This window comes from Equus caballus, chromosome 9 (genome assembly GCF_041296265.1).
Source record: "Equus caballus isolate H_3958 breed thoroughbred chromosome 9, TB-T2T, whole genome shotgun sequence".
In the NCBI taxonomy this organism is placed as follows: Eukaryota; Metazoa; Chordata; class Mammalia; order Perissodactyla; family Equidae; genus Equus; species Equus caballus.
The window spans coordinates 915879-1479164 of NC_091692.1; the positions used below are offsets into that span (position 1 = coordinate 915879).

Here is a 563286-nt window from a genome sequence, read left to right on the forward strand (position 1 = left end):
TTTTTCAGTGGGCAAATGCCTAAAATACCAATCTCAATCTAAATTATATTCACATGTGCCATATCCTTATTTATTATTTATGGTTATACGTTTCCAAGAATGAAAATTTTTACAGATCAGCGATGAGGTCTTCCACTAGGTCAAATAAAGGCAATGCCAGAAAACGTGAACATAACCGAGGGTTTTGGATACGTTCATGAATAAAAATCATGCTGGCTGCATAGGAAACCTGAATCATCTCCATTATTTGATTTAAAGGGCACCAAAACAGGAATGTAAGCTCCCTTTTAAGATTACGTGGGAAGACTTAATCAGTGCGCTGTTACTGAGGCTAGCAGTCAATTTCTGAGGTTGTGTGGTTCATAAGACTTTATTGTAATTGTTTAAAAAGGAAGTATGTGATTTTTATGAGAAAAGTAATGTTCTTGAAGGATTGATTGTAATGTTCCTGCTATAGTACATATAATATTTGGGGATTTCATATGTAATATGAGGATATTTGAGAGAATGCTTGATAGATTTTTGAATTTATAAAAATGACTTTATGTCAGAATATTCCACTCTTTCAAATTAATTATTTCCTATTTAGTGAGTATTATTAAATGCCTACAATATATCTAAGTCCATGAGATAGTGTAAGTTATTACACTGTTATTACAAAAGAGTGGTCCTCTTGCCTCCTGTAGTGGGATCACCGTAAAGTTGTCCAACGTACAGATTCATGGACCTCACCCGAGAATTTCTGAATGGAATATCTGAGCTGAGCAATGAGAATTTGCTTTTATAAGAAGTAATCCAGGTAATCCTTTTGTACCCTGAAATTTGAGAATTATTGTGTTAGTGATTAAAAGCATGAGTCATTGGAATCACACAAACTCGATTGGAGTCCCAACCGTTTTATTTATAAGCATGTCATTTTTGTTGAGAAAATTAACTTCTTTATGCTTCTGTTTCCTTGGCATACTTAACCTCAGTAAAAGAAAAAACAATAGAAGCTAAAGGTACATTGTTTGTATGAGGTTTAGGACGCAGCACAACGAAGTGCCGGACAGGGTCCCTGGAGTATTTTGAGATGTATTAGGTCCTAAGATCTGGGTTAATTAGCAAGCACATAATGGTAAACTAAATATACTAATGTCTTTTTATCTGGATTTTAAATCTGGTGGAATTTTAAAATTTAGTAAGAATTCGACAAATATTATCTCTTCTGTGGATGATGATGATGATGACAATAACTGAGACCTAAAAGCTAAAGAAAAAAAATAACTAAAGTAGGATCAAATGATGTCAGAAGACTATTTTCTAAAAGAGAAAGACAGAGGCAAAGAGAAGAATATTTCTAGGCTCCATCTATCTCGTCTATGCTTTATACTTTGTGTGCTTCTGGCAATCTCTTTTTCCCATTAACTTGGTTTTTTTTTGTATTTAAAGCTCCTGGATCTCATCACAGTGACCCAGCATTGATAGATTTGGATCATGCATTCATCCGTTTGCAAAAAAAAAAATGTGCACACATCCTGAGAGTTTTCAGTTTAACATAATTACGTGGCTATTATTTTCCTCAGTAGAAATGATGGTCTATCTTTATTTTACTCTTCATAATTTCCCCTTTATTATCTTTCTACCCCAAAGTTTGCAAAGAATCAAGAGTTGTCCACTGAATACAGTGATGAATAAATGAAACAAGATCTTCACTATCATAAGTCTCGTATTCCAGTGGCTGGGGATCAGGATGATACAGATGATAGGTAAAGACACACATAAATACATGGATGAGCAACCAAAGAGACAAATTTCAGACAGTGATAAATGCTCAGAACAAAATGAGACGAGGTGATACCATTGAAAGTGACAGGGTGAGCTTAGAACAGAGCATCAGGAAGAGGTTCTGCTCAGAAGAATGCTCAGAAGAATGACCTACTTGAAGAAGTTAGTCATTTAAAGGAATGGAAAAGGGAATTTCAGGCATAAAATAAATGCTAAAGTGGAAACAAGCTTGTATTTGAGAAGAAAGGCAGAGTGAGCAAATGGTCCCAAGACTGGTTAGGAGGGACCCAGGCACCTGGCCATGTGTGGCCTTGAAGGTCACACAGTAAAGGACACACAATAAAGAGCTTTCCACTTTTCTCCAAGGATAAGGCAGAGCCATCGGAGAGTTGGAGCAGTAGAATAATATCATCTGACTTGTGCTTTTGGAAGAAGAGTCTGACTGCTGTGTGGTTGGTGAAATATAACGAGGCAAGAATGGAGGTGAAGAGACTGCTAGGATACTATTGCAATAGTCTAGATGAAGGACGATGCTGTTGTGGGTTTGGGTTTAACGGAGAAGTGGTTGGATTGCAGAAACATTTTGGAGGTAGAGCCAAGGAGATTTACTGATGGATTGAGCGTGTCATGCGAGGGGAGGTAAGGAATCAACAATGACGTAGATTTTAGGAATAAACAAATGGTTCAATAGAATGATGCATTTATTAATATGAAGAAGACTTGGAAAAGTAGTTTATACCATTTTAAATGTGAAAATTTTGGAACTCGGCAGTGAGTTCCAGGAAAAAAGTCAATTTGAGTGTCATCTATGCATAGGTTGTAAATAAAGCCATGAGACTTGATGAGATAGTCTCATTAGAGAGAGCACGTAGGAGAGGAGAATGTATGGTGCACCATGATGTTTACATGTCTAGTAGAAGATGAGCCCCAAAAGGAGACTTTGAGAAAAGATTAAGGAAGTAGGAAGGAAATCAGGCATCTCAGGGATCCTTGAAGGCAGGGAAAGTGTGTGTTTCAAGAAAGAACACTTATGTCAAATGCTGCTAAAAGTCAAGTAAAATAGAGCTATGAATTCACCGCCAGATGTGATCATTCGTAACCTTGAAAAGAGCTTTTTCATCAGACTTGCAAAGAGAAAAGGCTCACTGGAGTGGCTTGAGGAGAGAATGGGAAGTTAGGAAAGGGAAAGAATAATGAAAATAGACAACTCTTTTATGAGAGTTCTGCATGAAAGAGGAATAGCAACATGGGGCAATGACCAGAAGGAATGTGAGGCTATCTGAGGAATTTTTTTAAAGAAGGATCATATTAAGTTATGCTGCCTGCCAATTGAAATGATCCAGCAGAGAAAGAAAAAGAACTTGCTGATGCAGGAGAGAAAAAGCATAATTGCGGAAGCAATTTCCTTGAGAAGAATTGATGGGAATGGAATTCAGGACACAGATGGAGGGACTGACCTTAAATGGGACCGGGAACTGGTCTTCTGTTGTAACAGGAATTACGCAGGCTAGAAGCAGTAGGTTGATGGAACTGTCCAGAGGTGCAGTGCAAGGGCACGTCAGTGAGGTAGTGTTGAGGAGAATGGACCAGAAAAAATCCCTGCCCTTAAGGAGCTCACAGTCAAATAAGTACCTATAATCATGTTTTTATTTTTTTATTGCACACTATCCTTGTCAATGATATTTTACGTACAAATTTTGGCAATTATTCTTGCTTTTATTATCCGGCAAGCCGTTATTTTTGGTCCCTGCCCTTTGATGGTGCAGAGGTGTAGATATGGGTATGCTCACCTCATGGCACTTCCTCATCCTTGTAGTCAGATGTTCGCAAGACAGATATGGGATAGACAGATACTGCCTGTCATTCTTTCTGACACCACTTAAATCATAGCAATAGTTTAATAGTTTCCTAAAAATGATACTGTCATTAATTCACTTCCTCAATGAGCAAGTTCTATTTTAAGGAATATATTATCTTCAGAGGATGTAGAACATGCATGTGTGAATAAATGAGTCGTGTCTCCTGATATGAGACTCAGTGGTCTTTTCTAGCTCACATAGGATCACATCAAAGAAAACACTCTGGATTAGCGGTGAACATTCTAGTCTTAACACTAGGCAGATCCGAATTTGGATCCCAGAATTCCCAGACTACCTGAACTTGAGAACATTTTCTTAATCACTGTTTCTTAACCTTTTAGTCTGAAAATGAAGATAATACCTTTCATTAAAGTGATATTTGGTGATTAAACAATATGTAAAACACCAAATGCATTCAGTGCCTGGCATACTATATTGAAACAAATTCATTTTTATTCCTGTGGTTAATAATGTCACTACTACTGCCAGAAAATATTTGAGTGCTTGTTACCTACCATGCCATAGTTTAAACTTCTTAATATATAAATTCCTTCCAATCAAACAAGAGTATATAGTTAATATTTTGTAAAACCAAAATGATACACAAAGAAATACAGTGATTTTACGAAGATTACCCAGCTATTAAGAGGCAGAGTAGAATTTAAACCCTGACAGTCTGGCCCCAAGGCTCAAGGTCCCAGCCTCTACACTCAGCTGGATCCCACCACTTCCACTCACAAGTCAGAGATACTCCTCGACCTTTGTCCAGTGAAAGTGAAATATTTTCGGTAGATTTGTTCCTTACACATTCTCACTAAAGATGATTGTAGCAATGAGGATCTTGGTTATTGCTTTGTACTGACTGGGTTTTTCCCATTTCACGGGGGAAGGAAGAATGTTTCTATCTCCTGGGAACACTCAATCTTCCACAGACGTCACCATCCCAATTCCAACAGAAATTATTCCAAACGTTATTTAATCAGGGGCCGGCCCGGTGGCGCAGCGGTTAAGTTCGCACGTTCCGCTTCTTGGCGGCCCGGAGTTCGCTGGTTCGGATCCCGGGTGCGGACATGGCACTGCTTGGCAGCCATGCTGTGGTAGGCGTCCCACATATAAAGTAGAGGAAGATGGGCACGGATGTTAGCTCAGAGCCAGGCTTCCTCAGCAAAAAGAGGAGGACTGGCAGTAGTTAGCTCAGGGCTAATCTTCCTCAAAAAAAAAAGAAAGAAAAAGAAAAACCTTATTTAATCATATGAAGGATAAAATATAAAGGATAGATTTTATCTTCCAGAGAAAATTCCTTAATCTTCCTCTGTGAAACAGTGACTTCAACGACCTACAAGGGTCTCATTTCCATGGTACCTCATTCATTCTTGTGGACAGCTCATGCTTTTTATATGACATTTTTATTAGATTATGTGTTTCTCTCTATTCTCTTCTCATCATAGCAATTGCAAGAGTCCAGATTTTTCAACAAGAGAGCAATCTCGATTCTCTTCTGAGCATTTTTCCTGTGCCTAAGGCACTCCAACTGTGTCGGTAATATGGCTTACATAAGTACTTTAGCTTGAAGCACTCCAAATAGATGTGGCCCCTTGGCATCATGTGATAGAAAGTGTTGTGTGGTGCTGAGACACAGAATTGCATTTCAATATCAAGCAGAATTAGTAAAATGCTCTTTTATCTTCCAGGCAGAAATGATTGAGGTCCTCCTGAAATTATCCTTTATACTTTCCACAATCAAAAAATATTCACATAAACTCTTCTTCTGAATTTCCTCCAAAGGTGCTAATACACTGATAATTGAATAGTGTTGAGACAAAATAACTTTGCAGACTTTTGGGTCAAACAGATTTTGTTTCAGGTCCTGACTCAAGTATAATAAGAAGATACTGGCTAATTCTTTTCATACAAGTTATGAATTAGCACATAACTTCATACTGTAAAAAAAAACAAAAAACGAACTTGACAGCAGTATCTGAAAATTCTACAAAAGATGCATTTGTCAGTGGCATCTGAAATACTCTAAAATTAGAATTAATAAGTACAGAGCAATACAAATTATATATCATATGTATAATCATATATATACTATACATGAATTATATAATCAGCATAATTTTATATTGTTTTTTAGTTATTTGAATGATTTTTCCTTTATTTCTCAACAGGGATATTGATACATTTATTAATTAGTTAATATCAAATATAATCCAGCTTTCTGCATAAATCTAGCTACAACACATAATCGTTCAATTGATTGACCATTGGTGTTAATATGACTGGAGCGTGTCGAGGGATTTTTATTGTACTTTTGGACACATGGTGAAGCTATAACCGCCTATGAGGCTGTAAAGTATAGTCCCTGATGGGAGCAAAGATACTTTCATCTGTTGAGATTTTGACCCAACTTTCAGTATATTCTCTTAATGTTAGATGGTATCTGAAGGCCCACATGAAGGAAATCTTGTGTTTGTTAAGTTGTTTGGATTTTTTCATACATTATTTTGATTCCATCGATTGGCAAAAGTCATAAAAAATAGTAAAAGTTGTGAAATTAAATTAGAATGAAGAATAAATTGAGGCAACATTTGGGAATTGCTGAGTCTATTTCTGGAAATTTTATAATACAAACTGTTTTTTGTTTTGTTTTGTTTTTGCTGAGAAAGATTTGCCCTCAGCTAACATCCGTTGCCAATCTTCCTCTATTTTGTATGTGACCCACCACCAGAGCATGGCTGCCAACGAGTAGTGCAGGTCCACACCGGAAACCACCAGGGCTGGCCCATGAACAGATTTCTGATGAGCAGGAAGAATCTCTTATAGGTAATTTTGTCAGTTAATGTAATATTTGAAGGTCATATTTCAGAATATTTTTATTAATTTGACAGAAGAGAAGAATGTGTACACTTGTTACGTTTGTATAAGAGCAGATCTAATTTTCCATATTTGCAAAAAGGGTTCATACAGTTCATTGTTTTAGAGTTGGGCAACAATGCAAGGCCGCTTTTCACCCTGCCTCTATGATCTATCAAGATACAGAGGCGGATCTGACCTGATCAGATGGCTCCTTTGCCATGTGTTACAGTGTATTTTCTCTCCTCCTTCCCTGACGTTCTCCCCAAGGCCCCAAGACCAGCTGGACATGCTGCCTTTACCCCGCAGCTTGCAGAGGATGCAGTCTCTCCCCAGACTGTAGTTCTGTTTCACAAACAGGTGTTAGATTGTGGAGATAAAAGGCAGCGCTCTGCGTTAAAACCTGAACCGGGTGATGGGACAGCACTTTCCATATGAGACTGGAAAACAAACCCTCTGTCGGTTCCCCAGGAGCGAATGAGGATGATATGCATTTGGTTAGGATAACAAGCCCTGCTCCTTTTCTGTTAGTCTAAGAAAGCAGACGACTGTGCGAAATGACTCGATAGTCACTTGGGGAAGATCAAAGCATTTCACATCATCTGCCTCCTTGTTTTAAACAGAAAGTTCCCATACAGTGAAATCCCTTAGCTCAGGCGGCACAGTCATCCTTGAAACAGCTGGAGAGCAGTGCGAGACAAATATTTACTCTCTTAAAAACTGCAAGATGAAGATGCTCCATTATTCTCTGTTAAAATTAAATCGATGAGTGCCCTGTAGCACCAGCGTGAGCCGGCTGGGCACTGATGACCAGCCCTGAAGCAGGGCTGCCGGTGGCAGTTCCAGGAACACAGCAAGAGATTGATTGAAGCGAGCTTTCTACCATCTGTGGTCACGTTATGCTTGGGACAGTTCATATATCTGCAAGGGCAGCAGTAAATATGCCAACAGGCACAACAGGTTTCCTTGAAGCAGAAAAGAAAGTGGAGTCAATCAAGCAAAAGCCCTAGCTTACCTCTGATAGTAGAGGATTCATGGAAAAGAGCTGACTTTGGCATTCTGCGTGAAACGACCATCCGGGATTGAAGTATTATGCTAGGAAGATAATTCCTACTTGGACGATTTATGATTAAAATTTTAATTCATTCTAATATTTGTCCAATTAAATCAGTTATAGGCATTCTGGCTGAAAGTCAACCTTTACATTAGGGAGCAATATTTTTTAAAAGGGTTTGGCTGGAAATGATGGCTCCAGGGTTTTATTTTATTTAGATGAGAGTAAAAAAATAGAGACAGAAAAGATGGAGGAGATGATAAGTAATCGGACAAAGGATTACTTTTCCTTCTGAAGCAAGGTTGCAGTTCATTGAACAATCTCCTGGTCCCCTGAAATCCTTTGGTAGGAGTCAGATTGTTGTTCATTCATTTATTCAGGAAATACGTGTTGTGTGCTTGCTTTGCACATAGTATCAGTGATGAAGCCCTAAGGGAGACAAGCAGTGCTGGGCTCCAGGAGTTTATATTCCAGGTTTAAGCAATATATACAAATAGCTATATAACTATATGTAAGGATAGTGCCTCTTCTTTGATCAGAATAGTTCAGCAAAAAGTATCATCACAAATAGGCATACACCTGTCTTACCGAGTAATGTGGTTCTTTCTCTTCGCAGCAGCTGTCCCACATCTCTTCCTTGCCTTTCCAATGCCCTATATTTTTCTTCCCCACTGTTATATTATAATCTTGCCTTAGATTTTACATAGACAATGGAAATCATTCCAAAAGATGCCCATCATCTTCTTATGATCAAATCTACAAACCTACCTGCATTTGCCAGGAACTCATTTCCTTTTTTACTGAAAAAATGGCGAAATTTTCTTTCTCTTGGCAACAATGAATCATTCTATCTATAATGCCTTCTAAATGACTTTGCCTCTTTGGTTATTTTCTCTCTTGCTGCATCATTAAGCTTTCTCTCTCTTTCTCTCTCTCTCTCCCTCCATCTCCATCTCTCTCTCTCTCTACTGGATGATTTCCGTATGCCAAAAGTCGCTACTTAACAATGTTTCATGTCGTGTCACACATATAAATTTATGATAATTTTAAGTCACACTGGATAAAACTGGTGAGACTGTTCATGTACTGAGGCAATGACTCCCCCTCTCTCAGGCCATCTGGAACATTATGGTGCAACCGTAGGCCTGAGCACTTAGATGGGAAGCTTTGCATAATAAGATGTAACGTCTTTCATCTTATCATCAAACAAATAACCAAATAAATAAAACCCTCCTTTACCTCATATGTCCATTCAGTTGCTTTCTGGTCTCCTTTTTATCTAAAATTCTTACAATAATTTTCTATATATGCTTTTTTCCAACCACGTTCTTGTCTCTCATTTACTCTTCAAAATACTCCAATTAACTTGGCTTTTCTGAAATTGCCATTGTCAAAATCAACATATCTAATGCATGCTGCTCTGCCTTTCATTGAAAGCTTCCTTCTTTAAACACTATTTTTTCTTCACTTTCATGATTGATTTCAGAATTTCCTGGCTTTTTTTCTGTGCCTTCTTGATTATATTATTTCTCAGTCTTCCTTGCTGCCTCCTCTGCCTCTAGCCGACCTGAGAACCAGGTTCTGTTTCTTCTTCTCGCCCCTTTCTTCTTTGTCCTCATCCAGTCACATGGTTTTCATCCTCACATATGTACTAATAGAACAAAATGTAAATTCTCAGTCTCACATTCCTGTCTTAGCATTTGCATTTGAATGTTTTACTGGTGTCTTAAACGTAATGAGTCCAAAATTAAATTCTTCATTCTTTTCTTCCCCAGTCACCCCCATCTCAATAAAAATTACACAAGACAATCAGTTTTGTAGTAAATAATTCAAGAGTCGTCTGGATTCTTCTCTTTTCTTACCCTTACAACCAAATCTTTGTTAAGTCTCAGTGATTAAATCTCTTTCTTTTCTCTTCTGCCATCATCTTAGCTCAGGTCACCAACATCTCCTGTCTGAACTCCTGAGATGAGCTCCTGACATTTATCCTTATGTCCCACCTTTTCTTTCCAAACTATTCTCAGAAAAACAAAATGATCTTCTTAAAACATAAATTGTTTCATATACTTGAATAAAATATGTCAAAGAATATAAATTCTACAGTCTTCCAGGTCTACAATGCCCTAAATAATTTGGCCTCTGCTTTTGTCTCTAAACTCTTCTTGGTTTGCTACCTGCTCATTCACAGGCTCTTTGGCTTTCTTTCAGTCACTCACTTCTACTATACAAAGGCCTTTTCAAATAGAGATCTTTTTGCCTGTAATATTCTACCCTCTTTCTCCACACACAACTACTTCTTATCTTTTAAGGCTGGGATTAATTGCTTTCTACTCAGTGGGGTTCTTTTTCCTGACCATCAAATCTCAAATAGAGTTGATCAGGATACTGTGCTTTCTCTTCATGTTACTCATCATAATTTTTAATTATATTGTAACTATTTATTGATTGTCATTGCCACTAGAAGGTAAAACTTTTATGTTTAAAGACCATTTTTGTTCTATACATAAAAATATGGCAAAGTGCTGTCACGCAATAGGTGCTCAATAAATGTTTGCTGAATGTGTTTCCATTTCAAAATGGCAGACTGAGACACAAGTCTCATTTTCTTTCTTCATTCTCAATACTCCATTAAAAATATGTAGAAGGAATTAAAACAAAGAGAACATGTGGATATGCCACCACTGAACACATTTTTTGACAAGTGTCTGAGAAACCAAAAGGAAATCGCCGTTGTGGATTGATTAGAAAGAACAGAGGAAGTCACAGTCTAGAATATACACCAACGTGGCTGCGTTCAGAGAGAGAGCTATGCCAAGCAGGAGTTCAGCAAAGGGAGAGTCAGACATACGCAGCTGAAAGCAAAGGTGTTAATTGAAGGTGTATATATGGAACAGTTAATTCACTCATTCCTCTCCTCTATATCGTATGTAGATACAGAAAGGGTTTCAGCCAGCCACTCAAGCCTAGGCAAAGATATCAGAGCTTTATTGTCTATGGAAATTATACAAATTATCTGTAAAGTTAAAGCTGACACTGTGAGTTTTATCATACCGGAATAAAATTTCATTCTTTTTTGGCATTTAAGAGTTTTCCAGGGTAATGGGTGGGACCTCATCCTAATACCTTAAAACAAAAGCCAGTTGGATGTGTTTACCTTAGTACATAGAGGTCTTCTTTACTGCCTTAGTTTAGGATATGAATAGAAAATCCAACGCTCAACAATTGGGTCCAACAATTGGATTCAACAATTGTTGAGTCCAACACTCAACAATTAACATAAAGAAGAAAAGCCATGGCAAATATAAAAGAACGTCCCAGAGAAATCCAAAAATATTAACAATTAAGCATCACTTGCAGTTGTATTCTTAGAGAGATTTGATTGGAGTTATTAGAGACAAGAAAAAGTTCTAAGAAAGTAAACATATAATTGCAAATTTAAAAATAAAGCTACAACAAAAGGAAGATAATTTTGAAGGACTCTCCAAAATCATGGAACAAAAATACAAATAGCTGGTAAATATAATTATTAAAAAAGAAAAAAAGATATAAAGTATCAACATATTTGACTATTTAAGAGAAGGGAAATTAGTGGAGACAAGGAAGCCAGAATTTCATCACTGAAAGGATCTAGAGGGTCCTAAATAGAATGAAAGAAGAGACTCATACCTAGATCTATGGCTATAAAATATCAGCATTCGAAGAATTTAAAAGTTGTGAAAAATTCTAGATTGAAAAATAAATCATTTCCCTAATGATGAGTGATGTTGAACATCTTTTTGTGTGGTTGTTGGCCATTTGTATGTGTTCTTTGGAAAAATGTTTGTTTAGATTCTTTGCCCACTTTTTAATTCAGTTGTTTGTTTTTATGTTGTTAGGTTGTATGTGTTCTCTATACATTTTGCATATTATCCCCTTATCAGAGCTATGATTTGCAAACATCTTCTCCCAATTGTTAGGTTGTCTTTTCATTTTGTTGATGGCTTCCTTTCCTGTGCAGAAGCTTTCTAGTTTGATGTAGTCCCCTTTGTTTATTTTTTCTTTTGTTTCCCTTGCCTGGTCAGACATGGCATTCAAAAAGATACCACTAAGATCGATGTAAAAGAGTGTACTGCTTATGTTTTCTTCTAGATGTTTTGTGTTTTCAGGTCTTACATTCAAGTCGTTAATCCATTTTGAGTTAATTTTTGTGTATGGCGTATACAACAATATGAATGGACTTGAGGGTATTATGCTAAGCAAAATAAGTCAGAGAAAGTCGAATAGTATATGATTTCACTCGTAATATGTTGATAAAAACAACAACAACAAAAAAAAACATGTAGAAAGAGGGATTGGATTGGTGGTTACGAGGGGAAGAGGAGAAAGACGAAAGGATTAAAAGGGCACATGTGTATAGTGACAGATGGTAACTAGTCTTTGAGTGGTGAACATGATGGAGTCTGCACAGAGATTGAAATATAATAATGTACACCTGAAATTTATATAATGTTATAAACCAATCTTACCTCAATAAAAATAAATAAATAAATAATTCTTGGGCCAAAGAGAACAGCACTAAAAAAAAAAAAGAAAAGAAATTATACAAGATATCCATTGGTAAATGAGGATTTGAATGATAACAGACTTGTTAAACTAAAAGTTAAAAGATTGTGGAGAAAAACCATCAGAGTAATGAAAAGAAACTTTTCAGTTTGTATTTCTATACCAAGCCAAAAGTGTCACCAAGTGTGAAGACAAAACAGATCTTTTCAGACCCATAAGTGTTATCTGCCATGAACCCTGTCTTAGGAATACACTGAGTGAATAGTCCAGAAAAACAAGGTTTGTGGATGTAGAGCATGGGGTGGGGAAAAGGCTGAGAGACCCGACTTCTCTTGGAGTCAGTCCTCTACAGCAGGGCTGCAAGACTAGGGGCAAAAACTCCAGCTGGATAAAGAGGAGAAAATGGTTGGCAGCCATGGGAGAAGACTTTAGGAAAAATTAGGAGTTATGACAGAACTGATGTCAAAACAGAAACTTGGAAAACCCAAAGAAAAGGATAAAGGTGCAGAATTCAAAAGGAGAGACAACAATCAGAAAATCCATGAAAAAGTTGAAATCACAGTCCGAATGAGAAATAAACTTTGATCTCACCACTTTTTCTGGATAACAGTTTGCTGAACGGAGGTCGGAATTTAGTGTTTAGTGCTACTATGTAATAAGATTCTACATATTTCATCTTAGAAAATCTCTTTCCACACAAATAAGTACTGTTAAATATTGAATCAATCCACAAGCTTATAATTTTAATTGAATGTATTCATCATGGAAGGTCATTTATAGAATTCTATTAGATTCTCCTCTTGATATCCACCTTTTTATGTGTTATACTGCAGATTAATCCCTTCAACTTGAAGATTACATGGAAGCTCCTCAATTATACAGTAAAAATGGATTTTGATAACTGAAAATTTCCTTTACACTTGCATTAAGACCCAAAAAACAGTCAGACCTGTAGTTTGAGCCCAGGAAATATATTCACTACAAATTTGTATGGGAATGAAGATCTCACTTCTTATTCTAACTTTTGACGTCTTGGAAAGTGAAGCAGCTTGACACAACTGACAATAGTTAAGTCAATAAGAGGAAATGAAGGTCATATTCACAACCGTTACAAGCAATAGAGATCAACGTTTTCCAGGAAGTACCTGCGTGAATATCACAATGAATATCCATAGTCCTTAGTCACATTACATTCCCACAAGTTTTGTAACTTTACCCAACTTTTCCTTTTTCTACTACACATACATTTTTATCAGCATTCATTGTAATATATCTAAACAAATTCCACTTCGGGGTGTGCTGAATTCATGTTTTCTTAACTTCTTTGAAAGTCTTCTTGCCTATCCACAGAGAATATTCATATGGGTTGATTCTTTAATCACTGCAAGCTTGGCATATATTCAGATGTAGGATCTGAGCAGTATCGATATCATCTGTTGACTCATCAAGAGCTACAGTAAATCACTTGAAATCAATCACTATGTTTTCTTAATTGACTACTGCTGTGTTACCCAAGGTCTCAAATCTTTGAAGAATTGTTCTCACCAAAAATCTAGTCGTCTTAAACAAGTTTATTTTTTCTGGATACTTTTGTCCATTGCAATCAAACATAATTTAATTAATTCACCACCAGTAAATGGTTTTCCTTGCTTGATTTACAAATAAGCCACTCAGAAACTTAATTTGGTTCCAGCTTCATTTTCAGTTTTTGTTTTTATGAAGAAATTTTGCCATTATTAAATATCCCATCTAAGTTTTTCTAATTTTGCTGTCTCTTTCTTGTGAGTTGGGAATTTTGTCATGAATGCTTACGTTGACATCAATGGATATTGTCTCCTTTAGCTCAGTTATAACATCAATGAATAATAAACACAATCTTTGTCATCTGATTCTCTAGCAAGATAACTTACTCCTCGCTCTGCCTAAAAACATGACATTTAAGGGCCAGCCCCGTGGCCAAGTGGTTAACTTTGTGTGCTCCACTTTGGCGGCCTGGGGTTTGCAGGTTCATATCCCAGGCACAGACCTACACATGGCTCATCAAGCCACGCTGTGGTGGCATCCCACATAAAGTAGGGGAAATGGGCATGGATGTTAGCTCAGGGCCAATCTTCTTCAGCAAAAGGAGGAGGATTGGCAACAGATGTTAGCTCAGGGCCAATCTTCCTCACCAAAAAAATAAATGAATAAAAAGCATGGCATTTAAAGTCCACTTTCCTCTTTTTTTCTTGTTTGGCATGAGTATGCACAGATAGTAAATAAATAATAAAATAGCACAGTACAATATACATGTGGCGTTCACATTCCTGTCGAGTTTGACTGTGTCCTGTGACAGCGATGCTCTGAGCAGCCATGAAAAGTTACAAGAGCATCACATATGGCCTCAGCTGCGATGATTCAATGCTGTCCTTTTAGCACAGATGCAGTCACACACAGTATGTGAACAAATGAGCATGGCTGCGTTCTAATAAAACTCTACCTGTGGACACTGAAATTTGAAGATCATATGATTTTTATGTCACCAAATATTTTTCTTTTGACTTTTCTTCAACTCTTGAAAAATGTGAAACTCATTCTTAGCTTGCAGGCCAGACAAAAACAGGTAGCAAGCTGGCTTTGTCCCATAGGCCATTGTCTGCCGATCCCTTGATCAATTCGGACTACAACAACGGGCTCCCTGCCCACTATTCTGTGTGGGGTGTCAGTGGGGAACGTCGGCAGAGGACTGGTGGAACAGAGAAGAGTGAGTCTGGGGTATTTATTCCCTTTTGCTGAACCCTCTCTGTGGGGCTGTTGCAGGCTCGTTGTGTGCCTCAGCTGGAGGTTTTAACACTACATTCCTCTACCGACGTTTTTAATTCCTGTCAGGTAACCTTCTATACACGGCTCTCTGTTTCTGGGTTCCGGTAACTGCTCCTTTCGTTTCTTCCTTCATGCCTAGGCGTATTCGGGGACTCCAGCATTACTAGCCCTGCATGAGGCACTGCCCTTATGGCTTTCTACGCTGTGACCTTATAAATGGTTGACCCAATTACCCTAATTTGTGCAATATGTTTTCTGCTGGGACCCTCACTGGTCCAGATACTAGTACTGATTTCTCGGAGTTGGTATATGATAACATAGCCTGACATCATTTCACTCGCATTAGGCCCTTGCCAGGTGCAACTGGGCTCCCATCTCCCCCCTTTCCTGGTAAACCTCCTTATTAGAACTATTTGTGATGAGGATAGAGGAGGCTGGCAAGGGAATCAAAGCAGAGTGGAGAGAGGGAGGAAAAGAACCCTTACTCCGAGAACTAACCTCCAAGTCTTGCAAGTAAGTCGTCTCTCAATTTCCTCTAATTAGGTTCGTGGTTTAAAGTATCCTCCAGCCAGTGGTGTCTATACAACCTCTGCTAACTTTCTGCTGAAATATGCATAGAAAGCACAGAATAATGATGGAAATTCTCAACAACACCAACAATTCAGGGATGATTTGCACACTATCACCAGTCGGAGAAGTTTTCACCACTAGGAAGGCAGATGGAATGGAATTGAAAAATTAATTTGAGTCTCCCATGAGTATTAGGTGCCCAGAAAAAAGCAAAACCACCAGCCCAACGGAAGATGGGGGGCCCTTAGTTTCTCCCCGTCTGCCTCTTGGGGCAGGAAGGCATTTTCTTAACCAATCAGGACACACCCTGGGAAGTATCAATGCCGTTTTTAGACTACTCCTCATTTTGTAAAATTATTAGGGTGTAAAGAAAGGATAGCCATGGCAAATTTCCTTCTGATTTTGTAAAAATTATTAATTCAACAAACATCTATTGAACATCTACTACATGTTTCTCCCTATATTAGGTGTTGGGAGAAGAAGTCATCTGTTCCTCAAAGAACCTATAGTTTGGTGTGAAAGTACAGCAGTTGAACAGAATTTTGAACACGGTGGTCATGGGAGCACAGGGCTGAAGAGGTCAGGGACGTGTTCCTGGAGGAAGTGACTTCTAAAAGGATGTGTGAAGGATCATTAATGCTAGACGGAGTGAGGGGACTCCATCACCTTAGAAAGAAGAGCATATGTGCAGTTTTGAAACATGACAGGCCCCCAAAGAAAATTCCAGGGACACACATGAATGGAGTTTAGGAGGATCCTTTGTCAAATATACAACAAACCCAGACTTTACTTTTATGTGTTTATTTATTTTTCTTTATAGGAGAGACTTTGAAGGGTTTATTCCAACAGGACAAGAATGGGACTATGGCAAAAGGGAGAAGATAACTGTTGAAATAGAGAGAACATTGCTACTGGGAGCTCTTCAGGGTCCTCCAGGGAGAGGCAAAGGGCTTCTCTTTCATAGGGAGGAGTGAACAAGGCTGGAAGGAGCCAGGTGTGGGGAGTGGGATGAAAGGGTGGCATGACTGGATGTAGCTCAGACAATGTTTTACCCCGATGCCCGCCTCTCCTCGGCTCTCAAGGAGAGGCTGCAACATGAGCTCAGGCTGAGGGTGAGTCAGAGCTCAGGGTCTTCAGAGAAAGGAAGAAGTTTAACCAAAGTCTGGTTAACAAGCATTTTGTTCCCACTGATCATGTGGCAAGCAGTTCAGAAAATCGTTTGTGAGCAAAGAAGGGAATTTAGAGTCTGTGTCTGGCCTTGTCGCGGGTGAAGAAGGGGGCATCTTTGAGTCCCGGCTAAGCCACATGGGGAGGAGCTTCCTCGCCATGAGATGTTTCTGAAACACAAAAAAAGAGGGGTGAGGGCGGACTTCTTTGACCACCTCTGTTTTCCGGGATCACAGCATCCACTGAGGTGAAGTTCCACATTGTCACCCTAATGTTCTGTGTCTTCGCAGGAGGTGTAGATTTATCATTAACTTCATCTGTACAACATGTCAGAGACCCATCATTGTGGGTAAGGGATGGTTCTGCTTGAGCTCAGCAGAACCGAACTTAAATACATGCCAGATGCTGGGAAATGAATGGCTTGCTAAAAGCTTCCTCATGCGCGACTTCCATCCCAAGTTGCATTGTTGTTGTCTGATTGATTTAGGTGCTTACCCACTACTACTGAATTCCCGCCCCTCTGTGGGGCTTCCATAGTCCTTCACTTGTGGGCCACACGCTCTGGAAGGCAAAGTGCTGCCAGCCATGACCCTTATCTCCTTCTCAGGGACTTTCTGAGCAGACTGTGTGAGCCAATGAAGTAGAGAAAGGACACGATGTTCCTGCTATCTCAGAAAGCAGCCCTTCCCCAGGAGGGAAGCCTACCAAATCTTTCTTTACAAACTGGGTTTTGGGGCCAGGGGACAGTTAGTGGGGGCAGGGTCAAGTGACTTTTGTGTGTGTGTGTGTGTGTGAGGGAGATTGTCACTGACCTAACATTCATGCCCATCTCCCTCTTTTTCGTGTGGGACGCCACCTCAGCATGGCTTGGTGGGTGGTGCTAGGTCCGCGCTGGGGATCCGAAACTGTGAACCCCAGGCCACCGAAGTGAAACATGTGTACTTAACCGCTCTGCCACAGGGCCAGCCCTGGTCAAGGGTCAAGTGACTTTTAATATTCTCTCAGCTGTTGTGTTTCACCAAAAGGACACACAGTAAGAACACTTTTTCTCCAATTCCTACCAGATTCTGTCAGTGGATAGATTCTCTTTCCCCTTCCTCAGCTGGATGTGTGAGATTTTATGGGTCTTTTGCAGTGTCTTCCTGGGAATTTTCATGAGAAATCAGGAGAGGCTGTATTAGGGGGGCTGCTTGCCAAATGTTATTTTTAACCAAAAATTATAAACTAAAATCTTCTTTAAAGAGACAATTTCTGCTTAAATCAACAAACAAAAAGGCAATTTAGATACTCAACAGAACTTTGACATAGCTCGAAACAATCTATAATTAAATACGACAGTTAGATCAGCCTTAGAATTAAGCAATTAGCCTATGCCCATAAGATTTAGATGAAATAGTTTGAGTTAATGTAAGTCAACATCTAATAAAGAACCACAGCACATGAATTAATGTATATGATGACTCTTTGTCATCTGAAAGCTTAAAGAAAGGGACTTGACCAAGAAGGCCTTTTGAGATTAAAGCAATGAAATTTGGTGAAAGGAAGGTCCGTGTAATATAAGGAAAAACTAATGAGATAACATCTGAAAAAAAGATGTTTTGCTTCATGAAGATGAAGTTTTCCCATTTCCTTTTCTCTTCTCTTCCTTCCTTCTTTTCTATCTTCCTCCTCTGTTGCCTTCTTCCCTTTCTATAGGTCTCTCCTCTCAGGTAGTTACTGTAACTCAAAGGGCACGAACTGCTTTCCAATCTGTTCCAATTATCATTTATAAAAGCAAAAAAAATTCAGTGAACTTTGGGAAATTTCACACAATTCGTAGCATTTATACTAAACACAATTTCTGTTAAATTTATAAAATGTCTTGATCACGTTTAAGAAAAAAAGTGTGTCTTCACCTGTTTTTCTTGCTTCATCCTTTATTCAGAGTCAAAGAAGACGAGGGGCGATCTTTAACATTTGGGAACCCAGGGGTCTCCCAGGCTGTCTCGATCCTGCCAGACTCTACAGTCGTTCACTTTGAGCTGAGTCCAACTCATACTCTTTCTATTTTGGCCTCCTTTCTTGTTATTGTGGCTTATTCTCAGGTCAATGCTAACTCACAAAGTGGAGGGCATTGCCATCCGTGCTAATGGCCCTGCCGCCTCATCCAAAGACGAGTAGCAGTGACTCTAAAACTCAGATTTACATAAGCATCACAGCAGGTGCTTGTTAGAAGTGCCAATATCTGGACCACCCCCAGCAATCTGATGTGGGTGCTCTCTGGTGGGGAGTTGAGTTTGCATTTTGATTTAAGTAGGAGGATCAAGTTTTGAGAAACGTTAAGATGGAGTAAAACCTATGAGAAAATTAGAAGAGTGAAAACTTTAATTGTGGGAGACTATAAGAATTGGATGGAGGATCTGTGTATGTTTATTAAACAAGGAGAATATATAGAAAGAGGCACATAACCAGCCCTGTAGGCCTCCCATATCACTGCATTTTCAAACTCTGCTGACTGTGTCTATCTTGCACCAAAGCGGAGCTGTGCCTCAACCATTCTGTTCTTCTAAAATAAAATCTATTAAAGTCAAGGTAATTTAATAAGTTAATTACCTATAAATGAAATGATCCCCCTTTGCTTCTTCACCAGACATAATTTACACTTTCATCTGGTCATATGTTGCTGATATTCCAGGATTTTCATTCTGTTTAATCTTAAGAAAACTGTTAAACATCCTTTCACCAAATTCTTCCTCAATTTCCTGTTTAGAATGTAGGTAGTTTTTCTATAATGCTTCAAATAAAGTAACATATGCAATATATTTCTTTTATTTCTCTTAGGTGAGGCAGAGTCAATTGGAAGAGCTAACTGATAAATGAGTTGATAATGTGGTGTCAGGTAATATGTGCTATTGACTGACTGGTCCCTCTTCACAAGAATAAAAGAAAATAATCATGAGTAGAAATAGGAAAGTTTTTCTAAACAGCTCTTTATGGCAAGGCCATTCCAACATCTAACATTCTTATGGAGAGTGCTCATGACCTCTGCTTTAAGAGGCCAGGTCTACACTGCTCCCTCCTGCATGAACATGAAACGCATTTGAAATAGCGTTCTCCAAGACGCTGTAACGATCAAAGGCAAGTCGTGAGTTATTTTCCAAAAACAATTGTATGATAAGTAATTACGTCACCTTAAATCATATGTAAAGGTCTAGGACAGGTTACTGTGTCATCCTCAGGAACCACTCGGTGCTGTGATGCTCATGTCTTTGTAACTGCTGTTGGCATCATACCCAGTGTAACTCTTAAAGCTGCCTTCTGAGGCTTGGGTTAAAGGATAGAATGCTCATATTTTAAAATGATATTAATAATGATTAATGCTATGTGTCAGAAATTATTTATTTTCTCCTAAGATTTACGCATTTCTTTGCTATTATGAAAAGTAAATGTAAGTATATACCTATTTTTGTGAACACAGTTTCCATCAAAAGCAAGCTAAAAGGAAGTGCTTAGAAGAGGCAAACCAAGTTTTTAGGACTGTACTCAAACTTTTGCTGGTTGCGTTTGCTCTTGTAGGTCCCATGGGCAAGGTCAGCCCACCTGGACCTTGGATGAGGTCCCTCACTGTGGTCTCCTCCTGCACCTGGCACAATGCCCTCTCCTGCCCCCAGTCCCTCCAGCTCCCACTCACAACCACTTCCTGTCTACCTTCTGTTGGGAGTTTGAGTAGCATCTATTGACCCACATGAGAACAATTTCTGCATAGCTGCATACCAGAGACAGCAACACAATATAGTGTCATAAAATATGTATACTTCTCAGTGATTCTCCATCCCAACACAACTAGAGAGACACATACTTCTGATTAGCACACTTTGGCATTGAATGAGTGAGGTGGGGCGGGACCATATGGATGAAGAATCAGACTTCGAAAGATTTGTGGGTGGGGATAATTTGCCAATGCATATCCATCCTGATTATCTTGCAATTACAGCTTTCCAACACAGCTTTCTAGCTTTGCTACCTTAAATTCTTAATGCAGATGATCTTCAAACATTTCTTCTTTATTATGTGTTGTATGATGTGTTTACTGGTAAGAGTTTACTGTTCTCAGATCTAATGCTGTGTGCTTTGAATACCTTTTAGCTACCAAAATTGCTGTGTCCAGGAAAGGACAATTTTATACATGCTCAATCTCATCCAATTTATTTTACAAAGCTTACCTACTGCCCCACAATTCTCACTGTGCAGAGTAATTATCATAAAGTAATTCAATTAACTTTTATTTTTTAGACTTCTCAGCAAGGTTCTACTTAATTTCCATCCTAAGAGCAGTATTTAAACACCAAATTATTAATACATGCATATCCCCATCTAAGATCCCTTTTTTTCCCCTAATTAACTAGATAAATGCATCTTGTTCACGATATTTTTGGGAGGCTGCATTAACTATTTAGTTAGTCGTCCCTAGTTTTCCTTATGCTTGCATACATTAACACAAATAATTAAACAGTATTGCGTTCAAGAAACATTCATCAAGTGCCTACTGAGGACCTGAAACTGCGCTATGCGCCTCATAAAGCTGGTGGGGTGCAGCTCTCCACATGTGTCTGTGTCATTGGCATTTTGAACATGGCTGGGGTGGGAGTATTTACAACACCGTAGCGGGCAAATGTTATATGGCTGGGATTTTTTTTTTTTCCAGGAGTGCTGATTTACCAGCACACAAGTTACTAAATGCCAGATATTATTTTTGCCCTCAAAGAGCTTGTTGACAAGTAGGTGGAAAAGACAAGTAAACCATGGGATTTTCATCCTGAAAAGATAATTCTGTTGTCTGTGTGGGAATGATTAATACAAGGATGAGGCTGGCAGGGCTATCAGAAGAGTCTGCTAGAAGAGCCTGTGGAATTTAAGGGGATAGTACTGAAGGCCTAAATCAGGAAAATGACAGTGGGGGTGTAGAGGTGGACACGGGGTGTGGAAGAGACGGGCTTAGAACTATTCTGTTGGTCTTCCACAGCCATCCGCGCACCGAACTGCCACAGGAACTAGTCTGCTATGCCAATAAACTGAAAAAAGTATGTGAGAAAACAGCTTCCCCATGTCGGGCAGCAGGTAGCACCCGGCTTACTGTTATGCTCCTACTGACATTTATACTTTCAGCGTTTCCTCATTTTTTATTTGGATTCTATGTTGTTGGAGCAATTTTTGTGAGAGGTAGTTCTCACCATGCCATTCTCTTGATCAGAAGTAGTGTCATTTACAAAATGGATATTGTAATACTAATCAAATTACAGAGTACTTGATTTTGGAGCATAAGCGTTCTATAAATCTTGGCTCTTCTCCTCCGCTTCCTCCTTCTTTATTTTGTTCTTCTTCTATTATGCTAATTCTTATCATTATTATTATATTTTCATTTTAATTTGGATAATTCTTTTAGCTCTTTTATTTTCTTACCCAAATCCTTATAGTCCATTTTGCATTTTTTGTGACATGTCCTATGTTCTCCTTTGTTTTGTTTGTACATTTTTTGGAATTAACCTTTACATGTTTTATATTAACTCATGATTCTTTACAAAAAAGCACTTTGCCTTGCGTTGTAGCACAATGATATTCACTGAAAAGATTTATATTGTGTCTACTGGGAAATGGGTGGCATTTTAACTTATGGATTTTGAGGATGAATTGGAATTTTAAAGGTTAGACATTTTAAATCAAAGTCCAGGGTTATTATTTTTTAAGTTCATTGATTAAAGTTGAAAATATAAACAATAGAAGCTCAAATATGATTTCCTAAATAAGTTGGCATAAAGTTTATAAAATCAAGATGAAATTCCGTAAAGATAAATAGAAGGTAATCAGGTTAAGAAGATAGAACATTTTGCATAAATATAAATAAGCTGCACCTAGGTTTGTGCAAAGACCTAAGAAAAAGTTGAAGGCACTGCGAATTACAAGTTAAATATGTCATTGCTGTGGTTTCAAAAGAAAGAGAGATGCCAGGCTAAGTAAACTGCAATGAAATATGCAGATACTTCTCACCTGGTCTTCCCAGTGCGGAACCTGGGTGAATGTTACTAACCTCTGTTACACTGAAAAAGTTCAGGTTATTTTCTTAAACAATATTTAAAGGATTCTTTTGATATAGCAGTATATTTGATGATTAGTTGAAGTGTTTGGATCCATATTATTTGATAAACAGTATATACTTTATTAAATGTTAAGAGCTAGTATAAAAATAAATAACCCAAACTACAAATACTGTAATGTATAGTTAGCTATTGTGTAGTCTTGGTGTAACGTGCAATTCTTTGTCCTGGTTTCCATTCTCTTCTTCTTGAATCTTCCTTCCTTCCAGGCTGTTGTGTACTCCACCCAAGTTCCCATCTCCTGCTCAGCCCAAGTGCATTGGGTATTGTATTACAGCTAATGTGACAAATGCTTTAAAATCACAGTCTGTTTTCTGTAATTTTTGTTTCTCTTTAATGTATAGACAGTGAGCTGTATTTATGTTGCTTGGTCTCTATTCCTACAGCATAAAAGTACAGAAATATTAGAAAAATAACTAATATTTGTAGAGTGCTTTGCAGTTAGAAAGCACTTTCACAGGTGGTGTTTCTTTGATATTCAAAACTACCCCATTTCCTCCCTTTTTAAAAAGAACACTGACTCTCTAGGAGCTTATTATTTGCTTAAGGGACTATAGCCCATAAATGGCAGAGCAAGGAGTCTAGCTGCATCTTCCAAACTCTGCAAATCTCTGCAAAATGAGTCTCACAGGTGCAAGACCAGGAGCTTATGGACTTCCGTGCGTTGGGCAGGAAAAACATTTTTCTCTCTAAATTTTAAATAGAAATTCTTCCCTATTGCTCAGAATGCATGATGGTGGTCTCTTTCATTCATTGACATAAGTGCCCAACTTTAGAGACACAAAGTCCTCCAAGTTGTACCCACTCTATGATGGAGGACACATTGCTGTGTCCAGCAGAATGATGGATCTAGGCAGCGAGGTTGGCGATCTGCGCAACGAAGTCTCACGCAACTGCCGGAGTTTAGTTGGACTCATCGTGGTCCTCACCTTCCTCACCTGTGAGTGTGATCCAGGCAATTTGATCAGCAGCTGCGATTTATGTAGCAGACTGAACCTCTAGGCCATTGACAAAAGCCCAAGAGGCAGTAAAATGGTGACAGGACTCATCAAGCAGAGTACTGGCCCGAGCGATGGAAACATCCCTGAGTTTTGCCCGTTGAGAGAAGACCATTGGTCTATTTCCACTTCCGCACAGCTGCTGCTGAATGTCAGTGGACACCATCAGTTTTACCTAATAGTTCAGTCCAGAACACCATCGAATTATAGCTCAGTCAAAACATCAGTGACCCAGGCTCAGGAATTGAGGGGAATCTCTGTGAATCAAGGACTCTATCAAGCCACTTTTGCTTTCAGAGATAGATGTGGGATAATGTTTCCCCCCAAATTATACCTGCCATTTTTTCCTATAAGGCTGCAATGCTGCTGGGGCCCTGCCTGTCACGTTATTGGATACACAGTTTCCGCCTAACAAGGGAGGCTTGGTGGCCCTCCCCACCTGGTTTGTTGAGTTTGAGCTGACCCACCTCAAAACGGTAATGTCAGCGTGGAGAGTCACACATCTCCATGGTTCAGGGATTTGGTTTCAATAAGAGCTCCAGTGGCAAGCCCGTAGCAGCTTTACAAAAGGGGTTTACCTGGTCACCACCTCAGAGACGACATGACTGCAAAACCCCAAGAGATGCCGTGCTGTGGAGGCTGCTTTTCATGGTCAGAGGCTCCAATGGCAAAATCAACAGCACTGGCACTTACAGCTCACATGGGGTATTAGGGCAGTGTGGCTCGAAAGTATTAGCATTGCTTATTGGTATAAGAGGCTTTTCTTAATTAGGGGAATTTGGTACCTATGAGCATTCACACTGCCAGCATGTAAAACATTAATACAATTGATTGTACAGTCAGCAATAGAAGCCACAACAACAGTACTTTGAGTTCGCTCAATGGATCCCACCCACATGATGAGTTAGTTTTCCTTCTCCGCTATGAACGCTGCCTAAAACTTACAGGCGGAACTTGGGTACCCTCTCCTCTTATGGGACCTGATATGATGGTGACTAGGGTCAGTCTATCCAGGAGAGCCATAAATTATGTGATTCTCCCCTCCCCAAAGTTGCCCAACATCCTTGGATGCGTGGCTTTTGGTTCTTCTTGGAGACAAGAAGGACTACATGCCATCCTTCGTAAGCTTTCTCTTTAAAGCAGCTGAGGTTGGCACGGAGGGAGGCCAGCAATCTGTGGGGACAGAGGGAGAGAGGGGCTGCACACCAACAAGAAGGTGCATTTTCTTCTGGCTTCAGGAGATGCTGCACTTGATCACAAGAATTCATCTAAATTGTGGGGGTCAGTTTCTCCCTCTCCAGTGGATCACCTTGGTCAGCATTGTAAATGATCTGGAGCAGCAAGAGACTCAATTCTAGTCAGAGCCTAATCTATGGTTTCCCATAAGAGTATTTCTCTCAGGGAATTCTCCCCAGATGATCAAAGCTGCCTTATAGCATCCAGGACCCATTAACAAAAAAACCCTCAGATCTTTTATTGTCATCTTCGAACGGATCTAAAATTTGCATAACAGACTCCAAGAGGAGCTGAGCTGGAAGAAAGCTCAGTTATTTCCACTCTTCCTTAAAGAGCATGGCATGCCCTTCTCGTCTTCTCTGAAATGAAGTAGCCAAATTTGTAAAGATTCATCTGGTTTCTGCCCCTATCTCTTGTGAATTCTCCTCTTTCCATGTTAGTGTAGGTGCTCATCTCTGTGACTGTTGTGTGAAGGAAAGTAGAACTCCTTTTGCCCTTCCAGGACTCATCTCAGCACTCGTTGTTACAGTGGGTGGACAAATTGTGAGAAACTGCCCCCTTCATTCTCCCTCCTCCCGACCCATTCCCAGCTAGAGGAGAATCAGCAACTACAGCACACTGTTCAGACAGCTGTCTCTGAACCTACTTCTAGTGGTCATCAAGCAACCACTCCCCAATCTCTTCTCATTAACAGGCGATAAAGTCGAGAACCACTTATTTCCTGGTTGACCGTACAATTTGATCAGTGTGTTCATTACCAATTCCCATGGCTTTCTCTTAAATTCCATCAGCCTGCATGGCTCTCATTCTCCTTCCAAACTCCTCGTCTCTGTCGGCATCTCATCTTCATTGCCAAAACATCTTTCAAGAATGGGGAAGGGTCTGAGATTTTTACCTAGCTTGCAAGGTGATAAGTTAGCCCACCATGAAACACAGACAAAGTTTTGTGCATGCATGAAGGTGACTTAAGTCTTCTGAATCAGAGACAAAGGACTTTACCTCTCACGACAGTAACAGTAGCCAGAATATCCAAATTTTTGCCTACATTACGTGAATCCCACTTCTCCCAGGGAGACATGAAGAGGGCCAGATGACCCCTGCAAACGTAGTGGGCTTCAGGAGAAGAACCCTTAGCTTAGGGAACTTGAATCTTCTACAACAGGGAGCAAGCATGTCTGCCCTTTGCTCCTGTAGGAATCACTGTCTTACCCTGAGCAGCAAGCAAGCCCACTCTGCTTCAGAAGGAGACACCATGCCTTCCAAGTCTGATTGCTATGCAAACCCCTGTGAAAAGAGAGCCGAGAACAAAGGGCGGCCAGTGCCTCATCATGAGACGTATGGGAGACCCACCAAAATCGTCTCCTAACGGCAAGAGTAACATGACATCATCACTAAACATAACTCATAATTTCCATAAAAATTGTCACAGACTCTTTTCGGAGTTGAAATTAAGAATATCTTTCCCAGGACCAGCCTGGTAGCATAGTGGTTAAGTTCTCATGCTCCACTTCAGTGGCCCAGGATTCATGGGTTCAGATCCCCGGTGTGGACTTACTCCACTCATCAAGCTATGCTGTGGCAGCATCCCACATACGAAAAAGAGAAAGATTGGCCAGATGTTAGTTCAGTGACAATCTTCCTCAGCAAAAAGAGGAAGATTGGCAAAAGATGTTAGCTCAGGGCCAATCTTCCTCACACAGGAAAAAAGAATATATTTCCTGATGAACAAATGCTTCCCATATCAGTTTGGTGTGATTATCTACAGAATTTAAGTGAATGGGTGACTGTCTCTTGTAATTTATGTATTAATATCACACAATCAACCCTCAATGTGTGTATATTTTATTGAAGTTCAAATACTTGTTTTCATTCCCCAGGTTAGCTAGTAATATCACGGTTGCACAGCCATTGTCTGTTCTCAGAAGCAGTGCTAAAATGCTGGTTGAACAACAAAGGACAGAAACAAATCATGGAGGATTATATGTGAGCTGGACATCGCCAAGAGAAGCTGGCAAGCTCCTGCTTGATATATCCTGGTGACATTGAAAGAAGGAGGCAGTTACTGATACTCAGAGGGCCTTAAATCCTAGTCTGAAATAGATTAATGCCTGTTTACCATGTAATAGCATGCTTTAGAGAAGAGAGCTAACAAGGACTGTATTTGGTAACATCTGCTTATATTTAATTGTAGTGTGGATTTAATAGAGTCCATATGGAGTGAGGAGAGTTGCTTCATAAAAACGACACATCGAAACACTATTTTGGATGGACAGAGCAGTGCTTTTGCCCCTCAAAGGTGGCACTTTATAATAATTTACTTCTTGTTACAAGATTTTGCACAATTTGGAGAGCAAATTCTGATTTATTGTAGTGATTTAATTAGCAACACAAACATTTTATAAATTTCTAATTATTTTTACAGTTGTGCTCAGCATATAAGCACATAATCAAGAAAGTATTTTAAAAATATAACACGAAAAGAAATAATGGTGTCTGGATAACAAAGCTCACGATATGGTTATGTTTACTAAATACTCTAAAACAGTAGTGAAAAAAGATTTGGGATTTTTAAAGCTATGTTCAGAGAAAGAGAAATACAAGGATGGGTAGAAATAGTCATACTGTTCAGGGGGAATATTCATTTATATCAGCTATCAACAGAGACAATGTTTGTTACTCAAATTTCATTTTGCTTCTGTCTTCTCGAACTTGAAGAACTATTTCAATCTAGAAAAAGCAAGAGAGAAAAGAAATCCATGATGGTTGAAGAATTGGCAAGAATAATCTCTCTACATATGTTCATGTATTTTTCCCAAATCTTTGGATCTAGTTTCTAAATGTGACATAGAAATGATTTAATGGAAAAAGTAATCAAGGAAGAGTCAAGACAGTGGCTGGTCTAACCTGGAGCAACTCACTTAAACTATCTGGAATTAATTGTCTCGGCTATAAAAGGAGATGATTAGAAATATAGTTCTCTTCCTAAGATTTGTTTGGGATTAAGAAATGTGTGGGAAAGTTAGATTGACAGATATATCTACCTTCTTACCAACCAACTGTGCTTCTTGTCTATAAATAATATTGCAATTATTAGGGGGTATGATAATAATGAGGCCAGAGTCAAGACCAAAGATATTACTCAAGACATCTTCTGCATCACCCAAGACATCTTGGGTTTTGACTTGAGAGATATTGGAAAAGAGCATGTCACCTCCTAATGTGAATGCTCTTGAGACATGGGCCACAGGGCATGGCGACAATTAATGATCCAATTGGCCAACTGGATCTCACAACTTCCCATGTAAGGAAAGAAGTGACAGACATTAATCAACTGTCTAGTTCTTACCAGGACTATACCAGTACAAATACTCTGAGCTAGCTCTTATTGGATCAGTACCACAGATAGAGATCCTGACATACATCAGCAAGTGAATGCAGGAGGAGACAGGTGCCTTTGCCATTTATCTGATATAAGATCTTATTTTCTATGCACTAAGTCACACTACTACTAAATAAACAGTTAAATGAAATCTCATTGCTCTCCTTGGATGTCTCTTCTCTCTTTAAATGGGCTTCATGCTCCTTGAAGATAAAGATCAAGTCTTATTCATGATACCCTGAGCCAAGCACAAAATCTGCACACGCTAAGTTCTTTTTAAATAACTGTTGCATGGAACTAAGATACTATATGGAAAGTTTATGGAACATAATAGTATTTTTCTCTTCAATGTAAAAAATTTTCATTTAGATGAAAATTTGTACCGCTCATCAGTATTCTACTTGATGTTACAATCCAGGACATTGAGACATTTTAACTTGTAATAGTGTGAAAAATAGTTTTAAAAGATAGAAAACTTGGATGAAATTCTAAGGACCAGCATCAATATGTTTCATAGATTTTTTAGGAATTAATAGTTTAAATTATTCGCACTTATCTGTTTAAAATTAAAAATGACTCAATAAATGTTGTATGAAGAATATTTAAAGAAGAGAAAGGATATCATAATGGTATGAATGACAGAATTGAAAAATTGAAAAAAAAGCACGGAAAATAAAATGGAAAGCAACAAATGGTTTAGAATGATTAAAGGAAAAGTATTATAGATGGAAGATAAAGGAGATCCATTATGCACATATTTCTGAATAGAGAAGAAAACAAATGAAACAAAAATAAGATATGACAGAACAAAATTTACTGAAAAGTGCCGCCCTTGAAATTTACCAGATTAAGCAGGTACAACACATTCTAGGGAAATGGACAAAACATAATCACCAGGCTTCCAAAATCAAAAGCAAATAAAATAAAATACATAAGCACATGACCAGCCCCAGAAACGTCCAATGAGTTTCATTACTTGATAGAAAGAGTGATCTACTAATTTTATACTAACTCAACTTGCTATTCAAGTTCAAAAGCAGGAGGTAGATTTTTTTAACAAAAAGAAATCAGGGAATAGAGAACCCATGAGTCCATCTTGAAACAACAACTCCATGGTAAAATTCAGAGCATAAAACAAAAATTGTATTTCTTACAAGAGTTGGATAGGTATATATAAATATCATTAATTTATTCCTTCATCAAACATTTAGCATTCTTCTTTGCTGAAGCAGCCATTATGCCAGGTGCTGGTGATGCAGCAGCAAATAATTTAGAGGACGTCCCTGCTCCCATAGAATTTAGATCTCTTTTTTTGGCTGGAAATTGGGGGTAGGTATGGAGATAAAACAATTATTTACGATAGTGACTGGCAAGGAGAATGGGGTTGAGAGGTCTTTCAGACAAATGCTTAGAAAAGGATCCTCTAAGTAGGTGACCGTACGCTGGTACATATTAATTGCAGCATTAGTACATGTGCAAATGGTCAATAATTCATCGACATTTTGTACATTCTACATTCAATTCCTCCCAAACTCTTCTGGGGATAAACTGCCCATAATTCTACAATTTCATGGGTTGGTGGTTGTTTTTCACCACTTAAAGCTCATTTTCCTTTTTCTTTTTTGGTTAAAAATTGATGGGGCTGGCCCGGTGGTGTAGTGGTTAAGTTCACACACTATGCTCCTGTGGCCTGGGGTTTGCGGGTTCAGATTCTGGGCACAGACCTATACATTGCTCATCAGGTCATGCTGTGGCAGCATCCCATATACAAAATAGAGGAAGATTGGCACAGATGTTAGCTCAGTGATAATCTTCCTCAGCAAAAAAAAAAAAAAAGAAAAGAAAAGAAGAAGAAAAGAAAGAAAAAGAAAAATTGGTAACTAATTTTGTTGTACTTCTTTAAATGGAAACATTTCAAATGTGCATTCATTTTTTAACAGATTTATTGAGGTATAATTGATACACAAAGAAGTGCACATATTTAATATGCACAATTTGGTGAGTTTGGATATATGCAGACACCATGTACCATCACCACTATCAAGGTAACAGACACACCCAATACCTCCCAGAGCTTCCTTGTATCTCCTTGTACATGACTCACTCCTAAGTATTTTCACTAAAACATTTCTTTTTTTGCCATTAGAAAGAGATCACAATAAGGATATCCCCTAACCTTTTCACCAGTTGGATTCTAAAGCATTGTTAACTCGGGCTTGTTCTCCATAAACAAACTAACATGCAAGTCACATGTCCACCGAGTTTGTTTTAACTCATCTCTACCAGAGTGACTCTCCCTCCTCACCAAATAAATTTGTTGGTTGGTATGACAATTTTGCTAAGTGAAATAAATGTAGCTCTTTTGTTGTAAAACATAGGGTTGAACCCTGACTCTACTCCGCTACTTGCTGTGTGACTTTAGGCAAATTACATTGTCTTCTGTCATACCCTGGAAATTCGCACATTTGCGGCAAGACAGATTTGTATTCTTGGTGATTACCTGAACTAAAAATGGTTTTGCCATCACTTTCCTAATTTGTACTCTACAGAGTCGGCCAGATGATCACACGGCTTCAGTGGGGCACACAGATGCTGGTGACAGTTCCTGAGGGTGAGCCTGAGCTGCCCCATTCCACCTTCACAGAGACCACAGCGGAATCAAGTCACTGGACCTCCATTTTGGTGTAGACACCCACTCCCGTTGTCCTTACCTAGCCTCTTCATAACTTCCTTTTATCCTCTCCATCACTTCTCTTTTTCTCTTTTTGCTCTCCCAGTCTTTCCCATGTAATTCTCAGTTTTGTGCAATTGTTTGCTAACATGAGTGTTGCTTTTCACGTGGTAGGAAGTACATCCATTTCTGAGCATTAAAGCGAGAGACACTTGTCGTTTCTTCTTCCTTCCTTGTTACTTTCTCTCCCTTCCTCTCTCCCTCCCTTCCTTCGCCAGTCTTCCTTCCCCCCCGCCTGTTCTCCTGCAATTCTGACTGCACTTCTTTCTTAGCCCTCAGGAAGTCTGAAGTTTGACTTACAGATAACTGAGCTGAAACTCTATCTCATATATATCATATATACACACACATATATGTTTATCTGTAAATATAGTTCAGAAATAGCTTTAACTGATTATACCTACTCATACTCTAAGAAGAGCTGCCATATAAAATACAAGATACTCAAATTTGAGTTTCAGATAAGCAACAGATAATTCTTTAGTTTATTTCCAAAATATTGCACAAGATATAGTAAAAATTATTTGTTGTTTATCTGAAATTCAAATTTAACTCTGAGTCCTGTATTTTTATTTGCTGAATTTGGCAAACTCAACCTAAGTATTTTTTACAGGTCTGATAAACGTGTTTTTCAATGAAGCAGTGTTAAAAATCATTTGATAATTTTGAATGTTAAAACTATGTCAGTCTTCCATCAAGGAGGTGTAAGCAACACTTATATCAAGAAAATTGGAAATTGCCAAATTCAACTTGAGAAAATTCTTTATTTACATATATTATACTTGTCATCATAAAACTACCCATTTTCACTTTTGTAATAATTGAATATTAGATACTACTACTTATTACAATGTATATCTACCTTCTTACCAACCAACTTGGTATTAAATGGTATTATTGGAATTAAAAATGGATATATATTTACAAATAGGTAAACAGCCACTTATACTCAATCACTATACTGATTTATTCTAAAACACTTGGAAATTTTATTGATTTCCTTGAGCAACTGATAATACAGAAGGAAAACTAAATATGAGAAGTTTGCAATGAGAAGCAGATGCTGAACCCAAAGCAACTAAATGGGAGATGGGAAACAAAACATTTTTTTCTCTTTCCATAAAAGTAGTTCTTATGGTAGAACAATTTCACATATATATGAACACAAAAAGCTATTTTTTCATAGAAATTCTTTTATTATATAATTTGTAAAGAAAAGTGATTATTGTACGTTGCTGCATCTACTCAAAAAAAAACCATTGTTAGACTTAAAAGCTTTCCTGCTTGCAGACGCACACGTTGTGATGACCCCTAGTGGTAGAGACAGCAAACGTGCCACGCGGACACAGGCACAGCCAGACACCCCAGACACATGCACAGAGTAGCTTTAATCAAGAAGCCTCACGTGGGCATAAAACCTCACCTCACTCTTACATCAATCCATGTGTCCTCTGAATTCAATTCAGGGTGATCTAAAAAATACTTTCATTTACTCAGTACAGTCAGCACATGAAACTTACTAAACCATCAGAGAAAATTTTAGGTTAAATTATATTCATATCCAGTCCAATATTTTAAAATCTGACTTCTAGCAAGACAGGTACAGATTCTAACTTTTGAGTTAACATCAATTGATTCATTCACAGAGTTTGAGAAATTTAAGATACTTCAGAAATTATCCGATTCAAATTCTTCATTTCACAAACAGAATATATAGAGCAAAGAATGGTGACAGGCTTCTTAAATTTAATCAGCTATGCACTGACAGTGCTAGAACTGAGAAACGGTCTCTAGACGCTCACCTCAGTGCAGTTTCCAATATCCGCTAGTGCCTGCTTACTAAAAGGTCACAGTGTTTACCATAAGAGGAAAAAAGAGAAAAAATTTGTCGTTCTATATAGGGACCAAATACTCATTAAGGAAAGTCTATAATATATTTCCTAAAGAAAAGTATTAATATTATTCTCTACAGAACATACTCATATCCTAAGAGGGAAGAAAGGTCCTACATTTTGATTAATGCTAAGGTACATCTAAGTACATATATCAGTGACAAATAAAACTAAGAAAAGTTTAAATATTGAATTTAATAACCTTAAGCCATTACATTATAATAACAGAGGATCAAGAAATACGACTATATAATACTCTGAAAATATAGATTTCCTTTGCATAGAGAACATTTTACATTCAATTTTAGTAGGGAAGTTTAGTAAGAGTTCATAAATAATTAAATAATTATGACATGATGACAGAATGTTTTTTTTTTTTGAGGAAGATTAGCCCTGAGCTAACATCTGCTGCCAATCCTCCTCTTTTTGCTGAGGAAGACTGGCCCTGGGCTAACATCCTTGCTCATCTTCCCCTACTTTATATGTGGGACACCTACCACAGCATGGCTTGACAAGTGGTACCATGTCCGCACCCGGGATCCGAACCGGGGAACTCCGGGCCGCCAAAGCGGAACGTGTGCACTTAACTGCTGCGCGACTGGGCCGGCCCCAATAACAGAATTTTTTAGATTAAAAAAAACTTCGGGACATTGTTGAGAGGATTCAAATCCTGGAGAGGAAAATGAACAGCGAATCTCTACGAAGTCCCCAGAAATCTTGAGATTTAACATTTTACGGGAACTCTATTGATGGATTATTTTGTTTAAACCAACTGTAGGTTCATAAGCAGATTTCAAATATATCTTGCTGCCCCTGGTCAGTACCCCAGATCATGAGTGTTCTTGTTTTAAATTTCAGATTTAAAGGGAGATACTTGAATGGCTCTGCTGATAGCACGTTATACACATTTAAAAGTAATTCAAAAAACGATTTTAGCCATGAAAAACTATAATTTTGGTATGGACAAATTATGGACAAGTGGATCAAAATTCCAAAGGCCTTATGCACTTGGACTTTCCACTGGATGTTTTGCTTTGTAAAGTAGTCAAACGCCCCCCTGGATGTCCTCAAGATGACGCTGAATGTCTACCTATTAGGAATAGCTGGAATGAATTTTTTTCATTGGGTGAGAGCACAGAGCAGGCATGCCCCTCCTTCCCACTCAGTGAAGTGTTTCTGTGATTTTTTAATTAACATTTGAGCCTCACAGTCGATGAAGTTTGATCTCAATCTAATTTAAATGAAAATTTAAAATTAAGCAAAATTTTATGCAAACAATGTCCAGCTAACTTCATCATCTTATTTTCCGAGGGAAAACAAACGTCTGAGTGAGATTCTTCAAAGGTAGAAAATAAAAGTTATCTTTAAAATGACTGCACTGAGAATTTTTAGAAACTAAACGTAATTAAAAATGAATAAATGCAGATGCACCTTTGATGTGGGTAAATTAAAATTCCAAAAGCATCATCACATGCATATTCCTGTTCCTGAATTATTTTATGTAAGACAAATTGCATCTGTAGATAGCATATTTGGTTGTCCTATGGAAAATATCTATAAGAGTAGATGTCAAAGCATAAAATATTTTTCTGACTCCTTGAGCTAATATGGTAATGATTTTACTTAGAAATATATGATGATACCTGATGCTGAAGAAAATCTTTGGTGTAAAAAAATTTAGATAATTTTTTCTAATTCATTTTTGAGACTTTGGATGAGTAACTTCTAATCTTAGAGAGAATAGTCATGTATTTTACGAAAAAATTAACTAAGTGCTAACTGTAGTGTCAAGTTAGAGTTTACTGACGCTGATTTATGCTCTTATATTAAACTCACACACTTACGTCTTGATTTCATAAACAGACATTCTGTACGTGTTAGCTCCTTTGAAAAGACTATAGCCACGTTTTCAAAGAAGAAATAGGAGTTCCCCCGCCCTCCAAAAGTGCCTTCCATCACCTGGCTTTTATGAAAGAAATACATTAGTACATACCTATTTTTGCTAACCGAAAGAAATTCAAAGAGGATTTTTCACTTTTACGAAAAGAAGGCAAAAAGCTACAAGAGTGTTCAGTGTGTGCTTGGCAGTCAGCTGTCAGGCATCGGGCACCTGATCCGAGGAAGTGGCCCCCACGGTCCTCCCCTGGGAACCAGCCTCAGCATCTCAGCATCAGGCTGCCCTCGCTGTGGACCGCGTCTGCGAGCCTCTGTGCTTCACCTTGATCTGTTTTGATAGGTTATATTTTGGGTCTGAGAATGCTCAAAAAGTTTCCCCATATAAATTAGTGGTAGTTCCTTCTTCGCTTTATGCCATTTCAGCTCAGGAAAGGTTTCACAGGAATGCTCCACTTTCGGATAGCGGAGGAAACCTGTAAATTCTTATGTCTCCAGATTTCCAGACATTGATTACTTACTAATCTACAACAAATGAGTCATTTACTTTTGGCCTTGTGAATGACAAGGAACACAACTATCCCAATGTAAACAGAATCAGATATCCCCAAGATATTAATAAAACAATGACAACCTCTAACATATATAATATGGAAAGTGGATTTTTGAGGGGATTTTATAAACGTGTGACTATCAGACCATCAGAATGCCCTACTCTTCAACAAAGGGGGAAAAAGTGAGTCAGATAGTGAAAGATGTAGTAGACAGTCAAGTTCATTATCATATTAAGTTTCTTAAAAATTAAAAAAAAGCAACATATGAATGATTCTGACTATTCCAGCGCTTAGAGAATTAAAGACGAGTGAGGTTAAATCATTTCAAAATTATGAAGAATGTAATGGAACCACTAGATGTACTAGGACTAAGAGTATCCAACATCTTTTTCTCATCTTTCTATTAGTCTTTTCTCGAATTATAATTATGTTGATGCAGGTTAATTCACTTGTAGTTTTGTTCTCATACGTACAAAAAGGATATTTCAACTTAGATGTTTAGTTTCTCATTACTGTTGGAAATCAGCTCATAATAGGTTCTCTGAAATGCATACGTTTAGATTCCAATTTGACACTTCTAATTTAATATAAAATATTCACTTTCACATCATACATTTTTATTGTGATCTTACGGCTTTTATGAATGCCAATCTAATTTCCATTCTGTTTTCCATTTCCTTTTCTTTGCCATGAACTAATAAAAAGTGCATTTAATACACTATATAATAGTTCAAAAGGGACTAATTATATTTTGATAACAATGTTAAAGACTGCCATTCTGTAGCTCCTTTTTCTTTTGCTAAGAAATGAAAAGCTTTATCATTTCTATTAATGCCAGTTAAACACACAGTGCTTGTTATTCTCCAATAAAATCTATTAGGAATGTTCTCATAGTATCTTCACTCTGAAAATTTCTACTTCTGTTTTCTTTTAATTTTTTTTAAATTCTTGTTAACCAGAGTCCCAATAAGTCTTTGTTGCTCGTTTGCTGTATGTATAGGTGCAAGAGTCAAATGCTATAATAATCCACTAAGTTGTTTAGTATTTAAAAATCTACAGAAAGCTTCCACACATAATATCACATTTAATCTTCACAACTACCCAGAGAGTATGAAATCTCATTTTATAGATGAAGAAAATTAAATTCAGAAGTATAATGATTTTCTTAAAGCTATGCGGTGTCTGAAAGACTTCTCAATTCCTCTTCTCCATTTTACCAGCCACCTACAGAATAATGTGTCCTTTCTCATGACATCTGTCACCACATATTAAACCATGATGTCTGAATCCACAGAGTACTATCCAATTTGAGCCTATCATAATTATTTATATGGTATGGGTGAAACAGCAATGATACTCTTTCTTAAACTGGATTGTTTATTCACTGTGTTTTCTTTCATGTCTAAAGTAGTTTATAATTAATCTTTTTCTTTAAAAAAAGCAATCAACTGTAAATTGGAACATACGTATTTTTTACCTTGGTCGACTAGTCACATGACTTATTTAACCTCATTCATTGAGCCTCAGGCTCCTCTTCTGAATAGTGAGGAATTTGAAGACGAGAACTTTAAAAACTTCCTTCCAACTTAGAAATGTTCGTATGTTGAAAGTGACATGTAAGAATAGTAAGGGAGAAGGTTTCAATGGACCAGCATGAGGAATAACTGGCCACAAAAACAACATACTCATGCACCGCCTGTTAGAGGCTACCACCCGGTTAGTCATGAAACGACAAGAGAATGAATTTATAAGGGACAGGGGTAAACTGCAAGTTCAGGTGAAGGCATGAATCAGAGTGGTATTGGGCAGACAGACGTGACAGCTACTGGTGATGGATTCAACAAAGAACATAAACTAGTGTTAGAGTCAAAGGTGTGTCCAAGGTTTAATGGAAAAGTGGTCCAGATTGAAAGGTGGGAACTAAGGGATACACCACCTAAGGAAAAGGTGATGAAATGGTTGGAGACATGCCGAGTTTTAGGTGAAAGTGATGACATGAATTCTAGACCATGGGACTGAGCTTAAGACTGGAGATCTGAAGATCACCAGGGGAAAAGTCATAGAGAAAACTTAGAAGTGAAGAATCTCTCTGAGGGTGATGGCAGAGTGAGAGAAGAGCAGACTCAGACTCTGAGCTCCTGCACATCCTGGTGTGTGACACAGCACCCTGAGGTCCCTGGGAAGAACATAATCACAGTGTTGGGGAATGGCCTCTTAGGGTGATGGGCACAGACAAGGCTCCTCCCTAGGTAAACAGTATGAAGGGCTGTACACCCACTGTTCCTTTTCTTCTCTCATCTGGTGGGTTCCTCAGACTTCCCAGCCATCTTGGACCTCCAAACTTCAGGTACTCCATGATGAAGAAACCAAGAGTCACTGGAGGCCATTTCCACTCACCCGCCACAATCTTGTCTCTAAGTTTTGCAGTGCTAGTTTTTTGTTTATGTTGATAGTAAACCCAAGTGAAAACAATCTTAAAGTCCAAGACTTCATTGTTATCTGTCCTAAGGCAGATGGTCTAACCAAACTGATGTGGTCTTTCTTAACTCACTTCATGTTTATCTTTTTATGTCCTCAATGGCTTGGCATCTTACATGGTTAATGAATGTTCAGCGGAAGAGTGAATGAACAAGTAAATGAGCAGAAAACTAAATACCTGAGAAAGACTCCTAGTGAAGGAAGTGAAAAGAGCATACGTCAATGAAGGAAGCCAAAAAATCATACTCTCTTCCTGGGCAGTGATAACAGCTAGCAACTTCTCAGTTTTACCCTGTGTGTGAATCACTGAGGGATCGTGGTGCAGCCAGCGTCAGCCTTTCTGATATGCTCTCAGAGCTTAAGGTTCCACCTGGGAGCACCCCTGAAATAACAGGGCTTCAGACCACTGTTCTACCTATGCATGCCCCTGCTACTAGCAGATGCCCAGAGCCATCCCTCAGCACTAATTCAAACTCTCAGAACTTAGAAGAACACTGCACGTTCAACTGATGCAAGTAGGAAGGAGAGCAGTGAAATTGACCTGATACAGGGATGAACAGGTTTATGTAACTTTCCAAACTGTAGAAATCACTTCTAAGGCTCTAGTTTATTAAGAAATCTGGCTCAATGACAGCTGTAATATATTATTTACCTTTAATGCTAGTTCAAGCAATTATAATCATTCACACATCCCAGCATGCCACTCAACTGCTCACTTTTATGTATCTGCCATTTGCCTTTTGAGAGTTACACATATCATGTACTTCCTCAGATCTCTCCTCTTACATCTTTTACTGAATTGCTATTAACCTCTACCAAGGGCAACTATTCCTTTCGCTTTGCTTTGTTACTCATTCTCTCATTCTCTTTTAATCTCTTTCAGATTCTCCACTCTCCATTCATATGTAATTCTGAGATTGCTCATGAGTTTTGTGAAATTGTGAGAAGAAAGTAAGTATCTGAAAGCACAGGCAGAGCAAGAGACAAGAGTTGTGAGGAAAGATTCCATCAACACTCTAAAGGGAAGGATGATATTCTCTATTTTAACTTACTGTGGATAGGAAAACAAGTCTTTCTCTATGAAGACCACCAACTTAGAAGCTAACATTTCTAAGATATGAGAATAAGAACTTCTTCATAATCCTGCCCCTTAAAAGATAAGCCTGTGCGACAGATGAGAGATGCAAAAACAAACACACCTGACAAAGAAAATGATTACATTTCTGCAGGTGCCCAGCTGAGTCCATATGGGGAACTGTTGCATCAGGATTATTGGATTAGCACAGACATTAGGTCTACAGAGATAGATATTAAATGCTTAAAAGGACATATGAAATAAAAAATATGAGAACTTCTAGAAGGTGGTTATTTCCACAGAGTTAGCAAACATACAACAAAGATAGGGAAAATTCAATTATCTCCTCCTAAGAATTCCTTTAGGATAGAGTCTAAAGTCTGAAATGGCACATAAGACTCCTCCTGACCTGACCTCTGCACTCCCACGCAACCTCTGACCTTGACCTCCAGCCCTGATGGACCATTTGCAGTTCTCCAGGCAAATCTCGTGTGCTTGTTCCTCCATGCACACAGGTCTGCAATATCCTTCCTTTTCTTATCTGCCTCAAAAATGTCTCCTCTTTCTTCAAGATACCCCATGAGAACCACTACTTCTGTGCTGACTTTTCCAAGGACCTCAGGGAAAATCAACTACTTCTTCCACCCTGCTCTATAGTGCCTTGGATGTGTAATCACCTGAGTCCTTACAGCATTGCTGTGATTGTTCTGTGTCTCAGTATTTTATTTCTGTCAGCATCTCTAGAACCGTGAACACTCATTCATTGCTCATTGAACGCTCCCTAAGGAGTTTAATAAATGTTTGTAAAAAATTATCATTATTACTAATCACTAATTTGAGACTATCTTTTGAATTTAGGATTTCCTACTTTTCTTTCCCTTAGAATGGCTCCTTGAAAACATAGGTCTCCAAGTACAGTTCACTAGAACAGGCCCTTGAAGTCTCACAGCTGCACGTCAACCTTGTTTTAACTATCTTTTTGCACCCAGTCTCTCCCCACGGACAATCCTACGCATAATTCTGAAGATCATCTTCCCTAGATACCTATTCCTATCTAAAATGGGTTAGCAATCTTTGTTTTCCTACTTGATCAAAAGTTAGCTCCATGTTTCATTGTAAGCCCCTCCCCATCTCATATCCTTCACAAACACTCCTTTAATGCAACTCTTTCTGGAGCCCAGGTGTGTTTTCTTTGACAAAGGCGTTGTTGGCAGTGAGAGACCCCTCCTTGATGACAGCCCAGCCACACCTAACTTGCATTCTACTTCCCTGGAGCGGCTCATTTAGCAAGGACTTCACCATTTAGAACTGTTTTCTCACGTACATCTTGTGTAAAATTGTTTACCTCCCTGCCTTCAACACCTATCAAGGATCAGGAAATGCAACGACGCTGTTTTCTCTTGTATCTCTTCCATCTGTAATTTTGCACTTTGCTAGATACAATGTACGGTGGTCCCCCCTTATCCACGGTTTTGCTTTCCATGGTTTCAGTTACTCTTGGCTAACTGTGGTCTGAAAACATTAAATTAAAAATTCCAGAAATAGACATCCATAAATTTTAAATTGCACGCCCTTCCGAGTAGCAGGATGAGGCCTTGCACCGTCTGGTTCCTTCTGGTCCAGGACACGAGTCATCCCTCTGCTGGATCCCGAAGAATGACATCTAACCATTGACACTGACATGGCCCCATCATGATCCTCCTTCTGACACATGATTAGAAGGTCAACAGTAGCCTAGGGCCACCTCACCGTGCCTACCTCACTCACCTCACTGCATCTCCTCACGCAGGCATTGCGTCGTCCCCTGCCATCACTAGAAGGGTGAGCAGAGCACAATAAGGCATTTTGAGAGAAACACATGGACCACGTTCACGTAACTTTTATTACGGTATATTGTTATAATCGTTCTTTTTTATTAGTTATTGTAGTCAATCTCTTACTGTGCCTAATTTATAAATTAAACTTTATCATACGTATGTATGTATAGAAAAAAACCATAGTATATACAGGGTTCAGTATGATCCTGGGTTCCAGGCATCCTGGGGGGTCGGGTGGTCTTAGAATGTATTCCATGTGGATAAGGAGGGATTACTCTATACATAAAAACGATTCTTGATTTATTGACAATTACTCCCCACCACATTTTGTTACTTTATATGGCCACACAGCACCATATCAGTTCTACATAATGACCCTGCTTTCACATTGCCTTCTAATTGTGTCTTTGATGTAAGTCATCTCCAACTTCGGGTTATGAAACTGTTACAAGCAGAAATGGATTTCTATATGGAAAGTCACTGGAGGGTGGCAGGAAATGCACTGAACCGGGAGTCAGAAAATCCACGTCTGAATTCTCCCTCTCGAATAACCATTCACTGGAAAGTTATCTTTTGTCACCATCATTTTCTCCATCTATGAAATGAAAACAAAACCCTCAGGGATGTTGTGCGAATTAAATGAGATACTATGCGTGGAAACATTCTGCAGATTTTAATATGTCATACAATAAAAGGCATTTCTTCTTATGTCATCAAAATTCTCTTGTGGATAGGACATGCGGTGCACAGGACATGCTCCCCGGAGAGTCCTGGATCAGACTTGCGGGCGCGGGGGGGGGGGGGGGGGGGCGGTTCCTATTTCCTACAGTTTTTAAAGCATTAGCTGTAAAGTCCCATTCCTCAGCTTTTTTGTGTTTCTCTTTAGGATACAAATTATTACAGTCCAACGCAATTTTGGGCAAAGTGTCTTTCAACATTTTCCGTGTGCTTACCATCACGACGTCTTGCAGGCCTACTTTTGCTCGACCAGCTGACCTGCGCATCTCCCTGGTGAGTCCCTCTAAGCCTCGCCGAGGCGGCTGTCACACCCTGAATGGCCCTCATTCTCCGTCTCGCCTGCGGTTCTTCCCGCGGGCTCCTCTTCCCCTCTGCTGGCTGCCAAGGAGAAGCACATTGTTGGCCAGGCCCCCAGCACAAGCCTGTCTGCCTCCCTTCCCCCTTTCTCTTTCAGCCAAACCGTCACCTGCCAAGGCCCGGTGGCTGCCGCCCCCTCGTCCGCGGCCTCACGCGCTGACTCGAGTCCTCCCGAGGCCCCCCGCCCGCGCCCCGGTGCTCCAGGCGGCGGCCCCCGCGCCCGCCCTCGCAGCTGCTCCCCCGCCCTCCTCAGGCTGCTCCCCTGCCTTTCTCCCCAGCCCTCCCCCCTCCCGCAGCGGGTTCCTTCCAGCGCCCCGACCCACTCTGGCCTGATGTTTTGTTCACACCAGGACCACGTCTCCTGGGTCCCAATAGGTACGTGCGTCCCCGGGACAGAGCATCTTCCTTATTGGACTAGAACCGACCCCGCCAAACCCTGTGCCTACTGCCGGAGCCCGGAAGGCGGAGGCGGGGTTCAGGGAGACAGGAGGCCGCGGGCTCGGCTGGTGGACCCCAACAAAGTTTCGGACGCTTGGGACTTGCCATCTCAGGCTTCCCAAACTTGGCCAGCCGGCCGACCGACCGGAGTCCCCAAGCAGAGCACAATGACCCCGGCGCTCCCCCCGATTCCCAGAGCCCCCTGGCCTTGCAGGGCGGCTCGACTGAGGACGCCGGTCGGTCTCCAGGACCAGGCCCGGCCCACACGGGGGTCCGCAGCCTGCGCCCCACCCAGTGCCGGGCAGGGGAGGGGCGCACTTGTTTCTAGGTACACGGCGCGGGGAGGGCGAGACGAAAGGATGGAGCCGCCCAGGTTCCCGGGTGCCCGCCTCGGGGATGAGGGTGGGCGGTGTGTCACAGACGCGGTCCTCATCCAGGGCCCCTCGCGCGCGCTGGCTGCTTCCAGAGCGCGATTCCCCTTTACGAGCCGTCTCCTTTAAGAAGCGCGCGCAGGTCGGGTTGTGTGTGTGCTCGTTTGCAGACGTGTGTGTGTGTGTGTGTGTGTGTGCATATGTGTGTGCGCGTGCATATGTGTGTGCGCGTGTCCGCGCGCGCGCCGAGCACCCGGGAGTCGGGCAGACCCCGGGAAGGAGGAGTTATGTAGATTACGGATGAACATTCTGGAGGGGAGCGCGGAGAGGAGGGAAGGAGAAGCAGAGGCGAGAGGCGCGCCGCGGCGGAGGCCCTTCCCGCAGGAGCAGGCGGCGGAGGAGGCGCAGGAGGCGGCGGCGGCGGAGGCGGCGCGGGAGGCGCAGGAGGCGGAGGCGGAGGCGGGCGCGCGGGCTGGCGGCGGCCGCGGTGGGCGCTCCGAGCCGGAACCGCCGGGGCACTTGGGCGCCACGTTCGCGGGCACCGGCCCCGAGGATGCTGGCCGCGGGCTGCTGCTGAGCCTGCCCCCGCCGCTGCTTCCCGCGGGCCTGCCGCCCCCTCGCCAGCTGTGGGTGAACCTGCAGGCTGCTCGCCCACCCGGAGGACTTTTTTGGAAAGGCAACCAGGGAGGGAGGGAGAGGGAGAGCGCGCAGGGGAGCCCGTCCGTCCACTGAAGCGCAGTTCACTATGATCTTACTCACATTCAGCACTGGAAGACGGTTGGATCTCGTGCATCATTCGGGGATATTTTTCTTGCAAACCTTGCTTTGGATTTTATGTGCTACCGTCTGCGGAACGGAGCAGTATTTCAATGTGGAGGTAAGAGGACGAGGGCTTTCTTCCTTCCCCCCTTGCCTGGGCTGCTCCCTGAGACGTTTCCTTCACTCCTCGCGTCCTGGTGGCTCGGAGCAGCCGGCTCTCAGCACATTGTTTCCTTCCAGCCGCCGAGACGAGACCCATGTTGAGTTTCCCTGTGGCTTAGGTGATGGATGCGCGTGAGCCCGAGAATCCGTTATCCCGGCAGCACAAAGCACGATGCTGCGCGCTCAAAGGCGCAATCGTAGCCGGTCCGTGCCTTTCCCCCGGGGGAGAGACGAGGCTTTCATATAGCAGACGTGCGGCTTCATAAATCAGCTTGAGTTTATGATGAATAAACTGCTCAGGAAATACGGAATTCATTGCTTGGCATCGTGTGCCGCCTTGGTATTGTTTCTGAAATCTTTCTCTCCGTGTTTTGTGCCTAACAAAGGAGGTTAAAATCAGAAGAATCTAGAGGCGAGCGTGGGAATACATGATATGTTTAGTAACATTACTTTGTGATAAAACACTTGACTGCACAGTCTTTTTCTCATTTAGACATAACTTAATACACTGTAGCTAGATCTGGCTACACCGGGGACATGAAATCCATCTCTTTTCAAGTGTCTTCTCCCTCCTGCCCCCGAGCCAGTTGAAAATAAACGCGGCCCAATGTGATGGTTCTGAGGTGTGTTTTTAATTTGATTTCACACTCTCATGGCAAAAGTGAGAGGTTTTAGACTGTCATTTGCTTTACTTTGATAGCTTTGGGAACAGACAGACACACAGCAAGAGGGAACTTAAGGATAAGGACTTGTCAGACCTCTGCCAAAGTTCTTTTCCTGTCATCACCTCAGCACTAAAGCCAGCAGTGAGCAATAAATCAGTGCAGGCGTAGAAGCACCCGGGCTCCAACACAGTTTACCATGTACACGGTGGAATACAAAGAGAGTTGGAGGGTTTTAGTAAAATACTCTTACTTTCGATTAGATGTTATGTTTTCTGACATCTTAATAGGATTATGATTAAGTCTCTGAAGAATAATGTGATTTTTGTCTTATATTGTTGATCCTTCAAAGCTTACTGTCATTTTGTTGGCAGTGTGTGTTTACACAATAGCACGACCTGTTGCAGTGTTTGAACATGTTTCATGTAACAGATTTATATGCAAAGTGTGCATAATAAATGCCATGTGTGAGGGCATATTCTGAATGTAACTGTGTTTATATAAACTGTTCAGGACTCCATGTGATAAGTGATGGTTGGTAGAGAAACAAAGTATTTGAAAAAGTAAAACCATTATCAAAAGAGTTAAGGAAGTTTACAGATGTTGAGTATGATTACGTTACACACCCGAAAAACCCAATTTGAAAACCAGAACTGTTTAACCCTTTGAAAAATACAGCTTTGTTTTTCTGAATAAAAAGAGAGACGGGAAGGGGCTGAAAGTCCAGATTTCTCTTGATCACAGATTTGGACTTTTAGAATTACATCCCACAGATGGATTTTGTATCTAACATTTAAGTCAAGAGATAATTTACTGCTGAAATGAAGTAACTGGCTGATAGACTGAAGGCATGAAAGTGGCAGGCTGTTGTCTTTGATGCTATAAACAGAAGGGCCCATGGCTTCAGATGGCGGTGGTGGTGATGGTGATGAGGTGGGGTGCGGGGAGGTGGTTAAAAGTCAGTGCTAGGTTTCATCTTGCTCACTCTAAAGAGAAAGAGAGAGACTTGGTTGATGGCTGCCTGCCTGGGAAGGTCTTAGATTTGCTTTCCAAGATTATTGGGTTACCACCAGTATTTTGATGATTACCAGGTTTCCTTTTTGAGGCTAAATATGAATTTGATTGTATTTCTTCATAGTCTGAATCCTTCAGTCAGTTCAATCAGATATTATTATGCAATAAAAAGTTAGGATTTTACTAAAAAAGAGATTTCATTTTGAATTTCCCTTATCTCTTCTTCAAGATATATGTGAAAAAATGGTTCATGGAAAAAAGAGTTATTTTCTCATTTTTAGAGTATTTAAGTTATTCCATCCCTATTTATTACACAGTGCAAATATTTGATTATGAAAGATAAGAGGCATGTGCCATCTGAGACCTTATTTGATACAAAGGAGATTTTCTAATGATGTAGAGTAGATTATGTTTCATGGTTTGTATTATTCCCTAATAGTATTATTTAAGCAATTGAGCATATCCTTAGTTGGGTTTATATACTTCTTTATGTGTAATTGTGTAATGATAACATCTTTTTTTTTTTAATCATAAGAGTGGCTGCTAGTTAATTCAATATATTGTAAAGATCATGGGATGACAGGATATTTTCTGACATGAATTTCTTCCTGATTCACTTTTATTGGATGTTTCTTTTTGGTAGCAAACACTAAGGGGAAGAAAAGTCCATCATATCTTTTCCAGAAAAGGCACTTATATTGTGTTCCCCTTCTTGCTTACAAAACATACACTGGGAATGCTTTATTTGATTGATTCTCAAGGACAGTCTTAAACTGTAATGGTATCAATCATGCATGAAGCTCATATGATCATAAATTTTTTCCTAGCAAGCACACCAAGTTATTATAGTTGGGACGAAGCTTCTGAGAGATGCTTTTTATGCTGACAACTGAGATTGCAATGCTTTATTCTTCACCAAACGTCACAATTGGTGGAACCCTCATACTTTTGATCCTTCAAATTTACTGCTTAAAAGCCTATATCTTTTTCCCTGGAAGTAGGGGGTGGGTAGAAATATTCATGTTAACTCTTTCCTGTCTGAGTTTTAAGAGTATCAACATCTGGAATTTTCAGTTATCAGAACTGGAGATATTTTTTAATATGCTGATGGAAGCCTGTTACAGAAAAGGAGTGCGTTTTGGTTGTTTTTGTTTTTAAGAAGCAAAAAGGATCATCTCAGAGCTGAGAAAGGATCAGACACTGCCAGGAGTAGTGCTATGGAAGAGATTCAGTACATTCCTCTCCTTAAATAGTTCAGGTAGAACACTTTTTAATGCCAGATTTTCAGTATACATTCGTTTAAAGATTTTTGGACATTGCTGGATTCATTTTGGGGGAGTGGGCCTTTCAGTATTTAACCAGCATGGTGCAAAGGAGGCACATTGCTGGTATTAACTGCAAGTCAGAGACGGCTGCCATTGGACAGCAGTGTGAGTCAGAGGTGCTCATTGGTCAAAAGAAGTCAAATTGTTGACAAAGAGTCATGATTTAATCTCTCCAAACTAGAAAATCATTTTGTCTCTAAGATAATTTTATTGTTGTAGTAGGGATTTTCATAATCCTGGGTGTCTTTTTTTTTGGCACAGTGCAAGCATTTTTGTCATGAAATCTGAGAATAGTTCACGATAGTAAAAACTTTCATCATCAACGTTGATAGTTTGTCAAGTGTTAAATATATAAACAATATATTCTTTACTGTTTTTTAAACAATAGCACACATTTCTAATGAGGAAAATTATTTTAAGCCAATTTAATGGTAAAATAAAAATATGTAATACTCTGAGTAATGCACATATCAGAGCATAAGAAGAGGATTACTTTTTGTGACAAAAAAAATCTAGATAAAGCCAAAGTTGATTTTGTTGTTCCTGGTTAAAGAAAGAAGAGAGATTCTGGATTTCAAAAGGCCATTTTTTGACAAATACTGTGAATCGTGAGTGTAACCATTTCCTACATTTTTCTTGCAATATGTTTCTTTAACTGGTTTAGTGTTTATTCACATTTGTCAGGTTTATCTGAATCTACCTAAAAGGTCAGAGTTTGCTTGGAGTAACTCTGTACTGCACATAAACTTGGCAGTAATTGGTGGTGACACATTTCAGAGATAAACAATCACATTTTACAGATTGTGAGATGTCATTGGTAAGGGCCACTTTTCTCATATCTCTTGTGTTGTACTTACTTAAATAATCAACATGCATTATTTGTTTGCTCATGGAAGGATGGTGACACCACAATCTGGTTAGCCTCCTTGAGTAGGGGACTCTTCTGAACACGTCCCATAATTCTCCATTCTGGCAATTTATACTAGTCAATGACAGGGCCAGTGTGACTCATTCATAAAGGTTTTTATCTGCTGTAAGATTCCAGGCTTTACGAAACATCCCAAGTATGTTGGCCATTCAGAATGCTCATCAGGGCCAAAAACTATGACCAGGAGATCAGAAGACTCATTAGTCCTCAGGTTCTCCAGCTTCTCCTGTGTGTTTCATCTTCACTGCCTCTCTCTGTTCAGAGTTGCCTAGTCAGGCTGCCCAGATCCAGGGTTACTCATGAAACCTTTACAGGTGCACACACACCAGCCAGGTGGGCTGTCTCCTACTGCCCCCACGAGAAATCCACAGAGAACACCATCCAGGTCCACCCCTCTCTAGACACCTGGGTTTTCTCTTTCAGTCTCTTCTTCCCTAACAAGTAGAGATGCAGTTGGGTTCAGTAACAGCTTTTTAATCTCTGGAGTCAGGTTAAAAATGACAGATCTAAAGTTTCTTCTTTTTATTATTTATGCTATTTCAGGTTATTAACATAAGAAAATTTTAATGCACTTCAGCAGTATAATTCTTTTCTCTGAGGTTGGATTAATCAATTATTTTATGTAAATTTATTTCATTGCCTGACCTACCCCAGCTATTCAAAATGTACCTGTTCAGGATATTTGGTAAATGAGCAATTATAATTATTTTGGGACCAAAAAAAAAAATCTATTGAGGATTTGAATCAATTAGTTGAATTTATGCAGTGTCAAAAGAGAAAGATTTATTTCTTAATGCTCCTTCAGGAACTTTCTGACCCTTCAGCATGTATATTTCAGATTGAGAAAGTCATTTTTCATGTTAGTTTCCATCACAATTTAAATATCTGTGAATGTAATTGTATCCATCAAATTGTTTTATCTTGTGCGGTAGTGTAGTGATTAAGAGCATGTATTCTGGTGCCAGATTGCTGGTTCTGGTCCCAGGCCTTTTACTTGTAAGTTAATTATTGTTAATGATGGACGAGTTAATTAATCTCTGTGGGCCTCTGTACGTATCTGTACAAAAGGGAGGCTAATAGCACGTGCCTCATAGGTTTGTTTTGGGGATTAAATGAATATACTTACATCATATTAGAAAAATAGACAGATAGATGATAGGAACATGCCTTCACATGGTTAAACATTGAATACTGTTTAGATGTCATTGTTATTAGTAAAAAATAAATGCTTATTCAAAGGTAGTTGGCTTGATAGCATCTAATTACGTAAAAGTCTATCAGGTTAGGGCATACCAGCTGGTCTAAAAAGATTTTATTTTAATACCTTTTCCATTTTTGAAAAGTGTAATGTACTGAAAATCAGCCCAGCTAACATCAGTACATTTTCTTCCCGTGGGTTTTTCTTAGACAGTTTAGTTCAAAATGTGGTTTTCACATTTTGTCTTGTCATCTGTTACTATCATGGAATGTCAAGTGCAGCTCACACCTTCTTTTCCGAGGCGGAGTTTGCTGAAATCTGTTCATCTTCTCTAATACCGTGGAAGATAAACAGGCCCGTGTGATTCAGTGAGCCTGTTCATTTTAATTGGCACAAGGCCCAAGCGCTTCCTAGCCACAGGAGGAGTGTGGTTGGATATATGACTTAGGCCAGCCGGCTCTTGGTTGTACCCCAAATCCAGAACATATCTATATCTATATCTTTATCTATATAGATATTTAATTAAGAAGAGATGGAAGAGGATGGGCCAAAAAAGATATTAAAGTGTTTTCTACAATGAGAAATAGTTGTTTTGAAAAATAGCAATCTTGTCCCTGTAACACTGGGAATAGAAGATGGTGAGCAGACAGCGCGATGGAGCCCAGGACGGAGGTCAGGGTGTGCGAGCTTTCCTTTGGTTCTTGAGCTGACGCGGCTTTGCTCTTGGACGAGTGGCTTCTTCTGTAAAGATGAGGATTGAACTAACCTGTCACTAAGGTCATTTCCAAATTTGAAATTCTATTGTATTTAGCCTCCAAGCTTTAATTCATAGAGCCAAAGAGGGGAAAAACGCACATATTTACCCTGTAAATTTTGGGGCAACTAGATCACAAAGGTAGAGTGTTTGGATTTTTTTTTTTTTCTGAAATGCATATCATGAAGAAATGCAGAATGTGCAACTTAAATCTAACATTTGGTATCATCTGTGGTGACACAGGTTGTTCCAGTCTGGAAATAATCCTAGCCTTCTGCTGACTAGTGAAAACACTGGCAGCAAATTATATGTAATTTTATAATCAATTTTTGGCCAAGGTAGCAAACTAAAAATTCAATGTTAAAAACATGGCTTCATGTTATTTTGAAAAATATATATCATCTACAAGTGGTACTTCAATCATAAAAAGGCAAGTTGGAATAGGATCAAAACATGACTTTTTTGAGGAAGGGTCTCAAAATTCAAATCTATCTATAAAAAAATCCACATATTTTACAGTGACATGAAGTGCTTATACTATATGTCCCTTTTGTCCATTGTGGGAGTAATTTTGGCACATGGTTCTTTGAGGGTTATTTTTGTCCTTCATAACACATTTGATTTTGAATGTGAAAAATCCGATTGCATTTCTTTTATAACATATGCAGCTTATGTGAACAGCAAAAATAATCCATGCTAAAGGATAAAATACTAAGTAATAATATGTGTGACGCTCCGCTTTTCTTTTGCCCTCTTTTTCTTTTTCTTGGGAGGATTATTTATAGATTTTGAGGTTATTCGTGAAACCGTATTTGACTGTTGCTTCCTGTCCTTTAGCACTCTGAATGGACACTCTTGTCTTGGGGCTACACCGCAGACACTTGGCGTCGTGTATCCTTGGGGTGGGTGGGTGGATTGCTCGATGAGCCACGTGCAGAAGCTTAGCCAACAGAGTGAAGGACCCACTGCAGCCCCTAACCTTCCACCATGTGGCCTGCGGGTGTAGCATAGGAAAGGAGGCTAGAGGGAGCCATTGAGCTATTTAAGGACTCCAATGGAGAAGAAGAACTTGATCTGAGAGCCAGGACGCCCGGTGCAATCAGATGTCTTAAAATGAATCATGGCCAATGAGAGAGAGAGTAAAGAAATCAGTGAAGACACAGTTCATGATTTAAGATGTGAGCTGGGTTTCCTGAGAGCCACTTGGTACCATATTTGATGAACCAAGGAGGAAATTAGCACTTTTTGGGGAGAGAGGAATTTTGGGGGTGTTGTTAGGACAAAGAATGTTATAGTACAAGACTGCTTTATATGTCCCTGGCTTTTAGGTGTGGAATAAGTCAGGAATTATACATCGCAGTTTCTGAGGAGCTTTTGGTACTCTCATTTTAACTGAAGTAACTAATGAAATAATTGTAGCTTTACAGATTACAGGTGGGATAAATTTAATGTGATCATCCCTTTAGATTATGCATAGCAAAAAATCCAATTTTTAAAGCTTTTGAGACTAAAGTGATTTTATTTTTTACTGTTTGTTATATGACCTTGTTGAGTAAATATTTTTCAGTGAAAGACGACTTTAACAGGCTTCACCTGTTCCTCTTTTTAAAAACATATAAGAGATGAGCCACAAAAGTGTGAAACAGTGTTTTTTCTTTAAATAGGAACCTCGGATGTGTTTTCCATTGAGCAGGTTATGATATGACCTCTCGTGGAGAGAGGCCACTAAAGCGTGGGGTGGGCCCACATTTAGTTCAGATATTATAAGGCACTCACAAACATCGCTCCGATGTTTTCAAAGTTTTTTAATCTAATCAGTTAAGTGAAATATGGATAAATGAAGGAAGCCATGGCCCCACAGATAGCTGGTCCCAGGAGAGAGTCCTTCGAGTGAGGTGTTCAAACGACCAGAGAAACTGCTCACTGCAATGGAATGTTACAGTATTTGTTTCATTCATTCATTCATGCTTAAGTTAAGGGGGAATAAACTGCCCCTTTTTAAGGGAAGTGGACACTTGTATGAACTTTATTTCGTGTCCCCAGATTGTGTACACCTGAGGTGATGCCCGTGGCACGTGGCTGTGCCTCTGCTTGCAGCTGGTGCAGACCGGGCTGAGGTCCGTGGAGGAGTTCTTTCACAGAGCAACTCACGCCCTGTGTTAGTAGTGCTCACTGTGCACAGAGATCAGATTCTTGAACTTGTTTTCGGTTCCTGATGTCTCTGCATTGTTCCCTCTTTGTACAGTTGGTGGGCGGCTCCTTCTCATGATCGTCTTTGCTTCTTTCGGTTGGGGTCTTAAGGGACTTCGTATTTGAGTTATATCGCAGGACCCCAGGCTTGGAAATTGGGTAAACTTTTATGAGAATCCACCTGTCCACTCCTTAGCCTCTTTCATTTCAAGGTAGAATAGATTGAAATAACTCCCAGAAGCAAATGTCTGCTGGATGGTATGTATGAAATTGAGAACACGCTTACAAAAACTGACTCCCTGTTACAGATAAGACTTCTTTGGAGGTCTGAATGTTTTAGTATGCTGCAGCTCTCTTTGTATAACTTGCTGATTTATTCTCTAGTTACTTTCTATTCGTGTAACATGCTCCTGCGTGTGGATCGAGCTAAACTGTTTGTCCCATGAGTGACTCGAACAAGTTACTTAAGCAGTCATTGCCCTATTTTGACCATTCATAAAGTGGATTTGTGATCTTTATCGTTTGTCTGTGGCACAGATTTTGTAATGACAGCATTGCAACAATGCCACGCAATCTCCTTCTTAAGAAAGAAGAGGGTCTGTCTTTCTCGCCAATGGCCTGGAGTGTAGACACAATTCTCTGCTGGTGTTATATTCTAATGACACAAGGTCCAAATAACCAGTAAAATGGAAATGCCTGGAATGGATTTTATTGAACGCTATATTTGATGATAGTAAAACCGGTGTTAATTGACACTGGTTGAGCATTTGCTGTGTGCCCGATGGTGTTCTGTGTCTTCATATATACAAACTCATGTGTGTTGCATCATATCCTTGTGAGTTAGACCTTGTCTTTCTCTCTTACAAACGAGGAAGCTGAGGAACTTGCCAAAGCCACATAGCCCTGATTCTCCTGAAGCGATTGGCCCCAAATCAAAGCAGGCAGGCTGACCGTGGAGCCCAGGCTCCGGACCAAGTAAATACAAGCAAGAATTAACTTCCAGGCCCCCAGTAAGGACGGTGTGATCCACTGCGCACATTTTTTGTATTCCAAACTGAAAAGGGAGAATTAATATGCCTAATGAAAATGCTGGGTCTGTCCTGGTTTTGTGTCTCACCTGGAGCGAAAACTGAACAGGCGTCTGTCGATTTGATTTGTTGACTTGAGTTTGGTGAAGTGGTACTCAAGGTAGTTTTCCTGTGGAACACCCTTTATAATAATTTTTTACTCATTAGGAAATCGGCAACTTATGTTAAATTACATATACTATTAAATTAATCGTAGTATCTCATTCCTCAACTATTTGTCATGTTGCGGTTTACCATTAATTGTGATTTTTGAAGGTTTTAGGAAGATCTGATTACATTCCAAGATGAAAAGAGCAGAACATTGTAGAAAATATAAAGGAAAACCCGTGTCAGATCCGTGTTCCAGGGCCCCACTGGGGAAGCGTGTCTGTACATGGCTGCTGACCGGCATGTTCCGTGACTTCTGGAGTTGGTTATTTTTATATATTGCATTGGTGGGGTAGAAGCTACAAGGAAACATATTTTGTTATTTAGCATATATTTCTTTAATTATAATATAAAGGAGACTTTCTCTGAGATAGATCCATCTGAGATGGGTCAGGGGCCGCAGAAGTTAGTGTCTTCTCACTGTGAGAATAAGTCTCGTGCCTGGGTGTTGTCTTTGTTGGGCGGGAATGGAAGCTTCAACTTGGTGGTTGACCAAAGGATGTACAAAACGTCTTCCATCCTTAAGATCCTTGCTGAGTACAGATTTCAGGGCTCCGTTCGTTCAGTAGCCTTTCGAGGGAGCACTGTTTTTAAACCAGTTTACAAAGGTGAGAGTCTAGTTGATTTTATAAGATTTCTCAGGGTTAAATACCCATTCAGCTATCTCTTGCTCCCTCCAGAAGCAATATACCGTGATGGCTGCGTGCAGGAACTTTGGAAGAAATGCTTAGGACTCTTCGCTGTATCACCACAAGCTCAGCGAGCTGAGTTAGTGACATATGCCCCAGTCTCCTCAGGTGTAAGACAGAGATACTAATGCCCAACTCGGGTTGTTGTAAGATTAAAGAACTGAAGGATAGTGTGTCAAAATGAGTAACAGGCCCGTGATTTACCCTCCCCCCTGGAATAACCAAAAAAATGGACAACGTGTGAAACAGTGGTTTTCAAGTCACTGAACATCAGGTGATGAAGGGCAGCCCTTCCTGAGGAGAGATGGGAAACGAATGAGGCGAGCCCTCCCGTTGTCTCAATTTACCACCTTGAGCGAGTGTCCAGGAAATAGTAGAGGAAAAGCAAAACCTGAGCTGAGCCGGGCAGACTCCTTGAGTTAGGGAGATGGAGCTGGGAATATGGGAAGACCAGGGTGGCTGGAATTCACAGGTCAGGATACCAGGGAGGAGAGAGCAGCACCGAGCAAAGACGCCTGGAATCTTCAGAGAGCTCCCCTTGGGTGTTCAGCTGAGAGCCTTGGGACCCGCCTTGGTGCTCACACAGGGCTGGGAATAGTGCCTGTCCGCATCCGCCAGCCTGGACGCCTCGTCATTTACAGGCTCTGTGGACAGTGCTCAAGCATCTTCTCCAGTAGTGGGAAGGAAGCCCGGGACTGAAAGCTGCTCCACTTCTGCCTAAAAAGTCCCAAAGGCAAGACCTGGAAAGGTCACACTTTCTGAGTGACTTAATTGCTTCACACGACAAAGCTCAATCAGATACATAGGAATAGAAAAATATCTAGCATCCAACAAGTTAAAATTCACACTGTCTGGCATCTAGTGAGAAAGTTACCCTGGACTCGAAGAAGCAGGAAAACACATCACACACCGTGCAATGAGGAGAAACCTCAGTCCATCTAAACTGATCCAGAAGTGACGTGGATGTTAGAATTAGCAGACAAGAATACTAAAACGGTTATTATGACTGTGTTCTTTGTCCAAAAAATTGAAACGTGGAGGATATTGACAAAAGACTCAAATTGAACTTCTGGAGATCACAACTACAATATGTGAGATTAAAGATACAGTTGAAATTTATAGCAGATTTAACAGTACTGAAGAAAAAGAATAAATTGAAGTCAGCAACAGAAGTTATCCAGAGTTAAACACAGAGAAAAGAATATTTAAAAATGCACAGAACATCGGTGATATATGGGACAACGTCAGGTGGCCTAAGGGATGTGTAATTTGAGTCCCTGAAGGGGGAGGGGGCAGAAAGAGTGTTTGAAGATGTCACAATTAAAGCTTTTCCTAATTTAGTGGAAAATTTGTAAACTCATAGATGTAAGAAGCTCAGTGAATCCCAAGCCCAAGAAGCATGGGGAAAAACTACACCAAGGCATGCCATAATCAAATTGCTCAAATGAGTGATAAAGAGAAAATCTTAAAAGCAGACAGAGAAGAAAAAACACCTTATATATAAAGGAACAAAGAAAGGATGACAGATTTCTTGTCAGAAATATTGCAAACAAGAAGACATTGGAGAAAGATCTTGAAAATGCCAAGAGAAAAAGAATAAGACCGTCAACTTGGAATTTTATACACAGTAAAAATATCTTTCAAAAATGAAGGCGAAAGTAAAGATTTTTTTCAGGCATATAGAAGCTGAAAGATTTCCTCCCCAGTACACCAGCCCTGCATGAAATGTTAAAGGAGGTCCAAAAACAGGAGGCGGCCCAAATGTCTGTCCACATCTACGTGAACAGATGCCCACGCAATGGAAGGCTGCTTACTAATAAAAAGGGATGAACGACTGATGCATGTTACAACATGAATGAGTCTTAAAAGAATTATGAGTGAATGAAGCCAGACAAAAAACAACACATACTGCGATGTTCCGTTTACATAAAGTTATAGAAAACGGGACCTAATCTATAGCAAGAGAAGACAGATCAGTGTTTGCCTAGGGAGGAGGGTAGGAGAATTGGGACGGAGGGATTGTGAAGAGGTCAGGGGAGACTTTTGATGTCCACTGGGTATGTTGATTACCCTGGTTGTGGTGATGGTTTCATGGTATATGTCAAAACTTATCAAATTGTACGTTAAATATGTACAATTTATTGTACAGTGATGTGTCGCTTAGCAATGGGGATATGTTCTAAGACATGTGTCCTTAAGTGATTTCGTCCTTGTGTGAACGTCATAGAGTGACTTACACAGACCTAGATGGTACAGCCCACCACACACCTAGGCTCTATGGTGCTAATCTTATGGGACCACGGTTGTATATGGGGGATCCGTCATTGACTGAAATGTCCTTATGCAGCGTATGACTGTTCATCAGTCATATCAGCTGTTAAAAAATAGTATATTGAGTATATAATCCAATTTTTAGGCCATAGTAACCACCCTAATAAGTAAAAACAGCTAATAATTACATGCATGTGGTAGCCTAATTGAGATGGAAAGGAAGTTGCAATCCTCTTTATAATGCCATCCTGTGGGATTAAAATTCCTGACTATTAAATATTAGGTACATCTGGGCTTGGCGCTGGGTCATGTCTTACTCTATAATGTTAATTTGGGCCCTGCTATCAATTCCTATGACTTACAATACCAATATGAAGGCAGCTGCCAGTTTTCATCTCTAGTTTACATCCCTTTTCTCAGCTCCAGCCTGTATTCTCATCTGTCTGTTTGCCCTCACTGGCACGTCAGTCTTCGTGTGTCCAACGTCAGACGTTTCCTCTGTCCTCCCCCGTGTTTTCCATGAGTGTGCTGGCCCCATCTCCCATGTGGTATTCATGTCACAAGAGTGCACACCAGTCCCCCAACATCCCCCCTCCCTCACCGCTTCTAATCAGTTGCCTCTTCTCCTGTAACGTATATCTTGAAACCTTACTCATGTCTGCTTGGGTACAGTGCTGATGTGGGCCTCTGTGCCTCTGGTCTGGACATACTGTGGTATCCTGTGGCTGCAAGGCCCCGGTATGAGACCCCGCCCCTCTCCCTAGCCTCATAGCTAAAGTTTATCTCCTGTTCCCTAGGTTATGATATGGCAGTCCTCAAACTAAACATCACTGTACTGGTCTAAAAACTATTGAAAATCTCAAAGAGTTTTTATTATGTAGTTTATACCCATCTATATTTACAGTTCTAGATAATTAAACCTGAGAAAGTTTTATTTAGAAATTTATTTAAAAATAACAATAATAAAGTTATTTTAGCATAGATAACATATTTTTATGACAAATAAATTTTACAAAAAAATAATAAAAAATAAAGGACATTGTTTTACATTTTCCCAAATACCTTTAATATCTGGCTTAACAAAGCATAGCTGGATTCTCATATTTGTTTCTGCATTCCCACTTGCAATGTTATACATCATACGGCCTCTGGTAAATGCCACTGTCACTTGCGAGCAAATGCAAGTGAGAGGCAACTAGCATCATTTAAAAATGGTTTTGACCTCGCTCACTCCTATAAGAGTTTTAGGACCCCTGCAGGTTCCTGGACCAAACTTTGAGATCTCCTGTCCTAGCAGCTGTACCATTTTCTCTTTTCTTCCTGGATCTACGGGGATCTACGTACTGTAGGGTCTTTGTCACAATGCTTGGCCCCTTCCTTCCTCCCATCCTTCTGCACATGCCTTAGGGCCCAGCAAACATCATCTGGCCTTTTCTAATTCTCCTCTTCTCCCCACCAGAAAATGAGTCCATTATGCATTTATAATAACCTTCTCTGCTCATTCTTAAGTATCTTTTATAATTATAATCACAGAGTGTCTTATCTCTCCTCAAAGTTAGGTACTGACGTGTATCTGTAAGACAAAAAGCTAACTCAAAATTACTGCTGAAAATCCGTTAAATGGCTTATTAATTGCTGAGGCTTGGCCCATGGACCCTCAGAAGCCAAGTATCAACTTCTTTTGTGTCTCTGTGCCTTTGAGTTTCGGTCTTCCTGTGTCAGGAACCATGCAGGCCAAACTCATATGTGCTGGGGGAGAAAATTAAAAGGATGTGAATTAAATCATTTTCCTCTCTTTTTGCCTGGAGCATATGATTAAATTGGGTATATTAGAGTAAATTAAATGCATGTGCAAATAATCACTTGTACAAGGTTTATGTGTAGATTCATGTGTGTCTCTCAGGGTAAATTATTATTTTATGAGGCGACAGAGTCTGTTTGCCGTGGTCACCACCTTATTCCATGAGCCTAACACTGTCGCGCAAAAAGCAGAGAGCTCCGTACATACACACTGAGCGTGAGCGGATTACATCGTCCCTATCCATGGGTGTTAGTTTCTACTTCAACTGATGTTTTCTGATTTATTTCAAGAGTCGTCTTCTCACTTAACTCATGTAGCCCATACTGGGTGAAAATATGGTGTCTATACCTTACATCTATTTAGTTACTTTATTAAAAATATGTAATTTCTGGCCCCGGCCCCATGGCCGAGTAGTTAAAGTTCTACACGCTCCACTTTGGCAGCCCATGTTCATGGGTTTGGATCCCGGGTGCAGACCTACTCCACTCACCAGCCAGGAAAAAAAAAATTCTAATAACCAAAGGTCACATTTATCTTAGTGGTTAATGGTTACATAGGGAGCAGCTTGGACTTCTGGATTTTTTTCTAGTTATCTTCATCATGTTACATCAGTATTTCTGGTATAAATAAGTGTTTTCTATCTTATTTCACGGATAAAATGTTTGAATACCCATTGGCTTGGCATTAAAAAATTGTAAAATTGGTCACTTCTTTCAGAGGTGTGTGTCAGAATACCTAGGGAAAATATAAAAGGGAAATAACCTCGTTCTAGTTCAGTGACTTCAGTTGTAGTCATTACTATTAATAAATGGCAACTTCCCCAAGACAGTTTTCAGGAAAGAGCAAAAACAGTTTTACTTGTATTTCACTGGACGTCATAAATTATTACAATTCGTCTTTAGCTACATGGATGAGAAGAAAGTTGATATGCTGTCAACTTTTGCATCCATTATCATGTCAAACCCTAGGAGTGAATAATCACATAATAATTTGAGTTTCTTTTAAGTAACTTACATTGAAATTAGATCATGTCTAGTGTTCTAACAAGCACAATATTGAAGACACATGAAGAATTGACTCGAGATGTTAAGGTTTGGTGGATTTTCTCTTGCTGAACACCTGCATATTGGTGATTGGCAGGATGAGAGCAGGGAAAACACAAGACTTTCTTCAGTCTTTCATTGATACGTGTGCTGTCTATCTGGAGTATATCTTCCTTAAAGGGGAGTGTAGCCCTCTGCATATTAAACAGTCCGTTAATTCACTTTTGCATTTCTCAGGAACATGAGCATTCTGTTGCAGTATCATATGAGGAACACAGAACTTCCTGAGTCCGTTAGTTGAGGACAGCCATCTACCCAAAGGTTGCAGGTGCTGTTCATTTTTTTTTTAAACCTGGTTTTCTTTTCTTCTTGTTACCTGAGTAACTTCCAAAAATTATCTAGACACACACACACAACACACTTCCTTCCTTCTTTCTTATGGAAATATATTATTTAAGATGTTCTATACATTTTTTAACATAACAATACAGTTTGGAAAATTTTTCTTATCAGTACATTTAGAACAACCTCCTACTTGTATGGTAACTTAGAATTTATATGGTAATTTATTTAACTATAGCCTTATTGCTGGACGAATGGTTATTTTCAAGGTTGTTTCTGTTATAAACAATAATGCAGTATCTTAAGTATGTGTGAATTTATCTAACAAATACAATTTTTGGAAATTGAATTGCTGCATTAATGGCTGTATTTATTTACAATTTTGGTGGATTCTGCCAAATTGCTACCCCCAAAATACATCAATTTAATATTTATCAACAATGCTTTGGCATGGTTGAGTCCACACGTACCTGCCAGTATTTTTAATTTTTTCCTTATCCGATGGATGAAAATTTAAATTAATAGCAGTATTTGGCATTTTGAAAATATTTTAATGCATTTATACTTTTTTATTCCAAGGATTTCCTTTTCCAGCCATTTTTCATTTTATCCTTGTTACTGATTTATAATAGCTCTCTAGATATTAGGAAAATTAACCTATTCTCTGTCATGCATGATAAAATGAATTTGTTGATATATTTTGGTTTTGCTAGTTTATTTTTTCTGATCCGTCATTTACATTATGGCTTTTAGTTTTGTATCACGCTTCAAAAAGTCTCTAGCATTTCAAAACTTTTTAAAAATGCTTGTTTCTTTCTTCCTTTTTCTTTCTACTTAAATCTTTGATTTATGTAAAATATCTGGTGCAGGCACTGATATTGGAATCTCACTCATTTTCCCTAAAATTGGTTAACAGGGGCTTCAGCACCACACCCTGAGTAATACTTACCTCTTTTCCTCTGTGGAGAAGTAATTGCTATAGAATGGGATGGCTTCAGACAAGTCCTGCTGGGTCTGGTGGGTCTGCGGGTGGTCCCGGCGCCTCTGCTCACGCGGCCTGGTAAGGGTGGCTCTGCTGTGCGTATCTCACGTGCTCTTGGAACCAGAGGATACTAGAGCCTGTTCCCTTGTGATGGCAAAAGCCTGAGAGAACGAGAAGCCACCTGTGATGCCTCTGAAGTCGTCACCTCATCAAAGGCACGTTGCTGACTGTTCTGACCACATTCTTTTGTCTCAGGCGAGTTGGTTCCATGGAAAGGCCCAAGGTTAGGGAGCTCAGATGCACAGGTTGTCTCTGATGAGGCCAGGGCAGGCGTGGATGTAGGAGCTAAGAATCGGAACCATAATTCAATCTGTGACGTCTTTGTTGTATACTAATTTTCACGTACATTTCAGCCTGTTTCTGAATACAGTTTTGTCCACTGATTTATGTAAATCTTCCTGGGAGAATACCAAGCTATCTTGCTCGTTCCCTTTAGTCCTGTTTTGCAGCTTTCTGTAGATATGGAGTCAGTGTCTTCCTTTTTTGTTACAATTTAGCATGGGAACTTTCACTATATTTACCAAGCAATTTTTATTTAAAGAAAAGAGCTATTGATTTTTATACATTAATTTTCAAATGACCACCTTATTAAATCATCCTATTGTATCATATAAGCCTTCTGTAGATTCTGTGAATAGTCTAGGTACATGATCATATCATTTATAAGTAATGATAATTTTATGTCTATTTTTTTCTCTAATTCATTGTTTTGGATATTGCACAGACTGGTTCTTCCAGAGCAATGTTAAGTAATTATTGTAATACTAGGCACATTGTTTTTATTCTGACTGTAGGGGAAGTAAAGACCCATTTGTTTTCCATTATCAATCATTAACCTTAAGAATATTTAAAATCCTAGTCACTCTACCCAGGATAATTAATTCTAGAATTTTGTGTATTACCGTTAAGTTAAGATTGATGGTGAGGACACAACATGACCAGAAATTAAAACTTGGTGTTATCAACATTCTCTATTTTTTCCTTGATTTTAATGTTTTTTCTTTTAATATTTCCTTGGCGTTTCCTTAAAGTTTGGATCTCTGACTTATTTGTCACTGTATTTCCATGAGTATCATGTGGGCAAAAATTGTTTCCTGAATAAAATGAAAAACCCGTTGGTTAATAGACTTTGTGATGGAATTTGGGCGTTTTACTTAAGACTTGGTTTAGCAGCAGAAGCCAGCTTGAGCTACGCTGAGCGACTCGGGTGGCTAACTGGGGAATGCTGGAGCAGCTCGCAGGCTGTGGGGAGGGCTGGCCAGTCTGGCCTGCGTGGTGCCGAGCCCTAAAGCTGAGGGCTTCGCAGCTGCTCTCTTCCCCCATCTCTCCTTCTCTTGGCTGGTTGGTTTTGTTCTCTCTTGCTGCAGGCTGTCTTTCTCCATGTGGTGTGGGTTTCCTATCTGCTGGCAATCGTTTTTCTTTATCTCCTTTCTTGGAGAAAAGAAGTATGCGTATCCTTCCAGTTCTTCTGTGAAAAACCCTAAAGAAAGTTTGATTAGCCCCATGTGGGTCACTTGCATATTCCTGTGGCTGGACGTGGTTTGTGGGAACCATGATTGGCAGCTCCAAGTCCGATTGGACGGTTGGAGTGGGGGAGAAGCAGTTTCCTCAGAAAACTGAGAAGACGTGTGGGAGAGAACTTCAACAACAGAGGTCTACAACAGGTGAACTGAATTCTTCTTTTTGTTTTTTGGTGAGGAAGATTGTCCCTGAGGTAGCATCTGTGCCCATCTTCCTCTGTTTTGTGTGTGGGATGCCACCACAGCATGGCTTGATGAGCAGTGTGTAGGTCTGTGCCTGGGATCTGAACCCACGAACCTCAGGCCACCAAAGTAGAGTGCGCAAACTTAACCACTGTGCCACAGGGCTGGCCCCAGAAGTGACTTATTCTTTTTTTCCTTTCTGCTCTTCTGTTTACCCTCCCCTTCTATTTTATCTCTTTTCTCCATTTTCCCCTCCCCTTCTGCATTTCTGACTGCGCCCCACACATGTGTGCTCAATTACCTTCCTGACTCTTTCTCCTCCCCTTTCTCTTCTCTGTCGTTTTCCCTCCATTCCTCTGGACACGTTAGGATTAAGATGTGTTTTCCACTGTGGAGTTGTACCCTATTTGGGGTCAATTGTCATGAGTGAAGTTTTGGTGGAGGAGGAGTGAGAATGGCCATCAGGCACAGATTACTCTGTATAACAAAGGACAGAAACTAGGAAAAATGAGGCAGAGTTTGGAGCCAGTGTGACTGAGAAAAACAGAAAGCCAAGAGGCTTGAGGTTGGGTTTAAGCAGTCATTTTTGGACTTTACTCAATATTTGTATTCAAGAGGTCAGAAAGAAATAACTTGTTTTCCAGAAACGTCTTCAACTGGTTTTATTTGAGATGTGACAGCGAAGTGCTGAGACTGTTGCTGTTTGCCCCCTACCCCCAATTCCTCTTTTTCCGTGTGAGGACCTTAACCACAATCTAGAAACTAGAGTCAAAAAGAAGGCTTCAGACTCCAGTGTGTCGATAAACAGTCACAGGCCTTCTGCCATGTTGTCCGTGGTCAAATTAGAGAAATTACCATTGTGGTATGTCATTGATAAATGTTGTTTTATTATCATTTGGATTCTTACCCACTGTTGACAAAAATACCTTGTGTGACAATAAAAAGTTTTAGCCATTTGAATATTGATGTATGAATTTATTATTTATGTATTTCCTAAAAAACATGTTTAATAGGACAAAAGATTAGAGAGAAAATGTTAGGACATCACCAAATGCCTTCTACATTCAGACTTTGGCAAATTCATTTTGTCTCAAATAATTGTATTGGAGATATGCTTTCTTCCTCGTTAGCGAAGATGTTTATGTTGTAGCTATGACTCTGTCACACTTTTCTAGGCACTTATACTAAATAAGGGCATCATTGTTTCATCCTTGTTTGTTTATTTGTAGCATGACAATTAAACACATTTCTAACTGTATACACGTATTGTCATATCCACGCATATATATGTGTGTTTGTAGAGGAAAGATATAGAAGACAGCATGTGTATGCTTGCATATATTGAAGGAGCTTTCTGAGTGATTTGGGAAATAAATTAGCTTTTTATATGCATCTTGGATTTTTGTCTTATTTTTAAACTTTGCTGCAAATAAGTCAGAGTGATATTCAAAGGAGATCACTGTTTTCCTGCTTCCAGGAAAATGTAAAGAAGAGGATCAGACACAAGCTGTAGGAGTTCTCCTTTTTTAGGTCTTAGGTGTGAGACTTATTGCATTTATAAATTGGAGTGAGGCCGCAAAGGAGATGAGAAGGAGGGATATTGAGGGGCAGGAGTGGGCTGAGAAAGGGCTTTTCCCGCACTGCACATTATCCCTGGAAGAATTAGATGCTGGAAAGAATATATGTCCTTTGTTCTAGAATTATTGGATAGAGACCTATGAGGTTGCCTAGTCTTTTGTTGGACTAGGTTTAAAATAAAGGGTGCTATTGGTTTCACGGCAAGGTAGAGTAAATGATTTATTAAATTTTAACGCATTCATATGAGAAAATAGAGATTTAAGTGATACGCCCTCTTACGTTAAGCTTTCAACTTCCTCCACCTTAAAACACAAGCGTAGAAAATAGTGAGCATTGTGATTCTTCTTGTTCTTTCATCTACCGTTGTTTGGAGGTGATTTTGGTGCTCATGTCTGATGGCATTTCACCAGCTGGTAAATTTACTCCAGTGTCAGGCTCTTGAAAGGACAAGCCCTTCATGGCCTTTCCTCAGTCTCAGAGGATCCTAAGGCTCCTCTATTCCGCCCCCCTCCAACCCCTTTTCTCTTTCTCTCTCTCAAGTGGGAGCTTGAGGGAGTGAATTTACATTTAAGTCTAATAATTGGATGATATTTCAATATAGAAAGTTTGAATTTTATGATTAAGAGAGAGAAGAGTAGTGTACAATAGAATTCTATCACAGTTTTCCCCAATAGGACGTAATTTTTTTTCTGTATAAAAGTGTGGTGGTTGATACTGTGAGGCTATTGGCCACTATTTTCCAGAGACACCACTTGCATGTGGTGTGCATTGCTTTCATGTTTTTAATGTGTGTGTTTTTGGCATCTCCCTACGTGGCAGACATTTATATTCACTTTAATAGGAAAGAAATATAAGCCTAGGTCTATAAGTATGCCTTCTGGTTTGTGCCTAGGATCTGGGACACACAAAAGGGATGTTAGGGCCTTTGCTGTGTGTATAGTCTGGAGAGACGACGGACGCAGCCATGAAACTAGGATAGAAAATCAGGCAGTGCACTTCCAAGTTCTGATGTTTGTGAGATAAGCTGTCATTCATAGACTCCTTCATGGACTCATTTATAGGAAGTTAGAGAGGAATGACTGTGTCTCAGAAGGGTTCTTACCTGTTTTCTGAGATACAGTTGACTAAATGTGTTTTTGTCCCCCAAGTTATCATGTCAGGATACATTACAAACAGTCTAATAATATCGTTATAAATCATCTCAAACTGACTCATTTGATGAAATAATGACAATTCGGTTCTTAGGTGGCAAGAGGTTTTGGTAAATATCTGGAAAGCTTCAAAATTGGGCGGCAAAATGTCTCACTTTATGTTGTGTTATAGGAATGAATGTCTATGGTGGGGCTTTTGATAGATTTTTCTTTGAGGGTGAGGAGGAAGTGGGTGATGGAAAATGGGACGTCGACTACAGGACCCTTCCCTTGTCGGCTTCCTGCATCCAGGTAGGATCCAGAGATAGGACCAAGAGGCGTGGTGTTAGCATTAAGTGAAGAATTTGAGTTTGAAGGACGTTTGTTGTTTTCCTTTTTCTTTAAACTCCTATTGATACAAATGGGTAAACAAAAGCGTGAAGCAGGAGTTTATCCATCCACTTTCTGAACAGAAGAGGTCAGCCCTGAAAACAATGAACTAATCTGTTTGCAGTATACTCCCTTCAAATTGGGAACAGATGTGTGTGTGTGCTGTGGCGTTCAGAAAGACAGGACTGAGCTTTTCACCAAAGACGCTCAACTTTATTCCTCTGTCCATTGTACCTTTTCTCCCACGGAAGGTTGTCTCCACCCCACTTCCCCCATAGTGTGTGATTTTAAAAGGTTAAGCTTAAAAAGAAAAATTTTGGATTTGTCCTAAGCAAGTTACAACCTATAAATAGAGTGTTAGAAATGAGCTAAGACAATTTTACCTATAGGTTGTCCGTGTTTCCAAAAGCCAGCAGATCCATGTACAGTTAATTCTAATCATGCGTTGAAATTCAAGTCGATTTTTCAAACTGTGTGCTCATGTAATATGTGTATTCGAAGTAAGATGTCACTTACAAAGCTGTATAGATAACGCTCGTTATGGAGGTGGTCGTAGACTGAGCGGTGCTGGATTCGAAAGTCTTCGTCAGTGTTTGTTCTCTTGTTGGCCACCTCTTGCTGCCCCTTCTCTGTGGGCTGTGGAGCCGTGGGTCTCAGACTTCAGTGTGCAGAGTCGTCTGGAGATGCCTCCTTGGCTCCTTCTGCAGAAGGTGTGTTTCTGGAGGTCTGAGGTAGAACTTCAGAGTCTACGTTTTGGAAAGTGTCTCCCCTCTCCCCAGCTCATGTTGATGCTGCCGAACCATTGAGCTGGCTTTGGGAAGCGCGGTTGTAGAGTTTCCTCAAGGGTTGTTATCTGAGCGATTCCACATGTTTTCCATTTCTTCCTCTAAATTGAATTCAGGTTTATTGGCCTGTAATTCTCTGGTTCATCTCTTGTTCCACACGTAAATTTGGCAATTACAAGCAGAACATTTTCTACCCCCCAGTCTGAGCTTAGATGGATCCGCTTTCTTACGCTCTTGCTAACGTGGCGTGTTCGGGGAAGAGGAGGGAGAGATGTTTTAAGGCTGTTACGAGTTTTAACTGAATATTTTCGAAATGTTCCTGCCATATTTTTTCCTCTGTTTTCCCAATGGTGACCTTTTGTCGGCTTCCTCTCCTCCCCTCTTCATCTTCTAATCGTTTTGAAGGGGCATGGGTATAATTTAGCTATGATTTTTACTTTATTTACTCGTCTTTTTCTTTTTTCTCTACCCTTTAGGACAGGCTTAGATCTTTGCTTTGTGTCTAGCTGAACTTACTGAATTCGCTTGCCTATGGTAGGATTTCAATTTTGGTTGCATTGGGTATCTTTTCTCCAATTGTCATCTTCGTAGATTTGGCTTCATTGCCTTGAAAAGTAGCCAGTATTTATTGAGCACTTTGCGTATATGCCAGACACTGTGCTGAGTGTGTATTGTGTTATGTATATCACCTTATCCATTTCAAACCCTCTGAGGTGTGTAAAATATTATTACCATGCTCATTTTACAGATAAGATAACTGAGGTTGCAGAGAAGTTGAGAAACTTTCATGACTAAAGTCTTGCAGCTAAGAAATGTGAACGCTGGGAACCAGTTTCAGACAGTCTGACACCAGAGCGCACTCGGGCAACCGCTGCCCAGCACTTAGAATATCCACGCTGGGGTGGGCTCGCTGTCCTGACCACACCAAGGCCCTTGCCTTGCTGGCAGAGCACCACTGAGTCTTTAAGGAAGATGACCCATCATTTCTTTTCTCTAACAGGCAAGTCCTCAAACCTTTGGTGACACATTGTAGCTCTGGAGTGGGCTGTGCTCAGAGAGGTCGTCTCCACGCTTAGTCAGAATGACTCATGCAGCTTTCTTCTCTCTGGTGCCCCCAGGAGCTGTTCTCAGGTCCCAGAGACCTTCTTGGTTCTTCCAGAGAAGCTGTCTGAGTTTGGGAGAAGCACTTCTACAGGGCTTCTTGTCCAGATATTCACACTTCTTCCTTCGAGTGCTCTACAATCTTTCTTCTATTAATAGCAGCCACTGGTGATGAGGGTATTCCTGCCCGCTCTACTGCCGTTAGCAGACCTCCCTGCCTGGTTACCCTTGGGGGTCACTTTTGAGCCCTGAGTGTGCTTGTAGAGTGTCACGACATCTGTCTAGCTCTGTGGGAGCCAGTCCTATGGACAAAGTCCTATCTTAGCCAATCTGGTAAAAATATAACTACGAAACATTAAAACTATTGAAATTCCAAGTCTGATGAACATGATATACTATTTCTTCACAGTAAGCATACTGGAAATTTATTTTTAATTTTAAAATAATTTTACTGTTCCTAGTCACAGACAGTAACTTATTTTGAACTTACTCCATTTTTAAAGAAAAATGATACCACCCGTATTGTTAGGAGTAAATGTGGTTGAAGCCACTACTTTAAATCATTATTCGCTTCATTTCAGAAACCTTTTAGAATTCTTGAAGGTACGGTCATTTTCTTATTCACCTACCTGAGATCGTAGTGCCTGTCAATTAGCAGAAGCTAAATAAATGATTGTGGAATTATGGAGACTGCAGAATTTTGAGGTGGGAAAGATATTAGATTATAAACATCTTCTCAGTATTTTATCCAGACTAATGTCAAAGCGTAAGCAGTAATTAGGAATAATGTAAAATATGTGTGTGTGTATATATATATATATATAATACATATTTCCATTATGAAACTTTTTAATGCAGTCAAGCAAAATATTATGCCTAAAGTTTTATTTGATTTTTCTGGGTTTTTTCCTCTCATGCACCTATCATGGTGCTGTTTCATGTCTTGTTAGAGAAAAGTGGTATGGTGCAGGGTTCACAATACTATCATCTGCATATAAAAATATAGCCTGTAAAAGCAATGTCTTACCATCTGTGCTTCACTCATAATTTCCAAAGAAATTACTATACAATTTCCAGAATTACCTTCTTTAACCAACATGTGTTTCATGAAAACAGATTAAGGGTTGGAGAACACTTCTGAATTCTTTCCAGAAACCACCATGTTTATTAGATTTGAAGATTTGAGTGGCAATAAAAAAAAGCATTTGAAAATATCTTTCTTTGATAGACTCAGCCCCTTTGGAAAATTGAGATCATCACTCAAAAAATACTTAGTTCCGATTGATCTTTGAAGCTGTATGTTCTCTATAGTATAAAGTTTTCTCTGAAAGAGCGTATGAAAACAGAGTGTATTGGTCTCTGTTCAAATATAGGTATCTATCTCCTTTCCCTTTCATTCCATTTTAACTTATTGAGCTTCTTAGTTTGTGGGTTACTCCTACCTGGAAATTTCCAGTAGAAAGTGTTGGGTTTTCTCAGCTGCTATTTTCCTTCCTGAGTCTTTGGAGAATCTACATTCTGGATTCCAGGAATAGGAAATCAAGTATCTGGTTATTGAAGGAAAATTGGAAGTCCATGTGGAGCGTGGCTTCCAAATAAGAGGAGATGAATTTTAAATCCAGGAGGAAATATGGAAGCAGTGTGTGCCCTTGTTACTTACCAATCTCATCTGTGGGTTAGGAGGAGGTTTGATTCCTGCATCCTTCATGTCACATCTCAAATTTTGTAAAATTTCCCATGTTGTGAAATTTTGTAAGATGAAGGGGGTACTTGCACACTAATCCCTTGAAAATAGGAATTAAGACCCAAGTGTCTGCTTCCCTCCTGGATTTCATTGCTGACAGTGAAACTGGTAGGTCCAACAAAAAGAAGCACAAACCAAAACACACCCACATGCATAGCTTGCTCATCAATTCATCCAGCCTCATGGTTGGGATGGATTTTGATTCCAGATGTTGACATAGGGACCTGTAACTGGAGCCCAGATGAATTGTCAAGAAAGCTTATTGTGTGTGCACACACATGTGCACATATAGATGTGGCTATAAGGTTTCCTTAGTCAATGGAATGTTGGGATTTATAAAACGTCTTTACATAAAATCAATTAAAAGCACACAAGTATCTGCATATCTCCAGTTTCAGTAACTTTCCATTTATGCTGCCTTGAATGACTATAAATAGCAATTGGACTGATGTTTGGTCTCGTTTTGAAGTGTTTTAGCATGGTCTTCAGACTGCTCTTTATTTTTCCCTTCCTTTCTTTGTTATCAAATTATAAAGTGCCTAGAAGAGTCTCTGACACATAGTAGTTGCTCATCAAACATTGGCTAATAGGATTTGGAACGACGAGGAATGCTTTGTGTAAGACAGTAGGTGGAGAGGGTCATTCACTGCCCGGAAGTTGAACCCCAGCTTCACTCACACTGTGTGGTCATAGACAAATAGCTTAAACACTCCGAAGTTTATTTTGCTTTTATTTAAAAAAGGTACCTGTTTTATAGATAATAGGATAATTGTGCCTATCTCATAAAGTTTTGAGGATTAAATGAGAGTGAAAAAAAAAAAAAGACAGAGTATACTCTTAAAAATATTTCCAGCGTATCTTTGTTATATGTTCTTCAAATTCAAAGAAAGTGGCTGATGCTTGCTTTTCAAAGCAATGGATTAAAATTTTTAAAAAGTATTTATTCTCATCATTTAGATTATAATGTGATTTGAAAAAGGAGCAATAGCTGACTGAACTGGGTTTTGTTACTTGAACATAGTTCTAACTGATGATGGGTTTGATCAGATAGGGGCTCGCTTCCAGTTTAAAGCTGCTGTAAACGTTCACCAATCGGCGGCTTTTAGAACTGGCTTTTAAAACAAGCGGGTAGTTTTGGGAGGGGAATAGCGTAGATCACTATCAGCTCGATAGGTAGTGAGGGAAATGTGAAGAGAGAGAAGGTAGTGGGACTTGAAGGGGAATTCTCAGAACCTGGAAAGCTATTTAGTGCTGGTCGTTTTAACTAATTCTCTTTTTATCTACTTAAATCATCTATCGTGTGCTCAGTGTTGATAATGATATAACCAAAACTACAACTGTGGTATTTCATTTACTTTTAAAGTCTGTTATTTGTAGTTTTCAGAGCTGGGTGTCTGTGGAGCTCCAGAGTCAGTAGATGGACATCAGGGCATGGTGAGCTCCCTGAGGTCGTATGTAGCAGTTACATACATGTATTTTCCAGAAGGTGTTTCTTCACATTCCCAACGAAGTTCAAAACCTGCCATCAACTAGGAGTTAAAACTGCTGTCACTATGTGTTGATTAAAAAAGAAAATAGAGTAATATTTGAATTAAACTAAAAGGGGTTTATAGGTTTTTGTTAATTTTAATGTGCAAATATAATTTCTTATTAAATGTTAATCTTTGCAACAAAGTGTTTCTATAGATATTTGATGGTGATTAAATTAAATAATGTTTATGGATTTCCATATTTAGGCTTTATGAATACCAGTGAAGGGAAAACTGTTTAGTTATCCAAGTGATAAATACAACCTATTTCGTTAAGACCTCAGACAATGATCTTTTATGATTTATGGATTTACTTTTTCCAGTCATCTGATTACTGTTACATATTTAACTTTCTAACATATATTAATTTTTTTAAAACCTTTTTCCTAACTGGGATTTTGGGTACATAACCACCCATATTATTTCCGGACTGCTTGAGATAGGAGAGTACTTGCCCCCGAGGCTGAGGGTTCCTCCCCTGGTGTTCACAGAACCCTGGGGAGTTAGGTGTATGGACATCAGGGTGCTGTGAACGCTCTGAAGTCAAATGCAGTAGTCATATGTGGATATTTTCTCAGGGTCTTTTCTTCATCTTCTCAAGGGGCTCCATGATCCCGCCATTAACTAAGAGTTAAAACTACTGACGCTGTAAACTAATATTGAAAAAAAAAAAGAGTAACAATTAAACTAAAAGAGGGTCAAAGGATTTGCTAACTTCTAGTTTACAGATCTAATTTACAGATCTATCTATCTAGTTTACAGATATAATTTCTTATTAAATGTTAATCTTTTCAACAAGGCACATAATTCTTTTAGAAAAATTCTTACTTAATAACTATTGATTTTGACCTTCAAGATACTGTTTTCAGGAGGCAGCGTCCATTGCACAACTGACTTTGTATGGAGGCAGATCTAAGTTAAAAATAACAGCTCCTCAGAATACTGGCTGTGTGTAACTTTAGGGAAGTTATTTAGCATTTCTGAGCCTCACTGTCTTCATGCATGCAAGACAGTGATGCTTACCCCTACTGCTAGTATGGGGATTAAAGATTATCCAGTAAACACCAAGTTCTCAAGAAATGTTAACTGTTATTCACATTAAAAAATACTGTCTATTGAAAATAGATTTGGGTGTGTTGTTAATTTTCCCTCATATTTCCATTTTTAATCAATTTACTCTAAATATTAATTTGAAATAAAAAATGTTACTAATGACTATTCTGGGAGCATCTAGCCCTTTCCTTCCCTTGGACTTTGGATTCTCGCCTTCAGCTTTTGTTGGTTTGTTCACTCCAGGTGTATTTTTCTGCTTACTTAGAGAGAGAGCTTTAGTCAGGCTCCACCCCATCCTGGAAACTGTTGGTGCCTCTCCGCCTTCTCCCTCTGACAGGCTGAGTTCACTTTGACGCCTAGTGAGAGCAGGAGTGGACAGAGGCGCTCAGACCACAGCCCTGAGGGCCGTGTCCAGGGCGTAAAGTCTTCCACTGGAGGAAGGACCTTTCTCGTTGACCTATGGCTCCTTGTAGCTTCTAGTAGACGCTACTGGTTTTGGCATACAGCAATACCTCTGGGTGAAGGAGGGCTTTAAAAGGTCTTAGCCACATCCGTAGTAGAACGTATTCATAAGTCCCTATTTCCCTTAAAAATTGACCTTACTTATAAGTGTCGGATTAAACAAGTTTTTACTCATTGGAAGTGGGTAATCTCTTCAGTTTTCCCTCTTGTGCGTTCGCAAAGAAAACATGAGTAAAAAGTGTATCCGGCTTAGGTTGTGGTTACTTGTGTGCCTGCTTTTGTGTTCCAGAAGGTTGTGCGCAAGTCAGGTGTCGTGATTTGGTCAACACCGTTCTTGATGGGTTTGGGATTGGTGTTTAGATTCCGTGTGAAATGAGTCAGGAATCCTGAGCCCGCCCTGTCTGCCTTCTGTCTTGGAGAGCTGTGGGTTCCAATGCCTGTTGAGAAAATTGTCCCTCGCAAGTGAGGTAGAGCTTACTGAACTGTCGTTGGATGACTAAATTCAATACACGTCTGTAAGGTGATAAAACCCTTGACATAGAAAATATTTAAGATGGGAAAACTTTGGAGATCCATAGACTTGAGGTAGAAGAAAATTCTGAGATTATATAATCCTTTTCTTCTTTTCATTATACAGAGGAGGAAGTTTCAGTTCAAAAAGGTTATAGATTTTCTCGATAGCGTGGCTGTTAAATGGAGATCCCCAGGCTGACAGGGCTCTTTCCGCCGTACCACACTCACCACAGCTCTTTTCTCTCTAATATATATCGTAGGATGACATGAACTGATCCATAATGTGGGTCTTTCCACTGTAGAGTCGATTTTCATTATTCGTGGACTCCGTATTTGTGAATTTACCTCCTTGCTATAATTTATGTGTAACCTCAAAATCAATCAATGGCATTTTCCCGACCATTCACAGACATGTGGAAGGCATGTGTCGCCGACACGCACACTCCCACCCGAGGCTGAGCAAGGCAGTGCTCTGACTCTGTGTTTCACTCCCCTGCAGAGCAGACCAGAGGGTGGAGGTGGTGGGGGCTGCGCAGCACAGTGTGGGAGCCTCAGCTCGGGTGGGCAGGGTTTGCCTCCCAGCTCGGGCGCCTGTGAGTGGGGTGGTCTCAGGCAAGTCACTTATTCTGAACCTTGTTTTCTCTTTTGTAAATAAAGAAAGTAGAATTTACCAATCTGAGTTGTTTTTAGGATTTAAGCTTATAATCTACATGAGGGGAGTGTGTGTGTGTGTGTGTCTGTTTCCTCTTGGAGCCATGATTCAGTATTTGCTAATTAGTGTTTGTGGCGACTTTACAGAATGCAAACTATTGCAAATGATGAAAAATGACTGTTTTTAAGACCTAAAAAAACCCTGTTTAGTATGAAATGACTAGCACTATTACAAAAATACTTCCTGTGTGAGTCTGTGTGTGTGTGTGATGTACATGTATTTTGTTCAAGCTTTTGAAATCTATTGCCGTTATTTTCTTCCTGAAAACAGTCCTCTGATACGGGAATTGTTTGATGATGTGCTTTATGGGTCAACTACACATGCTATTACAACTATTGTCTATTCTGCTAGCTTTTATAATAGCTTTGAAAATGTTTTTTTTTTTCCTCCTGATGAACAACCTAGAAATTTTAGAACTATGCAACAGATAAAGAAGAAAACAAAAGTAACTGATGTTCCCATGACCCATGATATTCTCCTTTTGGTCTTTTCTCTGTGGTTCCTTCCCATTCTGATCCAGCCCCAGGGTGCTTCTCTCTCTCCCCGAGCTGTGCGTCTGACCAGAGTTTCTCCGTGTGCCTGTCTCCCAGTTGTCTGACTAGCCCGTGCTTGTTGTCAGGCATCAGCTTGAACCTCTCTGTCCCAGCCCCACACTGTCTTCCAGAAGGACCCTGTCTCTTCTTTACCTACCAGTAGAAATTGTCTGGTTTCTTATGTAATCCTCCTAACTCTGAGGGCAGGACTTTTTGGCCTTCGTTTTTTTTCCAGAAGGTGTCCAATAACTATTTGTCGAATGAAAGGATAAATGAGTATGACTCAATCCATTAGAGAATAATGAATCAATACATGCGTCTTCGTCCACATCTCTGATTATTTCCTTGAGCTAAAGACCTAGAATATGGAACTATTACATCGCAATCTATAGGCGTTTTAAAGTTCTTGGTAAATGAACATTGCTTTCCTGAAAGGTTGTACCAAGTTATACTCCCAACAGGAGTAGATGAGAATTTCCGTCTTACTGCATCCTCATCAACATCAATTTCTATATTAAAAAAAAATTTGCCTTTTTTTGGGTAGGAACAAAACGGACTGTTTGCCATTTTAAGTTGCAACACCATTGCCCTCTAAAGATGCAGAGGGCTGGTCAGTGGATGTCCATCAATTATGGAATGATGGACTGTACACGTCAGTGGTATCTTAACCTTCTGTGTGAGGTTTAGTAGGTCTCAGGATGCCCAGAATTGTTTCAAATACTTGATGCCAGCAACCTGCTGTCATCTGATAGAGCACCTGGTACTATTGCCTTTCAACAGAAAATGTGTTGTCCTGCAAGGTGTCTCTTAATTTCTGCTATTATCTAATTGCACTTGGAAGAATGGTGATTCGTGGAATTTCAGAGATTTGTTCACGGTGCAATTGCTCAAACTTAAAGGGAATCATCGATACTATTGGAATGGTTACATTAGTTGTTTTAACCACTGAAATATATCGTGTTTTATAGATAATAGGTACGTTATCACCCTGTTTTATACTCAACAGATTTGTGACTCAAATCCAAATGAGGCTTTAGGTTTGTGTTGACAAAGTGGTGTGCCTAACATTCTCTTTTAGGCAGCTCAGGACTGTGATTCATTCATGAAATAGACAGCTGCATTTGTTTAAATTGTTATGTTTGAAGTGTATGCATACCATCACTCATTTAAGGGCCTCAGTCAGACTCTGGAATCTGACCATCCTGGGTATTATTCTGACTCTTTCACTTGTTGTTTAAATGACCTTAAGGAAATCATGGAACTTCTTTGAACCACGGTTTCTCTATCTGTAAGATAAGACTAATACTGGTACCTGTCTCTCAGTCTTTTTGTGATGATAACACGGAAAAATGCCCGATCAATCAAAGCTTTGGGGACCTTATCTGACACATAGGAAGTGATCAATAGATGTTAGCTATTGCCTAATGCCTTGGACAGTGCCTAGCATGTAATAGGCACTCAGTAAATTATTTGTTGAAAGAATGTGCTTTTTCAACAAATATTTTAGGACCCCACAATTTATTTATCCATTCATGTATCCATTATCCATTATTTATTTATTGAGTACCTATTATATTCCAGGTACTCATTTAGGTCAAGGGGCTATAATGGTGAGCAAAAGGAGGCATGGTCTCTGTATCAAGTCTAGGGCTTGAAGCAGGGGATACATATAAATTAAGTGAAAAGAAACATAATAATATGGTGGCAGCTATGAAGAAGAGGTACTTGATGGTATGAAAACTAATAGTGGGCTTTGATCTAACTGTGACGGGCTTCTCCTAACAAGTTACATTTGATCTGTTTTCTAAAGAACGGGCAGGCATTATCTAAAATATGAGAAGGGTAGGGGAGCTTCCCAGGCATGTAGAATGGCATACACAAGGAAAGGATAGTGCTGAAAGCAAAGGGTTGGAAGGCAAAGGGTTGGAAAGCAGAGACTGATAACTGGAGTCAGTTAGGGCTGAAATGTAGGTGGGGGATCAGACCACACTGAGCTTGTTAGGTGGCTTTCTCTTTGTTCTGGGACCAAGAAAAGCCCTCGCATGGTCTTCAGTGGGCAGGGAATTTGGAGTTTACATTACAGTGTGGAGAGGATATTGAAATCGGAGCCAGAGTAGATGTAGATAAACCGGTTAGGTGGCTGTTGCAGGATTCTAAGTGGGGAGATGATGCTGGATCTAAGGTGATGGCAGTGAAGCTGGAAAGAAGACGATGACTCAAAAGGTAAATTTAGGAAATAAAATCAGTAACTATTTATTAAAGAATATGCTTTTTCGACAAATATCTTAGAGTCATACAATTCATTCATGCATTCATGTATCCATTTTTTTGCTTAATAAATAGCGCTGGTGATCAAAAGCATGGAGACTGGAGGAGTATGATATATCAACGTTGAGTTCCAGGTGTCTGCTTCATGTGACAGATTGAACGAGAGTGACATTCACCGAGGTGGAGAGCAGTGGAAGGGAGCAAGCTCAGAGAGGAGAATTAGGAGTTTCATTGGGAACATGCAGTTTGAGACACTTGTGGGCAATGATAAGAAAGCAATTTTTAGTACTTATTTAAGCTCAAGAAAAAGTTATGCCTTGACGGTCACGTATAAATATGGGTCTGAAATGCGTAGGTAGTGACCAAAGTCACCAGAAGGGGAAATTATGTTATGAAGACAGGAAAGGACCTCTCAGGGGCTCTTATGTTGAATGGCTTTGTGTAGGCAAAAGAATATACAAAAGATGGAGAAAAGCAGCAGCTGGAGGGACAAGAGGAAAACCAGGAGTCTGCTGGGCTGGGGAAGTGAGAGGAGGAATGTGTTGAGGAGGAAGAATGGGTTACACTTGGGCGTGCTTTTGAGAAGTGAGAAGAGCTCCTGGAGTTCATCGGTGTGGACCACTGTTGCTCACTGATGGAGACCTTCTTGGAAGATTGGTGGCACTCTCATCCTGATTGGAGCGAGTCAGGAGTAAGCACTTGGTGAGAAAATAGATGCCATGGGAAGAGAAAGTTGGCTTTGCAGAGAAGGAGAAAGGGTGTCACTGGAGGAGGACGAGACGCCAGATGGTACTACATTTTGTTTTTAAGTGGCAGATGCTTGAGTATGTTTAAAAGTCACTGGAAAAAGTTCTGGAGATGGATAGTGGTGACGATTGGTGACAATGTAAATGCCACTGAAATGTGCACTTAAAAATGGTTAAAATGGTAAATTGCATGTTATGTATGTTTTACCACAAAAAGGAAATTTTTAAAAATCCACCGGAAGGAACTAATTGAGAGGGAGGAGATGACATATACAATAAAGAGAAGAGATAATGAAATTTTTTATCTCCCAGTAAGGCAAGAGAGGGGTGGGAGCTGACGTGGTTAGAGGGATTTGTTTTGGGAAGAAGAAATAGCTCATCTTTCATACGTGAGAAAATGGAGGACTTTTCAAGGGGTAACTTCTTTGGATTTTATTGTCTAAAAGGCTTTGAAGATAAAGTAAAATGGTGAGAAAGATAAAAAATCAGTCCTCATGCTTCTGGGAACCTTAGTCTATCAGGAAGACAGACAAATAAGAAACAACAATAACCTGTGCTAAATCCTGTTGCTGGGAAAATAAAGCCCTTATGGGAGCCTGTTAACAGGGCCACGTAGTAGATACTGGCAAGAATCGGTGAAGTTTGCCTTGAGGAAATAGCATGTCAGTTGTAGCCTCACGGCTGCGTAGGAATTAGTTAGGGGGAAACAAGGAGGAGGAAGAGTGTTTCTGGCAGAGAAAAAAAAGCATAGAAGAAAAGGAAGTAGTCTTAGGAAGAGGGAGGTTGAAGCATTTGAGGAAGGCGTTACAGCAGTTTGTAGTTGGCTGGAGTGAAATTATTTTAGGAAGCGTTGGTGCAAACGCTTGAGCCATAGAGAGAGGCTGGATGTGCACACGGTGAGTACTGGCCCTCAGAGCCGTCCCTGGCCCTCTCCGTGTCTGTCACCTCCTTCTCAGAAGCACTTCCCACAGTGCTGGTGTTCACGTTGCCTCTAAGGAGACAGCAGGTTGAGTCGAAGCGAGCCCTGAGTTAGGAAGTCAGCAGACCTACGTATAGCACTGACTCCACCGCTCAGGGCTTACAAGGCATTGGGTAATTTGTTTAACTCCTCTCTTAAAGTCCGTCTCATCGCTGGAAATGGAAAGGATTAAGTTGCGTGATCTTTCAGATCCTTCCATCTAAACAGGTCTTTGCTATAACTATTGCTCCCATAGGCTAGATATGCACATAGTCAACGTGCAGCATGTGGATAGGGAAAGCCCAGTGCTGACAGAAGCTATCAGGAGCTGCCTCCCCATGACTGTGTGTCTGTGGTCCATAGGCAGCATCGTTTGTAAACCTGTTAGATTGGTGTGATAATATGTTGCGTGGTGTATTTTGAGGGTTAACAGTACTGGGCTGCCCTGGATAACACAGCGCCAGTGCCTGTTGCCGTTTCAAGTTATTTTCACTAAAACAGTTGAAGAAAGTATTATTTTAATGATGTCATCAAGTAGGTTTTCTGAAAAAATACTGTTTGTGGGGAACAGGGGTGATGCTTTGGGACATGATTTATGAAAATCTGTGCGTTCACTGTTGACAGTTATCACTGATTGTTTCAACATTTATTCAAGGATCAAATACAGAATCATTAGTACCATTTCATGCTTTGAAAAATATTGTAACACTCTGCTTTAGTAATTTTTTAGAAGGAAAGAAAATAAGCAAAGGAGCAAGATGACTACAGTGGTTTTTTGTACAATAATTTGGTCGCAATTTTAATCAAATTCCATCTCATCTTGACCCCTGCTATCTTTCAAGTCCCACAGTTAAGTGGAACCAGTGGAACCCTGTTGAAGAGGAGGATTTATAGTGTCTCATAAATGATCTACATCAGCTCACCCACAATCTATTGCTAGCTGAGCCAGGGCCAGAGTACTATGCATAAGAGATGCTTAGTAATTAAAGGTGATCAATAAATGCTTTTATAACCGAATTCCATATAGATACCACTTAACTTAAAACGTTTCATGTAGGAAAAAAAGAAAGCCATAGAATATTACCAACACAAATTTCAGTGTAAGGATCTTGAATAATCTTGAATTAAACAATATATTAAAAGAATGATAGGGGCCGGCCCAGTGGCATGGCGGTTAAGTTCATGTGCTCCGCTTGGGCGGCCTGGGGTTCACCAGTTTGGATCCCAGACAGTGGCCTACGCACCACTTATGAAGCCATGCTGTGGCAGGTGTGCCACATATAAAGTGGAGGAAGGTGGGCTCAGATGTGAGCTCAGGGCTAATCTTTCTCAGCAAAAAGAGGAGGATTAGCGGCAGATATTAGCTCAGGGCGAATCTTCCTCAAAAAAGAAAAATGATATATGGAACCAAGTGAAAGTCAACCCAGGCATGTAAAGGTTGTTTTAAAATAAGGAGTTTATTAATATCATTCACTGCATTAATAGATTACGGAGAAACATCATATGGACCTTTCAAAGAATGCCAAAAAGCTTTGACAAACTAACTTCCACAGCTATTTATTTTTAAAAAACAATCAAAACAAAGCGCCTTAGTAGAATTCAATTACCTGGCTCCCTCTTTAATAACCTATTTGTCTACCAGCATCAAGAATCGTAATGATTCAATAGAAGCATTTTTTAGTTAATTCAGGGGAAAATAACCTAAAAGAGATCATGCTCACTATTGTTAATATTGTTCTGGAAGCTCCAGTCTGTGTAATTAGAAAGAGGAAGAAAAAGGCATATATATATATATATATATATATATATATATATACACACATAGGAAAAAAGATGGCATATGCAATATTAATTGTCTGTAGTATGACTGTTTCTCTGAGAAACCCAATAGAGTCCATTGAAGAAATATTTGTAGTTTTCTATTGATTATATTTTTTAACTCATTGTGTACATGTAGAAAGACTCTGGAAGTTTTCATATTAATTTTAATTCCTTACGAAAGTCTGTTAATATTTCTTTAAAACAAAATGTATAGAATTTTAGTTACCGAAAAACAGGCAGGAGCGATTTGTGCAAAACTTAAAAACACTGCTGTGGGATATAAACCAGTTTGTGGATGTGGGGTGATCAGGACAGTGGAATGATCAGGAGATGCTTTCAGAAAAATGAGTAAGACATTTTGAGGCCAGGAGGGTTTCCTAGGCTGATGGTGTAGCATAGAAAGACTTGAGAAAACATGGTGGGTCTGGGAGAGCGCTAGCTTCCACTCTGTGACTGGGGCATCCTTGTGGAATGCTTCCAACAAGGTGCGGGTCAGGCTCCCTGTGGTTGTATAGAATCAGATCTCTGGGCTCTGGCGCCTGGAAAGTGCCCCAGTTGAAGGCCCATAGGTGACTGCCATGGGCTGCCTGGTTAGGACTATTGACTAGAAGGTTCACCAGCCTGGGTCTTAGGCTGGAATTCTAATTGGCTTCCAGTATTAGCAGCCTCAACAGCCTCAGTACCCTTCTCAAGGCGGTCAAAGCCATTGTTATTCCTTTATTACATCAAGTTTGCATTAGAATCATTTTGAAAATGATTTTCACCTTCCTCTGACCCTTCCATTGATGTCTGGACCAGGAAGCAGATGGGGATGCTCTCTTACCCTTGGGAGCTCTCTCTTAAATCTTGTGCTGATCATCTACTCTTTCCTATGAGCCAATAAAGTATTTTTATATTCCCTTTTGACTCTTTAAATGAATTTAAGATGGATCCTAACATAGCATCAATGAATTCTTAGTGAAAACAGCCTCATCTGTATAATTTGTTTTTCTTTTCCTTTCTAATGTTCTTAAAGGAAATTGAAAGGAGAATGGTTCATAATTCTATATGAATGGATAAGCAGAGGAAGTAAGTTAAATTCTGGAATTCCAAACACTTGTCTTTTGATTAAGGGCTTGAATTCTTTCGGCTTTTCTGTGTTTATGACTTTCAACTCCTGCTTTGGAGTGAAATTTCATCTTTATTGCTTTGTCATCTTCTGATTTTGTATGTACTACGTGAAGGTATTTAAAGACAACAGTGACGTGCTATGTTAAAATATCGGGTAAGATATCTAGGACTACAGAGAGTTAGAAACGCAGAAAGTGAATTTTAATAAAATATAAAGATCTTTGTAATTTAAAATGCCAATTTTTGTTAATGTACATATTTCAATAAATTAAACACATTGGTTTACTGCAGTTTGAAATTAGTCTGTTTATTATTAAATCGTGTATTTTTTTTAAAGATTGGCACCTGAGCTGACACCTGTTGCCAATCTTCTTCTTTTGTTTTTCCCCTTCTTTTTCTCCCCAAAGCCCCCAGTACTTAGTTGTATATTTTAGTTGTGGGTCCTTCTGGTTCTGCTATGTGGGATGCCACCTCAGCATGGCTTGATGAGCAGTGCCATGTCCGTGCCCAGGATCCAAACTGGTGAAACCCTGGCCCACCGAAGCGGAGCGTGCGCACTTAACCACTTGGCCATGGGGCCAGCCCCTAAATCATGTATTTATGTTAATCGTCCAGTTAATTATTATAGTGACTTCCAAAATTTTTGACTATGTACTTCAAAGATTAAAACTTTTGAGCACACCTCAATATATTTTACTTGGTGATTAATAAATTATATACGTGGACTAACGCGTACCCAAAATAGAAGTAAAAAAGAATGACATAGGAAAATGTCAATATAGAAAGAAGTTCTAATATTTTATTCCATCTCCCCAGTAGAGATTATCTTCCACATTTCCTTAGAAGAATAAAGTTTTATTATAGAGCAATATTCTATTACATCAAATCCCCAAATTTCATTTTAAGTCTGAATTTCAGTAGATTTTTTTCTCAAAAGTATTTTATATTAATCTGTCTGTCGTCTTTCTATATATGTAACTAAATGAAATATTCCAATGTCTACTGAACTCACATTTTAAGAGATAGACCTGAATCCTTCCTTTTAAAAACATATAGAGATGGTATCTTGGTGTTTTTAATCTTCTGCCATTTTATTTTACTTGATTGATACAGCATGGGTAGAGTTCTCTTTATTCTACAGAGGTGTACTGTTCCTTTTTTTCATGTAAATACACAAAAAAATTAATTTTCCTGATGTAGTTGCAGTTTTAGGATGCTTCTCAGAAACCGTCTATTCCCTATATGGACAAAAAAAAGTGCGTGAAGTAAGCGAACACAACCATATTGTAGTACTAACTTCGGGATGTCTTTGTTAAATTACGTGACAAGTACAAAGAAAAAGCAGAGCAAACCATATGTGTACGGATTATGCCACTTAAAACAGATGCAGCCTGGCTTTTTGTTGGCTCCCACGGTTCTGCGAAGCTGCGGGCAGGTTGTTGAAGGTGATCCATGGAAGTGAGAGGTGCTGGTGAGGAGTGGGGAATTCTGGGGAGACCTCTGGGTTCTGAGCTGCTGAGGTTCATCTGGCCCTTGGGGACCTTCTGTTAACGCTGCTGCCACTGACATCCTGGCCACAGGGCATTCTCTTTTTTAACCCTTCAGTCCTGGCTTGGCTTTATGATTCTTACTGCAGGTTCCATGGCTCCTTGAGTCCTCCTTGTGTCTCACTGAGGACTCTGTTGCGTGTTAGAGTCCCTTTCTGATGGTACCCTGGGAAGAAATATGGAGAAGCATCTTGTCCTCTAATAGTAAGTGTGTGTGGCCACCACTCCTCTGTATTTTGTTTTTCCCTCCTGATTACCAAATGCAGTGGTCCCTTTTATGGAGAAAAAGGGGTGGCCTCTCCTGGGGCAGAAATTAGTGAAGTTCTGGAAAAGTCCTGCTTGCAACTGTGTGAGGTGGTTTTTACAAACCTTGTGGTCCTTCCTCGCTCCTGCATGACAACAGTGCAGGGGGCAGTTCATCCTCTCAGAACTCCCATAACGTGTCCTTTGCTGTTGTTCTAAAAGCCTCTTAAATACTGCCTTGGCCATGCCGCGTACTGGATCAGCTCTGCCCTGTAGAAATACAACGTGAGCCATGCAGGTGATTTTAATCATTCTCGTAGCCAGGTTAAACAGTGTAAAAATAAACAGATTATATGGATTTCAATGTATCTTCTTTAATGCAATTATATCCAAAATATTATTTCAACATATAATCAATAAAATTAGTAATGAGATAGTTTACATTTTTTGTCCATTGCTTCAGTTCTTAAATTTTAAAACGTGGCACTAGACGCACTTCAAATGTTCAATAGCCACGTGTGTCTTGTGGTGGCTGTAAGGGACAGTGTGGCAATGGACCACTAATTCACCCTGTATGGATTTCCCTTCATGGCTACGTTATCCATGCAAATGCACCAGTTAGGATTATATGATATTCTCCAGAGAGTAAAGTCATCATGTTCCAAGCAGAACATGGTAAAATCTTCTTATATTGCCTTCTACAGTGTGAAAACCTCCCCATTCCAAGACAATCCTTTGTTTCCACTGAATAGCAAAAATGGTTCTCCCACTAAGTTCCCATTTTAGGTCAGAACAGTGGAATTTCAAAATTCCGTGCTCACGTCTCTTCATGCTCCCTTCTTTTTTTATTCTGAGCCATCTAGAAGAGTTTCACTGAGGCACCTTTTGGAGCCTGAGTCATGTCTTCAGGTGGAAGCTTGGCATATGTTCCACAGTAGTAGTGTCCCTTCCTTCAGGCTTCTAAGTTGGACTCCCCCAGTCTTATGTCTCTTAGGCTTCCCATCCTGTCTGAGTCCTAGGGAATTAGCAACCTACATGGAGATGTTGCAGCACCAAATACCCGTATCTCAGGACCCAATGTGGCCACTGCACGGCTTATGACCCAACCACTGTACAGTGGCGGTTCCCACGTGGTGGATCTGTTCTCGTGATCCATTACAAATCTCATATTTTAGACCCACGTTGTGCGACTGTGTTACCTGGGGGATCAGAGTAAATGAGGATATCAGAACAGCCAAAATTATAGGCTTCAGCGTTGTGTTGGAGTGGTGATGGTTTAAAAAATATGAGACCAGGAGGAGGAACAGATTTAAGGGATCACTCATGATAATTTGTGTTTTCCCTTTCTGGTCTTTCTTTCTTTCTCTTTTTTTTTGGAAGTATTTTTAGTCGTTTTGCCTGCCATATGTAGAATTTCAGGCACGTGTAACCAGCACTAGCAACTTGCTCATTGAAGTTGCTCAATCCATTTTTGGGAGTTCAGTGCAATCAATAGTGCTGGAGAAGATCTTATAAATACCCTTCAGAGACCACCGCATTGAATACACTGCACGAGTGACTGCCTACCGGTGAGGAGGACAGACCTGTCTTGTTTAGTTTTTCGAAACAAAAATGAAAGCATCATTCTGAGAATGCTTCAGACCTGATGGTGATGATATCAATATGTTCTTACGGTTGAAGATTGTTCTATGCCTCACTGGTCTCACACACGGTGCAGGCTGGGTAGCCGACCATAAATTCATTCCATGTCAAATCTGTTCTCTGAAGAGCAGCCTACTTTATAACATATTCCTTAGTGATAGTTAAGTAAACGTCACTACCCCATGGTTCGCAAAGGTGCTGATGTGTTATATTTCAAGTCTGGATGAGCATTAATTTTCACAATAGCCAGGGCATCTGCTTGGAGCACAATTTCAGCTCTGGTAGATCAGGGGCGAGAGGAGGGCACCTGTTTGTTTCCAGTCTGCTGTGGCTGGAAGGCATCCCTGAATCTCTTGATTAGAATCTTCCTAAAGCTTAGATGTATTTCATCCTAACAGCACACGTGGGTGGGTGTAGACGTAAATCTGGAGGCTTTGGGACTTCATCTGAATAGCCCAAATAGAATATTCATAATTAAAGGGATTTAAGGAAATTACCCCTAATCATAGTGACAAATTAAATGTATAGGAGAGATACATCCAAAGTAGTTAGTATTGAGCTGCTGAGCTTTTCACTGCTTTTGCTAATAGTCAAGATGCCAAATGTTTTGAAATGGGAATAAAAACTTAAAATGTAAAAGTTGAACATCTTTAGTTTTACTTTGGTGGCTGAAGACTAGTTAGTTAATATGTGTTACATATGTTCTTTTGCCTAAAGCATATTTATTTCACTCCTCTTTTAAATTGTGTAGTGTAATTAAGATGTTCCAACTTTACTAATATTCAATACACAGAACAAGAAAATCTTTTATGGTGAAAATCTTGTAAAGTGAAAAAATGTTTGGCCAACAATAAAGATATTTGTTTTAGTTTAGTGTATCACTGTTGAATATCTGTGATTTGTACCTTTAACTGAATCATTATTTAATATTCTTCTTTTTAAACGTGGAAGCAGAAAGAATGAAAGTTGACCTAATTAACATTTAATTATCTTAACCAATGTAGAGTGATTAATGAATCTTACAGGGGTTGTCGTATTTATAATGTAGAGATGGGGAAGGTTAACGTCTTTTCAGTGACAGGTAATTACCAACCCTTAAGTAGTATTGGGTAAAAACATATGAATCAGAATGACTATTTTATACACTTCCTTTCATGATATAAGACATGGCTGATGAAGCAAGAGATTTTAGCATTGTAATCCCTACATATTTAAAGGAAATTTAAAGAATATATATTTTTTTAAATCAAAGGTAACTAATTTTTGTCTTCACAGCTATTTAGTAGTTCTTCTCTGGAATTTTCCAAGAGATTGAGCTGAATATTTGCATAAATACAAAGCAATGCATTTGAAGACAGGAAACAGAGAATTACGTTCATATCTTATTTAAGCTTCTGTAGAGACAGCAGAATTATCCCCAAGGGAAATGAGTAACACTCGAGACCAAAGATGCAGCAGACCACAGAATATTGGCAGAATATTAAAACACATCCATGCCCATGCGCGCACACACACCTTTAAGCACACATATGCACGCACGTACACAATTATACACATACGGACACACACATTTACACTTTTAGGAATATTAGAAGCTACATAACCTCCTGCACTGTAGGCTATACTTCTGTAGTGTGTGTCAAGTGTCGGTACCACACTCCTGTCATTGTTTCTTAAAATCATCTTGATGGTTTAATTCTCTATCCATTTCTGCAAATTTTAAAATTTATTTGCTTGTAATTTTAATTTTATGAACTGCTTAATTTGAAATGTTAAAAGACCTGAGTTATACTAGCCTTAAAAAAAATTGTGTGCACTGGATCTTAAAAATACGATTTGACAGTGACAACTAGAAAATGGGAATATCTGTGACACCTTTACAATGCTATTATTTGCAAAAAGACTAATACTGCTACTGGTTGACCCTGTGAAGGTCGGGCATGAGGACATCAGATCATAGCTCACAGGACTGTGAGGGTAGATTCTGATCTTGCCTGAGAAGAACATAAACACTGCTGTGTAGTTTTTAGATGTTCACAGGGGCATTATTTATGAGGTTGCAGAGCAGCATTCTCTGAGATTGTTACTGTAAAGATGAGTATTAATAACAGGCCCTCATGATGCAGTTTATTAGACCCAATCCTGATATTTTGATGTTAAGTAATATATGGCAAGCACTGAAGAGGATGAAAGGGAATCTGAAAAACATGGCTAATCTATATTGGAACTAAAATAATTATTCAAAACCGTTTCCAATAACCAGGGGTAATCTATCTTTATCTTAAAAGATATTAAGGAAGAACATTCCATAACTACTTAGCCTTATTCTATAATTCTTGATCAATTAATAAATAATATTTTTATTCTAAATAATATCTATTTATTTTGTATATCTATCATACCTATTTACTTACTATCTTTAATTATTAGCTATTGTTCCTTTTGACCCTTATCTAGGCTCACACAAAAAAATTGGAAGATTAGCCTACAATTTTGATTCTCATAGTTCCTTTACAGAAATAGTACCAAAGGGCTAAATTTTCCATATTCCTGTCAATTTTTGATGTTTGAATTCCCCTCCAGTATCTTGTCTGGCTACTTGTTGCTTTAACTGTAGTGATGTTTGTTGTCATTTACTCCTTTTTGTGACTCTGTCTAGAAGGCAATAGTCTTTGTAAGGGTAGATCAGACAATTGGGAAATGATGAGTAAGTATGCCTTTGTGTGCCTGTTCAGGATGCTTGTTAGTGACACGATGTTTCAATCTGCCTTTTCAGCTTTGTTTGGGAATGTCCTTGGTAGAGATGCTGGTGGCTCTGCTGTGTACTTTCAGTCCAGGCTAGCCTGAAGTATCTCTTGTTTGGTGTGATTCTTCTGTCACATGGCACGTGGAGATACAGCAGATGTGAACTTCTTTCTGTTCTTGAAGACCGCAGATGGGGGAGTTGGTCCTCTCGCAGAGTTGAGTTGAATGCTCACAGGTTCTCTCTTCTGTCTGGGCAGAGTGTCTGCTGGAGCCTATGAGCTCACACGTGGTCCATGGTTTCGCTCAAGCGGTTGTTTTTCATACATTTATTCAACACGTTTCTTTCCAGCATCTCCTTTCTGCTGAGAACAGCACTGGGTACTGGAGATGTAAATCTAAATGAGGCAGAGCCTCTGTCCTCGAGGAGTGACGCCTTCTGTGGTAAAGCAGGTGGAGGTCACACTCAGTTTGGTGATGGGCACAGAGACCGGCCCTTGGCTGGAGGAGCTATGAGGGAGCTCCGTGCAGAACTGAGGGCTGAAAGACCAAGTACGTGTCCACCAAATGAAGAGAGGAAGGAGGATGGAGGCAGGCAAGAAAGGGGGCAGTATTGCAGAGGCCTAAGGATGACAGGACAGCTGACTTCTTTAGGGGCAGAGGAGGAGCTGGTCGTGTCTTAGACTTAAGGATTGGAGGGGGCTGAGAAATAAAACATAGGATTGGAAAAGTCATCAGAAACCAACCATGAAGAGTGTTAGAACATACTCCTACAGGTTTGGATAACAATCAAGACTATAATCCCGCCCTAACAAATACTTAAGTTCCTCCTCTGTTTCTTCATTCCTTGTGCTCGTCAGACACTGAGTGAACTCAGCTATCCATAGACTCCTTGTTGCACGGAAGCCCTCCAACGCTGCTGAAGAAAAACACTGATTCAGTGATTGGTGTCACTTTAGATTTATGGTCACGAATCTCAACAGACACTTAACCCTGCTGAATATTCTACTGCCCTTCCGTGCTATGCTTGCTTTCCCACTATCCAAAGTGATTATTTTACACCTTATTCTTTTTCCATAAAGCTACTTCTCTCACAGATCAGTTCATCCACGGTTTTTACATGTAATGCCTTCGAACAGTATCTAGCACACAGAAAGGGGTTAATCAAGGTTAGTGATGTTGATGATGATGATGACGATGAAGGTAAGGGTGATGACACGAGGATTTTGATGACGGTGATGCTTTGTGTCCCGTCCTGTCACATTATGAAGGGCTTTTGTCTGCTGTTATTCCCTCTGCTCTTGTAGCATCAGTGTCTCCTTTCTGTCTGTACAGTCTCTATGGGTTCTCACCTCTCCCTCAACCCACGTTCTCCAGCACTCTGACAGCCAGTCATGTGTCTCCTCCTACCATTTCACAGAAGCGCATTTTTGTGAAGAATTCCAATAATCTCCATGTTGCCAAATCCAACTGGCCACCTCTTTGCTGTTTTTTTTTCTTGCTCAACTTCTCCGTTTCTTTGGAAGTACTTTCTTCTGCTTTCTGTGGCCCAACGCTCTTCTAGCTTTCCTCCTACTCTTGAATGCACCTTCCTCTCTTTCCTGGTCTTTTTTGATGACTTCTCCTCTTTACACTTTGAGTTCTTTCCAGGAATAAGATAACAATGTTTGTTATAGAGTTTTTTCTTGCTGTTAAATTATTAAGGGGAAGAATTGAAGATGCCTGTTAAAAGTTTCTAGTATTTGTAAGCACTCAGCAACAATTTTATATGGAATTTTAAATGTTATTGGAATATTTAAATATTATATAGAATAAGAAAGAGTATTTCACAGGGAAAACCTCTGCAAATCTGTAAAATGTTGAAAAAACTTACAATTGATTTCAACCATTATAATTAGGAAACTAACATGTTGGTATACGAGTACTTGTCTTATTTAATTTCTTCAATTTGTTAGTAGCTAGAGTGTAGATTAGTGCCATTCTGTGTCACAATTTATGGATTACATATCACTCTGTGCAAGACTAGCCCAGAGCAAAACAGCATGTTCCTCAGATGGGTCAGCTCAGAGCATTCAGGACCAATCTCTCTCCAAGCCCAGGTTCTTTACTGTTTAGCTGTTCAAAGCAAGAGAGACACCTTTTTTTCTGGAATGATTTATTGACGCCAGTCTGGTAGCAGAGAATGAGCTCTGAGTTCCACTGGAGTTCTGTTTGATTTGATTTGTCAGAAATTATGGAATCTTAGGATTTTGATTCTTGTAGTCTCTGGGGAAGAAATCTGGAGATCAGATAACCTACGCTCCCATTCACTATCCCTGATGTGTTCCCTTGTGCTGACCTCTGCTCCCTTCACTGCGTGCTTCCAAAACATCTCTGCTAGAATTTCACTCGTGATCAGTGCTCACGGTCTGCAGTTTTGAAAGTTCATCTCCTGCCAACCTTTTCTACGCAGGTTTCACAATTGCACGCCTCTAGGTTTCAGCTGCTTTCCTGTTCCTTGTATATGTGTGTACATGTATACATACGGAACAATTTATTATATATAGTTACATTATTATGTTATACATATAGGTATGTAATATATGACATAGATTATAATTATATTTCCCAGAGTATAACGTGTCTGGGTTTGAAGATAGCTGTGGTGGGTTCTAGGCTCAGCTTTTGTGTCTCAGCACTTTAGTGCACCCTGAGTTAGGTCTGTTGATAGAGAAGTAGAAACAAAGTAGAATTCAGGTCATTCTGCTCTTGGCATGTAGATTTCAAGCACTGAGCTTTGTGTCTTCTTTGTTGTTTTTCTTGCTCTGGCGTGACTTAAAAGCACATTCTCCTTGTCGAAGGTTCAGAAGGTTGTTCAGGATAGTGGTGATGATCTCGGTGATGTGATGTGATGTGATGCTAATAATAGTGATGATGCTACTCCTGATCTGACGGCCCTGATGAAGATAACAATGATAACACTGCCGCTAATCTGAGGCCAGCCGCCACACTTGTACGCACACGTGCACATGCGTATGTGCAAGCGCACACACAGTTAACTGAGTGCTTAATACGCACCATGAACTGCGCTCAGTGCTTTTTCTGTGCGCTCTCGTTTGGTCTCCATAAAAGCTTTATGAGGTGGGTGTTGTCTCCATTTTATACATGAACAAAATGAGAACTTAAGTACCTCTTAGGTTGCTGAGCTGGTCCAGATGCAGCATTCTCTAGACCCAACGCCCATTTATATAATCATAATGCAGTACGCAGGTACAAATTCTGTGTATTTAAATGAACTTTTCTATTATTTAGCAAGGTCCCTTGTATTTGTTTTGTGGCTACCACTCTTACCACTCACTTTAGGCCAACATTTTTTTTCTGGGACTCTCAATTTTGAGGTCTTTTCCGTTTTGGTTTTTATGTCTATGGGGTCTTACTAAAATTTTTATCTGAAACTTTGAGAATCGACTTTCTTTTTTTTTCTTCTTCTTCTCTCCAAAGCCCTGCAGTACATAGTTGTGTATTTTAGTTGTAGGTCCTTCTGGCTGTGCTTTGCGGGATGCCACCTCAACATGGCATGACAGGCAGTGCTGTGCCTGTGACCAGGATCTGAACCAGCAAAACCCTGGGCTGCCGAAGCAGAGTGCGTGAACTTAACCACTTGGCCATGAGGCTGGCCCTGAGAATTGACTTTCTAAAATCTGAATTGATGGCTGACAACATCTGATGTGCCACTCATTAGCTCATGTATTCGTAACTTTCTATCAAGATTCCTCTTGTATGTACTTCACCAAGGCATTTTTTATTTTACTTAGAGTCAGATGGAGAGAAGCTCCTACATTTGCTCCCATAATCCGAGTTATGGAAGAATGGCGCAAAGGAGTCGAGTCCATCAGTTTCTTCCATAGTAAATTGGAATCCTAGTGGGTCACGAGCAGTTGAAGTTTCCCATAAGCACTGTTTCTTTTCTGTCAGTTTTGTGATATATAAATGTTCACGTCTTTCCTCCATTTGGTTTGATAGTCTTGGTATACTCTCCCATAGAGTATGGTGTTTTTCCTCATTCTTTTTATATTCAGCTCTCTTTGTATTTGAACTATAGCCTAAGTCCAAATCAAGTGTGCCTCCTTTGCTTTCTTCTCATTCATTTTGTATTCATACATCTAGCAAACGCCAGGTTCTGTCCCAGGTCCTGGGTGTGTATAGAGGGAAAACGGGAGATGCACTTACTCGTTTGTCTTTCAGATGGTCACTAAAATGGCTGGAAGTTGTTTGGTTTCTAATTCAAGCAAGCCAACTCTTTCTAGGAGCTCTGGTGGGAAGACAATTAATTATGTAAATATAATCAAGTTCGATGAATGTTAAAGGAGATACTAGCTGACTGTGCAGGCACAGAATGAAGAGCTTTAGCTTCTCTAGAGTCTTAAGGAAACATCTCGAAGGAAATGACAGTTGGTCTGACACCCAGTGAAATGAATGGGAGTTCACTTTGGATGTTTATTTTGTGCCAAAGACTTTTTATAGGCTTTCGCCAGGCATTTATTAACTTAATAACCACGTAATCCCTATCTCTTTTTCTTTCTGCAAGGAGCTTCTCTGATCCTCAGTGTCTTTATCTACAAAATGTGCAGAAGAGGTTGTTGCAAATATTCAGTGTGATATCTATAAATGTTTTTGTAAACTATACATTGACTTTCAAATCATTTCTCTTATTATGCTTCTAACTGTATGTAAGATATTGTATGGGATGCAGTGGGAATACACTAATTGCAGACCCTGTTCTCTGGTTCCTGCACAGCTTATTCATTCATCCTTCTTTTTCTTCCTGGTATTTACAGAAGTGATCTGATAAATTTTGGAGAAAATTTAGAAGTGGGATTGTAACATTAGATGTCCTAAATTTGTTGAAAGTGTCTTATTGACTGCGTGGGTCTGGTCTTCAGTTTCCCCCTTGAGTTATGACATTTTAATCGTACTGTAATGCATTTGTTCGACAATGGCTTATTGAGGTCCTCTGTGAGTCACCATGCTGGATACTGGTGATAAGATACTGCCCTTCGTCTTAAGAAACTGGGGAAGAACGTAGGCCATTCCAGAAGGTTGGAATACTCTAATGTGAACATGAGCCCATCAGTTTAATCGCGTAACGACAGTGTTAAGAGGTGCTATGTGCTTGATTCTAACTAGATAAAGGAAACAGGAGGTAAAGACTTTTTATGCCTGAGTCTAATGTGAGGTACTCTAGAATCAGTGAACGTGTGAAACAGATGTGCATTTTAGAAGAATGGCTTGTGAAATGAACTCTTCATATTGTGTCAAATTTTTCTTTGAATTTAACCTAAAAACTGTTCTGCTTCCAATGGATCTGCAGCGGGAGTAATACTAAGATATTTTAACAGATCTTAGAGCACAGCAGTGACCAGTGGTGTGGATGCCATTCCCAGAGCTGGGTCAGGATCCAGGACTCCATGTAGTTAACACTTGAGTTGCCAGAGCATTGATTATTTGAAGGCGTTGATTGGGACAGTGGCTGTAAATGAAGCTGGATGGAAGATGTTTTGTGTTGTATCAGTCAGTCAGGCTCACTGGAGCGTTCTAGCTGACCAGCAGCCTGAGCTCAGTGTCAGACTGTTTTTCTTGATCATATTTTTGTGTTTCTGAGTAAATGTGTAGTTCCTTATCTCTGTGTCTCCCTAGTTCATTCCTGAGACGGGTTCGAGGTGCTTGTCCACTTTTGCCGCGGCTCGCCCTGGTTGCTCTGTGATAGTGTTTCCCTACAGGAAGAGCACTTGCTGTTTTACTGTTTGATACTTAGGGCATTTTGTGACAGGACCACTGTGGTGTCTGTGACTGGGCTGCTGCCGCTTGGGCTTAGCTGCTGTAGGTCAAGCCCAGTGACCACTCTGTCAGTGAGTTGCCATCACATCAAATATTGGTCACATCTTCTCAGTGCCCCAACAGAAACACCTGAGTAATTGTAAATTTTATCACAGTGCACTGGTAACTGATAAGTACTATTTTCCATGAAAAAGAAGTTTAAAAATTATGAAGGCACTGACATGCTAATGTGAAAATGCCTTGGCTCACACCAGCGAGCCTGCTCCTCTTTGGTCTGCTCTGCCGACTCTGTAAGGAGCCCTTCCTTGTCTACAGGTGGTTGCTGGTTGCCTGTTACATACAACCAAGTGCTTTACGTCTTTACCCTTGGGAACTCTGCATAGATTCTCCACCCCAGAGTCCCGTGAGGAACAGCCTGCCTTTGTGCAGGGCGTGCAGCTGAGACCCGTGGCAGATGCTCAGTGTTTTCTGTGTTGGAGTGTCACACTGGGAACAGAGAAGATGAAAGAGTAGTAAGTGGGACTGTTAAGAAACATTGAGCAATGAAGGAGTGGGGACTTTGGGAAGACATGAGAATGAACACAATGCATTTATGTCGATGTCCATCATGTGGACAGGAAGGAAAAGCAAAACATTTGCTTAAAATCCAGATGCTTGAAAGACTAGACCATGATTTTCTGACTTCTGAGGAGAAGCTGGCTTCCAATGAAGAAAGGAAGCTGAGCTGTTGTGGTTCTGGCTCCCACCTCAGCCCCTTTAAACCAGAGCAGTCTCTGTTTTCTCTCTTTTATGCGCTAGAGTTCCTACTGAGGTTTGTTTGAGGGGAAGGAAAGAATCATATGGAAACAAAGGTACACAACTTACAGAACTAGACTACACTCTCTTTAAAGTTCTTCCTTGTGTTCATGGGCATCTTTGTTGAATAGATGAATTAATTAATTTTTGGTGGAAAACCTGTTATTTGTTGGAGATCATAGTATATTTGCAGGATCTTTCTGTTTCATAAGAGGAAGCCTCGTTTATTGATTTTTTTTTTGAGGAAGATTAGCCCTGAGCTAACATCTGCTGCCAATCCTCCTCTTTTTTTTTTTTGCTAAGGAAGACTGGCCCTGAGCTAACGTCCATGCCCATCTTCCTCTACTTTATATGTGGGACGCCTACCACAGCATGACTTGATAAGCAGTGCGTAGGTCCACACCAGGGATCCAAACTGGCGAACCCCGGGCTGCTGAAGCAGAGCGTGCAAACGTAACTACTGTGCCACTGGGCCGGTCCCCAGGCAGCCTTCTTTAAATCTATCTTTTTTCTATATGCACTATATTAAAAGCTGCAGTTTTTTTACTTTGGCTTCTTCATTCACACTAGTATATGATGATAATGCAGTTATGTCATTGAATAGGAAAGTGGCATGAATTTTAGAACCAGTTATGGAATTTTCCCAAATATTTTCCCCTTAATTTCTATATTTTCAGCGTTTTATTTATTTGTTAATAAACTGTGATGAGCTTTGACACAAATTTGACTATACCGAATATGATATAACATGAACTTTCTCATGAATTTTCCTTTCAGTGTTAAGGAATAGCATCATTTCACCTTGTGCTGTATCTGATGATTCAACAAACCCTTAATTTTTAACACAGAGAGGAAAATTCGCAGCTAACTCTAAGGTGACATTCGCTTTGTGCGTTTGGTGGGTATTTATCAAGTGCACGTTGTGTGCCAGGCATTGTGTTGGCTGTGTAAAGGTAAGGCAGGTGTGGTTCTTAGCCTGCAGAAGCTCACGGTCTGGCGTGAGGAGGCAGGCGCGTCAATGAGTGCAAGGGTGTTCTGTCATCCGGTCTTCTGGGTATTGTCAGGGCACAGAGAAAGCTCAGTATATGGGAGAGAGTCTTGGTTAAAGGAAAGTGCTTGAAATCTGAAGTGAAAAGATTTAGATCTAAGACATGGCCACTACTCACAGTAGTGTCTTGGGCAAGTGACTTAACCTTTTGGACTCCTCTCAGTTTTCTCAGCTGTAAAACGGCGATGGATTGCCCCAAATCTTAGAAGAATCAAATGGTCATGCTTTCTAAAGTGTGTTCTGGTACATTCAGTTCTATATACATATTGGCTGTTCCTCTCTGGGTCCTCCAATGTAAAAGCAAATGGAAGTTCTTAATATTTATAGGCAGATATCAGGTGGCAAAATGTGGAATGAATAAGAATGAAGTCTTGGTTTCCCACAGGTGCCATATAAATTGGCACTCATCACGCATCTTCCTTTTGTGTGCATATTCGTTTCCTGTATTCTTCCCACTTTGGGGACTATTTTAGAATGGTTATTAGATTCTCAACTAACGTGACTAGTTTATATGAGGAATTGTATAAAGCAAAGGTTTTTAGGAGTCATGAAATGGCTGTTTGAAAGTAACTGCCACTGATTCAACATTATTGAAATCCTAATGATAAAATTGGTTAGAAAAAGTTTGCAAAATGCTCCCTTTTTCATGCTCCACGGCCTCCCACTGAAAAGCGAACAGTTGCTCACCTTAGGTAGGCACATTTTTTTCTTTTTATGTTTCTAAAAGCCTCTTAGTAGGTGATCTCTTAGAGAGCATTTAGTTGGAACTGTACTGCTATGAGAAAATGTCCTCAAAGTTGTGAAATGCTGATTTTACCATCGTAGGAGGGAACTTGGGAAAATGGAGTGTCCGATGGGTGGAAAAAAGAGCCCCGGATAAGGCAGCAGGAGACCCATTTCTCATGTAGCTGTGTGACGGCTTCACCGTGTCATCTGCTGTATACACTGGTAAATTTATACGAGGTCATCTCCGAAACTGTGACAACTTTGTGATTTCATAAAGTTATTGAATCCCAGTTTGATGGTCATCTTTTCTTCAACTGAAGAAAGTAACTCAAAGAATAGTATATTCACTGATAACTGGGCGCTATTAGTCTGGTGGATGTCAACACAGTGATCGATGACAGAATCAGAGACATGGAGGGAAATTAAGAATTTAGGAGTCTACTGGTTCCCAAACTGAGGGCTGGGGAGGGAATTTGGAAGTGGGTAGGAGTGTTTTTGCTTGTCACGGTAATGGGGACCCCTCTAGAATTTGGGGGGACAGGGATGCTGAAGGCCTTATGATATTTGGAATTGTCCTACATGATGAAGAATTGTCCTTTACAGAAATACCAATGGAACAAGCTCTCATTTTACAGATAACAAGGCAATTCTACAAAGTAAAGGACGGTGGTCCTGAATGCTGAGCAAGTTTGTGACAGACCCAGGATTTCTCTGACTCCTCTGACTCCCTCTGACTCTGATTCATCCAACCCCATCTCTTTGTCTTCCTAAAACCCCAGTTGTCAGTGTGGATTTGCTTTTACCTGCTTTGGAAAACTCCACCACCAAACTCTTTTGGATTATGCAAAAATTGTCTAAAATGTCACATCATTTGTCAGCTTTTTGTTCTGATTATATTACTTGCTTCCAAAGTATAAATCTTCCTACAGTCATGAATTAGCCAAATATTCTCTTCTCAAAGAAGAAAGATGAGATGATTCTGCCTTATTCACCATTAAATTGAATTCTTAGTCTCTTGTGCAGTTTCTGGCTTTGATAATATCTTCGATGCTTGAAATCTTATACGGAAAATCCAGAATGGATTTGGAGACAAAAGACCTTAATGGAGACCATGTTCCAGGTCACTTAATGATCTTGTGAACTTGTATAGCCATTTCACCCCTCCTTGACTCAGTCTCTTTATCTGAAAAATGGAAATGATAATTTCTACCTTGACTTTGTCCACCTGGGGACTGAGTTTGAGGACTGGTAAGAATGAATGCTCAGGTACATTGCTTATATTCAAATTAAACTTTTCTGTAGTAAACTTAAAAGGTACTGCTTATGGCAAGTGACTTCGGTAGAAGCAAATGGGAATATAGGATCAGCTCAGTTTGGCAGCTCCTGGATTCCATCATGGTAGACACACTTGGGGAGGAGGAATGGTAAGCCACTACAGGATCATGTCCTTCCAAGTCACTGAAAGCCCTCAGGACTTTCTTGCCCTAGTATCTGAAACTGTAGCATGATTTTCTTTATATGTTTGTATAAACTATCTAAGATCTGCGTTTGTGGCACCAGTTTTGCAACATACCCTATCATATCAGCTCATGTTATATAATAATGCTGAGCCATCACACAGAGCAGTACACCATGGTGACTAGTCAGCGGTCTGGCAGTTATGTATGTGCTGTGTCCACGGCCCAGGATGGTCTGAGCACAGCAGGCCTGGCCATGGCCTGAATCCCATCCCACAGGGTTGTTCTGAGAATTGAGATAAGTACCTCCATGTGCCTGACACCGAGGTGCTCAGTTCACAGTGATCCTTCCTAGTGTGTACTCATCTATATTTCTAATATCTAAAGCATGCAAAATGTTTGTAAATAACCAAAAATATGAACTATCATTTCTGCTAAATAGTTATTGCCTGCCTTCCCTCTGTCTGCCCTAAAGTGATATATCCATATATGTACAAACACATATATGACAAAGATATTTAATTACATAAATATATATATAATTTTGGTCAGGAGGGTGTGGCAGAAAGGTATTTCAGTCATGCACATTACACATTCTGTAGAGGATCTGTAAGCACCAGCTCCTGATTGGGGAGTGTTACGGGTTGAACAAAATTTCCATGGTGACATCCTAACCCCAGGTACCTCAGAATGAGACCTACGTGGAGATAAAATCTTTACAGAGGTGATCAAGTTAAAGTGAAATCATGAGTGTGGGCCCTAATCCAAGACGACGGGTGTCCTTATAAAAATGGGAAATGTGGACCCGGAGATGTGCGTAGAGGGAAAATGATAGGGAGAGGCACTGGGAGAAGCCAGCCATGTGCAGGCTGAGGAGCAGGCCTGGAACAGGCTGGCCCTGCCGGTGCCTTGATTTTGGACTTCCAGCTTCCAGAACTATGCGACACCCACTTCTGTTGTTTCGACTGCCCTGTTTGTGGTGCTCTTTCCTGCAGCCCTGGCGCACTGGTACGCGGGTGGGTGGGAAATTTGTCCTCACAGAGCCCTCTGTGCCCTGGGTCTCTTGTAATTTAACTCCTGCTTTAAGTAATAAGCCAGAACAGTTTATATATGCGGTGATACGTTTGAGAGGATAAATATCTGTGGAAAATTGAAGTCAGTTTAGCTAGATGTCTAAAATGAAAAGAACAATGGAATTGCCTTTTTGTTTTTTTTTTTTGGAAATTGCCTCTTTCCTTGTGTTATATTTGTTTTTGAACTTATTTGTTGGGACAATGGAAAATGACATTATTATAATGCGTGGGGCAGAGAGTCCTGATTCTCAGAATTGATTTTCTATATTTGTAATTTATCTAGAAGTGTGGTGGCAAAGATAGTGATGTAGAAGCCCTCCTCTTGAATTCAAAAACTTTTAACTTGCTCCGAAATTGCCAATTACCTGATAAGAAGGTTTTGGAAACAAAGAGTTTAAAATACTTGCAAAGCCCAAAGAAACTCAGAAATCTGAAAGGGAGAGAGCCAACAGCCTGTTTAACTGGCGCTGTATTGACGGACGTCCACAAACCTGAGATGCAGATTCTGCTGCGGGGGGGAGCAGTCCTTCCAGAAGGAGCCTCAAGGTGTGTAGTGTTGCCTAATCGAGGCAGAAGCAGCGAAACAGAAGTGGGTGGTTTAGCCTGTCTCTGCTGCAGTTGTAGAAAAATGCTTTAGAGTTTGATGAAGCGGAACATTGGTCGACGGTGTCTGTGACTTGCCCAGCTCGTGGAAAGCCTTGAGCCTCAAAGAATGTCCAGACATGATCTGCAAAACGGAAGTATTTGAAAAAGTTCTTATTTTTTCTTATTTTAATAAATGTGAACATGGTTTTGTTTCTTCAGTTAAGCCTGTCGTGTGGCTCCATCCTGAGGAACACACAGCAGTCTTCTGTAGAGCTAAATTCAAGTAAATGTTGTTATTTATTAAGAAATTTACAGCTTTATGTTTGTTGTGCTCGCCTTGTTTCTGTCACTGCCGCTAATAGTCCTGAGTGCGTGTTTTGTCATTTCATTGGTTTGTCGTTGGTTTTGGTGAGGGTGGAGCTTTGTCTTGGGCTGGCCAGAGTTCAGTGTCACTTGTTTCCAGGTGTGGAACACTGTTGCTTCGGCTCTGTGCTGGGCTCGAATGCACCAACAGGGAGACGTGGTCTTTGTCTTAGGAGCTCATGGCCTTCAGAGCTCACTGCGTACTGCCTAGGTAATCTTGACAGGGGTTTCTTTCTGAATATTAAGTTATTTATAACCTCACAGATTTGCTTTGAGGATGAAATAATATAATGTGTGTGTTGTGCTAGGTGTAGGGCTCAGAGTGTAGGATACACTCAGTCAATATTCACTATCTTGTTCTTCCATCTGTGGACGGTTCGATGACATATGGGGTATAGATGGGATGTAAATGGAATATATGAAACATAGCTAACGGGGAGAGCTTTGAGGTGCTTCTCTGGTGTTAGTTATGGATGATGATTCATGGTCTCCGTTGCCTGATATCTTTTGCCTGGTGGTTTGTAGAGTCTGAGTTGGAGAGGGAATTTTAACTGAGTGGCTGAGGGGAGAACACATCCTCAGTAGTGAGGGAGAGAGAGAAGTATTGATTATATTATCAAGTATGGTCGTAAAAAATGAGCAACAGGGCAGGAGTTCAGGGGAATGTCGTTAGAGGTAGAATGCTGTTATAAATTGTTGAGGTGTTTTTCCTCATAAATCTGGCGTGCTGATTGTACAGTAATGTGTTTTTCTGGGATGGATAATATGACTGTGAAGATTGTATGAAATAATATTTTAATTAAAGATGGCATATTTGTCTCCTAAATGTTTTCTAAGTTTAATAAACTAAATAACCAAAGTCAGCACAGATCCAACCCATTGTGTGTAAGGACTTCACTAGATCATGGTAAAATGATTGTTTATAGTGATGCCCTTGAGGTCTAGGGAAATGATGAAATCAGAATCACTGTGTTGTCCTTAAAAAAGCACAGAGATTTATACTATTTTTGAGGCATATTTCAACAAAAAGTGTTAAATACTTTCAACATTTGAAAATGCAGTGTATTCCCTTGCCTGGGACAGGCTGGACTGAAATGAGCCGTTATGGTGCTTGAGTGGATTAGTTATCTGAGATCGCTGACATAAAAATTACTGTACTGGAAGCTGTATATGACTTAAAACAGTAGGGCTGTTCAAGTGGGAATAATTTAGGGCACTTATGTATTGCAGTCTGATAGCCAATTGTTAAAGTGTCTGTTAGCTGAGGAGCATCACAGAATTCATCAGTGAAACGTGAGGATATTTCAATCCTGTAGCTATATTTATATTTCATTTACATACTCTTTTTCCTAATTTTTAATCTATACTATATTCCCTAAATCTCATATGATTGTCATTGGTTGAAATATTGATTTTTTTGCCCCCCCTAATAGTTTTGGTCTTGACTAATTGGCTTTCTTTCTTGGCAGAAGTAGAAATCTGTCTTTTGGATTTATTTGTAAACTGAGGAAGTCATTTAAGATGTTAGACTATGGAGAGGTGATATCCTGTTTTTATTGGTAACATGAATGTTCGGTTAGTTAGGGCTGTACAAAATAGAAAAAATATCAGTATGTACTTATCTTAGCAACCTAGTCAGAGACTTTCAATAATCGACTCTAGAAATCAGAAAAAAATTTAAACTTTTGTTGAAAAAGTAAGATGAATTGATGATGTCTTAAGTGGCAAGGAAAATACATCTTTTACCTTCATTATGTTTTAACTTCTTACTTTGATTTTGGAAAAACAAACATGCAGTCATTAAGTATGAGTGTTTTGTGAGAGAAATATTTCATATGAATGACCATACAGATAAGAAATGATACTCTTTGATTTTTCTTTGCAAAGTAATATAACAGTATTATAGAAATATAGAAAAGTAGAGCAAAGGTGAAAAAAATGAAACATAATTTTGATCACTTCCAGCATTCATAGTGGTCTGTTCTTTTCAGTGATATCATGTGGGCCTGCTTTTTCTGCTCCCTTGTGGTACATTTTTTTGGTACATAACTTTTCACTTCACTTGGTCAACTAAGTTAAACCAACAATTTATGCCTTTAGGAGTCACAGTAAGTAAATTTTTTGGACACAGAACAAGGAACCAACAATTTAGCTACTGACTAGATTAAGACTTGTTACATCAGTTTCCCAGAATGACCGGACTCTGAAGGACTCCAGCTTCGAGTCCGACTGTTTCTGTTCTCACTGACAGACATCGATGGGTGAGGTGGGGCTCTGGGTGGTGGCTGGAGCTGAGGGCGGGAACCAACATGTAATGAGTACTTCTGTCTCCCCCTAAAATAAACCTTATAATAATCAGTATTTTTCATGTCTGCATAGTACTTAATGAATCAACATTCCGTTGTTAACATAGCTATAATCCTAATTGTTGGAATTTCTTTTTTTTTCTATTATAAATAATGATAAGGTGGATCTCTCTGTACATTGCATTTTTTTCTGCAATTTTTAATTATTTGTTTAGGGTTTGGAGGAGTCATTCTCCAAAGTACTATTATTATTTTGGATTGTGATAGATGTTACCCTCAGTAGGGGTGGCCAATATAGGGAGGGGGGCAGCGATATAAAAGGCCTTCAGTTGTATACAAATTGCATCCTTACCAGTTTATGAACATTATCATTTTCATTTTTGTTTTTCTTGTTTAATACTCTCATGAGCTTTCGGTCTAATCGTTATGCTGTATTCTCTTTGAGACATTTCCGTTGAGAACTCATCCAGTTTCTCAGCTTGACCTATTTCTTCCTAAAGCGGTAACGTTGGCTTGGTAGAAAGTGTCCAGTTAGTTAGATAGACACCATGTGTAGAGAGCATCCGTCTGTGATTCCCTAAAGATTCTGGCTCTGGACTTAGACACGGGCGATGGCAACATAGCTGCCAGACAAGGCACTTACCCTCTTTGTGCTCAGAGTCTTCATTTTCTTCGTCTGCAACACAGAGATGATGGATGGTGAAAGGAGGAGAGGAAGAAAGGAAGGTGGGAGGTGCGTGTTCTCACGCAGCCACGGCATGAAATTCTTTGGACTTTTATGATGGTTCCAAAAGTATCCTGTTGTTCTAAGTGAGAGATGAGATGCCCACCCACGTTATGGCAATGGGAATTAAATATTGATTTAATCAAATCAATCAAGATTTTGATTTTAAATTACTTTCTATCGGTGATACTTCTCCATTTTTTTCTTTTCTCTGCAGTATCCCAACTTTTATACTATGCCCCCTCTCTATAAAAAGATATGCCAAACTTTCTAAGTTGTTGAGGTAGGAGAAGAATGGTAACATGACTCGCTTTGCCCAGGTCAGAAATGAAAATATTTTGGGGGTTTAAGCCTTTTCTTTTCTGTCTTATTGTAAACAGCTATTGAACACTGTGCACCAAGTGGTGTAGAAATCACAGGATAAAGTTTTGCTCAGAAGGCATAGTTTTTACATCTAAGGTTTTATTTAGTCTTGCTTTTTTCAGTGATCGCCTTTGTTTTAGAACAAGGGTCTACTGAGGGAACCCTTAAGGGGCGATTTAGAAAAGGAGAATGAGGGCTTCTGCAGCGTGATTTTTCAAGTCGGGGAGAGACCTGGTGTGTGTTAGACAGGAGCTGTTAGGCTTCATGGCCGACTCACTGGAAACTCACTTCGGAAGCTAGTCAGAGTTCTTGAAATTGAAAACCTGTCTTAGCTACTGGTCTTAAGAATAGGCTTCTGACCGCAGAACTTGGTGCATTTTAATCATCTTTCCTCTTGAAGGGAGGCAAGAAAGGAAGTGATGTGAACCCAGCAGAGGTGTTAACACAGGCAGCCTGGACAAAGTGATGGGGAAGCAGGAGCTGGGGACCAGGTCGGGCGAGAGACACGTCACTGAACTGCCACCGTCTGGCCCCAGGCAGCTGGGGGAGGTGCCCGTCCTCACTGCCAGCCGGTCCTGCTAGTCCTGGAAAACATGTTTCTTTTGGAAAGTTGAGAACTACCTTCACTGACCCTGATATTGTCTTCTGCTTCGTTGTAAACTTGTTAAACAAGGTTCAGGTGATATTTCTCTTTGTCTCACCTCCAGCAGGAGAGCAAGACCCAGTGTCCCATAGGGAGTGCGCTCACTGATGTTTCTGAAAAGGAAATGCCAGAGTGTCCGTTCACTGAGTCAGTTAGCGAATATTTGTTCAGTGCATATGATGAGCCATGCGTGGGTCTCGATGCTTCCCGTGTGTTGGGGAACAGAAACAGCAAACAGCCCCTGTCCTCATGGAGCTTATGTTCCAGGGGAAATCATGGTGATGAATTATGAACAAAATTGGAGCAAGCTCTGCTGTTGGAGATATTAAGCCCCGTAAATGGTAGATCTCTTAGAAGCATTCGTCTATCTAGAAAGATTCAGTATTTCCTAGGGGTATGAAATATGCCAATGGCAGTCAACAGGAATTATAAACTATATTTAACTTTTCCTTTGATTGTATTTTTGTTTCCCTATTAGCTACACTTTTTGCACATACTTCAAAATTCGGCATAGATGTGACCTCTAGTAAATCTGGACTGTTGGGAGTGACTCCTTTCCTGGTTCTTTTCCTCATATAGGTTTCTAGAGAGCATTGTCCACAGGTATTTATTATTATGTGTACATGTCGGTCTTCCTAAGACATTCTGGGCCCTTTAAGAGCAGGCACTATCTTATGTGTTTGTTGAGTGAATGTAGGTCCTTAAATTTAAACGTAACCAACTTTTCTATAAGTAGATTAACTGGATCAAGTGAAATAAAATCGAATTCAGCCTTATTAAGTGTTTGAAGAAGAGCTATTAAAAGGATGCAAAGTGACAACTTGTTATAAAATTTAAGAACATTAAATTATTGGATTGGAAATAAAAGTAGGTGAGAAAAGATGGTGTACAGAAAGCAGTGGTCCTTCTTGTTGAGGGTAGAACAACAGAAATTCAGCAGAATTGTAATGAATCTATTGTTCTTATTTTGAAACCTTTCATATTATTATGTTCAGAATAGTTTGAATAGAAAGAAAGGAAGAAAAAGGCAACATATGGCTATGATGACCTAACAGAAGCTTCCAGCAAGAAAAGCAAGTTGTGAAGAGTGGACATTTGTGTTTGTGATGGGGAAGTTGTGTACCAGTGACCCTGAGTTGGGAGTGTGTGTTGCTGCTCTTCTGAGGGTGAAGAGATGGTGTGTGTGTGTGTTACGGGGTGATTATGGGAGAACAGAGTGGCAAGGGAGAAGGGAAGAAAGCAAGATGTTGAGAAAGTGAGATACACGTGCTTACTTTAGTGGTTTGCCTTTCTTCTCAGAAAAAGCCATAAGAACTGGCTGTAAAAGAAATTGCCTGCTCATTCTCTGAGTGTAAGTTGGTGCTTAGTTCCAGACAGGAAACCAGGAACTCAGATGTGCAGAGAGGGCAGAGGAGAAGGGGGGCCAAGGCGAGCGTGTGGCATGACCTTGTGCAGGCTGACCCCTGGCTCTGGTCTCAGTGGCTCTAATTTCTCGGATGATATGGGAGAAGCCGAGAAAAGGTGAAGCTCTAGAATGCTAGTGATTTCCAAGAAGAGAAAAGAAGCAGAAGCTCAGAGCAGTTTTTGATGGTAGTGGATGTTCAAACTATTTGTATTTATCTAAATCTTATCTCATATGTTTATTTTTCTAAAGTTAAAAAGTAATGATTTTCTTTAATTGGCCATATGTAGTTGTTTTCATGTGTATGCTAGAAAGTGCATGTTCAAAATGTAATTTCTTCCAAAGTCTATCATGTTACAGTTGGCATCTAGGACATTTTCCTGCGAAGGGAAGGCATTCACGATGGGTTGATTAAACATGTTTCCACAGAAAGGAATTCACGTGCTAGGAGGGAAGTTTTCCATGGATCAATCACTGTTAATTTTGGAAAACACTCGCCAAGTTCTTTGGAAGTATTTTATTTTATTTTATTTTGAGGAAGATTAGCCCTGAGCTAACTGCCGCCAATCCTCCTCTTTTTGCTGAGGAAGACTGGCCCTGAGCTAACATCCATGCCCATCTTCTTTTACTTTATACACGGGACGCCTACCACAGCATGGCTTTTTGTCAAGCGGTGCCATGTCCACACCCGGGATCTGAACCTGCGAACCCCGAGCCACCAAATTGGAAGGTGAGCACTTAACCGCTACACCACCGGGCCGGCCCCCTGGATCTATTTTAAAAGTAAGGTTGATCCTCGTTAATCATAAATACTTTAAGACCCCTTCAGTTAGGGAGGAAAACAAATTGTATTTCAAGTCCTTTCCTTCTTTTAATTTTTTTTTTTTTTTATTATTCTGCACAGAAATGTTTACTGGACAAAAGAAGAACGTGGTAAAAACAGCACTTGTCTCACCATCGGGATGCCTGGCTCCTGTCTTAGGTGCTTTAGCTGTGCAACCTTGGCCAGGTCGTCTAAATCTGTACAACTCAGTTTCCTCATCTCTGAAATGAGATTTTTTTAAGTCAGAATAGTTGACACCTAGGTCTTTTCAGCTCCAAAATACCAGTTCTGTTAGAGTAACCATAAACGAGTCCTTTGAGAATATTCAATGAATATTAAATATCCTTGGCAGAAATTTTTGCAAGGGATTTCTCTGAAAATAAAACTTAAGATTGAGGCCAAATAGAAGCAACTGCCCCAATTTCTGCCCCTGGAACTCCCGAGCTGGTTCACGAGAGAGTGGAGTTTTCCAGGTTCTTTGTGCCGGGTCAGAATTGCTGGGAATCACTGAATGATGGATTGGACTCTGGCAGCTCCTGGCCGACCTTCAAGGACCCAGCGTGAGCTGAGCTGCTGCTCAGCCACAGTCAACCTTTGAGCTGCCGTGTCGTTAGAGGGGCCTCAGGGAAGCAGCACTGTGGGGGCAGAGGACAGCCTGAATCCAGTCAGAAAACGTGAAGAGGCCATTCCACTAGACAGGTTGTTCCCATCTCGCCTCTTGCCTTCATTCATGAAAACGGCCTTCTTTGAAGGGAAACGAGCGTCTCTGTCACTTAGAGACAGGCTTGATGTCAGGAAGGATGCTGTTGGAGATTTGTCAACAACATAAATAAAGGCTCTGTTTTTGTGTCTGATTTAAACAATACTCTAACAGTGAACCAAAATGATGATGGTTAAATACAGCTGTCCCCAAGGATTGTCGGCTTCCTCTCAAAGGCCCTTTTTATGGTCGAATTGAATGTTCTTTAATTTTTAACTTTAGACGTAGCTATTTTCAATAACTCCAGTCTTTCGTGATCTTTTAACAGCCTAATGTTATTCAAGGAAAAAACAAAAGCATCTTTAGAAATCTGCCAGGTTCATATCACTATCTTCTGTAAGTTTTACTCTGTTCTTGAGTCCCACAGGTCATTTTCAAGTTGTTAGCAGCAATCAAACAAATTGAAACTGAACCAAAATGTAATTCTTCTATAGACTCACCTTCTGGGGTGGTCTTCACGTTTCCGTTTTCGTTCCTATCGTGAAAGAGTTCAACAATTCGACCAACATTTATGAAAGTTCTACCACTGGCCCAAGCTTTATTATGCCCTGGGGATTAAAAGGTGCTTAATCCACACACCAACCCTGGGGGACTATCTGAGTGCCTAGGGAGTTTTTCACAAAAAAAGATTATTTAAAAATGATGCGGTAGGAGCTGGCCCTGTGGCCGAGTGGTTAAGTTCGCACACTCCACTGCAGGCGGCCCAGTGTTTCGTTGGTTCGAATCCTGGGCGCGGACATGGCACTGCTCATCAAACCACGCTGAGGCAGCGTCCCACATGCCACAACTAGAAGGACCCACAACCAAGAATATACAGCTATGTACTGGGGGGCTTTGGGGAGAAAAAGGAAAAAAATAAAATCTTAAAAGAAAAAAATGTGGAAAAAAAAAATGATGGGGTAAGTGACAAGGATTCTTTGCTTGACCAAACTTTAGTCAGACTCCTGAACCTTCTCCTAGGCCTGTGACTTCCTTGTAAATTAAGGGTTTAGCAAGAATGTTGCTAAGTCAGTTTACCCAGAACCACCCACCTTCATATCTGATTGGGTCCCTCGTCCTTCAGTATCTTTCAAGTGACTTCTGATCACTCTGGCTTGTCCTTGGTAAGAATCCTGTTAGATTAGTTTAGGCAGAACCCCCCCAACCCTTGATGGTTTCTGTTAGTAATTTTCCATCCGCTCACCCCTACCCCGCTTCTTGGCCATAAATTCCCACTTGCCGTGCTGTATTCATCATCAAGCCGGGTTCTTTCCTGAGATCTCCTTTCCCCTATTCCAATAGTCCTGAATAAATCTGTTTTATTGCTTTAACTACTCTCCAGCTCTGGTTTTTCTTTGACAGTTATGGTGCGGTGACTCAGATAGGATCAGATTCATCATTGGACCCCCGGACCACTCACCTGGGGCCCTAAAGGCACCCCTTTCAAGTCTTAATTTTCGCTGCTGACTGGTTGATTGGGGATCCACTGGTGAGTCTGACCCCTACACCATTGTTCTGGACAAACGTTCCTTGAAGCTGGTCAGGACGGATTTTGATTCTTAAGATTCCAAGTGTGTTCTAAAAGCTGGGTTAGCATCCCAGACCAACAGAGCCTGGGATAGCGTCTTAGGCGTCGCTGTTTGTGAGAGGCTAGCGTCTGTAAGGAACAGAAGCTGTGTCAGAGTTGTTCTTTTACTCTGAAGCTTCGGCAAAAGTGCTCCATCTATGAAGAAATTCATGCAGAGGACTCCGACAAGTACAGGTTTCTAATAACCTTAAAATCATATGACTGAACTGAGTAAGAATTTCCAGAACTCTAATGGAAAAGCTGGATTCATAAAACTGCTATCCCAACATCAAGCAAACCAAGAATTAATTACATGGAACTAAATAAACCGATGAGGATGATTATAATTTTTATGGCTTTTTGTTTAAAACCTCCTTGCTGGTTCTTTAATGTTTTCTTTTCCAGATTTAAGGAAACTTTTTTTTCCCCCTCTTCTCTTAAGCTATCTATAATTTATAGCAATTTGGTAAATTATACCTTTGTTAACAGACATAGTTTATAGTTTTCTCCTTTTCTGATCCCTCCAGAATTTGGAAAATTTGAGTGTCCTTATTTTCATGGCAATATAGTTATTTGCATACATTCCATAAGAGTCTGTTCTCCTTGTAACAGGACATAATTGGAAACGTTGGTTATATCATCAAGACTTTAGCTGGAATGACCCATTTGAGAAAGATGTGTGTAATCAAATACAACCTGACAGCTTTAAGGAGCTTCAGTTGACTTTATTTAGTCAAGGAAGCCCCCCTTTGAAAAACCACCCCATATCTTGCTCGTAGGGTCCCTGGCTTTATAGGTTAATAAGGAAGGTCACTTCTGGGCAGGCTCAGGAACCTCAGGATGTTTTGGGGACCTCAAGAGGAGAGGACTTCACTCAAACGTATAGATATTGCAGATGAAGTCTGAGAGTCTATCGCTGGCTTGGCTTCCTAATCTCGAGAGGCTTTTAAAAGTCTACTCTGACATTGCTTATCAAAAGTTCCAGCCGAGCAAATTCAAAAGACCGATGTGGTCAGTCACTATTCCTGCTGCTCTTATGTGCTTAATCAGGCCAACTTCAGTGAGAGTAGACGTGTTTTGGAAGCAAATTGATCTTCTTTGATTCTCTTTGATAGAAATGGGAGTGATTGTAAAGAGAAAAGTTATGTTTCAATGGAAAAGTATAGCATACCCTTGTGGGTATTAAACTCTAGTCCTGTTCATTGTCTTAAGGTTTTGTTATCTACCTATAAGCTGGACTGGATCCTGAATTCTTCTAATTTCCTCTAATGTCTGGCCTACAACTTTCTAAATAAATGAATGTTTCCAGTATTTCTCCCTTCTGACTTGGAGTTATTGAGAACTAAAACTGTCTTTCCCAAAATCTCTGCCAGCTGAAGCTTGATGAGTTGATATAAACTTCAAGGAGATCACCAGAACAGATCATGTATGGGCCAACTTCATGCGTGCTGTTGTGTGGGCCACTCAGAAAATTCATTGGAACGCCCCGTGCCATCACCAGAGACATTCAAACTGCCAACTGGAAAGCCAGTGGATTGCCAGTGCTGTCCTCACTCCACCATCTGATAATACTTCAAGCCCAATATCTAGAAATCATCTCGACTGGCTGCCTGCTGGATTCAGAAACTGGATTTTTAACTATTAATCATTGTTTTTCTTTTATTTTCATAGAAACTGCCCTCAGTAAATGCCTGACTGCTACCTAGCACCATCCAGCAAAGACAGTCAGCCCTCTGTATCCATGATTCACATCCGCAGAGTCAACCAACTACGAGTGAATTTGTTGAATCTACAGAGGCGGTGGCTGTGGATTTGGAGGGCCAACTGTATTCTTTGTACTGTGCCAGTTTGTACAAGGCACTTGAGCATCCCCAGATTTTGGTATCCATGGGGGGTTCCTGGAACAAATCCCTCGTGGTTACCGAGGGACGACTGTACCCTCTGCTACCAAGTCCCAAGGATGATTTGATTGGTCCTTCAGGAACAAAAGACAGCCACGTGAGATATGGACTTATATTGTTCAAAGGAAAGAACAAAGTCTCTTCTTACCGTGAATTAAGAGGGACACTGACAAAGATGCTTTTCTTGACCAAATTTTAGGCAGGCTCTTGACCCTTATTCTCATAGGTCCATCTGCATTTCTTTGTAAGAAACTAGCTTTAGCAAGAACCCTTCTAGGTCAGTTTAACCAGAATCCCCCCACCCTGGGTTTATGATCACTCTCAGTATCTGATCAGATTCTTCACCCTCTGCCATCCGCCAGGTAATATCTGATCACCCTGGCCTGTCTTCAGCAAGAATCCTATTAGGTCCATTTATCCAGAACTCCCTTTGCCCCTGACCTTTCCTCTTAGTAATTTTCCATCCACTGACCCCCACCCTCGTCCTTGGCTGCAAATTCCCACTTGTGCAGGCCGCATTCGGAATTGAGCCATGTTCTGTGCTGAGGTTTCCTTTTTGCTGTTGCAATAGTCCTGAAGAAAATCTGCTTTTACTCCTTTAAATACTGTCCAGCTCTGTTTTTTCTTTGATATAAGTGTGAGCATAAAGGCGGAGCTGGGAATACAAAACTCAGAAACCAAGGAAATAGATTCTTTTGGGTCACTGTCTGGCTTGATGTACCTGCAAGTGTCCCCTGACTTCCCACCTCACCAGGAGGCACTGGCCGTCCCCACAGGAGCTTTTCCTTTCCATCAAGATGTTGGCACACTGATGCCCAGGGCCCTGCTGCTGTGCTCTGCTCCCATATCACCACCCTGGGGCTCCTGAAACTGCTTCTCCAGATGTTCTTCTCTGGTCTGTGGAGTGGTTGCTATTGGAAGGACATGGGCAGCAGGGTCAGTGATGTGGGTCGCTGGGCTGTGCGAGAAGACTCAAGAGGGTACAGATTGCTGCTGGCCCCTGAGGATCTACAGTAGTAACCACCCCAGTGACTCATGGCTGCTCCTGTTGTGTGTGGCTGTCCTGGTTTAGTGGCCAATGTTTAGGTTTGTGAGTGCGGCTATGTGAAAGTTGGGAGTAGATTCAGTAACAAGTTGATTATATGCTAAACGTCTTGGGACGTCCCTTCCTAGGTTGGGAAAGAGGTCAGAATCCTGCCCCAGACAAGGCTTTGTTTAAGAGAGAAAAGAAAACATTAGTCCACATGACCCCATATTGAGATCATTCAGAAGTGAGTGGAGGCTGTTATGGAAAATCCATTTGACCCTTCAACTTTTGATTTTGGAAAGAAAGACTGTTAGCTCATTTGTCTATTTTACTGAAAAGATCGATCCTTCTTAGACATAGGCTAATTGTAAATTAATAAGGTTGTTTTTACAAATATAAATTTAGTAACTTTGTTAGGGCCTGTCTTTGAGGAATAAAATGATAGAAGCGTTTTTTACCTTATTTTTTAAGTATTTAGAACATTACTGATTATAAGCTTGGCTTAGAAAATATTCGGCTATACAAGATGGAATTGGTGAAGAGAGAATAAATGGGTTAAAAATACTGCCTAGAAAAGTCACAAGCTGAAAACAGGAGATGAGTTGTTTTAATAAGACCGGGGACAGCAGGTGCAGAGACATTAGGAAGATAAGCTGGGACGACCTTGAGGTTCAACCAAGAGGAGAGATAAGAATGACCTCTGGATAAATGAAAAGATGAAGGAGGAGGAAATGAAAGCAGCATCTGCAGAAAGTTTCCCTAAGGCCGTGACTGCAGAAATTGGAATCTAAATGATTGCTTTCCACCATTTTCAAAAGAGGACTGCGCTTTACTATTGGAAAAGTTAGACTCTTGCCCAACTATCCGTCGGTGTTTATGTGTGTGGGAGCCTTCTGTGTTTTATGCATGTGTATAAAATTTCTAAACTTTAACCATTCTCTTCTTGCCCTTCTTTTGGCAAATAAGGGTCTATTATTTGTAACTCAAATGGATGTGTCAAGTCTTTATTTACAAGGAATGCTGTTCAAGAGGCAACTCTGTTATGTTGGAGGAAAGCTTTGCTTTTAGGTTTAAAAATCCTTTCTTGGTTAAAATTCAGCTTCTATCAGTGATCTAGATAGATCCCTGGGTCTCAAAGAAGCTCTGTTTTATCACTATAACTTGGGCTATGTGTGTATATGTGTGTGTGAATTCTTTCCCTTTTAAATTTTTTATTTTAGAATAGATTTAGATTTATAGAAAAGTTGTGATGAAAATACAGACAGTTCTCATATTCCCCAGAACAAGCTTCCCCTAGTATTAACGTCTTACATTGGGATGGTACATTTGTCACAGTTAATGACCCAACATCAATACACCGTTATTAACTGAAGTCCACACTTTATTCAGATTTATTTTGGTTTTATTGAGTCCTTTTTCCGTTCCAAGTTCCCGTCTAGGATACCACATTACGCTTGGTTGTCAGATTTCTTAGATTCCTCTTTGCTGTGATGACAGTTTCTCATATTTTTCTTGTTTTTGATGATCTTGACAGTTTTGAGGAGTACTGGTCAGATGTTTTCGTAGACTGTCCTTCAACTGGTATTTGTGTGTTTTGCTCGCGATTAGATTGGGGTTATGGGTTTTGAGAGGAAGACCACAGAGGAAAAGTCCCGTTTTCATCACATTACGTGAAGAGTATATTCTGTCAACAAGACTTAGCACAGTGGACGTCCGTCTTGCTCATCTGGCTGAGGTCGTGCTTTTAGGGTTCTGCACTGTGAGGTTACTCTTTTTTCTCCCCTCCCCGTATTTGTGGTCTTTGGAAAGTCGATATGCACGACCAACACTTAAGGAGTCGGGAGTTACATTCTGTCTCTTGGGCCATATACGTTTTATGAAGGATGTTGTGAGAACTCAATAAGATAATGTATATAAAAGGCTTGGAAAAATACTTAGTATTATTTAAATAAATGTTATTAATGATGATCATAATAATGAGTGTCAGATGCATGCTGGGGATGCTGTTTAACCAGCCTCTCTGCAAATAACTGACGTCTATCTATATTTTAAAATTGAGGGAGTAGATGGAGAGAAAGAAAGTAGAGTTTTAATCAAGAAGCAACAGTATTCCTAAAGAACTGTGCTATTTTCATTTCTGCTGTTTACCAAGTGTTCTGAGCTAGTTCACAGAGATGTGCTCATTTATTTTTCAAACCGACTACTCAGTTAGCAAATGCCTTTTTCCAATCTATTTGGCTTGAACCAGATAAATCAAGTTATCTAATTTGCATTTTCCTTTTATGTACCAAATTTTAACAGACTCGCCCTTTGCCGTTAGTCAGTTTTTCATTGTGAACTGGAGTGATACAGAAATGGAGAGATTGCCCCCTGATTATGGCGTATTTTTTAGATGTGCCCATTCGGTCTGAAAAAAGAACAGGAATTAAAAACCACCCTTATATGGCAAGAACAAGTGACTGTAGGCATCTGCAAGATCTTATACATATGTATCCTGAAACACCACTCTTAGGTATATATCTGTAGAAAATTGCTTTTTGGTGTATAAGCATATTCAATATTCATTCAAAAAAACACAAAAAGTATTATAAGAAAACAATCGTGTGTGCGATTCATTATTAATTTAAGATGACAGGAGAGATAAAGTTGCCAGAAAAGAATCTGTAGTATCCTTTAGGGAAAAAAAAAATGTGGTGAATGGAAAACACAGTAAAAGTCAAAACTCTAAGTTGTCAATACCTGGAAATAGAAGCTAGCTGAACCAGCTACTAAGTTTATAGATATTAGCTTGAGATGTTGAAAACAAAGCCTGCATTTTTAGTCATGTATTATTTTCATGGAAATAGATGTGTTACATCACCAGTAAAAATCAACGGTGCGTATCATTTTCAACTACTTTTATTCAGAGAGTTTCAGTAACTGACTTAGCGCCTGGGAATTAGAAGTTTGCAATAGAGCCATGATTGGTTTTGAAATTCAAGTCTAGTTGTATTGAGAGTAGTGGAGAATTCCTTCACGTCCAGAATCAAGGTATTAGTTAATCTCTGTGCAGTCATTCCCAAGGAGAGGAAGCAAGAGGTGGTGTGAAGACAGATTTGGGTTTGAATCCCAGCTCGTTAATTCATTAGCTGTGTGACACTCAGTGCGTCACTTAGCTGCTCTGTGCCTGTTTTGGATGTTTAGAGGCCTAAAGATGATGTTCATGACCTGACCAGTACCGTAGTGCTCCCTTATCCATGGGGGTTGCACTCAGAGACCCCTAGTGAATGCCTGAAACCACAAACAGTACCAATCCCTATATGGACTGTGTTTTTCCTGTACATACATACCTATGATAAAGTTTGATTTACAAATTAGGCACGTAAGAGATTAGCAACAATAGTTAATAATAGAACAGAACAGTTATAACAATATAGTGTAATAAAAGTTATGGCAATGTGGTCTCTCTCTCTCCAAATACCTTGCTGAACTATATTCACTCTTCTCCTTGTGATGATGTGAGGAGATGCCGTGCCTGCGAGACAAGATGAAATGAGGGCAATGACGTAGGCATTGTTAGGTGGCCTTTGGCTGCTGTTGACCTTCTGACAGTGGGTCCAAAGGAGGATCCTCGAGCCAGGACGGTGTCAGTGGTTGGACGTCAGGAGCTGACGACGTGATGGTTGGGGAGCCAACAGAAGGATGAGTCACATCCAGGCAGGACGGAGCAGGACGGTGCGAGATTTCATCACGCTACTGGGAACGGCACGCAATTTAAAGCTTATGCATTGTTTATTTCTGGAAACTTCCCTTTAATGTTTTCAGACCTGGGTTGACTGAGGGTCACTGAAACCTCGGAAAGTGAAACCGTGGATAAGGGGGGACAACTGTTCGTGGTAGATTCTCGATGAAGAGAAGCTCTTCTTGCAAGTTATGTCTGATACTGACCTCTGAGGGGTGATTCCTACTTCATATATCTTCTTTTGAAAAAAATTTAATGCTTGGTTCCTATTTTTAGAAAATAAGTATTGAAAATCTTTAAATTTCTCAAGCTAGGAGTACATACCGCTCATGGAAATTAATGTTACAACTGAGCAATCGGTTATATTGCTTTGTCTGGGTATGCTGAGGAGAGTTTTAAGTGCGTTTAATTTTTGTTATACACTTAAAAATGTTTTCAGAGTGTAATGAAAAATTCTGGAAAACGATATCAAATATAATTTAAATTCCTGCAATTCTGTTAAATTTTGTTATGTGTCATCCTTTTCTATGTTGGGAAGCAGAAAAACACTGGTTTCTGAAGTTTTCTTATTAAAAATGCTATTCAACATAATTTTTACTCAGATCTTGCTATTACATTTTGGAGCTTTATTTATTTCTTTTTAGTGTTTGACAGATAGAGTCTTGGTTTGTTTTTATAAAGCTGGGAACATAGTTCAAAGGGGAAATAAGTAAAATGCGTTTGCTATTCAAAAGCTGAAAGTGTAGGCAATAATGAAAATCTTTCTATTAACTGTAGTGATTGAGAAATCAGCTGGAGAGCTGTAATTGTCCATTAAGATAATAAGCATGGTGAGCCAGAAACAGCCTGTGTGGGAGAGGGGCTGTTCCAATGCACGAGAGGAAAAGCCAGAAACTCGCAGAGGGTCGTAAAAGCTGGAGGAGTATAAAACTGCACCAGAGAATTGCAGACACTGGGGCTGCTTCAGTAAGTTTCAGGGGCCTCTTCATGACAATCTTATATGTTCAATGTGAATTTTAAGAGGTGAAATATTTTTATTATTTACCAACTGACCTTTTGCATATTTTATATTAAGTTGGTTATTGTTGATCATCTGCTCATTACTCTACAAAACAATCTGATTTAATAGTTGAACTTCCTTTAGGCTTTCCCAAGGAAAAATAAGTTGATGCCAAAGAAAAATAAAATTGCTCACAATTGATTAAGCAGTTTCAAAATGAAATCAATGGTAGTATCACATTTAAGCTTTTATCATTTTTTATTTAAGCTCATGAAATGTTTGGAAATTTTTATTTTCTTAATGTTAGCACTTCAGTAGAAGAGTTCCTTGGTGTCCTGTATATACTGGCATTGTATCAGGGGCTTGGAATTGAAAACTAAGAAAGACATGATAGCTATGCCCAGTCCTAAATAAAAAAAAAAAAAAAGATTATAATCTTGTGCAATATGTTCTCTATAGTAGAACTTTATACAGAGCTTTGCAAATTTTCTGGTTTGGGAGCTATTCAGTTTTGAAGACTTCTGAAGTTGTCATGAAAATGCAAGAGAAATTTGGGAGGCAGAAATGGAGCATTTGGGGGCAAGATATTAAGACATGGAATAACTTAGGAGTGGGATAGGTGTTGTCGAAGCTAGAGCATCTTCTGGATGGTGCAACAATAGTGGAAGCAGCCGATAGAAAGGAGGGTACTATGGTTACAAAGATGGATGTTTACTAGACTGTCAATGTGTACAAATAGTGCCAAGATAAAAGAAGTAAAATACTTGAGGAACGTTATATTTAATTTATTTAAGCACTTGAGTGCATGTTGAAAAGCAGACAAAATCTTAATATCTACTCCCTCATGAGCTTTGTTGCTTTGGAATGTTAGAAACACACCTTGGTGGACAGAGACACAGTTCCATGTTTATGTCGACCCTCTCTCTCCCTTTTCTCATAGATACTTCTTTTCTCTACCCTCGCAGCCCTGACTCAGAGGTGTCGGGTTGTACAACTGCAAGCAAGCCTTGTTGCTTCTCCTTAAAGCCACTGTGTGGAAGAGGTGTTGGCTGAAGAAGGGAGAATGACACTCCGGAGAAGTATTGGTCTGGCCAGGGGGAAAGTTGTTCTCAGGTGTCAGTCAATAGAGTGTGGCTTCTGTTCCTAAATCAGTCCAAGTCAAGGTCCCTCTTGACATAAGGATGTTGAAGTGGGGAGGATACCCCAGGATTCAGAAAGGGTAGGTGTTCTCGTTCAAGATTGGGAGATGTGTCTCTTCTTTAGGCTGGGGATGTGATGTGAGTGTCCCTGAGATATCCGAGTGGTCTTCGCTGCCTTTTTCTCGCGTCTCTACCCTGCTAATGTTCACCCATTCATCAGCCCTCTGCTGGCCCCACAGGCAAGTTGGGAACAGTTCACGTCCAAGGCAGTTACTCAGCACTCGGCTGGAATGCCTCCTTCTGAGCAGGATTGATGGTGCTCATCCTTGCCTCTCTGGCTTCCAAAGTTGCCTTTTTCCTTAAATCAACCTCTGTCCCCATCAGATATGACTCTTTTCTGTCTACTGTCTCCCTCCACCCCACACATTTCAAAAGACCTTTTGAACCTAGACTCTTCTGTGTATCTTGTGATTCTATCTGCTTTTACAGTTTGGTGTCCACTATTGTCTCTAGGAGGAGGGTTGCTGGCTCTGGGGATTGCTGAGGAGATCTGAACTCTGATCCACCCCAGATAATTTAACGAGTTGTGTTGGTGTTAGGCAATTTTTTTTTTTAAACAGGCAATCAAATACTAGATTTTCCCCAAAATCATGATAAGTAGGATTTCAAATTAAATTTGATGAAGATACTCTTTTAAGTCCTGGATATTGGCCATAGTAATGTTAACTATACTGAGATTGGGAAACACACTAAACGTTTATTTTTAACTACATGCAGCACACCTCCAGCAATGAGACTCTTTTACCTACTTCTGCCTAGAGGAGAGCTCCTTTTTCCTGTCCCCACGCTAGTCAAGTCCTTCTGTGTATGTTGTGATGAGCGGATGTGTGAGAGGTTGCTGTCCCCAGAAACCCAGAGTGGAAATGCTGGGAGCACTGGACACCGTGGCGCTCAAACCTGGAGGCTGGGGGATGGAGGTTCTCCCGTAAGGAGGGAGAAGGGGCATCTGTGGGAGTCGGTGCCATTGATGGAGACCTTAGCTTTTTTCACTTCTGCCCATCTTCTACATCTCTGAAACTTTCCTTTACATTTTCTATCCGTTTATTCCTTCCTGATGCTTTCTGGGAACACTCCTTAATCTATATTCCCCGCTCACTAATTCCTTCTTCACCCTGAAACATTCCACTCTTCAACCAATATGTTGAGTTTATGTCCACAGATACATTTTGCACACCCAACATCTCCAGTTGTTTTTTTGTTACATTTTCTTATGCTTGCTCAAATATTCAAAATTCTGTCTTGTCTCTTTGATATTTAACGTACTTCTTTTAAATATTTGTCCTGCCTGGGTGCATTAATTCTGCATCGTGTGGTGTAGATGGTTTGTACATTGTCTCTCCTTTACAAAGGCTGTGCTACAAGTGGGTGGCATCTCCAGAGGATGTCAGAGGACCCAGCCTCGGCGCGTGTCTCCCAGCCTCAGGGAGTTGTGTGTGCATGTTTGTGTAGGAGGGGGGTGGGGAGATGTTAATAATGTCCATGCCTTGGTGCCTCTCTCCCCTCCCTCTCCAGTTCTAATTCAGTAGGTCTGGCATGGGGCCCAAACTTCGGTTTTTTCAAAGCTCCCTTGGTGAAGTCAATGTGCTGCCATGTTTGAGAACCCAGAGGCCTGGCCCTGGTGGTGGGAGAGGGCAGTGGGAGCAGCCTGGGGACAGCTGGGTCCTCCTGCTCTGTGCTGTGCTCCCGTGACTTTATTACTGCGGCTGGGATTGACCATGAATTGACTAGTGACCTCCCCAGGGCAGTGTGGGGAGAAGGAGCAACCAGTCTCCTGGAGCCCATCCCACAGCCCTGACCCAGCACTGGCCCCCTCTTTGGACTGCTCTCCTCAAGTCGCCCCAGGGATTCCCACCTCTTCTCATGAACCTCCCTCTTCTTTGTGCACCCTCTCCTGGGTTGGCAGGAAGATCTTCTCGTTCAGAAGCACAGTGGCGAGTTCTCCAACCTGTCAGCCTTTCCCCATGAACGATGGGAGGACGCACAGGCATGACCAGTGCTACCAAGGGCAGACTTAAGGGTCATGTGCTTCCCTGATGCTGTCACCCTTTGTACCCCCTGGGCACCTTGTCGTCTGTTTCTGAAAACTAATATAATGATAGCAATTTACAGTAATTAAAGACTTATAAAATTCTCCAAATGATGAGATTAAAAGTGCTTTATAGAGTCAGTGCTGATCGCCCAGCGGTTAAAGTTTGGTGCGCTCTGCCTTGGTGGCCAGAGTTTGGTTCCCGGGTGTGAAACCACGCTGCCCATCTGTCAGTAGCCGTGCTGTGGCAGCACCTCATGTGGAAGAACCAGAAGAACTTACAACTATACACAACTGTGTCCTGGGGTTTTGAGGGGGCACAAATGAAGAAAATAAAGGAAGGAAGATTGGCAACAGATGTTAGCTTAGGGTGAATCTTCCCCTGCAAAAAAAAAAAAAAAAGTGCTTTGTAGTAGGAAATATTCTTGTGGAATATTTATACTTGAAATGTTCCAATATAATTTTGTTGAAAGTCTTCTAAAAATTGTGTAAAAAAATTTTCCTACTGCATCAAACAGTGTCTCCTGGGTGAATTTTAAACATTTTGTGAGGACTTTAAATAACCATAGTGAATATTATTGGCCGTGCCCCATTATGCCTTTGCAATTCTTGGAACTGTTTAATAGTTTTATTATTCATTAGCTGGTTATTATTATTATTATTTCCTGTAGCCATCAGAAGAACTGCTGTCTCTGATTCTCCATTTTACCCTGTAATAGTTTAAATAAAGGGATTTCATTCTATTTAGAGTCATGCAAAAAGAGTAATACACTTAGAGCGAGGCTTAATTTGATGAACGAAATTCAATGCAAAAATTTTTGAAATTTGGTTTTGACTTCTGGGAAACAATGTTTGACATATCTCTCATTTGGGAATTATCCTCAGATAGTTGAATTTGCTGGATTTAAATAACCACTGGATGAGATAGAGGATTACTCTAATTAAATAGAATCATGTGTTTCCTGATATATTTTCCTTAAACAATAATAGGCTTAAATGCTTCCCCTTAAACACTAGCATGGAAGCATACTTTTTGTTGTCGTTGTTTAAATCTGGAGCCCGTTACCAATTCCTTAACAAATACTATTCTGGTTGTGTCAGACATTCCCATAAGCATCTGTTCTCTTTAGAGGTGGAAGCTGGGCTGTGTGGTGTTTATCAATCGGGAGATTTTTATAGGAATTGACTTTATACACAGAGGATATGCCGCTAAGCTGAAAATTTCTTTTCCACCATCTTAATAGTTGACATGCGATTGCTGCCCAATTGGTCTTAGAAGTGACGACATTGGCCCCTCTGCTCCTCATTTTGCCTGTTGCACAGAGGCATTCCTACACTCTTTTCCTTAGTTTTGCTACAGAAGATGTATATAGGCGCACGTTACTGAAGTGCAAATGACCCAGTTACGTGATGGATTTCATCTTTTAGACTGCAACAATTATAAAATTATAAAAACATTTGATGTACAACTTGATGAGTCTACTGAACAAAAAATATTACATTAGAATATCAAAATATATTCTTATAAATATGATCTGCAATTTAAAATCTAGATCTCTTTATAATTTCCTCACTTTTTTTCCTCACCAATGCACTGACACAGTGAGATAAAGCAAGAAGACTTCACCTAGGTCCTGGAGTAAAATAGGTCATGCAACGCTGTGATGTTTTCTGAAGTGCGTGGCTTGCACTGGAAAATGTATTCATGTTATAGCACATGATGCTTTGCAATCATGCCTTCCAAGAGGATAATGCCCATGAGGAAAATGAGACATACCATTACACATAAAATATATTCTCACTGAAAATAGCCAGCTTACCCTCTGATTTTGGCAAAGCAAATAAAAGCACTATTTTAGTCAGAATGAGAATAGATTGCTTTTTACATGTGCTTTCAAAAAGATCCCTAAAAATGTAGTCTGACTCTGAAGTCGTTTACTTACTGTGTATCATTCGAGGCAGAAATCTGGTAGAACAGAGAGACTGAGGGCAGCGGCATGAGGTAATTCATGCCACAGGATCTTTGCATCTTTTTTTCCTAGACTGTGCAGACATTGGTTATCATACTGACTTGAAAATTTTGGCTTCATTATTGTCTAGGAGGTTTAAATACTCAAGAGAGGCCATCTTTTAAATAAGGTTTAACTGGTATTATTTTATCAAATTGCTGGATGCTCTTATGTTGGCTAATTAACTGCCTACAAAATATGTAATTTTAGGTGACGGTATTGTCACTGTGGACTTTTTCTGCTTAGAAAAGGTGGATTGAATTTTGTCTCTCCTGTTAGATCTAGAATGTTTCATTAAAACCTGAATGTAATCAGTCTATTTTTGACCAAAATTGATTGAGTTTCTCCCACCTAAAGAGGGGCCCCCCACTAAATAAATAAAAGCCGTAAGTGATGCCCTCTTATGAGAGTTTCAAATCAGAACTCTCCAGTTGCTTATCTGATAAAAGCGTGCTTCCCCGGCTTGTTGGGGCCGTGCCCTCATTGTTTTGGTGGACTCTGCTGAGTGTCTTGCAGCTCTTTCTCTGTCTCATGCCGCCGTGTCTCCTGTGGTCTGTCCAGGAAGTCTCATCGTGTTCCCGCTGTCCTTCCTTTGAGGCGGTTCCTGTGGGGACGCGTTTCTCCTGCCCTTCCCTGGGGTCTGCCTGAGAGAGACTGACTCCCCTGTCTCGGTCCTGGGCCTGTTGATGTCTCTGCCTCCAGAGGGCGCATCCCTGCGGCTGCCACATCCGGCCTGTCTGAAGGTTCAGAACCTCGAAGGCCATCTTAATAGTGACTCCTAATAGATTCTTGATAGTGGGGAGGAGGAGCTTGTGTGGTTGTTGGCTCCCGTGTGCGGACGGAAGGGCTTTGCGTGATAAAAACTGGGCCATGGGAACATGTGTATATATGTGTATACATATATTTAACCAGGAGAATTTTAATACTCTCCTAACAGTTGTGTATTGAGACTCACGTCTGTTCGGCATAATTGCCAAAAGAGGAAACTGCAGGGTTGAAGGGAGAAAGGTCACATAAAACATATGGCAAACAAAGAATAAAGAGTTTGCATTAAGAACTCAGGGAAGAAAAACAAAGTGAAATCACATGCGTCTGGGCCTTACACTCCGTATTCCTGTGTGTTGGGGCGGAGGGAGGGGAGCGAGGACGTCGGTCACTGGAGCTGAGGACGCGTGTGTGGCCTGAGGTTATTGACAGCCCTTGGAGCATAAATCTCTGGGTCCCGAGGAGACTCTGAGTAATATCTACTGAGACGTAGAGGGATAATAATTGACTAATAGCACAAATATTTTCAAAATCTTCCAAAATAATTTTGTGCATGTCTAGGAAAGTTATGAAATGAAAAGAGATGTTGTAACACAGCAGCCGAGAGCCAAGACTCTGAGTCCCACTACTTGTGTTCAGACTCTGGGTCTGCCTTTTACCAGCTGTGTGACATTTGGCACGTTATTTAACCTCTCTGTGTTTTGGTTTTTTCTTATTGGAATGTATAGCCTAGGGCTGTGGTTAGGATCAGTTAAATTAATGAACATAAACTACTTACAGCTATGTCTGGTACATCAAAAATGCTCAATATATGTTACTAAAAAAATCATTATTGGGGCCGGCCTGGTGGCATAGCATTTAAATTCGAACATTCTGCTTTGGTGGCCCAGGTTCACTGGTTCAGATCCCAAGTGCAGATATGGCACTGCTTGGCAAGCCATGCTGTGGCAGGCGTCCCACATACAAAATAGAGGGAGCTGAGCTCAGATGTTAGCTCAGGGCCAGTCTTCCTCAGCAAAAAAAAAAAAAAAAAAAAAAGAAAGTCATTGTTAGAGTAACTATGATATAATGTTCTGATAGTCTAAAGGAAAAGAAGAGAATGATAGAGGGGGAATTGGACCTGTTTTTACCCTTTGGCCTTACTCATCCCCAAGTACATTGAGAACCTCACCCCTTGAGCTTGATGAGGTTTTATATTCAGGTCTGTAAATGCTTTTCAGTCACATTTAAGATCTGTAAATAATACAATACATTTTTGTAAATTCACGAAACGGTGGCAATATCTTACACTTTCACGTTTCCCAGTTTATGACAGTTTTTGACGTAGACGAGGCAGGTATACTGTGCCGACGAGAAACGAGAGTCTGCTCAGAGGTTCGCTTTTGAGAAGCTGGCATGATAGAATGCGGTGCCGGCTTCAGGCATCTGCGATGGGGGTGGTAGCCGACTGCTGCCTTGAGCAAAGGAAATCTCATCAACTTAACTGTAAAGGTTCTTTATTAGGCTTTTTCGCTGGGGAAACTAAAAAAAGAACTTTCATTACTTTTACTTTGTATAAAAAGCAATTCTGGCAACGAGTTTACTTTTGTAAGATACTAGATTGCAGCCGTCTCTTGCTCTCGTTCTCCCTTCTTGGTTAACACTTTGGCTCAGAGGCATGGCTTTCGCTGTAAATTCCAGCAACCTGAGCTTTACATTATCTTCAACAGGCAACCCCGGGGCTGTTACCCAGAGAGCAGTTCCTTACCCATCTCTTTGAGCAGCTGCCCAGATGCAGCAATGGTGCCGTATGTTATAGGAACGTGTAGCTCAGATCCTGCTTACTGGACAGCTCTGAGCTCGGGAAAGGCTTGGGCCGTCTTCCAACTGTTAACAACAAAACTTACCTGCCTCAGCAGAAAGGAAGTATTTAATGCAACTCTATAATAAATTTGAAGACTCTCGCCCTAAATACAGCTTTTGAAGCTTTTACTCTCTTATTCTATCTTCCTCCAAATTCTGCTGCCGCATTTCCCCAGTGAAGTCATGCTGGCTAGAAATAAAATTAGGAAGACATATGTGACAGGAATTAAATGTCTTGAGTCTCAGGAGTGGCCAGGGCTGCTGTCACCTGTACTTACAGATGGATCCTTGGACGCTGTGATGGGAGAACGAGGTGTGGACTCTGCCTGGCGCGTCAAGGCTCCGATGACTCTCTCCATCCAGGTTTCCTGGGGCGCATGTGGGTGGAAGTATGAGCAGAGTACATCTGCTGCCTTCCTAAATCTTGCCGAACAGAATGATTCCTAATGGCACTGAATCCAAAAACCAACCCTCAACAAACGTGTGTGACCTTGGGAATATTTTTTCTCTTTCTGTTCAAACGTGAGAACTGTAACTTTCCTTTTGGGGCACCGTTCTTTAAGCCTGAAGTTGAGGCTGGGAGGAGGATGAGGGCTGATTGCAAGGACCGAGAACTCACATTCTTGAGACGGCAGGATCCAGGAAAACAAGCTTGCGAGTGTATTTACCTTTGGATTCTGAGGCTATAGGCCATTCAGACATGAAGGTTTGCCATCACTGTCCAACCAAATGACTATCTAGTCAATATAAGCCCATTTTAAAAAAAAGAATAGTTAGGTAATAAGTGTCAACAGATAATATTCTTCTCCAACTCATTTTTTTCACTGATGTAGAGATGTGAGGAGTAACTGCCGTCTACCAGCTACCCTGGAGAAGGCGAAAGGTCAAAAACTTATGGTCCCAGTATTTAAACCGTGACTATCCAAAGCCTGTGTTATTGTGACTTGTGTTGCTCATGAGAAAGCTCTGTATTGAAATTTCAGAGTACTGTTTTTGCTTTAGAATGGACTCAAACCCTCGGTTGTGTCAGTGCCTGTGGCGTTCAGACTGGGCGTTCCCCCAGCCTGAGTGGAAGTTACGTGGACAGCTCAACGGCAGTGCATTTTTGTGGTCCCGTGCCCTCTGCAATTTATGAGAGCTTGGTTTCGAGTCTTCTTTTGGGGCATAATTCTTTTTGTTGCTGTGTCCACATGAGGAAAATATACTTAACTTTATTGCAAAGTATTATTTAGCTTAAAATATCTCCTCTTCCACTCTAATCTTTGTCTGGAAGTATCCAGAAAGGGTATTGTTGATAAGGCAGGATGAATGTCTGACCGTTTGACAGCTCAGCAAGGAATTCTGCGTAGAGTTTTTCCTACCAAATTTAAGACACACATGTTAGGAAACAAGAATGAGAAGGAACAAAACGATAAATCTAGTTTTTTCATGTTTAAATACTACTACCTATGACTGTGTGTTCTAGTCCTGTCACAATTAGGGGGAGTATATATCTGTTTTATTATCTCATTTGAAGGTCTTAACATGAGGTGGTTCTCTATCTTTCTTTTGTATTTCTATCCAAATCTAAAATATTATATATAGTACACTGTGGCTTAAATAAATATTGTGTATTTCCTAATACCTCATTTATTTTTTTCAGCTTCATGGAGGTATGATTGACAAACAAAATTATAATGTATTTAAAATGTACAATGTGATGATTTGATATACATATATCATATATACATATATTTAGTATGAAAATATTCCCACAATTGAAGTAATTAACACATCCATCAAGTGACATATTTACCTTTTTCTTTTTTTTGTGAGAACACTTCAGTTCTACTCTCTTAGCAAATTTCACTTAAACAATACAGTATTATCACCATAGTCACCGTGTTATATGTTGGGATCAAAGATCTTATTCATCTTATAACTGAAAGTTTGTCCTCTTTTTCCCCCACCTCCCACACCTGGCAACTGCTTTTCTACTCTCTGTTTCTATGAGTTTGACTCTTTTTTATGGTTCTGCATAGTAGTGGTATCACACAGTATTTGTCTTTCTCTCTACAGTTTATTTCACTTAGCATAACACCCTCCAGTTCTGTTCATGTTGTCACAAGTGGCAGAATTCCCTTCTTTTTTAAGGCTGAATAATATTCCATTGTGTATATACACACCACACTTTATCTGTTCATCTATCAGACACTTCGGGTGCTTCTATACCTTGGCTATTGTGAATAATGCTGCAGTGAACATGGGAGTACAGACGTCTTTTCAAGATAATGATTTCATTTCTTTTGGATAAAATCCCGCAAGTGGGATTGCTGGATCATCTGGTAGTTCTATTTTTAATTTCATGAGGAACCTCCATACTGTTTGTCAGAGTGGCAGCACATTCCCCCCAGTGGTGCCCAAGGGCTTCCTTCTCTCCACAACCTCGCTGGCATTGTTGTATCTAGTCTTTTTGATAGTAGAGATCTGAAAGTGTGCGATGATATCTCATTGTGGTTTTGATTTGCATTTCCCTAATGACTATCGATGCTAAGCACCTTTTTATGTACCTGTTGCCCATTTGTATGGCTTCCTTGGGGAAAAAAGTCTATTTAGGTCCTTTACCCATTTTTAATTGGATTATTTGGGGTGTTTTTGCTATTGAGTTGTGTGAGTTCTTTGTATATTTTGGGTATTAAACTCATCGGATGTATGTTTCATAAATATTTTCTCCCATTCCATAGGTTGCCCTTTCGTTTTGCTGATGATTTCCTTTGCTGTGCGAAAGATTTTTAGTTTGATGTAGTGGCCATTGTTTTTGCTTTTGTTGCCTTTGCTTTGGTGTCACATCCACAAAATCATGAACAAGAGCAATGTCAAGGAACTTACCACGTATGCTTTCGTCTACGAGTTTATGATTTCAAGTCTTATGTTTAAGTCTTTAATCCATTTTGAGTTTATTTTTTGTATATGGTGTAAGATAGGCATCCAGTCTCATTCTTTTGCATGTGGATATCTAGTTTTCCCAGCACCACTTCTTGAAGAGACTGCACTTTCCCCATTTATTGGCACCTTTGTATATTCTTATTTCCTTTGTAGAAGAGTAATTGACCCTATATACGTGGGTTTATTTCTGGGCTTTCTATTCTATTCCCTTGGTTTATGCATCTGTTTTTATGCCAATACTATACTGATTTGATTACTATAGTTTTGTAATATCATTTGAAATTAGGAAGCATGGTTCCTCCAGTTTTGTTCTTTTTCAACATTGCTTTGACTATTTGGGGTCTTTGTGGTTCTATATGAGTTTTAGGATTTTTATTTTTAATTTCTGTGGAAAATGCTGTTTGAATTTCAATAGGCATTGCATTGAATCTGCAAATGGCTTTGAGTAGTATGGACATTTTGACAATATTAATGCTTCTGATCCATGAACACAGGTGATCTTTCTATTCAGTTGTGTCTACTTCAATTTCCTTCATCACTGTTTCATAGTTTTCGGTGTACAGGTCCTCCACCTCCTTGGTTCAATTTATTGCTAAGTACTTTAATCTTTTTGATGCTATTGTAAATGGGATTTGTCTCTTACTATAGTTTTTGTCTTAAATTCTATTTTATCTGATATAAATATAGCTATCCCTGCCTTGTTTGGTTTCCCTTTGCATGGACTGTCTTTTTCCCTCCCTTCACTTGGGTCTGTGTGTCCTTAAAGCTGAAGTGAGTCTTTTGTTATGTAGCCTGTAGTTGGGTGTTGTTTTTTAATCCATTCAACTCCTCCATGTCTTTTTATTGGAGAATTTAGTCCATTTACATTTAAAGTAGTTCTGGCCTTCCTGTTGTCATCTTGTTAATTTTTGGGGGGCTGTGTTCCAGTTCATTTGTTTATTTTCTTCTTCTCTTTCTCTCTTCCTTTGCGATTTGATGATTTTTTTTGGTAGTGATATGCTTTGTTTTCCTTGTATTTTCTGTGTATCTAGTGTAGGCTTTTTCTCTGTGGTTTCCATGAAGCTTCCATAAAAACGTCTTGGAATTATAACAGTCTACTTCTAGTTGATAACAGCTTAACTTGAAATGCGTTAAAAAGCTTTACATTTTTATACTCTCCTCCCAAATTTTGTTTTTGATGTCACAATTTATGTTTATTGTGTATATCATTAACAAGTTATTTTTATTATAGTTATTTTGAATACTTTTGTCTTTTAACCTTTACAACATTATTCAGTTATTTACCCACCACCATTACAATATTAGAGTATTCTGAATTAAACTGTATATTTACCTTTACTTGTGAGTTTTATACTTTCGTATGTTTTCATGTTACTAATTAGCCTTCTTACGTTTCGGCTTGAAGAACTGCCTTTAACGTTTTCTGTAAGGTCAGTTTAGTGGTGATAATCTTCTTCAGCTTTTGTTTGTCTGGGAAATTCTTTCTTTTTCCTTCAATTCTGAAGGACAGTGTTCCCAGAAAGAGTATTCTTGGTTGACAGGTCCTTTTTTTCTTTTTCCAGCACTTTGAATATATCATCCCACTGCCTTCTGGCCTGCAAGGTTTCTGCTGAAAAATCCCCTCATAGTCTCAAGGGTGTTTCTGCGTATATAACAAGTTTTTTTTCTCTTGCTGCTTTTAAAATTCTCTCTTTGACTTTAACTTTTGACAATTTAATTATGATGGTGTGAGTCTCTTTAGATTCATCTTATTTGCCGTTATTTAGGCTTTCTGAAACTAGATGTCTGTTTCTCTCCCCAGGTTAGGGAATTTATTAGCCATTATTTCTTTAGATAAGCTTTCTGCCCTTTTCTGTCTCTCTTTTCCTTATGAGACCCCTGTAATGCATATATGTTTGGCTTGGTGGTGTCCCATAAGTCGCTTAAGTTATGTTTATTCTTTTTATTCTTTTCTCTTTTTTATCCTCTGATTGGAGGAATTCCACTGCCCTGTCGTGGAGTTTGTTAATCTTTTCTTCCGCTTGATGTAGTCTGTTGTTGAACCCCTCTGTTGAACATTTGAGTCCAGTTATTGTATTCTTTAGCTCTATGATTTGTTTATACCCTTTTATGCTTTATATCTCTTTATTGAAATTCTCTCTTGTTCATGTATTGCATTCTTCCCCTTGGTGAGCATCTTTATTGCTGTTATTTTGAACTTTCTATTCAGTAAATCACTTATCTCCATTTTATTAAGATCAGTTTCTGGAGATTTATCTTGTCCTTTTGTTTTAAACATAGTCCCTTGTTTCTTGATTTTCCTTGACTCTCTGTGTTAGTTTCTGCGTGTTGGCTATAAAAACCACTTCTTCCAGTCTTTACAGACTGGTCTCATATAGGGGATGAACCTTCTCAAAAAACCCAGCCTGGGCTCCTAGTTGCTTCTCAAATCTTTCTAAGTATCCTAGCCAGTATCTTTATTCTCAGTGGCTGCCAAGAGTTGAGGGTCTGCTAAGACCCATGTGTCCTAAAGGGGAGGGTTGCAGTCAGCACCTAAATGCAGGCTGAGTAGAAGCCAGACCCTCAGGCAGCAGCTGGTCACATATGCAGTTGACTTCATGCCCCTTCCAGGAAGCAAATGGGAGATGGGCATTTTTGCCTGCTCCCTCTACACTGAGTCCTGGTGGTATAGCTGTGACGAGAGCTCGTGAGCCCATTAACAGCTGCTTCTTCATTTGTTATAGTTCTGTGTGACTCATGACTGCAAGCATCACTCGCTATCATGGCTCAATGGTCTGGGGACCCATCCCTCGAATGGCAGCTGTAAAAGTTGGGGTACTAGATGCAGTTTCCTTCCAGGGAGATACTGGCAACTTGGTTTATTGTTGGAACAAGCCTGAGGGAGAAGACAGTGAAGCGCCCACCAGCTCCTGTGGACTCTGAGGAGGATGATGCCAGCACGAGATAGATGTGGATGCATGCTCGTTAAAAGCCGGACCCGTAGGCAGTAGGTTGTAAAGTTACAGTCAAAGCTCTTCCAGGGAAAGACTTGGTGATGGTACTACTTTTTGCGTGCTCCCTGTGTGCTGAGCCTCGAGGCAAGCTGCCAATGCTTGTGCTCCTGGTGGGAACTGCCTCTGTTTGCTGTAATACCGTGGGACTCGGGAAGGCAAGCCCTGTGGACTTTCAGAGCTGCGTGTTTTGGGGGCCCATCCCTCAGGTAAGAGCTTTCAAAGTTGGGGCACTTATGAGTGGTCCAAACCCTTCCCTCCTCAGAAAGACGCTGGGAGTTGGGGGTTCCCTCCTGATGTAGGGCACTGTGCCCAGGGTGGGGTTTAGGCAGGAGTGTGTCTCAGTCTTTCCTTCCCGTTTTGGTGTGTGTATTTTCTCGCTTGCCCGATGTATAGGAGTCATTCCGCTGGTTTCTGGACTTCTCTCCGAGGCTGTTACTCCCTGTGTAACTGTGTGTGTTCAGTGAAAATGTGGAAGGAGGGAAATTTAGGAGGCTCCAATGTCGCTCTCTTGGTCCTGCCCTTTAATACTTCATTTAAACTGAAAAGTGTATATACTTCTAGTTGTTCAGGTAAAATTTGGATTAATGCTTCAATTTTTATGTTTAAGGCCACAGCAAAAACAGGGATTCCAATGTATCTTTTTGAGAGTCTTATCTGTAATATGTAAATTATATTGCCCTTGGTGTCTTTGCATATCCATCTTGCCAAAAAAGAGGACTTAGTAATGAAATTTTTTCTGTGCATTTAAAATTATCTCGAGTTACAATATAACTTAAAAGTAAGGATAATCATGCCTGTTCTTAATTTATGGTAAGAATTTTTTTTCTGAAAATGAGTTGACTGTTGTACATCTAGGGTGATATTATGCACCACATTTTGCTTATGGTTTATAATTTTTCTGACATTATATATTTATGAAATGCAAAGCATTTTCCCCAAGTTTTATGTTTTAATTGAGGTTGATGTTTTGAAGGAAATGTCAGTGCCTTGCAATGTCATTGAAAAAGGGTGTTTTCTGTGTGCCACACAGAAGTCTTACTTCGCCCCGCAGTTGGTCATCAGCCTGGCAGAGAGTCTGTGATTCTCTGTGCTTTCAGTGGTGAGCTTTGATTGTATTTCCACTTTCTGAAGGGCCATAGAATTTTTAATGTATTTCCTTAAAATCAGTCCTTTCAACAAAAAACTCAATCCCTGCTGGGAAATTGGGAAGCAAAACTAGTTCTCGTAGGCTGTGTCCTGAGTATAGAGATGTCGCAAAGAACGTAGTTTTCCCTCTGGTGTGTTTCTTCTGGGTCAGAATGACTCCTTCCCACATAGGAAGGTCCACCTCTCTCATGATGAGACTGCGTCCCCACAGTCTTGCAGCTTCTCCTCTGGCGAGTGTTGTTCGGATGTATGAACAATTTCATTCCCAGGCGAATCCTATTGTTAATAAATGTTTACTTCAGATTTGTTAATATATTAGGAATTAAATAAAACCTCCGTACAATCAGGCATTTTTGTGTGGGAATCAGAACAGTGCCTGGCGAATAGTGGTTGGTACATCATAGTAGATGCTGAATAAACAAGCATGAATGGATGACCGACTGACTGACTGACAGATGAATGAAGGAGTGTAACTCATCCATGCTAAACACTGGCTCTCCCCACTGCCATGTGGTTGATGTTTCCATGCTGAAGGCAGTCATGTTTTTCCTTATTTCAGGTTAAGGGGTACCTCACGGTTCCCACCTACAATGGAGAACACAGAAAAGTTCATAAACCACCCCTCTATTTTGTTGTTGAGCACCTACAATATCTGAGTCGTTATACCAAGGCCAAGAAACGCGGTGTCTCCGATGTCCCTGTCCTCGGGTGTTCGCAGTCCAGTGGGGGAGAAAATAACTGCAGAAGTGAGCCCGGTGCTTGAAGGGCACGGTGGGAGCTCGCAAGAGAGACGCTACAGCCCAACCAGGGCCAGCCCAGAGCCTTTCTGCAGGAGTGGATGGGTTAGCTGACTGTTTATGAGACTGCTCCACACTAGCTAGACGAGAAAAGTGTTTGTTGTGGAGCAGTGGTGGCAGGTGTTCAAGAAGAGCAAAGGGAATCTGTGAAAGTATGAAGGAGTAAAAAGGACGCAGTAAATAATTCTGTGTGGCCGACGGCAGTACATGTGTGTCAGGAATCTCAGATAAACAGCAAGCATTTCCATGGTAGAAAGGGTAGAGTGGCTTTTCTTCCTGTTTTTACCACATTAAACTCTCTACTTACATAATTTCATTTGCTTTCAAGGGAAATGCACATATTTATCAAGAATATATGGGAAATTATTTTAACACAACCGTTGGTGAACTATAAAGTTAGCTTCAACATATTAAAAATGTTTCAGGCAGAACCCATTTTCTGGCAATGTGGTAAGTTGGAACTAAGAAATAAAAATAGTAAGAAAAACCACATTTGAAAACTTAAAAGTGTACCTCTAAACAACTCAGAGATTAAAGAAGAAATAATCATGGAAACGGTAAAATATAAAGTGAATGAAAACACAATCACTATATGTCAATCCATTTGGAATGCAGCTGAAATGATGCTAGAAAAAGCAAATTTATAGCACAAATGGTACATTAGAAAGAATCAAGTTCAAAATTCATTTGCTAAGCATCCAATTTAGAAATTAGAAAGAAACAGCTGAATATACCCAAAGAATGTAGGAAGAAGGAAATAGTGAGGATAAGATCATAAATTAATGAAGTCGAAAAATAAGCATACAGTAATAAACATAATACAGTGAATTCAGAAAGACACACTGGCTTTTTGAAAGGCTAATAAAAACAGACAAACTTCTGGTAGGATTAATCATTAAAAAGGAGAAGGTACAAATACACTGGAAATGGAGATGTGACTATTGATGTTACAGGAATTGAACCACTAATAAGGGAAGATTGTGAACAGCTTTGTGTCAGTGAGTTCGGAAGATCCCGAAGACTGGAGCAATTCCTGGTTCTCTATGGGGGCCTCATACTCAGTCCTCTAGACTTGGTTCTTACCTCCTCCCTGTTCTTTGTCCACACCACAAATGGATCGGTTTACACAGGAGATTTAATCATGCTACCCTCTGCTTAAATATAAGACACCTTTGGCTTCCTGCTGTCTGAGGGGAAAGCGTAAAATCCTCCACGTTTCCTGCATGAGGCATCATCTTGCTCCTGCCTCTTTATTTTCACCTGTCTCGACTGTCCTTGCTTTCTGCTCTCCCACCACGCCGTCCTCCTTTCCCTCTGTTCCTAAAATGTGCTAGCTTCTTGTCTGCCTGGGGCCCTCCACCCACGCTGTTCTCCCCATGACGGCACAGTCTCTCGCCACGTTCTCGGGGATACATTGTCAATGAGCAGTAATATTTTGAAAGGAATCTTTTTTTTCTGAGCAGTAGGTCTCAACAATGGGCTTAAAATATCCAGTAAACCATGTTGTAAACAGATGTGCTGTCATCCAGGCTTTGCTGTTCCATTTATAGAGCACAGGCAGAGTAGATTTGGCATAGTTCTTACGGGTCTTAGGATTTTCAGGATGGTAAATGAGCCTTGGCTTCAATAGAAAGTCAGTGGTTGCATTAACCTCCAACGAGAGAGTCAGCCTGTCCTTTGAAGCTTTGAAGCCAGGCATTGACTTCTCCTCTCTAGCTATGAAAGTCCTAGAGGCATCGTCTTCCACTATAAGGCTGACTTGTCAACACTGAAGGTATGCTGTTTAGTGCAGCCAACTTCATTAATGATCTTAGCTGAATCTTCTGGATAACTCGCTGCAGCTTCTACATAGGCACTTGCTGCTTCCCCTTGCACTTTTATGTTATGCAGATGGTTTCTTCCTTAGATCTCATGAACCAACCACTGCCAGCTTCAGACTTTTCTTCCGCAGCTTCCTTGCATCTCTCAGCCTTCACAGAATTGAAGAGAGTTGGGGCCTTGCTCTGGATTAGGTTTTGGCTTAAGGGAATGTTATGCTGGTTTGATCTTATATTCGGACCCTAAAATCTTCTCCGTATCAGCAATAAGGCTGCTTTGCTTTCTTATCATCTGTGTGTTCACTGGAGTAGCTCTTTTAATTTCCTTCAAGAACTTTTCCTTTGCATTCACAATTTGCCTATCTTTTTGGTACAATAGGCCAAGCTTGTAGTCTATCTCAGCTTTCAACATGCCTTCTTCGCTGAGCTTAATCGTTTCTAGCTTTTGATTTAAAGTGAGAATCATGCGACTCTTCTTTTCACTTGAACACTTAGAGGCCACTGTAGGGTTATTAATTGGCCCAATTTCAATACTGTTGTGTCTCAGGGAATAGGGAGGCCCCAGGAGAGGGAGAGAGAGACAGGGGAACATCCAGTTGGTAGAGCAGTCAGAACACATAGCAAATTTGTCGATTAAGTTTGCCATCTTATATGGGCACAGTTCATCAAGCCCCAAAACGATCACAGTAGCAACATCAAAGATCACTGTTCTCAGATCACCGAACAAATCTAATAATAATGAAAAAGTTGGAATATCGTGAGAATCACCAAAATGTGACCCAGAGACACGAAGTGAGCAAATACTGTTGGAAAAAATGGCACCAATAGATTTGCAGGACATAGGGTCACCACAAAATTTAATTTGTGGAAAATGCGTATCTACAAAGCCCAGTAAAGCACAGCACAATAAAATGAGGTATGCCTGTGTGTATCGTTACTCCATTATGCAGAGCAGCAAACTGAACACTCACAGAGATGGGGAGTGAGCGAGAGAGAAGGATCCTGAGAAATTGCTTCAAGTGGCTGTGGAGGCGGGCAACTCCACAATCTGCAGGGTAGGCAGGACCCCTGGGGAGGAGTCCATGTTGCAGCTGGGGTCAGAAGGCAGTCCAGAAGCCGACTGCTCTCTTTCACAAGAGAGAACTGTCTGTTTTCTCTTACGGCCTTCAGCTGATTGGATGAGATTTGCCTGTGTTATGAGGGTGATCTTCTTTATTTAAAGTCTGCTGATCTAAATGTTTAGCTTGTCTAAAAAATACCTTCTCAGCAACATCCAGGCTAGTGTTTGACCAAATAACTGAGTACTGTGGCCTAGCCAGGTTGACACACGATATTAACCATCACAGCTGGCTAGTGATAAGTTGACCTGTAGGTCCCCAGGATACAGGTTGGGGGTCACTTCTATTTCCTGTGCTCCTCATTCAATGGTGCATAACGGACACCTGTCAACAGGTGAGGGAGACCCTGAGCTCCCGGCATGATGGGCCTGATGCAGCCTTGTGCACACAGAGTCTCTAGGCAGGCAGTTCTGAAAGTGGGGATTTTGATGCAGACCACCTATCGTAACTCTGCAAAAGAAGGAATTTCTTAATAAATCCCCCCACATTTTTTTTTTACTCATACTTTAAAAAAATGCATGAAAGTAGAGCAGACTAGGTTTTTTTATATATTATTCAGTGTATAATTTCCATATTTGATTTTTGGGGAAAAAATTAGAATCTCTCCTGCCCAGTGTTAATTTTTTACTTTGCTCCGGCTGAATGAAAAAACGTGCAGACAAAAGGGTATGCAACGGTGGTGGAAGTTTTTACCGTTAAAATAATTTCTATTAGGGATTCATGCTAGATCATCATCTGATTTGTCCTCTTCATCAAAAGGACGATGTTTGAAAAATGGTAGACGCTTTGGAGGAAATTCTTCGTGTTTAGTCATCCTGTAAAGGTTTTGTTTATATCTGTGGAAGCCATGGGATTTTTGTCTTTAGTGCTCTATGTACTTTTTCTTTCTCTTTCTTTCTTTTTTCCTCTTAAAGTTCCACTGTTTTCAGAGAACATGTGCTAAATGCTGAGGCGATAGTTTGCCTTTTTGGCAGTGTACCTCAAATAGTTAAAGGAGGTGAGGTAATCATAAATACTGTTCATTTTACTAGAAAAATAACAATGATCTAAATTAAAACCTGAAGCTGTTTTATGCCGACTGTATTAAAAAATTAAATAAAGCCAACAAAGAGAAAAAGAAGCATGTTAATCTTTTTTGACATTTTCATTTCTTCTATCACGGTATTTTCTCACTGACTAAAGAAATGTCATAAACTTTTAAACATGCCTCAGAATTATTACAGAAGTAATACATGCATGTGGTATGAGAAATGATGGAGGGAAGACAAAAAAATAAAGTGTCCCACATGATCTCCTTTGACATGTGGTTTCCCTCTGTGGGTGACACTGATGGTCTAGATTGTTGTCCCATCCGGGATCCAGGGACACAGGCGGGATGGCCGTCCTGCGATGGGTCCAGCATGTTCCATCTCTGAAACAATTCGTTGCACTGGGATTAATTTCTGTCTCTGAGGCTGGAGGTAGTACATGTTGCTCTGATGTTCTTTCTGCCAACTTACCTTGACTTTTCCTCGGTTTTCTTTGAGAGAGTGAGTCGCATCCTCTTTCGTGTCCTATGTTACTTATAGTTACGAATATGTACAGTAGGTATACGAATCGTTTCTAAGACATGAAATGGTCATAATAATAGAATGATATGCCTACGGTACCAGTGCATCTATTTTCAGTCTTTCAGAGCAAACAGATGCACACAGAGGTCATCAATAATAACTTCAGCCTCTTCACCAAACACTTTGTCCTGTGTACATGCAGCAGCCCAGATACGATTAAGCAAAGCTGAACCCAGGAGTGTAAATGTGAGTCTGCCCTGTTACTGGCTGGATGTATGCCTTTGAGTGACACACATGATGTCCATGCTTTGTTTCTTGGTCTAGACGATAAGATTGTTGGGCTAAAAGAGTTTAAGGTCCCTCCACCTATTGTCAGAATTATTGTGAAAAATTGTTATGGAAGGTGGACTTGTCAGTAAAATGGAGACACCGAAATTTAGGAAGATTATTACTTACCAAGTAGTCTGATGCTTATAAGCCCATTTAAAATTAATTTTTATAAGACTTTGAGCAGTCCTTGAGATAAATTTTTCATCTGTAAAAATGGGGATATTTATAACCTGGCCTGACTTGCCTATATCACAGGAGCTGTGAACTATAATATCAGTGTTTGATTTTATTTTTATTACTACTGATACTAATTCTGCCTTAAGTATTATATCGTGTGAGAGATCTTGAGAGGGATAGCTGGAGAGTGAGTGTTAGAGCAGGTGAGAACCGTGGTGGCCAGATCTGAAGAGTGTATTAGAGCAAGGATGGAGCAAGTGAACAGCCTCAGTCCTGGGTGGGTTTTAACTATTTGTGGGACCTTTTAGGTGGGACCTTCTTCCGTCATGATTGTTGCCACCACAGCTAGTGTGGCCAGCAGTTAACAATTAAGGAGTAGTTATTGTGTTCTGGGCACCATTCTAAGCACGTTGCATTTAATCCTCATAAAAACTCAAAGGGGTGCATACTTCGAGGCCACACCACCAACTAGAAAATGGAAGATTTAGGTTCCATTTTAGATTGTCAGGCTCCAGAATGTGTGGTCTCCACCATTCCACTGTCCCTGATTGACCTGTTCTGTTTCCTCTGCTTTCCATGCTCTTTGCATGCCTTCCACCTCCAGTTTCCATCTCCATGCACAGATTTTCCACTTCATGAAACTCCTATGTTTCCAATAAATCATGTTTCAAGGTAAAAGTTGGTGGTTTAGGTTACAGCTTTGCCCTCCTGCTCAGAAATCTAGTTATTGGAAGACACCTCTGCCCATCTGCTGGCAGTTGTATTCTGGGTGCCTGACTTGGATGTTATGTGTTTTGAAAATAGCATATATAAAACTTTTTTAAAAAGTCATTTGGACATCATTTAATCTGTATTTTAACACATAACTTATTTTTCTGTGTCAGTCATTCTTGACATTTTGGTGATACAGAATCCTTCGAGAAGTTGATGAGGCTGTGAAATCTCTGTGCCCAAAGAAAGGCAGAAATGTACATAAAGACACGAATTTCATACCCTTCAAGGAAGCCGGACTGCCTGAAGGCTCTCCCGAGGCCACAGGTTAAGAACACCTGATCCATGGTTCCAGCTTTGTTTATGCACACACGGTAACCTGAGTAGTGCTGTAAACTTAGGATATTACTTTCTGAAAGGCATTTAGACAATGCGTAAGTAAATGGAATAAAGAGCAGTATATACTTTGGGGTTTTCAAAGGCCACCTGACACCTCTCCGCCATTAGTCACTGACCTTTCTCTGCTGCCCTCATGTACAGCAGGTCTGCCTCAGCGAGTCATCGGAGTTGAAAGGGCTCTGCTCTAATCGTGTCTGCAAGGAAAGGTCGGGACCTAACCCTGAGTTTGCTGTATTTGTCCTCACGTCTCTTGAAGGAGACAAAGGACCTGCTGCAGTTAAAACAAGGGTCAAGGAAGAAAAGTTCATTAAATGAGTAAACCGGAAAGCAGTCATTAATTTTAAAATAATTGCTGGAGAGACCCTGGGAACCCTGAGCCATTAAAGCGAGAAGAGCTTAGATAAGTCCATCCTGAGGCCAAATCAGCTCCTGGGATGGATGGGTAAGGAAGGTAATTGTGTTCACTCGATTCGGAGTATATGACACTTTTGCCAAAATACTTTAACTTTTATTAAACTCGCAGGAAAACGTGAATATCACACTTTAGGTCTGTGGCATCCTCCAGATTCTAGTTTATATTTTAGATGAAGTTAGGGCTGCAAGATGACAGACTCATATGAATAAACATATTTGGTTAATTAAATGAGTTTCTAGGTTATCTATCTGCTGTTTGGTAATAAAAGCGCAACTCCACTTTATGTTGTTCTATTAAGGATAAGTGAGTTAAGATTTTTTTCCAGCTTTAAAAAATGAGCATAAATCTGTGTTTCTGAAAGATTTATTATAGCATGCACTCAATGAAACACTGATTTCATCATTTGTTGTTGGGTATCTTTAACTGAATAATATTATTCTCAAGAGGCTAGACTTAGTTCCTTGAAGTTGAACATAATATATGTCAGTTTGCACATTTGGCCATAAAATAGAGTCATCGCTATGAAATAACTAGATTTGAGACTCGCTTTGGGGACTTTTCAAGTAAAGTGATTGAATAGTATTGGAAAGCCCAGTGCTTTTGTATGCTGTGCATTAACTGTTGAAATGTGAATAAGCTTTGCTAGATGAGAAGTTCCCATGTTAGGGAGAAGTCGTGTCCTGACAGTTCTTTTGTCGAGTCTGTTTGTCATTCATTCAGCGTTTATGTCCATCTTGCTGTGTGCGGACAATATGCTGTAGCTTTGGTCATTGAAAGGAGGGAACAGTCCAGCCCCTGGCACTGAATGAGCCTCGGTGGTTTAAGGTGCTCATCTGTCCAGACAGAAGGTGCTGTTGGAATTAAAGGAAGGGGCCTCCGTGTCTGGCCGGGGGATCAGAGTCACAACCTACAAGAGGCCGCTCTTGGATTTGACCGTCAGGGAACTGAACTCCTTAAGGGGATTGTGGGATGAGAAGGGCGTTTGAGGCTGATCAAAGGAACTACCCAAAGGCAGAGGGATGGGACATCATGGAGAAGGTACAGAAGGGCCCACCATCTGATTTGGCTGCAACGTGGATCGCCAACTGGGGAATGTTATGGGGATCTGGAAGCGGGCTGCGCCGTAAAGTGAAGGGGCTTGAATTTCTGGCTTAGGAGCTCGTAATGTATCTGATAAGCAACTTTCAAGGCCTTTACTTGTGGAGGACGGGGTATAATTAAAACAGTATCTCACATTCATTGAACATTTACTATGTGCTGAGCATTCTAAGAATTTTCATATTTTATTTAATCCTCATGGAAAATGTAAAAGTGGGCACATTATTCTCTCTGTTTAACAGATGACTAATCTGTGTCTTAGAGATGTTAGGTAAATTGCTGCAAGGCACTACAGTCATGTAATAAATGGCAGAACAAGCATTCAGACCTCCATCCCCTGGACTCTGGATCTCTCTTATTCGTTATACCATGATCTGACTTAGGCCTTAGGAAGGGGCGGGCAGAGAAACTGTATAGTTTAGGTCATTGCGAGAAGAAACTAGGGATTTTAAAAAGGCAATGAAACCTGAAAATAAGGTACTGTTATCAGGAATGCGTAGAATGCGTGTTGGCACATATGCAGAGATTGAAGCAGGGAATTTGACCCAGGCATCATTGCTTCCCGAAGGAGGACCTTCTCAAATGCCTCTAATCCAGATGATCTAGAGGATGGACATGTGTTGTATATCGTGGGCTTGTACTCATCACTGCCTTTTCTCAAGCTGTTTTGTGTATGTGAATGCTTCGTTTTTCTGGCTAGATTCTAAATTCACCGAAAGCAAGAATTGCCTCTCTTATGATCAAGCCTGTTCCACCCTGCCTTTACTGGATGCTAAAAATAGTTCTTGCTCAGAAAGAAACTGTCAGCCTATATTGAACATGCATTTGCTATTTCCATTAACAGTATTTGATTCATTTCACTGAGCGCGATAGGTTTTGCTGCCCTGCGTTGGCTCTGTTGCCAGGGAAAGTAATCATATATTCAAGATTCGATGTGTAGGGGACTTGGGTGCTTTCTCTTAAGACTAGAAATATTTAGAGCACTTCAAAATATCCTGTGACTGTGCATGTCTGACACAAGTCTCGGAATACAGAACCACGTGTGGATCACTCAATCTGTGGTCCTGTTCTTCAAGTGGCCCTGTGGCATTTCTGTAGAGAAAGATCCCGAGAAATGACCTGACATGTAATAAAGAGAACTCAAAAATGCGTAGTCTGTTTAATATGCAGTAAATGTGGTTCTGTGAACTTGGGAACTGTTTGGCTAGTTTCTGGGTCCCTGATTAACTGGAAGTTTCTTCAGTTTTCCCATCTGTGGAATGGTTTTCTTTGCAGTATATGGTTACTCAACGCAATTAGAGAAGTAGAACGTAGTCCCTTACAAAATCACTTTGAAATCTGAGATGAAAGCTATTTCAGAAGTTCAAATTGCCATTAAATATCCATCAAGGTTTAAATTGACTGTGGGGACCACTTCTTCACTCACCCATATATGAACTTTGATCCTCATAGAGAAGGGCTCAAGAAGTAAATGAATGATAACCTAGAGGATTCCACCCCACCCCATTCCTTCTTTTTATGGTTTGATGTCTGTGCAGCAAAATAAATGCAAGATTTTAAAATATCTTAACTCAGGAGGTATCATTAGCACTATTTCATGTTAGAATCTTGAATGCTTTAATATATTTTAGATAAGATGATGAATCAGAATATGACACTTTCAAGGTTATAATCTAAAACTACGTATGTATGTTAATCATCTTAAAAATATGTTGGAGAAAAAAGTTTTTTAAATGGCCACATCCTAACACAGAACATGTTTCAACTTTAACATGTTTTTAAATGAAGTGAGGATAATTTTGGTGAAGTTGATATTTTTAGTTATGGAAGAAAGGGCACCAGCCAGCTATTTTCACAGGTGTTATTTAAGCTGTATAAGACCTTGGAACCTTCAGTATTTTCAAGCTGGTCACTTGGGTGGCCTCCCAGTGACCTTCTATGGCTCTCATGAGAAAAGAGCTGCTTGGTTTAGATGTGACATACGTAATAACTGTTTTCTTTCTGCTGCCACTGGACTTTCACGTCTGGACTGGGCGGAAAGCGTGCTCTTTACAACTTTCCTGTGCTGACGCTGAGCTTCTACCTAAGAGTCTTAGGTAAAGGAAAGCTGGACAAATTTAGATTCTACTTTTGGTTGATTCCGGGGAAGATATATGTAAAGCTAATCAAAAAAACTGTAGCACACTCTCGAAATCTCATGTTGATGAGAGAATTAATAATTTTATACCTAGTTGGGTTAAGTAATGGCTCAGTTCTGAGTTGGATGAACCCCTGTTCTTTCAGTGAATCATTACAGAATCTACTCAGTCTTTCTGGTCTGATTCCACTTTGTTTCCTCAAACCCATCATGGGTACAAAGAAGGAACAAAAAGGGAATTTTATAACTGGTTTTGAGATGGCATTATAGATATTTCAGGCAAAATAGGTCAATAATGTTTATTGAAGTCCTTCTTTATGTTGGGCACCGACAAACAGATTGCCTAATTCAATTGAGCAATATTTTGAATATGGAAGTTTTTATTCCCAATTTACCAATAAGAGTACTGAGACCTGGCAATGTTATGTGACTTCCTACATCTGCCAGGTAGTGAACGCTTGAGTTCTTTGACTAGATGTCTTGGAGTGACTTGATTTCTAAGTTGTAGGGTTTTGTAATATATGCAACTTCACGTGACTCCCAGAGTCATCATGAATAGTAGGTAGGCAGGTGGCAAATTTGTGACTGAGAAAAACTGTGCAGTTTATTTATCCAGCATTTATAAAACTGAGTAGTAATTTTATAAAACATGATCACAGTTTTTTAGAAAATATTAATGTTTTTTTATTATTGATAATATTATTAAAAAACACAAACTTTAGGTAGCTGATATATAGTCTGACTTTCTACTTTTCACCCCATAAATTGACTTATTATGTACTGGGAATCAATATAGTAAAGGGAAAGTTTAGTTTTAACTATTTTTCTATTGCTTTCATTTCTATCCCTCACTAAAGTGATTTGTTCCAGTAGCTGTCTGGTGGCATTAGGTTCACTTTAGCCCGGGAGTCTTGGTTCTCTGCCCCTCAGTGTCTGACAGCTAAACAATGAAATGTCGCATGTTCAAATTGCCGTTTTTCCTTCTCATTGAAAGTCTCATGTGTAGCCTGATCCAGAGTTGGCTTTTGAGATGTTAGCCCTTGACTGTAATTCATTTACTCTCAATTTCTTAAATAGTTTGTCTTCACTGTTCCTAGGGTAACGTGGTTCTGGGGCAGTGTCTCTCCAAGGCTCGTCCCCAGACCAGCAGCATCAGCACCACCTGGGACCTTGTTAGAGAGCACATTCCTGGCCCCACCCCAACCTCCTGATCAGAAGCAGGGGTGGGGCTCAGCAGTCTGTGCTTAGGAAGCCCTCTGGGAGATTCTAAGGCACTCTGGAGTTTGCGAACCCTTGTCCTATGGATCCGCCAAAACGGTGACAAAGATTGCCAATTGGCATACCTGTGACATGTGACACTTAGCTTCCACGTAATGTTAGCTTGTTGATTACATTTGTTTGTAAATATGTATTTACTTCTGTTGAGACAAGGGTATGTATTTTGCCAGGATACTTTCATACAAGGATAAAAAGACACAACTACTGTCTCAAAGCAGGAGAAATAAGACAAAGAAACAATTGAAATATGGTGGCTATCCTAACTACTCTCTAAATTTACCATTTGCTCCACTTCATTTCCCTACGTTCTTTAAATACAGCATTATTTATTCTCCAAATCATTCCGACTTGGACAGATACATCCATAAGACTTACTTTCATCTCCCTTGTTACCTACATCAGCTGGTCTTTAAATTTAGCAGTCCGGTCTCTACAGCTTACTCAAGCCCACTCTTCTATTTTTTTCCCACAATGGCCAGGTCATTAGGTCATTGCTCTGGCCCCTTAACTGACCAACTGCCTTCAAGATTCTTTAGTCTAATGTGTTTGGTACAGATAAAAGTCACTAAAATATTGCTATGACCCTGTCATTCTTCTGCAAATAAAACCAAACTAAACAAAATGAACAGTTGCTTACCTAAGAGAAGCCAAATGTCTTATCCTGGCTAAGACTTCTCTGTAATCTAGTTATGACTTGTCTTTTCTGCCCTACCACCGTCCTTTTCTTTTATGTTTTCTGGCCCGATTGAGACTTGAGAGCATGCTCTATTTTGCTTTGCTGTGTTTTGTTTTTTTCCGTTTCAATGTTGTTTGCTCGTGCTTTAGTTTACTCTAGAATATGTGTTCTCACAGAATGTGGCCATCTAAAGAGCTGTTAAACTAAATTCACGTTTTTCAGGTTTATTGAGATATAATTGACAAATAAAAATTGTAGATAGTTAAGATGTGGAACATGATGATTTGATACATGTATATACTGTGAAAACATTGCCATAATCAAGCTTATTAACACATCCGTCACCTCACATAGTTACCATATTTTGTGTGTGTGTGAGAACACTTGAGATCTTCTCTTTGAGCAAATTTCAAGTATACAATGAATATTATTAACTATGGTCATCATGCTGTATATTAGATTTTCAGAACTTTCTTATAACTGAAAGTTTATACCTTTTAACCATCTCTCTTTTTTTAAATATGAAAAGTTATACATATATACTCTGGAAAACTCACAATATATACAAAATAGAAGAAAGTAGCAATAGAATCTTGACATCACTTTGAACTTATTGTTTCTATATTAATGATTTTATTATTTATCTTCTTCCTTTGGGTTTTCCCATAGTTGTAACCATATTGTATATTCAGTTTTTCTTTAAGACAATGTTTTTAGAGCAATTTTAGGTTCACAGCAAAACTGAGGGGAAGATAACAGAGATTTCCCATATAGCATCTGCTCCCTCACATGCATAGCTTCCTCATGTTAACATCCCCCACCAGAGTGGCAGATTCATTGCAATTGATAAACCTACATTGACACATCATTGTCACCCAATGTCCATAGCTTCCATTAGGTTTGCTCTTCTTGTTGTACCACCTGTGCGTTTGGACAAAGGTTTGATACGCTATCTATCCATCACTATAGGCTCACACAGAGTATTTTCACTGCCCTAAAAACCTTCTGTTTTCTGCCTCTTCATCCCTTCCTCTCCCAACCTCTGGCAACCACTGACCTTTCTACTGTCTCCTTAGATTTGTTCTTTCCAGAATGTCATAGAGTTGGAATCATACAGTATGTAGCCTTTTCAAATTGCTTCTTTCACTTAGCAATATGTGTTTAAGATTCTTCCATGTGTTTTCATGACTTGATAGCTCATTTCTTTTTAGTGCTGAATAATATCCCATTGTCTGAATATACCAGTTTATTTGTGTATTCACTTACTGAAGGGCGCGTTGGTGGCTTCCAAGTTTTGGCAAATGGGAATGAAGTTTTTGTCAACATCTATATGCAGGTTTTTGTGTGGACGTAGTTTTCAACTCCTTTGGGTAAATGCCAAAGAACGTGATTGCTGGATCATGTGGTAAGAGTACGTCGAGTGTATAAGAAATCGCCAAACTTTCTTCCAAAGCAGCTGTACCATTTTGCATTCCCATCTTCACTGAATAAGAATTCCTCTTGTACCACATCCTCACCTACATTTGTTGGTGTCTGTGTTCTGGATTTTGACCGTTCTAATAGATGTGTCGTGGTATCTTGTTTTAATTTGCATTTCTCTGATGACTTATGGTGCTGAGCGTCTTTTCGTATGCTCATTTGCCATCTGTATATCTTCTTTGGTAAGATATCTGTTAAGGTCTTTGGCCCACATCTTCATCTGGATTTATTATTTTTGTTTGTTTGCTTTAAGAGTTCTTTATATATTTTGGATAACAGTCCTTTATCAGATGTTCTCCCAGTCTGTGGCTTGTCTTCGTATTCTCTTGAAGTGTTCAATTTTACATAGTGTTTTCCATAAAAAAATTCTATGCTATAAAATTTTGCTTTTCAATATAATTTCATTTATTCCACAGTAGCCTAGTAGGAATGTTCCATAGTCTAATAGTTGCCTCCTGATTGGACATGCAGGCTGTTTCAGGCCATTCTCATGGGGGAAGGATGGATATTATAAATATGGGCCTAAGGAACATCTTTGTATATCTACAAGGTACCCATAGTTTTGGTGTTAAGATAGATTCTCCAAAGTGAAGTTATTCCATTTAATGTTATAAATATGTAAGTAAATATCACCTATAAAGTCACTGAAAAGGAACTACGCATAATATTTTATTAAATGTACTTCTAGTCCTTTCTTTGGCAATCATTTTTTTTGTATGTATTTGGTACCATGCATATTTTTCTTTACATTTTTTCTATTAACATTTAACATAAGCGCTTTGCTTTGTCATTAGAGTTTATAAAAATCATTTCAATGGCTGTGTAATATCTCATTTAAAAGGTAGCAGTATTTAATCATTTTAAGTGCTTATCTTTAGTTATTTTGATATATCTATTAAAATAATTCTTCAGGAAAATTTTTATGTAAACATATCTTTCTGGTTCTAAGTGCATCAAAGAGTATGATCATAAATTAAAGCTCTTGAAACATCTTGCCAAAATTGTTTCCAGAATGGTCTGCCAATTTATACCATTATTAGGGTATGGGGTTGCTTGATTCCGTGCTCCCTTTTTAGCATTGATGATTATAATGTTTTAATCATTGCTAAGTTTGTAGGGGAAAACAGTACTTTGTTTTAATTTGCATTTCTTTGATTAGTCATGTTTGAATATTTTCATGTTCATTATTCATTTGTATTTCTTCTAGGAATTCTGTGTGCGAAGTCATTGCCAATTTCTAAATTGTGGTTGTATGCTTTTCTGTTTACTGTTAAACATATTAACCCTTTGTCTATTAAAGTTAATTTTAAAAGTAATATAGACAATTATTTTTAAGTTTCTACATATTTTAGAGAGTCTCCTCTTCAAAGTTCAGTTAAGCAGAGTGATGGTTGTACTTCAGATATGAAGGGTCCACTTATGAAGCTATGGTAGGCCATGGAGCAGAAATTAAATTTTATTCCATAGAGACTGCAGAGTCTTTTAATTTCTTTGAGCAGGAGTAGAAAAGACAGCCAGCTTTAGATGTTAGAAAGAACAAACGCAGAGTCTGGGGAAGTCTCCTCAGGTCGGGGCAAGACTGATGCAGGAGCTGGCAGCTCGGAAGTGGACCTGCTCCGTGGGTGGGGTACCCTCACAAACCAAGGTAGGGAGAGTGCAGAGAATCAGGTTTTGATATTTATAATTTTCTATACCTCTTCGTGGGAGTTTTAAATTTGATGTTGTAAATATCTCTCTTTCTGTGATAATGTTCCATCCCTTTTAAGCATACAGATTCCCTCCCTGGTGAGATATTAGTAAGAATTCACCATGACTTTACAAAACATAGCCTGATGTTTTATATGTGAGCCTTTTAATCTCTTGGAGTTGATTATGCTGTGTGTGTATTGTACCAATTTAAATTGTTTTCCTTTTCTCTCAAGAGTTAATCAATTGTCTGAAGCGAGGCATTTAACTGCCTCTGACAGGCAAACTGTGATGTGACAGGCTCCACCTGATCATCATTCATTTTAATTTCCCTGTCCGTCTACTTTCCTTATGAAATGTAGTTGAGTGATTTGTTTATTCTCTCTAGATGACTCTTATGTGTTTGCTGGTAGAAGCAAGAGGGAAAAGAGCAAATTGGATATTGAGTTTCTAATTATCATTTTACTGTTCTTAAATATTTTCATCTTACCTGTTTATTTCTAAGAAGATAAGAAAAAAGTAATAGTAGGCCCTTGGAGTGCCTCCTGCTTTTCTGTGTTTCAGGAAACGCATTTCTCCCGAATGTTTTGTACAGGTGCGGGGTGGAGGTAGAGCTCCGCAGAACTGAAGCCCTCCACGACGGAAATCAGTAGGGGAGACCCTGGCCGAAGCGCCCAGAGGTGCCTCCCCAAGAGAGGGAGGCACAGAGCTGGCCTCTGGGCAGAGAGAGGAGCCCGAGGAGCCTGTGATCTGTGAGAGCAGGACACTCCGTGTAGAAAGAGTTAGGAGTGAGAAACTCGACCTATGGGAGAACAACTGGACTTGACACATGCTATTAATACAGAAAAACAAAGCATGCTTTCTGATGGAGCAACATATTAAATACCATAGAACTTGAGAATGATCCCTCTACAATTAGAAGGTTTGGATTGAAATCAAATAGGAGCTTTAAATATATATATGTTATTATATATATTTGCCATGAACACAATTGAAAGACAGATATCTAATGAGGAAAATATATTTAACTTACATGAAAAAGTTTTCAAAACTTTAATGTAAAAAATTTGCATAAGAAAAATGTGGGACACACCAATAGAAAAATGGACAAAGGCTATGAATCTGCAATTCCTGCATTCATACACACACACACAGAGTCCAATCTTCCTAGTAATCTAATAAATATAAATGGAAAGAATAGGATGCCATTTTCCCTATGAAATTGATGGAAACCATTGTAATCCAGAGTGGACAGGAGGATCTCAAACATGGGTTATGAGAGAAGTGAAAAAGAGCACAGCTTTTCTGGGAGGCAATATGGCAAATTACTTAAAATACTTACACGCACTGATACTGCCTTAGAATTTCTAGGAATTTTCACATGAGAAAAATCAGAACTACACATAAAGCTTCTTTTAAAGTTTTGTTTATGATAATGACCAATTTGAAACAGCCTAAATTGTCAGCTATTGGGGTAGTTCAATTGATGGTAAACTTATACATACTAGTCTTGTGAAACCACTACACTTCATGTTTTAAAGGATTAATGGTATAGAAAAATATTTATGATGTAACATTAAATCAGAAAGATGAATACAACTCTATATGCAGCATGAGCCCAAATCATAATTTTGTGTGCATGTTTGTGTGTGTGTGTTTGGAGTGTGGCTGTGTATGGTGGAGAGCATGAGGGTTAGTATGTATGTTGTGGGGAGGGTATGTTTATGGGTTTGGATGATTGTGGAAATGTGGAGATTTGTGTGTATTTTGGGAGGTGCGTGTATGGGTTTCTGGATATGTTTCTGTGTTCATGGGTGTATGCGTGTGTCAACAAATATTCAAAGATGGAAAAATTCAAAGCCAATACATTGAAATGATCATCATAGCTATAGTTTAATAGGTAGGATTAATTTTTTTAATTATATTTTCTCTCCAATTAACATATTTTTATATATTTTTGTGTATTCATGTATTTCATTATACTTGCAGAAAGATCATTACAATTAAACCAAAAATATTTTCAGTAATTGTAAAGGTGTATCTCTAAGGATTATACATAACCCCCAAATTCCAATAAATATGATAATAAATTCTACTTAACTTGGATAAAATGATAAACTGGGTGAATTTTAAGAACGGTTGATGGACAAGCAACCATTTATATATGTTTTTACTGTTCTGTGGAAACATTTCATGTGGGATGTGGAGTTCTGATTTGAACTAAATAATGTTAGTGTGAGTATTCTGTTTTCTCTCTCAGTACATTTTTATCCATTTTAAATACATAAAATATCTTATGGATGTTTTAGTTAAATTGCAAATTACGTGGTTCCAGAATGTATTTTTTTATTTGAAAGAGATCCTTTATACCTCAGTGTAAAATGAAAGTTAGTGTTTCAAATATTTGAACAGGTGGTGCTTGCTCATGAATGATTTGAAGTGTTAGTCAGGATTTATTTAACTCCTCACTCAGGAAGCATCACAGAAAAGATCAGAGGTTAATCTAATCCTTGAGGCCGGAGACTCTCTCACGTTGTGTTCAGAGATGTTAATGGGTATTCGGGAAAAAAATACATAAATTAAAGGCAGTGTGGTCCAAAAAGGTTGGAAATGCTGTCTAGTCTAATCCTCTTGTTGATTTTCTGTTCCTCTTAGCTATCTGAGGTCCCTCAAAAAGAAACCTATTTAGCTTTGTTTAATTCAGCATTTACCACGTAGGTTTGACTTTGGAATTCATTTTTGTTGTTGTCTTTTCACGAATTGCCTAACGTCAGAAAGTAGAGTTCTAGAATTTGAGAAATTATGTGCTAAATTCTTCAGTTCAAGCCTAGTAAGAGATTTATTTTCAGGTCAAAATAGTTGTTTCCAGCAGTCTTGCATGGCCCATTCATTTAGATCATCCTAAAAAGAAGAACAAAATAAGATAGTAAATGGTAGTTTGGGATGAAATCATCAAAATTTATTTCTAAGAACTTGATGTAGAAATGGCGTAATTGATCATTTATATAAACTGCCTAAATAAAAACCTTTTTGCCAGCAATAAACATATGCCTATTAGGAAAAGGTAACTATTGATGGAGAAAAATTAACCAAAAAAAAAAATCCATTTGTAGTATATGTGGCTATTTTTATTGCCATATTTTGAGTCTGTCCTAGATGATTATGTAATCCTAGTGAGACGTAGGATTCATACGAGATGATGTCCAGAACCCCATGTTAAAGTCTTGAAGAGCAACTAAAGATAAAAGCAGACCTCAGTTTGTTTATAGCCTGATGTTGATGCGCAGAATGAGAACAGACCGATTTCCTTATGAGTAAAAACCACCATTAGAAACGCAGGGCGAATACTGGTCTTTTAAAGTTTTGAAGCCGTTTTAACATTCGGATCATAATAGTACCTTCTTCACCATCCTCCCGAGGCCCCACAGCGTGGGCTCATTCACCCTGATCCTTCTGCTCCACAGCCACTTGGATGAATTTCTTTCCCGACATTTCCTTCCAAAACCTGTGCAACCCTGGACCTTGGTCCTTTGTCGTGTTCCCAGGGCTCATCTCCACTTTCTCTGACTTTCAAAATCTCTCATGTTTCAAGACCGTACCAAATGTTTTCTGTTCAGTAAGACACTTTCTGATTGTCTCAGAATTAAACAATCTCTTTCTTATGCAGATTATTAATAATAATAATAAAAGTCTTTGAACTCTGCTTGATTGTAAACTGTGTGAAAGGAAGTTCTTTGTCATTTACACGTGTGTTTACCCTACAATGCCTGGTGTTGCCTGGAACAGGCACATCTGGAAAGATCGGTTGAGGCAGGAAGAAGACACCTGTGTGCATTTTGTAATTGCTCCATCCTAGTAATAAAATGGTATTTTGACATGAGTAGATTTATCAACTATTTCATCAAGTTAACATACTAAAAAAACCATGAAGCACGAGCATGATTTTCTTCTAAAGAAAAATGAGCAAGTATGTAAAAAGATGGACGTTTTATAAGACAACAAGAGAAAAGCTTCCTAAAGCCTTGATGGAAGAGAATCCATAATCTGATTTGTGTCTGTTTAAAGTCATTGTTTGTTCATAGTCCTTTAACTTCCTGTGAGTCTCAGAGACACATTGGATGGGAGTGTGGAAAATAAGTAAAACTACTGTTTTATTCACTTCTTTCTGGGTTTTATTAATCAGTGTTAGCAGTTTTTAATTTATCCTCCAACGTTTAATATTGTCCATTATTTTGCACTCAATTGCACTCTTCTTTTTTGGGGGAGATTATTTCAGTTCATCCTGTCTACTGATTATATTTTATTGTAGTTTGGCCATGATATTTTATTTCCAAGGGATTTTATTTTTCTCTTACTGTTTATTTTTCAGCTTCTGTCTGAGGATATCAATTATAAGGATTTTGTTTCATTTTGGTTTTGCTTCATTTTATTTTCTTTGTGTCTGGTTTCTCTGTGCTGTTTTTTTTAACGTTATGTTTTTTGGTTGTTTTCAATGCTCAGTTCGGAGGTTTTCTTCAAGTATCTGGCGACCCTTGGCTGTCTGTGCCTGTGTGGGACTGAGGCACTAAAAGCTTGTGGAACCTCAAGGTCGGGCTTGCCAGCTAGAGGGCTTCACGGCCCACAGTCACGTAGCAATCTGGCCTCAGCCTTCACCGTTTGTAGAGAGCTTTCCTTAGGCACTTGATTTCTCTTGCGAGGTCTTCTAGCCTGAGGAAAATACTCTTGGCTTCCCACCTGGGCCGAGGTCGGGAAGGGCACAGGCATCTCTGCCTTTGGTGCGCAGACTGTCACTCAACTAACCCCACCAATAGTCAGTCCTGGGCCGGGTCTCTGTGCTTCAGCCCCAATCTCTCCCATACCTCCTGTCCCTCAGTGCTGAGGCTGTTTGCTTAAATTTCCCCAGACGCTAATCCTCACCTGGTCCCAGGACAGGCATCTGGGTGCCGCTGACCCAGACTGGAGTCCTGAGAACCTGACTGATTCTCATCCAACTTTTAGACAATCTGCTATGGGGTTATTTATTTTCTAATTTAGTCGCGTTTCATAAGGGTGCAACATAATATACATGTAACTCAGTCTGCCAAGTTGATCTAGAAATCTTAAGTATCTCTTTTGTACTTATGCCAAAAGATAGTATCGTAAGTTATTGGACATCATTTTGATATGACAAAGCACTGAAAGCAGATTTGTCCATAGCATCCTCCTCACATTGACCTCACCACAGTGACTCTTCTTCCTTCTGCTGGTATCACGTTTCCTTGATCCTCACAGTGTGGGGATAATTATGCCTCTAAGAAGTAATGGTCCTGTGACTCCTAATGAATAAATGTACCTGGGCAATAGTTATTAACGGCTGGTTAGATACATACGGGTGGTACACAACAACCTGTGACGTATTCTGGCTGAAAAATACACACCCACGTGATCTGAATGTGAACAGTTCTCTGGATCCAACTGCCAACTCACAGGATACACAGGGACTAGGAGTAAACGACACCGTGAACATGAAATCAGCGGAATCAAGACAAATAGATTGAGAGCGTCTCTGTAGAACAACCTGGTTCCTTCAATGGAAGATTAGAAAAGAATAAAAAGAAAGATAAACTTGGAGAATTTACGAACTAAAAGACATATGATGTATTAATCACGATGCACAGAGCTTATTTGGATTCTAGTGAAAGCAAACTATAAAAATAAATTACAAAATAACTGGGGAAACATGGAAACTGACTGGATATTTGAAGATATTAAGAAATTATGGTGCATGTTTGAGGTGTGATAAGGGTATTGTAATTTTTAGGAATTCATATATGTTAAAAGTTGGTGCTGAAGTAAATTATCAGTGAAGTGGTGTCTTGTGACGTCTTGGATGTGCTTGATAATGATCTGGGTGGAGGAGTGGGTGGGAGCACAGATGATCCAAGATTGGGAATGTGTTGATAATTGTTGAAGGTGATGTGGCTACATTAGGTTCATTTCCCATTCTCTCTACTTTTGTGTCTGCTTGAGAATTTGCATAATAAGTAAAAAAAAAAAATGGGGGTCTGGCTCCGTGGCATAGTGGTTAAGTTCACACGTTCCACTTCGGAGGCCCAGGTTCGTGGGTTTGGATCCCAGGCGTGGACCTACACCACTCGTCAGCCGTGCTGTGGTGGCATCCCACGGACAAAGTGGAGAAGGACTGGCACACGTGTTAGCTCAGGGACAATCTTCCTCAGAAATAATCAATCAATCAATCAATCAATCAATTTTGAAAGACTGTTTTGACTCCTTTCAAAAATGAGTGTATCTGCTTCTGAAAAATTCAACTCAGAATTCAGAGCTCTTCTAATTCAAACAGGAAAATGGCACTAAGGATGCTAGCCTACGATTTGTAGTGCAGAGCTCTGCGTTTGAAGTGACACTGTCTGCTGATCAGAGCCAGACACTGAGATATTCAGAAATCACCCTAGAACGTTTGGAAGTTCGGTTTTAGTTTAATTCAGAAAACGTTGTCACTGTATAAAATATTCCACTAAGTGGCTATTTGTCCCATAGCCCAGTGTCTCTAACTATGTTTTTCTGTGTACCAGAGGGCTCTACAAATCCATAAAATAAATAAGATTCCATCTCAAAAGACTACTTTAAAAAAATTGTTATGGATGAATAAAGCATAGACTTTCCTTTTGTTTTTTAAATTAATTATTTTTTTTGAGGAAGATTAACCCTGAGCTAACATCTGCTGCCAATCCTCCTCTTTTTGCTGAGGAAGACTGGTCCTGAGCTAACATCCGTGCCCATCTTCCTCTACTTTATATGTGGGACGCCTACCACAGCATGGCTTGCCAAGCGGTGCCATGTCCACACCCGGGATCCGAACTCCCGAACCCCTGGCCACCGAAGCAGAATGTGTACACTTAACCGCTATGCCACTAGGCCAGCCCCACATACGCTTTGCTTTTTATGTGTTTTCTCACTTCTGTGCTCATCACTCTCTAGTGGTCCATGATCTCATGCCGAGGAAAAGCCACAGTCCTTAAAACAGCCGGCATGGTCTGATGTCTCTTGGTTCTCTGGAACGTTTCTGACTTCGTCTTCTATTGCTATCCCTTCTTTACTCATCCTCTCACCTGTGTCCTTGACAGTTGCTGTTGCCCCTGCCTGGATCTGCCCCCCTCCTTCTCTCGCCTTCCTCCAGTCTACTCAAAATGCCGTCTTCTCAGCGAGGCTGTGCTTGCCTATCCTGTCACTAACTCCCCTTTCCCAATCCTCCTTTCTTGCTTTGTACTTTTTCCTGTGGTTCTTATCTCTGTATGATATGCTATATATTTACCTTTTTACCATCATATTTATTTATTATTACCTTTCTCACCTCGCCAAAATGAGAGCTGCCTGAGGGCCGTGATTTTCGTCTCTTTTATGATCTGCTCTAATGCCAGAGTGCTTTGCACATAGGCTTGGTGCTCCCTGAATACTTAGGGTTTGATTTAATGCATGATTTGGCAACTGAAGGCTCCATACTAGAATGTAACTTTGATAATTTTTAAGACTTCCTACAATGTAGCGACCATGAACTCATTGTTCCTTCTCTGCAGTTTACTCAGGATGTCAGTTCAGTATCACGTTATGCAGTCTGACTGATGTTCAGTGCCCCTCCTGGGCGTCTGTGCAGGCACGAGGACATTCTTTCCAGTTTCTGGGAGAACGTCTGACGTCAGGGCACCATCAGTGTTTTCTAGATTTGGTGAACATTTTCAATTGATGGTGTTCTTGCTTTAGATTTAAATTGTCCTAATTTAGATTGTTGGGATTCCCATGGCTTCCTGTACGTCATAGACTGATGCCTATTTGTATCAACAGCGTTTTTGGTCCATATTTACCCAATATTAAACTAATGGATAAGAATGTACTGTGTCTTAAATATTAATATTTCATGCCACTACTCCTAAAGGAGATATATACATAATACCCCAATCAGTTTTTTCCTTAGAGGTTGTTTTGTTACTAAAAATAGGCAGTTAATAAGAGTAGAAGATCATAAGATCTTTTGTTTGATAGTGTGGGCCATAGAAAATGTGAATAAAACAAAACAGTAAAAATAAATGGTATAGCCCGTCTCCTAACTTCTCTCAGTGCTTTGTCATATGTATTCAAGAACCAGGGTCAGGGTCGGGGTGTGGGGTGGAAGGTGGAGATGCAGAGACCAGTTCATACAGATGTGTACATTTCCTGTGATGTGAAAGATGTCTCTCGAAGCATCTAACTGGCTCAGCCAGACGATTTCTTTGAATTTTCCCATAAACAATTAAGTTATCTGTAAAATATGTTACTTTTTTCTTACTCATACTTTCATATCTATTATTTTTTGCTTTATGTGAATTAAATGAAACATGATAGTAAGGATCCATATTTTTTTCTGATTTTAAAGTGAATGCTTCTAGATTAGAACTTGTCAAACCATCTGAGGCATGGAGGTGGGGAGCCAGCTTGGTGCTAGTGTAGACAGGAGATTGGTTACCGAGAGATTGGTCATGTAACTGAATATGTCAAGGATAATGGAATCTAGTTTTCATATTGGCAAAGAAGGGTGTTACAAATGCAGAAAGAGAAAAAATTGTTTGAACTCTGTGGTGGATTAATATCAGTGATAATTGTGTTAAAGCATGGTTTAAGTATGTATATAGACAGATATAGAAAGAAATTTAAATAGACTTAAATATACGTGAGAGAGCAATGTAGCAATAAATAGGAATGTAAATATATGTGTGTATGCACACAAACCTATGTGAATATACATACGTGTGTTCCCTGGCTTTATACACTGAGACAGCCAGATCAGTGCCAATCCAATAACAGTCTTTGCCCCAGATGTTACCTTCCAAATACCATCCTCTACTAGAAGAAACTGCCACTTCTTAGAGAAATGACTGATTCCAGGGCTGAGGCTGGGAAAGTGTAAGATGATCCTAGAACATCTTATTTTGCTGGAATACAAAAAAACACTTAAAGAATTATGGGAACACTTCACAAGGACATAGATGATAGCTAGAAGGCCCTCCTACTATTCGAACATCAAATTAATTAGTGATAGTAACAGATTATAATCCACTGAATAAAATAGCCAGACAAGAGTCTATTCAGACATAAATTCATAAGTAAATAACTGAAATTTTATGAGGAACTGGATAGTTATATAGTTCTAGAATTTCCCATAACTTTATGCTGGAGAATCCTGACAGACACCGGTTAATCAAGTGATCAAAGCAAACATAATTTTCCTGGACAGACTGAAATAATGCCGCACCTGATGGATGCACTCAGTGTCACTTAGAGATATTCCTGACGAAGACACAGAGCCACATCTATGTTTGAGACAGTAATAGGGAATCCAAAGTTAATGGACATTCTCCAAAATGTCTGGCTGGTAATCTCCCACAGCGTCAAGACCAAAAGAGTGAAAAAAGAGCGAGGAGATATTCCAGCCTGGAAACTACGGGGACAGCAGCAGGTGACTTGTGCCTTAGAACTGGGTCCTTTTCTATTAGAAATCTTATTGAAGCAACTGGATAACTTTGAATGGGGTCCGATAATTAAATGATAATAACATATCAATGTTGATTTCCTGATATTGGTGGTTATATTTAGCTATGTAGGAAAATGTTCGTATTTACAAGACATACAGTATTCAGGGTAATGGGAACAGTAACTTATTCTCAGTGGTTTAGAAACATTAAAATTTCTGTATTGTCTCTCCCTTTTTTTTACAAGTTTGTGATTATTTCAGAATTTTAAAAACTACTATCTGTGGTGATGAACCAGGTTTTTGATTTTTAATCCATAGAGTATCGAAGGTTTGTTAAAATGCAGAAGTATTACATAATGTAACAGTGCTCGAATAGTTTTTAAAAGCTGGCTCTTATTTTCTGTACTTTATCTTGTCTCAGATCAGTCAGCAACAGTCGTGGCTTCGGCTTTGCACCCATCTGTGCACCACGCTTGGAAGAGCATCTCTCTAGGTTACATGTTATCTTTTGTGATAAAGTGTGTACTCATTATTCTGTGGGAATGGTTTTCAGGTAGCACAAATGCGTGCAAGATCATAACAAATACTTGTGAACATGTGTGGGATTATAGAATGGTTTTCTTAGAGGCAATCAAGATGGAGGATATAGATGATTTTATATCGCTGCTTTTTTCTATTCGTGGAATAAGCCCGACTCGGTATATGTGTTAGTCGCATGTGTTAGTTGGGATCCTGGCAGGAAAACGGCGACACACTCTAAAGTGTTTAGCCAAAAGGAATTTTGTTAGGGGACTGTTTCCTGAGTCTTACGGAGAGTGAGGGGAACCCACAGCCAGCCCTGCTGGTCTAGTGGTTAAGATTTGGCGCTCTCACCACCGCGGCTGGGTTCATTTCCCAGTCAGGGAACCACTCCACCCAAGTGTTGGTTGTCATACTGTGGTGGCTGCTGTGGCTGTGATGCTGACAGCTCTGCCACGGGTATTTCAGATACCAGCAGGGTCACCCCTGGTGGATGGGTTTCAGCAGAGCTTCCAGGTGAGACAGACTAGAAAGAAAACATTGGCCATGAAAACCCTGTGAATAGCAGTGGAACATCATGTGATACAGGAAGGTGAGAGGATGGCACAGAAAGACAGCATGGTCTGCTGTGCTGCACACGGGGTGGCTGGGAGTCAGAATTTCCTCGATAGCTCTAACAACAAATAAGCAAACCAACAGGAGATGGCGACGTGCCCTGAGATTAGCATCAGCAGGAATAGTTACTATCCCTAGGACTTGGACAGCGAAGTGGGGAGATTCAGTTTTCAGAGTCTGACAAGATCTGGAGTCGTGGAAAAATAACTGCCCAACAGATGTGCAGCTGTAGAGGAATGCAGTGAGGGTGGTGGTGCAAGGGGCGTGCCTGTCTCAACCTCTCCTTCCTCCTCTCCTCTGTTCCCTGCTGTTAGAGTTCCCCGTTTGCTCAACACAACTGGGAAGTCCAATGGCCAGGGGGCCTCAGTGATGTAGTCGGTAGAGGCCAGCCTCCCAGGGTACGAAGCAGAGGGGGATAGAAAACCCATTGTAGAAAGGCAAAATGGAACTAAACCACCTAGCCTTTCTCAGAAATATTCTTAGATTCAGTTTCTGTTGCTTACTTTAAAGTTTCCCACCTGTTCGGTCGTGGAACTCGTCTCTAATATGTTATCTGTGTGTTTCTTTCCAGATTTAAGGATTAGAATGGTAGGTCCTTCGTTGAATGAGTGCAAATGAATCTGCCCACTTAATCTACCCTCCCTTCTTCAAGTGTTCGAAAGATTCCGGCTAAAGACGATCACATTAGATAGGGGGGTGAATCAAGAGTAGAGGGAAGGAGATATGTTAGAAGGTCGTTACCATTTTTCAGTTTTACAGCTTTGAAGTCCTAATCTAAGACTAAGGATGGAGAGATGAAGACGGGTCTGAGATGTATTTATTAGGCACCATCCATCAGAGCTGTGGACTGGTTGATTGGTTGAGAGAGACAAGAAAAAAATAATATATGGAAGATAACTTCCAGATTTGGAATTTGGTTGACCAGGTTTATTTACCTATATAAATAATATAAGGCAGGGCTACGTTTTGCCTGCACTGGGAGCCAGATGAGCAGCAATGAAAGTTGGGTTTTAAACATGGTGACCGTGAGGTGCCATGGAGTCATCTAGATGTAGATGTTTGGTAGGAAATGTGATCTGCACTTCTGGAGTTCTGGAAAGAGGGCTCATCTGGAGTTACAGATAGAGGAGTCATCCTCTCTAAGGTGCTGGTTGAAGACATTATTATTACTGTTGTTGTTGTTGTTGTTAGCCTTCATATATTGAAAAACCTCAATATGCCAGGCACTTCTTAGAATCCGAGAGGTTCAGTAGCTTCTTTCCTCGTGAGAAGATGAATTCTCTAAGTGTAGGGAGATTGAAACTGGCAGGTTATTTTCAAACTTTAGGAATATCATTTTGGAGGGGGTCAAGGACTGGGAAGGAAGAAGCCCATTGGATGTACATTGTTGATGTTGATTATTCTAAGTGATTACTTCTTTTTCTAGACTGCTTTTCTTTGCTCTGTAATTACAAGGCTGGTACATAGCCTCAGGGACATAGGGTCACAAAGCTCGTGAGAAAAATAGCATTTAGGATTAGGACTAGAAAAAAAATGTGCTCCTTCTAAAGCAATCCTGTGACTGCTATAACTGTTCTTATAATTGATCATATTTCTGCCTTTGCTCTGAATTTTATGAAATTCAGATGAGTCAGGTGTACAGCATCTATACAGGATATTAAGTGTATGTAATCTATATCCACTTTGACACTGGCATTGTGTTATCGTCTACTCTTTTCCCCCTAAATGTTGATGTTTTCTATTTTATTCCTGTTGAATAAATTTCTATGAGCAACCTTAAATATGGAATGAGGTGGAATATTTTTAAATGAATACAAATGTAATCATGTCATTCTGTTTCACAGAGCAGTTTTCCTCATTCTCAAACAGCTAGGATTTGCAAGGTTGACCCATTTCAAGTTTTAATTTGCGGTATTTATCAAGTCAAAATAACACGTTAAATTAAACACAAACGAGTAATATAAAAGTCTGTGGAAGATCATAACATAATGTTTACTGGATTAGAAGTCTGATGAAATTGCTGCAGAAACACAGAACTCATTATGTTTAATCAATGCAAACACGGTCCCTGAAATCCACTTAAAGAGCATTGTTTTAAGCAATCTTTGAAAATTATATGGGATATCATATGCTATACACAAAAAGAATTGCTTTTCACCAGATTTTGCCTCTGAATTTTCCTATATTTTCTAAGATTATGATCTAAAAAGGCTTAGCAAAGTTAAATAGTACAGAGATGGAGTCTTCTGATCAACCCTTTGCCCACAAATTCCGCTCATAAGAGTTAAACATTTTTCATGGTTTCTTGTGTAGACGTCGTCTCTTTGCACATGTAAGCACAGCACATAAGTGTGGGCCTGCATGTGTTTGCACTTACTGATCGTTTAGTTTTACCCCTTCCCATTTGTTCACACCCAGCTCTTCCTTATGAGTATGTAATACTCTGTTGTAATCATGTGTTCATTCATTATTTATTGAGTGCCGACCCCAGGCCAGGAATGGCTCTCCATGTGGCCTACATGGTCCCTGCCCTCATGGAGCTAGAGTCCAGAAGGTGACAAGTTAAGGAAAAGAAATATCTGTTTTGGAAATTCTTTAGAGAAATCAAATAGGCTATGCAAATATCAAGTAATGGGACAGACCTATTTATTTTAGGATGATTTGGATAAGGCTTCTTTCTGAGGAGGTACCGTTTGAGCTGAGACCTAGAATATTGGAAGGAAGCAACCAGACATCAAGAAAAGCCAGACTCTTCTCTCCATCGTTATATGGTGTCCCGCCGAAGTATTATGCCACTGTTAATTTATCCATTCTGCTCTCTAGTTAGAAGGTTTCCTTTTAGTTTTTATATTTTTTGTTTTTTGCTGTTAGAAAAATACATGTCCCTAGAACATGTCCCTAAGGCATGTATTTTATTTATGTAAATTGACACCTTTCCTTCATTCTACAAATCCATGGATTAGTTCTCCTAATGGATTAAGTGCTACTTACACACATCAACTGAGTCTGCATGCCCTCACCCTTAATTGCCTTCTGTATGGTTACAGGGCAGGTAACCTACATCTTTGTCAGAGTACACTTCCTGGCAATACGAACATCGATAAACATTTGTACGGATGTCTCCTGTGCATGTGTGCAGAATTTCTCTGAGGAATAGACCCACAAATAGATTTTCAGGGTTGAAGGATGTTTACGTCGACTTTATGTATTCCAAATTGTTTCCCAACATATTGTGTAAATTTACATTCCCATCAGCCTGTTGCTCTCCAGCTCGCCCAGTACTTTGTAATCCCGGTTTTTGGTTTCTCTTCTAAGTTCTATAAGCCTTGTTGGGTGTGACCTAGAATGACCCCCTCTCTGCCTCCATGGCACCTCTGACTGCCCGCTGCCTCTTTGGGGTCTCCGTTGCCTCTTTCATTGGCTTCTTTCCTTCCGTGTCCCTTCAGCATTGCTGTTTCATTCTTCTCTTTTGTGTTCTCTCTCTTGCTCTCTCTGTCTTATTCCTAATCTCCCTCTCTCTGTCCCACTATTGCCCTCAAATAACACAGCTCTTATAATTTTGTTAATCTTGATATATCGATGTTCGTATTGCCAGGAAGTGTACTCTGACAAAGATGTAGGTTACCTGCCCTGTAACCATACAGAAGGCAATTAAGGGTGAGGGCATGCAGACTCAGTTGATGTGTGTAAGTAGCACTTAATCCATTAGGAGAACTAATCCATGGATTTGTAGAATGAAGGAAAGGTGTCAATTTACATAAATAAAATAAATGCCTTAGGGACATGTTCTCAGAAGGAAAGATGAAAAACTGACGTTGATGCCTGTGCCGGACTTTGAGCTAGTCTCCTAAAAGTATTATCTTGTTGACATAAATTACAAGACCTGAGACAGGAGGCTGAGAGGAATCCAGCAAGTCAGAACCAGAGTTTATAGGAGGGAGTGGATGCAGCTCGAAGGACGTGGACCTATGAGGATGAGCTCCCAGAGAGGCTTGTGAGCTGCTCCTCACTATGGCATGTGTAATGGAGAAACAGCTTTTGTTTGTTTTGTGGTTTCTTCTTGGTGAGTGTACAAATCATAGCTATTTTTGTCAAGAAATGTAACCAATCTATTACCTGAAATTGTCGGTCTTCTTCAGATATATTGGAAATATAATTATGTTATATAAGTAATTGTAACATGTACGTCTGTTTTTTCTCTGTTGTTGAACTGTTTTGTGCTGTGCTCTGTGCTAAGCAATCTCATAGGGATGGTTTTTTATTGAATCCTTACCACAATCCTGTGAGGTAGTGATGGTGTTACCTCCATTTCACAGATGTACAAACTGAGACTTCCAAAGGCCGTGCACCTTGCTCAAGATGGTAACTCGTAGGTGTCTGATGCAGCCTTGAACCTGAGTCCTCCAGAATCAAAGGCTGTCCCCACACCCACCACGTATCGTGACCTCACGTGATGACTTGTGAAGTGCCCAGTGAGCTGCCTGCACGCTGAATGTAATGGGAGGCTGGAGGAGGAGATAAGGAAATAGAAAGTCTTCAAGGAAGATGGGGACTTGATCAGACAGGGCACCTTGGTATATGCAGGACAATAGTGCTTATGGGGCTAGTGTGAACAGGGGTGAAGCCTGGGAAACATTCTGTGGCCCATATATAGACCAGTTTGGATAATGTCCAGGGAGTATATAGACTTTTAGACAGAGTTGAGTTTGCAGAAGTAGATATGTATGGACTTTTGGAGTTGATTAAATGCGAGGATAAAGAATTTCAAACCAGTGCAGGAAGTAAATGATAGCAATCATAGTGTCTTGAGCAGGAAAGTTTAAAAAAGGAAGTGATATTTTGGGATAATTAATGTTTCAGTACTAAGTAGGGTAGATCAAAATGGAAAGAATATGGATCTGGGAAATGACTTAGGCAATCAGGAAAGCATTGCAATGTTCAAGTACAAATAAAGGAGCACCTGGTCTAGGGAGGTGACCTTGAAGATGGAAAGGGGACAGAGGACCCTTTGTATAAACTCGGGATTTAACTGTCTTGAAATACGTTTGGGGTTCTGTTGAAGTTCTCCTCCCGTCACCCCGAAGCTCTGTCTCATGAGGTTTGGTGCCTCGTCCGGGTGCACCTGCAGTGCCCGTTCAAGTTTCCATCAGAATAGCTGCCTTTTTCTCTGATAGCTTGACTATGAACTCCTGATGGCAAACGCTTCGGTGTTGCCTCGTGTCCTAGTGCCTAGCACTCTGCCCACAAAACAGTATGCACGAAGCTTAAATAGTCTAGCAATAGTAATAATAATAATAATAACAACTTAGCGTACTTTATAATTTACAGAGTTGTGTCGACCTCTCAAATGTACTATGAATTCGTGTGCTTATCCGTCTCCCCAGCTACCGCGGGAACTGCACCCAGTTCCTAACTGTGCCATTTGTGTTCACGTTCCCCCGATTCGTTAGCCAAAGAGCTCCCAGAATGATATTTTTCTAACAAAGATCTGATCATACCGCTTAAAGGCATAAAACCCTTCTCTACTTTCCATATTACACTCACACATATAAAATCCTACAAGTTGTTGCATGATCTGATGATATAACTCTTTCCTAGACTCACTCCCTCTTAACCAGAGTGGCTTTCTTTCAGTTCCTTGAAAACTCAGAGCTCTTTCATGCTGTTCCAGCTATCGCTATGAAATAATCTGTCCCAAGGCTTCGTGGGTTTACAACAACAGTATTTACTTTGTTCACAAATCTGTAATTTGGGCAAGGCTCAGCAAGGGCAGGTTGTCTCTGTGAGTATTCACAGAGTACTGAAAGCGTGTAACTCGCTTGTCCGGCAGCTGATGCTGGCTAATTGGCTGGGACTACAGATTTCGGATGAGACCGTCAGTGGGAACACCTACGGGTGGTCTCTGTGTGTGGCCTGGGCTTCCTTACCTTGGAGGCTGTGTTCTCAGGAAGAGTCTCCCAGAAGAGAGAGAGCCAGGCTGAAGCTGTATGCCCTTGTCCAACAGCGTTCAAAGTTGGGTAACGGCACTTCCATCATACTCTGTTAAGCAAAAGCAAGTACTGAGACCAGCTCATAACCAAGGGGAGGAGAAATTAGTCTCCTCCTTTCAATGGGACAAGTGTCAAGGAATTTGTACACATGTTTTCAAACCACCACCTATGCCACTGGGCATTTGTGCCTGTCCATCTCCTGAGCGTGAGCTTCTCTCTTTCCTTTTCTAACTTTTCCCTATATTTCAAGTTTCAGTTTAACCATCAGTTCGTGTGTCTGCATATCCTCTAAATCCACATTAGGCCCTTTCGTTAGACTTTCTCAACACTCTATGCTCTCTGTAAAGCACTGGTTATAATCTGAAATGACATAGTTATTTGGAGATGGATTATTTAATGTTTGTCTTCCCAGCCATCAGTCTGTAAACTCCATGAGACCAAAGACGACCTCTGTATCCTCCACTGTTGGGACCCCAAAGTCTAGCCAACAGCCTGTACTTAATAGGTGGTCAGTAAATATTTGTTGAGTTAGTGCATCACGAGAGAGGTTTTCTGGTTTGTTTTTTGTCTCTTCTTTAGACGAATCTGGAATATTTCTTCTTACTTTTGAGAAATTTTAATTAATTTTTACTCATTAACCCTAAAGCATATATATTTTTAAAACACAGGTAGTCTTATTTTGAAAAAAATTCTTATTGTCGCAAAGCACTTGATCTTTTAATTACCATAATTATAATGTTAAACTCTTTCAACCTTCATACTGTGCTGTTTCCTCCAAAAAAAACACATTTCACATTTCCAAGAAATATACACTCTCTGGGGCAAAGGATGCTTTCAAGATCTTGAAGCACAAGATTGTCCCTGGAGAGAAAGAGCGGATTTCTGAGTGCACCAGCGCTGAAAGTTGAGTCCGTGTGTTTTGTTGTTGTTTTTAAGTATCCTTCCACTATTCACCCCATCTTCCAGAGTCACGGCAGGAGAGTCCACCCCCATTAGCTCTCCTCCCCACTTCAAAACTAACCTTAAAGTTTAGTGCTTCAAAGATCTCAGTAACTAATGGATTGGGAAAATCAAACCTCTTTTCTTAGCATTTGGTGGAAATCAGAAACGGTGGGAGATCAGCTCTCCTCCAACTTCAGAGGACTATGCTGTTTTGAAGGAAATAGAAGTTTTACTTTTAGAGAATTATAATGATTTTCACCCTTTTGAGAGCTGCTCGCTCCTCTCTTTTCTTTGATAATTGATAGCAATGGGTTCCATTGGGCAAACAGGTAATGCTTATCATGTGCTTATCTTGTGTTTTTTTGTTTGTGTTTTATTTTTTTTTTCTGCAAAATGGCCCATCTGCTCCCGGATGAGATTCAGCCGTGTGAAACAAGACAGCTGATTTCTGACCTAGAATGGCCTGTGTAGATCATCCTTAATCTTATATAATGGACGCTGGGTTTGTCAGGGACTCGCTCTTCTTGACTGCCTGGCAGTTGTTTAGAGCAAGACCCCCTTCTGATTCACGCCGAGACGTGCATCCCTGGGTGTCACCGGCTGGCTCTGTGGCCCTGAGCCAGTTGGTTAACCCTTCTCAACCTGTTTCCTCATCTGTAAATGAGGATAATAATACCAACCTTACAGGCTTGTTGGGATAATTATATGAGCTAATGTATTAAGAAGATTGACACAGTGCTTGGCTGAATAAATATTAGCTCTTGGTGTGTTGTTTATACTGAATATCAGTAGTTTCCTGAAAGCAATTTTCAAGCAGTAAAAACAATTCCACATTGATTTTTATCTCCAGGTGTGTGGGTGGAAGGCAGAATCTGAAAAGACAAAAATAAAAACCACTGTTTCCCAACAGTGACCCAAATTGTCACTCGTATCTTACTTTATTCCGCATTTCCTAGAGCTTATCCAGAGGGGCCTGGAAGATGCTAACCTTTGCTATGTACGTGATAAATTGAGATTTGTTATTCACATTTGGGGTACTGGACTCCTTGTTTGGGGCCTACTTGTCTGTGTGGGGTGAATAACAGGGTGGTGAACCCAGTGTGCAGAAAACAGTGAAGTATCGTTGGTATGGTTTCAATTGTGATATCAATTAGGCGTTAATACATGGGTTCCCCACTCAGCTAGTCTTCATATTTCTATTACTCAAGCTCAGAAAATGGACCAGGAACTGTTCGAGGTGTTATGCCTTCATGCAGAATGAGATATATCAAGATAAAGAACAAATACCTAAATAGGCAAAGCTCCCGTGTCGTGATCATGGTTAACACTGCGAAGGACTCAAGCCGGGCGCTCCCTGGTGTTAGTGGTGGTGGCAAAGTGGAGTCAGGGAAGCCTTCTTTGAAGAAGTCTCATTTAAACTAAGTTTTAAAGGATGAGGAGAAATGTATTTTTGTGTTTCATACATAGGAAAAGTAAATGCAGAGCTTCTAGGCAGGAAAGAATTTAGCTTGTTCCAGGAACAGAGGAAAAGACCGTCATGTGCCTGGACTATCAAGAGAGAAGAGAGGTTAAAAATTCAACAGTGACTACACACAGACTCCAAGGTCACAGTGAGAAATTTGAATTTTACATTAAGTCACTAGGAGACTGCTGAAGGGCTACAAACAAATGAATGATGTTCCTTGATCTACAATTAAAAAGACAACTCATACAATGGCTTTACACCCATTAGGATCATTATTATAAAAAACAAATAGAAAATAACAAGTGTTGGTGAGGATGTGGAGGAGTCGGACCCCTTGTTCCTTCCTGGAGGGAATGTAAAATGGTGAAGCCTCTGGCAAACAGTAAGACAGTTCCTCAAAGAACTATACATAGAATTACCATAAAATCCAGCATTTCCACTTCCAGATATATACCCCAAAGAATTGAAAGCAGGAGTTTGAACAGACATTTGTAGACCAATGTTTGTAACAGCATTATTCACAATATCAAAAGGTGGAAACAACCCAAATGTTCATTGATGAATCAGTGGATAAACAAAACGTGGTATTACATACAATGGAATATTATTCAGCTTTAAAAATGTTACATGCTCCGTGGTGTAACGATGAACATTGAAAACATCCTAAATGACATAAACCAGATGCAAAAGGACAAATGCTGTATGATTCCATCGTACGAGGTCATAGAGTAGTGCAATTCATAGACAGAAAGTAGAAGGGTGGTTACCGACGGCTGAGAGAGAAAGGTAATGGGGAGGTAGTGTTTAATGGGTGTACAATTTCCACTCGGAATGATGAAAAAGTTCTAGAGATGGGTGGTGGTGATGGATGCAAAACAATGTGAATGAACTTAATGCTACTGAATTGTACACTTGAAAATGGTTAAAATATTAACTTTTAGGTTATGTATTTTTATCAAAAAAATTATATATATACAACTCACACTAGCTTTGGGGAGGGAGAGTGGTAGCAATATGAGAATCCAGAGGCCAGTTGGCGAATCTTGTAATTTCTAGTGGGAAATGATGGTGCCCTAGACAAAGGGGTGGAAGCAGAAATAAGAGTTTCCATTCAAGGTAAAATTGGAGCTAAGGCATGAGGAGGAGTTGGATATCAATGATGAAGAAAAAGAAGAATTAAGGATGTCTCCTATATTTTTGGTTTAAACAGCAATGTGGTAGCAGAGTCTGGGCATTAGGGCAAGGTCAGGGTCAGGGTTAAATTGGTGTCTTACCAGCACAAAGATGGTATTTGAGGGATTAATTTTAGAAGAGATAACCACAGAAAGTCTAGATGTGGTGACCTACAACATCAAGGCTATGGTAAGAAAGTGCTGTGAAAGAATTAATGAAGTGGGGAGAAAGGGTAAGAAGTCTCTGGCAAAGAGGGTTTCAGTGTTTTTTTTTTTTAATTGTAAAACTGAAATGGCCATAAATGAAACATTCTGACGTGACTATAAGACTACTAATTGGGCTGGGCAAATCGGAGTATGCAAGGCTGTTTTGCGTCGGCACTTAGAGAAGCCACTGGAAGTAATAACAGTGTTACACCCAGAACACAGGCACCCACAGCTCTGTGTCCTTTCATGACGTCATAAAATGGGATGTTTTGTTTGCATAAAAACTGAGCACTCTTGGTTCTGGTAGATGTGTTTTCAGATGGTCTGCCTTCTCATTTTGGAATGTGAATGGGTCTCCAGGATTTCCCAGGGTGCAGACAGGCAGCTGGGTCTCTTCTGTGTCTAAGAGGCCGCCCAGAATAACAGACAGAGTCAAGCCTGGGGGTCAGTCAGATCTCTGAATTCTGATTTCTCCTCTGACACTGGTGTCTCCTTGGGCAAAGTATCTAATCATTCTGGGTTTTATTCTGTCATTTATAAACAGAGATAATAGTGCTTAACTCATGGACTTGTTATAAGGATTAGAAATAGTGCATATAAGTTGCCTACTACTTAGAGGGGATTGAAGGAATGGTAGCAGTTGCTATTCTTATCAAGGTCTGTTGGGGTGGGACTGTTTCAGTGTGATCAAAGGATAGATTCCATGCAGCAAAGTAACAAGGGCATACTTTGAGACCAAATCCTGAATGGCTTGGAAGTCTTCCTGAGGAATTCATTCTACAGGACTTGAGTAGCTTCAATAATGCGTGACAGAAAGAAAGAGCTTGGGAACTGTCACAGCCAGAATACAATCCATAGATATTGATAAACTGTCTTCTCATCCCTTAGGGACAGCAAGTCTCTCACATCGGGGAGAATTTCAGGAAGTAGCCTCACCCTTAAAAATAGAGTAGTTTGTATTGGATCAGTGATGTCCCCACTTTTGATAGCATATCTTCATCAATCAATGTTTTAACAGGAACCCTCTCTTCTTGATAGTTATATTCATGAACAGATGCACTAAACATTATTTAGGTTATAAAACGTAACTCAAAATGGGATATTAACATGAGTTTAGGGTGACATTAAATTTAAAAATATTTTTTGTGTTTTATGTATTAATTGTATTTGTATTGTTTTGCTTTTATTAGAACTGTCACTAATCATTATCCTTTCTTGGAGAGTTCTGTGACTGACTATGCTTCATTATTTTGAAAATCTTGATTTAACCCTATGAAATGCAGCACATCGAGACCCATTTATTTCTAATCTTCTTAAATATTACCATAGCCAAAAAAGACACCTCACAGGATACATAAATGCAGCTGAAAGAGTTACATCATTACCTGATTACAAGTCGTGAGCCTCGTTTTCTAATTCTGTCCATCAGTTATGCAAAGGTTTTTGGTAAAATTCAGACAGTAAATTTCCATCTCCCTGATGTCTGTCAGTTGTTCCTGAAAACTAATCAGAAGATGTTGCATCTTCAGATTTTTAACAAATGGACTTAAAACCCACTGAAATTATTCATTTACAGGTGGAAAATTCTGTTGCTGGAATTTTAAAGTAGGAAATTATGAGAGAGCTTTAGCAGGTGACGTATTTGTATCTGCTTGAGGACAAACCTGTGTGACAATGGAAACGTTTCCAAAGACGCATCTTTAAATTGCTCTCAACATGGCGCTCCTTTCTTTCAAAAGCAGTTTCTTTCTCTGGCGTTGCTACAACATCACTTTTGCCCTGATGGGACAAATTAAATGTTCTTTTTTTCATTCTCTCAAAATAGCTATTGAGTAGCCTGCTCTTTGCAGCTACTTGTCTTTTCAGGAAAGGACAGGGCTTGTGTCTTTTTGTAAAAGAAATGCGTAACTTACTTAAGTTTGGCAAATCTTTTAAAGACTTTGTCGCGAGGTAATCAGGCAACATCTATATGGTACAGAATATTTTCGTGGTCGCGCCCCATCATATCACAAAGTATTATAAAATATCTACTTTTAAGAAGATATAATCCATAAATCCATTTAATCCCTGAGGGAAAAGTAGTAGCATGTGGTCAAGTGCTAGAATCCAGCTAATGGTTGAAGGTGACTCTGTCAACCCTCCATACCCTGGAAGTCCACCTCCCCCCTGGGGACTCCCGGAGGAACATGGTGACGGATGTGTGAGGTCTGTCAGGTGAGGGCCCCAGTATCAATCTGCACATTAAATAAGGATGGAGTCTGTTTCTTCTCATTTTGTAGATGGGAGTGTCGGAGCAAGAATCTGTGGATGTGCACATTATCTAAAACGCTCTGGTGCCTGTGCCTACGCCTCAGTGGGACATTTACATTCCTACTCTGAAGACCCTAATTGAGATTACCCTCCTCATCCTTTTTTGGTGTTGGTGAGACTGAGTCTGCCCCCAGAAAGTAAAGGCAAGTTGCGTCAATCATCCTCATGACTCAGGCTCAAGTACAAGCATTTTAGAAAGTTCACAGGCCTTCACTCGACGAGTGTAAATGGGCTCAGACTTGAGGAGGATTTTACTCCATTTAGGTTTGCGAGGGGATTGCGATGTAAAGTGGATCATGTTAATGATTAATGTAAGTTTACTTTTTTGTAATTATTTCTGTCCACCTAAGGAACATGGGGATTGTGGAATCATATATATGTCCTGCTGTTGTTTATTGTTCATTGAGTTTTGTCTTTTGGGTTTTTTTGGTCTTGTTTTGTCAGTGTGTATGTGTGTGCATGCACACTATATATCCATCTTGAAAGATCTAAAGTATACTTCGCAAAAACCAATAAAAACAGATAAGGAGATGGTGTATGATAGTACTCTGTAACTTTCCAACACGGTTGACTGACGAGCGTCTGATGGAATCCTGATTAAGGGCTACCGGTTTTTGTTTTGTTTTTTTGATCAGTGGGGCTCAGCCGTTACTGTTTGAGGGGTTTTGCTCTTATAGCTGATGCGGACAAAGTGGAATTTGCCCTAATGCAGGTTGGAAAACCCCTCCCCAGCTCTTATACCTAAGTTCTGTTTCTATCGTGAATTAGAGGATTTCGTGTTAAGGTGAATACGTGGTCATCATGATTGTTACAGCTTTCACGAACGGCCCGGCTGTTTTCCTGCTCCTCATCCAAATGGCAGTTTGTCTCCTGACCACTGAGATGCTCAGTGGAGTAGCTTTCGGTCTTCCCACTGTTTCAGGGCCCTTTAAGAAGCCATGTAAATATGGCTTCTTAAAATTCTAAAGGGATTTTATGGGACTGGCCAGTGGCGCAGCGGTTAAGTGCACATGTTCCGCTTCTCAGTGGCCTGGGGTTCGCTGGTTCGGATCCCGGGTGCGAACATGGCACTGCTTGGCACACCATGCTGTGGTAGGCGTCCCACATATAAAGTAGAGGCACATGGGCACGGATGTTAGCTCAGGGCCAGGCTTCCTCAGCAAAAAAAAGAGGAGGACTGGCAATAGTTAGCTCAGGGATAATCTTCCTCCAAAAAAAAAAAAAATTCTAAAGGAGCTGAATTCTATACGTGCCATTTCATACACTGATTCATTCATGGTGGAGATGGCATGGTGATTTAGAGCCCACTTAGATCTTTGAATGACCTGAAAGGCTAATTTCTGCCTCATTAACTTATCCTGTGAATTTTCAGTTTGACCAATTCTGAATGACTACTCCCGCATCAGTTTAACTTTTTTGGTTAATAGGTACTTATAATTCATGTTTATAGCCACTTTTCAGACTAGAAAATTTAGGCCCTAAATTCTGCCATTCTTTATAACCAGTGAATATACGGTATTTCAGGGAAGAATGTCCTTACACTTTTGCTAACTCTGCTGATAATACCACAAAATAGGGGGTGAACACATTTTAGTTGTTAATTTTAGTTGATAAACAGAATTTAACAAATATATTTAGAACTCTCATATTGAAAAATGGAAAATAACTTTATGACATGGAGAACTTAACTATTAAAAATGCCTTCTTTCAGTTACATTTTATCACGTCAGTTAATTATATCAAAATGTGTATTAACTAGTATAGATTTAAATATTTTTGTTAGTAAATAGGTTAAAATTTAACAAGAAGTCAACAATCTTTAAAAATCATGTCCCAAAATAATAAAAAATTATATAATTATGTAAATGGAGTTACTGAGTAAATGCTATTATAGTTACTAAACAATGCTATAAAAATATATTTATCACCCTTGCCGTTTTCCTTCCATATTCAGTACCACAGTTTGGATCATGTGATCTTGGGTTATATGGACCTTGAATGTGGCCATACCATACATGGGCTGGAAATGAACCATATGTGAAATAATTGGCTCGGTCACAAATAGGGGAAGTCGTCTGACAAAGTGATTTTTTTCAGGTTAAGTAAAATTCCAAACCCTCCCTCCCTTTTCTGCCCTTCCAATAATTTATATAATTTCTAAAGTACATTCCTTCCCACCTTAATACATTTATTAGTCACTTCTTTATTTGTTTGTTGGGAAGGATGTCTGAGCCTCACTTCACGGTGCTCTCTCCCTCTGGGGTCCTGGCAGTGAGGGAGTTTTAATGTAGTTCTTGCGTTTGTGATCCACCTGAGTCAATGAGTAGTGTTTCATTTACTATCAATGCATCGCTAAACTTTAGCTTCAACAACTTGAGAAAAATTTACTTCTCTGGGTTTTGGTGCTGGCCTGAGAGACTCAATAAAAATATATATTCTGAAAGTCCTCTGCTTACCTTTGCGATTAGTCATGAGAACTACTGATGTCTCCTTTTTGTTGTCCTTGTTGTTGATAACCGTCTTTCAGGATGCCACCCTGATGGATGGGTGTGGTTAGATGAGTCAATTAATATGGGTTTTCACAATATGGTTACGTGAAACATTAGTGGCAAAGACATTCTTTCTTCCTGGATTTACTGTAACTGTATGTGGTGCTGCTCCCTATTTGTACTACAGTCTAGGAAAGGCCGTATCTATTGGCCCAGGGTTTATTAGTATTTAAGTGTCTGCCTTTTATTGCTTTTGCATCTTCTTGCTCTGCAGAGAACAGGACTCTTCGCGTTGTTCCTCCATCTGAATCATCACTAAATGCAGGAAGTCGGTTTTGCCTACAAGGTATCTGAAAGTGTTAGCGATGCAGGGGGTGTGCCTCAAGGTTAGATTTCATTGCTCCATTTGCGGTTCTGTGGTTGGTTGTTCTAGTGATAATGGGATGGGCTAAGTCCCAGACAATAAAAGGAGCCAAGTTGTGCCTCAAAGAAACTTACTTGTTTCTTAATATTTTTTTCAGTGCTCTCAAATGCATATGTCAATCTAGTGAGCAAAATAAAGCAAAGCTAAGAAGACAAACAAAAGCCAATTTGCCAAGTTTTTCATACTTACCCTTTTTGTTTTGAGATTTGAGGAATTTTCAGGCACTATATGATTCTTTACCCTGTGTATTTTGTCTTTTCCTCACAACTCTGACTGCTTAGATTTCACCTGCATTTTCAGTCTTTCCTCATTCCAAGGACAGATCTTAGCTGGGACAGGACCAATTTCAAAAACTCAAAGCAATTAGTAAACATAAAGTAATAATATGACTTACTGAGCAAGAATTATGTTGGCAGCTTTATATATTCTCAATCCTTAAGTCAACCCTACAGATTCGATGTCATTTCCCCCAAATCCACACATGAGGAAGTTACTCCTTAACTGCCTATTATATGCATTTGAGAACAATGAAAAAACATCAAGGGAGAAACAGTCTCAGGAGGCACATTTATTTCCAATCAGCCAGGAGAAGCAATATTTTAAAACAATGTTGAAATCAGGGACGTATTTCAAATAACAATATATGATCATGGATGTCTATGGTGTAGTCATTGAGGGATAAGGTGTACCTTCAAATATTACTTTGTAGATTTAATTTAATTTTTTATCAAATGAGATATTATGTTTGTAATTTAGTAGGAATAAAAGAGAGAGAGAAAGAAAAGTTTTCCTCTGTGTCACTTCCGTCATATCCCAATTTCCCAAATGTCCTCTTGGTCACTACTGTAGAATGATAAAGTGCTAAGGGACCTGCCTTGCTCTATTTGTACAATGAAATCAACATAAATCAAATACATCAACATAAATCAAATCGTTCTATAGAAATAGGATGAGGCCACTTGTACCAGTGTCTCCTATACTCCTGTGATGGTTGTGGACCAGCCTTTGTGTCTGACCTTTGCTGTTTGTGGCTGACCTTCATTCACTGGTGACTTGAGTCGGTGTCTAGGAAGCACTACAGGTCTTGGCCATGGTGGTTTTCTACCATTGACGCTGAGCGTACAGTCCAGCCTGTGTTTGGCTGGTTTCACTTCACCACATTGACCAACTTAGTCTCCCCCAAGAAGCAGCGGCATCTCATTATTTAGGGCTATTTGGTACCAATTTTGTTCTCTGTCATACCAAAAATGATCACTCTCAGAATTCTGTGGTCTCAACAGCTTAAAGGAAGTACCATAAAACAGAAACAAAAAAGTCAAGAGGAAACCCCCTTGGTGACTAACAGATTAAAGCAAGTATTTGTTTACATCTGCAGTGTCTGTTTAGAGTATTATGAATGTAAAGAAGCATGGTGGATCAAATTAATACTTTACATCATTGTACGTGTAAATACTTGCTTTTTATGTTGACCTGGAGGAAGATTGTCTGCAGCAGTTTTTCTTCAATGGGAAATGTTATTGAGGGCTTGCTGGTTTTAGACTCTAACATGACACCCATACAGTCAGGCTTCATTTTCCACTATTCTGTGGAAAGATACATTAAAATTTCAGTTGAGAATTATTCTTGGTCAATTCTTGATGATGCTAGAGAACATTTATTGATTAATAAATAACAATGACATTAAGAAGGGTCAACTCAAGGTGAACCAGAATCTTAATAACATTGATTTATCAGGAAAAAAAAAGAAACTTTGACCATAAAATGGTAGATCTCATAGCTTTCTTGATATTTTACAATTAAAAAGACTCACTCACTTTTCAATCATCTGGAAAAACAGGCCTCCATGACAAATGACATAATATAAAAGAGAACTTGAAGAAAAATAACAATTCATTTTTTTATTATTCTAACTCATTTATTTGAAAGACTGACATAAATCAAATGCGTATTTTTTAGAACATGCTATTTTTTTCATTATGCACTTAAAATTTATATATTTTATAGTCTTTCTATTTGTATATAAATCATGGAGTTTATTAACATTTTTCTCTTTGCTGTCCTCATAAATGTGATTGCCAGTAGCTTAGCACCCATGAGTAACCTAGCAACAAGTCAGCTCTTGAGCAAGTAAGAAATGAATGCAAACAAAATGTTATGGAAAAAGAGAGTTCAGTTTCAGAATATTCGTGCATGTATATTGTTAAAAATAAAGATGAAATCTTCTAATTTGGGGGAAATTGCATGACAACAGGTGTTGAATTTCCTAGTAAATAATATATTGCCAGTGAAATCTTGTCTCCCTCATTCAGAAAAAAATGGGATCTATTTCAGACAGCAGCACTGTTGACTAGGTAACTGAATATCTGTGCGTTCCCTGGCAGCCTGCTCATTGCAGGTTAGATGAGAGGCGTGTCTTGGCGTGCTTCCACCGTGTGGTGGATGAGTTTACTAGATGGAGTCTCAGCAATAAACCTTCCTGACAGTGATGCATTGCTAATCTCTTGAATAGTTTTAGAATAAATGTTTTATTTTATGTTCAAGGGGTTGTGCTTATAGCGCTGCACTTTTGTGGGAAGCGATTCCTTAGAAATACCACAAAAGATTCCACTCTGGGTTTCACTTGTTAAGACTTTGATATATTTAATATTGGTTTCTTTTGGTGAAATCTAACTTCTGTATTTGCTGTTTATTTTCACTGAGAGGATAACTCTCTGATGTAGTAGTTGTAAGGTCATGATGGAAGTGTATCAGGTATTGGGGAAAAAGGACGACTTCATAGGATCATCTTTTATATGATGAATAGGCCCAAGTATGGAGGGGAATACGTATTGGTTAATACTTTCCATTAAATCGCACAGCTTCTGTTCTGTGCCAGAGGCAGGATTGCTTGGCCTTTCTCAGTTCGACAGGTCGTGCACCACACTTCAAGAAATCTCAGAGCCCTAAGGAAGATTGAGGTAAGGGACAGCAGGAAGGGATATGAGCTGAACATACGATTGTGCATTTAAAATGAATGCATAGAATTATAAAAGTAGAAAGCGTCTGCTTCCTGGTGAAGATTTTTTTCCTTGAAATACCCTGAGTTTGGGGTCACTTTTAAAATCTAACCGTTATTGACTCTGGATTGTTGCTGTAATCACGATTGGGATGTGAGCTCTACTTCAGCATCGTTCTCTCACTATCCTCCCAGATTAAGAGGAGCATCAAAATCATGATATTTTTATTATTATTAAAGACAGGGTGAAATATAGTAAAGATAGCCCCATTTCATCTCTACGTGAAAAGTTGGGTTACTTAATTATTTAGATTGAAGTGAATCACCTTAAATAAAACAAAGAGTATTCTTTACATGAGACCAGTCCTGTGCCCTTGAAGATGTCTAGCTACAATTGGATGGACCTTGTACCCAGAATGTCATGACAGAATAACCTGATGTACATGTGATGGTGCCTCTCCTCACAGCTGTGGTCGCTGGTCAGTTGTTAGCAGAGTGACTTTCAGACGTGGCGTGTGCAACTTAATTTTCCTTCCAGCATAGGTGTCTCAGTGGGGTCAGATTGTTGACAAAGTCCCATCCTTTATTTTGGGAAGTTGAGTTTCTAGAGGACAGGGGTGATCTTATTTGTGATTTTATCCAGTATTTACTGTAGTGCCTCACAAGCTGTAAGCTTGCAACAAATGATTCCTCTTTTTCTTTTCAATTAGCTTTTGTAGGTATATTAGATGGATCCAGAACCACCACTGAAATTGCATCGCCATAACCTAAATGGCAGAATATGTGTCGAAAAGAGATCAAACACTTAAATAACGTATGCCCTTGTAGAGGAAATAAAGTTTAAAGACCTAATACAGGCATAAATCAGTTGCCGTAAAATTATTGTTAAAGCGTGAAGTCGATCTGAAAGCAACTGTGCTTGTTGTTGCAGGTTTGGTTACAAAAGTACGGCTACCTCCCGCCGACTGACCCCAGGATGTCGGTGCTGCGCTCTGCTGAGACCATGCAGTCCGCCCTGGCCGCCATGCAGCAGTTCTATGGCATCAACATGACAGGCAAAGTGGACAGAAACACCATCGAGTAAGTAACGGCGCCACGCCTTTCTTTCCTGGTCCTTGAGCCAAGCTACATAGTCTGGAAAATCTTTCAATGAACTCCAGCAGCCGCAAAGGGACTTATTTGTCTCATGAACTTGTCTTTGGAATTTGACCTATTTTAACTCCACTCCTCTGAGATATCAAATTTGTCAAAGTCAGTCAGCAAGTTTACGGGAAAAGGAGAAGGAAATGGGACTGGATTGGGGGACAAAGACTGCAATTTATCGTTAAGGTTTTAGTCACTATATTATAAAAAGATAAAGCAAATAGGACCCCCCAGAATTGTCAAAGTCAAGTTTACTCACCTGACTTTAGCAACACATTCTCTAAATAGGAACAAAAATACAAACAACGAGAATCAAAGTAAATGTACAGGTGAAGCCACTAGGATAGGGGTCACAGTTGGTGACGTGTCAGAGCTGGCATGTACGGCTGGGGAGAGGATATTGAGCACATCTCCTCCCTATTCAGTGACATCAGATCAGTTGCTTGAAATTGGCCAAAGTAGAAATATTGACACCAAGGAAAATGGGAACCAACACAAATCAGGGCTCTTTTTTGGAGGGAAAGTGTATCAGAGAGTCAGGTAATAGTTTACCGATCTCCCACTAGTGACAGCTCTCTAAATGCGTTAAGTCAGAGAGCAGTTTTCACTGAAAAGTCTCTGCTTTTGATTTTTTATTAACAAAGGGCTTATTTGTACTCTTTAGTAATATTTATCTTATTGATTGATTCATCAATCATTCGTTCATTTATTTATTCAACCAGTATCTCTTTATTGGGCATTTTATCTGTCAAAGAGGCACATACAGACTCAGAAGACAGTCTCTTCTTCACAGAATCTTCAAGTTAACTGTGCAGCTAAATAAGTTACAAATCGCTTTACCACAGGCACCCCGTAAGTTTCATGACATTAATAAAAAGCGTTATTATTTCTGGGCAACAAATGAAGAAGTGATTAATTTCTTCAGTGCAAAGGAGAATCATTTGTATTTGAGTCCTTGATACTCAACAAAATAAATCTGCTTCAATATCTCTTATGATCATCACACGTCAAACCCCCATGGTAGGAAGACAAGGATACGTTTCTCTCTCTACTTTTTCAAGTAAAGAAGCTGAAAGTCAAAGGCTGAGTGAAGTGCAGAGTAGTTGCGGAATCCAGGTCTTTTGATGTTTAGTCGGGGAACTTTCTACTAGACAAGAGTCCCCGCCTTTTCCGCGGGAGATGTGTTCCAAGCCCCCAGCGAAGCCTGAATCCATGGATAGCACCCAACCCTATACATAGTGTTTTTTCCTATACATCTATACCTATGATAAAGTCTAATTTACAAATTGGACACAGTAAGAGATTAACTACAATAACTCATAATAAAGTTGGCTTTGGGGCCATTATTAAGTAAAATAAGCGTTACTTGAACATAGGCACTGCGATACCCTGACAGTCGACCTCATAACAGAGTTGGCTACTAAGCGACTAACGGTGGGTAGGGGAGCATATCAGTGTGGATACACTGGACAAAGGGTGACTCACAGCCCTGGCAGGACAGAGCAGGATGGGGCAGGACGGCTGAAGATTTCTTCACGCTACTCTGAATGGCCTGCATTTTTCAACTTATGAATTGTTTCTTTCTGGAATTTTCCACTTAATATTTTTGAACTGTGTTGACCTCCAGTAGCTGAAACTCTGGAAAGCAAAACCATGGATAAAGGCAGACTACATGGCTTGCTGTGTACCTCGAGAAATGACATGTTTATTTTTCTTTTTAAACCTTAAATATCTGAGATATCTGGGCTCAGACATATATAATTAATTCTTACATTTTAAATGAATGTATAATTTTAAAATTATATTTTATCTTCTAATACAGCATATTAGTCATACTGTTTCTATTTCATCAAGACAGGAAAGCATATAATAAAGGCTTGAAGATGTCAAAGCAGTTTGAGAAAATAAATACATTACCTCTTCTAGCATTTTCGAGAGACGTATAAATATTAATTTTGGTCAACATCTGGGAAAACAGAGTCAAGAATAATGCATTCTGCAGGAGTGAGAAACTTGTTATCAATATTGGGAAGAGAATTTGAATATTTTGGACTTGCTGCCCTCTAGTCATTGCAGTTCTCTCTGAATAGTCGACTATCAAATGTTCATTTTAAGTCATAATAAACTTCTTGTCCTAAATAAAAATAGTTTTAAATTAGTAAGCGAAACCTCCAGCAAGTCCTGTATTTTATCACTGTGTATAGTACAGAATTCCATTTAAATTGTGCTGTTCGTCCCAACGTTTTTACAAAGTATTCTGGACAGCTTTCTTGTTCCCTAATGCGGAGCTGTTATCTTCTGGACCACTTTCTTGGAAAATATGACACAGTTTTACAAAATACAATAAATTGAGAGCTTGAGAAACAAATTACTTTAAATCTGCTTGCTACCAGATATTAAATTAATAAAGTAGAGCTCTATCGAAGGTGGCAGCTGTGTGTCCCTCCAGTTTTGAGGGCTCCTGCTGGTTTTTGGAAGGATTCAAGGTGAATAGCTCTGATTTCCTAAAATAGGTGGGAAAAAGTCTCTGTCAGGAGCTGATGGAAGAGGAATGTATGCAGGATTGTTTGAGCCCATCCTGTGGAAAGGGGTCTGCAGAGTTTGTGGTGGTTGTCTGGCAGAACGACATAAAGATGCAGGGTGTAGAAGACGACTCGGTCTTTTTTTGGCCTGCAGTGGCTCAGATTCAGACCAGGAGAAATGATTGTGTCCATGTGTCGGAGCTGAAGTAGGATTTCCGTGAATTATAGCGACAGAGAGAAAGAAAAAAAAAAAAAAACATATAGGCAGTCTTTAATATAAGCCAACCTGTTTTTTGTTTTGCTGTAACAAAAGCTTGCTCTAATTCAGTTTTTTGGAATTGGATCTTTCCCTTTAAAGGGAGTGTTATACCTGGTAGTTATTTCTAGGTGAACCCACCAAAGCTTTGCTAACCCTTCGTCATTTTCTCCTCCTGGACTGCCACGCTCCCTCTGTCCCCTGTGTCACTTTCTTTGTCACTCATGCTGGAAACTCTGTGGCTTCATTTGCATCCCAGCTGTTTTCATCCACTGCTTCATCCCCAGTCTCGAGGTATCGTTGCGCAGGGTGCGCAGCTCAAATACTGTAGTGTTCTTGTGAGTGGAATCCTATAATCATGCTACTCAAGCAACTGTCTGTGCTTCCACAATCTCAAATGCATGTGTGGTGACAATCCAGGCTGAAATCGCACTCTGTTATTTTGCTTAGTCAAATTATAAGGTATGAATTTTTCTCTAAGCCTTATTACATAAAATATGGATGGCAATCACAGACCTAAAATTATTCCTCAGTATTAAAATAATAGCTTGGGATTCATTTGCTGCGAATGCTATAAACTTTTATGCAATTTTAGACTCTTATCCAAATCAGTTGTTTTTAAATTAAATAATTGTATCCTCCTTTGGCAGAGAGATATTTGGTGGGTTCAATCTATAATTCTTGGGTAATTACAAGTAATGATGCCAATTGTGGTAATCCCTATATTATGTTGAAGAAACTACTCATTTTCAAGCAACAATTTTAGGTATTAAGTTAAATGGCGTATTGTATTGCTTTTGTATTAATTAGCATTGGTATTGGAGAGATAGTAATAAATACTTACCCCCCCATCTAAAATGAGCTTGTTATCCTGTGTTGCAGTGGTTATTTTAAATTATGGTTTGCTTAGGTAATTTTTGCAAGCAAGCTCACTTAAATTCCTTAATAAGTGGAGGAATCTACGTTATGCATAAAAAAGACATATTTAGCAAGGACAGAAAGGATAACAAGGTGATAATGAAAATGAGTCTGATATGATTTTATAATGTTAATAATTATTTTTTAGTTTATCTTTTATGTGTGCTGAATATACCAGTGATACTCAAGCCCTATAACCTTACAGGGCGGGTCAGTCCTCGTTCTAGGAGCTGCATTAGGATGGTCCATAGTACAAGAGCGGAACCTCAGATTCCCACTCTGAAAGCTTGAACACGAGCTGACACTAACCGAGCTTTTGTTCACCTTGCAGATCATGGAAGCTTAATACATTTATTCTCTGTGCTTGGGTTTTTAAGTACTTTCACTTTGCAATTTCAGCCTTGTGAATAACATGTGTGTCCATGTTGGCAGCTGATGAATTGATAAAAAATGAATCTCTGGACCAGAGCGAGCTGCCAGCCTGTCTACATTTTGAGCCCTAAGTTAATTTACATTTAAAAGATCTTCTTCACAACTGTTGGTTGGCTTTATAAATACAAACAAAATGTAAGGATTTTTAAAGTAATACAAAATATATATATGTTTAGGGGCTGGTCCCATGGCTGAGTGGTTAAAGTTCACGGGTTTGGATCCCAGGCCTGGACCTAGACCGCTCATCAGCCATGCTGTGGTGGTGACCCACATAGAAAATAGAGGAAGCTGGGCACCAATGTTAGCTCAGGGCTAATCTTCCTCAGCAAAAAAAGGAGGAAGATTGGCAATAGATATTAGCTCAAAGCAAATCTTCCTCAACAACAACAACAAAAAAAGCATATTTAAAATTTTTTGGAAAGAACTCTTGGAACAAATAAATATAAATATAATAAATATAAATATAAAGTATATTTATATGTTCATAAATATAAATATAAAAATAAATATAAATAGTAGGTATTATTCTTATCTTTCATTAGAACTTGGAAAAGTCTTTAGGGTAGAAACCTAATATATTACGCTGATGAACATTTTTCTAAGATTTCTAGTTCATAAGGCATAAGATATATTTGTGTGAGTCATTTTTATTCTCTTGGTAAAGTAGGTATATGTACACAGGGTCACTGTGTGGCACAGCTCCGACCCAAAGGGCAGCATTTCCATTGTACTACAGCTTGAAGGCACCCCTTGGAGTCATGCAGTGGGGAGCCCTATATGTTTGACATGAATGCCCAACTCATTAAAAAATTTTTTTTTTTACTGAAGCGAATGGATACTGTTTCCTTAGTGGCTCTTAGCATTACAGTAAACTCATTTAGAAGCTTGTGGCTACTTTATTTACATAAAACAGACAATAGTGTATCTGTGGGTATCTTTATTAATCAAAATACCGGGAACATCCTGTTTTGAATAACAAAGTGCTTCATGTTAACATATGGGTCAAGGTGAACCGAAACCCCTTGATACGCTGGTGTCTGCTGCCACTGCTGCTGCCACTGCTGCTGCCACTGACACTGATACAAGCACTTTATGATATCTGTGAAATAACAGTAATTGTTATCATTATAAGTTAATAACAGTAGCAGTTACTCTCTGCCAGGCACTGTTCTGTTTCATGTGATTAATTTAATCCTCACAATAACTCCGTAATATTATCGCTTCATTTTATAGATGGGGAAACTGAGGAATGGAAAGAAACAGTAGCCTGACAGGTGTCACAAGGCTAGTGAGCCGGTGGAGCGAGGCTGGGAACCCCGGCAATCTGGCTCTAGACCCCTCTCCCAATTTTTACAATATAGCTCCTCCCAAGAGTACTGAGTTTAGATATTTTTCCTTTTTAAGTTAAGTTAATTTAAATGAAGACGTTAATGATCTGCCCGACTAATTTAAAAACGCTCTGGGTTCTAAACAGCTAAATCAATGCTGTGTATCAGTATTTATGACAATTGAGGCGGTGCCATCATTTACACCTTGAAATTACAAAATGCCTTTCTTGTAGCTCACCCCTCCCCCAGTGCCCATTCCCCATGTTTGCTTTCAAATGTCAACTTAAAATGCTTAGCAAATGAAGAGAAGCATATGTATGTGAGCTGCGTGTTGACACACTGAAAAATAAATATAGTTTACCCAAAAATTGTAAGAGAAAGAACCTGTTTAGGAAATGGAATAATTTAAATGTTTGGAGTCACATAGTTTAGCTCAGAGACTACATGTCATATTCAGTCTCGTGGTGTGCTTTGATCATATTTTGGGATTTTCCATATTTTGATAAATATGACCTGCTAATACCTCTGAGCCAGAATATCTGGATGCAGACATTGGTGAAGTTAACCTAGAGTGCTCTCAATCTGACCAACCCTCATTATGGGTTCTTTGCCTTAAATTATTAGTTGATAATAGATTATGCCTGTTTATTTGTTTATTTCTTACGCTTAAGGCATCTACTTTATGATTTAGTTCTTTATAAAAGTTTCTGCACAACCTCCATGCAGTGAGCTTTTGTTCAAGGCACAAGCTGTAGGTTACCAAGTCTCTGGAATCATGTAGGATAGTGGGGTAGATTGGTGTGCAAAGACAGACGTGCAGACTTCCCTCATTTCTTCCTCATTGGCGACTTCCCCGGGCTCTGACCCCCGCAGTGGGCTCTCTGGCCTGACTTGCAGGCCGGTGGAAGATAGAGACAGACATAGATGGACGGGAGCGCGCAGTGTAATGCCCGCTGTCTTGGGGTGGTAGACTCACCTATGTGAGTTGAATGAGGATGGTGACCAGGATTCTCGGTGTGAACAAGGAGGAAAAGGTATCCAGACGGAGGTCACTGTCTGCAAAGGCAGAAGGAGCTTTGATTCTGTAGGAACCTGCTTGGATTTTGGGAAGCAGGTGGACCGGGGACATCTCACCAAGCAGGCCTGAATCTGATTCTTTCCTTAAAAGCATTTCGTGCTCAGAACATGCAAAGAAAACGTCTGTGCTTTGGGAAGATTTACCTTGAGGAGTGAGAAGGAGGCCCTGGTGAGAGTGAGAGACACAGGAGGAACTTGGAGCAGGAGAAACTGCATCGTGGTTGACTGGACGCGGGGAGAGAGGCGCGGTGGCTACCTGGGGGCCTGGCTTGGGCTTAGACAGCTGTTCAGATTTCCAGCTAAGTTAAGGCATTAGAGGAACTGGTGCAAGTTTGGGGAAGGAAAATCACAATTTTGTTTTTATTATGTGTAAAATTAGAGATGATGACAGAATATCTAGATGGACATGTGAGGGCACTTAACCCAGTATGTCGTGATTTTTGTTCATCATGCCTGTCTCACCTGCAGACTGTGAGCTCAAGAAGGATCCCTTGCCTTGTTCATCTGTTTATCCACACTCTTTTTTACATCTCTCAGCATGTTCTAAAAGCTCAAAAAGTTTGTAGGATGAATGGATCAGGATAGAGTAAGTAAATAAATGAACATATAGTTGGAACATAAGGAAAAAATTATATAAAGTGGCAAAAGCCCATGAAATACGTGAGGAATTCAGCAGATAGTTTTCAGCACAGGAATCTAATATTTATTTCTAAAAACCCCATCCTTTGGAAGATGCAATGCTTCACTGAGAAAACTTTTACTAGATCCAACATATGCATGACTTAAAATGGAAATTTGTATTAATGAATTTAAACTTTTTTCAATTGCATCCTTCATCTTTTAATTTTATGGATTATTAAAGTAATTTTAGAGAATATAGCCTGATTGAAAATGCATTTCATCCCAATAATAGTTAATTCTGTTTTGTCAAATTTTATCCCACTATCCATTTCAAAATTATTTCTCCTCCCAGAGTGCTTACTTAAATATTTTTCTTAGCTAAATGTAAGTGTAACCACATCCCCCAGTAAGTAAATTTATTCATAATTTAATAATTATGTATTGTTTATTCTCTCAGTAATTTCAGGGAGGTGAGGGTAAGTACCTGCCTTAGGAATATCGTAATTTTTGTTGAGAATATAATTAATGAAATACTCATATGTAAAAGCCACTTAAATCCTAATAAGTCCTCCATTAATGCTTAATATTTGCTAGCTAAATATATCTAGATCCAATAATATACAATAAAAAGTAATGACTTTTCATTAAAACATTTCATTAAAAATTCATATTCAATGAATATCTTTTGTATGCCAGGGGTTGTCCAACGTAGTAGGAGTGTGTGGATAGGTCCTCTGCCCTTGACTGTTTTACGGTCCAGTGAAATATCTCTCAAATTTGCTTGCTTAGGAATGCCATGGGAGTCTTACTTAGAAATAAGAGGGCTCCAGTCTCAACTCCAGAGATTTTAATTCCATAGGTCTCAATAGCTCCTAGGAGTAAGCATTTCAAGACATCTCATTTGGTTTGGAGATTTTAATAAGGGAAAGAGTGATTTTCTGAAGTAACTCTACAATGCACTATAAACCAGGATGGACTATGTTAAGTCTGATAGCTACAAGGTCTACCTCATTACTAGGGGCAGAATAAAAAAGGAGAAATTTATAAGATGCACTGGAAAAGCGTCATCTCTCCTAAAAAGCAAAAGTCATGATTTCATTGTTGCATGAAGTTATTCTTGTGTTTGTAAAAGCTGATTAACTCATTTATCCATGTAACGTGTAAACTATTTTATTCGTTTTCACAAAATGGACATCTTTAGATAGTCATATATACAGTCAATTATTTTCCATTTAAAAAGTATAGAAATTGTCACGTATCTGTTAAAATACAGCAAAAATTGTTTCATTTCTCATTTCCTCTTTCTGAAGCATGCAGGACCATGAAAATTCTGCATTAGCTTTGTAATTGTTCAAGTAAATGGGCCAATGAACGGTAAAGCTATCTTATGAGTCTCTAAAGAAAAACTACTCAAGGGGCTGGCCCCGTGGCCGAGTGGTTAAGTTCGCGTGCTCCGCTGCAGGCGGCCCAGTGTTTCGTCGGTTCGAATCCTGGGTGCGGACATGGCACTGCTCGTCAGACCACGCTGAGGCAGCGTCCCACATGCCACAACTAGAGGAACCCACAACGAAGAATACACAACTATGTACCGGGGGGCTTTGGGGAGAAAAAGGAAAAAATAAAATCTTAAAAAAAAAAAGAAAAACTACTCAAAATCATGAAAGTCTTTGTTCTTCGACAAGAAGCAGAACTGCACAGAAAACATGACAACAGACAAATGAGACCCTCCCGAACAGGAGTTTGACTGTGGCTATATGAGTGTTAACAGTTAATAAGTCAAAAGCAGCGTTTCATTTTCTCAATAGATATGTTAAACCTCACATCCAGAAAAGAAATAGATTTCTTAAGCATTGAATTTGGTTATTATTAAAGATTCAAAGCAAATGGTCTTGACTTGGAAATTGGGGTAATGATCTAAGTGAAAAGTAGAAAAAAGTGGAGTAAGGCAAATGGCGTTTAAACAAACACTGTATGTCTGTGTCAGCCGGAAGAGTCGCGTGTACCCTTGTGACTCCCGGAATTGACGGTCACTTCATAGATTTCAGGAATTGTTGGATGCTAAAGCTGGAAGAGACCTTAGTCAACGTTTATTCTAAAAAGTCTCATTTTATGAATTAGACTAGAGATTAATGACTTGTCCAAGGTCATGTTAAGGTCTTGGTAACAGCAGATTCTAGTTAGACGCTTAAGAATACCTCAGTCTCCAGTTAGCTCAAAAAGAAATAGAGAGAGAAAAATTATTTAAAGGATCTGAGTTGTAAACTATTGGTTCTTGATCATTCAGGGAAATAATATGCTTTCTACTTAGATTCAAATTGCAAGAAAATCGACAGTTTTCTCCTTTATGTTTTCTCATTTGTATTATCACTGTCATAGATTAACTTCTTACTTGATTTCCTTTTGAAATTAATGATTAGGGTTGTTGGTAAATAACTGGAAAATACTGCTTTTTGCAGCTGGATGAAGAAACCTCGATGTGGTGTACCTGACCAGACAAGAGGTAGCTCGAAATTTAATATTCGTCGAAAGCGATATGCATTAACAGGACAGAAGTGGCAGCACAAACACATCACTTACAGGTATAAGAACTAATAACGCATTACCGTTTCTTCCATTTTTTCACAACTGTTTATTTTGACATTTTGTTTTGATATCTTTTGCACGTTGACTAGGTGGTGACCTATAGTGATAAAATGTTAACATAAGGAACCAAAAACTGCAATTGAGGAGAGAATAAGTTGTCCGTTTGAGGACCTTGTAGACATTCCTTGAAACACCGGTCTCTTTTGTTGACTAATTCTTCCAGCTTCTTGAAGGAATGCCAGTATTCTGAGCGACTGTCAGATGAGTGTTCTAACACATTGCATTCTTTAACAAGTGTTCATAATCTAAAAAGTAATCAAATAATAAAGTCTACAAATAATTGTCATTTAGACAAAATGTCTTCAAACCTACTAATTAAATTTTAGTATCAGTCCAACCATTTTACTTTCTATCTTTTTGGCAACAATGCATATGAATCATCCTTTCTTCTTTTGTCTTCGATGAAGGATGCCCAAGAGATGCAAGTGTCTTCCAACTTGGAGAGACAATTGCTGCTAATGGAGGTGTTCATATTTATTCATTAATTCATTGAACAACTGTTTATGGAGTCCCATTTTGAACAAAAAACAGTGCTAGGCACTGGGGATATAGCAATAAATAAAACATAGGGCGTCATTTATCCTCATGGAATTTACAGTCATTCGGAGACGTTGAACAATCATATAAATGTGATGCCTGTTACGAAAGGGAAGGAACAAGATGTGAGAGAAATATACACTGGGATCATCCAACCCACTCTAGAAAAGCTGGGAAGGTCTCCCCAAAGAAATGACCTTTCAGCTAAGACCCACAGGAAGACAAAGAACTTGTTAGACCAAAGGCCAGGGAGAGGATGGGTGCTCTCAGGGAGAGGGCAGGTTGTAAAGAACCATCACTGTCGAAATACATGAATAGAGGAAAGAAATTTATTATTCTTATTCTTTGTATGAATAACCTTTCATATATGCTCAAAGATAAAATTAAGAACTCAGTGTATTGACCTTTTATTTCTATATCTGGAATGTGCCACATGAACTTGGTTGTTTGGGGAATACTTTTCACTGTTTTTTTTGTCTTCTGTTACTAATCCTCCCAGATAGCATGTTCCTAGATTATTGATTTATGAAACATATTTCAACTGTTTCTGTAAATAAGAGAAATCTAAGAGGAAGCAGTTTTAGGCCAAGCCTATGGAGTTGGTATTGACGGTCATTTAAATTTGTTCACAAGTTTTTTTACTTCACAAGCTTGTTTTGCCGTCCCTGCAATCCACACTTCCAAAATACAGCTAAGCAAGCATGACGTCAATAAATTAATAAGGAAGACAGTTTGTATTTTCCCAATAACTGGGAATACCCATGTTTCGTATTCAGGAAGCCCTCTTTTTATAAGTGAATTAGTTAGCAAATAGTGCTTATTGAGCAGAAAAATTGGATAGACCTTGAAAAGTATTCATAGACTTTGGTGAAGAACGACGGAAAGAAATTCCTTTTCTGGCCAGGTGGCAATGTAAATGCTGTAAACCACTCTCCTGATTGAAGAAAAATCTGGATAAGAGACATTAATAAATTAAAGTAAAGAAATTAAAATATATCTAGAGGTGAAACAAAAGGAAAGAATCTATAAAACCCAAGACTTAAGGGAAGGCAGAAAGCTTAGGAAGTATGTGAGCTTGCAGGTCAAGTGTAGACACACTGAACTTCTGTCTTGAAAGTAGTCTGGAGTGTTAAAGAGAAACTCTGTATGAGCACCTTGATACATACAAGGACCTTTGACATCGTTTTATGATAACTAGGAATGAAAGCAAAGGAGGACACTTCCTTATCCAGAAAAATGGCGTTTATTAAAATGAAAACCACAGCTTTATTTTATATTTCACATATAATAAATGTGAAGTATTGAAAAAAATCCTTGAGCAACAGCGACAACAAAAAATATCTGCTGCCTCTCCTTCTATTCGACAACATTGCATAACTGCTTATAGTCGCAAGGAAGTAAAAGATATAAAGGTATGTAAAGAAAGAAAACTTTCCTTAGTCACAGTTTATATTACTTTCTATATAGAAAACCCAGAATAAACTATAAATAATCTTTTAGAATAATTTGTAGAAATAATAAAAGAATGTAGCCAGCTTTTTAAAAAGATTGGTAGATTTTAGTTTTTTTAGAGAAATTTTAGGTTTACAGAAAAGTTGAGCAGATAATACAGGTAATCCCAGTATACTGCCCCCTACATATGTACACACGCACATAATTTCTCATATTATTAAGATCTTGCATTAGTGTGACATATTTGTTACAATTGCTGAGCCAGTAATTGACATGTTATTACTGACTAAAGTCCAGGTTACACTAGGACTTTACACTGTAAAACACACACTGTATCTTTGTGTTACAGTTTTACGGGTTTTGATGAACGCGTAATGTTATGTAGCATTACAGCCTCATACAGAATAGTTTCACTGCCCTAAATATCTTGTGTTACAACTATTCATCCTCCTTCTCCTCCCACAAAACCCCTGGAAACTACTGATTGTTTTAGTGCTTCTATAGTTTTCCTTTTCTGGAACGTCGTATAGTTGGAATTGTACACTATGCAGCCATTTCAGACTTCCTGCTTTCACTTGGCAATATGCATTTAAGGTTCCTCCATGTCTTTGTGACTTGATAGGTCATCTCTTTTTATTATTAAATACTATTCCATTGTATAGATGTGCCACAGTTTTTTTACCCATTTACTTGAAGACTTCTTGGTTGCTTCCAGTTTCTGGCAATTGCAAATAAGGCTGGTATAAACATTCATGGGCAGGTTTTGTGTGGACATAAATTTTCAACTCATTTGGATAAATACCTGGGAGTATAATTGCTAAGCATATGGTAAGACTGTGGTTAGCTTTTAAGAAACTGCCAAACTATCTTCAAAGTGGCTATACCATTTTGTGTGACCACCAGCAATGAGTGAAAGTTCCTATTACGCTACAGTCTCCCCAGCATTTGGTGTTGTCAGTTGTAACCGTTCTAATAGACGTGCAGTGGTGTCTTATTCTTGTTTTAATTTGAAATTCCCTAATGACATATGATGCCAATCAAGTTTTTGTATGTTTATTTGCCATCTGTATATCTTCTTTAGTGGGTTGTCTGTTTAGATCTTTTGACCAACTTTTAATTGAGTAGCTATTTTCAGAATTCTTTGTATATTTTGGATACAAGTCTTTTATCAGATATGTTCTCAGATATATCCTTCCAGTCTGTGGCTTGTCTTTTCATTCTCTTTACAGTGTCTTTTGCAAAGCAGAAGTCTTAATTTTAATAAAGTCCAACTTATCAATTATTTTCTTTATTATGCTTTTGGCGTTGTATAAAAAAAATCATTGACAAACCTAAGGTCACTTAGATTTTCTCCTATATTATAGTCTAAAAGTATAATAGTTTTTACACTTAGGTCTTTGATCCATTTCGAGTTGGTTTTTGTGAAAGGTGTAAAATCAGAGTCTAGATTCATTTTTGTGCGTGTGGATGTCCAGCTATTCCAGCACCACTTGTTGAAAAGATCATCCTTTATCCATTGCTTTTACTCTTTTGTCAAAGGTCAGTCGATTATATGTGTGGGTCAATTTCTGGGCTCTTTATTCTGTTTCATTGATCTATGTGTCTGACTTTTTTTCTACATAGAGAATCATGTCACCTGAAAACAAAGACGGTTGTATTTTTCCCTTCCCAATCTGTATATATTTTATTTCCTTTTCTTGTCTTATTACATTAGCTCAGCTTTCAGTACAATATTGAAAAGGAGTGCTGAGAGCAGACATCATTGCCTTTTCCCAGTCTTTGGGGGAAAAACATCTAGTTCCTCACCATTAAGTATGGTGTTAAGCTATAGGCTTTTTTCTAGATGTTTGTCAAGTCGAGGAAGTTCCCTCTATTTCCTGTTTGCTGAAAGTTTTTATTATGAATGTGTGTTGGATTTTTTAAATGCTTTTTCTGCATATATCTATATGAATATATGATTTTTCTTCTTTAACCTTTTAATGTGATGGATTACATTAATTGATTTGCAAATGTTGAACCAGACTTTCATGAGTGGAATAAATCCCACTTTGGCATGGTGAATAATTCTTTTTATACATTGTTGAGTTTGATTTGCTAATTTTTGGTTGAGGATTTTTGTATCTCTGTTTATGAGTGATGTTGACATGTAGTTTCCCATTCTTGTAATATCTTTATCTGGTTTTCATAGTAGGGTAATGCTTGTCTCATAGAACGGGTTAGGAAGTGTTCCTCCTGTTTGTGTTTTCTGGAAGAGATTGTAGAGAATTGATAGAATTTCTTTCTGAAATGTTTAGTAGACTTCACCAGTGCCACTGTCTGGTCCTGGTCCATTTTTTGTGTAAGTTTTTATAGGTCATGTCATTCAAAGGAGTTTGTCCGTTAAATCTGTATTGGACTGCCTAGGCTGCCATAACAAAATACCACAGCCTGGCTGGCTTACACAACAGAAATTTAGTTTCTCACGGACTGGAGGCCAGAAGTCTGACATCGTGGTGCTGTCAGGGTTGGTTTCTGGTGAGGCCTCTGTTCCTGGCTTGTAGACGGCCAGCTTCTCACTGTGTCCTCATCTGTCCTTTCCTCTGAGCACGCGTGGAGAGAAAGAGAGATTTTTAGTATCTCTTTCTCTTCTTATAAGGACATCAGTCCTACTAAATTTAGAGCCCCATCCTTATGACTTTATTTAACCTTAGTCATCTTCTTAAAAGCTCTGTCTGCAAATACAGTCACACTGGGCATTAGGGCTTCAGTGTATGAACTGGGGGTGGGGGCACAATTCCGTCCATGGCATCATCTAAGTCATCGCATTTACAGCCATAGACTTGTTCATAGTATTCTTTATTGACCTTTAATATCCATGGGGTCAATAGTGATGTGCCCTCCTTCGTAACTGATATTATTAATTTGTGTCTTCTCTTCTTCTTTCTTGGTTACTCTGGCCAGAGGTTTATCAAGTATATTGCTCTTTTTGGAAAAGTTGCTTTTAATTTTTTAATTTTCTGTATTGTTTTCCTGTTTGCAATTTCATTGATTTCTGCTCCAATATTTTTCTTCCATTTGCTATTCTTTTTCTAATTTCCTATATTGGAAGCCTAGATTAATTTTCACCTTTCTTTTTCCCCTATTACGCAATTAATACTATAAATTATACTTTAAGTACTGCTTTTATTGCATCCCACAAATTTTGTTAACTTGTATTTGCATTTTGATTTAGTTCAAAAATATTAAATTTTCCTTGAGATTTTTTTTCTTTGACGTGTGTTATTATAAGTATATTGTTGTATCTCCAAGTACTTTGAGATTTTCCCAGCTGTCCTTGGTGCATATTCCATGTGAGCTTGAGAATAATGAGTATTCTGCGTTTTTGACTGAAGGAGCCTATGTTAAATAGATCGAGTTGATTAATAGTGCTGTTCAGTTCAAATATATCCTTGCCTATTTTCTGTCCACAGGATCTGTTAATTGCTGATAGAGGGGTGTTGAAGTCTCCAACTATACAACAGTGTCTTTGTCTAGTTCTTGCAGTTCTGTCACTTTTTGCTTCATGTATTTTATTGCTCTGTTCTTAGGCACATCCATATCAAGGTTTCTTGTGTCTTCTTGGAAAAGTGACACCTTTATCGTTAGGTAATGCTTTTCTTTATCCCTGAAAGTCTCCCTTGCTCTGAAGAAGGCTTTGTCTGAAATGATTCCAGTTATTACAGTTTTCTTTTGATTAATGTAGCATAGTATATCTTTGTTTATCCCTTTACTTTTACTCTATCAGTGTCTTTATATTTAAGGTGGATTTCTTATAGACAGCTTATAATCAGGTCTTATTTTGTTTTGCTTTGTTTTAATCCACTCTAATGGTCCCTGTCTTTTCCTTGGTGTATTTAAACTATTCATATCGAAAGTCATTATTGATGTAGTTGAATTGATATCTGCCGTATTTGTAACTCTTTGCTGCTCGTTGCTGTTGTTGTTTGTTGTTTGTTGTTTTGTTTTGTCTTCTTTCTTTTTCTGCCTTCTCTGGTTTTAATTGAGCATTGTATGTATTTCCATTTTCTATTAGCATATCAATTATACTTTATTTAAAATTATATCAGTGGTGCCCCAGAGTTTGCAATATACATTTGCAAATAACGCAAGTCTGCTTTCAAATAACACTACACGACTTCACAGGTATTGCAGGTACCTTGTAAGACAATGTCCCTAATTTCTCCCTATCGTCCCTTATAACATTGCTGTCATTTTTTCACTTATCCATGTTATAATCACCCAATAAATTATTGCTATTATTATTTTAAACAAACTTTCTCTGTGAGATCAATTAAAATAATAAACAATTTTATTTTACTATTCTTTCTTTCTTCCCTAATGCTCTTCCTTTCTTTAAATAGATCTGAATGTCTGACTTATAGCAATCTCCTTCTCTCTAAAGAACTTCTTTTAAAATTTCACGTAAGGCAGTTCTACTGGGAACAAATTCCCTGTTTTTCTTTGTCTAAGAAAGTCTTTTTTCTCCTTCACCTATGAATGATATTTTCACTGGATACAGAATTCTAGATTGGTGGTTTTATTCTTTGGGCACTTTAACTATTTCACTCCATTCTCTTCTCCTCACCCCCACCATTTTATTGAGACACAATTGACATATAAACTGTATTAGTTGAAGGTGCGTGACTTAATGATTTGATATGTGTGTATATGATGAAACGATTACCATAGTAAGTTTAGTTAACCTTAAGCACCTCACAAAGTTACAGTTTTTTTCTTCTTGCTTGCATTATGTTTGAGAAGTCCTATGGAATCAGTATCTTTGTTTCACTGTAGATAGGTATTTTTTCGTCTGTTTTCTTTCAAGGTTTTCTCTTTGTCTTTGGTTTTCTGATGTTTGAATATACTATGCCTGGATGTAGCTTTTTTGATATTTATCCTGTTTTGTGTTCTCTGAAATTCCTGGATTTGTGGTTTGGTGTCTGTCATCAATTTTGGAATATTCTCAGCCATTAATATTTTAAATGTTTCTTCTGTTCCTATCTCTCTTCTCCTTCTGGTATTTGCATTATGTTATGTTACATCTTTGTAAATGTCCCATAGTTCTTGGATCCTCTGTTCTGTTTTTCATCCTTTCCTCTGTTTGCTTTTCAATTTGGGAAGTTTTTACTGGCCTAGCTTGAGGCTCACTGATTCTTCCCTTGGCCATGTTCAGTGTGTTGATGTGCCCATCAGAGACATTCTTCATTTCTGTTACAGTATTTTTGATTTCTAGCATTTCCTTTTGATCCCTTATTGGAGTTTTCATCTCTCTGCTTGTATTACCCATGTATTCTCTTCTTCTTGTCCACTTCTTCCATTAGAACCCTTAGGATATTGATCATAGTTAATTTAAATTCCTGGTCTGGGTCAAAAATCTCTGCCGTATCTGAGTCTGGTTCTTCTGTTTCCTTTGTCTCTTCAGACTGTGTTTTCTTCTGCCTTTTAGCATGTTTTTAGTTTTTGGTTGAAAGCCAGACATGATATATTGGGTAATAGTTACTGAGGTAATGCCTTTAGCATAAGCTTCTATGTTTATCTGGTTGGAAGTTTGGCTGTTTAATGTTTCCTGTGCTGAAGGCGTGAGAGGCTTCAGTTTCCTCCAGTGTCCTAGTTTTTGTCTTCCCTGTTGTCTTGGAGTCTCCCTAGAAACTCCTTCTTAAATAGACTTTGTGTCTTGCAGCTCTCTCGTTTGTAGCTGACCGTTACTGTGCTGTGTCCTATTGGTGTGGTATGAGGTGTTATAGAGAGGAAGCAGTCTGTAATCGTATGATTAATTCGCAGTGTTTTAAGTGAGCTTGACTTCCTGGGCTGTTACCCTCAGAACAGTGTCTTAGCCCTTATTTTTTCTTCCATTATATAAGACAGGAAGGCTAGAGGGCTGAATTTTGTAACTGCCTTTCACCTAGATCAGATGAGGTTCTGATAAAATAGTTATCTTGGAAGGCAAGTCTGCATTATCGAGAGCAGAATGCTCTGGGCATATTTCTAAATTGTTGCTTTTCCCATCCCTGTACTGGAAGCAGGAGGGGTTTGTCTCCTGTCTTTACCGTGAGAAGCTGGTGGGGCACCTGGAGGTAAAACTCATGAGTGCGTGGCGGTCCTCCCCTTAGGCTGGGCCTCCAAGAGTTTTCCATTCTTACAGTGGTCCGCACCCCTGTTAAATTGTCGCTGCCAGCCTCCTGGGATCAGGGCTCTTGCTCCTGATAAGCTGTGATTCTCTGTTCATCTTTCTCTCCACTTTGGGGGTTGAAGTTTGCCTGTGACTGCAGTTCTCAGAGGGAGCTAAGAAGAGTTGTTCCTTTCTGCTTTCTCAGCATTTTTCTTGTTATGAAGTTGGGAGCGAGGACTTCCAGGCTCTTTACAAATCAGAGCAGAAACGGGAAGTCTGTAGTCAGCTTTTCAATACAAAATCAACATACAAAGTATACAGCCACACACACACAAAGAGTGTAATCTTTACAAAAGTGCCGTTAAAATAGACACAAAAATATAAGAGAGAAGAAAATCCATCTGCCTATGTGTGTAAGCCCTTTATGAAGAAAATTAGGAAGCTTTATTGAAAGACATAAAGGAACACCAAAAATAAATGCAGAGATATATTTTGCTCTTACTAGAAATACTCAGTGTAATGAAGATTCAACTTTTCCCCAAATTCAATGCAATTCTAACAAAACTCCCAATAGGGATTTTGTATAATTTGACAACTGACTTGAAAATCTCTGGGGAATAGTGAAAGGCCCAAGATTAATCAAAATGTTCCCACCTGCTAGATACAAAGACTTACTTTAAATCAATACTAATTAAGGCAATATGTGGTATTAGCACAGAGACAATCAGTCCAGCGGTGCAGACAGGAGAGCACAGAAGTAGACTCATGCATAGGATAAGGTGATTTATGCCAGAGTGGACCTTAAAGATCAGTGGAGAAAGCATGGGCTATTTTACTCATTAGGTCACTCTGTGATCATTGGTTATCCATATGAAAACAATGAAATTAGATTCTTACTACATACCGTATAAAAAATTAATAAACTCTAATTGAATTAAGTGTATAATTGACTTTAGAACTATAGAATTTACTCAGCTCTGTACACCGATATTTATTGTTTTCATTTCCAATGCTATCCTTTTTCTGACCTGATTTGCAAACTCTTGGCAGGGTACCCTGTTGAGTGCCTCTGCAGCCTTAGGCGCTGACCATGCCATTAGTTTCAAAAAGAATGAAAGACGCTGTGAAGAGCTGATATGTTCAGAACCAATCGCCATTCCACTTGTGCTGTGTCCCTCTACTGACACTTGTCTCAGCCAGTTTTGAATATTCAGATAATTAGTGTCTGTCCCTTTAAACTTCCAGGTTATTGATAAGCACGTCACATGGTTAAGAGTCTTATTTTGGAAAAAGAAAGATGTGGGTTTGAATCCTGGTTCTGATCCTTGCTACCTGTAAAACCAGGAAAAGTTACTTAATCTTCTAAATCTCATTTTCTGTGTGTGCAAAGCAAATATTGTAATAATACCAATCTCATAAAGCTTGGGAGAAAACTAAGTTAGATAATGGGGGAAAAATACATTTGGCTTAGTGCCTGAAACATGGTTAGTGCTTATTAAATAGCAACTATTGTATTAACTCCTTTTAATTTGCCAGACAAATCACAGAAATTGTTAAGAGTATTCTAACGAGATTTACAAAGTTGAGAATGAAAGCTATGGATATTAAATTTTAGAATGAATATATGTAAGGCGTTAAGTTGCCTTGTGTATAGTAAGTACTATATAAGTATCTGCTACTACTTTTCTTACTGTATCTAGAGAAATAAACATAAAATGTGACATTTAAACTCAAAAAATAATTATTCCTGAAAAGGATAGCTGAAATGTGACATCACAGACTGCAGGCAGGAGCTGGAGTGCGGTGGTCGACTCTCGGTTTTACTTGATCACAAACTCATTATGAGCCAATGGTATAATGTGGCTCAAAAGAAGCTAAAATGACCAAATTAGACCGAGAGAAAGCAAAGTGTCAAAGGAGTGGTGATGATGATTCTTTTCTTTGCTTTGTTGGCCAAACCTTATCTGATATGTACTTTTCTCTTCAGGCCACACATTTTTAGCTGTTTCTTGGCATATTAAGTACACTCCTAAAAAAGAAGTCAGAATGCTAAGAGATCTTGAAAGCAGTCTGCGTGAGGAAGAGCTCAAGAGTAGAGCCAAGGGTTCTCAACATAATGGAAAGGATATTTACAGAAGTTTCCAGTTTTCTCAAATACTTAAAGGCTTTCAGAAAAATCTAATGTTTTGACCTGTTGGAAAATTAAGTCATCTGTCCTATGAGTCGTCTTCATCATTGGAGGCATAAAAGCCAAGAAATTTATTTACTTACCAGTGAGATTAGAGACCGCTCATGAAATAATTGGAAAGTTAGGTCATGTGACTTTAAGATGTCTTCCTATCTTTAAGATGTGGTGTGGGAAGGAACCTTCTGTAATCAGTCTGTGTAAAGGGAATGTCGAGGCTCCTGGGCCTTCCACTTTAACGACCTCAGTGTTTGATTCCTAGAAATGGGGACTTCTGAGGTTGTCCCAGAAGATTCATTCAAGTATCCTCAGGGATATGTATAACTCCAGCTGATGTATAATTTACATGCTGGTGATAATTTTAATACAAGGACTGGTGGCTATTCATCTCGTACTTGAATCTTTACCATCAAGTGTCTTTTGGCAAATTTTGCTTCTTGGGTAATTAGGTGGTATTTGTTGCATAAATGATTATTGAACAGCATTGTATGGCAGCGCTGACAATCGAGAGATGTGTTGGGCAAGACCCCGTTCGCATGGAGAAGGTCGTCTAGTGTGGGGGACGGGCATGTAGGTTAATAATTGCCGAATAGTAAATTATGTGTTATTTCCAGACCATACAGGAACTTCTTTATGTCAGAGATGAGACCCATTTTGTGTGCCCCAGAACCTAGTAGACTGCCTGTTGTGTATTAGGGTCTCAATAAATAGTTGTTGAATAAATTAACGAATTCTTAGTAGGCTTTGGTTAAACTTTATTCAAACCAATAATAGCAACTTAATGAAGAACAACGTTTTTAATAGATCTTTCTTCCCCAAGTTTACTGAATATTTTATAAAATAGACTTAGCCTAATTCCTTTTCTCTATAAAATCTAAACTCCGAAATAATACGTTATGTAATAAGTGGCCAATGGGATAGGTACTTAAACTGCCAGATGCATCTGTTTTTTAAGTTGTATTATATTAATAAGTATCCATAATATATTAAATAATATGATCATACTGTGTTATATTAATTAGTATAAGTTTTCCCAGTAAATTCATCCTCCAGCTAGCCCTGATTTTAAATGAATGCTTCTGTGACTACTGAGGACACACACTAGTGGTTATTATTTTACTTTCATAATATATGCAAAGAAAAGCAACCTAGAAGTTGCTAAGGAATAATCAGTTTCTCCTCAGAACCATTTCTCACTATCCTTTCTAAGCCCAGGGAGCTCACGGAACTTGATGATCCCATTGACTTGAAAGATACTTCAACTAGTGTGTCCAGAGGATACACAACAGGCTGAGAAACAGACACTTTTTAAATAAGACCCAAAGTAACATGTACCAAAGTCTGCCTTACCTGAAAAGCTGGCCTCCTGGGAAATAGCCAGATATTTAACGTAAGCTTTCCTAGGGGGGCTCCATATTCCATCTCTATTCTATGACCATTTCTTGTACTTAAAAAAACAATGAAGCCACATCAACTAAACGAACATAATATGAATAAAAATAAATTAGTCTATTTAGTTCTCTCCTGATAGAATAATACATTTTAGATATGGATCTGCTAATAATTTACCTATGCAATTTATTCTTTTTACTTTATTATATTCTTAGCAATTGTCTACTTTCCCAATTACAATAAATTCCATTTAGTTGCTAATCATGTTTCATAATGGGTTAATATGCTTTGCTGAACAACTAATTTTTGTCTCTTGAATTGACTAAAGGGTATTTAACCTTGTCCCATACCAAACTAATTTTGACATCAGTATATTATACGACTTTGGTATCTTAACTAGATGCCGAAGTATTCAGTTTCTCTTACTTTCAAAATTAGAGATAAACCTTTGAAAAAGATTTATCACTCTATCAAAATTTTAAGGGGAAATAATCATTATTAATATGTAGAATTTTTGTTAAATAAATTGGTCTGGATCCAATGATGTTAATCCTGGAGATTTCTGACTTTACACAGTAGTATTAGCTGTTGGGTAATACTTACTTTGTCTCTGGAGTAACTAAATAGAATTTTCTTGATTTGAAGGGGATAAAACCTATTGCAATGACCTTGTTTCTCATTTCCCTTAACTTCTATTCAGAACAAATGTTTAATATTTTTACATTTATGGAACTAATGAAGCAAAATAATTCTTACAGTGCTATCAATTAAGAAAGCACGCATGCTTCCGTAGAGTTTCATTAGTAAAGGTCTCTTCCCCTTAAAATTTAGTTTCTCTAAACGTCAAATTCTCATTTTTTTAAAATTACCCTAGAAACGTATGTTTCTATTGAGAATTATAAAGCAGAATACAAGCTTCTTTTAACTTTTAGTACATGATACCAGATAATAAAATATTCAGTTTTTTCTTACATTCATATTGCAGATAAAATAATACTTTGAAGAAGGTTTATCACTCTATGAAAAAGTTGAAGGGGAAATGCTCCACTGTTAGTGTGTGGAATTGTTACTAAATGAGTTGGTATGGGTTCAACAAAGTTAAAACTAGACAGCCCTGACTGAGATGCTCGCCTCATGTGTCGATTGGCATATCTTTCCTGCAGTACCAGTTGTTCTGACGAGTAAAAAGAGGTCTAAAAGTTGCCACTTCATCAATTTTTTTATGTAGGATTGCGTAAGGCATGTCATTAAAGATAACACATTAATTTGTTTAGGTAAATTTCCAAAATTTATCAAAATGGAAGTTTAAAAGAATCCGTGCAATGGCATAAAGAAAAAACTCAAAATGACAGAGACTTCAAAACATGAAATCAATTATCTTATTGAAATGAAAAGTATGTTCACTATTACTACTCTGTTTAGAAAAAGAAAAGGGAAAGTAAAAGCATTTTAAAATTAGCTCTGTTAGGTTTTTCAAACATGACCTTCATTTTATTCATTTTATGGTATTGTCTTTGCTTTGCAAGTGTACATATTAATTTTGTGCACCTTGCATTAGAATATGAAGGATAACAGTCTTAATTTACTCTTAAGATCACATGATCTGTCTGTACCCTTTATTATTTCAGTTGTTAGTAAATGGAAAATACATCTCTCAATGGCATAAAAGTTTCTAAGTTGGTTTTTGTTTGCACCTAGTTCAGAATCCAGTGCTGACCTAGAGGCATACGCCTGTGTCTTGTATTCGTTGATGAATCACGAATATCATGGTTAAGCATACTTTGGAAGCTAGTTAGTGCATAACTTTGAGAAACACAGTGATGTGTTTCACATCCAAATGGTACTGCCCATTTGTTATTCTTTATTATATTCTATTGCTTCATTTTTGTCAGAACCATTATGTATTTATACACATATCATACTAATATGATTTCACCTATTTTCTCTGTTGTAAGATTATCTTTTATTTGAAAATAATTTCTCCGGCACACCCTGAATCCGACACCAATTCCCATTAACCATATACTGAAACAAATTCTTCATATCTTCATGATTACCGCTCTAGTACCTATCTCTATCTTCTCTGGCTTAAACCCCTGAAATGTTTTACTGCTTTCATTCTTGTCCCTTTATTCATTTTTCATCAGAAACAGTGACCTTTGGGATAATACCAGGATACTTCTCTACTTAAAACTCTCCCATGGTTTCCTTTCATAGAATATAGGCCTCCCCCTGCCGGTTCTCTTTCATCTCATACCACTGTCCTCAGTGTTCATTTTGCACCAATTCACAGGCAATCCCATTCTTTGAACCAGCCACGTTTGTTTGGGCTTCTCACTGTTCCCTCTGGTTGGAAACTCAGTGCTAGGCTGTATGGCCCTTTGTCATTGAAATCCCATTTATCACCTACTCACCTCAGTCCCCCACCCCTCACTTATCGCCATCTCTGTCTTTTTTTGTTCTTTTTTGTTGTTTATCTTTTATGACTAAAATGTCTAAGTTCTACAGGAGCAGAGCCTTATGTACAGCTATGTCTCTAGTACCTGGAAGAGTACACTTTATGTAGTACATTTTTTCAAATAGTGTGTCATAGAAATACTTGCCCTTTCCTGAGAGGCTTCTGAGATCCCATACAGGGGGAAGAAAATAAAAGTCAACTAGGAAAGTTAATTTAGACAAAATTCAAAGTTACAACTGGAATGGAACTTTAAATTTCCCTCAAGAACTTTTCCTTTACATTCACGACTTGGCTAACTGACACAAGAGGCCCAGCTTTTGACCTGTCTCAGCTTTGACATGCCTTCCTCACTAACCTTAATCATTTATGGCTTTTGATTTAAAGTGAGAGATGCGCGACTCTTCCTTTCACTTCAACACTTAGAGGCCATTGTAGGGTTATTAATTGGCCCAATTTCAGTATTGCTGTGTCTCAGAGATAGGGAGGCCCAAGGAGAGGAAGAGAGAGGGGGGGAACGGCTGGTCGGCGGAGCAGTCAGTCAGAATACACACAGCATCTATCAATTAAGTTCACCATCTCATATGGGCGCACTTCGTGGCACCTCAGAACAATTGCAGTAGTAACATCAAACATCACTGATCACAGATCACCATAACAAATATAATAATAATAGTAATGAAAAAGTTAGACATATTGTGAGAATTATCAAAATGTGACACAGAGACATGAACTGAGCAAATGCTGTTGGAAAAAATGGCCCCAATAGACTTGGTCTACAGCAGGGTTGTCACAAAACTTCAATTTAAAAAATACATCTTAACTGTGGAGTGCAATAAAGCGAAGCACAATGAAGTGAGGTGTGCCTGTGTCTCCATGGGTGCTCCCCTGGGCCACAGCGTTGTCATCTGTCACCTGAATTTCTGCAAGAGTTCCCATGGGTCTCCCTGGGTCACCTCTTGCTCCACTATGATATATCTTCCACATAACGGCTCAATCGTTTATTTAAAGAATAAGTCAGATGTCACTTCTCTGCTCATGAGCTTCCAATTCTTCCTCTCTCACTTGGAGCAAAAAGCAAACTCCTCACAGCAGCCAACAGGGCCCGACCTTGTTTGATTTTCTGCTGTCTTTCTGACCTCATACCCTGACGCCCGCCTGCTCTCTCTGCTCAGACCACCCGGCAACTTTGCCATTCTCTGAACTTGCCAACGTCTCCACCTCAGGGCCTCTTGCTTGCCCTTTCTTCTTCCTGAAACACTCCTGCCCCACTCCCTTTCCACTTGGTTTCAATCCTTATTTTCTTTGTATGTAATAAATGATATTTACCATCAAATAGTCAATGTAAATATGGTCCAGAATATTCATTAGAAAATGGTGAAAACCGTGTTTTAGATGTGTAGTCTAGCTTAGAATTTAAGACAATAGATTATTCAGTCAGAATGTTTGGGTTGAAAAACCAACTCTGCCACTCTAACTTTTCTCTAAATTCCTCTAAAATAGGTATAATACCCATCTTATTGGGTTACTCAAGGGGTTAAATAAAATATTGTGAAATGCTTGCCTGGCTCATAGTAAATACTCAGTTAACACCATAATTATCAATTCAGCATGATTCCTGCCTAATATTTATAATTATGTTGATGTATAATTGTGTTAAATATAATCCGCATATTGTTTTTTCACTGGGAAATATATCTTAAATATTTTTCCATGCTGCTAAATAATCTTAAAATGGTGAAAATAGTTGAGTCCTATTTATATTATGACATGCAGTAGAAACACTGTAATTTAACTATTACTCCATTATTGTAAGTTGCTCAGCTTCTAATTGTTTTTTATTATTGCATTGCAATAAATATTCACCCACATATTATAATCTCTTTTATGTATTAAGACATTTCCTGAGTGTATATTCATGGATTCGTAGATATATATTATTGTTTGAAGGGATCTGGAACTTATTTATGACACCTATGAAATTTACTCATTGCCTTCACAAAGATGTTATGAACTTACACTACTACAATATAAAATACACATATATGTTTCATTTTTGTTCTATTTAGAAAAAGTAGAAAAAGAACTGAGAAAAGAGAAGTATCTGATTAGTGCTAAATAGAGAAAAATATTTATAATTTTTATCCATTTATTATTAGCCTCAAGACAAATAAACTAATTAAATGAATAATGTCCAAGTTACTTCTTTAAATTTATATAATTGTGAAATCCTTGTAGTAAAAAGGTATTTACTCACATTGCTTATTTTAACTACAAAGAACTAAGTATATAATAAGAAAACAATAGAACATGAAAAACTGTAATTAGTTGACCTTTTTAAAAACTAAGAGATAACTTTGTGTCTACTGAAGTGGTCTTCCTAGATAAAGAACAGCATGACGACATCATCTGGACATAACATGTGTGCACACAATGCTGTGCCCCTAAAAGTAATTGTAACCAGGAAGAAATTGAATGTTTTATTTCAGCTCAAACCCGCTACACCTGTTTGATCATTTGGCAAAGCTGCCTTTCTGTTGTTGCTCAGGAGGCGAAGTGACTGATTGATCTAATTACCCCACTGTTGACTGTTCTGCAGAGAAGGTATAGCTTTGGTAAACGAATACTACACTGCTGAGAATTAAATAACCCCAGCGTAGCAAAATCTAGCTATAGAGACAGAAGGAATTAATTTCTTTCCTATTTAGTATGACTGTTTTTCGAATATTTTACTCAACTGAATAGATCAAAATCTGTAATGTCAATCTGTAATAAGTAGGATCATGTATAACAAAGCCATACTGATTATTCTTTATTCTGAATTTCAGTATAAAGAACGTAACACCAAAAGTGGGAGACCCTGAGACCCGGAAAGCTATTCGCCGTGCCTTTGACGTGTGGCAGAATGTAACTCCCCTGACGTTCGAAGAAGTTCCCTATAGTGACTTAGAAAATGGCAAACGTGATGTGGACATCACCATCATTTTTGCATCTGGTTTTCATGGAGACAGTTCTCCCTTTGATGGAGAGGGAGGGTTTTTGGCACATGCCTATTTCCCTGGACCGGGAATTGGGGGAGATACTCATTTTGACTCAGATGAGCCGTGGACGCTAGGAAATCCTAATCATGACGGTAAGTGCATAGTTTTTTCCATTGTAAATGGTTCTCTTTTTCTTTTTGGAATGCCCAAGAGATTTACTGATTTACAGAATTTTAAACCTGTTTTTAAAATTATAAAACAATATGTGAGTCTTTTTATAACATTTAGAACAAGAATTTGTGTGGGTCATTAGATAATAATAGTTTTTCATGTGGTCTTCTGATTAAAGATTACAACTTTATGCTGTATTCTACAAATAGGCTAAAGTGAATTTTGTTTTCTATAATATGTTGCTTAAAAGATTCCATAGTATTTAAGTCATGGGACATGCATTAAGCAAATTCTGCTGTTTTTATTACACTTTATTCCAGTGTTTCCACTTGAAACTTAACCCTGATTTGTGGGATGGCTTCTACTGTATCTTTTCTTTGTTCTTTTCTTTTCTATTATTACTTTTCTAGTCTGCAAAATTTTGTCCCTTCTCTTTCATCTCTTAACCATTTCTTTGGTCTCCCAATCTGACACAACTACGTAATTTATTATTTTTGTACTATACTTTCTTTTTATCAAAAACCACTTTCTTGAAAATATGTTCAAACACATCTATCAGTTGTCTAATCCTTATAATTATTCTGATATGCAAAAATAATGTAAAAACAAAAAATTCCATAACTAAAGGAATAGTTACTTGATGTAAAAAGCATGCATGTCTTCCTGGACAATAATCCACACTTCAGTTTTATGGTTAAAAATATTCACAGTGTTGTAGGATCCTAGAGCTATAGGATTCCTGAGCCATCTCCCCAGTTCTTGTAATCCAGACTTACTTTTCTTTCTCACCATAGTAGAATGTTGTCCAAAATACAAACGTGCATCGTTTTAATGACAACTAATTAGCTAATAAAACTCTTAATTCCTCCTGATGAGTTAAGCCCAGCCATCAAATTAAGTTTTGTTAGTTCATTAGAAGGTTTAGTTAGCTGGATTAGTCTAACAGCCGCTCATTTTCAGAACACGAGGGGTTTGGCCGGCCCAGTGGTGCAGCGGTTAAGTACGCACGTTCTGCTTTGGTGGCCTGGGGTTCGGCATTTAGGATCCTGGGTGCACACATGGCACCGCTTGGCAAGCCATGCTGTGGTAAGTGTCCCACATATAAAGTAGAGGAAGATGGGCACAGATGTTAGCTCAGGGCCAGTCTTCCTCAGCAAAAAGAGGAGGATTGGCAGTAGTTAGCTCAGGACTCATCTTCCTCAAAAAAAAAAAAAAAATCCAGAACACGCAGTGTTCAAACACACTATGGATAGAATGAATTAGACGCAGTTAAACTTAAAATAACATCAATTTTCAAAGAAAGAAAATATAATAAATAACTGTCGGTGTTTTCCAAAAGAAAATAAAATATCTAATATTGAACAAAATGATCTTTTGAGTTGTTATTAATGGGTATGTTGGCTATAATACTATTATTTAATTATAAAGACCTGATGTGGAGACGAAAGGCAAATATGTTGGGAGATTTTACTGTAGTGGGGTGAAAAGCCAAAAACCGTGGAGTTCAATTCACTTCCTGGCTGGCTGACTGACAGTAGCTCAGAAGGCTGTGACAGCCCATGTGCTCCTTGTCACTCTGCATCTCCCATCGCAGGGCTGGGAGCATCGTGAGTGGAAGTGCCTCCTGTTCACGCACGATTAGCCTACTGTATACCTGACCATCTAATAATAAGACATGGAGAATGTCATAGCTGCCCCTTGCTGGTTTGATACATAAATAAAATGTGTTTATTTTATTTTTGTCAAAATCACAGAGACATTCTGATGAAGTAGTTCATACTCTTCAAGGCAATTGTTAGAATTATTTTAAGTAATGAAAGAACTGTTTGCATTCTCAATGACTGAGAAGACGAGCACGTATAATGGCATAATTTTGCCGACACAGGCAAAGCTGCGTTTGCTTCCGGGGGAAAGACTTTCTTCTGAAATTCTGAATTTATTCAATAATGGATCTGATGTTAAGGCTACTTTAAATCTGTAGCTTTGAAGTTCTGTTAATCTTGCTTTCTGGCCTCATAAATTTAAAATTGTTTTAAAATCCTATATGAAGGAAGTGCCTATCAAATGGCCTATATTTTCTCTTAAAATATTGAAATACTCAGGAAAGCTGCACAAAGATTCTCTATTAGCTGGTTTTTTAGGTGCCAACTAATAGTTTTTGAAAATATATAAAAAGTTTTAAGAACAAATCTGTGGGGGCATTTGATGACATAGGAAATGAGAATGTTTATGCTGATTTGAGTGTGATTGGTGTTATGGATGCTTAGGTGTTTTGTATGACTTAAGAAGTTTTCCAAGGAATGTGTATGTGGAAAAGAATTCTGAAATGGAACATATGAGCTAAAGGTGTACTATCAAGTCAGTGGACTTTTGACTCAGTTATATATTAATATAGTGATTATCTCAATTTATGCTGTGGAAAGACAGTATCTTTTGCACATAGGCATATTATTAAAAACCTAGACAAAGCAATTATTTAATATTTAGTGTTTCATTTGGAGGAAAATTTGTCTTTACCAGTCAACTAAGAATATTTTTCCTTTTGAGTTATCTTAAAGGAAATGACTCGGCAAAATAATAGTGTTTCAGAATTTCAGGGGATTAGGGAGACATTAACTGACTGTTCAAGATGTAACACCGTAAAGATTTACTGCTTAATTGAAATTCAGACTTTTAACCAGCAGCAGCAGGGCTGCTAGGGAAGTGTCAGCTGAAGTATTGATCGTTTATCAAAAGAACAGCCGCTGGCTTTGCTTGGGGTACTGGTGGATGTGGGGAGAATGAATGCATTTGTACATCCTGGGTCCTAACTGTCTGTGAGACTGTCTTTTTGTATCACAAATGCACAAGGCGCAATTCTGACGTCGTCATTGATAAACTTTGTCTTTTCTTTAATTCTGGTCCTTGAATACCCTCTGGCTTACCTACCTGAAAAATTTTCTTTCTCTCCTGTTCACAGCTCTGAAGCACCAAGAAAACAGAGCAGCTTGATAATTTAGCAAAAATGCAAATGAAAGAGCCTCTTGATAAGTATCTAGCTCATTCTCCACAGCATATTGCTCAGCTAATGAAGGCAATTTGAATTCTGTCTACCTCAAAAGAGATAAACAGTGTCTTAGGCTGCCTTAATTCATTGTTATCCACTTTCCTGTCATTTTCCTGATAGTCATGATACTTTTCGAAAACTTAGCCTAAAGCCCAATAAGTAAATTGCACAATAGTTATATTAAAATAAATAAATGCACACCACCACGTGTGGACACACACATACACACACATTCACACGTACCCCTAATAAAAATAATGCCTTTTTTTAGAGGGTTTTTTTTTTCATGGAATGGATATGTAAAACATGTGCATAGTAATTCTAAATAGAAAATGTTGCAGTCGTAGGGTGTTTGAAAGCTGCACATTGCCTGAATGTGAGTTGGAAAATTTAGCAAATGTTGAGATTCCTTTTGAGCGTCATCGTCATCTTGTTTCCTTGGCTACAGTAAAAATGGCACCGTCAATGTAAACACAGACTTATCACAAAGGTTCTTTCCAATTAGACATGTATCTAGCACAGTAATAGGATTCCAAATTGATAATTTCTCAGCAAAAGGGTTACCTTTGTAAACCTATGACAGAAAATTTCTGAAGACATATTTTACCATGTAGCTGCGGTTCTGTTAACAAAAGTACTGCGTTGCGTTGGCTCTACTTATTGTCAGAAAGGCCACGGCCTGAAGAAGGTGATGAGGAGGTGGTCAGGGCTGGCATGGGACTCTGTCTAAAGGCCAGGGAGACAGAAATGATGATAAAAATTTCATCTGAGACGTCAAATCCTTACTTCCATTACATCGTTGTGATGGTTCATCTTGTGGGTCAACTTGACTGAGCTAAGGGATGCCCAGATAGATGGTAAATATTATTTTTGGATGAGTCTGTGAGGGTGCTTCTAGAAGAGATGACCATTGGATTGAGGAGACAGAGTAAAGAGATCTGCCCTCACCAATGTGGGTGGGCGTCATCCAATCTGTTGAGGGCCGGGCCAGAATAAAAGACGAAGGCAGCAAGTTCTCTCTCTCTTCTTGAGCTGGGACATCCCTCTTTTCCTGACCTCGGATGTCAGAACTCCTGGTTCTTTGGACTCCAGGACTAACACCGTGTGCCCCTGGTTCTCAGGCCGCGGGGCTTGCGCTGAGTTATGCCAAGGGTTTTCCTAGGTCTCGAGCTTGCAAATGACAGATTGTAGGACCTCCATGACCTCATGAGCCAATTCCTATAATAAATATATTCTTATTCATAAATCTATATTTATTTTATTGGTTCTGTTTCTCTGAAGAATCCTGACTAATACAGTCATTAAATGTGAAGTGGTTGAATTCCACCTCCAAGCCCACTCATTCTTTGAACAGAACTAGTTTAAGTTAAATGTCTTCAGGATGCGATGCTTGAGTCAGTGGGTGTGATTTAGGCAGACCAGGGCGAGGGCACCTTCTGGAAGAGAGATTCTTGTCATTGGTGCACTAGTGAGAAAACACCTGTCCCGAGGAACCCCAGACCTGAGCCAGCTGTCTGCCACCTCCCACCCTTTCTGCTCATTTTGCAGCTGTAACTGCTGTATGATATTTCTCAGAGGCCCACAAGATTTGGCCTCTGATCTTTGAGGACAGGAAGACTTAGATGCTGAATGGATATTTATCACGAGGCCTACAGGTGCTACAGTCTTTGGGAATATTGTCCAGATCAACCTGTTCTGTGCTTTTTGAAGATAAGGGAAGGACGTGATCTGATGGGGCAGCCAAGGACCTTAACCCATCCTAAAACCCTGAGGACTTCCTGAGATTTTAGCTTCTAAATATTTTAGCTTTCTACCACTGAGTTCTTACCCGATCATGTTTTACCAAAACTGGGGAGCTTTCTCTCTCAAAGTTATTTGGCTTTCAAAACTGTCATGCCCGTTTTTTGTTTGTGTTTAAAAATGTGACTTTTTTCCTTCCTTCCTGGAATAAACTTCTTTTCACTGAGTTTATTTCATTTCACTAGACTGGTGACCTAAAGTTGCTAGTCTTGACTTTTTCAAAGCCTCTCGGTTCTGTCTCTTCATATGATTACCATGCAGTCTCTACTTGGTTGTTCATTTTTAGATCCTTGTGTGCAAGCGGAGAATAGCAGATGAATTTGTGTCATCACACTCAAAATATTATTTCATTATGTAGGTTTTAATGAAGTATGTAGATGGATCATGAACATTAAAATACACGTAATATAGAGCTCTCAATAAGTGAGACAGATAAAACCAGAAATCTCAATGGCTTAACACAGTAGAATTTTATTTCCTGCTCATGTGACAGAGTAGAGGGACTTCCACTCACTCAGTCAGAGACCCAGGATAATGGAGGCTCAGCCATCGTCAAAATGTGATTTCCAGAGTTGCTTCGGGCATCAACATCCAGACAGCAGCTGGGGGAACTGGGATAGATTTGCTCATAGAAGGGTGTGATGTACCAGACCTGCACGTGGTAAATAACGTTCCTGTTCAAGCTCCACTAACTAGGATTCTATCCCGTGGCCACACTTAACCACAGGGAAGGCTGGAGAAAGGGGATGGGTTTCATGAGCAACTCGTGAGTGTGTGCCACGCCAATATGTTGGGAGGTAAAAATAATATTAGTTTAATATTAGATACGCTCTGCATCTGTGGGTAAGTTGCTTAACCATAATTTACCTTAGTGCAGATTTTGACCTATTGACCATTATTTAGCTTCTGTTGCTCCTCTCCTTGTGTAGTATGTGTAGGAAGTTTTTTCTATTTGTCTTCGTATAGGTTATTTATCCTTAACTCTGGATGGTCGTCAACAAGGCAAAATGAAGTGGGAGTTTCATATTTAGCCATTTATCAATATAGAAAATTAGCTTCTTTAATTTTCTGAAAAAATCTAATTGGTTGAAATTAATAATTGGATAGGGGTTTTTTTTGCCCAAATTAGGAAGACTAAAAATGTATTTCTACCTTAGTTTTGTGCAATCATTTTTTGCAGAGTTACAAATATGCCATTACAAAACCTACCATACTGTCATTTTAGTAATTTCTTTATGGTTTAAACACAACAAAACTATCCACTAATTGTTCTCATGTTAACTTATAACTCACTTCTTCATTTGAAATCAAATGTTGCCACAACTCACCTCCTCCCACCCCTGTTGATTACATAGCAGGGAAACAGCAGAAACAGCCTCCGTTGCAATCCACAGTGGAATTTGCAGTAAATTTAATGCATCCAAGAACAAGACCAGGGGCTTAGAGGAAGGTCGTACCCCTGTTAGGCAATGCTGTACCAGATGTATTGACCTAACCCTGGAATATCAGCCTGCTTTCCAAGTTTCAATTGCAATGGTTATTTGACCAGGAAGCAAAAGAAAAGTAGGGAGATCAAAACATAACTAAAAACCCTCTCTGGTCATCATCAGGGTCGTGCAAAGTTGCATAAAGAAGAAAACAGTAAAAAAAAAAAAGTAATATCAGTAAGCAAATTTAATTGAGCATTTAGTATATCCCAGATGCTACTTTAAATTCATTTTATGCATTTAACTCATTTATTCCTCACAACAAACTTATAAAGTAGAAGTGTAACTACTTCTGTTTTGCAAGGAAATTGAGGCAGAGAAGTTTGGTAACTTGCCCAAGGTTTTATCTGGTTAGTAACAAGAAAACAATGCCATCAAAAAGATACCAAAGAATCAGGGAGAGGAATATTTACTTGAAGACTCAGGAGAAAAGTCTATTGAAAACATTTTACCAAGTGAACCAGAAAAACAATTTTGGAAACAACTCAGAACACCCATAAAGCCTCTCTATGGAACAGGAAAAGAAAACCTATTATTACTATAAAAACTGAATCTGTCATGTGGAAGAAAACCTGGGTAAGCATTTCTAGAAAAGCATAAAAAGATAAAATGATGTGAAACTCACGGATAGATATGGAAGACCTGGCAAATAGCTCCAGCTTAAGAACTATAGATTCTCCCAATGGAGAGAATTAGGGGAAAAATTAAAGCAAAAGAAATAAACACTTAATAGCAAAAACGTCTTGTTCTAAAACAAGACAGTAGTCTGCAGTTCAAAAGAAGCCACTGCATTCATTGCAAAATTAACAAAATCAGACCCATGAATATATATATCCCACAAGTAATGAAAAAGATCCTGTTAACCAGTAAGCTGGAAAAAATAATACAAGTTCTTCTCAGAGGACTGAAAAATAAGCCTAATCATTGATTTATTTTTACCTCTGCTATGCAAATTCCTGAAAGACAATGGAATAATATACACATAGACTTCTTTTATATCCTAATGGCCTGTTTGTTCTTTTTAGTATTAAATTATATCTTTGGTTTTAAAGTATTCCTATCTTAATGATACTTGTTTTAGAAATGATGTGCATCTGAGGGATTCTGCCTAGTGGTTTGGTAATAACATAGTATAGAGATAGAAGCAAAACTGGGGATGAACATTTAACATTTACATAACATTTGACATTAGCATAGAGGTCTGATATTACTGTATTTTCGTACACTCTCCTTTCAACAAATGTTTCATTGATCATGCTGAAGTCAGTAACATGACAGAAACCTATACTTCATATCGTAGGGACCCAAGGAATGACTGAGCATTATATAAAATTACATAAATATAAAAAATGATCCATAATATTTTAAAATAAGAGATTTTTTTTTTACCATCTAGGATAGAGATATAATACAAGCATTTGTAGTGTTGACTGTGAGAAGTGCCATAAGAGAAATTGTAAAAGAACACTCTTGATATTCCTACTTCTGGAGAACTAACTGTTCCAAAGATCCTTCCTACTACTAAATAACTAGATAATCAGTAAAGCATAATTTTTATTGAATACTTTGGCATCACATTTACCAAGGATATCTCCAAAAGATCAGGAGAACCATGAACTGAAACTAGAATTCTGAGTGATCAGAACATGTGAAAAGCAGAGACCAAGCCTTAGTTCAGGGCGGAAGTGAGGAGGTAGAATCTGAAGACCGTGGATTAAAATACTAGCACTTGAATATGGACAAAGTGATCCCAGATTCCTAATGCCCTGACCCCTGCCATACGCACACAGCTCCCAGTGTGAGCAGATACACATCCTCTCTAGAGGGAAGCATGCTGGATTTAGGCTCTCAGACTTTTTTCATGGATGAGTATCATGTAAGTATCATGTAAGTTTACAATCAAAAATCACTAAACGTAAAAGAAAACCAAGCATAATGAATGTGAGTCAGCTATAAACAAAAGATTAGATTATCATCCAGGAATTTAAGATATTACACTTATTAATTTAAAGTATATGTAATTTCAAGGTATGATATCTATAAAGAGGAAAGACGGAATCAGGGAGATGAACAAGCAACAAGATACAATGAAAAAAGACTAAGAAGAGCTGAAAGTAAAACCTAAAAATGTAATAGCAAGAGTAAAACATAAGAATAATGGGTGAACTAAAGAGCAGACTAAGATTAGCTGAAAGAAATAGCAAAAGAGATAGATCTAAATAAATCCACAAATTTCAGTATGGAGAGTAAAAATGGTGGGACATATGAAAAAAAGATTAAAAGATAAAAATAGAAAAAAGATCTGATATATATTCAATTGGAGTCACAGAAGTAGAGAATTGAGAAAATGGAAAAGAATCAGTATCCAAAGGTATCCTAGTTGATAATTACCTAGAAATGAAAGTATAAATTCACAGATAGAAGAAGCCCAGTGTGTTCTAAGCAGCATAAATTACACCACACTCACTTACTTTAGAGTAACTGCAGGGTACCAAAGACAAAGAAGATTTCAGAAGCGACAGGTGGACAAGACGTGTCACCTGCAGCTAGACGGGACACTCCCCAAAGTACAAGGAGATCCAGAAGACAATGTAGTGCTTTGAAATGCTAGGAGAAAATAACTGTGAAGCTACAATTATCCAACAAAACTGTCTTTCAAGAGTTAGAATGAGTAGAAAATTTAAAAAGGGTAAAAAACGAGAAAAATGACCATTCACTTAATAACTCTGAAAGAATTCATAAGACATGTAGTACAAGATGAAAGAAAAGAATCCTAGAAGAAGAATCTTAGAGGAAAGAAAGAGTTTTGATCCAAGAAAATAATAAATGTTCCATGTATAAAATAATAATAATGTATAATCTGTGCAATTAAAAAAAGATAGAAGCTTATTGAACAATAATAACCTGAAAGCAAAGGAAGGAGATATCAAAATTAAAATACTCTAAGATTCTTAGGTTGTTGGAGAGTGAGGTTAAGGCATTGATCTTATATTCTGGTTAAGTGGGCACAGTAAATGTTCAAGGGTAACCAATCAAAAAAAAAAAAAAACCTAAGTAGAATATAATATAAGTGGTAGAGGGGAAACAGTAGAAAAAAACAAAAATTAAAAAATTGCAACAGAAAAACCTACAATGTTTAGAAAGCAAGAAAAGAAAAGTAATGGTATAAAAATCATAATATAATATAATAATTTAAAAATTCTAAACATATCAGTAACCACAATGAATATAAATAGACTAAACTTTCCACTTAAAAAGCAAAGTTCCTAAAATAAATAAAAACAAAATCCCACTACCTATAATTTATAATATATACCCAAAATGTAGCAAATATCAGTGAGGCTATAAATCAGACAGAAAACTTAGACATGGTAGATTCAAGTGTAAATTATTCAAACCATTGGAAAAGAGTTTGGCAAAACCCTAGTAAAATTGAATGTATGCTATAATTCAACAATTTCATATCTAGATTTATTGATAGCCGAAACAAAGTCTTGCTCCTGCGTACCAGTAGATGTGGACAAGCATGTTTTCATACCAGCATCATTTATAACAGAAAACCATGTAAGTCTCTGTTTGTTAGGAGAATGAATATATAATTATTTATTTGTTTAGAAAAATGGCATATGAAGGGACAGGGAGATAGTTACTACTGCTACAAGCAACAATATGGATGTTTTTTAGAAACAGGAATGCATGAATAGGGCAAATTGCAGAAGACTGAATACAATGTGAAACAATTTGTTTTAAGTTCAAAAACAAGCCACAATAAAAGATACAGGCATATAAATGTGCTTTTCAAAGCAAGGGAAAGATGTCACAATTTTATGGACAGTGATTAGCTCTGAAGGAGGTAGAGGAATGGAACATGGACAAAAGATGTAAGTAGATGTGAAGGCGTTGGCAGCATTTCATTTTCAAGTTGAGATGGTGGCTTTTCAGATTCATGTCATTATTGTGCTTCATGATTCACATATATGCTGGGTATATTGTTTTGCATATATTGAAGGAAAAGTATAATTTTAACAGAGGTGGGAAGAAGGGAATATTAAGGCAGAAAAAATACATGAAAAAATCATAAATTGTGACGTTATTAGGACATGTTTGTCTAGAAGAGGATTTCTCAACCTCAAGACTATTGACATTGGGGTAGATAATTCTCTTTTGGGCAGGGAGAGCCTCCCCGTGCATTGTACCATCAACCCTGCTTCTGTCCACAGATGCCAGTAGCAACCTCAAATTGTGAACAATCAAAAATGTTTCCCAACCAAAAATGTCTCCAGCCTTTGCAAACTATCCACTGGGGGGAAAAATCGCCCTCCGTTGAGAACGACTAGTCTAGAAGATGGGACAATTAAGAGTGAATAGTGGTAATAGGCAAGACTAGAAAGGTTGGTTTTATCCAATTTGTTAAAATTATTTAGTGGCATGCTAATGAGGTCGATTTTGCTCATGGCCCATTGGAATCCACTAAACTCCTTTGAACAAGAGAATAATGAACACAGCTATGATTTAGGACATTTTATTCAGGTTGCAGGATATAAGCTATCTCAGAAAGGAAAACATGAAGCATTGAATACAGATCTGTTCAGTGCTAATTTCTCTACTGAAACAGTTATATGGCCTCTCTTCAATATTATTTCCTATACCATCATTTAACTCAAAATATATATTAGAAAATTACAAAGTACTAGAAATGGAAAAATTTTTGAATACACTCTATAGGCAATTGTGGATTTTATAAAAATAAGATTATTGTACAAAATAAAACATATTAGCGTATGTAAGAAACAATTTATTTTTTTACCTGCAAGATTTGACTTTTATGAAAATTCTGGTGATTACACCCTACCCCAGAGTAAGAACCTTTGATTACTCCTCTGTGGCAATTCTAGTTCAAATTTGTTAAACTCACCATTTACAGTTTTTAAAAAATTCTTATCAGAGTCTCTAATTGTGTCTTGGATATATTTAATTTTAAATTTTCTCATGCAGAAAAGTAAATACTTGTTTCTAATTAAACACTGAGGTATTCAATTTCGGAGTTGGAAAAGTTGTCTCCAGTAGTATATTATCATTTAAGAATTCTCAGGAAATCACTTATTTCCTGTTTACTTCAGTTTATTTTTACATATATGAAAAGGAACTTTAAGATTATTCCACATTATATTCATCTGTAGTATATACAAATTATCCAACCTAAATTCTCTTTTCTCTGATGTTTTCATCTTAACTTTTTAAACCAATTTTATCATTTTTTTTCTATTTCATAGTATAAGTTTTCATAATGTGTGTGTGTGTAGAATACATTCAGTCTATTTTCTCAGAAAAATTGGTTCTTTGTTAGAATTTTCCTTTCACTTGCCAAGATTTACTCTTTTTTACAGCCACCTGATCCTTTTAATTTTATTATTAAATGATGCCTCTTGGATAGAATTTGGCATCAAGAAAACTGATACTCACTTAGTTCTAGCCAATTTATTCATCTAGAACAGTGCCAAAGAAGGAAATGCTGACAAGAAAGTACATTTTTATGATATATTAAACATATTTTTATGATTACATATTAAACCACTGGCAAATAACCCCTGTTTAAAATAAAAGTTTTTTCCCTAATGAAGCTTTTCACTTAGAGCTCTTTTTGAAGAAGTGATTTTATCCACAACAATTTTAGCTGGATGAGTGTTATTAATTCCTAATAGAAACATCCTGGGGCATGTACGTTCCTGTTTTGCATGTACCTTGCTGTTTCTCAGCAAAGTGACCCTGAAAAATTGTTCTACTTTTAACCTTTAAACTTTCTTATACTTCCAACCTAATTCCCTAGCTTTAACAGATAACCGTGCATCTTAATTTACTAATATTGAAATCAGTTTATGTAATTATATTCACAGCTCTCCTTTCTACCTCTTCTTTGACTTTCATTGTTTCTTTGTGAATTCCTGCCTCTGGGAAGAAATGGCTGCCTTTCATGCCCTCCGTCATGACTCAGCCCTCAGGACCCTGCCCTCATTTCAGCATCCTAATAAACCTTGGCCCTCTTTTATCGGTAACTTTGTGGTCCACACAATATGTAACATATTTCCTTTACTATCTGAAGAACATAATGACTTTTTATGGAATAAATGAAATCAAACTAGAGATGACGTATCTTACAAAATAAATTCCTAGACCAAATAGATCATAAATTTTTCATTTGCTCAATATATTCAAAATAATCATTGTAGTCAAGTATAGAAGGACTTCAAGGTGACTCCTCACACTTCAGCCTGAGGTCAGCTGGCCCAAGGCACCTGGAGAAATGAGGGAATCTTTGAGGAAGATTGGGAAAAAGTTCCCTTTACCTGTGTTTATTGTCAACTCATGTGATTTAAGTCAAGCTAACCTACCTCACCTGATTTATTTTCAACCCTGGCACATTCTTTCCTAAACATTTTCTCTTCAGTTCAAGGCAGAGGGGTTGGGGCGACAAGAGGAAGTTCAGTGTCGTGACACCTCTCCCTCCAGTCGAATGTTCTGTCCATGTCTAGTCAGGACCCCAAGAGTCTATCCTCAGAAAATGTGCATGCACTTAGACCTCAGTAAATCCTAAATGATAAGGTGCAAAAAAAGTGTATCTAAGATTAAGGGAACTTTCCTTCATTTTCCTAAAGCGGCTTCAGCCTCTTTATTTCCATGGCACCAATCGGGGAGTTGCCGCACTTCATGCTCAGATTCTTCTAGAAACTTGACACTGAATTACCTGGATGTGCTCCCTTCAGGATGATGCAGTTGGCTTCCTGCTCTGGTCTTCTTAGATTTGACCTAACAGATCCCATTAAATCCTTTTTTCTTCAAAAGTACTAATATAGGCGTGTACTCACACTGACAAATCTGTGTGTCTACATATCTTACAGATGAAGAAGTAAATGATTATTTGCCTTCAGATAAAGAGGAGCTGGTTTTGCAATGCCTGTATCAAGTCTGTTAACAATAGACCAATTGAGACATCGATTCTGCCATATTGAGCAGTCTCTAAAACTGACTAAGCCTTTTTCTCTATTTTTAATCTCGGGGGAGGTTGGTGGTTAAAGAGGGTGCAGCCACCATTTGAACATATTAGCCAGGTCAGTGCAGCCTCTTCCATGTCTGGCACATAGTAAGGATCAAAATAAATATCAAAACAACAGTTTTCTTCCTGATAGCTACGATGTTGTTAGCAAATTTTGATTTAATGTTGAACCGTTCATTTCTAGTAACTGCAATATAGTTTGTAATATGTTTAATCATGTAAGCTATATAAATCCTCTGAGCAAAATTTAATACAAGTAGAAGTTAGAAAGAAAATCATTAAAATCATCTTTGGTACTTCTAAAGATAACCACTGCAAGGTCTGATGGATTTACTGTTCTAATACATTAGTTGCTAGATAAAATAGAGATATTTATCTGGACAGATAGAAATATAATTGTTGTTATATTGTATATCATTTAGAATATTTACATTTTTCACTACATATTATTTGACCCTCATTTCCCTAACTCACCAAAGTGGTCTAATGTTTCATAATATTCTGCCATAGGATTGAATATAATTTATTGAGATTGTACTAGTGGTCAAAATTTAGGTTATTTCCAATTTTCGTTATTCATTACACTGTAATGAACATATTTGTATATAAATTTTTGTTGACTAATTATTTCCTAAGAATAGACTCACGTAATTATTTGGCCAAGGAAGGTAAACTTTTTAAAAAAAGAGTTTGATATGTTATTAGGTTATTTTTCAAAAATTCAGAACCGGTTTACATTCTTACCAGGAGTGTATTAAGAATGTACAATCCATTGACCACGAAAATACAAATAACTATGATAGTAATGGTAAAAATAATAATTAAAAAAAATAATTATAGTATGTACTGGACATTAAACACTGTTAGGTGCCACAGATGAAATTTCATTTAATCCTCAGTGCAATTTTACTATGTAGATTCTGTTATTATCCCAAGATTACAGAGGAGGAAGGTGAAATACGCAGGGTTGAGCAGGGTGTCCAGGGTAACAGTTGGTGGGGGGACCCAGGTCCTTTACCAAGTGGGATAGCTGCCCAGTGTGCAGGTGCCAACACCCAAAGCTGCCCACCTGAGTTTAACTGTAGTAACACCTAATTTTTCACCTTGACCAATTTGAATAGATAAAAGTTTGATTTCATGCATTTACATATTTTTTAATACTGAATGACAGGTTTTCATATATATTATTCATTTCTGTGTGTTTTATGAATGTTCATGAGCTATTTCTAACCTTTGTTTCTATTGGACCATTCTACTCAATTATTTTCATTAATTTGTAAGGGGCCTTTAAATAGAAAGGATGTTGATTGTGTATCTCACTTTCTCCCACTTGGTCATTTTCAGGAAGTGGGAGAGAGCAAAGCTGCCTTCTTTCAGGAGGAAGAATGAGGAGGCTGCCCCCATTTGAGGGTCCATGGGCAGTATCCTTCCTTTACTCAGGTACCAGGTTGACGAGCACAGGTTATTTCCCCAAGGTTGTATTACATTTTTTCTGTTCCATCACAAATATGTTATTGATAAGTTGAGAGACTAGTGTTAATATTTGATCCCAATATTTGGTGTTTTAACTTTGACTCTTTTCAATGGTAGATCCTTTTTTCTTTTCAAAGTTTAAAAATTTCCACTATTGCAATATGCAGAATATGTTTCTTAATTTCTTCCAGCATAGAGTATGGTTTAGCAGACAGTATTTTATCCATTTTCTTTTTTAAAATTTTTTGATGTGAAATAATGGTTTTCTGAGTTCTTATAGGCAGCAGTGCTTTCTAATCAAAATGTTATGAAATACGCTCAGTAAGGTTATTAAGACTCTTGAAAATGGTACAAAAATATTGTGAAGAACTTAGTGATATATTCAACATCTTACAAAAAATTAATTCAGTAGAATTGTATTTATAGCAACAGTGGAAACCAGATTAATTTTATCTTCCTGGTTTCCATAATTGAATAAATTACAGTTTGAGTTTAACTAAATTAGCTGTTGTGGTGCTTTTAAGGCATGTCCACAAATTCTTTGACACATGTCCCTTTGAAACATGGGATCCCATTCTTCTCCCGGTGAATATGGGCCATTTAGTGAATCATTTCCAGTGAACAGAATGTGGTGGAATTGATGCTATGTGACTTCTGAGACCAGGTCATAAAAAAGATATAGTTTCTTTGGAGGGAGCGATCTCTTCCTCTCTTTCCTTCTTTCTTCTCTCGTTCTCTCTCAAGATATTTGCCTTTAGAGCCTGACCACCACATTTCAGAGAGACCCAGGCCATGTGGAGAGACCCAGGTGGAGATGGGCCTCCACAGTAACCAGCACCAATTTGCAAGTTATGCGAGGGAGCCACTTTGAAAGTGGACCCTCCAGACCCGTTTGTGTCTTCAGGAGAACACAGATCCAGCCTTCGTGTAACTGCAGCCTCACGGGAGACCCCAGGGCACAGCTCCCCAGCAAAGCTTCTTGCAAATTTGTGGCCCACGAAATCCATGAGTGACAATAAATGATTATTGTTGTTTAAATACGCTGCATTTTGGGGAGATCAGTGATGCAGCATAAAATAACTAACACAACTGTGTACAAAGAAGGATACTTAGGAAATTACCTGGAAAATTCAAGACAGAAATATAGAAATATTTTATATGTAATAAATACCGGAAAAGTGGGGAAAATGTACACGAATTACTAATGGAAATAAAGCCAGTTTTTCTAGTAGTCTTAACTTTACTTTCACTCATTAATTGAGGAGCATGTACAGCAACAGAATGCTATTAACTTTGATCCCTCTGCTTACATCAAAAATATTGAGGAGGGTATGGGGCCAGCCTGGTGGCGTAATGGTTAAGTTTGTGTGCTCCACTTCAGTGGCCTGGGATTGCTGCTTTCAGATCCCAGGCACAGACCTAGCGCCGCTCATCCAGCCATGCTGTAGCGGCATCCCACATACAAAATAGAGGAAGATTGACACACATGTTAGCTCAGCGACAATCTTCTTCAAGCAACAAGAGAAGGTTGGCAACAGATGGTAGCTCAGAGTGAATCTTTCTCAACCACAACAATAAAAAAAAAGATATGAGGAGGGTATTCTCTGCTTTTCTCATGTTTTCCAAAAAGAAAGTCCATAAGTATGTGGACAAAGAATAGAATAGATGCTGAAAGAAACAAAGATGCATCTTTTTTTGAAAAGGTTTTTACTAGAGTCTTAAACCCATGTTTACGTGATACACATATCTGAACTGCTGAGAATTTAAATAGAATACCCTAGAGTAAAGTACGTTACATAGAAATAGCCACACGTCTGACAAGAGCGTTTAATAACTGTTACTCTGAGAAGAAGTCCTGTGACCTGTGATTTCATAAATTACTGGAAGAACAGAATGCATTGAGGAGCACCTGACTTTTTAAGGGCCCTAAAGCCAGTCAAGGAATGAAATGCTGAGATAAATCTGAAAAGCTACAAGGGAACACACAGAGATGTGATTGAGCATAAAATTGGAAGATGTGCTTATTATGAGAATGTGTAGGAATTTATCTACAGAAAAATAATTCAAATGAGACGTACAAAATGTCAGAATCTGAGCAATCAGCTATAACTGAAGAACTTATTATTTGGTGCCAAAATAGCCTAGAGATAATTTAGGGGAAAAAAATTACATCCCAAAAAGTATGCTTAGAATTTAAATTATCAGAAGCATTTAAAAATGTCTTTATTCCTCACTAGCAAAGTCAAAAGAGTGGTTGAATACCTTACAAACTTAAATTCCTTGGCTATGATGGCAGAGGTTTTAGCAGACCAGTTCCCACTGAGAATTAAAAAAAAGAAAGATAAAATAACGTGTGTGTTTGTGTGTGTGTGTGTTTGTGTTTAAAGATATCAGAGAGCTGCCAGGAGATCCAAGACTTGAAATGTGAAGATCTTGGTAAAAAAAAAGAACCCAAGAAAGAAAGGTGAGCCTACATCTAGGGAATCCTGAGGCATTTTGCGAATTCTGGTTGAGACTTTAGATAGAGAGTCACTGTTGTGATTCGGAGAAACCACAGGAACTTTTAGAAATTTTATGGAGATAGACAAAAAAATTGGACTTTGTGGCCATAAAGGAAGTCAGAATTGAGGGGCCAGGATTCCTGAGAGTATGGAAACACCAAGAAGTAAGGCCCAAGTGTGTGTTGTACCCTCAGGCTTTTGCCAAATTTCTATACTGCACCGGACAAAAGACTAAGAGACAAGCAAAAGGCCACTGAAGCACAGAGCAGAGTTTTTAGTTGGCTCATGAAGATGAGGATACAAAACTTAGAGAATAAGACCTGTCAAGGATGAGGGACTCTGGTCAACACCAAATGTCCAGAGGGGCATCTAAGGAGTTACACCTGAGGAGTAGGGTCTTAAAGGGAGTGTGAATCAGACCACTCAGGCGCTGACTAGATTCAGGTGATGGCCCCCATTTTCGGTACCTACCAGCTAGAATCTCCTGACTTTTCATATACAGTGGCATTCATTAAAATATTATTAGGCAACCCAAAGAATTGGAGCTAGAGAAAAACGTGAACATGTGCCTGCACACAAACAGACACACACACACACATACATGATCCAGATATTGGAATTATCGTTCGTAGACTTTAAAATAACTGTGGTTTATATTTCCGAGAAGTAGATTAGAAGATGGGGGAATTTCAACAGTTAAATGGAATCTGTTACAAAGGATCAAATGGAAACACTTGAACTAAAAAAACACATTAACTGAAATTAATTCCTCAATAGATGTATTTCATAGAAGAGTGGGCACAGGGAAGAGATGACGTGTGAATGGGAAGACAGATCAATAGAATATCCTGGCTGAAGCACAGAGAAATCAAGAATCAAAATAAATAAATAAATAGAGAAAAGAACAGAGCTATGCAAATAGGACACAATGAAAAAGATCTGACATAAAAATTCAGATACTGGAAAGGGTGAAAATAGAGAAAAAGAATAAAATCAAATAATTTAAAGAGAAAATGACAGGAAAGCTTCCAAAACAAATAAAAAATATCATACCTCAGGTTAAAGAAATGTTAGAAACCCAATAAGATTAAACACAAAGAAAATTACTCAAAGACGCATTATATTAAAACTGCTGAAATGTAAAGAGAAAATCTTAAAAGCAGTTAGAAGGGGTGAAAAAGGTCAGGAGCAAATTTCCTTAAGAGAAAAACAATAGTACTGACATCTGACTTCTCAATATTCACGCGTTTAAAGGAATTAATAGCCAACCTAAAACTCCACCCAGCAAAAATATCTTTCAAAAATGAATGCAAAATAAATTTCCAGACAGAGAAAATTCAAGATACTTTGTTGATAACAGGCCCACACTAGAATAAATCTTCAATTATTTCGGGCAGATGGATATGCAAAGATCCAAGAAGAGCTTCGAAGAAGGAAAAGCCCCAGAGAAGGACTTATACTACCAGATTTCAAGCCCTTTAGTAAAGCTGTCATAAACACCAGAGGGATGTATTGGCATAAGGATAGGCAAGAGGACTTTATTAATGAAACAGGATAGAATCCAGAAATAATCCACTCAAAAATAGTCCTTTGTTTAACAACAATCATTATACAACAATATAGTAGAGAAAATACCACTTTTTGATGCACAGTGCTAGTTCGACTGGGTATCCATATGGATAGAAAAGATAAATGACAATACCTAACCTCACACTGTACATTTTAATGTGAGAGGTAAATCTATTAATTTTTCTGAAATGTAACAGGAAAATATTTTGTAACTATGTATAAAAAATATTTTTTAAACAAGAAACACTAAAAAAGCATGGACTATAAACTGGACTGCATGATAATTAAGAATATTTGTTCATTAAGTGCCATTGAGAAAAATGCCGTTAGAATGTGCCATTCTCTAATGTGCCATTAAGAGTATGAAAGCAACATTAAGAGTATGAAAAGATAAATTATTTATTTGAGGTAGACATTTGTAATACCTGTATGTAAAGGAACCATGTGCAGAATACGTTGTTGGAATACATATTCTTCTTCACAGATTTCTTGCATTCCTGTACATCTTGAAATCCAACAAGTCAAAAAGAAATAGATAACCCAGCATAAAAATGGGCAAAACACTTGAAGAAGCATTTCACAAAAAGGGATATGCAAATACACATATGTAAATTGCTCAACATCATTAGTCATCTTGGAAATATAAATTAAAACCACAATGAGATACCACTCATCCTACAGAATAGCTAATAAAAAGATTGACTTGGGAGCCGGCCCTGTGGCCCAGTGGTTAAAGTTCTGCACACTCCACCTTGGCTGCCCAGGTTTGCAGGTTCAGATCCCTGGTGCAGACTTGTTCTACTCATCAGCCACACTGTGGCAGTGTCCCACATACAAAATAGAGGAAGATTGGCACAGATGTTAGCACAGGGCTAATCTTCCTCAAGAAAAAAAAAAAAAAGATTGGCATTGGATGTTAGCTGAGGGTAAATCTTCCTCACCAAAGAAAAAGATTGACTGTAATAATTATTCATGAGAATGTGAAACAATTGGAGCCTCCTCCAGTGCTGGAAGAGGTGAAAAATTGATACATACCTTTTTGGAAAAGTATTTATTATTTAAGCTGAATATATGCATGCCCGATGAACATGCATTTCATTGTGATTTTGTGGTGTGGTATGATGTGTAGAAAAAGACATGTAGTAGAATGTTCATAAAAGCACTTTTTTTTAATATCCCCAAACTAGAACAACTCCAATGTATATCAACAACATAAAAGATGAGTAGTCTAGGTATTATTTATTCAATGGAATACTATACAGTAATGAAAATGAGCAATATGCAAAGCAATGGATGAATCACACAATATGCTTGCTTTTAAAAAGCTATTCACAGGATAGAAGATGCAGTTTGATTTCTTTAATGTAAAGTTCAAAAACAGGTAAATTAATCTTTGGTGATAGAAATCTGATAACAATTCCTTTGGGGATATAGTGACCAGGGAGGGGCCACAAGGAGATGGATTGCTAGTGACCTTCTACTTCTTAATCTGAGGATTAATTGCATGGGTTCTTCGATTTGTGATCCATTGAGCTGTACATTTCAGACTTGTGCAATTTTGTAATATGTTTATTTTACGTTAATGAAAAAGTTTATTTTAAAATTTTCTTGTGACCAAACTGAGGAAGACATGGGGACCCACAAAATATGGCAGTGCTCTCCTCTTACAGCCAAGCTCCCGCTGTGGCCAGTGTCTCCACTACTTAACTTCTCCCTCCTCCTCTTTCAACTTAATCTCCCTTCCATCTCTCAGAATCCTCATCTCCTCTGAGTTGCCAAATCCCTGAACCTTTTTTAGATCATTTGTTTCTTGACATCTACTTTTATTTAACCTCCGCTCTTTTAAAACTTCCAGCTCTTTTTAGCTTCCTAGTAGCCTACTTGCTCTGTGTTCTGTTTGAACTACTCCAGGTTCCTCTTGTTCGTAATTCCTTCTCTTCCACCCTCGAAATAGGAACCATGGATTTTATTTTGGTGTCTTTTGGATTCTTGCTACCTGCCTGCTTACTCACCTGACTCAAACTACTTATGTAAGAAAGCCTTGTCAAAGTGATAATACTAAGCCACTTTTTCTTCTGCGCTCCAAACCCAGATTTCACTGCCCCATAGGAATCTCAAATGATATGTTCAAAAGTTGCCTTATTGGGTTCCCAAGCCTGCTGCAGTGTGTGTATTCTCTGCATTTGTTAATGCATCAACATCCATCTAATCATCTAGACCAGAAACCCGGTGCCATCCTGGATCCCTGTGTTTGTGTTTGTTTGTCTGCTTTTTGTCTCAGCTACTCTGCAGATGAACTTGGTCACATCCGTTGTACTGTTTAAACTCTGTTAGACTATGCCACTGTTGCCATCCATGCCACTTCTGCCTTGGTTCATATTCTCATTGTTTCTCATATATTCATTTTTATTAGAATGTAACTGGTCGCCCTACCTCCAGTTTCAAACCCCAAGACTCAGTCCCACAACAAAATCATAATAGAATATTCATTTTCCTATTGAGTCTTCACTAGTCTATACATGTTTCTATCTTAGCACCTGCTGCACTCATTGGACTTCCTTTTACTTGTGTATACATCTATTTGGTGATCTTAGACTGTGAGTGGATCCCTATCTTTTTGGTCTCTGAAGCCACTCTGCTGGCAACGGTTTGGATGCTAAGCATATGGTTATTGAGTGAATTGATATCTCCGTGATTTAGCTGTTTGTGTTTTTCTGTTCATTTATCAGTCTCCCCATCAGACTGAGCTAATTGAGAGTCAGGTCTATGTGCCTAATCTGATACTCAATAAGTGTTTGCTTAATGAATAAATGCATGTAGTGGAATTAGGTTTGGCTGAAATAAACTTTGGGGACTTGTAAGGGACTAAAAGATCAATATCACAGCTTTAAAATAGTTGAAAGGAAGAGAATGCATAAAGAATCAGTGGAATGATTGTGAGATAAATAGCAAATTTGTGATGGAAAAAGGAAAGAATTATTCTCATCTTTTTTTATGATGGAAAAGGTTATCAGGGAAAATTCTATTTATATGGTTTTCCAGAAATGAACAGATTGGAAAATAACAAATCACATAGCTATCAATCTTATGATATTTTAGGACAAGTCATCAAAATAAGCCTACGTATATCAGTGACGTCAGATCCAGGTGTTTTATGGGGTGGGACAGAAAAATAGATTAGCAGGTGACATACATAGCCAGACAATTTGGTGGAAAATAATAAAGGTTAAAATAATAAAGGGTGGATGCAAAGAACATTTCTATTCAATACGCTACTAGGGGAACAGCAATTGTCTCTAGAAAGTGTAATGTCCCCTAATTATTTGGGTTGTGTTGAGAAGGTACTTAAGAAAGTAGATAGAAGACACGTGGATAAAAATTATTTATATTTTCAAAAATCTGTGCCAATAGTCAATACCAAAGGCCATGAAACAGAAGACTGCTATCAAATTAAGGTAGTAGGTGAATCCACTTTATCATGAGAAGGAAATTGATTAGAAACAGAAAATGAGATGTGTAGAAAACAGGCACTTCTCTGGGTAAAAAATAGTGTTTCTTGGGAAGATCTAGTTGAGACATTCGATTACCCTTAAGTTTGAAGATGAATTCAACTTCCCTGGATATTGAATATTCAAATATAAAGGAATAAAAAACAAATCTCTTTACTCATGTAAGTGTGAAGAAAGACACTTTTAGGAATCTGAGAGCTGAGTGTCTGTAATAGTTTAGTGGCCCAGAGGGGACCCTGGGGTTTTGAAATCCATTGCATATGGTTGGTATTTTAGAATTGGTAACGTGTTGCTGCAGTTTTCTAGTTAGCAGAGTAAGAAGCATATGTTATAAAATAATTTTAAGTTATATATTTATATCTACATTTTTCCACCAGTGTTTTACATTTCTACTCAGTAGTGTCTTGCTTTTTTAAGCTTTTGATCCTCAAAAGAGGCTCTGACTTTTCTCTGCTTTTGCACTTCATTTTCTGTACAACAGACAGCTGTGCTTAATGGTCCGCATACTGATGGCGAATCACAATCCACTCTCTTTCCTTTTACTTTTTACATAGTTGACTTAAAGATGATATCACAAAATGAAGGTCAGCAGGATACAAAATGACAAAAAAGGAATATAATTAACATGTGAGATGATGATATGATAGTTATCTTAATAGGAACTGTGATAATTAGAGAAAAACATAGTGAAATTTCTATAGTAACTTTTGTACCGATATTTCTCACATTGTCAATTCAAATTCCAAGTGTTGCATTTAATTCTGCATCATTACTTCCAGCTCTAATTTTGTGTGTCCAAAGATTTGGCTACTGAACGTTAAGACTCACTAATCTGAAAATAAATCTGCATAATATTTTTGCCAAAGATACAGTGGAAAGCCTCTAAATTATTCATTGTTATAACATGTGGAGGATGGGATCACCCTGTCAGAATTAAATGGATAGTATATTCTTCATAAATCTACAAATATCATAATTCATTTAGTAAAGTTCTATTTAACCACCGGTAGCTCTTTTTTATCACATACTCCCTGGTTCTCCAGCCTGTGAGGAAGAATGGTGACCGAGCAGAGCTCATGCGAACTCCCGATGTACAGATCAAGATGAAGAAGCCCCTGTATTTCTGCAGGATTCTTGGGAGAACAATTCTGAGCACAAATATTTCATTTCATAATTTAGCAAGTTGGATTTGCCCTATAATTTTTCTGTATCTGAGTCATAGTGAAAAGTGGCGGATTTTGAAGGTTGCATTTTTCTCTTAGAAGCACTTTATTACAGTTAACAGTAAGATAATTCTATATGATTCTTATTTCTTCTATGCTTAAACAACTTGAATTCCCACAACAGCATATGAAATAAACTTCATCATCATTTAGATCATTTATTATTGTTGTTTAGGAAATAAAGTAGGCAAAGTGTTGAAGAGGAGAAAAATTGCTCACTTTGAAAACAAATAGACCTGAATTTGAATCCCAGTTCTGCCAGTTACCAGTAATAATCCTTGTGATTTATTTAACAATACTGGCTATCCAGTTTCCTCATAGAGAAAACGATTATGGGAGAATCTCCCTTGCATAGTTATTGTAGTGAGTTCAAATATCTGGTACAATATCTCTAACCTAGAAATTGCTGCAAAATGGTAGCATTCACTATTATTATTGATGCTGGAATAGCCAGCCTCCAAAATGTCTGCCAATGATTCACTTTTTGGTGAGCGTACCCTTGTGTAACCCCTTCCCCCTCTCCAGCTGTGTGAGCTGCACAACATGACACACATCTAATGAAGAGAATATGCAGAAGTGATGCGAAATCACTTCCAAGATTAGGTTATAAATGACTGCAGCTTCCATCTCAGACAGTCCTTCCATCTCTCGCTCATCAGTCACGGTGGAGAAAGCCAGATAGCATGTCATGGGGACACTTAGGAAACCTATCAGAAGCCCACGTGATGAGCACCAGTCTTCCTCCAACAGCCAGCAGGAGCCGGTGCTCTGCCCACAACTGCTTGGTTGAACTTTGGAGCAGAGCCACCCCTAGGCAAGACTTTTGAAAGCCCAGCCAGCAGCTTTCCTACTGACTCGTGAGAGATCTTGAGCCAGAACAACCCAGTTAAACCACCCTCATGTTCCTGACCCACAGGAACTGTGGGATAATAAGTGACTTTTGTTTTAAACTAGTCGTTTCTTACACAGGAATGAATAACTGAAACAACATTATCATCTACGTTATTTAGAAAGAATGACTGAAAAATCATACTTTAAAGATTTTTTCCCAGTGCTTTTTAAGTATTAAAACTTACTCTTATGTACATACAAAATCATTAATTTTGCACTTTTTTACTAGGGATGTATTAATAATTTAGTGGAATATAAAAAAAAATCTCTGTTTCTCCACAGCTAAAAGTAGCTTTGATAAATACCACTCTGTTGTAAGGATAACTAATGAAACAGAACAGAACAAGGCCAGAGGGAGCGTGTGAAAATAGTTGAGGTAGTTTCAAAGGGAAGCTTCTATACAGGAGATATATCCCTTGCAGCAAGAAGTGTTGTGATGGAATAAATCCAATCTTTCATATGTAGTTCAATTCTCATTTCTTAACATTGACTGTCCAAGGTTGTTTGATCACAACTAAGCAGTTACTAAAGCTTTGAACAATGAAAGAAGAGGAGTAAATGCTTTATAGCATTTATGTGTAAGGTATTAGCATGAAGACAGTGAAAGAGATAAAAGTTAACATAGTTCATTAGAGTGATTGTTAAGAATTAAGCGATGTATTGGCAAATAGTGGCAGATGGATTGGATAAGAAAGGGGGAACCAGATCATGGAGGGTAGTTATAGTGGGTTATTCAAACTGTAGTTAGTAAGAAACCGTTTTAGGATTTTGAGTAATGGAATATTGTGTTGATAGTAGTGTTCTATTGACACCACTTAATGTGGTATAGGGTAGCAGGTGTTCCCTGGTAGAGTGTAGTTAAGTTCCTCATAGACCTTTGTATCTCTTTATGGATGGCATCTCTTACCGGTTGGACATGCAGAAGACAATAAATTCTTAATGTATGTTATTAAAACTCATGGAAACTAATAGTTTGTGAGCAAACAGTGAAGGAAATGATATTCCTTTTGGTGTCAGTGTGGTGTCTCTTCTTTTTCATTTGTGTCATAAGGTTACCTTAAGTCTTTTACATGGGTTTAGGGATGAAGTGTATCCAGACAAGCTTGTGTGTGTGAGTATAGTGATGAATTAATTGAGAGTCACCTTCAGCACAGAAGAAAGACTGGGTTCAAACAGACCTTGGTACAAACTTGCCTGTACTAATTATCAACTCCTAAGTTATTTACTCCAAAGCTTTGTTTCTTCAGCTGTTATTTGTGGGTGGTTATACCCACCTCAAGGGGTTGTTGTGCGGATTAACTTTCCGGTCCGTAGTGCGTACTCCATGGATGTTAATTTTCATTCCTCTTTAGTAAATGAGTGAAATACCTCCCAGTTAATTAGATCTTTTGCAATTAAAAGGCAATTTGTACTAAAAGAGAGGAGTGATGTCAGCATCATGGTGGCGTGAGTTTCCCAGAAATCTTTCCCCTCCAACATACGGTGAGAAAAACATCCATACTCCAACAGAGGACATCCAAACACAAGACAAAAAATGTCAGAGAGACCCAAGAAGCCATGCAACAGAGGGCAGAGAGGCTGGAGCCCCCCTCAGAGGAGTTGGAACAGGGTAAGAGAGATCGTCACTCCCTCCCCTTAAAGACTGTGATCCAGGACCCAGGGACGCCTCCGAGAGGAAAGGAACAGGGGAGAGGATGTTCACTCGTGGGAGCATCAAGGACTCTTGAGGGCCCTTGCAGCCTAGAGGAAAGCCCTCTATCAGAGTGAAAGCTTTCGCAGGTGGTGACTTCATCAAGCCAACACCCCAGGAGACTAGACAGAGCAGAGGGATAAAACCCCAAGAGCACGCAGAAGAAAGCGCCTCTCCCCCCAGCCGCACAGCATGTCTCCAGCCCCTGGAATCTTGGCTGAAGGCAGAGGGCTCAGAATACGTGGCTTTTGACCCCACTAAGTGGTGATGAGCAGTAACTGTGACTAAATAATGCCAGGATGCGAAAAAACAGAGCCATTCCCTCTAGCAAGATCAAACTTTATATTAGATCTCTAGACTAGAGAGAAAATGACAAGTACCCAGAAATCAGTCCTGAGGACACAGAAATATGTAATCTAAATGACAAAGAATTAAAAATAGCTATCATCAAAAAACTCAATGAAGTAAAAGAGAATGTAGAGAAACAGTTCAATGAGTTCAGGAGCTACTTCACAAAAAAGATTGAAACTATAAAGAAGAATCGATCAGAAATGTTAGAGATTAAAGATGCAATGGAAGAAATAAAACAAAATACGGATTCCTTGAACCCTCGAGCAGACACCATAGAGGAGTGTATCAGCATGATCCCAGATAGAGGAGGAGAGACAACTAAGACTAAAAAGAAATGAAGAAAGTCTCAGAGAAATATCCAACTCAATTAGGAAATGCAGCATAAGAATTATAGGTATTCAGAAGGAGAAGAGAAGGAGAATGGAGTAGAAAGCTTCTTCAGAGAAATAATAGCAGAGAACTTCCAAAACCTGGGGAGGGAAATCCATGTAGAAGAGGCTGCCAGATCTCCTAAATATGTCATTGTGAAAAGATCTACTGTGAGACATACCATAGTGAAACTGGCAAAAGACCATGACAAAGAAAGAATACTAAGGGCAGCAAGGCAAAAGAAAATAAGCTACAAAGAAACCCCCAGTGGGTTTTCAGCAGACTTCTCTGCAGAAAACTTACAGGCTAGGAGAGACTCGAATGACTCATTCAAATCATTGAAGGACAAAATCTTTCATCCAAGAATAGTCTTTCCAGTGAAAATATCCTTCAGATATGATGGAGAAACAAAAACTTTCCCAGACAAACATAAGCTAAGTGAGTTTGTAGCCACAAGACCCCCCCTACAAGAAATTCTCAAGAAGCCCTCGTACCTGAAAAAAAAAAAAAAAAAAAAAGGGGAGAGAGAAAGGGATTACAAAGCACAGAGTAAGGAGGTAAATAGGTAGACAGAATCAGAGCAGGATAGCAAATACTCAAGTATAGCATTAAAGACAAAGGGAAGGAAAACAGCAAAAACAAAAATAATCTTGTCATTTTAACCACAAACTCATAACACAAGATGGAATATGATGTGAGAACAACAACTTAGGAGGGAAAGAGGAAAGTGACTGAATCAGTTTAGTCTAAGGAAATAAGAGACCATCAGAAAAGGAACTATCTTAGCCACGAGATTTTGAATACAAACCTCAGGGTAACCACTAAACAAAAAAGCAGAACAGAGACACAAATAATAAATAAGGAGAAGACAAAGAAACACATCCTTAAAAACTACATAAATCAATGGGTAAAGCAAAACACACAGGATGAGAAAGAAAGCAAATGCAGGAGAACTGGAAAACAAGAGGTAAAAGGGCAGTGATAAGCCCTCATGTATTTATAATCACCCTAAATGTAAATGGATTGAATTCTCCAATAAAAAGATTCAGGGCAGCAAGATGAATTGAACAACAAGACCCAACAATATGCTACCTCCAGGAAATACATCTCAGCTCCAATGAGAAACACAGGCTCAGAGTGAAAGGGTGGAAGACGATACTCCAAGCTAATGGCAAATGAAAGCAGGTTCACAATACTTATATCAGACAAAGTAGGCTTCAAGATAAGACAGGTAAAAAGGGAGAAAGAGTGACAGTATATAATGATCAAATGGACACTCCACCAAGAAGAAATAACACTTATGAATATCTATGCACCCAACACAGGAGCACCAAAGGACATAAAGCAACTATTAACAAACCTAAAAGAAGACATTAATCATAACACAATAATAGTAGGGGACCTCAACACTCCATTCACATCAAGACAATTCTGACTTGATAGATCTTGATGATCTATCAAGACAGAAAGTCAACAAGGAAATAGTGGAATTAAACAAAAAGCTAGACCAGATGGACTTACTAGACATATATAGAACATTCCATCCAAAAACAGCAGAATACACATTCTTCTCAAGTGCACGTGGAACATTCTCAAGAATAGACCATATGTTGGGAAACAAGGCAAGCCTGAATAAATTTAAGAAGACTGAAATAATAACAAGCATCTTTTCTGATCACAATGCTCTAAAGCTAGAAATTAATTACAGGAAAATGGCTGAGAAAAGGACAAAGATGTGGAGACTAAACAACATGCTATTGAATTAGCAATGGATCATTCAAGAAATTAAAGTAGAAGTCAAAAAATATCTGGAGACAAGTGAAAATGAAATCGTACCATACCAACTCATATGGGATGCAACAAATCTGTATTAAGAGGGAAATTCATTGCAATACAGGCTCACTTTAACAAACAAGAAAAATTCCAAATAAGCAAACTCAAGCTACACCTAATTGAATTAGAAAAAGAAGAACAAACAAAGCCCAAAGTCAGCAGAAAGAGAGAAATAATAAAAATCAGAGCAGAAATAAATGCTGTTGAAACAAAAAAAGGCAGTAGAAAGGATCAATGAAACGCAGAGCTGGCTCTTTGAGAAGATAAATAAAATTGATAAACTCCTAGGCAGACTTACCAAGAAAAAAAGAGAGAAAGCTCAGATAAATAAAATTAGAAATGAAAGGAGAAATAAAAACGGGTACTACAGAAATACAATGGATTATAAGAGAATACTATGAAAAACTATATGCCAACAAAATGGACAATCTAGAAGAACTGGATAAATTCTTAGACTCTTACAACCTTCAAAGCTGAATCAATAAGAAATAGCAAATCTGAATAGACCGACCACAAGGAAAGAGATTGAAACAGTAATCAAAAGCATCCCAAAGACTAAAAGCCCAGGACCAGATGGCTTTCCTGGGGAATTCTACCAAATTTTCAGAGAGAATTTAAAACCTATCCTTCTCAGGCTATTCCAAAAAACTATGGAAGATGGAAAGCCTCCTAACATATTCTACAAGGCCAACATCACTCTGATACCAAAGCCTGACAAGGACAGCACAAAAAAGGAAAAGTATAGGCCAATATCACTGATGGATGTGAAAATTCTCAACAAAATATTGGCAACCCGAATACAGCAATAAATCAAAAAGATCATACATCATGATCAAGTGGGATTTATTCCAGGGACACAGGGATGGTTCAACAACTGCAAATCAATCAATGTGGTACACCACATTAACAAAATGAGGGCTAAAAACCACATGATCATCTCAATAGATGCAGAAAAAGCATTTGACAAGATCCAACAGCTATTTATGATAAAAACTCTTAACAAAATGGGGATAGAAGGAAATTACCTCAACATAATACAGGCCATACATGACAAACCCACAGCCAACATCAGACTCAATGGGGAAAAGCTGAACGCCATCCCTCTGAGAACAGGAACAAGACAAGGATGTCCACTATCATCACTCTTATTCAACATAGTGCTGGAGATTTTGGCCAGAGCAATTAGGGAAGAGAAAGGAATAAAAGGAATCCAAATAAGGAGTGAAGAAGACAAACTCTTGCTGTTTGCAGACATGATCTTATATACAGAAAACCACAGAGAATCCATTGCAAAACTATTAGAAATAATTAACAACTACAGTAAAGTTGCAGGGTACAAAATCAACTTACTAAAATCAGTTGCATTTCTGTACCCCGATAATGAACTTTCAGAAAGAAAACTCAAGAATACAATTCCATTTACAATCGCAAAAAAAAAGAATAAATGACCTAGGAATAAATTTAAGGAGGCAAAGGACTTATACAATGAAAACTATAAGACATTACTGAAAGAAATTGATGATGACATAAAGAGATGGAAAGAGATTCCATGCACATGGATTGGAAGAATAAACATAGTTAAAATGTCCATACTACCCAAAGAAATCTACAGATTCAGTGTAATCCCAACCAAAATCCCAATGACATTCTTCACGGAAATAGAGCAAAGAATCCTAAAATTCATATGGGGCAACCAAAGACCCTGAGTTGCTAAGGCAATCCTGAGAAAAAAGAACATAGCCAGAGGCATCACAATCCCTGATTTCAAAATGTTCTACAAAGCCATAGTGATCAAAACAGCATGGTATTGGTACAAAAACAGGCACATGGATCCATGGAACAAAACTGAAAGCCCAGAAATAAAACTGCACATCTACGGACATCTAATGTTCAACAAAAGTCCCAAGAACATACAATGGAGAAAAGACAGTCTCTTCAATAAATGGTGTTGGGAAAACTGGACAGCCACATGCAAAAGAATGAAAGTAGACCATTATCTCACGCCATACACAAAAATAAACTCAAAATGGATCAAAGACTTGAAGATAAGTCCTGAAACCATAAAACTCCTGGAAGATAATATAGGCAGTATACTCTTTGACACAGAACTTAAAAGGATCTTTTCGAATACCATGTCTTCTCAGACAAGGGAAACAAAAGAAAAAATAAACAAGTGAGACTTCATCAGACTAAAGAGCGTCTGCAAGGCAAAAGAAACTAGAATCAAAACCAAAAGACAGCCCACCAATTGGGAGAAAATTTTTGCAAATCTTATATCTGATAAGGGTTAATCTCCATAATATATAAGGAACTCACACAACTGAACAACAGAAAAACAAACAGCCGGACCAAAAATTAGGCAGAGGATGTGAACAGACACTTTTCCTAAGAAGATATACAGATGGCCAATAAACACATGAAAAGATGTTCAACATCACTAATCATTAGGGAAATGCAAATCAAAACTACACTAAGATACTGCCTTATGCCTGTTAAAATGGCTATAATCAATAAGACTAAAAATAGCTAATGTTAGAGAGGGTATGGAGAGAAGGGAACCCTCATACACTGCTGGTGGGAATGCAAACTGGTGCAGCCACTATGGAAAACAGTATGGAGATTCCTCAAAAAACTAAAAGTAGAACTACCTTATGACCCAGCTATCCCACTACTAGGTATCTACCCAAACAACTTGGAATCAACAATCCAAAGTAACATATGCACCCCTGTGTTCATTGCAGCACTGTTCACAATAGCCAAGACATGGAAACAATCAAAGTGCCCATCAACTGATGATTGGATAAATAAGATGTGGTATATATGTACAATGGAATACTACTCAGCCATAAAAAAGACAAATTTATCCCATTTGCAATAACATCCATGGCCCTGGAGGGAATTACTTTAAGTGAAATAAGCCAGTCTGAGAAAGACAAACACCAGATGATTTCACTCATATGTGGAATATAAACAAATACATGGACAAAGAAAACAGTTCAGTGGTTACCAGAGGAAGGGGAGTTGGGGTGGGCACAGGGGGTGAAGGGGAGCACTTATGTGGTAACAGACAAGAAATAATGTACAACTGAAATTTCACAATGATGTAAACTGTTATGAATCTCGATAAAAAAATGTAATTAGTACTAAAAGAAATCTCAAAATCAGGAATTTACATGCCTTTCCTTTTTTTTAAAGTCAACATTTCTAATACATTTTTAAGTTTTCCTGTCTGCTGGAAGAAATTTCCAGGACTACATTGAAGTTATTATATGAATTTATTTTCATAGAGTCTGTAAAAATCATGAAACATAGGTGCTTTATTCATTGCTTTACTTACAAAAAACACACACATACACAAATTTGTCAAGACCTTAAGGTTATGGTTTCCTTCCAACTCTTGTATCCTAGAAAGAAAACATTCTTCAGAGCATTTGAAATTCATAAGCCCATTGCCAACAGAGTATTCTGCCAATTCCAAAGCTAAAACTCCGGCCTTTCAAATATTTGTTTACTAAATAAAAATGAGACAAGTATTTTGCTACACCTATGCTGAAATCATTAAAAATGAGTTTTAATTACACAATATGTTGAATAAATCACAGCGAGATGAACAGCATTTCTATTGTTTTAAAAAAAGTAATAGCCTTTTATTTTTGCTTTCCTTTTCATCCTCTGTTTTGGTTTCACCACTCTGAAGGCAAATTTTAAAAAAATAGATAAGGGGCCTGGCCCAGCGGCAAAGTGGTTAAGTTCGTGCACTCCACTTCGGAGGCCCGGAGTTCATAGGTTCGGATCCCAGGTGTGGACCTACACATCACTTATCAAGCCATTCTGTGGAGGCGTCGCACATACAAAATAGGGGAGGATTGGCACAGATGTTAGCTCAGGGCCAATCTTCCTCACACACACCAAAAAAGATAGATAAGGAAGACACTTAGGTGACCTCCACAGCCTTTTGCAAGACCCAGAAACATGTTTCAAAATCTGCTGTGTGAACACCAGGTCAAGCATGAACCTCGTGGCTTTGTTTGTATGCACTATATAAATGTATGTTTTTAAGTCCACTGCTTGACTGAAATATTTTTGATGGATCAGTTCACCTGACCCTCACTATTGTTGACTGCACAAGTAATTACAAAATTTGTGATTCTGCGTTTTAGTTCTTTTCACACATAAGGGATAATTTATTGCATGAATAAAATTGTACATTTCTTTGATTACCCTTAGAACACAAATATGAGCTCCGATCACTATTCTAAAATGAGAATTGCAGAAATTCAAACGCATTTAACTTTTATCATTGGCATCAATAGCTATATTAGTTATAGATAAATGTATATATATGTATATATGTCTGTATGTGTGTGTGTGCATACACATATATGTTACATGACCATGTAATACGAAGCCTGCTGAAAAAGTAGATGATTATGTTAAGCTGTTAAGTTGATAATTGTCTTTATGTTTTGTTCTGGTTTTACTATTGATTATCTTCATGAAAAAAGGCAGGTGGGGGAGAATGAGAAAGGAAGATTGCTTTAGAAAAAAACAAAAAATGAAAAGCCTCCTTTAAAAAATTAATATTTAAAAAACCCCACCTTGTTGATCAAGAACAGGTTTTTCTCAGGGTCAGCCCAGAGGCACAGACATTAAGTTCACACATTCCCCATCGGTGACTTGGGTTTCGCCAGTTCGGATCCCGGATGTGGACGTAGCACCGCTCGACAAGCCATGCTGTGGCAGGCGTCCCTCATATAAAGTAGAGGAAGATGGGCATGGATGTTAGCTCAGGGCCAGTCTTCCTCAGAAAAATGAGGAGGAAAAAGAACAGGTTTTTCTAGGGAAATCCTTCAATTAGGGAACAACATTGGGAGTTCTGAATGAGGCTTTAAGTCATTATGGCTTCTTTACTACATTTGCTGTTGTTTGATTTATATACTGATGTTTTATAAAAACAAATTTGTTAATAAATCTCTATACAAGTACTTGGGTATAGAGGATTATTTTTTTCTGAAAATAGAAAATTCTTCATACCCAAACAGTCAGGTCTATAACGTGACTAAAAGGAATTATCGGGTGGCAATGAACTAGAAGAAGCAAAATTCGGAAAACAACTAAAATTTTATCCTCCTCACAACTTTCAAATTCTGTGGTTCTTTAATCTGCCCCTGCCTCTCAGGAAACAAGCAGTCATACGTGAAGGTAAGGCAGTCGCTTCTGCGCATGTAAACATATCCAGGTGCAAAGAAATTTGCTGTGCGAGTTTCCTCTGAGAGCCACGCACACCCACCCTGGTGACTCAATTCACAACTGAGTCTTTTCAGGTCTTTCCGTGACATCTTTCACTTGCATTCCTGTCAGTTTCCCCTGTTACATCCCTCATGTTGGAGTCTGTACACCCCTTCTGTGGGGGACTGTAGTCTGGACCTCAAGAGCTGGTCCTTTTAACCTAACTGTTCCCCAATTTTCGTTTTCCTTTGGGAAGTGGAAATGAGCCACGTCCCTACCTGAGTCTGTCCAGGCGCCCAAATGAGCCCCAGCCCCTCCCAGCTCCTCAGGCTGCTTCCTTTCCCAACCTAAAAGATACTCTCCCGACTTTTCCATGGGATACACACTCGCGATTGGCTTTAGTAAGTAAAGGGACGGGGATCTCCAATGTAAAATCAAAAACATTTCTGGTGCCCAAATATTTAGGCTGAAAAAGCAGGAATTTTATGAACTAAAGGTATTAGTTACTTTGTGGATTACTGTTCTCCTGTGCAGGCGTGTACCGGGTTCCAGCTTTGTGAGGGTTTTAATGGATACACTGATAGCAGCAGAGGCGTCCCTCCACGGCTGCTCATGAAGACTGCCTCTGAGCCTGCAGCTGTGTCTGCTGTCTACAGAGCTGGTTCCTTTTCTGGTTCTGCCTCTTTGCGTCCCAGTAGGCCCAGTGCCCTTGCTCAGCAGGACCCACCTGTGTCACTGTTGTGAGCCAGCTCTCGTATCAGCAGCACCACGCCAGCGGCGTTCCAGTCAGCCTTCCCGCACTTGGTTATAGGATAAGCTCACGTCAGTGAAGAATTGCTTGAAGGATAGCGCCCTGTACATGTGGAATTACATCTAGATATGCTGGCACAAGCAAGTGAATGAAACCTTTTTCAAATATTTTTTACCGTTTCTTGCTAATCTGGCCAAGCTAAAAAAATTGTGGCAAAAAGCCAATTTCAGATGCCACGTGAAAATAATTTGAAATATTTCTATAAGGGTCTTAAATGGATGGATTTTTAAGATCGTAACCACTTAGTGTACTTTAAAAATTAAAATAAAAATCTAGGTTCAATATTGCTATCAATTTTTACATAGATTTTGGTGTTGAAGTGTTATCATCAACTCTAACTTAATGGGAAATAGCAAAACTCAAAAAATTATTTCTATCATTCAGTTATTTTCCTGTCCAGCCTCAGGGACTCCTGTCTTCTGTTCCCTCCTCCACTGCCTTAGTTTAGGTCCGCATCACCCGGTAACTGTGACTACGGACGTGGTCTTCCAGCTGCTTTCTCTGCCGTCAGCCACTTCCCCACCCGAGTCACAGCTGCATACTGATGCCAAGGTTTCCTACAGCAGCATCATTTTGATATTAAACTTTCACAGTTCTCTACTGCCTCCTATGCCATGAGCAAACTCTTAGACCTAGCTTTCAAGACCCTCCAAAGCTTGATCTTAACATAGTTCCCAACCTTGTCACTCAAACTTTTGCATCGAGACCATGTTTAACTGGTTGGCACTCTAGTTTTGGTGAAGTCAGAATGGTTATGTAAATTCCCATTCTAATACTTCATAGGTTTCTGACCTTGGATGAACCAAGAAACTACACTTCAGTTTCTTCTCATATGAAAGGGGAAATTTAGTATCTGACTCAAAAGTTTGTAAAGTCTATTAATTATAGGAAAAGGAATAGTAACAGTAGCAGTAATGCCATAGTAATTATTAGTCACCACTCTTGAAGCACTGAACTATGTACTAGGTACTAGGAAAAATGTCTTATAGCCATGATATGATTTAACAACCCCCCCACCCCCACAGCCTTATAAGTAGATGCTGTTGGACTCACTACAAATAAAGAAGCTGAATCATGGAGAGGTTAGTAGTTTACTAAGTTTTATACAGATAATAGCTCAGTTAGGATTTTAAATCTGGTTTGTCTTAAAGGACCTAAGCAGAGTAAAACTAACTTTGCAATCGTGTGTAATACAGTTTTAATGCATTCATTTTTCCTGGGAGGAATTCCATAGTTTCTCAGATTTTCTGAGGATCTTGTGAGTCCCAAAGAGCTCAGAATCGGTGAACTAAACTCTCGATTCCTCAATTAAAAACAAATGACCTGGGTAATTTATCTTTAGAGACCCCTAGAACTTTGTCTGGCAAACAGTAGAAAAGAATCAATTACATGTTAGATAAATTATTTATCAATAGTTCAATAATTCTATAAATAGTTCCTGGCACAAAATAGATAATTAGTAATTTTTAAAAGAATATGTATCACATACTTGCTGCTGGTCTGAAGATAATAGCACACAATACCAGAATTGCTGTACCAGGCCTACATAGAATTATGACTGGATAAATAGTGCTTCTAGATGGCAGACTGTCAAAGGGCATACACTTCTAATCAGTTGCTGAAAAATGAGTTTGCAATTTATTATATGATTATTTTTGTTTAAGCGGTCACTAAAATGGTCTCTTTTACTCTAGTTTCAGAGAGGGAATTAAGCCTCCAAAATCACCCTGGTCATCAACTCGAGCCACCCAGAGGAAAAGTATAGTGCAGATAGACCACACACGAATAAATGACGTGGAACAGAGCTGAGGATGCTCTCAGACCCCCAGCTAGACTCAACAGGAGATGGAAAAAAATCCTTGTTCATATCGTGGTGCAATTAGCCACATGTAAACTTGATTTTCTTAGCAAGACTTTTCTGAATTTAGTGAAGACCTTCTAATTCACTAAAAAGCACGCTTCATATCCAGACTGTAGCCTGAAGGAATATAACATGTACTTTGGCGTTGTTTATCCAAATATTTTCTCAGGGTGTCCACTTTACCTGGCTGACATAGACCTAAGTTGTTTTAATTCTATTAAAGTGCTTACTAAATTAAAAACTATAAATGTTGGTAGTAGAGTATCTTTGAAAATACTGATTTTTGGAAGAGCTCCTAGGTGGCTGTTTTCCTTATCTTTTGAGTGCTCAGTGTTTGTGCCTTAATAGGTACCCCAGTGGCGTTCATACCTCACCACGTCCAAACAGACAATGCCAGCATTCCCAGCATACCCTCCTCGATGGCAGAAGAAAAGCTTGGAAAAGTAATTTTAAAAATGAAAGTCTGCGTCCTGTACCGCTCTCCTAATTGTAGCGGTACTGTTTTGTCCTTTTCTTTTGAAAATATTGTCTTTGCTACAAGGCTTTTAGACTTAATCAAAAATTAGAAGCAATGAAGATGATTAAAACTTTTTGAACAGCCAGAATTATCCTGAGGAAGTACATTTTAAAATATTAAGTCAGGCATTAATTCAGTGGGTAAAAGGTGTAGACTCTTGTTATGGATTCCTGGAAAGAGCTCTTACCACAGCCGACTCTGAACAGGTGGCCTCACACGGTGGCCCTTGTTTTCTGGGATCCACAGTCTGGAGCCTGGAGAAGATGTTCAGGGCCAAGAAAAAAGTAGAGAAATCCATTTCCTCAGTGCACTAAGCTTTTGGTTGTGGGTCTAGACTGTGTGGGAGTCTAAATCAGTTCCTACCACTTACGGGGTAACTTCGGCTGAATCACACAAGCCATCAAAGCCTTCATCTCCTAATATGTAAAATGGGGACAGTAACAAAACTTAACTAATATGGTGAGATATAGACGAGTTAATACACGTAAAGTACCTGTGAATATTAACTGATATTTCTTGCTGTTGCTTTTATAGCACTTTATAAAAACTTTTTGTTTCCTTTAATTCTTCTAGTCTTGGGACAACATTAATAGTGCTGGATACAACAAAACACTTTAAAGGTTTGAGCATATGTGAAGGTAGATTAGATTTCCATTAAATAAAACAATACTTATCCAACATACATGTAAATGCTATTCATAATCGTAACTTCATTGCATTATATTTGCCCGTATATGGTAAGCAACTAATAAATGAATGCAATAAAAATTTTTTTTCATAGTCAAACTATGTCTGACTCAAGTAGGGGAAGCATCTGGGCGAGGGGCCAGGGAATTATTCTGAAGCGTGAGGCCCTTGGGAGCAGCCAAGCCGAGGTGTAGTGTCGAGGACAGGCAGGTTGGGCAGGGGGAAGGCAAGAGGAGCACCGAGCCCTGGAGGACCTGGCGGCTCAATGGGAGCATCGACATGGCAGCAAAGGATGTGAGGGAATGCCCAAGATCAGTTTCTCTCGGCTTCTGTCGTGCAGAGTGCAGCTGAGCTCCGACTTCTGTCTGGAGCTGGGCAGCCAGGACACGGGGCAGATCCCCACTCTGCCTTGTGTGGGCAGCCAAGGGTTATCAGTGGAAGAGAGTAAGAAAGCGTAGACCACCAAGTTTCAATGACAAGTTCCATGAAATCATCCTGGTTCATACTAGATGCTCAATAAGCAGTATTGCATTCTTGTTCTTTTCAACACCTGTCTATAGACCTTTCTGGCCCTCTAACAGGGACCACAGGTTTTTCTGGTCACCGAGAGAGTGGCCCTCTCTTCAGGGAAGTGCACAGAGAGTGACAGCAGAGGAGCAACCAGGGTGCCAGGTTCCAGGCATTTGAAAGAAGACGTAAGGCAGGGAAATAGCTGGCGTTCCCATCTCTGCACATTTCCATCACAGGCTCTTCCTCAGACACAGGGTTACTGCCATCCCTGTCAGGGTGTGTAGAGATAGTTGGACTGGACCGTATTTAAGATCCCGTTTCATCTCAGGGTTTTTATGCAAACAAGTAATTCAGAGTAGACCCCTTTTCTACTAAGGTTTTTCATTTTTTCCTTCCTATCTCCTAATCCTAACCAAATGCAGAGGACTTAGAGTGCTGAGCTATCTCATATTACTGATCTACTGCTGCGTAAAAATCACCCCAAAACCTAGCAATGTCAAACAACAAACATGTATTGGCTCACACTGCACCGAAGGTCAGGAATCCAGGAGCAGCTTAGCTGGGTGGTTCTGGCTCCAGGTATCTCGTGACTGTGCAGTGAAATTATTAACTGGGCCTGCAGTTGTCTGTAGGGGCTGGAGAAGAAAGTTCCAAGCTCATTCACATGGTTGTTGGCAGGAAACCTCAGTTCTTCTCCATATGGGCCTCTCCGTAGGGCTGTTTACACAACATGGCAGCCAACATCTCCAGGGTGGGGAATGAGAATATGAAAGAACAAAGATGGAAGTCATGATGTGTTTTATAACCTAACCGTGGAAGTCAGATACCATCACTTCTACCACGTTCTGCCACAGCAAGCTGATGGAAACATGGGTGTAAATACCAGGACTGGGGGTTATTGGGGCCATCTTGGAGGCTGACTCTCACACATCCCTTTAGCTTCTCAACTGGCAAAGCCAGCTGTATGGATAGCCAGCGAGGACTGAGATTTAAGCAGCCCCATCCTATCTATTAAGCACTGGAGAAATTTCGCTAATCAAAGATTTGATGGTGATTTCTGAATGTTGTTTCTAGGTATGGATTTAGGTATTTCAAATTTACATATTTAAATATTTAACGTTATGAATCTGCTCAAATTTGTTCTGTCAGCCATTTAACCTACAAGTAAATATTAATAGCTGCTATGTATCAGAAGCTGTCAGGGCAATTATGATATGTGTAACAATCCATTATGTGCAAAAGATCAAGGATACACAGAGGAAATAAAGTTACCTGGGGAGTTGAGCAACCTTCATGGAAGAGGTGATTTTGAGTTTTGTTTTAAAAGATTAATAAGAAGACTGACAAAGAGGCAAGTGGAAAGATATATATTGGAAAAAAATGCCGAGTTTTGGGAAGTTTCAGAAGGCAACAAACATATAGAATGATACCATCTTTATAAAGTTATAATTTATTTAAACATACAAATTTGATAAAAATATCAAAATATAAGCAAGGGAATGAGAAATTCATAACTCGGGGTCGTGAGTACATCTGGAGAAAGTGGGGCAGCTGAAGGTGTGATGAGAGAGAAACCAGAGATAGATTCAGTGGCGCCGGTGATATTCTAGAGTTGAATAGGTTTATAGGATTATAAGTGTTAGAATTATTTATAGTAATTTTTATGTATGAAATATTATATAGTCATTCATTTAACATTCAAGATATGTTGTCAGCAGAGGGAACAGCATATGAAAACGCATAGAGGGGAAAAGGCTTGGAGTAAATTATAAAGACATGATTGTGACCAGCAAATTATAAATAATGCATTATCTTTCATAGTATACAGTTCAGCATTCTGGAATTGTATTGGAGTAGACAAAGGAAAGAAGATTAGAGATAGAGTGGAAAGCCACAAACTCAACACACAAGATCTTGCAAAACGAGCAAGTACTGTTTCTTTGTTGAGAACCAGGAGGCTGATTTCTCCTTTGTTGCCTGCGTGGTGATAAGATCAAGGCATATGACAATTGAGAACCTTGAATGATGTGAATTAATGATAAGTTACAGGAGCAGTTGTTTTTTTCATCATTAGGAGAGAGGTCTGGTGCATTTTAATTGTCTAAAACTCATCATGTGCCAACGACTTTGTTCCTAGTGGGATTCAAATCACAAGGTAGGACTTTATTCAACAACTTACCCTCTTAAACTATTGTGAAGCTGCAAGTAAGGTTTAATTATATTATTGCCAATCATCTGAAAAATGGTAATTAGTTGGAGCTCTCGGCCAGTATTTCTGATTAAAAGTGCCGTGGCGAATTCAATAGGTCATAGGTTCATATCCTGATCATGTTAATTTTTTTCTAATGCCTTACCTTATTCCTGAGACAAGGAGTGACTCCACCCTTGGAAATGCTGCTGAGGAAAAGCTTGATTGATCTGAAGAGCAGAGATACATGAAATGAGATGACTTTTGCTGTTGCTGTTTGACCTTTTGGTTTTTTTGTATTCTTCTTACTAGCCAAAAAGAAAAAAATTTGTGACTAAAAGACTATTTTCCTGTGAGAGATTTGAAGGGCTTTTAATAATTCAACTAAGTCCAAAAGGTTGATGGATGACTAAAAGCCATATTTATCTGACCAAGAGGGAAAGAATGAGTTCCTACGTGTTTATCTAGGAAAAAGGCCAGGGTACTTTTTTTCTGGGGAAGGAGACATGGTCCACAAGGAGGAAGGTTATTCAGGTTGGATTTTTTTTTTCTGAAGAATAAAACAAGACACAATACCTGTAAGCCCACACTGGGACTTTCTGACCCAGAAATTGTATCTGTTTTGACAAAAGAAGACAACAGTGTCTAGAGGTCTTTTCTGAATCAGTGGTGTTGTCTTGCTGATCTCAGCCGCCGCTGTAGCTGTTCCTGGTGACGTCGAGCGCCAACTCTTGAGTCTTCTGCTCTTGGTTCCACTGACTTGTTTTTTGTTGGTCCTTTGGCTGCTCCAGAGAGCTTTGTTTTGTGATTAGGTCTGCTCTTGGTGAAAAATTGCTTTTACTTCTAGCCCGCTGATAGCACATTCCAGCCAAACTTTATGCATATTTTCTGAGTGTGAGCATGCCCAGAAGCAACATATACCTGCCCTTCTACCATTTTGCATGTTATTCGTGGTTACAATGAGCCTCATTGACATCAGATTTGTATCTTAGCAGAGGTGTCTCTGATTTGAAATCACAGAAAAATTCTCTCTAGAGCTGGTGTTAGATGATTGATATCTGAAAATGCCTGAGGCTCCTTCTCTTCCTGCCTTCCTCTCACCTGAGTGTCCTCTGAGACACAATCCTGGAAGTCTTCTGCCTATTTTACATACTCAATACTCTCATAGTCCCCACATGTCTTTGTAAATAACTCCCTCTTTCTTTCTGTTTTTTATTTCTGCCTGTGACTAGAACATCCTCGTTACTTGATCCCCAATAGCCATGTTTCGTTGGTTTTTCACTCAAAGTGGCATCTTTAAAAAGAAAAGCCTGTTGTTCAGTAACTTGAACTCCTGTGTCTTTTGATTCCCCACTGCCTGACCTTCTGAGCATCTCACTCACTTCTTACTCCTTCCAATCATTGTAATGCCTCATCCTCCCATCGGAGTTACTAAAATAGACTTGTTCTGCATTCCCCAGCAATTTCCTCTGGACCGTGTCCTATTTTCCTTACCTGTGAACACAAGGTTTGCTGACATTTATTGAGCATTGAGTGACTGTCAATGTTGGGCACTTTAGTTCCACTGTCTGAAGCCACGTAAGTGGCCTCCTAGCTCTTCTCTCATCTCATCTCAGTCTCTTTCCATTCCCGTTCTTTGCATGACAATCATAAAAAAAATGCTAGGGGGAAATAGGGAGAAGTTGGTGAAATGGTACAAACTGTCAGTTGTAAGATGAGATCTGAGGATCTAGTGAACAACATCGTGACTGTGGTTGATAACACCATATTGTACAATTGAAATTTGATAAGAGAGTAGAACTTGTGTTCTCATGAAAAAAGGAAAAAAAGGTGAGATGATGGATGTGTTAATTAACTTAATGGGAGGAAAATCCTTTCAAAATGTATACATGTATCAAATCACCACGATTTATACTTTAAATATCTTAAAATTTTATTTGTCAACCAAACCTCAATAAAGCTGAGGGGGGAAAAAAAAAAACTTCTGAGCCATATTTACATGGAAATTACATTCTGTTGTTTACTACCCAAATTCAAATTAGTCCTCCACTCCCTGGAAACTGATCTGTTCATTCAACTCGTTTAAAGATTAACCGTCTACTGTGTGCCAGGCAATGCCTTTGAACTGGAGACACTAAGATAAATGATGTACAAGTTTAGTCTTTAAAGAATTCAAAGTATTTTGGGGAGATTTTCCAAAGGATGATGACAATAAAATGCAATTTCTGTGATAGGAGGATGCACAAAGAGCTGTGTGCTCCTAAGAAGAGAGCACACGTTCACAGCACCCTTGAGGGAAAGAATTAATAGAGAAAGTAACGTTTGAGCAGTCACATCAAGTCTGCTTGACGTCCACCCAACACCCCAGGGAGGGAATGGCAGTTCCAGAGAGAGGACGGTTAATGCAGAGACCTTAAGGACTGAATAAGCAAATTTTTCGGTGATTGGAAAGGTCACACAAGGAAAAGAAATGGGAGATAATGTTACAAAGGAAGGCCAAGGACTTCTGTATAAAGGGTCTCAGTTATCTTGCTGAAGAATGTGGAATTATCTTGTAGGCAGTGGAAAAGCAACAAAAATTTAAGTAAAGGTGGTTATGGGAAGATGTCCTTTCTACCACTGTACCTTTTTCCTCTGTTTCCCCTCTATGATTTCACTCTCTGTCTTCTCCTTAAGCCATGTTCTTTAATTCCCTTAAATATACTCTTAAGTAGTAATAGTCTCTTATACCCAATGTCATGGGATCTGAGGTCCAATTTGATTGGACCCCTTTTCCATCCATTTCTGTTACCACAAGAAGCACAAGACAAGACATCCCTCACCCCTTGGACTCCAATTCCCATGTACTTGTACTTTGTCATCTCTGTCTCCATTTCCTTCCCTTCCCTGTCGTCTGAAACTGTTCACTCCAGAGAAGTTCCAAGGCAATCATAGTCAGTCATCAGAAAAATCCCCTTAATAATCAACCTATTTTGAGAATATTCCCTTTACATTCTTTTTTGTAACTAAAATTGGTCTCTCCATTGATTAGACTCTTTCCTCTCCATTCCTTCAAGTTGGTGGCTGTTTTCTCCTCCATATTCCTTCTACCACTAGGGCTGGAGTCATGGTGCATGTCCTCCCTTTGTTCTTTTTGATGCCACTTCAAGATCATTCCTCTACCCTCCTCCATACAAACTTCCAGCTTTGACTGATTTTGTCAGACCTTTCCAGGCACTGTCCCTCCTTGCTGTAACCATCTCCTAATCCTCAGGTCATTCTCTCTCTTCTTTGATGATTTTATCTCCTGGTTCAGTTCCATTCCCTTCGATACCACCCTTGGTTTAATTCTTGGCCATCTCCGTATTCATGCAGATAATATTTCTAATGTTCCAGGCTCTCAGTTATTGGATCTCTTCTCCAATTTCATATTCCTTCCTAACTCTGAGACTCACTTCCATGGGTATACCCTTGACATTGCTCTTACAAATCTCAATTTTGAATACTATGTGACCACTGAGTATTTTTCCAGCTCATTCCTGCTAGTATCATGATTCCTAATATCCTTTGACCACATCAGAATTTAAGAGTAGATCTTAAATTGATCTTATCACCTTATCCTCATCCCATAATGCTATTGCTTCCTTCCTTACGTGACGTAAATACCATGGCAAGTTAAAAAATCACTCCCTTATATATATATATATGCATCCCCAAAGTTTCCTTATGTTTCTCTCTGCTTTTTATATTCACCTGGTGATACCAAAACTCTGGTGAAGTCAACTGCCACCTCGGTATCTGCATGCACACAACTGAGTAAGGCTGGAGAAGAAAGACACACCACGTAGTGAAACTGATCTCAGTTTAAATTCATGGTCATGAATGCTGCCGAACAATTATTCTCTGTTTCCCTAGTCTATTCTCTTTACAACTCCCCTATCCAAATATTTCATACTTCCTTCTCTCTCCGTTTTCCTCGATACTATTCTCTCAGTTGGTGAACCTTCCTATCTCACTAAGAAAATTATAGCACTCACAAGAGATCTTTTTTAATCTTCCACCACTGCTTATACCCACTGCCAGAATCTGTGATTTTGTGTTACTCTGATTGAACTGTCCGTGTTCCTATCAGAAGCCAGCTTTATCCTGTCTCTGCTCACCCGTATGGAACGTATGCTTCCAGCCTGCAACTGCCCGTGAATTCCATGTGTGTATATCCGACTGGACTTGAATCTCCAATTAAATATTTAAAAGGCATCTCTAACTTAGCACTCAAATAAATGAACTCCTGGTAACAGTATCCACCTCTCACCCCCACCAGAAAAACACCAAACACTAGTTCCTCCCATGGTTTTCTCCTTCTCAGTGAGTGGCCACCTCATTCTTCCAGTTTCTGGGGCCAGAAAACTAGGTGTTATCTTTGACCTTTTTCTTTTTTCACACCTTTATCTTGTCCTTTAAGAAACTCTGTGTTTCTCCTTTCAAAATATGTCAGGAATTGTACTGCTTCTGCCTGCCTCCATTACTCCCACTGTGGTCCAGGCCACAGCATCTTTACCTAAATTATGCCACTAACTGCAGAAATTGAATCTTGCTGCTCCCTTGCCCACTGCACTTGATTCTCAAGAGCAAGCGCCAGAGTGATCCTGTTAAAATGTAAGTCAGATTACCCCCGTCCACTGCTCAAGACCTTTCAGGGATCCCCACCGCAGTCAGACTGGAAGCTAAAACCATTCCCGTTATCTAAAATCCCACGTGTTCCATTTCCTCTCTGGCCTCATCCTTTCTCTGCCTTATTATTTCCCCTTACCATTTATCACTGGGTTGCATCCTGTATATTTTACTTTTCTTTCTTGTTTCTTTCCAGTCTCCCCCATTAGAATGCAAATGCTGTGAGGTCAAGGATTTTTTTGTAAGTTTTGTTCACTAGTGTATTGCCAGAGCCTAGATCAGTGCCTGGCTCATAGTAGGCGTGCGATAAAAGATGGATTATTTAATGAATGAATTGTTTTCACATGGCTATGTTATGTAATCTCCTGTGCATGCTAGTCCTTTTGTAGATGTGTGATTTCCTATAGTAATTAAAAGGATTGTCTCTGAAATCAGACCAAGAGAAGTTTGAATTCCGTCTGTACGTTTACCTTACCATGTGACCTTGCAAATTGCATTCAATGTCACCAAGCCTTGTTTTCTTATTTTTAAAATGAACATAATAGTGACTAACTCATAGGATAATTGTAAGAACTAAATGAGAAAATGCAGATCAAGTGTTCAGAATGCCCAGAGCAAACTTAGTAAACTTTTAATAAAAATAATTAATATCTTTTTTATTAAAGCTAATACATCTTGTTTTTCTTTTTGTGTCTTAATTTTCACTTTTAAGAATTTTATGAGAAGAAGATAAGCTCTTTGAGATTCTATTTCTTTTTAAATCCATCTAATTTGTTTCACACTGGTATTTCATCAGTTGTTCTTTGAGAGTGAGGTAGGATCCTGATGTGTTTAGCTCATTTTCGGTATGCTGATGTCATATGGGGAAATCAGCCCCATAGTTTTGTTCATTTTTCTGTGACAGAGTACTCCAGATTAGAAAAAATGTTGGTTATGGGTCTGGCTTTTGTGTAAAAAGAAAATAACTCCCTGAAAGGAAGTATCAAGTGCGTCACAAAAATGGTTAGAAAGGAGTTTTCTAAACATGACACTCCAGAAGTTCCTTCAGATCATTTGCATTCGGAGCAAGTCATCCATGTAAAGCTTAACATTTTACGTTCAATCATGTTAAACTCTTTACTTAGAAACATAACCCTTAGAAGTATAACAGTCCTAAGTGTTTGCGGCTCTCATGGGTCAACTACATTCTTGGAATTAACAAATATACAAGTAGGCCTGGCTCTTTTCCCCATAGGTTCAGTCGTGGCGAGCCAGGAGCGGACAACATGGAGAGGTCATCAGCCGGAGTTTATTGCCCAGTCAGACCAAGTGTCTCTGAGAGTTTGCACTAGATAGATGTACTGTGCAAGTTTGCCACAGGTGGGAGGGGTGTTTTTATTTTCAGTGAGAAGCAGCCACTCTAAGATAAATATATTTTGTTCAGATTACCTGGGAATTGATTAGAATTTGTATTTAGAGAGCTGGAACTAGAATCCTAATTATTATGACTGCTAACCTGTGGCTTTCATTTTACATAACAGTATTCCTATATCCTAGGCCAGTAATAAAGAAAAGCCTTAGTCTAGGATAATAATAACCAGAGTCCTATTTGCAGCTCTGTGAATACAAAGATTTGCTGTCCTTGACAAGACTTGTCTCCTCTGTGCTTTAATTTACTCATCTGTGTACAAGTCAGGATTGTATCTGCCCTGTATTTTTTACTGAGTTACTGTTAGGATCATGTTCAATGTGAAGCTTATAAAAGTGAGATGTTGTCTATTCCATGCTTCCTAATCCGAAGGATATTTCAACAGCAGTAGTAGCAATTTTTGGTGCACTGTTCTCTTTTCAACTTTTATTCTTTGTTCTTCCCTTTCAGTTTCTAAATTTCTATGTCTTCATTATTATCACCTCCTCCTCAGCCCTCCCCCTCGTTTGAAAATAGCGTATTGGATTTGGCCAATAGGAAGTCCAATGATAAACTCACGCTGATAGCTGAAATAAAGAGTTCCTCTGACTTTTCTTCCTAAAATTTTGATAACACCAAGTTCTCCTTTTCAATCCTGTACTGGGGTATGAGTTACAATCGTGTCTTTTCTTCTCATTTACACAGGAAATGACTTATTTCTCGTAGCAGTCCACGAACTGGGACACGCTCTGGGGCTGGAGCATTCCAATGACCCCACGGCCATCATGGCTCCCTTCTACCAGTACATGGAAACCGACAATTTCAAGCTACCGAATGATGACCTGCAGGGCATCCAGAAGATATATGGTAGGTTACCGCCGCTTCCATTTGGTTAACCCCACAGCGAAGTCCAGAATTCATGCTGTGTTTTCTTTTTTGAAATAGATGCTCTAAATATATGAAAGAGATAAATTCTAGGGGAAAAAATCTAGTCTCTTGGCAAAACTCTTCTATCAGTCAAGTTTTGTTGGCCACAGTCCCAGATATCTTAATATACAGATGATGGGAAAGTCTGTACACTGATGAAGTTTCTTATTGAGTTCAGTTGAAACCTGCAGTTATAGTAAAGATCTAATAAACTTTAGTATTTAAAATTCAGGCAAAAAAATGTAATAAATGAATGTACCCAATAAAAACACTGAGAAATATAAGACTTTCATATAAGATACTGAGACTTTGGTAAAAACTGACCAATTGACTTTCCATTTATGATATTTAATGTTAGATAGTTCCTAGATAAATCACTTTTGAAGTTGAAAAAAATAATCTTGTGTGATGTGCATAACAAAATGACCTCAAAAGCATGTACTTATTGACTGAGAATGAAAGTTAGCAAACACATGAGCAAAAGTTAACAAATGGCTAAAAGCACTAACACATAATTCGAAATAAGTTTCTACTACAATAAAATTGTTTTTATTTATGGAGTTCAGTCAACGAATGCAAACGAATGCAACGAAGACAAAAGGGAGAAAGACTATTATACATATTTGCCATAATCCTGACTCCCTCAATAGAACCATTGACCTTTATAAAGACATTTATTCCACACATAATTGTTAAGAACTTGACATTTATAATTTACGTATAGAGAATATGCTTTGCTAAATTAGTGAAGTGAAAACTTTCATTTTTATAATACAAAGACAAATGTGTGTTATCTGTATGTTAATATCCAGTATCCAGAAGATGCCATTTGCCTTTTTAAATAGCGTAGTTAAAGTTCACTAATTTGTTTTGCATTCATTAGTGTTTCAATTTCAACATCTCGGCAGGAAGCGTTCTCTCAGGGTTACAATAAGATTTGAAAAAAAGGTCAACTTTGTGCTGCTCTTTATTTTTGGGATACTGAGAAAAGAGAAATGTCTCAAAAGCAAAACTAAAAAGCTCATGTGTTGAATGAGCTCCCCTTTGCCTCAGTGCCTGTCATCAGAATTCCTCCCAAGTAGTTAACTGAGGGGCGTCTTTCTCACGACCTCATGAATCAGTAGTCTAGACTGAAGGCCTGCAAGACAATATTCTTCCCCTATCTCAATATTACGTGTGAACAGCTCTGTATTTCTTTTTAAAAACATAAATCCCTTCAGGAATGATGCTTTACATCTGTACCAAAGTACTTGTGTAGACTTTGGCTGCCTGATTTAGAAATCTGTTTTTAGAAGTACTTCTTCACGTTAATATTTTACTAGTGGTGTTTTGATCAATAGGTGTTTTAGATTCAGTGTTCAAATGCAACGCTCTTCTAGCAATTTGTCAGAACATTTCATTAGAAGAAAATCATGAAAGTCAGGAAAAGATTATAAAATACAGTTGGAGACATAGGGTAGAATAAACTTTTGACTTGTTAATGTTTATCTTCTAGAAATATTTGCATAGAATCATTGTCTATCAAAGTCTAGGATTAACTTTGGTGAAAGCTTACGTGCATGTTTCCAGTACTTATTTTCATTTATTTATTATTTATACACCACCTACTTCCAGAAAGGATTTGAAAGTAGCTTTTCCAATAAGGACTGTGGTGAAGCTATAAAAAATATCATTAAAAATTAACAAAGAAAACCTAGTTACTTGGATCCAGAATTTAACATGAGAAGGACAGTTTCTGATTGACTTGGCAATGGTTTGTTGGGTAAGATGCTTGTCTTCTCAGAAAATATACGATCCTAGAGACCTCTTATCTCACTGAGTCTGTGCCCTCCGCTGATGAGTGACTGTCCCTGTAGCATGTTTTCCAGCACTATCCCAGTTGTAAGTGAGCAAGTCCTGTCTTCCTATTTTCAAAAGGTCCACCTGACAAGATTCCTCCACCGACAAGACCTCTGCCAACAGTGCCCCCGCACCGCTCCGTTCCTCCGGCCGACCCCAGGAAGAATGACAGGCCCAAACCTCCTCGGCCGCCCACTGGCAGACCTTCCTATCCTGGAGCCAGACCCAACATCTGCGATGGGAACTTCAACACTCTAGCTATTCTCCGCCGGGAGATGTTTGTTTTCAAGGTAGGAGGCTGTGCTTTTTTTTTTTTTTTTCATGGCAGATCAAGTGTCTACAGGGTCGCTTCAGAAAACAAGTTCTCATTCATTCTGACACTACCTTCCCAGACCTCTTGGAGTTGGACGGTTCAAAAAAAGCATCTTAAACAATAAATGCACAAGTGGGCTTAAATGTCTAGCAGAAGGTTGCTGTAACATTCTATTTGGGGAATGCTTTTATGTCAGCAGAAGCTAAAATGCCTGGAAGTGCAAGGGTAAGAAAACGCTGCTTGTTAGGAACAGATAGAAAGGCAGAATTTAAATCGTGAATCGGAACTAATAGGCGTGATTGGCTTGGGAGCTTAGCCGCTTCCAGGCGCTCTGCAGCTATTCTGTCTTTGGTCCCCACATCTTTATGAGATCCCTGGAATTTTGCTTCCACATTAAAGCGTTGTTTTTTAGGAGGAGTATTGATCATTTCCAGGGAGTCTGCTGGTAGCCATTTCAGTTAAATCTCCTCTGTGAGGCCACCGTTTTGGTTTTAAAGATACATGTTGTTGTTGTTTTCTTAGGCAGGCATTTGTATCTACCTAACTTATATTATTTTTGAAAAAGGTGACAATCTAAAACTAATTTTGCGTTTTGCTAAATGTGCTTTTGATAGCCATTGGGTTCTCAGACAATAACCCTAGTAAACAATGTATCAGAGTAAGTTTTATAATATTGAAAAGTAAATAAAGTGTAATACTGAAAAATAATTTTCCCTCTCAATATTTGTAAACCAGTATTAAAGATTAATGAAAAATATGTTTTATGTTGGCAGTAGACTATTAAAATAGCCATATTTTAACAATAGCATTCATTTAAAAATAAAATAATGTGCTCTCTTTTTTGGTGGACATGAATCAATAAATAATGAAGTATTGTCCTACTTATACAGAATTTCCTATCTACCAGAAGCTATGCTTTAAAAATATAGATTTCAAATAACTTTTAATAGACAAAGTACTCTATTTTCCTTATTGGAAAATAAGCTTTGGATTTGATATAATATGCACAAGAGCATCATACTTTCCAGAAGAAAACTGATGCTTTTGTTCAAACACATGAATAGATTTTTGAATTCTATGAATGCCCTGCAATGCTTAATTAGATATCTTCCATTCAACTTAAGTAGATTAATGAATTTATAGTCAAGGAGTAAGGAAAAAAAGCTTACTCTCTCTCTATATATAGATTATATATGTATATAAATAATGAGATATATATATATATATCTCATTACTCATTGTGGCTAAGCCTGCAACAACTAGGTGAAATGAAAACAAAATGCAATCATTTGTTTATTCCACAAGATATCAAATGACAATTGCAGAATTTTGTTTTCACTGTTTTGGCTGAATTTCACCATCCCATTTTTATACTTCGATATCGTAGTGATATCACCGAAGTGTCACCGTTATCTGAGAATATGATGTGAAATTGACTCTGGGTACATTCTTTGCATTCTTCCTTTCTGTCTTATTAGGTTGCTGATCTCAAGAGAGACCAGTATCTTCTTGTTTAATCATTTTCACCAACCTTTTTGCTCTGCACATTGTGGGAGCTCAGTGAGTGCTCTTGACTGACAAAATGAGGTCCTGTGATCACTGATTCCTGGAATCAGGAATGGATAAAAAGTATAGAGACCAGCTCTCCAGTAGAATGCAGGAACCGCTATTTTTAATACCAAAACAGGGTATAGAAAACATAAGTAAAGCCTGCTTCTCTAAACTCTCATGTGACCTTGGATTCCTTAATCAAAACTCTCTACAAGACAGAGTTCCTAAACTCTGTCTGAATTTAATTTCCTTTTTTCACTAGTCCCTGTTCTCTTTCTAAGAATAATTTTTGCTGAAGATATCTTCTGATAGACATTCCATTCTTCTTAATGTCCATTGACCTAGTGGACTTTGTGCCACATGATCTCATAATTTTCATACTCCCTTCCTCTTTCATATAAGGAGTATGTGTGGCACATACATGAAGGTAACACCCTGCTCTTTATGGAGCTCAGACTGCAGGAGTGAAGACAAACATGAGCCTCAGTACTTTTAAGACACGGGAGTGAGAGGTACAGCATTGACATGAAGACACAGTACTGAAGTCTGGTGGAATAGATCAATAAAACTTGACTAAAAAAGGCAGATGTTGAATTTTGAGAAATTTTGTAGGCACGTTAAGGAAATTGGTATTTGGTGTACTAAAAAGTGGGTGCACTGAGAGAGAGATGATAGACATGTTAACTCTAGTGTAAAGTGATAAATGATATAAATCAGGAATAGGCAAGATTTGATCAAAGTGAATAGAGCATGATGGAGTGTTGCCTGTTCTTGGTTAATGGCTACTGTGCACTGGTTGAGTAGTATGTGCTTGGATGCGTGCTGGGCACTTCAAGTCCCTAATGTCTAAACCTTATAATAACTCTGCAAGACGGATACACATGGGAAAACTGAGAGTCAGAGAAGTTATAGCATTAGCGCCAGTTACAAGGTTTGTCAGTAGTGGTCAGTAGTTGAACACAGGTCTTCTTGATTCCAAAATCTAGACTTTTCACACTAAGCTTTGCTACCTGAAAGAGGGAAAGTTTCAAAAGAAAGGTGGATTTAGTGATATTTTAAAATAGTAAATATTCAAGAAATGTTTATCGCGCTCCTCCTGGGAGATGCTGTTTTGGGCACTGACAGGGTAGCAGTAAACAAAACAAGCTAGACTCTAGTTTCCTGGGGCTCACGTTCTAGTTTTCAAAGTGGACAGTGGTGAGCGTGCTCACACAGAGCTCCACACGTGTCACGGAAGGACGTGTGAAAGCGTCCACAGGACTGAACCCCCAAATTCTGTTTTTCCTCCCTTCTCCTCTATACATGCATAGTCTGGATGACCTTGCCCTCCAAGTTAACGCCGTTTTCCACACCTGGTCTTCCTGTCTGAAGTTACTCGCTGCCAGTCTCTCTCATGTGCACCTGCCTTTTTAATTTTCCTTTCATGTACTCACCATTAGTTTTCACAGTTTGCTCCTTATCGACTATCCTTTCAAGTATATTTTAGAATCACCCACTATTTGATCTCACTTTTACTAATGCAACTTGATTTCCTACTTTTCTTCATTACAAATTGCCTATTCAAATTATAAACCTCTATCTCCTCAACCCTTCCCCATCCAGCACTCGTTTACTTTAGTTTTAATGTCTGGGGCATTTTTTCCTGTGTGTCTCCTCAACATCTTCCACGTGTCCCAATCTCTCTCTCTGTTCTTCAACCCAAAATCTCTTTCTAGTGAATTTTATATTTCTTCTGTACGTCTAATTAGCATGTTTTTCATTTCTGTCTTCTCGAGCTGTTTCTCTTTGTAATCTGTAACTAGATTGTGAACTTCTTCAGAGCAAGGATGGGTTCATGGGGCTTCATTGTGCTCAAGCTAGTGGATCAGGATCTCAATGTCATAATTGTGTAATTAAACTATAGCTGGTATGTTTCTACGACAGTGATCAACTGATGTGACGTTACTGGAAGTATTTCATCTGGTAGTTTGTAAGCCTTGCCCAAAGAGTTCCATGAGGATTATTTACTTAAATTCTATATGTGTGGCTTTTAGGTGAAAAATAAGAAAACCTAGAAATAAGTAAGAGGTAACATCATCAGGTAATTCTGTTTTCTTATTGGAAAGGAGCTTTTCTTTATAATGGGACTTTCAGCGTAGTTCTTGTGGGTTGCAAGCTTCCTCTTAGGGGGTTTGATTGTCAGTGAGCTTTCCAGATGCTCATTTACTGAAAGTGAGTTCACCTGGATGTGCATTTCTATATGGGACTGTAAATAAATTAAACGCATAATATTATCTATTATAAATATTATCCATGTATAAAATATATATAAAATTCTGTTTTTATGCATGAGAAAGTCAAGCCTTTCATACAGCTTCAGAATCTTTGGGGAATATAAATCACCTAAAGCAAGGAAATGAAAATCAAAACAGAATTGGAAGGAACAGGGAAACAAAATAGTGGGAACAAAAGAAGCTTTGTCCTTCCTCTAGAGAAGGTGATCTTTAAGAGCGTTCTCTGAAGAATGTAGGCTGGATGTATCGCATCGTGCGGCTGTGACTGAGCCGACAATAGCAAGATCTGATTGTTCCAATGAATACTCTCAAAGTTCCTTTGGACTCCAAGATAAAAACGTTGACTATTTAGTCATTTTGTGGTATGAAAGAAAGCAGAGAGCAGAATTAGCCAAACTTGTACAGGCTATGTTTTGGCACAATATTTCATTACCAATGGAGGAAGGCAGTGGTAACTATTTCTTCCTGAAGCTGAGGCTGGGAAGAAAAACTGTATCCAGCACCTGGAGGTCTTTTAGCACAAAAAAAAGGATGGTTCTATTTCACTACTGACCGGGTCTTTATATCAAATGGAACAAGAAGAGGCTAGTGCTGTGCACTAGAGACAGAAGAGGCAAAGCCGTCATGCAACAGCGGTCAAGGCAGTGCAGTAGAGAGGCTTCCCAATGAACGGAGAAGAGCAAAGCTCATGGCTCTGAGTAAGAAAAGCATTTCACCATTTACCCCCCCCCAAAAATTTAACCAACACGCAAATCATTTGATTCCTTTTCTTTGCCAAATTCTTGTCTCGTTGTTTATCACAAAACTGTTTGTTCTTACACATGACCGTCTTCACTTATGCCCACTTGCTTAATTCTACTGGAAAATCATAGTTCCTGTTATTTCTGCACAGACTTGTCCAGATTCTGCCCTCATTAACACTCGTTTAACTTCTGTTGGAAGTACAGTGTCCCAGTAGCCAAGCCTGGTAAGTAGAGGGAATGACCCAATTTCATTTATAACATGGTAGTTTTGCTTCATAAAAGAAGAGATTTTTGTACAAAAGAGAGAGAGTCAGAGGGAGAAAGAAGGATAGAGATGTTTATTGAAAGGGATAGTTTAGAGGTATAAGATTTTGCCTCAATATATTTACATAATATTTATTTGTGACTTTATATTGTGACTAAACTCTTCATAATTGATCACAATTGAACTTTTTGCCTCTTCCATTCAGTAGCTTATCATTTCTTGGTATTTAGTGTTGGTTTGTCTCTTATTCTGTGCCAAATGTCTCCCCGTGGACCGAAATTTACTCCTCTCATTCATTTTATTTTATTTTGAAGTTTTTCTTCCTTTGTTGCATATTCCTCTGTTTCAACTCTACTGTGTTGAAAGCTGGAAGTGTGCCTTGCTCACATCGCTTGTCTAACTATATCACATTATACACACAGTATATTTATTCAATTTTTCAAGTGTATATTGAACCTTTTCAGTATGTATGACACTGAACTTTTGGAGTTAATAGAAGTTGAAAATATACTTTTTACCTTAAAGTACTTAAATCTTACCAGAGCAAGGGCAGCATGTAAATGGTTCCTTTAAGTTCATGCCCACAAAACAGAATAATAATGGCTCTTTGGGGGTTATTGGGTTGAGCACAGGAATCATAAAATAATAGAAGGAACCATAGGGTCCAGGGGGTGACTTCCTAACAAGCACGTGGTATAGGATAAGGAGAAAACCCAAACGTCAGAATCACCAGGGCAAATGTCTTTGGTCTGCTTTCACAGGTGTGTGGGCTTAGAGGAGTGAAATGGGCAGCACTTGAGAGTCGCCATTCAGATTCCCGCTTGACCACTCCACCAGAGGCCCAATTCAGCATGCTCAAAACTGACCTACTGGTCTCCCTTCACAAACCTACTCCTTCTGCTTCTCTCTTTCTGTCCAAAATAAGAGCACCTCCCTTTTCCCATTTATTTAGTTAATAAACCCTAAAAAGTAGAGCCAAATCCTGTTGGCCTGCCTTCAAAATCCATTAAGAAGCTAGCCAGTTCTCTCTTCTTCCACTGCTACGATTCTGGTCGAAGGTAGCATCACATCCCGCCTTCATATTGTGATAGACTCCAGATCGGTTTCCCTGCTTCCTCCCTTGCCCCATCCTTCAACCTATTGTCAGTTCTTACAGAATGACCCTGTGAAAGCATGCATCAGCTCAGACCACTGCTTTGCTGCAACTCTTAAAGTGTCTGACTCAGAGTGAAAGCCAAGGTCCTTTCAGTTGCCCACAAGGCTGCAGGACCAGCCCATTTTGCTCTGCATCTCTGATCTCAGCTCTTCTTTCTTATTCTGCTCATTTTCACTCACTTCCAGCCACACTTGTCTCCCTGCTGTTGTTTGAACTTGCCAGGCACTCCTGGCTTTGCATGTCTTTCCACGTCCACACCAAATATTCCGATGTCTTCCACATTTCTGCTGCTGTTTGCAAAGCAGCATGGGGCTGGGTATCCGAAAGGGAAAAACAATATTGGTAGAAATTCACAAAAGTTCATTGTGGGTTATGTAGACTTTGTGCCATTTTTGTGACCCCAAAGAATGGGTTTGTCTTTTACAGTTGGGAGAATTCTCTCCTAGCTCTCAGCCTAAGGATGTGACTCATTCCTATTGCGTAGTTGTGTGTTCTTGTTTACATCAGCCCAGGATAATTCTCAAGTTCTTGGACATTAGCGATAGATGTGGAGTGGGATCCCATTTATCATAGGCTCCAGGCGAGGACTGTAACTACTCCTCTATTTACTGCTGGACTGCACAGTGCCCTGAACACAGCAGATAATACGTATTTGTTAAATATCTTTGACCTTACCTTCCTCATCTATATATTAGCTAATAAATTCCATCATAGGTACATAGTAAGCTCAGGAAGTGGCCGCTATTATGTAGCAAGACAGACTCAGCATTTTGAGTTACTTATTATATTCATTAACTCAGATTCCCATGCTGTTTGAAATTATTTTCAAAAGTAACTTTTAACTGAATAAAAACCAAAGAAAATGGCACTAATTCTTATGATGTAAGGGAAAGGGATGGAACGGTTTATTATTGTTCTTGTTCCTATCACTTTACTCAAGGAAACGATCGAAAGTATTCTGTTGACAGAAAAATCCAAAAAGTGTTTAACAAACAAGAAAACCCTTGGAGAAATTAGCCAGCACAGGGTACTGTAAAATTACTCTGAGTCCTGGCTTAATACTGTACTGCCAGGAAGTATTACCTGATAATATTAATAGTATGTTGTAATGAGAGATGGATTCACAGAAGACCAGAGGGAGCAGTCACCGAGACACTGGAAACAGAGAATTAATTAAAATTTCTTTGTAATACAAAATTACAGTCTTCCAAATATTTTAGGCAAACATTTTAGGAATCAACCTGAATTATGTTTAACACTGCACTTTGATATCAATGTTAATTGGTTTTCAAAATATTTGTGTTCAATTATAGTTTAAGATTTATTCCTTGAAACCCTTAAATTCTGTTGACATTTTATGACTGCTTAAGCCTTTGGGGCGAATAAGTTTAAGTGTTCGGTAGAACGGATTTATAGGCAGCTGAGTTTCCAATCCCCTCTCTAGTCTCTTTATGTTTGGGTGACTTTAAACATTTTAAGCATCTATCTGGATCCTCTTTTTGGATCCAGTATAACTATTTTTATTAATAATACAAGACAGAACATTTAATATATGCTTACAGTGTATATATTTTATCATGTCCGTTTCATTTTGATGTAAATTTGTAATATGAATAGGGCAATTGTATATAGTCATGCAAAAATGTTCTTTGAAAGTATTATTATGAGCTTATTTGAAAAACCCTTTCACTCCATAGCAATATTAATCTTTCTATTCTAAAATTATTAATCATCTGAATCTTTCCAGTGTCAAAAATATACATTTTCCTGTCCCATGTATGTCATAATCTATATCTTTTTATTGGGATTTTTACATAGAAGACGCTCATATTCACCATTCCTGGGTCCGAGCACTTTCACCTCGATGCAAGGTTAATAAGCAAAGTTTAGTCCAAGATTATACTGCACTTCAAAAGGGGCTGTTTTATTTTAGAAGTTTTGAAAATAGCGCTTTTCTGTGTTTTTGTTCATATTTGTCATTTGTGACCGTGCCACTGTGGGCCTCTTATATTTCTGTAAAGCAAAAATGAGACTTCGTTTTTTCCATTCCCTCTTTAAACTTCCAGTGAGCAGCGCTGTGGTTATTGTTGTGCCTTAGAGATTATGTGAAGTTATTTAAACGTCCAGCCAGCTCTTCAGAATTACTTAGAAGCACCTATTTATTTTGTCTTTTGCAAGAGAGTCTTACATGTATCGATATTTAAAACACAGTAGAGACCAGAGTTATCATTATTTGCAAATTATGTGACAATTACCTTAAAGATTCCACGAAAATCAACAGAAAAAAATTAAAACTATTAACAATGTTAAGAAATATATCGGAAATCATAGTAAAAACTTGAAATACAGCTTTTCTAATAAGCACTTAGACTATATAATTGAAAAATAATTTTTTTGATATAAAAAAACAACTCATAGAATTACACTTAACTAGCAATACCTGGCGCATTGGCATTATTCAATAAATATTTATTAAATGAGCAATGTTTTTACTTCTAATGCTGTGTTCTCTGCATTTGACTTCCCTGAAGTCCTTGACAGTTTTGTTCATTCTTCTGTATGGACTTCTTGTGCTACTTTAAAGTTTCAGAGCATGATATTGTGTTTATTTACATGACTATTTTAAAGAAACTATGGATAGTATCAAGAGCAAATGAGTAAGACTGAAAAAGTTATTTCAAGTTTAAACTACAGCTTTAGTGTGTCTTACAATCAAGAGGAAAACGTGCATAGTTTCCAAATTAGTAATCCCATGCATGGTAATTCATGCTGAAATAATGAAATAAATCTAGAATGAGCAATGGTATTCACTGCAGCTTTCTTGCCAGTGGAAAAAAAATTTGCAAGCAATAGAAATTATCCAGGGGGCCGGCCCGGTGGCACAGCGGTTAAGTTTGCACGTTCCACTTCTCCTCAGCCCGGGGTTCACCGGTTCGGATCCTGGGTGTGGACATGGCACCGCTTGGCACGCCATGCTGTGGTAGGCATCCCACGTATAAAGTAGAGGAAGATGGGCATGGACGTTAGCTCAGGGCCAGTCTTCCTCAGCAAAAGGAAGAGGATTGGCTGTAATTAGCTCAGGGCTAATCTTCCTCAAAAAAGAAGAAAGAAATTATCCAGTAATATGGTGGTGGTATAGCAAACAATAGTATATCAACTCAAGGAATATAATGCGATCATTTGAAAGGTTAATTATGGAGAATGTATGAAACAAGACGTGATTAGGATGTATACACAAATGAAATAAGAAAATATAAAATTTCCTGTATCACAAATTCCATTATTTGAAAAGTGTGTGTTGACAAGGCATAGAAATTATAGAAAAATAATGCTAGACAAATCTTAGAATGATGGAATTGTGAGTGGATTTTTAAAATGTGTACTATTGTGATAATGTTGTATGTATGTTTAATATCTCAAAATATCGTGGCATAAAAGAAGCTTGGTAACTGTGAAGGTTATAATATATTAAGTGATGGTGAAGCCATATCATTTTCAAAAAATATAGGTAGGCAGAAGCAATTAATTATTCGTGGGAATTTTCCCTTAGACTGTGACTAAAAATGGCTTTATTCAAAATTACAGTGACAAGTTTTGATTATATGATTTAACCTGAATAGTAAAGACGTCCGATTAGAGAGGATCTGTGCCCACCCGGCATTCATCTCGAGGAGGGACAGCCTCCAGTGAGTCAAGCTAACTAAATATTTCGTTTATCTACAGCTTTGCCATTTTGTAGGCACTGTGGTGAGAATTTATTCAGTTTACTGTAGAAATACTTTAGAATCATGCAAAGTGACAGCATATTTGGCAATTAATCCAGAGAGTGTTGTTAATTTATGCGATGTGAGGGCTGTCATACAGCAAAGTTTGTCAGCCCAGCAAACACTGATAAATTGTAAGCTGCCTAAGGCACGTAGCACAGAGACTGGTACACAGCAAATGCTCCAGTAATTCATGAAACTGCTATTATTGTTGTAATAGTTGTTGTTGTTACTACTACTGTTAGTATTGTGCAAAGCACTGTGGTTGACCTTAAAGAGATTGCAAAGAAGTCTATGACAACATTCCTTTCTCTTCAGAAACTAACTACTGTACTCTTTTATTCATTCTTTTTCATTCTTTAATTCATTTAAGTTTCGACTGGCTACCAAATAATAGCTAGACATGGGGAATGAAGTGATGGCCAGGTTGCTCCCTGTTCTTTGCCTGGGAAAGTAATAGTCCAGCAGAGGAGATATCATTAACTGGATCATCACAGTGCGTTGTGATTTGCTGTAATAGGCAAACGTGCAAAGTGCCTTGGGAGCCCACAGGAGAGCCCTGTGGACTGAGAAGGACTTCTTGGGGAGGAGATGTAATCTTCATCTGTAAGAACAATGAAGTTAGCCCAGCTTGGAGGGAAGAAGGGTGTGGTGCTATGGGAAGCTAATGAAGTTTGCTATAGAAATGAGGCTGGAGAGACCCCAGTGGGACTGCTTCATAAAGGATCTCCTTTGCTGTGTTGAGAACCTGAGGCTGTGTTCTGCAGATTAGTGAGCTGGCCGACGGAACTGACTAGGAGTGACTAGGTAGGAACAGAATGCAGGAGACAGACCTGATGAGAAATGTTGAGCCAATATTGGCTCCTGAGAGAGGAACTGATAAGAGCAAGACAGAACCCCGTTCCTAAAAGGTGGGATTGAAGACGACTAGCAAAACAGGCATTTGAGGATCAGGATGAAAGAGCAGCTCTAAGGATTGCAACACGAGGAATGAGTGGCTGGACAAATCAGAGGGCCAGGACTGAATTTTTTTAAAAAATAGGGCTTGCCCTTGAAGGTCACCGGGAGCTGAAATTGTGAAGGGAATCAGAGAGTCTGGGCAACAAGATGTCCTAACTGGAACTGGATGGTCTTTCAAGTACCAGAATATTGAGATTTCTGTAAAAAGAAGTTGCAATGTTTTCCTTTCTCTGTACAAATCTTATTTACTAAAACGTTATTCAAAAGAAAGAAGCGTCATATTCTTAATCTGTTTTGTGTAAGGACAGGAAGCATTTTAGTGGAGAAGCAGTGTGGCTGTTGTTAAACCACTGCTTTTCGCATCTCACCCGGAGCAGTCGCTGAGTCTCTGCATTCATCAGGCTGCACCACTTCACTTCTAAAGTACAGTTTGTAGCAGTTACTGGTCAGAACATTGAGCAAAGGCTGCTGGTATGCATGAGCTGAAGCTCAAAGGAGGTGACGTAAGAGCTGGCCGTTCGTGTGCCACCGACACGTCAACCTCCTCATTCATAATCCTCAAGTCCCTTGGAATAGAGACAGCATCTTCCAAGCTGTCCACTGCACTTGCAGAAACTATCAGAAAGAGAAATGCTGAAGCTTCTTGTTAATTCCTGAAACTTTTTCACGTAATGTTATAAGTTTATTAGAATATCTTCACTGTGCATATCAACCTAGTTTCCCTATTGCTCACATAAACAAAAGATCAAATGCAAGATGAAAAATAAATTATATGACTAGAATTCTGAAGACTGTTGAAAAAATCCTACAGTTTACTAAATATCCATGTAGGGACAATTCCCCTTCCCCCCTCTTGGGTATATATGGGAGATTTTTTTTTTTCTTTGCATTAATATGTGATGTGGGAAATAGTTTATATAGGAAATTGTAGGAAATGGTCACTGATGCTTAGTCATATTTAATTAATTTAGTTATTTGGTGAATCTGTATTGAGTCCTGGTTGTGTTTAAGAAAATATACTAGGTTATGGTAAAAATGGGAAAGCCCAGTCTGTGGACACTTGTATGAGTAGGAGTCCACCACTGAATCTATGTTTCTTCTTCTCTAAGATGAGAATCTTTGTAGCTCCTTCAGTGCCACTGCCTTAAAGAGCTGACAGTTCAGTGTGGAAAATAGACATTAATCACGGGATCAGAAGACAACAAGTAAAATTATACCTGAGGAAAGTGTGAAGGAAAGAAGGCATCCGGTGCAATAAAAACATGTAAATAGTTGTTCGTTTTTAAAACCTGATCAGTAATATCAGGGAAGGCTTCTCTGAGGAAGAGATATCTGAACCACAAGGAGCTGTCCCCCTGTTTTTTGTAAGAAATACAACATATTCTGCTGAAAAGAAATCTAGACTAAAATTCAAGAGCCATGGCTGTTAGTGCAGGATATTGTTAACTTGAGGAGAATTTCCATTTGGGGTCTATAAATTTCACATATATCAGATAAGGCAAATAATAATAGCTTTGTAACCCATCTCACAATGAGGTAAGGTATGTGGAAGGCGTCTAGATGTTTCAAAGAGCTGCACTAATGTGAGACATTATCATCATTGGCACAAATTTGAGGATGAACTTTTTTTAACGTGTGATACCATTATGTCAGTTTTACGATTTTAAATTTCATTGTCAGAATATGTTATATTAGAAGCTCAGGTGTCTTAAAAACTAGAAGTTTCTGGAGAATAAAGTTGCCAAAGTAATAATTATCAGAAGTGATATGAAACCTGAAAAAGTTGACCTGAAAATTTTAAATCAAAGTTGGGAAGTAAAATTTTAATTAAATACTGCCGACCTTCCTCACCCTATTTGGCTTTCATTTAAAGAATGTTTTTGCCCATAGTGAAGAAATTAGTTCTTACATTTTTTTTAGAATTTGTATGTAGAGATTGGATATTGTGAACTACTCTGTAAGCTAGACTTTGTGAAAATAATTCATTATGGCTATATCCCTTATTTCAACATTTCTAAGAAAAAATAGATGTTATAACATAGGGACATTTATTTTACTATGTTATGTTGATCAAGGTAGAGAATTCATTATAAAGGATCCACATGTTTATTATTGATAGATGAGATAAAAATAATGGTCATATAATTTCATCAACATCTAAAAATTTTCACAAGTTGAGCTGTAGTTTTTTTACAAGTTTATGGTCTTGTTTGCTTATTTTGGTCTTCCTTTTTATAATGGTAATTTAATTTTCATAGTGTTATACTTGGATTTGCTTTCCTGTGTGTGACACCAGCGCTGGCTCCTGTTGACTTTGGGCACTAAAGTTGTCTTCTACTTTCCTTTCCTTTTCACAAAAGCCAGAGTGTTAAGTATTTCCAAGTAAGTGTTTGGTTTCAGTTTTTGGTTTTTTTGTTTGTTTTAATTGTAATTACATCCTTGACCCTTGAAATGAATACTTGCTGTTTTATAAAGAATTGGCTCAGCCCAAAAGCAGGTTGGCCTTTGCCCTAGGCTCTGTGGAGTAATCTATGCCACATCTGCTAGCAGGGCCCATGTTGGGCAGCCTTTGGGTTGTGTGCTATAAGTTGACCTAGATCCTGAATCCCATCCTGTGGGCAGTCAGTCAATCAAGCATGCCTACAAAATGAAGCCCCAATAAAAACTCCGGACACCGAAGCTCAGGTGCATTTCCCTGGTTGGCAGTACCCTGTGGATAGTGGATATTGACACCAGGATGGTGATGCATCTGAGGACAGTGGAAGCTTCTCAGATGCTACTGAATGGATCTCTTCTGCTAATTTTGATCTGTATTCTCTCCCTGTAAGAAACTGTAACCATAAATATAATAGTTTTCAGTCAGTTTTTTGAGTCCTGCAAATATTGCAGTGGTTTTGGGAACTCCCTGTACTTGCAGTTGCTGTCAGAAGTAAGCGTGGCATTGTATGGACTCTTCCCTCTGACTTCGTGCTTGGACCCCCTCTTGCAGGTGGGGGCAGAAGTCTTGAGTAGACTGTGCCCTTAACGTCACAGTTTGACTAACTCTAGGATTTGACAATACCCAAATTCCCCAAATTTCTTAAGCTCAATGAGAGCTCCACATTCTTCAGTTTAAATTCATTTTTTGAAAAATTAACTGGATTGTAATGTGTCATCTTTTTTGCTAGTGACGCCTCCTGGAATCTGAGCATAGCCTTGTAATTCTTTAACAGTCTGATTTGTAGATTTCCTTATAATTAAGTCTCATTTTCAGATGGGGAGGATGGGGAGTTCCTATGTCCCGAGTCCCAGTCTTTTTCTGTTCCCATAGTTTGACTAGAATGTTTGGGTAGCATGAATCTCACATAGAAACAATCCTTGGCAACTTATTTACTTATAGATCATATACTGATTTAACTTAAAAATAAGTTACTTTTCTCTTTCAAATAGTAAAAACTTAAACTAAAATCATTATTTTCCCCAGTTTACTATATCAAAACTCACCTCAGGAAGAGTTAAAATTGCTGACTTTCCAATAGAGGTCGCTAAAAGGGCTGTGGGGGGTGACCTCAAATATTTCCAACACCATGGTGTGAAGGGGCTGTTTTGCGTGAGTGCAGAGGTGGGACAAGGACCGACGTGAGGTCGGCAGAGTTGGCCTCAGTGATGTCTTCCCTCACACTGAAATTGTTTCTGCAGAGGACGTATGCTTAGATGTCAGAGACTGAGGTGAGATTGCTCTACTGAACATAGTAAAAATGATCACTTCCAGTGTTTTCAAGGCTAAAATTTATGATGTTAGGATGTTTTGTCATGTTTCTAATGCAACTGGCTGGGAAATTTTAAAAAGGAAAACATATCCACTGACCCAGGTCCATATTTAGATGGTACTTGCAGGAAGAGGGTATGACTTCATGTGAGGGTTGCACATGTCATGAATCCTATCAGCTCCACATTGCCTGTGAGGAAGGCTCCAACCAGTCTCCCTGAGAGGGGCTGTCTCTGGACAGAACACTCAGGCTGCAGTAAAGTGTAGACCTAAAAGGCTCTGACAAAAGGCCAGTAACTTAATTTCCGTGTTTTTTGAACTAGTTATACTTTTCTTGTTTATTTTTAAAACACCAGAAGACAGAAGACAAAAATTGTAATGATCCTCTGAAGAAATAAGAAAGGAGGAAATGAAATTCTCAATTTTGTTCAAAATGGCATTGCCAATGGTGTTGGAATTTGAGATAAGGATGCGGAAGTGTTGACTTCATTTTAACACGATGTGGCCAAGTATGACTTCTTAAAATTTTTTTTATTAATAGTTCAATGTATTAAACATTTCCTTCATAATACCTCCATAGGTTCTAGGGGAGCAAGCCTTAATCAAACTCATTAATATATCTTCATTGAAATTTATAAATAGTCCCAATAAGCAGGGTAAAAAGTCTCTAAAAGTCCTGTGAGTTCAAATCAGGCTCTCTACCAAATAAGTTTGTGCCCAACTCAAGAAGCAAGTTTCTTTTTTCAAGCTATTTGAATTTTAGGATCGTGGATAAGAGATTATACACCTGTACAATGAATATTGTACAACAATGTAAATAAACAATATTTTGACTATTTTTTTCCTTTAGCAATATTTCAAGAATCGCTTTATTTGGTGTTTCAAAACCTTGTGAGGCACAAATAATAAAAAGTTGTTGTGTGCTTAAAATCCAACAAGTTACAGTGGCTTTTTTATACCACTCTCTACTTCACCGCTCTATTTCCAATGCCTGATGTAGCACCTAGCTTTTGGAGGTAAAAAATAGTTGTTATTAAATGAATGAATTCTAGACCGTCAGAGATTTGGGAAGTCTTTTGAATCCTCAGCTAATAACTTGACAGTGTTATTCAAGAAGGTACATTTGGGACACGCTTCCATTTTCATGGAATCATCAGATAATCAGTCATGGATTCAGGTGTAAGGAATGTACTCAATTTCGAAGAGTATTTTATGAGAGCAGGAAATCACCCTACAAACAGTACTCCCTAATTCATAAAGAGGGTTTCTTTCGTTGTTCATCTTTCAAATATTTGTAAATAGGATAGCTACTCCTGCGAATTTTCTTGTCAGTTTTATCAGAGTTAGAAACTTGTCAGCTCCTCCCGTTTTCCCTACAACTTCACGCCTAAACTGAAAGAACCACGCAAGCATCCTTGCCTCCTCGGGCGGGTGGGGAACGGAGGTCACGAAGAGGTAAACGACTCACCCTGATGCCCAGAAGACCAAAGCCAGATGCTGGAATGGAAACTAGGACCCAAGGCTCTTAGTCTGTACTCCCTACTATGTTTCTAGTGGCAAAAGAAATTTTAAAATAGTTCTCTGGACATTCCAGTCTATCTGTAATGGTGATAATTACAATAAGCTTGCAAAAAACTTAAGGCAATTTTCAGGGAAAAATTAACACAGCCTTTTTTTAATGCCTTTCAACAAATCATTGCTGCTTTTCCGCCATTCCGCTCACCATTGCCAGAAGTAAAATATTAATGTACGGTAAAATCTGTGCAGCTCTTTCTTTTATTTTTGTACCTAATCAACTCTGTCTATAATTTTGTAACCATGTGGCCCACCCTGAGTTCCAGTTGCAAGCCCTATGCATTAATAATATGGAAACTACCAGGAATGAAATAAGCCTTTGAAAGTGGTTAGGAGGGCCAAAGAAAGAAAACTGGAATCCTTTTGACAAGCAGTTTCTGAAGCTGCTGACATTCCTTTAAAGGCCTTTTTCATGTTGGCGCACAGACAGGCTTTGCATAACACACCAAGGAAAACCTATTAACTGTGGCTGCAGCACACGGGCCTGGCCGTTTTCCATGAGACCTGGAAAGAAAACGGACAGACTTTCCTACTGTGGACGTTTCAGTTTGAAACTGTGTTGTTGAAGCGTTGACGGAGGAAAACAGAGACGTGACCTCTTTGGGGAGGCGTTGCTGGTCAATATTGACCTCTTTCACTTCCTTGAGAGCTCAGCATTGCAATATCATAAATATTTTGTAAAATCTTTTATAAATTATAAAAATAAAGAGACCTTTTTAACCTTGGATCTGTGCTACATAAACTAAAGAATAGTTAGAACACAGCAAGAGGGAGAAATGTACTGTTTCTTTTGGTTGCCTCATTTTTTTCAATTTTGGTCAATAATTTGAAAATAAAACAATAATCCATATTATTGAGCATTAAAAGGAATTTTAATTAAAAGATCACTTAACAATATTATTAGTTAATACTCTTTTACTCTTCTACTTACTGTCAATAATTTCAGATAATTATAATTAATTTCTTTATAAATTAGTGTACAGATTAATAGCATAGAAATAATCTTAATAAATTATTTTGGTAGTAATATTATTTGTCAGTAGAATCTATGCTTATCTAGTAGGTATCTGTTATTTGTGAGGATTCTGTTGAGTCACACAGAGGAAACTACCATAGAATAGTTATTTTAGAGTTAAAGCATGTTTAGGGAAAAGAAATGAATATAATTATCCTACATTAAAAATATACTGTCATGCTGCCTCAAGAACCCACAGTATGTGGTTATGTTATACATGAAATAAAGAGTTCTTTCTGTCATTTCCAGTAATATACTCCACCTTGGTCAAGGCCCAAGACAGACCCACCTTATACTAAATAAATGTTATGGTACTTCATATAAAAGTGCGAATTCGGTGTGGGTTTGGGGCAGACTCTGATATAGCAAGTAGAGATTGTTTTCTTAAATGTCTTTAATTAAGCATTTCAAACATGAGACATTTATAGCATCTTTGAAATTGCTGGTAGATACACGAAAATAAAAGGGAAAAAATACCATTTAAGGGTTGTATTTCATGTTCAACCCTCCCCCACACACTCCTGAAACAAAGAGTGACACTTCAGCATCTGTAATCTGTCCAGTGTAGGCCTAAAATGATGTCTCTTCTGCTATTAAAATGCAATTTGGAGGTTGTTTTAAAATATCAACAGTTATTTTATTTTCTTAACTGTTTTTTTTAACTTTTGTATTAAATTTCATTTGTAAAAAAATGCAAAGAACAGCCAAAATCTGGCTACAGAAGAAAATTGAGGTAGTGTAAACCAGAACTGCATTCTACTTTTGCTAAAGATGGCCAGGAGGGAAGCTGGCTGTTATGCACAGCGGACGTCACCGCGTGTTGAGGTCTGGTCCTTCGGTTTGTGGGGCAGCTGCCCTAGGACCCCAGGCTCTGAAGAGCTCAGTTAACAAACCAACATCACAAAAGACTGGCTGATGCATGAGCTAAAATGACATCAGTTTACAGTGAGAATTATAATTATCACAAAGAAAAATATGAATTATTTATGTTCAAAAAATTCTGCATTATAAGCCATATTATAATCAGAAAGCTACTTCTTAATGGTGTCCCTGGAGCCAACATGTTTTGATAGCCTGATATTCCCAGTGTTACTGCTAGCACATAGTGGAAACCGTACATGGCTATATATGTTAAGTTTTCAGGACATACACTCCCCTGGGTAGTATTGAAGACCCTAGACCAAAATCTGCCTATTTATACCCCTTTTCCAGACAATGAGCAGTTAAAATCCCATTTTCAAAATGTCCACTTACACAGGATTTCTTTAGAATACTTAGGACCTGAGACTTACATATGCTGGTCATTCTTCAATAGATTTGCATGCATCTCCAGGCCCAGGAGACACCCACCTTCTCTTGAGTGGGTCACGTCTACAGATGGCCAATCTCATCTGTTACAGGCTAACTTCTTATTTAACTTTTATAAAGGTAAATTATCTGTACAATATGTAACGACTTTGAAGTTACTACATTTCAGATATAAGGTTTAGAGAATATTAATGACAAAGATCAAATTGGAAGAGAAAAGTAAATGTATTTTTATTTGAAAAAAATGCCTTTCTATTTCACAAAAACATATTTCTACCATGAATAAGTTTAATCTCCATCTCTTTCCCAATGCATCCATTGATTTATTCATTTGATAAATATTTATAAGGTGGCTGCCTTTGCCTGGCAGCCTTCTAGGATCTGGGATATTGCAGTGAACACCACAAAACCCTTCTCCTACAAGGGGCTTTATTTGTGTGGAGGAGGGGACAGTCAAAAATAAAATAAAAATGCATAAACGTAAAGGCATCAATAAATGCAACGGTGAAAATGAAACAGAGTTATATGATAGACGTTAGTGACTGAGACAGGTGGGAAGGGAGCTACTTGAGGTTGCATGGTCAAGAGTCTTTCAGAAGACGTGACATTTTAGCTGAAGTTTAAATAGCAAAAGGAACCAGCAATGCAAAGATACAGGGAAAGAACATTCCAGTTAGACCCATAGCTAAAAAATGTCCTTTTTCCTTCTGGAAGTTGAAGTCAAGTCGCAGTGCCTCCACCTATGATACCACAATTAGCATCTCAACTGCATGCACCAGCAGAGTTGTAGAAACAGTCCAAGATCCCGAGCAACATTTGTGTTTCTGCTACAGATTGGCTACAGAAACACTACTGCCTTAGGATTATCTCAGTCAACGTTTTCCCACAGTGTTGGACCACTGCTGCATTGAGGAATTTATTTTATTAGCAATACAGAAGCCTTAAAACAAATCAAGATGCGGAAAAAATGTCATAACATCCAGCAAGGACTAAAGCAGCCCTGTTAATAACACTTGTTGTGACGATGATAATGCTCCGCATATGTGTGCTGTCCAGTGTGGGAGCCACGAGTCACTGTGGCTACTGAGCACCTGAAATGTGGCTACTGCACCTGAGGAACTGATTTTTTAAATTATATTTAATTAATTTAAATGTAAAGAGCCACGTGTGACTAGTGGCTCCCATATTGACAGAGCAGATCTAGAGACTTAACTTTAAATCAATGTCTTGAACCATACAAACTAATTACTTCTTTAAAATTCTGAAGCCACACCTTTGGAGTTTTAACAAGAGATAAAAATAGGATTTTTATATCTTAATTTGCAATGCATTGGTTAAGAGGATATCTTAAACACAGTATATTTTTAATGAATTAGTCCTGTTGCTGCCACCACACCTTCTCATTTGTTTTTCCTGTGACACAGGCTGAAATAGAGTTTCCTCCCCTCTGTGGCTTTGGAGGTAATGGTGCAACACTCTACGTAGGGAAGAACTGAACCAGAACAATAGACAAAAAGTTATTAAATTGAAGAGTATTAGCCTCTGTTCCCTTAATGTGTTTTGTGTTCACAGTCATAATTTCCGCTGTTTCTGACTAAGAAGAAATAGCAATGACAAAATCTGATTGAGGAAGAAAAACATCTGTAAGGACATTCTGGGGGGAAAAGTGGGTATTATTGGTCTTGTATCAAAAAAAAAGGAAATCATTTAACAAGAATGAATGACAGCATAAAAATATTGCAAAGCAATACGTGATCTGTATGATTTATTGTTCATTAACAATAGAAAATAAGTTTTTTAATTAACTTTAAAAAGGTAACTTTTTTATCATACGAATGAATATTTTGTTTAATTAGGATGATTGCTTGCTGCTAATCTTAAAAAAAAAAAACTGCAAAAATCAGCTATGAAAATAATAACGTTCACTGAGCCCCAAAATGAAGTTACTGCAGGTGAAAAATGTTTTGCAAGGTTAATAGGAAAGAGGAAGAAAGACTTCGGCATTTTCAAGATTTTACAGAAAGAGAACAATATAGATTACTTTTGTTATTCTGGTTTGGCAGATTGAGCTCAAATAAATGTGCTTGAGAATGGTATTTAGTATGATGTTAGTTTTATATAACCTGGATCACATGACACATTTTCAAACCATTAAAACTAGTAACAGTTTCAATATTACCCAAGCCATCATTATGCTTTTTTCAGTCTTCAACGTTAGCTTTGGAATTGAATGAAGTAATGCATATTTTTAAAGTTCTTTAAAAATATATGGTATAGAAACATTTTTAGTTATAATCAGTAATATACAAGTAACTTTTAAGGTGTCAAATAATTGACAATTTTTTTGCTAATGAATTTGAACACCAGAGGTTAGGATAGCTAGGCCACACATCACCAATTTACTCACTTTATGCCTAAGGTAACCCACTAACTTGGTTTTCCTTTTAGAAAATATCAGTCTAAAACGTGGCTTGATACAAAATATCTGAGCTATAAATATCTAACATTAAGAAACATTGTGTCAATAAAAAAAGGTTTTTATTTAATTTTGGATAGAAAGAATACTTATAAAATTAAAGGAAAATGATTATTTTCTGTAACATCATTCCTTTAAATATTAATCCCTTTTAGTTCAATTGAGTAGTATTGCTTCACACAATAATCAGTAACCAACTTTTCAGGAGCAGATGTGTGGCATAAAGTGAGCTTCATCTATATTCACGATGTCTACAGAACTAATTACAATTGCAAATTCTTTTTTAACCACACGATAAAAATCAAGAAAAGTTGAAAAGTTCTGAAACCTTGCAAAAAAAGATAAATGAGAATTTATTTGTCTTTCTATATAAGCGGAAGACATATAGAAAAATTAAAATGCTCGACTAAATAAGCTGGTTTTCTCTCCTCACTTCCATGAGAATTTGAATCCTCATGAAGAAATCGAGGCGGGTTACATATTCTTAGTTATGCTTGAACTTTCAACTCTATCCCCCAAAATATAAGTTTTAAATAAGCTTTTGAAGTACATTCAATTGAGCTAGGAGGAATTTTCCCACCTATTTAAATGTTTTACATAGTCGTCTTTTCTTTTCTGATGCGTATTTTTTAGCACTCTTTAACACCTCATTTGGCTTATTCTTTGTTATCTGCCATATTGATTTGCTCACTTGGCATTTCCATTACTTAGTATTTTCTCCTTTTCCTCCTCACTCAGATGCCCTTTCTGGAGGCTCTGCCCTGTCTTCCTCCTGAGATCCCTAGTGCTTTCTGCTCTAACCCCACACAACCATCTTCCCCAGAGTCACAGCACAATGCTCCACAGCTCCAGTCAGACCCTTCTAATGCTACCTTTATTTTCACTTCATTTCCTCCTCATTTTAGCCCTTCATTTCTCTGCTTGTTTTCTTATATATTCTGTTTTGTTGATTAGGCATTGGATGCCCCATCAAACTGCTATCTGTCCATTTCATATCACTTTTGTGTGCAGTTGCTTCTAGAACTGCCATTCTTTCCTCATGGCTACCACCCCACCCTCATGGCGCACCCATCGCCACCCTGTGTCTCTTAAACTTCTCCTCGTCTTCAAATCTCATTTCCCCTTGTCCCAAGAAGACGTGTCCTCTCCTGCCCACCATCCCTCTAAGCCTGATGGGCGCATGGGTTGTTTTGTACTTTCCTTTGGTATGATGTGTGTTAACTTCCTTTTAACACCCTTAATGTTCTTCTAAGAAAGCCCAATGAACACCATCCTTCCTCATCCTCAGAAGCCTCTGAAATTCCTCTGAATTTATGAATCTTCCAACCAAGTGAAAGCTACATACCACCTCTTTTATGCAAAAATATTACTGTCTTAAACTTCTATATTTTCACAAAGTGTCACATCTTATATATCAATTTTATTTCCTCTTCCGTCGTTAGACTCCTTGTTGCTCAGAATAATTTTCAAAAATTCTTGGACCACATCAGTAGCTGTTCAGGGTTCCGTTATTGCTGAATGATTAGGAAACTTACCTTTATATTTATTTTTGGAGAAGTTTCTCTTTTTTTTTCAACAGTAAGCAAATAGTGCTTACTCATATTTGTTTCACTTGATAGTGAAACCCAAATTTTTCCTCTTGATAGACGTGAGCCAGTAGCACAGGTGTGTGTGTTCCTTTTGCTAATGATGGAGATGGTCTGACTTCCCTCAGGACTGCCTTCAAACTTCATCACTCTTTCACTGCATGTCAAGTTGTCTGTTGAAGACTGAGTTTAAGGAAGGGCACTTACCTTTTGAACTCCCCGTTTAAGTAAATAAACCTCAGCAGCAGGGTGGCAACGGAAGGAATGTTTCCAAGCGCGCATTAGCATAGAGCAATTAGGCGATGGTAATGAGGGTTAGTCTCTCCTGTTATGGCAACACCTGCTGCTGAACTCTGAAGCAAAGTCTCTCAGGAATCTTTCAGGGCTTTTTTGCCTGGTAATTTCTTGGGAAATCTCTGCCCCATCTACCCTTATCTCTTAGGAACAAATGTCTAATTCCGCATAGGCCTTTAACACCTAATTTGTTGACAAGTAACTTTGTGTCCCTTTGAAAGAAAAAAAAAAGTTTCCCTGTGGCACATTCCCCCCCGGGCATCCCCTCCCCCCTGCCCTCCCGCCCTGCACATTCTTTCAGCCGGTGAGTTTTCTCTTGGGTGGTTCAATGAGGTCTGGGGGAAAAGAATATGACTGATTGAAGAGGAAGCCCAAAAAAATAACACTCCGTAGCTCTGGCTCATCCTTTGCTTCTTCCTGTGTCGTGTCATGACAAAGCTGCCTTTCCCACCCTCCACAGTGTGCCATGATGTGGCATGTTGGCCAGTGTTTCACTGCAGGACCCAATGGGAATAAACACAAGGGTCACCTGAAGGGCAAGAAGACTCTGGGGAACAGGAGGCATAGTTTCCAGTCACTATCCCTGCAGGTGGTGAAGCCTGAATTGAGTCTTAAAAAAAAAAAAAGGAGAAAGCAAAGAATGATAATGGTGCTCATGGGAAAGAGAATAGCATGTAGAAACAGGCTAGCAAATGGACAATTTCCATGCAGTGTCTAAGTTCCTTGGTAGATGTGGGGTGCTGTAGGGGCAGGAAAGAGGGCGTGCGGAAGACTTTCTGTGGGGGCACGTAAGCTGAGTATCGACCAACCAGACCCCCTACATCCGGGCCAAGGAAGAGATTTGCTGATGTGTCTTTCTTTCCCCATCTCTATTTTTCTCTCTGTCTTTAACGCTTATTCAACACACAGTGCTGGGCATTGTTCCAGGGCTGAGGGTGCAGTGTTCGAATAAGGCAGACGAGGTGTGAGCTCTGATGAGAGAAAGGTGAGCGGATAAACAGGAGGATTTCAGAGAACAATAGGTATTATGGAGAAAATAAAACATGATGAGTCGATAGAAAAAGACTGAGGGGACAACTTTAGATTGGGTAGTTAAAAACTAAATTGAAAACACTGCCCTATGTACCCTGAGTAAAAATAGCCCTGTACTTTATTCGGCAGGAACATAGTTTTTATTGTAAATGAGACGTCTTTGTTCAGGTTGAAAATAAAGGGATGGTAATTCTTGATAGGTGGGCTGAGGACACCGCTGTTTTCCAGCTCGTTATGGTCACTAAATGGTGGTTCCCATTCTGTACAGGCAGCAGTAATAGCATTGCACACAGCCTTTCCGCACGAATTGTTTGCGTCCACTCCGTTCCAGATTGAATGCACACCCTTGAAGAGGTCATATTTTTGGAATCCGGAACTGCTAGTGCAGTGGGAGAGATGAAACCTTTTATACTTTTTCAACACTTAATTATCTGATGTATGAATTGGAATTTAAATCACCCTGCCAGTATTCATGATCTTCAGATCCCAAACGAGGGGAAAGAAAGCAAACCGTCCAGGTGCTGTGTGGCGCCATCTATCTAGAGCTGAGGCTCTTTTCCGTAAAGGCAATGTGTCAATGAAGCATTATTTAGTAAATTGTTCTTTTCTGCATTGCAACTATCACAAAGTGTTCCTGAGCAAGAGTAGATGCAAGAAGAACAGGAAAAAAGATACAAGGACCTGGAAAGAAAACAATGTCAACACACACACATCCATCTTTGACTTGCTCCCCAGATCATTCTGTTCTGGGGCTTAACCACACTCTTGGTGTAGCCACATTTGTTTACCATTTATTAGTCATGTGTATGAATGGAATGAAAACACAAATACTTATGTTCTATGTTATGCATGAATAATTATGAATTTTTAAGTTTAAAAATTAGTATTCTTTATGTCAGGAGTTAATAAATACTAATTAACCAGAAAGTGATCCATATCTGGCATATCATGTAACCCTTTGGTGTCCAGATTTTTCAATATAAGTTACTCTAAAAACAAAGGATTTTCTTTAGCGTTCGGAAACTATAAAAGTTTTCACTTAAATTTACTCCAAATAGTAAACAAAATATTCTGAAAATGCCAATTCTCCTTTCCTTTGAAACATAAAGATACATTTTATTTATTAAGATAATTTACATTTCTAAATCCAAATATTAATTCTGACAGATTCTTCCTTGAAAATAGTTGAAGACGTTAAGGGAGATTCTGGAATCATTTGTTACTATGACACTTTCTTCCCCTATTATAGTAAGTCTGTGTTTTGAGCATTTTTCAAAAATGCAGACACTATCGAAAGTGATTGACCTATTGACATGCATTGCTGCCTTATTTCTCCCAGAATCACATCTGGTTAATCTTTGGTTGATGAGCCCTGTATCGCATCTGCACAATCATTGCAGACGTTCGTGACTGTCTCGGTGAGAAAGTATGTTTTAATAGACGCTTTGAAAAGGTTTTCTTCTAAGGTTTATATACCAAAAGCCAGTCTGTGTCAGCTCTTGTGATAAGATAATTAAAGCTTCCCAGAATGGCATTATCTTTGCCAGATACATCTATTAAGGATCCCTTGGTAGTTTTTTCTCCAAGTTATAATTTTACTTTTTCTTTTCCAATGTTGAAAAAGAAATGTAGCTAATTAAATATAGATGTTGCTACTCTCTTTCTTTAAATACTAAAATACCTTTTACAATTCTCTGTATAGACAGTAAATCTGAAAACAATAGTTTAGTGTGAAATCAAATTAATGAATTTATAATACATTTTATGGTTTACAGTGTGTGGTTTTATATTTCCAATCATATGTTACTGTTGAATGGAGCGTATATTACACTTAGTTAAATGGTACGGAATATAGTTTTGTTTGCTTTTTAAAGCACAAAGATATTAGTTGCAGCATTATTTATAGTAATTATTTAAGTAAATATAGTAATATTTAAATGGCTAAAATAGAGGCTTAATAATCTTACATCTGCTAGCCAGAAAAGTATTTAGCCATCACAAATCTCTACAAAGATAATATAATAATATTTTGTCATAAGGGGTTGCTATGTATTTTCCAGTGTTTTTAATGACTATGTGTTTTAAAGTTTTTTTAATGAAAAATTTTAAAAATAGAGAAACTCGAGAATGAACACATGCACATGTAACATCTAGATTTAACAGCTGTTAGCATTCGCCTATATTTTCTTTAGACGTGTGTGTGTACAAATGCAACATACCTGCCCAAGTGTTCAGTGACACATTTGGAAGAAAGTTGCGGATGTCAGGAAACCCCTCCAATTACAGGATCCAGTGGCTGTGGAAGCGTTGCATTCGGCTGTTCTGTCTGCTTAGATCTTTTAACTGACTGTTCTTCCTAGCTTTTTTTCCCTATGACTGTTTTTTTTTCTTGCTTAGTCCAGGCCAGTTGTCTTATAGATCATCCCACCTTCTAGGGTGTCTTTAATTAAGTGTCATTTAACTTCTTCCTTTCTTCCTAAAAACTGAAAGAAGTCTAAAGGCTCAGTCACATTGTACTTTAAACGTGTTTGCTTTCTACGTGTCGGAGCCTCGTGGATGGTCTGTGACCCCAGATGCCTAGCTGTTCTGTGTTGCATCCTCTTAGGGGACATATAATATCAGTTTGCCACAGCGACTGATGCAAAGATTGATCAATTGGTGAATGTGGCAGTTGCCATTTCTCTTTCTCTGCATTGTGAAGGTGCACTTTCAATGTTAAAATTAGCGTAAATATACAACGGAGGGTGCATGTGAAATTTTATTAAGGTCGGTGGATAGTATCAATCTCAGTTTCCTAGTTTTGATATTTCACCATAGTTATGCAAGAGTTATTGCTGGGGAAACTTGGGGCAAAGTATAAAGAATCTCTGTGTTATTTCTGACAGCTGCAATGTGAATCTATAGTTACTTCAATATAAAAAGTTTTTAAAAAATAGCAGGTAACTTATTGGCTGGATTCAGTAATATATGTTACTAAAAATGAATGAATTTAGCCTAATAATTGCCATTCCTCATTATCAATTTTTATTCCAATACATTCAGTAATTACATATGTGATTGGGAGATAATAGGGTCTAGCATATGATATTATTAAACATTGCTTAAATGTTAAATTTTATAAGAAATTCTGATCATTTGCTTTTACTCTGTGCTTTTGAAGTGTGTGCCAGGCAATGTGTAGTCCGATGGTGAACGTGGTAGGCATTTAAGAGCAGTTGTACCAAAGCAATTTTTTCCTCTCCATAACTCCAACCATGGCCAGCAGCTGTCTTGGCCTCGTCCTTTCTCTTCTATTCCTCTTGCCCCTTCAAAAAAGCAGTGGCCTGGGATGGGGAACATTGGGCATCTGTCGTAGGCTCAGAGCTCCCTCCTGGCTCCCACTTCCTGCACAGGTGTACATGGTTACCCATGCACAGCTGCCTCACAAGCTCCAGTCACCTGTGGACCAGGTGAGTCTTGCTACCAAGGCTGGGCCCAGGGCGGAGAGCATCCAGCTCCGTGTCTGGGATACAGGCCTACCCTAGAGCAGAAGGCCACAGTTGCTTCCTCTGCCTTTTAAGTATTCAAGAAAATTGCCTTTTCCCTATTATTGTGTGTCTGATTTTATTTTCATAAGAACCAAATTAATTTTAAACGCCAGATTTCCCACTCTCCATACCACATCGTAAGTCCTCAAAAACAATACATGACTACTTGTAAACAAATATGTATTACAGACATAAATATTTTTCTAATTTTTTCAATAGCTAGTGAGTTCCCTTGATTAGAATTTCATTTTAATAAATAGTTTGATACCCATGTTAAGCAGTTACCTTAGTTTGAACAATCTCAGATGCATATGCATATGTGTGTTGTTCATCCCATGTGGTTTGATGGAAAAAGCAGAGATTTGTCCATTCAGTATGTTTAGGGCTCCTACAACATGCTGGACACGGTTCTCCAAGCTGATAATTCGGCAAAAACTCTGTGCCCACCCCTATGGGGCATGGACCACAGTGAAGCAAGGGGGGAAAATTTAAGTCACAGAAACAATAACATAATAACAGATTGTCTAACTGCTACAAAGGGAATCGACAGACGACTATGAAAGAGTGTCAGAGTCCCCTAATTTCAGTGCGAGGGCAGGTTAGGCCTTTGTGTGGAAAGGCTATTTCGGCTGAGAACTAACAGGTGGTTCACAGTTAATCAGATGAAGAACACAAGGAAGAGAAACAGCATTCAAAGGAGAGCAAACCGGGTGGGAGAAGTCTTGAGGAAGAAAAGAGCTCGACTCTAACAAGAAACGGAAAGGAAGCTGAGGGACCTGGAGCGCCATGAACACGAGAGAGGCCACAAGGGGCCGCAAGGGGCTGGAGGCGGGGCCCGAGTTTGAATTCCATTTTAGACGCCGTAGGAGGCAGGTGGGTGGGTTTGAGTTGGCACTGCAGTCATCTCGGGGAGGAGCACTCCAGCTCAGAGTAGGATGTGACAGAGACGATGGCGGGAAGTCAAGAGATCCGAGATGCTATTTCAGAAGTGGCAGGACCAGAGGAAGCCCAAGGCGGCAAGCCGGAGAGGCTGAGGAACAACAGGTGTTTCTGGAAATGTTTGGTTTACACCCGTGAGATGTTCATAGATTACATCAAGTTGTTGGTTAAAGAAACAAATCTATATTTCAGAAGAGAAGTAAGAGTAGATGAGTTCTACTGATTGGTATTTAAAAAGAGGCCTGAAAATAGCATCCTCTACTGATAGTAGATCAATACTGTCTTCATCTTCACGCTCAGACAGCAGGAAGACACTTTTTCTGTGTCATTCTCAGCAAACAGTATGTCTGTTATAAGCCAGAATTTTAAAGGGAATAGAGAAAAAGCACGCTGAATTTCTCATGCATGTTGCTGCTTCCTGGTGTCTGCTGTGTGGTGCTCTGGGAGCGTGTTATCTTTGTGAACAAAATGTTCTGTCTGGTCCCCATGCTACGTGGAAAGAAAACTCTATGTGTAAGCCCAAGAACGCCTGTAGCTGAAGTGAAATATCGGTATTAAAGAGGGAATTCCTGTTTGGTAATTCTGAAGCACTGCTTTCTTCCCTAAGTTGACTTGGCACGTATGAGGCTGCTGTTACTCTCCGGGCATCCTACCCCCTCCCACCCCCACCAGAAGGGCTGTAGCCAAGAGGAGGCCAGAGGCGAGACACAAACCACGATGTGGGGCTCTGTAGAGCTGACTCCTCTTTCTTTCCCTTTATATCAAAGATCAAAGCAAAGCCTACGTTGTTTGGAAAGGTGATGGTTTTTCCCTCCATGGTTCAAAGACTGTTGTGTATCACAGCTTTCTAGAAGGAGGAACGTGTGCTGAGCGTCCGCCTGTTCGGGTAGAACTTTTGTGTTCTTGTGGCTCCTGTAGGCCTCCTGGCTTCTAAAAACATCCCTTACTTTTACTTTGCCCTTTCCTTCTTGACTTTTGTTTTCTTTCAAGAAGTATCTACTGAGCTTCTCCTATGTGCAAGGCATCACGGAGCCATCGGCAAACAACAGACAGACCTCTTGGCTCCTGGAGCTCATACTCCCGTGGAGGGGGGAGTGAACAACAAATTCATAAAACAGGTGTTGTGTAAACAGGTCAATGGAATGAACAGGTCAGTGCCATGGAGGAGAAGACAGCGGGGGTGGATGGTGAAAGCAGGTGGGTGGGGTGGGGTGAGGGGCTTTGGTTTTAGCTGGGGTGGTCAGAGGTGTCACTTCAAAGGAAAAGTTGCACAGATTCCGAAATATCATTTGAAATATCCCCTCTCTGTGAATTAGTCGCAAGCCCCATTTCTGAAATGGCCACCTGTGGCAACGATGGTGTGCATTTACTTCCTTGGTGACAGAACACTTGCTAAATTATTTGTACCCTTGCATTCTGCTAAACCCGGAAGTTGTGCACAGATTGAATAAAGTCACAGCCTGAATATCTGCAATTTTTAGATGACTCTCTGCCGAGGCTGCTATCCGCGAGAAATAGCCGTGAGTTCACCTGTGATTCCACAATTCCTTCTGAATTTTTGCATATTGACTATGCTTATCTTGAGGCAGAGCTTTCATTTCTTGCTTTATCAGTGCCGAGTTCACGTTGCGTTCCTGTCGTCAGACGCAGCAGGTCTGTCCCAGAGAGCCGCTGGCCCTGTCTCAGTGGGTGGGGAGATGTACCTGTGTGAAGTGCTTTTCTGAGAAAAGTTAGAATCTGCAGGATTTTTCACATGATTTCTTCTATTTTTCAGCTTCATTGTTCCGTAAATATTCATAGTCAGGTATTTCTTTATCAGAATTCACTAGGTATTTAGTCATTTATATTTATTATTTCAGGATATATATTACAGCAGTTTAAGGATATTGTGTGTGGAGATTGGCATGATTTTAACAACCAGTTACAAGCCTCTGTTTAGCTAGACAAAAATGCCGTTTTTCTTTTAAATTATCAGAATATCACCTGCTCACATACTATTAACAGTAAACCGTCGATCTTCATGTCCATATCTATTTTCCTAGATCAATCTTTTCATGAAATAACTTTGTATTTTAAAATCGGTTTAATCTATCTCCAGCATGGGAATCAAAACATTTGTTAATTCAGTCTGCCTGGTACTCAAAATTATCAACAGAAGGGTGATAACATAAGATATTGCTGGGAAAGAGGCGCAGGCCTAGAACCACAGTTTGGCTGAAATCTGAAGAGGAAATAAGGAACAAGACAAAAGTGTAAATAGAACTATAAACAAGAAAAGTAGGATAAGTAATTTCAATATAATTTTAATAATTACAACCAACATGTTTAATGCTACTGTGTGCCAGATCCTCAGGACATCCTTTATATTTAATAAAGTAATCATACTATCGTCAATTGTTAGTTTGTAATAACTCCGTGACTACTGTCTTGACTATGGAGACATAGTGGTTAAGGGACAGAGCGAGAATAAGATGTGAGTTCAGAGTCATTAAGTAAACTGCTTCCTCCTTTATTTATAAATAACTGAGGTTAGTAGAGAAGACAGCCCCTGATAACTGGAACAAAGTACAACTTTTCAAAGGTTCCTAAGAAAGTTGTAATATCTGGGTTGATTTAGATGGGAAAAAAGGCTCATTTTTATCATAGCATCTGAAATCCAAGAATCCTCAGTAGATTGTGTGTATGTGTGCGTGTGGTTCTGTGTGGGCTTGAATGAGTATCTGAAAATCTGACAAATCCTAGGAAATCTAGTAAAGCAAGCCTATTCTTAGCCAAAAGCTTGGGAAAGCCCTATAATAAATCACTTATTAATATCTAAGTTGGGAGAGGACAGCAGAGAAGAATTGAAGCAGAAATATTTTTGTGATATGCACTTATCTAAATAGTACAAATATATAACTTCCAAGTGAAACATTGTTTGTAAATACTGAAGTTTGAGATAGAGTGAAATAGTAAATTTTAATTTATTAGAAACTAATTTTTGAAATATACCCAGTTTTTCTAATATTAAAACACTTTGAATAGTCTCTAAATTATTCTGAAATTTTCAATAGAAATCGATTTAATGTCATCAGATACCTTTTTTGGAAGTTCTTTTGTCATTAATAAAAATTTATGGTGAAGCATATTATGTGTAGGCTAATTATTAATTCAACAACATTTATAAATACCTGCTATGGGGCAAGACATGCATTATTCAGTAGAGACAAGAGTAGACACTTTCAGTATAAAATGACCTGTGCTATGATTTAGCAAAGTACAGCATATTCTGAGAGCATATAGAGGAGGCAATTGACCCAAGTTGGAATCCACTCTGATTTTTTTTCAAGATAACTTTGTTCATTTAGGGTAACCATATAATTTATCCTCCAAGCCAGGACACATTTGAGGGTGAAAGAGCACTGTACTTCTAATTGTGTGGGACAATAGGTGTAACGTCTGCATACCGGGAGGTCTGGCCTCCCTATTTCATCTGCAGCATTTTAGGTGTAGAGATCATGCAAACGTCTGTAAATGCTAAGATGCATACATGTCCATACACTGCTCTCGTGTTCAGGAAAGCTGACTTAATCCACAGATCCGGCAGGACTTGTCTGTACTACCTCTGTTTTTCTGTTTAGAAAACCCTGGGGATAATGTCAAATGCTAAGATTAAGTATTTTTACATTATCTTTTTAATCACACTGTATGGATTAGAGATTGCCTAGTTCATTACAAAAACTATTGTGATCATTTGGTCAAGTTGTTTAGCGGTTCCTTGGGCCGTTTGGATGTGGGACGGCGATAATGACACTAGCTCAGGTTTCAGAGCATTGGACCATGGTGCAGGGCGTTGCGGCGGAAGCCTGCGTGTTTGCTGAGTGACACTTTCTCTTGTTTGCAGGACCAGTGGTTTTGGCGTGTAAGAAACAACCGAGTGATGGACGGCTACCCCATGCAAATTACTTACTTCTGGCGGGGCTTGCCACCTAGTATCGACGCGGTTTACGAAAACAGTGATGGGAATTTTGTCTTCTTTAAAGGTAAGGAGTGTTCCCCATGTCTTGCTCTGTTGCGTTTTGGGCCCTGCAGCATACATACAGATGAACAAGTAAAACCTGTTGAGTGAGGTTAATTCATTTCATGAAATGGACCGCATATGTTGACTACAAATATAAATAAAGTAAAACTCAAAGATAATTTTTAATTCTCCATTTGTGTTTTCTCATATGGTCCTCTCATGTATAAGTCAAATTTAGAATACATTGCGATCTCTTAGAATTTTTAGATTTGGCTTTTAAGCATCAAAAAAAGTAAAATAAATGGAATTAATTAATTAATCAATTAAAAGCTATTTTTCCATGAACTAAGGGTTTTGGTGGGTTTTTTTTTTAAAGAGGATTCAGAGTTGCTTCCCTTTTTATGCAATGAAATCTATTTCACTTCTCTCTTAAACTGTTCTTGATTTAGTCAGTTTATGTTAAATAGTTTCCAGGAAACTAAGAAATTGCTCATAAAGGCAAGGAAAACTTATGAGTAGAAAAAATTTACCCAGTTAATTTCACCCAATGAAATTTGTTAAGTTGGTTGTTTATGTGAGTGACAAATTCTAATAGCACGAATACTCACTGCCCACATGTACAAGTGCAGCCACCTGGCAAAGGGAACTTCTTCAAGGGCCTCTGCACCATCCTAAGACTCGCTGATGTTCAAAACAATAAATCTTAAATGTGTGGGGGAAACACAAGGAGAAGAGACATGGGGTTTGAGGACTGAGGGAATTGTGAGAGTGTATCTGAGCCTTCGCTGAAGAGAGCTAGAGTGCAGAAGGAATACGACTGAATCTGTTACCCAGGAGCCTAAGGGATGAAAATAAGCTTAAACAGGGATAGAGGTTGAGGGAAGAAAACAGGATCTTAACCAAAAAAAGCAGTTATTCTCGGGCTCAAACTAGCACAATTCATAGTAACAGTGAGAGTAATGAAAACACTTTGGGAAACACTTGTGACATTTTAAGTGAAGTCCAAACTACCCACATAAAAGGACAGTATAGACCTGGGATTGATTTTATCTTCACAGATTGTTCCTTCAGAAAAGAGGGGCTATAGTGTGTCAGTTTTAAGAACACAATGGTTCTCCAGTCATGCTGAGAGCTTTGAACACTTACTAGCAAATGAACTGAGCAAGGCATTCCATTCTCTTTGTCTCAGTTTCTCCATCTGGAAAATAGGGTTAGTGTTATTCCTTGTCTCAGGATTATGTGAGGACTAAGTTAACTACTACATGTGAATTGCATGGAACAGGGAAGCCCTCAGTAAATGCCAGCTGTTGCTGCCGCTGGTATTAATACTGTCCTCCCGCTGTCTATTATAACCATATAAATCAAGTGGACATGTATTGTGCCACTGTGGACAAAGAAAGGGCACATCTGAAGGATCTGAATCCTAGGGGTGTGCTATTTGGAAGGAAGTGACACTCCCTTACACTCTTCTTTGGCCCCATGAATAGTGGCAACAGAAAAAAGGGACGGAAATGCCTGCATGTGGTACCCTTGGCTCACAGGCTGTCCCAGGGCCCTGTGGCATCAGGCTCAGTAGTGCTGTGTGACAAAGTTGCCTGAGGAGACAGCGCAGTCCAGACCAGAGTTCCACAGCTCTTGCTGCCTCAGGGCCTCCCTTCCATTCACTTCGCCTCTGCTCACTCCCTCCATGTCTGGCCCCTTTTCATCTTTCAAGGGCCAGCATAAAAGGACGTGCTCCGAGCGCCACCCGCTTTAAGGCAGAGCCTTCCGACCTGCACACAGCACTTGTGGAGGTTTGAAATGACCTGCAGCATCCGAATGTAAATTTCGTGAGCGATGGCTCTCGTTTCTATTTTTTTGCACACCACTGTGGTTTTAGTGCTTAGAACAGCGCTGCGTGCATGGTTGGTGCTCAACAAACATTTCAGTAAAAGGCTGAAACCAACTGTGTTTAATAAAAGCTATACAGGTAAATACAGGTTGGCTCAAGATGGCGTTTCTTAGTTTTTGATGCTAACAACAGAAACAGCTTTGTCTCTGGCCACATATTTATTCAACTTCTAGAATGCCATGCTATCAAGAGTCTCTTCTGATGTACTGCCCATGTCAGGAAATGTCTCATCTTAGAACCTTGTCCCTCCATGGACCCTGCTGTGGTCCTTCCTTCCTCCTTGTGACTCTTCCTACCAAACCTCTTAATCTCAAATTCGTGTACCGGATGCCCAATAAGCCGATCACTGAGACATCAGTGCTTGGAGATGGAGAAAGGCATCTTGAATAAATTTTGCCAATTTATTCAAATTCTGCAAAACAAGGAGGAGGGAGAATGGGTTCTCTCAAATCCACCTTAACAAGAGAAGAAAGCAGGGGGTTTTATAGAGCTAGGGGTTTGGCAGGAAGAGTTTTAGAGAAACAAAGGGGAATCCATCCATGTTTCTTCCCCTCCTGATAAGCCCTTGGGCAACCAGACTTCTGGGCATCAGTGGCACCTGGGGGCTGGTTCTCTGGTGATCGTAACTTCCTTGAAGGCAATCTCTTTTCTTCTGCAAAACAAGCTCATAGATCCTTGGGACTCTTGAGTCACCCCTCAGGTTAAACAAGAAAACAGCAAATTAACGAGATTAACTTCTTTTCATCTGTGTGTGTCTTGGGAAGAAGCTGAAGGGAGATCATGTCCTTATTGAGTATTTACAGTAACCCTCAGGTGCCTGGCTTCACTCTCCACACTACCTTTGGATAAACCTTCTCCAAACCCAGCTATGAACATGCACCTCCCCTTTTCCAAACATCATTGCTTATCTAGACGGAGCCAGAAGCTCTGGATGCTCCCAGTAAGACCAGCCCCTTCCCAAGTGTGCACCTCACCACTGGCTGGAGAGTTAAGAGCCCAAGAACCTTGGGCATTGGGTGACCCAACACCTCCTTCACTGCCCTCACCACGGCCGTCACAAGCAAAATGACTGTCTCAGCTTGCCACCATCTCTTTACGACCTTTCTCACCTCGAAAAGTCCGGGTAATCAGATCATTCCTCATCCTGCGTCTGTCAGGCCATTTTGCTCTATGGACCATGAGACAATCTATGTCTTGTCTCCAGCAGTCCAGTCCCCCTTCCCTGCTTTGATTTTCTACATACCATCTGGCAAACTTCATATTTCACTTATTTATTGTTCATCTGTGTCCTTCCCACTAGACTGTCAGCCCCATCAGGGCAAGGTCTTCCCTCCTTTATTTTTTTTTGCCATTGTATCCACAATATCTTATACCAGAGGTGGACAGACCATTTCAGTAATGACCAAATAGCAAATATTTTAGGCTTTGGAGCCCATATCATCTCTATTGCATACCCTGTTTTATTTAACCTTTAAAAATGTACATCAAGGGCTGTACAAAAATAGGCCCATTGGTCGCAGTTTGCTGACTTCTATTTTAAACAATGCCTAGAATATAGTAAACACTAAACCAAGATTTATTGGGTGAATGAAGAATAAAGTTGAAATCCTGATCTCTATTCACAGCCGATACACGTTGGTCTCAGCCTAAACCAGCCCTGCTGGACCATTGTTACTAATGGATTTGAACCTCACTCTTCTTCGGGGTGCTCTTTCCTTTGGCTTTCTTTGCCTTCATTTCTTCCTCCTTGTCTTTCCCCTCTTTCTCTTTACAGAGATCTTCTTTTATGTTTTTCTCTTCTTCTAATCTATATTATATAATATACTTGCACTTAACTTGCTTTATCTTTTATTCCCCTTACTTAACTAAAGTCCATGTTGGGATATAAACTTATTTAACTGTATTATTCGTAAACATACTATTGTTATCCTTGCTTTCATCTTGCATAAGAATTTGAAGATGTGTGTTCGAATGTAAGTGTAAATGTGTTTGAAGTATAAATATTGTCTTAGTAAATGAAAAGTAAGCATAACGTGTTATATCTAAATGAGCTTTTATAAATATCTTAAGAAGAATGGGAATTCACTGGATACAATTAAAAATTCATATTTTGGTGTAATTTATATAATTTTTTGAACTTTGGGCAAAATAATATAGGTGCATGTACGTCATATGCAGCAGGAGTTGACAGTACATAAATTATCAAAACATGGAAACATGTACAGCTTGTCCTCTATAAATGTGATCAATTCTATATTCTTAAAGAATTTTATTACTTTTTGGTGTGTAAAAGTATAGTGTATCAAAAAATATTGAGTGGCATCTGCTTCCAGCCAAGATGTAATAACAGGGATTAGATTTATCCTCCCACCTAAAGCCACCAAAAATTGGACAAAGTATATAAAACAATGATTCTCATGACACTGGACATTAGAAGACAGAGGGCAGTGAACCCTGAGAGTCAGAAAACAAAGAGAAGTGAGCCTAGAATTTGCCCCAGTTTCCTGTCTTGGGAGAGTTTCCAGGCTGTGGCACAAGGTGGGAGAATCCGGGTGGTGCTCAGAACACCGTATCCGATGAGGAGACAGAGCAGAGAGTCAAAGGACAACATGGCTACAGTGCACAGAACAAGGTAATGGAGAGAAGAGAGCTGCACAGAGTGAGGACCCAGAGACCAGCAGAGGGACCCCCTAAAGTACGGGAGAGAGTACTGGTCAGCATATGTGTGCAGGGAAACCACTGGAGAGTCATTCAATAGGATTGAAAAGAACAGTTCCTGACACTCACACAGGGCTAATAGTATTTGTTCCCACAGCCTCCAGTCCCTGGGCATCAGATAGAGTTCTGAGAAGGGTCTGGCCTCAGTGGTGGGGAATGACTCTCCTAGAATGAGCAGTGATGCAGTCCTACGCAACAAGTCTTCAAAGACCAGAAGCAATCAAATTGTTTCCAAGTAACAGTCCTAGGACAAAGCTCTGGAATATTTCTAAGGAAGCAAAAATATTCACCCAATGAGGTAAAATTCACAATCTCTGACCTCCCCCATAAGATCAGGAGCAAGACAAGGATGTCCACACTTACCAATTCTATGCAACATTGGACTGGAGGTTTTATCTAGTGTAAGAAGACAACAAATATAAAATAAAACCATATCCACAGACAACATGACTTTGCCAAAAAATGCAGTCAATCAATTATCTATAAGTGATAAGTGAGTTTAGCAAGGTTGCAGGACACAAGACCATTATACAAAAAGTAATTATATTTCCATATATTTTCACTAACTGTGAGGCGTCTGAGATTTTATCCTGTTTGTAAGCTAACAAGTTAGCCTGCCTCACTTTCATGGATGTTGGCAGAAGACATGAGACTCCTGAGTCAGAGGAAAAGACAGAGGCAAAAGCAGCAGCTGGAATATAGCCATTTGTACAAGTTCCCTGAGCCCCAACTCTCACAGGGTGATGTGAAGAGGGCCAGGTGACACCTGCACAGGTAATCAGTTACATTGCAGGAGAGAAACCACAAGCTTAGAGAACCTAAATCTTTTATAATGAGCAGTAAGCCTCCTTAAATTTTCCCCCAAACGGAGACATTTTCTTTATTATACTGGACAGTAAACAAATCTTCTCTTTGCTGTGGAGGGAGACTCTATCTCTATAACCTAAGACTGTGGCTGCACAAATATCGTTGGAAATATAGTCCAGAATAAAGGCAGTCCGTGCCTCTGCTCAAAAGACATGCTGAAAACAAGTGACTTGCGGAGAACTGTCTCCCGTCACATACTAGCAAAGAACAATCAAGAATTGAAATTTTAAAAGAAACCCTTTGTAATAGCATCAAAAAATGTCACATACTTAGGGATCAATCCAAAAATATGTGAATGACCTGTACACTAAAAACTGCAAAGCATTGTTAAGTGAAGTAAAGAAGACTAAAATAAATGCACACATACATCTTATTCATGGGTTGGAGGGCTCACAATGTCGACTGTCACCAAGTTTATCTGTAGAATCAGTGCAATCCCAATAAAAAGTCCAGCAGGCTTTTTTCTAGTAATTGTCAAGCTGATTCTAAAATTCATATGCAAATGCAAAAGAATGGGTATAGACAAAACTACGTTGGAAATACTGCTTGACTTCAAGTCTTATTTTAAAGCTATAGTAATCAAGACAGTGTGGCAGTGTGATAAAGACAGAAAAAAATAGATCCGTGCAGCAGAATAGAGAGTTCAGAAATAGAGTAAAAGCATATATGGAAAAGTAACTTTTGACAAAGATACAATGGAAATTCAGTGGAGAAAAGATAGTTTTTTCAACAAATGGTGCTGAAACCATGGGATATTCATAGGCCAAAAAAACCCTCTAAACCATACCTTGCACCGTATACAAAATTAAAACAAATATTGCTAATTTGTTAATACAAAGGTTAATTCTAAATGGTCCTAACCTAAATGTAAGAACTATAACTATAAAACAACTAAAAAAAAAAACGCAGAAAAATATATATGCTTTTGCTTTAGGCAAAAATTTCTCATATTTGATGCCAAAATCACAATCCATAAAAGAAAAATTGATAAATTTGGCTTCATCAAAATTAAAAATTTCTGCTCTTCAAAGATACTTTCAAGAGAGTAAAAAGACATGCCATAGACTGGGAGACAGTATATGCAAATCATATAAATGATGAAGAATTTGTATCCAGAATATATAAGGAACCCTCAAAACTCAATATAAAGAAAATTAACTACTCAATAAAAATGAGCAAAGGATGTGAAAAGAAATTTCACTGGGGATGGTACATGGATGAAAATAAGCACATAAAAATATGCTTAACAATATTAGTCATTAGGGAAATGCAAATTAAAACTGCAACGAGATAGTACTATTTGCTTGTTAGAATGGCTAAAATTGCAAAGACTGACCATACTGAGTGTTGACAATTCCTTTAACAGTTAAACATAACAACTACTGTGTGATCCAGCCATTGCACTCTTAGGTATTTTCCCAAGACAATTGAGATCATATGCAAACAAAGACATCTATGTGAGTATTCACAGCAGATGCATTTATAATAACCCAAAACCAGAAGTAATTCAAATATCCTCAACTGGTGGATGGATGAACAAATTATGGTATACCCATAAAATGGAATACTACTCAGCAATAAAAAGGATGAATTACTGATTCACATTACGACATGGATGAAGGTCAAAATAATTATACTGAGTAAAAGAATTCAGACAAAAAAGAATACATGCTGTGTTGTTACATTCATATAAAATTCTAGAAAAGGCAAACTAGTCTATAGTGACAGAGAGTTGCTCAGTGTTTGCCTCTGGATGGTGAGAGCTGTGGGAGGGAACACAAAGGGACAGGAAAAACCTTTCCAGATGATGATGATGTCCATTATCTTGATTATATTGATACTTTGACAGACACATACATATGTCAAAACGTAAGATTATGAGCTTTAAACATGTGCTGTTTATTGCATATCAATTGTACCACAACAAACCTTTTTTTTTAAAAAAAGAAGCTTTTATTAAGCACATCAGTTTATGTTGCAATAGTTTGAGTAAATATTTTGTAAATCTAAATGTACAGGTGACCATGGGTAGTATAATTTTATTCCTTCATTATTCCATAGCATGTTAATTATGAGCATCCGGATTAATACTATTCTGGTTTCAGTCCTTTACTGGAGCCCAGTAATCATCAAGGGGAGTGTCTCCTTATAGCGCATACCCCGTTCTCCAGCAACCTCTCCTCTTGGTCGAAGGTCTAGTATTATTGAAAATAACAGAATGAGAAATTAACTAGGTTTTAATATAGAACTAATTCATTTACTGAAGATATCATATGTAAAACATATAATTTCAATTTAATCTTAGATATTATTACTTATGGTGATTGTAATGTATTTTATAAGTATTTACATTATAAATGACTGTTAGATATTTTGATGCTCGTTTTTTGAATAATTTCATTTTCGTTATTTTGTATTCCTTATCTATTTTCTATTTTGGCTCTCTATTCTAATTTTCCTAGTCGTATTTTTTATTTACGTTTACCACGTTATCATGTATTTTTCCTTTAATGGTTTAGCCCCGGTGGCGCAGTGGTTAAGTCCACATGTTCTGCTTCAGTGGCCCAGGGTTCGTTGGTTCGCATCCCAGGTGCGGACATGGCACTGCTTGGCAAGCCATGGTGTGGTAGGCGTCCCACATACAAAGTAGAGGAAGATGGGCACGGATGTGAGCTCAGGGCCAGTCTTCCTCAAAAGAAATAAAATAAAATAAAATATTTTTCCTTTAAGAGCCTTCAAATTTTTTGTGTAATGAAACAAGGTATAAGTAAGTAGATAAGCATTTTAAGGAATTTTTTTCTTTCAACCTCGAATGTATGGATGTGTGTGCATTTTTTTAAAGAAGCCGGTACCTAATGTGTCCCTTTGCCAATCAAGATGCCGCTCAGGGTAGCTGCTTGCATTTGAGTGTGAGGCCAGAGGTACGAAGCACAGGCCTGTCTCACTCAGTGTCAGCCAGCCGTGGACCTGGTTTGGTGCGTGTGACTGTCACATGGTGGACCTGGCATCGTTTAGAGCTGTGGTGTCTGAACACATCCCTCATCCCTCTCCTTGACATCGGGCAGCTAACACTGAGTCGTTCCTCTCTATTTATGTTCAAATTTGGTTTCCTTAGAGAGTCCCAGAAACAGAAAATCTATCACCGCTCAGGGAAATAACATGCTTTCCTCAGCAACTGAAAGTACTTCAGCTTTGTGCTACTCAGCTATCTGAACCTCACTCAGGTAAATCACGCATCACAGAGTAGCGTTTTGTAAGCACTATCAAGCCAGATGTTTATGTTCTCAATTACTAGTCGTGTTCAGGCTGAATGGTTATGAGATAATAATATTAAAAAGCTATGTTGAAAAGTGAGCAGGTGCAATCTCCTTCAAGCTCTGCAAATAAATTTGAAGCGAAGCTCCCAGTGTTGTCAAAATCAGTCACAGTCAAAGTCAAGGACTTGAAAAGTTGTCTCAAAATTCATATTGTTGCTGTCACTCAGCTTTAATAGCACTTGTCCTGATCTTGGACAGTTTTGTTTCAAGAGGCAAAAACCATTTATTGAATTGGAATTAAAATATCTCAGGCAGAAAAGAGGAGGGTAATAAAGTTTGGGAGTAAGAAGACATACAAAAGACATATATCAAAAAGGAAGGGTTGTCAGGGCTGGCCCGGTGGTGCAGCAGTGAAATTCACACGTTCCGCTTCTCAGCTGCCCGGGGTTCGCCGATTCGGATCCCAGGTGTGGACATGGCACCGCTTGGCAAGCCAAGCTGTGGTAGGCGTCCCCATATATAAAGTAGAGGAAGATGGGCATGGATGTTAGCTCAGGGCCAGGCTTCCTCAGCAAAAAAGAGGAGGATTGGCAGTAGTTAGCCCAGGGCTAATCTTCCTCAAAGGGAAAAAAAAAAAGTTGTCTAGGGGCTGCCCCCTGGCTGAGTGGTTAAAGTTCCATGCATTCTGCTTTGGCGGCCCAGGTTCGCGGCTTCAGATCCCAGGCACAGACCTACTCCACTCATCAGCCATACTGTGGAGGCATCCCACATACAAAGTGGAGGAGAATTGACAGCAGATGTTAGCTCAGGGCCAATCTTCCTAACCCAAAAAAAAAAAAAGATTTGTCTACAATATGTGGTGCTGGAAGATGGCAGAAAAAGAACTGTTTCCTTAAGAAATGGTTTATGTGACTTGCATTATTGCTTTATTTCAAATACTCATAAACCAGCCATTTCTTTTAATTTTTTAAAAATTATGTTATTGAGGTCATAATAGTTTATAACATTGTGAAATTTCACTTGTAGATAACTATTTGTCAGTCACCATACATGTGTGCCTCTTTATCCCATATGCCCAGCCTCCAGCCCCCTTCCCCTCTGGTAACTGCCGATCTGTTCTCTTTGCCCATGTGTTTGTTTATCTTTCACATATGAATGAAATTATATGGTGTTTGTCTTTCTCCATCTGGCTTATTTTGCTTAACATCATACCCTCAAGGTCCATCTGTGTTGTTGCGAATGGGACAATTTAGTCTTCTTGTGTGGCTGAGTAGTACTCCATTGTATAGATATACCACATCTTCTTTATCCAATCATCCACTGATGGGCACTTGGGTTGCTTCCAGGTCTTGGCTATTGTGAATAATGCTACAATGAACATATGAGTGCATAAGTCTCTTTGAATTGTTGATTTCATGTTCTTTGGATAAATACCTCATAGTGGGATGGCTGGGTTGTATGCTATTTCTACTTTTAATTTTTTGAGAAATCTCCACACTGTTTTCCATAGTGGCAAGCAGCCATTTTTTTATGCTGTTTGCAAATCCTCACTCTTGAAAGGTTTAGGGAGTGCACGTGAAGTTCATTTGAGGCAGAAATACATTGTTTCTTGTGTAGTACAGCAGATAACCTAAAAGAGAACTTTTGCTATGGATAGGTGAATGTGGTGATTATAGGAGGTAATGGAAAATTGATGCCTAAAGACTTACAAGAGACTAGTTTACATACAAGAGAGTAATTTACTGAATTTACATTCAGTGGCCTTGGTACCCGCAAAAACAGTTTTGTAATGTGAATCGTGCTATTTTCTTGAATTATGAATATTCAGCGAATTTTAGTATTAATATTTATATGGTACATTGACGTGAAGTGATCATCTAAACCAAGTGGCCAAAAATATAATATTTGAAAATCTCCCTTGATAATTCACCTCTACCTAATTACAAGGATTCAAAAAGTCTGATATGTTTTTATTATACCTTTTTTTAATACTTCAAACTACAATATTTCCCCATCAGTAATACTTGTATATCTAATTTCTCCTCATTTTCAAAAACTTTTGTCATATCCTTTCATTGACTGTGTCAGTTTGAATCCCTGGGAAGCAGACACTGAGATAAAGTGATGGGGAGGGAAGGAAACCTGTGAAAGATGATGGTGGAGGAGGCAGGACGGGCCTTGGGAGGCTCCAACTGTGCTGTGAATGGGATAGAGTCTTGGCAAACCCAGTGAGCAGCTCCAGCGCAAGGACCGCCTGTCAGAGGAGTCTCAGTGGGGCAGAAACGGCCAGGATCTAGTACACACCATGCTCAGTCGTTGGCTGGACTGCACAAGAAGAGCATGGCGTTGACCAAACCAAAGGCATTCAGCTCAATGGCCAGTTCTTTCCTGCAGGGAGAACTAAGCTGCACAACTCGATGGTTGGCACATTTGCATAAGTATTCAGAACTCTCCCTTACTCGATAATGTTGTAGAACCCAGGAAAATAGATGCTGGTAACAAAAAAGTCACATGAACTCCAGAGTTGGACATTTATTCACATTTCTTGAGTAACCTTCCTATAAACAAGATAGAAATTAAAACTTAATCCAAGTAATCGATGCTAACAGAGAGATCTGTATACTTAATCATTTTATTATTGACGTTATTTATTTGAGTAGGTAGCAAGCAAATTTGATCAGTGAAATATTGTCTTAATAAGTACCATTTCTTGGGCACCATGATCTGGGTGTGGTGTGGGTGTGTTATACATCTGATTTCTCATTATTTCCAGAACTCTGAGAGAGAGGTGTTAGTATTGTATGAGCCAATTAGGAAAGGAAGTCTCAGATGTGTTGAATTCCCCAAGACCTCACAGCTACCAGTTGGTAGAGCCGTGACCCTCTAGCTCCATCTGATTTCAGAGCTGTTGAAATGCTCCACTAAGCCACAGAATCTAGTAAAGAAAATATTAACTCTTTATGACGATTTTTTTTAATTTTTGAAGTGTTCTCAAAAAATATATCAATATCGACCAGAAATCAGCCCCGTAAATGATAGTTATTGAGTAATCTAAGTGCAGGCTTCTTTCATATGAAGAAAATCCAGCCTTTAAGGAATTTATGTTCTAATCTTTTCTGTAAAATGCCACAGAGTAAAGACTTTTGGCTTTGCGCATGATATGGTTTCTGTCATAACTACTCACCTCTGTCATCGTGGGGGGAAAGCAGACTGGACAGTCTGTAAATGAATAGGTGTGGCTGTGTTCCGATAAAATTTTATTTACAAAAACAGGCAGCAGTTGGTGGCCCTAGTTTACTGACCACTGTTGTAATAAAAGATACACAATATAAATATATAAGTAGAGGTTTGTGGACTCTAAGGAGACAAGAATACAGTTGATCGTCTTTAATTAATGTTATAAAGGGCATCTGATTACTGAGAATACAATGAACAAGCCATGAGCAGAACACAGTGGATTAATTAATAACCACTTCCAATGATAAATGTGGAGTGATTAGTTGATAAGGGGGGGAAGGAAGCAGGAAATCATCAGCAATTCTGAAAGCCAGGCAGAGTGTAAAAGTGTTCTGTTCTCAGAGTCAATTTGGAATAGTAAATTGAGTGCTGAATTAAAATACCTCTACTGTAGTCCCAGTCTATTAGCGATTGGTTGTGTGGTTTTAAGCACATGACTTCTTTGGCCTGTAGAATAAATGTGTTAAGCTAGATTCGCAACCATTTTTCTGATCTAGTACATCGGAACAATACAGCGCAGTCCCGTTAGCAACAGCTGGTCAGTCCAAGGCTGTTAGGAAAGCAGCTATGAATCTGAGGCTCCAGAATGGGCACCGTCCTCTTGATGCAAATTTTAAAATTTAAAAAGTCATAGGAATAAACATATAAGTTAAAATTCTTGATGGGATTATTTGCTTAGTGTCTCTGTCCTCTGCTGGTCCATCACTCCGCAAGAACAGGAACCTTGTGGGTTTCCTACGTCGGGTGTCTGCGGCTCCTAGTCCACTGACTGGCTATGAGTCTTGATAAACTGACATTGAATGGATGGAGGGGTGGATGAATCTCATTGAAGAATTGCTGGAGTACATGATCTGTAAAGTCCTCTCCAACTCTAAATATTCTTTGAGGTTATTCTTTTTATTTATAAGCTTCTCTTTCTTTAACTCAAGACTTGTTGATATTTTCCTCTGCCTTCTGCCAAGTACAATGTCAGTAAGGACCAGTTTTTTCCATTTATTCCAGAATATGTCAACCTCAAATGAAATCCAGTAAATGCCTTCATTCTGCCAAAGAGGCAATATTTTCCTTGAGAACCAGACCATCTCATGGTAAGGTAGTTAAAAATCTACCTCTCCAATGTAAAAAAAGAAAAACGAAAAGAGGTGAATATAAATCACACATAGTTACTCAAAAATCTGAAAAATAGAAACAAAGTCACTTCAGCTTTGTCATGTGAAAATCTTACCTCATCAGGATACGAAAGGAATTGTAAAATTGTATTTCCTTAATAAACACTTGCAAAATTAAATGTATAACTTATAATCATTGTTGAGTTATTTTCTTGAATTCTATGCCACAATTACTCAGCAGGCAAGAGGTTGTTTTTCTTAATTTTTTTATGTATAACTGCTGGGATCCCATCATGCAACCTTAGAGAATATTTGCTGGTGAGTTTTCTATTTTGCTTTGTTTTTAAAGGGACTATAAGTGCATTTTTCAAAATCCCCCAGTGTTCATTTCTAACAGAAAAAAAAAGGCTAATTGACACCTTTTATGCAAAAGTCTTGATCGTTAATGGTGAAAGGCTGATTGTTCTACCTTTTATTGATGGAAAACACTCGACCAATAGTATGGGCAAGTATTTCCAAAACACATTTAAAAAAATAGTTTTTATATAATAAGAATATCCTGGAAGAACAGTAACTCTTTTTGTTTTTTGGACACATTATGCTCTCTTGAGACACCCTGGATAACGTATAAACTAAGCTTCTATGAACATTTTCTCATGCAACATGAACCTGGGTATCCGTGAGCCCAGGAATATCAAGGCCTGGAAAGAATGTGAAGAAATTTTCATGGAAAAAATGGAGTTTAGGAATTGCAAACAGGAGTATTCCAAGGCATACTCGAGTGTTCCTGCTTGAAAGAAGGGGCAACCAACTGAGCTGAGCTGATAAAGGTTTCCTCTAAATAGCTGGCATGGGAGGCGTTGAAACTCTGTACCATTTGCTAATTAAAAGTGAGATAAAGGAAAGGATGCAGTAAGTTACTGAAGTATAGGCTGACAGAAGAGGACTTTCTTTTTCTTCTATTGTTTTAAGACTTTCTATTTTAAATGCCACGGAGTTATGCCTAAAATACGGAGCAAGCTGGGAAACCCTCTCTGGATTTTCCATCTCACCGACTCTGGCAAGGAAGTGATCTGGGTCTTTGGGGTGTGGTTTTTTCTTTATAAAATATTCAGATTAAACAATGACTCAGGATAGTTGTATATTTTTATGATAGTATTTCCCAACACTCAGTTAAATATAATCACTTAAATGGTCTTCCAACACAATACTGGGGCGTGCCTTTATATTCTCTCAGACTTGCTAGTGGTTGTAAAATTTATTTTTCCTGCTCTCTTAGCAAAATTCAAGACTAAGGCCCACAATGTTATTTATGTAGACTTTATTGTCACCTTCTGTTGGATTTTTGACCTTGTATGTACTTATTCGTGTAATATTCAACATGGGTCTTTGAATCAATAGCCATTTATGAAGCACCTGTTACTTTCCTGGCGTTATATGTAAGGTCTTACAGGAAAATGACATCAGATACAATGTCTGCCCTCATGTTCCCACAGCCCAGAGTAGGGGGCAGGCTCGTGATTCATTGAAGCAGAGTGTCCTGAGTAATATGATAAAGGTCAAGACTAGATACTCTGGCGACGTGAGAGGCCCGCCTTACTCAGATAGGAACTGCTTTCCAGAGAAATGACGTCAAGCTAAGTTTTGAAAGAGTCATACCCATTCTCCAGAAATGAAAGTAAATGGAATGTAGATGAAATAAGAGACTCATATTGAGAAGAACCTTGAAATGACGTATAGATAAGTGTGGGTTTTATCCCAAATGCAGTGGGAAACCACTGAAAAATTTAAACAATAGAGAGGTAAAATCAGGTATGCATTTTAGAAAGACCCGTTCAATGACTTTGTGGAAGAGAGATGAAAGAGAGACTGAAGGCAGGGAGAGAAGAAAGGAGGCTATTGCAATAATGTGAGCTAGAAAGAAAAGGGTTGCTCGTTAGGCACATGGCTGGAAGACAGCGTGGTGCACTGCTAAATGCCGGGACTTTGGCCAACAGACTTGAGCTCAAACATGTTTAATATCTTGTGTGATGGTCAGAAATTTATACTGAGAAGTCTCATTCTGTTAAAAGAAAAGTAAACCCAGTGAGGGCAATCGAGCTGAGAAGTGGCTGTGTGACAGGAGCCCACACGGCTCAGGATCTGACTGCATTGGCCACCTCCCTCATAGGCCTCCTGGCCACTCTCCTATTTTCACTTTGCTTTTTGCATCCACTCCATTCTGTTTTCTCTTTCAGTCCCTCTCTCTGATTGGTCAGTTTCTACCTTCTCGTAGTGTCTGCTTGCCTAAGGCCATCATGGCGGCTCAGGCCTCATGGTATGTCATAAATAGTTGGCTTCCCTACTGAATGGAACAGTCTGTCAGTGTTCCCTGGGTTGTGCTCCCAAGAAGGAGATGTGGACGGCTCTGCTCATCTCTGCTCAGATGCTTAAGTCATATCTCCATAACTCTGCAGAATTTTGATGGCCCTAGGCTTGGAGTAGTAACATAGAGGGAGGATTTGGAGAACAATGGGACCTACTTTCAAGCTTGTGGACAAGGCACTTGCCTTTCGGCAGGGTGATTGAAAGGCTTTCCTGGTACCAGTGACAACAAGAATAGACTGCAGGGGACAGGCTTAAGAAGGAGTTAGGAAATCAAATCAGCTGAATGTAATGATCGATCAGATATGAAAAATAGAACAGGGGGGTTTCAGATATGATCCATGGAGTGACTAGCATGCCGTCTACCCAAATAGGGGACACAAGAAGAAAGGTCCTTGGATGAGCTCAAATTCGAACTTGTGGGTCAACATTGAGGGAAATCCCGGTAGGTAACTATATATACTGTTTGGGTTTCAAGGGATGTTTGGATGAGAGACAGACATATATGATCACTCTCTTTTTGAGCTTCTGAGGTTTTCTTTCACTTTAGTCTTCCTCCCTGCCTCTTCTACCTCCTTCTCACTTGCCTACCCCGCCCTCTTCTCTTATGGGATCTCTTCGAGGATTACATGTTTCCAGAAGCCTGGTCCTGGTTCCTCTTCCCCGGAGAATGTCTTCACATACTAAATTAGTAAATGCCATATTTATGCTTGTGACTTACAAACTCTTATCTTCAAACTCACATATCCAGTTTCCTCCTTGACTTCTTCATTTAGATGTCTCACTGACGTCTCAAAGTCTTGACTTGAACCCTCGTGGCACACCCACCCCATCTCCTTTGTCTTGTTATGTAACACTGTTGTACTCTCATTTACGAAAGTCAGAACTTGAGGATTATCCTTGACACCATCTCTGTCTTGTTCCCTACAGCCAACCCACCAGTAACACCTATCAATTCCATCTCCGAAGTATATTGCAACTTCACTTTCTCCTTTCCGTCATTTGAGGTCACCTTATTCCAGACTATTAACAAAGAACTCTTTAACAATCAATAGCTTCCAATTTCACTTATAATAAAGTTCAAATTTTGACAAAGGCCCCATGATCCTCATCTCTATTCTTACTATACACTCCTACAAAACTGTGTTCTAGCTGTCTCACGAGATTCTTCCGATTAGGGCATTTGTCCTTCCTGCTTCCTCTTTCAAACCATCTTCACTGAGCTGGCTCTTTTGAATTATGTAAGTCATAACTCACATGTTGCCTGAATATAGGGATCTTTCCTGTGTCCGATACCAAGAAGCACCCCCACCCCATCACTGTTACATTAACGTATTGTTTTTTATCTCGTGTTCACGCCTATATCTCCAGTGACTAAAGCAGGGTAAGTAAATTGTTGATGATAATTCAACTAATAGAAGGCCCCTGATAGGTCTTCTCATTTCCATTCATTCCTCTATAATCCATTTTCCACAAAAGAGTGAAAAACCATCTTTTGAAAACATAAAGCAGTCCTGTCTGTCCACTAATTTACCCTCTCTAATGGCTCCCCAGTGCACTCAAGGTAAGATCCCCATCCCTCAGGTAGGTTTCAGGGCGTGGCTCTTACTCCTCGCGACTCTCCCCTGGTCTTTCAGTTCTTTCCTCGTACCAAGCTCTCTTTGCTTGCGATGCTCTTCCTGACATTCTTTGCTTAGATAGCATCTTCTTCTCTTTCTTTAAATTTTGGCTTAAGTGTTATTTCTTCAGAGAAGCTTTCCTGATCGCACTTGAGGTAAATTCCCCTTTGGTCTTCTTTTCTCAGCCCCTGATGTGTTTCCTTCATAGCATTCACTAGTTTTCCAATTACCGCAGTTATATTTTTGTACACTTGGTTTTCATCTGCCTAATCCGCTATAATGTAGGGTGATCAGGGTAGCGATCAGGTATGTCTTGTTCCCGTTAGTATCCTTAGTGCCTAACATGATACTTGGGACACGAAAGGTACTCAGTAAATATTGTTTTAGTTTAAAATGGTATCAAATGGCAGTAGAAGCTCTTGGAGTAAATGACATTACTCCTGGTTAAAGACTCCTAACTAAATCCAGCCTGAAGGTGTGTTTTTTGGTTTGTGTTGTGTTGTTTTAGGTAAGTACATTGTTTTAATATTTTTTAATTCCTTTAGGTATAACAAGAATGCTACAGTTTATCATAATGCTCATCTAGGAGTAGTACTGAGATATTATAACAAAAAGTAAAGCCTTCTATCAACCAGAAAGTACGGAGGATACTGTCAGACATTAACTGTTTTACTTTGTCAGATATTAACCCCAGGAGGAGTTAGTGATGTAAGAGGTTGCCTGATTATAGGAAGATCCAGAAGGACCAGGGGAAGAGGACTCAGGAAGGAGGGTGGGGGGTAGGCCTTTAGGACAATGGACGTTCACTGGCTTTTGTGGAAGTGTCTCAATATTTGAATACCTACCACTCCACTCCTGCCATCTCTAACCTGGCCCTTGGTATTTGAGTTTGTGACCCCGCCTCCCCCCACCCTGGTTTAGAGTAAGGGAAGAGGGCAGAGAACAGAGTCCTGGGAAAGGTCAGCATCCAAGGACTGAGTAAAGTCAAAGTTGCCCAGAGAGCAGCAGGGAGAGAAGAAAGAGAAACAATAATAACAAAAGAAAAATGGTTTTCCGGCAGCTCAGGGAGAAAAGCACTTTAAGTGGGCAACTGTGTCGATAGATAAGTGTGGAGAGTTGTTTCCTTGGAAGGCATTGGTGACTCCAGGACTAAGGTTTCTGTGGACAATAGGCATTAGATCAGCTTTCAGTGGAGTGAGGAATGGCTGTAGACTACTCGAGGGGCATACGGAACAGGGGAGCTGTGGGCACGGTCGGCCAGGGCCTTAGGGCGTGAGGAACCGTGTTGTCTGCAGATAATTTCAAAACAGCAATAAAACTGATTAAAGTTTGTTTTCTTTTTAGTATCGCCGTGCTCCAGCAATTCCTAACAAGGTTAGGGTTACGTTCTCCTCCCCTCAGTTATCACTCTTAAAGAGAGAGGCGGTGTGACAGCTGGAAGAGGGCATCGGATCAAAGCAGGAAGACTTTATGACTAGAGGGACTGGGAATGTTTATTTAATAAGAGGAAAGGAGCCTAGAGGAAGTGCTTTAATAGAGTAGAGGTTATCATCAGTAAAACAATATGAGGGAATAGGAAAGCACAAAACACAGGAATGGTTGAGCCTTGAGCAAAACTCCGGCCTCTGATTCCTGGAGGGAGAATCCTCCATCCTTGATTCAGAATTGTTTCCTTATGGCACGTTGTAGATCTTTTTTGTTTCTTAAATCAATTCACAAATGCTGATTGCGTTATTGAAGTTACTCATTATCTCCACTCTTGAAAATAAGGTTGTTGTTTCAAAAATAACATGGCTATTCCAGATGTGACTGCTACTGAGTTATTTCATGTAAAATAATTTTAAATGCATTGTGTGTATTCTGATTTCTGACGTTAAATCAGTGTATTCTGTATTTGTGCTTGTTTCATACAGGTAACAAATATTGGGTGTTCAAGGACACGACTCTTCAACCTGGTTACCCTCATGACCTGATTACTCTCGGAAGCGGAATTCCCCCTCATGGGATTGACTCAGCCATTTGGTGGGAGGACGTTGGGAAAACCTATTTCTTCAAGGGGGACAGGTCAGTGCACGCTTCACATTAGGAATGCAGTTAACTACTGTCTGGAGAAGTCAATATTTCTAGTCTGTCCTAGGCATGCACTGTTGATGATAGAATCTAATTGTGCGGGTGTAAACAGGAATTAATGACATCGAAAGTATTTTTTAAACATATTTTAAAATAATATTCCAGGTAAATCTTCCTCTGATATACCCAAATAATGTGCCTTTCTTATGAATGTGTATAGGTCTATATTCTTTGTCTTTTCCGTAATCTTAACATGCCTGTAAGGCTGTGTCAGCAGTGAATCTGCATCCTTGTAATGCATTTTCTTGTAATTTTACTTTATTTTTTTATTTTACTTTTTTTGCTTTATTACTGTTAATTTTACTTGCTTCATTTAAAATGTACTTTTTAGTACAGGCTTTTTTTTCCTTTCATATTCAAAGTTAAATTTTTGCACACAGTTAATTGTGAACATTTTCAAATAACTTCAGTTTAGTCATGAGTTTTCTTTCTTAGGACACTATTTGTTTGGGTACCAGCAAATAGGTGTTATGAACTAGCCAAACTATCACTGGGCTAAATGCTTTTAGCTTGAAGTGTAGTATTCCTTCCCTGTTATCTGTCTCATTTCTTTTCCTTTTATGACATTACTAACAGGGTTTACAAAAATTAAGTGAATTATTAGTTTTATGGCTTACAGTAGCTACCAGGTTTACATAGTTCCACCTCTACCCATTTGTTAACAGATATGAGAGTAAAATATAAATCGAAGCTATGTTTTTTTTATTAATTTAAATTAATATTAGGTAAAAATAGTAATAAAGATGAAAAATCAAATTTTCATTACACTATTGCTACCTGGGTCAAAATGTGATGCTCATAAGTGACCTTCACTGGTATGTAAAGGACTTAAGTATGCCATTTTACAAGTAAATTTAAAGTGCGCGTGCACACACACAAACACACACACGTGTGAACAACAGGCATTAATGTCCGACAAGTGAGTACTGAGTTTGCCTTATAATCTTAGCTTAACATAACCCTACAAAATGTCTCCAACTCTCAGAGAAAAGTAAGTAAGGATATAAACCTTGTTTATTTTGCAATTTAAAATTAGTTGCAAATGATTTCAAATGTTGAGCTTTATCTGGGAACCCAAAGATCCTGTAATTTGCCTCCATGGATAAGAATGTATACTTTTAAATTTATTCTGTTACTAAGTTTCTGTACATTAGATTTGTATGCACTTCTATAGCAAAATGTTCATAAATTTTAATTCACTGTGATGAAACTAAGGTTTGCTAAATGTTTGTTACTAAATGACAAAACAAAAAAGATCCATCAAACAAAAATTCTATTAAAGTAGAAGATACTATTTATCACCACAAAAAGTTGATGGCTCTCAACAAGATGTAAGTGTGGTAGAAAATGAAAGTAAAATGAAGAAATTGGTTGTCACAGCATGGTGGCCACTAAAGAAAATAAATCTGCGGACTTATATTCTTTAAAATAACAGCCCTCAAGGTTGTGCGGGTTTAATTCCTCAGCTGGTTTTAATTGCTTGAATGCACTCTTTCAGGGCTAAGTTTAATACGGACTTGTGTGGGGTTTTTTTGTATGGGCTTTTTTTTGGCAGAAAGGGGTAGAAACAAAAGGCTGAGAAGACACTGGAACAGTTGACTTCTACAGCACAGAACGTGAAAGCTTAGCTTTCATGTGACAGTCTTAATGAGGGTTTTATAGATGGTAATAAAAACTGCCGTTTCATTATCAGATAGACCTTTTTCCCCACACGTGCAGATATTACTTTTTAAAATGTTTCCGTTCTAAAAATTTAGCACTATATTGAAAGATTAAAGTTTAGAAATTAAACGTGGGCCACCTTAAATCAGTGAAATCAATGAAGGTTAGATGCCACATTTATAATAGAATAAAGGCTTTAGTAAATGAGAAAAGGAGTTTTAGTTTATTTATTTCCTTGAGAAACTGCATACAAAATGTATAGAAATACTTTGATTTTAAGTTCTGCTTCAATGACTGGTTTTATAGGTTTTAAAATATTTAAAGCAGGATCCCAGTTAATTTCCATGTGCGATATTATATATGATTTCATGAGTTTTAGAAGTTTTATAAACAGATTACTTCATATTCGTATAATTATATAATTCCAAAGTCACAACATTTGTCAATACATTTATTCTAGATTAAAAGTAGGTGAAAAGACATTAAACTATCTAACTCAAACATATAAACAACAATTTCAGTATCACTTTTGTAGAAGAATTTAGTGAGTCTTTCTTCCTTATAGGCATTGTATATTTACAATACTTACCGATTTTAACATTGTATATATTTTCCATGTATATTTTTGAGAGAAAACATATTGAAAATTTTTTTGTCTTTCCTTATTTCTCCCTCTTATCCCTCTGCCATCTTTCTGCTTAAGAAAAAAAAAAGTGTTAACAGATTTCTGCTTCTCTAAGGCTCAGATCAGAAAGGAATCTTAGAGAGAATCTAGTCCAGGTGTAAAAACCTCGATTGCTTTAAGGAGTCAGGCAAATACTGTACGTAGTACCGGTACAGCTGTCATGCAAAAGGCAACGGGGACTGGTGGGGATTGCGATGAGCTGGAAAGTGCAGTATCCTAGAGAAGCCTTCAGAATCAGAATCATTTATGTAATTTGCTAGACAAACAAGCACAGCTTTAAATTAGATTTGGTCCAAGTGCTGCCGTCTGTCAGCCCTATGTCTTGTTCACGTCCTGCCAGAGTCTAGACACCCTCAAGGACATGCCCCAGGGATTCATCCTTCTCTACCCGAATGCCCAAGGTGGCAGGATGAACGTGAGACAGCTGATGAATTTTCAGTAGCTCTCACTCCTGGCTCCTGAAGATTTCTGTACCAGTCATGGCATAGTCCTCATTCATTTTTTGAATAAATGAGCACATGCTATGTGACATGTGCTAGGTAATAAACATGGTGTAGTAGAGAAGAGCACAAAGTTACTGCCCCCGTGGCCCTTAGATTCTACTACAGGAGACAATAGTAAACAAATAAATGGCCCTGATACTTTAACACTGGGAAATGCTACAAAGGGATAAAACGAGGTGATGATGTGACAGAGGAGTGGCTGGGAGATTAGTGAGGAAGTCACTCCCTTGTGACTGGACACTTCTGCAGGGACTCCAGTGGGGAGAAGTTTCAGCCACATGACACTGTTCGGAACAATGTGTTGTTGGTGGATGAAATACCAGTGCAAGAGCAATGATGTTGGAAGGTTCAGATCGGAGAAAACAGTGTGGCTAGAGTATAGCAAGTGAGTGGGGGAGGAGGTCAGTCAAGTAAGTGGAGACCAACTTATGTGGGGCCCTGTAGACCATGAGAAAGACTAGATTTTATTCTGAGTACGATGGAAAGGCATTGGAGGCTTTCCAACAGGAAAGTGACATGCCCTGATGGGTATCCATAAGCTTCATTATGGCTTCTGTGTCAAGAATGGTCTTCAAGAGTGGAAGAAGGAGATTGGTTTGAGTAGTGCTGGAGGACACATGGGAGCCGCGGAGATGGAGCAAAGGGATGGGTCCTAGATACATTTTGAATGTAATCATAACAAGTTTTTCTCATGGCTTGGGTTTTAGGGGTGAGAAAAAGCAAATCAAAGATAACTTCTAGGTTTTTCACCTAAATAATTGAGTAGATGGTGCCATTTCTGGAGACAAAGCAGATGTGGGAGGATTATTGGGGGAAGGGATTAGGAGATTGAAATGTCCATATTCAGATTGAGATGCCTGTTTACGCACCAGTTGGAGAAGTCAAGTAGGTAGTGGGATCATTGAGTTCTCGTCTGAGTGGAAAGGGGGGTTGAAGGCACAGATTTGAGAGTAATTGATATATTAAATTATATTAAAAGCTGGGGCCTGCATGAAATCTTCTAAATTTAAAGATAGCTAAAGAAGAGCAGATGAAATGATAGTTCTTTAAACAGATTTGCAAATTCAGATTAAAGTTTCCAGTTTCAGTATTTCACATGCAGCATGGAACTCAGTCCCTCAGATTCCTACTTGCCCTTTTCTTAATACACTATAATTTGATACTTGGATACATTCTGATCCTCATAGCATTTAGCTCTAAAATGCTGTGTTACTAAACCACCTCTCAGCGTCTTCTCACAAATATATCCGAGACTCTGTTGCTATATTTCATTCCAAGCTTAACCATTGAGGGTTTTAAGATACTTTCAAAGAAAAGAGACAAAATTTAGATCCACTTTGGTTTGTTTTATTATTATTACCACTAATAGTCAAACGGAAAACTACATTTATTTCCTCCATCTTAAGTTGTGTGTTTATGAGTGATTGCTCAAGGTATGTATTTTTTACATTATCCAACAGAGTATAAAATTGATATTGTCAATTCTGTTGCATTTTAAATAATGCTTCTGAAGAGGGGGATTTGGTGTGATTATTTGAGTATGGAAAAAAAAACGTGGCCCTGTGTTTTGCAGTAATTTACCAGAAGCAAGTAGTCTTCACTCTGGAGTCATGAAATGAGACAAAGTAGGATGAAGAAATGGCTGGGGCGTGTGAAATAACCCTTGGAGCCAATTTTCGTTCAGTTTAAGTTCAGTATCTATCAACATCCCATTAGAGTATGTCATTCCAGAATTTTCTATACTATGTTTTTCTTTGCATAGAAGGAATCTAAGAAGACGTTGTGTACTATTACATGGACAACTTTTGTCTCTTGTGGTTGTGACTCATGATCCAGTCTAAAAAGTGATGAATAAATCTCATTTCTAATCATAATTTATTTTGAAGTATTGGTTCATAATGCTTCTAAGAATCAGCAATTTAAAGTCAGAATTCTATAGTAGAGATGACTGATATATCAGAAGAAAAACTGTAAGATTCATTTATAATAGCCTTTATCATTTGCTGATCTTCCTGCCCAAAATTCCAAAAATTTTTTCATTATAATATCTAAATATAACCCCCCTGAAATGGTTTATTTACACAATGTTCCATCTGAATATGTTAATATAATTCTCTGTGACCCATAAGCTTATTTTCCAGGGAGAAAAAATATCAGTGGGATGAGCTTTTTTGTTCACGTTGAAATATGTTCTGATAGGTTGGAAATCAAAATGCAAACCTGTATTTATGAATTAGCTTCAGCCCCTTTTGTTCAGCAGCTCTGAATGTAGTTAGATGATTCTCATCTCATTCAAGTTTATTGGATATACATCAGAGCTGACACACAGCAGATAACTCGAGGGTCCAAGCCTATGTTAAGTTTCTTAAAGATTGTGAAATGATTCCAAATTCTCCTTTTGCATTATCTGCTAGCAAAGAGAGGGAAAAGAGCTTTTATTGGGACAAATTCATAGCAGAATTATGTTCCTATAAGAGAATATAATAAAATTCGCATTCCATTAATATTTTCCTGAAATGTGATCTCAATGAATCTTATGTGCCTGACACATAATATAGATGCTCAGAAAAGTGAAGGGTAAATGGATCTATGAGGGGACAGAAAAAGGGAGGAAGGAAAATTATGCTCACACAATGAACATTAAGAATTTGAGTGAGAGCACCAAAGCAGTAGGAATGACAGGTGGATTAGTACAAGAATGCTGAGTCAGGGGGATTGCTAGCAGTAACATGGAGGAAGCCATACTAAACTGAATCAGGAAGCGTTGGGTTGAGTTTCAACTCTGCAACATTCAAAAAGTGCAAATGTGACTAGTCATTATCTTTGAATAATATGCTGCCCAGTTCTCCATCATTGACTGAATTGACTGACCATTCATACTAAACCTATGATTAAGACATCAGCATAGAGTACATTTATAATACGCAATAGAAAAGATCTTTGAGGGATTTTAGCGAAATAAAGTAAAATAATGTATGGATATAAATTTACTTTATGGCTACAAAACACTACATAAAGTATAGGTATTCTTACATGAACATCGCTATGACTATTTCTTGGGGAACAAACCTGGTTTCTAAGTACGTAGTAATCTTTCTTAAATCACCTAGAGGGTGTGATCCCATGGTCCCTAGGATTTTAAATTATTCCAAACTTCTAGGTTAACAAAGTCTAAGCACTCACTTTAAGTTATGGTTTATGTCATCTAAAAATGCCAGTTATTGTAATATATATCATTATTTAATCTGTCATTGAGGGAAAAACCCTTTCCAGTAAACTTTGACACAGTGTTGATTGTAAGGAGCATCTCAATTTTTAGAGATGTAAAATGTGAAAAAAAAAAGTGTTTCTTAGAATCCATGAAATAATGGATTTGACAATTTCTCCATGAGAGGTTTTCTTTATGGTCAAATGCAGTGACAAGTCGACATATAGGACTACTGTAAATCCCACTGAAATATTTACTCAAGAGAAGAAATCTTGAGATTTTGCATGCAATCTTGACCCCATTAACCATTCTATATTCATCATAGAGTGTTGTGTGAGAAAGCAGTATTGGAAACTAATTTAAAAGCAGATATTTCCATGAACAAAGTGTGAAAGAAAATATACTTCAGAATGGGTAGAACAATGCACTCATTAGTTGGCCTGCTTGTCTTCCTCATAAAAAGAGGCCTAGTCATCATTATTCCAGCTTGGTGCCTCTCACAAAGCTCCTGATCTCTCCATCAGATCTGTTTTCATCTTTTATGTGATAAGAATCTGACACATACCTGTAACAGTGTACTTCCCTTTCTGGATGAAATCTGCCTCATAGCTTACTTACTGGGATACTTCCTGAAATAATCTCTTTCTGCTTTCCATGTAAACACTGAAGATGGAGGGAGTGTTAATATTCCAGACATTGCTTGCATGAGGTTTCTAGGAACCTATAGCAAAACCTTTTTCACAAGATCCCACAGCTCTGTAGATAAAGGATCCTCCGCAGAGCTGGAACAGGAAAATATTCAGAAAATACTGGAAAATTTTTTTTTTCCCGATTTGAGCTAAAATGCCTAATTCCAAGTAATGCATTAAGTGTATTTATTACTTCTCAAAATGTGTTGGTGAAACACTAGCTTTAGCAGATGTAAGAGGTTTTTAGTGAAAAAAAAGTTTGTCAAATAAATTTGGGAAACATAATTGGTGTGCACAGAATAAAGAGTGGAGACTTCTGAAATCAGACAGAACTGGGTGTAAACTTATCTGTCATTCATTGTCCTCCAAGAATTCTCTTCTGTCAAATTAGGACAATGATGACTGTCTCATAGGTTTCTTGTGATTAAAGTAAGATAATGCATAAAGCATCATGCCTGACCGAAAATAGGTGATATCACTGTGAATTCCCAATGGTTTCACCCCAATTTTCTCTATCTTTTTGAACATTCAAGACATAATTTTGTTTGACTCTTAGAACATATAGACAGTAATGAGTGATCTAAAGTACAGATGGTCACTGATTCATCCATGGACGTCTGGTGATTCTGTGAAAGTGGCCCAAGGGCCACCCTGTGAAGGGGTGAGAGTCTGAGAGTTCTGACTCTTAGCAAGCTTTGCTTTTATCTGTCATTCTGTCTGAACACTGAGGACTCCAGTCAAGACTTGCCCTGAAGTCTACGCTCATATGCCCAATTGCCTCATCAACAACTCAACTTTGATATCTAGCGGGCACCTGAATTTAACATACCTAAAACCACCTCAAGACGCTCACACCACCCCAACTTACCTTCCCTGCTTCCTTATTTGACTGAATGGTGACATTATTCCCCACATGTTCAGGACCCAAATTCCTGATGTTCACATCCTGCATTCAATCCATTACTAAGCCCTCTGGGCTTTTTCTTCAAAATAATATTCCAATCCCTTGAACTATCATCAACTCTGCAGTTGACGCTCTAGCCCAGGGATCATTGCAGTCACATCCTGACTGGTAGCCCTGCCTCTCCTTTACCTCCTTTGGTCTGTTTAACTCACAGCAGCAGCCTGTTCCTTTCAAAATTAAGCCATATGTTGAAGCTCCTCTGCTCAAAATCGACGTTTGCCTCACGTCTCCCTTAGAGGAAAACCAAGGGCCTATCTAGTCTGAGATGCTGGTCCCCACTCTGACCTCATGTCCCCTTGCAGACTCAGTTCTCATCTCCCTGTCCTCACCGTGGACACTGGCGCACTCCAAGCTCCTTCACAGGAACTTTCAATAACTGGTTGCTCGACCTGGAATTTTCTTCCCCAAAAAGCTACGTGTGTTGCTACTCCCTTCTTTCTGCTCGCTGCTCAAGTGTCAGCTTATCAGAGAGGGCCTCTCTGCCAGCTAATTTAGAATGGCTGACCCATATTCCTAGATAACCTTGTCTGCCTTGTTTTCTTAACAGATCTTACCACCTGCTGTCATAGTATGTATTTATTGATAAATTGGTTTTTTACCTATAACCCCTGCGTATCTGTAAAGTGTAAGACTGATGAGAGCTGTGATACGTTTGTCTGGTTCAGGCTTGTTCTCTAGCATCTATGATAATGCAGGAACATAGGAGGTACTCAGTAAATATTTGTTGAATGAATAAATGAATTAAGACTCTGCTTAAGACTGTTTCACAGAAAGTGTTCTGCTGCCTAAGTCAGATTAAAAAGAATCATGAAAACCTCTGATTTATACATAGGTGGGTGATGCCGTTTTGAATTGTAAATATGCTTACCCAGCATAATATACTTAACTAGCATTTTTATTAATTTTAACAGACAACAAATATACAATAACATACCCATTTTTAACTTACAGGAAAGGACACAGAATAAATGCTTTGTGTCCATTGTCTTTCCGGTGATTTAAATCAGTTTTGTAAATCATGAACAGGTGCACATGTAGCATAGAGCAAAGACTTAATGAATGTTAGCTAGTCTTGTTTGTATACATAATTCCCAACCTATGCATGTCTTGTTGTTTTGTTTTGTTTTTTTACCCTTTTTAGGTATTGGAGATATAGTGAAGAAATGAAAACCATGGATCCTGGCTATCCCAAACCAATCACAGTCTGGAAGGGCATCCCTGAATCTCCTCAGGGAGCCTTTGTGCACAAAGAAAATGGTATGCAACATGTGCCTTCTATATTTCATGAGTTTATTAATATTTCAATAATGCAATCTACTATTTTGGTGCAGTAAATCATTACAGAGTGCCATACTAAGGCTATATCATATTATATTTATATAAACGTTCCTTCCTAGATTGATGTTTAATATTGTGTTCCAGATGTTCTTAACCTCAGCTTAGTTTATAGGAAAAAAATAAAGTTAATTTTTTGAAATGGAGGGTGTGGATACCTTTGAAGTAACCTCACCTATTTTTCTACTAAAATTCCTGCAAAGATAATAATAAAAAGCATACATGGGACAGAAGCCGATCACAGAGAAGATATGCTGTAAGTGTAGACTGAGCACAGAGACACCTGGTAAATGTGCATGTTGAGGGTGATGGTTTTTCCTCTATGCCTTTGGCTTACAGGGTCAAGGAGCAAGGAGGATCCCAGCTCCATACAGTCAGGCTAGAGAGGATATACGCTTGCTTAACGACAAGAAACAGATCAGAGAGCTGCCTACATCCCTTGTTCTCCATCCCAGGATTTGGGATTCAGCAGGTGCTAAGTGGAAAGTTAGCCAAGAGATGGATAATCCATACTCCCCTCTCTGTTGGCATATGTAAAGTCTGAACATTTCTCTCTTCACTCAGGGATTAGTGAATAGGAATAGGTATAAACAATAATAATTCAAAATAAAATGTGTACACCATATTCCAGAACAGAGGAAAAGCAAGAGACATCATTCCGAAATACAGAGAAAAAACATACCCCATCAAATGATTTATAATAGGAACCAGAAGAAAATAATACATTATGTGGGTATGCAGTAGCATGAAAAGTCTATAATATATATGCAACAATCACTTGCAGGAACAAAATTAAATGCAACTAGGGAGGGTAAAGAGCAAAAATGTTTAATGAAGAAACAGGGAAAATTAAAACTATGACGGACCATCGGCAGATTGCCAGAGTTTAAGAAAACCTTACGCTGTGCATAAACTTGGAGGAACTGCGACCTGGGATGAATGAATTTCAGTCAGAAAAGTCAGAGTACACACCTGTGCTTTGACTATTGTTACCTGTAATGATAGACTACCTTCTGTGTGATAATGTCCCACATTATCCCAGATTCAGTCCAACACGCCCTTGAAGCCCTGGCCATAACACTGGCTGAGAATTATTGTTATTTGTATATTCTATTGGTTCAGAGAATTAAAGGACCGAGTTAAGGTATAGCCTGAACGTGACAAAAGCAAAAATCCATGGGAGAGGGGAGATGGAGATTAAGCATCTGAGATAAAAAGGAAATCAATAAGAAAATGAAGGAAGTCAGAATGCAGTCACATGAAGGCAGTAAAATCAAATCAATAATGTGGCCAAAAAACTTGAGAAACTATGAAGATGCAGATGAAAAGGACAAAGAAATGAAAAAAAAAAATGTGAAAGATAATGACATGGAAGGCAGAAAACTGAGCTCTCCTCTAAGAATTAGAGCTGTCAGCAAGGAAGAAGCTCGGGGTTAGGGAAAGGTAATTTCTTGAGTTTAGACTAAAGGGTGTTCCAACCCAGATAAAATCAACTCTAGCTAAGGTTTGTGAAGTCTTACCACTGCTAAAACCTGCCTCCAGTAAAGGTTATCCCACACGATACAAAAATATATGCAAAGAAAATTAAGCTAAGGTCTTACTAGTGATTAACTCTAGCAAATTTCATAATACATTTTCATTTCTTGTCTTTATTAATTTTCTAAAATGAGCATAACTTTTGTAGTAAAAATAACTTCAAATAAGTGATAATTGTTTCAAAAGATTGAGAAAATACACATAATCTTAATTTCTTAGCATATGGACTGTTTCCATTTTCCCTGTTTCTTTTCACAAGGCTAATATCTGAGATTTTATTTCATTTCTCTGGAAATAAATCGTAATTATGTGAAAATGACAGAAAAAATCTTCTTGTTGCCCCTTGCCCCCATGATTTTTCATATCCTTGTCCATCTGAAAAGTTAATAATATTCATTCAATATAAATCAGTGAAATTGTGCTGAAGAGTATATTCTGAACTGTGTAACTTTTATAAATTACTTCTAAACAACTATGAAGCAACACATTAAAATTTTTTAAATTAAAATATTGTATTATTTTTGTTATAATAACATAATTAACAAAATGCTATCAATTTCCACCTCTATGAAAGTTCAGATTTACTCACTTTTGTGTGTTGTACAAAAAAGAACTGAGAATGCCGAGCATATTTCCCTGAGCACTTTCCCACCATCTTCTCAGCTCAAGGGTAAATTTCCTAAGAAGAAAAATGGTTTCCTTATATTCATAATTTAATGTTTTCTTTTCACATAGCAAAGAATAACTTTGTAAAATACTGACAGAGAAACAAAGCATGTTGGGAAAATCAGTGCTTACAAATGACAAAATACTACAGATAAAATTTCAAAAAATCCGTGTCTTCTGGACCTTACCTGGTCCAGCCCCATCTTTGATATCCTTCAATGTTGAGCTCACTTTTCATCTTTCAGGAAATCTTCCTTGAATATACTTTTTTGGTACCCTACCCCTTGCACTCAAAATCTCCTATTACAACGATCAGCTTGTATGCACATTGTCCTCTCCAGTGTAGACTCTTTGCAGGCAGTCACAGAGTGACCATTCAATAAATATTGTTGCTGAAGCTTAATTTTATTCCTTCCATTCTCCAAAAGTTCACTCCCTGAAGTGGAGGAGATCTATTTTTATGGAACCCTTGTTCTGGAGAGTAGCAAGATGAGCCAGTCTGGAAGGTATTGTTCTAAATAGTCTACCAACAGCGAGTTCTCCACTTTCTATTCTCTACTCAGATCTCATGCTTGTGGCTTCTTACCTTAAACTCTAATTTTGCACAATTTCTTTCCTCACATTTGTTATGAAAGAGAGAAAGCTCAAATTATTAAACACACATTTGTATTTATATTTAGACTCAAAGTAATTCCCTGTAAAGATAAATCCATGCATATGATATTTGATAGTCACAAGTCAGAGATGATAGAGCCTTGGAATGTTTTCTCCAATCCTCTCTTCCGCCAATGTAGGAATTTCTTCCTCAGAATCCTCTCCTAATGGTAATTGTCAAAACCAAAAAAGTCCACAAGCTTAAAATTCAGCTATAGATTTTTGAAGGATGTTTTTCACATCAAGGTGGAATATGCCTTCCTGTAATACCTATTGGTATTAATTCTGCTACCTTGCCCAATGAAATATGAATACTTGGTTCCATTTATTGAGTGCCTACCGTGAATAAGTTGTGCTACTTAAACTTCTCATCTAATTTAATTGTGCAACACAATTACCTCTTTACCTCATTTATTATTTTTTATAAATGAGGAAACCAACATCGGCTAGTTTAAGGAACCTCCGATCATAAAAGTGGTAGGATTCTATATCTAAGGCTTGGAGCTAGAACGTTCTAGTCTCAGTGAATGTGTTCTAGCACACTGTCTCCAAAGAGGAAAAGTTAAAAAGTCTTTTTCTATATTGTCTCATTAAAGTAATTGGTGATCTGCCGTGTCAGGCTGAATTGTTCATTTTCTCATACTAGACAGACCCAGCCTTTCTCAGAGAGCAGCTTCTGGAGCCATCATCCTCTTGGTTTTCCCCTGTAACCATCTTAATCTAACAATTTTCTTATTTTCCTCTTTACTTTTAGCCCCCGAAAATAACCACAATAATCCAGGTGATCTCTGACTCATGCAGTATATAGTTGAATGATTTCTTCTTAACACTCGCTGTTCGACAGTGTTTTAAGCAACGACATGAGAGTTTAACATACACTAAAATTGTAGTAAAGCATCATTGCATCTGCCCTCCTTCAGATTGTTTCCACGTTAATTGCTGTCAAACTCCACCTCCTAGGTATTCTATATTCTCTCCTTAGAAAATGCAATTTTAGAGTTAATGCAAGATTCTGCTTTTAACATTGTTGCATTTTATTACAGCCCCACTTTTAGCCTGTTAAAATAGTTTTGACCCTTAAATCTCTTGATTTGGTGTATTAATTCTCCCCCCTTCTCTTACTCTGTGAAAATCCACAAGTGTGATTCAAACAAATATTTCCACAAGATTCAGTTTATTCATTCACATTTATTAAACATTAATTACCTTCTTAATAAACATATAAGAGTGGAGAATAGAAAGAACACATACGCACTGCCATCCAGAACATCCACTAAGTTATAACCAGAAAGCTATTGTGGACAGTGTCTCATTACAGTTTGGACTAAGCAATAGGGATGTCACCAGTATAACCTAGTCAAATACAAGAGAAAAAAGGTCATCAAATAATACGTTACAACCTCACTGAGTTCTTTATCAGGATTTCTGAAAAAATAATAATTCAGGTTAGAATCATTTGAAGTACTCAACAAGCACAGCATCTACAAGATTATAACATCAAAGGCACTTGTAAAAAGGAAAAAAATAGGAGTTCATAAACATTTCCTCAACCGACATTTCATATACGGAAAAAAACAGCAAACCTAAATTATTGAATGAGATGAATTTTGCGGGATCAAAGTTTGGCAGATTTCTATTACCAAGATTTCAGGCTACTTTTTTTCCAATGCTTTTGTTCTTTAATTCCTACTTATTAGAGTTCTTATCTCTAACAAGTTTATTCAGTAAACTACAATTCTACTCCTGTGCATGGAGTGTGCTACATAAAATTTGGCCTACACACCTGATAAACATGAAAATGGAAACTTCTGAACTTTTGTGAGATACCCAGCAGCTCCATAGTAATTAGCTTTGATGAAAAATTAAGGATGAGGACACTTCCAGCTGTTGGTTTCCAGGTTATAAATATAAGTAAGAAGTCTTTTCACGTGTTTTGAAGGTCTCTTTAATTCTAGATCAGTGCTGTTATTCAACTATGATCATATAATGTTCTGCCACTTGGCAGGCCCTGAACGTTTCTTCATCCAAGCTTGTTGAGTAATTACATTGGGTTTCATTAGCGTGACCAAATACCAGCTCCCTGCAGAAAAATCTGAATCTACATACACCTGTTTTCACTTGGCAAGATGCTCTGATTGCAAAACTGCCCTTCGAAACTAAAAGCAACAGCAGATTTTTATGGCATTGAACAGAATGATTTCCAAAATGCAGTGACCTGAAGTGATGATCTATCCGAGCTGAAATTTTTGGAGACGTGTCAGAGGTTGTTTTGTTTCAGGAGTGGCAACTGTCACAACCTGTGATGTTTAGCCAAGGAGTGATTGTTAAAAGACAAGAGATCACTAAAGGACCCAGTCTTAGAAAAATCATTCAGTGTTCGGGCTCTAGAAATAGACCAAGATTTAAATCCTGCTTTCCCCAGGTCTTGGGCATAGTATTTTATTTCTGAGCCTCGCATCTTTGCCTGAAACGTATAGGTAATTAAACCACCTGACAGAGTGGTTATGAAGATTAAAAGATGTCATTTGCTGAGTTTTTAACACAGTGCTTCTTTTCTAATAAGTACTCAACAATATAGGAAAAAGAAAGCCCTCGTTAATGCTTATTAACTCTAAAGTAAGTATATTTTTCAAAATAAATAGCTCCAAAATATAGTTTTTACATAATTTTAACATTAAAACATTTCTTCTTGGTTTCATGAATTTTATCTCAAAGCAAAAATTAAGTCCAAGGAAGGTAGTCACAAAGAAACTTGACATGAAAGAGCGATGGACAGAAAGAAAAATCTGTGCCCAACAAAAACAGCAAAAAATTATAGAGAACAGTCCTAAGAAAAATACACGTATTTGTAGTTTAATTGTTACAAGCTTGCAAAGTCTGTTATCTGTGTCCGCAACATAATGGACCATAAATCACGTGTAGTGCTAGTGACTTGAGCCTGGCGCATACCACCTCCTCCCCCAGGAAATGTATGTTAGTTGGAAGAATTAAAGAAAAGGATTAACAACGGCTTTAGAAATTCTATAAAATGCAGCTAGTTAAATTTAACATGATTTTAACATAAACTAAGTAAATAAGGAAGTTAAATGATAAGGACAAAAGGAGAAGAGGCAAAATGGGCATGACCTAGAGTCAGAAATGAGGTTAGCGCACAAGATACTAGAAGTGCCTATTTTCTTATTAAAATCTTCAGCAGACAAAGGAAAACATCTCTCGTTTCATGATTTATGATTTGTTGAGCTGTCTTGTCCAAATGACAAAGCACACCTATTGTTTGGAAGGAGCACAGCTATTTCCCATGCAAAGTTGCGTAGAAATTTCCGGGGAGGGGTTTCAGAGGAGCCTCCCTACAATGTATCTTACATCCAGGTGCTCACCCGCAGCAGCAGTGGGTAACACTGTATCAGCATCTTCCAGTGTAGTTTGACATCATCACACTGATGTGTGATTCTCTGCCAGGGATCCTCTAAGGAAGCTAAACCTTCTCTCTCTTAGGGAGAGCGGGAGTAGGTGTGTACGGCGGGGTCTTTCAACACTGCTCTGCAGAGGACGTTTCTTTCTTAGCTGAGCTTTCCTTGGGCCTCAGGGCACGGTTCCTTGAGCACAGAAGCCACATCCATCTCAACAGACAGCTGAGCTGAGAATGGTGTCTTCTTCCTACGAAAATTGAGAGGCCTTAAAATACATCTTTCGAGTAGCCTGTTTTATTAAATTTCTGTACATGGACACTTTCACAAATAAGTGGTTCCTGTGTGTGTTCCCCCCGCAGGCTTTACATATTTCTACAAAGGAAAGGAGTATTGGAAATTCAACAACCAGATACTCAAGGTAGAACCTGGATATCCCAGATCCATCCTCAAGGATTTTATGGGCTGTGATGGACCAACAGACAGAGACAAAGAAGGACACAGCCCGCCAGACGATGTAGACATTGTCATCAAACTGGACAACACAGCCAGCACTGTGAAAGCCATAGCCATTGTCATCCCCTGCATCCTGGCCTTATGCCTCCTTGTACTGGTTTACACTGTGTTCCAGTTCAAGAGGAAAGGGACACCCCGCCACATACTGTACTGTAAGCGCTCTATGCAAGAGTGGGTGTGATCTAGGGCTTTTTCCTGTCTTTCTTTTCCAGGAGTTTGTGGTAACTTGAGATTCAAGACAAGAGCTGTTATGCTGTTTCCTAGCTAGGAGCAGGCTTGGCGGCCTGGATCAGGGCTGACCTTTCAAACCCAGAGGGTTGCTGGTCCTGCACAGGAGTGGAAACACACTCGTGGGGACGCTTCCATGATGCACAGTATCTGCCCTTCTTCAGTCGTCTGTCTCTCCTTGTCATTCAGTTCTAGGCCTTTCCTCTGCACGCTCAATGCCCAGTAAATTTTCAGCATTAACTAAAGAAGAGGAGAAAAGAAGAAAAGATTCTTCTGAAAGGTTTCTAATATTATTTTCCTTCTGAAGTCTGAGCCCATTTCTTGGGGGCGGGGAGGGGGGTAAAAAAAAAAAAAAAGCAAAACGGAAAACCCATGAATTTTTGCTTTAGAGCAAAGAGAAAAAAAGGTTAAACAAAAAAAACCCCACAGTTGAACTTTCAGGAAAGTGTGAAGACCCAAAACAGCTTTGTCTCCAAAGAAGATAGCTCTCTGACTGCTACGGATATTCTCCTACGCTTCGTTTTTTTGTCAGGTGGGAGATTGGAACACACACGCAGGACGTTAGACTGTCGGGACAGCCATTTTCCAACAAACAAGGGGCCAAAATATCTGCAATATAGTAACAGCCTTAAAAATACATCCATTTTTCGTTTTATACAGCTGTTCTCAGCTATGTCCTCAATGTTGCATCACATTTATATTCATAGCTATATTCAAACAGGACCTTTTCATTGTTTGGGAGTGTTTCTAAACCCCTTCTGCCACCTTCCCCCTGCATCGCTGTGATAATGTCCCCAAGTTGTATTAGGCCGTTGCCCCAGGCCTCCCAGGGGTCTGTCAGGAATATTCACTATAAGAAGAGTAAGAAGCAGTGTGTCTCTGAAGTCGTCTAAAGTGGCAGTTGTTTTTGAAGGGTGTGTGACACTAGTGATGCATTGCTGTAACCCTTTGAGAACTATCAGATCAACTTTCAGAGTCTGAGGATGGTCAGTCTTGCTCTCTGGTAAATTACAGAACTGGGCAATGGTGAAAACAGGCACAGGCTCAAGAATTCAGGTTTTTAAAACAGATATCCTATAACCCAATGTAATTTTTAAAGAATTTACGGTACTACAGAAATGCATTTATAACAGAAGTGATGTTACTTGCCAAAAAGTTCTCTGGCAAATAAAAAGATATTTTATTAAGTATCTGGTAAGAGTGAGATTTTATTTGAACGACTGATGACAGTATCCAAAGTCTTCTTTTTGTTGTTGTTAGACATACTGAATTTCTGTTTTAAAATCCGTTGCATGAAAATTACATTTGCCTTGGTACATGCAGTTGGCATTGCCATTTAAAAAATGAATTAAAATGATGACTCTGAGATTGCATGAATATCCTCCAGCGCATTACCTGTTGCATGTCAATCATAGTTCTCAAAGGGTTCCTGTGGCTTCTGGCCTTTAGCCATCTGATTGATCACTGACAGAGCCAAGAGACCACCAAAGCATTTCATTGTTGCGTGTGATTTGTCCTAAAGCAGTGTTGTCATTTTCATGTGACCTGCAGAGCAGGTTTGTATCAATAATTTTTTCCTAGAGAAAAGTCAGCAACTGACAGACCTCTATTGATTTTTAGGAGCTGCTTCTTGCAGTGAAAGGCTTTACAGCCACTGGGCTGTGAACTTACTAGAGATGGTCAGAACGAATGCACCCCATGAGTCAGACATTGGCTTTGTGTGAAAGCCAGCTTTTGAGGGGATTAGCTTTTGAAACAATGAACAGCTTGCCTTGAACTTGATTACTGATCTGTTGACTGTCATTAACAACCTAAACATTGTCTTCTGTGAAAAATTTCCTTGAACGGTCCCGTTCTACGTCTGTTGCCCTTTGACCTTTAACTTGCAAACTGGCACAAACTGAAGGAGTCTGGTGTTGCTTCTCCGTTGGAGTGTTAATTGTTCGCTAAAAACCTAGTAAGCACGAGCTGTTTCCTCAGAGTGGAGAGAGAAAGAATGTTGATGGTGGATCCGCAGATGGACACTGCTCTTCACATGCCCACTCTAAAAATGCCCTATACGTAGAAGTGACTTTTAATTTTCCTTCAATATAATTTCAAGTCTAAATTCATCATTTTAGTACAAATATAAAACCATAGGGGGGAAAAAACCCTCAAAATACTTGAATGGCCAGTGTGGCTTTTATATAAAGCAGGAATTTTATACTAGTGAAAATTTCTTACTCATTTGCTAATAATACACGTTTCCAGATGATTTTTAATGAGTGTAGGTATACATTCTTATTTGGAAATGGATAGTTTGGCTGCCTTGAATTTATATTTATACTCAACATAGCATGGAAATTAGAATGCCTTTCGGTTAAACTACATGTTTATGATTTGGTTGGGGGAAATATTTTGTAATCATCGGTGGCATGCCGCACAGCCTTGCAGACTGCTATTTCTTACAACCGGAACGTATATAATGTAAGGCTAAGAAAAAAGAACAGTTAAAAAAAGAGGAATGGCTTCACAGCAAAACATTATGCAATGCAGACTGTATTTTGACAAGATGTGGGAGATTATGTATGTGAGGGCCAAGAAAGCAATGGAGGGGAACAGAATTAGCCCAGCAGCTTTTCTTCAGTGCTTCCATTCTAGAAGATGCTGATATTATAAAGAGTTAGTCACTTCTACTGAGCATGGAGGACTATGTACGTAAGCTCATTTATACGGTGTTTGCTTGTAGGCGAGTTTGATCCTTTTAGGACCTTGATGTCAAGACAAAAAAATGACTGGAAATTATATTTTGCTAAAGATAGAAATGAGGAAATATGTCATTTTGGGACATGTGTAAATCATTGAGGAATTTCATCAACCTGCATTGAAAATTGATTTTCTTTTTTTCTCTAAAGTGAGAGAGAAACTTAAGAAGCAATGTTTTGCCTCTTTACTCATTTGTCACAATGTCTGGATTCATCATAAGACTATAAGTATATAAGGGCTGGAAAATAATCATAGCATTAAGAAGAGAAGAATGCTATCCTTATGCTTGAATTCTGGAAGTGTCATGAATAAGTGTTGGATCATATTTACTTCAATATGAGATGACATTTATGTGATAGGAAAAGGCATATATGGCTTCTCTCTTTACTAGGACATTTAAATTTTCAGGTTGTGAGACTGCAAGAGATAAGAAAATATTAAGTACAACACAATGACAAACACCAGGATTCTGTTTGTTTATTGTACCCTGGGCACTTTGCCAGTATTGGTTAACCGACTCCCCTTCCTCTTGGGGTTTGGAAAAGAAATCGTGATCCTAATGGAATAGTGAAAGGGAGAGTGACTAATTGGTCTATACATAAGAAGAGTGACTCAAAAACAATGTGGAATAAATTTCCAGGGGTCAACAACATAATGTGCCAGTTCAGTATCAATAAAGACATACAATCTATCAAATATTTTTCATCATCCCATCGCTAACAGCATGGAAAGTTGAGACGTAGGGTTTCCCAAATTCAAATGAAAACACATTCGTGATCACAAAAGAAAATTCTCATTTCCTTATTTCTCATTACTTTAATCTATCATGTAAACAAAGTAATGTTCCTTACATAAATTAACTATATAGTTTATAATTTTAGCCAAATATTGTTATTCTATATATTATTAACTGGACAGAATGAAGTATTGAAATAGCCAATCAGTTCTGTATTCTCTATAAAGCAGTAAATCCACCTCAAAGGAGGTTGTGAATTTAACTATTGATTTATCTCGGAACAAAGTGTCTGCTGACATGGCAATCAGAACCGGTGACTGCAGATGCGCTTTACAATTGCAAAGGTAACGTAGATAAATTAGAGAACGTTATATGATACTAGCCAAGACAACTTCTGTTGTAAATCAGAGGGCAAAGCTTTTCTGAATCAGATGTAATAAATTACTAAGTAATAATTTACAGAAAATAATTACTAAGTAATAAAGGATAGAGACTGATTTACAAAAATAAGCAGATGTTACTTTTACCAGTCAAATTGCTTGTAATCATTTTCTATTGACACACAGTTTGTTTCATATACTGTATGCATATTTTTATTCCCTTTCTGTGGGTGATTAAAAAATGCAATGTAGTGCACGAGAACATTGCCCAACTTCACTGGTAGTTCCAATACACGGATGATGTGTCTATGCTGGATCGTAGGGCTAGCATTACAATACTTTCAAGTTCTACTTATTGTGCTCATATCGCTAGGATGGTACAAATACACACCCCCACTTTGTGGATCTTACAGTAGAATAACCAGTGTGTCCCTGTTGACTGAACTCGCTGTGCTATCTGAAGGGGAATGGATGTTATCACCAAACAGACTGAGTTAACACAAGAATCGTGCGAAGAATCTTTTTTTTTTTGAGTTTAGGAATTACTTCCAGAAACTAATAAAGGTAGTGATTTCTGATAGTATTGAGTCTGTGAGATTGTAACATGTACTGAAACAACCTCATGGATGGTGGTGAAATCTTTTTCAGCAAACATAGCAAAGAGTTCGTTTAATTTTTGATGCTCTCGAGAGCACGATCCAAAATATCACAGATGTCCAACGGAGCATGCTGTCTAAAGCAAAATGCTAAATTCAGATGAGTTGTTACAAATAGCTGTAAGTACAATCTCAGCCAATATATGATATCACAAAAGGTTTCATGACAATAGTAGAGGGTCTCACCGTTCCGTTGCATCTCATGCACCTTCATAATTCTGATTTATTGTGAGCACAGATTATAACTGCCGGAGCATCTGTATCTATATTACAGGCTCCACGTGGCCGAGGAGGGAACTGTAGCTACACCAGAAAAGTTTTATCAGTTATGTTTTAAAAATTAGAACTTTATGTAATAAAGAAAGCAGCAACTAGGCATAGCACCACACCATAAATATGAAAACTAGATGTTATATTTATTAAATATAATGGAAACGGAGGGAGAGGAAAAATGAGTCTTTTGTAAAATGTAAAAAATATATACTACAGCATTCCTTAATACAACTGGAAATTTTACTTTAGCAAGTATAAAAATAGTAGAGAAAAATGCAGCTTCAAGCCCTTCACACTAGAGATGAGTATGTGAAATATCAATGCATATAATTAGCCAGTGGTCATTAGATGCTGCCCTGCATAAACACATCTGATACTCCTGCATTGCCTTCTGGGCTAAAAATGTCAAAGTCAGGTGTTCAGTAACCTCAATTGGAAAGAAATATCTGTTAGAATCTCCTGAGAAAAGCCATTTCCCTAGGATAGACATTTACCTCAATGATCGTGTAACACAGAACACTTGGCGTCGTTGCAAAAAAGTTGCCTTCGTGTTCTAGTCTCACCTAATCATAACCTTTGTCTTTCACATGCTACTCAAATCACTTTTCCTTTGTTTCCATTGGTGTAATTTTGAAATGATTCTGAGATATTTCAAGTCAGATCAATAACATCCAATTGCAAATATCTCTTTCAATATTTTATACATAGGTCTACTTTGAAATTTAAATCAATAGTATATAAAGCCAAAAAACAAACGCTGATTTGACAAATTTACAGAAATTGAGTGAAAAACATGTGATACTGTAAAATTTCTGTCAGTTTTCTGGTAGAATACTGAAGTAGCAGCCTTTGATTTTTAAACACAATTGTGAGCTTGTAACTGGACGCGAGCTGCATCATTTTTTAGAACAATGTAATTCTTTAAACTAAGTAAGGATATATGATCATGAGTGCTGTAGCACAGCACTTCTCATGTACTCACAACTAAAGCTCTTTATGAAAAATGAGGGCATAACCAGTAACTCATGGTCAGTGCATAATAAGTATAAAAAGTTACCTGTGAGAGATGTTTACTTATGAAGATTTTATGCCTTTTCAATTTAAAGAGCAACGTGTCTTGGAATTTATCTCATACTAACATTGGACGGGGACTAATACTCGTTTGCACTCAGTGTGTCCTTACATTCAAGGGCACACTGGACAGTGTAGAGCAGATACATATAAACTAGGATGTTGTGCTAATTCCCATAACTTTGCCATGTGCTCTGCTGCAGAGCTGGATTTATATGCCCTTAAGAAGGGAGAAGAAAATCAATTGAAATAAATATGAAGATATGGTCATTGTATCATGTCACTTAGCTTCAGAGCAAGATGTCATTAACCCTTATTGCACATAGAAAAACCAGAAGGAGAGAATGATGAACATGAATAAAGTGATTAAATTTTTGGCTCACAAAGCTGTTTCTTGAGTATTTTATCCACTTGTTTTTCTTCATGAAAAAACATCACTCAAAATAGAGACATGTCTGTAGCTAGACTGGATCCCAGGTGTAACACTTCTGGCACAAGCCTTTTCATGCACGCCTCGTGTCCCACGAGGCTTTGGTGAGACTTGACGGCATGGCAGGATGCTTCTCCTAGGATAGGACGTGGCGCTGCTCATACTGGCCGCCCCTTATGAGACTGTATGTTTCTGCGTTGGCCTGTCTTGCCGAGATATGGACAAATAAAGCCTGGTGTGAGCGCTGTCTGTTTGAAAAGTCACTATAATGCATGTTTCATTTGCTCTTATGTAAGGTTAGTTTGAACTTGTTCCCTGTCTATGTGTTGACAACCCAGTTGTGAAGGTGAAACATACTTTTCTTGAATGAATGATTCAATCCTTAAATCAATGTCATAGTTTTTGCTACCACTGAAATATCATCACAGAGGCCATATTATTGCCTGTCTTCTCACAGCTCTATAGTTTGTACTCTTGCCTGGGTAAAATTAGGTTTTTCATTCTTTTTGTCACTCATTCTTTTGTATCTGACATGTTTATGTTCATACACACAAAATTTCACAATCTTAGTTACTTTGTTACTTCCAAACAAACATGATTTCCAAACAAGGGTGATTGTATGCCTGGTTTTTCTGCTCCTCCAATTCTGAAATTATTTGTTTGCTTTCTGTTTGTTACAAAAAATACAGATGGTAGGGAGGGACATATTATTTCTAATTGTGTTACGCAGTCTGTGCCTATATTTGCATTCCTTTCCATTTCCACCTTGTCCCTTTTTTTTACAGATTTGATTTTCCCTTCCCTTTGTGAAAACCGAAATTGAGCAGCATTGTACCTCAGATGTGGTGCCCAGAAAAAGTGTCTTTGTTTCTCAGTGTCTTCTTCCACGAGTTTCTGCAAATCTAAGACTCAGTAAATCTCGCACACCTCCCAATCTCTTGCATTGGGTTCTAACTTTTTAGAGCCACTCCCCTGAGAAAAGTGAAATGCCGAGGAGGAACGCTGTTGTCTGTGGATAAGCCATCCAGGAAGTCTGCTTTTGAAGAGTATTTCTTAAATGATTATACAGGAAAGTAAATACCATAATATGGTATTCTGTTTAACGTACGTCATAAGTACATGAATGCCTAAAACCTCGATTCCTTAGTCTATTTCCCTTTATGTGTAAATTACGTATATATTAAAAAGAGAGAGAATAAAAGAATAAGGGGTATTATAGTGGTGGCTCTTTGCTACGTTGGTTCTAACTGCATCAGCATTTCTATTGTGGACCTCTATTTTCAGGGGTTTTAGAGACTCGCCCATAAAAATTTGCTTCAGACTTAAAAGTCTTGAAAAGATTTTTTTAGGTATATAATTTTAAACAAATATATCTTGTTTTTATATTATAGGAGGGAAATAAATGGAGTTTACTAGTTCAATTTTACTCTAATATAACTTTTAATAAACTTAATTTTTTAACAAAAACATAAAATCTAATTAGTCCATAGTCTATTGATGGTTTTTTAAAAGAAACAATTATTGACATTGAGAAAATTGCCTGCTCCATCAGTATAGTAACCTATCTTCAAGATGTTTTAAAACTTGTATACCTGTATTAACATTATCTTGATCCCAATGGTGGATCAGTCTGATAATGAATGCCATTTATGCCATCCATACAAGCTATCTGGTAATATAGATTGGAAATATATAGTATATATAATATATGTATCTATACACACACATATATGTGTGTGTGTGTATAGATATATATATTTACTAGATAAAGGGGAAAAGCTCCCATAAATTTAGTTTGTCAAATAAATACTATATATATTAAAAGAAATTGCACAGACTTTTATCTTTCAGAGTCAGAATGAGATGCAAGCAACTGCAAAGGAAAGTTGTCTCTTGGGTAAACAATACACATTTTATAGCTTCTTTTTTCCTTCTATATTGTGGTTATGGGAAATTAAAAGAATTTAATGCATAAAATTCATGCAGATTTTATTTAAATAGCATTAAACTGTGAAGCAGAGAGAAACACTTAAGAAATTAAATATTTAGGCCATTATCTTTTGGTTGTCTAACAATACTTTACCTTTATGCTAATTCCCCATGATGTTTTCACTTATGGAGAGAGTATTAAAGTCTAACCTTAAGTGTCTGGATTGTTCACATTATACTCAACACTATTTCATTAAGTTTTTGATAATATGTCGTCTTCTGTGTGCAAGCAAAGAAAGAAATAACACAGTTATTTGCTGAATGGGTTTTAAAGTTTGCACATTGTTAGTGGTTTTCTGCCCACACAGGATTCAATACATTTATACCATCTTAAATCTGGCATATATATATATTTTTTCAGATAGCGTCTACTGACAAACACAAAGCTTGTTTGTGTGCAAAGATAAGGCTAAATAAATGGTGCTAAAGTGTATTATGACTGTCAGATAAAATCAGGCAAAATTTTGTGGTGCTTAAATTAATTTTTTCATTGATTTTATTGATCAATGCATTGAACAGTGTTTATTATTCACAAGTTGTCTTTTATTAGTAAATCAAGGCCTCATGAGCACATTGTTAAATAAAACGGTTGACTAGTCTATGTAACAGCTCACCAAGCTACTATCTCTTTAACTCCTTATAATGTTGCGTCATTAAAGGTCAAGGGGTCATGCTATTAATCTCATCGCTGTAGACCATTAACACGACTGAACTTTTCCACGAAGTACTTATGTTTACATGCTGTAACCTTTGACTGCTGCGGCAACCTTAACCACACCGATGTCACAAGCTGGAACCACCAGCATGGCTCTGGCCGTGGCGATCGAGGAGTTAAGGGCTGTGCAGTGATTTCTTTTGTATTTATTAATTTATATTTATTTTGTTTCCATTCGAGGAGGGGATTTTTGGTGGGGCAGTTTTTGTCTGCTGTAAGTGTCTTAACCTAGGGAAGGGTTAAATGGCTTTTTATACTATTGCATCTTCTGTATTTACCATCAATTCATTGTGTTGTAATTAAAAAAAGACTGTCAATAAATGAGAGAACAGAAAAATGGTTCATAGACATTGTGGTTTTACTCAATGAACGATATACCGACATTTACGATGTATATTTAGGCTGTGATCTATAGCAGTAGCCTTCACTGTCTCTGTCTTCCTAAGCAATATGATATGGAAGAATGAAAACTTTTAAGTACTTTCAGCCCAAATCTCCTGTGTGTTTGCCTGAAATAGCAAGTATATATAACTGGCCACATCAACTGGAGAGTTGTTTAACTACTAACTATATGCATGAGATTGTGACCAACGAGGGGAGCCATTGCTGTGTCACATGTAGTTCAGGCAAGTCCCCGTGAACAAAGGATGTGTCAGAATTTCATCACCACTTGACAAGAGTAAACATTTCTTTCGGGATAGTCGAGCTTGACTTCTTGTTAAAGTCAGTACATCACGACTGTCCAGGTAAATTTAATCAAAGGAGTTCATTTTTATATCAAAAGTCTTTAGCAGAATCCCATTTAAGGAATTTTTCTGTCCCTGCCTTTTTCTTTTCATGATAGGACTATGGCAAAGAGTGGCCATGGATACAGAACTGACTCACAGAGAGAAAACAAGAGTAAAGAGAAACACTTTCATATTTAACATTTTAGTAAATTGTCTTTCTTCAAATATCAGATAGTTGCATGTAATCAAATGCGGAACCAAGAGTTTCCTGAAAATCAAATCTAATATGTAACAGTAGTCCCAAAAGTTCATCTGAATTTTAGGAAGAATTAGGAACACATATTGAGAATGAAGCAAAATGTGCTCCCTCCTGCAGAAATCAGGGTGCATGTGCACCAAGAATTAATCTTGTGAATTTTAATCCACACACCAGAGAGGGCCTCTGAAGCAGAGTAACCAAGACAATCCCACAGATGTAACAGTCTGGTCAACAGTAGACAAGTCTTTTTTGGTAAGACTTTGAACTCTGCGTCTAGAGTGAATCTCTGGGAATTTGAAGCTCGATCTCGAAGAGTTCAGGGAAGCCTCAGGGATAAGATTTGTTGGACGTCTGGAACACGTCAGCATTCAAAAGCCTATAAGGTTTGGCCAACTAACTGTATGGTTTACTTTTATTTGTAGAAGACTTTTAAACAAAAGGTAACCTCTGTTTTTATAAGGCTATTTAGAACGTAACACCGTAAATATCAGGCTGAATCCAAGAATGAATCTCCCTTGTTTTTATTATCAAAGAGAAAAAAAAAAGCTAGACATATCAATCTAACCCAGTCGAGTATTTTCCTTATATGCCTGAATTTTTTACTTATCTAATGTCAAAATACACTGTTATATGACCTATCTTACATGATTTTTGCCACAATCAAGGACAAAATTAGAATGATATATTGTGGAGAGAAAGAAAAATCCAGAGAGGGAGCTTGAGAACCTAATAACACACCTAGCACACTCTAGAAACATAAATATCATTTATCAGGGTGAATGATAATATTTGCCTATTTTAGCTCTTTTATAAAAGGTATTTGAATGGTCAGAGCTTTGATGCACTCTGCCACCCACTCAGATTAGTCACCCCCATGTGTCACTACTCTCTCCTCCTCCTTCTCCTCTCTCTCCCCGTTAATTGCTCTATATCTTGAAAGAAAAATTTATAATTCACTCTGTTCATCTTCTTAACTCACTCATTCTTTACTTCTTGTAATTACGTTCAACTCCTCACCACTCCACTTGACTTCTTTCTTCAATGTGAGTGATATATTCATTACTAAATCTAGTCTTTGTAATTCCCTATCTTATTTGGCTTCTTAACAGTAGATAATGGTGATAAAATTACTCTGCCGTTAAGACTACTTCTAGACAGCCTTGAGGGTAGGACCTACTCACTCATTCCTCTTCCATTCAGAGCTGGTGCAGCACCTACTTCCCAGGCAGCCCTCACTAAAACGTTGGCTTCTAGACATTAGAGTTCAGAGATCTTTTCCCCTGCCTAGCTTTCTAGATTAATTCTTGTGAATTTATATAAGTTCCCCTCTATGTTCTTAATGTCCTTTCTCCTGCATTCTCTCCTGGACCCTTGTTCACAAGTGTGGCTTCAGCTTTGTGGAGGTGACGTGTTCTGAAATCCAAATTCACAGTTTCAACCCGCTTGCTGGAGAAATTAATCTGGGTTTTTCTTTAGTCTCCCAGATTCGATCTACTAAATATAAAACTCATCACCATCCTTTTTCTCCCCTCAAAATAAACACACTTCCTCCTGAACTATCTAATGTATTAATGGCACTAAATTCTCCTGGCTACCTATCCTTGAAAACGCTGAGTATTCTTGGCCTTCTCTTCCTCCCTTTGCCTCACATTTCACCCTTCGACAATCGCCAGGTCTACGGTCCTGATCCTGCAGTAGTATTGGTGTTTGATTTCTCCTTGACATTCTTGCTCTATTCAGGGTTCATGACTTCTTCCCTCCGCAATCTTCTTGCCTTACTCAATCTCTCTCTTTGCCAGCCTATCTTGACAGAATAATCTTCTCAAGTTAGGGTTTGAATCATATCACTCCTCTATTAAAAACAAAGATATTATGGGGTTGGCCCAGTGGTGAAGCGGTCAAGTTCACGCTCTCCACTTTGACAGCCCAGGGTTCACTGGCTTGGATCCTGGGTGTGGACCAATGCACCGCTCCTCAAGCCATGCTGTGGCTGGCATTCCACATATAAAGTAGAGGAAGATGGGCACAGATGTTAGCTCAGGGCCAGTCTTCCTCAGCAAAAAAGAGGATTGGCAGCAGATGTTAGCTCAGGGTTAATCTTCCTGAAAACAAAACAAAACAAAACAAAAAACAAAGATATTATAAGTAGACTCTCCAAAATCTATTTTTAACTTCAAGTCTTTTCACCAGTATTATTTTTATACCTGAAACCATACAAATACTTGCCATCCCTTATCCATGGTTTGGCTTATGGAGTTCTCTCCACTTTGAATTCGACTTTCTCTCATCTTCCCCCAACTTCGAAATTTCCTGTTATCTCTGTGCTTCTTGTTTTGCTTAGGATGGTGCCAGCACAATTATTAATATTGTCCCTTCCCCTCTTGTCTTCAAAAGGCTCCCAGTTTTAATAATAAGTTACCTGGTCATCCTCTTATACGACTTTTTAGACAAAGCCTGTAATTTTATGTGAACTTGTTTCTGTTATTCCTGTTAATGTCTAAGTTCCTTGAAGACTGTATCCTTCTTGTTTTCTTTTTCCGCCCACAGCATCTAATGCCATGCCTTGAATGGAGGAGCTCCAGAAATGTTTATTGCACTAAATTAAATTACATTTTTTAACTGTAATTGGCATTGCAGAAATTTTATTTCTCTTTGTACACATTCTGTAATCCATTTTCTAGGCATCTTATGAATAAAGATATTTAAAAGCGTTTGTTTCCAAGATTAAATATTTTAAGCATTTGACCTTGATTCTTTCCAAGATCTTTTTTTCAAAGCTCTTTAAATATTTCTCATTAAGTCATAAAGAAAGCTTCGAGTTTAGTCTAATCTTTTTTATATTCATCTTTTACTTCTAATAATTGGCTTTTAAACCAGAGGAAATCCTTCAGCAATAGTAGCTGAGTTAAGCGGGAAGGCCTGTGTTTTGAAGGCACCAGTGAATAGAGAGCAGTTATCAGGGTTTAAAATATTCAAAAAATCAAATCCCTCTTTCTGAAAAGTGTGCACAGATATGAAAGAAATATTCATTTTCATACCATGAGGCGGTAGGACAGATTCCCTTACAAAGGAGACGTTATGAGAAGACTTTGAAACAGGAGTCCTTCTGTCTGTTCAGAGGGAAACGCAGTCCAGATCCTTGCAGAGTTAGCGTTGGGTCTAAGGACAGGATGTCAAACACCGTGTTCAGTCTGAGAGATAACTAAGAGATTGAAGGCAGGTGTTCGAAAAGGAAAGAGCCAAGTCAAGGCCAAAAGGGAGGACACAGATAAACAGTCCAAGGGCAGAGAAAGAAAGTGCTTTATAAAAAATTGTTTGTTGCTTAGAACAGTTATTACACATACAATGGGCCCTTACACGTACAATAGCTTTTACCTGAGAACTGTTTATAGAGTTTACCTGGCACGTGACGTTTGTCTAAAAGCCACAGGGCACTTTCAGGTCAAATGATGGATCAGGCACAGGTATATAATTTCACTTCCTCCAAAGCCCTACTAAAACTATAGAAAATGGATTTTCTTTTCTTTTTTTCCTGAAAACTTAGGAAAAGGGAATACAAGAGAGGAGACAATAGCAACATTTGGGAAGCTGGAAGCAAGTGGACATCTGGTCTCTGGCTTAGCAGACCCAAGGAAACCAAATCATAAACTGGCAGGAGCAATGAGAGAACAAGCCCCAGATACGTCACCAAGTGTGCGGAAGGCTCAGGGAGGGGCACAAGTCCCCGTAAAAATGGGGTGGATGGAGTTGACTAAATTAAGCACTGAAAACTGCTTATAAGAAACAGCTAAATGCCTAGGTCCTGTCCAGACCTCCTAGTCTTTAGACGAACTCAAGGTTTGTTCTGTGGAGAGGGTCAAAGAAGTCTCTGGACTGGGGAATGCCAGCATTCTATACCAAAACCAGAGGATTAAGTGAACTTCTGCATTTTGAATGCTGACGTGGAGACCGTCCCAGACTTCTTCATCTGCTTCACCACCAGAATATCAGCACCTGGTTTTGGAGGGAGATTTGTTGTTGCTATTTCCTTTAGGCAAGAAAATAGAACACTCTTCTTTGTTGAATCTGACCAACCCAGTCAGGGTTTCCCCAAAAAAGGCAGTAAGAATACCCTTTATTAAAGTTCATGTTGACTAGTCCCCACCCCCCATGCAGCCAGTGTTTCCAGTCCGTCTTTTGTTTCCCCCCTTTAAACAGGATCAGGCAACCAAGGATTTCTAGGCTTCTAAAGAATGGCTCGAACAGAAAGGCAGTGACCAAAACAAACAAACAAACAAAACAACAGGAAGGAAGGAAACATTATGCAGGGAGGAAAAACAATCTTGACTACCTCTTAGAGGAAAAAATTATTTTTAATCTTTTGCTTAGAAATTAAAAATTGATAGGAGTAATTAAAAACTCAGTAGATTGGAGGACAAAGTTAAATCTCTTGGAGAATACAACAAAAAGAAAAAGATATGAAAAAGTTACCAGAACAAAATATTAGAAAATTAGAGGATGGAGGCGCAAGTCCACGAAGTGCAATTCTCATGTAATTGGAGTTCCAGAAAAGAAGCAGAGAAAATGAAGGAGAGAAATGATCATCAGACAATTTGGTAAAATTACCCAGAATTTAGAGACATGAGTTTCTAGATTGAAAGGGCCCAGGGATGTCCAGTATAATGGGTGAAAATAGACACAGAATAAGGTATATCACTGTGAAAATTCAGGGCATGGGAGAAAAAGGAAACACACTACAAGCTTCCAGAGATGAAGTGGAAAGTTCACTTATAAAGCAGGAAGAATTAGGGTGGCCTCTTTCCAATGTGACACAGGAAACTTGAAGATCAAGGAGTAATATCTTCAAAATTATGAATAAAAATTTTCAATCTACCTTTCTATAAACAAGCAATATCAATTAAAGTGGGATAGGATAAAGACAGGCAATGTCTCAGAAAAGTTTTCTTCCCATGTTCCGTTTCTCAGCTAGAGGATATGCTCCAGTAAATGATGAGAAAGCCAAGAAAGAGACCCTGAATTCAGAAAAACAGGAGTACCAACAAAGGAAGGAAGAAGTAAGGGGATTATCCAAAGGGTGGTAAAGGGCACTTGCAAGGTTGGCGTGGTGCGCCAGCGTGAAGGACAGCCAGTTCAGACCGGAGCCCCAACACCAGAGATGAGCACCCCAAGGACTCTCCTCTGAACGACTGCTGTCGTCGTGCTGTCTTTTCCAACCCGAGAAGCTCCTGCAGGATGCACTTCATCAGAACAGAAGAAACGAAGAATATGAACACATAAGATCCAAGGAATAAAGAATCCATTTCTTGAGAAATTCAAAGAAATTTCCTACAATAACAGTAAAAATAAATCCTCAGATAACAAGCTTAGAGACCAATTAGCCCAAATAGAAGGAGAAGGGATGACTCTATATATACAGTAGGTGGTATATACATAGTACTAGGAATATACGTATGTGTGTGTGTGTGTATATATATATATATATATATATATATATATAATTCTTACATAAACACAAATGAAACCAGTAGATGACTTGATGTGATTGACCTCGTGATAAATTGTTCCTAGAGGCATTTGGAAGGTGTAGGGAGAATTAGCAACACATAAAAATGAAGAAAGTGTAAAAACAAAGCAATTGTCAATTGAAGAAACAATTTTTAAAATTTATAATAAAAGTCAGGCTGGCCGAATGGCGTAGAGGTTAAGTTCGCACACTCCGCTTCAGCAGCCCAGGGTTCACGGGTTCAGATCCCAGATGCAGACCTACATGCCGCTCATCAGCCATGCTGTGGTGGCACCCCACATACAAAATAGTGGAAGACTGGCACAGATTTCAGCTCAGGGCACATCTTCCTCACCAAAAAAAATAATAATTATTATAATAAAAGTCCAATTCTGTGCTCAGTTCTGAGTAGTTATAGACATGATATGTAAAAATTGAATTTTTCTTTAACAAAAAAAATATAATAAACTATATTTAGAGGATGGAGGAGAGGAAGCAGAGGAGATGGCACAGGAACACAGCTTAATCCTCCATCTAACATAGTTGGAAATTAAGAGATGATGTCTAAAATGGATTGATTTAAAGATAAAAGTGTATGCATATTGCTTAGAAATACTGAAATGTTCAATTCCAGGAAGAAAGTAGCAGCCAAAAATATCAAAAGAGGTTTTGAGGAGGCGGACTATGGGGATGGGGGTAGGACTGGAGAATGCTTATAGATTGTTACAGCATTATTTTAGTATTATATGATGTTTTAAATAATTTAACTGTATTCATCAACAATAGTTTAAATTCAAGCACAGAAACCATTTATAGTCAACATGTCCAGAATTTTCATGGACACAGGGGTGCCTGACTGTGACTTGACTGCTTTGCTCTGCCCCTGGACATCAGTCACACCATTTGATCAGTTTTTCTCTTCACTCACTTCCCAACATATTCCTCCTTTGTCTTTGGTTCCTCTGCTCCATTCTTCACCTTTCTTTTACAGCCTTTGGGGGTCCCTCACTTGGCAGAGAGAAAGGGGAGCCATGAAAATCTTGGCAACTTCTTTTCAAGGACATTTGACCCTTGCCTTAGGAAGATATTTGGTCAAATGTTTTTGGATGATGACAGCATAAGCAGCTAGGTCTTTTAGTTTTATTGAGTGTGAGAAATATTCTTCCAAGAAAGGTTCAGTGGGGTAAGTAATAGTGAGTAAAGTTAAATTGGGACAGGATGTCAACCAACTCTAGGTCAATGGCCCTACCAGAAAGTGAGAATCCTGAAGAAATAGGTAAGATTTAAGATCTGGTAGAGAAATTGTTTTTAAGAAAAACTTGTAACATTAACATGTTATATGACAATTTAATGGTGTTGCAGTGAAATTATAAATTACTCTTTCTGAAAAAAAAGATCACTGGTTCATTTGTTCATTTGATATTAACTGAATCTTTGCTACATTTCAAGTATTAGCTATGACAGGGTAGGATCTGTAAAATTAAGTAGAGGAATCAAATTTGCTTAAATTATTAACCTCATTATAATTAGTATGTTGTATTATATAGCACATGAAGCATAGCACAGTGTAACATAACATAAAATATGATATATAATATGACAAATATTATAATATTATAGGGGCAACCAGATCATGACAGAATCTAGATGGAAATTCTACTTGGGATTTTCAGGAAAGACTTTATAAAGAAGGTAAAACATGAAAAAAAAAGAAAAAGGCAGAAGGTTAGCAGATAAACATAAGGAAAACAGCATTTTGGGCAAAAGCTACAGCTTATAGAAAGTCATACAAGTGTGAGAGAACATGGCACATTTGGAAAAATGAGTTGTTCTAGAACCAGAGTCCAAAGTACATGAACTGGAGTTGTGAAAGGAAAGGTCAAAGATATAGACAAGGGCTAGATCATGAAGGGATGTGATACCACCAAATCTTTTTTTCCCAGCCCACCTGTGATTCTGTGAGCTACCAACTATCCTTTTAATGTATTTGTTTTTGGCTGAAGTTGGGCAGAGTGGTTTCCTTGGGTGTGAAACTAAGACTTCTGACTGCAGTGGCTTGTTGGCAGTAGAAGCTTAGAGGAATAGGAGGACCAGGGATGATATATCTGTCTTAGATGGACTATGAATGGTAAAAATTTGTTACTTTAAAGGGATGTGTATTTGATGGTTCATAGCACATGCGGGCAAAACAGACAACTACATTGTCACCTACATTACCAAGAATAAGGTACCATTGAAGGCAAGACATTAGAGGATTCGGTTCCTACAGAGCTGAATGACAGACATGAGGACATCAAAGACCATGGGCTGATGACATTACTTCTAAGAACTCATGAAAGCTTAAAGAGAGAAATTATAAGTTAAATTCATGTTTGCTTGGCTTAGGCGTTTACTGAAAAGTAAGGACTTTCTATGAATTTCTTAGCTTTTGCAGGCACAAGTCTGAGAAAGTGAGAAACAAAACCCACATTTGATGCATTTGCACATCCTCATGTTGCCAAATTTAAATGTCCATTAATTCACAGCCTCATTAGATCTCTTATATGAAGCATCGGTTTTGGATTGGGAAGGAATGGAACTCTAATGGTTGAAATGAGGGCATCTGTAGGATTCGCAGTACTCCCAGATTCCCAGACCACTATGAGCTTGAGTATTTCTTCTCTTCCAGCCTGACAAGGCCGTTTCTGCCTTGTTAAGACCCTGTGGTAACTTCTTCAGTGGTGTTATCTCCTGAAAGAGAAGTTAATAGAGTTATTGCCTCATTCTTAACACATTTAATTGTCTCCAAGTCTAAAAGCTAGAGTTATAATTCAAGGGACCCAGGGGAAGAATTAATTATAATGTCAAATATTGGAGGAAACAGCTCACATACCAAAAATTACAAAATATAGCTCCTTTATGTCATTCAGGTTCCGGGGAATATGTAAGGGAATGGATTCTGAAGGGGCTAGACCAAAAAGGGAAGGATGTATTTTTTAATTGGCTTAATTTACCAGTATGGGTTTAATTACTAAAGAATCTGTGACAAATGAGCTAGGTCAAGCATCAGAGAATATTGAAAAACTGGAATCAACATTGGTTCACAGAGTTGAAGACGAGATGCCCAAACTTCTTTGGTGTAATAAAGAAGAAGAATTTAAAGACTTATTGAGGTAGAATGTTGGGATGGATATATCACATGTAACTTACTCAACTACACTCAACCATACTCCTAGATGAGGCCCCAGAAGACCGTCCCTGTGATGAGGAGAGCAAGAAGAGCATCATCCACCATGGAAGAAGCCTTTAAAGTTGTTCTCTGCTGCACAGACATGCTGGTGAGAGAAACTACAGGTGAAAAGCGCTCACCATTCAATGAGGGTTCTACGGCTATTTCAGTGATAGAGTCCAAGAACAGAAAAGCCCAAGTAACAATAATTGACCATCAGAGGCAAGGGGTATGTGGTTATCATCACAATTAGTAAATCTTTAGAGATAGTTATTTAATCATTAAAGTCCCTGAGACCAAAATACAAGAGCGTCTCATAAAGTCCTACCTGAATTGTAGAATTGATAAAAGTAATGCGCCTGATAAACAGAGGTCTGAGTCGAGGCTCCTCCTTAGAGAGCTGGCACTTTCTCAGCTGACCTGAATCAGTTCTCAGACCTGAATCAGATCGGAGACTCGGCATCTATTGAAATAAAAAAGATGCATCGAGCTACCCTTGAGGAAGAACCTTTCAGTATTATCACAATTGTGCCAGAAATCTTTCCCTTGACCGTTCCTAAAGGATCTGTAGCCACTTCTCAGGGCAATAACGTTCCAGAGCAAGGTAAATATGCAGACTTCTCAGGGATATTTTAACACTGGCTTTGCTCTAACTCTAATGCCTAGGGACCTAACAGCAACTCTGGTCTTCCAGGCAGCTGTCTTATGGAGAGAGGTTTTGACTCAAGGTAGCCCCAACAGGATTCCAGCAAATACTATGGTTATTTCCCTGATGAATTTGGAATATTACGTGTAGCATCTGGTAGAGTCTTTGGTATCCATCTAAGTGAAGGGTAATTATAAGAAATAGAACCCAATGGAATCTCCCAGAGCTTCACTCCAAAGTCAAAACTACATCTCAGGAATGATGCCTAAAAATTAGGGCCATTGTCAAAGATTTGAAAAATTCATAACCCTTAACTCTCCGCTTTAGCCAGTGAAAAATATGAATGGGTTTTGGAGAATGATGGTGGATTATCATAACGATAATCAGGTGATGATTTAAATTGTCATGGGTATTCCTGATGTGATCCCTTTATTGAAATAAATTGGACAGTCTCTGTCACTTGACTTGCAGCTACTGATCTAACAGATGATTTTTTAAAATTTGTTCCAATTACTACAGAATATCAGATTCAGTTGTCTCACTTGGCAAGGATAGCAGTATACCTTTACCACATTGCCATCATTTTATGTCAAATCTGTGTTATAATTTAGCTTGAGGGGAAATTAATCAATCTTACCCTTACATAGACTCTTTGCTTGCCAGCTACCCTGGCGACAGCATCCTGATAGAACCTGGATAGGAGGAGCTAGGAGATGCTGATGCGTGCCGACAGATAGGAAATGAATGTCACAAGGAGGTCTGCCCTATCCACAGAAATTTCTACGTGTCTAATTATTTAGGGAATGTCACAATATTCTCTATAAATTAACAATAATAATTATTAATAAGTTGCTGTACCTTGCAGACACCACCATTAAGAAAGACGCATATGTACTTCTTTTAGATATGGTGCTTCGACTCATTTACTCAATAATCTAAGAATGCTAGATTTGAGTGGGGCTTGGAGAAATTGGTATATGTCCACAGTGCAAACAATTTGCTATCTGGCTGTCGTTGCCCAAGGTATCTACTTATGTTAAAACCGTCTTTGGCAGATTCAACACACAGCAATCTGTGATCTGAGAAATCTTCGGAGCTCTAGAACAAGAATCATGCCGGTTTCCTCAAGTAACTCTTCTCATTCTGAAAAATAATGCTTGACTTGCTACTGTTCCCTATTAGATATTGAACCACCAACCACAAGACGCTGGCACTTTCTATGAACTGCATGTCTGATCTACTATGCCAAAAAAATTAAGCATGCCAATTGGACTCCATCATCAAGTGGAAGTGGTACGTCCTGGATGAGGTCTCAGCAGGTCCTGAATGCACACATTGCGTGAAAAAGTAGTGCACATTCCCAGTTTACCTGTGCCTGCTGCCAGGCCACCCCTCCCTCAAGCCACAGCAGTAGCCTGAGGAGGAAAAGTGTCCAGGCGATTTTAAACCCTACTTGCAATGCTGGCACCAATAGAAGAGGACAATTGCAGTGCAATTGCCCAACTCCGGAGTGCGCTGAAGGAGAGCAAGGAATAGAAACTCTTCAAGAGATAAACCTTCACTTTGCCTGGAAGGAGAGACGGTCTGAAGTAAGAGTCTGCACTAATGCAGAGATGGTGGCTAACAGTTTCGCTGGATGGTCTGGGGGTTGAACGGAACGAGACTGGAGTCACAGTAACCGATTTCCCGGTGGAAATTCTTCATTGTCTCAGTTTTTAGAAACAGAGTAGTCACTTTTCACAACAATGCTTTCTCATAACTAATATCGATATCTACTTAACTGATGGCATTGCCCATGCTTTGAATTTTCTGGTTATAAAATATTATGATGTTTTAGGTGGAAGAACAAGCTTTTTCTGAAAGATATGAGATGTGACATTGTCAGCTGGCTTGTTATTAGATATCGAAGTATTTAGGCTAGTAGCAAAGCTACTAAAATATTTTATCAACAGCACCATGTTACTGAGAGAAGTAGTGTGATGTGGGGAGTAAAGCTGGGTAGGAGTCCAGCAAACCCCTAAATCTGGGGAACCAGGCAGCCTCTCCCTCACTCTTTTGTTCTCCATCTATAAAAATGATTGTTTTACTAGTTCTTTTCTGTTCCAGGATTCTACAGATGAATAAAATGAGAGGATTAGCAAGGTGATGAGGTTTCATAAAAAAACGACTATTTGCGTGATAACATGGATAAGGTGTTCATATTTGGGCTATCTTGGAGTAAAATAGTTTCATCTCTTGGAGCATGTATTTTAGATATTGACTTTATATCATACTTCCTTAAATATTGTATTGCAAATTTTCTCAAAGACAGCTAATTATCATGAACATTTAAGGCACTGAGTGGCCAGATAGATTCCTGAGTTCCACCTTAGACTTGCAGAATTAAATTTAACAAATACATCATATATTTTTGATGTTTGACCAAGGTTTGGAAGCATGGCCATTTGCCACTGCTTACTAATTCTTTCCTGAGAATGTTCTTTGCTTACCCAACAAAAATCTTAACTCTCCTGGGAGCAGGAGCCAGGTAACAAAGCCCTATCTTTTCCCATAACGCCCAGGCAAAGTTTGGGTATGCAGTAGACAGTGAATGGCGTGTATATATTTGTCAGTGTGCTTTTAATTTAATGAGCAAGGATTGCAGAATGAAGAGGTGACCCAGAGTATATTTTCTTCTAAATAAAAGAAGACTTTTTATAGATTTGACAGCTGGAAATGTTCCGATTCGAATTTGTTTGTGGCTGTGAGTGATTCAATATACTGACACTGGTGTTTGATTTGAAACTCATTCATTCCTTCACTAGTCACGAGAAGAAACACCTCCTAAAGAACATATTTAATTGCCCAGATGTTTGTGTGAAATTACTACCATTAATCACAGTATTGATTGTGTTGCTCCTGTTTTCCGGCAGTCTGCTATCTTTAAACAGTCCCCTGAAGTGATATACGGAGGCCTCCTTGTTATCCATGACTTTCTAGTTTGCAATCTAATTGACAGATGAAAAATTCATTGTGCACTATTTAAATCTGCTGCTTGCGTTGGAGAGGTAGTTATTTTTGCTACTTCCTGTTTGCCACAAAGCATGTTCAGTGCTGCAGTTCCAACAACCGGGCACTTTTTCTCCAGTAGCATCCCCCTGCGTCTAGGACTGGCCTTCGGCAGAATCATCCCGTGGGCACAGCTTTCTGGCTGCCGCCGCCCGCTCACCAGCACACCTCCTCAGCCTGCCCCCCTTCCTGCCTGTCAGACTGTCGGGTTCTCAGTTCAGTTCAGTCTCCAAGATCTCGGCTACCAACTTTGTCTTACAACGAGTAAGCTTCCCTTCTCCTAGCGGTATCTGCATTTTGATGGAAACCTTGAAAATCGATACGAATTCAACCTCAAAACCGGAACACATTTATGGAGTAAAAAATTTTTAAAAGTCACTTCTTAAAAACTCTAGCACTTACTGGCAGCTCTCTGTCTCTCAGTGCAAGTAAATTACTTTTGTTTTGGTGTAGCAGACATTATCACTTAGTGTAAAATGATGTCTTTCTGGGCCTCAGTCCCTTAACCTGTAAAATTAAACGGATGAACTCAATTGTTCAAAGTCACCTCTGATGCGGGCTAGGTGAGTCAAGGAGTTGAAAGAAGGATTTCTTGGACTCTCAAGGTCTGGCAGTAGTGCTCCTTTATTCAGAGAATAGCGTGGAGTAGCATGGGGGCATGGGGACAGGACCCATGGGCAATAAGAGCTGCCATGTGTTGAGGCTTAGAGCTAAATTTATAAGGCATAGGTATGTGAGTTATTTCTTTACAAGACAAAGGAAAGATCATGAAAAAAATAGTTAAAATGGTATCAGTGCAGGTGGGGTCTGGTTATTGGGTGGTCTTATAACTTTAGGTAAGAATCAGATCGGATCAGGTCAGGACATCCTATGCTTCCTAGAGGATGATACAGATCAGTCTGTAGGCCAGGATGCCTTGGGCTTCTCTCCCTAGGGCAGTCCTCATCCTCATCAACCTCCGGCTCCAAAACTTCAAGATCATGAGAGGCAAATTCCTTCTTCACGGCTCATAAGGGACAGGGTCATGCAGGACTAGGTCTCATTCATTTCCACTTTGTAAGAGTGGACTGGCCATCTGGTCCACTATCTTGATGACATTTGACATTTAAATTCTTTGTTTCTAGTATCGCTTTGTGGGGGACTGGAATTGGCCACCCCAAGATATATCTCTTTGGCATGAGGATTATTTGGGGATGGTTACTGTTCAAAAACTGCAGACAGGAAAGAAACTCTGAAAAGCAGAATTAAACCCTTTGTTAAGAGATATTTACGTTGTAAGGGAACTCTCCATCTGTAAAGGTGTCTCCCTCTCTGTATCAGGAAGAAGGGGGGATGACCTTATCTCTAGAAACTCTTATCAATGCGGAAGGCAAGGACTTAAATCTGCATAATAATCTTACTCTTGTTTACTGTACTTGTCTGATAACCTCCCATAACTGATTCCCCCTACCCCCAACGTCCTCCTTTGTCTTTAGCTGAAGATGATATTTAAGGTGGCGGCTTCAGCCATTTTGGAGAGTTGCTCAGCTTGTTATAAAGCTTTGTTTAATTTTCTCCTGTTATTCTGTCTCATGTGAATTAATTCATTCTCCAGCCAGAAGAACCCAGAGTGACTAGAGGAAATGTCTTCCTCTCCTACACATATTTAGCAACATGTAAAGGACTTTATAATAACAGCAAAATAATTAGTCGAGAGGGAACAAAACCCTTTCTGCAAAACCATGTAGTTTTAACGAAAAGTTAACTTAAGCAACTATTCAAATACACAAATCAATCATACCTCAAAACTAAAACCAAAACATATACATATATATCAGATTATAAATGATTTTTAGTTTGTCCTTGTATAGACTATAACATCTCTTCTCTTTAGCGAACTGGTGAAATTCAAAGTCAGATTTTGCTAGTCACACCCCAAACCCAACGTTTATGGGTTCTGAGCCAAAAACACAAAAGGAGGCCTATGTACCAAATATCTAACTACTAAACGTTACAAACTAAGCCAAGATAAAATGCATTCTTCCTTCTACCTACATAAATACACCTTCACGACAACTTGGAAGTTAAGTCTCAATTTAGAATTCTCAGACTTCTGCCCCAGATTTCGGTAGCAGGAGGAGACCCAGGACATGAATGCAGGCCCAAGACTGCCCCATTTCTCTCTCCACCCCCAGCTCGATGCTGCATCTCGAGGGGCCACACTCCCAAGCTCCTTACATGAGCCCACCAGCTGATGGGCACTCCTTACATACCCTGAGGACATGGTCTTCTCTCAAAAAATAGACCCTCACGAGCTCTGGAAGCAGGTTCAGGGTTATTTAGGCAGAGAATTCCAGGGCCCCAGGTCCAAGAGCATGTGGCCTGTCACCTCCAGATGGGCACATCTGTCAGTCCTGTGGACTCCATACCTTGTGAAGAGGAGTACAGCTAGAGTTCCTCAGAATGCTGGGGCCTAGAGCAGTGACCCTATTGCCCAGACTGGCTATGACTAAAGGACTGGTCTGTTGCAGTCCTACCTAGATTCCCTTACATTTTCATTATTATGTTTCGACATTGTCCACTGATCCATTTTTTGGTTCTTTCTGTAGTCCTGATGGATGTAACCAAATCATCTTTTCCTCATCTTGGAATTTCTAAGATCTCTCTCTCTCCCTTTTTCTCTTTTTTTTTTTTGCAAATGTTAACAGTTTCCTCCTATATAGCCTGTATGTTTATAGCTAATCCTTCTCCTATTTTATATGCTACCATTCATGGAATGCTTGAGATACAGATTCACAACCTCAGCAGATGTCTGCAGCAAGTCAGACATCAGAACAGTTTTTTCTCTGTTGCTCACTGTGGTGGTGGGAATGGTTGGTATACAAAGGCTGTAGCTTCAGGATTGGAGGAGAACAATGCCTATGCTATCTGTCAACTAAAATTCTTCTCCATGCAGAAGTCATAGTCTGGTACATCTCCTGCTCACAATCAGATGTTCTTGCCGCATTGTTTCCTTCTGGAGTTTTGCAGTTTAAGCATTTCGAGACCACTTGTGTGAAGCACATTTATAAATTGAACGCTACTGTTCATTCCACGGTTAATGAAATTATTTTCAAGGCTCTATCTACTCTGATCGTTCATTTGCCTGTGGCAAAAATATTTCTTTTTAAGGAAAAATAACTAATATATCCTATAAAGGAGCAGAATATTTCTAACATCTAATTAAGGAAAAAGACTAAAGTGATCACTCTCACCCTCAGTCAGGAACTGTTCTTATTTATTTATTTTTTCTTGAGAAAGATTGTCCCTGAGCTAACATCTGTGCCAATTCATCTACTTTGTATGTGGGACACCTCCACAGCATGGCTTGATGAGTGGTGCATAGGTCTGTGCCCAGGATCTGAACCTGCAAACCCAAGGCCACCAAGGCGGAACATGTGAACTTAATCACTACACCACCAGGCCAGTCCCAAGAATTGTTCTTATTTTTAAATTAAATTCCTTAAAAATAATTTTAAACTATCAATCAGAGGGGGAAAAAAGGGAAACAAATTAGTATTTAAAAAGGGGGGTCACGTATTTTGTAGACTTTTAATTACAGGAACAAAAACTTGTAAAACAGAAACTATTTTAGCATATATTTTCACACTGTCAATATTATATAGTATTATAATTAATGTTAACAATAAGAGCTATTGATAGTTCAATCCTATGGACTTTGCTAAAAATAAGGAGTATCCATACTTTTGACATCTTGTGTCACGGATGTCAGAACAACTTTTCTCTGGTGCCCACTGTGGTGGTGGGAAGGGTTTATACACGAAAGCTCTAGCTTTGGGACTGGAGGAGAACAAAACTGCCAACTTCTTCCTTTAACAACATTCTTTAATCAATTTCTACTTGGATTTTCCATACTGTGGTCTTTATCTCCCCAGAGTTTTCCTAGAAGTTTTTGCCAGTGTTGGACTCAAATACTCTCTTGTATCAGGCTCCTAAGAAAGCAAGGCTGAGAGCTATGGAAGGCTCCTGAAATAGGAACATAAATCCTGAAGTGTGCTGATAATTTGCATGATGAGGGCAACATGGAGAGCAGGATTCCAGGCACCTTAGAGAACCTCTGGAAGTCCTGCAAATTATGCACGCGCCTAGGAGAGAAGCTATGATGAATGTTTCCTGCTCACTCCTGATTTTCAGTCTTTTCAGGATTTAAAGAAACAGAAAACCACAGACACTGCTCCATTCAATTAGTCCAGTGACTGTTTTTTGAAACAGGTGTGAAAACAAATTCTAGCATGTTGTAGATGAAATGAAAACAGAAGAAACAATGTTCTGTGTATGTATTCTGGCTATATAGCTCATATTTTACAGGAGAACATATCTGGTCTATAGAAAGTGGAGGAAGTCATCAAATTAATATAGGTGAAAAGGATGCCCTTGTAATATCACTTCAGAGTTGCTAGAAGTAGACCAGAGAGCAAGTTCAGCTCTAAACCTACGAACTGTGCCTTTCATCAGGGCCAAGAAATGAATAAAAAAAATACGTTGCAAGCCATTTTTTTTTTGGCTGAGGAAGATTTGCCTTGAGCTCACATCTGTGCCAGTCTTCCTCTACCTTGTATGTGGGGCACTCCCACAGCATGGCTGCTGATAAGTGGTGTAGGTCCATGCCCAGGAGCCAAACCCAGGCTGTCAATTAGAGAGTGCCCAACTTAACCATGAGGCCATGGGGCCAGCCCCAACGAGCCACTCTTTTAGACCTAGAAGATAACGTGAACTGCAATCCTTTGTCAAATGCGAGCACATAAAGTAACCTTTGTCTCAATCATCTCTTTACCTGAAGAGAGAGTGAATAGTGATGAGGGCATTCAAGTAACATCATTGATTGGAGAGGTGAGTGGAGGCTGTACCTCTAGTGTGGATGAGGCTTGGACGATAAGTTCAGTCTCAGTGGTTTTGAAAGTGGATTTTTAGAGTCAGAGAAACCTGGGGTCAAGTTCAAACTCTTTCACTTGATAGCTGAGCGACTTTCAAAAGAGTAGAATGTGCTGTGGGTGGTTGGACAAATACAAGATTTTTAATATATATTTATAGACAGGCAGATCTGAAAATACTTTAGATAGCGGTATGTATATGTATATACACATACATATATTCTAGCTCTGCTGATCGAGAGGGTCTACAATCAATTAACTGCAGGTGGTGATGAACAAAATTATAGCCCACAAATCTTGGTTTCTAAATACCGTTATCCACTAAAATGAGCCATGGCTCCTTAGGAGGAAGGCTGATCCAGGGCTGAGACAGAGACTGTACAAGAAGAACCTGGAATATCTGGGAATGCCAGAAAGTGAGAAAGTGTTCCAACAAGGATGGAGTCTTGTCTAAAGGAAGCAGGAATCGTCTTGAAGGGGGTTCAAGTGGTCAAAGTAGTCAAATCTGGAGGAATCCGAGTATCCAAAAAAAAGACAGTAATGATTTATAGCACACTGACTAAAATAAAAATCCATGGGCTTCTACAGACATAAATGTATAAATGAATACAGAAGGGAGCACTCTTCCTTATAGTGGGGTGCTAGCCAATAAATACAGAAAGAAAGATGGAGTTAGAAAATCATCAGTGAATACAAAAATTGGTGGATTAAAGTTTTATGAGGTACAGAGTATTCGTATAGCCTTGTTACCTCCCCACAAATTGTTTATTAATTACAAATGGAAAACAGTAACTCCTGAGTGAAGAAACTTGGTGGATACCACAATAACAAAGCGATAACGTTGACATTGCCAACATTGGAAAAGCACTGCGTGCCTTCTAATAGGACGCACTAAGAGCAAAGAATATCACAGTGTTTTTGCCAAAAATACATAATCTGAAGCTGATGATAAGGAAACACCAGAATATCCCAAACTGGAGGATCCTCTGCAAAATAGTTGGCCTGCACTCTTCAATAATGTCAAGGTCAAGAAAAACAAAGAAAAGCTGAGAAACTCCTTCCAATTAAAGGAGACTAAAACACATGACAACTAATTGCAATGCCTGATCCCAGACTAAGAAAATAATAACTATGAAGTATTTTATTGGGACATTTGACAAAATTTCAGTGTGAGCTGTGGATTAGAAAAACATTTTGCATAAATGTTAAATTTCCTGGCTTTGATAGTTTGTCAAAGAAAATATAATTTTACTTGCGAAATACTTAATGACGCACTTAGAAGTAAAGGGGCATGTTGTTTCCACCTAACTCTCAAAATGTTCAGAGAGAGAGAGAGCAAAACAGAGAGAGAATTGATGGTAAAGCACATGGGGCAAAATGTAAAAATTTATGAATCTTGATAAAGATACACAGGAGTTCCTTATATTACTCTTGAAATTTTTCTGTAAGTCTGAAATTATATTAAAATACAAAGGAAAGGAACAAAGGAACAAAGGAAGGAAGGAACGAGGGTAGGAAGGAGAGGGAGGGAGGGAGGGAGGGTAGCTGGGGTCTTGAGGTAGAATGTGTTCCCCTGGTTTGGTCGTTTGCCATATCTAGGGTGAATGGTAAGAGATGTCTGGGTAGGACTCTTATATGAACAACCGTCCGAATTTATTCCTGTGGGTCTAGTTACCAGATTCAGTGGTATTCTGCTGCTAGCCTATTCTTCACTTCTGACCCTCAAAATGCAAGAAAATACAGATTACTTCTTGGGTATCCAAGGAAATGCTAAATTGACTTGGTCAGTGTATAGTTACTATTTGCTACTCTGTTTATTGAAATAGAACATATATTTTTGCTACAATATAAAGTTTATTTATGTTTCAAGAACAAGGGAACGGCAGATTTCAGAGCTAAAATGGTTATAAAATATCTCTACCCACCACGACCCTAGCAACTGCCAATTTTGTGACCTGCTTTACGACTTGTTAGTTGAAACAATAACTATTAAATTAAGAAGGAAAATTTCTTTTTACTGTTGAGAAAATTAAGTGATGATTCTTCAACGATTATAACATGAAAACGATGTAATGGAACAAAACCCCCAATGGCCTTTGAAAGTCTAAATTGGAAAATGCATTCTCAGTGCAATTTTAATTAAAGCAATTGAATTTAAGCAGTTGAGATAAACAAGGAATTGGAAGCCCTGAACCTTAATTTATCACTTTGATAGGGCAGATTATGGGAATTGTATTTTAAATATGGGTCTCTGCTGGTTTGCGCTACAAGAATTCCAACAGATACTATGCTGCAAGGCACATTCCTGGTCTTTCATTTAATTGTCTTCTTGCCTGGTTGATTAAATAAAGATTAGTGTTTATTATCTTCACAGCATTTTACAAGCTTCAACAAATGATGCTAAACAGCCTTTCTATGAGGTGGGCAAGCCCAGGGTTTTACCTTCATTTACAGATCAATAAAGAGAAGACTCAAGATCTCAAGTATAACAAAGGGGAAAAGCAGAAGGTCATACATCTTAACTTCTACCTAGGTCCTTGAACCATTTCTAGTATGTTCCATCTATTGATCAAAAAAAACTTCAGATCTTTTGACAGTTCTTAGTATTATATGTCACTTGTGATGAGATTAACCTAGCTTTCTGTCTTTCTTTCCATCAGCTCACAGGAGAGCGAGGTGAGAGTTTGTTTAGTAGTAGCTGCTTACATTGGTTTCCTATTGCCACCGTGACAAAGTACCATAAGCAGTGGTTTAAGAAAACCAAATTTATTCACTTACAGTTTGGAAGGTCAGAAATCCTAAAAGCAAAGAGTCAGCAGGGCTGGTTCCTTCAGGAGGCTCAAGGCATAATCCATTTCTTGGCTCTTGTGGGCTTCTAGATGCCACGCCACCTGCATTCCCTGGCTCATGGCCCCTTCCTCCATCTTCAAAACCAGCATCTTAACATAGTCACCTCTCTTTCACTGCCTAACCCTACTGCCTCCCTCATATAAGGGCTCTTGTGATCATGTGATCCACTGAGATAATTAAGGATACTCTCTCCCATCTAAAGATCCTTAACTTGATTACATCTGCAAATGTCATTTCGCTATATAATGTAACACATTTCCAGGTCTGAGGTATCTTGGGGTGGCCATTTTTCAGCCAACCACACCTCTCAAAACGTGTGTGGAGGGAGAAACTGATATCCACTCTTTCTTCCCAGCACAGTCTTCGGATTAGAATTCCTGAGGTCACAGGCGGCTACTGAGACACAAAAGTAGACCTCAAGGACACACTTCAGTTGGACTGGAGAACTAGGGAAGCGATAGAATGCAGTCGATCAGAGCAGGGACGTTGTGACAGAGACATCAGGATTTGAATCCAGTATGGTGCTGGACGAGCACGCCTGGGAAAAGCATCAAGTCTCTGGCTGATGAATGAGCAGGCAAGTTAAAACAAAACAACCAGAAAGCACCATCTTGCATCAATTCTCCAAGTCTCCCGCACCTAATTTTCCAAGAATTTATTTCATACCACCTCCTGAGACATCTCTTTCGGGGCCTAAGAAACTTCCTGTTGACATACTACCTGAAACATACTGAAAAGTCACCATTTTGGATCATATACCCAGAGGAAGAAAACATCTCCCTTATCTTTCTTCATGCCTATCTCCCAGCTGAGGCTTCCACTCCTAGTCCTGACTTGGCCACTTATGGATAGAAAGACCTTAGGCGGGCCAAGAATTCCCTGAGCCTCAATTTCTCTGTCTCTAAAATGGGCACAATAATCCTCACTTCAATAGAGTTAGGTGGGCTTTAAGTGAGATCATGCACAAGACCATCTGGCGCATATTAAGTGGAAGGTAAAAAACAAAAATAAATCCGAAAACCATGGGGTATGTTCCTCTCAAGAAACTCACTCCGCAGATTCCATTTTAAGCAAACACTTTTAGGCTATTTAGCCTAGCAATGTGAGGAGTGCATGAGAACAGAAGTGACAGGGACACAGATGTAAGAATCTCCTCTCTTAATAAGTAAACCCAAATCAAGATGCTACCAGGCACTATGCTGCACAGTTCTCCAGGTGTGCAGGTTCAGAGAAGGCAAGTCACTACACACCCCTTGGAAACTGATGAGATAGAGAGGTGAACAGACTGGTTCTGGGAATAGGGACCACACAGGTATTTCCCCTCCTCTTCTCCCTGACATCTGTGGAATAAGGTGGTGAAAACAAATTGGGCATCAGCGCAAAGGCCACCAATTCCTGGGTGAATAAACGTACCTGACAAAGAACTTGCCTCCTTTGTTTCTGAGGCCCTGAGCAGATAACAAAGTATTGCTTTTCAGGCAAGACTAGAGAAACTATAGGGAAAACACCAGTACAACAGTATCAGCACAAAATCCTTTCTATTCAGCCAAATTAGACCTATGTCCTGGCCAATTGCCCATGAAAACAGTAGTATTTTGTTAAACTAATTACATTGCTTCCTTGCAAAGAATAGTCTGACTTTTATCTGATTTCCTCTCTAAATGGTAGGCCCCATTCTAACCCAATGGCTTCATGCCGCGGTTGGCTACATAGTGCAAAGGATGGAGAGCCGCTCCTGTGGTTGGGTCCCTTGTTCTTCATTTCCTCTGCCATGTGCATCAGCTGTCTGCACCTAGTTTCTCCACACTCAAGTATTCCATCAACCTAGAGTCTAAGAAATCCCCAAACCACCACCAAAAAATCAGTCAAGAAAGCAAACATTCAGACGGAAAAAAGAGGAAAGTGGGTGTGCATTGGACTCTCTTTCTAAACGAGCTTGAAACACGTTCCATGTGTCCCTTTCATATTCTATTAGCGCAGACTAGAATGCAATTTATAGATTCATATTACTTTTAGTAAAATTCTACCAAAACAGAGCAACTCAGGTGTCCTCCAGAGTTGCTTATAATAAGATTTTATCTTTATTAGAAAGAAAACAACACGAGTTCCAGCTGCTCTTGCTTTGGATAAAAATTCACTTTTCATCAGTAGAGTGTATAAAGTTTAGTTTGACAGCTGGCCTCATATAGTTAAATGCTATTTTATGTTATTTAGTTTAAAATTTCTCTCATAATGCTAAGAACAGATAAAATGAGTCCCAGGTGCTGAATGGCATATTTTTAGTTTTGATGGAATGGACTTTGTCAACAAGGTTGGAAAAGTGAAAGAAGAAATAAAACAGAACCGCCGAGAAAACCTATTTGAATGAAATCTAAAGAATACAGACTGGTGTTTTTATGAGCTTTACCAAAAGTCTAAATGAAAATAATAAAAATATGTTCTGTCAGCAGAACTATATATTATACAAAATAAAATAGATGTGGAAGAAAAATCACAACAAAATGAAAATCTAATATTTGTGCTCTTTCCTTGTCTCCTTGACTATGGCTGTCTCTGAAAATGAAAACGCAAGAAAACATCCATGGCTGATCAGCGTTCTTGACTGTAGGAGGCGTAAACTAAGGAGTTTTGCACAGGTTCACCAAATTCCCATTGAGGAGGTAGCCAGCGAGCCATGGAGTCAATGTGTTGCTCGTGGTAAAACCAACACCTGACTCTAGGGTGCTTCGTGGATGAACTAGACTGTGGTTTCAGTGCAATCTCTAAGCAGAGGTACTAAAGATGCTTACTTTTATTAGAACAGCAGGTTGGACTATACCCCACAAAAGTCATACAATCAAGGACACGGTCCTTTAAAAAGGGCCATGGTGCACAGCTCAAGCCCTGGCACTGGAGAGTGTGGAATTGGGGACCTCATCAGGTCAGCCAGGCAAGGCCACCTGCCATCCAGAAGCCAGGAGACAGGCACCGGCTCTCAAAGCCTTCAGCTGGTCCAGGGGCCTGAAATAAACTTATCAGGCAGTACCTTTAGGGCCTACAATTTTCGCTATTTTTCCTGGCATGATTCGTTTCAAACCTCATCTATTTTCTCAGCCCTTCCAACAGCACGCTGAGAGTTGCCGAAATCCGTCCCTAATATAGACCTCCTGGAACAGGGAGGTGACTAGACACTGCATCATGGTTGGAAGCGCTCAGCTAACCCATGAAAGCAGCCTTTCACTGTTTCTCCACAGTGTAATTGCCCATTTAATATGGTCTAAATAGCGGTGTGTATGAGCCGGGTGTGTGTGCGTGCGTGTATTGTAATGGCCATTTCTTTCAGTCTTCTACTGTGCCCATAGGCACTGGAGTTATTAGATAATGGAGGAAATTATCCAGGAAGATTCTAAAGCATTATTAGGAAATTAAATATTTAGGTAATTAATATACTTTATACCTATCATAATAAAAATGCCCATAGTATTCACTACCTGCAAAGTTCTGTAAAAAGCTGTGGATAGCGTGAAACTAACTGAAGCATCTGATCATGAGTATTTTCATAACCCAGCAAAGGTGGGGGCAGGTAGGAGACAGGGTCACACCATAAACACGAATGGACAAACCATAGTTAATAAATGGCACAGCTAACATTTCAGGGCAGTTGCCGTGTGCTGGGCACCGTATTACATACCTCACGTTTATTTTCTCGTTTTGATTCATACTTTTATGAGACAGCATATAAAACCACCCCGTTTTCCACGTCCTGGTCTTTCCCTCCTCTGTGTCTCCTTCACTTTCACACGGCTACCACACTCACACAGGACACGTCCCATCACCAAACGCGTGGAGGGTTTTCCCCACGCCAAGCAATTCTCTGTGACACCAGCTGGGTGTCCTCCAATTCAACTCAGTTCTGAGACTGTCTACCCCGAGATGGTGTCAGACCCCACAGGTTAAGGGCTCAGTCCCACAAGACTGCCCTCCCCACCCCCCCCTTCAGAGGTCGGTCTCAAGCCCTGGTTGTCTCTTGTGCTTCTGACCAACCCACTACAGAGGGGAGGTTCCATGACCTGCTCCTGGGGGTGGATGAATCTGCCAGAGTGGCTCACGGAACCCAGGAAAACATTGATATTTGTCTACTAGCACAGGAGCTTCTGTCCCCATGGAGTCGGGGTGCACCCCCCTCCCTGTGTGGATGTGCTCGCCAGCATGGAAGCTCTCCAAAACCGTGCTCTTGGGATTTGACGGAGGCTTCCTTAGGTAGGCATGATCAATTATGAACTCCATTTCCAGCTCACCATCCCTCTCTGGATTGGGGGGGGTGGGGCTGAAAATCCCAAGCTTCTAATCATGGTGTTGTCTTTCTGGTGACCAGCCCCATCCAGCCCACCCAGAAGCCCCCCCAGACTCACCTCATTAGAACAGAAGATGCTCCTAGTGCTCTTATCACTTAGGAACTTGCGACGGTTTCAGGAGCCCTGTGCCAGGAACCAAGGGCAGAGACTGCTATAGTTTTTATTATGTCACAGATAGGACTGTTATTGTCCTCGTTTTATGTATGAGGAAATTGAGCCCAGAGTTAAAGGATTTGCCTGATGTAACGTAACTGAAAGTGCTTTGTTCATTACGTGATTCATCCCTTCATTGTGTATCCAACCCACACATGTCTACTACCTACTTCTTAGTGCCAAATACTGTTCTAGGAACAGGCGAGGCAGAGCAATGGACATAGAATTCAAAATCCCTGCTATGAGGAAGCTTCCATTTAGTGGAAGCGAGTTAGGAGACAAAGCAATATGAATTAACAATTATATAACATGCCAGGAGGCAGTAAATGTTGCAGAAAGATTGAAATAGATGAAGTGATGGGCATAATGGTTGGTGATGGAGTTGTACTACTTTTGCATAGGGTGTCAAAAGAAGGGGTGGCATTTAAATTTTTTCAGTTAGTTCACAAATTCAGTAATTGTACAACATTTTTTTCTTATGAAAATAATACATGCTTACTGAGGAATAGAGAAGTAAAAACGTAACAGAGGGGCTGGCCCCGTGGCTGAGTGGTTAGGTTCGCGCGCTCTGCTGCAGGTGGCCCAGGGTTTCGTTGGTTCAAATCCTGGGCGCGGACATGGCACTGCTCATCAAGCCACGCTGAGGTGGCGTCCCACATGCCACAACTAGAAGGACCCATAACGGAGAATATACAACTACGTACTGGGGGGCTTTGGGGAGAAAAAGGAAAAAAATAAAATCTTAAAAAAAAAAAAAAGTAACAGAGAAAATAAGTAATCCATCAAATATAATCCAAAATTTTAAACATCCATTCTTCCACCACCCATATGTCACTACTATCACTATTTTAGTGTTTGTCCTGTGAGATCATTAGAACACAGATCAGGTTGCTTTTTCTCCTACTTTGGATGATGAATATTTTTCAGTGTCTCTAAATATTCTTGCAGCATATAATTTTAATACTTGCATAGTGTCCAACTACATGAACGAACCATGGTTTATTTAACTTTTCTCTTGTATTTGTCCTTCTTGTTGGATGTGTATATTACTTCAAAGTTGTCACTGCTATAATAATACCTCGCTGATGACTCTTGTACACAATTTGTTGGCTTCTCCTACTATTTCCTTAAGACAAATGCTGAGGTGCCCAATTTCTGGGGAAACATGTGCAAAGCCAAATTTGCGTTCCAGAAAGCTCTTATTAACTCATTCTTCCAATAGCCTCGCATGAGTGCCCATTTAAGGAGATTGTTACTTAATATGTATATCAGCTAATTTTATGAATAAAAATATCATGATTGATATAGTTTATATTTGGGATATTAATATTTACTGAAAAACACCCTCTAAATTCAAATCCCCAAACCCAGATGATGGTTGAGAATTCCAGCTTGTCTGGGCTCTGGAAAGCTGGCTGCTTTCTAATCTTGATCTGTAGCAAAAGTGATGACAGAACTCATTTTTGGCTTAAGTCTATCCATTCGCTCACTTTTTATGTAGTCATATAATACCTATTTAGCACTTATCCCGTGACTAGCAGTATTCCAAGCTCTGAGGACTTAGCATTGAAGAAAGCAAATTCTTCTCTATTCCTCTCATGCAGCTCCATGCTTATGAGAAGAAAACCAAAAACCAAAAAAAAAAAAAAAAAAAAACCAGCTAAAATCCCAATAAGTAAATATATAATGTGTCACATTTTGATAACTGCTATGGAAAACATGAGCTCCACCAGCATCTAGACTCCATGAGAACAGAGTTTTTCACTATTTTTGTTGACTGCTGTGTTGCTAGTACCAAAACAGTGCCCAGGACATGCTAGGTACACAGCAAGCGTTTGGTGAATGACGTAATAACCCAGTACAATCTATGAAGCAGGTTGATGGGACAGAGATGTCTGTTGGTCGTGTGTGTGCTGATTAATGTAGGGTGATTAGAGGGACGCTCAATGCCATGTGAGCAGACACCTCGGCCCCAGCGAGAACCGGTGAGACGGCCAGTGTGTGTGCTGTGGAGACAGTGAGAAAGACAGGGGCAGAAGATGCGTTGTGGAGGAGGAAGGGGAGACGGGACCACGAGAAGTCTCTAGCATTTGGTCTGAGTGAGATGGAAATCCATTGAAGTTTTAAACAAAGGAATGACAAGATTCGACTTGCATATTGAGAGGATCACCCCTTCCATATTCGAGAGGCAGAGAAGGTAAGTAAGGGTACCCCTTAAGGGATACTGTTGTATCCATGCCGTGGTGATGATGGCTTGGAGCAGAGTGTTAGCAGTGGAGATGGCAAAAAAGTGGTCAAATTCTGGATCTAGTTTGAGGGGAGAGCCAAGAGAATTTGCTGGCATTTAGGATGTGGTGTGAGAGAAAAACTTGAGTCAAGGGTGATTCCAAGGATTCTGGCCCAAGCCGCTGGAAGGATATAGTTGTCTGTTACTGGGAAAAAATTGTGAAAGGAACATTTTCTTAAACAGGGAATTGGGACACGTTTAAGTTGGTTTTAATAACTTCATGAAGAAATAAGCAGTACTTAATGTTATTGAAAATTTTTTAAACAAACATCTAAGATTCTTCGCTTTAGGAATTAAGGAGGAAAATGAGTATGAAATAAAATGAGTTTATTCTCAATTATGCAGTCATAGGTGTCTTTATGAAAAGCTGTTTCACTAAAATTCAGAGTCACGAGCAGTGTTGCCACTGGAGCCCTCGAATTTGGTGTCATATGAAGGGGAGGGGGCAGGCTTCACTTTGCAACAGAAAACAGAACAGCTTTGTCCCCCCAGGTTAGAAATATGACAAAGGTGACAGATACACGTGTCAGCACCTGGAGGATACCATTGGTGCCTTGATGGCATCCAGCAAGAGTGTTCTCTGTGAGCCCAGACAGGACAATGTCTGAGCCATTACAGCTAATCTGACATTATCTTTTATCCGCAGACTGGTAAGTGCTTGAAAATACCAGTCATACAGTTTTTCTGTGCTGGAAATTACATGAATAATTATAATTCTCATTATAAATTAGTGCAGTCAGTTGAAATTGATTGGGTGAATACCTCTAGATCTTGCAATAATTTAACTTTGCATTCTCCTGATAACTTTAATCCTTAACTAATAATTTTCTAACCTTTCGGCAAAATATTCAAAACAAGCTTTAATGCTTTCCCACAATAATGTGGATGTGGGGACGATTAGCCAGAGGGAAAGGCCTTGCGTCTCAGCAATCTAAGGTGTCCGTGTTAGGATGCTATAGATTTCCCCCTAGGTTTCTTGAACCATCAATGACTCTTTTATTAAAAGGAGGAAAACGTAAAGACGTAGTGACAGGTACTGGAAAACAGTGTAAGGCAATATTTTGTGGCAACCTAGAAGAAATATGTACCGCAGGAGTGAAGGTGTACAGCTCCCTCCAAGACAGAGGGTACTGGTCAAGGTCAATTAGCAAAAAGTATTAATAACATGATTGGTTATAAATATACACCCACAGGATTTTTTTTGAGGATTGACTTGCAGTAAATCACTAAATGAATCATTGAAGGAGTCCCAAGGAGAAACAGTAAATTTCGTTTCAAGAAAGTTCACCCCAAATTAATTCCAAAGCTCCTGGAGCCATCCTATTTTGCGGCTTACACTGAAGGCTTTTCCCTCTGATTTTTCTCTATTAATGCGGAATCCCTCAGGGACCTCAAGGCAGGAAGCGTCCTGCACGCACCATAAATTTTCTAGCGACACGTTTAACCCAGCTTCCTCTGTTGGAGCCGCATGTATGAACAAACAGCTCCTCTGACTTCCTAGAACACACACCTTTATTGAGTTACAAAATGACCGTTTTCAGGCCTATTGGAACACAAAACAAAGCTCTCCTTTCACCGTGGGCCCATTGAAGGCCACTTTGATTCTTCCATCAACACTGGGAACTGCCAGAAAAATTTCACTTTTTTCCTGTGCCTGTTGGCAGTAGGAGAGAGGTCCTAACGAGCCCATTGTCAGCAGACGCGACTTTCTTGGACTGCAGAGCCCTAAGTGACAGACCAGTTGCACTTTTAGTCTCTGGATGTGAATGTGTCAGTGTTCTTCCTCCCCCGAAACTTTGCCAATTAGGAAGCAGCTTCTCCTTTCCTGTATTTCAAAGCCTTATTCACGAACTGACATTCGTGTTATGACTTTAGTAATGGACCCTAAGAAAGCATTACAGCTAAGTGGTTCTGATTTCAATTACGAATGGCATCTTGTAGAAAGCGTGTTCAGACAGATGCTTGACTCCGACGTAAATACTCTGTGTCTAATTGCTTAGCGATCTTTCGATTCAGATCAGGTGAACACTTCCGCCCTGTTCTTCAGTCTGCCCCAGAAGGTAAACCCCGGCTCTAATGGGCTTTGCTGACAATAACCACGCAAAGCACTTAATCAAGACCCTGATTCTTTGCAAACCTGGCCATGAAAAGAAAGTTCTAAAAGGAAGAGTCATAAGGATCTGAGATTAGTGCCAAACTTAAAAAAAGTGTTGGAAGCTTTGATAGCCTGCTTAAAAAGATGGTCAAAGGTTTGTCGTGGATTTTCTGTCTTGGTATTGGAAGGCGACAAAATGAAATTCAAGGCAGAGGAGAAGAATTCCCTGTCATTTCTCTCCATTCCTAGATCCTTATCAGGGAATCGTCTAACTAGCTCAGGAAATTTATTTAAAAACCTATTTTATTTGGATGGTTGCAATATTTTAATCTCACGGAGAGTAATTTTAAAAATATTTTTTCACAACTCTACCTAGTCGCCCATTTCTAAATATGGATCAAAAATGGGTCCATGAGAAACAATTGGCAGTAGAAAGCTGAACACAGTGTGCAGCTAGTAGTGCAACAGTAATTCCTTGTTTTCTGAGAATTCTGAGGGAGAACTGAGGCCGGAGGCCGGGTGGAGATAGCACAACAGTTCCAGAGTTACGGGAAACGTTGGATAAATGCTCAGTGATTCCTATTCTCTGACATGCAAATGAAACATATTCATGCCATAAAACATTTAGGCACTCAATGAATGTTTGCTGAATACATTTATGAAATGAAAATGAAAAATGCAGAATTCATTGCTTTATAATTATACATTCGTAAGTCACTCTATGTTTACAAAGTTCTTCCCACTCCTACTCTTCATTTTAGAGCAGAAGGAATAGAATTGGATTAGCATTAGCCACAATGAGTCTCAGCTGAACAGCACTTTACAACTTTCTCATATATCACTTCATTGTGAGACGTTAAATGCCTTGTCCCACGCCACTGCAAATGATTGTGGGAAAGCAGCATTCATTCCCTACACAGCCAGAGCGTGATGAGCTCATTGAGCCATGTTGCCTCTTCCTAGGTCCCTCCATCATTATCTAGAGAAAGGCTGGTAAAAAGCAAGTCTGAAGGAAGCTATTTGTGGGATACCACTGAGGAGGAGGATTGCGGTGTTTTCGTTCATTGATTCTAACAAGACTTTAGTACACTCTAATTTCCCAGCTTTCATCAGTCAGAGAATTCCTACCAAAAAAATTCCAAATTACAACTTCAGAACACAAGATAAGATTGACAAATCAGACCCAACAAGTTTCTGTTCACATTTCGTTCAAGAAACACGAATTCCTTTGAACTCTAATTTTTCCAATTTACAGGAGCAGGTTGTTTCCTTGCTCTCTAAATATTTCAAATTATCTCATTTTCTCAAATAATATGAAGTTGTCTTAAACTAGTTTTATGTGCCCTAAGAAATGGGATAAGTTAGAAGAGTTGTGAAGGCTATACCTTTGTCAACAGATAAAACTCATTATCATTATATATTAATTAGCTTGAAATAAACATGAAGTCCAAATGATACACTCTTTTAACAGTAAGAAAAAATCACTGGGTTGGATATTGAGAAATAGGAGTTTTAATTACTGAGAGTTTGTGTTTACTATTCCCAGCTATTTTCACATATTTACTCATTTAATTCTCACAAACAAGCTATTGTTGCACAACGTTAAAGGTGGGAAAATCGAGGCTCAGAACATTTAAAGAAACAGTACAGGACAGGGTAGCACATAACAGCACAGTCTTCAGTATCAAACCAATATGGTTTTGGTACTAGAGCTTCCACTAACTAAAGCAATTTATTCCGATTTACCAAGCCTCATTTCCCCTTCTATAAAATGAGGACAATAATAATACCTACCTCACACAGTTGTGAGAATTAAACAGAAGTATGCATACAACATGCTTAGCACAGGGCTTGATACATGGTAAGTATCTAATAAATGTTAGCTATTATACACTATTAATAATCTTCATAATTTATCCAGGGAAACCTGCCAAGAAGCAGCGGATCAGATTTGATGCCAGTTCTGTGTGAGTCCTGAATCTTTGCTCTTAGCCCTTATAGCCTGTGCCTTTATCACCTGTAAAATCAGAGAACGTATTCAACAGGGACCACAGGATCTTCTAGTTCTGAAATGTTGTGATTCTGGGTCATGAAGATGTTTGCTAATTCCTCATTTTAGTCCATCTCAATGTGTATTGCAGATCATAGAGATCACTAATTATCACAATTAATTTAGCCGTTCCTTTCTTTTTTTTTTTTTTTTAAGGAAGATTAGCCCTGAGCTAACTATTGCCAGTCCTCCTCTTTTTTGCTGAGGAAGCCTGGCCCTGAGCTAACATCGTGCCCATCTTCCTCTACTTTATATGTGGGACACCTACCACAGCATGGTGTGCCAAGCGCTGCCATGTCTGCACCCGGGATCCGAACTGTCGAACCCCAGGCCGCTGAGAAGAGGAAGGTGTGAACTTAACCGCTGGACCACCAGGCCAGCCCCTAATTTAGCCTTTTCATGAAAATTGTCATTCCTCATTTAGAATCAGTTTTTTTAACCTTAAAAATCTGTCCTAAAATGAGGAACATAGCTGTCTAGCTCAGTGTACTTTATTTATAATAATGTAAATTCGAAATTTTTTAAAAAGCTAAGTTCTTTGTTTGAATTCTATAAGTAGAATGAGGCATCATCTCAAATGGCTATACATAGAGCTCAAAATTTGTTTCTGCCCACGATGTATTTTTTTTTTAATTATAACTTTGAATCACAAGACATATGCAATTAATAGGTTAACACTTTCTTTGTTTTCTTTGTGAAAGGAATTAGGTGAATCCAATCAGGAAATTGATTGAGTTTGAAAGGTATAAAATAATCCAGGTACGTCAGTTAGACTGGCTTAAGTGAAACTATCTTAATTTTGAGGAGTCATTCTGTATCACACCTTTCAAGTGTGCAATTTTATGTGGAGATGCACCACATCAAAGGAAGACCAAGCGAAGGTTCTGACCATATGTGGCTGCAGCCCTAAATATATGCTCCACGTAGAGGGGTTGGTTCAGCTCATAGCACATTATTGGACAAGGGCTATGCTTTATTTCTGGAAAGAGGGGATTTGAAATCTTTGTTTATGTTTGGGAAAAATGAGATTTCTTCCAGCTGACTGAGTTCTCATTTGTATATGCTGATGACATACTGTATTTTTTCTCTGGTAATTATTTCATATTCAGTTCACTCATGAGATGTTCATGGTCAAGGGTAGATCTTGAGAGGGTTTAGCAATATTCCTGCTGTAAGATAATTGTCTATTATGTACAAACATGTGTGTTTAAATTTATGTTTTAATATATTGAATGTTTCAATATGAGACATTAATAGATATATATTAATCATTTTCTGAAAAAAGAAAGCCCACACTCTAAAGCTAACTAAGTATGTATTGCATTTGAAGAATCTGCTATATAAAGTTGAGGCATAATTATCTGCTCATATAAATTGGTCTTGACCATGGGATGTCTCACAAAACTATCTGTCATTTCACTTATGGATAACACCATCAGGAAATGGAGCAATTTCAAGTCTGTTTTCTTTCACAGATTTTTAGGCTTGACATCAACTGTGCTTTTTCTTTGAGGTTGCCATTTATTGGTCTTTACCATCCTTTAGAAAATGGAGGAAAAGTATATATTTTCTTTTCAGACTGATTTACAAAGATGGGAAGGAGTATATAAATGTTGAGTTTCATCGATAGTGTAATGCCTCTCTGTGAGGGGAAACCAGCACACAGTGCTATATGCAAGTATAAGTTATAAAGGAGATTTTCATCAAGTAAGTAGGAAAAGCAATGGGTTTGAGAGTCATCAAGTTCACCTTTCTTACTCAAAATAAGACAGAAACTAAAATATTTCAAAATATAGTATGTGGCTCCATTCCTTGCCACCTTATCCCACAGCCACCCCACCGTGTCAACCAGGCAGGAATGAAGAAGGACCAAAGATTCCTCAGCAGAAGCTGGCCTGGTGGGAGTGCTTTGTCTACATCCTCATCATCAAAGACTCCTGGGGATCACCTGCTCCCATTCTGGGTCATGCCAAATAAATGCTCTGCTTGGGACATCAGACTTTCCATCCTTTACTAGACGTCTGGCCACCAGGCAAAGGGATATGTGTGAAGGTCAGTGTGGCACAGCAGCAGGCACGTGTTGACCCTCACCCAGCGGAAGATGGCTATTTCCGGACTGCTAATGGAGACAATAAAAAAGGGATTGATTCTGTGCTTCCACCTAATCTCCAATGGATCCTGGCTACACTTTTTTCATTCGCAATGTGAGCTATGCTTCAGACTCTGAAAAATGAGTTTCCAAAGTATTGTGACTAGATTCCTAATCTATGACATGGTTTTTCCAAAATCAATGATTGCATTGGCTTTTACCTTCAGGAAGTCTAATAGATACATGTGGACCTTGAACATTTTCTAAAGCCATCTTATTCAGAAGGACAGAAGAATTTCAGTGTGTCCTGATGGAGTAGTTTTGGAATGAAAGGGCCCAGTTTACAATGCACTTTATCCAGCTGACTTACTTTGAGATTACAATGATATCATTGATCCTAATTTTGGTTATTCCAATCGAAACCCCATATTCTTGTGAAGATAAACAGAATAACTAATGCCTCAAGGAGAACCGAGAATAACATGTACTTTGAAGAAAGGAGACAAGGTGTATCTAATTATTTATCCTCAGGATGAAACTACAGACTTTCCATTTTACGGAGGTAAATATTTGCATGTGGCCTATCTACAGTTTGTTGCTAACTGACTGATTTCAGATAGGAGTGACAGAGAGGATGAGGAATGACTTACCTGATAAAAAAAGCAGGATGACCATGACAAGTTCTTAAGACAAGTAGCTTCAAGATCACAGTGAATACATAACAGGAACAGAATCTCTACAAATTAAATATGTGTTGCCTTGTTCATTTTTGTATAAGCTGGATCTAACATTCTGGTATATATGGGGATCTGCATATGTATGCATATACAGTCAATTCTCGTCACTTGTAGTAGTTATGTTCTGTAAGCCACCAAAAACAGTGAATTCGTGAATACTGAATCATTGCACGTGGAGGAAATGAAGGGTTAGGTTCCTTTGAGCTTCTGATAACATTTTCATCAACTGATCAAGATGCAATCTTGTTTTATGCATGTTTCTATTTAAAGACCCCTTATTGAGCAAAGATTGTTGATTCATTGACACTGACCTCACAGCCAACAGCACGGTGACCCACTCATGAATGAATCTCACCTAAGAAACAAGTTTTGTCCATAAGTCATATCCCAGCCTTCTTGCACTTAGGAACACCACACGGCTCTTTAATACTACACTTGGGGGCCATGTTAAAACAGCAGAATCACCAACAAAAAGCACACAATGGGAAAAACACGGCTGCAGACAAGACATCTGTTTACAGTATAAGAACTGAAATAAGATAGCAAAGTGTCAACTTGTTTGACCACAGCTGGGAATGTGTGCTTTGCACAACTTGAATTCTTCACTCTGCGTGTCTGTAAAAGATTGAAAAGCCACCAGAAGTATTGATTTCAGAGTTGGGCTACAAATAAACTTTAGTGCAGAGGCAAATTGACAAATACAGAATATATGAATAATGAGGATCAACCGTATATATAGCATATATACATACGTTGAGTGTTTCGTTTTTAATTGCAAGGGGCTATTTCGTTATTTTCTTTGTGTATGTATTACTAATATTTCAGTATATCACAGTCTTGGTGGAGTCTGAAGGAAACCTAAGAAAGCTCAAGTGAACATGTGGTCCATGCTCCACACATACCTTCACATTTTACAGTCAATCCACGCTCCTATGCTTTGATATGTAAATAGAATGCCTGTTGCATCGCTGCCCTGTTGAGACCCTTTGGCCAAAAACATCTCAACTCCAAAATTGTTACAGGATATTCCACCAATTGTTTCACTGATGATTTTTTTACATCCAAGTTTTTATGTCTACATGGGCATGAGGTAAAGGCATAGCCAGAGGTCTTTGTGGTAAAGTCATCATCATCCTTATGAACACATTTGTTCCACTTTTGAAAAAAGAGTGATATTATACCACGACTCATGAGATTAAACAACAAGAATGCATGTTTTCTATTTTCAGGGGACACGCCAACTATAAAATGAAAACGTTCAGATTGATGAATAGTGATATTGTCTTCATTAATTAAATTTTCTCAATATCAGTACTAAGGTGGGCCTGTATGGTTTTATTCACACTCTCTTGTCCAATAAATTTTAATTAACAATGTTCGCAAAATCCACTTAAGGGCGACCAGGTAGGGAGAGCTCAGTTGTCCAAATAGGGAGTCAAAATATGACCATGGTTTTACATGCACTGTGATGGATAATACGTTACAGGTAGCAATAATATCTATTAATGAATTCGTGTATTTTAAATAAGAACCCATGGGTTGAAGCTTTCTGGAGTTCTTGAACTCACACACTATCTAACTGATGAGATGTGGCATGGCAATCAGAGGTATTTCTGGGTCACTGTCGTCAAACTCTACTTAATCAGATGAGGAGCCGACTTTTGGGCAGAATCACATAAGATGCAAAAGAAGTAGCTCTTTTGATGCAGAAGGATAACTTCTTCAGTATGTGGAGACAAGGCAAATGGATGAAACAACACAGGCAATTAGAGAAGGAGGCCATCGTGGGGCTTCCCAAGGCTGTGCCTGCACTGTCGGTGGGCTGTGAAGCATTGGGTCTAAGTTCAGGGGTCAAGTTTAAGCAGGCCATGGAAATGCACAATCTGCCCCAGGAGTTTCTCTCATCAAACTGTAGGCTCTTTGATTTCACACCATCTCGGAAAAGCTACAGATTGAAGACCTCTCCCCAGAAATGAGATTCCTAGGAAGTACTGATACCCCAGAGTTGGAGAAAACCCCAAACATAATTTCTGGAAGTTCTTACAAGGACTTAAGGACCTGACTAGGTCCCCAGGACCCACGTTTCCGAAATTTGAAAGAATGAGTTTTCTTGAGGTTTCAGAAAACCTGCTGGGGGCCAAGGATTCTTTCTTAAAACCCTTCTGTGGTCACTGAAATGTGGTCGAGGATCAGTGACTTCCAGAGTAGAGAGTTGAGGAAAGCTAGAGGAAAGAATTAGGCTCCGGTGGGCTTTACAAAAGCAGGAGCTGCTGTGGAGAATTACGTGCATATCTGTCACATCTGAGGGCAGGACCGAGCCAACTGTAGAGTTCTAACTTTTCAGAGCTGATGCTGATAGAGGAGAACACTGAGGCAGAATTTGGGGAAGAGCCTGGGGTCTTAGACTTCCCTGGAGACTTCAACAACCTTTTGTAATGAATTCAGGTGTACCTCTACTATTGGGATTTTTTGGTGAGTTTCTTGGGATTTTGTGTATCTGATCACAAATAGAGTATGTTGATAAGTGATTTTATATGTCTATCAGAACAAGAGAAAAGCCTTATTTAAGATAACTTTTTAGAAAAAGTTTGATTTAGATATTCTGTTACATATAAAGTTTTTTACGTAATAGAGAATGTGTTTATTTGAATATGTATATTTGTTCCTTTAAGTCTGAGAGGGAGATCATGTTGGTAAGTGAGCAAGTGACCTCTCTAAGCATTTAACTCCCTTTTGCACTGTTTTTGGCTGTATATCTTCCATGATGGCGGGTAGAATATGGTATAGAAGAGACATTGCCTCCACTTCTCCCGTGTTTTTTAGAAGATCTTATTTATTCGGGACTACATGGAATAAATGTACATTGTAGGCACATGCAAAATCATATTAAATTTTGTACATGACATTTGCAATATGGAAGGCTAGATGCCAATAACTTTTTTTCAAACAATACTGTTAAAAATTTTTGAATAACACCTAAAAGGAAAGTGTTTAAAGAAAAAATTCAGCCCACTACTCCATACCACTGTAATGCATTTACTGTTTTATTGTTTCAACATAATCTTTAAGACCTTCTTTGCCAAAATTAATATATAATTTTAAGTAGTACCTCATATTTCTACAGTCTTCACAACTTTTGTTCTTTAATAGTTGAAAAATTTATTAAGTCGATGAAGAATTACTCACCTGTAAGACTTTTCAGCTCCGCCCCTGGCATTATTAAAAAAGAAGAAAAACTTGCAGTTTATACTTTCATAAACCTTTTCTGTTCTTTTGCACACTTTCCTTAGGTTAAGTGTCTTGGAATTAAGTTACTGGTCAGCAATTTTAATTAGTTTTTTTCTTGCCGGGCCTGCCTAAGGGAGAAATTACCTACTTAGTGTTCAAGTGTATTTGTTCACATTTAGATTTTCTAGACTGTTTTAGATCAGAGTATGCCATATGTTCTAAGTGGAAATATTAACAGCATGTCCCAGTAGCTGTCATTTCTGAACACAGACCAAGAGTGCACACTGTTGATAAATTAGTGTATTTAGATCAGTGAGTGCATCAGATAAATTAGAGGGACCTCCCCACCCTCCATACCAAGGGTTACAGTCCAGCAACTTTGGAATTAGACAAACCAGGGTTCACATTTAGATGTATCTGCCCACTTGGTTGTTTTCCTCTTCCTCACGGGGAAAAGAAGAGACGATAACATGTGTCTCCTACGTTTGCTGTTGGAAGGAACTGAAATGAGGGAGCGATAGCTGAGGTCAGGGCCTGACGTGGGGCAGGGGCTTACTTAACCCAAGACGTTGGTGCTCTTTCTAGAGACGATGGAAAGTCACCCGGGGTCTATCTTGAATGCAGCATTAGTTGATTTCTTGGATTACAAAGTGCCTAGTTGTCCTGTATTTTATGGATAGCAAGTGTACTGAAGCGGAAAGAATGGCATTTCTGTGATTGTCTAAAGGCTCGTCATCAATGCCTGACTGACCTTTGTGGTAGAGGTGAGACTATGTGCAGCCACGAACTGATGGGCGCAAACACGAGTTTGCTCATAGTGCTTCTTTCTGCCTGACCTTTAGCCAGGCTTTTGTGCACATGTGTAAGTTTAAGTCTCTATAAAACTATGTTCATTTTCTGGACAAAAGGACAAAATTATTTTACTGGTCAAATGACAGAAAAGGACAGCTCCAAATACTTACAGCCTCATGTTTGACAGAAAAAGCCAGAAATATTTGCCAGTGTGAATAGTGCGCTGTGCTTAGACTGGAGAGCGCTCACTGGTAAGATTATTTGAATGTAGAAAAGCACAGACTGACCCTTGGGTAAAGCTACAGTTTTTAAAGACCTTCTGGGATTGGCCTGTGAAGAGAACATGTTCATCCTCAGGCACCTAGGGCAGAGAGGCAGGCCTCTGAAGAAAAAGACAACCAGCAGAGGTGAGGGATGTAGGATTCAAACAAAGGCAAACATTGGTACTTAGTCACGTGTAATTTTCCCTGTCCTCAAAATAACTCAAATAATATCGTTAGGAACTAGTCTTTCCTGGATGGAATGTTGGCATCTCCTCCCTGGACCATTTCCTGAAGGTTTGAAAGAAAGTCTAAGTTTTACAATGTCATGGAATAGACCGTTTATTCTCATCTTGCACCAAGCTCAGCGTATAAAGAGGACTTAAAATTGTAGTAAGCCAACAGTGGGCTCATGCACATCCTAAAGATGGCCAGCTCCATTTGCTGATAGCCACAAGGGCAACTTTCAGAGATGCTGAATGCTCCGTGCCGTCTTACCGTCACACTGCATTTATGCTTGTCTCACTTCTCCCGGTTGCTTTTGCATTTCTTGCCATATCGTGGTAGTAAGGATTTGTAAAAAGAGAGAAAAATCCCATAAACTTCAAGTTACATTTCGTCAAAGATTAGAAAGAGGAAACCACCAAACAAACAGCAGCAGCCAGACATTTAGTCACAGCATTGTCTCCACTGTGAAGCCCACAGAATTGACAGGCAGCTTTGTTTAGCTGCCCAGATTCTTCATTCGTGTGAGGCGAAGCCAGCAGTTGGCTGGCTGCTTTGTCGTACATTTTGTTCAGGTAAAGTATCCTTAACTTATGCACACCTGACTTTTCATCCAGACAACTGGGGACACCTGCAGAATTTCTCAAGTCATAAAGAGAGAGCAATTGAAGGATTCAAAGAAACAAAAGTTAGATGGATGTAACTCAAAATTTTATTTTTTTTTCTGTTACCCCAGATATTTCTTTAATTTTTAATTTTTTTTTTTGAGGAAGACTGGCCCTGAGCTAACATCCGTGCCCATCTTCCTCTACTTTATATGTGGGACACCTGCCACAGCATGGCTTGACAAGTGGTGCCATGTCTGCACCCTGGATCCGAATCGGCGAACCCCAGGCTGCCAAAGTGGAGTGTGCAACCTTAACCTCTGCACCACAGGGCAGGCCCCTTATTTTTAATTTTTTAATTGAATTGCCTGGACTCTCTAGTCACCCTAACTGGACAAGAATAAGAAAAAGATGTTTATTTTTTTCTCAATCTAAATAGAAATCTTGGAATTCTTAAATAACACTAAGTCAGCTTCTGTCTAAGGGTATGTCTGAAAGAGGACCCAGATTTTTCTGGGATATTCAGTCCCTTATCTGAGGACTTCTAGCCTCCTTCTTTCGATGCCTTCAACTATCCGTGTGACTTAGGTAAGAAGAACATATCTGGGGAGCCAAGAAAAAAGAAATAAAAATAAAAATATGAAAACAATTTATCCATCAGCTCTAACTGAAACATAGTTGTGCCCCATAAAGGAAACTATGTTTCAGTGAAAGTAACAAACCATTCAAATATTTAAAGTAAATCACATCACCCCATTATAGAGAGCATTCCACTGGGTACCAGTTGCACCTGATCTTTCATGCCCCATCAGTTCCCCCTTGCTGATGCCATGAAGGACCAGAGAATCTAGCACAATGGCTGAAGCCAGCACATGAGGAGGACTTGCCTGCCCCTCCCCACCTGCTCAAGCTGAGCTTTTCTTTGGGCACCATTTGTTTTCTAATCTCATCCTGCTTGAAGCCTTAAAATAAACTAACAATCCTCCTCCTACATCTTTTTCAATTCCTTTGTTGCATATACTGACGAGTAACCAAGCATCCCAAGCGTGCTTCGGCAGTCTGCGTTATTTCAGAGCACTTAAAACGTACTAAAGCACTCTTTAGTTTGCAAAATTACTAACTTATTGTGTCATGTTAATGAACTGTCCCACAGCAGCTTTCCGAAGACGGGAATGTGCTCGCAGAGAGCAGCTGATGCACTGAACAGAATCTATTTAAAATTCGCTCACACAAGACTTTGTAAACATTAATCAGCCACATGATGATCTGGGTTTTTATATTTTAGACCTCAGAGCATCTGGGAAGCAGCCACTATTTAATCATTTCTCGAGAGGCAGCCTGTTGCAGTGGTAAATGCCAGACAAGGGAAGGAAAACTGGTTTTAAGTTGTTCCCAACACCAATCAATTGGTGATGGCTTCTTCAGGCGCTGGGTGGAGAAGGGTTCTGGGGCCTCAGGAGCGAAGAGCAAAGGCTGCTGACATTGGTGCGCACATCTGTGCAAATTGGTGGCACCAGCCACAGACGCGTGGTCCTGGCCCGGCGGTGGAGACAAAAAGCCCAGATTCCAGCCATGGCTCTCGTTTTAGAGATCTACTTAAGTTTCAGTTTCAGTGTCCTCCTCAGTAAAAATGGGAAGGAAGGTACCCGCAGCTTGGCTTTGTTCTGAGAGGAGAGCAACTGTGCAAAGAGTCCCGACTTATTTTTAAAGAAGTTGTGAAAATGAATAAAGAAAAGCTCAGTTAAAGTGGAGTCCAGGAGCCTGAAGGGGAAGCTCTCCAAGGACCAGCCCTGCCCCTTGCATCCCCAGCAGAAGAGGCTGCTTCATACCCAGCTGGGCAAACCCCGACCGAGCGACCACAGTGGTGAGAAGCTGTCACCACCCCCACTCTCTTCTCTTCCAATAGACTTTTGTTGCAAAGGCCCCGCCTAACTTCTTCCTTTCCACTATAAAAGCAAGCTCCTCTCCTTTGTTCTCCAGACTTGCTGTAGTTTGCATGTCTCCAGTTGTGATTTCTCTGCTATTCCCGAATAAACTGATGGTAAAATAACTGGGTATTTTACTTTTAAAGGTCCACAATGTGTTTACTGACTTTTTGAGTTTTATTTTGAGAGGATTCTTTAAAGCACAACAAAATTTAGCTTTTTGTCTATCACTCTTGGTACAAAACAAAATTCTTTTTAATAATTAGGCACATAGAGAAAAATTGAATTATTATCATTTTAAGATATTTTAAGCACACAAAGTCTGCTTAAAATTGCACAGATGAACATATATTTCATTATAATATCTCTATTATTTCAATGTCGATGAAAATAATCCATAACCAATCTATAAATGAAAATTTGGGTGAGTTTATTCTGAGCTTAAATTTTAGGATTATAACCCAGGAGAGTCTTTCCACAAAGGAACACAGCACTCCAAAGAAGTGGGGGTACACAGAGTGGTTACATACTCTCAAAGAGTATGTTTCACATATGATTGAAATGTCCCTTTTACAATAGTCATGAGGCTGTTCTGTCAGCACAGCGATTAATGGAAATGGCAGATAGGCCTGCTGTCTTAGTGAATGCCGCGGGGTGGCAGGTCTGTTGCCTCGGGCTGGGCGGTCACAGATGAGTGCTGCAATCAGTTCCCAGCCTAAGGAAAGATGCTTAATCTTTAAGGAGATGCCAACGTTGGGAGGGGGAGAGAAGTTGCACCCTTATCTCCAGGGCCTTTGCTCTTGCCATAGGCAATCTCTAAAGCAGATATACAATGCATGCTCAACGGCCTCGGTCAGGCCCTTTTGGAAAGACAAGGTCAGGCCGAATTAGGTTTATACCAAATGGCTTCCTCATATACTCCAATATATCCTATTGCTTGCCATTTTTATTCTTTTATTCGTCATCAATTAGACTAAGAACTTAATTTAGCTGCTATTAGACTTACGAAGTGTGGAAAGCTTTTAAAATCACTTGATTAAATGTAAATACATCCTTTTTACTAATATTTGTTACTTATGTGTAATACCCTAAATATACCACTAAATATGTGCATAGAATATTATAAAATGGGAAATAGCCCTGAACATTTTCAGATATCTAAATTATTTCACATAAGTGATAATTTATGATTGTTCTCATTTTTAAGTAATATTTTCATTATTATAAGATACAGTTTCAGCAGAGTTCAGTACTAAAAATCAACTCTACTCTTTAGATTTTAAAATGACACAATTAACTCTTTAGCTGATATATCTCAATGAATATTACTCATTTTCCCCTATTAAAAGGTAAACTGAGGCACATTAAAATTTACAAGAGCTTGAGCAAACATCGACTGGAATTAGCAACAAACCAAAAGTAGTCAGGAGGGCTCCACCCACAGGAGCGATGGGATGGAGAAGATGGGAGGCAAAGCAAGGAAATGATTTGATTGGCTGTACCTTAAGCGATTGCTTTGCTTGGGAAAGGCTAGTCGGCTATTTGTGGTTGGTTGTTCTTAAGTTTTGTTGTCTCAGATTCCAGGGCACTGACTCTGGCTTGGATTTTGGTTTGCTTACCTAGGCTCCCAGGGTCTTAGAGCCACTTCAATCTGATGGCCTCGTGTTCCATTGGTTTAACACTCTTAACTTCATTTCCAAAAATTTGAACCACTTATTTGTATTAGGCAGTCTGCTGCCTCTGCGTTCTGAGGACATCTTGCTAAAAACTCTCTTAAATATCTTTAAAGCTGATTTGTTTATTCACTGTAGTGGCAGCAGCTGGTAGATTTGAGAAGCAAGAACAGTAATTAACAGTAGCAGGGGAAAGAAAATTTAAACTGAAAATGACCACATTCCTTTATTTGAAGTAGGCAAATGAGCCTCTCCGAGAAAAGATTGTAGCTCTAGGAGCTGGTGGAAGAAACCCAAGGGATGTCAACTAGTAATGCAATTAGTTACAGGCACTGTCTGTGCAAAGCTGGAACAACCAGCCGAAAAGTGAAAAATCGTTGTCAGCCAGTCAACCAGCTGTTTAGTCTACTTAATGGGAAAAAAAAGGTGGGTTGAGATTTTTTGTGCTGCTCAATTGATTCATATTTTAAACTTTATGTTAATTAGATATTTTTTTTTCCGTGGGGCACAGAATTAGAAAAGCTCTACAGCAATTTCAAAGGTGCGACTACATTAAAGTTCAGTAACCATGGGTGGCGTTGATTGGTTAATTGATTTAACATTGGGCAGGTTATCTGAAGTCTCAGGAGAAATATTTTATGACTAAATCAGAAAGACTTCCTTTGAAAGGTAGATCCTTACCTCAAGTTTATCAATTTTTAAAGCAAGCATTTCTTTCCATGTAGCATAGAATTGAAAATATTGAAGGCAAATTAGAAGACGTAAACTGAAAAATAGAATTTCTTTTCAATTGAATGCATAAAAGGGAAAATTCTATCCTTAACAGATGACTTCGTCAGCTTTTACGACCTCTTATTCCGCTCCAGTGGCTTTTCGTTTGTCGCTGTCTTCGCTCAACTGCTTCACTAAGAAGCACACGTTCACCTAGAGATCCTTAAAATTTTCCTTGGGAATATCAGCACTGGAAACCTGTAGACACCAAAAAGCAGCCACTTATAAGGCCTGAAAGTTCTGAGTGATTTTGTTTTATCTTATAAGATCATACAGACTTTGCATTCTGCTCCGCAGAAATTCATATTTGTCCAAAAGAAATGATGTTCTTGGTGATTTGAGACTGGGAGTGAGAATTGAGGAGAATGTCCTTCCTGGGGGTGGAGCTGTGTAGACTGTGCTCACTCCCTCTGGATGTAGGTGCTTCAGCTCAGTCCTGCTCCTCCTCCTACTGTGTTCTTGGCCGGGTCCCTCACCTTCTCCGTGTCTCAGTGTCATCATCTCAGACGTGGAAAGATTAATACCTCTTCCAGATTCAATGTGAGAGTTAAAAGTGAAAACATGTGTATGCTCCTTACATCAGTGACTGAACACATAATAGATACTCGATAAAAATTAGCTATTATTTGTATTGATTCTTACATGTAAGAAAATTTGAACTGTAGAGAGTTAACTGCCTGTTGGGTTTAGCATCCTCTGTGTTCTCTTTTCTCTCTTCGTGTTACAATACCTGGAGGAACAGCCTCCCTGTAAATATTACCATACAATAATCCTTCAAAGATCAGCCCTCCAGTGTATACTTACCGAATAATCTGTTAGACACCAAGGATGCCTAGAACGCTGAAGGAAGGGTAGGATGCAATCTTCTCCAGCTACTATTGAGATTTTGATCTTTATAAATGCTGTGCATTTTATGTTAATTCAGACTTTGCTAGTTTAAAATAGTATGATATAAAATATTAATTCTCATTTTATGAATCAAATTTTCAAAAAAATAATACAAATCCTTGTTTGTGTTTATTTCTAGGAGGTAATTAGTCTTGGATTAGGTGGTTTTGAATAATACAAAGTCTTCAAGAATACATGCTTTACATAAAAATCTTATTGCCTTACCGTTTTTTTCTTCTGCTAGAAAATCAGCTTGCTGTTTCTAATAACAGACTGAAAGGATTTCTAGTCAGTGGTTATCTTCTATGGTTAAAAGTCTTTAAAAGGTTTTTTGATTAATGTATAACATATACATAGAAAAGTACACAAGTCACAAGACTACAGCTTGATGAACCTTTACAAACTTATCACACTATTTTAATCAGCACCCACATCCAGAATCAGCATCTTACCAGAAAGCTAAGCAGCATCCCTCATGCTCCCGTCAGCCAGCCAGTCACTGCCCACTGCAAGGGTCACCTCTGTCTTAGCTTCTGACGCCACTGACTGATTGGTGTTGTTTGGTTTTGAACTATGTAGAAAGAGAGTCATTCAGTAGGTACAGTGGTCCCCTCTCATCCATGGAGGTTAGCTCCCAAGGTCCCCAGTGGATGCCTGAAACTACAGATAGTGCTGAACCCTACATATAGTGTGTTTTTTCCTATACATTCATACCTATGATAAAGTTTAATCTATAAATTAGGCACGGTAAGAGATTAACAATAATAACTGATAATAAAATAGAACAATTACAACAATATGCTACCACAGAAAGCGAAAACGCGAATAAATGGGAACTACCCTATTCCTCTGTGGCTAGCTCACTGCATGCAATATTGTGTTTGAAATGTTTTATTCTCCCCGCAAATATATATGGGACTTCCCATTAGGGTTACAACTAAGCATTGCATGTTTACCAAATGCTAGAGGTGGTATAAATATGTTTTATAATCTCTTTTAATTATCATTTTAATCCAAAAAGTAGGTAGTAGTAGTACCTGAACTTTATTGATGTGAGCACTAACCCTTAGCGCTCTAAGATTATTTTCCCGAGATGTGCAATGATAAGTGGTGGAACTAAAGGTCTAAACTCAAATCTGTGTAACTTCAAAGTCCAACCCTCTAACATTGTTATACCTCTCATATCAGAAATGTTGTTATTTCACCAAGACCTTGGTTGATGTATGAAAGATGTACTTGATTTGGGGGAAGAGTTAATTTTAAACTCTTAGTTTACAGATAAACATTATGGCAATATACCAAATGGTATTAACCGGAACAATTAATAGTTTGGCATGATATTTTATAAATCGCTACAAGGAGCTACTTTTTTTCCTGAAGTGAAATAGCCAAAGTGTTAGTTACTAGGTAATGAGTAATAACAGAATATTCCAGATTTCAATATCAGAAGTTACATGAATATGTCAAATATGCAGGAAAAACTCATTTGTCCTCTGCCTCTCAAATAGTTTCTATAATTCATATTCTGAGTAAATTTTAGAAAAAACGTATAGTGGTAGCTTTTTATGTGTCTTAAAAACAGGACAAACCTTTGACTTCCTTGATACTAGAAGATCCAACAAATATTTGGTAGCAAGAATTAAAAATAAATCAGTATTAAAAAAGAAAAGAAAAGGACCTTTTTTTCAAAGGATGCTTCATGTAACTCAAGCTTCTGATCAGTACCTACTAAGAGATGATTGGCGAAACAAAAAAGACTGTAATCTGAAAATTTCCTCAACGACATTTTTCTATTTTCAGAAATTCTATATCTAAAGGTCATGGATTCTCTAAGTATATATACTTTTCAACTAGAGGCAACAAAGCGAACTGTTCTATTGTAAGGGGTTCTTTAAAAACAAAAGAATTTGTGAAAGAGACTGACATTTTCCATCCCAATTAGATTCTCCTCTTCTTCCATAGGAAAAGAATTCCAAGGAGCATAGGTCTTCCTAGTCAAAACTACATTTCCCAGCATCCCTCGTAGGTAGCTCTGGCTGTGTTACTACATTTCCCAGCATCCCTCGTAGGTAGCTCTGGCTGTGTTACTACATTTCCCAGCATCCCTCGTAGGTAGTTCTGGCTGTGTTACTACATTTCCCAGCATCTCTCATAGACAGCTCTGGCTGTGTTACTACATTTTGGTCAATGATGTCTGTGAGAAGAAATAGTTATGAGCAGTGATGATCTTAGAGATCATGACTTTTTCCTCCTTTCTCCATGCTGTTTTCTGAAATGTGCATATAGAGTTGAGCCACCTTATACTATGGCGGCAAGGAAAACCCACCAGAAAAGGTGGAACAACAATCTGGAAAGATCTTGGGGCCCTGGGTGCTCTCATCAAGCAGAGCTGCTTTAGTGGCCCCAGACAGCCTGGATCCAGATTGTTAATAAGAAAGAAATAACATTCTGTCTTATTTAAGGACTTTTATTTTGAGTCTCTGTTATAAACAGCTGAAATATGTCCTAACTACCACAAAATTTGGCACCTGAAAGTGATGGCTTGACATAACACATCTTGAAATATGTAATATTTATTGGCTAAGTTGTCAGGAGGTAGGCAGTGAAGACACAAATATTCCTGCCTGAAAAGCTGGAAAGTTGCTAAAAAGTATTTGGTAAAATTGTGGCTTATGATATCTTGGAAATCGGACATAGGCTGAGCGGTATTATAAGTCTAGGGAAATAGTTGAAAACAAAAAAAAGTCCTCAATGCCATATACATTGGTATGTAGTGATGCTTTTAACAAATTCTACAAAGGAAAAGTGAACTCAGGCCACTGCCTACGAGCTTACAAGGAGAAATTTAAATATGCACAGCTGGGGTGAGCTGCAGCCTCTCTACGCACATCCAGTAAGCCAAGTTGGCTGAGCAGCTGGTAACTAAGGAGCCTTGAAAGTTAAAACAAAAAACAAAAACTGCTTTTGTATGTACCCTGAACTAAACCATTTATATGAGGTGGCTCTGAGGATAGCAAGTGACATGCCCTCACGTATTTCCCAAACACTTCCAGTTTGAGATTTTTAGGCCAGAGAAAGGAAGCTATGCTGGTGGCAGAAACCATATTAAGGAGATTGTCTTTCTCAGCTAAAGCTATTATCTAGATTGCTTTAAGGTGGTCTCTATTGAGTTAAGAAAGAGGGATGAGCAGAGAGACTAGTAAATAAAAAAGATTAAGGCTTTAGGCTTGAAAGAATATAAATAAATTAGGTTACATGCACATGGAATTTGTTAGACGCAAATATACTAGAAATCTATTAAGTTTCTAGAAGGTTGCATTGGCAAAGAAACTTCAAGCCTGGATGCCAGAGGGTGTGTGACAAGCCCTGCCTGTGCCCTCAACAGAACAATGGCAGGAAGACGGCTGGAAGCCGGGAGGCCACTGAGAAGGGCAAACTCTCCTTGCTCACTTCGGATGGGGTCAGAGAAGACAATGGAGAGGAAGACCTTTCCAGGGAAGATGCAGGGACAAGTGCAGGACAATGTGCACGGCTCTGCCTCCAAGAGGACAGAGCCAGGAGTGTGAGATGGAGCAACAGGGGCACACTTCGCTGCCAAGGCAGAGACATCCTTGCAATTTCCAGCCGGTGGGATTTGATCATTGTGATGGACATGGGACGGCAGTGTATTTCCCATTCTGTCTTTTTCTGAATGTAATTTTTAGGGATATTATCTTGTTCTCACTCCACAATTGTATACGAGCTATTTTTGTGTGCGTGTGTCAAGGTAAGGTTTAGATAACTTGTTTTTTGATTTAGGGGTCACTAGACCCCCCCAAAAAGCTACCTGGACTACATGGAGGTAGACGTGTATAATCAAGATCCTATAGTTTGAGCTGAATGCATTAACTTGCTGGAAATAATGGAACTGTGTCTTTTGGAGAGGAGATAAGTATTGTCTATGTGTACAAAGAAATGCACATAGAGATATTTAGGTGATTACAGGGCAGAGAGTAGAAAGACTAGTAGTTTTCCAGTATCCAATGACTCTTCCATAATATCATTTCTTCTAAAAAGCAAACTATTTTCTCAAAGACTGTATTCCCCAGGCTCCCTGTCTATTTCACTAAGTTTAGCAGTGATGTACGAAGCAGCGATGCATGCCACTTTAGACTATGCCCTTAAAAGGGAAGGGGTGTGCCTTCCTTCCCCCATTCCTTCATCCAGCTTCCTGAAACACAAGTTGGTGCTAAGCTGTCTTGGGTCATGTGGACAAGGAAACTGTTAAGCAGACAGAAGCTACAAGCTAGAACTGGTCTGAATTACTGGCTGCCATACAAGCCCTGTACCACCATCTTTTCTCTTAAGGGAAATAAATTACTATCTTGTTTAATTCGTTTTAATTTGGCGGTGCACCACAAAATGCTGGCATGCCACAAATGGGTTTCAAGCGTGCCAAGATATTGATCGCCTTGCCTTGGAGTGGTCAAGTAGAGCCGGAAGCTGCTAGATCCCTTAAACTAGTTGCCGCCTTCTTAAAGAGTCTTTTATTGCTTACCCCTTTTCCATGTATGTCATGACGCTAGAAACATTGAAAAATAATGCCCTGATCAATTCAGAGTTCTATTTTTTAGGTCAAGCGTAGCCTGATGCCCTGAAACCTCGGGGATGCCCAACATAACAGCAAGAAATTCGATGCAGAGGCAGCCAGGCTGTGCAACTAGTGGCGAGCAGAATTTCCTTTAATAGATACCTGGTATGGCCTCCCATCCTTAAGCCCTCAGTCTGAGAAGGCGTAAAGGCAGATTGCAGCTCCCACCCCTCCGCTCACCTGGTGTCCTCCACCATTCTTTGGGTTATTGGAAGGATCCAGAGGGGATGTGTCTAAGTAGGAACAGGAAGCTCCAGGGATCTGCGTGCCCTGGGGCCACCACCTGTGCTTCATTGCCTGTGTTCTCCACCCAGCTCCCCAGCCAAAGCATAAATTCCCCACATAAAAGTAATCCCAGCAAATTCCAACTTGTCCTTTTTGCCTATCCTTAAACATGGCCACCAGCCGTGGTGGTCTGGCCTGGAATCCCTATTATTCTTTAGAACAATTCCACAGTGGCTTAATGTAAAAAGTAAGCCCAGAGGGCTAAGGAGATTGTGTCATTAACATTAAAAAGGGTGTAGACAAGAAATCCATTGCAAAAACATTTAATACAACTCCTTGGACCAAGAGCGTGAGAGCATTTCTCATTGCCTTTTGAATTTATACAGGGTCAGAGATTCTTGGAGTCAGTCACAAACAAAGCCGGTTTAATGACTCCTTGTTTGGAACACTAAAACACTCACAGATGTCAAGAAATATACTGAATATGGGCTGGCAGACAGGATGATGGGGCCCCAGAGCCTCCACCCGTCCAGTCATCTCCTGAGGGAACGATAAGACAAAGCTTGTTACTTTCTGACCACCCCAGACTTGCAAAGTCACAGGGGGCTCTATGCATCTATGACTCACAGGGTCTGGGGTTTAAGTGAGAAACCATTTGAAAAGGACCACACTTTCCCTCCGGGCTCTTACTAACCATGAGGAAAAAATCAGTGTTCCTTCCAACTGGGCAAGTGGGAAGTGGAATGTAGAAGTAAGTTATCTTGTGACACATTAAATCATGCTATAGGAGGTAGAGCCAGAAGGGTCCTTTTCTGGAGCTGTCCATCTGATCCTAACGATATGCATCTTCCCTTCTCAATGAAAGCTTGAGTGTGGCTCTTGCTGTGGGCGTGAGATGTGAGAGAAACCAAACACAGGCTGGCCATTGACCTAGAATCTAGGTTGTAAAGGTAAGATGGGTGAATCAGATTTCCTGTCTGAAGAATCAGAAGGAGGAAATAGGAAGCCAATGAGCTACTTAACAACAGGAATTGGGGGAGCGAAGTCCCGACAGAAGGAGAGAACTGCCTTTGCCTAACAAACGCTTGCCCCGTAAATTTCTGCTTGAACTTGGCTTTCTTAGGCAGACCTTCTTTGCACTGGGTTAAATCTCCTTGCCTGTAGAGTAGTGAACTTGCCCTGTTCACGGGCATCCAAACGACATGATTAAAGCCTGTTTCATCTTCTCCATACTGTAAATACGTCTGATTGCTCAAAGGAGAAACCTGGGTCATCCTCCCATCCTCCCCTTCTCTTGCTCCTGAGCCCAAACTATCAGCAAACCCTGTAAATTCTACTTCCAAAATATATTTCAAATCTGACTACTTTTTCCCCTATCTATTGCCAGCACCTTACCCAATTTCCCATCTTCTCTCCACTGGACAACAAAAGTTTCCAACAGCCTAAATGGCTTCCAATTTCTACTTTTACCTCCTTTCTATCCATTTTCCACAAAGCTAACTGAATGATCTTTGTAAATTATTTCAGATCACTTGCTTGCCTAAAATGATGTAGAGGCTTTCCATCGTGCTCAGAATAACATCCAAACTTTTCAGCACATGCTACATGTGACCTCTTGCCTGCCCAGCCCTGAAACCTCGGTGCAGGCTGCCACTCTCACTCACTTGGGTTCTTTTTTTCTTTTTTTGAGGAAGATTAGCCTGAGCTAACATCTGCCACCAATCTTCCTTTTTTTGTTGAGGAAGATTGGCCCTGAGCTAACATCCATGCCCATCTTCCTCTATTTTTGCATAGGTCCGTGCCTGGGGTCCGAACCGGCAAACCCCAGGCCACCAAAGCAGAGCATGTGAACTTAACCACTAGCCACCAGGCCTGCCTCTTGGGTTCACTTTTCACTGTCCAGTTTTTAGTTCTTCAAATTTACTAAACTCTATTCCCCTTTGGCCACTTTGGGAGCATCCTTCCACTCAGCCGTCCTTCAGTTTTCAAAAGGCACTTTCTTAAAGGGTCCATCCCTTACTGCCCAGTCCAAGTTAGCTTTCTCTGTTAAACTCTCTGATAGCCACTTTCATGGTACTTTTCACATTTTGGTAACGTGTGTTTGTTTTTATGATTACTGCCTCTCCCTGTGAACCGTCAGGTCCATGTGGGCAGGGCAATGTCTGCTTGGTTTAGCACATGGTGTAGTGCTTTGCAGATAATATGTACCCAGTACATCTATGCTGGATTGTCTAGAGTATAAGCAAAGAAAAACTGGTTTGCTGAATGAGGACAGTCATGGAGAACGGAGATAGACATATAAAAAGATAGATGATAGATAGACAGAGAGAGAGAGAGAGAGAGAGAGAGAGAGAGACCCCCCTGAGGATAAAGCTGTTGGTTCTTAGAGTTGTGATGATTTGCAAAAGTCCCAGTTTTGTTCAAATTGTATCCTGTCAGAAGGAAGAAAACAAAAACGAACAAACAAGCAAAAAACCTCTTTGAATGACGAGATAATATCTGCTCCTTGAAATGAAAAAAAAAGTAATGAGTAGGATATTATCATAGTGAAGTGAGTCTGCTTAACTGTCTTGAAAAAGCAAAGAATGTATATCTTGAAAATATAATAATTTGACATTCCAACGGAGAAAGGGGTCCCACGGTCTTATATTAGATTGTTTTTATTCATTTGATGGTAGCTTGTTAACCATCTGTCTCTTCCAGTTGAATGTGAGCTTCCTGATGGTAAGGCCTTTGTCTATGTTGTTCACAGCTGTATCTCCAGCACCTCTAAAAGGATAATGGTTTTAAAGAATATACAGAATGCAAGAATTTAAAAATTACTGTTGGAGAGTAGCAGAGGACAATACACATACAGAGAAATATAAATAACATTTAGGAACTCGCCATATAAATTAGAACATATTTCCTCTTGGGGTTAGTTCTTGGCTCATAGAAAAACTTCTGTCCAATGACAAATCTGTTAAAATATGTACGGAAACTTGCATTAGAAGTGAAACTTAAGGATTTCAACCATGGAGAAGAGAAAGAATTGAACGTCTACTGTCCTAAATGGCAATTCTACTAGAAATATTGCAGTGGAAATGTATTTTGGGAAGGATAACATAATCAAGGTGTTTTACCAAAAAGAAGATTGCAAGATTGAAAAGGCAATTTCCTGAGCAGTACAACTTGCATTCACTCCTGTTTTTGACTTATACATTGAAGTAAATGTCTTAGAGAAGTCGAGAATATTAGTTCTCTAATTCAAATGACCTAAATTTTTGGCTGCCTTAAATCTGCACAGAGAATACCGTCATATTTATGCAGCAAATTTAAGAAGGATGCCATATATTGCTAAGTGTTTCTCAAAATAATAGTTCCCTGAGTACTTCCTTCATACATCTATTCGTTCATTCACTCATTAACACGTCTATCACCAATTTCCGACTGGGAAATTTTGCACAAATGAGTATCTATCAATTGAAAAAATTATCAATAGTCCCTACAGAGGCTTAATGAATGGGCTTGATCTTTAGTTCTCAGCCATAACTGAACGTTAGCATCTTCTGGGGGCAGTTTTAAAATGATCTGTATCTAGGTCCCACCAAAGGATGGCTCATTTCAATTAAATTTGAATTTCTGGGAAAGGGGTCAAAATATGGATTTTTTTAATGCTCTCCAGGAGCAGCCAGAGTTGCTAGATGAATTGCAGCTATTTGTTAATGAAGCAATTCTCATCCTTTATGGCTTCTGAACTGAGCTATGTTCACTGCCCCCAAAATGAGCCCAACACAGGTGTCTGCGTTTTCCCCACTGAGGCCATGATCACTAAGAGGTTTTGCCTTTCTCTCTCTTTTCAATCAGCTTTGTGTTTGCTTGACTTTTAAATATCTTTTTTTGGTAGAGAATCAATAGTAAGATGTTTTGCAACTCTCTACATCTAGCTGCGTCATCTGATAGTGAGAACTTTGTTACGCCCTTGGAGAACTGGCTTAGATAGTATAGGATCCTTCTCTCAAAACTAAGAATAACTTCTAGTCAAACCCCACAGATCCCTTGCATTATGCATAACATTTCACCTGGAGTTTCTGCAGGTTAAAATAGTCTAACCAATGAAATATTTCTTTTATTGAAAGACCAGTCTGCCGAATTAAGAATCTAGCATTTTATAGAGCGATAAAGTAGAGTGAATATTTGGGGCCGGGTGAAAATAGACTCATGAGCCTCAGGATATTTTCTTTGCATCTTATTGTTAAATTCCCTGTCAGGTCCATCTTGTCATAATTTATTTATTATGATGTGTATCTCAAAAGTGAGGAAATTTTCAGTAATTGTGAGATTCTGAGCTGAAGTGTTGCATAAAGAGAGAAAAAGCGGCTTTTTTTCCCCTGTTGTCTGAGCTGTGATATTAGACGTCACAGGAAGTGAGTGGAGAGTGTTAGAGAAAAGAGGAGACAAAGACTGCCAGGAAAGCCATGTCAGTTCACGGTATTAATCTTGTCCTAAACAGTGTTGAGCATGTGCCAGCATCCCTGGAACAAAGCGCCTTATGTGGAAGCCAAGGAGGGGAAGAGCAGGTGGCCAGCGCAGGAGTCCCGGCCTTCACAAAGCTTCCCCTGTTCGGTGGCCCAGCCTTGAAAAGCTGCCCTGCTTGTGGAATCGAGTGAATGAATCCCAATGTGATTGACATGCTGTGAGTATCAGAGGATGCTCCTGAGTCGTCATTAACATGCATGTGGAACCAGGAAATTTAAATGAATTCCCGTCATCTGTCCACCTTTGTACACTAGCTCAAAATGCCAGTCTGTTGAAAGTCGTTTCTTTTTTTCCAATTGGCTATACTCGTGTTAGATGGTTGGAAACGCACATTTGGCCCAGCAAATTAATGGGGCTTTGACAATTCACTGGGCATAGTTGTTCTTAAGGGAAAAGAAATTAAGAAAGCAACTGCTAAGCTGATATTCAATCCCGGCAGTTTCCCTTTTAGTTGAAATCGCTGTTGAAACCCAATTTACTAATCCAATTGAGTGTGGGTTAGTAAAAACATCCACTGACCATATTTTTATAGTGCCAATTATTCCTTTTTGTAGCTTTATCAAGTTCATGAATCATCTCTACTAATTGAGCATCATATCCAAGATGTTTAGTTTCTTTTTTTCCAGCAAAAACCCCCGGCGAACAATATACATGGGCCTGAGAATGATGGTGGGAGCATCGCTAAGTTTTCCAGAAGTCAGGAATGTATAAAGCAAGCAGCTTAAGGAAATGCTACTTGCTGTCCTTGGACCCAGAGATGCTAGATGGTGCCTTTGTTTCATACAACATAATCAGGGCTCAATATGCTGTTATTGAACATAGCTGTGAACAGAGCTAGGTTCTTTGATAAATAAACATCTGCTTTACAAACAAAATAGGCATAAGAATGGCTCTGGCCTTGTTCATCTTTCCTTTTATCTCTGGAACCTCCTTGGCTGCTCAATGGGAGTCAGTATATCACAAACAGCCAAACACTCAGAGTGTTGAAAAGACAGGGCTGTAGGTTTGGAAATAGATGATGATGATGATGATGATTTAATTTGAAAACAGAAAGTGTTTAAGGGTGGAGGAGTGGATTTCCTGGCTTGATTCGAGTCAGCAATTCTCCTTGCCCTCATCCAAGATTTCTCTCTGACACTGTATTGTGTTTTCCCCCCTTGTTGTAATATGAGTCTCTGAAGTTCTATCAAATAAAGATATTTTTGTGTACCTCTTTCTCCTCTTGCTAATGTAACCACAAGGGAGGACCATTCCTATATTCACGTAAATCGGTTCAATACATGAATTCCTTTCTAATAGTTAGTTGAAACCAAGCCTTTGACAGAATGGGGCTTCTGTTGGGGTGAGATGGTTCTGAAGAACGGGAGGTGAGGCCAGCCCTGGGGGAGACGCTGCTTTGAGATGACCTGGTGGGAGGCTCAAAGTGGCACCAGCACCCTGGAAATTTGAGAGCTAGGGGAAAGGACATAAGTTAGAAAGAGATGTAAAAGGAAATACAGAAAAAAATTCTATTTAAAAAATTTTTTGCACGTTTGAAAATAGCTACAATGGCTCTTATTAGCAGAATTGAAGAGGAAATGTTTTCACTTTCCCTTCTCTTCTCTTTTTCCTGTTCCCCTCCTTTTTCTTTCCTTTGCTTCAGCCCTCCTCCTTGGGAATTATAAAGACCATCTGTTGAGAGTCTAGCTTCAGAAGATGTGCACTAAAATGCATATTACAGAGAATTGTCCTAAGCTGATGTGAGGGTTAGAGTGACAAGTGACTCTAGCCTTAGAGTGTGAAGGAAAAGCCATCTCCCCAGGTGACCCGCTGATGTGAGGACCTGGCCGTGTCCCCACCTCACCCATCAGACCCTGTACGAGCCAGTCACCACCCTTGTTCTTTAACCTTCCAGATACACTGTGTGGTTAATATTCCACTCTTGCAGAAGATGGACAGCCACAGATGTAAAGGAACTTGCCCAGGGTGACACGATGAGTGACATCGTACCTAGAATTGAACCGTAATTCTGATGATGACATACAACATTGTTTACATGGGAAAACGTGACCTTACAGATAATACTTCAAAGGACAATCTATTCATAAATGGGAGATGGCTCGCAAGGAAAATGTTTTAAAAAGGAGAGAGAGTACTTTGAATCAGCATTGTATATTTCAGAACAACAAAATCCATGCTTTCTCTGGTTTTGAGAAAAGTATTTGCAACAAAGTAGTATGATTTTGAAAGTCAGGGTGCAGTTGTTCAGGTTGATCACTGTACACCTGCCTGAGTGATTGAGTGGAACTGAAGTCCAGCTTGTAATTATCCTACTCATCGTAGGTCTTGACTTCAGAGGGTGCTATTTTCTAATTGTCCCCTCTCCTCTAGAGGAGACATATTTTTCTGTTTTTTTCTCCCGCAGAGAATTCCTTTTTCTATTTTTACAAAGGCTTGCAGTGGGTCTTCCCAGGATGCAGAATTCTCTCCTGAAAGCAGAACTGTATGTTACTGTGATAGCAGAGAGCTCGATGTGAAACTCATCCAAACAGTGTCAACCAGATCTCAATAATTAAAGAGAGCTTTTAAAGTTTAATCATGACAGTGCCTGTTAAATCAGTTCCCTCCTTGGAACGGAGTCTAGGCTGTGCTCTCCCAACGTCCTGCGGTGAATCATGCATGAACGTGAGAAGGCCGTCCCCAGAGGATGCGGCTACGCAGGAAGGGGGCGAGTTGACGTTTTTGGTGAGAGCAACCATGAACCAGTTCTCTCAAATGCATAGATACAGAAGAACAGAAGTGAAGAAAAGATGCGCTTTGGATAATTCAAGATCTTCAGACAATTCAATAAAAAATTAGAACCTTTTAAGAATAAGCTTGCTGCGAGGTGAGAGAAGTATTTAGAGAACAATTCTTCAGGGTTTATTATTTTCCTACAAACCCAGGATAATTTCTAAACTGTTTACATCAGAAACGAGGCAAAGATTTTGTTCTTTTATGCAACTTTAATGAAAATTGGTGGCGTTGCTAATTAAGATGACTGTATTTTTATCTAGATGGTTTTCTGGGTATAAAAGCTGCTCATAATTGTAATATTAATGAAGTGTTTACAGACGTTTGAGTGGAATTTTTTTCGTTTTGGGGCAGCTTTATGATTATTACTTCTATTACATATGTAAGCATTTTCTCTGTCTTAGTAATGAAAGTCCTTTCCTTAAGTAAGGAGAAACAGCAAAAAACAGAATATATTACCCACTAAGGAAAAATATTTGAGTGCCATAAAATGAGTATACAAAACCTCAAAATACAGAATTCTTCTTTATTTAAATAAAAGAAAATCTATTTTGTTTTAATGGCCAATAATGAACGTGAAAGCTAATAAACAAAAACCCTTTGTGGCTTCAAGTGAAGACAAATTGACAATTAAGGGTGTAGAGCTGCAAAGTGCATTTGAGACTGCCTTATTAATATTAATTTTAAACACATAGAAGGATCAGCACATTGTAAGAAACACTATGAGATGTACGTAGTCAAGAAAGGAAAAAATAATTGGGCTATTTCTTCTGCAAAACATTTTATAAGTACAGTTTAGAGAAGTGTAATTTACAGGAAAATGTTTGAATTATTCAGATATTTTAGAATGGATTTTCAGAGTTGGCACAGAAATGCAGTTAAAGAGAAAAATTAAATCTGTATAAATATAATGAATTCAAGGTTGATACAATTGAAGGTTTCAAGTATAGATATAGATAGTGTGTTTGTTTCTGCTTTTGGGTTTCAGAGACTTTCAATCCATTAGAATCTCACTCTGGGGCTGTTCACTGTAAGAGTCGTCAGAGTTAATTATCTTCCAGCTCCTGGACTCTCAAGTTCTTCAAGTTGTAGCAAGTCACTTCTCTGAGCTTCAGTATCTTCATCGTACAGTGGGCTCAACTTATCAGGCTGTTGTATTGATCGATTGAGATAATGCCCATGAACGCTCTCAGTAGAAAGCAGAGAGAGCACATATTTATTTAAGTCCATTTAACATAATTCAATTTAATGTAAATAGAATATCCCCTAAAAGCTGCAGAACTAGTTCTTGGTGATTCTCATTTTATAACATTTACAGCCCTTCCTGTGAAGTATGCGTGGGGCATTTCTTTAAAATCGAAATGAAAGTTGTCAAGTTGCATGAGATCTGTCTGAAGTCTCTTAGTTAGGAAGAGGTGTCATTGCTGTTCTGACCACCACACCACACGATTTCATGTTTACAAAGCATGATTCAAACACCAGTAATCTGTTGTGGAGAGACAGTCACTGTAAAATGGGCCCACTTGGATTCTTTCGATAGGATATTTGTTTCACAAACACCAAAGGGACCTTGCTGCTGGATAATTTCAGTGAAAGTGGTGCCGGCTATTTTCATAGTGCTAGTAGAAAGAATATTGTCAGCTTATGTAGTCTGTATACAGTGCAGACAGATGGCCTAAAATAAATTAGGATGGAATTGCTTTGGAAAATTCTTGGGTGGGACAGAGATAGCTTAAATAATTATTTGAAAAGTTAGAAGGTGAGAAAAAGAATTAGAATCGAGTTGGAAGATAAGACTCCATTAGGATGCCCTTGAAGTGATGTAGGCAATTTTCGACGAGGATGCTCATTTAAACCCAGAGGTAGTCTAGCAAAGTGGATGTGAGGCTCTCGACCTACCGCCTGAATTCGTATCCCGGCTTCAGCTGGTACTTACGGTGTTTTGTAGGGCAAATTACTCACCTTCTCTATGCCTCAGTGTTGTTTTCATCTGTAAATTGGGGATAATGATAATACTTATCTACAGGTTTGCCGTGAGGATTAAATCTCCTATGAGATGTAAAACAGTTGGGATAATATCTGACATATAGCAACAGTTCCTGGGAAATAGTAAGCATTTCATAAATGTTTACTGGTCTTATTATTTTGAGATTCTTGGCAGTTACCTTCTCACGTTCTTTCTTGTTTCCATTTCACTTCCAAATCTGCTGCAGCCCGTCTTTTGTTATCAGCCCTGCATTTACGCTCTCCTCAAAAGTTTGCCAGTAAACTTCCAATTACAAAATCCAATAAAACTTTTCTAGTTTTTTCATTTTTTACCTCTCAGTAGTATTAGTAAAGTTGATCTATTTCTTCTGTTTGAAATTTTCTTTCCCTGGGAAATCTATGAATAGACTTGATGAGTTTTAAGAATGCCATGATACCTGACACACCCTTAGCAATGTGTCTGGTACACGGACATACTGTCTGCCAATGTTACAGTTGTCGTATTATTGTTATCATTATTATTATTATGCCTGTATTTATGAAAGGTTCCATACTTCTCAATAATACTTCTCATGACCTTCTCATGGGTCATACCTGTGTCGTGGCAGATGTCATGTGGATTCCATTACCTACCACAGAGCTTTCCAGAGAGTAGGAACTCATTATCTATGTGTTGATTCCATAAATACGCAACAAAAACCAGCACTGTGTTGTTTAGAGAAGCTTTATTCCTAACTGCCAAAATTTGGAAGCAAGCAAGATGTCCTTCCGTAGGTGAATAGATTAATAAACTGGTCCATCCAGACAATGGAATATTATTCAGTGCTAAATAGAAATGAGCTATCAGGCTATGAAAAGACATGGAGGAACCTTAAATGTGTGTTACTAAGTGAAAGAAGCCGATCTGAAAAAGTTGCATGCTGTTCGATTCCAACTCTATGACATTCTGAAGAAGGTAAAATCACAGACAGTAAAAAGATCCGTGGTCGCCAGGGGTTAGGGAATAGGGAGGGATGAAGAGGAGGCATTTTAGGGCCATGAAACTATTCCATGTGACTAGAGTGGTGAGTACATGTCATTATATGTTTGTCAAAACCCACAAAATGTAGGACCCCGAGACTGAACCCTAATGTAAACTGTGGATTTGGGTGACTGTGACGTGTCCGTGTGGACTTATTGATTGTAACAATGGTCCCCTCTGGTGCGGTATGTTGATAGTGGAGAGGGGATGAGTCTGAGGTGGATGGGGTATATCGGCACTGTGTGTTCTTTCCACTCAACTTTGCCGTGAACCTAAAGCCACTGCAGAAAATAAAGTTTGTTAATTAAAAATAAATAAGTGATGGGGCTGGCCCCGTGGCCGAGTGGTTAAGTTCGCGCGCTCCGCTGCAGGCAGCCCAGTGTTTCGTTGGTTCGAATCCTGGGCGCGGACATGGCACTGCTCATCAGACCACGCTGAGGCAGCGTCCCACATGCCACAACTAGAAGAACCCACAACGAAGAATACACAACTGTGTACCGGGGGGCTTTGGGGAGAAAAAGGAAAAAATAAAATCTTTAAAAAAATAAATAAATAAATAAATAAATAAATAAATAAGTGATCGTGTCTTAAGAGGGAACAGGTTGACCAATGAAGATTTACCCGAGCAAATGCTATCAGAAACATGGATAAACAGAATGCTAGGGTGACAAAAGAGAGGGGAGCGTGTCAGGTGGAGGGACGGCCCATGTGAGGGTTTGGAGGCTTGAAGAGGTGCTTCGAGCGTGGAAGAGAAGTGGCTCAGGCAGATCAGTGCTGCCAAAATATGATTGAGCTAAACAAATACTCTTAATTTTTAAAAAATTATATAATTTGTAGTTCTCTGACTTAAATTTGATCTTCTGAAGTCAGTCTGCATGTTTTGACTCACTTTTCGTGTCTGAATATAGTCACCAATTATAAACACGAGGTGGAAATATTTTGACAGGCTGACCTACTGGCTGGTTAAGCTAAATGCTTCCGGCTTCGGCTGAGCAGAGTCCTTTGGATCTGTTCACGAGAAAACAAGGGCTCTGACTCACACAGCGTCCTTTGTGCGTCTGAGGACTATGGTGAAACAGCGCATAATCCACTGAAAGAGACACTGTAGTTCCCTAAAATGACATCCTGTGGCCTCCGAAGGAGATTTTGATTCCGTTCCTACAGGACATAAAGTGTTTTCACAGGCTTTACAAGAAAGCCCTGTTCAAGTTGCAACACTGAGGCTTCTTTCATCCCACAAAGGATAAGATTTTACAGCAGACGAGTGGTTTAGCATCTCCTCCCACAGTAGCTGGAAGGCAGGGCACTGAGACGTGGTCCTTCAGATGCCTCTCTTGTAAGTGGAACGAATCCTTAGTAAGATGCTGTCCAGAGTCACGGTACGGAAGAACAGTGTCATGAGTCATTTTTTTCTGCAGACTACTTTTTGGTTATTCAGCTTTATGAATGTGGCCATTGATGCTCTCCTTGAGTTAAAGCATTTTAAAACATGAAATACTGTGGAAAATTTGTAATCCATAGTTTGTGTGTGGGAGTGTGTTTTTAATGGTAAAAAATCAAACCCTGAATGGTTTTTCATTCACTGTTTCTTTATCGTTTCCTTCTTTCAAAAAACGGTTGTTGAAAGACTCCTGTGTGCAACGCACTGGGGAGAAAGGAGTGGGGAAGGCACTCGAGGACACTGGACACAGAATCTTCTCTCAGATGCCTATCACTTAAGGGAAATTTGCTGTTGTTCTGTTCTTATGTGCATGCACATTCACTGCATATCACATGTATTACACGTACATCTCAATGCATATTAACTACATATTAAAAGTGTGTGCAAATTCACTTTTAAACTACCTTACATGCCGTTTCGTGTGCTGATATAACAGAAAACCATTCAGAGATTGGACGTTTTTGAATGCTCAGAATCATTTGGAAACTCCTAACAAAGTAATTAATTGACTATTTTCTGTAAATCACTTTATTTCGTGATAATAAATCACATATCCAGGTAATTAAGGTTGGCCATTTTTCGTTGTTCTTGGTCTTCCGAGTGGGTATTGCATAAGAACTGATGGGCACGGTTCATACTTAGTTTGGAACAACCTGTCTGAGAGCACAAACCTTAGATGACAACTTGGTTCACACAGGTTACTGCATGCCCTGTTATACTTGCTGTCTCCCAGTAAGAGTCTTTCTCATCATTAGGAATTTACTTCTTGGTAGAAGAAAAAATAAATAAGAAATACAGAGTGGTAAGATGGAATGCTAAATATTGAAATACGGAATTTTCTTGCCATGAATAATAATAATATCCTTTGCCTCATGAATTTCAGAACCCAGATCAGGGAAGATTTTCAAGAAAACTATGTGGCAGATTAAATGAACAATGAATCTTATTACATACATCAATAAAGTCTTTTTTTTAAAAAAGTTTTTTTATTCTAGTCATATATTCATATTTTACATCTTTCTTTTAAAGATAAAATTATGTTACTATATGGCAAACTATAGTAACTAAATAATGAACTTTTAAGATTTCAAGGAAAATAATTTGCTTTTATTTCCTTTTAGACAATTCCTGGAATACATAATAACAATCCAGGAATTGAGGAACATCTGAAAATGATGTCTAATTTGGGTATGCAAACATCATTTAATTTTAAATGCTGTAATATTTTATGCTGTCCTTCTCACAGAGAACATTAAGTAGCAATTTCCCATCTGCACACGGTGACAGGTCATCCAGCTGGTACTGATGTTTGCTCCAAGATGTCTTTGAACATCTGTCGTATTGAGCATTAAAGTGTTTTTCTTTTGATCAAAAATTACTTTTTGCCTTTATTATACCATGGATAAGCTGAAGAAATGCACAACGAAAAGCAGAAAATCTACTGGTCAAAGAAGATGAATTATGAACGCAAAAATAAAGAAACAGTGGAATCTAAATTGTCATCTATGACTTTTATAAAATTGTGAAAATATGAATCCAAGATCAAGTTTCCATTTAGTTTTTTAAGTGTTTGAATTCAGTGCTCAGGTTGTAGCCAGTGGTGTGCTGGTAAAATGGCTTTTGGAAAGGGAAAAAACAAACCAAAACAAAACCACCACCATCACAACGACAAAAAACAAGCCTTGATCTGTTGTAGTATTTGTCAATTTCCTGCCATGGCTGGTTTGAAGTTAGCAGTGGTTCAGCAACTTCTCACAAAATTTCTGATTTTGAACAATTTGCTCTTCTGAGTCAGTCGGAGCCAATTCCAGGACACAATTCATTCTGTCAGTGACCAAAATCACACACATGCTCTTCTCGTAATGACTGCTGTGAGGTCCGATTGGTTTTACCAGATAAAAGTAGATGTCGCTGTCTACCTTTCATCCTGAGGGGCCATTTTTAATTGCTGTAGAATCTGCAAGGTAGAAACATGGACATTCGCGTAATGTAGTTACCCAATTGTTCCTCTTTTCCATATTCTTCTAATAAATCTTTATTAGATTATTATAGATGTGGGAGCTGAAATGCATAGAGGTAGGTTGAATTTGAAGAAGTTTATAAAAAAATGCTGCAAAATAGAGGGAGCACTTGACTTATGATATTTGTTTACCAGCTTACCTTTTTTAAGCTTGTACTAAAATGTGACATCACTAACCTCATGATGTGTCCAGAATAAGACCAATAAAATATCTTATTATTCTGCAATTCAAACAAGTCACTTTCTTTATTACATCAAGGCCACATTATTACAGAAAGTCCAATAAGCAAATTCCATAAAACAAGACAACAATATTATGAATTGTGAGCCATAGTAAGTTGTGGTTTTCAAGGACTTTATGAAGACCTGATCCACATTTGTTTTATTTTTTGAGAGGCTAGCTCCTGGTGGTCCAATAGCTTATCTGGGCCTTATTATTATTTTTTTAATCAAGTGGAGTGCATTAGTTATCTATTGTTACAGAACATGTTACTCCAAAATTTAGAAGCTTATAGTAGTAATAAACATCTACTAGCTCACACCGTTCCTGTGGGTCACAAATCTGGGGAAGCTTAGCAAGGTGGCTCTGGCTTGGGGTCTCTCGTGAAGTTGCAGGCAAGATGTCCACCAGGGCCCGGCCCTGTAGCTCAGTGGTTAGGTTTGCACTCTAGTTCAGGGACCCAGGGTTTCGCCGGTTTGGAGTCTGGGTAAGGACATGGCCCCGCTCATCAGGCTATGCTGAAGTGGTGTCCCACATAGCACAGTCAGAAGGACATGCCACTAGGATATACAACTACGTACTGGGGGGATTTGGGGAGAAGAAGAAGAAGAAGAAAAAAGAAGATTGGCAACAGATGTTAGCTCAGGTGCCAATCTTAAAAAAAAAATAAAATGTCTACCAGGCGGCTGTCATTGACGGTCTGCGTGGGACTGCAGGATCTCTCTCCAGCATAACTCTCCCTTGGCTGGCTTGTTGGTATTGGCAGTTGACACATGGGCCTCTTCTAAGGGCTGACTGTTCTCACAACATGGTAGCTTTCCTTTAGAGCAAATGGTCCTAGAGAGAGAGAGGCAGAAGTAGCGGTATTTTTTATGACCTATGCTCATAATTCAAACACCACAGTTTCCACCACATCCTCGAAGTTACACACCTCAGCCCTGTGAGGCGAGACCACAGTAGAATATGAGGATGAGAAGGTGAGAATCAGTGGGACCTTCTTGGAAGCTAACTTCCACAGGGAAGATTTGTTTTGAACAAGGTTTTTAGAAAAGTATCCTGACACCCTGGACCTTCAGTCGGCTGAGCCAATAGAATGATTCTAGGATAAAAGATTTCAATGATTCTTACATGGCCATATTCAATTTATCTATGCTGTATGAAACATAAAAATTACTATCAAGTCCTTTCTTTGCCTTGATGCTAATTGCTTCCTCCATAAATAAAGGAAGATGATGGATAATGGACACGCAGGGTGGAAGCAGGGGTCTTGTTTCCTTTGTGTAGTGGTACAGCATAGAGGTCAACAGCACAGACCCCCAAAGTCACACAATTTGCATCTAAAACCCAGTTCTTCCACTCACTAGCTGTTGATCTTGGACAATTAAATAGCTGTCTGCCTCAGTTTCCTCATCTGAAAAAATTATAATAATAGAAACTACTTTACAAGATGGCTTTCAGGATTGAACCATTCAACATATGCACAGCCTTCAGAAGAGGGCCTGCATTGTGAACTTTGGTTGTTTTTGGTTAAATTTTGGTTTTGAATGTTTGGTTGTTTCTCCTTGATTTGCTAGTGTTAGACTCTGCAACAAATTTCTAACATCTTTTGGTGGAGGGGGCCGTGCTATATGTCAGGAATTTTCCTGTCTTAACTCCTTACAGCAAGCCTGTGACATAGATTATCATTATTTCCATTTTACACACAAAGAAGCTGAGATGAATCACGATGAGATAACTAGCTTCAGATAAGACAGTAAGTCGAAAAAAGGATTGGACCCCACATTTATTAGCTTGTCTGTATGCTGAGGAAACTTCTGGTATTTAGCAGTAAAGACATTTAAAGGTTTTGGCAATCGTTTTACACATTAGAACTTCAATTTTCACTGCCTCATCTTATTGATTAACTAGAATAACTTACAACACACAAAGTTTTGGATTTGGCCTTAATATTCTGCTCTCTGGCCAAAATCCGCTTTTCTAGTTTAATTTCAGTCTTTGGAAGGTCAAATAACCAAATGCCTACCTCGGTGATATTTTTCTGGTGAACTTGAACCTGTGCATAATTGATAATGTGGTTGCATGGGCTAACAACACGTCTAAAAGCACAAGAACATTAATATTAAGACCAATGTAAATTGATCAATGACCTCATAGTCCATTTACACTCATTTTTAATATCTGATATTTATTTTCAAATATTGGTTAGATTCCAGATGTAATTTGGGGTGAAATCTTTTTTTGTGCTTTATATGGTGAAATTCTATCAACCACATAAATTATATTTATTGAAAAATTGTGAAAAATTCTAACTTTATGTATAGAAACAGTTGTGAAGAAACTTCAAAATAAAGAGGGAAAAACATTCACTCAATATAATTATCATCAGAGGGTCTATTAACTCAGTAATTGTATGAAGAACACTTTTGAACCAACAGGTTTACAAATATTAAATAATTTGAAGAATTATATTACTACATATTATTTTAGAATAATAGAAATAAGATTATAATATAATGTTAACATTTCCAGGATTGTTTGTTTATAAGCTACGTCTGTTAAACATTAAACAATAACTAGTACTCATAATATTAAACAAAATATAATTTAAACACAATCTTTGATTTTTTAATTATTTAATTTCATTTAGGCCATGAATCTTTCTAGTAAAACAATCTTGTTTGAGAATTCTTCACTTCTTGTGAAGATGAATTAATAGCCATCTAAAAATTACATGAAGAAGAAAAACTCCAAAATAATGTAACTACACCTACAATAAATCATCTTCAATTCAGACAAAATGATGTTTATAAAAGTATAAAGAAAATATTAGAGAAAAAGATGTACCCCCAAAACATATTGATTCTTATGAAACAAGCAATTAAAAAGTGGTGCAGTGGTTCCAGTGTTTGGATCCTGGGTGCAGACCTACATATTGCTCATCAAGCCATGCTGTGGTGGCATCCCACACACAAAATAGAGGAAGATGGGCACAGATGTTAGCTCAGGGACAATCTTTCTTGGCAAAAAGTTTTTTTAAAAAAAGAACTTTAAAGGAAGCTTTAAGACAGAAAATTCTTAGACGTTTGCAACTATAAATATTGGAAACCCAAACAAAATCTTGTTGAAATAATTGCTACTGACTGCCAACTCTTTCCAGTAGTCCAAAGTGAAGAATTTTTGAGAGTTGCCAGGCTGATTTTGTCCATTTATTCTGCCAGTGTAGCTCTCTGACAGCCAGTGGGCTGCATTTGACATCATGGTTATTCACAAGATAATGGAAAGCATAGTATTTTGAAATGGAGTAATTATAACAATATCCGTTGAACATTTCAGTGAGAATTCAGTCTCATCTCTGTGTGATGACAGGGAAGGTTGCCCTCTTCACGTGGGAAAACGGGCTGGGAATTCAAGAGCTATTTGCAATTATAACAGGAGTCACCGGTTGAGAAGACCACTGAAATAATGTACTTTAGGATCAGAAATAAGGGATAGATTATTAAGTCGCCAGAAATGGGGATGGACCTTATTTATAGATACATTTCAAGCTTCAGCCAGCTTCTACCTGTTTGGCGCTCTTCCTAAAATTTGTAACTCAAATTATAGGGATTTCAACACTCCCCTGAGGAGATGATTTCAGGTGCCAGTACATACATTTTTTTCTAATATGCAAGAATAAATCCTCTTTTAAAAACTTTTATCCGAGCAATCATAAGTACTATTCAGGATTTAATGAGCCTGGTTTTCTCCCCTGTGGGGTGCAAAAGCTCGCCTGAATAAACACGCCTGGAGCTGCCAGCATTTGTACAGGGAGGGGTGCAGGGAAAGGATGAGGCTCAGCTTCTTTCCTGTGTTGAGGCACCACAGGATTCCACTTGGCCCGGGGAAGTAACTGTGCCTTACCCCTGGAGGGACAGTGGGAGCTGGGGGAAAGGAAAAAAAAACAAGAGAGAAAAGGAGCATGCACTATTTTCAAAAAACAGAACAATGGTTTGACCAAGCAATAGGAATCTAGAGGAAAAAAAAAAACTGATGAAGAAATTCTACATAAAAATGACACTCTAAATAAATAGGAAAGGATGCAATGTGGTCTCAAGAATCAGACATTACTCTAAATCCAACTTTACTGCTTAGTCACTAAATGATCTCCAGTAAATTACTTAATTTCTGAGCCTTACTTTCCTTATCTGTAAAAATTCAAATAACCCTTCTGGAAGAAGGTTTTGAAGGCAAAATAAAAAAAGTGCTTTTCAGTGATCGTTTTCTGCCCTTCAATCTTTCTCTCCACTTATTTCTTTAGTAAAGTACAAAATGAAAAATAAAAATACAACATGTTTAGAGCATGTTTTGAATGTTCTTTTGCATCTTATTTATTTATGTATTCACTCAGTTCAATATTTAATGTGTTTCTTTGGCCCTTAGGAAGGGTTGTTAATACAAAAATAAATAGCGCTTTTAGTCCAGATTGTGGACACACGAAAAAACACACAATTTTAGTAAATGTAGTAAGTTACCCTGTAGAGGACGTAGAAGATGGAGACGGTTCTGAAAGAACTCAGAGGGAGGAAAAACTCCATGTGAGGGAGCCAGGGTAGTGGGGTGGGTGTGAATTCTACTCCAGAAAGGCAAAGAAATGTCACACTTTAAATTAAGTTAAATGCCTCTCATGGCCTCCTCCCACTGCACTGAAGGAAAACCCCATTTCAATTGTTATTAGGTGGCCAGTCCTTTCATTAGGCCTCACAGAAGACTTGAATAAGCTCCTTTGCTACCTGTAAAAGATGAAACAAGGATTATCCGTCATTGTCCAAATCCCCATAATGGTTTATTTGGCAGTTTGATGCTTTGTGGTAGGCTGAATGATGGCCTCGGAAAAGATACCCACATCCTAACCCCTGGAACCCGGGAGACTTGCAGATGTGGTTAAGTTATGTACCTCAAGTTGGGGAGATTACCCTGTCTTATGCAGGTGGCTCCTAGATGTCATCACAAGGGTCCTTATAAGAGGGTGGCAAGAAGGTCAAAGGAGGACATAGCAGATGTGATGATGGAAGCAAGAATTGAAGTGATTTCAGGAAGGTGTCTTGAGCCGAGGAATTCAAGCAGCCTCCAAAAACGAGAAAAAACAAGGGACTTAATCCTTCCCTAGACCTCTGAAGAAAGCAGCCCCACTAATACCTTGGCTTCAACCCAATGAAGCCAATTTCAGACTTCCAGCCTCCAGAGCTGTGAGAGAATAAATTCGTGTTGCCATAAGCCACCATGTTTGTGGTAATTTGTTACAGCAGGAATAGGACACTAATACATGTGTTCCACGCCAAGCTTGGGTTCCAGGACATTTTTCCCAGGCTGGGGACACAAAAGCCCGGGGGAGTGGAGTGGAGAGGCGATTTCAATTGTTGGGTAACCTACCCACATTCCTTTCCAAGTTTAGGTAAATTCTTTCCTCTGTGACTACTACTAACAGTGGCCAGTTCTTTCCAGCACAATTCTCCACTGGGCCTTTAGGGAAAAGGTTACTCACTGGTGTATTTGTGGGCTAAAATTAGCCTACAGGTTTGTCTTTGATTAGTATATATTTGAATTTTTATTTAAAATTCAGGCGATTTCCCATTAAAATGCAGATTCTACCTTCCTTTGGACAGTTGGACGGTCTGGCAGATACGGCATTCCCGTGTGGCGACCACTGTTTAGTCCGGGTGTATGCTTCCCAGGTGGAAGTCTACAGTGACACTCCTTCACTCATTTAGGTACTTCCTGGCTAGTGTAGACATTGGAGTTTGTGATTAACGCTTTAACGCCCTTGAGATTCAGGAAAGAGAGTTATCTTCAGTCTTGGGACCCTGTGACCCAATCTTCTCTGAGGAAGGAAAGCAAAAATGGTAGAGTTTGGAATAGGACTAGAATAAAAATGATGTGAACAAAATCAACCATAAAAATAAATGATAGCTTATTTTTCCAAAGAAGCAGTGACAGTTGAACTCGGTCTTAAAGGATGAAGAAATGAGTCGGTGACACGACGGTCAATTATCGTGGACTGTGGCTCCCTCCACTAACCCAAACCCTGAGGTGTCTTAGAAGTAAGAGGCATACCTGGAGCTGAAGAACCAAAGAAAAGCCAGGCTGGAGGTCCTGGGAGGGGCCAGAGGGAGCTGTGATCTTGGGAGGACCAAACAGCAGTGCAGATGGTGGAAGGTCAAGGCAAGGTCAGAGGACGAGTTGGAAGACAGACTGGGAGTAAGATTTGGTGTTGCACTTTTTTTCTTTCTATTGCATTGCACGGCTCACTGATGATTACTGCCTGGTCTTATCAGCCGTGTGAGAGTGAATCTGCTAAGGGCGGTAGATTTGGAAAAACATTTAGTTTGGATTTAATGAGGGCATGTGTTTCTTTAGTAGTCACTTCTCTGCATAGTTATTTCCAGCTGTCCAGATATCAGAATGGCTACACTAAAAAGCTAAGAATCTTTTCTAGGTTATCTCTAACATGCTGTCGAATACGTTCTGTTTGTCATAAATGTGCATCATCCTGGCTTCCCGTACTGGTGGAAAGGACCATTAAAAGGTTCAAGGAGTTGTAGAAAAAAGAATTGCTGGTTCATCCATCGTGACACCACCTTGGACAACTATAATAAGAATGGATATAGTAAGTTCCACAAGAAAGCAATTAAAAGAAATTGTGGGAACTATTAGAGAGGATCAGGTAAAGTGCCACTGAGAGGTAGCTTTGTGGCTGGCCTTGAACGGTCAGCACAGTTTCAATGCTGGTCAAAGATACATTTCCTCTGAAGTTAATGAGTTTAAGCTTGTGAGTCGCTCACCTGTTTTGACCCCTTCTAAATATATCGTTACTGTTGTACCTAATTTTATATTCTTTTTCTTAGAAAGGACCTATTTTAACCCCTCCCTCCATCAACTGTATGAACTTCGAACCTACAAAACCTGAATCTGACCTTGCATAGGTAAGGGGGCAATCTATGGGAAGGGATGTGCAAGCACAGATAGATAGGAATGTTTAGGACCCACTCAGGACAAGGCAAATAGTTGATTTTAGTTGGATTGTGGAGTATGTGAGGACTAGTAGTGAAAGATAAGCCTGGAAAGGCGGGCTATTGCTATATCATAGACGACTTTGAATGACACTCTTTGGAATACAGCTTTATTATACAATTATATGCTAAAGCAATGGTGTATATGCTGGCTGCTGAGGGAGGGAGTAATTAAAATCATGGGGGATGCTTTTGCAAATTAGACGTCCCTGGATCTCAGCTGAGATTTATTGACCCTGAGTGGTGACTGAAAGCAGGAAGTTGGGGAGTGGAGTCTGGAAGTGAGGGTGAATTTTGCAAAAGGTGTTCAGTTTCTATAATGCCCCATGCTTGTTCTGCTCCACACTCCACACGTACCTCTATGTTCTGTAATTGAATGGCGTCCGAATCTGGTTAATCTTCAAAATCTTTGAGTGTGTTTCAAAAAACGTGAATTTCTGGGTCTCATCGCATCTCTAGGAAATCAGAATGCAAATCTCCCAAGATGGGGTGGGGAAACTTACCGTCCTCCGGTATTATCCTTGGGGGCTAAGAGCAGCTCACCGGCTATTGGGAGCCACTGAAGGGTTTTCCAGCAAGAGGCTGTCAAGAAGTCAGCTGTGTTTTATACAACGTGTTTAGAAACACCTTTTCCTAACAGCAATCCTGTGGATGGCCGGGAGACACACACTGATTTCCATTTTATATTTGAGGAAACTGAGATTTAGAGGGTCAAGTGATTTGTACAAGGCCAGCAACTAATATTTTGATTTCTATTTCTTAGTCCAACACTCTTCCCATTACGCCACAACTAGTTTTTTAAAACACGATTTGGATCTTCTTACATAAGTACTGGAGTTAAATTTGGAGAGAAAAGATGATAAAACCGAAGGAACGAATCTTTATTGACCTAAGTGATTATTTCTCTTTGTGTCTACATGTACAAACTGGTTAGAATGGGTATATTTTTTAAAAAGTCATAAGAAAAAAACAGAAAAGAAAACCATGAGTTGGCATTTGACTCACAGAGCGGCTGCTGGCCCATGTGGTAGATAAAGAATGGCGTCCATTCCTGTGGGGGACCAACCCTGTGCTGGATTGCAAGGTGGGTGAACTTAGAGAAGACGGGATTTTCACCTCCCACATTGCTGGGTCACCAGATCCTGTTGTCTGGTGCACAACATGCCCACCATCAACAGCAAGCCGGTAGCAAGCAAACTGTGTGAGAGTCAAGGGTGGGGAAAGAATTGCAAGTGGGGAAACTTAAACCTCTAGAGTTGTTTAGAATTTGAAATAAAACATACTAAGTCTTTTCGTGAGGCTACTGCGGTGTAAAGCAGTGGCACTTTACTCTCACTGTCCATTGGCATGGCCTGGGAAGCTAGCATAAAAAACACAGCCGTACTTGGGCCCCAATCCCGGAATGCAGGTTTACCCGGGTTTTGTCAGTTCTCCTGGCAGAAGTGCATACTACGAGTTCCCAGGTGATACTCCTGTACTTTATGCTGGGATAACGTAAAGCCTAACAGTGACATCGTACTCCCTTGTCACCAAAACTCACATGTGGGGAAGAATTTCTGAAACAAAATTCCCTAGTACATGTGACATGACTATGCTGTTTTGGGGACCATTCTTGTCTTAGGACAATTTCTGTCAATGTTTAAATGAATGATTTGATTATTTGTTTGAATGCAGGAGAAGATAACAGGCCTGCTTAGGGTAGGAATTGCATCAACGGTATAGTTTCTTATCTTCTTTTAAAGAAACAGAATTTATATTTTTGGAACGTAATACTTTTCTTTTTGAAAAATGATACCTTTCTTTTTTCACATTTCAGAAAATACTGTGGAATGACCTAAATGTACAATCAACAAAGCTTTAGGGTAACCCACCTATTTTTGTGATGCTTCTATATGAGCCCTTAGGAGTGTGTCAAAGTGGACAGACACTCTGGCTGCAGGAGCCCCTACCACAGAGACCCCGCCTCAGAAGATGCATTCATGTGAGCATTGGTACTTTCATTCTGTAGACAACCTTATGTGGAGTCATCTGCCAATCATTTTAGATTAGAAAAATATTTAAAAGCTTATCAAATATCCGTCTAAAAGCTGATTTGTGTTTTATTGAAAAATTTATTTATTTAATAGATATGAACCTCGGAACTTAAAAATAGTAACATTTACGGAGCTCTTGATATAGTCTGTGCTACAGCGTATATATCTAATCCTCAAAATAACCGTGTCACATTGCTGTTGATGTCCCTGTTTTACGACTGAAACCAGGCCCATCATGGTCTAAAGCTTGTACTTTCAATCAGCACATTAACTTTTTCAAGGCTCAGAATAAATCAAGCTATTTTTAAATAAGTGACAAAACTTTTCAACTTTCCATATTCCCAGAGTTTGGAATTTATAGAAGTGTTTTGCTTACGTGATTAATATTATCCTTATATTTAAAAAATTTTACTAAGCATACTTTTTTGGGCACATGCGTAAGAATACTTCAGATATAATATGTTTATGTTCACAAGGGTTTTGTATTGACCACAAGTTAAATCACGCGGCCCTTATCATAAATTAGATTCAGCTCAAGCAAACTGTTGAATGCCTAAGTGCCACCTCCTTTCACGTGTCTTATGTACCTGTAGTCCTCGCAGATACCTTTTGAGTTAAGGATGTTTCTTTACTTATTGTGAAAGTGTGGAAACTAAAATCCAACAAAAATTCACAGCCTTGTTGCCTCGTAAGCAGCACTGAGGAGAGACCAGCACAGCTCCTCCGCCTTCAGCATCCTTCTCTGTTCCAGGAGATGAGCAGCAGCAGAGGAAGGCAGAACACACCCAAGAATGAAGGAGGAGAGTCCAAAAACTTGAATCAACATGATTAACTATGGGGCTGGCCCGGTGGCCAAGTGGTTGAGTTCTCACGCTCCGCTGCAGGCAGCCCAGGGTTTTGTTGGTTCGAATCCTGGGTGCGGACATGGCACTGCTCATCAAACCACGCTGAGGCAGCGTCCCACATGCCACAACTAGAAGGACCCACAACCAAGAATATACAACTATGTACTGGGGGGTGTTGGGGAGAAAAAGGAAAAAAATAAAGTCTTAAAAAAAAACAAAAGATTAAGTAGAATAGGAAGATTTCTCTGTGACCTTCCTTCTCTTCACCCCACGGCCGGGAATTTAGGTGAGACCTCCCTCAGCTCTTGTGTATTTTATTATTTCTTCTTTCAGGCTTCCTCTGTGCTATCTCTGTGCTATCAAGTGATTTATGTGTATAAATTTAATACGCTTTTTTTTTTTTAAGATTTTATTTTTTTCCTTTTTCTCCCCAAAGCCCCCAGGTACATAGCTGTATATTCTTGGTTGTGGGTCCTTCTAGTTGTGGCATGTGGGACGCTGCCTCAGCGTGGTTTGATGAACAGTGCCATGTCCGCGCCCAGGATTCGAACCAAGGAAACACTGGGCCGCCTGCAGTGGAGTGCACGAACTTAACCGCTCGGCCACGGGGCCAGCCCCTAATCCCACTTTTTTAATAAGGGATAAGAGGATGGTAAACACACACGTCAATCTTTCTTTTTGCTTGCGATCTTCTGAAGCATAACCCTATACTATTACTCTACTGCCTAAAATCACTGGGTGGCTCTGAAACACCCTTTGAAAGAATTACAGATATCTTTACATGTTTCGAGAGTTTTTATAACTTGGTCCTAATCAAGCATTGCAATTTCATTTCTGGCCCCTCATTTTTCCTATGCTTTTAGGGTACTAAAAAGCTCACAGTCGGCTTAAGAAGCTAAGGTCTGTTACAACCCAATGCCTCCGTTCAAATGCAAAGTTTGACTTAAGGTTACAGTTAAGGGCAAATGAAATTTGGAATGATCATCAAAGTTAATCTCACTGTATTTTCAGTCTTTAAATATATTTTATCTCTACGAAAAGTTGATGAACATCACAGTTAAACAGGGAGGCAGTTAACGGTAGGGTAGTTAAGTACACAGGTAAAATTAGCTTCACCAACTTGTTGCCCTACTTGCTGAGTGGTCATGAATAAGTCCCCTAACCCTGTAAGTCTCAGTCGTGAAGTGGGGATGCTAACAGTGTCTTCCTCCTGGGATTGACCGAAGGATGAGGTGAACTGATGTACACGTGAAACTTCTTAGCATGGTCTCTGAGCCCAGAGTAAGTGTGGGCTATCATTTTCATCCTCACTGTAAACACACACACACACACACACACACAGAGTTCGGAAATCACTAGTACAGTAAACTCCTATTTAGAGCAGATCTTGGCCCATCAGTTAAACCTTGGTGGTCTAAGTGATTGAAAAAAGAAGAGGCCGCCCTTTTCCATTTGGAGGGGAAGGAGAGCTGGATGTCTGATCCTTTCTCCTGTGGTGATCTGCTTCCTGCCATCTCCTACACACACTCAGATCTATCCTTCAGCTCACAGAAGGTCCTGCCTCATTATCCAACCACACGTCCCGGTTCCTGATCCTGCTGTGTCCTGACCTCTGCTAATCCACCAATCGGTTAATATGCCTTGGACAACCGAGCGTAGAATAAACTCGTTTACACTGTGATGCTGCATTGTATTTTCAGCTCTCCCACCGTCCCCTTTCCCAACTATCCTTGCCTCATAAGCATTGATCATATATTTTAAAATTTTGTTTTGTTTTCATTTTTGTTGGCCTGATGGGAGCTAGCGTGACACGAATTCAGTAGAAATTCCTGATACATCTGTGAAATCATGAACTCTTAAGAAACAGCCACTATCCTAGATTCACAGAGGCCCAGAGCGATGATCATGGTTCAGTTGTTAAAATAGGAAAATATTTTAAGAAGTCTTTGAATGTGATTCAAGGAAATTACCCTTTTAGTGGATAAAGTATAATGAAGTGAAACAAAACATTTCATCAGGAAATACAGAGCTTGTTGCTGGTGTGCAAAGTGGCAGAACAGCAGCTTCTCATCGAAGAGGACTTATTTTGCTGACATTGGAGAGAAAAGTTTGACCCGTCTTATGACAAGGTTATAAATGTATTACAGGAATAAACAGAAATGTAGCAATAGATCATTGTTTAAATGACTTCTTCGTATAAAATTCTTTTAAGATAAATATTGCAATAATTATTATCTCTGGTCATCATTTTGCTCTTTGATGTCAGCATCTAAAACAAATAAAGGAGTTCAGCTTATTCTTAGGAAGGTGTTTCATTTCTTGTGAGGTTTATTTTAAGAAATCCATCTCCACGCACACTATTCCGTGCCTGTTTTGTGCTCCAAACCAAACTAGAAAAGTATTTTTTAAAAAATATGAAAACAAATGCTCCAAGTTCCTTTTCTGTTTCCAGAGCAGTTCAGATTTCTGTTAGGAGAGAGTGTTAATGGTCCAGCAATGCTGAGGGACGGTTAAGTGGACTGTGGAAACGATTTTCAACATCTTTCCTAGATCAGTTCTCTGTTTTAATACAGAACAGGTTTGTGCGACTTTACATGTAATTTAAAAAATAGATACGGTCACAAGTGGTCTTTGAGCAAAGGCGAAAATCTGTCTAAAGCATCAAGAAGCCAAGAAAACCTGGAAAATTCTGAAAATATACTTAAGTTTCTCCTTTTTTTCCACTTTTAAAAAATGACAATTACATGGAAATTTCTGTACTTGAATAAAACATGAAACTGTTTTGTTGTTGTTTTCCCCACACCGCTCTGACCAGATTTTAGAGAGGAATACAAGGGAAAGTTATCCTCGTAAGAAAGAAACCTGGAACAGGCAATATATTATCTTCAAATATTGCACATTTGGACATACACATATGGCTATTGCTCTGCTGTTTTCTTATTTAGGCTGAGTCCACTTCCAAAGCTGAAGGTGACTTCAGTCAATGCGTTTATAACGTTAACAACTGAGGGATGGTGTGAAATAACAGATGGGGCTCCAACTGGTCAGGGTGAAGCCATGGTAAATGGCAACGGGATCCGGCACAGAATTGGTTATGGAAAACTTACATTTCTTCGTTGCACAGTTTAAGAGCATCTGCCTTTCAGGCTCGAATTTGCAAACACTGGGACGCTGTGTGAGCGTTCACTAGGGCCTCTATACGTTAGCGAGATTTGACTTCGAGCAACATTCGCCAGGCATGATAGGAAGTCTATGAGGCCAAATTTTCTAGCCTTAAAAGGAGCAATTTTCTCCAGATATGACCGTTTTAAGTATATGTGGTGGCATTTTTACCAGGCAACTTCCTGTCTCTTGTGAGACCAGAGGCCACTACAGAGTTCAGGGTGTGATGTGGCACTGAATGCTGTTGCAGTGAGTTTTTGTGAACTTTTATTATCTATGATGCTGCTCATGTCCTATAGGATCTTTAAGAAAGTCAAAAAGAATTAGAAGGCCTGACGTTTACCTTTGAGGATAACCGCGTTTAGTGGAGGAGACAAAGGCGGTTACGCTTCTCCTCAGACTGTCCCCAGAGCCCTTTCTCCATCCTCCGTGAGTCAGACAGTTACACCCTCAGCGTTCAGTTCCAAAGCCACCGCCTGTGATGGCTTCACTGCCCGTTCCCTGGAGGATCCGGCCGGAATCCAGGCTTTCTTCCTCCACCCCCTGCTCCATGCTATGCACTTCTACTTTGCATGTCCTGCTACTGCCTGAGGACAGGAAACACGTGTCATGCGGCATCGCTGGACATTCCAATTGCTGAGAGCCGGATGACTGATGCTGGGGAAAGAGCCTCAGCATTAATTTCTCACTTTGCTTCTTGTCTATCCTGCAGAAATGGAATAAAAACGAACAGGAGCATAACAGGGATTTTTATCTTTACTCACTGTTTAGAGGTTTTCTTGAGGACTCTGGGCTCTCTCATTTTCTCTGAGAACGGCCGTGGACACGCATGCTTTCCTGGAGCGTGTGGACATGAGTTTATGTCCTATCTCTGTGCTTTGTTAAACTAGAGACAAAGAGCCTGTATCAAGCTTCCTCTCACTCTGATGCCAGTGCCCAGATCCAGACACCAGGGAACGACCGCTGCCCAGAGCTTGAAGATGGGAGGGTGCAAGGCAGCTGCCAAAAGCTTCTGGATTTTCCCGGTAGCGTGACCCAGAGCCCTTCCTCTCTCCTGGCTGTTCTGCTTCAACTTGGACTGTGAAAATCATTGACCTGTCTGTCAGCTTTCAGATCTTCACAATTGTTCTTAGGTAGCTTCCAGCGATGGTGAGTGTATGCACCTGTGCAAACATGAGCATTATCTGTGCTTTAAAACTTATCCATCAACATATATTAATATGGCCGTGCAGTGGCTACCTGTGTTTTCAAATAGAGGTAGCAGAAACACACACACACACACATGCACTCATATGCACACTCACACACATTTTTAAAGGGGTCTATGGATACTCTCAGGGCTAAAAAGGTTATAATGGGGAACAATGGGAATGGTGAAGAGCTGAATTTATTGGATAATTGGATGTGAGTGATGAATTCAAGCTTCATGGTGGAAGGAAGTCTTGAGCACAATTTTGAAGACAGAATTAAATAAAGCAAATGTAATTTATTTACCAGCCAGAGAGGAATCCATTGATGCAGGAGTGTTGATTCGTTAACTGTCTGTATCTGTGATCACATTCAAGACCATGCACGTGCTCAAGGCTGTGACTGAGACCTGCGCTTGCACAAAGTTACTGGTGTGGCTGCAGCTTGGGGAGGCAAGAAGCCTGAAATGTGAGTCCTGATTTTGTCAAATTAGAGGAGGAAAGACACTGAGGACAACTATGAAGAATCCCATCTTCTGGAGTTTATCACAATCCCTTTTCTGCTCCAGACTGTGAGAGTACGCAGGGAGCATCTCTCTTTGCAAATGTTCTCAGAGGAAACTGCCACAGAAGCTGAACTCTGACGTACCTGCTGCATGATGGGAGGGTGAATTCCTGTATTTTGCCAGGGAGGATCCAGAAACCATTTCCTCCAACGACCAAAGGGATTTCTGGCTTTCTTGACTGAGAATTGAAACGATTTTAAATTGTGTCGCTGTTCTGGTGGGGCAGAATGGTCTCCCTGTCAGTGAACTGTCTTCTGTATTATTAAGTTAGCATTGCGTTGGAGTTGAAAAAGCAGAGGCCAATTGCCAAATAAAACAAGGTGTATGTGTTCTGATGTTAATGGTTGACTGGAAAATGTCTTTATCTTTCTCAATGACTGGTCATTTTTTCTTTAACCATATGGAAATATAATTCAGCTGGATTGCCCATTAGGAGTTATGAATTTCAAGTGTAAGAAAAAAAACCCTACCTATATAATAGACTATGCTTCACTGACAAAGGAATCTGTTTTGTTTTACAAATAAGAGAACTGGGAGGAAAAAAAGCCACAAAAAGTAGATGAAAAAGTTTAACATTAAGATCGTGGTCAGCATTAGATGTAACAAATTTTCTCAGAAATAAACAGTCCAAATGATTTGTTTTTTTCCGTTAAATGTGACAAGAAATGTTTGAACAGTTGCTAGGAAAAATTCTTTATTAAAGGCACTTTGGAACGTTCTGTTAAAACTTAGCTCCAGCCACAGCTTTCTCACCCTTTTCCCTGCCAATATCAAAGTCTCCCTCTGTTGCCTCGGTTTAAGTCTTTTTTTTTCGTTTTTTTTTTTTTTGTCTGGGCTGATGAAAAAGCCCCCTCATGCTTTAACCCACTTTTAGACTGGCCTGTGATTCACCCTTCTGCCAGAGTGGCACCTGGGTGCAGATGTGAGCAGGCCACCTCTTTGTCTAAGGTTTTTTTTTGAGTCACATGCAAATTCTGCCTGATTCAATCAATGTCAAATTTGCTGCTTCGAATTCTGTCATTCTCTGTCTCACACGCTTTGTTCAATTAACAAACAATTATGGAGCGCCTGCTAAGTGTGGAATACTGCTCCAGCCCACAGGCTGACTGGACAGTCTCTGCTCCTACTGAGCTCACATTCTGGTGCCCTTTGTTCTCTGAGCTTGTTGTGCTATTCCTTGAATCTGTGTCTTTGATCATGATACCTTCTTTGCCTTTTCCACTTTCATTTGGTCAGGTCCTTCTCATTTTTTAAAGATCCAACTCAAACGTGTCTCCCAGGAAGACTTGGGTGGTAGTTCTACACTTTGTCAATATAATTGAGCTGGACTACAGTTCCTAGAAGTCACTTTCCTGTATTTTCCAAGATGGGATTGAGCACTAGGGAAGTTAGTGTTTGGATTTGGAAGGTAGAAATGAAGCAGGGTCATTTTTAGGCTCTGAGGGTCTGTGTGGATGCTAGGTGCTGTGGCAGCTGTACACCTGCCATTGGTCGCTGGCTCATCTGTTGGTGTGGGCAGCAGCTGGTCCTGCACCTCCACCAGCTCCTACCAACTCCCCTCCTTCAACTTCTCTTGGTCCTGGGCATGTGCCTCTCTGTGGCAAAAGATGCCAGCTTCTTCTGCACGTGTCCTGCATCACTGAGGCTACAAATGGATCCAATTTCTCCTCATGGGGTACAGTTTGCTCTCATGGATTTTATTTTGCTCTTGAGGGTTCCAATTGGTCATTGTGCTGCCCATCTTTCTTTCCTGAATTGAGGCCTAGCTGACCTGTAGCCATCTCAGACCCAGCTCAGAATGCAGAGGTAAAAGTCTTGCACAGGCTTTTCCACGAGCAATATTACACACTAAACATGTGTAATGTTTAGTTCCTGCACTGGGTCTCTCATTCAGCGTCACTCACGGTGATTCTACTTTCCAATTGAAACCAGACTGATACAGAAGTTGGTATCAGAAATAGGGTGTCACTGCAACAAAAACCTAAAATACATGGCTTTAACTTTCCATCTAGGCAGTGGGAGGACCGGCAAGGCCACGGAGGAGACAGTTAGCAGACACATGATAGGCCTGCAAAGTTGCTTGGTGAGGCTTAAAGGCGAGTAGAAAAATGCTACTGGAAATCGGAGAAAAGGAGAACTTTATTATATATTGGAAGAAAATATAGTGAAATTGTTGCCTGCCATAACGTAGAAAATAGAAAATATACCTAAGGATCTGATGGAATTGATTAAGGGAATTTCCCAAAAGATTGTTTAAAGTCACCTAGTTTGTTTTAGCCATATATCATGTTAGAGATAAAGATGAAGTAAGGTAGGAAATATTCAATTTTTATACAAAAATTAGAAAATTTATGAGGATCCAAAACTTGCTGAATTTGATAATAAAACTGCTTCCTAGCCTCCTTCTCCCAAGCAGAATATTCTCCACTATGAAAAGGCCTCAGAGTGAAGATCAAACCCAGGATGCAGCCAGGAAAATGTGGCCTCCGGGCAGGTCATAGATGAGGTCAAAGGTGTGGCTGTAAACCCTCTGTTATGACTTCAGAAAGATTTAAGTTGGTGGTTCATAGATGCTTTGAGATAGATAAAAGACAAAAGACCTTCTTGGTCTTAAGGATGTGCCTTGCATAACCTCTCAACTAAGTAATCAGGCTTCTAAGAATTTTAAGGGCATTGTCCCCAGCAGTCTCTCTGGGACTCACAGTAGAGAAAGGCTTATTTCAGAAACATTTGTAGGGTGACTTTTGCCTACCGGAATATAATATAACTTGATATATTAAAAACAAACCAAATTTTAAAGGAATTCTATTCTCTATTCTCCTCGACTAAAAGATACAGAGGCAGTACAAAATGAAATAAGAGTTTTGGAACCCCAAATCTCTGCAGATAAGAGTTAAACTGAAAAAACTACTCATCTGAGAAACTAACCAGGCTTTGGAAACTGCTGGCACGGAGGCTACATTCATGTAAAAGGAAGAGTGATTCAGAGTAGAAGGAGACCAGAGGGAGGAGCCAAGAGCTATGGACTATCACCCCCAGGCAGTTGGTCTGAGCCCCAAACAAGGAATTGCAACCTGGACCGGCTGGGTATCAGAATTGCTGTAGACTAGTGACTGTTTTTTCTCTTCCCTTTTCCCACTTTCTCAATGGGAGGAGGGCTGGGTTCATGGGTGTGTGAACGGTGCATTTACTAAGGGCCCCATGGTTGGAAGAGCCCCGGGCTTAGTTTAATTCTCTGCTGTCAATCTCAAAATTCTTAATGATATTTGAATAAGAAGTCTTGCATTTTGATTTTGCACTGGAGCCCACAAATCATGCAGCTGGTCCCATATTGGAGTGTTTATCGCAGGTGTCCTATGACTCCCTCACTGTTGTATGTTTGGTGTGTGGGGGGCAGAAAACTTGGCTGTTACATCACTGGTCTTCAGACTGAGAGGAACCTGTGGAACCACATCCAAGCAGCGTCATCCATGCCTGGACCTGATGGCGAGATCCTGGAACATGAGCCTGAGCTGAAGGCTGTTAATGTTACTGAACCAGGTTCATTTTTGCCCACTGCCCAGAAAGCCAAACACTGAGACAACGAGATTGCAGCAGAGAGAGAGTTTACTCACAAGGCAGCCACGTGAGGAAGTGAGAGCATGAGCCTCAAATTCGCTTCCCGGAAAATAGGGACTGAGGGATTTTTATGGGATGGGGGCAAGGTGGTCTGAAATGTGGAGAGAGGTGATTGGAGGTGAGGAGAGGTGAGGTCATTGATGATCTGTGCAAGCGCAGTCAGACTCCATGCCTCTTCATAGGACCCATGCTCACAAAATGGTGGCATTAGTATGATAGAAGGGTGGAGTTTTTAGCCTCTTGACGTCAAAAGGTCGCCTATTGGACATCTGCGTGGGCCCAGTCGATGAGCTGGTGGTCTCAACTGGCCTGAAGTGGACAAGGAGTTCTAATTCCTGAAAAACAGCTTACACCCCCATTACCATGGTGACCCAGGCTCCAGGGATATGTTATCTATAGGAACCTAGTGGGAGTCAGAGAGCATATTGCCCAAGCAGCACAGTTGACAATAGGTGGGTTAAACAGCTAAAGGCTACAATCAGTCACTGCAAAAAGGAAAAAAACTTAGTTCCTAGCTACTTAATCATCAATGGCTGTTTGCTGGTTTCATTAATGGGATGACACTGGAGGCCTAAGAAGGGGCGACCATCCTTCATATGTTGCCAGAGGACACACTGGGGCAGTTTTATAAGATTGATACTTTTTATATTCAGATTTGTCCTCCTCGAACCCACACAGGATTCCTCCTGGTTCTCTTCAGATGCTCGCGACTGAGACACTCCTTCTCAGAACCCAGAAGCCACTCTGTGAGAACTCCAGGCCAAGTAGAGGTGCTCCAGTCAACAGTCACAACTGAGCTCAGCCTTCAGTCCCAACCTGGGTGTGTGTGTAAAGAAGAATCTCAAGTTGAAGCTACTCCTCTGCCTTTCAAATCTCCCTAGATTGTGCACAAGATATCATGGAACAAAATCAAGCCAACTCCACTGCATTCTGTCTAAATGCCTGACCTGCAGAATCCATCAGTGTAATTCAATGGTAGTTATTTAATTTAATGCTCCTAAGTTGGAGGTGGCTTGTTGCAAAGCAATAGTAGCTAGAATGCCTTCCTTCTCCTATCCACTCCAGCCTGGTTGGATAACACTCTTCTAAGCCTTCATATTTAACTTTGCAACCCATTCTTCACGCTTACTACCATGGTTGTAATTTATAGGCTCATACCAGTCTTCTTAACTATTAGTGGAGAGTAACGTCTTATTCACCTATGTAACCCAGTGCCCTATGCGTAGTTGTTGCTCAAATACTGTTTGATGAAAAATTCGGCGTAATTGCAAATATAGCTTTTCCTTTTATTATTGATCACTCCACCTAACACCTTCAAAGTTTCAGCCCAGGTGTGACATTATTCCATTTCGAGTTCTTGACTCAACAGTAAATAAATAGGAAATCTTTGAGTGAGGTGCGCTGACTATCTAAGTATTAAACACATAATTCTGCTCTGAGCTCTGCTGCCTTGACAAGACTTAACGATTCACCATATACTTCCCTGATCTGTGGTTTATTCCCCTGACGTAGGCTTAGAATCCCAAGTTTATGAGAGATGAGCAAGAAGGCCAGGCTAATTCTAACGTCCAGTCTCCTGCCTTTGCCCAGCTGTGAGGTGATGTGATGCTCTACGCCCATCCATTCATCAGGATCCCAGAAATGTCCTTCTTGTGAGAAAAGATTCCTCAGCATGCATGGCATGGTGGTTAAGAGATGGGGCTTTGGAGTCCGAAAGGCCATGGTCCCCGTTCCCCATCTGCTTCTTTGAACAAAGTATGGGAAACATTCTGAGTCTCATTTCATCACCTGTTAATGGGGACAATAAAAGTAACTAACTCATAGGGTTGTGGTCTAGAAATTAAATGAGATAACGCACATAAAGTATTTGACACAGAGTAAATATTTAATAAGTATTGATTTTAGAAATTGGGTTACTGCTTCTTTCCTAAGTCTCAGTTTCTACCTTTTGTCTCTGATTCTTTAGTATGGGCTTTTTTCTGGATCCTTGTTTTGTCCTGAGTTGTTTTTCTTCTTTCTTCTTATTTGTATCTTCTATTTCTAGGTAACCACTCATCTTCTGGTACCCCCTTCCCAGGAGTGCGACTTGGACTTGTGCTCATCATTCTTCCACAAGGGCCTTGGAATCCTGCTCTGGATCATAGTAGTGAAGAAGTGGCTTTTTGGTACCTGATTTGGAGTCCTTGGGCTCCAGGTGTTTTATTGAACTCCTGACATTCTCATTTTCTACAGTCCATACCCAACCCCCAATCCATTGCCTGGTCTGATACCAGACAGTGCCACACATTTTAAACTCCATCTCAACTGCCAGATTGAATCTTCTCAATAAGAGTTATCCTCTCCAATCTGGTTGTAAGTCACCAACCATGTTCAGTTGGGTCCTAAGATGCAATAGAAAGAATCTCTGCGTAGAGTCTGCAGAGACTTATATATCTCCTGTCTCAGGCCAGGGTTGGTTCCAGAAAAAGTGAAGAGGACTGAGCCTGTCGGAAGAGAACAAATTCTCTCAGCCACGGGGTGAAAACGTAAACACAGAGGCTTTGCCAGGAAACAACGGTTTGATTAAGATTGTGGGAGTGGGAAATGAAGAGGGAGAGAAATACTCAAGAGACCTTAAAACAAAGAGTCATGACAGAAGAGCATGAAGAAACCTGACACAAAAATGGCTCCAGGGGTCACTGGATAAGTGGTACACTCCTGCTAGAACAGGAAGTTGGAAAACAAAGAGAAGTGGTTTGTTTATTGATTCATCAGGGTAGGCAGGATTTGAGGTCATGGCAGAATAACCTGGTAGAAATTTTTAGTAAGAAGCTGGAAATACACTGCTAGAACTCATGCAATGAATCAGGGTAGGGTTCAAAGTTTTGGAATTCGACAGCACATCAGCAGAGTAGAAGCTGTGTGAATGAATGAGAAAAAGACATAACATAAGATGAACACACTGGTGGGCCACACATCCCTGAGAGGAGCCCGAGAAGATGAACTAATGAAAGAAACTAGACTTGTTGAAGGACTTGTTGAAGCTCGAAGGAGAACAAGGAGAGTGTATTAACGGGGATGTCTAGGGAAGCGGGTTTCCAGAAGAATGGATGATCAAATGCGGTAACAAATGCATCAGAAAGGTCAAGGAGGATGAAGTAACTACTGAATTTTAAACAAGATCATCGGTGTCAGCCAAGAGAGCAGCTTCAGTACACCTGTGTGGATGAAAGCCAGCTTTGCTGTGATTAAGAAGGGTGGTGAAAAATTAAACAGTAAGAATTGTATTTCTAGCATCTTGAGTCATTAATCTTAATGGACTCCCGCAGTCACTGACTCTCGGAGTTGCTAGAAACCTTCAAGATCTCGTAGTTCAACATCTCAGAGTAAGAAGTCTGGGGAGTTGGTAATAAAACCTCTGCGCTTTAACATGGGCACTTCTTGGGAACTCATGGTCTCAGGAGATAATTTATTCCTTTGCTAAAAGGTCCTTCTGACTAACTCCATGGCATACCAATTTGAGAAGGTATATGGTTCTCTTGGTGGTGTTTTACCCGTGTGTGCTCTGGGTGTCAAAATAGCCATAGCTCATTAGGTTCAGATGTTGACTTCTTCTTTTTTTATAAATCCTATGACAGAGGCTTTATCACTCCTCTTTTCAAAATAAATCTTCAAAATACTGTGATCGATGAGCCTTGCAGTCACTCATCTCCTACATTCACACAAGTGAATGGGAGCTTTTGTCTGCTCTACAAACTGAAGAATAGGAGAGCAGGTGATGTGAAAGTTGCCAATGACAGCACTGCAAGCTGACTCGTATCACATCTCATTTTCCCATAAATATTCAATTTTATAACAGTAAGTCAAATTTATACAACCTTTGATCACATGTTGCTTTTGAAATATTTCATGATTGTATATGTGTGTTTTCTTTTGTTTCAGTCTTTTGGAAAATACAAGGGATTTCTCTGTGCAAATAGCAGAGGTGAATTGAATTCAAATTCTTGTAACTAGTCTCAAATAGACTTAGATTTTTGGTATATTGTGTTTATTTTTTATTTATAGGCACATTGTCATCTATGTAGAGAAGAGTAAAATAAATGGGATAAAGTGTCATTTCCATGCTAAAAGAGAAAGTTTACATCTGTTTGCGAGATGAGATTTTGGGTGACTTGGCAGAGTACTTGACATTTTCAGAATTCACGTTCTTTACTTGAATTCACTGGAGAGAGAAGAAATAGTAACGTGTCTGTTGACCCCACCAGAACTGTTTGGGAGAAGACTTATGCATAAAAATGTTGCCACCTTTTTCGATATTTTAGGTGCATACCTTCATGAGAACACACACAGAGATAGATTATCTCTAAACATCTTCCAGCTAAGGAAAGCTCTAAACAAAGCATGAAGAAGGTCAAAACCCTTGACTCAGCAATATCATCTCTCCTAAGGTTCCTTCTTATCACGGCCTTTTCCCTACAACCTCCCTCCGGTTTAGTAACACTATCTTTCCAACCGAAAGAAATGGCTGACAGGGAGACTCCTGTTCTTAGGGAATCGTGGACCACTTAGAATGTGTGAAGGACCTGAAGGGGACATTGAGTATCACATACGACTCAAAGAGCATCAAATATGCCTGGAGGAGCATCCTGAAAGGCTAAAGGAGCCATTCTAAGAGGCAGACAGAAGGACTGGGGAGGACAGAAAGGAGCTCTCAATAGACCTTTCTTTAAAGTCATCACAGAGAACCAAATTACAGAATGCCTGGATGGTCCAAACTGAGATACATATACCTCACCTGTGCTATATAGCTTCTTGATCCACCTGGCGTAGTGCTAAAGCATCTTTCCAAATCGAAAAATATCTTTCCAAATTGTAGCCCCATTTCTTCAATGGGATTACTGTGTGGAGTTGGAGATGAGGATCTACATTATGCTATTATCAATTAGAAACAATTTAATAGGATTTATAACGTTCTTTATAGGGCTCATGAGTCCAGCTTCCAAGTGGGATCTCAGTGAGCTGACGTGCCCCAGGTCAGGATGTGAATAGGGTCATGCTAAAAACCCACTTTGGCAGTTTCAAGCAAGAGAATCTTTCCACTTGTATATTTTTCATCCTTTGCACTTCTGATTTAGAATTTCTCATCTTTGTACCTCCATGGTCACCTGTGCTGAAATAATTTCATCTTTTATATTTCCTTGTGGTGGTAGGGGCATGGAGGATGATGGCGCTCAACATGTGTTAAAAGACCCTAAAATTAGAGCTGTAAGACAGGGTGGAGGCAGGCATTGGGGAATAATGCTGATTCACTTCAACTTTTTTCCAAGGAGCAATCCTGAAAGACAACACCAACTTCGGCAATTTGTTTTATTTTTACACTACAGCGTTTAGCAGGATGGAAGCATTCTCCTTAACTTATATCCTTTTACATGTCATCATTATGCCTGGGCGTGAGAAGGTACCAAACGCTTTGTAGATAATTACGAAGGTTGAGGAAATATACTCTGCGGAATTTTCCCATTTTTATTCCAATATGACATTGTTCTTTTTTAAAAAAAGCTTAAATTCTATTGTGTATTGTAAGAAAGAACAAATATCCATGTACATAAAAATTTTTAGACTGCAGTTTGGCATGGCCAACAAGAACCAACTGTCTATAAGGTTATTTCTTCAGTACACATTGTTGAATCAAACAGCAAAAAGTTTGCATTTATAATCTTTAAAAATGGAAAATAACAAATATTGGAGACGATGGGGAGAAATTGTAAACCTTGTACATTGCTGGTGGGAATGGAAAATTGTTCAGCTGCTGGGGAAAGTAGTTTGGCAGTTGCTCAAAAAGTAAAACGTATAATTACCATATGACCCAGCAATTCCACTTCTAGGTGTATATCCAAAAGAAGTGAAAATAGCTATTAAAAAAGCTCATACATAAATGTTTATAGCAGTGCTATTCATGGTAATCACAAGGTAGAAACAACCCAAGTGTCCATCAACAAATGAAGGGATAAACAAATTTTGGTATATACATACAATGGAATATTAATTAACATCAAAAGTGGATGAGGTACTGATATGTGCTACAAGATAGACGAACTCTGCAATCATCATGCTAAGTGAAAGAAGATGGACACAAAGTGTCGCATGTTGTATGATTCCATTTATATGAAATATTCATCATACATTGTAAATTGTAAATAGGTAAATCAATCAACAAAGAAAGCAGATGGGTGATTGCCAGGTACTGAGGGAGGAAAGGCAATTGACAAATGACTCCTTAATAAGTACAGGGTTTTATTCTGGAGTGATGGAAACATTTCGGGACTAGATTGAGTTCGTGGTTGCACAGCATGGAATGTACTAAATGCCGCTGAATTGTTCACTTTAAAATGGTTAACTTTATGTCATGTGAATTTTACCTCAAAAACATTTGTGTCTATATAATTTTTTTCAGCGTATTTTATAGTCTGCAATTTTATCTGTACCTTATAGAGTTAATCAGATTTCTCCATCACAAAGGAAAGTGACAATTAGGAGTCCAAGTTTCTAATTCCTGTTTTTGGAATTTCCATCATAGGTGTGCCTTGCTTTAAACCATCTCCAGTGATTAAAACAGAAGTTGGAAAACAGACTACTGGGGACTTACTTTCCAACATATTTTTTAAACTTTAAATTTTACTTGCTCTGGAATAATTTTAAATATTGGATTGCTCCGTTATTTGAAGTTGGAAGTTATTTTCTAAAATGTGATTTACAGACATTTCTACAGACATTTCAGGAACATCTCTTTGCCAGCAAAATTTCACAACAATCTTCCAAAAATTTAATTGCTTCTTTATCATACAACTGGAGAAGTGGTTTACCTGACTTGTTTGGCTCTGTCAAGCTCTGGAGGAAGAGACAGTTGGTCACCACCCGCTGTGACTCGTGGCTAAGTGGAGTGTTATGACAATAAGCACAACAGATTCCATAAGCACTACTCACTTGGCTCGCCTTATTTATATTGGCAGAAGACATTTTAAGCTCGCCCCTGCACCAATGCATACTATTAGAGCTGGTTCCTATTAAATGTAATAATTTGGTTTTCCTCTTTGGGATATTACTTCTTGAGGCCAAAATCTTTGGTAATGAGATTGGATTGTGACAAAGGGACAAATATAGATTGTTTTCTTTGAGTATCTTATTTCTAATTCAAGCACATGTTTGAATCCTGTATTTGTTTCATTTTAATTCTTCTATTTGGTAAGTATTTGATAGAATGAGAATAATTGCTGTTGAAGGCCCCATTAAATGAAATTTAATTGGCCAGGGAAGAAATAATTTCTTCCTTTCACTCATGATTTTAACTTCTGAGGTCATAGAAATCCTCAGTTAAATATTTCAGGATGTCTTAAAAGATTGAAAGTATGGTCTTTTATATCTTATGTTTATATCACTTTTCCTCATCAAAATAAGTTTCCTTTACACACCACTGAAATAGGGTGAGTACCCGCTGGCTACTAGAAAATGCTACCTAATGTTGCTACCACAGATGTGTACACCATTTGAATCATGAAATAAGGCTATGTTTTATTAATGATAATTATGGATTTATACTTTTCTATTCAGAAAAAAATCACTTTATGTATTTTCTTTGTACAAAAACGTACATTCAGCAGAAGATTCATCTTTGCACCTACTTCAGCTATAGTTCAGTTTCTTTATAAGGCACTATTTTAATAAGACAATAAGTGAATTCTAAAGCCATAAATCCACTACTATTTTCAAACAGTAGCATCAAATTATACATAAATTGGAAGTGCAAAATTATAACCAAAATCTGTTTAAAATTTGGGTAACAAATATTGCCTTGGAGATCCAAAGAACAGAGCAGAAATACTTTTAACCAGGTCTAAAATTTTAGCTACCTATATGTGTAGTAACCCAAGTACCACACAGACTAACATATACAAATCTGAGAATGAGAATAAAACACAAGTTGAACATAACACTGTGATATTGCTTTTATATTTAAGCATTTAAAAATAGAATTATGGCACAGCAGTAACAATGCACAAGAGATTAATCATCTCACTACTGGAATATTCAGCTTAGGTCAGGACTTTAATAGAGGACTAATTTTTATTATGGACTCCACATCTTGGAGGACAAGATGTTCTAATCTTGATGGAGAAGTGAGAAGATCTGAGATAATTTTTAAAATATTGTATTGGGAAAAATGAAAAGAAATTAATATAATGTAATTTGGAGAAGAGAAAGATGAGAGGAGTCAATTGTTTTTATTTTAATTTCGTAATTTATACAATCTCTGCTGTAGATAAGACACTATGTTCTCCTCTGCTAGATGTGATCATGAACTCATTGCACTTCCTTCAAGGAGATTAGTCTTTTTTTCTCTGTGTATGTGTGTGTGTGTATGTAGGGTGAATGACTTAGGTATTAAAAAATAACTGTAGTACAAGATGAAATTACATTTTAAGGAGATATGGAGGAATCCGTGACAGCTGGTTGAAGAAAACCTTTGTGGAAGGGTAAGATTTGCATTTGGCAAGTGACATTTAAAGAGAAGTGGGTGTGGAAGGCAGAACTTGTGTCTGTCCTATTCACTGCTGGAAACCAAATGATAACAAGTCCCCGGAACAGAGAAGTGCTCAAAAAAGATTGTTTAGTAATAGAAGAGTGGGCGAAGTGTTTGCCTCTGGGGGTGGGGGCAAGGAGGATATGATAGGTGGAAGGAACAGTGTGAGAGAGTTTATAGAGGAGAAAAGATTTGAGGAAACAGTGGTCCATCCAGGTTTTCTGGGATTTTATGGATGTGTAATAAAAATTCAGACTAACAGAGGCCGACCTGGTTGCACAGCGGTTAAATTCACACATTCTACTTCAGTGGCCCAGGGGTCACGGGTTCAGATCCCAGGTGCGGACGTACGCATTGCTTGTCAAGCCATGCTGTGGCAGTTTCCCACATAAAATAGAAGAAGATGGGCACAGATGTAGCTCAGGGCCAGTCTTCCTCAGCAAAAAGAGGCAGTTGATTAAAACATCAGTAAAAAATATCCAATTCAAAGGAAAGAGAAAAAAGAAGAGGATGGGTGGCAGATGTTAGCTCAGGGCTAATCTTCCTCAAAAAAACACCTAATAAAAATAAAAAAATAAATTAAAAAAATGGAAACTGACATTTGTAAAATACCTGATTTTCCAGGTAGATTATTGCTCATCCTCATTTCATACATGAGGAAGCTGGGGGTTAAGCTACTTACTCAAGGTGATAACTTGCTAGGTGCTAGGTTCTACTTGTGGTAATGGACAACTGAACTTCTGTCAGAGCAACCACTCCGCAGACAACAATCAGGAACTCAGAATAAAATGTGAAAAACAAACAAACATACAGCGTAAACAGAAGCAGAAACAGTGGTTGACACTTAGAAAAAGGAAAGAGACTAAGTTTCTATCGTTACACTCTCTTCAGAGATGCATTATAGAATCCGAATTCTCCACAGCATGATGTCCACAATATCCAGGATGCTATCCAAATTATTTGACATGTTGCGAGAAAACATGATCTTTTCTCGGGAGGAAAGACAGGGAGAAACAGAGAACGACTGTGAGTGTACATAGGCGTTGGAATTAGTAGGCAAGGATTTTAAAATAACTGTGACAACTATGCTAAATGATGTAAAAGAAATAGAAACTATAAGAAAGGATCCAAATGCACCTTCTAGAACTGAAAAATACAATATCTAAAAAGCATCATTGGATGTGCTTATGATCAGCATAGCGTGACTACAGAGAAAAGAGACAGTTGATTAAAACATCAGTAAAAAATATCCAATTCAAAGGAAAGAGAAAAAAATTTTTGGAAAAAATGCCTGGAGCCTCAGGAATGTGTGGAATAACAGGTTTTTATATTGCAATTGAATCCAAGAAGGAGGGGAGAGAAGGCATGCAGTAGAAATACTGGAAAAAAACCACAATTGAAAATGTCCTTAATTAGGTGAAAGACATAAATTTACAATTTGAGGAAACACAGTATGTCTCATGATAGTCAAACATCTGAATAACCAAAGATATAGAGGAAATCCTGAAACAACCAGAGAAAAAATACACATTATGTAAAGGAGAGCAATGCCCACTAACTTCTCATCAGAAACAAATGGAGAACAGAAGTGTGCTGATATATTTTAAGTGTTGAAATGGAAAAACAAACAAACAATAAGAACAAAAAGCAATTCTGGCAACTCAAAGTTCTGCATGCCACGAAAATATCCTTTAACTATGTAGAAGCAATAAAGATATTTTCATGTTAAAGAAAAATGAAACAGGAGAATTAACCCCCAGAGGATCTGCCCTACGAGATACGCTAAAGGAAGTACTTCAGGTAGAAGGAAATGATACCAGAGGGGAATTCAGATCTTTAGGAAGAAAAAAAAAAAAGAGCACTGGAAATGGTGACTATACAGGTAAATATAAGAGTCAGCGCTTTCCTGCTAAGTTCTTTAAAAGACATGTGACTGTTAAAGCAAAAATAGTAACATTGTGTTCTGGGGTTTGCAGAGTCTGTAGACATGATTCATAAGATAACTGCAGAGATTCCTGGACCTCTATAGCAGCAGTGTTTCCAAATTTCACATCCATTAGTGAAATATTATTGTGTGTGGGATGTTCCTAACTTTTTTACGTTAAATTTTTATTTTGTGGTATTTGCAGATTCACATGGAGTTGTAAGAAACAATACAGAGAGGTCTCACGTACACTTTCCCTAGCTCCCCAAGGGTAACATCTGACAGAATTGTAGTACAATGTCACAAGCAGGACATGACATTGAGTCCTTCTGTTGCCCTTTTGCAGCCACGTGACTACTTCACTACCTCCACCTCCTTGTCAACTCCTAGCAACCATGAATCTGTTCTGCATTTCTAGATTTTGTTCCATCAAGAATGCTACAAAAAATGAAATCGTACAGTACGTAGCCCTTCGAGACTGTTTTTTTCACTTGGCATTCTTTGGAGTTGCATCCAGGTGTTGCATACGTCACGATGGTCCTTTTTGTTGCTAGCAGTGTTCCATGGTATGGACGTACTACATTTCATTTAACCATTCACCTGTTGCAGGACATCTGGGTTGTTTCCAGTTTCTAGCTTTATTACGACCAAAGCTAAAAGGATTATTCATGTACATGTTTTGTGTGATCATAAGTCTTTATTTCTCAGAGGTAAATGCCCAGGAGTGTAATTGCTAAGTCATACAGTAGTTACAGACTTAGTTTTTGGTGAAACTGCTAAGCTGATATCCAGAGTGGCCATACAATTTAACATTTCCACCAGCAATGCATGAGTGATCCAGTTTTTCCACATCCTTGCCGGTATTTGGTATTGTAACCATTTTTTATTTTAGCCATTCTGATACATAATGGTAATAACTCATGGTGGTTTAAATTGCTTTTCCCTAACGGCTAGAGATGTTGAACATCGTTTCATGTGCATGTCTGGTATCTGCGTGTCCTCTTCTATGGTAGACTGTCTCTTCATGTCTTTTGCATATTTTCTAATTGGGTTTTTTGGGTTTTGCTGTTGAGTTTGAAAGTATGTCTATTCCATCTTCCTGGGAGTGGAAACCTACAATATTTTAAGAACATCATTGTGTGCAATGAACTGCGCATGTTTAAAGCATGCAGTTTGGTAAGTTTTTATTTACATATACATCTATTAACTTAACAAACTGATCCTAAAATTTATGTGGACCTGTAAGGACCTAAAACAGCTAAACAATTTTGAAAAGTGATAGTTTGTGGACTTCCTGTCTTCAAGACTGAATACAAAGAGTTAGTGGTCAAAACTTAGTCACCAACCTACTGTGGTATTGAAATAAGCATTGACAAGTAGTTTGATGGAACTAGAAATAGACTCATGTTTATACAGTCATTCCATTTAGTTACAGTGAAAACACAGGAATCCAATGGGAAAAGGAAAGTCCTTTCAATAAATTGTGATAACTGACTCATAGCCCTCTAGAAAATAGCAAATCTCAAACTCTGCTTTATATCACAGCCCAAATTAATTCCAGATGGATCATAGATCTCTATGAAATAATGAAAATCCAGTGAAACCAGAAGAGACCATTCCATGGAGAGTATCCACGGTTCTCTCAGTAGCTCAGGTGAAAGGTAATAAAGAATTGAAAGAGGAAGAGCATCTGAGTGTCCACAGAGGGTAAACGGATTGGGAAGAGTCCACTTCTGGCTGTCGGAGCTAAGGAAGGAAAAATTACCAAATGTAACTGTGACTTTGCCACTGGACAGCAGAGGAATTGTGAACATCTCAGCAGAAATGAGGAATGAAGAAACAGGAATGGGGACCACGTGCTCCCATTTGGATGGGTTATCAACATCTGAAATGTTCAGAAGGGTTGTGACCAATTTTCTTCTCATAACGACTGAAGAAAAATGCATAAATATTACAGTAAATGCAAAGGCCATGGTGAGCAGAAGGGGCTTGCCTCCGTGGAGAGCTGTTTGACTGGTTGGTGAATAACTTAGGGGCTAGGGGACCCTTGTCTTTCATCAGTGAGATAAGATGGGGTGGGAATGAGTGATTGCCAACATCTGGTGAATTTGGTTAAGACACTTTTCAGTGAACCAAATTGTTTTTTTCATGTGTCTGTTTCATATGGATCATCAGGTAGACAAATCAATGAGGTTACTGAACTAGCAATTTTTGAAAGCCTTTTTTAGTTTTCCAAGCATGAGTCCTCATGTCGGGTTGATGAAAACACGGTTCTCCAGTCCGATTGCTTCTGCTCAGTGTTTTGAGATCTACAGTCTATAAACCTCACATCCATTGTTAAAGGACAAATCTCATTTACCCATGTACATATCAGAAATGCGCAAGTATTTAATTATTAAATTGGAAAGATAAGAGGAAAATGCATATTTCTATCACAAACAGTTCTGAAGAAAACTTTAAAACGAAAATAGAAGCAAGGTTGGAAATGTTAATTTAAATGTTTTGAATTTAAATCTTCCAAAGGAAAATACAGGTTCGTCCTATACAAACATCAGAAACCACCATTTTACAATACATAGCTACAATGATATTTGCAATCACACCAACTGATTAAATTTTGTTTGCTAGTTTATTTCCTATACAGATGAGACAACTCTTTCACGAGATAATCAAGTTCACTTTCACTAATTTCAAATTACAGGTCCTTTCGGATACTTTTTTAACTTAATATTAAATTATTTCTTTTGAATTCTGAAAGCTAATTTCATCTTTGGATTATTTTCTCTTGTTTCTTTTTATTTTCCCCTTTCCTCATTCAAGTTTGTACTGGTAGATTGATGATTCTTCAGAGAAGAACTTAGATTTTATTAAGACATTGCAAAAAGTCTAACACAATGTCTTAAATATAATAGATAAAGTAAATGAATGAATGAATTATGCTTTAAATACGTATCAAGCATTTGCGGTTTCATAATAGACTTTTTTGTGAAAATGTATTAATACTTTTATTATGATTTTTAAACAAATATTCTGTTATTAATGATTTTTTCTTATTTAAATAATATGAAACCTAGGAAGCAATGTGTCTGAGAAAACACCGCTTTGTAATGATGCATGACTCAATGTGTGATTACAGTTTTCTATTATTTAATCCAAGAAGAAATAGAAATCTGCTCAAACAAGACACAAATTTCCCTAAAGCCCTTTTGCTCCAATTTCAAGTCATTTTGGCTGAGGTCTTTCTTATAGAAAAAAATCACCTATTAAGATACTATTACTTTGCTTTTTTACATATTCTTTTATCTTAAATTTCTGCTAGATATTTCCATGTTTGTCGTGCTAATACTTAACCACACTCTCAATCGCTTGGAATTTAACATATCAAATTTAAATGCATTTCATATCTCAAGAAGACATATTACAATTTCTCCAAATTCCTAATTTTTAACTCTGACCTTAATATTCTCAGCTAGATCATAGAGGTTATAAAGAGCCTTTGCTTCAAGAGAAAAGGATTTTACACTTCGCTCTACAACTCTGCGGGCACATTCTAAAACTTCAATAGCACCTGTAGATTCAAACTGAATTTAGGACCCAAATCTCAAACCTTAAATCTTCTATACTTTCTTTCTCTCATATTCTCCATATCAACCAACTTCAACACCGTGAGAGCCTACCTCCCCCCGTGTTTCTATGTGGAACAGTAGCTACCAATTGCAGTGTGGACTTTGCTGGGCAACTAGCATTACCCGTCTACTTTAATCTGCATGACTGCTGGATCCAGATCCAGTTTAGTCATTGGGAATTGGCTACCAAATATCGGCCTTAGTGACTATCAGTTCTGGCTCTTCAAAAGCCCCACACCAACCACGAACCGTGAAGTAGTTCTGCTTTTTAATCCTGTCTTAAGAAGAGGGTCCTGAGACAGAGAGAAACCAAGAGACTCACTGGGTACAACACTGCTAGTAATTATGGGAAGCAAGGAGTAACCACAGGCATGTTCGACCCCAAAACATCAATGCATCATGTCTGTTTCCACAGGCACAACCCTATTTCAGCCTTCATCATTTCTAACTTGAATATACCTCTAGGTTTCTATCTTCTGGTCTGTCTCGGATGTTCCACACAGAGTGGCCAGATGAACATGCTTCATGTTTTTTAATCTCTGTCCAAGTATGTAGAGTGATTTCTCACTACTTACTATTAAAATCCAATTTTTTGTTCTTCTTTTGTGGGGCTAACTTGAGAGGAGGTTTCCAGGGACAAGAAAAGACGAATTATAATGAATCTTAAAGAGCAAGATAAGGAATATAGAAAAGGACCTAGACTGAGGAGTCTAAATTTGTACTGGGCATTTGGATGGTACATGTCCTTTTGAAAGCTGAAGTTTGGAATATATATATGTGTGTGAAATTTACATGCACATACACACATACATGTATGTACACATATACATATACATGTACATACGTATGAATACACACGTATTAGTCATCTCAGTCTGCCATAACAAAATCGCGTAGTGGCTGAGACAACAGGAATTTATTTCTCACAGTTCTAGAGGCCGGGAAGTCCAAGATTAGGATGCAAGTCAGTTCGGTTCCCAGGTGAGGGTTCTCCTGGGACTGTAGATGGCTTCCTTCTCACTGGGTCCTCGCATGGTGGAGAGAGAGGCGGCTCTGGTCTTCTGCTTCTAAAGACACTAATCGCTTCATGGGGGCTCCACTCTCATGACCTCATGTAAATCTCTTCCCAAAGGCCCCACCTCCAAATACCGTCACACGAGGGCAAGGACTTCAACACATGAAGCTCGGGAGGGCACAAACATTCAGTGCATGACAATTATACAGACGAGAGACAGATTCTGGGATGGCAGTTGTAGGCATTTCTTTGATAAGCCAAAAGTCTAAATTCAAGAACATAAAAAGTGCATGGTTAGTAAAAAGAAATAGTTTTATAAAAGGCAACTGTCATTTTAAATCTCTTCTTTACGCCATGCTTTGTTCCTGATTTATGGAAACGTGGCAGGATGTCTATTTTTAAAAATAGGAAATGGATAGAGGGTCAGAAACGTGAGTTGCCCAAAGGTACACAGCTAGGTTGCACCTCTGGGGTTTTACTTGGTGTCCTGACTGTACGCAGCTGGCATTCTCTACCACACCAGAGGATCGCTAGATGGACAGCAGATGATGACATTCATAAAAAGTGTGGCAGTTTTCATATCTGGAGACTAGACCAAACTCTACTCAAGGCTCGTGTCCGCCCAGAAAATGAAAGTCCAAGACATTAAGAGCTGGAGCAGGTTTTGGCAGCCAGGTTTCCATCAGCTAAAGTGAGTTCAATTCCATCAGGGCCTTCACACTTAGTGATCGCCTGCTAACTAGTCAGGGACTCCTCCAGACCGGACTTACCAGGAAAAGTAATTTATGGAAAAACCATTTACTTAGCTTTTCCCAAGATAGCTAAGCAAGGGTAGCACAGACCTTAAATTAATATGATTTTTAGGGATAATTTGCATTTCAGTGTGTAAAGGATTTATTTTACATGTTCTGTAATAAACCACACAGTAAGAATAAAACATACCCTCATTATCACCATGTTTGAAAGAATCAGTTTTTCAAATATTTTGTAGGTAAGAAATTAAATTCAATTAATGTTAATAGGCTATTTGTTGTCATTTTATACAAAAATGATGATAAAACAGTGATGTTAATAATGATATACTACATTGCATTTCCCAAGCCAGGAAAATTTATGGTGTTCACTATAGATTGCTTGTACACGTCTCTATCAGTAACCTTCGGCATGACCTAAGTAAAATTTCAATGTTTAGTTTTTGTTCAAACGTCTGAATCCTATCTTTCCATTTTGCAAGAATATTTGTTGATATGTGACGGATTAGTTGACCTTTGAAGAGTATTTTTGGTTAATGTGTCTTAAAGAAATTGACATAAAAATATGCTCCACAGGTTCTAATTGGACGTCAATAGTCTGCATGTGGGTGCATGTACACTTTCTGTACGCATAGATTCGTACGGTTGGATTGTTAACAGCACAGTCAACCGCGATCATGTTACAATTTATTACAGTCTCGTTTACTGAGCTACCTATCTTTATCTCCACTTCTGCTTTATTGTTTCCTTATTGTGAAACCTGAAATAGCAGGTAATTAATTTCACACTCGCCATATAGAACAGCATGATGATCTGGAAATTCACTTAACAAATGGGCCACTTTTCCTGGGGGACCGTGTTACTGCTGCCCTGTATTCCTCAAGGCATTCCAATGCGCAGTGCTTCGTTCCATTCCCATAAAACTTAGACCTTGACATTCAGTTCTATACCCTCTTAGCTTTTGTACAAAGAGTTTTTTATCTTAACTCCCCTAGACGAACATGCTAACTTATATTGTCGCACTCCAAATGCCTGAATGTTTAAACCTTTAAAAAAGAGAGCCAATTTTTCATATAAATCTTTATTGCAGGAAATTCTACTTATGCCAAGTGCTGAAGCATCTGAAGTTTGAAGTCATGTTACTTATTGCAGGATTTGCAGAGAGATGATATAAACTATCATGATTATGAAGGATTTATTTTAAGATAATTATCTTCTTTACTTCCTAAAGATTCCTGAAAGGATTTTGATTGTGGTAACAGCTTACTAATTATAGCCTGAACCTGAAGCAGGGATCTTTCTGAAACTGAATCCACAAAGACGATATTAAAACTAGTTGCCTGGGTCAATTTTTTTAAGCAACTGGTCATAAGAGAAAAATAAGCAAATGAAAAAACTAACCAGATCAAATCAGATTTTTGGCAGTGCCAAAGACACTAATGGGCTGAATATCTTACTCTTAAATGGAAATTTTTTGTAGACGCAGCCTCAGGCGTATATAGAAAGCATAGCTTGCTTTATTTTTGTTTTGACTCAAAGCTCTGGCCTAAGATTTCCACAGCCTTTGTCTTGAATAGTATTACTGGATCATTGCTCACAGGGGTTCACAACGCTGACTGTGTCTAAAACATAACGTTTTATTGTCTTCAAGAAAATTATGACTTTTGTGAGATATAGTCATAAAATAATGAGATGTTTCTTATATTTCTTATAAATTAGCAGTGAAGGTAATTCTAAAAGAGAAGTTCCAAAGAACATGTTGAATAATCGGAGCTTTATTGGAAAAAGCACTCAACCTCTGGATACGACCATCTTGAAGGACAATGCTTGTTTTGTTATAAAAGTTCTGATATATCTTTGTTGTAAAACCAAACAGAACAATACAAAATCAATCACATCATTTTAGTTTCCCCATCGATACTGATCGTTGTGGAGTTATAGAAAGCTGAAGATAATGTGTTTTTCTGCAAGTGTTTCTTCTTGGGGATCTTGGCTTGTTAAGCATAGCTTATGCCATTTGTGAGATAAACCTGCTGTAAACCAAAGAGACAGTAAGATAGGGTGGTTGAAGAGGCTCAGCAAAATGATGAAGGAAAGAGCCAGGAGGACCTAATTCTTCAAGTCTTCCTCTAGCCAGGTTTATGAGATGAGGTTAAAATGTGGGTCCTCGAGAACCTGTGTGGTTTAGCCCAGCTTCTGAAGGTGGGAGACAAGAGATGTGCTGTAGGCAGAAGAAGTTCCGAGAAATAAAAGAGGGCATGGAGCACTTCCTGACATTCTCAGGGACGGGCTACTGGGTGAGTGCAACCAGCACAGCAGCTAGCGTGGACATGAGGATTCGACTCTGCTGCAACTTGTGATCACAGTTAATCTGTCAAGTTCATTTCAAATGGTCTGCTCTTAGGCTCTTATTCTTTTTCTTTAAATCACAGAACAAATAGAGACGAGTGGCTGAATTTTTTCGCCCAGGACTCAATGTGAAAGAACTGGGGAGTATGGAAAAAAGCATCAACAGTATGAATCTGGATTTCCCAATCTACTCATTATTAGAACCACTTCAATCCTCTGTATTTGCAAGGAGCTATCCTATAGTAAATCAGATGGTTTGCCTATTTCTTCCAACTGTCCCTTATCCCTGAACAACTCCTAGGGTAGGAAAACCTCAGGAACTCAATCAACTATCGAGGCAGCCTGGTTCTTCCTTCCTCACTTTGCTGTCAGTTGCCTTTTGCCTGTGAGTTTGGGGAGAAGGTTGTGGCAGTGGAGGAAGAGGCCGGATTCAAAGTTAGCCAAATGGTTTCCTCACACAATGCACACAAGTTCCACTGTTGTTCCTAGAATTTTCCTTTGTGTATTAATTAAAAAGTCTCCTTCTTTTTGAAACTGCATTCAAATTTTGTCATGATTGTGCCCAGGAGAGGCTATCCTAGCCACTGGGACTCAGCTTTTGTAGGTGATGGTCATGTTCAGCTTTGATGTCTTAGCAAACAGCACTTGTTGGAACCTCAGATCTTTCTTTATTTTTACTTTTTTCAGCAAAGTGGTTTAGTCGACACAGTAGCTAGGACCGGAGACTCTTCTTGGAGAAACAGTACTAAAACTCTTCTCAGAGGGATGGATGTGGTTGCTCCTTCCTCCAGGACCATGTAGACTCCAACATAGGGCCATACTGCCTTTGGTATTGCTGAGTTCCTGAATGAGGGGGCAGAGGAATTGGGCTAAAGTTGAAACACTTGGCACACAGCAAATCAGAGGCTGAGGGGCTATCAGGGAAAAGCACTAGTGACAGCAGACGCTTAGCTTGTGAAAATAAAATGGAACAGAATATTAATTAGTGCTGTTACTGTGCGGTGTGAGATTTGAACCATCTATTTCATCTTGTCTATAAAATCTTCTATGAACTCAAAATCCACAAGCTGCTTAGTATATTTGGACGTCCTGGACCTTTTTTTTCCACTTGTACACCATGTTCACAGCAGCGTTATTTATAAGAGCCAAAAGGTGGAAACAACCCAAGTGTCCATTGACAGATCAATAGATAAACAAATTTGGTGTATACATACAGTGTAATATTGTTCAGCCTTAAAACAGAAGGAAATCCTGTGGATGTACCTTGAGGACATTATGCTGAGTGAAACGACCAGTCACAAAAAGGACAAAAACTGTATGATTCCACTCATATTACATCCCTAGAGTAGTCAAATTCAGAGAGGCAGAAAGTAGAATGGTGATTTCCAGAGCCTGAGGAGAGAAGAGAATGTGGAGTTGTTTAATGAGTAGAGAATTTTTGTTTGGGAAAATGAAAAAGTTTCTGGAAATGGATAGCAGTGATGGTTGCACAAGAATATGAATATACTTAATGCCAATGAACTACATTTTTAAAAATGGTTAAAATTTTATCAAACAGTGTATACACACATACCAGTTGACCCAAACTGAGAAAGATTCAGCCTGCCTAGATGAGGAGACAGCTGACTATGTAAAAGCAGCAGACTTCCCTAATTCACCTACTACAAATGACTTTCTTGTAACAGCAAGTAGCCAGAAATAGACCGAGGTCAAGTTGAACCCAAATGTTGGGGGAAATCCATAACTTTGAGGTTCTTTGGAAATGAATTTACCATGAGTTATTCTAGTTTTATAATTTTGCATGACTTTTCATTTTAAATTCAAATTTAAATAAATTGGTATGATTGAAAGTACCTAGTAAAGATCACATATTTGAATTCTAGAATCCAGGTCTTCTCTGAGAAGCAGGTTGGGGTCTGACACCCAAGGGTATGCTCTTTGACTGTTACTGGATTCAGTTGGACATTATTGACCTAATCTTTTAAACCTTGTTTCTTGTTGCTAAGCAACTCACTTGCTCAACGGACAATTAAATCATTCACTCCCCTTTGTCGCTCTTCACGGAAAGTGGAGTAAGGGAGTAAGGTGGAGCCTGAATATTCCATACATGGTTATTCAGTTAGTTTAAGAAGAAACTAGAAAATTTCTTCATTATAAATCCACTTGGATAATATTGCATCCCTTTTGGAAGCATAATTAAAATATTTGGAACCCATACCCATGGAAATGATGCCAAGTTTACATTTTTGCATTCACTAATTCACAGTTGTTGAGGAAATGACTACAGGATAGACTGAAATGTTGGAAGCATCTACGAGAAGTTAAACTATTAAAGAATACAGGTCGAAAGTGCCCAGCAGAGATCAGTTAAGAGGCCCAACATTGTTAAATTTAACACGACTAGTTATATGCAGCTCAGTTCTGTGGCCTATGTGTCAAGTTGAGAAATATCTTATGTTCCAATTTACAAAAGGACCTTCCTCTTGAGTAGTATACTGAGAAGAGGAAAACAAAGTGTTAAAAGGTCCCAGATGGTATCCTAGCAACTTACTTAGGGTCTTGGAAACAAAGACTTGTGCATTGAATCAATTCCAGGAATTTGTAGCACTGGCCAGTGTCGAGATGGGAACTGCCAAGCCAAGAATGAGAGGTGATAATTATTATATGCCAGGTGCTGTTTGTTATCAGTGGGCTGACTTCTTCCATTTTCTTTCCTCCGATGAACATAAGATGACTGGAGTTTTCGTTAGTGCTGTTTCTCCACAGAAAAGTCTGTTTCCACCCAAAATTAACAAAAGGTTGACAAATGTATAGTGAATATTTACTACAAAGTCTGAATAGTTACATAAGTTAAATTGTTTAAACCTGTCCACAGTCTTTGAAAATACCTATTGTTACCCACGTTTTACAGATGAGGATACTGATGCTCACAAGGACCACGTGATCTACCCTGAATGAAGTGTCTGGTCACCGGCCTGAGTGGGACCAGAACCCAGGTCTCTGGTGTGTATTAGAGCAATGGAGTTGCACAGTTGCTCCTAATGAGCAAAGATGACTATGATATTTGCCATATAAGTCAGTTCTATTCATCTCTGGGTTTGTAGGTCAACGCAGAGCCCCAGGAGAATTCTCAACTATTAATACACAGTTCCTCCTTCAGGCTAAGGGATGTGTGTGCTTTGTTCTCACTTAGGTTAATTCACTTCTCAAGGAAAGCTTTCAGTGTTGCTGTTATATTGCTGGGTTCGTCTCTTTTTACTTTTTTTCTCAGCTCTGGTTTAATACCGCGACCTCTAAACATACTTTTTCCAGATTCCTCTCTGATCTTCAAGTTTTTCTAACCTACCCAAACTTCAACAAGATTCCTGGGCAGAAATCATTTCTCTTGAGCTTTTGTGTTGAAATGAATTGGTTTTAGTCTTTAGTCTTCGAAAATAATGGTCAGTTGCCACGATTTCACATTTGTTTACTTAAATGCACAGACTCTTTCTGTCTTGTGAAATCTGGTCTGGGTCAGCATGTGCTGATAACCTACAAATCACGCCCCAGGATCCTACATAGGAATAGCTCTGTCTTTATTTGTCTTCCAATTAGAATCTCTGCATACCATCAGGTTTGTAATGGATTCACTCCAAGTTTTTGGCCAGAAATGATTTAAATTCTTGCCTGCCTGCCTTCCACTCAGCATCTCTTAAATAGGTAGTGGAGGCTCAGTGACAGTTTGACTCATGGTTGTTTGCTGTTTTCAAGATTAATTTGGAAAGCACTATGGGAGAACTCACCTAAAGGTGTAAATTACAAGGAACAGATTTCGAAGAATTAAATATCTTTAAACAGTGGTGCTCTTACATGATACGACCAACAGGACGTTTACCGTGATGCTCTCCCCTTGGAGTTTATACTCTGTCACAAGCCAGTGCAAACTGCTGATAAAAAACCAGATGCGCTAATATCTTTTATTTCCTATATTCCTTTCCCCAGAGTCTGTTCTTTTGATAAACAGTAAAATGGTACATGCAGTATTAACGCTGTTCCAGAATGCATCTTTAATATTTTTTACAATGTGAGATTATCAGAGAGAAGAGCAAAAAGCCACAAATTACGCAAACCTTCCCACTGCGATTGAAAAATTTGGCTGCGGATAAAAATTGTCACTGGTAATTGCAGAGTCAGAATGAATTGTGGCCCAAAGGCACTCGAACAGAAGGTCTAATGCAGCTTGCATCTCACAGAACGACAGCACATGTGGCCATTAAGTTAAAAACAAAGAACGTACAGCTTGCCACCATGGAGCCACCAGCGCGGTTGGGTTACGGGCGGAACGTGACCTTGCAGGCTGCATATGTCACCTCATATCATCACCACAGTGAATTTAGAAATAAAAGCTGTTTGTATAAAGTGGGGCAGCTAAGCTCAGTTGTAGACATTTGTTTGGAGCCCCCTTGCCTACATATGTGAAATCATACATGTATTTGCCCTGTTTATTTTCGATTTAAATGACAACTATTCTTTTCAAACCATTGTAAAGGTTGACTGTGATTTCACACTTGGCTCATCTAAGAAGTCATGTGGTTGCTGGTGATTCTGTTACACAAACACTGAGAAACGGCCAACACCAGACACAAGCACACACAGTAGTTTCACCCACGCCCTGAAGTTCAGGACCTCCAGACCCGTTGAGTCAACGTTTATGCTCACCAGGGAAAGTTGGTTTTGGATGTGGTACCAAACCTGTGGAAATTTCTTCTTTATTTAACTAGATGAAGCACCAAGCAAAACAGCGTTTACTGACTGAGCAGAATCGCAGTGGAATTCCACTGGGCTGGCCACGCGGGATTTCCGTTTTCGATGCCGGGATCTTCAAGGGAGGGGGCACAATCGAGAAGCCGGTCAGACGTCCCTCGGCAGATGCTTCCTCCTCTTCTGGAAAATGGGCGCCATGCACATTTCTATCAGTTTTCATCCTTTCTACTTAGAAATGGGGAGGAAGAAACACCCTGAAAAAAGATTCTTTCTGAGGAATGAATGGAAGAGATGTCTAAAATAAAGGCTCTTTTTCATTACATAGATCTGCCAGGTACAACAAGGTAACAAGCACAGACTAAAACCCAAGTTAAAAATAAAATGGAGTGAGCACTGACGAGTGCTGGGAGCAGCATTCACACTAAGAGTACTGTCGCACAGACAAACTAACTTATTTATAAAATATTTTTAGTGTCTTTTTAAGCTTGATTCATTATGTTGAAAAAGATTTCACAGTTCATCATAAGGTCAGCTATGCTTTCCTCGTGTGAGCGAAACCACCAACAGGTGAAAAGACAAGAGATAACATTCATTATGGTAGAATAGAAAAATTAGCAGCAATTCCTAGGGACTGAGATCTTAATTGTTTAAAAATCACCTAATTACAGTCTCCTCTTGACTGTTAGTACCAGAAACACAGAAGTAATTCGTGAGGGGAAGGTTCAGCTGTCTCCGGTGCCCAGTGAAGTGTCACCAGCACCTTTGGTGTAACTAATATCAAAGCAAAAGAATATTATAGTATTGATTACATGTGAGTCTCAGCTTGAACAGTTATGTTATGCTTGATTCCATTCAAATCACATCCTTTCAAAGACTTCAATTCAAGCATTATTCTGCAGTATTGGTTTAACAAACCTTTTCGAGATGACAATTGTTGTGATTCTGGGCTTTTTTATTGTATAAATTTATTTTGTTGATGGAATTCTGGTAAACTTGAACTATAGGCGTTGCCTGGAGGATGGAAGCTGGCACAAGGCTCTCTATACATTATTAGACTGTAGTCAGTTTTGCACAGAAATGGCTACATTATGTGTGGTGTCGCACCTTACGAAGACATTATACATTTTAAAAAGATGACGTCAGGGACGTGTTCAGATTTGGGAAAAGCAAGGAAATGTGGAGTTTGCCTGCCCAGAGAAAACAGGACAACAATGACAAAGATAGAAGTGCAATCTTTTTGTGGTTTTCACCATAACCATTCTTACATATACTATTTTTTCACGTCTATGTTCCTTTAAAGAAGAAATTAATGCATCTTCTTAAGACTTGAAAAGATCATTTCTAGTGAAAAGACTGTGAGCCTTTTTGATATATTTAATGCTTCAAATCTTCCAAATCGGGAAACTCACTACCGTACCGAGCTCCTAATTCATCTAGTGAGCCCTGGAACACTGTCCCCTTCTAATCCCGCCTCCACTTGAGGATGCTCTTTCTAAAACATAAACAGGATCATGTTATCTTCATCTTCCTACTAAAAGTAAGTCAAAAAGAATCACCTTGAAAAGTATTGTTTTTGGTTTATGGGTGGAAGAGTTGTCTAACGCGAGTGCTATTTTTTTATTGTGTAGACCTGCCAGGTCCAAAAACATAACAATCACACACTGTAAAACCCAAGTAACAGATGAAATGAAGTGAACACGAAATAGCAGTCTGAAGATCCATATTAAAAATGCTGCTGCACTGGCTGACAGCCTGAAAACTTTCGATAGGTCCCTATTGCCTAAAAGCTGACTTTGAAATCCCTTAGCGTGGTACGAAAGGCCATATATGATGTCCCTTTCAATCTCTGCAGCCTTATCTTTTTGCCATTCTCCTTGAGACACTCAATGCTCTGGGAAGACCAAGTTACTCAGCAGTCACAACAGAAGCCAGGCGGTGTTTGAGTCCCTGTGCCTTTGTGAGTACACACCTCTACCTGGAAAGCTTATAGTTATCTGGTAAATTCCTACTTAGCTTTCAACGTCCAGTCCAGATTCTTTACATTATCAGATTTGTAGGGGGCTAGCAAAATTTAATTGCAAAAATATGGGGGCAACACGGGGTTGCTGAAGTTTTATTTTGCAAAGTAAAGATGTTAACATCAAATAAACACAAGTAACAAACAAGTTATTGGCTACCATAACGTCATCTCACAAAAAGGAACATTTTAACATCGAAAAGGAACAATGTAAATAAACCCAACAAAAATAACAAATTAGCTTTTTGGAAATATCAGCCTGTTTCTTGTTTATCTCGTTTGAATCTGGACTGGCAAAACTTCACTAGACAGGAACTATTTTACACAGAAGTATTTTAGAAAATTTTTCCTGGCAGAGCCAAATAGGGCAATCGCTTTCTATTCCAGGTGATTGGTACAATTCTTGTTGTGCACTGCAGGTATTTTTTTCTGCGTGCTGTTTCCCTGTCTAGAAAGTAAATTATTAATGGCGTAAAGTAAGTCTTATTCATCTCACTATCATCCTCACCTAGCTGAATGCCTAGCATATAATGCGAACACAATGTTGGCTGAATGAATGAAAGATCTAATAAATGAAGACAATACATCTGACTGTTGGACAGCTTTAGCTGTTAGAAAATTTCTTACGCTGAATTGAAATTCTTCCCTGGATCTTCCAGTTCTCCTGCAAAGAACAACTCTATTCTCATTCCCAGACAGTAAACCTTCAAATACTCAAGCCGATCTTTTTTCTCTAGGCCACGAACATCAGTTTCTTAAAAAATGCTAGTAGGAAAACGCTTAGACACTTTGCAATTTGCTGTTCCTTCATCAAGTCAATCAAGCTGATTTTTACCCTTTGTAAACTATGGCCATACTGTGGGGGCATCGTGTACACAGATTTGGATCCAGCCCTTACTTAGACATTAACTGGTTGGAAGTGCAATCTGAGATGATTGACTAAAATTTTCTGGATTTGGTTTCACTATATGTAAAATTGGAATGATAATGATGATTGAAAATAACGTATTTAGAATCTCTGCAGGTGGTCAATTAGCCACTATAAAAGACAAACCTAATAAATAATGACACAACAGAAAAGAAATACATATGTCATTCCCATAACTGTCCAAGGCAGCTCCATGCAGGTAGGATGGGGTTGGGGGACTATGAATTGAATGATTTTATCCCCCCTAAATTCTTACATTGAAACCCAATCCCCATTGTGATGGTATTTGAAGGTGAGGCTCTTGGCAGATGATTAGGTCATGCAGGTAGATACCTCATTAATGGGATTAGTTCCCTTATAAAAAAGACCCCAGAGAGCTCCCTTACCCCTTCCGTCATGCAAGGACACAGTCAGAAGACGGCTGTCCGTGAACCAGGGAGCAGGGTCTCCCCAGACACCGAATCTGCCAGTGCCTTGACCATGCATTTTCCAGCCTCCAGAACTATGAAAGAAAAATGTTTGTTATTTGTCACTCAGTCTATGGTATTTTTGTTACAGGACCCCAAACGGACTAAGACAGGGCTGAACTCCAATAGTCTTTCAGAGACCCAGGTTGTCTTTGACATGGGCTTCCAGTCAGCCAAAGAGGGGACAGAACAGAATACAGGAGCAGGAAAGGAAGTCTTTTATGTGCCAGACCTGGAAATGGGATATGTCACATCAAGCCCCATTCCTGGCTGGGACTCACAGGGTCATGCCAAGGTTCAAGAGAGGCTGGGAAATGAGGCCGAGCCAAGTGAATCAGAAGAGAGGGAGGATGGAACTGGATGAGCGATGCCAGACCATGCAGTTAGCTCAGGGAAGTCTGTTACATTAGATTAAGATGGCTAATGTTATTTTGTAGTCTCATTTTATTGTGGGATCACCTTAGATTTGTGGACATGTTCACAATTTGTGTGTTTTTAAAATATAAATTGCTGTCTTCTCTTCTGTAAATCTGGGCAATAATTTTTAAAATAAAAATATTCTTTATTCTTAGCTAATTATAAAAGAAAAACATATTGACTCTGATAATTTGGAAAATACATGAAAGCCTGAAAAAGAAGAGTAAAAATCGTATAACTTACATAAACGGTGATAATAATAACTATCTTTAGGATATTATGAAGATAAGATTTTATAGATATGGTGATATGTGTTGGACACACTGGCTTCCAGGGTTAACAGTACAAGCATTACAGTTATGTTCCTATGCAAATATACACATTTTTTAACAAAAATTACATCATTGTCTTTTGTTATTTTGTGTGGTTGGTTTATAAAATATATTATGAACATTTTCTTTTGTAATTGTATTCATTTTTCTATGCTGAGCAACAAATTACTACAACCTAGTGGCTTAAAGCAACATACTTTTTTTTTTAATTTTACGGTTTCCATGCATCAGGAGTCCAGGCTCAGCATAACTGGGTTCTCACTCAGGGTCTCAGGCTGAAATGGAAGCGTTGGCTGGGCTGTGTTCTCATCTGGAGCTCGTTTCCTTTCCCAAGCTCCCTCAGGTCGTTGGACAATGAGGTAGGTTCCTTCCAGCTGTAAGACTGAGGTCCCTATTTTCCTGCTGGCTGTTGGCTTGGGGTCACTCTCAACTCCAAGGGGCTGCCTGAGGTCCTAGCCACTTCGCTGGCTCTTCACGGCGGCTCACTTCTTCAAGGTCAGCAGGATAATACCTCTCATGCTTTGAATCTCTTATTTCAGGAGGCTCCCTGTCCCTTTTAAGGCTAAATTGATTAGGTCAGGCCCAGCCAGGATAATCTCCCTTTTGATTATTTCAGTCAATTGATCTGAGACCTTAATTACACTTGCAAAATTCCTTGATATTGGTCATAGGAAGCAACCTAATTACAGGGGTGAGATCCTCCCTACCCACAGGTTCAGGCAACTTTGAAGGGGAGGGGATTGTCCGGGGCTTATTCCCTGGGGGAGGGGAGGGGACACAGGAGTCTTGGGGTCCTTCTGAGAATCTGCCAGCTGCAGTCCTTCATTTTCTCGTGCAGGTTGCCATAGATGTTAGTGCTGGTGGCCATACATTTGCGATGATCCATCCTTTGGGTGCAGGGTGTAGTGGCTCTTCTCTGCCCCCTTGCAACCAAGTGCGGCTACATACTTCCTTTGGGCAATGAATCGTGAGAGGAAGCGATATCTGTCACCTCTGGATGGAAGTCTTAAGAACCAGTGTGGGATTTAGCAACTTTTACTTTTTCTGACACAGCAGCCAGGAATGACTGAGAAGGGGCTGGTTTTCCCTCAAACTTGAGTGAGTCTGGTGCACAGAGCCCTGTGGCCAGCCCATGATGGGCATGGGCACAAGCGAAGAATAACATGTGTTGTTTAAAATCAAGTTTCATGTCTGTTATAGCAAGAAAATTTCTCCTCTCATCTTAGATACACTATACTTTTTGCCTATGGATAGAATTTCTCATATATTCTTGCTGAATTTTACTCTACTGGTTTTGATCCAGCTTTCCGACTTGTCGAAATGATTTTGAATCTGATTCGATTATCGCCTTAGTGATGCCTTTAGTTTGGGGTCACCTGAACATTTGATAAGTAGCCTTAGATGTCTTAGTCCAAACAAAGAACACAAAGATTGGTTATGACTGGGTCAATGACCGAGCCCTCTGCCACGTCCCCAGAGAGGTCCTTAATGTGACAAAGAGCCATCCTCTAGCACTGTTAGTTCAACAGTCGTGTAAAAGGCGTGTCCGTGATTTACTGTTCAAAAAAAATTAATATGGTTACTGAAATAAAGATGATATGATAAAATAAAAACACAATATTATGTCATGAGTTACATTTTTTTAGCAGTCTTATTAGGCTGCAATTTACATACCATGAAATTGACTCGTGAGTGTGTCTGATTTATTGATGCTCATTTTCCCTTCCCGTTTCCTCCATCAGCCTTCTTCCAGAAGCTGTGCATCGCCCCAGCACTACGAAAGGCTGTGTCCTCCTCACGCCTGCTCAGTGGACGTCCTCTGTCTTTTCCTGGAAGGCTTTCCTATGCTGGCTATCTTCCAACATTGGTGCTGTCAGAGGCATTGTCCATGTCACACTCTTGGACTCCAGGCTCATCTAGACTATCTTATGGGAGACTTGCTTCAATTCTCCAACATCAACTATGTGGGGCAAATATAGATTTGCTTTTTTAATTCATATTGTATTTGTCCCCCAGCATCTGAAAACTATCAATCAAATCAAGGTCAAGATAATACTCGTGAAATTATAAAAATACATTTATCTCCTTCCTTGTCCCTCTCTCTCTATATATGATTTACATATTCATGATAATCAGCATTGTGAATTTCTAAGAATATAAACCTAACAACCTGGTTTCCAGCCACACAGATTGTACACTTTGGTTATACATAGAGTAAGCATATGTTCTAGTTTGCCCTGGGCAGTCTTAGGTTACTTCTTCGGTCTCAGGGTAAGTATTAACTGTTCCCTCTTTTAGTCTCAAATGGGACCTCTTTTGGATGACAAATTATATAAATCACCCCAATATGGGGCTCAAATTAAAAAACAATTTTTGCTAATATCACCAGAAAGGTTCAACCAGCCCTGCCTCCCATCTGCTCCCCAAGGTTGAAGTTAGCAGGGAACACCTGGAATGTGCAACTCCTACAGTGAACAAGCTATCGTGTAGTATAAAAAAGTCAGGAAAGGTCATCAGGTTGCTCTGTCAGCAGAAATGACACCTTATGCTTTCACTCCCTTGGGGATATACCAGAAAAATGAATATCGACGTTTTTCTACACAAGCTAATTGATACTTGGTAGTTAAGAAAATGTCTGGAAAACACACTTGCTCAAATTTCTAGGAGAATTTGTGTCACCACTTCCCAATTCACACATTCCCATACACAGCAGCCCCAAGGGTGCTGACATTTTTCAGCATAATTTTTTCAGATAATTCATAGGATTGTTATGAGAACTAAAAAACAACATAACATGATAAGATGTGTGCAAGTAATCTCTCTTAGAACCCAGCACAGCAAACATTAGACTTTATCTCCTGTGTGAATTCTTATTACTTTAAAGTGGCTGCCAAGAGCAGTGTTGGAGAGAGAGAATGAGACCGTCTCTAGTTAGAGAGGGAAGGAATGCTGTGGTGGACGCTGAAGTCTGTCACAGGTACCGGAAGGGGGCAGAGTGGTCCTCAATGCTCATTGGTACATTTCCCCTCTGTGAAATAATTCATATTTAGAATTCTCACTTTATATTCTTTCTGAATATTTTTTACTCCCAAGTACGTTTATTGTTAATTTTCTTGGATATTAAAATTTTCAAATTGCTGTTCTCCTTTGAGCAGTCTAAAGACATCATGCAGGAATCATAGTTTTTCTCCTTCACTTGAAGATGTTTCCTCCTGCAGGAACCAGGATGTCGTGAACAAGCCCGTGGTGTATGAGCTTTTGGTGATGACACAGGGAAGAATGATGAGACAGAAGCTGTTAAGTGCTTCTTTGTTTTGTTTCAGACTCAGTGTTTTCAAATCCGACCTATTTGAATAATATCCAAAAATGTTGTTCTGAACACATGAGTACTCAGTTGTAAAAAATGGATGTTCCTTATTGTCTAAGAATAGGAGAGCCGTTGGCAAAACTGTGAGGGAGGCAGAGTTTGTCTTTGATGCTATTCGCCTCTGTGCTCAGTCCCTTCACCAACCACAACCCCGATCTTGTTTATGAGTTTCCTCCAGTCCCCCTTTCTCACCCCTGGCCTCAGCACTTTCATGATGTAACTGAGAAAAGAAGTCATTTTGAAGAGTAATTTTCACTATTTGTCACTGTCTTAATCGTTTACCCTCCATGTCTCCCCCTCCAAGAGGATTTGGATTTAAAAAGAAGAGAATGTTAAATCCAAAGAAATACATTGTTAATGGGAGAATTTTAAGCACTTATAATTTGTCCCGGAGAGACTATTTTGCAAATAAGCCTTCATGTCATCTCACAAATAAAATATTTTACACACACCTGCGCATGTGATTTCTTATTCCACCTATTGTCAAGGTTGGCTCTGACTGGAACACTATGTATAATATTTCCAACACAATATTCAAAGCCATCTATAAATCTGTAATCTGACCTCACTTTACACATCCTCCCCTGTCGTTCTTCTCTTTCTAAATTGAAGCTCCTGCTCCAAGAAATTTACTGCACTTCATGTCTGGTTTGCTCATTCTTATCACTATTCTTTCATAAATTTCATCTGTCTCCAATGATTTTTCTTCTCTATTCCACCTATTTAAATCTTTTAAGATTCAGATTGATCTCTATTTTTTAACATCAATCTAGTATTCGTTGAACTCATTCCTGTGAATTAAATAGTGATAGATATAGTGAATTATACTAATGGGCTCAAAGACAACATGCAGTCATGAAAAAATAAGAATAAAAATGAAATATAGGACTGAGTGGTGTGATAGAATAATGGCCCTCCAAATATGTCCACGTTATAATCCTCAGAACCTGAGACTATGTCAGGTTACACTATGAAATGGAAATTTAGGTTGTAGATGGAATTAAGGTTGCTAATCAAGATAAGGAGATTATCCTGGTTCATCCAGTTGGGTCCAATGTAATCACAATAGTCCTCAAATGAAGAAAGAGGAAGGCAGAACAATCAAAACAAGAGGATGGTGTTCTGAGAAAGACTTGAACAGCCACTGCTGGCTTTAAAGATGAAAGGGAAGTATGAGCCAAGGAGCAGAGGGAGCTTCTAGCAGCTGAAAAGGCAGGAAAGTGGATTCCCCTCCGGATCCTCCAGAAAGGAAATGCAGCCATGCCTGCACTAGATTCTCGGTCGGTGAGACCTCTTGCATACTCTGACTTGTTGAGCTGTAAGCTAATACATTTGTGTCATTTTAAGCCACTAGGTTTGTCTCAAGTTTTCACAGCAGCAATAGAAAACTAATACAAGCATGAGGAAAGAATCGGGATTCCAATAAGACATTGACAGGTGAGCACAGAGTGATTAAGTGTTTGAACATATGTCATGTTAGGCATAGTTGAAGAAACTGGAAACATTTACTTGGAAAATGGTTAATTGAGTTGGGTTTATAATAATTACATTATATATTTTATAGGCATATGGAAAATAGTTTAGTTGCTAATGTTTTTAATTGTATATGCTAGTCATCATTGTAGGATCTTCACACTCCTATGTTCTTCAAAACAGTCATATGAGCTAGATACTCCTGTTATTTTCCATACAAAATAAATTGAAACACAGAGAAGTTAGATAACTTGCCCCAAGGTCTTACAGCTACTAAGGAGGAGATGGGACTTGAATGGACACAGTCTGACTCCAAAACCTCTATTCTTAGTTAGTGTGCTGTTCTAAAAGAGGGAAGCCATTTATTCCGTATGATTTCCAAGGAAAAACTGGGATTGGAGAGGTGGAAATTACAGTGATTCACACTCGTTGTGATGAAAGAAGAAATTTTAAAGCATGAAGCTGTCAATGGTTAATTTGGTTGAGATGTGATGCAGATTGATTTGGTTGAGGCATGGTAGGGATGTGGTTGAGTAAAGGCAGAGATTTATTGCTAGAGAAGGAATCAACTGTGTCCTGATCAAGCACATCAAGTGAGAGTAAAGACAGTAGGTCGTGGAACAGCCTGACTCTTTGGCAGAAGTGGAAACGTAGTGGGGAAAGACCTGGGATACTTCAGCTCCTTGTGTTGGCCGCAGAATAACACAGGATGCCTGAAAGAATTCCATGGCTGCCAGGAAAACAGGACAGGGAAAAAGCTCTTGAGAACTGACTATTAGCATATATACTGATTATCTACGTATGACAAATAAAGAAGTAATTCTATCATATATCCTAGGCTAAAACAGTAAGATCAATAAAGTTGCGTTAATGTTTAGGACAAAAACTTGGTTTACACTAAATATTCATCCTGAAAGCCGCTTTACGTCAAAGGAGCTGATTTTTATCTTGAATGCTGAATATTGACCCTGTAATTTGCAGTGCTTCTACCTGAAAATGTAGCCGTAAATAAAGAATAAGGGACAATCCTTTAAACAATAGAATCGATTAAAATTACCTCCATCCCATAACGTTTATAGGCTACGTGAAACACAGACACACTTTATTGACACTGCAAATTGACATCTTTCTGGATTTGGAGCCAAGTAAGTGATTTTTCCATTTCAGTGTCTTCCTCTCATTTTGGTTAGAATCTCCACTAAGAGGCTTTTCGTTCCTCTTTATTTGAACACCCTACACGTGCTGAGTATCCCGCAAGAGTAATGTTTTCTGTCCATTCAGTTGTAGTCGAAACTTTATATTGACCATGTTTACAAGATTTGATTTCTTTTGTTCTTACTTCAAATAATAAATTTTCCCAATGATATCCACGGTAGCTGGCTTAATATTTTGGTTGACACTTGGAGAATTATCCACACATTTTAAAACACCTTGTAACTAAAACCAAATATTCAGATGCAAGACCTGTGGAACAGGGCAAAAGATCTATTTCTTTAAAATAACTTGTTCCTGGGGCAAAATGTGAAAGTAATCTTACACATGGTTACAAGAGATCTGGACTTTTTTCCTTAAATTCTTTTTTAGAACTTTTGTTTTTGAGAAATTGGTCTTTGAAAAGTCATAAGACGAATTGATGTCTATTAATTTATCACATCTTTGAAGATAATGGTTGTGTGTGTGTAAGTGACAAGAAAGGCATATATGATGTGGGGGATTTTACTAGGGAAAGAGAAGTAATAAACCTATTTAACTAAAATATGCCCCAGTGCTTGATTTCCTAAATTCTGTAATAGAATATGGTTCTTAGAAGTAGCTCTGAAACTTTTAGGACCAATAGATCTTTACTTATATGTAAGTCAGTCTTCTAGGGGGATTCTCTCTTTTTTCTTTCTCAGTATTTGTTCGATAACCTAAAGGTTAAATGAAAAAGAAAATCAAAGCCACATCTTTTATTTGCTTGATCTCATCTAGGAGGACGCTGTGAATGGACTAGTCTCTTCCCCTTTCCACATCTTCACAATTGGTGTCCCTTTTTGCTCAAATAGCACCTCATGAGATTTCTGCCATAACTTGTGCTTAAAGTCTACCATAGGTACATTAAGACCATCCTTGAGATCAAGAATTTTCTTTTCCAGGAAGGTAAACAGGGTGCAGTTGGAGCCCCACAGTGCGCTGTGTGCTCCAGATGTGTGTGGGGGAGTAAGTGTGGGTCCAGATGGAGGGGCCGGGAGTGGATGGACTGGAATGTGCTGAGCATCAGGGGAGGCCCAGAGGATGGCGGAATCAGACCCCAGAAGCTGCTGCCTTGACCACTCTTCCCAGAGAAAGCCGATCTCGTGGGATCGCAGGAGTTCTGTGGAACTGACAGAGGAGTCCTAGGATGAGAAACATCTGGGTGCCCTGGGTACCAGAGGCCACTGGTCCCGGACTTGAGCATAAGGAGTCTGGCTCATGCCACCTAGCATGCAAACCCCATTCCACATGTATACCTCCACCCCCACCTCCTACCCCCAAATAAAAGTCACAGCGCAAAGGTGCCTCACCCTATGGACTTGGCTGGGTGTGGCCTTGAGATCAAGGATGGTCTTAATTATGTAAACTGCATGTGTAATATATGTGGGACATGAAAGGCACACACTAAGTGCTTATTGAATGAGTAAGAAAAAATTGATTTTTGTAAGTTAACCTGCATTCTCCTTGTCTTTACTGAAATTCATCTACTTAATAAAACAAGAGACCTGGATCATCTTTGCAGTGTGGACGACCCTAAATGGAACCTCCTGAGGGCATTTCCAATGACTTTGTTACCTGCCAAGCAACGCTTTCTGGTAGAATTTTAGATTTTAAATTTATCCACGAATTGCTGATTTCCTGTGCTATTTCTATTATTTTTACTTTTATGTATAGTTAGTATGTAGTCTCCAAAGACGGCCTTTAATGATTTCTCCCCTCCTTTTAAGCATATACGTCTGCTTAGCAGAGCTTAACCTTCCTCATTTCCCTCAAATTTCCTCCCTCCCTTGGCTCTGAGATGGCCTCACCACAGGTAGAATGTGGCAGAAGTGATGTTTCGGGAGTTCTGAACCAAGGTCTTGAGAAGACCGACAGCTTGACTTTCCTTCGTGCTGGTAGGAGCCCAAAGCACATGGAGCAGTGCTGGGTGGGTATCGAGGTCTGTGATGGACAGCCCCTGCTGAGCCACCAGCTGAAAGCACTGACTGCCATCCTTTTAAGTGGGCTCTCATGACACACCAGCACAGTTGAGTCTCCACAAGGCTGAGCCTGCTAACATCATGTGGAGCAGAAACTGCCCTGGTGAGTTCAGGATGCTCTTAATGTTGTAAGATCAATATAACAGTTGTCAAGTTACTAAATTTGGGGATTGTTTGTTACACAGCAAAAGATAACTGAAACAACAGGCTCCTTTCTCCTAGCACATAAAGATGGTTTAATTTTCTAATAACATGTGATCTATAGCTCCAAAGATATTTGAGCTCAAGCATTGCTCTGCAGAAATTATACTATTAAGCTGTGTCATTAATATAAAATGCAATAACTGTCTTATTAAAATAAAATCCAAAAGAAAATCGTTTCAATTGTTGGTACTAAATAGTCACAGAGTTTAAGTGTGTTTTCCTATATGTGCATGCTTTACATTGACTTGCAGTGGAGACTGCCCTCTGACCCCGGTATCCCTCCCCCTCACAGTGTTGGAGGATCTGATTTTTGGGTGGACATATAGCAGCTCAGGATGGACAATGTATCTCTCAAGCTGCCAAGCTGCTATAATTTCTGGTCAAGGTGATAGAAACAGGAGCATCCTGCAAAAGCTTGTGGAGACGGCTCGCCTCTTCATCCCTTCCTCCTGTGAATGGAAGATGGACAAAATGTCTAGAACATATCCTAGATCAAGAGGATGAGGTTGTACAGGTGGAGAGGGGCCAGGCCTGACACTGTGGGGCACCTTGAGCACATTCTCACATGATCAAGAAACCACTATGCATTATTTAACCTGTTATTATCAGGATCCTCCGAGACTCGTAGCCACACGCAATCCTCAGTGATAGAGCAAGTGAGCCAGGTTCTAGACTGAAAGCATTTGCTAGTAGCCCGCATTTCTATACCTATCTTTTGAACTGAGATGGCTATCACACATTTTATTCCCGCAAGGACTCAGTTTCCTTTATATAAAATAGATATGATCACAACTAGCTTCAACTAATTTTCTTCTTAAAATGCCGTTGGGAAGTATGAAGTGAGTATGTGATACTAGCGTCAAGTTAACCCAGAATCTTCCCATTAGCAACATATTTCAACAGGCTTTCATCTCTGGTAACATGTTTGAATGCCAAACGGAGAGAGAATACAAAGAAAGAGAAGAAGTCAGTTTGGGGCAAGAAGATGTACGTTGATATAAATGATACAAAAGGAAGCTTTTCAAAGAAGTGCATGCACAAGTCTAATGATAATACAACATCAACGCACAGGCTGAGAAGATTTTAAAGGACGACGTAACAGGGCGGCATTAGTCAGACAATTAGCAGTTATTTCAGCCATGGGGGCCCGCGGAAGACATTGCTTTCAGGCGCTAGAGCGACACGTGGATATTTAATCAAAGCAGTGTGCTGGGAGTGATGAGTTTGACAGTGTCTGTCTAACAAAACAGGACTGAGGCACAGGAGAGAACTGGGGTTAGTATGGCTATCTTAATTTTGTGAAAACAGTATTAGTTTTCGCTCTCCTCCAGAACAGGTATAACATGAAAAATCCCCAGGAGTGGGTTCGTACAAATGCTCCACAGCCCAGTGTCATCGGCACCTGCCATTCCCCGACCCTGTGTCTCCACTGGGACACGCCTTCTCCAGTTACAATCTTCCAGTTACCACCATCCCATCTGCTGTTAGGCTTTGTATGGGTGATGGCTGATAAATGCTTTGTTTTCTGGATTGGTAATTGTTTCCCAATGGCACGATAATATGCACAGAGAAGGAGATACAAAGAAGTTCTAAATTATTTTTTAATATCAAGGGATTCTTTTTGTGCCACAAAACCCACAAAATTTTTTTTTAATTACCACATTTTTTAATTACCACATAGTACATGCCCCTCACACACAGGCATATACACACACAAGAATATATTCTCTGGATTTTATTCCATAAAACATTCAGCAATGTTTTTAATTAACAAAGAAGGATGTCTCCATCTTGCATATATTAAATTTATTTCATAAAGCACAAGTATGCATAATTCTTGTCACTTTTTGTCTATTTAATGTTATGACAAATGCCAATTTTATTTATACACTGTAAAATTCCTTTTAAAGCCTCCAAAAGTATCTTATTCATTTCCTATAGAAATGAATTTCAAGGTTTGATTATATGCACATCTCTCTTGAAATTTACCTTTCTGATTTATTGAAGCAGCCTCCAGCTATTTCCTAGTTAACTATCTTTTTGAAGCCAAACTATATCTTGATGGAAATCCACGTAGTGTCAAAATATAAATGAGAAATATGCGGAAATTTGCCCTGCTATCCATATCTTCTTAAAAATGGAAATAATTCACAAAGACCTGCTAAAGAGAAATTTATGAGTCAGGAAGAGCAACATTCAGTCTGGTACACACTGTCTGTCATTGAAGACTTGTCAGAGGTGTTGAGAGATGCAGGTTGGGGCTCCCCTTTGTGGGAAAGAAGGAAGTTCCCTGCTCCCTAACTCCCACAGAGATATTAGCGAATGTCTGAATTCCTTTAGGAGCGGCAAGCTGATGAGAACGTCCTTATGGTTCCCCTCTTCTTTATTCTTTTGACAAAGCCATAAATTCTACTGCTAAGAGAATTTTGTACGTGGAAGGGAGTCTATAAAAGTTTTATGCGTGAAGAAGGCAGAGGTCTCAGAAGGTTTATAACTGCTAACTCCCTGATTGAAATCCGAACCTGATTCTGTGTTCCAACCTCGTTTTCGTGAGCTCGTATCTTCATCCATTTCCTTGCTGCAGGTCAGAGGAGGAGGAACAAGGCGAGCCTACAAACTGAGAATCTGTAAATTTGGAAGAAACTGTTTCAGTTCCGTTAATGGTTTGAGTCATTCCCGTGTCAGGTTTTTCAGAAATAACTATGGTTTTAGTCTTGGATGTCTTTATAGAAATAGCACAAGCAAGATTTGTCATTTATGAAAAAATGGCACAGGTGATTATGTCAAAGTCACATCACAGCCGCTGCTGATCACCTGTGAGAAGGGAGCTGTTCCCACGCCCACGCCTGTGTTTAACCATGCCAGCCAAGGGTCTCCTCCTGGGAAGCGTTACCTCCAGGTGGGGGTTTCTTAGGGCACTCTTGCTTTCTGGTGGGTATTGGACTCCACGGTGCCGACCTCGGAAAGATTCATTATTCTCCTGTGCACTACTGACTCTGGAGGCGGGCAAATGCCAGAAATCTCATGAGCAAAATACAATCTCAGATGATATTTTTTTAATCTGCTTTCCAGATCCTGGAGATTTAGATAAATGATGTAATTGTGAGGGGTTTTTTTCCCTCTAAATTGAACCCAATTTAAACTCTGAAACTTTTGAAACGAATGTGAAAATGGAAATTATTTTCCCCTTGTTTTATATATGTATTTCAGATTTTATTTGCTCTTATGTAGCTTAAAATTATTGTTTATTTTCTTCCTTTAAGATTTTGTCTAAATAATGAAAAATAAGGTGTTATTTGGGTAATGACATGTTTTAACTCATGAAATATGTTGGTCAAAACAGGTAAGCTGTCAACAAGTACAGTTTTGGATTTCAGATGGTATTCCCATCACACAGTAGGAGCTTGCACTTATGAGATGGTCTCAGGTGTTCACTTGGGCAGCTGCAATGTCTTCCTTCTACAGGCAGGGACAAACTCCAAGCGATGAGGGAGGGAGAGCAGAGAGGCAAGACTGAAGCTTTCACCATCAACAATTAAGCCACACCTGGAGTCCCTATAGTCATCGAGTGTGTCAAGTATACTTTTTCTGTGAACCTATAGAGGGGAAAAAACTTCACCCATGTTTTCCCTTGAGCTGATAGCACTTTCAAAGGTGATGAGCTATAAAAGATGTAAGAAGCTAACATAGGCTCTATTTAGGTAGTTTGAGCTGGATTGCTGTTACAGTATAAGAGAGCTACTGCTGTAAATCCTGTGATACAAAAGAGGAACATTGATTTCTGATGAGTGAAAAGGATGGACTCAAACATGCTCATAGCACAAACAATCCAACCATCACTGATTTGTACACTGCTATTCTTCTTTCCTAGAAACTCCAAAATCTATTTTCTATTATTCATTTTTTGTCATTTCCCTGCCTCAATGAACTTTACATAAAACTAAATTTAGACTACAGATTTTGTAGCAAATCTATATGTATATTTCTTAAAGTTGGAGTCATTTATCTGGACAGATGGTCACACTAGTTGAACACATTGTGCATAAATGCTATGTTGCACGGCCAGAGTATAGAATGTTCTCTTTTATAAAAAGAGTTTTGTTGAGAAAAAGTCACCATATATTATGGAAAAAAAATCCATACTTTACCCATGTGTTACTAGTTTTTAAAAAAATTATTGAAGACAAAGTTCAATGTGATAATGATTTATTTTCTTTGATGCAAAGACTCATCATTGTGTATGGGTGAGTTGAATTCCAGTTAATGTTTTATTTTAGTAATTTTTCACACAAATTTGCAGGTAGGAATATAATATTTATTCAGTCTGTGTTAGTGCTAGGATTTGACATATACTAAGTCATTTTAATCTTATCTCTCTTATAGAATTGTTGTGATTAATATTTCAGTTTTGTGGTTGAGGGAACAGACTCAGAGGTGTTATGTGCTGTGCACAAAGATGGTGAGCCGAAGGCTGGTGCAGTGATCATGCGTGAAGTTCAGCTTCCATGGTGGTGCTCTCCTCAGAGCCTTTGGTGGCACCCCATCACACACAGAATGAAATGCAGATTTCCAGAAGAGAGCTCCATAAATGGATTTCTTTCTGTGTTTTTCTCTACTTTCCATCCTCTGACGGTGATGCTCTGGCTGCACTCTGCACAACTCAGCATTCTCTGAACACAGTCTGAGCTTTCTTCTCTTCGTTCCTGGTTGGTGATTTTCCCTCTGTATGAAATTCTCCTTTTCACCATCTCTGCCAATGAATATCCCAGCTTCTCGTTAGGGTCCAGATCAATTGCCAGCTCCTCATGAGTGTTCCTTACTTTCTTCAGGTGGAATTAATTATACTCCCCCAAGATCACAAAACAATATACTTTTATTACCCAAAATCCTCTGTTTAGTAAATCAATTGTGTGAATGTCTATTTCATTGCTTTTATGAAGTCATAAATTCTTGGAGAGAAAAGTTGCGTTTTATTTATATACATCTTTTGCTTTACCTATTATAATATCTTGCATATAGTAGAAATTCGATTAATATTTTTGAATTGGCTTTTTACTTGATAGAATATTTTATAAATTCACTTTTTATGTATTCAGAAATATTGGAAACGATAGAGGACTGATTAATTTAGGAGTAGCACAGTGGTATATAATGCACATATTCTAGAGAGAACTCTATAATATTCACCATGTAAATATCTGATAATTTTCTATTTCATTGTTATTGTAAATTTGGTCTTTTTATCAATTTCTAGAAAGCTGCTCCTCACTCCATATCAATTATAATAAATGTTGAAAAAAATTTAAATTATGAAGGAAAGCTTTTCTAATTATACTAAGGACACATGACATATCTTTAGTTCTTGACACTATTCTTGCAAACCAGGATAAATTATTTGTTTCTGTTGTTCCAGACATGCCTCTGACTGTTAGCCTAATTTTCAGCCATTTAGTCATAGTGACAATTGCCAGTTACAGAAATAATTTTTATTATTCCTAGCAGCAATGATTTAGTGTTGCACAGATTTATTGGGTCGGATCTAAATCTTAGATCATAGAACCTTAAGGATCATCCAGTTAAGAGCTTATTAGTACTGGTTTTATAGATTTAGAGATGCAGATGATGCCTCTCAGTTTACATGCAAAATATCAGCACTTGTTTGTTCCACGACTCCACTGCCGTGACTTCCTGAGATGTTAATGACCACTGGAATCACCCCCCTAAACTTACACATCAGTTTCAGAGAGATGAGAATATGAGACACTGTCGCTGGCATGCCGACACCAGAGGCAGGTCTTCCAACTTCAAGCACAGCAATTCTCCTGGACATTGCGCTAACTGGTGCATACTGCAAGCTCGTAACATTAAAGATAAACATAGGAAAATGATAGGTTAAATTATGACAGCAAGAATCAACCTTACCACTTGCTTTTCTTTGTCTTTTCAATTCCCCAATTAATTCTGGAAACAGAATATAGCAGAAGATGTCATCACGACACCCCCTCTTACCCTTCTGTCTTTCTTTCCTGTTAAAAGTTTTCTTTGAAGCAAGTGACAAGTCTGAAGTACAGACATGAGAGTCTGCCCAACCACCCCTGATGAAGTGAGCAGTCATTTGAATTATTTTTCTATTTAGGTAAAAGAGAAGATTTTGACTTCAACAAAATTCAGTATTCATTTCATTGAAATGCTACCTCGCGATGCATTTTTTACAATACAACAAACAGGAAAGCCAAAACAAAGAAATAAATAAACCAAAACAGGTATGGCAACTATTAAGAACCTTAGCTATTTTCTGGGTGGGAAAGGGGAAATGATTACTGCTGGTGCTTCATACATAGAAAGTTCGATACAAACACCTGTTACTCTGTCCTATCATTATAACAGTAAACTAGAACTAGCTTTAAATCAAAAATCGGATTTCCTAGAATAATATGCTATAGGCTTCATTCTCTAAAGGCCTGTGTATAGATGGCCCTTCCAGTGATGTTTGTCTCACAAATTCATGGCTCTACATTTTGAGGAAGGATACAAGTAACACATTTTTAAATCATGGTTCATATTCAGAGATGACCTTTTCCACATGTGTCCACCATCAGAGTTGCTGATTAGCTGCTTAAATTCCATCTGTGTCCTTTCCAAAACAGGAATTAAGGTGGTTCAATGCCTGAACTGTTTCTCTAGGAGGGAAGGGAAATTTTCTTGTACTTAGCAAAAGTTTGCATGTCTTCTGACCAGGACTAAGTACTCACCGGTGACCACAGAACGTGTGTGCATCTCTCCTTTCCTGTCTACCTGTCTTCCTCCTTCACTTCCCCTCCCTTTCCCTCCCTCCACCTATGAGAAGCCATCCAGCTCACTGAAAGAGAGAACTGATTGACATGACACTCTAGCCTAAGTGGTTTCTAGATGTGTATACACATCCCAGCAAATCTGACGCAGGCTGTCTAAACCGCCAGGATCTTCTCCGAAGGGCTGAGATTTTACTCTAATTGCTTTCTATCCAGTGAGCCCACCACAGTTTCAGAGATGTTGATAGAAGACAAGAGACTCCTGGAGGAGAGACAAAGGGCTTTGTTATTTGCAGCAGAGCAGACCCCGTGAACTTCATGTGTGTTGGTCCCCGAGTCCCTGAGTCCCATAGCGGCGATGTGAAGGAGCGCCTGGGAGGATGTGTGCAAGCAGTGGTTTGTGTCACAGATGAGGAAACACCACTTTAAGAAACCTCATTCCTCTAAAGTGGCTGCTAGCAAACCTGGTCAACCTCTGCCACAGAGGGAAGCATCTCTTTATTGTCTAGGTTGACAGACAACCCTTCCCTCAGCCCCAGGGGGAGACCCTGCCTCTAACTGATGTTTGTTCCCCATACAAGTAACCTTGAAAAGATAGTGCAGAACAAAAGGTGTCACAAGACATGTGGGAAGGGGAGACACCCTTGGAGAATTATCTCCAACAAACAGTGTCGAAGTGATCCTGTTAGATAGAGTGAAGTAGAGGCACGAATCGATGTCCTCTGGTAGGTGATCGCATGTTATTTCCCTCTTAAGCAAAATAATTGATATGCAGAAATATAATTAATCTAAAGTTGCTTTGATAAAATTGGCAAAGATGAAATAGTAATGCACAGTGTTGGTGAGATTTTAGAAAAACAGACACTTACATGGCTGGTGTTAGTGTAATTGGCACTTTTTTTTAATAGGTAGATTTGTCATTAAGTATCAAAAAATCTTAAATTGTGTGTGACAAATGCTCTAGAAATTTTTCCAGAGAAACCAATACAGATGTCGACAAAGACAGCAATATTTATTAGTGATGTTTTCTATAAAAGTAAGAAAATAGAAACTACTTATATCATGAATAAAAAGGGGATGATTTAAGCACATTATAGTTCATTCATATAATGGACTACAATATTTAAAATGAAAACCATGTTATGGAAGAATTTTCATTTCCATTGTAAAATGTTCACAGTCTACGGCTGGAGCCTCCAAAACAGCATGCACAACAAAATATTTTATAAAAAGTACGTATCTTCATGGGCATGTGGGTAAATACATGTAAAATTATGGAACAGTTGCATACTAAAATGTCAATGTTAATGGCAATGGAAACTGAAAATTGAGATTAATGGCTATCTGTTAATAAATTTGTTTGCTTTAGGCTATTCTGCTTTTCTGTTTTTGACATTACTTTCCTAATAACTGTGCATGTGTTATTTTATAATTAGAATACATGTGTTTTTTAACTTTTACCTTAGACTTCTTGATGTGAACTGGAGTTTTGTTCTATGACACAGAGAACATGCGCTTAATTTATCTGAGCTTTCTAGATGACTAGTTGTAACAGAGACATAAGTCAGACACTGCCTTTAGACCACCCTTCACCAGCTGCCTTGAGTATAAACATGGTGTTGAAAAAAATAAGTTAATAATAAACACAAAAATAAAAACAGATTATTTCATAAATAAATTTTCTTCATCAGGAACGAAATTTATATACTTCTGATTGAAATTTTGATTGACACATCAAAATGTCTAGTACTTTAAATGACAATGTTAAGAAGAAAAAAAGTCATAACAATTATATACAGTTTTGATTTTCATGTTGGGAATAAAGAGTATTTTTACCCCCATGGAATTTTTTTATGGAAAATACTTGAAAATGGCTGCTTAGAACCTTCCATATGACCTCATCATTTAGAATAGAATCACAAAAATTATAAAACCAAACCTGTTTATATTTTTAAACTACAAAACATATAAATTTTAAATATTAGCTAATGAATAAGTAAGTTTTTTTTTCTATTTTCAATACCATGAATTTTAATTTCAATACACACGTACCTTTGGCCCATACATCAAATCCAAAATAATATTTTTTAAAAGTTATCAACAAAATATGCTTACTTTTGTCTAATTAATTCAAAGTAAATAAAATAGTGTTCACCACTTGTAAAATGGGAAATATTAAAATTTTTCCTATGCTACAGATTTTAAAAATTAATTTTAAAAATACAATTTTAATAAAATACTAATTTAAATAATATTTTAACCTTAAATCACATCACATGACTTACAAAAATCACAAAATTATTTTTTAAATTCTTTACTGAGTTCAAAAATTGTATGTGACTCGGCAGGAAAGGTCTTGGCGTGCACACAAGACTCGGAGAAAGCAACTGTCTTTGGAGCATCGTGATTGAATATGAATATTTTGAATCAAAAACACACATTCCAACTATAACAAACAACCGGTCTACTAAATCTCTAACCTTTAACTCTTACAAAGTTCACTGTTTTATATGGTGGGCTAGGAGTCTTCTGTTTGCACCCCCAGAATCACACTCTACCCTTCTTCCCGTGCTTTCTGCCCTAGGAAGCCGTCCTGTATGGACATCCCGACTGGACATTCAGTGATGTTAAATTCAGCCCCATTTTCCCCATGGAAATGAATACATGCTACAATTCAGTTTTAGTTTTCTCCTTCCACTCCCAAAAGCCACTGGTTAAATATTTACTAGCATAAGGCTTTAACTCATACATATGACCAAGTCTACTAATTACATAAATTATTGAAAAGTTTAAGCTGAGAATCATCATTTTAAGTGTGTGTATGTATAAAATTAAAAGGGAGTCTTGGAGGTGTCAACAAAAATCAAATTTGCCTGTTATTTTACCCTCAAAACGAGCTTATTTGGAAATAGCCAAAAGAATAGCAATTCGGAACGTGCATATTATGGCAAACCATAGGCAAATCTGAAGAACAAAGGAGGGAGCTGCATTTTTAGAAAAAAAGAGGGAGAGAGAGGGGCTATTCTAAAGGAAAATCCATTGGGGGAGAGGAACAGGTTAGGGCGGCAATGGCTTCTCAGTGGCTGGGCTGTTGCCAGATGGGAAGAGAAAGCTTCCTTCAGTAGTAAAGTAATTCTACTTCCTGTCAGAGATGCAAGCGAGGTCTCTTCCTGTTTGGGGTACTTGATGATGTGTGATGGGGCCTGAGTGCTCCCCATCAGGCCTTCCTGGCTCTAGCTTAGTTGAGGTTTCTCTTACTTATTTCACAGGAATTGCCTGTTGATGAGAATCCCCAGCATTCTTGTCTGCGTAGACAAAAAAGTTTGGATGAAATTTAGGATGAGGCGCAGTGAAATCGGAGAATTCCCTAACAAATGAAATAAATGTTATTTGGTAGTGTATTAACTCCAGTGAACCATAGGGAAAATTGAGAGCCTGTTAAAAGAAAGAAATTCTACTTAATTTTTATACCAGGGAAAATATAACATAGCATTCTTGTCACACATCTTACTGCATCAGTATTATTTAATCAAATCTCGTCTTCCCTCCCCTCTGGAACTTAATAGTTAGAAAGAGCTGTACGATAGTATCAATTATTTGAAGAACTATCTACAGTTATTAAACTGTTAGAAAGAACAGGCTAACAAATATTAACCACAATTCTTAGTATTAATGCTCACATTGAAAAAATAAATACCTAGAATAAAAACGGTAGATGATTCCTTGTTTTTCCACTTAAACACTGAAGCTTTTATAAAATTAATATCCTTGAACACATAACAAATAAACAGTAACTCCAAGGTTTCTTGAAGTCGTAACAATGTGCTTATCACAGAAAGAAATAACTCCAGTTAAATACTTTTCTCCTGGTAGCAAATGGGGTAGTGAAGATATATCATCAACAGATGGTGCAGAGGATGTGAGCCGGCTGGATGATGGGAGGATAATATCACTAAACCAGAATAAATTCCTGCTCGAGCCTGAGGATGGAACTGCTCAGAGAAACAGATAAGAAGCCGACAGATTGGGATTAGAATCACAGAGGTGCCTGCTTAATATCCAGATAATGCATCGCAAAATACCAGAAGAGGTGGAGGATGGAACTGAATTGTAAGACATGTCAGAGAGGCGGTCACACATTCTTCCTGCGATGGGAAATGAAACGGCAATCCTAAGGAACTTCGTAGAGCTGTGCAACCCTGCAAAGCTTAAATAAGTGCACAACTACCAGTTCCACTGAGCACTCCACAGTTTCCCTGAGCCAGGATTGCTTAACATATGGCATGTGGGCATGCAGAGCCTTTATATGTGTAGATCTATATGCAAAAATGAGGAGGAATGTGGAACTGAAATGTGATAATTGTCCTTTTGTGCTTGTTCTTTTGGGAGTGCCTGTGTGTGTTGAGGAGTGAGGCGGGTGGGAGACGGAGCAAGGAGAAGGCCAGAGGAGAGGCTCACTCTAATCATCCACTTGTGGATTCCAAAAGTGAAGAATCAGACATTTGTGGGTATTAATCTTTCCCTTGCTAGAGTATAAGACTAACAAAAAGCAATGTTCTGTTGTGGACGAGTTTAAATAAATCAACATCGGTAGAGTTTTAGATGGGTTACGTGTGGAAGATGTACATTCTTGCATGATTTAACATGCAATTAAATTTTTTTAACTAAAAATGCACAGAACAGAGATTTGAGATTCGTTTCAGCCTGAATTCAACAACTGAAGTGACTTAATCGATTTATTTAATTTTTAACATCTTTTGGATTCAAAGCATCGAGCAATATGATTTAATTAAAGAAACATAAGGCTATCATTCTCTCACTCAGATTACTTATTTTCCCACTGACAGCAATATCTTAAATCATGTTGTGATCCTATTCACCAAAATCCTTGATTTAAAAAAAAAAATACCCAGTACCTTGGTGGGCATCAATATGTTTTATAACTTTTCAGTGCATATTTGAAAATGAAAGATGCTGTTAAGTTAGTATTTGGAGAAATTGGAAGAAAAAATTTCAAGAGGCAGAGTTTGACAAGTGAATCATGAAAACAATCTGTTTTTAAGTATAAGATGATTTAAAAAGCCTGAAGATTGATGAGCAGTGCCATGCACAAGTGTTAATTGCCTGCAGTAAATATTACATGTAAGGTGCAGAACAGTTGATGGTGGGAGTGTCAGGAAACTTTTTTTGTAAAATAACATTTTTATTGAAGTACAGCGTACATATAGAGAAGTGTTCAAATCATAATTACACAGCTTGATGACTTTTTTAAAAATGGAGAAACCCACATAACCAGCACTTGGATCAAGAAACAAAATATTGCCAGCCCTCAAAAGTTCCACCTTGAGCATTGTTTAGTCACGACATCCACTTTCAGAGGGCCACTTTCGTCCACTGAAAGAGGTGACCTGTACTCTGAATTCTGACACCGTAGGTTAGTGTGGGGACCTGGAATTGGCCACCCCAAGATATGTCTCTTTGGCATCAGGATTATTTGAGGCTGATTGCTTTTGATAAACTGGGACAGGGAAGGAGGCTCTGAGGAATGGAACTTGCCCTTTGTTAGGACACTTACATTTGTAAGGTAAATCTCTATCTGTAAAAGGTGCCTCCCTCTCTGTACCAGGAAGAAGAAAGGAGATGACCTTCTCTCTAGAAACTCTTAATCAATACCAAAGGCAATGACTTAAAATCTGCATTTTACTGTGCTTGTCTGGTAACCTCCTGTAACTGACTTCCCTCCCCCTCCCAACGTTGGCATTTCTTTAAGGATTAAGCATCTTTCCTTAGGCTAGGAACTGATTGCTGCGCTCACCTGTGACCACCCAGCTCCAGATGATAGACTTGCCTCCTGCTACGCCCTCTGAGACAGCAGACCACTACCTGCTGTGTCCATCAAGCACTGTGCTGACAGGGAAATCTTGTGACTATTGTGGGAGGGACATTTCAATCACATGTGAAACACCCTGTTTGGGGGTATATAACCACTCTGTGCACCCCACTTCTTCGGTGCCCTTTCTTCCTTCGGGAAGAAAGGCCCCAGGCCATGGTTCCTCATAAAGCTTTGTTTAATTTTCTCTTGCTATTCTGTCTCATGTGAATTTAATTCGTTCTCTGGCCAGACGAACCCCCATTTGGGAAGAGGAAATGTCTTCCTCCCCTACATTAGTTTTGACCCCAAGCAAGGGCTTCTCTCTGCATCTGTGCACACGGAAGCTGATACTATGTACAAGGGCCTTTGAGGGAAGAAAGTTTATTATTACGCAATCAGTTGACAAGGCGACAGAAGGCCTATCAAATCTGTCTCCGGAGTCCAGGGTATAGGGTAAGGTTTAAGGCATCTGGGAGGGCAGGCTGGCATGTGGAAGCATGGCAGGATGAATTGGGATTGGCGGGTCAAAGTTTTCTCTTCTGTACATGGTCCTGGCTGCTAGCCACTTCTGAAAAGCAGCCTTAACATTCTGTTGTTAAGATGAGGTCAGCACAGTAAATGAGGGTGAAGCTGTTATGTAGATTTAAGTCATTCCCTTCTCTACTGATAGAATCTTTCCTGGCTCAGAGAGGAAGTCTCCCTTACAAATGGAGATTTCTCTTACACATGTAAATTTCTCTTACAAAGGGTAGCTTCTGCTAGGTTTTCAGAGTTTTCTCTGTGTCTTCTATTTCTTAAAAATAACCAACCTAAAATAATTCTTCTGTCAAAGAGGCATGTTTTGGGGTGACAGATTCTGTTCCTGGTCCTGTGGTTACAGTTTTGCCCGAAACATATTCCTTTTAAATCTCTCTTCACATTCCACCTTCTTCTCCTCTTTGTGCTTATCATCACCATGACATTTAAGCCACACTTCCCATATGCTAATAACCCTACATACATTATGCTACTCAGTCCTTAAAACAGTGCTATAAAATAGGCATCATTATTATTATCTATATTTTATATAGGAGGAACTTGAGGCTTAGGGTATTTAAGTAACATGTCGACTGCTAAAGCTAGTAAAGAACAGATCTTAGACGCCATCACTCAAACTTCAGGACGTTAAACTAAAGGCACCCACCTTGATTTTTTTTTTTTTATATTAAAGATTTTTATTTTTTTTCCTTTTTCTCCCCAAAGCCCCCCAGTACATAGTTGTATGTTCTTTTTGTTGTGGGTCCTTCTAGTTGTGGCATGTGGGACGCTGCCTCAGCGTGGTTTGATGAGCAGTGCCATGTCCGCGCCCAGGATTCGAACCAACGAAACACTGGGCCGCCTGCAGCGGAGCGCGCGAACTTAACCACTTGGCCACGGGGCCAGCCCCGCACCCACCTTGATTTTTATTGATTTCCACAGGAGTATTTTTACTCCTATGAAGCTTTAATTTCTTTGAAAAAAAATGTTTCTCAATGCAAGATGCAAAAGATAAACTATTGATTGTCACAGTATCTGTCTTCATATACATGTTAATTCATTGTTGAGTTTATATTTGGGGATGTTACCGCCCAAGGGTTGTCGTCTGGCCACCACAAGACATGCCAATAGTCGGGAGGCAAGGTGAGAGGAGAGGAAGGGTTTTATTACAGCTTGCTAGCAAGGGGGAAGGTGGCTGACTAATGTCTGAAAGAACCATCCCACAGAACAAAGACTACAGGCCAATTATATAGGGGCTGGTCTCCGGATCGGGGAGGCATATGGTCTCCAGGTTGGGGCAGACATCCATCTTCAGGTGGGGCAGACATCTGATGTTAGTTCCTGATCATCTTTTGTTTTACTGGATATGCATCAGAGACCAGAGCAGTGCCCTATACCCTGATTTAGTTTAAAGACAATAAGAACAAAATCTTTCATATGTAAAAATTACTGTTATTTATTTATTTATTTATTTATTCTTAAATTACTGTTTATAAAGTGAGTGGCACCAACAACCCCACCATTAGTTGTAACCTAGCATTATCATATGCTGCTAATGGCAACAGAGGGGTCATTGTCTGTCTAGCTCCTTCCTGCTGAATGGGCTCAGCATGGGGGGACCATTGAATGAAACAGAATCACTGGGGTTTTGCCATAAGTGAGTCTGGAGAGGGAGTTGTCGAGTGACTGATGTAGACAGTTTAGAGATTAGTTTAGAAACACATTTGCTCCCCAGTTTAATTATAATGAATAGCCAGAGTTGCCGTACCTTCCAGTTGTCACTGAAGATGGCTATCAGCATAGACTCTCTGCCCAGGGTCATCACATTCCTAAGGGACTCAAAAGAACAAAGTTATCCACTTATCACAGCTGGGAGGGGCCATAGAATCTGCAGAGCATGTACATGTCCTGGGGGGTGCATATCCAGCTGGGTTAGTTAATAAGAGGTCATTCAAAGTTACAGTATGGTTTCTTTTCTACAATATGGCTTCCCTTATGTCGACCTTGTGTTGACCCAGTATCAGGGATTTGAGAGAACACATTGCTGGAGAAAGATTCACAGGAATTTTCTGTTGAGAATTACTGTAGCATCGTCACTATTACTGATGGGAATGTGTATATGTTGAGGCAGGAAAAAAATGGTCGAGAAAGACTGGTCTAACAAAAGAGAATGACACATTGCAGTCACCTCAGGTACAATTCAGACTCTGAATTCTATGATTGGACATAAAAGAAGTAATATGTAGCTCAGTAAAGTGAGCAATTAGTTCTGTTGGGGTGGATGTAGGTAGATTCAGGAAAGCTTCAAAAAAAGAAATTATTTTTCACCAGTCCTGGAAGGGATAATAGTGTTAAAAATAAAAAGAGCATTTGAGGAAGAGAAATTAGCACAGTCAGGCACATAAGACCACAGTTTGGGGAACTGCAAGCAAAAAGGTGTGGAGAAAGCTAGTTTAAAATGGAAAATGTAGAAAGGTCCATGGCAAGGGTATGGATAATGAGACTATAGCTTGCAAACAGGTGGCCTATTTGAATTCGAAGAGGGTAATGTCTAAATGCAATGTGACACCCTGAATTGGATCTTGGAAGTGAAAAAAAAGACATGAGTGAAAAACTGGGGAAACTGTTACTAGACAAAATAGGAGTTCTTTGCCCTATGCCCATTAAGAAAAGCCCAATTAATTATGGCATCGGCCTTTGGGAAAAGACATCAGCTTTATTCTGCAAGATCAATCTGCAGGGTGAACAGGGGGTGTGTGCCCACAGATCTGTATCCCTGATTCAGGATTGGGGGCAAAATTTAAGAGGTTAGGGAGAACAGCTGGTGTATGGAAATGCTGGTGGGACAGGCTTTGATTGGTGAGCCTCAAGCATTTATGGTAAGGTTTTAAATGTTTATGACAGGGTTCTAAACTTTCATGATGGGTTTAAACATTTTTGACGAGATGGGGAAGGAACATTGACAGTGGATCTTCCTGAATGAGGGACCCCTTGCTTCTGATAGGAATCTGACTTTTAATTTCTGGTCATGCCTGGTCCTTGGGTTCCGTGGGGAGGAGGATCTTTGGTTCCATGGTCATTTCAGGTAATGATTTTTTCTTTTGTACATGCCCTGGCTACGTGACTTGGAAGTTTTTATGAAAGACAATTCTTAATCACTTTGTTGATAAGAAATATCCGGCGGTTACAAAACCAGAGTAAAGTCAGGAGTTTATGTCATAGAAATGTACCAAGGTTAATCTTAGTTTTGACAAATATACTGTAATTTTATAAGAATGTTAACATCAGGGATGAAGCATGCATGAAAGATTAAAGGAACTCTCTGTACTATTTTGCAACTTTTCTGTAAATCCAAATTTATTCCAAAAGAAAAAGTTCATTTGAAAAAAAAAAAGGAGGGTTAGGTGCCAAGAAGCTAACTTTTTCATTGCGTTCTTTCCTCTTCCCACCATACTTTGGGCATATATTTACTGGCACAATGGCCACTTGGACGTGGAAAACAGAACAAACCCTTTACTAACAGGAGGCAACAAAGGAACTTTATGTAGCTCCTAAATCCTAATTAGTTTGTTCCTTCCCACCTTCTCCCACCTCTTTGCCCCAAAGAGAGCAAGACTTGAAAAGCACCAGGGGAATGTGTCTTAGTCAGCTCTGACTGCTATAGCAAAATACCGTAGAATGAACGTCTTAAACAACAAGAATTTATCTCTCACAGTTCTGGAGACTGCAGGTTCAAGATCAAGGTGCCAGCAGGATTAGTATCTTCTGAGGGGTATCTCCTTGAATTGCAGATGTCCTCAAATTGCTCTTCTTTTATATGTGTGCGTGCATGCGAACGAGAGAGAGGAGAGAGAGCAAGCAAACTTTCTGGTCTCTTTTTATAAGGACACTAATCCCATCATGAGCATCTCATCCCCCATGACCTCATCTAAAGCTAATTACCTCCAAAAGGCCTCATCTCCAAACAACAATCAAATTGGGTGTTAGGGTTTCAGCATATGAATTTGGGGGGAACACAATTCAGTCCACAACAGCGTTAAGGGGAGGCCTACTCAGCAAATGAAGACGGATTGCCTGACTGGAAGACCAGAGACACTCTACCCCAGGAGCATTCCCACCTGCCCCAAACTCACAGAGGACCAGTCAGTGACACCTAAGTGTTCTCTCCTCGTGCCCAAGTATCCAGCCGGGGAGACGTGAGGACACAGGGAAATATAAGGAGATGTTTGAGGAAAACAGCCAGATGAAGCAGAATTAATGAAATAGAAAAAATATAGATATACTCACCTTTTATATTGAATAAATCTGTGATTGATGAGTTGAATTAGATCCAGATGAGTTGGTCCCAAGCACATGTCCATACTAGCGTATTGCAAAATTTCCCAGACTTATGCATACAAGAAAAGATCTAAGGAGAGAGCTAGGTTTCTACAAGGGCTGATGTGACCCTCCCTGTCTCAGATACTATCTTCAATAACTATGTATCTCCCCACTGGGGATTTGGGTAGCTTCCCACTCCATATGTTCAAGATAATGTTGCAAATTTCTCTGTCGTGTATCCTGACTATACTCAACTCATTTTGAAATCCTTACATACATCCAAGCATTGCTTGTATTAAATGCTTCTACCAGTCTGAGCCTACCAACGATGCTTATTAATATAATGGCCATAGAGATAAAAGATTTAACTACAATTGATACCTTAGAACAGGTATATAGAGCTTTACATCCAATGAATACAAAACCACTTCTTTATAGGCAAACATGGAACATTCACAAAAATCAAACCAAGCCACAAGGAAAGTCTTAATATCCAAAAAAAAAAGAGCATCATATAGATTATATTTCTTAATGATGATGTAATAAAATATTAAATTGAGGAAAAAACTAAAATCCTTTTGTTTGGAAACTAGAAAAATATACCATTATATAAAGGGAGAGCATAAGGCAAATTAAAAATCACTTAGAATTAAAAAACAAGAAAGGAAAACATGTCAAAATAAATATGTAGAAGAAACTAATGAAATTGAGAATAATAACGACAAAAAAAGTAACAGAAGTGGAAGATAGTTCTTTGAAAATGTTAATAAAATTACTTTATCTTTGGCAAAGCTGATCAAGAAAAGAATAGAATAAAAAAATAATCAAATGAAAGAATGGAAATTACTTCCCAGAGAACAATAATCAAAAAAAATTAAAGCTGGCCTGGCTCAGTGGCATAGCAGTTACGTTTGCACGTTCCACTTTGGCAGCCTGGGGTTCGCCAGTTTGGATCCCCTGTGTGGATGTGGCACTACTTGGAAAGCCATGCTATGGCAGGCGTCCCACTTATAAAGTAGAGGAAGATGGGCACAGATGTTAGCTCAGGGCTAATCTTCCTCAAAAAAAAAAAAAAAAACAGAAAAAAAATTAAAGAGATGTTACGAATAACTGCACACTAGTATAATACATTTGGAAGTCTAGATTAAATGGATAATTATCTGAGAAAACATACAATGTCAATATTGGGAGTAAGAATAAAATGAAAATCTGAATAGATCGGGAATGCTTGATTTCACAATTCCTGAGCATTCAGGAAATAGTTATAATAATAGCCAACATTTTAACAACACTTACACATGCCAAGCACTGTTCTAAGCCCTTAACATATATTAGTATATTTCTTCCCCCAAATTCTAAGCATTGGATGTTATCGTTGTTCGCATTTTACAGACAGAAATGGGCAGGCACAAATTGGTAAGCAAGTTGCCCAGGGTCAAGCAGAAAGCAGGAGGCAGAGGAGCAATTTTATTGAATGAGGTCTAGTTTCAGAGTCATCTTAAATATAATACTGTCTCTCTAAGTTGAAATACATTATTTTATTGATTATGATACTTTTTTAATACATCACAAATTCAGGTGTTATTTCCAGTGTCATGAAAGGAAAAATATGCAACTATCAAACATTTCAGTCAACAAATCATTTGAGGAAGGAGTTTAAGTCCTGGCAGTTTTCTGAAAACCTGTTTTGAGACTTTCTTATCAAAAAGTGTATCAAAACGGGTATCAGTGTCTTGGAAGAAATCGCAGAGGTGAGAATGTTGCATCACTAATGCTTTTGTTAGCACAAAGGCGAATGTTGTGTGGAAAACGTGGACGTTGACGACTAGGTCAAAGTTACATCATACGTTTCGCTAAATGTTTAAAAGAGTATTTTCAAAAGATACAAAATAAAACACTAAGGGATAGGATATTCACTGTGTAGTGATTTACTTAACCGTGTTTCTTTTTCTTTTCATAGTGCTACAGAAACTAATCGCACCTTTTACGACTGTTGGCATCTTGGATGTGATGAAATGTGATAATGTGCGAAGACCATGGTCCACGTGGCAGAGACTTTACTAAATATCTGTTAGCCCTTTTCCCTTTAGTAATTGGACTGTGCTTCTCTTCTCTGCTCCTTCCCTCTCTGCCTCCTCCCTCGATTTTAAGCTGGGCATGGGGAAGCCACCAAAGAGTACAGTTCCCAGCATCCTCTCAAGTCAGATGCCGCCAAGTGACCAAGTTTGTCTGTGGCGGAGGCGAGAGTGCAACATGTAGGCTGTGCCCTAAGGGGAAGAGCAGCTCTCTCATTTCTTTCTCCCTTGCATGTTGACTGGAATGTGGCGGCAGCTCAAGCAGCCTTCTGAGACTCTGAGAAGGAACCACATTTTGACTTGGTGGAACTGCAAATAGGAGCCAACTCTGTGTATTACAATTAATGTGGCGAGTAAGTACCAAAGAATATCCAACTAAAGCTCCTGAGCTTTGCCTAGGGAAAAGGGTGAATTTTTTTTTTTCCCTAGAAGGCTAGATTTTATCTAGGGTATATATACTAATTAGGATTGATGTGCTATGACATTTACCATCAAAAGCATGAATAAAAAGAAACCAAGAAATATATTTTTGAGAGAAACAGATATTTTCTAAAAAACAATATTCTTCAGCTTTGGTCACACAGAAAACAGACTGAGTTTGAAATCACAGACATTGGGTCCATACTCTAATTAAAGCACAGTAGCTTACCTTATGTCTTCCGCAAATTAAATCATGAAGATTTTGAAGATGTCAGAGATATGGGAGGAAGAATCCCTTTAAAATGAAACTTTTTACTCCATTGTTATAAATTACAAATACAATTTATGACTAAATTTGGCAGGCTTGAGTGTGGTGTGTTTCTATGTGTGTGGGTGTATGCACACACACATGCATGTGGGTGGGTGTAAGAGACAGCTAGAACTAGGATTTAGCATGTTTTAATGTTTCAATTTAGCTTAATGTTCTTTTAGTTTTAAGAATAAAACCTTTTCATTCCACGTTCTACCAAAGAAAGCATGTTATTTTATAACATACCTTTAAGAAATGAGATGTAAGATTTTACAAAAGAGATTATCTTGGCAAAATTAGAGTTGGGGCACTTCCACGTTTCCACATGGATTATAATAACTTCTCTAGAGAGATGACCTTTTCATTTGGAATCAGCTATTTGGCTAATATGAGAAGTCAGTGGATGAAGAATTTCATCAAAAACACATGAAGTTTAATAGGCAAAACTCTACCAAACCATGATGAAATGCCAGTGAATTACTTTGTTCCTTAGATTAATTATTGTAAAAGAGGAACTCATTTTTATTTGCCTCAAAAAGTGTATGTTTTAGAGCAGAAATTTTAACAGCTTCATATGAAATCATAACTTTATTTTTATAAATGCAATTAGAGATCATTTTAGTATTAGTTGTAATAATAATATTTTTAATTATGATATCTGCAAAGTGCTGGGGCTGGCGGTGGGCACGTCACATACATTTACGCTAATCTTGTTATCTAACAATTTATGAGGTGTTATAATTCCCATTTTCAAGATGAGAAAACTGAGGTACATGGAAACTAACTGGCCCAAGGTCATACCAACAGTAAATGATAGAGGCAGAATTCAAAATGGAGTCAACTTGATTCCAAATCTTTTTCTTCTATGGCACAGAGATTCCTGTTTTGACCGAAAGTCAAATATAGAAGATAAGAGGAATTTTAGTATATTTAAAATGAGAAAGAGAATTCTAGATTGAATAAAATACTTGAGGATTATTTAGCCATTGGACAAAATATATACACACAAGTATATTTACTTAGTACTGCCTAAATATTATCTCAGCCTAATCTTTGTACACATTTAACTGTTCATACTACGTTTTTTGGCTATCTGAAGGTGATCCCCCATGTACAGGCGGACAGGATTTTATATTTGTTTTAGTGATTATCTTTCTTCTTTTGGGCTTTAGGTATAAGCTTTATGTGTGGCTTTACATGTGTGTTTACACAAACACTCATCGATATTAAAATCATAGATAATGCTACTCATTTTCTAGAATTTTATTAAAAGCAAGTACATTATTTGAGAAAGAAAACAATAAACATCAGTGTGGACTTAGTTCTATTAGAAAAGGACATTTCTTCAAAGACAGTTCAAGCTATATCTTGGAATAGAGGACATAGCTGAAAGCTAATATATCTATATTAGAACAAGACAGCCCATTTAAAGCAATTTGATGCTCATTGAATACATTCAAATGACTTTTAAGATTATGAAATTTGCTTTGTCTCACCAAGGACAAATGAATGGCTTGCTACTCAACCAACTGTATTGTTTCATATAAGGGTTATAATCCCTCTAAATCATTAGTTTATAAAATTGAAAACAGTTTTTGGCAGAAATTAACTGAACTTTCAGGTGACGTCTCTCTGCACTTTTATTGACAGTACAATTAAAACTGCCACTAACAATCAGAACACTATGCTTAAAAATATATAAGTAAATATCTAGGGTTTAAACAATCTAAGCTTTGCTAACATTAAGCGGAAAAATTTTATCAAGGGATTCTGAATATTCATCAATGATATTTTAAATATTAATGGCTCTGTTGTCTGTAATTCTTCAGGAAAAATTGTTAGTCTTCTCATACTCCATTAACATTTTATCTTTGTGCTTTCTACCAAGATAAGAAAAAAAAAATCTTTCTCTTCCATCAGTTTTTTTTAATAGACTTTATTTTTTTAGGGCATTTTAATTTTTTATTTATTTTCCAGAAAGATTGGCTCTGAGATAACATCTGTTGCCAATCTTCATCTTTCTTTTTTGCCTCCCTAAACCCCCCCCCCCCCCAGTAATAGATGTATATTCTAGTTGTAGATCCTTCTAGTTCTTCTATGTGGGATGCCACCTCAGCATGGCTTGATGAGCAATGCTAGGTCTGTGCCCAGGATCTGAACTTCCAAACTACAGGCCACCAAAGCGGAACATGTGAACTTAACCACTGGGCCACAGGCTGGCCCCTTTAGAGCAGGTTTAGATTCACAGCAATATTGAGCAGGAAGTACAGACCATTCCTATTTATATTCTGACCCCACCCCCGACCCACATACAACCTCCCCCGTTATCAAGATCTTGAACCACAGTGGTGCATTTGTTACAATCGATGAACTCACATTGACACATGATTATCATCCAAAGTCCACAGTTTACATTAGTCTTCGTTTTTGGTGTTGTACATTTTATAAGTTTCCTCAAATGTATAATGACATGTATCCACCATTATAGTAGCACATGGAATAGTTTCACTGCCCTAAAAATCCTTTGTGTTCTGCCTATTTATCCTTTTCTCCTCCTTAACTTCTGGAAACCATTGATTCTTGACTATCTCCTTAGTTTTACCTTTTCCAGACTGTCATATGGTTGGAATCATACAGTATGTAGTCTTTTCAGATTGGTTTATTTCATTTTAATATGCATTTAAGATTCCTCCATGTCTTTTCATGACTTGATAGCTTATTTCTTTCTTTCACTGAATATGCTTTTTACCTTAAGAACTCAAAGATAATTAAATAATAGAAATATTAAATAAATGTCACCTTATTATCACATTATATATTAAATCTAGAGAGAAACCAATGTTTAACTAAATAAGAAAAAAAAGGTACCTCCTTTAGAGCACTCATTTACTATTTAAAAATAATACTTTAAAGAATTTTCCTCTAAGATCTTTGTGAGATTTTTAAGCTATGAGGAATTAGAGTTTAAAGAACTACATTTAAAATTTCTGAGAGAAGAATTAGATTTTTGCAGCCAGAGACAGGGATCTGTTGGTCTTTAATCCACAGCCTGGTGGCCCATCTATGAATAAGGATGAATCAGAAATGGACTGATTCTTAATAAAACCACAGTCCAACCAAGATCAATGTCTGATTGGATGGAGACAGTCAGCTCTTCATTCAATCTACCAAACTTTGAGTGGAAGACATCATCAGGAGTCTATATGAGTCTTTTATAGGCAATTTCTGCTGTTCATCAAAAATTATTAACACATGATGAAGCAGAGCCATTCAAACAATAGTCAGGAGAAAACAAAAGAATGGAAGGAAATAAGTAATCCAAAGATGGGAACTGGAAGATAAGGAATATAAAATAACTGTAATTAAGATGTTAATGAAAGTATGGGAAAAGATAGAGAAAATGGATTTAAAACTATGGAGACTTTCAGAAAAGAACTGGGATCTATAATAAGAAAGGAAATGGGAATTCTAGATCTGAAAAAAAACAATGATTGATTAAGAACTTATTAGATGAGTTTAATGGAAGACTGCGGTATTCATGAATTAAAAGAGAAATCAATTTAAAATTTCCATACTATAGGGGCTGGCCCCGTGGCCGAGTGGTTAAGTTCGCGCGCTCCGCTGCAGGCGGCCCAGTGTTTCGTTGGTTCGAATCCTGGGCGCGGACATGGCACTGCTCATCAAACCACGCTGAGGCAGCGTCCCACATGCCACAACTAGAAGGACCCACAACGAAGAATATACAACTATGTACTGGGGGGCTTTGGGGAGAAAAAGGAAAAAATAAAATCTTTAAAAAAAAAAAATAAATAAATAAATAAAATTTCCATACTATAACACGGAGAGAAAAAATATGAAAAACACCAAGCAGATCATGGGAGACGTGAGAAACGGTCAAAAGATCTAAAACTCATTATATTAATCAAAGATCTGCAGAGAAACGGAACCAATAGAGTATTTCTCTCTCTCTCTTGAGAGAGAGAGAGAGAGAGAGAGAGAAAGATGAGGAGATTTGTTATAGGAATTGGCTCACGTTGGTTATGAGGGCTGAGAAGTCCCATGGTCTACTGTCCACAAGCTGAAGACCCAGTAAAACAGGTGGTGTAATTCAGTCTGAGCCAAAGGCCTGAGAATCAGGGGGCGGGTGGTATAGGTGGTACAATGAAGGCCTGAGAACCAGGAACACCAATGTCCTAGGGCAGGAGAAGAATGTTTCAGCTCAAGCAGAGAGAGGACATGTGCCCTTCCTCTGCATTTTGTTCTCTTCAGTCCCTCAACAGATTGGATGATGCCCACCCAAATTGGTGAGGGCAATCTTCTTCACTCAGTCTACTGATTCAAAGGCTAATCTCTTCAAGAGACACCCTTATGCACAGACACACTCAGAAATAATGTTTTGCTAGCTACAGGGCATCCTTTTACCCAGTCAAACTGACACATCAAATTAATCATCAGAAACACGCAATTGGAGTCTCAGAAGGGGAGGAGAGAGAGAATGGGGCAGAAAAATTGAAAAGGAAAAGATTGAGAATTATTCCAAAATTTATCAAAGCCATCAATCCACAGATTCAAGAAATTCAGCACTCCCTAAGAGAAAAAAATACATAGAAAACCACATCTAAGCACATCATAGTAAAACTGCTAAAGACAAAGGCAAAAACAAACAAAGCGGCAGGAAAAAAACCCCACATTATCTTCAAAGCAGCAAAAATAAGATTGATGGTTCACTTTTCAAGAGAAACTACAAAGCCAGAAAAATAAAAGTACATCTCTAGGGTGCTAGGAGAAAGATTTCTTGCATGAAATTCTATACCCAGCGAAAACATTCTTCAGAAATGAAGACAAAATAAATTTTGAGAGAAACAAAAACTCAGATACTAGCATGAAATTAATTTTATGAAAGTTCTTCAGGCCAAAGGAAAATGATCCTTACTGGAAGTACAGAAGTGAATGAAGAAAGAAAAAAGCAATAGAAAGGGTAAAGGCATAGAAGAGTAAAGAATATTGGCTGTTAAATACTTGTGGGATTTACAGCATATGTAGGAGAAAATATATTAGATATGAATAGTACAAAAGATGAGACAGAGTTAATTCTGTTGAACTATTGTAGGTTTTTACATTTCTTAAGAAGGGGAGAAACCACTACTTAAGGTAGGCACTCATAAGTCAAGAAATCTTAAGTATCATGATAAAAATAAACAAGGGTAAGGATAAATGGAATCTTAAAGAATACATGATTGTTCTAAGATAAGAAAGGAAGGGAGGAGTAATGGTTAAAGAACAAGTGAAACAAAAACAAAACAAATAACAAGATGGAAGACTTAACCCATTTACATTACTTGGAGAAATAGCTGATTCCAGGACTGAGACAGAGAATATACAAGATGGACCTAGACATATCCCCACAATCATGGAGATATGTCAAAAGGACACAGGAGCCAGCTGAAAGAGCTTCTAATGGTCAAAACTGAAACAATTTAAGCAACAACAAATGAAGTATAAAGTAAATACTCATGAGATCAAACTGATATAAATCAGTGAGTAAATAAATAAAGGGAGAGAATTATAAAATCTCCATCATATTAATAATTCCAAATAATTTATGTAGATACTACACCCTCAGGGAGCTGGAGCGTAAATCTCTACTCCTAAAGTGTGAACTGGACATAGTGATTTCCTTTCAAATGGTACAGTACAGAAAGGGAGGGAGGGGAGTAACTTTGTAGTGCAGAAACCCCACAAACATGACTGTGGTCAGACGATCAAGGTTAACATAGACGATGACGAGTCATGTTGACAGTAAGTACCCTTGACAGAAGGGCATTTTACCTCAACGGTCTTCCTCCAAAAATTATAACCCCAGTTAATTATGAAAAAAAGTCAGATATATTCCAACTGAGAGACATTCTACACAATATCTGACCAATACTCCTCAAAGCTATCAAGGTCATTAAAATAAGGAAAATCTGAGAAACTGTCACAACCAAGAGAAGCCTAAGGAAGCATGACTAGTGTGAGATCCTGGAGGGGATCCTGGAAAAGAAAAAGGACATTAGGTAAAATCTGAGGATATCGGAATAAAATATGGACTTCAGTTGATCATAATGTACTAATATCGGTTTACTAATTGTAACAAATTTATCATCCTAATGTAAGATATTAAAAGTAGAGAAAATGGGATGCAGAGTATATGGGAACTTTCCATACTATCTTTACAATTTTTCTGTAAATCCTAAACTGTTTTAAAATACAAAGTTTATTTTTAAAAAACTAAATTGTCTAAACACTTTAATCCAAAGACAAAAATTGTCATGTTTAATAAAATATTTAACCAATAATATGTGTTTTTAATGGACCCACTTTATATGTAACAACAAAGTTAAGTTGAAAGAACAGCATGGGGAAAAATACCAAATGCTATTGAACAGAAATCTTGGCTGGATGTATGAATATCAGACAAATGAGAGTTTAAGGATAAGGATATTTTAATATCAGAGAACATAGACTTTAAAAATAAAAAGTTAAAGAGGAATGTTTAATAATAAGACATTCTTCAACAGGAAGACATAACAAATCTAAATTTGTATGGACCTGTTATCGTAGTTTAAAATATGTAGAACAAAACAGTGATAAATTTAAAAGGAGAAACAAACAACCCCACAATCTTAGCTGGAGACTTCAGTATACTTTATTCAGAAACTGACAGAATAGATAAATAAAACATAAAATATTAGAGATGATTTGGAAAATGTATTAACCCACTTTCTCTCTCTCTTTGTGTATTTATCTGTATCCAAATCTGTATCTGCATCTATATCTCTCTTGCTATATTCAATAACTGAAGAATACACATTCTTTTCAAATGCACATTGAAATATAAATCAAGCCTTAACCACTTCCAGAGGTTTTGTCATACAATATATGTTCTCTGAACACGGTGGAATTAGGCTAAAAATGAATAACAGAAAGGTAACTAGAAACATTCCAAGTAATTGAAAAATAATACAATTCTAAGTCACCCATGAATCTGTGTAATTCAATGAAATGGATATCAGAAAATATATTGAACTAAATGATGTGAAATATTACATTTCAAAATTTGTTAGATGAGTTAAAATGGTGCTAAACGGGAAATTTTAACCATATTAAAAAAAGAAAAAGGTTGAGAATTAATGATTTATCTTCCATCTAAAGAAGCCAAAAAAAACCCCTGAATAAATTCAAAGAGAGAAATAGTAAATCTTAATGTGACTGTGTGTATCACTAAAACAGAAAATAAACTATAATATCTTTTCAGATACACAATTGTCTTTGTGATCTTCACAAAACCAGAAGTTGATTATTTGAAAATATTAATCAAATTACTAAATTCTGAAAAACATTGTTCAATACAAAAAGAAAGAAAATCTAATTACTAATTTCTGGAATGAAAAATGAGACAAGACTATAGATCTTAAAGATAATAATAAGATTATATGAGCAAAAAATATGCAATATATTTGAAATATTAGATAAAAATGGCCAATTTTTTGAAAATAAGAACAGAACTGATAAAGACTGACAAAAGAAACACAGGAAAATCTCACTCATGCTGTAACTTTTAAAGAAATTAAATTTATAGTTAAAATCATTCTGCAAAGAAAATTCCAGGAACTATGGCTTCACTAGTGTACTTTTCCTAACTTTTAAGAAAGAAATAATACCGATGTTGGGCCAGTCCAGTGGCACAGCGATTAAGTTCACAGGCTCCACTTCGGTGGCCCGGGGTTCACAGGTTTGGATCCAGGCATGAACCTACACACCCGTTCATCAAGCCACATTGAAGCAGCATCCTACATAGAAAGCAGAGGAAGACTGGCACAGATGCTAGCTCAGGGACCATCTCCCTCACCAAAAAAAAATAAATAAGAGTAATAATAATACCAATATTGCATTGAGAAGAGAATAGGGAACACAGTTTCCAATTTGCTTTTTGGTGCCAGTATTACCCTAGTTACAAAACCTGGGAGAACATTGCAAGAGAAATAAAATTACAGACCAATATTCTTTGAGAACATAGGCGTGAAATTGTTAAACACACACTAGTACATCAAATCCAGAGCTAAATAAAAAGGATAATCTACAACTAGAGTATATAAACCATATACTGGGGCTTTGGGGAGGGAAAAAAATAGAGGAAGACTGGCTCAGGGTTAATCTTTCCCTGCCAATAAACCAAAAACACAAAAACATTGGTGTAAAATAAATAAATAAAAAAGGATGACAGAGCAGGATCTAGTGGAATTAATTCCAGGAATACAAGTTTGATTTATCATTTGAAAATCAATCAATGGAAATTATCACATTAATAGAAGGGAGTTAAAATATGATCTTTTCAAAAGATACAGAAAAAAATTTTGATAAAATTTGATACTCATTCATGATTTAGCTCTCAGCAAACTAGCGCCAGACAGAACTTTCTTAATTTAATAAAGTTGTCTATAAAAAACAAAACACCTACACAAAACATCATTTATACTGATGGAATATTATGTACTTTTTCTCTGAATACTGGAACATAGAAATTATGTCCACTATCACCATTTCTATTCAACACTTTAATGAAGATATTAGCCAGTGCATGAGGCAAGATAAGAAAATAAAATATAGAAATATAGAAAAGAAAGAACTAAAACCATCATATTTAACAAATGACATGATTGTGTATATGAAAATATCCAAAATAATTACGTAATTCTTGGAATTGAATAATGTTGCCGCATATAAGGCCAACAGGCAAATGTCAACTGTTTTCACATATAATGGCAATAAATAATTGGAAAGAAAAAGAAAAATAAGAACTATCATTTAACATAGTATCAAAATACCTCAATTATCTAGTAATAACAGAAGATGTGCAACAAGGTTTCTGTTCTAAAATTATAAAAAATTGCTGAGAGAAACTAAAGGAGATAAATAAGTGGAGTTATATGCCTTTTTTATGAATTGGAAGCAAATAGTTGTAAAATGTCAGTTCTCCCCACATTAGCCTATGGATTGAATGAAATCAGACTCTTTGTCACAGCATAGGAAATTTTGGAGGGAAACTGACAACCTGTTTCTAAAATTTACAAGAAAATGCAAAGTAACTAGAAAAGTCAAGGCAATTTTAAATAAGAAAGAAAAGTGGTAGGAATTAAACTTCCAGGTATCAAACATATTATAAACTACATTAATTAGCACAATGTGATATTGATACAAGGACAAGCAAACAGACCACCGAAAGAGACCAGAAAATGAAGAAATGGATCCATACATGGAAGGTCACCAAATCTTAGACAAAGATGCCACCTTAGTTTAGTGGGGAAATCATGTTTTTTTTTTTTTTTTTTTATGGTGCTAGAGAAATTGGATAGCTATAGGAGAAAAACTGAATTTTGATGCTCTCACTATACACAAAAATTAATTTACAATGAATAATAGATCTTAATATGAACAATAAAATGACAGTTTGTAGAAGAAAACATGCAAATATCTTCAGGACATTGTGTTAGGCAAACATATCTTAAAAAGGATGCTAGCAATGGATTAAATGTCAACCCATTAAGAACTTCTGTTTATTATGAAAGTTATGATTAAAAGGATAGAAAGGCCAACCACAGCCTTGTAGAAGATATTCTCAATACATATACCTGGTAAAAAGCTTGTATCAAATGTATAAAGATTTCCTGATAATCAAAAAGAATGAGACAACCAACTCAATTTTATAAAGGTATGTAAAATGCTTGAACAGGAACCTCACAGAAGAGGATGTCCAATTGGCCAATAAGCATGTGAATGCTCAACCCAGCGTGAACTTGCTGGTGCTGAGGATGTCAGGCCTTTGGCTGAAGGTGTCCTGCCTTCACTGCACTTAGGGGTTCTTCCTGGGCTGTGAATTTTCCAGGGTTGGATCAGAGCAGACATTTAGCTGAAGTCTTTCCCACAGAAGGTCTTTCTCTGTTGTAAACTTCTGGTGCCAAATGAGGTTGGACCTTTTGTGAAACCATCTCCTATATTCACTTCATTCAGAGGACCTTGCTGACGTTTGAACTCTCCAGGGTTGAATGAGGCTGGGGATGTGGGTAAAGAATTTCCCCCATTCCCCCCGATTCGTTAGGCCTTTTTCTCCTGTGAATGCTTTGATGTTTAATGAGGCTGGAGATTTTGTATAAAAAAACATTGCTGCATTCAAAATGCCTTTCTCCAGTGTGAATCCTTGGGTTCTCAAAAAGGATTTCCTCCATTTGCTGCACGTAGAAAGCTTTTCCCAGTGTGAGCACCCTGGTGTTGGATGAGGTGGAAGCCTTTGATAAAATTCCCACAATAGCTGGGCTCATATGGTGTTTCTCCAGTGTAAATTCTCCAGAGATGATTTACGGCGTATGGGTTTATGGTTAAAGGATTTTCTGTATTCATCATATTCAAAATGATTCTACCCAGTGTGTGTTCTCTGCTGCCGAACAAGTATCTATTGTGATCGAAGGCTCTCCCATACTCAACGCTGTTCCGATGCCTTGTCCAGTGGGGAAGGCCTCCTCCCGCTCAGAGCTCCTGGCTGCTTCCTCATCCGTCGCTGTGAATGACCTGATGTTTGAGAAGCCCTGAGCTGGTTGGGAACTCCTTCTCACCCTCCCCACCTGTGAAGGGCTTCTGTGAAAAGTAGACTCTGCAGTTCTCAAGTTTGAGACCCTGCTTAAGGTTTTCTCTCCACTGTGTAGCTTCCAGCATAGTGATGGTCTACACTAAAGAAGAAGCCTCTCTCACATACCCACTTCAGTACGGCTGCCATCTGGATGCACACCTGTCGGGAAATACCTTTCAGGACAGGGCTACACATTGCACTAGAGTGGGCCTTAGGGTAGACATATCTGCCTTGGGAGCCTTGACCTGTGACCCTCTGTGCACAAAAACACGCTGCTCAGAAGGTGCCTCTTCAGCCTTCACTCAACACCAACAACTGGTTCGGGCCCCTTCCAAGCCCTTCCTGCTGTGGCTGGAATCGCATCCACTTGGTCAGGCACAGTATTAGTCTCATAGGGCTGCCATAACAAAGTCCCACAGACTAGAGGGCTTAAACAACAGAAGTTTACTTACTCACAGTTCTGGAGGCTGGACGTCCAAGATCAAGGTGCTGGGGGGGTTGGTTTCTCCTGAGGCCCCTTTCCATGGCTTGCAGATGGCCACCTTTTCACTGTGTGCTCACATGCCTCTTCCTCTGTGTGCATGCAACACGGGTGTCTCCTCCTTTTCTTATGAGGACACCCATCATGTTGGATTGGAGCCCCACCCTACAACCTCATTTAACCTTATTTACCTCTCTAAAGGCCCTGTCTCCAAATACAGTCACATTGGGGCATCAGGATTTCAACACAGGAATTTTATGGGGACGTAATTTAATCCCTAACAGGCACCTAGAGCTCTTCCCACTGCTCCAGTTGGATGATTTCTGGGGCCTGGAAGATGCAAGTCTTCTGCATGGTCCCCAAATACTTCTGCAGTCATAAGAGCCAAAAAGCAGCCAAAATGACCACCACCATACAGTTTTGTGTGTGTGTGTGTGTGTGTGAAGAAGATTGGCCCTGAGCTAACATCTGTGCCAATCTTCCTCTATTTTATTTGGGATGCTGCTGCAGCGTGGCTTGATGAGTGCTGCTGGGTCCGTGCCCAGGATCCCGCGAACCCCAGGCTGCTGAAGTGGAGCACGTGAACTTAATTAAGCACTACGCCACTGGGCCAGCTCCCAGGTATTTTTGTTTTAAAGATAGAATTTGGTTGGAAGTGGGAAAGGGAAAAATTGCCGCCCCCCATACACTGTTATGAAGAATACAAAATTTAAATATTCTTCTAAAGGCCCATTTGGCAAGATGTAGCAAAATTTTAAAATTTTGCACACTTTTTGAGTCAAAACAATATATTACATTTCCAGGAATTTATACTAAAAAAAAAAAAACTAATAGACATGCCCACAGATTTATTGATTTTTCTACTACTTTTCTATATATGAAACATGCAATTTGATACATAAACTATATGTAGGAATACATTTTGATAAGCAGATTGTTATAAATCTCATATACCCCACTCTGGAATATGATCATTTGCTATTTATCAATATCATAATAGCTTGTGGAGGAAATAAAAGGAATAGTCTGTTAAAAGTAAGTGTAGTAATATGCCCTAAGGTGTCTACACATAAAAATGGATTTTAGAGAGGAAAAAATGTGTGTGTGTAGTGGAATGTCCATAAAGAGGAACTTTTGTTGTCATTGTTTTTAAGCAAGTGAACTAGCAATTGTGGCCAATTGAGTATGCAAATCAAGAAGTCAGTTACTTTTAACACAGTCATTCTTTGTTTTAGAAAAATTATCCAGATAGTTACCAAAAAGTGAGGTAACCACCCACCTAATTTAAGAACAATAATTTCAAACATAGACTCTATGGATTGAGATGTAAAGTGTAATACAAATTGGGTTTATCTTCAGCCAAACCGTGTCCTTAAAGAATTAGAGAAAATATAGTCCCAAATAGTTAGATGTTGCACTGCTTTTCCCACAAGGTTTTGCTTTAGACAGAACAACACAAGATTTCAGGAAGCATATTGAAAACTATGGGAATTACCTCATCTATGTCAAAAAAGAAAAAGTCTGAGCACATCCTGTGAGTGAGGGTGGGGGTTTCCCCTAAAGGAAATGGCCCTTCCCACTGTCCTTCCTGCTGAGGAGAGAATGAGTGGTTTTTGGAAAACAGGGATAGAAAAAAACCGTTTCCTCTTTCTAGGGTCAAAAGGTTAAAAGTCTTTGTGGTGAATGGATCCAGTTTTCCTTAATAGCGTGTGGGAGTGATAACTAGTTCCCTGACATGTGGAAACAATCAGATTTCAACGGCCCTCCATCTAGGTCAAGGTCCTCTGAGTTCAAAGAGTTACCACTGCTAATGCCAATGGAACACCCAACTTTTCCTGATTATTAAGGTCAATTACTCCTTCTGGGATGGAGACTCGCTTCCTTGCCTGCTGTCGGTGGTGTGCTGGTAAAGGTTTAACAGCCAACGCTGGGGGAGGGGCTGGGGGGCTTTGATGTGTAGCATTTGCAATTTCCGTGGTGCAGGTACTCCCGCTTTGGCTAATTGCAAGCAACTAATGCTGGGTTACAGGTTGAGAAGGAACGCACATAATTGACTCCGGCCGCCAGGATGAGCCTGCTAGTCTGCTGGCATGAGAAATCCAGAGTGACAGAGCAGCAGCCATACTGCAACGTTAAACGGGAATATTGCTGCGCCCCATTGTAGATGCATTTCCTTTCTGAGAACCTTGATCTCTGGACCCACAGAATTTAATCTGCAAGGACAAGTTTCCCAAGTGAGTCGCAAGGAGTGAGGGTGAGCTGGGCTGCTCCTAATTCTGCCCCTTGGTTCCTGGACCTCTATACTCTACCTATTCGGCATGAAGACCATACAGTGTTCATACAGTGTTGGTTTAGGGCATGTACTGCATCCTATAAGATGCTTCCCTATTCTTGCAGTATCTTATCTCCAAGTCTGCCCTTGTCAAAAGGTCATTCCGTTGGTCTATCATATTGTCAGTTTATTTGATAGAATCAGTGGAACTTTTGGTCATATGCCCACTGCCACATCTCCTTTGCCATAGAGTGGTGACAAAGAGCCTTAATATTCTACTCAGCTTGACTAAGTTTGACTAAGCTCTAGGTCCTGACCTCATTTTGCTTAGAGCATTTACTTTAAAAACTTGTAACTATAAATTATTTTTCTGTCCCTTTGACGTGTAAATGTTTAAAAAGCTTCTTGCCAGTTTTACAGTCCAGGAAAGTCTTTCTCAAAGACCTGGAGCCATTCCTTTGAAATGTAATCAAGGAAGACAGGGCTCCCATCTCCCAGACTCTGTGGCAGGGTAGGAGCCTAACTTCTATGAGCTCCAATTAGCAAACACAGATGGCTGATCACAGAGGAAAACATTTGCAAATTCAATGCATTGATCGACCTCTCCACTAACATCCTCCAGTATTTTTCCACTGGCTCACCCCAGCACTTAGAAACGCCCGTGTCTTTTATTTCAACAGAGCTGAGTTCAAAGGAGGTTTGGCTGCTTTCCTCTGTTGCAAGAACTTTGAAAAAAGTGTTTCTTGACTGTTTAACTTTGTTCAGTGCAATTTTTGCTGTGACAGTGGGTCTCTTGGTCCGAGATGGTATTTTGTGAAATGCTGTGTAGGTGGCTCAAACATTGTAAACTTTTGGATATTGGGACTCGCTGATGTCCTATAGGCAGGAAAGGCATAGAATATATGAATTAAGATGGGTCCCAGCTCCTCCCAGGATGGAGTGAGTGCTGCGTTAGTCAACCTACCACCAATAGTCTGGGACTTGCCTCCAGCGATAAGACTGCATTTGGGTTTCAACTTTTGTCTCTGTGATTAGCACATTGGATGACAAGCAGTTGTAGGACTTATTGTGGTCCTACGAGTGGGACCCTGTGTTATTGAGCCCATGTATAGTCTATATCACTGCCATCGTGGTTACATGAGTGCGTTAGGACAGCACTGGGGTGGTTGATGGCAAAGACAAGTTGAATTCAGCTGTCTGAGTCATTTCGTCTACTTGGTTGTTTAATGCCTCTTGATGCTGGATGCTTTCTGGTGGGCATTAATATGTGATACAAAGACCATCATACTTGCTTCTCACCCCAATAGGCCCATTCATAGATCTCCTTTCTACCAGTGTTTCCTTTAGGTATTTGATCCACCAACAAAGACCCTTGCCAGTACTAATGAACCTATATTCTTACTTTGGGACACTCCTCTTTCCACACAAAGTCGATAACCAGGGGCAGTGCCCAAAGCTTTGTCACCTGATAGATTTCTCCTCACCACTCTCTTTCAGCACTTCTCTGACGGGGGGCTGACAGGTGGCTGTCATGCATTTTTGGTTTGGACCCATGTATTGAACCAACCTATCCATAAAGCAAACGAGACCTTTTCCCTCCTCTTTTGGATGGTCATAGGGCATCCTCATGTCACCCTAATGTAGGCTGAAGGACAGTGGTGGTAGATAACACAGGCCTGGGTACCTGGCTATGGATCTTTTGCTCATGAGAGAGAAAAACTTATTGTAAGGAATTTATTCATGTGATTGTGGTGGTTGACAGGTTCAAAATCCATGGGGCAGGCCAGCCAGCTGGAAACTCAGACAGGATTTCAACATTATGGTCTTGAGGCAGAATTCCTTCTTCTCTGGGAAACCTCAGTTTTTGTTCTTAAGGCCTCCAAGTGATTGGATGGGGAGTACCCATACTATGAAGGGTAATGGCCTTTACTTAAAGGCAACTGATTTTAAATGTAAAATACCTTCACAGCAACATCTGGAATACTGTTTAACCAAACAACTTGGCACTATAGTCTAGCCAAGTTGACACACAAAATTAGCCATCACAGTTTTTATTTCTTTGTGGGGGAAGGCAGGATTTTATTTATTTTTAAAATTTTTCATGATTTTAATTTTTGTGTTTTCCAGAGTTTCTAAAATGTACATGAAATAATTTCTAATTTTTTAAAAGTTCGATCAGTGTTGCTTTTAAAAATATGGATGTATGTACCATACCATAATATGTTAATGTAGAAGAAAAGTAATATTGTAGAAATGAATGAAATATCAATGTCTGCAGAAAAACAAGCAAGTCAAGTATCAGCTTATTACTAAGTTGAACTAGTATCTTCATGAATACCAGAAACCAGACTTATTCCCACGACTTTCGGTGGTAAATCAAGTATGATGTGATGTTCTCTGAGCTTTTCTCTGGCCTTCTGATGAGTATTTCTCCCACTGTTAAAAGGGGGATAAAAATTATATTCTGTGCTCTTAATAGAAAGCAGTGTAATGAAACAGATTATTATTAGATTATTTCCATAATCTGTTCCATTTTTTATGCATTCTAGAATGATGTACTAGTTTTCCCCAAAATGTGTTGTTAAAAAATCAGAAACAGATTAAAGTGTGGGAAGCTCTTGTTCCCACTAAGTCTTTTCCCATCGGTTTTATGATGGAGAAATTTAGTTCATGGAGGGCGTGTCCAAGTGTCTCATGGAAGAACTTTGAAATCCTGCGAGGTCATCATTTTATTGCTGTTTTTGGAGTCACAAAAATATGGCTTATAATAAGAGGAAAACGAAGGGTTCTTTTGTGGGGGAAGAATGACAGTTTTTAGGCAATTTAAAATAATCAGCTTCATTACAAGCTTTACCATCTTCAGAGCTAATGGTCTTATGAGTGGGACCATCATCACCTTCAGAGCTGATATGACATTTTCATTGGTTGTATTATCATGCTCTTTTAGCCATTTGCCTAACTAATAAATTCTTAGGTTCTTCTTCTGCTCTGCTGTGATCCCAGCAGGTTGAATCTTCTCTGGTTCCTCTCGGGAGTACAGTCTTCATGCCTTTGGACAACACTCAGTACTAACAGCTGGATGCTCTTCTTCACATTAAAAGGCAAATTCCTCACACATAACAGCAGTCATTCTGAAAAAGAATTTTCCATAAACCCTTCCACATTACCTCTTCTTAAAATTCTGCCACCTCCTTAGGCAATAGGGTCTCTGGCATAGGTCAAGTGGAAAAATAAAATTGAAAGTACTGGATCTCAACTCTGTAAAGGAGAGTGGAGGTGTTGATGAAAGAAATGAATAGGCTTTCCTTGAAATCCTTTTTAGACAATTAGGCTGAACACAAACCAATCTCTTGACTTTGATGATCTTGTAGTCAGAGTTCCCCTAGTGCTTTATGTTAAATCTATTTATTCATTTAAATTTTATTTGTATTGCCTGCCTGTTATATTCAAAATCTTGGTTATTAACATTTTTATATATTCTTGCAATCACAGTTTTGGCAAAACTTATTTTTGATGTGAAAAGTGACTTTGCTTGTTCTGTTTAGTTGTATGTTATATGTGCTCTCCCCTTATTTGTCTGTGCTGGGAAGTACTGGTTAAAACTATAGGCTCTTAGAATACAGAAACCATGATGTAGGATATTTTTCCCAAGGTCACAGTGGCCCAGCACAATTCTTAGTAATACCAGAAAACTAAGAGCTAATGATGAGTGTGAAATGCAGATTAGCTGGCGTAGCAGTAAGGCCTCCTAAGACGGGAAGCTATTATCATTTGAAGCCAATGTGCACAGTTTCTGTCTTCAGTGAATGTGAGGGCAGTCAGGGACCACAGAAGGGTTCACGGTGGTGACGTATCACATCCAACATGTTATGTTATATTACATTTCATAGGTCCTGGAAAGATCTTAATAGATCATTTAATTTCTTGGTTCTCAATCACAATATGATACCCTGTGTGTGTATGTGTGTGTGTGACAATAAATTTGTATATCTGGAACAATTTATTTTCTTATACACTAGAGTGGATTCAAACTTATCTTTATAATAGTGACATTGTCACCCATTATCCTATATGTGACTAGAAAAGAAATGCAATGACAAGTAGAATTTCAGAAATTTCATTTAAGCTTGCATAGAGTATATCCAAAGGACTATGCTGAGGGAGAAAAAATTATCTATTAAATACGCCACAGTTAAAAATTATCTATTAAAATTATCTATTAAATAGATAAAGGTTTGCCCATAAATCTATTAAATGGATAACTCAGATATTACCTAACCTCCCTTATTGGGAAGTAAGTAGACGCTTAAATTAGTTAAGACACTTTTCAAGGACCCCATGAGGAAGTTGTGGATAAGACAAATTAGGACCTATGGCTGCTGATTCCCTGTTACTGTCATGAAAGCCTTGACAAATTCTTCTGAAAATGGAAAGATGGAAATAAACATGTAGTATATTTGGTTATTCACTCAGTTTTCCTATGGAACTCATCATGATCTTTAAAAGGAAGAATAAAAAACAATACTATGTGGAAAGTTATTTTGAATGGCTGTTGTAACTGTTTGTGGTCTTAAAGACAGAAAGAGCTCAATATTACCCAGAATGCCTAATAAAGATAGTTATTCTCAAGTGGCTACTGAAGAGTAGCTCTTATCCCTTTTATAAGTTCAGTAAATAAGAATGCTCTTTCCTGAATCCCAGTAGCCAGGCAGCAAAGATTAAAACTCACGTTTAGATTTGGTTTAGATTTCCTTGAAAGTAGAAGTTAAATTATTCTCATGTGGAAAATTTCATAAAAAGGAACTCTCATTTAGTTTCATAAATGTTACATTTGATTTTATATATTATTTGGAACTACTCAATAATTTATCAATACTTTAACATTAAGTATTTGGACTATTTCATCTAAAAACACAGGGAACATCTCATTATATTGGTTCCCAAAAGCTTTTGGTGGAAGTGTGTTATTGTTCTATAGGCCGTTGTTGAATTGTCCAGCCTAGAATTTAGTAGAGGTTGTAAGTATAATTATCAAGTCAGGATACACGTTTCACTCCAACTGGTGAAGTCTTAAGAAGAGATATTCAACAAGTATTAAAATCATTTTAGGCATTATTAGGGGTAATAAATATTTTTTGAGGATGACATTTCAAGCTAATGACAGAGCAAGAAAATTAAAATCTCTTATTTTTAATCCATACCTGAATTAAAACATGTGGTGTTGATCATATGCTATAGCAAGGCCATTGAGCTAAGTATGGCAGAGTATTCATAACTGCGAGATGATAAATTCTTATCCCCAAGAAGGGGGAATTTAAAACACTGAAGTGTATATTAAAAAGTTGATGTTACTACAGTATTTATAAAAATGTGAAAAAGAGAATTAAGATCAGTTCTATTCCCGCTACAGTGATCTAGTAAATCAGAACTCACATCCTCATTAAATACACTTACCTTGACTTTTCCCCACTGAGATGCTATCAGACTCTGTTAAGGTAACATTCTCCCTCATAGTGGGAAGCAATAAACTAAGCTTTTTCTTATCAATAAATTGTTCTAGTAACAAAAGTTAATTTTAAAAGAACTTGTAATAAGATAAAAAAAAGCGATTAAAAGTAACCAATTAACGTCATTTCAACTCAAAATTTTAGAAATAGTATTTATTTTAAAGACGGTTAACGTAATGAAAAATCCTCCCCTAAGGGCAGCTTTTAGATTTCATTAAAAATCTAATGGACATTTTTCTGTTTTAAGCAGAGATCCAGATTTTATCTGAACTTGATGAGGTCCTGTTTCTAATAAGCAATGTGACTCTTTTTATATGCAAATCCTTACTAACATTTCAAGCTTCTTTATGGGGAAAGGCAAATTTTTGCAGTAGTGAATGGGATGGCAATAGGATTAACATTTTAGCTTTTATTTTGTCAGTAAAATCTTGCAAATTCCTAGGTCTAGTGAATACGTAGGACCTTGCATCTACATTCTGAAGAGAGAAATCAATTCCACATGCCTGGCGTATAAATGACCAACTTTCAATGCAAAGAACGTCAAGGGAAGGCTTCAGAAGGTGTAATTTAAACAGCATTTTTAGCTTCCTAATTACTTTATTGAACTTTTTACTTCCTTCTTAAGTAAAGATTGTTTCTTCTTACAAATGGCTTTCATTAGGAGACGTGTCCTTTTTACCTTCTGTTCTTGGGAAAAACAGACTAGTCTGAGTAAATTGGCAGGAAAGAGAACGTGGAAAACTGTTGTGTTAGTGGATGGATGAGTCAAAACCTTGGCTTAATGTAGTTGATTTACATTAATACTTGAAAACAGTACACGAACCTTTAATAATATGTTTGTTATTACCAACGTTCTGCTTTAGGTAGGCTATGTTTGTGGTAGCTCGTAATCACTACATTCTTGGGGCTTCTTCCTTCTGGCTTACTGCTAATTTTAACTTTTCATATATTCTTAACAGAGAGAAAAAATCACTTTGTCATGTGTTCCCATGGCAATGTCTCATGCACTGAAGAATAAAGATAGTATTAAGGAAGGTGGTTGTTAATTTGTGTAAGATTGATGTCACGCTAAGTCTCTCTTTAGTTCAAAAAGTTTGCCCCAATGAACTTACTGGAATGTGATAGGATCAAGCTGATTAAAAAATATTATTTTGGAATTGTGAGATATTTTCAAGAGGTGCATTAACAAAATTTTGAAGCTGGGCAGCTTATTCTGTGCACACTCCATCCCTAATCATTCTTCACCAATTCTTATTCCTCTCTGCCCTCACACACATACACCACGGGTGCAACCAGCTTGGAATTAGTCAATGCTCTGCTGACATTAGCCATTGTCAGTCTCCTAACATTCGCCCATGCCTCTGCTAATGCCCCTGGGAGCCCCACACTCTTTGGTGAACCGTCATGTTTCCGTGGCAGCCCCTCCGCGTGGACTGCAACTTCCTTCCATCAGAATGATTACCATGCTTGATAAGGAAAATGGTCTGCCTGGGGTCGCATTCTGTTTCCTCCTAATTTCATCAACAAATATATGCTATATGAAATGTTTGTTCTTCCTTTTTAAAACATTTCAATGATTTCTCCTCCTTAAAATTTTAAAATCCTTACAAACCTTGCCAGGTCTGTCTAATTTTGCTCCTGCCTTCCTCTCTCAATTTATCTTGTTCTCCTCATTCCCTCATCACTTTATTGAGGCATAATTGACATACAATAAATGCACATAGTTACTGACAATGTGATAAGCTTTGACAAACTTATATACCTGTGAAACTATCACCTCATCAGGATACTGAACCTATGTGTCACTCTTGGAAGTCTCTTAACATCCTCTTATAATCTTCCTCCCAACCTGACTCTTTTCCCTCCCTGAGAAACCAATACTCAGTTTTCTGTCACTATAGCTTAGCTGGTACATTCCAGAGTTTTATATAAATGAAATAATACAATGTGTATTCTTTTTTTATCTAACTTCCTTAGTATAATTATTTTGAGAGCCATCCATTTGGTTAAGTGCGTCAATAATTCATTTCTTTCCATTGCTGAGTAGGGTTGCATTGCGTGGATATGCCACAATTTGTTAACGTATTCACCTGTTCATGGGCGTTTTTCTTGCTTCTAGATTGGCTATTTCAAATAAAATTGCTATGAATATTTGCGCACAAGTCTTTGTATAGACATATCTTTCTTCTTGGGAGTGAAATGGCAAGATAATGTGTTAGGCGTATTCTTAACAATTTAGCCTGCCAACTGGTTGTCAGAGGTTGTACCATTGTGTATGTCTGTGAGTTGTGCATGAGACTATTTCCCCACGTGCTCACCAACACTTGGTATAGTTAGTGTTTTAACTTTAGACGTGGTAATAGGTATGTAGTAGTATCTTATTACGGTTTTAATTTTCTTTTCTCTAATTACTAATGATGGTGAGTATCTTTTCATGTGCTTATTTGAAATCCAATATATATTCTTGATGATGTGTCTGTTACAATTTTTGGCCGTTTTTAAAGCTGTTTTGTTGTTTGGTTTTGAGTGTTCTCTACAGATTCTGGATACAAGTCCTGGATCAGATCTATGCTTTGCAAATATTTTTCCCAGTTCGTGGCTTACCTGTTATTCTCTTACTATTTTATCTTTTATAGATTTTGTTTTTGATATCATATCTAAGAAGTCTTTGCCTAGCCCAAGATCACAGAGATTTTCTTCTATGCTTTCTTCAGAAAGTTTTATGATTTCAGGTCTAATACTTAGGTATATGATCAATTTTGAGTTAACTTGTGTATCTGGTGCAAGGTATTCAACAAAATTCACTTTTTATATGTCGATATTTAATTGTTTCAGTATAATTTATTGAAAGACTACCCTTTCTCTGCTGAATTGCCCTTGTACTTTGCCAAAAATCCTTTGTCTCTATACATGTGGATCTATTTCTGGGCTCTATATTTAATTCCATTGATGATTTATCTATCTTGATGCAAATACCATGCTATATTGATTACTGTAGCTAAAATAAGGTATTATTAGCACTCAGACTTTATTTCATTTTTCAAAGTTGTTTTACCTGTTCTAGGTCCTCTGAATTTCATTACAAACTTTAGAATCAGGTAGTAAATTGCTAAAAAAAAAAATTGCTGTAATTTTTTAACAGTTTTATTGAGTTATAATTTACATACCATAAAATTCACACATTTTATGTGTACAATTGAAAGATTTTAAATAATTTTGTAGTTGGGCAACCATCAAAATTCAGTTTTAGAATACATATATCACCCCCAAAATATCCTCTTATGTGTTTGCAGTCAATTTCTTTTTTAACTTCCAGCCCTAAGCAACCACTAAGTTTTTTTTCTGTTTCTCTAGATTTGCCTTTTCTGAATATTTCATATAAGTGGAATCAGACCATATATGGAATTGCATCTAACTTATTTTACTTAGCATAATGTTTTTGAGGTTCTTCCATGTTGTAGCTTGTATCAGTATTTCATTCCTTTTGATTGTTTAAGAGTGTTCCATTCTATGGATAACCATATACAGTTTATCCATTAACTCGTTGATGAACATCTGCATTATTTCCAATGTTTGGCATCTATTAATGATGCTGCTATGAACATTTGCATGCACTTCTTTGTTTAGACATATGTTTTTATCTCTCTTCAGTAGGTTCCTAGGAATGGAATTGTTGGGTCATATGCTAAGTATGTATTTAACTTTAGAAAACTGTATTTTATTTTTAAGAGCAGTTTTACGTTTACAGCAAAATTGAGCACAAAGCATAGAGAGTTTCTATAAATACCTGCCCCTGCCCCACAAAGTCTCCCACTACCAGCATCCCTCACTACAGTGGTGCATTTGCCACAATCAATGAAACTACATTGACACATCCTTGTCATCCAAAATCCAGAGTTAATTTAGGGTTTCTTCTTAGGGTTGTACATTCTGTGGGTTTTGAGAAATGTGTAATGACATATACCCACCATTATAGTATCATACAGAATATTTTCACTGCCCTAAAAATCCCTTCATCTGCCTATTTGTCCCTCCCTCTCCCCCAGTCCCTGGCAGCCACTGACCTTCTGACTGTCTCCACGGCTTCTCCTTTTTCAGAATGTCATGGAGTTGGCATCTTACAGTATGTGGCCTTTTCAGATTGGCTTCTTTCATTCAGCAATATGTAGCTAAGTTTCCTCCATGTCTTTTCACGGCTTGACAACTCATCTTCTTTTATCATTGAATAATGTCCTACTACCTGGATGTAACAGTTTGTTTATCCTACTGAAAGACATCTTTATTGCCTCCAAGTTTTGGCAATTATGAATAAAGCTGCTATAAACATCTGTGTGCAGGTTATTGTGTGGTCATAAATTTTTAACTCATTTCGGTAAATACTAAGGATTGTGATAGCTGGATCATATGATAAGAGTATGTTTAATTCTGTAGGAAACCATAAAACTGTCTTACAAAGTGGCTGTGCCATTTTGCATTTCCATCAGCAATGAATGAGAGTTCCTGTTGCTCCACCTCCCCACCAGCATTTGGAGGAGCCAGTGTTCCGGATTTTGGACATTCTAATAGGTGTACAGTGGTAACTTGTTGCTAATTTAATTTTCAGTTCCCAAATGACATATGACATGAAGCATTTTCTCATATGCTTATATGCCATCTGTATATCTTCTTCAGTGAGGTGTCTGTTCAGGTCTTTTTCCCCTTTTTTAGTTGAATTTTTCATTTTCTTATTGTTGAGTTTTGACCGCTTTGCATATTTTTGATAACAGTTTTTAATCAAGCCTGTCTTTTGCAAATATTTTCTCCTACTCTGTGGTTTGTCTTTTTCACTCTCTTGATAGTGTCACTTGCAGAGCAGATTTTTTAATTTTAATGAAGCTCAGTTTATCAATTATTTCCTTCAGGGTTCATGACTTTGTTGTTGTGTCTAAAACGTCATTGCCATGCTCAAAGTCACTTAGATTTTTCTCCTACATTACCTCTATGATTTTTATAGTTTCATGTTTTGCGTTAAGGCTTGTGATCCATTTGGAGTTCCTTTTAGCAAAGGGTGTAGGTCTGTATCTAGATTTTTTTTTTTTTATTTGTGTGGTTTCACAGGTTGACAGCCAGAGAAGAATTTTACCTCAGGATGAATTGCATCTTAAGTCTCACTCTTACCTAATTTATATTATATTTAGATGAGACCTTAGATGAGTTGAGATGGGAATGAATTAAGACTTCTGGGGCTGTTGGGATGGAATGAGTGTATTTTGCATGTGAGAAGGACATGAATTTTGAGGGGCCAAGGATGGGATGTATGGATTGAATCGTGCCCCTCAAAGTGCATGTTAAAGTCCTATTCCTCCATGTGATAGTATTTGAAGACAGGCCTTTGGGACATAATTAGGGTTAGAAGAGGTCACGAGGGTGGGGCTTTCATGATGAGATCAGTGTCCTTATAAGAAGAGACACTGGAGAGCTTGCTGTCTCTCTCTCCCTTCATGAGCACACCCTGAGGGATGGCCATGCGAGCACACAGTGAGTTAGCAACTGTCCACAAGTCAGGAAAGGAGTCCACCCCAGAACCCGACCCCACTGGCACCCTGATCTCAGACGTCCAGCCTCTAGAACCTGAGAAAATAAATTTCTCTTGTTTAAGCCATCCAGTGTGCGGTATTTTGTTTTGGCAGCCTGAGCTAAGACGTCAAGCATTTGTGAGGCATTATCTTCCCATAATCAGGGAAAGAACTTACTGATTAAGCTCATAGTCCACTACAGTGTTTTGCTTCAGTTTGAATTAAGCACGATCTTCTTGATTTTTACAGACAGAAACCCTACTCAAAATAAAACCTACTGCAATGAAGGAACCGGTTAGCTTACGTAACAGGGAATTCCAAGGGAAGACTGAATCATGAGGTTAAAAATATTATTAGAATTCCATCTCTGAGTTCTGGATGACTCTAATGACCTATACTTACAGATAATTTTCCTCTATGTAGGAGCTCTGTGGGTACAGGACAAGTCTCTGTTCCAGATTTCCTCTTGCTGAAGCAGTATCATCCCTGTTGCTTTCTATACCCTTCCCCACATCACTAGGGAGACACCTCGGAACCGCATTTTCCTGAGCTCTTTGTCAGCAGAGTGTCCTGTTAGAATCTCACAGTGAGTAGCTGCATTGTCAGGAGGTTTGAAAAGTCTAAGAGAAGGAGAAGTCATTATTCTCCAGCAGGTGTGTGGGCAGAGAAAGTTTACAGACACGGGTTCTGCCACCAACTTCCAGGCTTCATGGTAGAGTCACCCACAATGTTGCTCCTAGCATCCCAAATCGCTGGAAGGCTTCCCTGTAAGTTCTGCACTTCTGATTTTCTGGACATCTACCAATGATCTCGCTGACCTTTGATCAATGATCTGGCCAATCATCTCTTTTATACCTTCCAATGGCTGCGTAAGCTGCTAATAACCTGTATTGGAGCCCTTGTTGCTTGAAATGCCTAGAAAAGCTTCCGTTTTCCTATCAGAATACTGATGGATACAATAAGCACAATAAATCCCTTACGCTATTTTTCTCAAAGATTAAGAAAAGGAAACTTTTTTAGTATGCAAATCAATTTCCCCAAATAAACATCAATTTTCTCAGGTTATCTGCCCATATCTGAAAAAAGTCACTATGTTTAGACTCAACCTTAGGAAGTTTCCAGTAATTACAAAATGGATGGTGGGGCTCGCTGACTGTTAAACAGAGTCACAAACAATGGAAAAGTGGAAGTTTCCAAAAGACAAGAATAGAAGTGATATTAGAAGACAATACTGTTCTTTTGACCGACACAGAATAGCTATGCTTCCAAGTATTTTTGTTTTTGCCTTTTATAAAAAGTGGAATAAATTATATTGTCCAATGAAGATATATGCTGTTCTTGGAGCCAGAGATTGCAAAACTCTGTTAGCATTTATCTTTAATGAAGAGCAATTGTGTTCAGTTTAATTCACTGAATTATATCTGACTATCAATTCACTGAGAGAGTAATAGAGAGAAACATCATATGTCAGAAATAAGAACTGTAATCTTTCATTTCTCTAAACAGTTTAACAATTTTTTTTACCTTGCAAACTAATTAATAAGCAATTTCAATCACTTGCATAGTTTTTATATACATAAATTAAGTACCTATTACAAACGTAATATCATTTTATTAAATGTTCCTTTATAAATTTTGAATTTTTAAAGTTTGATATATTAAATTAAAAGGAAGTGAGAGATAATAGAACATCACATATGCTATGCTATTTCTCTTTTTATATTATAGAATATCTTAGAATATAAAATACACCGACAGTGTCTTAGGGTAAAAGCTAACATGTTGTTATAGAAACACAAAAACAAATGATGTAGCAAGATGGTTTGTTTCTCCCTCTTACATTCCTATTACAAAGCAGCTGATGTGAATTGGCAGAGAGTTCTCCTCACAGTCATTCAGAAGGTCCACAGATGTCTTCATTTCATGTCTCCTCCACGTCTGACAGTATTATCCTAATCTCCATGTTTGAAGTGGGGTTAATGCCATGTGTTGGTTGAAGCCCATTGTGAAAGAAAGGAGATGTGGATCCTGCAGGAGATGTACCTGCTTAGACCTGGAACTACACATTATTTCATTGACTCCACCTTAGCCACAAAGCTGCACCTCACTGCAAGGAATCTGGCAGATGGAGTCTACCTATCTGCAAGGTTGAAACTCTTCTCCATAGAAGAGAAGATTGTCTGGAAAGCGAGCAGCCCCCAGATGTTAATATAAACACTTGGGAACTAATGAGACAACTGAGGCTCCTTTCTGTACTTCTCTTTAGCTCTTAAGCTTTCCTCTCCTTCCTCAGTCCGGGTAATCACTCCACTGAGCTTATGGTTATCACCCACTTGCATTTCTCTACACTTTTACTTACATATGATTATAGCACAAATGGTAGATAGGCTGGTTTTTTCACTTGCTCACATCTTATATAGAGTGACATACACTGTGTATCCATCTATAATTTGCTTTATTCCTCAAACTTAAGTTTGTGAGATTATTTTTGCAGTCACACATAGCTCGTATTCATCCATTTTTGTTGCTGTATCAGATGCCATTGTCTCAAATATACATAATTTATTTATCCATTTGTTTCAGTATTTTGTTATTTAACAATGTTACCATGAATACTCTTTTATGACTCCTAGTCCAGATTTCAAGGGTTTTCTGGGATCTATGCATTTCTGTGTGTGGATGTGTAAATTCTGATGGATAAAATCTAAACACATTCAACCTAATTAAATACAGGTCTTATCTGAAACTCTTGGGTGCAGATGTGTTTGGAAATTTAATTTTTAATTTTGATCTGAGAAGGTAATTTGGTGCCTGTACTATATCTCGCACATCAGTATCAGGGAGATTTGGGACAGTCTATATTAAACATGCATGTACACACATGCACACAGACACATAAATGAGTATGTCTGCAGTGAAATTATGGTATATGCACCTGTAACATATTTCCAGCAACATTCTCTTCTTGATGATATGTGTATTCTCTAACATGATAGAAGCTTTCTCTACAGTTCTCTTTTATTTATGATCTCTCACCAGAATTGCCTTTAACATCCACATTTCTGCCAACAGTCTCTTCAGGGCAATCTAGGCTTTTTCTGTCATGTGTGTCAAAACTCTTACTGCCTCTGCCCACTACTCAGTTCCACAATCATTTCTACATTTTCCGGTATTTGTTTCAGCGGCTGAAATGGTCATCTTCGTATAAGTACACCAGTCATATTAAATTAAGGGCCCACTCTAGCCAGTATGATAGCATATTAACTAATTACATCTGTGACAACCCTATTTTCAAATAAGGTCCCATTCTGAGATGCTCAAGTGAGGGCTTCAGCATCTCTTTTGGGATGAACACAATTCAACTGCTAACAATATCTAACAATGGACTTGTATCCAGAATATATAAAAAGCTCTTACAATACAATGATAAAAACATGAATAACCCAATTTAAAAATGGGCAAAGAACTTGAAGAAACATTTCTTCAAAGATTATATACAGATGGCCAATAAGCATATAAAAATATGCTCAACATAGTTAGTTAACAGGGAAACGCAAATCAAAACCACAGTAAGATATCACTATGTTCCTACTAGAATGACTATTAATAATAATAAAAAACAATAACATGTTTTGATGAGGCTGTGGAACCCTCTTGCATTGCTGGTAGGAATATAAAATTGTTACTTTGGCAGATAGTGTTGAAGATCCTCAAAACGTTAAACAGAATTACATATCATCCAGAAATCCCATTCTTAGGTATATGTAGCCAAGAGAAAGAAAAAGATATCTTCATACAAAAACTAGTACAAGACTGTTCATAGCAGCATGATTCATAGTAGCCAAAAAGTAAAAACAGCCCAAATGTCCATTAACAGGTGAACTAATAAATAAAATATGGTATATCCATACCATGGAATCTTATTTTGTCACAAAAGGAAATGAAATTCTGATACATGCTCCAATATGGATGGTCCTTGAAAAAATTACAGTAAAGGGAAAAAGATAGTAATAAAACATCACATATTTGATGATTTCATTTACATGAACTGTCCACAACAGACAAACCTTTAGAGAAAATAGTGGTTGCTTGAAACTGACATGAGGGTGGGAATGAGGTACGACTGCTTATCATTTCAGGGTGGTGAAAACGTTCTAAAATTAGGTAGTAGCGATGGTTGCAACATATCTGTGAACATACTAAAAATCACTGAACTGTAGACTTCATATGGGTGAATTTTATGAAACATAAATCATACTGCAATAAAGATGTGAAAAATTTGAAAGCAAACAATAAATCTATTCTTTAAATCATAGTAAAGATTTTTAAAACACATTTTAAAAGCATTTAACTTACAAATTATAGGCTATAGTTGCCATAATTATTTTGCTTTAATGAAATGAAATTTTAAAAGCTGCCCAAAGAAACCTCCAAACCTTAGAAAGAAACAGAGAACAATCTTAGAGAATGAAGTTGAATTTTGCCTATATATTGAAAGTAAAAGTTAAAAATTAAAGCTCAAAAATCTGGACTTAGAAATGACCAGCTTTGTCACAAACGTCTTCTGACTTAATTTACATGGACAGCCGTGTCAACACACTTGCCATATGCGTGTACTGTCATGTGTTGCTTAACCTTGGAGAGACATCCTGAGAAATGCATCATTAGGTGACTTTGTTATTGTGTGAACATCGTAGAGTGACTTACACACACCTGGATGGTAGTACAACTACTATACATCTCTGGGCTCTATGGTGTAGCCTATCGCTCTTAAGTTATGAACCTGTGCAGCATGTGACTGATCTGACTACTGCAGACACTGTAACACAATGCTAAGTATCTGTGTATCTAAACATAGAGAAAGTACAATAAAAATATGGTACGAAGATAAAAAATGGCACACCTGTATAGGGCACTCACCCTAAATGGACTTGCAGGACTGGAAGTTGCTCTTTGTGGGTCAGTGAGTGAGCGGTGAGTGATGTGAACGCCTAGGACGTCATTGTACACTAGACTTTATCAATACTGCACATTTAGGCTACACTAAATTTACTAAAAAAATTTGTTCTTTCCTCAATAGTAAATTACCCTTAGTTTACTGTGGCTTTTTTACTTTATAAACTTTAAATTTTTTTTAACTTTTTGACTCCTTTGTGGTAACACTTTATCTTAAACACAAACACATTGTCCAGCTGTACAAAAATAGTTTCTTTCTTTCTATCCTTATTCTATAAGCTTTTTCTATTTTTAATTTATTCTATTTTTTAACATTTTAAACTTTTTTGTTAAAAACTAAGACACAAACACACACATTAGCCTGGGTCTGCACAGAGTCAGGATCATCAATACCACTGTCTTCAACCTCCACATCTGTCCCACTGGGAGGTCTTCAGAGGAAATAAGCTGCATGGAGCCCTCATTGCCTATGATAACAGTGCCTTCTTCTGGAACACCTCCTGAGGGGCCTGCCTGAGGCTCTTGAGGAGGGGTCACTCTTTTCAGAAATACGTCCATGGTGGTTTGCTTGGCTTGTTTCTTTTTTTCATCATAGATTTGCTTGTAAGCACACAATGTACCATGAACGTTCCTCTATTAATGAAAACTTTTGGTGTTGGGGTCCATGTTTTCAAACTTTTTAAGGAGCTTGTTGAGGTCTGCAAAAGCTTCTGCTAAACCCTTCTCTGTGAATTTTCCTGGGGGTTCCTCTTCTTTTTCTTCTCCTGCAGCTTCCTTTTCTCCTGCCTCTTCTTCAGCTATGCGTTCCTGTTCCAGTTCCAACAATTCCTCATCAGTCAACTCCTCGGGAACCACCTGTAGGAGCTCCTCAGTGCCGTCCTCATCCACACCCAGGTTAAAGCTGTTTGCCATCTCAACCACAGCCTTGTTGATTTTTGCCGCCTTCTCATCCTTGCCCAGATCAGTTTGTAACCTGCAACATTGCCCCCAGGCAGGCCTTGAAAGCTGGCATTGACGTGGCCTCTTTATGGATGAAAGCCCCTTCAGGCATCTGTTTCCAGAATAGGGAGCTTTCATTCATACTGAGTATTTGCTCGGGCAAGTAACTTTCCTCTACAATCAGCTTATCTGGAGTTGGCAAAACTTCTTCAGCTGCCTTCACATCAGCGCTCAGAGACTCACCTTCACATTGTGTAATGAATAATGATTCTTGAATTGTTTAACCCACCTAGAGCTGGCAGTAAATTCAACATCATGGTCGGGTCCAGACTTTTCTTTCAATATTGCAAACAAACCTTTTGCTTTGGCTGTGATTGTCATGCTGCTGAGAGGGACGTGCTTCTGTGTCTGGTCTTCAATCCAGGTCACTAGAAGTTTCTGCGTGTCTGACATAGGCTCTTCTCAAATTTTTGTTAGTCTCGTTGCCTCTAATGAAGCAGATGCTTTAACAGCTTCCATCACTTTGTTCTTGTTCTTCAGGATGGTAGCTATGGTGGAATGGGACATGCCTGACTGGCGAGCAATAACCATCACTGATTTCCCACCTTTGTAGTCCTTAATCACTTTAATTTTGTTTCCAGATCAATCTCTTGATGTGGCCTCTCACTGGCAACATTAGCAGTGGATTTTGAATACTGAGGGGTCATGATGAACAAAACAATATGAAATTAAGTCAAGCACAAGAGAAAATGATGCAATCCAGAGATGTGGTAAACAGGAGGTGTATGAGGCTGCTGCCGGTGTAACATGGCATAGTGTTTTACAGTAAACATTTTTTATTAGTAGTGGAAAGAATGCACTCTAGGAAACAATAAAATGTATAGTATAGTAAATACAGAAACCAGTAACTCAGTCATTTATTACCACTATGGAATATTATGTACTGTATGTAGTTGTATGCGCTATACTATTACGTGACTGGCAGTGCAGTGTTTATCTACACTAGCAACACCACCAATACGTGAGTAACGTGTCGCACCACAGTGTTACAATGACCATGACATTGCTAGGTGATAGGAATTTTTCAACCTCATTACAGTCTTATGGAAGCATCAGCTTACATATGGTCCACCATTGACTGAAATGTCATTTTGCACTGCACAGCTGTATCAGAATGTGCCCTCATTCTGCACTTTTTGGAGGAAGAAAGTACAAGCAAGGTTATATAATGAGTGTTTGGTAATATTATTCAATGCTGAGGCGTCTTGAGTTTTTGGATAATCTACCCTGAGGTTAAACTGTTCTTTCTCCTCTGACATTGTCAGGGTTCTACCTGATCCCTAACCCCTCGCCATCATACCTCCTCACAAGATGAAATCCAAGCATCCTTTCTGGGGTACTTTGGGATGGTGGGGGAGTGGTGGCTGAAGCATTTAAAGGATTAAGAGGATCAAAGTGCTGGACAGTGGACTGTAGAACAAGAGAAAGTGCAAGAGGATGTTTAAGTTTAAATTTATTCAAAGGTAAAATCATAATCTCATATAAATATACGATGAACATATGTCAAAGATCTAATTTATTAGTTAATGAAAGAATCGGTAAGATGCTACAACTGTTTCAAGGGAGAATTCAAAGACCACACATATTTAGATAATCATAAATCTTGTTATTAATTTATAATTAGATGCAAATCTGATTTATCCACAAGGCAGCTGTCAACTGCATTCTATCAGACATAATTCTTTTGCATTTCTAAGGACAATGATTATTTACATTATTGGTTTTCTAACCACTTAAAAAGTTATAAATTAGCTCAAAGACAATGAAAATTTGAGATAATCTGAAAGAGTGAACTATAGAGGGCATCCTGTAATATTTTTCTCTCATTTCAAAATATTTCACCATTTTTCCAGATAATGCAGATATCTAACAGAGATGCTTTCTGCTTATAGAGGTGGTGAGAGTTGGAAAAAGCGAGAGAGTTGAGGTGGTTAAAACATGAAATCGAGTTGAACAAAGTAAAGAAGTTACTTCTAGAAACCTGTCTCCCTAAACCATATGGAATTGCTTAAGCCTGAAGCAAAGGTACATTAGAGGTCCTCAGAAGGATCTTAAGTGATTCTTCAATAAGGCTTTTTCTAAAATTAATTAATCAATTAATTAATGTATCTATCTATCTAATCATTCATTCATTAGTTCATCTAGAAACTCCTTTATAATATGCATGATTAGCGTCCTGATTGCAGGCATTTTCTTCTACGATTACTTCTGATTTATATCAGACATGAATGCAACCTGAAAAGAGAAATAATAAAATTTATGCATGCTGGTTATATTAGAATGTGAACTAGTAATGTTTCTTGGCAATCACAGAGGGGCACATGCCTCTCCCCTGGAACGAGTTTAGACAGCCATTTGCTGGGGCGAAAGAGTGGGAGCTCTTTTGGATTACTCTTGAAGCTGGTCTGGATTCTGCTGTTGACATTGTACAGCAGCCTGTGTATAACGGCCTGTGCATCACACTTGAAAGCCCTGCTGCATGCAGCACATTCTGAGAACATTTCCACTGCCAGTCAAATCCAAAATTGGCTCCATTCCGCTCACCTGACAGGCACAACTTGCACGTCTCCTGGTTATTCATCCCCAGCTTTACCACATTGCTTCAATGTAGGTCGTTCCATAAGGTTGTAGGTTGATGAGTTTCTTGTTTATTGCAAGCCTGCCCCATCCCCCCAATCCCCCCTCCAATATGATTGCTTTGACGACTCCTAGGAATCCAGAAGTATCATTTGGGAAGAAGCAAGTTTTACAGCTGTGTAGGAGGTGAGACTTGATCATTGTTGTTTTCAATCATTAAACTTAGTTTAAAACTCAATGCTTGGGATCCCCCTAAGAAAGCAGATAGTCAATAATATTATTTGAAAACTGCTGAGTAAGTTTTATTGCCCCCCAATACCTCATTCAACAGTGTCTGAAATGTTCATCATCCTTGTTCTTGTGTTAAGGCAATGCACCAAATTAAAATGACGATGCCAATAGGAAAATAATTATTGTAGCTATTAACACTGGTAAAAATAGCATCTCCAACTAGTGGGCTCCTGATCGAACAGCACATGGACCAGATAGGAGTTGATTGGGAGCAAAGGAAAAAAAAGAAACAAGAGGAATATATCAAGAAGCAACAGAACAGAGAATTCCATGCAGTAAAGAAGCAGAAGGAGAAGACTTCTGGAGAAGGGGAATTGTCAAAATGAAGAAGAGAGAAAATACAAAACCTTATTTCCTTCATAGTTTTGCTTAGTTTTTATTGCATTGGTGCCACACTCTCATTTTTCTTCTATCCTCTCAGATCATTAAGGCCTCTTGTTGTTGTTGATGTTAAACAAATTTATTGGGATATAATGACATGTAAAAAGCTGTATGTATTTAATGTATACAACTCAATGAGTTTGGGGATGAGTATACACCAGTGAAACCATCACCATCATCAAGGCCATAGCTATATCCACTACCTGCCAAAGTTTTCTCCCACCCCCTTTATTACTATTATTTGTGTCATGTGTGGTAAGAACACAACATAAGATCTACTTTCTTGGCAAATATTAAGTATGCAATACAGTGTCATTGGCTACAGGCATTATGAGAGATCCAAAACTTATATATCTTGCAAAATTGAAACTTCATTCCCTTTGACGATCATCTCCTCATTTCCCCCTCCTTCCAACCCATGGCAACCACCATTCTAGTCTGCTTCTATGTGTTAGAATTTTTTAGATTCTACATATACATGAGATGATATAGTATTTGTCTTTCTGTGTCTGGTTAATTTCACATAGCATAAGTCCTCTGGGTCAATCCACGGTGTAACAAATGGCAGAATTTCCTTCTTTTTTAAGGCTGAGTAATATTCTACTGTGTATATACCACATTTTCTCTATCCATTCATTCATTCATTGATGGAAATGTAGATTGTTTCCAAATGTTGGCTATTGTAAATAGTGCTGCAATGAACATGGGAGTGCAGATATCTCTTCAAGATAGTGATTTCATTTCCTTCAGATATATACCCAGCAGTGGAATTGCTGGATCGTGTGGTAGTTCTATTTTTAATCTTTTGAGGAACTTTTATATGTTCTCCATAAAGGTTGGACCAATTTACATTCCCACCATCAGTGTACCAGCATTCTGTTTTCTCTACATCCTCACCAACCCTTGTTATCTTTGGTTTTTTTAATAATAGCCATCCTAATATGTGTGAGGTGATATTTTCTTATGGTTTTCATTTGCATTTTCTGATGATTGGTGATGTTGAGCACCTTTTCATATAGCTGTTTACCATTTGTCTTTTTTGGACAAATATCTATTCAGTCCTTTGCCCATTTTTTAAATTGGGTTAGTTTCTTTGCTATTGAGTTATAGGAGTTTCTTATATATTTTGGATATTAACCGCTTATTGGAAGTATGATTTGCAAATATTTTCTCCCATTCTGTTGGTTGCCTTTACATTTTGTGACTATTTCTTTTTTTGTGCAGAAGCTTTTTAGTTTATTTTTACTTGTTTTGCATATGCTTTTGGTGCCACATCTAAAAAAATCGTTACCAAGACCAATGTCAAGGAGCTTTATTTCCGTGTTTTCTTCTAGGGGTTTTAAGGTTTCAGCCCTTATGTGTAAGTCTTTAATCAAATTTGAGTTGATTTTGTGTAAGATAGAGGGGTCCAATTTCACTCTTCTGCATGTGGATACAAGTTTTCTCAACAGTTTATTGCAAAGGCTATCCTTTCCCCATTTTATTTTCTTGGTGCCTTTGTTGAATACTGCTGACCACATATGTGTGGGTTTATTTCTGGGTTCTCTGTTCAGTTCCATTGATCCATGTGTCTGTTTTTTTTTGCCTGTATTATACTTTTTTGGTTACTATAATTTTGTAATATAATTTGAAATCAGGAAGTGTGATGCCTCCCACTTAGTTCTTCTTGGCTCAAGATTTCTTTGGCTATTTGGAGTCTTTTGTGGTTCCATGTGAATTTTAGGATTATTTTTTCTAATCCTGTGAAAAATGCCATAGGAATTTGATAGGGATTGTGCTGAATCTGTAGATAGCTTTGCGAAAACGGACATTTTAATAATATTAGCTCTCTCAATCCATGGACAAAGGATATCTTTCCACTTACTTGTGTCTTCTTCAATTTCTTTCATCAATGTTTTGTAGTTTTCAGTGTACAGATCTTTCACCTTCTTGGTTAAATTCGTTCCAAAGTATTTTATTTTTTTTTGATGCCGTTATAAATGAGATGCTTTCTTAATTTCTCTTTCTGATAGTTTGTTGTTAGTGTATAGAAACGTAACTGATTTTTGTTTGTTGATTTTGTATCCTGCAACTTTAGTGAATTCATTTATAAGTTCTAACAGTTTTTTGGGGAGTCTTAGGGTTTTCTATATACAAGAGCATGTCATCCACAAACAGAGACGATTTTACTTTTCTTTCTAGTCTAGGTGCATTTTATTTTCCCTTGCCTAATTGCTCTGGTTAGGACTAAATTCAAAATCCATTCATGAAAATACTTCTAAAGAATGAAGCATAGAAGGAAAATACATCAACATAATCCATTCATGAAAATACTTCTAAAGAATGAAGCATAGAAGGAAAATACATCAACATAATAAAGTCCACACAGGACAAACCCATAGCTAACATCACAGTCAACTCAATGGTGAAAATCTGAAAGCTTTTCCTCTAAGACCAGAAACAAAACAAGGATGCCCACTCTCACCACTTCTATTCAACGTAGTGCTGGAAGATCAAAGCTTCTTTAAAAATATTTCTTCAAACACTCTATCTCAGCACATTTTAATCAAAAGTAAAAATGATCCGTTAGGAGGAGTAAATTAAATGTCTTTCAAATAAGCTTCTCCTGTTAAATGGCTGACAAGTTCTAGCTCTGATTGGATCCAGTACTATGCTACAGGATTCCTTATAATTTTATTTTTCCCCTAAACTAGAGATTCTTAATGGGTGACTTGGGTGTATGCCAAATTCTTTTAAGTGCATCAATGGATAAGGCTCCAGAGGGTGTGTCCATAAGCCCCCTGCTTTTTATGTACTATCTTAGAGGAGATGACAGCAGCTTTCAACAAATTCTCAAAGATGTCAGTGATCAAGAAAAAACTAAGAAATATTTTTCTAGTCTAAAAAGTGAGTGTCAAACCTGATTGCATTTTAGAATCACCACTGCCCAGGATCACCCCAGACCACTTAACTCAGAACTTCTAGAGGTGGGACACAGGCAGGGGTGTTTTTCCAAGTGCCTCAGTGAGTCTGATGTGCATTCTGGGCTGAGAACCGCTGCTGTAGATGCCCACTCCCATTTTGGTCTCTTGTGCTCTTTTCCTGTCTGAATCTTTGCTTTACCATCTTTGCTTCTAGTGAAAGACTGTTGGACAGAAAGGAGGCCTCTTCTGGGCACCAAAACTGCTCTTACAGCAATTTACCACCCTCGCTTTCCTCATAATGCCTTCAATATAAAATTACTCTACGTTAATAGTCATTCCTTAGGAGTGAGCAGATGTAGGTTATGAGAAAAAAATAAAGTAAATTATGCCCATTTCTTTTAGGTGGAGGTCAAAAAGCCCTGTAGCAGGTAAATAATGCCGTCATGCATATGGCATAGAAAAAATTCTCAAGATAAAATGACCTTTCAAGTGGTAGAAAGTGACCTTTTGGAGAAAATTTCCCAAGTACTGTTTAGAGGGCTCATTTAGAAAATGCCACCTAGCCACTGAGTAAAGGCATGCTCTGAACAAAACGATTTTATATTTAGTTTGAACTTTAGACAAGCGATTTGGCTGCTCCCAATATAGCATGCAGCGACAAGAAAAGAGAGATTCACACCGCTCTTTCTAAGCATGAAGTAAAAACTGACTAAATATGCCAAATCTAAGTGTCAATTTACTTTTTCAAATAGTGCAATAAGTTTTGTGATATTCTTTATTTCTGCCACCAAGAGATTAAAATGTATTTTTATTGAAAATCTTAAGTGTGATGCAGCACAAATTAAGTCATATAAATAAAGGAGCAAATAAATTATAGGTATTCTACATTCTTTCTTGGTTTTCTACAAATCTTCTTAACAAAATCTTATTAGTGATATGTTGATTAGCTGGGCTTCCAAGTTTCCGTATATTTGTATTGGTAACTCCTATAGACTGAATGTGTTCCCCTCAAATTTATCTGTTGAAATCCTAAGCCCCAAGGTGATGGTATTAGGAGGTGGGGTCTTTGGGAGATGATGGGCGTTGTTCATGAGGTTGGTGCCCTCATGAATGGGATTAGCGTGCTTATAAAAGAGGCCTGAAAGCTCTTACCGCTCCTTCTGCCAGGTGAGGGCACAGCTGGAGGGCTGCTGTCGATGAACCAGGACACGTGTCCTCACTAGACACCCAATGTGCTGGCTCCCAGATCTTGGAATTCTCAGCCTCTAGAACTTTTAGAAATAAAGCTCTATTGTTTATAAGCTGCCCAGTCTATGGTATTATTTTATGGTGGCCCTAATGGACTAAGACAATAATGTTATCAGGTAAAGATGTCAGGTTCTTGATTTCCAGCTAAAATTCTCTCATGTTGTCTGACAAAATCTTGGTTCAGCAAATGGTTCTTCTATTATGGTCTGAAAGTCAGCAGTATGTTCAGCCAGATCCAAAAAAGAAATTATTTCAAAGTGTATGATTGGTGTTGAAGACCCTTTGTCACCTATGCTGTGAACCAAATGCCGTCGCCCTAAGTCTGAGCACTTTGACTGATAGATAAATTGAGATCAAAAGTGCAGGTAAGATTGACATAGATGAGACCTCAACACTACGGATTCCTCCTGATTGGAATTATGACCATTATTTTTCTTTGTAGACTATGGAGTCTACATCTTAGAAAACTTATTAAGGGTATTTGAAGGAAAGTAAGGAGGTAGTGATGTTATGGAGAAAAAAATTAGAAGAATTTAGCCTGTGATCAGCCTTAGCACCACTGACTGGAATAGACTTAAAAGTGCATAACGCACACACACACACACACACACACAGACTTTGAAATGTGGACTCTGATATATATGAATGAGAAAGACTGAAAGAGAGGAGCGAAAATAAAACAAAACTCTGTAAGAGTGTCTATGTAAGGAGTTAAAAGGGATATTTCCTAACAGAAAAGTATACATTCACTCAGTTTTAAAGTGTACAAAAATTGGTCATTGCAATTTTACAGAGAATTAAATATCAGATATTTATGTTGGATATGAGATTTTTTTGGCCAGATAGATAGTGTGTTAGCTCACTAGGGCTGCTATAATAAAATACTATAAATTGAGTGGCTTAGAACAGCAGAAATTTCTTCTCTCATGGTTCTGGAGGCCAGAGGTCCAAGATCTGGGTGCTGGCAGGTTGGGCTCATTCTGGAGGCTCTGAACGAGTATCTGCTCCCTGCCTCTCTCCTGGCGGCTTCTGATGGTCCCAGCAATCCTCCGTGTTCCTTGGCTTGTAGACACATCACTGCAATCTCTGCCTCCACCATCACACGGCATGGTTCTTGTGTGTCCCTGATCCCTTTTTCCAATAAGGATACCAGTCATTGGATTAGGTCCCACCCTAATCTAGCAGGATCTCATCTCAACTTGATTGCATTTGCAAACATCTTATTTCCAAATAAGGTCACAGTCACAGGGACCAGGTGTCAGGGCTTGCACATAATTTTTTGAGGACCTGATATTACCCATGACATACAGTATTTCGAGAAGGCTTGGAATAGTCCTTTAGAGATTTTTGGTTATGCAAAGGCTTTAGCACATTTTAACTTTTTTACCCCTCAAATTATGTACTGTTTTTTGGTGTATATTTTAATCTTATATATGTGCTTTAAACTTCATGAGACATTCTTATTTATACAGTCAGCATGCATCCAGATTCATTCATATGACTCTCCTGTTCTTTTTTTCTCAATTACTTCTTGAATTTCCCATATACATTTGTTATGTATGTATATGGAAAACTTACATGCAGTTTTTCTTTTCAAAAAGATAATGTAATGGAGTAAGTGCCCTTTTATCGTCACGCTTATGAATGTGGTTCTATGATAAATTCATTTAACGCCTTCAGTAGGGGTCAGTTCACTCAAGGCAATGTTTTCAAGTTTTCGTTTGCAAAATGCCACAGCTTTAACTCAGCTCTGATGTTTAAAACGCACCTTTAGTCTCTACTGAAATGGAATGAAAAGTTGAAGATTAAAAAGTCAGAGAATGTAATATCCAGTGTCTTTCTCTGTGTGAGGAAACAGGCACTCAGCTTCTTCACCGCGGGCTTTTGACGGTGTGCACCCACGACTTGAGAAAAGGGATTTCACATATAGGAATTTATTCTAAGGAATTAAATACGTGCACAAAGTGTATATGAAGTTATTTACTGAAGTCTTGTTTATAACAGTAAGAAATTGGAAACAGTTTTAGAGTCTGTAGGGAAAACGATGTATTGTCTCCAGTACACCTTCCAGCATTATCTGATTCCAGGAGAGGTATTTTCAACTCTGTAGCTGCAGACAACTCACACTGATGCAAAATAATTTTTGTCTGTAGACTTGCAAATTCTATCCTCTGCAAGTTTAATTGACTTCCCTCCTACATCGTGAAAGAGACTAGTTTTGTCCCCATTTGCACATTCATTCATTATTCTTGCTCTATAAATCTCTTTCTCTTTCTCTCAGTCCCTCTCTCTCTAATTTTCTTTTGAAGTAGTTTTAACACCTCACCAGTCTCCCCTTTAGTGGGTTAAATAAAATCTTTATCACAACTTTATCTTTAAATCTGTGTGAGTCACACAGATTTCTCTTATTTTGTAAACTCCTGATTTTACCTTATTTTTTAAACTAGTGTTTCACATGTCTTACAGCAGGGGAGTGGTTCAAATACCCATACCAGGGAACGCTGTATTCATGAAAATTATCTTGCACCTGCTTTTGCTAACACAGACATGGCCTAATGAAGTGCTTAAAAACGTAGTGTGGGAGACTGGAATTGACTACCCCAAGATATGTCTCTTTGGCATGAGGATTATTTTGGGCTGGTTACTTTTAAAAACCGCAGACCTGAAAGAAACTCTGAAAAGTAGAAGATACCCTTTTTTAAGAGACATTTACATTTGTAAAGGAAATCTCCATCTGTAAAGGTGTCTCCCTCTCTGTATCAGGAAGAAGGGGGAATGACCTTATCTCTAGAAACTCTCATCAGTGCAGAAGGCAAGGACTTAAGTCTGCATAAAAATCTTACTCTTGTTTACTGTGCTTTTCTGGTAATCTCCCATAACTGACTCCTCCCACCCCCAACATCCTCTTTTGTCTTCAGCTGAGGATGATATTTAAGGTGAGAGCTTCGGCCATTTTGGTGAGTTGTTCAGTTTGTCTGAGCCTCTCCCATGTGTGCATGTTGTAAAGCTGTGTTTAATTTTCTCCTGTTATTCTGTCTCATGCGAATTTAACTCATTTTCCAGCCAGAAGGACCCAGAATGGGTGGAGGAAATGTCTTCCTCCCCTACAGCAGTCAAATCACGGTTCTACCACCAGCTGGCAGTGAGAATTTGTGCTTCAGTTGTCTCCTATAAGAGGCGGTAGCAATAGTACTGCTTCATAGTTGCATTTGTGAGCTATTGTACATAAGACATCTAGACGAGGGCCTGCACACAATATAGGAGTGTGTGCATATGGCGGAGCTCAGGGCAGGCTGCCCCAGAATGGGCCACTTTGACATGTGGACTATTTCCAGCTGAAGACAATCCAGGTCCAGCCGACTCAAGAAGAGCTCTTTACCTGCACCTTAACTGCCCAAAAGAATTTAGATAGGGATCCTCTACCAGGAAGAGAGCTATTAGAGATAATGTTTTATATCAGAAAGACTTGTCTGCATGCATGGCGAATATTTGTTTACCCAACACTTCCATCTCCCTGTGAACTGTCTTCCTTTCCTTTGAAGTCTCAGACCCCTACCCCCTTCTCCTTAGCTCAGGATGGCATATAAGCCTCAATTGCCTGACCGTCAGGGCGCCTCATATCTTTCGGGTTCCCATACATACAAAATTAATTTTTTCTCCCCCTGCTAACCTGTCTTCTGTCAATTTCATTATTAGACCAAAAAAACCTAGAAGGGAAGAAGGGAAATATTTTCCTCCCCTACACACACACAATATAATACATTTTTAAAGGATACAACAATGGCAAACTAAATTTTACTTTTTAGTATGGAAATCGCTCCTAGTCGTTTTACTCCCCTTTCATTTAGTTTTCTCTATTACAATGGACATATGTTAATTGGATAAGAAATAAAAATAATTTAATTTAAAAATTACCACATTGGTTTTGTGAGCCCTTGTAGCAAATATAATAGGGAAGAGACAAAAATCTTCTCAGGATGAAACAGCAAAGTCTAGGTCCAGTGTTTTCAAATGCCTTCCTTTGTTTCCTAGCCTCATGCTGTGTCCTAGAATCATCCTGGGCAAGCTTGTCACCAGTCATGCATATGAATGAAAAAAGGGGCAAAATACAGTAAAGCCACTGACTCATTTATGGAAAACAGAAGCTTGTACACAGGTGGATGGGGCTTTATCCCTTTTTGCTTTTTGCTTGAGGAAGATTAGCCCTGAGCTAACATCTGTGCCAGGCTGCCTCTATTTTGTATGTGGGTTGCTGCCACAGCCTGGCCTCCAACAAGTGGTGTAGGTCTGCACCCACGATCTGAACCTGGGCTGTCAAAGCAGAGTGTGCCAAACTTAACCACTTAATCATATTGACAATGAATTGAAAATGCTGTGACTGAGGAGAGGACAAGGCTTGCAATAACTGCTAGATGAATTATAATACACTCAAGAAGGTAAAAGCATGTTATTTCTAATGGGTTAAGTACTTAAAATTGTTGTAAACTATGTGTCTATTAGTTAATGAAGAGAAAACAAAACAGTGAGTATTTCTTGCCATATTAAGGCCGTTTTTCACCTGCTTTGTAGTAATAAGCAAAATTGCCTTAATTTTAAGTTAGTAAAGTTACAAGCTGGAGATTCAAAATAAATAAATAAATGAAGCTTGGGACCGAGCTAGGTTTTATGTTGGTATATTGCGATTAGGGAAGCATTTTTCTGTGGTCCTGTTAAACCAACGTACAGAGATTATTTTAGGTCTCATTCCCTGTTGGCATCTTGGCTTGCTTTGCACACTGAGACCCATGGATGTGACAGCTAAGCAACGCTTTCTTTCTTCCAGAGTCTCAGCCTTATATGGGATAAATAATTAAATTTTTTGTTTCTATGAAAATAAGTATGGAAATCAAATTTTATTCTTCCCCTTTGCTCTGCCTTTTTAATCACTGTAATTGGAAGAGCATAAAGACTTAGAATCTCATTGACGTGATTTATGCCACAGTTCTTGGAAGATGAAAGTGGCTAACTGAAAGCAGAAGTAGTCAGTTGAACCTTAAATAATAACCTCTTTTACATATCTATGCTACAGTTACACTAATACATAAAGGGACTATCCTTTGACGTTTTACAGCCCAATGAGCGTTAACGGACAGACTTTGTAGAAAGGTCTCCCAGTCACTGTTTGCCCACTAGAATAGCTCTTGGTTTTTAAAACCCATATTTTACAGAAACAAAATATTTTAAACTTTTTCTTTGCGTCCTAACATGTTTGTTATTTATAAATAGTGCTTGGTTGGACGTTTTGGGTTGACACGGCATGCTGTTTTAAACAATGGGGTGTGGCCTGCTGGTTAACACTTCAACATCACATGTCTCTGTTTTAGGAATGGATCACTGACACCACGTGGGAGACAGCGGGAACTGAGTGCTATGTTTGGGACCGTTCTCCAGCCTCCCAGAAATGTAAAGTTGGATTTTCTAATAACTTCTAATCATGGTAAGTCAGTAAAGCTGTTGCACTATATAAGTTTAAGAAAATGAGTTTTTCAGAGATTATGAGGGAAAAAAAGTTCTTAAATTGCACTACTTATTATTTTGATATTATTATTGTTGTTGTTAATATCTTCTTATAGATTCAAAGGTTTACCAGGAGGTTTCTAGATATCTTAATTCCATTAGGATCTAAAAATCATGGAACTGGGGCCAGCCCCGTGGCCGAGTGGTTTAAGTTCTCGCACTCAGCTCTGGAGGCCCAGGGTTTCGCCTGTTCAGATCCTGGGTGAGGACATGGCACCACTCATCAGGCCATGTTGAGGCTGCGTCCCACATGCCACAACTAGAAGGATCCACAACTAAAAATATCTACAACTGTATACTGGGGGGATTTGGGGAGAAAAAAGCAGAAAAAAAAAGACTGGCAACAGTTGTTAGCTCAGGTACCAATCTTTAAAAATAAATAAATAAATAAATAAATAAATAAAAATAAAAATCACGGAACTAAGTTCCCAGATAACACAGAGGCACCTGTAATTAAACAGCTAATCGAATTTGTAGGAAAAAATGGTAAAAGCCCCTGAGCATTCTGAGCATTTTAGAATTAGTGACATAGGATCAAAACAGAATTCCCTGGCAGTGCTCATTGTGTGGTAAATGCAACACAGATAACCTTAGTTATGGATCCACTGGGAACCCATCATAGGACAATGATCACTTGAAATTGGAATGATACGGTAAATCTCTGTTCCCCTTGGCAATGAGTCCCACTAATAGCAGTTACCCCAGGTCGTTTCCTGATTCAGCATTTATGTATAAATAAACCCTGAGTCTCTTACGGCAGTAATGATTTTTTTTTCCTGTCTTACTTTTAATTTCTTTTGAGGCTATTTTTTTCAAACTTCTTTTGCTATTGTCATCTTTCTTCCTCAACTAATTCCATCAGAATGTTAATAGACATTTTCTAGCAGGAAAAATGGCAGCTATTTTGTAATAAGCTGAACATGAACCAGGAGCGTAGCTCTATCTAAAAAAAAATAAACAAGAGATTTGTTTGAATAAATTGAAATATAGCTCATTATAATAGGCAAAAAATTGTACTGCTCAACTCAGAATAGTTGAATAGTTATTGGAAAGCATAGCTTGTTTTAGCACTTTAGATGATATATGATAAACTGAGAAGTTTCAGAAGCAGTAAAGCGTTTTACATTTTGGAAGGAAAGTAAGGAAACAACTTTCAGAAGAGAAAGTTTTGGGGTATAAAAAAGGCTGGTGAATTTTTCTTCATGTTTCTTAGGAAATAGGTGTTATGGCCATCTTTACAGTTTTAGGCCATAAGTTGATGCATAACAAGAGGAAATAACTTTAGGAATTTAATTTAACTAAAGTTCCCAAAAATGTACATTGTTAGGCAAGATTCTCTCAGATTAATATTGATCTCTTTACTGTCTTTCATTTTATATATTTCGGTGCTGTTTGTTTTAGTTCATGCTGTGGTCATTTCACAGACTATGCTTAATTCCTTCTATTCCTGCTTCTAAGTAAGGTACAAATAACAATGATTTTTAAATGTATTTTCTGATAGATTTTTAAAAATTTTCTTCATGATCTCAATTTATTTTTTCTCCTACTTCTTATCATCTGAATTTCTATGAACAAGAATAAATCCTAAAACAGATACATTAATAAACAACTCAATGAAGGTATCTAACAAAATCCAAAATACTTGTGATGCTTTAACAGCACAGCTATTTATTATTCAAGATTTCAGATCATAAGGGCAAGTTAAGCAGCTTGTTGAAGACCAAAATAACATATGCATGTTAAGTCTCAGTGTTTGATACATGAAAATAAATGTCAATATAACCATGAGCAGTATTTATGTACCTTTATTCAGCTATTTATTGAATTGATCAGTTAAACAGAAGACCACGTCGTGAACATTGCAGCACTTTTTCTTTATTTCTTCCTCTTTGAAGCTACTGGAGGTCCCAGCAAGATACTGAAAGAGTCCTGGCTGCATTATTTTAATGCTGTGCCTGAATTCTTGTGTTTTAATTTCTTCTTAAAATAGTTTGGAACATTTCTCAGCATTATAAAATGTCATCCATCACATCTACAAAGTGTGACAAACATCTGTGATTTCTCGTGTCTTTATATGTGCTAAGACTATTTCCTACATGGAGAAAGTGGATCTCTGTGGAGCACCGGGATGTTATAACGTTACTGTTACATTATTTAAAATGGTTCATTATTCCTGCTTTGTTCACAGGGGAACTAGAAACTTCAGTAATTAGACAAATATACCATTGATGCGTTATCCTAGACCTGCAGGTAATTGGCAGTCTGTTAATGTCACAAGGCGTTGAGGGTGTTCAGTTACTGGTTGCTCATAAAGACATTAAAGTTGGGTGAACTCAGATGCACATAACAGCTTCCCTGTGGCCTCCTTTGGTTCTGATGTGGTGTAGTGAAATACATTCATCTAATTCCATTTAAAATATGTCAGGAAAAGTGGAGGGGGAACAAAGAAAATGGAATGTGGACTTTAAATGGTCTACTCAGGAACCTAACATGCATATCCTAGTAAAATACATACATATTTAGTGTGAAGTGACAAGCAATTAGGACAAAGCTGATTCTTGACCTAGATATGAATAAGTCGAGTCATAAAATACCTTAATTCACATCTCTTTTCTGAATTCCCTCCAAAAGACTAATGAATGGCTGACTTATCAATTTGTACTGATATGTGCATTACTCTTAACTTGGCAAGACCAAAACATAAAACAAAATAGAGACAATACTTAATAATGTGAAGTGCTGAGAAGCTGAAATATCGGTTATTATAGTATGTTTGTGAGGAATCACTGTATCACACTAAAATAATAATCAGTTGTGTAAATCTTTGTACAGGCTAAGAAAATTTTCCTAAAAATGTATTGACCGATTTTCAGAATTATTGCCTGCATGGCCTCTAGACACAAGGTGCTGAAGAAATCTCTAAATTATGTCGTTCATGACTGTCCGCTGCAGAAGAACCTGATAATCATCGATAGCTTCCCTAATTTCAAGGCAGTCAGACTCATTAAATGATAGCATGCTCGAATGCTTTTCCAATGATCACTCCACCGTCTGTTTAAATGATGACCTATATGATCTATTGGAAAAATTGAGAACTTGAACATTTAATATGGTAAAAGCAGTATACATAGGATAGACACAGTTGCTTTATTTGTAACCATTTTGAGTTCTATGAAATTTCATAAATTTTAGCCATGAGGATTCACTTTAACATTGGCAGATGACAAATCAATTATATTCACTCATGTTTTAAATTGTAACCATCAGTGTGTATATACTTATATACTTGTCTATATAAAACTAATGTTTTTTTCACATACGCTGTTAAGTTATTTTTACTTAACTTTTAAAGTATATTGCTTTCAAATTTCTCTTAAACAACATTTGATGTCAAGCTGACTGTCTGGAAATTTGGCCACAAAAAACAAACTCGAAATTTCCAGCAAAGATTATCATCTTCACTTAAGTGGATATTTTGACTTCATGAATACAGGTTTTGCAAATTTGCTACAATATTTATAACAGCCTGGATGGATAGATGCTTAGACTATAAATAAAAATAAACAGACACATTATATATGTGAATTTTTACATGAGAATAGGCACTTCTGATTCAAAAGTATTTCAGTTGGTAATAAGCTGTTACAACAAATATAAGGGCTGATTCCTGAAACTTTGCTGTTGCTAAGACTTTAAGTCAGGGCCATACAAGCTTTGTCATATAAAATATTTCCTCGGTTCTGGATAACCACTTTTTTTTCATGTTTTACCGTCTGTGAAATCACATTGCAAATTCCAATCGACAGGGTATCATGGTTTAATTGGCTTTTAAAAATATTTTTCTTAGAGGCATATAAAAATGGTATATCTTAGACTGATGCTGTCTTAGATCCTAAGAAATACAATAGTGCATTACCCAAGGCCAATTAAGTAAGGAATATGATAGAAGATAAGAAAGAGGGAACCTCTCAAATGACCTCTGTCTGCTTTGTTAGTTTGCTTAGAGTTGCTCTATATTCAAATGTTCCTGACAATTCAAATGGTCTTAAGAAGCCTTGGGCCCTGAGTAAATTTTCTTTTTGTGTTTTGGGTTATCTCCCAGCAGCTTCCAGTTCAAGTTTAAATTTGGGCTTTTTTTTCCTACTGTCTTTTAAAAAATATTCAGAAAATGATCAGCAGCCAAATATATTTAGAAACTAGCTAGAAGGAGGGATTATTATCATTAACTTAATGATCAAGAGGATTCTTCAAGACCTGAACTACTCTGTTTTAGAGTGTGGGGAGATGAATGCTAAGCACTGAAAAACAAGAAAAACTTCAGAACATATAGAAACATAAAAATAGAAAAATACTTTTTCTAGATCTCAAGAAAGTAAAAGTTGGCTCAAGAAAAAATAAATTTCCTGGGTTTTGGATACTATAAAACTTTTCCCTGAATCTTTATTCTAGCTAGATCAAGGTTCTAAAGGAATAATTTTCAGTGACTGTTTGCGTGGGTTTCCACATCCTGAGAAATGCAATCTCCATTTCATTTCCTTTCTATCAGAAAACAAGCAAGGGAAAGAACTTGGCAGGTTTTTTAAAAAAGTCTTTGTGGGCTAGAGTATTTTGTTTCCTTCCCACTAGCTGGTGTAAGGCAGCCTGGACAATAAGGTGTGTGTGAGAGTGCAGAAATAGCAACAAGGGGCTGAAATAGTGAAGAACAGCAAGAATGACTTTAAAATAGAAGCATTGCCTGAGTAGGTGCCTTGCCTGTGAATGCTCAACAAATTGGTGATGAATAATTGACTAACTGAATGAGCAAAATAAGGGGGGAGAGGATTCGTCCATCTTACACCATCACATATTCCATGAAGAGTAAACATTTTAATACACCTAAGCCTTAAACCTCAAGTCCTGTTGAGTTTGTCTTGTTACTGACACGTATCTGGTCTGTGATTAACACGTTCACATGCTTGCACGCCCCTCAGTGAGAGTGTAGCTGTGAGGATCCTGGAGGGTAGACCCGGTGCTTATCTGAATTAATTTGACTCTATTCTGTGCTGAAGTCATACTTAAGATCACATATTGACAATTTTAATGAGAATGCTGTAAATCCGATGAGGGACTCAAAAAGAAAGACGTGATCAGGTTAAAAAAGCACTTGTGATTTGAGTTTTTCCTAATAAGCCTCTTTCATTTGCTCTTAAGATGCAGTTTTGAATCTCTTTGCAGAGCAATCTACCGTGGCTGTTCTCTCTGCCTCTAAGATACTTTCCACTCTTCTTTCCCAATATGTTTCATGTTTTCCTGCCACATAATGCCACCTTGTTATAATGCAGATTTTCTTGAACTTGAAAAATCTAGCTGTCTTTTAAAGGGAAAAAAACCTCCTAGAGATGAAGCGTTCACTTAATTCCTTTATTATGAAGTTTCTTAAAAGTATATACAAATATAAAACTAGATTTAGATTCCTTATTTTCATAGCCCTTATGGAATTATAAAACCAAAGTAGTTTTACAAATTAAATAAAAACAAAACAGCAAAACAAATAAAATAATTAATATGATGTGATTTCCTGGTTTGGAGTTGGAGTAGAAAGACACAGCATGAACCTTTGCTTTACATTTAATTTATAGCTGTTTTTTTTTTACCTCACTATTACTAATGGAGACCGTGCCGGTTCACATAATGAGTGGTATTAATTATTTCAGAATTTGTTAGCTAATTTAAATTAAGAATTAAGTTCATAAATAATGAGGTATCATTCAATATCTCTGTCATTTTGGAATTTTAAAGATAAGGTTACCATTTTACATTACTTAAATGTACATTAAATGCTAATCTAATACAATTGAAATTGGAATCTGGAACAGAAACTGTTTTCTCTGCATCTACTTGACACAGAATACTTACTACTAGTGTACTCTTTCAAATTAGCACACTCAAATATAGACTTTTAGAAATACTTACGAAACAGGTTCTCTTAGGTTTGGTACACCATTACTGGTGTAGGAGAGGAAGAAATTTTCCTCTCCCCTCTAGGTCCTTCTGGCTGGTCTAAGAATTAAATTGACACAAGACAGAATAACATGAGAAAATCAAACAAGTTTAATAACATGTATACATGGGAGAGACCCAGGAAAATGGAGTAACTCACTAAAATGGTCAAAGCCACCACCTTAAATACCATCTTCAGCTAAAGACAAAGGAAGATGTTGGGGGCAGTGGTTTGGTACTTAGGAGAGGAGGAAGGCAATTCACACAGAGAGGGAAAAGCAAATGTTTTGTAAATAATGTTGGCCTTGCCTTGTAAAGAAAATGGGACATATGGAGGACTCTGATCAAATGGCTTGGCTCTGCTCCTCCCAGTACAATATGAACTAAGTCTGGTAGTTATCTGTGGTTATCTATGGGCATAGTTCCTTCCTGGAAGAGGCTTTCTATCTTAAATTCTCCTAGGCAGTTAGGGGGAAGGTCAAAGTTTCTTCCTGAGTCTTTTGTTCTTAAAAATAATAAAGCCAAAGAGAGAAATGTGGAGTGGCAAATTCAGGTCTCCTACACTGGCATGATTAGCTTGTCACATGTTGACTCAATTCTGCCACCAGTTTTCTTTAAGGGAGTAATTTTGAAGCTTTGGTTCATACAAAACAAATGACATCTGTTTGACTTTGTGTGACAGGAGTGGTTATAAACACATACATAAATGTAAGCACCAAATCACACAGCAGTGCTAGGTTATAACGGTGTTTATTCAGATGATCCAGTTTACGCTAATGCTAATTTTTGTAATTCATCATCAAGTTAAAAGTTCAAAGTAAATCATGTCTATATCTATATCTTGAGATAACTGTGATTATATTTGAGAACACAGTTTTGAAAACATTGGAATAATGGAAAAAATTCTAATGCAGTCCTGCCTCTCTTACAAAGTATGAATACTTGTTCAGGTCACATAACTTCTTTTTGCCTAAGTTTCCTCTTTTATTAAATGAGGATTTGAACTTGAAGCCCTCATTCGGTACTAAAATGCTATGATTCTCGGCACATCACTCAAAATCAATAAACACTTAATGTTATAGATATAAAGGAGGTGAAAACAAATGATTCATTTGAAAACAAATAAACATCAATCTAGCATGTTTTAGTACAATACAAAGGCAATTCAACTTATTGTATTGTTCCTTTTTAAAATACAATTTGAAGTCTAAATTTATAGGTACGTTTCATTAAAATATGACATATTAGAGTAGATTTTCTAAGTTAACTTCTAAGCACTAGAATTCCTGTGCTATGACATCAAGATTACATTTGCAAAGAACAGATACAAATGCTCTATAGACATCTTGAGCTGCTGCATTGATTAACTTCGTGCACATGGGCATTCCTTTCCTTCAACTGCTCAACACTCTATTTAAAAATAGGATTAATAATACCTCTGTTCAGTAAAAGAGTATCCCTTACTCTACAGGGTTACAAAACACGTTTTGTAAATTGGTAATCTTTATATAAATGTAGCAAACAATAGTTTTTGTCATCAGCACCGCTGGATACTTCCTTTTACGTTGTAAGTTGAGCTAATTGTTACATCCCACCCATCGGAGGGCAATAATATCACATTCTCACAGAGTGTTACCAACAGAGAGGCACGTGGGAGGGACATTCTCTACCAGCCAGAACTTCAATCTTCTGAAATGTCATGGGTAAATTGATTATTAATAATTGTAAGGTACTTGCCTTAGGAGCATCCTTATGCCTGGTGATGAAGTACCTAAGTCACATGACAAAAAGATTACTTAACCTCCAGCACCTTTGATTCTATGTGGAGAACCTAGGTTTCTAACTTGTGGGAGCGGGAGGATGCTCACCTCACTCCCCTTAGGGAGTTTAGGACTTTCTTTCTCTTATTTTGCCTTCGATGCAAGAGGGTGGAAGGTGCGCATAGGCCTCCACAGATTCATTAACTGTCGTTTCCTTCCCCAGTTATTGCTTTTATTGGCAACCACTTTTGGTTTTCAGCCAAAGGTGTTTTTATTTGTTTGTTTTTTTCTCCAATATTCTAAGACTTTGTAACTTCACAGCTTTTTCGCTGTGTTCTCACACTGAAAGCAATTCTAAAAACTTTAACTGATTTTAGTAAAGAGAAACCATAGGAAAATCTTTTATACTTATTAATTAAGTTATCCCATCATTTTAAGCTGAATGTATTGCCAACAGTCTGAAAAAGGAGGAAGAAGGAGAAGGCAAAGCAATTTCCAAGGGGGAAGTGGATCAGCAGTTCTCAAAGGCCTAGGATTACCTGCCCATCTGCATTCCTGTCTTCCTTCCTTCTTTCATTTATTCACCAAATTCCTATTACACCTACTAAGTACAAACAGTGATAGACAATGAGATGTTATATAAAAAAAAAAGAGACTTGGAAGTCCTTTCCAAAGTAGGAGGGGAACTATTTCGCATACACACGCGGATGTGTGACAGTGTTTGTATATACCTTTAACTATATGTAGTATAGGTAACTCACAAGTGTTTCAAGCATTGGGAAAAGCGTACGGGAGTTCAAAGACAAAATAAATTACTCCCAAATTAAGGTGATCTGGATTGTCTTCATGAAAAAGGTAGAGTTTGAATTAAGGCTTTTTTTTTAAGTATGTGTAGTTTGGATATTGTGAGATTGGAGTGAATTTGGAGAGCTAAATCAGAAGTAGAAAAATTTAAGGGTTATATAGGGAACAGTAAATAATTCAACTGGGTTAAATCTCAGAGTGCTTGGAGAATATTTTAGGTTGAATATTCCATGGAAAGTTGACTCCCTTACTTTCTCCAGGGATGTCTTTGAACTCAGATGCCCGTGAGACTCTATAAACAGCAGCAACATGAACACACTTCTCTACTGGGGGATGCATCTAGGACTGGCTGCTCTCCTGGTTCAAAACCACTGCAAATCCAGTCCTTTCCTTCAATTCCCCGAGTATTTTCTTTTTACCATAGTTCTTCCTTCTATGTTTACTCTGTTTGGATTTAGCAATGAAAGTCTGAACTCTACCTTGGTGGCCACCCAGAAACCCATGAAACAGATGATGCCACTGAAAAGTCTCATTTTGCCCTTTTCACCACCAGAGCCTACCTAGAACTGTGTTGTCCAGTTGCTCAATTTTCTGCCCATTTGAAGAAAGAGAAACTCATCAATGAAATTTTGTGGGTGTAAATTTGAGGGGCAAATCAAAGACGAAATTAGAGTTTTGATTTGATCCAGCATGATTAGACAAACCATATGAACCATGACAGCAAAATGACATGGGTAGATATAGGAGATTTGCCTGGAAATTCAGAGCTAGTTATGGACATAATAGTTTTGAAAAATTGGTTATAGAATGGATGGTAGTAACATCTTGTTTTCAGTGGGGTCTTAATGAATAGATGAATGATAGGAGATCCCAGGCTAAACCACTTTGTGAGCTTTCCATAATTCAAAATCTATTAAAGAACTAGAAAGAACCACAAATTACTGTCTTCAAAAGTATGTGCTGTGCCTACGTCTCCTGGCACGCATCTGTATGAGGCAACAGAGATTTTGTGTCGCATTCTGGCTGTATTGCCCACTGCTCTCTGGTCTGATCCACACGGGGAAGGAATGCTCTAAATTGAAGTTCCACATGATAATACGTGACAGGTCATGAACTGAAGTTTGTGTTTATGTCTCAGAACTATTTTGCTCTTGGACTAGATAGCTGGTTTAGGATACAGCAGATTTAGAAATGGGTCGATCTTTGAGTGGGGGTGGGAGACGGTGTGATAAGTAAACGAAATCAACTGGCAAGTGATGATCAGCAGGGCTCTTTCAAGTATAACTTTATCTCAGGGTTTAGGAAGAGCTTTCTCAAAAAATAGCCAATTTGGCGTCCACCAGCCTGTCTCATTGTGTTTCCTTAATGGCCTTAGTAGTATTTGTCTAAGGGAATTGGAGCAAGGTGCTAGACTCTACAATTTCTTTCTCTGGAGCCAGTAGAACGAAAAAAGATCCTTTGATAGTTTCTTATTTTTCTTTTTTGTGGGATTGTTCGTTTCCTCCTTTAACACTTAAAAGAAAAATGGTTATATTTTGTAACCTGATTCCAGTGCCTGTGGATTGTAGTCTCAAATAACAAATAAATTAAAAAATATATGAAAACGAAGTTACAATGGCAGGCACCCAAGTGTCTACATTTGGTTGCTTTAGGCTAAGCTCTACAATTTACATTTTCTAGACAAAAAAAAGTGGCAATCAAGATTATTATTTTTTTATTATTTCTGAAGGAAAATTCTCCAGAGGGTGTTGGTAATTGCAAAAATGTTAGCTGGGAATATCAATAAGTTCGCTCAAGATAAATACTTGTATCATTGTACCTTATCAACTTTGAAAGCTTTTCTGTTGGTTTCCCAGAGAAAAAATTATAATTTTCATATACATAATGGGATTCACTTTTATCCAGAGAATTTGAAAACCAATTGTCTGGTAAATGTTTCCTAGGTTCTTTGAAAAGAAGTCATACAAATATATCTTGAAGGTCCTTAGGAAAGGAATGGAGTTGAGAGTAAAGGTCTTAGAAATTATTCTAAAATTACTGAAAGTCACATTTATAAGGAAGGAAAAAGGCTGAATGTGCACAGGTTCTGCAATTTTACCCGACAGAAGGCAGAGGAAGTAATCAAACCACATTTCATGTTTCGCAGTACCCCATGGTTGACAAAGTCTTTCTCCAGCTATAATAAATTCATTAGTGAAGTTATCCTGGGACTGGGTCTACCTCACTAGATGCATCTCTTTCCTATAACCCTACCCATTTTCATTTTGTTATTCCTTTTTATAATTTTGCTTTCCCTACAAGTTTCCTCTGTGTTTGCTTTTTTCTCCACTTGGCAAACTTTTATTCCAATGTTATGATCCAACTCAAATGGCTCCTCCTTTGTCAGGTCTCAGCTGACATCCCCAGGTAGGGTTGGTGCAACGTCCTCTGGATGCTTTTGCATAGGTTTTCTCTCTCTAATGCAGCAGTTATGGCCTCCTGCTATAATTTACCTCTTTGCCTGCCCCTCCTGTCTTTAGTATGTGATACTCCTTCAGACCAAAAGAGTAATTTGTTCATTTCATATCACTGGCCCATGATATGGTGCTTGGCAGTTAAAAGGCATTTAGAAACGGCTTGGAATAAATTGGTGCATGACTAATAGGGGAAATACTGCTCAGATACATTTGAACTAGAAGAATACACGTAATATTAAAGGAGAGAGAATCAAAACAGGAGAGGGGAATATAAACTGAGACTAGAAAAACCATTTTCAAGATTAAAGTTTCATTAATTGTTTAAAGAGTTTGAATCCTTTTTATAAAAAACAATGTGCGTATCTTTTTAAAATGGCAGGCTGTCGAGGAATGAGTATGTGTGTGGGTTTGAATGTGTCTGTAAATATGTAAACCACAGTGAGATTGAGAGAGAGACCAAGAAACAGAATTTTAAACATCCAGCTTTTGGTTAAGAGGAAATGAGAGAAAGAGACTGTCAGGAGAATCTGGGCTTCCTTTTTCTAATACCCTACTGGGTAACATCTCTCCACCTCACCAATCTATTCACTTCAAAAACTAGTAAACAAAGAATTAAAAATCTTTTCTCTGAGAGGAAAAACTTGCCAACCAAAGAGGGTTGTAAGAGTTCTTCAGAGCTGTGCTCTATTGCAAAGATGTGTTTGCTCTGTTTAATAAAATTGCACTTTAAATTAATAATCACTTAGTTTAAATTTTTTAAAATTATCAGCTTCTGTGTCATGTTAACCCTTTTTCTAGTGTCTATTTTATCTCGTGTTTTCTCAACCAAAGTCTATTATGGTGGACTAAACATAAGAGGTTGCATTAATTTATTTAAACTCCCACAGCACAAGAATTCCAGGTAGATGCATTCTATGACAAACATCAAGTCAAGACTTGTGTTAATACCTTAGTAGATTCTTGTAATCCTAAGCATTTTTAAACCATTATATTTATTTTTAAAGAAAATCTCTTCAAACTTGTATGTACTTATATGACTAGGAGACCAAGATTTGCTAATCTGGCTTCCGATCTCTCCATCCTATTAAGATGCCCAGGGAGCCTTGTCCACAAGTATTCTCTACTTTACTTATACTCTCAGATCACATGGTGTGGGGCATACTGTATAGTTTGGGGAAGCTTACCTTATGTTTCTGTAATCTGGAGTTCTTTTCTTCCTCTTTCCTGGCATAGTGGAATTGACTTCAAAGTCTTATTTCTGGAGTAGCAAATTATATTCGATGACCCCAGATGATCTTTCAGAGTCACATTGCAACTACTTTTTCTGATTTTTTTTTAGTTTAAAATTGCCTTCAATCCTGAGTTTCCTATTACTTTAGATGATGGCTTTGTTGTAATGATAAATCATCTGCAGATGAAATACTGTGAATAAACTCCTTCTTTGGCCAAAGTTTTATCATATGCTTTATCATAACATCTTAGAAGCAGTCCATATAGTGATTCTGCCCCAGGCCAGGAGGTTAGTGAAAGGAAACTACCTCACACCTTATTTATTTATTTTACATAGGTTGGGAAGTGTTCTTTCCATGTGGAAATAGCTTCACTTTATTAAGTAAAGTGGCCTTGTAGTAGATGCTGTTAATGTGTTTTATATACATTGATGTTTCTGACAGATTTTAGATTTTGGTTGAAGTACAAAGCTTCTAGATTTCATATTCAGGATGACTTTTACTTTTTCATTTTTTGAAAGTTTATTTTTATAAAGATTTCTCATTACTTCTTGTGTTCAATGATCTCTGAATGATGCCTAATATATAATAATATATAATACACACATCTACTTAAAGGACCACATAACACATATTATATACAAAATCAATCATGGAGAATATAATAGTTACATCAGCCAGGAATTAAAAATGAACGCGAGTTCAATAATATAGATGGCAAAGAGCAGAACAGTCGCCTAGCAGCAAAATGGAAATGGACAAACACAGAAGAGATGTTGCCAGGAATTGGATGACTGTGTCATAGTCCATTGGATGATATGATATTTAACTGTCCTTCATTCTAGTCTAGATCCAAAAAACAGAGTTATTTGTGAGAGGAAATAAACTTTGAAAAGAATTAAAAATGTAAGCAAGTATGTACTCATTTATTGTAATAAATTGTATCATCTATATTTTCATTTACATAATTGTTTCACTTCTCTGATGTGAAACTAGAGTCAGGAAATATGAGTCACGCGGCCTGATCCTCCCTTCCATGCATTACCATATGCTGGGACATCAGTCTCCCAGTCGTGAGCACAGGAAGCTCAGACAGTGACTGCTGACAGCCTCTTCCTGCAAGGCCACGGGATTCTCAAATGGAAATGACCTAAAATCAAGCTTTCTCCTTTTTGAGAATGTGGACAATAGAAACTCTTTTATAAACTTTAAGGTGGAAATGTATTTATTGTCTAATTATTTAAATGAATCAAAGACAAAGATGATTCTTTTATCTCTCATTTGCTGTGAATTCTTTAGGTTAAATGATCTCTTGGATGCTGTTAAATCTTTACGTCTGTGATAGTGTTTTCCTGCAAATGAACATTGGCCATTATTCATGTCCTCATTGATCACGTTAATTCATACAACTGCCTTTTTTTTTGGACCACTGTGTTTATACTGGCTAAACACAAATCCACCATCCACGATCACTGTTTTATCTCAATGCAGAGCCACAAGAGCAGAGAAACATGAAAACAAATAATGATGAGATGACAAGAAAGCTCCCAAGCACAGACACATAGCACGGGAGGTACTAGTTGAGCTCAGGAAGCGGTTACTCCATCTGCCTTTGGATAATTAAAGAGACCTTCATGGAGGAGAGGATTTAGAGCTGAGGGGAAATACTTAATATACATTTTCCAGGTAAGTGTTTGAGAGGAGGCGAGTTCCAGTCCTGTAGATTTATTTTCAAAGCAGAGATGTCTTTTGGGTTTTTGTGATGTCATTGTATCAGTCCAGACAAGACAATCAGCTCCCTAAGCAGCGAATTTAAATAAACTCTCCTACAGAAGTTGAAGGAGGAAGGACTATGTGGAGTGTGCAATGGAGATTTCCACTTCAACACATCCTTTTCAATGCCCTGGTTACAGTTTCAGGTTTCTCTACGTTAGAACACAGACGAAGGGTTTTCCCAGTGCCTTAGGGAGCCGGGTGGCTCATTTTAAACACAGAGCCACACCCTGGTTAGTGACACTGGGCTGCTTCTCTCGCACACTTTCTCCTGTTTCTATCTTGAGAATGTGTCCTTAGGCAATGTAGAAAGAATTTATTGTAATTGTAACTCTGAGGGTCTTAAAAATGAGATTTACTAAGTGAACCATTTTGTGGTGTGTAAATGCAGTCCATGTGATATGAGGCATCGAGTGTTTAAACAATTATCCGGCCCCTGCTATTGATGTGGTGGACAACACTGGGACAGAAGGGTAACAGAGAAAATGTTACTGTTATCCTGCAAATATGATGGTGTCATCACTGTCTGCTTTAAGAGGAAATATTTCAGTTTACATTCCAAGTAAAAAAAGCTTCCCAATGCTGGGCCTTCAAAACCTTCTTTGTTTGGTTTTTTTTTTTTGGCCACAGAATAGCGAAAATGCTGATTTCCTAGGAAAATTGGAGCTCTCAGAGAAGGAAGACACAAGATCAGATCAGAGAGACAGAGAGATATAATTTCGACAGCCAGAGTTACCTCTTCACACAGTGTAACGGAGAAACCAAAGCTGACTATGAGTGTCAATCAATTCTCAACACATCAGTGTAAACAAAGGCTATAGAAAAGGCAGGAAGACTAAACAGAGGGCCAGGAATTCATAGTTAAGGACATTTCCCCATTTGATTTTATCAGATTACGTGGGTTTCCTAAATTTTTATATCGGGAAGACTGTTGAATTCTATGTCTATGATTACTGCCTAAGGACATTTTGTACATTTTCCAATGACTGGTGAGGCCATAAATGCCTTTCTATTTTTCTTCAAATTCTTGGTCAAATTTTCATAAAAAGATCTAATGTGAATATTTAATGAAATCATGACAGATATTGAAAAATGTGCACAAATCACAAGTGAAGAGTTCAATGAATTTTTGCAAAATGAATGCACCTCTAATCTGCATCCAGATGAGGAAACAGAAGCTTAACACACCTTGGAACTGTGCTCGTGTACCTTTCAAGTCACTGCCCTCTTGCCCAAGGCAACTGCTATAAGGACTTCTGTCATAGATTAATTTGGCATGTGTATAAACTTGATATAAATGGAATTGTATAGTACACATGTATTTTTGTCTATGACTTTTTTCATTCAATGCTATGTTTATTAGATTCATTCATGTTTTGTATGTATAAATTCATATTGCCTTCTTAAAATTACTAATTTCATAGCAATTATGTCATCTATTTTAGAACTCAATGTCAATACAAATAAAGCATCTCTTTTTGTGCCTTATATAAAGTTATCAGCTTAAAAATAACAAGACATAAGTAAGGCTTTGAGATATCAGGTCATCTAGAAAATAAAATGATACTATTTCTACTAGTAATTGGTTGGTTAGTATTTTTTAAGGACTCAGTTGCCTTATTATTTCTCTATTTGGATAAATTAAGCTATTTTGTGTATACACATCAATTTCCCCTAAGGCTTGTAGGAGTTCTTGTATGTGAGACAGCCATTACTTAACCTAATCCTGTACCAATTATTTTATTTCAGCTTTAAGGAATATCAGCTGTTATGCCCCAAAAGAGCAAAGCAGTAGGTAGTTTTAATTTCTGATATGGTTTTGAGAATCACTTCTTATAAACCTTCGTGAATTCTGGTGTCCCTTTTCCAGCAAAAGAGTCACTTTTACTGCAACTAAGCAAAATGGTTAGCTCTGTACCAAACCGATGAAAAGCTCACTGAATCCTCAAGAAGGCAATGAAATTCCTCAGTGCTAAGGGTTTTAAAGGTCATCGAAGTGCTTCAGTGCTTAGAGATATAGTTCCCACTGTCCCCAAACCCACTGGAACTTGATAGCTCATATTAGGAAAGCTGGTTGTCACTGCAGCTTTCTTGGGCAGTGTAATGGACAATGATGGGAATGTACGTGTTTAAAAGGAGGGTGAGGATACTTCCTGAGCACTGAGTCCCTGGTCCAATAAATAGTGTATTAGAGGAAGCGATTATCAAAGGTATTGGAAGCATCCCTGATATTTAAGATGATTATCTGCATGCGATTTTCATAACATTATCAAAATGTGATAAAACTCTTTGCAAGTGGGGAGTCACAAGACTCTAAGAAAAATAAAAATATCTTTTATTTAGTTTTTGGAATGTATTTAGATTGCTTGATTACTAAATACAGAACATTCTTTCCCTTCCATGATAATGTTAAAATAGGAAATGCCTAAACATATCATATAATGAGTAAATCCTAAGCGATCGTATGAGAAAACTACTCTACATCTATATTTATGTTGTTTTTGCTATGTGCAAATTATATTGGTAGTGTTTCAAAATAGGAATGTAGAGAAAATGTTAGTTTCTTTAGGTAATTTGCACAGATTTGGGGCTTAATCACATTTGAATTAGAATGTAGCTATTAGAATCCATGTTAATTTTAATTGAACTTTGGCAAATTTGGAGCAATGATTTTGGAGTAGAGTAGAGTTGGGCAAATATTTATTAAGATGGCATTTTCTTGATCCTAGAATATCACATCCAGAGATGATATTGTTTGTGCATTCTGATTTCTAAGCATTTTTCCTCAACGGCCATAAGTTTAGAGGAACTTTATAAAGGAAAATAATAATGTTGAAAAAAGGAAATTCTTTTCTGGATTTTAAATACTAGAGCTAAATAAAACACTCCTAAAAGTAAGTAGAGATTTGAGAGCAAGTGTTGAAATCATGACAGTGACAAGAAAAATTATCATGGGCTTTAAACAACTAAGATTTAAATATGAGAATCTTTCCAGGAGCTGCTTTAATTTTTGAATCTGTTGTCAGTTAAAGCAAAGAAAAACAACTTGAAAGTACAGAGTCAATGTTTTCTTAAGTGGTGATTGATAATGGTCAATGTTTACTCAAGAAGTATTTGTAGAATGAAATTATTTTATTTAAATTTAACCTAAATCACATCTCTCATTTCTCACCTATCAATCAATCAATCTATCTATCTATTATCTATCTATCCATCTATCCATCTATCATCTATCAATCTATCATCTGTCTACCTGTCTATCTATCATCTATCTATCTACCTATCTATGTATCTATCTACCTATTATCATCTATCTATCATCAGTCTAACTGTCATCTATCTATCTATCTATCTATCTATCATCTATCTATATATCCATTCATTCGTTTATTCTCTCTTTCAGGAAATCACATACCCACTATGTGCTAGACACTATTGTAGGTACTGGAGAATGAGAATAAGCAGCCCTGCCCTCAAGGAGCCTTTTTTCTGGTGTAAGTAACTAAACAAGGAAACAAAAGTCTAATGTAAATTTCATGTACTTATTATAACTTTTAAAAGTTAGAATGGACAAAGTCCTATTATATTATGTGCTCTTGTTCAAACCTCAATGCTCTAGGGCAGTTAGTTGCTGGAACTGAAATATTATACTCCAGAAATTGTCAGCAAGGCAGAAACATGAACTCCAGAGGCAATTACTAACAGGGGTTTTGTTATAGATACCTTTATAAACACTGCATGCTTTAATATTGATGAAATTAGAGATATTCGAGATGTTTGGATGGGCTAAAATGTTTTAGAAACACACCCACATTTGTATGCTCTGGGTATAAGAATCCAGCAAATTCTGCCTGCTTTGCCCTTAGAGAAGAAGCCAAGGACTTGGTCCATAAACGGTCCTCTGTCTAGCCACTGATTGGCTGGATTCCTAGTTACATAATATCAACAATAAGAGTAACTAATCTTGCTTAAAAGTAGTCCTGTCTGCTTCAAATGAGGCTTTAATAAAAGGCAGTTTTCAGGTTACCTAAAAGGGCAGAAAGCTGAGACTTCATGGTTTTTAGGACAGTTTATAAATGGTTTTGGTGCTTGCTTGCTAATAAATAAATGTTTCTTAATCAATCTTTGGATGAGTGGCAGAATTTAGTCTGAAAATTGCTTTCATTATAAAGGAATAGTAAGGTTACGAGGGAGTATTTAACATTCCTTTTCTTCTGACTACTTTTGGTGGCTACCATTACATACCACAAAGATTGTAAAAGTTTGTATGATGAAAGTTGGTTTATGTAAGTTTTTGAAAGTGGTGAAGAATTGTAAAGAAACATAAAATAAGGTGAGGTGAGAGTAACTAGAGTGTACGTGGGGAGGTGATGTTATAATGCAGTCCTGGAAGTCCTCACTGAGAACATGGCATGTGAGCAGAACCTAAATGAAGTGAGAGAGTGAGGCATGGAGATGCGTGGATGAAACTCAAGGCAGAGGGAATGGAACGTTCAAAGGCCCTGAGGTGGGAACAAGCTGTGTGTATTCAAGAAACACTGTGAAGACCAGATAGTTTGGGCAGGAAGAGTGGTGAGGACAACATTAGGAGGGAAGGTCAGGGAAATAAACAGGGGTCAGATAATACAGAGTCTTGTTGACCATTAAATTTATTTTTATTCTGAATAGACAGCAGGCCATTGGAGGAATTCGAGCAGGAAGGTAATTTTGTCTAACTTACATTTAAAAATTATCTCTCTGGCAGTTGTGTGCAGAATAGATTTGAATAGCAAGCATCAGAGATGAGAGAGTAGATAGGAACATGTTGCAATACTGTGGGCAAGAGGTCACGGAGGCTTGGCGTGTTATAGCAATGGAGGGAATAAGACTTGATCACCTCGGGCACATGTGTTTAGGTGAAGCCAATAGGACTTATTGTTGGATTAAGGTTAGGATGTGAAAAAAAGAAAATAATCAAGGATGAAGATTGATCTTCTGGCAATGGTGGTCTAAATGGTTTGGATCAACATTCCTGCTGAGAGAATCTATGAAAGCCAGAAATATATAAAAGGAAAACAATTATTTGAAGGAATCAGAGGAAAATGACACAGTGAAGAATTGTAGGTCAAGATCTGGGAGAGAAGAGAAACCTAGAGGATTAAGCCCACTTTTGGGGGCCGCTTTACTCCCAAAACTGGTGACCACTCCCAAAGCAGCATCAGAGAGTCTGAGAAGCTGAGCAGAGCTTCAGATAACAGACCAGGGGGAGCTCTCTTACAGAGAGTTCAAGATCCACAGAAAAGAATGGGTCCAGATGAATATCCCAGGCTTTCAATTAGGACTTCAAAAGGCCCCAACTTGGAGGAATAGTGAACAGAAAATAGACCAACCCAGCCTTGAATATTTTCAATTAAAAGAAGGTGGTCTGAGACGGCTATTGTCTCTAGCCTAGATTCCAAGAAGAAAACAAAAAACAAAACAACAACAAAAGACCTGAACTGTGTCGGGAGGAAGATACCAGAGCTCCTAGTCAACTTTACAATTTTTCCTATACAAGGTCCATTTAATCAATGTAATCAGGCATGTTAGAAGACAAGATGGAACTAAAAAGCAAGAGAAAACATAGACAATAGAAGCAAACTCAAAGGAGATATAGGTAATCAAGTTCTGAGTCATTTAAAATAAATGGTGTTATGCCTTCAAAGAATTAAATGACAATTCCAAGAATTTGGCAGAGAACTGGAAGGCGAAGAAAAAAAGAACAAACTGAAACTCTTTATCTGAAAAATACAACTTCAGATGAATAAAATTAATAACAGGTTAGATATAAAGAATTAGAATGAAGAATTATTTTGAAGAATTAGTGAATTAGAAGATAAATCAGAAGAAAATATCTAGAATAAAGTTCATACAGATAAAAGAATGAGAAACACAAAAACAGTATAAGAAATATGTAGGAAATTGAAAAGCAGATTGTAAATTTTTTCTGAAAACTCAAAGGCTAAGAATAAGCAAGAAAATCTTAAAGAAGAATAAAAAAGTGTGAGGGCAAACTCCACTTGATATCAAGATTTATTATAAAGATGCAGTAATTTACGCAGTGCGGAATTGGTATAAAAAAAGAAATAGAGGGGGCTGGCCCCATGGCCGAGTGGTTAAGTTCCTGTGTTCCAATTCAGTGGCCTGGGGTTCCCAGGTTCGGATCCTGGGCGTGGACCTACCACCGCTTGTGAAGCCATGCTGTGGTGGCATCTCACATAGCAGAACTAGAATGACCTACAACTAGGATATCCAACTATGTGCTGGGGCTCTGGGGAGAAAAAAAAGAAGAGGAAGATTGGCAACAGATGTTAGCTCAGGGCATATCTTTCTCACCAAAACATGTCCCTTTAAAAAAAGAGAAAAGCAGGCAAGTGAAACAGATTAAGCAGCCCAGAGTTAGACTCATTCATATACACATACCTTATTTATGACAAATTTAGCATTGTGGAGCAATTGTGAAAATAGAAACATTTTAATAAATGGTGCAGGGTCAGTTAGTTATTCCTATGTGAAAAGATGAAATAATCTCCACTTAACATCATATGCAAAACTCATTTTCAGTTGGATTATAGATTTAACATATGAATAGATTTATATGTGAATACATATATATTTATAAGTGATGTGTGATAAAAGAATTAGAGGTATTAAAAAGGTTGAAAACATGAAAACATTTTGGAGCGGGATGTCAGAGCTGGGGCGGTAGTGTGTATTGGTCTGTTCAGGCTGCCATAACAAAATACTACAGACTGGGTGTCTTAAACAATAGAAATTTGTTTCTCGCAGTTCTGGAGGCTGGAATTCCACCATCAAAGGGCTGGCCAGTTCTGCTCCTGGTGAGAGCTCTCTTCCCAGCTTACAAGTGGCAGCCTTCTTGCTGTGTCCTCACAGGACAAAAGGAGGAAGTTCTGGTGTTTCTTCCTCTTCTTCTAAGGACACTTGTTTCATCAGAGTAGGGCCCCACCTTCGGGACCTCATTTAACCTGTTACTGCTTTAGAAGCACAATTTCCAAGTACAGTCACACAGAGGGTTAGGGCTTTACTGTATAAATTTGAGGAGGACACAAACATTCCGTCCTTAGCAGATAGAAAGCGAGGTCTAGAGAGTGGTTGCTATAAATCCAGCTTCTGGGGGATGTTTAGGTTTGGGAATGACAATTGTGAAGCATGAAACAAAATGGCGTCACTTTTGTCTAAGGGCTTCAAAATGGAGCTGGGTGGCCATGAAGGAAATGGGTCTAAGGCACATCCCCCTCAGGAAGAACATGAACTTTTGAACTCAGCCAAGACACAAATATTCTGAGAAACCTGCAGCTCGTCACAATGAGGGAGCTGGGCCTCCCTCTAGCTAGCCTTAGCAATCAATTATGTTTAGCCAAGATTAGCTTTCTGCCGCCAATGCCAACCCCAATTAACATTCTTTGTAATGCAGACCTCCCTCTTTTGCCTTTAAAAGCCCCTCCGTCTAACTCCCTAGTGGGACATTACTTAGGTTGCCCCTGGAATCTGTGTATCCTGAATTGCAGTTCTTTGATCCCAAATTATTAAAGACGTCTCTGCCTCTCATTTTGGCTCTTTGTTTTCAGGTTAGCACAGTGCATAAGGTGGCGCCTTAAAGACCGACCTATGACATGGCGTGGCTGTCCTGATGACTTGCCTATTTTACGTCTGACCCATGCTAGGTAAACTCACCCTTCTCCTCTTTCTCTCTGTCTTTTTTCCTCCTCTTTCTCTTCAGAAATAGTGTCAATTGCGTGCTGACTGCAAGATTGGAAGGGTCATATCTGTGACTGGACTAGTGGCCTTACAGTGTTATCTCAATTCAAGAAGCATCAATTAAATATCATTTGGAGAAGACCTACAGCTTAAAAGGGAATGTTTCATAACAAAGTCCCCTAGTTTTCAGTAAAAGTTGAAAATTGTTTTTGTGTTAAAACTAGTTCATAATCTTAAACGGGAAATGTTAGAAACTAAAGGAAGCGTTGAATTATAAGTGACTGGCGTAGTTTCAGGTGGGCACTTAAATTGTGTTTTGTTTATATACAGAAAGATTTGGCCCTCAAGTTTTTTTTCTAAAGGAGCCACTTCTTTTTTTTTCTTTTTTAAGATTGACCCTGAGCTAACATCTGTTGCCAATCTTCTATTTTTATTTGTTTATTTTAAGAAAGTTTTTTTCTTTTCCACAAAGCCCCCCAGTACATACATGTATATTCTAGTTGTAGGTCCTCTGGTTGTGCTATGTGGGACGCCGCCTCAGCGTGGCCTGATGAGTGGTGCTAGGTCCATGCCCAGCATGGAACAGGCAAAACTCTGGACCACTGAAGCAGAGAGTATAAATTTAACCACACAGCCATAGGGCTGGCCTCTCATTTTTTTATCCCTATAAAAAGCACTATCACATAATTTACTCACCCTGCTTAGAAAATGTAGGGGAAGAAAACTTTTTCCTTCTTCCCTTCTTTGGCTAGTCTAATAATTAAATTAGCATAAAGCAGACTAACAGAAGAAAAAATTAATTTTGTATGTACGGGAGTTCATAAAAATATGAGACTCAAAGAGGTGACCAGAGCAGGCAGATTTTATACCTTTTAGGTTAAGAAACAATAAATTTGTGAAGAATTGACAAAGTAAAGAAGTTTGGGCCTGGGGTATTAAATTAGTGAAGTGACACGGTTTGTTTATACAGCATTGGCCCTAAATGCCCTGTCTCCTCTGATAAGGATGCCTCCTCCCCTCCTGGCACAGGAGGTACAGGTAAATCACAAGGGAGATTTATTTCCTGCTTTCAGGGGGATAAAGGAGGTCAGAGCCCTTCTTGCACAGGCTGTTTCTTAAGTAACTTTAATTCAAAATAATCAACATGCCAAAGTGACATATTTTGGGGTGTTGTAGTCAGCTCCCCTAAAAGACTGTAAGAAATTCTGAATAATCTTCCAAATTCTTCCAGGGTAAGTGAACTGAACCAGGAAAATGGAGCCAGGCGTAGACAATACACAGGGAAATGTTAATTCTTGCAGCACACTCAAGCAATAAGTCTTGAGGGGTAGAAGAGCTAGACTTGAGGCACACATTTCTGAGAATCATATCCATAAGGAACCTCTCAGAAAGTGGAGTGGTTGAGCTTATTGATTAAGTTTATGCTCTCTTCTCCATATTAGTTTGAATTCGTAGCTGCTGGGTTGGAGGGGAGACCCTCAAGGCTCCTCTCCGTCCTTTGCTATTCCGGAGCCCTCTCTACTCAGGACTTGTGAGCACGCGCTCTCAAGAAGAGTAAGCAGTTACGGGCTGGTAAGATTAAGGATATTATTGACTATTGTGCTAATGGTTGCGGTTATTGAGGTCATTTTTTGTCTCAATAGTGTGCACGTTATTTACAACCAACCAAATCCTGATAAAAATATCTGTCACTGCAGCTGTGATTTCACATCAAAACTTACTGGTAAGAATTGGGCATTTATTCTGTACCTCGTGTGCCAGGCCTGGTGGAGGATGCCCACATCCAGCAGAGTCTTAAAGGAAGAAGTGGCCCCCAGCAGCCACAATGGAGAGCCCTGGTGGAAAGGGGTCGGCCGGCGGGTTCACCCTGCTCCTGGCAGAGTATGTGCAGGGAAGGCGCTGTGGTGTGCATCTCTGGGGATCAGAATGATCCTTATGGGATTTCTTCATGTTTCCCAGTAAATTCTTTTGAAGGAGAACTGCCATTTCCTTTCTGTTCGTCCTCCTGGACTTGACAAATCTACATCAGGCCCCCTAAAGGATCTCCTCCCTAGGAATTAGGGGCAGCGCTGGTCCCATATTTAAAACTCACCCCTTTGCTTTGGTCTTTCCCCCTGGGGGCCGCTCCTAGGTCTCCCCAGAGATGTAAGATGTTGGGGTCACATTTGGGTTTTGGTATGAAAACAGAGAGAAAAGCACGCGCCCTGCTTTGGGCCTTGACCCTTCAGGCCCACTCAGCTTAGAGAAGGGGGTTCTTCATGGGATCCGGCCCTGCCCTGCATGGGGTCTGTTATGGTTTGAGATCAAAGCCCGCGTGAGTCATAAACAGTGTGTTGCCTTATTGTCTGTGAATGTATTTCCTTCAGGCGCATTGAAAGGGGAAATCACTGAGCAAGGGATTCGGGTATTTCTGTTTCCTTGTTGTAATTCTCTCGTAGACAGTCACCATTAATTATAGCACCATATGCTCAAGAGTAGTTACCAAAAATAAAAAATTCTTTTCCTCCTCTACAGAAATTTATAGTCTAGTTGTGTTACTAAAGAAATAAACAGACACAGGTAGGTGCTAAGCCACTTCTAAACAAAATTAAAACAATAAATTAAATATGTGTGCGTCTCTGTGTATGCTCGGTCATATGCTGCCTACGATAGCACATGGTAAGCTTTTAATAAATATTTATGTAGTGAAAGCATGCGTTCCTAATCCATGTGTTGCTAGGTGTTCTCCTAGAATACCAAATAGAATTAAAAATAAAGAAAAGCCCCAAAGGGTAAAGTAAAGGATCGAAAGATTTGCTGCTGTTGTCCCCAGAATCAATGAACAAGAGGAAGATGCCAAAGGAGATAACGTATTAATTAATCTCTAATCATTATTTTTTTGTTTTCTAGGCTTTGGGAATTTGCTTTATCAATATTGTTTGTGTGTGCTTTGTAATCAATAATCTTATTATGCTAGTGGCTGAAGCAACAATAGAAATCAAGTGTTTTTAGTACTTAAATGTCAAATGCTTCCCTTATTTGGGCTCCCTGTTAATTATGAAGGACGTTTGTAACTGCTTCTCTCCAGATGGTAGGATTAATCAAAGAATGAACAATAAGAAATTATTTCAATAATGTGCTGTTACACATGAACAGAAAAACTGCCTTTCAATCATTTTTATAGAAAACACATTATTATATCTTAAATTTGAATACTGAAACATTTTCTGGTGCTTTTTTTTTAGCTTGCAAGCTTACATCATTTATTAGTCGATTTACAACTGATGCTGCCTAATGCAACCATAATTTTGATGCACTAGTTGTTTCATGGTTTTCTATTTTTGGGTAATGATAAAGAATTCAACAATTATTAAATCTTCTTTTACTGTGCAGATCAGGTTATGTGTATTGGAATAGAAATCTAACTAAATGATCTGAAATTTTATTATTTTTGCACAGCGTTAGATTCTAGGAATTCAGAGGTAAAACACTGTCCTCTGCCTTTCAGGAAGTTTACACACAAGTAAGTTAAAATATTTTTCTAGCTATTTTTTCAAATCTTGTCAGGAAAAAGCTTGAATTTCTTTTTTTATTTGGTTTAGTAGGAATTGAAGGCAAAAGCCTTGTTTTGAAAACACATTTAAAAGGAGCAAACACATTTTTATCAACTTACAGAAGTTCTTATTGAGATCAGTAGCATATTTCTTTGTCTCCTAAGCCTCTTTTCTTTTGAAATCCCCAAGGGTCTTTACAGCAGTAAACTGAAACCAAACAAAAGACTAAGAAAACAAAAAAGCAGCCCACAGCAAGCTGGATCGTGCAGCATCAGGCACGCAGCGGACTTGCTGCTGCGACGTATTTAGACAAAACTTAGGCCATATTATGCGTAATTTCAAGCATTAAGTAACTGAAATAGGCAGATTTCAAATGTGTGTAAACATACATTACTGTGTGGGATGACAATTGCCAAATATAAGAAAACCATCATCTCTCCCTTGGCAATGTTTTCTCTAGACAACATCCTGTGCTCAAATTTTAGGTTCTAACTGGAACGACGCTGTCCTTTTCTGACCAGCATCCTCGTACAGCTCTGCAGCAGTTACAGGGGAGGTTCTGCAGAGACACAGCACAAGGCAGAGAGGTTCAAGGGCCTCCTGCCGCTTTTCCCTGGTGTGGGGTTTCATAGCCATCCTCAGAGGCGGGGGCGGGTGGCCGTCACTGCTCTGCAGGTAACTCTTCCTCAGTTCTTCAGAAACGGAACCTGTTAAGCATGTGGCACACCAGGGACAGCTCCCCATACAGGGCCAATCGTTCATTTGTTAATAAGCAGAAACGACCCTTTCTTTAAGTGTTGCTCACATCGCCTCCAGGAGAAATTGTGTGATTGTGAACATTCTAGTGGGCTCGTTGCCTTTATTTGTGGCTCCTGGGTGACTTTGTCAGATTGTAATTGCGTTGCGCTTAACTTCCCTATTGGTGATCTGTGTGAAAGTGTGTTCTGACCTTGGGTTTTCTCCTCTCAGATTTTAAAAATAAAAACAGGCCATGCTTTGTGCTTTTCAGAGGAGAAACTATAAAATACATTTATGTTCTCTATATTACAGGATATTATTGTTGTATACGCTGAGCTGCATTCTCTCAAGGCCTATGTAATAGCTTGTTTTAAAGAGGTACCTTTGCAAACCATTTGGGTTTTCACTATGCAAGGATCAATTGAATATTCCCCAGATTCGATGCAATAGATAAGAGAAGGGGACCAGCGTAATTTGAATGTCTGCAAAACTAAGGATTTCAGTTCATTTAATTCTCAAAACAACTTATTGAAGTAGAAACAATTATCCTCATTTTACTGATAAGGAAAGTAAAAATTAGGTCTTACAGGTCAGGCTATGACTGCAATTGCCTTAGGGAGAGTGTTGAAGTCTAGCCATCTCTTTCACAAGAGTTTTTTCTACTCTACCATGCTGTCTTTCTTGCCCTGAGTCAAATATCAGCTGGAAAATGCCTGGGATATGTAAAATTTATACTGGTTTATTAGAATAATTTTTCACAGAAAAACTATTTTTGAGGCTATATGTCAAAATAGATTTTTAAATGATTTAGTTCCATTGTCTATTTACAATCACAAAGAATTGGCTGGTGCTGCTTTCTGCCTTAAAATAATCCTGCCTATTAATATTTCAGAGAGGGTTTGTCTGTTCCTGAAAACCAGATTTGGGGATGAAATCTGATAGATTTTCAAACCCAAAAATGGAGTGTATTGGAATGGGTAGTTAAAACTAGATACCATGTGTTATGGGCTGAATTGTGTCACATCCACCCGCCCCGAAATTGAAATCCTAACCCCCTGTACCTCAGGATGTGGGTTTATTTGGAGGTAGAGTCTTTAAAGAGGGAATTAAGTTAGAATAAGGTCATTATGGTGGGGCCCTAACCCAATACAACCGGTGTCCTATAAGTGAAGGAGATCAGGACACGGACACACGCAGGGGGAAGACCCTGTAAAGACACAGGGACAAGACGGCCATCTACAAGCCAAGGAGAGAAGCCACAGAAAAATCGAAGCTGTCAACGCCTCGATCTCAGACTTCCAGCCTCCAGAATCAAGAGGAGATGAATGTCCTTTGTTTACGCCACACTCCGTCTGTGGTGCTTTGTTACGGCAACAATAAAAACTAACACATCATCTCATTCGATACGCTAGGAAGTGAGTTTTTCTATAACCCGTAATAAGACGTAGAAAGAGAAATAGACGTAGTGACCCAACATTTTAGATGGTTATGACCAGTTATATTTGTGATGGTATTAAAGAAACACTGGTGTGTGATGAGGGTTTAGAGTGTATAATCAGGTGGGATGAAGTATAACAGAGCTCTGGGGTACTTCATTAAGAACATGAAATAACAACTAATTATAACCCTGACATTATGTATTGGTAGTCAGATGTCCATAAGATTTGATATGAAGACAGTGAGAAAATGCTTTCACCCTAAGATCCTCACTAGCAGCTGACCAAAGCGTTCAGCATTGGTGACCTCACCACTGCTTTGCTGTAGCCTATTGAAGAGTTCTGTTGGGGGCCAGCCCTGTGACCCACTGGTTAGGTTCAGCCTGCTCCACTTTGGCAGCCTGGGTTCTGTTCCTGGGTACAGATGTACACCACTTGTCCATGGCCATGCTGTGGTGGTGACCCACATACAAAATAGAGGAAGATTGGCACAGATGTTAGCTAGGGCAAATCTTCCTCAGGAAAAAAAAAAAAGAGGGAGGTTAGCAACAGATGTTAGCTCAGGGCGAATCTTCCTCAACAATAAAACCCCCAAAACAACCATTAAAAGAGTTCTGTCAATATGCAAATTTGTCATCCAGATAGAACAAAAAGTTAGATTTGAATTATTAATATTGTAGTGAAAATTAATTTAATGGATTATCTAGCCAATCACTTATTCTGTTGCTATGGCAAGTGGCCATGTAAGTTTGAATGGAGAATGGTTGAAGGCTGAACCAGGTACAGGATACATTGTGGGAGCGTATGGGCAGGAGGACGGGGGTATTAAAGGAAGGAACAGATATGCAAAAAGAGGCACAGCCCAAAAGCGAAGAAAGATTACTTACTTTAACCAGGAACTGGTGCCACGTAAAAGTATGACAAGAAATGAGGGCAAATCTGCCATTTATAAATTAACAGTCATGCCAGGGGGTGCCCAGTGGTGACAGACACCTCTCAGGCTCATAGTGGGCAATTAGTTCATAGCAAAAGCCTCCCACGCTCGTGCACCTGGTGTGGTGCACAAAAGCCTCCCACACTCGTGTGAGCTATGCCACGCCCGTGAGTTACAACGTTTCTAGAAGGAAATGTAAGGTCTACACACCTGCCGGTTTGCTTAGGGCAATCTTTGTTTTCTCCTTTTGTCCCCTAGTAAGAGAGCAGAATGAAATTGTCAATATTTGACCATTTTGACATTCAAGTGTAGCAGTTTTCATGTAGCTTAATCTAATATTAATAATATTTCCTTTTACTCTCAAGGTCGTCTGCATTTAGTGAGAAATTATATTGTTACCCTAAGTTATCTGTGATACTATTATTTTTCCAGGGTTGTCTGGTAATGATTTTCTTTTTTCCTTTCTTTCTTTCTTTTTTTTTAGAACAAATTGGTTCTTTTCTTTTATTTTTTTTAGATTGGCATCTGAACTAACAACTGTTGCCAATATTCTTTTTTTTCTTCTCCTTCTTCTCCCCAAAACCCCCAAGGATATAGTTGTATATCCTAGTTGTGAGTGCCTCTGGTTGTCCTATGTGGGATGCCACCTCACCGTGGCCTGATGAGTGGTGCCATGTCTGTGCCCAGGATCCAAACCAGCGAAACCCTGGGCCACTGAAGCAGAGCGTGCGAGCTTGCGAACTTAACCGTTTGGCCACAGGGCCGGCCCCCTCCTTATTTCTTTTTAATTGGCAACTATAATTTGTTACATTTAGGAACATAGTTTTCTTGTTGAAACATATACACAAACACACACACACATGCGCGCGCGCGCGCACTCACAATTGTATTGAGAGTTGGTACCAAGAATAAGAGGCAAATTGTTCCACCACAAAATGTGAGACCGGTAACAAGGAAATACTTTTGTAAATTAATATACTTAAAAGACCATCGTCTTAGCTTGCAGTTTTCAAATAACCACTTAAGTGTTACCTCTCTTTTTGGAGGGAGAAAATGGAAACATTGTAAATGAAAAGCTAGATGCTATGGTGTTTATAGTAGAAATTGATCATGGTTCTTGCATAAAGGAAGCATGAAGGTTTCATTCTCTCTCTCGAACCTGAGAGAGCTTCTTCAAACTAAATTCTGTAGATATTGAAACCTCTCCAAGGACCGCGGCACAGATGTGTAATAATTAACTCCGTCAGATGGCTAGCAGCCGAACCCAGTTATGTAGCAATGCAGACATGTCCTACCTCTCATAAGGAATGAAAACTTGCCTAATAAAATAAATAAAATCATTTTTATAATCGTGATAAACAACCGTTATTGCTTCACGGTACTTTAACCCTAGTCATTCACGCTTTCTGATTTAAAATAATCAATAATCTAAGCTCCAGTGACTGAAATGGAATTATCAAGTCCCAATAAACACTAAGTCTGTCTTTTACTGCTAGTAAGGCTATTTCTGTCATCATCTGATTTTTTCTACATTTGTTTCTTCGTCCTTTATTTATCATCAAGTGTGTCAGCAAGGCCAGGGAACTGCTCTGAGTTAGGGTAATGCCAACATTTCTTTGCTTAGCTGGCATTAGAGTGTGAATTGGTTTTCCAAGGGCGGCTGTGCCTTACTTATTCCACTAATCATCATGCTTCTAAAAGGCGAAGAATAGTGAGAGTTCACTGCTAATCCTCTACTGCAAGGAGCATGCATATCCTCGGAAAATGCAAAAACTTCAGCATCTGCAAAGAAACTGCTCAAACAATCCACTGTTGTGTGTGTGTAGGGGGCACCTTAATTGCATATTTTTAAAGCCCTAAGCAAGCTTACCTTTGATGGAGGTTAGACTGAAAATCTCCTTGGACCGAGCTATTCTCTTCTTTTCAAATTTGAGAGTCACTGGACTAATTCAATTCATTTGCTTAAACTTTGTTTTTTGTTGTCTTCCTCTGTAATACGAAGCTGTTCTTTATAAAGAGACAGATAAATCCTAAACGCAGAAATGAATGCTCTCATCATTTCTTAGCCACCCAGAGTTGACAGCACACATACACTGAAATTTAAATATTAAGCTTTGAAGGAGACCATGCTATGTATGCTCAGAATTAGGCATTGAGAGACATAATTGGGTACTAAATGTTATTTGTGGGGGCCGGCCCCAGGGCCGAGTGGTTAAGCTTGCGCGCTCTACTTCTGCGGCCCCAGGTTTCTCCAGTTTGTATCCTGGGCATGGACATGGCACCACTCATCAGGCCACATTGAGGCAGCGTCCCACATTCCACAACTAGAAGGACCTGCAACTAAGATATACAACTATGTACCGGGGGCGGGGGTGGGGGGGGAGGGGGGTGGTGTTGGGAAATAAAGCAGAAAAAAAAAAAAAAAAGATTGGCAACAGTTCTTAGCCCACGTGCCAATCCTTAAAAAATAAATAAGTAAATAAAATAAAATAAAAAAAAAGGCAGATTGGCCACAGTTGTTAGCTCAGGTGCCCATCTTTAAAAAAACAAAAAAGTTATTTGTGCTTCCACAGGCAGATGACATTCTTTCTTTCCCAAACCTACAATTGCATACTACCCTGAAGTAAGGAAATCACTGGTTCATAGAGAGTCCACTGGGAATTGAACCCTAATTCATTTTTCAATGATTACTAAGTACAGAATACGACATGAGGAAGAGCAAGATTTATAATGCATGTAACTTAAAAAATGTACAATTCATAGTTTTAAGTGGGAAAAAAAGCCTGAGAGTCCCCTTTGTGGCAGGCTGGTGCTAAGAGATGCTGAGAAGAAGACATAGTCCCTGCATGCTAGGAGCCCATGGTCTCATGGAGGATGCCAACAGGAAACCAAATAATTTGGAGACATAAAATATGTGTACAGACAGTATAAGGCGAGGGTACATTGGCTGCGGAGGTAGTGTTTGGTGACTTTACAGGGAAACACCACCAGATGTGAGTTCTGTCATCCCGACCTGCTAGCTGCTGAATTCCGCCCCGTCCCCAAATCTGCCTGATCCTCCGTTTCCTATTTGGAAAATGGGAATAATAATGCCTGTCTTGCCATATTGTTGTAAGGATTAGGGAAAATGCATGCAAAGCACCTGGAGCTTAAGAGATACTAAGAAACAAATGCCAGCTAGTTCATATTAGGGTGAGGCCTGACCTGCCGTGTCGGCAAGCAGTTTTGAATGTTCCTTGGGTCTGTTAGAAATTCTTTAAATATTTTAAGGCGGCAGAATGACAGGGTCAGAAAGAAGCTTTAGAGAGATTAGTTTGGCAACAGTGAACAAGAGGGATGGAAGCAAGAAGAACCTGGAGATGAGAGACAAGTAAGAGACTATTGAAATAGTTCAGGCATGAAATTAAAGGACCTGAAAATAGAGGATATGAAGCACCCCAGGTGACTGGATTGATAAAATGGGAAAGATTTTGCAAAGGAAAGAAATGGCACTTCATCTTAACAAGAAGACGCACTGGGATCCTTCAGGGAGAAGGGGACTAGAATTATCTTGCACCTCACAATTGCTCATGCTAAATTAGATATTGGAGGTGTTTTAACTCACTTAAATATTCCAACAGTTCCATGAGGTTTGTGCTGTTCCTTACAGGTAGAAAGTGAGTGAGTGACATGCAAACCCTGGCCTTTGGCTGCTAGAGTGTATGAGCCGTCCATTATCATGCTGACCTGCCTCGCAGAGCAATAGTGACTTCAGTATTGGGAACTGATGGTGATGAAGGTAATAATAGAGGTAAGCAGGAGAGAGGGTATTTGGGGATGCAGAAGCCCACAGGTTACTCCATGCCCTCGCTCAGACATTCACAGCTGGAAGCGTACTGCTCAGCTGTCAAGCCCTGTTCCCACTCTCCCACTGTGGGGGGGGGGGGGTCCTCCACCTCCCACAGGTGCACGCCCTGGCCTAGATTCTCACCTCACTTCTCCACCTGGGGAGCATGGTTAAGGAGTGTACCGAACACATTCCTCAGATTCGAAAATGAATCAAGATTCGTCTAAATTTTCATGCATTTTTAAATTTTATTATCCTACTTATGTTGATATGTTGGTCTCAGGCACTAATTATTATCAGTATCATTGTCCCCTTTCTTTCACATAATGGGATGTTTTTTTCATTATTTTTGCTTTTTTATTCCGTGGATCTTAAATGGCATTTTGGTTTAGAAAGGGGAGTACCCTGAGACTTTGACAAGCTGTCGAATTAAAATGAAAGCTGAACTGAGCCTGTGATTTCTGACTGGAATACACAAGTCAAATACATGGCATCTGGGTCACCTACTGAGTCATTGTGAACTTACCCTGTTCTCTAAGTGCGTTTCAGTGAAAACAGTTAGAGCTGTTGAGTGCAGGATGTTTGAGCAAAGTCCATGTTCATAAATAACAAATAGGAGAACTAGTAGACCATAATAAGAAAATGAGAAAGAAAAGGTTACATATTAAATTGAAAAATATCTAACATTTAAAGCAGCAACAGTAAAGCCTACTTCTCCATAGAATATTAATCATAGACACAATCTCACTTGTGTTTGCTTGACATTTGTATAATTCTTCCAGCTACATAAGAAAGTCAGCTAAATAGAGGACATGGGCATTTTATCAAATCGTAGAGAAAATAGAAGAAAACATTGCCCTCGTTTCATACCATGTTTCACCGGTTAGATATCTTAACAAAACTCTGATAAAACTCTGTTGTTTTTCAAGGAATGACTAAATTAACAGCTACTAAGTTTTTAAAAATGACTTGGACTGACTGGAGTGATAAGAAGTCATCTAGCTATCTATCTTGCTTTTGGGTAGGACCATATATCTATACCATCCCAGATAGATGGAAAGGTATCCTAGATGCATTGGCTTTTGTAAGGATTGCATTCCACAGTGTCCCCATATTAACAGGACCTCTTAAGGGAAGAAAAGAAACAAAATTATTATAGCTAGTCTAAATCTCTCCTACTATAACTTGGGTCCACTTCTTTCGTGTTCTCCTGGTCATTGTTTTTATGAGATAACTTTCACATCTTAAAGACTGGTGGTCTTGACTATATGGTGAGTTGTCTTTTAATATGGTAAGATTCACAGGCAGGGAAAATGGCAGTGTGCATAGGCTTCAACAGTAAGAGGACAAACACAGATATTTCTTGAACAATTGTTAAAGTTCCTCCCATTTCTTTTCTACTTCTCCTAAAACAGAAAGATTGTGTTTTATTGTGTAGGTACTGTGTCACATACTTACAATGAAGCGCCGTTTTCCTCGTTCCTTGGCTTTTTAGGGTTTGTGAGGCAAAGCTTCTCGTCCTTTAACAGTTCTTCCTTAAAGCAGTAGGATCCTACTACTTTAAAGGGAACTTTCACCAACAAAATAACTGTTTATTGTTGTTTATTCCTGAGCCATCTCTGAGTATTTATGTGGGAAACGAGATTGGAACATAAGGATGAACAAGAAGATGGATAGGCAGTAAATTTTGTAATGTTAAGATGCAATTCTCAGGGAATTTCTTAATGGAACCAGATACATTTTCATAGAGGAGCAAAGCTTAAAGACTGAACGTAAATCTCCAAAAGGAGGAAGAAATCTCTGGAAACTCTGCTGGTCCAGACATAGACTAAGAATACAAAGGATACATCATAATAGCCCTATATCCTACATAATATGGTGTTCCTTGACATCTTCATTTCTTTCCCATTCATGTCATGTGGTAATACGTGGGGTTCCCGATTTTTCAGATCGGTAACCTGAGCTCTGGTCCTGTTTCACACATCGTATGTATGCTCAACACTGCTACCTCCCTCTCACACTAGCACATTGATGTAACTAAAATAGCAAGATTTCAAACAATAAATGGTTAGCAAGATGCCATAGCAAATTATAAATTCACTATAAATTATAATGTCATTAAGACAATGGTTTTGTCTCGCTGTTGAGGAAGCCCTAAATAAAAGGTTCTGGCAGTTTTATGGACCCTGGGGTACTGAGTGAGAGAAAGGAAAAGTGTCTTTAAGGGGTTCCCCTCTCATCCACGCCCATGAGGAGGCTTTGGTGGAGAAGCCTGAAGAAGGCCTCTGCCCAAGGCCTCAGATAAAGACTCTAGGAATGAAAACATCTGGACTAGGCAAACAGATACGTGAAGAGAATGACCGGCCAGAGGGGCCTGAGTCCTTGACTGCAACAGCCTTCACCCTTCAAAGTCTGCAATGCGTTGGCTGTGCACCAAGTCTGGCATGGGGAGGGCAGCCTCCCCCATAAGGCCTGCCAGGAAAAGTCTTTCTAATTGCCTATGGCTAGGCTTCAAAGATCACACAAAGGTTTTGCCAGGAGCTGCATCCCTCACATTGGGCTCCAACGGTGAAGGCTGTGGGTGCCATCATTGGAGTCCAGGGCCTCTGAGGTTTTTGATCAGGACGATTACACAAAGAAGCCTAAGTTTTAGAAAGGTAACTGGTGCATACTGAGGGGAATGGCCAGAAGAGAGTTAAGTGTTGGAGCAGGGACACTTCTTCAGAATTCAGATCAGGGTATGACAAATTCATTTCTAAAGACGAAAAGCAATTTGTAATGAAGCTAAGAGAAAATGAAAGACTTGTTGATGAGAATTAAAATCAGTTTCTTTCCTGTGCATCCCTGAATTGAGTTAAATTCATTTTAAAGTGTTGATTATATTCACTGATCTACCATTAGTACAGTTAAATCTTTTTAGCTGCCTTTAGTGTATTTTACTCATTAAGGAAAATATAGATGAAGTTGGATTTATGCTGTCTTAATTGTGAATCATGTTATCTATTTTCAAAAGTAGGTCCCATGGACTAATTCTATGAAAACCATGTGAAAAATTGCTTAAAGATTTTCTTGACTAAGTTTGCATTTCCAAAGACTTCTCTCGAGAGCAAGCTCAATAATTTGAAAGCCATCTGTTCCATAGACTAAAATAATACAGCCAAAGCAAGGAATTGAGAAAAAAACCTGTATTCTCCCTATGGGAAAGAGAAAAATGAAAAAATGTAATGGAATTCCACTGGAAATGTTGAGACCCTGACTTATGACAAAGAATCTAATTGGAGAAACACTTATAACACACATGTCTACAACCACATGCATTAATCAGTATATCATTTCCAGATTGTGTTTTATATGAGTAACTTGCACTCTCTTTGACCTAATATGTTTATTTTACCAATGTCAAGAAACACCAGGTTTAAAATACACAAATGAGAAAACTTTGATCATGTGGATCAAATAATTTTGAAAACCATGTGTGAGGTTAAAGAACACCATTTTTGCAGACCTCATAGTTTAATTATTTCTGATCATTAATAAAAAATCATCTTTTATAATGAAATAGACTTGAAAAAATTAAAGCCTGTTAAGGAAAATAATGATCGTATGTTATTAAAAAATGGGTGGTTTTTCAAGAATGAAGTAAGTCCAAAGGATTGTCAGAAGAGGAGAGAATTCTTCGAGGATTAAACAGCTTTCATCACCCTAAGTTTGCTAGCACGGTGAATCATTAATCATTATTGCAGCTAAGAAAATTCAGTTATTTAAGAGAATGCGTCTCTGAACAGTCAGTGAAAGAATATTCTAAACGCATCTGTAAAAGTTATGACAATATTCTATGTGGACACACAAAATTCATTCCTTAATTTGAGAAGCTATTTATTGAGTGGCTATCATTTGCCAGATACTAGTCTAGACCCCCCAAGTCCAGTGATGGGTTAGACGAACCTGCTTGGAGTCCACACTCGAGTGAATGGGTGGAGATTAATCACGGATACCTAAAAGCATAAATATAATAATTTCTAAACTAATAAGTACAGAAAGAAATTTGATAAAGACAAGATGTTACTGGATGGAAGGGTGGGAGAGGCTGCTTTGCAGAGGCTGGCCAGGAAAGATCTCTGAGTGGGGGGGCTCAATTCAGAAGACATTTAAGAAATGGACCAAAAAATAAATAAAACCTTGGTGAATGGACGTTAAGTTGAAGAAGAATTAGAGCGACACTTAGGTTTCTGGCCTAAGTAATCGGGTAGAGTGTTGTGTCATATAGCAAGTCAGGAAATTTGTGAAGCAAAGTAGATTTAGAAGAAGATGTTAGGTTGGGCTGTGTGCACAAAGAATTTGAGAAGGACTACCCCTAACGTTTTTAGAGCCTATGACAAGACTACAAATGGAGGCCCATATCTACACATGTAGGTTCAAATCCTTGAAGCATCCATTTGATTTTATTCAGAGTGCTATTTCCATCATACAATCTTTTACTGAAGATTAATCAATAACACAGTTCCTAATGGCTGATGATTATGATGGAAATTCTTCATCATTGCAACATTGGATCAAGTTTGTATAAACACAAAAATGGGATGGGCTAGATCCTCCAGAGTTTCTACATCTACAGAATTCCTCAAAAATCTATGTTCTTTGGGCAGGAGACTTTCCCACAAAGTGGTATTTCCTGTTTTTGATTCAGCTAAAAATATCAATGAGAGAATTTTCTTGGTGGTTTTGTAAAAAGATTTTGTTTCTTAGACTAAGACAGAAGCCAAATGGGAATTTTTTAAAAAATAGAGAGAGAGGAAAATAACAAAGCCCATGCTTCACTTGAAATTTTCAAAATTTTTCTCTCCTAACCATTCTTTTTGCTTTTATTTTTCAAACATTCCTATAATCTTTTGCCATTAAGTTTATATCTGATGGCAGCACGTGCTCATTGTCCACTTTGTCAATTTCCAAGTATTAATAATAAATGTAAAATATGTGATGTTCTCTTTGAAATACATTAGCCCTTCAATAAGAGATAGTTTTATTATCAATAGTCCTATTTATCTGTTAGAAATCCCTCTTTTCGTATTCCCCCAGCATGTTTGATGATGTAAAATATTTGTTTATATATTGAGGATACATAAGTTAAAAAGAATGGTGTTTAATAAACATAAAATATAAGAAAATAAAGTCATGAGGATAAAAGTTACCCTCAAAGAATTGAATGCACTTTTGCAATATAAAAGCCTTTATGTAGAATTCAGTGATGAAATTTTGTGTCTTTAATCATATTAATCATTCAATTACCCATTCATTCAACAACGAAAATCTTCTATAAATATCTTATATGATATCAAAAAAGCATGTGCAGTTCAGTTACATAGGTATGCCATAATTAAAGTGAAATTGTTTGAAGGATGGAGAATTCTTGCCAAAAACATCTTTCCCCAAATACAGATAATCCAAACATACTTGGCCAAGCAGAATACCAAGAATCAGACATACAAAAGTTTCACTTTTTTAAATAAAAGTGCATGAATAAGGGTAGAATTTCAGTCTTCTTTATGTCAGAAAGGAAATGTATTTTTATAAGTGAAATTTTAACATCTTAAGCCTGATCTCTCTGAATAATTGGACTTATAATAAGAAAGAAGTACATACCTCGTTATTGTAAGACAAAACAAAATTACAGAAAGAATGGTCCATTCTAATTTAATTAAACTTTCATATTAATATTGGCTGAAGTCATTATTTTTCCAGGACAATTTATGAATTTTCAATTTCAATTTGTTTAATTTTACCAAGAAGTTACTGTCAATAGCACTTGAAAATTATTTTGATTGAAATGTATTTTCTTCAACCATATTTTAGATAAAATATTTCTGTTAGAAAATTGAGAGTTTATTTTCTATCTTTGGTTAGGTAAAGACAGCGTAATATAAATAACACTGACTAAAATAAAATGGATGCATAAAGCATTTGAAGTTATAAAGGTTATAGTACAGATATTATATCATAATCTCAACAAAAATAATAGGCTTAGAGGTGGCAATTGTTGACAGGTATCCACAAATTTTGTAAGCCAAAAAGCAGATGGGCAAGTCACATCTGAATTAGGACATGGAGAGACGACAGATGAGTGCAGATTCTAAGAGGCACATAAATTCACCTCTCTGGGTTCACTACAAGCTCCACAGATTGAAGGCATCGGGAAACTCTGAAGATCTGACTCAGAGAGGTTTTCAAATAGGATGATTGATTGGAAGTCTGGTTAAGAATTAGTTGTACCTCTAGATTCCCTTCTCTCACTAACAGTTCAGGCAATTCTTCCCCCTCCCAAGCAAATGACGACGGCTTGCTCTTGGGAGCAACCAAATCAAAGAGATTCTGCCTCCACAGACAATAGGCGTGGTTAAATGCAAAGGTGCCATACTGAAAATTCCACATAAAAGGCGAGACCGTGTAGCCCCTATACCTACTTGTTTCATAGAATATGGCAGCCAAGAGTAGCTGGCCGTAAGAGGATTCTTTTCTGGAAAACTGACCAGAACAAGAGAAACGATCTATAGGTAGTGATGGACAGTGAGCTGCCAACAGAAAGCCTGTCCTTGGTTCATCATCCTGTAGGAAAGCCCACCCCTGGAAGGCTCTGCTCAAGTACAGAAACTTTCATGAACATTTTAGTGTTTTACCATTAAACATAAATGAAGGGTCAAGGGTCATCCCTCATTGAAGAAAGCCTTTAATAGTTAAAAAACAAAAAATGAAAACCAAAAAGAAATTTGGAAAAAACAAAGACAAGGCAGAGAGCAGGAGAAGACTTACAAAAATTATCATTGATATCCTCAGAAAGAGGACATACTACCTGTTTAAAGAATTAGATGCTATAAAGGAAGAGTAGGAAAAGAATAAGGTAAAACTAATTAAAATTCAAATACAAGACATTTTTAAAAATCAGTCAAAACGTTAGAAAACAAAGCGAAGATATCTCAGAGAAAGTAGAACCAGAATGCAAAGAGATGAAAAATATAAAAGAAAAGATAAGGAAATGAGAGAAACAGCTGTGAAGTTTTAACATCTAAATTGTAAAGGAAATGGTACACCAAGGAGGGGGAAGGTAAGATGAGAGAGAGAAGAAGAAGAAGGAAGAGGAGGAGGAATAAGAGGAGATTAGAAGGAGAAGAAGCAGAAAGAGAAGGGTGGGGGAAGGGTAAGAAGAAGAAAATTTCTTAGCACGGAGGGCATGCTTCTGAACAAAACCTCCATCAAACGACCAGCATTGTCATTGAACAAATACTCTCTTTAAGATACATAATTATGGTATTGTAGATGACTGAGTTTAAATAAAATGCTCTAACATCTTCCAGAGTTGGGGGAAAAACTGCTCACATAGAAAAATATCAGAATTCAGAATTGCATCACACTTATTGACTGCGATACCATAATCTTGTCAAAACAGGAGCAATACTTCACAAAATCTGAGAGCAAGTAATTTTCAATCTAGAATCCTAAGCCTGGCTAGGTTAGTTTTCTATTGCTTCATAACCGATCACCGCAACTTAGTGGCTTTAAGCAACATTGCGTTTTGCAGATCTGAAGTCTGTCATGTCTTCTCTCCTCCTGGTCTCACGAGGCTGAAGTAAAGTGTCAGCCAGGGCTGTGATCTCGTCTGAGACTCAGGGTCCTCTTCAAACTTCATGGGTTGTTGGCAGAATTCAGTCCTTGTGGTTGTAGGACTTTTTCTTTTTCTTTTTCTTTTTTTCTGCAAAGAAGGATTTGTCGTGAGGTAACATCTGTTGCCAATCTTCTCTCTCTCTTTTTTTCCCTACCCAAAACCCCTTGCATGCTTGTATATCCTGGTTGTAAGCCCTTCTAGTTCTTCTTCGTGAGCTGCTGCCACAGCGTGACCACTGACGGATGGGTGGTGTGTTTCCATGACCGAGAAGTGAACCCGGGCCGCTGAAGCGGTGAGAATGACAAACTTTAACCACTAGGCCATCAGGGCTGGCTCAAGGTCCTCACTTTGATTGTCAACAACACTGTTCTCTGTTCCTGGAGGCCGCTCGCTGTCTTCTGCCTTGTGGCCTCTCTACAACAGAACGGTTTGCTTCTTCAGGGCCAGCAGGAGGCCCTGCCTCTCTTTTCAGAGCTCTCAGATCTCTTTGAACTGGCTCACTTAAATAGGTGAATTCCATACAGGATGATAGCCTTTTTGATTAACTCAAAGCCAACTGACTAGGGGCCTTAAAATGTCTGCAAAACCACTTCTTCCATGCAATGCAACCTAACCTTGGGGTGACACCCTGTAATATTTGCAAGCCTCTCTCACATGCAGGAGCAGAGAATGACATAGAGAGTGGACACCAGGGCAGGAATCTGGGGAGACATCTTAGAATTCTGCCAGCTACAATGGCCAATGTTTTAATCAAAGTAGAATTAAATAGTTTTTAGACATGCATGTTCTTAAAATGATCACTCATATAACAAAGGTTCTGGGGAGTACATACACAACTAATAAAAAAAAGTTGAATGTAACTAATTCAAACTAACTTTTGAATATGTGGAAATTCAAAGAGAAGACAACCCAGAGAATTCCAAGACTGGGAGTGAAGTGAAATCCTAGAATGAAAGCTATGGAATAGGCCTAGAGTTCATATAAACGGCACTGGAGCAGAAAGAGAGAGCGATCCAGGATGGATACCTTCATGAAAAAAATGAAATCTACACATCTATGTACATAGAAGAGCATCACAGTGAAAGTTGGGGAGTGTATTGGTGATGGCTGCATAGTTTACTAAGTAAACAGGCAAAAAAAGAGTGAGACAATCCATGAAAACATTAAAAATTACAAGAAATATTCATATGACTTACTTGTTTTACTATCACCAAATAAAATCTATGCGGACACTGACTATGGATTTAACCCCAAATAATCATTTAGCTCAAATGGGAGGATGGGAGAAAGGGAGCATGTTTGCCATTGTTTTGGCTTAGTGATCAAGAGTATTTGAAACTTTTCTTCCATTGAAGGAAATTTATAGATAATTTCTACAAATGAAAAGCCAGTAAATAGGAATCAAATGAGTTGATTTAAAATGTAGAGCTAGACTTCTAGTAGGAATGTGACTATGTAAATCGACAATTGTCCCTTCTCCTCCTGGAGGTTACTCAAATACAAAAGCTATCGCAACTCCCCATTCAGCAAAATGAGGAGACAACATAATCCCCTGGTTTTGTATTAGAGGTAAGGGCTTCCAACAGAGCTGAAATTGAGCAGAAGCTGTGCAGGAGGAAATCGAGCCAAGAAGCCATGGCAAGAAATACAGCACGGAGAGGGGCCAGAAGCAATGCATCTCAGAAAGTACTAGCACAAAAATCATGTTGAAAATGAAGGACTCACCATGAAGTACAAAACCTATGCTGTGTGTTTTCTAACACTAAGATGGAAACTGGAGTGAGCTGAGCTGGCACAAGAGGTTCCCCAAGACACCAGATGATTTTGAGATGCTGAGGATGTGAAACTATAATAAAATCATCATGGCAAACTTTTATCTTTCAAGATATCTTCAGTTTCCTTAGAGAAAAAGAGCACCTTTGTATTAAGAAACAATTAGTCTGAAATATCCCCCTTGGTTTGGTATCTTGTGGCCTTCCTACAAAACTCTTGCCAAGACTTGGTTCAAGAAAACACTGATCATTCATGAGTAAGAAAATAAAAATAACCTAGAACAGTATAGGTACAAAAATAATGTAAGAAATAAAGAAGAGCATGATTAGTTATTAATAGCACATTGAACAGGAAAAATGTTTCCTTTAAGCAAATGAAAATTATGACCAGGTATATTGTCATGATGAGGAAATAGAAAACCTTAACAAAATAATCACACCTTAAAAGAAGTCCATGAAACAGAAATGCAAGAAGCAGAAAAGAGATGATATTGCAGTAGTAGGAAGTGCTATGTAAACTGGCAAAACTTAGGAAAAAAAGCAAAATAAATCAAAGAAATGATGAAAGTGGAAGAAGCATTTGAAAGAGCAAACATTGCGGAAACTTCAGTAAGAAATATTGAGAAGAGAAATAAGACAACTGAACAAAACAAACTGGCATGTAGGGAATATTAAAATTTCCCTACTTTTAGAAAGAAAATAATAGCTAAAAAGATAAGCAAAAGAAACCCATCAGATGCATAATTACAATCTTGAAAAAGAAGGAGAAAGTAAATGTACAGACTAATATTATCGAACACAATTTTTTAAAAATCTGGGAATAAAGCATGACAAGTAAATATTTAAATGATGCAAGTAATACTTTAGGTAGGTAGTTATAATGGTGAAAAATATCAGGTTGGCCTCACATTTCTGACAAAACTGTTGGTAATACAATGATAAAGACAAAAGAAAACAATATTATTTTCTAAATATTATGGTAGAAAAAAATAAGCAGAGAATAGGGAGGAAGAGGAGACATGTTAAGTTTATTATTGCTCTTAGTAGGGAAATAATTGATATTACCTATAAAAATAAAGGATTAAGGGAAATAGATAAAGGATTAAGTTTTCATTACAAGAGTAATCCTAAAATGAAAAGACAAAGCATCTGAAAAATCAGAAGAGGTAAATGCAGAAAACACATCACATAATAAAGATTTCCAATTAGAAATAAATAAATAATATGAAGGAAATAAGAACAAAAGAGCTATCATACCAATAGATGTAAATGGTCTAAATTTATCTATTAAAATAAAGAGTTTTAGATTGGATTAGAATACAGAAACCTACCTCTTTCTTAAGCAAAATAGATAAATCTAAAACAAAGTGTTTTAAAAGTTGAAATTAAAGTCATAGCAGGCAAATTCGATAGCAAAGAAGGAGGAGGAAGAGGAAGATGAGAAAGAGGAAGAAGAGGAGGAGGAGAGAAGAGAAGGAGAAAAAGGGAGAGAGTGAGAAGAAAAAGCAATAAACAAAGAAAAAAAGAAACGGGGGTTACAATATCAGATAAGGTGAAAGTTAGGCCAAAAAAGCATTCCATGGAGCAAGGAAGGTACATTAGTTAAAGAAATCTGAGCTACTGTAACAGATAATATCCAGATCTCAGAGACTTATAAGAGTTTGTTGCTTACTGACATGAAAATTGAAAGTAGTTTTACCTGGTCAGACGGTTCAGTGACTCAAGCTTCTTCCATCTGTGGTTCCACTGTCTTCAACAAAGTGTCTTTTTCTCTGTTTTTAGTTGACTTTTTCTCCCTCTTTGCACTTCTTTTAACTTGTACCATTACCATAACTTAAACGTTTCACCATGTCTTTATTTTATAAAATTCCCCTTTACCTTGGAAGTCAAACTCCCCAAATTTTCCATCTCCCTTTTATTAGTCTTGTCTTCTTCCTACCTCACAGCATAAAAGTCTTGGGATTTCCCTCAACGTTTTTTCGGTTTGTATTTACAATTTCCTCAGACATGTGTAGCTTTTGTTTTGTTTTGATTCTCATTTTTATTGATGTATATCCCCAAGTAACTTCTGAAGAAAGGTTATATAGTGGGGAAGATTTCTGAATCCCAATAATATTTTTATTCTACTTCCACATTTAAACAACAATTAGTATAGAATTCCAGGTTAAATCATTGTCCCCAGAAAGATAGATGCACTGACCCACTGAGAGGAAAGTCAGTGGCAGTTCGTTTCTCATTTTTCTGTAAGTATATTGTTTTTTCTTTCTGGATTTATCTTTCTTGCTTTGAAAGTTTACTTTGCCTGATTAAGTCAGTGCCTTTTTTCATTCGTCTCATTTAACACTTGGTGGGTGATTTCAGTTTCTACATTTAGAAGGATTTTCTCTTAGTCTAGGACATCTTCCATTATCATCCCCCTAGACTGAATCATTTACTTTATTTGAGTTTATTGGATTGAGCAACTAAAAGACTCTTTAAGACTTTGGTAAAAACAATCCCAACCTCATGGTATTATTAGATGTCACACTGCAGTCAGATGAGGAGTAATTTGGAGGAAAAAAATTGTGAACAGTGGGTAAGGATATTTCTTCCAAGAAATTTGATTATAAAGGGAGGGGAAATAAGGGTTGCATATGGAAGAAACATGGGTAACCATGTTAGGTATCGCCATAGTATCTTCTATCTCCTATTTTTGCATATATTTCTTTAATTTCAGTTTTCCCCATTAGTCACTAAAATCATGAGGACTGTATTACTCATGTTTATTGCTGTTTTGTCTAGAACTTGGCTCAGTGCTTGGTGAACAGTAGATATAAAATGTGGTTTGTTTGTCTTTTGAGAGGATAGATGAATTTATGGGACATTTTATTTGTTTATTCATTTAAGAGATCTGAAAACTTTAAAATGCTAGGAAAATGATAGGAAAAAGCAGGTGGGGATAGGGATGGTAGATGGAGCGAAAGAAGATGGAGCAAAGTGTGTGAGGTGGTAGTAAGAGCCTTGGACAAGGGACAAAGCAGGAGCATGACGAATTCTCCAAATGGCTATTTTTTTGACATAAAGTCTGGGTTTAATTTAAATATATTAAAGGAAAATATTTTCTTTAAAGCTGAATGTGTGTACGTGTGTGTTGGCTGTCAGTGCTTTTGCGTGAGTTCCCGTGGACAGCAGAGTGGACCCTGCCCGGTCTTTTGCGCCATCCTCTCACCTGCTAGCACTGTATCAGACTATGCTCCCCTGCTATTCGCAGGGTTTTCATGGCCACGTTTTTTGGAAGTGGGTGGCCAGTTCCATCATCCTAGTTTGTCTAGTCTGGAAGCTCCTGAAACCCGTCCACCATGGGTGACCCTGCTGATATTTGGAATCCCGGTGTCGCAGCTTTCAGCATCACAGCAACATGCAGCCACCACAGCTGACAAGCAGCAGATGGGTGGTATGGCTCCTTGATGGGGACCAAACCCAGGCAATGGCGGTGACAGCGCCGAATCTAAGCTGCTAGACCACTAGTGTGTGTGTGTATACATACATTTTTATTATTACAGACCGTTACCAGTTCCACCCAAAGTGACAGGTGCAGTTTCAATAAACATTCGGTGGGAGTAATTTGCTTGCACTGGTAGTATATATAAAATTTTAAGTACACTCATTAGCAAAGTAGCAAATTGAATGTTTCTGTCACTCACAAGATCAGCTGAGCTGGCCACCAGAAGTCGGACTAACCTTTTTGTAACATGTGATTATGCCACTGTTCAAAACAAGTCACTTTTAAATGATTCAAAACCCAGAGGTAATTAAATAGAACTCGAAAGAGTCTTAACACAACTAAAACCCCAGGGATATATATCTTCCGTTAAATTTTATTTAATAACTCACTTGACATTCATTAGGTCCTGTCTAATGACTTGAATGTTGTTCTGCTTGAGGCCATGTGATGGGAGGATGGGCTCATGGGATGAGAAAAAATTTCCTCTTCAGGTGGAGCAGGTATACGCCGGCACCCCAGGCCAGGCTCAGACTGTGGCTTTGGTTGGTATAGACAGCGAGGTGGCAGAGCCCACAGGGCAGCAAAGGAGAGCCTAGAGCTGAAGCGCTGGGCTAGGGAGTTATCCGCTAAAGAGAAGACCTAAGAAAACTTGTCAAACCATGTTGACTCTAGCAGACCAAAGAAACTCCTTTTGTGTAAAAATGTCTCAAGATGTAATATAAAGGCAGCCCCTTCTCCCTACCTAGCTCTCTCTCTTTCCCACAGATTCTTCTTATTCTCCTTCCCCACCCCTCACTTCAGATACAGCCTGCTTAATCTCAAAAAGCGTTAAAGACATTCTCTCTCTCTCCCAGAGTTCGAGCTGGTCCACTTCCCTCCAGATACTTCACAACTTGTGTTATGTCTCTGAGCAAAGTGAGAGGACCTGTGGCTGTTTCAGCTTCATAGAAGTGTTCCCCATGGGTACACTTGGCTTCCCTTTGCATGGATGACTTTTCTACTGGCTTCTTCTTCCTCAGAGTAGGTTGGTTCTGGTGGAGATAGCTCTGTCCTGGGCATTCAGTTATTTATGTTACTACATGATCCATGCTCTCCTCACCTAAACTGTAAGGTTTTTGAGGGCAGGGATCTTTTTCATAAATCATCGTTAATGCCAAGAATACACACACACACACACACACACACACACACACACAAATATGTATAAGTATAAATGCATTATCCCAGAGGAGCCTCACATGAATTGAGCTCATAGACCACAAGATAAATCAGAATTCTTGGTTGACAGGCTATTTGTTTGTTTTTTTCCCCTGAGTGCCTTACAGATCTTGTTCTATTGTCTTCTAGGCTCCAGATTTTCTGGGGCAAAGTTAGGGATTTCACATTGTTCCTTGCTTTATGTAATGTGTTATTTTCTCAGGATGCTTTTAATAAGTTCTCTTTGTCTTTCATTGTCAGCAGTTTGACCGTAACGTGCCTGGGCATGAGTTTCTTCACTCTACCCTTCCTGGACTTTACTGAGCTGGGGGTTTACTTAGCTTGTTGAATCTGTATGTTTATGTTTTTCACCGAATTCAATATGTTCTCATACATTTAAAAAAGTAATTTTCCATCCCATTCTCATTCTCTTCTCCTTCTGAGAAACCTATTGCAAGTATTGTAGCCATTTCAATAGGCTACGTATCTTTTCAACCTTTTTATCTCCCTTTTCTTCAAATTGCATAATTTATATGGATCTATCTTCAAGTTCATGGATTGCTTCTAGTGAATTGTTTTTTGTTTTAAATATCATATGCATTCCTTCTGGAATTTCCAGTAAGTTTTTTAAAAAGCTATTTCTCTGCTCTGATTTCCTATATTTTCATCTGGTGAAGCATAATTTTCTTTATTTGTTTGATCATATCTACAATAGCTATTGTAAATTCTTCTGCTCATTCCAAAATGTGGGTTATCATGAGGTGGAGCTCACTTATTGTCTTTTCTCTTGAGAATAGGACACACTTTTCTGGTTCTTCCTGTAGCAAGTAATTATGTGTTATTATGGTCTGGCGACTGCTGAATCTCATATTCTTGTAAAGAATGTTGTCATTGTTCTCTACTATTGTTTTTTTCTAACAAACAATTAAGTTGGTTAGACTGAAATGCCATCTTTTGCCAATTGGGTTGCAACACAATCTCTGCTCTGTTCTTTAATCAGTAGTTGAAGTGTGTTCTATTTTACTCATTAACTTATATCAAAAGATAAAACGAGCAGTAACTCAGGAAAATTAACTGTCTTTAAGAATTTATTTATAAAGGAGTTTTGCATTTTAGCCACATTTTACTTATGAAACATTTGAGACATGTATTTGAGAAAATACATTCAAGGAAACTTTTTTTTAACTCAAAGGCTGAGTTTTGACTTACTCTCCCTTTGGAATTATTCACTCTTCATTGAACATCTTCATTGTCATTGACAAAGATATTTTCCCATCATTTTAGATAACTAATGTTGAATAACTATATATGTGTTCCCTTAGTTCGATATAATAATTCATTTTCTTCTCTAGTTCTTGAATCTAGTTGCTACTAAAATCAACTCAACTTTCAACAATAGTTTTATGCACAGTGAAGAAGTTATATTAACTCATGAATCAACTGGCACCATTTAGTTGAATTAAAGAAGTTAATTGTAACTCTTTTGCGTGGGCATTCTTTAGACATAAATTTCTTGTTAAAAAAATCTTGACTGAATTTGGAATGTGTAAGAGTAGTTAGGTAAATTAATCCACTGTTTTAATTGTTTTATTTTTGTTTGTCTTAAACCACCTCCAAAACCACATCAAAATACTCAACTTACCAGATAAAATATGGAACTGAAAATATAACCAAAGTAACAAAAATTATTATCTGCTTGAGAAATGATGTCTGATTCTGAAGGGATGGAATTGAGTTGAAACAAGATTGCCAACACTATTTTTAAAACCAATCACATTTATGCAACAAGACAGGGCCCTTTTGACACATGGGAAACAATTTTCCTTAAGTTGGATTATGTGTTTATGAGCAGGTTCCAATTAAGCAGAGGTCAGATTTTGTCTGCACAGTAATAGCCAGGATACTGTGGGGAGAATTCAAGGATTTTTTCTTCTTTTATCCTTTGCTTTTTTTCCTTGCTCATCTTTTCTTTCTTTTTTTCTTTAAGAGAGTGAAATAGCTTTTAATTTTTAAAATCCACAAAATTAACTGTCATTGGCAAATATATAATTGGCTGTGTTATATAAAATTGATTCCAGTAGTAGGACACCAGAGTCGAGGAGATAGTTAAAGGGCAGTTACAACATCTTGGCAAGTGTGGAGGTGACGCAAGCCTTAACCAGTGAGGCGCTGTCACCGGTGCGTTCCCTAAGCACCCGGAAGTTAGTTTAAAGGTGCTTAACCCTCCCTCAAGGTTGCTTCTCAGAGCTGTGTTAGGAAGAGACACCAACATCAACCGTCTGAGCAAGATGGAGCCCACTGCAAGGGCAGCCTCTGCACAGAAGACATGGAGAGGACCAAGAGATGCCCTTTACTTCATCCGAATACTGTAATCTCTGCTCTGGGAGGAGCCTAGGCCTTGTGAGCATAACATGCATGTATGTGAGAGCATGTCTGCAGACTGCACCTGAGCCAGCCAACATCCATCCCTACGTGTGATGACAAAGCTTCCATTTTAAATATTCATGCCCATCAGAAACAAAAGACCTGGTTCCCTTTGTTCAGGGAGTTATGACTTTGGAAACCAGCCCGTGTGGTCTCCTGTTCGCTGCATATATTCTCTACTCTGTGTGACAACTCCTTCGGGTGGAGCCTCTGATTTTAACTCTCCCAGGAGCAGACCCACTTTGGTTTGGTAACAGTACCAGTGGGAAATGGAGAGAGAGTTGGCAATAGTTTACGTTCCCGCCTTGAGAATTCTGATTGATTGTCTATATTTACATAGTCATATATGTGTGTGATTATATTTCGCCTGTCCACTTCTTTGATCTTTTTATTTCCTGGCCTTTTACTTACTGCTTCATTCTTATTTAATATAAGAATAAGTTATTATTTAACACTGTAAAAATTCAGAACAAAAACATGTTATAACTGAATTAAGAAATCAGAAAGCATTAAAAGTAATTACAATAATAAACTTACCAAATAAAAAAGCTAAACATGAGATAAAACAACTGAGAAGTCCAGTTGATAATGATTCAGTATGATCCTAATACTCAAAGAAAAATAAAACCAAAAGCCAATGCAATTCTTTAAACGAGTAGAATTATAAAATATTAATTCTAAAGAAGAAGAAAGCTGACAAAGCAATAAAATTATAAACTACGGAAAGATATAAACCTATGAGAACAATATAAAAGTAGGAATTGGATTGGTGGTTACCATAGGGAAGCTCAATCCTTGTCAATCAAAGACAAAAGAATTAGATACATTTTAATAGATGTAAATCCTATCAGAGCCAAATCTCTTATTTCACTTTCTTTTGAAACATTGCCAGATGAAAATGTTTAGGATATTAAGGAACAAAAATGTTTATTTTGCCTAATAGATCTTAGTATTTTTCCTTCATGACCTCCAATTCTTTAGGAGGTGATGTATTAACTTCCCTCACGTTTCTCAATTAATATTACATCCTGAGCACATACAAGTCTTAAAAGCAGTTGAAACTATCCAGTTGGCCGTAGGACAAATGCTCAGTAGTCCACAGATGACACCCTGTTTTGGTCATTTAGACCCTGTCCCCAGTTACGCTACACAGTGTTCCATTACACAGGGATTCAGCAGTGCATTTGGGACCGCCGACCTCTTACAACTTCTGCTGACTCATTGTCTTGTTGTGACTGCTAAATAACATTGTCCTAACTGTAGAAACATTCTAAAATGGTTATCATTTTCTCAGAAGGCATTAAGTCACAGTCTCAAGTTCATAATAGTTATGAAAATTGCTGTCACAGTGGTTCTTCTGTAGCAGTTTACCCCTGATAGAACCCTCCAGACTGCAGCTTCCAAGAGTCGAAGAAACAAGGCTGTTTCCCTTGCCGTTATATCCTCAGCACCAAGCATAATTCCTGGCACATAGAAGGTACTTAAATATCTGAGGAATTGATGAATAAACAACTAAAGCCACATTTAAAATCTTAACATTTATAGTTGATGTTGATTGAGAGCCAATAAACATATTGCCTAATTCTTTTGCTAGTAATACTAATAAAAAGTACAAGCACATTTTCTTTTAAAAATATTAGCTTTTGTATTATTCCTACAAAAATTTGTTATGTTGAAGATGCTACTTCTAATGCATTAATTCTTGGGCTATATGCCATTATTTTTTCTAATCCAATTCTCTGCAATTAACAACAGTCCAGGGCAGTGACTGTCTGGTATCAAGGTCGATGTTTGAAGTTCTTATTGTGATACGGGATGTTGATTTGGAGAAGAAGAATGCAACATCTTATATTTAGAACTGAGAATAAATAACAGCCTGTGGGTTGAGTGACCAACTTGGGAAAGGCATGTGGCGTGTACACGGTGGCTTCACTGTAGCCGGTCAAACAGGACTTGTCAGCAGACCGTTGATCGCTGTGTGGTTGTGTTTGAGATGGTAACCAAACTCTCTTGGCTTCATGTTTCTCCTTTGTTTAACCAAGGTTTATAAAATATCGTATTTGTCAAAGTACTGAGGTCTTAACAAAGACATATTTAAACTGATTGGCAGATTGCTTTTAAGTGTTAAGAATAAATGCAAGAAATGTTAGCGTTGAGAAGAGAGACTATAAAGCAAGTCCATTGATTGGCAGGACAGAATCGAAATAGCCAAACTTATCAACTCTATGGTAAAAAAGTGAGGATCTAGAAAACTAGGTGTGAGGGGAAAAAACTAGCTAATGAATTGTTAAACAAGTTTTATATATTATTTACAAAAATCTGTTCTAGATTTTTTGATGTGTGTCATTAGGCTATATCTTTCCTTCTCTTTATCTTTCTCACTTTATGGATCTGACAATGGTCTGTCAAAACTTTTTAGAAGTATGTACTTTTCTTGTTCCTTTTCTTTCAGTTTCATTTTCCTCACATGTTGTTTAAATATTTCAAAGTGAAAGTCCTATCATTCTCGTCTCCATGAGGCTTAATGAAATGGTGTTTACTATGGTATTGTTAATACCAATCTACTTTTCTTCTTTTCACCTGCTAACGCTTTAATCCCTGACAAACACACCCGCCAAAAACTCCCATGTCTGCACATTATTTTGTAATACTTGGAAATATTTTTTTTCCTTTGCTGAAAAATAAGTTCAATTAGACCCTTTAAAAAGGTGTTTGAAGACTCTCCATGATTTCCATCCTTAGATAGATCTCAGTGTTGTTTGAGAAACAAACACAGGATAAAATATTTCATGAATGCTTTTAGTGATGTTCAGCATTTACCTCTTCTGGCCACAGGGGTTTTGGTATAGATGTCAGAGGACTTTGTGAGCAGAGTTTCTGAGTCTGGGTTGCCCAGAAAACAGACTGAGACAATGCTTTTACTTGTTAATGCTTTACTGTGAGTTACAATTGCGAGGTAAGAGGCGGGAAAAGAAAAACGAGGCAGAATAGGAGAGAAAGCCAAAATTAGGTTGTGTACTACCAAATCGGTCACATTCAGACATGAACACCCAGGTAGTTAATTAGTCACACGATTCAAATCCAGAGTGAATGAATGGGACCACTGTTGTCACAAGGGAGAATGATGGAGTGGTTAGTCGGCAGGTTCCTTCCGCCTCTTGTTTCTCACTGGTAAATTTTTCCCTGTAGGGTGTTAACTTCCTCCACGTCCAGGTTGTGTTACTTGGTGCTTTTAGGCAGGTGCTGGGGAGGACAGAGTTACCGTGGGTCTGTTCTGCTAGACCTGGATACGGGAGCTATTGAAGCTTCCACTGAGAACCTTGTGATGGAGGAGTTGCTGGATAATCCACGATCCTGGGGAAGGCTGAAATAATCCATGTTAAGAAAATGAGGTGAATGCAGTGGTTTGTGACTTGATGCTACATCATTCCTGTTTTGGGAAACTCTGGAGGGGAAGCCAAGATCCAGGGAGCGGGTTGGTCTGAGTAGATCTGGGAACCTATAGAAACTGGACCTGGGGGTCAGCCCTGTGGCCGAGTGGTTAAGTTCATGAGCCCCGCTTTGGCAGCTGGGGGTTTTGTCAGCTTGGATCTTGGGGGTGAGCATGGCACCGCTCATCAAGGCATGTTGAGCTGGCATCCCACATAGCACAACCAGAGGCACTCACAACTAGAATATACAGCTATGTTGTACTTGGGGGCTTTGGGGAGAAGAAGAAGAAGAAAAAAGAAGATTGACAACAGATGTTAGTTCAGGTGCCAATCTTTAAAAAACAAAAAAGGAAACTGGACCTGCTACAGTATATACCTTGAACCATCCAGAGAAGCTCTTATGATACCCTCTTATGCTACCCGCACCTGGAGTGAAAACCAGACATTCCTTCTTTGAGGGAGATACAAACCCAGTCCTTCAGAAGGCAACCATTTGAAATCACCTAAACAACACTTTAAGGAGGGTTAGTTATCAAACCAAGCAAACAAGCAGTGATTCAGTCTCTGCTGTTGCAGCTGGTCTTGGAACTTTTTTCACTCATACATGGTCTGTGCTTCAAGATGTCTAGTAAGATGGCCCAGATCTTTATACCCAAGGAGTCTGGGCCCTTATTTACCTTACTCTTATCAAAGTATGGTTGCTCCAGTTCTTCATTCACAGTGTTTACTAGGCACGGAAGCAGCAAGAGTGGCCAAGAAATCTCCCTTTACTCCAGACACTTCTTCTGGTCCCCGTTGTGCACCAGCTTGTCATGCTAATAAGGTCAATTATTCTAGTCTTCCTGGTCATCTAGTCTAGTCATTCTATCACTTTTCTGTGGGTATCCTGGAATGAGGATGCAACAAGGCCAGGTGATAGTCAATGGTCCAGTTCAGTGAATGGTGAATGGACTAGAAGCACAAATTCTCCAAGTAAGTCCCTAGGAGTGATAGTGAGAGGGGTCGATCCTATTTCAAGCCTTGTTTCTAGGGCCCATGTATTTAGCTAATGAAGATGCATGATTACTCATCAGCCTTCGGTTCACAACAAGTACCACATGCTGATAGACAGTGCTCCAGCTCCCCTGCCCCTGAAAACCACTTTCTCTTTTCTACTCTCTGTTTCTATGAGTTTGCGTTTCGTTTTTTGGATTCCACATATAAGTGATACTATGCACCATGCAGTATTTGTCTTTCTCTATCTGGCTTATTTCATCTAGCCTTATGACCCCCAAGTTCATCTATGTGGCAGCAAGTAACAAGGTTTCCTTCTTTTTTAAGGCTGAATAATATTTCATTGTATATGTACACCACGTTGTCTTGGTCCATTGATC

At 38.7% G+C, this 563286-nt stretch overlaps 1 protein-coding gene and 1 long non-coding RNA gene across 4 annotated transcripts; one reads left to right on the forward strand and one right to left on the reverse strand.

The window, feature by feature from the left end:
• Positions 1–27241: 27241 nt before the first annotated feature.
• Positions 27242–43830, reverse strand: LOC138915354 (uncharacterized). Of its 3 annotated transcripts, none has more exons than XR_011421176.1 (4): positions 43465–43830; positions 41755–41917; positions 40752–40797; positions 27242–27709 (listed from the first exon to the last, which is right to left on the reverse strand). It is a non-coding gene; the product is annotated as an uncharacterized lncRNA (long non-coding RNA). The 3 variants fall into 3 exon arrangements; XR_011421175.1 differs by lacking the exon at positions 43465–43830 and adding an exon at positions 42220–42358; XR_011421177.1 differs by lacking the exon at positions 43465–43830 and adding an exon at positions 42006–42097.
• Positions 43218–328453, forward strand: MMP16 (matrix metallopeptidase 16). The gene is made up of 10 exons (XM_070221375.1): positions 43218–43582; positions 174644–174792; positions 184466–184588; positions 201629–201933; positions 249291–249452; positions 251430–251641; positions 283760–283898; positions 302852–303002; positions 311921–312036; positions 318740–328453. Exons 1-10 carry the CDS (start codon positions 43451–43453, stop codon positions 319072–319074), a joined length of 1824 nt encoding a protein of 607 aa, XP_070077476.1. The 5' UTR covers positions 43218–43450; the 3' UTR covers positions 319075–328453.
• Positions 328454–563286: the final 234833 nt, after the last annotated feature.

Bases quoted from the DNA above. Each gene is read 5' to 3' on its own strand.
- MMP16 (XM_070221375.1), top strand. From the start codon at position 43,451: ATGATCTTACTCACATTCAGCACTGGAAGACGGTTGGATCTCGTGCAT. The intron at 184,589-201,628 runs GTATAAGAACTA...TCTGAATTTCAG, and splicing joins CACAAACACATCACTTACAG to TATAAAGAACGTAACACCAA. The intron at 312,037-318,739 runs GTATGCAACATG...TTCCCCCCGCAG, and splicing joins CTTTGTGCACAAAGAAAATG to GCTTTACATATTTCTACAAA.